The 530,590-nt window shown below is 45.2% G+C and overlaps 3 protein-coding genes and 1 long non-coding RNA gene across 8 annotated transcripts in view; 2 read left to right on the forward strand and 2 right to left on the reverse strand.

The window, feature by feature from the left end:
- The window catches only part of idi1 (isopentenyl-diphosphate delta isomerase 1), a 15,680-nt gene extending 821 nt beyond the window's left edge, over positions 1-14,859 (reverse strand). Inside the window, exons 1-4 of one of the 2 annotated variants that reach the window (XM_085987594.1) lie at positions 14,617-14,859; positions 11,995-12,164; positions 5,176-5,268; positions 2,697-2,827 (exon numbers count right to left, since the gene is read on the reverse strand). In XM_085987594.1, the coding sequence (XP_085843720.1) occupies positions 2,697-2,827; positions 5,176-5,268; positions 11,995-12,164; positions 14,617-14,762 (540 nt within the window). In that variant the 5' untranslated portion in view covers positions 14,763-14,859. Of the gene's footprint in view, positions 1-2,696; positions 2,828-5,175; positions 5,269-6,633; positions 10,193-10,458; positions 10,874-11,994; positions 12,165-14,616 lie in introns of those variants that run through there. The other variant, XM_085987593.1, reaches the window with a different exon arrangement.
- Positions 14,860-48,888: 34,029 nt separating this feature from the next.
- On the forward strand, positions 48,889-291,857 carry LOC147117022 (uncharacterized). 2 transcript variants are annotated; one of them, XM_085987596.1, is made up of 10 exons: positions 48,889-49,505; positions 99,088-99,159; positions 118,054-118,125; positions 162,067-162,138; positions 162,227-162,307; positions 217,375-217,446; positions 228,431-228,502; positions 242,603-242,677; positions 288,893-289,017; positions 290,944-291,857. In XM_085987596.1, exons 1-10 carry the CDS (start codon positions 49,129-49,131, stop codon positions 291,474-291,476), a joined length of 1,551 nt encoding a protein of 516 aa, XP_085843722.1. In that variant the 5' UTR covers positions 48,889-49,128; the 3' UTR covers positions 291,477-291,857. The 2 variants fall into 2 exon arrangements, with proteins under 2 accessions (XP_085843722.1, XP_085843723.1); XM_085987597.1 differs by lacking the exon at positions 99,088-99,159.
- LOC147117023 (uncharacterized) lies at positions 289,233-321,699 on the reverse strand. Of its 3 annotated transcripts, XR_015078348.1 has the most exons (4): positions 321,600-321,699; positions 292,758-292,859; positions 292,425-292,536; positions 289,233-290,343 (listed from the first exon to the last, which is right to left on the reverse strand). It is a non-coding gene; the product is annotated as an uncharacterized LOC147117023 (long non-coding RNA). The 3 variants fall into 3 exon arrangements; XR_015078346.1 differs by lacking the exon at positions 292,758-292,859; XR_015078347.1 differs by lacking the exons at positions 289,233-290,343; positions 292,425-292,536; positions 292,758-292,859 and adding an exon at positions 318,924-319,968.
- Positions 321,700-321,741: 42 nt separating this feature from the next.
- Positions 321,742-476,588, forward strand: wdr37 (WD repeat domain 37). The gene is given in 17 exon segments (XM_085987595.1): positions 321,742-321,828; positions 333,199-333,366; positions 335,222-335,272; positions 385,892-385,988; positions 387,815-387,910; positions 390,431-390,495; positions 390,878-390,931; positions 390,933-390,962; positions 402,234-402,369; positions 405,752-405,823; positions 406,689-406,733; positions 408,089-408,165; positions 414,624-414,861; positions 416,263-416,404; positions 451,576-451,710; positions 470,878-470,992; positions 475,618-476,588. Coding segments are annotated over 16 exon segments (1,623 nt in total). The 5' UTR covers positions 321,742-321,828; positions 333,199-333,228; the 3' UTR covers positions 475,750-476,588.
- Positions 476,589-530,590: the final 54,002 nt, after the last annotated feature.

Consider the following 530,590-nt stretch of genomic DNA (forward strand, 5'->3'; position numbering starts at 1 on the left):
ATGCAGTATGAAGTTATACTCTCTTGCAATCAAACCGGCTACAGCAGCACTGCCTGTTCATTGGGGCAGTGCTGCAAAACTTCACAAGCTCACATCAAATGAGTTAGTGCTATGCAAAAATGTCTGCAGATACCACCTCAAAATTATTCATTCTTAACAAAACATATGAAAGCACCAGCGGCAAGGTGACAAACTAAGTATATAGATGCCCCTCCATAAAGTTGATTATATGACAATTCAACACAATATCCTTACTACCACCACCAGCACCACCACTACCAAAACGCCTTTTATAGTAAAATGTCACAGGAGCGTTAGACAGCGAGCCACACAAGGAGATATTAGGACAGATGACCAAAAGCTTCTTCAGAGCTAGGTTTTTGGGAACGTCAGGCAGGGAATTCCAGAGCTGCGGGCCTTGACAGCTGAAGGTACGGCCACCAATGGTGGAGCGATTATCATCAGGGATGCGCAAGAGGCCAGAATTTGAGGAGCGCCGATATCTCCGAGGGTTGTGGGGCTGGAGATTACAGGGAGGGGTGAGGCCACGGAGGGATTTGGAAAAAAAGGATGAGAATCTTAAAAAGCAAGGCATTGCTTAACTGGGAGCCAGTGTAGGTCAGCGAGCACAGGGGTGATGGGTGAACGAGACTTGGTGGGAGTAAGGACACGGGCAGTCGAGTTTTGGATGACCTCAAGTTTACATAGGGTAGAATGTGGGAGGCCGGGCAGGAGTGCGTTGGAATAGTCAAGTCTAGAGGTAATAAAGGCATGGATGAGGGTTTCAGCAGCAGATGAGCTGAGGCAAGGGCGGAGACAGATGATGTTAGGAGGTGGAAATAGGCGGTCTTAGTGATGGCGCGGATATGTGGTTGGAAGCTCATTTCAGAGTCAAATATTACACCAAGGTAGCGAACAGTGTGGTTCAGCCGCAGCCAGTTGCCAGGGAGGGGGATGGAGTCACTAACTTGGGAACAGATTTTGTGGCAGGGACCAAAGACAACGGCTTTGGATGACAGTATCAACCAAAGAACACGGTAGTCAATACCATGTAGTTTATAGGGCAAGCAGTTTGCAGATGTAACTGCTACATAGGGGCTGAATTTTAACACCCAAAAAACAGGTGGGTTGGGGTCGGTCAGATGTTAAAATTTTTTTAAATCTGAAACCCGACCCCAGCGAGTTTAACTGAGGTGGGACAGGGGCCGGGCAGCCAACCTGCTCCCAGAAGGCAGGTTGGCAATTGAAATATTTTAATGAGGGTGGCAGCCTCTAATGTCACCTGCTTTGCAATTTAAACAAACAGTGGCCGGCCAGGTTTCCCAGGCCTTGGGAAACCCGGCAGCTCAAGGGAGTGGAGGACAGAGTCGGGGAGAAGGCAGGTGCCACACAGGGTTCGGAACTACTTGCTCCGAGTCCTCCCTGCCCGACTGGAAGCCAAGCCTGTCAATCAGGCTGACTTCAGGGTGCGGAATCGGTCAATGGGCAGCACGGTGGCATAGTGGTTAGCACTGTTGCCTCACAGCGCCAGGGACCCGGGTTCAAATCCGGCCTCGGGTGACTGTCTGTGTGGAGTTTGCACATTCTCCCCGTGTTTGCGTGGGTTTCCTCCGGGTGCTCCGGTTTCCTCCCACAGTCCAAAGATGTGCGGGTTAGGTTGATTGGCCATGATAAAAATTGGCCCTTAGTGTTAGGGGGGATTAAATATGTGGGGTTACGGGGATAGGGCTTGGGTGGGATGGCTGTCGGTGTAGGGACCGGGTGCTAGGGTTTGGATGATCAGCCATGATCTCGTTGAATGGCGGAGCAGGCTCGAAGGGCCTACTCTCTATGTTTCTAAGTACGAAAAAGATGCACGCTGTGGAGTTAAAAATTCACAGCATGCGGGGAAACCCGGACTTCTGGGTTTCCTGTCCCGAAAATCCACCCTGACCCCCACCTTCCCCACCCCAACACCCCTCCACGTAACTTGCCCGTTAATATCTGGGCCATATTGTCTATCAAGCATTTGAAATCAGCTAATGATTCAGTTAATTTACACTAAAACACAAATTAGTTTCAGAAATGGAAGTCAGGCTGTGATAGTTAGCGGTTATAGATCTTCTGTACATTAAAAAAAAAGTTAATAGAACTACAGGAAACTTTCTGGTATCCGGCACTGACGGGACCGAGCTGGTGCCGTACCATCAAAACTGCCGTAGAAACCAGCGCTAACGTTAAAACATACGGAGCTTTTGAGCTCCGTGTGAATCAACAAACCCTGTTGCTTAGCAACAGCTTCAAAACAGTCGGCCGCAGCTTAAAAGCGTCTCTGTAGCTAAGCAACAGCTTCCGCTAGACCTTGCAGAGCCTGACTAGAAAAAAAAAAGCAACGAGAAGTAAAAAAACTTATAGGAAACGGCTCCTGAATTTGCCGGTAGAGAGAGCTTTCCGGACATTTAACCTCTGGTTAAACGAAAGTTTCCTGTACTTACAAAACACTTTTACTATATTTCTCAGCAGAGTAAACATTTACGATTATCCCCATAATACTTTGGCTAGCAAAATCAAGTTTACACAAGCAGACAGTTAAAAGCTGCAGAGGCTAACCAGGCTGGTAGTCCTGGCTCACAGAACACAGCCTTGGGCAGGAGAGTAATCTGGCCAGATTAGTTCCGATGCTTGCTTAATATAGAAGGTTTTGCAGCATTTCTCACCTGTTGCACAGGTATTCCAAACTCTTCTTTTAACCTGCGCTGGGCTGCTTGTCTAACACCAAGAGCATCTTTCTCCTCCATTTCTGTTGCAGTGCTGAGAGGGTGGCTGCAGCAAGTGTTTGTGAAACAACCTGGAAAAAAAAAGCATCCCCTGAAAATGATCATTTATTCAAATGTATTTTTAACCCAAGATCCACATAAACAAGTCTCCACTACCATGATGGCTGCTTAGCAGCCCAATCCCAGACCTTCAGTTACCCCACTTTAGACCCCTGCAACCCCCCCACCCCCGCTCAATCTTTCATTCTGCCTTTCACCTTAATTTCCAGGGAGGGGAGAGGGGGGGAAGAGAAACTGCAGCTTGCACCCACTGTGGCTCAACAACATGGGTGAATGAGTAATAGAGAAACCCAGACCCTCCCAGGAGAATAGCATCATGCACAAAACCAGAGAGTTCGTTCAAAAATGTATAGTGGAGAAAACGGAGGGTCACGTTTAACAACCTGCACATAAACATTACGATGAAATCCCCGTGTATAGATTTATATCTGGGAAAACAATTGTCCGATCACTGCCAAACAAAACCAAACAGTTATAAATAAACTAAATTTCCAAGGTGTCAGCCGTGGTCAATGGTAGCATTCTCACCTCAGAGGCAGAAAGTCCTGGGTTCAAGCCCCACTTCAGAGACTGGAGCCCATAATCCAGGCAGACACTTCAGTGCACGACTGAGGGAGTACTGCACCGTGAGAAGCTAAATGGGCCACAACTACTGTCTCATGTGGACGGAAAAGATCCCACGGCACTATCAAATTATAGCTGGGGAGTTCTCTCGGTGTCCTGGCCATCATTTATCCCTCTGCCAACATCACTAAAAAGATTACTTGGTCAATTTTCCTCATTGGTATTTGTGGCATCGTGTGTCTGAGAATTTGCTGCCAAATCTGCCTACACTGCAAAAGTACTCTACTGGCTATGAAGTGCTTTGAGATGTCCTGAGGATGTGAAAGGTGCTATATAAATGCAAGTTCTTTCACCACCAGAAGCCAGAATTAAAATACATACGCTCCCATGGGGAGGATTAGGAGAGAGTGCTATTTTGATTGATGATTAAGCAGGGACTAGTTTATTAGCACCACAATAGTCATCTCAACAATCATCAAAAGATGGTCACGTTCACACATTTGGATCCACCAAGGGGGTGGTGGGGAAGGATGGAAAGTGGAAGATGATGGAATTCTTTTGTATTTCTGTGCAGTAAAACTGGAAAACTACAAGATCAGTCATCCTGAACCTCATCACTTCACACACAGTCACAGTACCAGCTAATTCCTCTATATTTCACCATCCAAATGAACAGGATATTCTGAGGTTCTCCAACATTCAGCAAGAGCAGTGACAAAAGGGAGTGTGGGGAGGATTTTTAAAAAAGTGGGCACTTTCTGAACAGTTTGGAAACTGTTCCTATTTAGGCTAAATAAGCAAGTGAATAATCAGTAATCTGATTTGTTCAGTGACAACAAAGTGAATATACAATACAATTAAAATAATTACACAAAAAACATTCTGGAAGGTCCGGTCAGCTTAATTACCTGCTTCATTCAGAGAAGTTGGGTTAGACATGCAGTTTCTCAGTATTAAAAATCACAGATGTGCAACAGGATTTATGGCATTGCCCTTGTAGTTTATGTCCTCATAGAATGATACAGCACAGGAGGCCATTTCAGCCCATTGTGCCAACTCTTTGAAAGAGCGATCCAATTAGTCCCATTCCCCAACAAAATTTTCCCTTTAAGTGTTTACCCAATTCCCCTTTGAAAGTTATTATTGAATCTGCTTCCACAGTCCTGTCAGCCAGTGCATGCCAGTTCACAACTCTCACATAAAAAAGTCACCTCATCTCATCTCTGGTTCTATTGCAATTACTTTTTAACCCTTGAACAACTTTGCAAATTCCCCTCTTGTAATCCACTCTCACCCATCCAGTAATCTTTATGCCTTTCCTTCTTTTGGTTTGCCGATAGAATGCGCCATACTGGGTGGCAGCTGCAGCTCCTCTCCACCAACCCCACCCACAGGGACGGTAAGGGGGTCGAGGTACAGATAACCCATGATTTACTTTGGTGGAACAGGCTGAATGGCTTACTCCTGTACCTATCTTCCCATGTTCTTGTGCCTCACATTTCTCCACATTCTATTCTGCGATTCAATCAATCAGATCCAGGCATAGAACAGGCTCGAGGGGCTGAAAGGCCGACTCCTGTTCTGGTCATATCCCTGTACATATTTATAATAGGAGGTTAAAAACAATTGAAGCCCTAGAAACCCATGTAATTCAATAGAAACAAAGCATAAGCAAGGACTGGAGAGTTTCTCTGCCAATGAGCAGGGATCGTAAAAGATACAAAATAATTTTGAATTGGGGGGGGGGGGGGGGGGGGGTGAAGAAACACAGCAAAATGTAAATGCTACTTTGTACCTGGGAAAGTGATCTTTGCATCAGACCTCTGCTGCAGCAAAAGTTTCCCCTCACTGTTGAAGATGAAGACACTGAAAGCTCTGTGGAGTAAACCTGGAAAACCAAAGATTAGTTATCCTCAGCCCTTTCACTTCAGTCACAATACTGGCCAGTTCCCGAGTGACTGCAATGAAAATGGCAGTCATTAATCACATCACATGGGGAATAGGTGTAAGAAAACAATAGGAGTGAAAGTTAATCCCAGCAGCTGCCTTTATCTCTGTAAATATTTAGAACAAATAGACGTATGGAAAATGTAATGCTTAGTCATAATAAATGTAAGAAATCACACAACACCAGGTTATAGTCCAACAGCTTTATTTGAAATCACAAGCTTTCGGAGCACTGCTCCTTCGTCAGGTGAAGTGGAGAGATGACGAAGGAGCAGCGCTCCGAAAGCTTGTGATTTCAAATAAAGCTGTTGGACTATAACCTGGTGTTGTGTGATTTCTTACATTTGTCCACCCCAGTCCAACACCGGCATCTCCACACCAGTCATAATAAGTTGCAGAGATCTATATCCTGTTAAAACTATTCTTCTGCTCTCTTCCCCTAATAACATTCTTGCTTTTCTCCTTTGATACTACAATGGTCAGTGCAACTGTGAATGTTCTTCTTTTGTCCCTCCCAAGTTTCAAAGATCACCATCTGACACCTACACGGTTGAAATAAAGATTCAGGATAGTCTCCCTGTTCTGCCCTCGCAACGCGATCCTATGCAGAGCTAGACAGATAGTGAACAACTCGATATCTTCCAATAAAATCACAAGGCTTGACTTTTCTTGTAACGCTTTACTGAAAGATTCTTACTGTAAAACTGAAATACAACACAGAAATGGAAGGACACATTAGTATACAGACGCATAATTGATATGTATACACAAATTTAGGTACGCCTGGGCAACACAGTACATCTGGCAACGAATTACATTTAGCAAGCTGGAAGGCATTCTCTTTAAATTAGCCCTGTACATAGTGTAGCCAATACGGCTGCTAGTTAACCAGCTAGACAGAAAAAGTTACAACTAAACATTTTCTACAACATAGTGTACGCTAATCGTCTATAGCATTCTAAATACTCACAGACAAACAATTTCCAAGACTGAAGCGTGGGGACAATACAACCGAGGAGCACCGTGGCGCAGGTCTTGTTCCGGCGGCAGCTCCACGAGGAATGAACTTGCAGTGCCGTGGGGAGCGTGATGACCTCATCACGCTCGGGGTCGTGACGTCGTCGCGTTTGCCGGTAGTTGCGTCGCTGGCCGTTGGGGCCTAGGTCGGGAGCAGGAGCTGGAGGCCAGGCTGGGCCGGTGCTTGCCGCGGGAGCGGAAGATAGCGGCGCTCCCGGCGGCTGATCGATGCGGCCGAAGACGCTGGGCCGGGCTGTGCCGGCAGCCTTTCTGGAGAGCCGAGTCGGGCCGGCAGCCGCCTCACGCACGTCACGTCGTACGTGACGTGAGCACGCTAAGGCGCGTCTTAAAGGGGCAATGGCCCTAAACGGTGAGTTAAAGGGGCAACGGCCCTAACAGGTAAGTTATACATATATAAGTAGGTTATATACATACAGTGAGGTTAAGTTAGAGGGAGAGACAGCACACTCCCCGCTTGGTACAATTCCATTTGTACCACTACAGATACAAAATAACCTGAAGAAAACGTCCTTTGGCTGCCACACACTCAGAGTCCGTTCTCTAGATTTCTTCGGAAAGGAGGACTACGATCTCTGAGACTGGCCTCAGAAACACCGACAGTCTCTTGACGATCTTCACCTCCACCTCCACCTTGCAGACCCTCTTGTCCCTGCTCGGCAGAGTTTTGACGGCCAGTCCCACTGGCCGTTCGTTTGTGTGCTTGGCTGTCTTTCAGCAAGACGACATCTCTCACTTTGACATTCGGCTTGTCTCCTGTCCATTTCCTACGGCTCTGTAGGGTGGGCAAATACTCTCCTCTCCATCTCTTCCAAGAAGTGTCTGCACGACACTGTACTTGCTTCCCGTGCAGCTCGGCCATGTCGAAGTTTCCAGAGGGAGCTGAAATAGCACTCATCTTTTGAGTCAGGAGCATCGCTGGGGTGGGGACTGCAGGCATGTCTGGGTCGGTGGACACCGGCACCAGGGTTCTCCTGAGCGAGCAGAGGCGCCCCGCAGCCTGCTCCCCACTACTCGGAAGACGGCGTCCAGGAGAGCGAAACGGCAGGGGTGCCGCCCAGCTGTGTCTATCGTCCTTGGACCTTTCAAACACTGAGCATCCTAGGTCATCTGTGCTCACAGTGGGGCCTGCCTCTTCCTCACAGGCAGAGGAGGTTGACCTATGATGCTGCGTCATGTCGTCGTAGTCCTCCTTTACCTGGATCCTGTTTGGGCATGGGCTGAGACAGGATGTGCGACCGTTGCGCAACACGTTTGCTTTATAGACGCTGACATCCGCTGGTTTGTGGACTGTTCCCAGGCAAACTCCACCCACGAGGACCCATCCCAAGTCAAGCCGCTGCGCATAGGGAGCATCGTGGGGCCCGTTGATGTGCTCACGCACCTTGTGCACCCTTAAGATGTCTCTTCCCAAGAGTAGGAGGATTGGAGCGTCCGGGTCCACAGCTGGAATCTTATTGGCAATTGGCTGTAGGTGGGGCTGATGGCGTGCGACCTCTGGGGAGGGGATTTCCGTCCTGTCCTCTGGCATCATGTCGCACTCAATCAAGGTGGGGAGGGGAAGCTGTAGTTTCCCATCCATGGACTCGATCATGAAGTTCCCAACTCTCCTACCCGTAGTCTCTGTTGTCCCTGCACAGGTTTTTAGCGTGTACGGAGCGGTGCTGGCCTTGACGTCGAAGAGATTGAAGAATTCCGTCTTCGCTAGAGACTTGTTACTTTGCTCGTCGAGCACTGCATACATTTTGATTGCCTTCTCCTTTCTCCCTGCAGGATATGCTTTAACCAAGCAGATTTTGGAGCATGAGCGTGGGCTGCTTGCATTTCCGCAAACCTCTGTACACTTGGAGGTGACTGAAGATGTGCTTTCGCTTTGCTCCCCGCTATCCTCTTTGTCAACCGCGGCGCTCTCGGTGGTTGACGGAGGAGGACCTGGATGCAGGGCTGCTATGTGTTTTTCGCTGTTGCACTCAAGGCACTTGATTGTCGCCTTGCAGTCTTTTGCCATGTGCGTAGTCGACCCACAACACCTGAAGCAGATGCGGTTCTCTTTCAGGTATGATGTGCGTTCATCAATGGGCTTGTCTCTAAAGCTTCGACACTTTTTGAGTGGGTGGGGCTTCTTGTGTATAGGACACTGACGATCTGGGTCATCCACTTCATTCCCAGCAGAACTGGATTGGTTGACTGAGGGTTCGGCTGGAACATCTGTTTTGTGCACACTCACAGAGGCTTTGTTGCTGTCCTTTGTGGGTTTCTCTGTTCTCGAAGGAGCGTAACTGCTGGAGGTGGAGAAAGTGAAACTTGGATCATTCCTCACCCTTGCCTGTTGTTGGACAAACCTGGAGAAGAGAGAGAAGGGGGGAAATGCCACTCCATTGTCCTCCTTGTACTTGGATCCCTTAGCTATCCATTTCTCTTGAAGATTGTGGGGGAGCTTTTCCACTATTGGGTTTACCCCGCGAGCCGTATCCAAATACGAGAGGCCGGTCAGGTAACCTTCTCCCTTGGCACACTCCAGTTCGAGGAGAATGTCGCCCAGTTCTCTGAGCTCGACATTATCCTTGTTGGTTAGCTTCGGGAAGTCCTCAAGCTTCTTGAGCAGTGTGTGTTCGATGACTTCTGGTGTCCCATAACAGTCGTCGAGACGTTGCCAAACCAGGTTGAGGCCTGCTGTGGGATTGAGGACGTGCGCTGAGCTAATTCTCTTCGCCTGCCTTGACGACTCGGCTCCGAGCCACTTTATCATCAAGTCTAGTTCTTCTCTGGCCGACAGATTCAAGTCCTTGGTGGTACTCAGGAAGGATGCTCTCCATGACCAATAATCTTCAGGACGGTCATCGAATTCTAGGAGGCCTGAACTTAATAATTCTCGGCGAGTAAGGTACCTGGCGAAGTCTTGTGCGCCTTGCGGCTCGGGCGAGGACTGCTTAGCTGGATTGGCCGAGTGTTGTGGAGGTCTCTGCAGGTGAGTCTTACTCGTTTCTTCTCTTTTAAGCTCAGTGTCTCCGAAAACGGGTCGTTTGTTGCTGGGGTGAGTAGCTAGTTCTACGTCGAGATACCTGAATGTTTCCTTTGGGAGCACTTTGGAGTGTTGTTGGACATACTCATTTGTACGTTGCACTGGACTGAGGGGCTGTTCCAGGTCATATGTTTCCTGGCTGGGCTCCCCGCGTTCGCGCTCCTCATCTTCTTCATAAGCTGCGGCTTCGGCTTTAGCGGCAGCGGCAGCTCTCTGGCTTTGGAGAATGTGGAGAATGGCAGCGAGATCAGCTCTCTGCTTTACAAGGTCAGCTTTCTGCTTCATCATACTAGCGTCGAGGTCGGCTCTCTGCTTCATGAGGTCAGCTTCTTTTTCAGCGAAGGACAATTGCGCTTGGGTGGCCTTTGCCTTGGCGGCTGTAGAAGCTGTCGATGACGACGGTCTGCTGGACCGCCGAGATGACCTAGAGGATACTTTAGAGAACTGTGACTTGGCATCGTTTGCTGGGAGAGCTGTCGGTGACGACGGTCTGCTGGACCGCCGAGATGTTCTAGAGGCTGCTTTAGAGGACTGTGACTTGGCCTCGTTTGCTGGGAGAGGCTCATTCTTCTCGATTGGCTGGTCGACTTCCTCTAGAGTATATTGTTTTCCTGAGCGTAGACTCATGGTAGCTGAGTGGTATCTTCCTGTGCTTGAGCCCGCTGTGCTGCTGTCTTTTTACTGTTCTGCCCTCGCAACGCGATCCTATGCAGAGCTAGACAGATAGCGAACAACTCGATATCTTCCAATAAAATCACAAGGCTTGACTTTTCTTGTAACGCTTTACTGAAAGATTCTTACTGTAAAACTGAAATACAACACAGAAATGGAAGGACACATTAGTATACAGACGCATAATTGATATGTATACACAAATTTAGGTACGCCTGGGCAACACAGTACATCTGGCAACGAATTACATTTAGCAAGCTGGAAGGCATTCTCTTTAAATTAGCCCTGTACATAGTGTATCCAATACGGCTGCTAGTTAACCAGCTAGACAGAAAAAGTTACAACTAAACATTTTCTACAACATAGTGTACGCTAATCGTCTATAGCATTCTAAATACTCACAGACAAACAATTTCCAAGACTGAAGCGTGGGGACAATACAACCGAGGAGCACCGTGGCGCAGGTCTTGTTCCGGCGGCAGCTCCACGAGGAATGAACTTGCAGTGCCGTGGGGAGCGTGATGACCTCATCACGCTCGGGGTCGTGACGTCGTCGCGTTTGCCGGTAGTTGCGTCGCTGGCCGTTGGGGCCTAGGTCGGGAGCAGGAGCTGGAGGCCAGGCTGGGCCGGTGCTTGCCGCGGGAGCGGAAGATAGCGGCGCTCCCGGCGGCTGATCGATGCGGCCGAAGACGCTGGGCCGGGCTGTGCCGGCAGCCTTTCTGGAGAGCCGAGTCGGGCCGGCAGCCGCCTCACGCACGTCACGTCGTACGTGACGTGACGTCAGCACGCTAAGGCGCGTCTTAAAGGGGCAATGGCCCTAAACGGTGAGTTAAAGGGGCAACGGCCCCAACAGGTAAGTTATACATATATAAGTAGGTTATGTACATACAGTGAGGTTAAGTTAGAGGGAGAGACAGCACACTCCCCCCTCATTCTTGCCAGGCCCTCAGACTTCTTGGCATCGCCTAATTACTTTTCCCTGAATTAGCTTGTTTGTTCACCATTTTCAACCTTGAAGGTATTTTAGGTCTTGGCTTTTCAAGAAATTGCCCCCCCCCCAACCCCACCCAAAAGTGTTGGAACACCATTACACAGCACCAAGGAATGGGAGTAAACAAGCTTGCTCATTTCCCAGCGCGGCTCAGTACTGGATTTGAGCCACTTTGGGAGGAGGGTAAACGGAGAAAGCAAGAATACAAGTTCAGTCGGTTTTCAGCAACATATCCCGCAGTCCTAAGCAGGCCCCAGGCCGCTGCTGGTCTTGAGCAAGCAACTAAGTTACTCAAGAGTGGGGATGGGGCTTTATTCTCATCAACCACCCACTTCCCTGGGACACAGTGCTTTGCTTTTCTTCCCTATCTCCTCCAAGACAGAGAATGTGAGCTCCAGTGTGGATAGATTGCACAAATAAACAACTTGCTATTGTGCAAGAGTGGCCAGGAATTGAGGCCAAATATTACAGGAGTGTAGGATGGTACGACACAAAAAAAATCATTCATTCATTCAGGCCATCAAGTCTGTGCCAGTGTTTTTCTTGCACATTAGCCATCTAGTCTCCCATTCTCCTCACAAGGGTCCATTAATAATTTACTACCAAAATATTGACGTCAACAGTTACAGACTATAAGAGTAAGATCCACAATGGTACCACATGCAATCTCCATACCACTATGTTCTCAATCTGAGCCACACTGTTGTAGAGAGGCTCTAGGTGAGCAGGCGTTTCATTAACAAGAATAGTTTCTAGGCTGCACATGCTCTCACCCCTCCCAGCTGTGCTGGAGGGGCTGGAAAATGGCCAGGAGACAGAGAAATGATCTGACACAAGATGCTGTACCCACTCCAAACACATTGTAACCTCATTAAAACTTACATAAATGTTGAGACACCTTAAATGTACACCTGTAATACACAAGGACCTAAAAACAGTTCATTCACCTTTATTGATGTTCTCATTAAGATGGCAATTTTTCTTCGTGTCTGCCCCAATTCTTGTATCATTTTCATCGATCAGGATGCACATTTCAGCCAGTAGCTGGACCTGCTTTTCATCCAGGTTCTCCATGTTTATTTCCGGCATTGTTGCTGTACTCCTACTTCCAATATACCTGGGAGCAGGGGAAGAAATAAAAAGCTGGAAAGGAGTATCCTTCAATGTTACACCATTCTAATGATTGCAACTTTTAATTGCAGCATCCACACATGAAATTTTGAAACAATTGTTCTAAAATTGCCATACTGGAAGATTTTTTGTGCATATAATTTAGCATTAGACAAATTAAGAGTATCAAACATTAAAAGCTTAAGTTTTGTTTCTTCTGTAGCATGTTGGTACCCAAATACACTTCATGACAAAGCTGATCCTGCGCAAAGGATTAGCAACCTCACTGTCACTTCCCAATTTTAGCCAGATTATCAAAAGGCTACCAAGCCACTAGAAGAGGAAAAAGAAAAAGTGGAGTGGCAAGGGAACAGTGACCTGTGACATCTTCTGGCTGCTTACAAAAACCATCACATTTATCCTTCCAGTAAGGGTACAACTTCTGGCTGGCCTAAAAGAGCGGGTTCTTCCGTGGAAACTGTAGCCACTTTTATACTGGTGCATCGAATCATAGAATGGTTACAGCACAGGAGGCGGCCATTCGGCCCGTGCCAGCTCTCTGCTAGAGCACTTCAGCTAGTCCCACTTCCCCACTCTTTCCCAGGAGCCCTACCAATTTTTTTCCTTCAGGTACTTACCCAATTCCCTTTCAAAAATCACGATCGAGTCTGGCTCCACCACTCTTTCAGGCAGTGCATTCCAGATGCTAACCATGTTTAGTTCAGACTCCAGGAGGCTGGTGCCCTTGAGCTAGCTCCCTTTTCCTGGCAGCATCATCGCAGACCTAGTCTTTCCCATAGGGAAAAACCATTTCCAATCTAACCACACAGACTTCCAAGGACACTCACTGAGCAGGGACAAGTGGCAAATAATGGCAAGTGAAGGTCAGTTTAGCTAGGCAGAAAGTCATGGCTCTAGAACTCAAAAAAGTAAATACAAGATAGTAACATTTGTGCCACACAAGTGCCAGGCAATGACTATCTCCAACAAGCGAGAGTCTAACCACCGCCCCTTAATATTCAACGGCATTACCATCGCCGAATCCCCCACCAGCAACATCCTGGGGATCACCATTGACCAGAAATTTAATTGGGCCAGCCACATAAATACTGTGGCTACAAGAGCAGGTCAGAGGCTAGGTATTCTGCGGCGAGTGTCTCACCACCTGACTCCCCAAAGCCTTTCCACCATCTACAAGGCACAGGTCAGGAGTGTGATGGAATACTCTCCACTTGCCTGGATGAGTACAGCTCCAACAACACTCAAGAAGCTCGACACCATCCAGGACAAAGCAGCCTGCTTAAATGGCACCCCATCCACCACCTTAAACATTCACTCCCTCCACCACTAGCATACCGTGGCTGCAGTGTTTACCATCTACAAGATGCACTGCAGCAACTTGCCAAGGCTTCTTTAACAGCACCTCCCAAACCCACGACCTCTTCCACCTAGGACAAGGGCAGCAGGCGCATGGGAACACCACCACCTCCAAGTTCCCCTCCAAGTCACACACCATCCTGACTTAGAAGTAGATCGCCGATCCTTCATGGTCGCTGAATCAAAATCCTGGAACTCCCTCCCTTACAGCACTGTGGGAGTACCTTCACCACACGGACTGCAGCAGTTCAAGAAGGCGGCTCACCACCACCTTCGCGAGGGCAATTAGGGATGGGCAATAAATGCTGGCCCTGCCAGCGACACCCACATCCCATAAACTAATAAAAAAAAGTCGCTAATAAATCCACTAGGGAATTCAGGAGAATCTTCTTTACCCCAAAAGTGGAACTCGCTACCACTAAGAATAGATGAGGCGAATAGCATCGATACATTTAAGGAGAAGCTAGATAAACACACATGGGAGAAAGGAATGGGAGGAAGCTCGTTTGGAGAATAAACAACTGCACAGACCAGTTGGGCAGAATGGTCAGTTTCTGTGCTGTAAATACTTTGTATAAAACACTACACCAGGTATCTGTGATGAAATATTTCCATTCATCACTGCCTGTGACTGAGATCGGTTTCAGTGTCATTTCCCTTCCCCCAGACCTCATTGTATTGTGTACTGGAATGTGCTGTATTGTATACTGGAATGTGCTGTGTGTAGGGCTCCGCCCATACCTGGCCCCGTTTGTAAGCTAGCTTCAGTCTAGCCCCAATCTCCAGAAGGACGACATCTCTCTCGCTTACGTGTTTCGTTCTAAGTTAATAAAAGCCTTGTTTTGTTCTGCTACCTTCGAGTCTCGGAATTATTGAGGCACATCAGTATCCAAACTACAGCCCATGCACCATATGCAGTCAGTGAGTCTCTACAATCCAGCCCACAAAACTCAAACTCCATAATTTACTCTTAAGTGGGTGGGGGAAAAAAACCACAGGCTTAAAAATAAACTGTGTTTTATAATTGCGCGTTGCCGCAAAAGCGGTCGATATTAAAAGACGTTTATGAACTGACAACTTACCAGGAACGTCGGTATGGCACCAGGCTGCAGCGACACACCAGCGAGTGCGCTGCGGAACTGGCCTGTGCCCTTGCGCCCGCCCGCACTGCCCACCTCAAGCACGGGGTCCCGCCCAGGCGCGCATGCGTCAGCGCTGCCCGCAGCATCGTTCCGATCGCCCTCCGCCAATCAGCGTGTCCCCTTCAGCCCCACCTCGCCAATCTTTCGATCGAGCGGCCAATCAGCGGAATATGGTTCGACTGTGTCGCGCACGAGGCGCAAGCGCGAGAGCGGCCGCCTTTTGTTGCTCCCTCCGCCCGCTGTCAATCAAGCTGCGGACTGGCTCGATGGAACGTTCCCATGGAACTGCACGCGCGTTCCAATCCAATCGAACCTGGAATGAAATATGTATCGAATCAACAATCGCCGTGTTCTGATCATGTATCAAATTGAACCTACGTCCGCACGGGGCTTCTTTGCCGATTTCTCGCTGACTTTCTTCAGGGCGATAATGTCCGCTGCCTTTTTTTGGTTGTTTTCCTCTTTCCCGGAGTCCCGTTGTCACCCTCCGCCTTCTGGTTACGTGCAGGCGTTTCACGTTTTGCTGCACGGAGGGGAGACGTGCTTCTTACGTCACAGCGACGTTCTTGTTTTTTAAAATTTGTTTTCATTGTCTACCAGTGCCATCCATCGGTTGCAATTGTTTGAAGCGGCCTTAAATTTAGCAATCTGCATCGTTTATTCTTACACCTAAAAATTCTTAAATTCAGCCGGGTGGCAATGCATTTAAACAATTATTTTCAAAACAGCAATTCAGGAGCTGAAAATCTGAAAGAAAAACAGAAATGACTAATAATACACAACGGGGCCAGTCAGCATTTGTAAAGAGGAAAGACCGGTTACAGAACTGAAATCTAGACGATAAAGAAGCATTTTAGTTGGGTTGGGGGAAAAGATAACCAAAGAGGTGATGGAAAGACAAAGAACATACAAATAAGAGGGTAAAAAGACACGGGGGAAGGCCCAAATAAACAAGCAGGCAAGAAAAGCGGGGGGGGCAATTGACGTATGAAAAAACCCACAGCTGAAATGAATTATTTAACCTTAAAAGATTCATATGTTACTCGTTACCAGACCTTGTGGTTTTGGTTCCTCTGTCTGCATTTTAAAAGCACTGAATAGTTTAAAGTATTTTCTTTTACGTATTACGTTTCCCAGTGAGCCACTGCTTTTGTATATCAATCTATAGATTATCTTTATTTCCCTCTCTTTAATGTATATGACAAAACTAAAAGGTCTTGTGTATGCAGACACTTCCTGTCCACAAACCTTACTTTCTGTTGTCAGGATTTTTGGTCACACTTTAATGGCAATATTTAGGGAACAGTCTATGTAAACATCTTTAATGGAAATTCCAATGTAAACATTTGCTTGTAACTCATTGTTGCTTAACCAAATTACTCAACTTTTTAAAAAGCTGGTTTTTCAATAATTGAAATTATAATATCCAAAATAATTTTTTAAAATAAAAAAAATTGTATATTTCTCTAACAATTACATGTACCTATTGAACTGTCTTTTGTATCCTTTAATACTTCCGTTAAAGTTTTTACTTCATCACCTCAGTTTCTATCAAAACCCTGGGCTTGCAGTGGCTATTTCTACTTCACACCCGTTGGACAGAGCTTTTAGAAATATAGAAGATAGGAGCAGGAGTAGGCCGTTCGGCCCCTCGAGCCTGCTCCGCCATTCAATGAGATCATGGCTGATCATCCAAATTCAGTACCCTGTCCCTGCCTTCTCCCCATATCCCTTGATCCCTTTAGCCTTGTAGGATTCGCAAAAATCCAGGAAAATACAGTCTACATTGTAAAACCCCTGAAATGGCCACATTTTATGAACACAAGATGGAGTTGGCAGATCACATGACTCATTTCAGAAGGACATACCACTGCAGTATCTTAAAGAAACCTGAGTCACCACCGATTAGAAGATTCCAGAACTGACTGCAATTGATATGGTAAAATGGTTACAGTAGTAACGAAGTCAAAACAAAAGTATTTACACCTCAAGGTGTGTTAATTGCTAGCAAAACGCAAACCCATCTCTGAAATCGCAGAGCACAGACAAAACCTATTATCTGTACTAAACTCAGAGGGACACAGGACAGATCCCATTAGTTTCATTTACAAGACATTAAAATAAAGTACCCGCTTTTGTCAAAGCAGCCTGCCCATTACTTTAACAAAAAAAAACTCTGATTTGGCGCCAAGAAAACAGTATAACTGTTGGGGGGAAAAGAGACATTAAAAAAAAAGAGTTTCACACAGACACGAGGTCAAAGGCAGAGCGAGTGGAGAGGTTTGATTACGGTTCGAGGAGCACGGAGGGCCTACAAGTTCGAGCAGGAGAGCAGGTTCAGGAACCGGTCCCATAAGGAAGATGGAGATCCCGGATGATACAGGAGCACCAAGGTCAAGGACAGTTTTAAAAACCCTGGTGAGCATAGAGGCCCAACTCCACCTAGCTGATCTAGTTGAGGTATACTTAGAGGCGGGAGGGTTTTTAATATTAAGGGCTTTGTAATTCGGGAGTGTTATTCATCCTTCGTTGTGCCGTGTGCTTTCTCCACCCCCGTTTTATTATATTGCTGATCTAGAATTGATGTATTATGATAGTCAAAGTAACTCTTGTGTGTTAAATTTTAGTTCCCATTGAGAGGCGTGTTCATGATTTTTGTCTGCATTGTTTCTTCATTCTCTATGTTCTATTCTCCTTAAAAATAAAGATACCTTTGATTTAAAACTTACCTTGTCTCACCTGATCCATTTGTCTTCCGAGTCACAAGTTGGGCCAACACATCAAGGTGGTCTGGCAATAAGCCCAGTGTCTAGAACCGGTGAGGGGGGAGCACTTCGGAACCGCTCACAAGCAGTGTGAAATCAAAAACCGATCTCGCACACCACAAGCTCGTTAAGACGACCCCTTACAGAATGGCGACCCAGATGGGACACTGGCTACAGAACCCTTGTGTGGTGGACAAAGACTCGGGTGAGACAGATGTTATGGAGGACAGGTTATCCTCCTACGTGTGTGGCAAAGTAAATGTAGCAAAAAAATGGGTATATGACCTGTTAGGAGCCGAGCGTCCCTTAAAGGCAGCCGCCCAGTGGACGGCTAGTAAAGAGCACCGCAAGGGCATTGAAAAAGCGGTGTGGCTTATGTGCTATAAAAAGCAGGTTCTGGTACTGGACCACGCGGTGGCCAGTAAGGAAACCAAAATTAAGCATTTGTCCCGGGAGCTGCAGGAAAAGGTTGCAGCGGAAGGGAAGGTGCTGGAGGCCATAAGCCAAGAGAGGGCAGCGATGGTCCGGGACCATCGGGGGAAGGTAGAAAGGCTGGAGGGCAAGATAGCTGAGCTGGAGGGGAGCGCTAGGTTCAGGGTAGAACACGTAGAGTATCAGGCAAGAGAATCCAGGGAGAAAGAGAGGAGATTAAAAACAGAGATTAGCCGCCTTACAGGGGAATTGAAGGCACAGGAGGAAAAGGTAGGCGAAGTAAAAGCAGCCTATAAGCTGGCCTGCGCTCAAGGGTTTGAGGAGGCAGACCACGGCCCCTGTAGGCAGGAAATAGAAAGCCTGAATCTGGCATTGGCCAGGGCAAAGGGGATGATATGCCTCATTAGCCCCAAGGTCGGCCAGGCTGAGTTCAACGGTAACCCAAGCAGGGAAGTCCCGCAGGCAGCCCCCAGAACAAAACGGGTTAGGGAACCTGAGATTTCACAGCCACCACCCCTAGCCCCTAGTTTTCCAGAGGTCTGGGATCAGGAGGGGGTGGAGGATGAAGAATCCAAGGTAGACCAGGGTAGCCCGAGAGAGAATCAGGGACCGGGACCGGTGTACCCCATGACACAACGGAGGTACGGACCACCCGGTGACGACGGGGAACCTGGGGACCTCCAGAACCAATTCCTGGTGCCACACGGTGCGCAACAATTGCGCTCCATGGTGAGCTACATCCCCAAGCTCACCATGAAGGGGGACCCTTCTCTTCACTTTAGGGAGATAGAGCAGGCGGCCTGTGTTAACGACTGCGATGAGGCAGAGAAGGCCAAGATGATGTTGTTCTCCCTGGGTAGCGATCTCCTCCAGACGCTACCCGATGGGTGTAAGAGGGGTCAGGAAAATTATGGCAGGCTGAAGGACGAGATCCTGGAGGCCATGGGGATGAACGAGGGGAGTCCGTTCACCCGGGTGGAGAAAACAATCCAGCTCCCCGGGGAATTCCCGCAGGCGTTCGCGGACAGGCTGTGGCCAGTCTACCAGGGTGCGTGCCCGGGAATGCCGGCGCGAGCGAACCTGGACGGGGACCAGTTAGTCCACTGGCTCAGGTGCCTGATGAATAACTCCCTGCCCCACGTTCGAACGCAGGCAATGGCCTGGTTCGACCCCCGAAACCCTCTGACCACGGAGGCGACGGTGATCCGCCAACTCACCATCACCTTTAGAAACGGGAGGGATAGTGAGACACCCCAGCAAAACGGGAAGGTTTGTGAGGTCAGGCCTGGTGACCAGCCCCGTAAAGAGTGGCGCCAGGAAGGGAGCCGTCCCAACCAAAGCCGACAAACGTGCTACGGCTGCGGGAAGGAGGGGCATTGGCGCAGGGACTGTAAGAATCCCTGGAAGGACACAAGGGAAAAGGTCCCCACAGCCCCAGCCCAAGCCCTGGCCGCACCCCCGACCTCTGCCCCAGAGAGAGAGACGGAGCCAACTGTCCCTCCAGAGCTGCTGGACGTGCTGCTAGCTTCAGTGAGGTCATTGGTCCTCACTAAGGGAAAGATAGCAGCCACCAGCGGTTCCCCCAACCCCTTCCCAAAGTGGCCCGCAATGACTGGAGCCTGCGCAGCCCGTCTATCTATGTGCGCTCCAGTACGACGGATGGAAGAGACCGCTCGTGCAGATGGAGGTAGAGAAGGAAACGGGGACTTATCTGTTGGATACGGGAGCTTCATGCACCGTGATCCATACGGAGAAACCCACCACCTCACCTCTGTCTAACGGGGTTCCATACGTCCTATCGGGGTTCACAGGGGCGGAGCAGACGGGTGCGTTCTCCAGGCCACTCTCGATCCGCCTGGGCACACTCCAGACAAAGTGGACATGTGTCCTGGCGAGATGGGATGCGGAGGGAGGGAAGGGGATCCTAGGGGCCGACTTCATCGTGGGCCATGGGATCCTCGTGGACCTCAGGAACCATTGCCTTTGGGGGGCCAACACCGGAAAGGAATGTGGAGTAGTAGTAATCCCGGGAAAGGATGGGAAGGGAACCCTGTGTACCATGAAGCCGAAAGGGAGTTACGACCTCGGTGAAATGATGGAGGGTATCCCAGAAGTATTTAGAGCCGAGGTGCAGGCTCAGTTAGGTGCGTTCGCCACGCACAAACACGACTGTGGGAGGGTTGCTGGCTTTGAGGTTAGGGTAGATGGGGATCCCATGGCGCGGCCCCAAAAGCAGTACAATTCCCAAAGGAAGCAGAGGCTGATATGGAGGTGGCCATATCAGCGCTGGTACAGCAGGGGGTGCTGAGGCCTATAGCCACCCATGTGAACTCTCCGCTTTGGCCAGTTAAGAAACCGGACAATTCCTGGAGAGCCACGGTGGACTATCGGGTGTTGAACAGCAACATCCCCGCATGTGCCCCCACAGTGGCAGCAGTGGCCGACCTCATTGGGAGTATCCCCGCATCCGCGACCACGTTCACGGTGCTGGATATTTCCAATATGTTCTGGTCAATCCCTGTGCAGAGGGAGGACCAGTATAAATTTGCCTTTACTTTCAGAGGGCAACAGTATACCTGGAATTGCTTGCCACAAGGCTTCCACAATAGTCCCAGCATTTTCCACCAATGCATGGCGGACAGCCTGAAGGAGTTCAGTCAGCCCCTTCAGTTAGTACAGTACGTGGACGACCTCCTCCTGTTTACCGACACGGTCAGGGAGCACGGCCCACTGCTGGCTGAACTGTTGGAACTACTGACCAGAGGGGGGTTCAAAGTCAACCCAAAGAAAGCGCAGATCGGTCAAAAGGAAGTCAAGTTCCTGGGGCTGACCATCCGCGCCGGAGAAAGGGCCATCGATAGGGCTAGGAGGGAGGCGGTACAGGAGTTACCGGTCCCCGTCACCATAAAGGGTGTGAGGTCGTTTCTAGGGCTAACCGGTTACTGCCGAGACTTCATGGAGGACTATGCGGCCATGGCAGCCCCACTACTCCGACTCCTGCACAAGGGAGTGGAGTGGTCATGGGATGAAGGATGCCAGGCCGCGTTCGAGCTCCTAAAAAGGAAGCTGCAGGCCGCACCGGCCCTGGGAGCGATAGATGGGGGAAGGGAGTTCTTCCTGGAGGTGGCGGCCAGCGGGGACAGTCTGAGTGCTGTGTTGCTCCAGGAGCGACATGGCAAGCTGAGACCTGTGGTTTACTCCTCCAGGGTGCTCACCGACGTGGAGAGAAGCTACTCGGTCTGTGAGCGGCACCTCTTGGCCACACACTGGGCTGTGAAAAGATCCGCCATCTTCACAGGCACCTCCCCCATCACCCTCCTCACACACCACACGCCCGCCAAGATGCTTTTGGATGGGACAGTAAGCAGTGCCCGCATTGCGCACTGGACCCTACTCCTCTCACAAATGGATCTGCGGGTACGAGGCCTGTGCGAGCCCAGATTAGCCGCCAACCTGGCTTACCCTGGGACAGCCCATCAGTGTTCCGTTGAAGGTGTATGGGAGGTCGACGTTGGTCTCCGGGCTGGGATACATCCCACCGGCCGTGAGATTTACGTGGATGGTTCCAGCACAGTATCCGCTGGAAAGCGGCTCAAGGGGTTCGGAGTGTATGACCCAACGGCTGACATTGCGTTGGCGATTAAACTCCCCAGTACCATGAGCGCCCAGCAGGCAGAACTGTCTGCTGTGGCGTATGTGGTTACCCATCCCGAAGTTTTCCCTACCCCGTACACGATTTGCTCAGACAGCATGTTTACATGCAATTCGTGTACCGAATACCTGGCCATCTGGTCCCGTCGCGGATTCACTTCCGCGGATGGGAGACCCTTGGTGGTAAAGCACCTGCTGGAGAAGATCCTGGCAGCCGTGGGGGAGAAGGGTGTGGTCTTCATCCACAAGGTGAAGGCTCACTCCTCCACAGAACCTCGCGGTCAGGGGAACCAGCGAGCTGACGCACCGGCGAGAGAGGGTGCCCAGACCGGCATTTTCTGGGACCCCTATGGGTCCGGACCAGTGGCAGCTGTAAAAGGCAGGGATGGGATCCAGAAGAGTGCAGGGGTAGCGCTAGCCCCGGACCTCAAATCGGTCCAATCTCAGGACCATGCCCTGAGAGGGGTATTTAACGCGGTTAGCGAGGGGAAGAAAATGGAAGGCCCGTATGGCGCAGCATCCCTGTCCATAAGAGAGGGAATGCTGTTTAAAGAAGAGCAGTGGGTGGTGCCTCAGCAGCACCGGAGGGAATTCCTTCAACTGGCCCATGAGGGACCAGGAGCAGGGCACCCCGGGCCTGAGGTCACCTGGCAGCGGGTGGAACAAGCAGGATGGTGGCCAGGACTCCGGGAGGACGTCCGGGAGTTTTGCGCGAACTGTCTTGTGTGCGCGGCAAATAACCCCGATCCTCACAGGAGGAAGGTGCCGATGGGACACGTTAGGAGGGTAGAGGGACCGTGGCAGTCAATCCAAATTGACTATATCGGGCCCTTACCCGCCACCCAGGGAGGCTATAAGTACTGCCTCGTTCTGGTGGACGTGTTCTCTAAATGGGTTGAAGCCTTCCCCTGCCGAACAGCCACAGCGTTAGGGACTGCGAGAATCTTGGTGCGGGAGGTGTTCTCGAGATGGGGACTGCCCCAGTTCGTGGAATGCGATCAGGGAAGCCAGTTTACTGGCCAAGTAATGCAGAACACCCTGATGCTGCTGGGCATTCAGGGGAAATGGCACGTAGCCTACAATCCACAGTCATCGGGGATTGTGGAGCGGATGAACCGCACCTTAAAAGAAAAAATGAGGAAAGAGATAATGGGTTCGCCCCAAAGGTGGGCAGAAGTCCTGCCTCTTGTCCTCATGGGGATCCGCTCCAGCCAGTCGAAGAGTACGGGGTACTCTCCGCATGAGCTCATGACCGGGAGGGTCATGAGAACCCCCACCCATGTCCTGGCCCCAGTCCTAACGGAGGGGCAGCTAAGGGAGGTGAATCGGGACAAATTTGCCTGCACGCTCCTTGAACGCCTCCAAAGGATCTATGAGGGGGCCGCAGGTAACATGGGGAGGCAGCACCAGGGAAATAGGATGCTGCTCGAGCCCAGTAAAACCCATCGCTGGGAGGTAGGGGATCTAGTGATGGTAAGGAACTTCGCCCGCGTGGGGAGTTTTGAGCCACTTTACATGGGTCCCTACAGCATCGTAGATCAGGCCAGCCCCATGGTGTATGCTGTGAAACTGCCCCGGCGCACAAAATGGTTTCACATCAATCAATGTAAGCTGTTTAAGCCGGAGGCAGGGAAGCAGGCAGCGGGGGCTGAAAAAGGCAGCAAAGAATTAAAAACTGCAGGGGAGCTGCAGCCGCAGGTCACACAGGCTGGACGAGCAGCCTGCGTGAGGGGAGGAGTTGTCCCGTCCACACGGGAGACTCCCCCATTGTTCTGGGACCCAGAAGGGGAGGAGCCGGAGGTCCTAGGTCCTGTCCCTGGTCACAAGGAAGCCGAGTCGGAGGACGAAGGTCCCGCCCCCGACTGCGGTGAAGGGGAGGAGCCAGAGGTCTTAGGTCTTGCCCCTGAGTACAGCATTAGAGAGGTGGCGTCTGGGGGCGGAGACTCTCAACCTGGAGTCCCAGGTAGCGGGGAGGTGCCTGCCACTGACCCAGAGCCTAGGGAGGCGGAGCCTGCGGGAGGAAGCCCACAGCCGGCAGTCGTGGGGAAGCCACGGACTGCAGCCAGGGCCAAAACGCCAGCCAAGGGTCCGACCTACGAGGAAGCCTCATATGTGGTGACCCTTAGACGGTCAAATAGAAAACCGCAACCGAAGAAGGTTTGGTCGCCGGTTTTCACAAGAGGGACCCCCCGGAAGAAAGCTGCGAGAAGTTTAAACGGTCCACAGCCAGCAGCCACGGGCTGCCAGGGACCAGCAGCTGAGACCGATGTGGGAACGCAGCAGGGGGAGGCCTGCGACGGTCCCCGCAGATTATAAGCTGGCCGCCCGGAGACGGGCGGCAGATGTATATATTTATATAGTTTTGGATAATAAGGTTTAGTTTATTGTAATTTTAGAAAATAAGTAATGTGGTCTTCTGGAAGTATGGTAGCACTTTGGAGCGGTAGAATGTGGCAAGTTTTAAGTGAGCTAGGGTCGCGGGACCCACTCACCCCGCACCCAAGCCGAGGAGCCCAGGGAGCCCGGCTCGAAACCTTTTTTTATCTCTCCGCCAGATCATAACAAGATGATGCCAGTCGGAGGCATCATCCTCGCGGCCCTGGTGGGCCTCAACGTCGCCTGGAGAGGAGAAACGGAGGATCACCGTATCTTTGGATGCTCCGGGGAAACTGCGCCTCTGGCCCATGACGGGCAGGGCCTGCGCGAAGCAGAGGAAGTCGCTGGGTACACCCACGAGGGCAACTGGCCCGGATGGCTGGGCTCGAACGCCACGAAATATTCAAGCAAAACTGGCTTCACATACGGGGAGGTCTCTTTGTCGTGTCCTCGGATCAAGATCCAGGCCACGCGGATCAGTGTGACTGTGGGGAAACGTATCTGCCTAACCTGCAGGGGGTACGTCCCCCTGGATAGGTGGTGGTGGCTCAGGAAACTGAGCAGGGACATGGGGAACCCCAAAGGAAAGTGGGAAAGGTTAGGGAACAACACTCACCGGACTATCACAGGGACCCAGGGAGGGTTGACAGTGTGCTGGGATAAGTGGTGGGAACCCGATCAGGGGATTTATGTGTGTATGTGGGGTTCAGAGAAAGTCTGCCCCACAGGTGTTTCCATCATTTTCCACAGCCAGTGGCAAGATAACGGGAGGGGGATAGACTGGGAATCGCGCTTGGACGCATGCGCGGTCCCCTACTCCCCAATCGCGGTTAATGCCACTGAGCTAGTGACCCGCCCCCGACAGCCCCTGCCTACGACCCAGACACCACGGACGGTAGCAGAGGGATGCCCCACCACCACCAAGGACCAGGGAACAGGTTAGTATTAGTTCCCACGGACCAAATGGCCTATCAGGGGGTCCATTACGCGGTGGCCTCGGTCATCCTCAACCTGACCGAGGTGCACCTGCCGGAATGGTGCCCCGTAGAGACGGCAAGGCTGTATCAGGCCCTGCTGAAAGAGACCCTGCAGAAGTTTTACAAGTTTGACTTCGCGGGGGTCAATAGAACCGAACTCTACACTGAGGGCTACAAGGAATGGGAGCAATTGGGGAGACAAAGAAGGGGCGCCGTGAACGACTGGTTCACAGGGTTTAACACTGGGTCGTCCATCATAAATAGTATGGACGACATCGAATTGCAACGGCAGGTTAATGGGTTAAAGACCCAGTTGAGGGGGATCCTCACGGACGAAAATCGGGTGGTGGGTTCGGAGCTCCATGAGGACCAGGCTATGACTCTCCATTTAAAAGAAATCATAGCAGAGCTGGAGAAGCAGGCTCGGACGGTCAACGCTCTCATTAGGGAGGACAGGAATGCCTCAGATCAGGCTGCCCAGAATGAGGTGTGCGTACTATATGGAGCATGGTTGCTGGGCAAGGGCCGCAGCAATCTGGAGGACTTAAAACAGGGTTTGGTCCCCTCCTGGATCAGTAACAAACACCTCGCAGCCCTCCACCCCTTTGAGAACGCGTTGAGTCCGTGCCAGCTCCGGCTCGCTTCTGAGGCCTACCCAGTCCTGGTGGACTGTGGTCGCTCCAACCACACCATCATGGGGGTCGTAGTGTGGATCCCAGTAATGAGTAGGGCGGCCCGACCTGCGCCGGTGTATAGGGTGGTGAACATTGGAGTCATTCGGGGGGGAGCACACGTCTGTTTCGCAGAGGTCCCACCCTACGTCATTAAGTGGGAGCATGCTATGACGGGGACTGACCTCTCGGGGTGCCGTAGCCGGGGAGCACACATAATCCTGTGTCCCCAGCACTTGAATGCCTATTCAACACCACAGTGCGGGTTCAGTTCTGCTGACGCTAAGCCTATCAATTGCACCATGGAAGCCATGGCACAGGACCATGTTCCCCCACAGGTGGCATACATAGGAGGTGGGACATATTGTGTCGCCACCGCAGCGTCTCACTACCGGCACGGACAGCACGGCTGGTGCGCGGTCAGTGAAAGCAGCTTCTGTTTCAAACCCGAGGCAGTAGTTCAAGTGGCACAGCTGCGGATTATCCCGATCCCTGAACCATCCACTGTTCACCTCACTGTCAAGGAGAACTTCATCGATCTCCAGAAGTACGTGGCCCACTTTGGTTTCACAATTCCCCCTCTCCCAGAACATTTAACCGAACTGCTGAAAGCAGTTACTGTCTCTCAGAAGCACTTCTTTACTTTAGAGCAGAAAACCACCGACATAGGGGCAAAAATCCAAGACATAGTGGTTCCACCATGGTGGGACCTTTTTGATAATATAGAGATCCCATCATGGGTCAGACTGGCTTCCCACGTCTTAGTGGTGTGCCAGGTAGGGATCGTTCTGTACCTGGTCTGTGTCCAGTGTAGGAGGAAGGGACACGACAGGGAGTTCCCTAGTCAGCGGAATTGGCGGGGCCACTTTGTCAGCATAAACGGGGACTCGCCTGTGTAGCTAAATGCTTTTATTCCATCTGTTTTTGGTGTATTATAACAAAGATTGTGTTGCGTCGGGTTATGACTCTTAAGGTGAGTCTGTACATAGCATAAATGTTTCTCCGGTAGGGGATATCTACTCAACTCCGTTTTCGGGATGAGGAAAGTGCGTGTGCGAGGTACACTCCATAGTCAGGTAAACTACGGGGAAGGTCAGTTGGGGGGGGAACGGATTTATGCTCACCCTAAAACATTCATGATACAAAAGACGATTTGAGATGTCCATTGTATCACAGGGCGGACTGTAGGATTCGCAAAAATCCAGGAAAATACAGTCTACATTGTAAAACCCCTGAAATGGCCACATTTTATGAACACAAGATGGAGTTGGCAGATCACATGACTCATTTCAGAAGGACATACCACTGCAGTATCTTAAAGAAACCCGAGTCACCACCGATTAGAAGATTCCAGAACTGACTGCAATTGATATGGTAAAATGGTTACAGTAGTAACGAAGTCAAAACAAAAGTATTTACACCTCAAGGTGTGTTAATTGCTAGCAAAACGCAAACCCATCTCTGAAATCGCAGAGCACAGACAAAACATATTATCTGTACTAAACTCAGAGGGACACAGGACAGATCCCATTAGTTTCATTTACAAGACATTAAAATAAAGTACCCGCTTTTGTCAAAGCAGCCTGCCCATTACTTTAACAAAAGAAAACCCCTGATTTGGCGCCAAGTTAAGGGCAAGAAAACAGTATAACTGTTGGGGGAAAAGAGACATTAAAAAAACAAAACACAGTTTCACACAGACACGAAGTCAAAGGCAGAGCGAGTGGAGAGGTTCGATTACGGTTCGAGGAGCACGGAGGGCCTACAAGTTCGAGCAGGAGAGCAGGTTCAGGAGCCGGTCCCATAAGGAAGATTGGAGATCCCGGATGATACAGGAGCACCAAGGTCAAGGACAGTTTTAAAAACCCTGGTGAGCATAGAGGCCCAACTCCACCTAGCTGATCTAGTTGAGGTATACTTAGAGGCGGGAGGGTTTTTAATATTAAGGGCTTTGTAATTCGGGAGTGTTATTCATCCTTCGTTGTGCCGTGCGCTTTCTCCACCCCCGTTTTATTATATTGCTGATCTAGAATTGATGTATTATGATAGTCAAAGTAACTCTTGTGTGTTAAATTTTAGTTCCCATTGAGAGGCGTGTTCATGATTTTTGTCTGCATTGTTTCTTCATTCTCTATGTTCTATTCTCCTTAAAAATAAAGATACCTTTGATTTAAAACTTACCTTGTCTCACCTGATCCATTTGTCTTCCAAGTCACAAGTTGGGCCAACACATCAAGGTGGTCTGGCAATAAGCCCAGTGTCTAGAACCGGTGAGGGGGAGCGCTTCGGAACCGCTCACGAGCAGTGTGAAATCAAAAACCGATCTCGCACACCACAAGCTTGTTAAAACGACTCCTTACAGCCTTAAGAAATATATCCAACTCCTTCTTGAATATATTTAATGAACTGGCCTTCACCGCCCTCTGTGGCAGAGAATTCCACAGGTTCACCACTCTCTGGGTGAAGAAATTCCTCCTCATCTCAGTCCTAAATGGCTTACCCCTTATCCTTAGATTATGGCCCCTAGTTCTGGACTCCCCGGCCATCGGGAACATCCTTCCTGCATCTAGTCTGTCCAGGCCTGACAGAATTTTATAGGTTTCGATGAGATCCCCTCTCAATCTTCTAAATTCCAGTGAGTATAAGCCCAATCGACCCAATCTCTCCTCATACGTCATTCCTGCCATCCCAGGTATCAGCCTGGTGAATCTTCGCTGCACTCCTTCCATGGCAAGAACATCCTTCCTCAGATAAGGCGACCAAAACTGCACACAATACTCAAGGTGCGGTCTCACCAAGGTCCTGTACAACTGCAGCAAGACATCCTTGTTTCTGCACTTGAACCCTCTCGCTACGAAGGCCAACATACTATTTGCCTTCTTAACCGCCTGCTGCACCTGCATGCTTACCTTCAGCGACTGGTGCACAAGAACACTCAGGTCTCTTTGCACTTCCCCTCCTCCCAATCTATTGCCATTCAAATAATAATCTGCCTTCCTGTTTTTGCCACCAAAGTGGATAACCTCACATTTATCCACATTATAGTGCATTTGCCATGTTTCTGCCCAATCACCCAACCTGTCCAAATCGTACTGGAGTTTCACGACATCCTCCTCACAGCACACCCTCCCACCCAGCTTTGTGTCGTCTGCAAAGGGTGCAAATTTTAACCACATCTGTGCATTCTAATCATGTGCAGTTTATCTAATTTCCCAGCAAGCCGCCTGTGCCTCAACAGGAGTTGAAAGGTAAATGGGTGAGGGTTGGCAAGTTTATTTGCTTTTTCCAAAAGACTTTGAAAGAAACAGGAGATTGAATTGCCCAAGCTTTATTTCAGGCAAGTCTGGCATCTATTTAAATGTGTTAATAATAGACAAAGCTTTTGAACAGCAGCACTTGTGATAATGGTTTCTTTGTTGATGGCTGAAAAAGAAAACAAATTGTTTATAGAGAATGGACCGCTTGTTTATTGTTGAAAATTCTGTTAAAAATCTTTCCTGAGCTCGTTTTGGGGCTTACTTTTTTATATACAAGTCCCATGGCATTGCACAGGGGGAGTCGAGACCAAGTGTAGTCTTTAGGTGAAATGACGTTAGAGGTTGCAGGATGATTGGTCCAGGGTACACGGATGTAATTTAGTTTTCATTTTAAAGCCATACATTGTATCCTTTTTATTCTTTTAAAACTGCCTTTGTAAAGTGGTCACACATTAAATACACCCTTATGCCAGTGGGGGTGCTAGCAGATGCTAAATAGACGCAGAGCACCCCCACTAGCAGGAAAATGCATTTACACCATTTTACATAGAAAGTTTTCATTATAAATGTGGGCATAGGAATTTATAATGGAAAAATTGACAGAAGGTATGCACTGTAAAATACCCTAGTTGTGTATACATCTAGACGTAGGATTAGGATTTGGTTTAATCTCATGATTAAGGTTTTTGGTTTCTTTTTACTTAATGAAATGCTTAAACGTGTTTGATAAAGTACCACGCATTAGGCTTGTTAGCAAAATTGAAGCCTGTGGTATAAAAGGGGCAGTAGCAGCATGGATACAAAATTGTCTAAGGATAGAAAACAGAGCTGTGGAGACTGGCTGCTTTTTTGGACTGGAGGGATATAAAAAATTGATGAACTGCATAAATGAACTTTTGAGCATCTTATGAGGTAACTTTTGTTTGTTCTTGGAACTTTATGTATTTTAAAGACTGTAGAAGGTGACTTCTGCACTAAATCTTTCATTTCATATTTGGGTTACCTGAGGGTGCAAAAGGCACTGCTAACAGGCTGGGGAGGAAACTAGGCCCTCCTCCCTCACAAAGAAAGAACTTGCATTTATATACCACCTTACACCATCTCAGTGCTGCTCCTCGATTTTTGGTTGCACTTCAGTCCCACGCTCTTGATTTACGGTCACCTGGTGCGGAGGGAAGCGGGCAGGTTGGAGGACCTCCTCGTGGGACTGCTCCTGGGCCTGGCTAAGAAAGCCATTAATTGGTCCAGGCAGCGGGCGGTCGAGGGGGTCGTTCAGCCGGATTGCCTGCCTCTCTTCCGCGGCCATGTTTGCGCCCGGGTGGCCCTGGAGATGGAGCACGCGGTGTCCGCCAGCACGCTTGAGTATTTCCGCGACCGGTGGGCGCCGCGGGGACTGGAGTACATAATAAATTCGGACAACACGATTTTAATTTGATTTGTTTAAGTTTCATTTGAAGTTTGTTTAATTTACAGTCAAATTTGTTAATGTACCCACCAAAAAGAGTACGCCATCTCAGTAAGTTCTAAAACCGTTCGCAGCCAATTAAATACTTTTAAAGTGTAGTCACTGTTGTTAAATTGGCAAATGCAACAGAAAAAGTGCGTGCAGCAAAATCCCACAATCAGGAATGAAATAAATGACCAGATGCTCTGATTTAGTGGTATTGATTGAGGGATAAATGTTGGCTCGCTCTTCTTCAAATAGTGCCATTGGAATCCGCTTCTGCGACCAGTGGCCACCCACCGGAGGGGCTGGAGTGCTTCATCACCACCCCCCCACCCCCGAAACAAAATTTTTATTGGTTGTGCCCCTTTATAAGGGGGCACTTGCTTGCTTTTTTTATTGGTAATGGCACCAGCCATCAGTCACCAAAATTAACCAACAAGAGGTGACATCCACCTCGAAAGCTTGCTCAGTTGGGGTGGGTGGGAAGTTGGGGGCTGAAAACTTGCTTAGCGGGTCGGAGGGCAATGTATACCAAAGTCAAGCTCCGTGGGAGGAGGGTGAGGGCCAAAAAACTCATTGTGAGGTGGGGAAGACTTTGGGTCAGTGGGGGGGGGGGGGGAAGGGGAAGATTTTAAGAGGGTTAAGGTCCCAAATCTTGTTCAGCGGCAGGCTGGGGTAGCAGAGGGCTAGGGTTGAGTGCCAGAATCTTGCTCAAAATATTGGGGTGAAGGGTTTGTGGGCCCAGACTTTGCTCATTAGGTGGAGTGGGGGCTGGTGGGGGGGGCCATAAGGGTTGAATTCTATCAGTGGGAAGGTTGAGACCCGGAAACCTGCTCAGGGAGGTGAAGGGAGCGGGATTGAAGCCATTTATTGGCTTGTTAGGGAGGGGCCCAAATTAAGCTCAAAGTGGAGGGAGGTTTAAAAGTCAAAACTTGATTATTGGCCAGCGGGCTGTGAGGTCTGAAGATTTGCTCAGTGGTTGGGGGGGGGTACTGGGGCTTATACACTTGATTGTAGTGTTGGGAATTTGAGCACTGTATACTTGCTCAGGTGAGGGGTAGAAGATTGAGCTTGTACTCTTGTTTGGGAGGGGTTGAAGTTGAAATCCTGCTTGGGTGGGGTTAATATTTGAGGACTGAAATCATGCTTGGTGGTGGTGGTGGGTTGGGGGATGCGGTCCAAAAAACTGGTGCATAGAGGGGAGGGGGTGTGGTTGGGGACCAAAACTTGCTCAATGCAGACAGTCTTTTCAGTTAGGAGCTGACTTGCACCATTAGATATGACCCCTTTGTAATTTTTTTGTCACATAACTTTAATCACCACCTACAGATGCAAAATCTTTGAAGCCTTGAGACCATTCATCATTTCTAATACTTAATTGATGGCAAGATGTGTCAATGTTATTCATATTTATATTATTTATGCCATTTTTAATATAGGATGTAATTTTTACTGGATACAGAGAAATAAATGGCCTGGATTAAGTGGCGAAGGAACGGCCGTTCACCTTGCATACATTTGCCCACAGACTTTTAGCAGGCTTGTTAGTGAAGATTTCTACTCTTCTGGCATCTGTTTGAATTTGGCGCCCTCTACAGAGGATCTGTGGCATCTGTGAGCAGGTAAACAGCAGGGAAGCTGTTCAACCAATCAGATTGAAGAATCCTCACTGAGCCATGTAGACAGCAAATTAGGAAGCAAAAATCAGGAAATATGAATTACATTTAAATCATTGTACAGAAAGTGAAATGAAGATTGTGACATACACAGGGGATTAAGGGAGAAACATTAAATAGAAAAACTTTTTTTTAAATTAGCTTAATTTTAATTTAAAAAAAAATCTGCAACATTAATTTTCTTAAGGGAATGAGACTCCACACTTATAAAATTACATTTTCATGGCCAGAGAGGTTGTTCAGGCTTTGATCTAATAGCCATTACAGAGACATGGTTGCAAGGTGACCAAGGTTGGGATCTAACTATTCCAGGGTACTTGACGTTTTGACTAGACAGATAGAAAGGAAAAGGAGGAGGGGTAGCCCTGATAATAAAGGATGACATAAGGACAATAGTGAGAAAGGATCTTGGCTCGGAAGATCAGGAAGTAGAATCAGTATGGGTGGAGATAAGAATTAACAAGCTGCAGAAAACACTGGCGGGACTAATTTATAGGCCCCCAAACAGTAGCTATACCGTTGGACAGAGTATTAATCAACAAATAATAGGAGCTTGCAACAAAAGTAATACAACAATCATGGCCAGAGAGGTTGTTCAGGCTTTGATCTAATAGCCATTACAGAGACATGGTTGCAAGGTGACCAAGGTTGGGAACTAACTATTCCAGGGTACTTGACGTTTTGAAAAGACAGACAGAATGGAAAAGGAGGAGGGGTAGCCCTGATAAAGGATGACATAAGGACAATAGTGAGAAAGGATCTTGGCTCGGAAGATCAGGAAGTAGAATCAGTATGGGTGGAGATAAGAATTAACAAGCTGCAGAAAACACTGGCGGGACTAATTTATAGGCCCCCAAACAGTAGCTATACTGTTGGACAGAGTATTAATCAACAAATAATAGGAGCTTGTAACAAAGGTAATACAACAATCGTGGGGGACTTTAATCTTCATATAGACTGGGCAAATCAAATTGGCAGAGGTAGTCTGGAGGACGAGTTAATCGACAGTTTCCTAGAACAATACGTCATGGAACCAACCAGGGAACAGGCTATTTTAAATCATGTATTGTGCAATGAGACAGGGTTAATTAGTAATCTCATAGTAACGGATCCTCGGGGGAAGAGTGATCATAATATGATGAATTTCACATTGAGTTTGAGAGTGAAATACTTAAATTCGAAATGAGAGTCTTAAACTTAAATAAAGCCAATTACATAGGTATGAGGGGCGAGTTGGCTAAGGTAGATGGGGAAATTAGATTAAAAGGTGTGACGGTAGAGAAGCAGTGGCAAACATTTAAAGAAATATTCCAAAATTCTCAACGAATATACATTACATTGAGAAATAACTCCATGGGAAAAGTGATCCATCCGTGGCTAACTAAAGAAGTTAAGGATCGTATTAGATTAAAAGAAGGGGCTGAAAATGTTGCAAAGAACAGTACTAAGCCTGAGAATTGGGAGAACTTTAGAAACTAGCAAAGGGTGACCAAAAATTGATAAGGGAGAAAATAGAATATGAGAGTAAATTAGCAAGAAGTATAAAGGCAGAGCTTCTACAAGTATGTAAAAAGGAAGAGAGTAGCAAAAGCAAACATAGATCCCTTAGGGGCTGAGACAGGTGAAATTATAATGGGGAATAAGGAAATGGCAGAGACTTTAAATAAATATTTTGTATCTTCACAGTTGAAGACACAAAAAGCATACCAAAAATAGAGGGGAACCAAGGGTTAATAAGAGTGAGGAACTTAAAGTAATTAATATCAGTAGAGAAAAAGTACTTGAGAAACTAATTGAACTAAAAGCCGACAAATCCCCTGAACCTGATGGTCTACATGGGTTCTAAAAGAGGTGGCTGCAGAGATAGTGGATGCATTGGTTGTGATCTTCTGAAATTCCCAAGATTCTAGAATGGCCCCTGCGGCTTGGAAGGTAGAAAATGTAACCGTTATTTAAGAAAAGAGGGAGAGAGAAAACAGGGAACTACAGGCCAGTTAGCCTGACATTAGTCATTGGGAAAATGCTGGAATCCATTATTAAGGAAGTGGTAACATGGCACTTTGAAAATCATAATATGATTAGGCAGAGTCAACATGGTTTATGAAAGGGAAATCAGGTTTAACAAATTTATTTTTGAGGATTGTGGTAAACCACTTTTATCGTTCACTATCGTTACACTATGGTTATCACTGTTATATCGTTACACTATGGTTATCACTGTTTACACTGTTGTGTCACTACACGAGGTCGCCTCCTGTCACGCTGTTATACCTGGGCTGACCACTGCTGACTCCGCCCATGGCTCCACCTACCTGCCCAGGTATAAAGGTGGTCGACTGGCTGGTATTCCTCCTTGTTGGATCCGATCACCCACGAGGGTGGGCTCTGTTATTTAGCCAATAAAAACCTATAGTTACTTTCTTAACTCGTCGCTTTTCATTGGATGAATTGATAGGTATATCAATTTTATTGGCTAAATTTTAAAAATGTCTAACGACCCGTCAGACCAGCCAGACGCCCAGCTACAACAGCCACAGCAGCCGGCCTGGCTGCGAGCCCTCCGACCGCCGTACCTGGATCTAAACCCACAGGCAGCAAACTCAGCCCTCGACTTCAAACACTGGCTGAGCTGTTTCGAATCCTACCTGGGAGAATCCGGCGTGCCTCAGAGATCCAAACTAAGAGTTCTGACCGCCCAAGTGAGCCCTAAAGTATTCGCACTCATACAGGACCTTACTACATACGAGGCCGCCATCAACCTACTGAAACAGCAGTACCGGAGCCCGGTAAATTCTATGTATGCCAGACATCTCCTAAGATCCCGCCCGCAACAGCCAGGAGAGTCTGTAGATGAATTTTTACGGGCACTACAAACACTCGGCAGGGACTGTGACTTTAAAGCGGTAACGGCTGCAGAAAATACGGAAGAGAATATCCGCGATGCCTTCGTGAAAGGCCTTCGGTCCGACTACTCACAGCAAAGACTGCTCGAATCAAAGGACCTCAACCTGAACACAGCTGCAGCCCTCACTCGCTCTCTGGAAGTGGCCCATCGGGACCTCGAGGCGTATTCCAGGTACTGTACTGCGCGACCCTGGGACTCGGGCCCGACCCTGACCGCAATACCCCTCGCACCGCCGCCTCTGGGACCTACCTCAGCGTCGGCGTCCAGGACCCGATCGGGACCGCCACCCCTGGTGCCGGCTGCGACATCGGAGCCCCGCGATCGGGCCGCCGGCTGCTTTTTCTGTGGCCAGGCGAAACACCCGAGGGCACACTGCCCTGCAAGAAACGCGACCTGCTCCGACTGCCATAAGAAAGGCCACTTCGCGAAGGCCTGCAGGGGGAGAGCCACAGACGCAAGCAGTGCCTCATGCGAGTTGTGGGGGCGGCCATCTTTCATCAAGGCCACAGATGCCAGTATCCCCTCGTGTGAGTCGTGGGGGCGGCCATCTTTGATCAAGGCCACCGACGCCAGCAGTGCCTCATGTGAGTTGTGGGGGCGGCCATCTTCTCCGCCATTTTATTCAACCTCGTGGGCGCCGCCATTTTGTCCACCACACTCGACCGCCACCTTGTCGTCAGACCCGACCACCGCCTCACCCGCAGACTACAGCAGCTCGCTCAACCATACACTAGCCTCCGTCACACTGGACCAAGCTCGCCCGCATCACCTGTCCAAGTGCATGATGGACATCAAAGTAAACGGCCACGCCACGACCTGCCTGTTCGACAGCGGAAGCACGGAGAGTTTCATACATCCAGACACGGTGAGCCACTACTCCCTCACTGTCCGGCCAACGCGCAACCGGATCTCGATGGCGTCGAGGTCCCATTCTACAGACATCAGCAGCTACTGTGTTGTGACCCTGTCGGTTAGGGGCACAGAGTATAAAGATTTTAAACTCCTCGTCCTGCCCCAGCTCTGCGCTGCCATCCTACTAGGGCTGGACTTCCAATCCCACCTGCAAAGTGTCACTTTGGCATACGGTGGACCCCTCCCCCCACTCACAGTCGACAACCAGCAGCCTTTAAACCGCCCACCGCATACCACCTGCGGCCTATCCACCCTCAAGGTCCCGCCCCCCTCCCTGTTCGCTAACCTCACCCACGACTGTAAACCCGTCGCCACCAAGAGCAGGCGGTACAGCGCCGGGGACAGAGCTTTTATTAGCTCTGAGGTGCAGCGTCTCCTGAAGGAGGGCATCATCGAGAGGAGCAACAGCCCCTGGCGTGCCCAGGTCGTAGTCGTTAAGACCGGCGATAAAAACCGCCTAGTCATCGACTACAGCCAAACCATAAACCGGTACACCCAGCTGGACGCATACCCCCTCCCCCGCATATCTGATATGGTCAATCAGATTGCACAGTACCGGGTATTCTCCACCATCGACCTTAAGTCGGCCTATCACCAACTCCCTATCCGCCCTGAGGACCGCCAGTATACAGCCTTCGAGGCGAATGGCCGCCTCTACCACTTCCTTAGGGTTCCCTTCGGCGTCACTAACGGGGTTTCGGTCTTCCAAAGGGAGATGGACCGGATGGTTGACCAGAACGGGCTGCACGCCACGTTCCCCTATCTAGATAACGTCACCATCTGCGGCCGCGACCGGCAGGACCACGATGTTAACCTGAAAAGATTCCTCCGTACGGCCCAACGGCTGAACCTCACCTACAATAAGGAGAAATGTGTGTTTAACATCCTCGGCTGCGTAGTAGAGAACGGAGTCATCGGCCCCGACCCCGAAAGAATGCTCCCCCTCATGGAGCTTCCCCTCCCCCACTGTCCAAAGGCGCTGAAGAGAACCCTGGGGCTCTTCGCCTACCATGCCCAATGGGTGCCAAATTATGCGGACAAAGCCAGACCCCTCATGAAGTCCACCTCCTTCCCCCTGACGGCAGAAGCGTGCGCCGCCTTCTCCCTCATTAAGGGAGACATTGCTAAGGTCACTATGCACGCGGTGGATGAGTCTATCCCTTTCCAAGTGGAGAGCGATGCATCCGACTTTGCCCTAGCCGCAACCCTCAACCAGGAGGGGAGACCAGTGGCCTTCTTCTCAAGGACCCTCCAGGGTCCTGAGATCCGACACTCTTCGGTCGAGAAGGAGGCCCAGGCGATCGTGGAGGCTGTACGACGCTGGAGGCATTACCTGGCAGGCAAACGATTTACCCTCCTCACCGACCAGCGTTCGGTCGCTTTTATGTTTAATAACAAACTGAGGGGCAAAATCAAGAACGACAAGATCTTGAGGTGGAGAATCGAGCTCTCCACCTATGATTATGATATCTTGTACCGGCCTGGTAAACTGAACGAACCCCCAGACGCTCTATCACGAAGTACATGCGCCAACGTGCAAACTGATAGACTGCAGACCCTCCACAACGACCTCTGCCACCCCGGGGTCACCAGACTTTACCACTTCATTAAGGCCCGCAACCTGCCCTACTCCATCGAGGAGGTCAGGACCATGACCAGGAACTGCCAAACCTGTGCCGAATGCAAACCGCATTTCTTTAGGCCGGACAGAGCAAGCCTGATCAAGGCCACCCGCCCCTTCGAGCGCTTGAGCATCGATTTTAAGGGGCCCCTCCCGTCCTCTGACCGCAATGTGTACTTCCTCAACATTATTGATGAGTACTCCCGTTTCCCCTTTGCCTTCCCCTGCCCAGACATGACCAGCACCACGGTCATCAAATGCCTGAACGACCTCTTCGCCTTGTTCGGGTTCCCGAACTATATACATAGCGACCGGAGCTCCTCCTTCATGAGCGAGGAAGTTCGCCAGTTCCTATTAGCGAGAGGTATCGCTGCAAGCAGGACCACCAGCTACAACCCCCGAGGGAACGGCCAGGTGGAAAGAGAAAACGCGACTGTCTGGAAGGCCGTTCTCTTAGCCTTAAAGTCTAAGGGCCTCCCAACCTCTCGCTAGCAGGAAGTCCTCCCGGTAGCGCTGCATTCCATCCGGTCACTGCTTTGCACTGCCATTAACGCCACCCCCCCATGAACGAATGTTTGTTTTCCCCAGGAAGTCGACTACGGGAACCACGCTGCCAACTTGGCTGACTTCTCCGGGGCCCGCCTTGCTGCGAAAGCATATGAGGGCCCATAAAACGGACCCCCTGGTCGAGAGGGTGGACCTCCTGCACGCCAACCCCCAGTACGCCTATGTGGCATACCCAGACGGGCGGGAGGACACAGTCTCCTTACGAGACCTTGCACCCTCGGGCACCCCTGAGACACCACCGTTACCCCCCACCACCCCCCCAAATCCAGCCCAGGTAGACGGCATGCCGGAACCCCACGAGCCTTCGTCGACCACGCAGACACCAGCATTAACACCGGATACTGCAACACCGCCGCCGCTGCTGCGCCGATCAGAAAGTCTTACGAGGCCTCCAGACAGACTGACATACCCGAACTGGTAGTACACTTCACCCCGCCGGACTCAAATCTAAACAAGGGGTGAATGTGGTAAACCACTTTTATCGTTCACTATCGTTACACTATGGTTATCACTGTTATATCGTTACACTATGGTTATCACTGTTTACACTGTTGTATCACTACACGAGGTCGCCTCCTGTCACGCTGTTATACCTGGGCTGACCACTGCTGACTCCGCCCATGGCTCCACCTACCTGCCCAGGTATAAAGGTGGTCGACTGGCTGGTATTCCTCCTTGTTGGATCCGATCACCCACGAGGGTGGGCTCTGTTATTTAGCCAATAAAAACCTATAGTTACTTTCTTAACTGGTCGCTTTTCATTGGATGAATTGATAGGTATATCAAGGATGTAATTAGCAGGGTAGATAAAGGGGATCCAGTGGATGTAGTATATTTGGATTTCCAAAAAGCATTCGATAAGGTGCCACATAAAAGGTTGCTATGCAAGATAAGGGCTCATGGGGTTGTGGGTAATATATTAGCATGGATCAAGGATTGGTTAACGGACAGAAAACAGAGAGTAGGGATAAATGGATCATTTTCCAGTTGGCAGGCTGTAACTAGTGGGGTGCCGCAAGGATCAGTGCTTGGGCCTCAGCTATTTACAATCTATATTACTGACTTGGATGAAGGGACTGAGTGCAATGTATCCAAGTTTGCTGATGATACAAAGCTAGGTGGGAAAGTAAGCTGTGATGAGGACACAAGAGTCTGCAAAGGGATATAGACAGGTTAAGTGAGTGGGCAATAAGGTAGCAGATGGAGTATAATGTGGGGAAATGTGAGGTTATTCACTTTGGTAGGAAGAATAGAAAAACAGAATATTTTTTAAATGGTGAGAAACTATTAAATGTTGGTGTTCAGAGAGATTTAGGTGTCCTCGTACAGGAAACACAAAGTTAGCATGCAGGTACAGCAAGCAATTAGGAAGGCAAATGGCAGAGAATAGAATCGTACAAGGGTTACAGCACTGATGAGACCATTTGGCCCATGTCGGCTCTCTGCAAGAGCACTTCAGCTAGTCCCACTGCCCCGCCCTTTCCCCGTAGCCCTGCAAATTTTTTTCCTTCAGGTACTTATCCAATTTCCTTTCGCAAGCCACGATTGAATCTGCCTCCACCACCCTTTCAGGCAGTGCATTCCAGATATTAAACACTCGCTGCATAAAAAAGTTTTTCCTCATGTCGCTTTTGGTTCTTCTGCCAATCACCTTAAATCTATGTCCTCTGGTTCTCGACCAATGGGAACAGTTTCTCTCTAACTACTCTGTCTAGACCCCTCATGATTTTGAACAACTCTATCAAATCTCCTCTCAACCTTCTCTGCTCTAAGGAGAACAACCCCAGCTTCTCCAGTCTATCCACGTAACTGAAGTCCCTCATCCCTGGAGCCATTCTTGTAAATCTTTTCTGCACCCTCTCAAAGGCCATCACATCCTTCCTAAAGTGCAGTACTCAGAATTGGACACAATACTCCAGTTAAGAACATAAGAACATAAGAAATAGGAGTAGGATATAGAAACATAGAAGATAGGAGCAGGAGTAGGCCATTCGGCCCCTCGAGCCTGTTCCACCATTCAATGAGGTCATGGCTGATCATCCAAACTCAGTACCCTTGTCCCTGCCTTCTCCCCCTATCCCTTGATCCCTTTAGCCTTAAGAAATATATCTAACTCCTTCTTGAATATATTTAATGAATTGGCCTCAACTGCCTTCTGTGGTAGAGAATTCCACAGGTTCACCACTCTCTGGGTGAAGAAATTCCTTCTCATTTCTGTCCTAAAAGGCTTACCCCTTATCTTTAGACTGTGACCCCTGGTTCTGGACTCCCCCGCCATCGGGAACATCCTTCCTGCATCTAGTCTGTCTAGTCCTGTTAGAATTTTATAAGTTTCAATGAGATCCCCTCTCATTCTTCTAAACTCCAGCGATTATAAGCCTAATCGACCCAATCTCTCCTCATACGTCATTGCTGCCATCCCAGGTATCAGTCTGGTGAATCTTCGCTGCACTCCCTCCATGGCAAGAACATCCTTCCTCAGATAAGGCGACCAAAACTGCACACAATACTCAAGGTGTGGTCTCACCAAGGCCCTGTACAACTGCAGCAAGACATCCTTGTTCCTGTACTCGAACCCTCTTCCTACGAAGGCTATTTGGCCCTTCGGGCCTGCTCCGCCATTCAATGAGATCATGGCTGATCTTCTGCCTCAACTCCATTCACCGGCCCTATCGCCATATCTCTTGATGCCTTTACTAGTCAGAAATCTATCGCCTTCTGTTTTGAATATACCGAATGACTAAGCCTCCACAGCCCTCTGGGGTAGAGAATTCCAAAGATTCACCACCCTATGTGTGAAGAAATTTCTTCTCTTCTCAGTCCTGAATGTCCTACCCTTTATCCTGAGGCTGTGGCCCCTGGTTCTAGACTCCCCAGCCAAGGGATACATTCTCCCAGCATCCACCATATCAAGCCCTGTAATAATTTTGTATGCTTCAATGAGATCCCCTCTCATTCTTCTGAATTCAAGAGAATACAGGCCTAGTTTACTCAATCTCTTCTCATACGACAGTCCCGCCATCCCAGGAATCAATCTCGTGAACCTTCGTTGCACTCCCTCTATGGCAAGTATATCCTTCCTTAGGTAAGGAGACCTAAATTGTACACACTACTCCAGGTGTGGTCTCACCAAGGCCCTATATAATTGGAGTAAGACTTCTTTACTCCTGTACTCAAATCCTCTTGTAATGAAGGCCAGCATACCATTTGCCTTCCTAATGGCTTGCTGCACCTGCACATTCACTTTCAGTGACTCATGTACAAGGACACCCAGGTCCCTTTGAGCATCTGCAATCCCCAATCTTTCACCATTTAGGAAATACTCTGCCTTTCTGTTTTTTCTACCAAAGTGGATAACTTCACATTTATCCACATTATATTCCATCTGTCATGTTCTCGCCCACTCACTGAGCCTGTTGAGACCCCCTTGAAGCCTCTTCACAACTGACACTGCCACCTAGCTTTGTATCATCAGCAAATTTGGAAATGTTACATTTAGTCCCCTCATCCAAATCATTGATATTGATTGTGAATAGCTGGGGCCCAAGAACCGATCCTTGTGGTACCCCACTAGTCACAGCCTGCCATCCTGAAAAAGACCCGTTTATCCCTATTCTTTGTTTTCTGTCTGTTAACCAATTCTCAATCCATGCTAGTATATTACCCCTAATTCCATGTGCCCTAATTTTGTTCACCAACCTCTTGTGTGGGACCTTATCGAAGGCCTTCTGAAAATCCAAATACACCACATCTACCGGTTCCCCTTTGTCTACTCCACTAGTTACATCCTCAAAGAACTCCAATAGGTGTGTTAAACAGGATTTCCCTTTCATAAATCCATGTTGACTCTGGCCAATCTTACTATTAGTTTCTAAGTGCCCAGTTATTGCATCCTTTATAATAGATTCCAGCATTTTCCCAACTACTGATATGAGGCTAACAGGTCTGTAGTTCCCCGTTTTCTCTCTCCCTCCTTTCTTAAAGAGCGGGGTTACGTTTGCTATCCTCCAATCTGCAGGAACCGTTCCAGAATCTATAGAATTTTGGAAGATGACAACCAATGCGTCCACTATCCCAATGGCCACCTTTCAAAACCCTAGAATGTAGGTAATCTGGTCCTTGGGATTTATCGACTTTTATTCCCATTAATTTTGCTAGTACTGTTTTTTTTACTAATAATAATTTCTTTAAGTTCCTCATTCTCACCACACCCTTGGTTTTCTCGTATTTCTGGGAGGTTTTTAGTGTCTTCCTCTGTGAAGACAGAAACAAAGTATTTATTTAATTTCTTGCCATTTCCTCATTCCCCATTATAAATTCTCCCGTCTCTGACTGTAAAGGACCTACATTTACCTTCACCAGTCTTTTCCTTTTCACATACCTGTAGAAGCTTTTACAATCTGTTTTTATATTTTTCGCTAGTTTGTGCTCATATTCCATTTTCCCTTTCTTTATCAATTTCTTGGTCCCCCTTTGTTGTTCATCATAATTTCCACACTTTTGTACTCTATACCTCTATTTATGAAGCCCAGGATCGTGTAAGCTTTTTTAACTGCTTTCTCAACCTGCCCTGCCAACTTCAACAATTTGTGCACACATACCCCCAGGTCCCCCTGTTCATGCACCCCCTTTAGAATTGCACACTTTAGTTAATATTGCCTCTCCTCATTCTTCCTACCAAAATGTATCACTTCACATTTTTCTGCGTTAAATTTCATCTGCCATGTGTCTGCCCATTCCACCAGCCTGTCTATGTCCTTTTGAAGTCTATCACTCTCCTCCTCACTGTTCACGATACTTCCAAGTTTTGTGTCATCTGCAAATTTTGAAATTGTGCCCTGTACACCCAAGTCTAAGTCAAATGTAAGAAAATAAAATGATACCGTTGAGTATCCTGTAGGAGTGTAAAATAATCTCAGAATTCTTCAAGTTTAACATATTACTTGGACCCTTTATTAAAAATGTCCACTTTTTAATGACTCCAAGGTATATTTTCAAGTATTTACCATGTACTGTGAAATGCACTGCGCTGATCACAATCGTAGTTCTTTTCCCCCCAGTAATTTGTAAGGGGGTTGGAGTACAAGTGCAAGGAAGTCTTGCTACAATTGTACAGGGCTTTGGTGAGACCACACCTGGAGTACTGTGCACAGTTTTGGTCTCCTTATCTGAGGAAGGACATACTTGCCTTAGAGGCGGTGCAACAAAGGTTCACTAGATTGATCCCTGGGATGAGGGGGTTGTCCTATGAGGAGAGATTCAGTATATTGGGCCTGTATTCTCTGGAGTTTAGAAGAATGAGAGGTGATCTCAGTGAAGCATATAAAATTCGAAGGGGGCTTGACACGGTAGATGCTGAGAGGTTGTTTCCCCTTGGCTGGAGAGTCTAGAACTAGGGGGCATAGTCTCAGGATAAGGGGTCGGCCATTTAGGACTGAGATGAGGAGGAATTTCTTCACTCAGCGGGTTGTGAATCTTTGGAATTCTCTGCCCCAGAGGGCTGTGGATGTTGAGCCATTGAGTATATTCAAGGCTGAGATAGATAGATTTTTGAACTCTAGAGTAATCAAGGATATGGAGATCAGGCGGGACAGTGGAGTTGAAGTCAAAGATCAGCCATGATCTTATTGAATGGCAGAGCAGGCTCGAGAGGCTGTATGGCCTACCTAATTGTTACGTCGGCATAATGGCATGAAGAACAGTTGTACTGCGGTTGGGGACAGTCTTTATTTCAATACTGCAAACGCTGTTGAATAATGTCAAATTTTCAAGTGCTTGACTTTCAATCGGATCAGATGATTCTAAGGTAATGTGTGAGTGGAGGAAAATGATGAAAAGAACCTGAGTTGTATAACAGAAATTAAGAAAGAAAGAACTTGCATTCATATAGCATCTTTCATGACCTCGGGACGCCCCAAAGCGCTTTTCAGCCAATGAAGTAGTTTTGAAGCATAGGAAATGGAACAGCTAATTTGCACACAGCAAGATCCCACAAATAGCAATGAAGAATGACTGACTAGATTATCTGTTTTGGTGACATAGGTTGAGGGATAAATATTGACCAGGATCCTGAGTCATCTTCAAATACTACCGTGGGATCTTTTACATCCACCTGAGAGAACAGACCGGGCCTTGGTTTAACATCTCATCCGATGTCACCTCTGACAGTGCAGCACTCACACAGTACTGCACAGAAGTGTCAGCCTAGATTACGTGCTCAAATGTGAATTTGAATTCATAACCTTCTGACTCACGGGTGAGAGTGCTACCACTGAGCCAAGGCTGATACCTCAGTAAACCAATTAAATATAATCAGCTATAAAGAAAAATAAATCACAGACTCAGTATTTAAAATTAAATTTGGCTATATTATCATCATTGCACATTATATTTCTTAATAGGAGAACAGGCAGATATTTAACAACGGCTGTTCCAAATGATGTTTTCTAATATATATGTGCTGTTTTGTAATTATACCACTGAGGTATTGATCCACCTGCCAGTAGAAACAAAATCTCCATATTTACTCTTATCAAAACCCCTCATAATTTTGAACATCTCTATTAAATCTCCCCTTAACCTTCTCTGCTCTAAGAAGAACAATCCCAGCTTCTCTAATCTCTCCACATAACTGAAGTCCCTCATTCCTGATATAATTATGGTAAATATCCTCTGCATCCTCTCCAAGACCTTGACATCCTTCCGAAAGTATTGTGCCCAGAATTGGACACAATACTCAAGCTGAGGCTTAATCAGTGATTTATAAAGGTTTAGCGTAATTTCCTGGTGTTTGTACTCTATTTATAAAACCAAGGATCCTGTATGTTTTTTAACAGCTTTATCAACTTGTCTTGGCATTTTCAAAGATTTGTGTACATACACCCCAGGTCTCTCTGTTCCTGCACCCCCTTTAAAATTGTACACTTTAGTTGATATTGCCCTCTTCTGATTCTTCCTCCCAAAATACATCACTTCACACATCTCTGCATTAAATTTCACCTGCCATGTATCTTCCCATTTCACCAGTCTGTCTGTGCTCCTGAAGTTTGCCACTATCCTCCTCATTGTTTACTACATTTCCTGCCCCCATACCCAAATTCAGGTCATTAATATATATCAAAAAGAGTACTGGTCCTAATAACAATCCCTGATGACACCACTGTATACTTCGAGTCTTAAAAACAACTGTTCACCGCTACTCTTTTGTTTCTGTCTCTTAGCAAATTTTGTAATTAAAATGTTAAATCAATATTCTGTCCTCTTAGTAGGCAGTGCCCTTACACTTTCTATTTCATAAGTTAATCAGATCTGTTTAAATATATTTTTCAGCAATTTTATTTGTAATTGCCTGATCCAACATTCCTGGTTTAATTTGAAGTAATATTCCTGAATTTACCTTGCCCATAACATTAAATATGTTATACCTTGATGTGGTCCTTTAACGGTCTTCTGTATAGACCATAGAACTTCAGCTACTCTACATAGTGCCCACTATGCCAATATACCAAAAAAAAAGTCAAGACTGATACAGGAGAAGCACATCATTTGATATTGGAGCACCATGAAAATCTAACAATGAGCACAGAAACAGTGATAGGTGCAATCATCCTGACGTGGGGCAGTGATTTTTTATTTTTATTTTTAAAAAAATCTTCATTTTTTTATTCTACAAACTGTCAGATACCAGGTAAATTTGTGAGCATTTCCTATAATTTTAGGGTCAGAACTCGTCTACTAACTCTAGTTGAAGTTTGATTGCATCTGAATCCTTCATTTAAATTAAAGCTAAGTTGTTACTCCTAGCCATCTATTTTAGCCTCTTGAAATGCTCTATTACAATATTGAGTTGCTCATGTTTAAATATTTTTGTTCCTGAAGTGAAATGAATATGTACTTTTTTTCCACTCCAAGTACTGTTCCATTTAAGTGTGATGCTGTGCCTATCTACACTTGTTTTTTTTACTGATGTTGCAATGTTATTGCAAATGAAACAGGAAACTATTGTAACAGGAAAATAAGCATTGATCTTTATGGTGCCATTCTTAGCTGTATAGACTAGGAACGTAATTTAGGAAACGTGGCAGTCAATATGTGCATAGCAAGCTCCCACAAACAGCAATGTGATAATGACCAGATAATCTGTTTTGGTGATGTTGATTGAGGGATACATATTGGCCAGGACACCGGGGAGAACTGCCCTGCTCCTCTTCAAAATAGTGCCATGGGATCTTTTTACGTCCACCCGAGAAAACAGACGGGGCCTCAGTTTAATGTCTCAGCCAAAAGACGGCACCCCTGACAGTGCAGCACCCCCTCAGCACTGCACTGGATTGTCAGCCTAGATTTTCGTGCTCAAGTCTCTGGAGTGGGACTTGAACCCACGACCTTTTGACTCAGAGGCAAGGGTGACACAATCTATATCAATGATTTGGATGAGGGGACCAAATGTAATATATCCAAGTTTGCTGATACAAAGCTAGGTGGGGATGTAAGTTGTGAGGAGGATGCAAAGAGGCTTCAAGGGGATATCGACAGGCTAAGTGAGTGGGCAAGAACATGGCAAATAGAATATAATGTGGAGAAATGTGAAGTTATCCACTTTGGTAGGAAAAATAGAAAAGCAGAGTATTTTTTAAATGGTGAGAGATTGGGAAATGTTGGTGTTCAGAGGGACCTGGGGGTCTTTGTACACGAATCACTGAAAGTTAACATGCAGGCACAGCAAGCAATTAGGAAAGCAAATTGTATGTTGGCCTTTATTACAAGAGGATTTGAGTATAAGAGTAAAGACGTCTTGCTGCAATTATATAGGGCCCTGGTGAGACCACACCTGGAGTACTGTGTACAATTTTGGTCTCCTTACCTAAGGAAGGATATACTTGCCATAGAGGGAGTGCAACGAAGGTTCACCAGACTGATTCCTGGGATGGGGGATTGTCCTGTGAGGAGAGATTGAGTAGACTAGGCCTATATTCTCTAAAGTTTAGAAGAATGAAAGGTGATCTCATTGAAACATACAACATTCTTACAGGGCTTGACAGGGTAGATGTTGTGAGGAGAAAGATCTTCACTCAGGTGGTGAATCTTTGGAATTCTTTACCCTCCAGAGGGCTATGGAGGCTCGGTCATTGAGTATATTCAAGACAGAGATCGATAGATTTTTGGATATTAAGGGAATCAAGGGATATGGGGATCGTGCAGGAAAGTGGAGTTGAGGTAGAAGATCAGCCATGATCTTATTGAATGGTGGAGCAGGCTCAAGGGGCCGAGTGGCCTACTCCTGCTCCTATTTCTTATGTTCTTATGTAGGTTAACAAAGCAGTTAATAAAACATATAGGATCCTGGGCTTTATAAGTAGAGGCATAGAGTACAAAAACCAGGAAGTTATGCTAAACCTATATAAAACACTAGTTCGGCCCCAGCTGGAGTATTGTGTCCAATTCTGGGCATCACACTTTCGGAAGGACATGAAAGCTTTGGAGAGGGTACAGAAGAGATTTACTGGAATTATTCCAGGGATGAGGGATTACAGTTACATGGATAGACTGGAGAAGCTGGGGTTGTTCTCCTTAGAGCAGAGAAGGCTAAGAGGAGATTTGATAGAGGTGTTTAAAATCATGAAGGGTTTACATAGAGTAAATAAAGAGAAACTGTTTCCAATGGCTGAAGGGTCAATAACGAGAGGGCACAGATTTCAGGTGATTGGCAAAAGAACCAGAGGCGACATGAGGAAAACCCTTTTTACGCAATGAGTGGTTAGGATTTGAAATGCACTACTTGATAGGGTGGTAGATACAGATTCAATAGTAGCTTTCAAAAGGGAATTGGATAAATACTTGGAGAAAAAATTGCAGGGATATGGGGAAAGAGCGGGGGGAGTGGGACTAACTGGATTGCTCTTTGAAAGAGCCGGCGCATGGGCCGAATGGCTTTCTTCTGTGCTGTACTATTCTATGACACAATTAAAAATAAAGATGTTGTTTTGCAGGTGAAATTATTGATATAGATTCAAAATTATTTTTAGTAATTTAGATTGATTTTTTTTTCTTTATTCATTCACAGGTTGTGGGAATCGCTGGTAAGGCCAACATTTACTGCCCATCCCTAATTGCATGGTTTGCTGGGCCATTTCAGAGTCAACCACTTTGCTATGTGGTCTAGGAGTCACATATAGGCCAGACCCAGGGGCAAGGATGGTAGATTTCCTCCTCTCATGGACATCAGTGAACCAGATGTGTTTTTTTAAAAACAATTCACAATCCAGTTGTTCCTCTTTTGATAGGACCAATCAAAATAAACAAATAAACTGTAACTAATAAAACTTTAAATAAACGTTAACAAATCAAATTAAAATTTGGTTGTCCAAATCAATTATGCACTCCAGTCCCCGCGGCGCCCACCGGTCACGAAAGTACTCGAGCGTGCCGGCAGACACCGCGTGCTCCATCTCCAGGGCCACCCGGGCGCGAACATGGCCGCGGAAGAGAGGGAGGCAATCTGGCTGGACGACCCCCTCGACCGCCCGCTGCCTGGACCAATTGATGGCTTTTTTAGCCAGGCCCAGGAGCAGACCCACGAGGAGGTCCTCCAACCTGCCCGCTCCCCTCCGCACCAGGTGACCGTAGATCAAGAGTGTGGGACTGAAGTGCAACCAAAAATCTACAATCCAGTTGTTAGGTGGTCACCATTACAGATTTATTTATTAACTGAATTTAAATCCCAGGCTGTTTGCCCTGGTGGGATTTGAACTGGTGTCCCATAGCGTTTTGGATGACTAGAGTCCAGTAATATAACCACTATACTCTACCCTTCCTGTGAGCAGGGAATGACCATTGTTGTAAGCCAGCCCCAGTTTGGCGGGAGGACGAGCGAACGTGGCCGGGGCGCGAGGGCGTTCCCTTTGTTTTGATGACGCGGCGCTCGTAGCTAAGCGACGGGCCTCCCGAACAAAGGGAAGGCGTGGGGAGGGCTCACTCACCATGGCAACGGCTGGCTTCCAGGCCGCACCGACTTTATTAATATAATAACTATATATATATATTTTAATTATCTGGGGGGGAGGGAGAGAGAAGGAAAATTAAAACAACGAGAGAGATAGCCAGCCACCCCAACAGGGGGCTGGGACATTCATCATCTTTGTCAATGCGTGGTGTTTCTGTGACGGGGAGGACGAGAGCGGTGAGCAGAGAGTAGGATGGTGGCGAGCAGCTGCGGCCTCCTGAGCCTGGCCTGGTGTCTGGCCCTGCTTTCGTGCGGCTCGCAGTCGAGGAAGACGATGGTGGTGCTGCACCACAACGACACGAACGAAGAGGAGCACGCCCTCTGCCCGCCCCTGTGCCGCTGCTACATCAACATCCTCTCCTGCCACCCGGAGAAGCCGGTGGGCTCGCACTCCCACGACGAGCTCACCTCCCCTTTCGAAGCGGGTCCGGCCGAAGGGGGCACCAAGTTGCCGCACGAAGGATCCAAAAACCAAACGCTGATGGAGCAGGCCATGGAGGCGCTCATGCAAGTGCCCCAAGGAATCCGAGGCACCATGTCTGGCAACGTCCTGACACGGTTCACCGTATTGTAGGTTTTAGCAATTGTCTCTTTTTTATATATATATTGCGAACTTAATTAACAAAAAAAAATTAACTGGGATTGAGTTAAATGGTTCAAAATAGGTTTCTTTTAAATCTAGGTGTGTTCGAACAGCTACTTCAGCCCCATTTTTGCGTGGATGTGAGAAAGAAAAGGCCATGCAAGCAACCCACCCAGCTCACTTCATTCTCAGTGCACCTGTTCCACCCCACAAAGCAGTCTATTTCCTGTCCCCAAACCAGTTGCTTCTATTCTTTGGTGAATTGGAAAACAATCTTAACTTCCATTATCATTTACGTTGCCACTTTTACGTCGATGAGCAGTAGTTTTGTATAGACTACAAAAGTGGCCATGTAATTCGGGAGATTGCTAAAGCCCTGAGTGAGGTGTGAGGCCAACTCTTTCCCTAGAGTGCACTGTGAATCCAGCATGAATACTTTGTCAGTTTTTACGGAACTGTGGTGATTTATTGCACAAGTCAACAGCATAAAAAAGTTAGACGTTGAGTTTAGTTCATATCTTATATAGTTTACTTTCCAGTCCCTTCCCTTATTACTTATTTAGCGTGTCCATACATCTTTCTCCCTGTACACCATCCCATTGTGTATCAAGATGCAAGAATGCCCCATTGCCATTTTCAAACAACTTGCTTCCAGAGGAGAGGAATCCAATGTATAAATCTCAGGCCTAGTGACCATTCATTAGCTTGGTTCTTCATGCTGCTACAAGCATCAGTTTTAACAGAATTTCATATGTAGTCCCGCTTATGCATTGTGAGACTGGGTATTTTCAGAAGTTGGTCAGGAGGAGTTGCAAGAGCAATGGACTCTTTAACAGTTAACTCAGTTCTATCTACCTAATAATATCTCAGATTTATGTCACACACTTATTATTTGGGTATGGCCATTGTTAATTGTTAGACCTGGGTATAATGGCAGGGAATAAAAGGCACAAGCTTCATTTCATAAGAGATCTACTTAAGTAAACTACAGTCAAGCATTTTACAAGAGAGAGGTGTTAGAAAAGTAGCCTTTGCCTGAAGATATAGTTCATGACTGGTAGAGATTTTTCAGCTGTACAAAGGAATTATATAAGTAATTAAATTATATAATAAATTGATAAAAGTTGGTGTATCATTGCACAAACATTTGGAATGTTGAAATGCACTCCAGGTGTGTTGACTGCTGTGGTATTGTACTTGATCATGCCCCTTTTGAAGGTTTGTCAGGTACCTCACATCTGTGTAGAACATTGTTATTCATTGTATTACTTTGATGGACCTTCTTCTAGGATAACTGGACTACAAACTTACCATGAAGATTCATAATTACCAAAACTAAGATCAGAGTGGAGTGAAGAAAAAAAAAAATATATGAAAAGGATAATTTACAGATACTGCCCTATTATCCCCGTTTGTATGGACTGCTGGTGGAAGAATTGGGGTTAGGGACCTACATGGAGTTATGGGGCAAACAAGTCACATGAGTCCAAAAGGTTGTTCATTAAAAAAAAAGTTGGCAGTGTTCTACTAACTGTAACTTGATGATTGGTCTGGTGAGGAGTCCACTAGCCACACGTCTAACTAAAGTATTTGTAGTATATTCTCAACTGAAAATCAGAGGTCAGCAAATATTACTGCTAGTAAAGGCTTTTTCTAAGTATGTTAAAAGTAAAACAATAAGGGAGTGATGGGTTATGGGGAGCGGGTAGGGAAATGGAGCTGAGCCCAAGATCAGATCAGCCATGATCTCATTAAATGGCGGAGCAGGCTCAAGGGGCTGAATGGCCTACTCCTCCTATTTCTTATGTAAAAGAATAATTAAAGAGTAAGTGGGACTGTTCATGGATAAAGTAAAAAACTAGTTTATAGAATCGCAGAGGTTTATGGCACAGAAGGAGGCCATTCGGCCCATTGTGTCTGTGCCGGCCGAAAAAGAGCTATCCAGCCTAATCCCACTTTCTAGCTCTTAGTCCGTAGCCTTGTAGGTTATGGATCTTCAAGTGCATATCCAAGTACTTTTTAAATGTGATGAGGGTTTCTGCCTCTACCACCCTTTCAGGCAGTGAGTTCCAGACTCCCACCACCCTCTGGGTGGAAAAACTTCACTTCAACTACTCTAATCCTTCCAATTACTTTAAATCTATGCCACTGGTTATTGACCTCTCTGCTAAGGGAAATAGGTCCTTCCTATCCACTCTATCTAGGCCCCTCATAATTCTACACACCTCAATTAAATCTCCCCTCAGCCTCCTCTGTTTGAAAGGAAACAACCCCAGCCTATCCAATCTTTCCTCATAGCTAAAATTCTCCAGTCCTGGCAACATCCTCGTAAATCTCCTCTGCACCCTCTTTGGTGCAATCACATCTTTCCTGTAATATGGTGACTAGGACTGTCTGAAGTATTCTAGCTGTGGCCTAACTAGTGTGTTATACAGTTCAAGCATAACCTCCCTGCTCTTATATTCTATGCTTCGGCTAATAAAGGAAAGTATCCCGTATGCCTTCTTAACTACCCGTCCTGCTACCTTTAGGGATCTGTGGGCATGCACTCCAAGGTCCCTCTGTTCCTCTACACTTCTCAGTATCCTACCCTTTATTGTGCCTTGTTAGCCCTCCTCAAATGCATTACTTCACAGTTCTCCGGATTGAATTTCATTTGCCACTTTTCTGCCCACCTAACCAGTGCATTGATATCTTTCTGCAGTCTACGGCTTTATTCCTCACTATCAACTACACGGCCAATTTTTGTATCATCTGCAAACTTCTTAATCATACCCCCAACATTGAAGTCTAAATCATTGATATATACCACAACAAGCAAGAGACCTAGTACTGAGCCCTGTGGAACCCCACTGGAAACAGCCTTCCAGTCAAAAAACACCCGTCGACCCTTACCCTTTGCTTCCTGCCACTGAGCCAATTTTGGATTCAACTTGCCACTTTCCCTTGGATCCCATGGGCTTTTACTTTACTTTTATAAAGTGCCATGTGGGACCTTGTCAAAACGTTGATAAAATCCATGTAGGCTACATCAAACGCGGTACCCTCATCGACCCTCATTGTTACTTCCTCAAAAAATTAACTCAAGCTAGTCGGACACAACCTTCCTTTAACAAATCCATGCTGACTGTCCTTGATTAATCCATGCCTTTCTAAATGATAATTGATACTGTTCCTCGAGTTTTTCCAACAATTTGCTCACCACCGAGGTTAGGCTGACTGGCCTGTAATTACTCGGTCTATCCCTTCCTCCCTTTATAAACAATGGTACAACGTTAGCAGTCCTGCAGCACCAAGCCTGTAGCCAGAGAGGATCGAAAAATGATGGTCAGAGCCTCCGCTATTTCCTCCCTTGCTTCTCTTAACAGCCTGGGATACATTTCATCCGGGCCTTGCGATTTATTGACTTTCAAAGACGCTAAACCCCTTAATATTTCCTCTCTCACTGTTTATCTCATCCAATATTTCACATTCCTCCTCCTTAACTACAGTGTCTGCATCGTCCCTGTCTTTTGTGAAGATTAAAGCGATGGTGGAATTATCGTTCTACATCGTCAGTGTATTAAAAACCTTCCTGTTGTCACAATTTTGTCAGACCTTTTGTCTCAACTTTTTCCATTATAACTTTCTATGTCCAGCTTTATAAAGAAAAACATTATGTAAAGTCGTCACTTGGATTCTGTAATCTGGCCACCGGGTTCCCATGGTTTTCTTAAAATACTTTATGAAATTTTTTCCAAGTGCAATTTTTTTCCCCTCATGGGTGAAATTTCTAATGTCCAAAATAAAAATTGTCAATTAAAAAAAAAAAAAATTCATATTTCACAATAACATGATTAAATGTATCCATTTATTGTCTTTTATGCCTTTTAGTGCCTCATTAAAGTTTTTACTTGAAAGACTTGGGCTTGGAGTTGATAGATTTGCTCAGAGCTGCGAGCTGAATGTTGATTTGTGCTTTAGTTTTGGCTTGCAGTGTTATTGAATTGAATTAACTTATCAGTTGTACATTATTTAGCTTGGGTAGTTCTTTTGATTCTCCGTTTTCAGTTGGGTCAGGAAATTGTCCCAACATTTCATTTGCTGTCACATCAATTGGAAGTGAAGATTTTTTTTTTACTATCTTACTGTTACTGTTTAAACATTCAGGTGTGCTGTAGATACCTTCTTGAGTTCACTGGTGTCAGTCATTCCTGTAAGTGGATCCCACACCCTTTATGCCGGAGTAGATTCACACTGCTGTATATCTACTTATGACAGCGTTGTCCAGGAGTGTAACAATGATACCCCCTTGTGATTTGGCTGACATTTTTGTGTCTTTTGCATGTGCCCCCATGTACTCTCCAATCTTTTTGAAGGCAAACAGAAAACATTTTGTAGACGAGGCCAGATAAACCTGCTTTATTTTAGTGCAAATAAACATACAGTGCAATAGTTATGATCTGACTAACTTCATTCCATCAGTATAACTTGTCTTAGTGTAATAATATGAAAGTACATGCTAAGCTTGCCCCACATTAGTGAACCATCTTCCTTGATTTAAACAAAATAACTCCTAACTATCTTGATGCATTCGCCATCTGTGCTTGGCGACAACTTGCACCCGCCATTTTCTGTTTAAAGACCTCACTGACTGCTTCTGCCTCCACCTCTGTTTCTGGCTTTTTATCTTCTTGTGTTCACCACCCGAGTTGAAAGCCTAGGCCAGACAACCTCTGTTCTACAGTGGCCTTGTAAACGCCATGGGGCTGAATTACCACAAGAGTTCCTGGCAGGAGATCCAAGAAAATGGAGAAGACCTGGTAATCCCCCATCCTTCCTTTTACAAGGCAAATGACCGCCAGGGGGTGGCGACAGGCCCGGGGACTCCGTAAGGCATGGGCTTCTGCTTCTATGACTGGAAGGGGACCTCGCAGAGTACTTGCAGCTGGAACGCTGAGTGAATGGAAGTGTACTGGCTTCTACAAGGGCATATATGGGCAACACTTTGGAAAACCAGGCCAGGCAAGCAGCCTGGATCCCTGAAGAGTGCAACATTGTCGAATATTTTATTTTTGTAGTCTGGCCCCTTTCAGATGGACCATGGCCATGTTCCGAGGTGGGGTTGGGTGGGTAGATGAGGCTGGACATTTTCTCCTACGGATGGGTGGGCACTGCCATCTCTGGCAGGCATAATGTGCCTGAAGTGGCACTTGCGCCTGCCTGACCCATGCTAATGAGATACTCTCCCACTGATCCTCAAAGCTCCAGAAAATTTGAGGACTGTCTCTCCATCAGCTTTGAATTGATCATGTTTACAAGGCTGTCACTGAGCAATCCTACATGTACTAAGCATTACTGTATAGATTTGACTGCTCTACAGGATAATGTATTCCCCAGGTCTGCCCTGGTAGTTGGATTATAGTTCTTCTGAAGCAGCTTCCTCATTATACTCTGGAATTATACTAATCCGTTTTCTGGCTTGTAGCATAGTTTCTCAGTGTGGGATTACTCTGAAACAGCTGGTTTGACATGAGTTGCTTTGTGGCTCTCCTCAGTAATTATGCCATTGGAGTAGCCTACTAGGGGTGGAGATCACACTCCACTTTCTTCTTAGCAATCAAATTGGGGTTTTTACTAAAATGTCAGAAGAAATATTTGGTGAGACCTCTAATTTTCTTAAATGAAAATATGGATTACTTTGAACAAAAGCCTCCCATCTTTCCTTCCTCTTTAATTGATCATGCACATTATTTCACACCTGCACAAAACCCACACCCATTGGCCTAATACCGGTTTCCTGTTGGAGCTGAATGCTTATCAAGCATCATAATTCAAGTTGTTTGTTTTTGCATCATTTGTATCCTGGAAATGTATTATAAAAACTCTAAAGTGTATGGTTCTTAATGCTTGCCAGTGATATTACCGTTTTCAGTCACAGCAATGCTGGCACCTGATGGGGGGATTTTCCTAGAAAAATATTAAATCTTAACTTTGCTTTATTTCTATTGATTCAATACTTCATGAATCTTATTGATATAGGTGAGATATTGATCATCTCAGCATAGGAAGAGAAGCAACTAATAGTAAGTCTTTTTACTGACTCACCCATGATAGTTCACAGTTTATTTTTCAACATTACTTTCTTCCCCTTTAGATCCCTTTCAGAATGCATATTGTTCTCAATTCATGAGGGTGCGAAGATAACCCACTCCTGGGCTCTTACCTGTATAAATAGGAGATATTAAGATCCCAAGAATAGCAGGGAGTCCACCATGTGTCCTGGTAAACAATCCTCCCTCAAGCAACACTACCAAAAATACATGAATTGGTCATTTCATTTATGGTTTGTGGGACTTAATATGCACACATTGGCTGCCATGTTGCCTACATAGCAACAGTGATTGCACTTGAACAGTAATTAATTGGTTATAAAGTGCTTTGGCATGTCCTGAGCATGTGATCAGGTGCTTTTTAATGCTTAATTTTTCTTCCTCTACTACAGATATCTGGGGTGATTCAATTCTTCCTCTCTGCTGTGAGGGTCACGTTGTTAATCTGTGCCTTAACCAAGATAGCCTAGCAACATGTGGGGAATTGCAGGCCCAACCCATGTCCTACCCATTGTGAAATATACCAATGAACTGAGGCATTGGTTTGTCTGAATCACTCCTGTCAAAAACTGCTGTCATCACCCCACTCAATTAATCCACTTTCATCTCTGTCCTTGCAAACTACTGCCCCATCTCCAGTCCTTAAACATGTCACCTCCCAAATCTGTGCCCATTTTTCTCACAACTCTGTTTGAATCTCTTCAATCAGATTTTTGCCCCTCCTAGAGCACTGAAACAGCCCTACTCCGGAAGTCACAAATGACATCCTCTATGACTGACCACGGTGCATTATCCTTCATAGAAACAGAAAATGCTGGAAATACTCAGCAGGTCAGGCAGCATCTTCGGAAAGAGAAACAGAGTTAACGTTTCAGCACTTTGACCTTTCATATCACAGAATCCCCACAGTGCAGATAGAGGCCATTTCGGCCCATCGAGTCTGCACCGACACATATCCCACCCTATCCCCGTAACCCCACGTATTTAATCCCCTAACACTAAGGGTCAATTTATCATAGCCAAATCAACCTAACCCGCACATCTTTGGACTGTGGGAGGAAACCGGAGCAGCCGGAGGAAACCCACGCAGACACAGGGAGAATGTGCAAACTCCACACAGACAGTCGCCCGAGGCCAGATTTGAACCCGGGTCCCTGGCGCTGTGAGGCAACAGTGCTAACCACTATGCCACCGTGCCCCCCAGAACTGGCAAAAGTTAGAGTTGTCCCTTGTGTTTGTTCAAGTATCTGTTTCTCTCTCCACAGATGCAACCTGACCTGCAGAGTATTTCCAGTATTTTCTGTTTTTAGTTCTGATTTCCAGCATCTGCAGTATTTTGCTTGTGCATTAACCTTCTTTGTCCTCTTCAACCTCTCTGTAATCTTTGGCACCATCTGTAGTGTCCGTGTGTTGATAGAGACACTGAAGACAGGAGTTGGTTCATAGGTGTTTACTAAGCAAAGTCTGGGGGGGGTTCTAACGGATATACACAATGTACAGGCTTATATAGCCCGAGTGGCCATTACCGGCATTACAGCACACCTGGGGCTCTTAAAGGCACATACACTACAATTGCACATACACTACAATTCCTCCCCTTTTAGCCAACCAGTACATCATATTTTAAGTATTTATTAATTACATGTTATAAGAAAAATAATATACACATTGCTGTAGTTAATTAATTATAAGTCAGTCTCTCAGGAGGCTTCCTGACTCGGTCCGGATAACGCCTCGGTGGTGTAGTAGTTTCTGGTGGTGTAGTAGGTTCTTTTGGCAAGGCTGATTCGGCTTGAATGCCAGTGTCGGGTTCATCGGGTTCCAGTATCACCGGATCGGAGGTAGATATGGGTATCTCTACTTCATCGTTAGGCGTATAGAGTTGTGATGTAGGTTGTCCCTTTTCGGATGACTCTATGATTTGGTCAGCATGGCGCCTTATTATGCTTTCTCCGATGTCCACGGTATACATCAGTGGTCCTAGTCGTGTGCAGATAGTTCCAGGCTGCCATTTCTCGGTACGGTAATCCCGGGCCAAAACTTGTTGACCTACCTGGAAGGTTCTAGTTGGCCTTTCATTCATGCCTTGAAACTGCCGGTTCTCCACGTCCCTTCTGATGTTGGGCTTGACCAAATCCAGCCGGCATCTTAGGTTTCTGTTGAAGAACATCATGGCGGGAGTTTGGTTGATAACCATATGTGTTGCATTCCTGTATGCGAATAAGAAGTTATTCACCTTGTGCTGAAGTTTTATGTCTTCATCAAGAAGGCCATAAAGGCCATGGGTAAAGGTCTGGACAAACCTTTCAGCCAATCCATTGGTGGCGGGATGGTATGGGGCGGACGTGTAGTGCTTAACCCCATTGTTTTTTAAGAACTTCCTGAATTCTTCGGACACAAATTGCGGTCCATTATCAGAACAGATCTGTTCCGGCAGCCCATTCCTGGCAAATATGGTCCTTAATACTGTGATGGTTTTTTTCCGTGGTGGTGGAGGACATCTTTATTACCTCTGGCCACTTGGAGTGTGCATCAACCGCGATTAAGAACATTGAGTCCATAAATGGACCAGCAAAGTCGATGTGTACCCTTTGCCAGGGAGATGAGGGCCACTCCCATGGATGTAGAGGGGCTTGTGGTGGAGCGTTTTGGACCTTCTGGCATCCTAGGCAGCTCTTGGTCATTTCTTCGATGTCTCCATCGATACCTGGCCACCATACAAACGCCCTGGCTAGGTTCTTCATTTTCACTCCACCCAGATGCCCCTTGTGAAGCTCCTTTAGCACTTTATCCTGGAGTTTGGGTGGAATCACCACTGGATCCACACATCAAGGTTCCTCGGCACACTGACAGCTGTTCTCTTCTTTGCGAGAATGCTGGCAACAGTGGTTCGCCATGTGCTGGCCATCCCTTCACTGTTAAATCGTAGACCCGTGAGAGAGTCGGGTCATTTCTCGTCTCCCTTTCAATGGCAGAATTTGTTACTGGTAGACATTCCACTATGGTAGAGTGGAACATCGCCACTGGGTCTACTGTAGGTGCCTCTTCTGCCGTTGGCAACGGTAGGTGTGATAAACCGTCAGCATTCCCATGCTGTTTTGATCCTTTGTATTCTATGTTGTATTGGTGTGCCCCTAGAAAAAGGGACCACCTCTGTAGCCTTTGCGCTGTCATAATGGGAACACCCTTTTTAGGGTTGAATATGGAGATGAGGGGTTGATGGTCAGTCAACAAGGTAAATTTTTGTCCGTGTAGGTAATGGTTGAATTTCTTCACTCCCCATACCAGGCTGAGTGCTTCCCTGTCGATTTGGGCATAGTTACGCTGAGCTGAGTTTAATGAGTGTGACGCAAAAGCTATCGGCTGTTCTGAGCTATCGGCCGTTCTGAGCCATCAGGGAATTTATGCGATAATACTGCTCCTATGCCGTAAGGGGATGCATCGCACGTCAGTCTGATTGGCAGTGATGGGTTGTAATGAGCCAAAACTTCTTCGGATGTGATTAAGTCTTTGCATTTATGGAAGGCACATTTACAGTCTTCGTTCCATTTCCAAATTACTCCTGTTTGTAGCAGTTCATTAAGAGGGTGTAGAAGAGTTGATAAGTTCGGTAAAAATTTATGATAGTAATTTATTAATCCCAGGAACGACCTTAATTGTGAAACATTTTCAGGTGCTGGGGCTTTTATGACTGCTTCAATTTTTTCAGGTGACTTATGCAACCCTTCCTTATTAATTATGTGGCCACAATATGATATTTGATTTTGGAAAAATTCGCACTTGGGGCGATTTGCTCGTAGGCCCCGTTCTCTCAGCCTAGTGAGCACCTGCTCCAAATTGGCAAGGTGCTCGTTGTCGTTTTCTCCTGTTACAAGGATGTTGTCTAGGTAGCATTGAGTACCCGGAATCCCATGGAGGACTTGCTCCATAGCTCTTTGCCAGATAGCTGGAGCGGATGCTACTCCGAAAACCAGTCGATTGTACTGGTATAGACCTTTGTGTATATTTATCGTGAGATTTTTTAGAGGCCTCTTCAACCTCCATCTGTAGATATGCCTGTGCCAAGTCAATTTTGGTGAAACGTTTCCCTCCGGATAGTGAGGCGAAAATATCTTCTATCCTCGGAAGAGGATACTGTACTGTGTGAAGGACCGGGTTTACAGTCACCTTGAAGTCTCCACAGATGCGAATTTTTCTCTGTTCTTCAGCTTTATCATTATTCAATGCTTTCTTCATGACTGGAACGATGGGTGTTGCCCACTCGCTCCAATCTAATTTGGATAATACGCCTGCCTTTTCCAAATTCTCCAGCTCTGCCTCGACTGCTGGACGAATTGCGTATGGCACCGGTCTTGCCTTAAAAAACTTGGGAATTGCTGCATCTTCCACTTTTATTGAGGCGGTGATGCCTTTCAAGGTTCCTAGTTTCTCTTGAAACACTTCTCTGGCGTTGGCCAAGATGTCTTTTAATCGTTCAGGTATGATGTCATCATTGTTTTTTTCCTTACTGGTCACCGTCAGTGCCTGAATGGAGTGCCAGTCTAAACGTATCTTTCTGATCCATTCACGTCCCAACAACGGTGGACCACCATCTTGTAGAATGTATAAGTAGAACTTTTGTATTTCTTTGCCGTTGTATACAACAGGCACCCTTATTTTTCCTTTGGGGTATACTTTCTGCCCCGTATATGTTTTTAAGATAATGGATGTGTCTTTTAAAGGTATATGCAGAAATAGCCTCTCGTAATCCCGTCGATTTATTATGGTTAGAGCTGATCCTGTATCTAGCTCCATTTTAACTGGGGACCCTGCTATCGTGAGCGTAACCCAAATGGTTTGGTAATCATCTTTGGCAAGTACATTATGTAATTTGAGACAGCTTAGTCTCTTGTTTTCGGAGTCGCTATCGCTCTTCTGGTCTTCGGAGCTACTGTCCGTCATCATTTGTACCTTTCTGTACTTTTCTTTATTGATTTTTTTTTTCCTGTCTGTGGATTTATTTTGTCCAGATCAGCATACCCGTGCAATGTGTCCAATCTTTCCGCATTGCCTGCATGCTTTGTCCTTGAACCAGCAGTCCCTCTGGTTATGGGTGGATCTGCCGCAGCGATAACATCTTTCGAAACCCTGTGTCATTTCATGGGTGCCGAAGTCCTGTGTCTTTTGTTGTATCTCTGCAGCTCCTCTTGCTGCTGCTTCGTATGATACAGCCATACTGAAAGCCTTGTCCAGTGTTAAATCTTTTTCAGAAAGCAGCCTTTTTTGTGTTCCTTCACTTAAGAGACCGCAGACGAATTTGTCTCGAAGATAATCCGCTAGTCCTGCCCCGAATTGGCAGTACTTTGATAGCTTTCTTAATTCGGTGAGGTAATCAGCGTTACTTTAATTCTTGTGTTGATTTCTCTTGAAGAATTTGAATCGTTCCACTATCAGCAGCAGTGTTGGGTTTAAGTGCTCCTGCAGGGTATCAACAATTTCTTTAAAATTCTTGTCCTTTGGTTTGGCTGGAGTGATTAAATTTCGTAACAGCCCGTATGCCTTTGCGCCCATTAGGTTCAGCAGTACTGAAGCTTTTTTTTCATCTTCTATTCCATTTGCAGTGCAATATACCTCTACTCTTTCCACATATGTGGGCCAATCCTCTATTTCGCTATCAAAAGCATCAATATTGCCAGACTTAGGCATCTTAGAAAAGATATGGCGCTTCCCGCGCTTTTCTTTCTTTTCTGCAGAAAAGATATGGCGCTTCCCGCGCTTTCCGTTCTTTTTTTATTTATTTACCGCTGGAGACTCGTTCCCGCTGGACTTTCTCTCTAGGTCTGAACGCCGACCTGCTTGCAGCGCCGGCCGTCTCCCGAGTGCTCCCTCCCCGTCTGTTATTGCTTGCCTCTGATTTCGCTGCTTGTTTCAGCTGTAGAGCCAGCCGCTGGAGCCCCAGCCTGACACCCAGGAAGGATTAGCGCAGTACCTGCCACCAGCTTGGCCAGCTGGTGAAACCACAGCTTCTTTCACTTTCTTGAGTCTTCTGGACGCCCGAGGAATCGATGTCCTTGAGGTGCTGCCGAATTGCAGGTAAGCCCGTTTCCACTTCGTCGCCACTGTAGTGTCCGTGTGTTGATAGACACTGAAGACAGGAGTTGGTTCATAGGTGTTTACTAAGCAAAGTCTGGGGGGGGGGGGTTCTAACGGATATACACAATGTACAGGCTTATATAGCCCGAGTGGCCATTACCGGCATTACAGCACACCTGGGGCTCTTAAAGGCACATACACTACACCATCCTCCTCCAACACCCCTCCTCCGTTGTCCAACTTAGTGGGACTACTCTAGTTTGGTTTCAATATTGCCATTCTGCCCTTGCAAAATTACCTCTGGAGTACTCTAAGGACCTATCCTAGGCCCCCTTCTCAGCTGACACAGACACGATGGGATGAATGGCCTCCTATTGTGCCGTAAATTTCTATGATTCCTCATCTACATGGGGTCAGTTTCCACATATACACCAGCGACACCCAGGTCTACCCCTCCACCACCTCTCGATCCTTGCACAGCCTCTGTGATGTTAGACTGACATCCAGTCATAGATGAGTTTCAATTTCCTCCAGTTAATCATTGGGAAGACCAAAGTCATCATCTTTGGCTCCCACCACAAGCTCCCCACCCTTGCCAACAACTCCATCTCCCTGCAAGGCACTATCTCAGGTTGAACCAGACTGTTTGCAACCTTGGCATTCGATTCGTCCCCAAAGCTGAGCTTCTGACTCCACCTCCATAACACCCGTACCTCAGTTGACCTGTTGCTGAAACCCTCATCCATGTCTTTGTCACACCCAGACTCGACTATTCCAATACTCTCCTGACCAGCCTCCCATCCTCCACTCTCTGTAAACTTTAGCTCATTCAAAACTGGGCTGCCCGTATCCTGTCCCACACCAAGTCTTGCTTGCCTATTGCCCCTGTCTTTGCTGACGTTGAATGGCTTCCAGTACCTGAACACCTCCGATTTAAAATTTGTATTACCACGTTTAAATCCCATCATAACCTTGCCTTTCCCTGCCTCCGAAACCTCCTCCAGCTCGACTTTACACCCCCCACCCCCCGAATTCTTTGTTCCTTTGACTCTGGTCTTTTTGCAAACCCTCCCTTCACCCCACCATTAGCAGCTGTACCTTAAGCTGCCCAAGCTCCATACTCTGAAATTCCCTCCCTAAACCCAATCGCCTCTCCACCTCACGCTCTTTAAAGACCCTGCTTAAAACCTATCGTTTGACGAAGATTTTGGTCACCGCTTTTACTATCTCCTTCTTTGGCTTCTTTTTTTTTGATACCTCCTAATGAAGTGCTTTTGAATGTTTTCTACCTCAAAGGTACTATGCAAATGCAAGTTTTTGTTTGTTAATTGACAGATGTGAAATAAGAACATAATAATTAGGAGCAGGAGTAGGCCATACAGCCCCTCGAGCCTGCTCCGCCATTCAATAAGATCATGGCTGATCTTCGACCTCAACTCCACTTTCCCGCTTGATCTCCATATCCCTTGATTCCCCTAGAGTCCAAAAATCTATCTCTCTCAGCCTTGAATATACTCAAAGACTCAGCATCCACAGCCCTTTGGGGAAGAGAATTCCAAAGATTCACAACCCCGAGTGAAGAAATTCCTCATCATCTCAGTCTTAAATGGCTGACCCCTTATCCTGAGACTATGCCCCCTAGTTCTAGACTCTGCAGCCAAGGGAAACTCTCAGCAGCTACCTTGTCAATACCCCTCAGAATCTTGCATGTTTCAATGCGATCACCTCTCATTCTTCTAAATTCCAGAGAGTAGAAGCCCAATCTGCTAATTTTTTTCTGTGTTGTGATGTAGAGGCATTCATTCTTACTAGTTTAATGAATCAGTAAAGCAAATCTCCCAACTCCAATCATGATCTCTGCCTTGGTCTTATCCTGTTGTAGACTGAGATAAAGGTAGCAACATTTGTTAATTAATATAAACCTTTTAAAGGCAGGAGCAGGTCAGAATCAATCCTTGATGGTTATATAAACTCTGAGGCCCGTATAACTAGGATCCAGTGATCTTGTCATCTGAGATAATCTACTCGGAAACATTTTCAGAAGTACGCCTATGCTTGTGCTGGGTCATCTCATCATGTGATTTTAGTTCCTTAACAAAAACAAAAAGCTACCACACTCTAGGTGTTTTGCATCCTGCTTGCTTTGAACCAGCATCTGCTAAGTGTCCCAATTATGGAACAATAAGATGAATTCTGATTTAAATAACATTTGATATCGATTCCAGATTATCAGAAGATGGAGATTCTAGCATTCAATCGGTTCTCTGGATATAGTCAGTTAACTGGGTCAAGCATATTGAGGAATATTTTTTCACACAGTGGGTTGTCAAGATCTGGAATGCACTATCTGAAAGAGTGTAGATGCAGATTCCATAGGAACTTTCAAAAGGCAATTGGACATGTACATGAAGAGGACTAATTTGCAAGGCTATAGGGAAAAAGCTGGGGTGTGGGTCTAAATTGGACAGCTCTTTCAAAGAGCTGGCATAGACACGACAGGCCGAATGGCCTCCTGTGCTGTAAGATTCAATGATATTGACAACATGCAGAAAAAGGATGGCATAAAAATCACCGGATTTGTAGTCTCAAAAGAAATTCTGGAACTTAATTCTGAAGAGAATCTTAGACGAGTTTATCTCCCTCTCAGACCTACACCCTGTTCATCTTAAAGGACCCACCTAGTAGGCCACACACAACTGGATAAGTACAACTCATGTTCTTTTTACGAAGATAAGGAGTTGACGTTACTGAATCTGAAGATATTTAAGTTGACAAGTGAGACATTCAAATGCGCAAGGTGTGAATAAGGAACAAGTAATTTCCATTTGGTTTATCAGATTCTGCAAGATGTGAGGATCTGCTATAATATGTATCTGGCTCCAGTGTGCAGGCAGATAGATGTTAAATACACTCTGGTCTAAATATTTATAGAAAAGAGTTTAACAAAGACAAAAGAATCCTTTCAGAGAGCAGCAGAATACATTGTCAGCCACTCTGTTGAGGCCAGGTATAGAGAGAGGAAAAGGAAATAACTTCTGCAAAACTAGCTAGATTATTAGCTAGTTTCTATCTTTTTTTCCTGTATGTTTTATGTAATACTAAAATAGTAATTTAAATAGGGTCAGACTTTGCTTAAACTATATTGAGTCACTCTAAAATGGTTTTGAGATGGGGATGCACAATTAAACAAATATTTGTAACTTTGAGTTTCCATTTTCCTCCAGTGATTGTTTAATTAGTTAACGTAAATACTGTCTGTTAATGGCATATTTGGTGTGTGACAGTGTTAGTTTGATCTGAAGCATGTTTAGTATACAGCAGTTCTTAAAGCTATGATCAAGAATAGGCTGCTGCTATAAGTGAGAAATCCTCTTCCCTCTGGTCCATTTTTCTTCTTCCATCTCCCCATAGCACACGATAGTAATTTACTAAAATTAATATGATAGGAATGCATTATTCTCCACACAGTGATCGTCCCTTTATAGTCATTATTAAGAATCTAATTTTATTAAATGTGTGTAAGATGATGTAACTTTCTGGACTAAAGTAGCAACTTATAACAAAGTCAAATGGGGAGAGAGCATGGATACTCATTCTGGCTTGCTACTAGACAGCATTTGTCCAATTTTACTTTTTGCAAGATTATAAAAGGCTTCAAATACTCGAATGAGTGTTCGATTGTGTTGTGTATGTACCTTTAAGAGAGAACTGCTTTTATACTGTAGTACCGGCAGTGACCACACCTGTATATAAAGCCGTAGCAGGCTTCTGTACTTTCAGTTCCAGCATACCCTCTGTTCAGTAAACACCTGTTATTACCGTTCTCCTGCAGTCCGTGTGTTATTGATACGCGGACACTACAGTGGCGACGAGCAGGTTCAAACTCACCTGCAGTACTGCATCACCTCACGGGGATCCATCCCTGAAAAAAAGCTTCTTGGAGGTCGAAGCCAGAGCAACAGGCGTCGACCGTGGGCAACCGCCCAGTGATCCATCGGAGTTCAGAGAATCGCAGGGGAAGCTGTGGAGAGCTGGGCTTGGTTCTCCAGTCAAGGTGTCCCAGCAAATCGGGCTGGTAGCAGGTAGTGCGCTGACCCTTCCCGGACTGCGGCGGGCTAGAGCTCAATCGAGCGGCTCTGCAAGGGGGCCGAGCAGCGTCATCGGGAAGAAAAAGAGAGAGAGAGGGTGGAGCACACAGGGCGTGGCCGGTACTCAAGAGTCGGGCAGCGTTAAAGAAAATAAAAAAGGGGAAGGAAAAGAGACGCGCAGTGGACAGCGTCGAAGAAGAATAAAATGAAGAAAATTAATTAACAAAAGAGAGACGCGCAGAAAGCCGCGGGGCGCCGCCATTACTAGTTAGAACGCTAGGAGCAGCATTGGCAGCAGGGGGAAGAAGGAAAAGCGCGGGAGGCGCCATTTTAATCCATTGGGGAAGAAGGAAAAGCGCGGGAGGCGCCATTTTAAACCACCCAAGATGCCGAAGAGTGGCAGCATCACTGCTTTTGACAACGAAATAGAAGACTGGACCACGTATGTGGAAAGAATTCAAGTGTACTGCAAGGCAAAGGAGGTGGCCGATGAAAAGAAGGCGTCGGTATTATTGAATTTGATGGGCGCGAGAACGTACGGCCTATTGCGGAATTTAATTACCCCAGCTAAACCAATGGAGAAAAGCTTTGAAGAGATTGTCATCTAAACCCTACACCGCTGCTGATAGCAGAAAGATTCAAGTTCCATAAAAGAAACCAGCACAAAGATGAGAGTAATGCTGACTATCTTACGGAACTACGCAAGTTATCGAAACACTGCCAGTTCGGAGCAGGACTGGCAGATACCTTAAGGGATAAGTTTGTCTGCGGGCTTCAGAGTGAAGGAACCCAGAAACGACTACTTTCGGAAAAGGACCTTACGCTAGAAAAGGCTTTCAGCGTTGCAGTATCCTACAAAGCAGCAGCACGGGGAGCTGCGGAAATACAACAGAAACCGCAAGAATATAGCCCCAATGAAATGGCATATGGAGCAGAAAAGTGCTATCACTGCGGCAGAACACCCCATGACCAGAAGGATTGCTGGTTTAAGGACAAAGTATGCAGGCAATGTGGAAAAGTGGGACACATAGCACGAGTCTGCAGGTCGGGAAAGAAAACCAACACTAAACTACTAGGGAAAAGTACAAGAAAGTACATAAGATGATGGACAGTAGTTCAGAAGATCAGAAGAGTGATAATGACTCCGGGAGCAGGAGACTAAGTTGTCTAAAGTTACACAACGTGATCGCAAAGGAGGATCACCGAACCATTTGGGTCACCCTCATGATAGCAGGGTCCCAAGTAAAGATGGAATTGGATACAGGATCAGCCCTAACTGTCATGAATCGACGAGACTACGAGCGGCTATTCTCACACATACCCTTGAAGGACACATCCATTGTCTTGAAGACATATACGGGGCAAAAAGTCTACCCCAGAGGAAAAATAAGGGTGCCCGTTAAATACAACGGCAAGGAAACACAGAAACTGTATCTATATATATATTACAAGATGGAAGACCACCATTATTGGGACGTGAATGGATCCGAAAAATACAATTGGATTGGCATTCCATTCAGGCGCTAACTGTGGCTGACAAAAAGGATGACGACGTCACACCTGGATGACTGTCAAAAATTCTAACTGACGCGAAAGACGTGTTCCAGCAAGGACTTGGGACTCTAAAAGGCGTAACGGCAATGATAAAAATTGAAGATAACGCAAACCCCAAATTTTTTAAGGCCAGACCGGTACCGTATGCGATCCGCCCAGCTGTCGAAGCAGAGCTGGAGAGTCTGGAGCGTTCGGGTGTGCTGTCCAAGGTGGACTGGAGCGAGTGGGCCACACCCATCGTTCCTGTAATGAAGAAATCATTGAGCAGCACGCCTGGGGAACCGAAGAAGGTTCGCATCTGTGGGGACTTCAAGGTAACTGTGAACCCAGTCCTTCACACAGTACAATATCCACTTCCGCGGATAGAAGATATTTTCGCCTCACTATCTGGAGGGAAACGCTTTACGAAGATTGATCTGGCCCAAGCGTATCTACAAATGGAGGAGGAAGAAGCATCTAGAAAATACCTCACGATAAACACTCACAAAGGTCTTTACCAGTACAACCGACTGGTATTTGGGGTAGCATCAGCTCCGGCTATTTGGCAGAGGGCGATGGAACAAGTCCTGCAAGGGATCCTGGGGACCCAGTGTTATTTGGACGACATCCTGGTTACGGGCGAAAATGACAGTGAACACCTTGCCAACCTGGAGCAGGTGCACACTAGATTACAAGAATATGGGCTACGAGCCAACCACCCCAAATGCGAGTTTTTCAGGAAACAAATCTCGTATTGTGGCCACGTGATTGATGAAGAGGGGTTACATAAGTCCCCGGACAAGATTGAGGCAGTAGTCAAGGCTCCAGCACCGGAAAATGTGTCGCAACTGAGGTCGCTCCTCGGGTTGGTGAACTACTACCATAAGTTCTTGCCAAATTTATCTACAATTCTGCACCCACTGAACGCCCTGCTGCAAACTGGAGTAGCATGGAAATGGAGTGATGAGTGTAAGCGTGCCTTTCAGAAATGTAAATGCCTAATCACTTCAAAAGAAGTATTGGCCCACTACAGTCCAACACTACCGATTCGGTTGGCATGTGATGCGTCTCCCTACGGCATTGGAGCGGTGCTGTCGCACAAATTCCTTAACGGTTCAGAGAGGCCAATAGCCTTTGCGTCACGCTCGTTAACCTCAGCCGAGCGTAACTACACCCAGATTGACAGGGAGGCCCTCAGCCTGGTGTGGGGGGTGAAGAAGTTCAATCACTATCTGCACGGGCAGAAATTCACCGTACTGACTGATCACCAGCCTCTTGTCTCCATTTTTAACCCAAAGAAGGGCGTTCCGGTGATGACGGCGCAACGGCTGCAAAGATGGTCCCTTTTTCTAGGGGCACATCAATACGACTTAGAGTATAAAGGCACGAAACAGCATGGAAACGCTGATGGGCTGTCGCGCCTGCCGCTGCCTATGGTGGAGGAAGCACCTGCAGTGAACCCTGTTGAGATATTCCATGCGACCATAGTCGAATGTCTACCTGTTACAAACTCAAGTATAGAGAAGGAAACCCGAAATGACCCGACACACTCTTGGGTCTATGATTTGACGGTGAAGGGATGGCCAGCACATGGCGACTCACTGTTGCCAGCATTCTCGCCAAGGAGAGAACAGCTGTCAGTGTGCCGGGGGACCTTGATGTGTGGATCCCGAGTGGTAATTCCACCCAAGCTGAGAGAGAGTGCTCAATGAGCTTCATGAGGGTCATCTGGGAGGGGTAAAAATGAAGAGCCTAGCCAGGGCGTTTGTGTGGTGGCCGGGAATCGATAAAGAAATCAAGGAAATGACCAAGAGATGCACAGGATGCCAGAAAGTCCAAAACGCTCCACCACAGGCCCCGCTACACCCATGGGAGTGGCCCTCATCTCCATGGCAACGGGTACACATTGAGTCCATAAATGGACCAGCAAAATCAATGTTTTTAAACGCCGTGGATGCACATTCGAAATGGCCAGAGGTCATCAAAATGTCCTCCACCAGCACGGAGAAAACTATTGCAGTCCTACGGACCATCTTCGCCAGGAATGGCTTGCCAGAACAGATTTGCTCCGACAATGGACCACAGTTTGTGTCTGAGGATTTCCGGAGGTTTTTGAGGAATAATGGGGTAAAGCATTACACATCCGCCCCATATCATCCAGCCACAAATGGATTGGCTGAGAGGTTTGTACAAACCTTTAAAAAAGCAATAAAAGTGATGTATAACGATAACATACCACTGCAAAAGAAGGTGGATAATTTATTGTTTGCTTACCGGAATGCGACACATGCAGTCACCAACCAAGCTCCAGCCATGATGTTCTTTAACCGAAGGTTAAGATATCGCCTGGATTTGCTCAAACCAAACATAAGACGAGATGTTGAGAATAAGCAATTCCAGCACATCAATGAGAAGCCAACCAGGAGCTTCAAGATAGGGCAACCAGCCTTGGCCCGCGACTACCGAACAGAAAAATGGCAGCCAGGAACGATATGCACACAGCAGGGACCACTGATGTACACAGTGGACGTTGGAGAGAGCATCGTGAGACGCCATGCTGACCAGATTCTAGAGTCACAGGAACAAGTCAAACCCATACCACGAGCATGCGCACCTGGTGATGAACCCGAAGTACAGATTGCGTCTACCTCAATCAATGGTATTGGAAGCTGACGAACGAACCAATGACAATGAGCCAGAATCGACTCCGCCGCAAGAACAGGATACTCGAGAAAGGCGCTTTCCAGACAGGATCAGGAAGCCTCCTCAAAGCCTGAATTTATAAATGATTACTTTCAGCTGATGTATACAGTACAAAGAAAATTGTAATTGTAATTAGTTATTATTTAATTGTTAAATGAATGTTATGTACTGTTTATCTAAAAGGGGAGGAATTGTTGTGTATGTACCTTTAAGAGAGAACTGCTTTTATACTGTAGTACCGGCAGTGACCACACCTGTATATAAAGCCGTAGCAGGCTTCTGTACTTTCAGTTCCAGCATACTCTCTGTTCAGTAAACACCTGTTATTACCGTTCTCCTGCAGTCCGTGTGTTATTGATACGCGGACACTACAGATTGATCTGTGAAAGCTATGGCTATAGGATGCTCAGAAGTTCAGTGTAGGCCATTACAATAGGTCTTGTATGAATTATGTTATACAATGGTCAATAACAACTTGTGTTACCAAATATTTATCCCATAAATAAGTACTTTGTGTGTTGTCATGTTCTGAATTACTGTGCTTCCATTATTGAAACTATATGAATGATGTGATCTAGAACCTAATATATACTCCTTTTTTATGTGTTCCCTACAGTGACTGAAGTCCGGTTGCTGCATCTTCAGCGTAGTTTTTTATATTTGCTCTTGGGATGTGAGTGACACTGACAAGGCTGTATTTATTGCCCATCCCTAGTTGTCCAGAGGGCATTAAGAGATGACCACATAGTGTGGGACTGAAGTCACCTATAGGCTAGATCGGGTAGAGGTAGCAGGTTCCCTTCTCTGAAGGACATTGGTGAACCAGTTGGTTTTGTTTGCGATAATCTGGCAACTTTTGTGGTCATCTTCTGGAGAATTAGAGAAAGAAAGAACTTACATTTATATAGTGCATTTCATCATCCTTAAGATATTCCAAAGCATTTTACAGCAAATAAATTACTTTTTGAAGTGTAGTCACTGTTGCGCAGGCAAATGCAGCAACCAATTTGCACATAGTAAAGTTCCATAACCGGCAATGAGATAAATGACCAGATAATCTGCTTTGGTGGTATTGACTGGGACACTGGGAGAACTCCACTGCTCTTTTTCAAATACTACCGTAGGATTTTTTACACCTACCTCAGCATGCAGACAGGAACCTCAGTTTAATATTTTACCCTAAAGATGACACCTCTAACAGTGTCCCTCACTTCTCCATTGATGTTTCAGACTAGATTATGTATTTAAGTCTCTGAAGTGGGGGTTTAATCCACAACCACCCGGCAGAGGCAAGAGTTCTACCACTGAGCCAAGGCTGACACTTTACCAGATCTGTCACATTCAATTTCAAAACTTGCCATGGTAGGATTTGAACTTGTGCTGCACGCAGAACTTGACCCAGCTGGAGGAGATGGTTCCGGATATCGGAATATAGGGGCCGTCACTGAGGCCATGGTGATCGGCACCGTTGAAAGCATTGATGATGACGGTATGCTAATACCTAATCCTTCTTCTCACATCTCACTGCCCCCTCATCTCACAATCTCTTCTCACTTACAAGTTGCTGATGGTGTATGCATGCACATCTTGCTTTCCCCCCTTCCCCTCACTATAACCCGACCCTTGTGCCTTTCTCCTTTCAGATACCCAAGAGCTGCCACCAGCCTAGCCTGTGCAGGAGGAAGTAGAGGAGGAGTGTGATAGACACAGTCACTCGATCTGACACTCCCAGGCACCAGTTTAGAGAATGGCACTGCGCGAACTTTAGAGGGTAGTATAGAGGTGGGATGTGCACGTAGTGAGTCATCGGGCACGAGTGGGCTGCAGCCAGGGCAGAGGGAAAGGGTAGTGCAGGTGCCAGCTTCCCGGAGGGCGAGATCACACATGAGTCCTGCTGCAGAGAACTCGGATGAGGACTTCGATGGGGCGGCCTTCAGAAGTGTGATGGGCATGCACACAGAAATGCTTGGTGCAATGGCAGGCCTGCCAGAGAGCCCCTTGTCGCTGTCGAGGATGGTTTCCTGGACCAATATGTTGAGGAACCAACTAGAGATCAGGCCATCTTAGACTGGGTATTATGAAATGAGAAAGGATTAATTAGCAATCTTGTACGAGGCCCCTGGGTCGGAGCAATCATAATATGATAGAATTCTTCATTAAGATGGAGAGTGAAGTAGTTGACTCGGAGACTAGGGTCCTGAATTTAAATAAAGGAAACTACGATGGTATGAGGCGCGAGTTGGCTAGGATGGATTGGGGAACGTTACTTAAAGGGATGACGGTGGATAGGCAATGGCAAACATTTAAAGATTGCATGGATGAACTACAGAATTTGTTCATCCCTGTTTGGCATAAAAATAAAACAAAAAAGGTGACTCAACCGTGGCTAACAAGGGAATTTAGGAATAGCATAAGATCCAAGGAGAGGACATATAAATTGTCCAGAAAAAGCAACAACCTGAGGATTGGGAGCAGTTTAAGATTCAGCAAAGGAGGACAAAGGGATTAATTAAGAGGGGGAAAATAGAGTATGAGAGTAAGCATGCAGGGAACATAAAATCTGACTGTAAAAGCTTCTATAGATATGTGAAGAGAAAAAGATTGGTAAAGTCAAGCATAGGTCCCTTGCAGTCAGAATCAGGGGAATTTATAATGGGGAACAAAGAAATGGCAGACCAACTAAATACATACTTTGGTTCTGCCTTCACAAAGGAGGACACAAATAACCTCCCAGAGATGTCGGGAACATAGGGTCTAATGAGAGGGAGGAACTGAAAGAAATCAGTATTTGTAGGGAAATAGTGTTGGGGAAATTGACGGGATTGAAGGCCAATAAATCCCCAGGGCCTGATAATCTACGTCCTAGGGTACTTAAGGAAGTGGCCCTAGAAATAGTAGATGCATTGCTGGTCATCTTCCAAAATGCTATAGACTGGAACAGTTCCCATGGATTGGAGGGTAGCTAATGCAACCCCACTATTCAAAAAAGGCAGTAGAGAGAAAATGGGGAATTCTAAGCCTGACATCGGTAGTGAGAAAAATGCTAGAGTCCATTATAAAAGATGTAATAGCCGAGCACTTGGAAAGCAGTGACAGGATCCGACAAAGTCAACATGGATTTACAAAGGGTAAATCGTGCTTGACTAATTCACTGGAATTTTTTGAGGATATAACTGGTAGAATAGATAAGGGAGAACCAGTGGATGTGGTGTATTTGGACTTTCAGAAGGCTTTTGATAAGGTCCCGCATAAGAGATTAGCATGTAAAGTTAAAGCACATGGGATGGGGGTAAGGTACTGACTTGGATAGAGAACTGGTTGGCAGACAGGAAGGAAAGAGTTGGAATAAACGGGTCTTTCTCCGAGTGGCAGGCAGTGACTAGTAGGGTACCACAGGGATCGGTGCTAGGACCCCAGCTATTCACAATATATATACTAATGATCTAGACGAGGGAACTAGATGTAATATCTCCAAGTTTGCAGACGACACAAAGCTGGGTGGGCGTGTGTGCTGTGAGGAGGATGCCGAGAAACTCCAGTATGATTTGGACAGGTTGGGTGATTGGGCAGATGCAGTATAATGTGGATAAATGCGAGGTTATCCACTTTGGTGGCATAAACAGGAAGGCAGATTATTATCTGAACGGCAATAGATTGGGAGAAGGGGAAGTGCAACGAGACCTGGGTGTCCTTGTGCACCAGTCGCTGAAGGTAAGCATGCAGGTGCAGTAGCTGGTTAAGAAAGCAAATGGTACGTTGGCCTTCATAGCGAGAGGATTCGAGTACAGGAGCAAGGATGTCTGCTGCAGTTGTACAGGGCCTTGGTGAGACCACACCTTGAGTATTGTGTGCAGTTTTGGTCACCTTATCTGAGGAAGGATGTTCTTGCCATGGAGGGAGTGCAGCGAAAATTCACCAGGGTTACCTGAGATGGCAGGAATGATCTATGAGGAGAGATTGGGTCGATTGGGCTTATATTCACTGGAGTTTAGAAGAATGAGGGGATCTCATTGAAACTTATAAAATTCTAACAGGACTAGACAGACTAGATGCAGGAAGGATGTTCCCGATGGCGGGGGAGCCCCGAACCAGGGGTCATAGAAACATAGAAGATAGGAGCAGGAGTAGGCCATTCGGCCCTTCGAGCCTGCTCCACCATTCAATGAGATCATGGCTGATCATCCAAATTCAGTACCCTGTCCCTGCCTTCTCCCCATATCCCTTGATCCCTTTAGCCTCAAGAAATATATCCAACTCTTTCTTGAATATATTTAATGAACTGGCCTCCACCGCCCTCTGTGGCAGAGAATTCCACAGGTTCACCACTCTCTGGGTGAAGAAATTCCTCCTCATTTCAGTCCTAAATGGCTTACCCCTTATCCTTAGACTATGACCCCTGGTTCTGGACTCCCTGGCCATCAGAAACAATCTTTCTGCATCTAGTCTGTCCAGACCTGACAGAATTTTAGAGGTTTCGATGAGATCCCCTCTCAATCTTCTAAACTCCAGTGAGTATAAGCCCAATCGACACAATCTCTCCTCGTACGTCATTGCTGCCATCCCAGGTATCAGCCTGGTGAATCTTCGCTGCACTCCCTCCATGGCAAGAACATCCTTCCTCAGGTAAGGTGACCAAAACTGCACACAATACTCAAGGTGCGGTCTCACCAAGGCCCTGTACAACTGCAGCAAGACATCCTTGTTCTTGTACTCGAACCCTCTTGCTACGAAGGCCAACATACCATTTGCCTTCTTAACCGCCTGCTGCACCTGCATGCTTACCTTCAGCGACTGGTGCACATTAACACCCAGGTCTCTTTGCACTTCCCCTTCTCCCAATCTATTGCCATACAAATAATAATCTGCCTTCCTGCTTTTGCCACCAAAGTGGACAACCTCGCATTTATTCACATTACAGTGCATTTGCCATGATTCTGCCCAGTCACCCAACCTGTCCAAATCGTACTGGAGTTTCACGACATCCTCCTCACAGCATACCCTCCCACCCAGCTTTGTGTCATCTGCAAATTTGGAGATATTACATCCAATTCCCTCGTCCAGATCATTAATATATATTGTGAACAGCTGGGGTCCTAGGACCGATCCTTGCAGTACCCCACTAGTCACTGCCTGCCACTCGGAAAACGACCCGTTTATTCCAACTCTTTGCTGTCTGTCCGCCAACCAGTTCTCTATCCAAGTCAATACCTTGCCCCCAATCCCATGTGCCTTAATTTTGCACGCTAATCTCTTATGTGGGACCTTATCGAAAGCCTTCTGAAAGTCCAAATACACCACATCCACCGGTTCTCCCTTATCTATTTTACCAGTTACATCCTCAAAAAATTCCAGTAGATTAGTCAAGCATGATTTACCTTTTGTAAATCCATGTTGACTTTGTCCGATCCTGTCACTGCTTTCCAAGTGCTCTGCTATTACATCTTTTATAATAGACTCTAGCATTTTCCCCACTACCGTTGTCAGGCTTACCGGTCTATAATTACCCGCTTTTTCTCTACCACCTTTTTTGAATAGTGGGGTAACATTAGCTACCCTCCAATCCATGGGTACTGTTCCAGAGTCTATCGAGTTCTGGAAGATGACCAGCAATGCATCTACTATCTCTAGGGCCACTTCCTTAAGTACCCTGGGATGTAGACCATCAGGCCCTGGGAATTTATCGGCCTTCAGTCCCATCAATTTTCCTAACACCATTTCCCTACAAATACCGATTTCTTTCAGTTCCTCCCTCTCATTAGACCCCATGTTCCCTGGTGTCTCTGGGAGGTTATTTATGTCCTCCTTTGTGAAGACAGAGTATGTATTTAGTTGGACTGCCATTTCCTTGTTTCCCATTATAAATTCCCCTGATTCTGACTGTAAGGGACCTACGCTTGACTTCACCAATCTTTTTCTCTTCACATATGTATAAAAGCTTTTACAGTCAGTTTTTATGTTCCCTGCTAGCTTACTCTCATTCTATTTTCCCTTTCTTAATTAATCCCTTTGTCCTCCTTTGTTGACTCCTAAACTGCTCCCAATCCTCAGGATTATTGCTTTTTCTAGCCAATTTATATGTCCTCTCCTTGGATCTTATGCTATCCCTAATTTCCCTTGTTAGCCACGGTTGAGTCACCTTTTTTGTTTTATTTTTTTGAACAAATTCTGTAGCTCATCCATTGGCTCTTTGAATGTTTGCCATTGCCTATCCACCGTCAACCCTTTGAGTGCCATTCCCCAATCAATCCTACCCAACTCGCTCCTCAGACCATTGTAGTTTCCTTTATTTAAATTGAGGACCCTTGTCTCTGAGTCAACTGCTTCATTCTCCATCTTAATGAAGAAGTCGATCATATTATGATCGCTCCGACCTAAGGGGCCTCGTACAACAAAATTGCTAATTAATCCTTTCTCGTTACATAATACCCAGTCTAAGGTGGCCTGATCTCTGGTTGGTTCCTCGACATATTGGTCCAGGAAACCACCCCGTAAACCCTCCAGGAATTCTTCCTCCACAGTATTGTTACTAATTTGGTTGGCCCAATCTATATGCAGATTAAAGTCACCCATGATGACTGCTGTGCCCTTATTGCACGCTTCTTTAATTTCCCTTTTAATGCCATCCCCAACCTCCGCCTTACTGTTTGGAGGTCTATATACCACTCCCACTAATGTTTTTTTCCCCTTAGTATTTCTCAATTCTACCCATACAGATTCCACATAATCAGAGCTAATATCTTTCATTACAATTGTATTAATCCTTTCTTTAACCAGTAATGCTACCCCACCTCCCTTTCCTTTTTGCCTATCTTTCCTGAATATCGAATACCCCTGGATGTTGAGTTCCCAGTCTTGGCCATCCTTGAGCCATGTTTCCGTAATCCCAACCTTGAGCCATGTTTCCGTAATCCCAACCAAATCATATTTGTTTACCTCTATTTGCGCAGTCAATTCATCCACCTTATTACAAATGCTCCTCGCATTAAGACACACAGCCTTCAGGCTTGTTTTTTTAACGCTCTTAGACCTATTAGAATTATTATTTACTGTGGCCACGTTTGATTTAAACCATTGATTTCTCTGACTGCCACTTTTGTTTTTCTCCTTCCTATCTTCTGCTTTTATCCCTGTTTTCCTTTCCTCTGTCTCCCTGCTCAGGTTCCCAACCCCCTGCCATTTTAGTCTAAAGATAAGGGGTAAGCCATTTAGGACAGAGATGAGGAGGAATTTCTTCACCCAGAGAGTGGTGAACCTGTGGAATTCTCTACCACAGAAGGCAGTTGAAGCCAATTCATTAAATATATTCAAGAAGGGGTTAGATATACTTCTTAAGGCTAAAGGGATCAAGGGATATGGGGAGAAAGCAGGGACAGGGCACTGAATTTGGATGATCAGCCATGATCTCATTAAATGGCGGAGCAGGCTCGAGGGGCCGAATGGCCTACTCCTGTTCCTATCTTCTATGTTTCTATGAGGAGCATTGAGGAGTCTGGTTCCAACCTTGCATGGGGCTTTGTGCAGAGCTTGGAGCCCATGATTTCCAGGATGGAAGTGATGGGCAACTCCATTAGGGCACTTGTGGACTCGAACATGATGCTGGGTGTGATGAGTGATGTTGCAGCTTCCATTGCTGCACAAGCAGAAGCGATCGAATTTCTGACGGCTCTAGTGGAAACTCAGACTTCTGTCATGCAGGCTCAGCTTGCTGCCACGAAGCTCGTCGTGGCTGGGTTTACGAGTTTGGAAAGGGGCTTGGAGGGTGTCACAGCAGTCCAGCAATCTGTTCTCCAATAGATGGCTAGGAATACTAAGGCGCCGTCCCGGGGGAGTGGCACTGGCTCCCTGGAGCTTGAACTTGCTATCCTCTCTCAGGATGACCGCATTCGTATTTCCATCAGAGCCACTCCACCAGTGCCATTGCCGTTGCCTGCCAGCCAGCCAGCCAGCCCAGACTGCTGCCGGCCATGCCAAGGCGGTGCAGTCTACAGCTGGGCCTTCTCAGCCCAGAGCTGCTCGAGGTCACCCTGTAAGGCCTTCCACCAGCCATGCTGCAACCACTGGGTTAGCACTTTGTAGGAGCAGTAGAATAGGCAAAAGCACATGAAAGACAGGCAGTTCAGGGAATGCACAAGGGTAATTAGTTGACTTTGTAATGTAATGTTGGAATTAATCATTTATAAATTATGTTTGGAATGTTTATTTTGTGGTGACTTTCATTTCAGCATTGTGGCCAAGAAGACGCTGTGATGTTCCGTGATGGAGGGATGGTAAGGTGGGGAAGTGTTGAGCAACGGGATCTGGGATTTCTTTCAGGTGAACTGGAGTCTGATGGTGGGCTCACGGACAGCCTGTCCGGAATGGGGATTTGCAGTCCTCCTCCTCCTCCTCCTTCCTCTTGAGGTGGTAGCGAAACCTGTGATGGCAAGGGCTGCGCCCTCATGATGGCCAAGTTATGGAGGATGCAGCAGACCACCACAAATTGGGACACTCGCTCCGGTGAGTACTGGAGTACTCCTCCCGAGTGGTCAAGGCAGCGGAACCATTGCTTGAGCAGCCCGATGGTCTGCTTGATGAGGTTCCCCGTGCAGCATGGTCATCGTTATATGATATCTGGCCATGAGTGGTGGGGTTGCGGAGGGGCATCATCAGCCAGGTGTAGAGCGGGTAGCCCTTGACGCTGAGCAGTCACCCTCGGGTTCGACTTGGTGGCTGGAAGATTGCTGGCACAGCGGACTGGCGCAGGATGAAGGTATCATGACTGCTGCCAGGATACCCGGGCATTCACCATCATGATGTGCTGGGCGTGGTTGCGCACCAACTGCACATTGTGAGTGGTATCCTTTGCGGTTACGGTACATCTCAGCAGAGCCATGTTTGTGTAGTTGATGGTGCCTTGGGGAAGCCCAATATCCTGCGTGCTCCTGCTTCTCTCTGTTTAGAGAGAAGACAATGAAGTCCCTTCTCCTTGAGTACAGAGCATCTGTGACCTCCCGGATGCAGCGATGGACGACGAACTGGGAGATGTTTGCTGTGTCGTCTGCTGCAAACTGGAAGGATCTGCTGGCAAAAATATTCAGGGCCACGGTCACCTTGAGGGCTGCTGGCAGAGCCCTCGTCACCTTGCTCTGAGGCTGCAGGTCTGGTTCCAAGAGGTGGTAGAGTTCTGTGACCACCTCCTTGGTGAAACGGAGATGCCGAACACACTGCTCCTGGCTTAGGTGCAGGTAGGAGAAGTGCTCCCTGAAGAACCTAGGTGGGTATGGCCTCCTGTTGAGAGCCCTTGCCTTTGCTGCCTCTGCTCCATCTCCCTGTCATGCTGCAGGCCTAGGGGACTGCAAGTCGAGCCCCCATGACTGTGAGCAAGTGGTGTAGTCAGAGGTCTTCCAGTAGGAGCCAACGCCTTCCCATTGTCCAGCAGCACTCCCTGCACACTTTTACAACATTGGCCCGTATTTTCCAATGCCTATGGGTGTGTATGCGCTGTGTACACACCCGTAGAGACATCGGAAATGCCGGTTTCAGGCACGTGAAGCGCATGCACTGAAAACCGGCATTTCCGATCTGTCAAGAATGCTCTTGACAGATCGGACGCCTGCCCTAGAGAAGGGAGCCCCATAAAGAACTTTAATTATTTTTTTCAAAAAATTAAATTTTTGTTTAAAATATTTAATTTAATGTAATTTTAACTCTTTAAAAACGTGATGTTTTAAAAAATTTATTTAATGTTTTGATGTGTTTTTGGGGTGATTTCCATTCATACTTTTGACAGGTCTATATCTCAAAAGTATGAAGGGAGATTCCCTTTTTCTATTGGCTTGCCTGGCCCACGTGATCCCAGGGACGCTTACGAACCGCATGCGCCTCTGGGATACGTGGGCCCTGCGCATTTCGACTGTGGAGAGGCCCAGGAGCGGAAGTGTCCGTGTTATGTCCGTGTATCTTGATGTTGTGTCCTTCAATAATTAGACAACAAGACTGCAGGGAACGATTCATCAGGTGTTTACTGAATGAGGGTTACTCTAGAACTAACTCTACAGATCACTACTCAGGGTTTATATACAGGTGTGGTCACTGCCGGTACTACAGTATACAGGAGCTGTAAAAAGTAGTTCTCTCCCTTAAGATATATATACATTACATACATTACAATTCCTCCCCTTTTAGATTAACAGTACCATAATACTCATTTAACAATTAACATTTTTAATATACAATGTTATATGAAAATAGTCCATTCATATATTCAGTCTCTGGGGAGGCTTCCTGATTCTTTCTGGATAACGCCTTTCCCGAGTGTCTCGCTCTTGGTGCGGAGGCGATTCTAGCACCCTGTCGTCAGTTGATTCAATTCAATTCAAATCGCTTTATTGGCATGATGACAAGGTACATCTTATGTTGCCAAAGCATCGAAAAACATTCATGGTTGAACACAAAAAATACAGATCTATCCATACAGTGTATAAACAGATATATCCCTGAGTGTATAAATATACATTCATATAATTTGTATATACTCTTTTCTTATATTTAGTGGTTGTCCCTCTGTTTATGGCAAGCTGTAACATAGTGTGCCGCTAAGGTTACACAATTTCTCTCTTCCCCTAGTAGGTATGGGAGTTTTTGGTCGTCATTCAAATTTCTGAATTCCGGGCATATTTTTGTGAATTTTGGGTAGAAATTCTCCCTTATGCCCTGATATTTTCTACAAGCTGTGAGGAAGTGCATCTCTGTCTCCACCACTCCCTGACTGCAGTGAGAGCATATCCTGTCCTCTCTTGGTAGCCGGGTCTGCCTGTGTCTACCTTTTTCGATCGTCAGGCTATGTTCACTAAGTCTGTACATTGTCAAGGTTTTTCTCAGTTTGCTATCCTTTACCATGGTCAGGTAATCAGCCATGCTGTATTGTCTGTTTAGGGCCAAGTAGCAATTGAGTTTGTTTTGGGTTTTTGTTGTTTCGGCCCAATATGACAGATATTTTTCCTTTTGCTTAGTGACGATTGTGTTGGGTCGAATTCTTTGTGTTACGCTGTCACTGTCCTGGGGCTGGTTATTGTTAGTAGTTACTTCACTGAGTCACAGAACTAGTTGACTGAGGGTATTCTTCTTTATGGTCCTCTCTTGGCATTTCAGGGCTTCGTAATGATAGCAGTGGGGGTTGCTCATTTTTAGGTGTTTCCAAAATTTGGTGGCTCTTTTTTGGATAGTGATTATTAATGGATATTGGCCTAGTTCTGCTCTGCATGCATTGTTTACGGTTTTCCTTTGAGTCCGGAGGATACTTTTACAGAATTCTGCATGTAGGATCTCAATTGGGTGTTTGTCCCATTTTGCAAATTCTTGTTGTGTTAGCGGTCCCCACGCCTCACTGCCATAGAGTTCAATTACTGATTTAAAAATTTTGAGCCAAATGCTAATTGGGATTTCTATTTGGATTGATTTTTTAATGGCATAGAATCATCAACTTCCAATGCTATTGTTTCTGAGGTAGCTGTGACCTGTACGTCGGGTTCCTCACCAGGTACGTATGGCCGAGACATGGGGTTGACTCGTTCCTGTGACTCTAGGATCTGGTCAGCATGGCGTCTCACAATGTTCTCCCCAACATCCACTGTGTACATTAGTGGCCCCTGCCGTGTGCATATCGTTCCTGGTTGCCATTTCTCTGTTTGGTAGTCGCGGGCCAAGACTGGTTGCCCTACATTGAAGCTCCTTGTCGGCTTCTCATTGATGTGCTGGAATTGCTTACTCTCAACATCTCTTCGTACATTTGGTCTGAGCAAATCCAGACGAGATCTCAACCTTCGGTTAAAGAACATCATGGCCGGGGTCTGGTTGGTGACTGCATGTGTCGCATTTCTGTAGGCTAACAGGAAATTGTCCACCTTATGCTGCAGTGGAATGTCGTCATCGCACATGGCCTTTACTGCTTATTTAAAGGTTTGTACGAACCTCTCAGCCAATCCATTTGTGGCTGGATGATACGGGGCGGATGTGTAATGCCTTACCCCATTCCTTTTCATAAATCTTCGAAACTCTTCGGACACAAACTGTGGTCCGTTATCAGAGCAAATCTGCTCTGGCAAGCCGTTCCTGGCAAAAATGGTCCGTAGGACTGCAATAGTTTTCTCTGTGGTGGTGGAGGACATTTTGATCACCTCAGGCCATTTCGAGTGCGCATCCACAGCTATTAAAAACATTGAGTCCATGAATGGACCAGCAAAATCAATATGCACCCGTTGCCATGGAGATGAGGGCCACTCCCATGGGTGTAGAGGGGCATGTGGTGGTGCATTTTGGACCTCCTGGCATCCTGAGCAGCTCTTTGTCAGGTCCTCGATTTGCTGATCGATCCCCGGCCACCACACATAAGCCCTAGCAAGGCTTTTCATTTTCACCCCTCCCAGATGACCTTCGTGAAGCTCATTGAACACTCTCTCCCTTAACTTGGGTGGAATTACCACTCGGGATCCACACATCAAGGTCCCCTGGCATACTGACAGCTGTTCTCTTCTGGATGAGAATGCTGGCAACAGTGAGTCGCCATGTGCTGGCCATCCCTTCACCGTCAAATCATATACCCGAGACAGTGTCGGGTCATTTCGGGTCTCCTCTATACCAGCGTTAGTTACTGGCAAGCATTCAATTATAGTCGAATGAAATATTTCGACAGGATCCACTGCTGGTGCTTCCTCCGCAGTAGACAGTGGCAGGCATGATAGCCCATCAGCGTTTCCATGCTGTTTCGTGCCCTTCTACTCAATTTCATATTGGTGCGCCCCTAGAAAAAGGGACCATCTTTGTAGCCGTTGCGCAGTCATCACCGGAACGCCCTTCTTTGGATTAAAGATGGAGACAAGTGGTTGGTGGTCAGTCAGCAAGGTGAACTTCTGCCCGTGCAGATAGTGATTGAACTTTTTCACACCCCACACTAGGCTGAGGGCCTCCCTGTCAATCTGGGCGTAGTTACGCTCGGCTGAGGTTAGTGACCGAGACGCAAAGGCTACTGGCCTCTCCGAGCCGTCCGGGAATTTGTGTGACAGCACCGCTCCAATGCCATAGGGTGATGCATCACACGCCAACCGAATTGGTAGTGCTGGGTTGAAATGAGCCAACGCCTCTTTTGATGTGATCAATGCTTTGCTCTTCTGGAAAGCTCGTTTACATTCGTCACTCCACTTTCATGGTACCCCCGTTTGCAGTAGGGTGTTCAGTGGGTGTAGTACGGTAGACAAATTCGGCAAGAACTTATGGTAGTAGTTCACCAGCCCGAGGAACGACCTCAGTTGTGACACATTTTCCGGTGCTGGAGCCTTGACTACTGCCTCAATCTTTTCAGGGGAGTTATGTAACCCCTCTTTATCAATAACGTGGCCACAATACGAGATCTGCTTCTGGAAAAACTCGCATTTGTGGCGATTAGCTCGGAGCCCATATTCCTTCAATCTAGTGAGCACCTGCTCCAGTTTGGCGAGGTGATCACTGTCATTTTCGCCTGTGACCAGGATGTCGTCCAAATAACACTGGGTCCCTGGAATCCCTTGCAGGACTTGTTCCATTGCCCTTTGCCAAATAGCCGGAGCTGCTGCTACCCCGAACACCAGCCGGTTGTATTGGTAGAGACCTTTGAGTGTTGATCGTGAGGTACTGTTTCGAGGCTTCTTCTACCTCCATTTGCAGGTACGCCTGGGCCAGATCAATCTTAGTGAAGCGTTTCCCTCCAGATAGCGAGGCAAAAATATCTTCACTCCGCGGAAGCGGATACCGTACAGTGTGAAGGACTGGGTTCACTGTCACCTTAAAGTCCCCACAGATGCGAACCTTCTTTGGTTCCCCAGGCGTATTACTCAACGACCTCTTCATTACAGGAACGATGGGTGTAGCCCACTCGCTCCAGTCCACTTTGCACAGTACTCCTGAATGTTCCAAACCTTCCAGCTCTGCTTCGACGGCTGGGCGGATCGCATAAGGTACCGGTCTGGCCTTAAAAAAAAAAAAAAAAAACAACAAAAAAAAACAAAACTTTGGGCTTGCATTTTCCTCTATTTTGATCGTCGCTGTTATGCCTTTTAGTGTTCCGAGTCCCTGCTGGAACACTTGTGCGTCAGTTAGCATTTTTGACAGTCGTCCAGGTGTGACGTCGTCATCCTTTTTGGCATCTACAGTCAGTGCTTGTATGGAATGCCAATCTAGCTGTATCTTCCAGATCCATTCACGTCCTAGTAGTGGTGGTCCTCCATCTGGCAATACATATAGGTCCATTTTTGGTGTTTCCTTGCCGTTCTATATAACGTTCACCCTTATTTTTCCTTTGTGGTAGACTTTTTGCCCCGTGTACGTCTTCAAGAAAATCTTTGTATCTCTCAAGGGTATATGTGAGAATAGCCGCTTGTAGTCCCTTCGGTTTATGACTGTTAGGGCTGATTCTGTGTCCAATTCCATTTTCACTTGGACTCCTGCTATCTTGAGCGTGACCCAGATAGTTTGGTGATCCTCCGTTTTGATCACATTATGTAGTTTCAGACAGCCCAGCCCTTTGCTTCCGGAGTCTGTATCACTCTTCTGTTCGTCTGAACTACTCTCCGTCACCTTATGTACCTTCTTGTACTTCTGTGGAGATTTCTTGCTGCTGGTTTTCTTTCCCGACCTGCAGACTCTTGCTATGTGTCCTACTTTTCCACACTGTCTGCACACTTTGTCCTTGAACCAGCAATCATTATGGTCGTGTGTTGTTCTGCCGCAGCGATAGCACTTCACTGTTCCGTATGACATTTCATTTGTGCCATATTCTTGCGGTCTCCGTTGTATCTCTGCAGCGTCCCGTGCTGCTGCTTCGTGTGATACTGCAATGCTGAAAGCCTTGTCCAGCGTAAGATCCTTTTCTGATAGAAGCCGTTTCTGGGTTCCTTCACTTTGAAGCCCACACACAAACTTGTCCCTTAAAGTATCTGCTAGTCCCGTTCCAAACTAGCAGTGTTTCGATAGCTTGCGCAGTTCCGTTAAATACTCAGCATTACTTTCCTCTTTTTATGCTGGTTCCTTTTGTGAAACTTAAATCTTTCTGCTATCAGCAGCGGTGTGGGGTTTAAGTGGTCCTGTAGGATTGACACTATGTTTTCAAAATCCTTTTCTACTGGCTTCTCTGGGGTTACTAGGTTTCGTAGTAAGCCATACGTTTATGCACCCATTGAATTCAACAATACCAGCGCTTTCTTGTCATCTGGCACTTCATTCGCCTTGCAGTATACTTCTATGCGTTCGACATATGTCGTCCAATCTTCGACTTCATTGTCGAACGCTGTGATACTGCCACTCTTCGGCATTTTTGGGTGTGGTTAGACTGGCTTAAAATGGCGTCTCCCGCGCTTTCCTTTCTTCCCCGCTGCGGCTTAAAATGGCGTCTCCCGCGCTTTCCTTTCTTCCCTGCTGCGGCTTAAAATGGCGTCTCCCGCGCTGCTGCCAACGCCGCTCTCGGCGGTCCTCGTGGCAAATGGCGACGCCCTGTGGGTTTCGTGCACTGCTCCTGCGCTGCTGCCAATGCCGCTCTCTGCGGTCCTCGTGGCAATGGCAGCGCCTCGCGTTTTCCTGCGCGCCTCTCTCCCCCGTTGACGCTGCTCGGCCCTTGAACACCGGCTGTGCTCTGCGCGTTTTCCTGCGTGCCTCTCTTCCCCCGTTGACGCTGCTCGGCCCTTGAACACCGGCTGTGCTCTGCTCTCGTTTCTCTCCCCCGTTGACACCGCTCGGTCCTGAACACCGGCTGCGCTCTGCCCTCTCTCTCTCTCTCCCCCGTCGACACTGCTCGGCCTTTTTCTGTGGCCTTTTTCTGTGCCGCTCAGTCGGCTCTAGCCGCCGCTGTCCGGGAAGGGTCTGCGCAGTACCTGTTGCCAGGCTGTTTCGCTGGACCACCGTGACTGGAAAGCCAAGCCTGGCTCTCGACAGCCTCTGCTGCGATGCTCAAATCTCCACTGGATGACTGGGCGGTTGCCCGTGGTCGACGCCCGTGCTTCTGGACTCGACCTCCTTCCACTGTTCTCCAGGAGCGAATCCCTGGGAGGTGATGCAGAGTTGCAGGTAGGTTCGAATCTGCTTGTCGCCAATGTTATGTCCGTGTATCTTGATGTTGTGTCCTTCAATAATTAGAGAACAAGACTGCAGGGAATGATTCAACAGGTGTTTACTGAATGAGGGTTACTCTAGAACTAACTGTACAGATCACTACTCAGGGTTTATATACAGGTGTGGTCACTGCCGGTACTACAGTATACAGGAGCTGTAAAAAGTAGTTCTCTCCCTTAAGGTATATATACATTACAGTCCGGACCTTGGGAGCCCTCCGGTAAGAGCGTAGATTTTTTTTCCAATAGGAGGCATCTGCACGCAGGAAGCCTCCTATCGGAACGTATGGGCCAATATAAATGTCTTCCAGCAAGCCAGTATTCTCATAAACTCTGCAAGAAATAATCAACTTACCCACAAGTTGGTTGTATCCCTTTAAATAGCGCTGGTAGGGGGTGTGTTCTGTTGTGCGTGTTCAGGAGAGGCCGTTGATTGTAACGGCGACGCCCAAAATGGCAGGTCGTGCGTCAAATCAGCATTGCACGCTGACTGGCGTCATGATCTGACTACTCTGCATACTGTCGGCGAGCGCACGTCCTGCCTGTGCTATCACCCTCACCAAGATGGTGAACAGTGCGGGCCATGCTGGAAGCGGGCGAAAGCGAGGTGGCCGCCATTTTTTTCTTCAAACCAGCTCTAAGTGCCGGTGCTGAGGTGTCCTGACTGCAACATGCTTCTGGCTCAGAAAGCATCCTTATTTTAAAAGCAGGCCCTATGGCCGTTCTCTTATGCCTATTTAGCTGTGGGAGGTCACGAGCTTCCCCTCAGACTGCAGGTTTGTGCTCCTGCTTTGCATCCACCACCAGCTTTTCGTGCTCATCTGTGGTTTGTAAGTCACCTGGTGCATCCTTGTCACCGTAACTAAAAGAATACCCTGGCTGGATGGCAATGAGTGACACTGGCTGCTGTGAAGTACTTGGGAGGTCCAGACTAGTGGCCTAATGAAATTGTTCCATGCATAGAAAAAGGAATGGTTAAATCACATGCGACAAGAGTTCCATATATCATTTTTCTCCTTGAGTGAATGCATTGGTAGCATTGAGTTACTAGTTAGAGTGAGAATAAAGAGATAATAAAAATGGTACCAGCCCTTAGCTTGAGTGAGGTTCTTCAAATTGCCCACCCCACTTCCTCTAAAGTCTCTGTGCCAAGCAGCCCGAGTGTTGCCTTCTCAAAAAAAAAGCGACTGATCATTCTGTGGCTCTCTTCTTGTATTGGTCTGTTACTGGCAGTTATATACTGCTCTGTACTATTGACTTAACACACCCATATAAATGTCTATGGCAAATAGCACATATAGTTACTGTATACTGCGTAAGACTTGGTGCAAGTTACTCAGTTTATGTTTGTATATGCGATAAACTGTATAGTAAACTACGTGTTCAAAAATAGCCAGGGATGATGCAGTGTGTTAAACACTGACCTTTTACCTCTGTCGCATAGACTTAAATCTGTCTCACACTGGTGGGACGAAAGCCTGCTTGGTTCATTGGTTGTAAGACTTCCATCTGACAAGAGTTCTATCTGACAAGAGTTTGCGCAGTACTCTTACAACTGCACTTATGAAATCCTAACTGTCCAGCCTTTGGTCTTCCATTCACCACGACATTTCTGCAGCTACCGATCTGCTCAACCACACCCTCACCACCACCTTTGATGCCCTAGTCCCTATTAAAACAATTACTCTCTCTCACCCTGGCAGTTCCCCCGGTACTGCCTTATCTTTGCTCCCTTAAGTCCAAGGGACACAGACTTGAACGGATATGGCGGACAACTGGTTTAGCCATTCACCGCCAGATCTGGCTGGACCACATAAAGCATTATCGGGTCCTGCTCTCGTCTGCCAAAATTGCTCACTATTCCAGAATCATTCTAGAATGCAAAGATAAATCCTGGCTTTTATTCTCCACTGCTAACCTTCGTCTTAAACCCCTCTCCCCTGTCTCCTCCACCCTCACCTCCAATAACAAGTGTGGGGAGTTCATGGACTTCTTTGTCTCTAAGATTGAGACCATCCGTTCAGCTGCCTCTGCCACTTCCCTTCCTTATCCTAGCCCACCAGGCCAAACTTCTTCTAAGGTTTCCCCCTGCCCTAGCCTTGAACGCGTATCTTTCTCCAGTTTCTCTCCGATCTCCCCTCATGACCTCTCCGTGCTCATCTTGTCCATGAGACCCACTTCCTGCTCCCTCGACCCTATTCCCACCAAACTGCTGACCACCCAACTTCCTTTTCTGGCTCCCATGTTAACTGACATTGTTAACGGTTCTCTCTCCTCAGGTACCGTACCCCTCTCCCTCAAATCTGCCGTCATCACCCCTCTCAAAAAAAACAACCCTTGACCCCTCCGTCCTTGCAAATTACCGCTCCATCTCCAACCTCCCTTTCCTCTCAAGTCCTTGAACATGTTGCCACCTCCCAAATCCGTGCCCATCTTTCCCGCAACTCCATTTTTGAATCCCTCCAATCAGGTTTCCGCCCCTGCCACAGTACCGAAACAGCTCTTGTCAAACTCACAAATTACATCCTTTATGACTGTGACAAAGGTAAACTGTCCCTCCTCATCCTTCTTGACTTGTCTGCAGCCTTTGACACGGTTGACCACTCCATCCTTCTCTAAAGCCTCTCTACCGTCGTCCAGCTGGGTGGACTGCACTCCCCTGGTTCCATATCTAATCGTAGCCAGAGAATCACCTGCAATGGCTTCTCTGCCCGCTCCCGCATCGTTACCTCTGGTATCCCCCAAGGATCTATCCTTGGTCCCCTCCTATTTCTCATCTACATGTTGCCCCTTGGCGACATCATCTGAAAATACAGCGTCAGTTTCCACATGTACACTAATGACACCCAACTCTACCTCACTGCCACTTCTCTCCACCCCTCCACGGTCTATTGTCAGACTGCTTGTCCGACATCCAGTTCTGGATGAGCAGAAATTTTCTCCAGTTAAATATTGGGAAGACCGAAGCCATTGTTTTTGGTTCCCGCCGCAAACTCCGTTCCCTAGCCACTAACTCCATCCCTCTCCCTAACATCTGTCTGAGGCTGAACCACACTGCTTCAACTTGATAGTTGATAGGTAAAATGATCCTTATCAAAATGGATAGCACCACCATCATGCACTAACTCAACAAAGTAGGACCCTTTCTATGGTCTGAGTTTCTTCACTAGGATTATCAAAGGAAAATAAAAATTCATTCGGATTTTTGGAGCTGACACCAGTTCTCTGCTCCTGAATAGGAACTTTGTCATTGGTTGAAGGATTCTTGTTCACCAGAAGATAGTGAAGTGAAAAAAATCCACCAAAATCTTTCTTTATTCGTTCCTGGGATGTGGGCGTCACTAGCAAGGCCAACATTTATTGCCCATCCCTAATTGCCTTTGAGAAGGTGGTGGTGAGCCGCATTCTTGACCTGCTGCAGCCCTGGTAGTGAAGGTACTCCCATAGTGCTGTTGGGTAGGGAGTTCCAGGATTTTGACCCAGTGACAATGAAGGAATGGCGATATACTGCCAAGTCAGGATGGTGTGTGACTTGGAGGGGAAATTGCAGGTAATGGTGTTCCCATGTGCCTGCTACCCTTGTCCTAGGTGGTAGAGGTCACGGGTTTGGGAGGTGCTGCTGAAGAAGTCTTGGCGAGTTGCTACAGTGCATCTTGTAGATGGTACACACTGCAGCCACGGTGCGCCGGTGGTGGAGGGAGTGAATGTTTAAGGTGTGGTGGATGGAGTGCCAATCAAGCGGGCTGCTTTGTCCTGGCTGGTGTCGAACTTCTTGAGTATTGTTGGAGCTGCACTCATCCAGGCAAGTGGAGAGTATTCCATCACACTCCTTACTTGTGCCTTGTAGATGGTGGAAAGGCTTTGGGGAATCAGGAGGTGAGACACTCGTCACAGAATACCCAGCCCCTGACCTGCTCTTGTACCCAAAGTATTTATGTGGCTGGTCCAGTTAAGTTTCTGGTCAATGGTGACCCCCCAGGATGTTAATGGTGGGGGATTCAGCGATGGTAATGCCGTGAATGTCAAGGGGCAGTGGTTAGACTCTTGTTTGTTGGAGATAGTCATTGCCTGGCACTTGTGTGGCGCGAATGTTACTTGCCACTTATCAACCCAAGTCTGAGTGTCATCCAGGTCTTGCTGCATTCAGGCATGGAATGCTTCATTACCTGAGGAGTTGTGAATGGAACTGAACACTGTGCAATCATCAGCAAACATCCCCACTTCTGACCTTATGATGGAGGGAAGGCCATTGATGAAGCAGCTGAAGATCGTTGGGCCTAGGACACTGCCCTGAGGAACTCCTGCAGTTGTGATAAAAATATCAAGAGTCCTGGGGCTGAATGTTCCAAACACCTCCCTGGGTATGTCCTGTCTCATTGGCAGGACAGACCCACTAGGGGTGGTGGCACAGTGGTATACAGTCGGGAAGGAGTGGCCCTGGGAGCCCTCAACATTGACTCCAAAACCCATGAAGTCTCATGGCTTCAGCTCGAGCATAGGCAAGGAAACCTTCTGCTGATTACCACCTACTGCCCTCCCTCAGCTGATTAATCAGTACTCCTCCCTGTTGAACACCACTTGGAAGAAGCACTGAGTGCTATCAAGTGGCACTTACTCACCAATAACCTGCTCAGTGATGCCCAGTTTGGGTACGCCAAGACCACTCGGCTCCCGACCTCATTACAGCCTTGGTCCAAACATGGATAAAGGAGCTGAATTCCAGAGTTGAGGTGAGAGTGACTGCCCTTGACATCAAGGCAGCATTTGACCGAGTCTGGCATCGAGAAGCCCTAGTAAAACTGAAGTCAATGGGAATCAGGGAAAACGCTCCACTGGCTTGAGTCATACCTAGCACAAAGGAAGATGGTTGTGGTGGTTGAAGGTCAATCATCACAGCCCCAGGACATCACTGCAGGAGTTCCTCAGGGCAGTGTCCTAGGCCCAACCATCTTCAGCTGCTTCATCAATGACCTTCCCTCCAACATAAGGTCAGAAATGGGGATGTTCACTGATGACTGCAGAGTGTTCAGTGCCATTCACAACTCCTCAGATAATGAAGCAGTCCATGCCCGCATGCAACAAGACCTGGACGACGTTCAGGCTTGGGCTGATAAGTGTCAGGTAACATTCGTGACGCGGAAGTGCCAGGCAATGACTATCTCCAACAAGCAAGAGTCTAACCACCTCCCCTTGACATTCAATGGCATTATCATCGCTGAATCCCCCACTATCAACATCCTGGCGGTAACCATTAACCAGAAACTTAACTGAACCAGCCACATAAATACTGTGGCAACAAGAGCAGGTCAGAGGCTAGGTACTCTGCAGCGAGTGTCTTGCCTCCTGACTCCCCAAAGCCTTTCCACCATCTACAAGGCACAAGTCATAGTGTGATGGGATACTCTCCACTTGCCTGGATGAGTGCAGCTCCAACAGCACTCAAGAAGTTCGACACCAGCCAGGACAAAGCAGCCCGCTGGATTGGCACCCCATCCACCACCTTAAACATTCACTCCCTCCACCACCGGCGTACCATGGCTGCAGTGTGTACCATCTACAAGATGCACTGCAGCAACTTGCCAAGGCTTCTTCGGCAGCACCTCCCAAAGCCGCGACCTCTTCCACCTAGAAGAACAAGGGCAGCAGACGCATGGGAACACCACTACCTCCAAGTTCCCCTCCAAGTCACACACCATCCTGACTTAGTATATCGCTGATCCTTCATCGTCGCTGGGTCAAAATCCTGGAATTCCCTACCTAACAGCACTGTTGGGAGTACCATCACCACACGGACTGCAGCGGTTCAAGAAGGTGGCTCACCACCACCTTCTCAAGGGCAACTAGGGATGGGCAATAAATGCTGGCCTTGTCAGCGATGCCCAGATCCCATAAGCGAATAAAAAAATAATAATTGACCTCCAACAACTACAACCATCTTCCTTTGTGTTAGGTATGACTCCAGCCAGTGGAGAGTTTTCCCCCTGATTCCCATTGACTTCAATTTTATCAGGGCTCCTTGATGCCACACTTAGTCAAATTCTGCCTTAATGTCGAGGGCAGTCACTCTCCCCTCACTTCTGGAATTCAGCTCTTTTTCAATGTTTGGACCAAGACTGTAATGAGGTCTGGAGCCACGTGGTCCTGGCGGAATCCAAACTGAGCATTGGTGAGCAGGTTATTGGTGATTAAGTGGCGTTTGCTAGCACTGTCGATGACACTTTCCATTACTTTGCTGATGATTGAGAGTAGACTGATGAGGCAGTAATTGGCTGGATTGGATTTGCCCTGTTTTTTGTGGAAGGACGTACCTGGGCAGTCTTCCACATTGTCGGGTAGATGGCAGTGTTGTAGCTGTACTGGAATAGCTTGGCTAGAGGCACAGCTAGTTCTGGAGCACAAGTCTTCAGCGTGACAGCCGGGATGTTGTCAGGGTCACTTAGCCTTTGCTGTATCCAGTGCGCTCAGCTGTTTCTTGCTAGCTAATGACCTAGAACATTTGGACGTATTGTTGGATAATCGCAGAAATACTTTTTATTTTTCTTGAGGATCACTTCTCTCATAATGGAAGGTAAATTAATGACATCCTGCCATATTTTGATGATTGTGTAAATGTTGAAAGGATGTGGGAATTAATTTATTGATTATACATGGCTTTAATTTTGTCATGGTAATTTCTTGTGCAAATCATAAATTAGTTGTGATAAAAATATCAAAAGTCATGAAAATCATAGTAAAAAGTCATGAAAACTTGTAAACATTATTGCAGTAACCAAAATACTTTCTTTGTAGTAACCAATGAAGTTCACAGCACACGAGAGCATTTGGCCCATCATATCACAGAAATCACAGAAACCCCACAGTGCAGATAGAGGCCATTTCGGCCCATCGAGCCTGCACCGACACATATCCCACCCGAACCCCGTAACCCCTACATCAACACATATCCCACCCTATCCCCGTAACCCCACGTATTTAATCCCCCTAACACTAAGGGTCAATTTATCATACTCAATCAACCTCACCCGCACATCTTTGGACTGTGGGAGGAAACCGGAGCACCCGGAGGAAACCCACGCAAACACGGGGAGAATGTGCAAACTCCACACAGACAGTCACCCGAGGCCGGATTTGAACCCGGGTCTCTGGCGCTGTGAGGCAACAGTGCTAACCACTATGCCACCGTGCTGGCTCTTTGCTAGAGCAATATAAAGTATCTGTGCTGGCTCTTTGCTAGAGCAATATAAAGTATATCCCACTTTCTCCCTATATCCCTGTATCTTCCTCTGCTTCAGATATTTATTAATTTTCCCCTAAAAGATGCAACGGTCTCTGCCTCAACTCCCTGTAACAAATGACCTCATAAAATACTGTAAAGTTCATTGTGCAGTTTCCCATCTTAAATTTAAAAAAATCTCTTAACCCCAAATCTTTTATTTATTAATTCTCATGATGTGGTTGAAACTGGCAAGGCTGCATTTATTGCCCAGAAATTCGGGTCTCCACGGGTGAGTACGCACGTGGTACTCACCCGTAGGCCCAATGGAAGTGCCGGTTTCCTGCATGCACTGCGCATGCATGGGAAACCGGCACTTCCTTTCCCCTGAAAGAAGGAGTTCAGAAGTCGAACGCGTGTGCAGGAGAGGCTGCGCGTGTGCATCGAACTTATGTTTTTCTTGCAGGTTTTCCTGGGAAGGTAAGTCTCCAGAAGTTAGACATGTAAAAAGCAGTCGTAAGGCCTGCTTTTTACAAGGTAAGTGGTGAATTAATTAAAATTAAAACATTTTTTCCACAGGTTTATTATTTTTAAATACTTTAAAGAAAGGTAAGTTTATTTTTAGCCCCTGTTAGAAAATGTAATTAATTTTTTCAAAAATTTAAATTATTGTTTAAAATAGTTATTTCATGTAATTTATAGTTTATTTTAAAAATGTGATGGTTTTTTAAAAAATTTATTTGAAGATTTAGCGATGTTTTGGGGCTTGTAGTATTTATAGGTTTGACAGGTCAACTTATGAATGAAGCATTCCCTGCTACCATTGGCTCTCCATGGCCCACGTGATCCCAGGGGATGCATCGAACTAACTGCGCCCCTGGGATACGCAAGCACTGCGCGCCGGCAGTTGGAGGAGGTCCAGGATTGCAATTCCACGGGGGCCCACAGCTCAACGGCCGGCGCAGTAGGTAAGTGCAGGTCGGGGGCTTATACCCGTGGGAAGCTCCCGACCCGAATTTCTGGGCCATTAAAAATACTTTTTAAAGTAGAAAAATAACCAGAGACTGAGAAATGGAGGAAGAAATATTAGGGGCAGACAAAAGTGAAGTGAAGAGATGGGAGGATGCAAAGAGGCCAGAATTGGAAGAGCCGAGGGCTGTACAAGAACAAAGGGCTGAATTTGGTTGCAGGGCCAGGGAATGGCAAAACCGTGGAATGATTTATAGGGGAAGGCAAGAATTTTGAAATTTTTAATTCGGCGGATAGAGAGCCAATGAAGGTGGCATAGATAGGGACAATAAGGGAAAGGGACTTGGTATATAGTGTGAGGTTAGCAGAGTTTCAATTTGTGGTGGACACTTGGGAGATCAGCAAGGACAGCATTAAAGTAATGAGGGTAATTTTGACTTTGTACGATGGTGTAAAATGGGTGATAATGAATCGACAGCCTGTTTTGCATCTCCTGATTTTTATTTCCATGACCTCAAATATAAAATTATCACCTTTAGGTTTAAATCGCTTTGAGGCCTCGTCCCTCCCAAACTCTGTAATCTCCTCCAGCTCTACAACCGCAAACTTTGTTTCTCTGACTTTGGCCTCTTGTGCGCCAGAGTCAGAGCGGGGTTTCCACTGCACTCCCAGCAAAGTTACAGCAGCAGAACTGGGGTAACTCTGACAAAATTCCCAGCCTTGAATCTTCAACCATGAAAAGTTGAATGGAAGGCAACCATATCTATATACAGGAAACTTTGGTTTATCCGGAGGTTAAATGTCCGGAAAGCTCTATCAACCGGCAAAATTCAGGAGTCGGTTCAGATAATTTTTTTTCTTTTCTCCAGTCCTGGCTCTGCAAGCGTCTCTGTAGCTAAGCAACAGCTTCAGCTAGATGCTTGCAAGCTGCGCTGACTGCTTTGAAGCTGTTGCTAAGCAACATGGTTTGTTGCTTCACATGGAGCTCTGAGCTCTGTATGTTTTAACATTAGCGCTGGTTTCTACGGCAGTTTTGATCTAACGGCACCAGCTCAGTCCCGTCGGTGCCGGATACCAGAAGGTTCCCTGTACCTTATTAAAAAGCTTGTGTATGCATGCACTTCCTGTAACTAACTACTTCCTGTTGTCATTTTTTTTGTCACGCTTTTATGTCAATATGTAACACTGAAATGCCTATATAAATATTATAATAGGATTTCCACATGTATACAGTGTCTGTAATGCTGTAATTGCTGGTTCTGGCTACTAGAAATGGTGGTGCAGCAATTTTTTTTACTTGGCTATCTCTTCAAACACTGTCTCCATCTTGTTTCTCTCTTTCCACATAAGAAAGCTTCCAAATCAGTTTTCAGCTTTTAAATTTTTATTTATAAATGTGGATTTAATTCTCCTGATATAATTTTACATTCTATGCTTTCTGTCACTCCATTATTACTGAACTGTTCTCGCGGCGAGCAGTTGCGCTTTATTTTCCTTTCACTCTTAGTTTGACATCTGCATCCCATGCACTGTTAACTCCTCTTTCCATGAAGTCACGAGCTTCCCTGCCTTCTCGTGTCTGATTGCTGCTCCGCTCCCATTTTTACTGCCTCCGTTATCTGTGGGCATGTCGTAACCCAGACCACAGGCCTGTTTCCTGGTCACGAGCCTCCTCCTCCTTCCTCTCCCTCTAATATCCAATCACCATCTGGTAGTCTGACATTTCCAGGTATGATAGAGCAGAAAGGTTCATTCTTGGTTTGCTCATCAATCATTTTGTTGGGAATTTCCGAAGTGTTGTACATAATGATGGCTTTTGTTTTAAGAATCAAGAAAAGTTTTCCTGGCAGTCGATGGGTAACTCTAGATTAGTTAGTTGAAGGTCAGTTGTAGGGATACACTTGAGCCCCAATTTTAACACCCGGCAGTAGCCATGCAGGTGGAAGCTGAAGCATACCAAAAGCATTCCACAGCGTGAAGCCTGGGAGAGTTTAACTACCTGGCTTTAACCGTATTGGCCCCATCCATCTCCCACCCAAACCTGGTGGGAAGTGCTAGCTGGGCCGGTGGGCAGGCATGGAATGTTGGGCGGCAGGAGACCACCGCTGGGAACAAAAAGGAACAGTCCCTGGCAGTCTGGTATGTGGTTAGGAGGAGGGTCGGGACGGCCTGTCAGTTGCGGAGTGGAGGGAAGCCCAGGGTATGGGAGGCCCGAGGTTTTCTTGTGGGGTCCGGAGGCAGGCAATGTTAAAATCAAACCCATAATTCGAGATAAAATGACTAAACATGTAGAAGTGCATGAGTTAAGCAACGACAGCCAGCACAGATTTGCTAGAAGTAAGTCTTTTTTTAAATTTATTTATTTATTCACTGGATGTGGGCACCTCTGGCAAGGGCAGCATTTAGTGCCCATCCATCAAGAAGGTGTTGGTGAGCCGTATTCTTGAACTGCTGCAGTCCATGTGGTAAAGGTCCTCCCACAGTGCTTGTTGGGTCTTAACATCAAGAAAACCAAAGAAATCATTGTGGACTTCAGGAAGTCTAAAGGCGGAAGTCACACCCCCATCCACATCAATGGGGCTGTGGTGGAAAGGGTGGACAGCTTTAAGTTCCTCGGAGTCCACATCACGGAAGACCTCTCCTGGTCCCTCAATACCTCCTCTCTGGTGAAGAAGGCCCAGCAGTGCCTATATTTCCTAAGGAGGCTGAAGGGATGTAACCTGTCACCCCTGATCCTCTCTAACTTTTACCGCTGCACAATAGAGAGCATCCTGACGAACTGTATCACAGTATGGTATGGCAGCTGTAGCTACTATGACCGGAAAGCCCTGCAGCGGGTAGTCAAAACTGCCCAACGCATTACCGGCACCCGGCTACCGACCATAGAGCACATATACCAGAAACGCTGTTTACGGAGGTCACGGTCCATCATCAAAGACCCTACCCACCCCAGCCACAGTCTGTTCACCCTCCTGCCATCTGGGAGACGCTACAGATGCATTCGCACCCGTACGACCAGATTTAGGAACAGCTTCTTTCCCAGGGCTGTCATCCTACTGAACTCCACAAATAAACCCTAAAGCCTGCACATCTGCCAATGCACTTTATTATGGTTATGTTTATGTTAATGCATTACAAGCCAAATGTATGTTGAATGTTTAAATGTCTTAATCTAAATGTACACTCTCGGGAGCCGCAAGCCTACATTTCGTTGTACTGCACTTGTGCACTAACAACGACAATAAAAGTTGATTTGATTTTGATTTGATTTGATTCGACGATGGTAGTGCCATTGAATGTCAAGGGAAGGTGGTTAGACTCTCTCTTGTTGGAGATGGTCATTTCTTGGCACTTGTGTGGTGCGAATGTTACTTGCCACTTATCAGCCCAAGCCTGGATGTTGTCCAGGTCTTTTTGCATATGGGCATGGACTGCTTCATTATTTGAGGGTAAATCTAATAGTCACTTGAAGGTGTGACTGATTGGAAGGTTGGATAAAGGGATTGCAATAGATTTAGTGGATATGAATTCACAGATATTAAGTGGTGTAGAAAAGGTTAATCCTGACACTATTTGAAGTTAAATTGCAACTGCTGGACAAAGTAACGTAGGTACAAAATAGTTCAAGGAAACCTTGGGACTGATGTCAGGAAGCACTTGTTCGCATAAAGAGTGATTAAAACTAGAATGGTCTTTCAGGTAGGCTAGTGTAGACAAAAACTCGAGTCAGTCAAGATGCACTTAGACACTGTAGTGGGGTACTGTAGTGTGCTATGGAAAGATGACATAGATGGGAAATATTTACACAAAGCTATGAACAAATGAGGGAGCCCGTTTATTGACCTTCCACGAGTACACTTATAGAATGCTTACTTTCTATGCCTAGGAAATAGAGTTTGATGCCTATAGTGGATGCAAAGCGGCTCAATTTTGTGATGTATCTGTGATAGGGAAAATAGGTTCTTAACCTTGGTTCTGCACAGTCCACAAACTATGGCACACAAACTGGCTCACTGCTCCAAAAGGTTGGACACTTCAACCACAGTGAACAAATTTCTCTTCATTTTTGAAACAAATCTGGTGGCCTGGTCAATAAGTGTGTCAAATAGTCTGATAATGAGCCATGCAAACCAAGAACCCCCCAGATCTGAACCTTGGTATGTGTTAAAGGGGGAGGGGGGGGGGGGAAGGACATTGGCTTGGCTACCTGATCCTGATGACCATCCGGCTACCTGATCCTGATGACCATCCGGCTACCTGATCCTGATGACCATCCGGCTACCTGATCCTGATGACCATCCGGCTACCTGATCCTGATGACCATCCGGCTACCTGATCCTGATGACCATCCGGCTACCTGATCCTGATGACCATCCGGCTACCTGATCCTGATGACCATCCAGCCACCTTTGCCAGAAAGTGTATATATGTGGATGTTGTGTGAATAATTAAGTTTGACAGTGATGCCTAATGATGAAATAGCTTATGAACACTCATTGTCTCAGTTCACACACCAAGAATGACAAATTGGGTAAGGTACTGGGGCACTGCTGCTGATGTGAAACTGTCACCCTGGCATGTATCACTGCCTTGCATGGCTCAAAAGTTGTTTTTAAAGTAAGACATGTTATGTGAGGAATCTGTTGGATAACAGAGTAAGATAGCTTTGAGATTTGTGACATGAAAGAAGTTTAATATTTTAAGATAGTAAATTCTTCAACCAATTTTATTCAGTATTGATGTTTGGTCTGAGCTGTAATGTTTTACAGTGTTTATTTTCATTTTAGGGATTTTCGTGATAACAACATTTCAGTTCTATGGAGAGAAAACTGGTTTGTTTATCCAAGTGTAGAATATCTGTGAGTATGCTTGTGAGTTACACGAATAATAAAATTATTTAGCAGATGTTATGTTCTATTCTTTGTTCCCTAACTTCCCCTGACTGTCAACTTAAGAAATCAACACTAACTCTCAGTATGAGTTGATGGTTAATGGAAAATCATGCTTAATTCATATTTTACAACACTGGGCTGTTCGCATTGACTTTATTTTCTATCAATTAACTTAATTCCACATGACATTGAGAAGCAGCTGAAGGTATTGGACACAGCAAAAGCTATGGGCCTCAACAACATCCTGGCTGTAGTGCTGAAGACCTGTGCACCAGAATTATCCACCCACCCCCCCCAGCCAAGCTACTCCAGTGAAGCTATGACGATTGACACCTGACAAGGTGGAAAACTTTCCAAGTATATACTATCTGGAAGTAATAAAGGCATGTGAAGGTGTCAAAGGCAGGTGGCTGAGCTAGGGATGGAGGCAGGCACTGTTACAGAGTTAGAAGTAGGCGGTCATTGTGATGGAGAAGATATGGATTTGGAAGCTCAGCTCCGGTTTGAATAAGATGCTGAGGTTTGGTTCAACCTGACAGTAAGATGGAGTTGGGGGTGAAGATACGGAGTTTGTGGCAGCGACTGCAGTCTTCCCAAAGTGTTTAAAAACAAATGCTGTTAGGAGGTTGGTGAGCAGTACAATATGGATGCTTTTGAGCACCATGCAGGGAGCCCTGACTTTCCCAACTTCACAATGAGCAGACATTGAAAATGTGTCTTACCCTTGCATCATTATGGAGTAGTTTATTCTGCATTATTTAGTGCAGTATAACCATGGCATTGCTGAACTTGCCTCATTTACCTCTCTATTTCTTCTTTGTCTTTTTTTCTCTTCACAGTCACCTGGTTGCTAATTCTGATATCACATGTTTTCTCTTGATGGAGAACTTTACTTGCTAATTAATGTCTATTTTCTGTATCACAAAACATTTGAGTGTTCTTAATTGAGTGATTTGGTTGCTCTATTTGACTTTCATTCAGAAGGCCAGCATTTGGATTCCAATAACAATAACAAACGTCTTTTAATTTGGAAAACATTGCAAAGTGCTTTAATTGAGGGAAGGAGAAGAAGAAAATATAAATAGACAGAGAGTAAAAGAGTGGATGCCAAATCATGGTACGAGAATTACGAGAGGTGACCAAAAGCTTGTTTGAAAAGATGGGTTTTCAGAAGGTTTTTAGGGTGGAGAGGCAAAAGGGAAGGGAATATGGTCTCAGTCATTGGATATATTCAAAACAGAAGTCGATAGATTTCTGACTAGTAAAGGCATCAAGGGATATGGCGATACGGCCGGTGAATGGAGTTGAGGCAGAAAATCAGCCATGATCTCATTGAATGGCGGAGCAGGCTCGAAGGGCCAAATGGCCTACTCCTGCTCCTATTTCTTATGTTCTTATGGTGGGGTGAGGAACTAGAGGGATTTCAAGATGAGGATTTTAAATTTAATGCAATGGGAGTCAGGAAGCTAATCTAGCTCAGTGAGGACAGGAAGGCTGGGGGAGCTGGACTTGGTGTGGGTCGGTTTAAAGCAGCTGAGTTTTTAATAAATTGAGGTTTATAAAGGATGGGAGGCTAGCATGGAGACCTTTGGAGAAATCGAATGTAGAGGTGACAAATGCACAGATGAGGGTTTCAGCAGTAATGTGAGTGAGTAAGGGGTGAGGTGGGAAATATTATGGAGGTGGAAGTGAGGTGGTATTGGTGATGGACATGATGTAGGATTTAAGGCTCAGCTCAAAGTTGATCAAGACCCTGTGATTTTGCATGTTCTTGTTCAGCCTGAGAAAGTGGCCAGAGAGAGGATTGGAGCCAGTGGTAAGAGGCTGAAGTTTATGGCAGGGTCTGAAAATGATGGTTTCAGCTTTCCCAATGTTCAGTTGGAAGAAATTTTGACTCATCCACAGCTTGATTTCAGACAGGCGGCCTGACAGCACAAAGATGGTGTGGGGTTGAGGGAAGTGGTAAACAATCAGAGCTGGTGTCATCAGCATACATATGGAACCTGAATTTTAATTGTGATATCTAACCATTAAACTTTAATTGTAAAGCTTTCTGCTTGTTGGATGTCAGGAACACCTTTATGGTCAATATTATGGTCTTTATTTCCACTTCACTAGCATACCAGTCCATTCGTAATCACCTCCAGTTAGTTGGCCTTCCTAAGTGGTTTGTTAATTCAGTTGCTTTTCTTGCTCTTATTTTATTAATTTTGTAACTTAAAATGTTTGGAAAAAATCTTGTTAAATTGCATTAGATCTTTTTATAACTGTTCGTGGGACCATCTACATGCATGTCTGTAGAAGTTTTTTGAATGGGGTTGTATTTTTGATAGAAGCATAAAAAATGCATCAGGGGCTAAATTCGATAGCCCCTGAAAACGGGCACCGGGATTGTGATAACGCAATTAAACCCCGCCCATTACTTCCAATGCAGGCCAGCACGGCTACTTCGTGCTAATTTACTTGATTGCTGTGTGCAGCCAGTGCTGACCGTGCTGTTGAGTGGCTGCATGCCTTAGCAGGGGGCCCAAGATTGTGCGAGGCTAGCACTACTTAAAGCTAGCCTGCATTACTTAAAGCCAGCCTGCAGCTCTTAAAGGCGAGGTGCATTGTGACTGGAGCAGGTGATGGAAGTGGCTGTGGAAGACATTCTGAGCAAGAAGAAGATGTACTAATGGCACAACAGGGGAGAGAGCGGGCTCCCAAGATTTTTCAACACACTGGAGGCCTTGGTGGAGGAGGTGGAGTGGAAGCAGGATGTGCTGTATCCACAGGAGGCCCTCCAGATAAACTTTGCGAAGGCAGTGGGACCAGATAGCCATGATGGTCAATGCCAAGAGTCAAGCCCCGAGGACCTGGATACAGTGCCACAAAAAGTTCAAGACCTCGCACAAGGTCAGTGAATTCATTTTTAAATGCCATATCCCACCAACTGCATCACTAACCTCACACACTGCTCAATGCACCATAAGAACATAAGAAATAGGAGCAGGAGTAGGCTGTTCGGCCCTTCGAGCTTGCTCCGCCATTCAATGAGATCATGGCAGATCTTCTGCCTCAACTCCATTCACCGGCCATATCGCCATATCCCTTGATGCCCTTACTAGTCAGAAATCTATCGACTTCTGTTTTGAATATACCCAATGACTGAGCCTCCACAACCCTCTGGGGTAGAGAATTCCAAAGATTCACCACCCTCTGTGTGAAGAAATATCTTCTCATCTCAGTCCTGAATGGTCGATCCTTTATCCTGAGGCTGTGGCCCCTGGTTCTAGACTCCTCAGCCAAGGGAAACATTCTCCTGGCATCCACCCTATCAAACCCTGTAATAATTTTGTATGCTTCAATGAGATCCCCTCTCATTCTTCTGAATTCAAGAGAATACAGGCCTAGTTTACTCAATCTCTTCTCATACGACAGTCCCGCCATCCCAGGAATCAATCTCATGAACCTTCGTTGCACTCCCTCTATGGCAAGTATATCCTTCCTTAGGTAAGGAGACCTAAATTGTACACACTACTCCAGGTGTGGTCTCACCAAGGCCCTATATAATTGGAGTAAGACTTCTTTACTCCTGTACTCAAATCCTCTTGTAATGAAGGCCAGCATACCATTTGCCTTCCTAATGGCTTGCTGCACCTGCACATTCACTTTCAGTGACTCACGTAGAAGGACACCCAGGTCACTTTGAGCATCTGCATTCCCCAATCTTTCACCATTTAGGAAATACTCTGCCTTTCTGCTTTTTCTACCAAAGTGGATAACTTCACATTTATCCACATTATAATCCATCTGCCATGTTCTTGCCCACTCACTGAGCCTGTCGAGATCCCCTTGAAGCCTTTTCACATCCTCTTCACAACTGACACTGCCACCTAGCTTTGTGTCATCAGCAAATTTGGAAATGTTACATTTAGTCCCCTCATCCAAATCATTGATATAGATTGTGAATAGCTGGGGCCCAAGCACCGATCCTTGCGGTACCCCACCAGTCACAGTCTGCCATCCTGAAAAAGACCCGTTTACCCCTACTCTTTGTTTTCTGTCTGTTAACCAATTCTCAATCCATGCTAGTATATTACCCCCAATTCCATGTGCCCTAATTTTGTTCACCAACCTCTTGTGTGGGACCTTATCAAAGGCCTTCTGAAAATCCAGATACACCACATCTACCGGTTCCCCTTTGTCTACTCCACTAGTTACATCCTCAAAGAACTCCAATAGGTTTGTCAAACAGGATTTCCCTTTCATAAATCCATGTTGACTCTGCCCAATCTTACTATTAGTTTCTAAGTGCCCATTTATTGCATCCTTTATAATAGGTTCCAGCATTTTCCCAGCTACTGATGTGAGGCTAACCGGTCTGTAGTTCCCCGTTTTCTGTCTCCCTCCTTTCTTAGATAGCGGGATTACATTTGCTATCCTCCAATCTGCAGGGCATAAAAACCCAAAAGGATGACAGCCAATGTGTCCACTATCCCAATGGCCACCTTTTTCAAAACCCTAGGATGTAGGTCATCCGGTCCTTGGGATTTATCGATTTTTAGTCCCATTAATTTTTACTAATAATAATTTCTTTAAGTTCCTCATTCTCGTCACACCCTTGGTCTTCTCTTATTTCTGGGAGGTTTTTTGTGTCTTTCTCCGTGAAGACAGAAACAAAGTATTTATTTAATTTCGCTGCCATTTCCTCATTCCCCATTATAAATTCTCCCGTCTGACTGTAAAGGATCTACATTTACCTTCGCCGTTTTTTTCCTTTTCACATACAATCTGGTTTTTATATTTTTCGCTAGTTTGTGCTCATTCCATTTTCCCTTTCTTCATCAATTTCTTGGTCCCCCTTTGCTGATTTCTAAAAAGATCCCAATCCTCAGGCTGACCGCTTTTTCTGGCAACTTTATAAGCTTCCTCCTTTGACTTAATACTAGCTTTAATTTCTTTTGTTAGCCATGGTTGGATCACTTTTCCTTTTGGGTTTTTATGCCCTAGAGGAATATATGTTTGTTGCAAATTATGCATTATTTCCTTGAATGTTAGCCATTGTATGTCCACCTTCATACCTTTTAGTGTAGTCTCCCAATCTACCATGGCCAACTTGTCCCTCATACCCTTGTAGTTTCCTCTGTTTAGATTGAAGACCTTAGTTTCAGATTGGATTACACCACTCTCAAACTTAATGTAAAATTCAATCATAGTATGGTCACTTGTCCCTAAAGGCCCCTTTACCACAAGATTATTGATTGGCCCTTTCTCACTACACAGTACCAGATCCAGAATAGCCTGTTCCCTGGTTGGTTCCTCCACATACTGATCCAGGAAACCATCTCTCATGCATTCCAAGAATTCGTCCTCCACACCATTAGTGGTAATTTGATTTGCCCAGTCAAAATGTAGATTAAAGTCTACATACCCCCGTCACTCATCTACCAACAATCTCTATCAACTGCTGCAAGTCTCACACCCAAATCTCATAGCTTGCACACACTGCCAGCTATTCAACCATGACCGCCACATCACCCAAACAGATTGCACCACACTCACTGACACACTTCCCTCTCTTTTGCAGGCCAAGGTGGCACACAACCGGAGGCAGCAGGGGCTCCCCGTAGGGGAACAGGCTCACCTGCATGTCCTAACCTCCATGGAGGAGACGGTGCTGGACATTATTGGAATGGCCATTGCTGAGTCCATGGCCAGCGGCGGGGCTGAATCTGTTAAAGATGACGGTATCCTCATATATAATCCACCTTCTCGCATCCCACATCCCTCTCATCCCACAATCTCTTCTGATTTACAAGCTATAGATGGTGTAAGCATGCACCTCTTACTCCACCCTCGCCCTCCCCACACTGCAACCCTGCCCTTGTGCCTTTCTCCTTTTAGATACCTAAGAAATGCAACCTGGCCAGGCAGAGGTGGAAGAGGAAGAAGACTGTGATGAAGAAGAAACACTGTCACTTGATTTCACACTCGCAGCCACCAGCTCAGCTATTGACACTGTGCGTAATTTACAGGATAGCTTCGAGGCGGGATCTGCACGTGGTGAGATACCGGGCATGAGTGGCTTGCAGCCAAGGCAAGGGTAGCACAAGTGCCAGTTCATCGGAAGGCGAGGTCGCACACAAGTTCTGCTGCAGAGGACTCAGATGAGCACTTCGATGGTGCTGGCTACAGAAGGAGGCTGATGGATATGCACAATGAAATGCTAGGTGCATTGGCAGGCCTCCCAGAAAGCTTGCGAGCGATGTCAAGGAGCATTGAGGAGTCTGGCAGAAGGCTCTGTGCAAAGCATGGAGTCCATCCTATCCATTTGTGGCCCCAACCATGATGCAGCCGATGTCTCGGGTTCCATTGCAGCACAAGCAGAAGCCACCCAATGTCTGGGTGCTGCAGTGGAAGCTCAGACTGCTGCCATCATGGCTGTGGATACCAGTGTTCAAAGGGCCTTGCAAGGTGACAAGCAGCCAGCAATCAAGCAGTCAGCAATCTGTCCTCCCAACAGATTACTAGGATTGGTGAGGCGCTGCCCTGGTGGAGTGGTAGTGGCTCCGTGGAGCACGAACCTGCTGTCCTCTCAGGATGGCATTCATCCTCCCACCACTGCCAATCAGCCAGCGCCCTTTCTGTTGCCTGTCAGCCAGCCAGCCCAGACTGCTGCCGCCCATGCCGAGATGGTGCAGTCTGAACCTGGACTTCTAGGCTCCAAGCAGAGGTCGTCCTGCAATGCCATCTGCAGTCTCCCCCACTGAAAGTCAGCAGCCTTCCACCAGCTATACTGCAGTCACTGCGGTAGCACTGCGAAGGAGCATTAGGAGAGGCAAAGGTACATGAAAGACAGGCACTAGGGGAATGCACAAGGGTGATTAGTTGACGTTTGTATGGAATGGTTTGATTTATAAATTTGGTTTGGAAGGTTTATTTTGTGTTGGCTTTTATTTTTGCAATGTGGTCAAGTGGACACTGTGATGGTCAGTAACCGAGGGAAGGTAGGGTGTGGGACTGTTGTTGCATGGGGAATTGGGATTACTTTTACTGGTATCTCAGTCGGAAGAGGACAGCCCGGCCAGAAAGGGGCTGTCTATGTTGCCTCCTCCCTTCCTCTTCCTTCTCCTCCTCCTGCTCCTCTTCTGCTCGGTGTATAGCTGATGGCAAGGGCTGTGCCCTCATGATGGTGAGGTTGTGCAGCATGCAGCAGACCATCACCAATCTTGACACCCACTCTGCCGAGTACTGCAGGGCTCCCCCAGAGCGGTCCAAGCAGCAGAAGTGCTGTTTCAGCACGCCAATGGTGTGGCAGCATAGCTTTCGTTGTATGCATGCTGCCCATGTGTGCATGGGTTGTGCACCGGAGTCATTAGCCTTGGATTGCCCTCGTCACCCAGTAGCCACCCTTTGTTTTGTCATGGTGGCTCAAATGCAGATGACACTGGACTGCCACAGAATGAAGGCATCATGACTGCCGCCAAGATACTGGGCATTGACCTGCATGATTCACTGCGTATGGTCGCACACCAGCTGGACGTTGAGGGAGTGGATTCCCTTTTGGTTTTGGTACATCTGCAGCGCCCACAAAGCGACGTGCTGCAGTCAATGGCACCCTGCACCATGGGAAGCCTGCAATTTTCACGAAGCTGCGTACTCTACTTTCTGGCAAGAGAGAATGAAATATAGTCAGGTCTCTTGGAATAGAGAGTCTTAGTGACCTCCCTTATGCAACAGTGAATGGCAAACTGCGAAATGTTGCAAATATCTCCTGCTCCAGGCTTGAAGGAGCCCGATGCATGAAAGGTCATGGCCACGGTCACATTCATAGCCACTAGCACTGCGGTCCTTGTCCTGCTCTGATGATGTAGTTGTGGCTGCAGCAGGTGGCAGATTTCAGTGAGGATGTCCTGAGTGAAGTGCAGATGTCTGATGCACTGTTCCTTGCTGAGGTTCCGGTAAGTGAACTGCTCCCTGAACACCCTGGGTGGATATGGCTTCCGGATGAGAGCCCTTTGCCCCCTCCTCCTCCCCCCCCCCCCCCCACCTTCCAGCAGCTTGTCCTGCTGTGTGTCACCTCTGCTCATTCTCCCAGTCATGCTGCAGTCCAAGGGGATTGCCTACTACTGCACCCATGTCTGGGAGCAAATGGTTTGTGCAGAATCCTTGAAGTGAGGACAGTGTCCCTCAGCACGTGCCACACCACTCCATGTCGACTTTAGCAACTTTAAAGAACTCTAGAAACCACCAAACACTTCTACAATTGCAGCAACAGCCAGTAGAAATCAATCAGCAACGAACCTGTAAGTAGTTGATGATCCCTTTAAATAGCGCTGGCGGGGGGTGGGGTGGGGTGGGGTGAGGATTGTGGGTGGTCCTTCCTGCTGCTGAATGCGTGTTCAGCTGTGCGTGTTGAAAAGCGAGTGTTAGCTGGAGTGTTGAGCTCCAAATTGGCAGCGCTGGTGTGGTAAAACCACCAAGGAACTCCTGTACAAGTGAATAACTGTCTTTAAAGCAATGTTACAGCACCTAGGTCCGTTTGCTGAGAGTAAACAAGCTTTCTGTAAAAACCCTGAAATAACGCGATGACGTCATCACGTTGGTCACATGGTGCCCCGAGTGGCGGGAAACGTGACGACGTCATGACGTCAGAGGTGGGCGGTTCTAAGTTCAGTCCTCGTGGAACTAGCTACTGTACAGACCTGTTTGTGATTTCTCCTGCATATTTTGTTTTGTTCATCAGTTTAATTAAATTCGGTTAATTTACTGAACTGACTCGACCTCAGTGATTTAGATAGGATTCCGTAGATTCCTACACTGGCATCAAATTAGTGTTACACGCCGATTAATGTCATGATCTGCCAACTCTGCATCCTTCCAGCGGGCACCCATTTTGTGCACGCTCACGCCCTCCCCAAGATGCTGTCCGGTGCGACTCGCACCAGAAGTGTGCGCGTGTGCCGTGGACGCCATTTTGGAACTAAAATAGCACTTGAAGCGCTGAAACATGGGGCACTAAGGAGCCGAATTTTGCGGCCATCATATATAACTCCACTCCAGTTATGGTGTTTATTGTAGAAATACAGTATTGGCTTCTTTTACACTTGGGCAAAGCGAAGTTTTGACTGGCCTCCATAAGTGTAAACATGGCTCCAAGCTTTTGCTATAGGCCACGATTGCTGTGTCACTTGTTTTCAAATTCAACATTTTTTTGAAAGAACCATATTTGGATCTGTTTTTTTGCTGGCACTATTTTAGTCTATTATGTGGACTAGAACATGAAAAACATTTGGACACATGCTGACAATCCTCCTGTGAGTCACTGCAGCCAGTGCATTACTGAAAATACTTTTTCCAGAACTGTAACACTCCTGTACGAGCAAAAGACTGGAATATTGTAGATGTTTATCTGGATCTGCTGTGTATGCTTACTGTAAACAATACAATACAATTAGGAAGAAAGGTTTGAAAAATTGGGTCTTTTTTATTAGAACAGCACAGATAATGCAACAATATGATAATGTTTAAAATGATGAAAGGATGGGACAGGGTAGATAGAAGCAGATTGTTTCCAGTAGTTGATGGGCCAAGAACGAGGAGCCGTAGATACAAGATCAAATGAAACAAATTAAGAACAGAAAACAGGAGAAACTTGTTGCATAAAGTGTTGTGAGGATGTGAAATTCACTTCCAGGGTTAGTGGATGAGGCAGACATTATGTCAAGATTCAAGATTAGATTGGATAGATGGATGAAGGAAAAGGGGTTGAAGAGATATGGGAACAGGGTGGGTAAATAGATTGGGACTATTTGCTTGTATGGATGGAGAGTAAACACCAACATGGACTGGTTGGGCTGAATGGCCTGTTGACGTGTTGTAACTTCTATGTATTCTAAATCAAACACACCCATGAAAAAAAATCTCTTTAAATATAGTGAACCATGGCATATAACAAAAAACAAAGCAAAGCATATTAGTGTTTTATTTGATACAATAATTATCCAATGAGCATACTTGAAGTTATTTGATACACCACTCGGACCCTACATGCATTTTCTGTTTAAGCCATGCATGTGTTAATATTTTTGATACATCTATTGTAGTGATGTAAAAACAAATAGGAAGGTGGGAGGAACTGGTGATGCAGTGGGATAGCGTATTATTTTGGAACCTCAGTCAAATCTCGCCTGATTAATTGGATGAAGATCTTGGGGTGGGATTTATCTCCCTTCACCTGTCGGAAACAGAATAGCGTCAGAGTTAAAATCGAGGTGGTCGACTTACTGCCCCGTTCCTGTACTGTTATCATTTGTATTATAAAGTATTAACGGCACAGAAACAGGCCATTTGGACCAATGGTCCCTTCTTTATCTAATCCCATCAACAGATCAAAAGCAAAGTACTGTGGATGCTGCAAATCTGAAATCAAAACAGAAAATGCTGGAAATGCTCAGGCAGCATCAGTGGATAGAAACAGAGTTAATGTTTCAGGTTAATGACCAATTCGTCAGAACGTTCAGACTCCAGGTCAACATATCCTTCTTTTCCTTTCTCCCTTATGTGCTTATCTAGCTTCCCCTTAAATGCATCTTTGCTATTTGCCTCAACTACTCCTTGTGGTAGCGAGTTCCACATTCTAACCACTCTCTGGGTAAAGAAGTTTCTCCTGAATTCCCTATTGGATTTATTAGTGACTATCTTATATTTATGGCCCCTATTTCTGGGCTCGCCCGCAAGTGGAAGCATGTTCTCTACATCTACCTTTCAAACCCTTTCATAATCTTAAAGACCTCTATCAGGTCACCCCTCTCTTTTTTTCCAGAGAAAGGAGCCTCAGCCTGTTCAACCTTTCTTGATAGGTATAACCTGTCAGTTCGCTCAATTTAGGTGGCCCAGGCACCCGCCTGAATCAGATGGGAGCCTCATGAATCAATGCAAGTCAGAGTCCTATGATGTACATGGAATTCGGATGCAATTTTAATAGCTTACTGGGTGGAGCGGTGCCGTGGAAACTCCACTCATTAAAAACCTGGTTGGTTGGGGGGAAGTGGACAGAAAAGGTAAGTGTTAAAATTATTTTTGTGGGGCCAGGAGTGGTTGGAGTGCTCCTCCTGGGATCGACCGAATGTGGGCTACCCCTCTGTGATCGCAACAATCCATGTACCCACTTTTTTGCTGGTCAGGTTGTCTTCTGGGCTTCCCAATATTGCGCCGGCCTGGAGCCAGTGTGCAGCAGCAGGCTGCTTATTCAGGGCTTGCAGCTTGCCGCATGTATGCTAATGAAACCTGGCCCTCAAAATGTACCTTGCCTTATGCAGCAGGTATTGAGCTGCTTGCTCTCATGCTCTGCTGGTGGGCTGCCAGTTGGTTTCTCTCTTGTTTATTCTGGTTGTAAGTGTCCTGTGTGAATTGAGTTTGTTCAGTTTCAACCCAGTTCCATGCAGGCATAGTCTCAGCACAAAATGTCTGTAAGGTAACATTAATTGGCAGTTGCATTGATGGAGACCACAAGGACGGAAGTATCACAGTGGTAGGAATTATCTCTGAGGTTGAGGCTAAAGTTCAGTGACAGTGAAGGGCAGAGGGAGGTACTGGGTGCCCAAAATGGAAATGTGTTCTATTCCCCAGTTCTAATTTGTTTTGCCTTGAAGCATACAAAATGTACCAAACGACCCTGTAAACTTGTTTTTAAGTGATTTTAAAAAATAGTTATTCTCAGGATGTGTTCATTGCTGGGAAGGTCGACATTTATTGCCCATCCCTAGTTTCCGCGAGAAGGTGGAGGTTGCAGTCGTGTGGTGAAGGTGCTGCTACAATGCTGTTTAGTAGGGAGTTCTAGGATTTTGACCCAATGACAATGAAGGAACGGCGCTACATGTTTAAGTCAGGATACTGTGTGATTTGGAAGAGATGGTATTCCCATACATCTGCTGACCTTGTCCTTCTATGGTGGAGGTAGCAGGTTTGGGAGGTGTTGCCGAAGAAGACTCGGTGAGTTACTGCAGTACATCCTGTAGATGGTACACACTGTAGCCACAGTATGCCGGTGGTTGAGGGAGCGGATGATTCAGCTAGTGGATTAGGTGCTGATCTAGTGGACTGCTTTCTGTTGGATGATGTTGAGTTTCTTGAGTGTTGTTGCAGTTGCACCAGTCAGTCAAGAGGAGAGTGTTCTATCAAACTCCTGACTAGTGCCTTGTAGGTGGTGGAGAGGTTTTGGGGAGTTAGGAGATGAGTCACACGCCACAGAATACCCAGCCTCTGACTTGTTCTAGTAGACATAGGGCTAAAAATTCAGGGGCTTTACGCCACCTGTTACCAGCAAAATGTTGCGAAAAGATGGCGGCTGCCGCTCCAGCTGGTGGCAGGTCTCGGTGTGTCCGCCATTTTCCGAGGTCCAGCAGCGCAGTCGGTAAGAGTGATGGTCCTGCAAATTTAAATTGGGGAGCGGTGATGTCAGTTGGTGTGCAGCGCTGACTTAACGTTACCTCGGCGAACTTGGACCTTAGCGTTGAGTTCAGCACTGTGTCCTAAGATCACCATGAAAACCCAGCGTTCAGCAGACTCAGAGAGGCATTGTCGGCACCTTTTAAAGGGACACACACATCTTCCAGGTAAGTTTGCATTTAAGCTTTTGGACTGGATTTTTTTTGATTTTATTGAAGTGGCTTGCTGCAGTACATGTTAAAAGTTTTTTAAGTGTGCAGGGAGTGCTGCTGGACGCTTGCAAGGCCTCGGATGGTAAAGGAAGGCCTCTGAGAAGACACAAAATGCTGCAAATACTCAACAGGTCAGGCAACAGCTGTCGAGAGAGAAAGTGAGTTCACGTCTCCGGTCAAGATGCTGCCTGACCTGAGTATTTCCAGCATTTTATGCTTTTATTTCAGATTTACAGCTCCGCTCGCAGAGGGAAGAGGAAGACGCCGAAGAGGAGGATGCAACCCAGACAGCCCCTTTCTGGCTGGGATATTTGGGCTGGAATGATCTGCCTATGGTACCAATGACCACAACCCCAATTTCACTTTCAACAATTTGTCCCACACCTTACCTTCCCTCTGTTACTGACCATCACAATGTTCTCTTGGCCACAGTGCTGAAATAAAAGCCACCACAAAGCAAACTTTCCAATCCAACTTTATATATCTGTCCATCCAATATGACATCAAGAAATCAAGTCATCACCCTTATGCATTCCCTTAGTGACTGTCTTGTGTGTGCCTTTGCCTATCCTACTGATATCACACAGTGCTACCCTAGTGGCTGCAGCATGGCTGGTTGGAAGGCTGCTGACTTTCAGTGGGGGAAACTGCAAATGTCCTTGCTGGTCGACCTTGAGGAGCTGGTGGCTGGGAGTGTCAAATCGAGTGACGATGTTTCTTCTTCTTCATCATTATCATCATCATCACCTCCATCCTCCATCATTATGGGTGTGTGAAATGAGGAAGGCACACGGGTGGAGTTTTGGTGAGGGGAGGGCGGGAAAGCAAGAGGTGCATGCGAGAAGGATAACTTATGAGGATACCTTTCAGCCCCACCGCTGGCCAAGGGCTCAGCCATCCCCCTGCCAAGAATGGCCAGCACCGTCTCCTCTAAGAGGGTGAGGTGAAGCTAGGAATGGGAGGTGTGCCTCATGATTGGTACAGATTGATGGTAGGTGAGTGATTGGGGGAGGGGGATGGTGGGAGTCGTACATTGAGAAGTGTGTGAGGCTAGTGATGCATTTGGTAGGAGATGACTTTTGAAGGTGCATTCACTGACCTTGACCACTGGTCTGAGGTCATGAAGCTTCTCTGGCCCCTGGAGTCAGGTGATGGGGGTGACAGCCTCAGTGATGTGGTCTCACATCATTCTTTCTGGAGTGCCTCCTGGCCCCTGTGGGTAGAGGACTTGTCTTGCAGTGTTGACCCCCCTGAACAAAGCTGGCGTGCTGTGTGCGAGACCCTGAGTGCCCCTTCCCTGGCTTGCTGAGCCATTTGTGTTACGCAGAAGCACTTTTCCCATTTTTTGCGGTGCGGTCGGGAATTCAGCTTTAAGGGATGAAGACTCCCATTTGGGAATTTTTTTTCAAATGTTAATGGGCTGAAAACTGCATTTTTTTTTTTAACTTCATTTTTATTTTTATCAGTTCAGAAGGCCCTTTAAATTCATTGGCCTTTTAATGTCCCACAATGCCTAGCGAATTCATTGCCTTGCTTCCAGAAGCTGTTGGAAGATAGAACGCTGCTTCTGGACGCCAACTTTGCAACTGATGCCTGCGCTAATGCCTCCAGGAGGGCGTTACACAGTGAGTTAGCACTGAGCTAAAAATCTTTAGTCCCCAGCGTGAATTTTTCTCTCCTACCAGTGCGACCCTTTTCAGCGGCCGTTAACCCGAGGCCACAGTGACACCGACAACTTTTGTGTTGTAGTCCAATTTCTAGGCTATAGCACTTATGTAGCCGGTCCAGTTGAGTTTCTGGTCAATGGTGATCCTCAGGATGTTGATGATGCGGGACTTGGCAATAATAATGCCATTGAATGCAATGGGGAGGCAGTTAGTCTCTCTCTTGTTGGTGATGATCATTGCCTGGCACTTGTGTGGCATGAATATTACATGCCGCTTATCAGCCCGAGCCCGAATGTTGTTCAGGTCTCGCTGCATGCGGGCAGGGACAGCTTCATTATCTGAGGAATTGTGAATGGAGCTGAACACTGCAATCATCAGCATGCAGCCCCAAGTCTGACCTTATGATGGAGGGACGGTCATTAATGAAGCAGCTGAAGGAAGTTGGATGATGCCTTGTGGAACTCCTGCAATGATGTCCTGGAGCTGAGATGATTAGCCTCCAACAACCACAACCACCTTCCTTTGTGCCTGGTTTGACTCCATTCTTGGGGCGTTTTCCCCCTGATCCCCATTTACTTCAGTTTTATTAGGATACCTTGGTGCCCCACTTCTTCAAATGCTGCCTTGATTTGCAACGAATATGCATTTCCTTTTAAGGAATAAAAATCCAACAGGAGAAGTGGTCCAACCGTGGCTAACAAGAGAAGTTAAAGATCGTATTAAATTAAAGGAAGAGGCTTATAATGTTGGCAAAAAGAGTTGTAAGCCTGAGGATTGGGAAGATTTTAGAATTTAGCAATGGATGACCAAGAGACATAAAAACAGATTGTTAAAGCTTCTATAGGTATGTTAAAAGGAAGAGATTAGCAAAAGTAAACGTTGGGTCCCTTTACAAACAGAGACAGGAGAAATAATGAGGAATAAAGAAATAGCAGAGACATTAAACAAATACTTTGTATCTGTCTTCCTGGTAGACACAAAAAATATTCCAAAAACAGTCACGAACCAAGGGTCTAGTGAGAATGAGGAACTTAAAGAAATTAGTATTAGTAAAGAAATAGTACTGGATAAATTAATGGGACTGAAAGCCGACAAATCCCCAGGACCTGATGGCCTACATCCTAGGGTTTTAAAAGTGGTGGCTACAAAGATTGTGGATGCCTTGGTTTTGATCTTCCAAAATTCCCTAGATTCTGGAATGGTTCCCATGGATTGGAAGGTAGCAAACTTAATCCCGTTATTCAAGGAAGGAGGGAGAGCGAAAACAGAGAAATATTTGCTGACGATACAAAGCTAGGTGGGAAAGTAAGTTGTGAGGAGGATGCAAAGAGGCTGCAAAGGGATATAGACTGGTTAAGTGAGTGGGCAAGAACGTGGCAGATGGAATATAATGTGGAGAAATGTGAAGTTACACATTTTGGTAGAAAAAATAGAAAAGCAGAATATTTTTTAAATGGTGAGAAACTGGGAAATGTTGGCATTCAGAGGGACCTGGGTGTCCTTGTACACAAATCACAGAAAGTTAATATGTAATTACAGCAAGCAATTGGGAAAGCAAATGGTATGTTAGCCTTTAGTACAAAAGGATTGGATTATAGGAGTAAAGAAGTCTTACTGTAATTATACAGGGCCTTGGTGAGACCACAGCTGGAGTACTGTGTACAATTTTGGTCTCCTTATGCAAGGAAGGATATACTTGCCTTGGAGGGAGTGCAACGAAGGTTCACTAGACTGACTCCTGGGATGAGGGGATTGTCCTTTGAGGAGAGATTGAGTAGACTAGGCCTATATTCCCTAGAGTTTATAAGAAGAGGTAATCTCATTGAAACGTATAACATTTGTAAGGGGCTGGACAGGGTAGATACTGTGAGGATGTTTCCCCTGGCTGGAGAGTCTAGAACTAGGGGTCACAGACTCAGAATAAGGGTTTGGCCATTTAGGACTGAGATAAGGAGAAATGTCTTTACTCAAAGAGTTGTGAATCTTTGGAATTCTCTACCCCAGAGGGCTGTTGATGCTCAGTCGTTGAGTACATTCAAGACAGAGATCGATAGATTTTTGGATACTAAGGCAATCTGGGGATAGTGCGGGAAGGTGAAGTTGAGGTAGAAGATAAGCCATGATCTTATTGAATGGCAGCGTAGGCTTGAAGGGCCGAATGGCCTACTCCTGCTCCTATTTTTTTATCTTATGTCAAGGGCAGTCATTCTCGCCTCACCTCTGGAACTCCGCTCTTGTGTCCATGTTTGGATAAAGGCTCTGATGAGGTCTCGAGCTAATTGCTCATGGTGGAACCCAAACTTGGGAATGATGTGCAGCTTATTGGTGAGTAAGTGCCGCTAGATAGCACTGTTGATGACCCCTTCCATCACTTAGCTAATGAGTTGGAGTAGTTTGATAGGGCAGTAATTGGCAGGTTTGGATTTGTCCTGCATTTTGTGGACAGGACATACCTGGGCAATTTTCACATTGTCAGGTAGATGCCAGTGTTCTAGCTGTACTGGAACAGCTTGGCTAGGGGCGTGGCTTGTTCTGGAGCACAGGTCCTCAGCACCACAACCTGGATGTTGTCAGGGCCAGTAGCTTTTGCTGTGTCCACTGCACTCAGTCTTTGTTGAAGCTACGTGGAATGAATCAAATTGGCTGAAGACTGGCATTTGTGATAGAGACTTAGACAGTGACAGAGACAGATCGCCACTCGGCACTTCTGGCTAAAGATGGTTACAAACGCTTACTCTTTATGCTTTGCACTTGTGTGCTGGGCTATGCTATCATTGAGGATGGTGTTGTTCATGGAGCCTCCTCTTGTTGGTTGTATAATTGCCCACCGTCATTCACATGTGGCACAGCTGCAGAGTTTTGATTTGATCCATTGGTGTGGGACCATTTAGCTGTCTATACCATGCTGCTTTTGCTGTTTAGCACACATATAGTTCTGTCTTGCAGTTTCACCAAATTGGTACCTCATTTTCAGGTACGTCTGGTGCTGCTCCTGGCATGCTCTTCTACACTCCTCACTGAACCAGGGTTGGTTATCCGACTTGTTGGTGATGGAGGAGTGAGGGATATGCCATCCCACGAAGTTACAGATTGTGGTGGTATTCAATTCTGTGTCTACTGATGGCCCACAGCGCCTCATGGATGCCCAGTTTTGCGCTGTGTAATCTGTTCTTAAACTATCGCACTTAGCATGGTGGTAGTACCACGTGACACAATGGGGGATGTCCTCAGTGTGAAGACGGGACTTGGTCCTCACAAAGATTGTGCGGTGGTCACTCCTACAAATGCTGCCACGAACAGATGCATTTACAACGGGTAGATTGGCGAGAACAAAGGCCAAGTAGATTATTCCCTCATGTTGGTTCTCTCAGTCCCTGCCGCAAACCCAGTCTGGCAGCTGTGTCCTTCAGGGTTCAGCCAGCTCGGTTTGAAGATGCGGTTTAAAAAAATATATAACTATCAATAATGAGAAATGTGTCAACCTGTGGGCTGACTAAAGCTTCTATGACTGTGTCACTTGTGAGTTGTGCAGTCAGTCTCAAGTCCAGGTTCATAAATTACATATTACTACTGGCTGGGACTAGGGACAGGGTCACTGGCAAGGCTTAGGAAGCTAAGCAGAGCCAGGCCTGGTTAGTACCTGGAGGGGTGACCATCAGGGAAGACCAGGTGCAGAAGGTCACGGAAGGAGCCCCGAGGAGGGGCGGTTGGTGAGAAGGTCACGGAAGGAGCCCCGGGTAGGGGCGGCTGGTGAGCAGGCCCGGGCGTTGGGCTGAAGATTGTCGGACAGGAGGAATGGTGGAAATGGAATGGCGGCGCGCACAGACGCAACGGCTTTGCTTCTCCCAGGATGGTGCTATTTACGTTTAATGTTAATGTTATTTGTACTGGACTCATGGGAGCTTGCAAGATCACATTTCGTTGTTCATGTACTTGTGCATTGTACAATGACAATAAAGTTGAATTATTATTATTATTATAATATATTCTCTATACCTGCAAGGGTTTTTATCTTAAAAACGTGAGGTAGTTGACTCTGTAAGGCATCTGATTGCTGGCATAACGTATTTATCTTCTGCAATAACGATCCCAATGCAAAGATCTGCACAGGGAATTTCCTCGGTGTTCTCCCGATCAGCCAATATAACTTTGGCAGAAGGTCGCGGAAACCCTGTTTACGTGTATATCTGGGGTTACATGTGTATCTTCCACCCAAGTTACAGCAGTTATTTGGGAGTTCCCTCGATTAAATTTCCGATGTTGGTCTTTTCAGCTCCAGGAGTAAATGCCAGACATCTTAAAAAAAAAAAAAAGGTAGTATAAAAGCATTTCATAGAGTTTTGGTGTTTCCCTCTTTGACCCACCCCTCAATTAACTCACCCTTTCACTTTACCCCCTGAAAGCTGTGGTGACAGAAGTAGTTTTGTAGATCTAAAGGTTAATACAGTAACTCTGTGACTGCCACAGGTGAGTTTTAGTACTTTTTAGCATGATTAAAAAGCATCCTGTTAGACAGCATGAAGCTCATTATAAAATGTATTAACTTTCAGAAATTTAAAGGGGAATCGTTTAACGGATCTGATTCCGGAAACCTTCGAAGGTCTCACACATTTGAAATATTTGTAAGTTTCAAACTTTACTTACTGCTTTTGATGTTTCGTGAGCTTTAGTGATTTATGGCTTTTGCTTTCCAACAAGATGAAGGCTAGCTATCTGTGTTACTTAAATCTGTTTGCTAAGATAAATAGCAAAAGATAAATTTCATTGATTCTTACCCAAATATCTCATTGTAGTAGATTGTTGCACCACGGGGGGAAAAAGCTACATTGTCTTGCTATCCTGCAAGTTAAACTCCTGTCAGTTAATTATCAATTGGCAATAACGGTAATTGAGTAGCCACAGCCTGGGATTGCCTGATTTCCTAGTTGCAAGAGGTAGTATAGAATTAAAATGCCAAATGAGGAGTAAAGATGAAAATAGATGAGAAAATCTATCTATTGTAATAATAGAAGAATCTATGAACAATGGTGGTTTGATGGTACAGTGTGTTTAGAACATAACATAAGAAATAGGAGCAGGAGTAGGCCAATCGGCCCCTCGAGCCTGCTCCGCCATTTAATAAGATCATGGCTGATCTGATCCTAACCACCAATCTACTATCACAGAACCATCTCCTGAATCTAACAGAATTAGACACACGAAATAGGAGCAGGATCAGGCTACACGGCCCCTGGGCCCGCTCCGCTACCCACAGGGCCATGACCGATCCGAACCTAGACTCATGTCCAAATTCCTGCCCGCTCCCCGTAACCCTTAATTCCCTTTACTTCGAGGAAACTGTCTATTTCTGTTTTAAATTTATGTAATGACGTAGCTTCTACAGCTTTTTGGGGCAGCATATTCCATGGACCTACCACCCTCTGAGTGAAGTAGTTCCTCCTCATCTCAGTTTTGAAAGAGCAGCCCCTTATTCTAAGACTATGCCCCCTAGTTCTAGTTTCACCCATCATCGGGAACATCCTCCCCGCATCCACCCGATCCAACCCCTTCACAATCTTATATGTTTCAATAAGATCGCCTCTCATTCTTCTGAACTCCAATGAGTAGAGTCCCAATCTACTCAACCTCTCCTCATATGTCCATCCCCTCATCCCCGGGATTAACCGAGTGAACCTTCTTTGTACTGACTCGAGAGCAAGTATGTCTTTTCTTAAGTATGGACACCAAAACTGTATGCAGTATTCCAGGTGCGGTCTCACCAATACCTTGTACAACTGAAGCAATACCTCCCTATTTTTATATTCTATCCCCCTAGCAATGAAAGCCAACATTCCATTGGCCTTCTTAATCACTTGCTGCACCTGCATACTAACCTTTTGAGTTTCTTGCACCAGGACCCCCAGATCCCTTTGTACTTCAGTACTTTCCAGTTTCTTGCCATTAAGATAATAACTTGCTCTACGATTTTTCCTGCCAAAGTGCATAACCTCACACTTTCCAGTATTGTATTCCATCTGCCAAATCTCTGCCCACTTACTTAGCCTGTCTATGTCCCCTTGCAGGTTTTTTATGTCCTCCTCACTCACTACTTTCCCTCCCATCTTAGTATCATCTGCAAACTTTGATATGTTACACTCGGTCCCCTCCTCCAAATCGTTAATATAGATTGTAAAGAGTTGGGGACCCAGCACTGACCCCTGCGGAACACCACTAGTTACTGATTGCCAGTCTGAGAATGAACCATTTATCCCAACTCTCTGCCTTCTGTTAGATAGCCAATCCTCTATCCATGCCAGAATATTACCCCTAATCCTGTGATTTTTTTATCTTAAGCAATAATCTTTTGTGTGGCACCTTGTCAAATGCCTTTTGGAAGTCTAAATACACTACGTCCACTGGTTCCCCTTTATCCACCCTATATGTTACTTCCTCAAAGAACTCCAGCAAATTTGTCAAACATGACTTCCCCTTCATAAAACCATGCTGACTTTGTCCTATTAAATTATGATTATCCAAATGTCCTGTTACTGTCTCCTTAATAATGGACTCCAAAATTTTACCTACCACAGATGTTAGGCTAAGTTTCCAGCCTTCTGTCTACTGCCCTTTTTAAATAAGGGTGTTACATTAGCAGTTTTCCAGTCTGCTGGGACCTTTGCTGAGTCCAGGGAGTTTTGGAAAATTATTACTAATGCATCCACAATCCCTACCGCCACTTCCCTCAAGACCCTAGGATGTAAGCCATCAGGTCCAGGTGATTTATCCGCCTTGAGTCCCATTATTTTACCGAGTACCACTTCCTTAGTGATTTTGATCGTGTTTATCTCCTCCCCCCCTATAGCCCCCTGCTTGTCCAGTGTTGGGATATTCTTAGTGTCCTCTACTGTAAAGACTGATGCAAAATATTCATTCAGTGTTTTTGCCATCTCCATATTTCCCACCATTAATTTCCCGGTCTCATCCTCTAAGGGACCAACATTTACTTTAGCCACCCTTTTTCTTTTTATATAACTATAAAAACTCTTACTATCTGTTTTTATATTTTTTGCTAATTTACTTTCATAATCTATCTTCCCTTTCTTAATCAATCTTTGTTATTTTTTGCTGTCTTTTAAAGTTTTCCCAATCCTCTATCCTCCCACTAGATTTGGCTACCTTATATGCCCTTGTTTTTAGTCGAATACTATCCTTAATTAGCCACGGATGGCTGTCTTTTCTTTTACGCCCTTTTCTTCTCAGTGGAATATATTTTTTTTGGAAGTTGTAAAATAACTCCTTAAATGTACACCACTGATCATGTATCGTCTTACCCTTTAATCTATTTTCCCAGTCCACTCTAATCAATTCCGCTCTCATACCTTCATAGTCTCCTTTATTCAAGCTTAGCACGCTTGTTTGAGATCCAACCTTCTCACCCTCTAATTGAATATGGAATTCAACCATGTTATGGTCACTCAATCCAAGGGGATCCTTTACTAGGACATTTTTAATTAATCCTGTCTCGTTACACAGGACCAGATCTAAGGTTGCTTGCCCCCTAGTCGGTTCAGTTACATACTGCTCAAGAAACCCATCCCTAATACACTCAATGAACTCATCCTCAAGGCAGCCCTACCCAATTTGATTTGTCCAATTAATATGATAGTTAAAATCCCCCATAATTATAGATGTTCCCTTATTACAAGCCTCAACTATTTCCTGATTGATACTCCGTCCAACAGAGTTGCAACTGTTCGGAGGCCTATAGACTACGCCCACTAGTGTTTTTTCCCCTTATTATTCCTTATCTCCACCCAAACTGTTTCGTTATCCTGATCTTTTGACCCAATATCATTTCTCTGTATTACAGTGATTCCTTCCTTTATTAACATAGCCACCCCACCTCCCCTTCCTTCCTGATCGTTAAATAACCTGGTATGTTTAATTCCCAGGCATTGTCACCCTGCAGCCATGTTTCTGTAATGGCCACAAGATCATACCCATATGTAGTTATTTGTGCCATTAACTCGTCTATTTTGTTACGAATGCTACGTGCATTCAGATAGAGAACTTCCAAATATGTTTTGTGACACTTAGTTCCGGCTTTTGCCCTTTTTATTACTTTACCTTTTACTCCATACCTTCTGCCCCTTCCTGACACGCTCTGGTTTTTAATTTCCCCACTGCTACCTAAGTCTATGACCTTCTCTGTTGTCATTTTTATTATTTGCTCTCTAGGAACCTCCCCCCCACTAGTTAGTTTAAAGCCCTTTCTACAGCCCTAGTTATATGATCCGCCAGGACTCTAGTCCCAGCACTGGCCAAGTGAAGCCTGTCCCAACGGAACAGCTCCCTCCTGCCCCAGTACTGGTGCCAGTGTCCCAGGAAGCAAAACCGATTTCTCCCACACCAGTCTTTGAGCCGTGCATTTAACTCTCTAATTTTATTTGTCCTAGCCAAATTCGCTCGTGGCTCAGGTAATAGATTATTACCCTTAAGGTTCTGTTTTTTAATTTGACCCCTAGCTGCTCATACTCCTTTAACAGAACCGGCTTCCTAGTCCTACCTACGTCGTTTGTACCAACATGGACCACGACAACTGGATCCACCCCCTCCCACTGCAAGTTTCTTTCCAGCCCAGAGGAGATGTCCTTAACCCTGGCACCGGGTAGGCAACACAGCCTTCGGGACTCTCGCTCTCGGCTGCAGAGAACTCTATCTATCTCCCTAATAATACTATCCCCTACCACTACAACATTTCTATTTACTCCCCCTTCTTGAATGGCCCCCCGTTCCACGGTGCTGTGGCCAGGTTGCTCATCCTCCCTGCAGTCCCTGCTCCTGTCCCCACAGGGAGTAAGAACCTCGAACCTGTTGGACAAGAGCAAGGGCTGCGGCTCCTCCAGCTCTACCTCCTGGATCCCCGTACCTGCCTCACTCGTAGTCACACCATCCTGTCCCTGACCATGGGCTACATCTGAATTAATTAACTTCATAGGTTTGACCACCTCCTGATACAGAGTCCAGGTACTTCTCCCCCTCCCTAATGTGTCGCAGTGTCTGAGGCTCAGACTGCAGCTCATCAACACTGAGCTGGAGTTCCTGCAGCAGCAGACACTTGTCACAGACGTAATCAACGTGAGCCTCAATGGGGTCCACCGGCTCCCACATCTCGCAACAGTAACACATCACCTGCTCCATTCTATGTAATTAATTAAATTTTTTATTGTTAGTTATGGACACCCTCTGCCCGATTTTAGATGCTAGTATCCCCTTTAATTAATTGGATTTAAATTAAATCAATCCCTCTAGTTACACCAGTGAAATGGTTTACCAACAGTTACTCTGCACCAGAAAGGCCTTATTAACTACAACCCACAGAGTTAAAGTTTGAAAAGAGCACCTAACACCCCACTTACCCTAACTCACACACTTACCCAAACTCACAGCACTCTTTGATGACTCGCATTCAGTGCTTGCTCGCACTAGGACTGGTCTTTTTATACTGTTTGTTTGTTTACAGCCAAATGAGTCACGCCTGCTGATTGGTTAGAAAACTGGTTTCCACTGCCTGCTGTGCCAATTTACTCCTACTGCAGTGTAACCTTGTTTTACTCTTCTTAAACCAACAGAATCCCAAATATTTAACTTTTCCCCTTTACTTAAACTGCTTAAGTAATCTTATCAAGAATGATTTAAAGAGAAATAACAATTAAAGAACTCTCACACTTACCCAAACTCACAGCACTCTCTGCTGACTCGCACTTTCACCTTTGAGCTTTCACCTCTGGGACCTGGTACAAATCCAGCACAGGCTGGTGGGTGATGGTGTGGGCTGTAAAGATCCGGAGTCAAATTCTTAGAAAGTTCAATATGCGCTGTAACAAAAGAATTTTACATTTGGCGGGTTTCAATCAAGTTACTAGTAAGCATAATTCCACTGGAAAAAATTCAAACCTAATTGGCACTAACTTGGTAGTTTCACTCAAGAGGTTACTATGATAGGTGGGACGAGAAATAGAAAATTCACATTGCTGCAATAGGTGTGTGATGCTGTGGCTAAGGTACATTGCTGCAGCAGCGTGTGGGAAACATCTGGCCATTCTTGATGCAGACAACAGTGGTTATAAATGGAAAAAACTTCCACTCTCCATCAACTGAAATTCTCATCTTTTGTACATGCTAAAAATTCAAAAACAAAATAATTTTCAAGAATGTATGACTAAAAAAGGACAGTTCCGTACATTGAGCTCATCTTGTCATTTAGATCCTCTTTCAATATTTTAAGAATAAAAGTAAATGTTTTGTAGCAGTAGTGAAATATAGCAGATTATAATATTACATATATCACATCGAATGTACAGCACAGAAACGGTCCATGCTGGTGTTTATGCTCCACACGAGCCTCCTCCCACCCCTCTTCATCTACCCCTATCAGCATAACCTTCTGTTCCTTTCTCCCTCATGTGTTTATCTAGCTTCACCTTAAATGCATTTATGCTGTTTGCCTCAACTACTCCGTATGGTAGCGAGTTCCACATTCTAACCACTCTCTGGCTAAAGAGGTTTCTCCTGAATTCCCTATTGGATTTATTAGTGACTATCTTATATATATGGCCCCTAGTTCTGGTCTCTCGCACAAGTGGAAACACCTTCTCTACATCTACCTTGTAAACCCTTTCATAATCTTAAAGACCTGTGGGCTGTATCTGTATCTTTCAGCCACAAGATAACATCCAGTGTGAATATCTTTCACAGAACTATTTCTATTCCTTATCATTCCACAATATGCTGAACTCCGCAACAAAATAGATTAGAATGGGCCCACCATTGTTGGCCAAAATGTCAGCAAGTTACTGCTGATGGTATTATTCCTTTTCTGTACATTATATAACCACATTAAGCAGTAACCAAATTTGCATTATGCCAGTCATAATAAGTATATAGTAATAAAAAGATTGATTTCTGGCTCTTTCATTGTTGCATTTATGTGATCAAATTGGTTTGTGTCACTTAACTGGCTAATCAGATTGTAGAAAACAGTCAGTGCTAGGTGAAGCGAACACTGAAAGCTTACATGAACTATCTGCTTGCTCTCTCCAAATACTCTATTCTTTTTCCTCCTATTACTATTGGTGTGAGAAATCCTACAGAGAAAAATAAATGACCCTGACCGAATGGCTGTCCCTTGGCCTCACAATAGTTTCCAGGTACAGTTGCAATTCCTTCAGCAGTGGCTCCTCCAGTTCTGCAAATCTGTTACCTGCTGTAATTTGTCTTTTTAAAAAAAAAACTAGAAGTTGCAGTGAGGTCCAAGCCTTTGATCTCCTGATTTGATCCAATCCATATATTCAACATTTATATACTGTAGCTCCATACTCTTATATAGTGCTTTCAACTGTGCATTCTAAGATGCTTCTCAGGGGCAAAGGTAACTGAGTCAGACTTGGGGAGGTGACAAAAAGGGTAGTTTAGATAGGTTTTGAAGAAGCAGTTGAAGGTGGGGAGAGAAGGGCCAAGGTGAAGGGGTTTAAGAAGAAAATTTGGAAGTGCGAGGGAATGATGGCTGAAGGTTCTGCCACTGCGAGTGGAGGGGGAGAATGCAGTCAAAAGAGGATATAGGTTGGGACAAAATGTATGTGGAGGTTGTAACAGTATCATAAGTTGTAAGCAAGGATGAAGATTTTGACATCAAAATTTTATATTGTATTGCTCTTGTTTATTTAAGTTTTAGAATTATTCATTAAACTAATTGGCTCCTTTTTAAAAGTAATATTTTTCTGATTTAGGATTTAATGGCCCGGATTTTGCGGTGGGTAATGACAGCGAGCTGCCAGCTTTCGATGCCATTACCCCTCTGAAACTGACCGTAACTTCAGGATTTAGGGCATATGCATCTAAAAGCAAAAATCCTGAAGTTGCGGTTAGTCATTCGCTGCTCCGATACAGGCTGCGCTGTGGACCCACCACCATAGCTGGTAATCAGTGAAATCAGTGAAACTGACAAACTTGAGCTTTTCCACACTAATATCGCTGTTAAAGGGGGGTAGAGAGAAAGCAGGGAATTATAGACCAGTAAGCCTTACATCGGTTGTGGGCAAAATGCTAGAGTCCATTATTAAGGATAAAATAGCGGAGCACTTGACAAATGGGGAAAGGATCGGACAGAGTCAACATGGATTTACAAAGGGTAAATCGTGTTTGACTAATCTGCTGGAATTTTTTGAGGAAGTAACTGGTAAAATAGATGGGGGAGAGCCAGTGGATGTGGTGTACCTTGACTTCCAGAAAGCCTTCGATAAGGTTCCACACAAAAGATTATCATGCAAAATTAAGGCTCATGGGATTGGGGGCAAAGTATTAACGTGGATAGAGAACTGGCTGGCGGATAGAAAACAGAGAGTTGGAATAAACGGCTCGTTTTCGGAGTGGCAGGCAGTGACCAGCGGGGTGCCGCAAGGATCTGTCCTGGGACCCCAGCTGTTCACAATATATATAAATGATCTGGATCAGGGAATTGGATGCAATATTTCCAAATTCGCTGACGACACTAAACTAGGAGGAGGGGTGGGCTCTGATGAGGATGTCAGGAGGCTACAGTGCGATTTGGACAGGTTGGGGGAATGGGCAGATACGTGGCAGATGCACTATAATGTGGATAAATGCGAGGTTATCCACTTTGGGGGTAAAAACAGGAGGGTAGATTATTATCTAAATGGCAATAGATTGGGAGATGGGGAAGTGCAGAGGGACCTGGGTGTTCTTGTGCACCAGTCACTGAAGGAGAGCATGCAGGTGCAACAGGCGATCAAGAAGGCAAATGGTATGTTGGCCTTCATATCAAGGGGGTTCGAGTATAGGAATAGGGATACCTTACTACAGCTGTACAAGGTGCTGGTGAGACCGCATCTGGAGTATTGTGTACAGTTTTGGTCGCCCCATCTGCGGAAGGATGTTCTTGCCATGGAAAGAGTGCAACGGCGATTCACCAGGCTGATACCTGGAATGGCGGGAATGACCTACGAAGAGAGATTGAATAGTTTGGGCTTGTACTCACTGGAGTTTAGAAGATTGAGAGGGGATCTCATCGAAACATATAAAATTATGGCAGGCCTGGACAGGCTGAATTCAGAGAGAATGTTTCCAATGGCCGGGGAGCACAGAACCAGGGGCCACAGTCTAAAAATAGCGGGCAAATCATTTAAAACAGAGATGAGGAAGAATTTCTTCACTCAAAGAGTGGTGAGCCTGTGGAATTCCCTGCCACAGAGGGCTGTGAAGGCTAATTCAATAAATATTTTCAAGAGAGAATTGGATATATTTCTGAAGGCTAAGGGGATTAAGGGTTACGGAGAAAAGGCGGGGACGGGGTACTGAACTGGTAAGATCAGCTATGATCTCAGACGAAGATCAGCCATGATCTCATTGAATGGCGGAGCAGGCTCGAAGGGCCGAATGGCCTACTCCTGTTCCTATCTCTATGTTTCTATGTAAATACCCCATTAAATGTTGAGCCTTGTTGGAATAGGTGTAACTGGGGTTTTAACAGCGTATTAGCTGCTAAACAACCGTTCTGGCCCTGAAAAGCTAATTTTTATATTTGTAGAATGTCAAATTTTACCATTATGATAAAAATTACAATTGAAAATTTTTTTTTTTTTAAAGTTTGTTTATGATATTTCAGCTTCTACCTTTAAAACCCCATGTGTATGTCCCAATCTTTATTTCACTCTCTAACATTTTTAAGAAGTGCAGATAATCAGCTCCTGGTTTGCTGTCTGAGAATTGTTCAATATGATTGACTGCTTAGACAGCTTGATGATGTCACTGTTGCACTACGCTAGGAATCCCCTATCGACAGTGCTACAATCAATTACACCTCGAGAAACCTAAAGTTTTCGCCACAGAGATCATGAGCTCTCTCTGGGCAGCTTTCTTTGCGGTCAGTGGCGAGCGCCTTAACTTCACTGTTGACTGCAAATTACGGGCCAATTTCGTTACCAGCTTTTGGTTTCAATATATGGAAATTCAAATGACACTTTAGGAAGTCATTTATTAAGAGTACAAATAATTCTGAATATTTAAATGATTTAATTGCAATTATGACAATTCAAAATTTAAAGACGGGATGCATGGGTATTTTGGATTTTTTTTTTTAGTTGAGGGAGGGAGGCCCTGTTAATGAAGGGAGAGTGATGGAGACAGATGCTGTTGAAGCGGGAGAGATATTGTTAAGGGGAGGGTGATTGGGAGAGACATGTTGCTGATGACATCCTGCCTTTCTATATTGCTTCTTTACATTGAGGACAAAACAGAAAGGGAAAAATAAATGTTTAGGGTTGTGGTGTGTGAAAGCATGGTCAAAGAATGTGTTTGTAACGTGAAGGGACGAGGCACAGCAGAATGAACTAGACACAGATGGGGACAAGAGGGAAAAGACCCTGTTGGGGGAGAGAAATATCCTGTTGATGGTAATAGGATGGGAGAGAGACCCCACTGAGTGAGTGGAGGACAGATAGGAATAGAGAAAGACTAGGGAGGAAATAACCTTTTGAGGGGTATAGGTTGAGAGTGGAGAAATATCTCAACAGGGTAAGGAGACACCCTGCAGTGAAGGGGAGGGAAGAGAAGAATCAGGGAGAGAAACAAAGGTGAGCAATTTATTTATATTTTCTACATATTTTTCCCTCTTACACCTTTCATATCTGTCAACCAGCAAGAGGAGGGCAAGGTCATGGCAATGGTTGGTTACAAGGCTTAGCATGACCTGTGGAAAAACAAGTTCATAAGACCACTGTGGGAGAAGGTGTTCCTCCACTCCAGGCCTCATCCGTTAAGTTCTCTTGCCACGCCCAACTCTGGTATCTCCTTGCCCAATTATGGTACCTGCCTCAATCTAACACATCATTCCCTGATCTTTTAAAAAAAAAAAAAAGAACTAAGTAAATCAATGAATGAATAGGTGTGAAAAACATGCAGAGACTGTCGGAGGTTTTACAGAAGACAGAGGAGACAGTGAACTTGTACATTTTGTGCAGTTGCCAAACTAACACTGTAGCACTGTGAATTAATTCATATCAGTATTCACTAAATAATACCAGCTGTGGGGTGTGTACTGCTGATACGTCTTACTGTCCTTGGTAAGAACATAAGAAATAAGGGCAGGAGTAGGCCATACGGCCCCTCGAGCCTGCTCTGCCATTCAATAAGATCATGGCTGATCATCGACCTCACCTCCACTTTCCCGCCCAATCTCCATATCCCTTGATTCCCCTAGAGTCCAAAAATCTATCTATCTCAACCTTGAATATACTCAATGATTCAGCATCCACAGCCCTCTGGGGCAAAGAATTCCAAAGATTCACAACCCTCCGAGTGAAGAAATTCCTCCTTATCTCAGTCTTAAATGGCCTACCCCTTATCCTGAGACTATGCCCCCTAGTTCTAGACACTCCAGCCAGGGGAATGGTAAGAATGTATAGAATAAGAAGACCGTTCAGTCCATTTCTTTGAATGGACCCTGTACAATTTTCCATTTACATGGTTTCTTTTAAACTTATTTATATTTCTTAAGACAGGTGATCAAATGGAAGTAATACTTCTAAGAAGTCAAAACTGTGAACTGTTTCCAGATAATATTGGCATGTCCTGCATAATATGCCTCTTTATGCTCCTTTAATTATTTAATCATATATCCCTAAATTTATCTTTAGGCATATATGATAGATACCAGAGTGGTAAAAATGTGGAACTCACTACCACGTGCAGTGTTTGAGGAGAATAGCATTGATACGTTTAAGGGGAAGCTAGATTAATACACGAGGGAGAAAGGAATAGAAGGATATGTTGATAGGGTGAGATGAAGTAAGTTGGGAGGAGGCTGGTGTGAAGCATAAAAATCGGCCTGGACCAGTTGGGCCAAATGGTCTGTTTCTGTTCTGTAAATTCTATGTAACCTTTAATCCCATTTCTAGCCAGATAATCAGTCGCCTCTTTTAAAAAAAAAAAAAAAAAATCATTGGCATTACACTAACTTTGATGGAATTTATTTTCATAAATTAACCACTCTATGGAGAAAAAAATTCTACAAACTTTTAGCCTTGCATGATTTTTGACTATTGTGTATTTTGAGTTCCAGTTTAAAAAAAAATCTATTTACATCAATATCCAGAAAGACCGGAAACACCTTGGCCGCGAAATTCGATAACCCCTGAAAACGGGTGTGGGGATCGCGATGCACAGTTAACCCACGTCCGTTGAGTATGATGCAGGCAACACTTCAACTTTGTGCTGCCTGCTCATTCAAATGATTGTAGCGTGCAGCCAGCGCTAACTGCGCTATTCATTAGCTGCACGCAGCAGCAGAGAGCCCAAAATTGAGAGAGGTTAGCTGCACTTAAGCTAGCTTGCACCTCTTAAAGAGGAGAGGCTTTGTTGCTGGAGCAGGTGGTGGAAGTTGAGATTTTGACGTGGGAAACACTCAGTAATGGCACAACATGGGAGGGAGCGTGTTCCAATGTTCTCCGATGCTGCACTGGAGGCCTTGGAGGAGGTGGAGAGATGTGCTGTATTCATAGAGGGCCAGGAGGCCCTCAAGACAAACACTCAGAAGGCTGTGGGAGCAGATAGCCATGATGGTCAATGCCAGGAGTCAAGCCCGGAGGACCTGGATGCAGTGCCACAGAATGTTCAGTGACCTCACACGAGTGGTCAGGGTCAGTGAATGCATCTTCAAATGCCATATTCCAGCAACTGCGCCACTAGCCTCAACAACTAATCAATCCTTATCTGAGGAAGGATGTTCTTGCCATGGAAGGAGTTCAGCGAAGATTCACCAAGCTGATACCTGGGATGGCAGGAATGACGTATGAGGAGAGATTGGGTCGATTGGGCTTGTACTCACTGGAGTTTAGAAGAATGAGAGGGGATCTCATTGAAACTTATAAAATTCTGATAGGACTGGACAGACTAGATACAGGAAGGATGTTCCCGATGGTCGGGGAGTCCAGAACCAGGGGTTCACAGTCTAAGGATAAAGGGTAGGCCATTTAGGACAGAAATGAGGAGGAATTTCTTCACCCAGAGAATGGTGAACCTGTGGAACTCTCTACCACAGAAGGTGGTGGAGGCCAGTTCATTAAATATATTCAAGAAGGAGTTGGATATATTTCTTAAGGCTAAAGGGATCAAGGGGTATGGGGAGAAAGCAGGGACCGGGTACTGAATTTGGATGATCAGCCATGATCGCATTGAATGGCGGAGCAGGCTCGAGGGGCCGAATGGCCTACTCCTGTTCCTATGTTCTATGTAATCCACCACACCCCATTACTCACCTACCAACAATCTCTATCAAACAGGACTCCTATGTAACATTCATAGCTTCACCTCCCCCTCACACACTTAGCACCGCTGCAAGCCTCACACCCACATCTCACAGCTTGTACACATTGCCAGCTATTCAACCATGACAGCCACATCACCCAAACAGATTGCAACACACTCACTGCCACACTTCACTGTCTCTTGCAGGACAAGGTAGTGCACAACCAGAGGCAGCAGAGGCTACCCGTAGGGGGACAAGCGCACCTGCATGTCCTTACCCCAAAGGAGGAGATGGTGCCTGCCATCATTGGAACGGCCATTGCTGAGGCCATGGCCAGCGGCGGGGCTGAAACCGTCGAAGATGACGGTTTCCTCATACATAATCCTCCTCCTCACATCCCACTTTCCCCTTATCCCACAATCTCTTCTGATTTACAAGCTGCAGATGGTGTAAGCAGCACCTCTTATTTCCCCCCACCTCCCCTCACCACAACCTTACCCATGTGCCTTTCTCCTTTCAGATACCCAAGAACTGCAACCTGGCCAGGCAGTGGTGGAAGACCAACAGGTGGAAGAGCAACAAGACCATGATGATGAAGGGACGCCGTCACTTCATTTCACAGTCGCAGCCACCAGCTCAGATACTGACACTGCGCGTAATTTAGATCATAGCATAGAGGCGGGATCTGCATATGGTGAGACACTGGGCACAAGTGGCCTACAGCGGGGCAGGGGGAAAAGATAGCGCAGGTGTCAGCTCGCTGGAGGACGAGGTCGCACATGAGGTCTGCTGCAGAAGACTCCCAATGAGCACGTCAATGGGGCAGGCTACAGAAGAAGGCTGATGGGTATGCACAATGAAATGCTTGATGCATTGGGCAGCCTGCAAGAAAGCCTGCTTGCAATGTCAAGGAGCATGGAGGAGTCCAGTACTAACTTGGCACAGGGCTTTGCCTTGAGCTTGGAGCCCATCCTTTCCAGCATGGCAGTGGTGGCCAACTCCATTTGCACACTTGTGGACCCATCCATGATGCAGCATCTGATGGCCGATGTCTCCACTTCCATTGCAGCACAAGCAGCAGCCACGCAATCTCAGACTGCTGCCATCATGGCTGTGGATTATAGTGTGCAAACGGGCTTGCAGGGTGTCACAACAGTCCAGCAATCTGTCCTCCAACAGATTACTAGGACTGCTGAAGTGCCGCCGCAGTGGCTCTGTGGAGCACAAACATGCTGTCCTCTCTCAAGATGACGGCATTTGTTCTCTCACCCCTGCCACTCCGCCAGTGCCCTTGCTGCTGTCTGTCAGCCAGCCAGCCCAGCCTGCTGCCGCCCCTGCAGAAATGGTGCAGCCTGCAGCCAGGCCTTCTAGGCTCAGTCCTGCTTGAGGTCGTCCTCCAAGGCCATCTGCAGTCTCCTCCACTGAAAGTCAGCAGCCTTCCACCAACCATGCTGCAGCCACTGTTGGAGCACTAGGACAGGCAAAGGCACACCGGAAGACAGGCACTAAGGGAATGCACAAGGGTGATTAGTTGACATTTGTATAGAATTTGGAATGATTACATTTATAAATTTAGTTTGCAATGTTTATTTTGTGTTGGCTTTTATTTTTGCATTGTGGCTGTGATGTTCAGTAACTGAGGTAAGGTGTGGGACTGTTAGTGAATGGAGAATTGGGGTTGCGTTTACAGGTATCGTACTCGGATGTGTTCTTCACAGACAGCCCGGGCAGAAAGGTGCTGTCTAGGTTGCTTCCTCTTCCTCCTCCTCCTTCTGCTCGTCAGATGCTTGCCATAGGGCATAGTCCTTGCCATCAGCTATATGATGGCGAGGTTATGCAGCATGCAACAGACCAGCACGAAGCTGCATGATTTGCTGCCTATGGTCGCACACCAGCTGGACGTTGAGGGAGTGGAATCCCTTTCGGTTGCAGTACATGTCAGAGTTGACATGCAGTGCTGGCAAAGCGACGTGCATGCAGTCAATGTCACTTTGCACCATGGGGAAGCCTGCAATCCTAGCAAAGCCACGTGCTCATTCTGCCTGCTGTTCGCTGGCAAGAGTGAATGAAATGTAGTCAGCTCTCTTTGGATACAGAGCCTCAGTCACCTCTCTTATGCAACAGTGGATGGCAAACTATGAAATGTTGCAAATATCTCCAGCTCCAAGCTGGATGGAGCCCGATGCGTAAAAGTTCACCGTCATGGTCACCTTCACAGCCACTGCTCTGAGGTAGGGGAACTGCGCCCTGGATGGATATGGTCTCCCGCTGGGAGCCCTTCTCCCCCTCCTCCCTCTTTCAGCTGGTTGTCCTGCTCTGCATGCCCTCTGTTCATTTTCCAAGACGTGCTGTGTTACAAGGGGAATTCCTACTAGTGCACCCATGTCTTGGAGCAACTGGTTTGTGCAGAAGCCTTGAAGTCTGGTCAAAGTCCTTCAGCACCTTCCACACCACTCCCTGTAGACTTTAGCAACTTTAAAGAACTCCAGAAAGCACCAAACACTTGCACAATCGTAGCAACAGCCAGTAGAAATCAATCAGCAACTAACCTGAAAGTTGGTGATGATCCCTTTAAATAGCGCTGGTGGGAGGTCCTTCCTGCTGCTGAATGCTTGTTCAGCTGTGTGAGGTTAACAGCGGGCATTAGCTGGAGCGTTGAGTTCCAAAATGGCACCGCTGGTGTCTAATCAGCGTTACACGCTGATTGATGTCATGACCTGCCTACACTGCATACTTCCGGTGGATGTTCACTATGTGCGTGCGTACGCCCTCACCAATATGGCGTCCGGCATGACTCGTACCAGAAGTGTGCCGTGGACACCATTTTGGAGCTCTAAGGGCACTTGTGGCGCCCAAAAATCGGGTGCTACGGATCCAAATTTTGCACACTTTGCCTCTCAATCTTTTTCCCTAAATTAAAAGTTTCAGTTCTGTTGTCATCTAGCCTTACAATTTAGGCTTTTGAGTCCAGGAACGTTCTTGCCATTTTTCTTTGAACCCTCTTCAATGCATTTATGTACTTTTGCAGATAAGGTGAATAAAACTTCACACGGTATTCCAAACATGGCCTTAAGAATGAGTTATAAAGAGTTGAAATAACCTGTTTATATTTGTAATCAATTGATATTGAAATTGTTTCTTTGCTTTGTGCTGATTGCCCTAAGTTTAGATACCAATCCTTTCACTCATAGACAAAAGGAAAAAGACCCCATTTCAAATTGCCAAATGATTTTGTAATAATATAAGAAAATCTTGTTACAGGAATAAACTATATGCAGCACTCAGTGTTGGCACTTGAGCCAGTCCAGTATCATTGCACTTAATGTAGCTTGTCAAATAGCAATGTAACTTGGTGATTCCAAAACTCAGATTGTTGTGCCTAGAATGGAAAGTTTTATCCTCTGGAAAAGCTCTGGCACTAGGGCTCTGACTTTTGGAGTTAATTCTTAACAGTATGCTTTTAACAATTTTTTCCACCACATTGAATGAGCTTTGCTCACAGTAACTCCTTCAGACATTCTCATCCTTCTGTTTCTATAATTCCTGGTTTATACTTGCTTGTATCTGTGCATCTTTTCCCTAATTTACAAACCACGCAGTTCACCCTAGAGAGCAGTGGGAGCTGGCATTTGGAATGGTAAGAGAAAGACTGAGAAGCAAGAGCGGGCACTTGGGATTGGAGGGCGGGAGCCGGAACAGAAATTTATATAAAATTCTGAGATCTATGACTCCTGCAACACCCATAATAAAGGTACAGCCATATCCATCACGAACTCCCAACTTTATCAGCCATACATCATTTTGATGAATGTGATATTGGATAAGAACATAAGAATTAGGAGCAGGAGTAGGCCATACGGCTCGTCGATCCCATTCAGTAAGATCATGGCTGATCTTAGACCTCACCGCCCGATCACCATATCCCTTGGTTCCCTTAGAGTCCAAAAATCTATCTTTTTAAAAATTCTTTCCTGGGATGTTGGCGTCGCTGGCAAGGTCAGTATTTATTGACCATCCCTAATTGCCCTTGAGAAGGTGGTGATGAGCCGCCTTTTTGAACCGCTGCAGTCCTTGTGGTGAAGGTACTCCCACTTATCAGCCCAAGCCTGAATGTCATCCACGTCTTGCTGCACTCGGGCATGGACTGCTTCATTATCCGAGGAGTTGCGAATGGAAATGAACACTGAGCAATCATCAGCGAACATTCCCACTTCTGACCTTGTGATTGATGAAACAGCTGAAGATGGTTGGGCCTAGGACACTGCCCTGAGGAACTCCTGCAGTGATGTCCTGGGGCTGAGATGTTTGCCTTCCAACAACCACAACCACCTTCCTTTGTGCTCAGTATGACTCCAGCCAGTAGAGAGTTTTTCCCCCAATTCCCATTGACTTCAATTTTACTCGGGCTCCTTGACGCCACACTCGGTCAAAAGCTACCTTGATGTCTAGGGCAGTTACTCTCACCTCACCTCTGGAATTCAGCTCTTTCATCCATGTTTGGACCAAGACTGTAATGAGGTCTGGAGCCGAGTGGTCCTGGCGAAACCCAAACTGAGCATCGATGAGCAGGTTATTGGTGAGTAAGTGCTGCTTGATAGCACTGTCGACGACACCTTCCATCACTTCGTTGATGATTGCGAGTAGACTGATGGAGCAGTAATTGGTCGGATTGGATTTATCCTGTTTTTTGTGGACAGGACACACCTGGGCAGTTTTCCACATTGTCGGGTAGATGCCAGTGTTGTAGCTGTACTGGAACAACTTGGCTAGAGGCGCGGTTAGTTCTGGAGCACAAGTCTTCAGAATGACAGCCGGGATATTATCAGGGCCCATAGCCTTTGCTGTATCCAGTGCACTCAGCCATTTCTTGATATCAAATGGAGTGAATCGAATTGGCTGAAGACTGGCTTCTGTGATGGTGCGGACCTCATGAGGAGGCTGATATGGATCATCCAATTGGCACTTCTGGCTGAAGATGGTTGCAAACGCTTCAGCCTTGTCCTTTGCACTCACATGCAGTGCTCTGCCATCATTGAGGATGGGGATATTCATGGAGCCTCCTTCTCCTGTTAATTGTTTAATTGTCCACCACCATTCACAACTGGATGTGGCAGGACTGCAGGGCTTTGATCTCATTCATTGACTGCGGAATCACTTAGCTCTGTCTATAGCATGCTGCTTCCGCTGTTTAGCCTGCATGTAGTCTTGTGTTGCAGCTTCCCCAGGTTGGCACCCCATTTTTAGGTACGCCTAGTGCGGCTCCTGGCATGCTCTTCTGCACTCCTCATTGAACCAGGGTTGGTCCCCCGGCTTGATGGTAATGGCAGAGTGAGGGATATGCCGGGCCATGAGGTTACAGATTGTGGTGGAATACAATTCTGCTGCTGCTGATGGCCCACAACGCCGCATGGATGCCCAGTATTGGGTGCTAGATCTGTTCTGAATCTATCCGATTTAGCATGAATGTAGTGCCACATAACACAATGGAGGGTGTCCTCAGAGTGAAGATGGAATTTTGTCTCCACAAGGACTGTGCAGTCGTCACTGCTATCAATGCTGTCATGAACAGATGCATCTGCGACAGGTAGATTGGTAAGGACGAGTATCTATCTCAGCCTTGATTATGCTCAATGGCTCAGCTTCCACAGCCCTTTGGGGTAGAGAATTCCAAAGATTCACAACCCTCTGAAGAAATTCCTCCTCATCTCAGTCTTAAATGGCCGACCCCTTATCCTGAGACTATGATCCCCAGTTCTAGACTTCTCAGCCAGCGGAAACAATCTCTCGGCATCTACCCTGTCAATCCCCCTCAGAATCTTGTATGTTTCAATGCGATCATCTCTCATTCTTCTAAACTCCAGAGAGTATGGGCCCAATCTACTCAATCTCTCCTCATAAGGCAACCCTCTTAGCCCAGGGATCAATCTAGTGAACCTTCATTGCACTGCCTCTAAGGCATGTATGTCCTTTCTTGGATAAGGAGATCAAAACTGCACACAGTACTCCAGGTGTGGTCTCACTAAAGCCCTGTACAATTGTAGTAAGACTTCTTTACTCTTGTACTCCAACCCCCTTGCAATAAAGGCCAACATGCCATTTGCCTTCCTAATTGCTTGCTGTACCTGCATGCTAACTCTCTGTGTTTCCTGTACGAGGACACCTAAATCTCTCTGAACACCAACATTTAATAGTTTCTCACCATTTAAAAAATATTCTGTTTTTCTATTCTTCCTACCAAAGTGAAGAACCTCACATTATATTCCATCTAAGAAAGGAGGAAGGGAAAAAATGGGGAACTATAGGCCAGTTAGCCTGACACCAGTAGTAGGCAAAAATGCTAGAATCTATTATTAGGGACATGGTAAATCATAATATGATTAGGCAGAGTCAACATGGTTTTATGAAAGGGAAATCATGTTTGACAAAGTTGTTAAGAGTTTTTAAAGATGTAACTAGTAGGATGTAAAAAGAAAAAGATTAGTGAAGACAAATGAAGGTCCCTTAGTCAGAAAAGGGAGCATTTATAATGGGGAACAAGGAAATGGGAAATGCTAGAGTCTATTATAAAGGATGCGATAACAGGACACTTCGAAAATATCAATGGGATTAGACAAAGTCAACATGGATTTATGAAAGAGAAATCGTGTTTGACAAACCTACTGGAATTTTTTGAGGATGTAACTGGTATAATAGATAAGGGAGAATCAGTGGATGTGGTGCATTTGGATTTTCAGAAGGCCTTGATAAAGTCCCACATAAGAGGTTAGTGTGCAAAATTAAAGCACATGGAATTGGGGGTAGTATACTGGCATGGATTGAAAATTGGTTAACAGACAGGAAACAGAGAGTAGGAATAAATGGGTCTTTTTCGGGGTGGCAGGTGGTGACTAGTGGGATGGCAGGCGGTGACTAGTGGGGTACCACAGGGATCAGTGCTTGGATGGGGTTGTGAGGAGGATGCAAAAAGGCTCCAAGGCGATTTAGACAAGTTGAGTGAGTGGGCAAATACATGGCAGATGCAGTATAACGTGGATAAATGTGAAGTTATCCACTTCGGTAGAAAAAACAGAAAGGTAGAGTATTATTTAAATGGTGATAGATTGGGAAATGCTGATGTACAAGGACACCCAGGTCCCTTTGTACAACAGTCACTGAAAGCAAACATGCATGTGCAGCAAGCAGTTAGGAAGGCAAATGGTATGTTGGCCTTCATTGCAAGAGGATGTGAGTACAGGAGCAAGGATGTTTTACTACAGTTGTACAGGGCCTTGGTGAGACCACACCTGGAGTACTCTGTGCAGTTTTGGTCTCCTTGCATAAGAAAGAATATACTTGCCATAGAGGGAGTGCAGCAAAGGTTCACCAGACTGATTCCTGGGATGGCAGGACTGTCGTATGAGGAGAGATTGGGTCGACTAGGCCTGTATTCACTAGAGTTTAGAAGAATGAGAGGGGATCTCATTGAAATGTATAAAATTCTGACAGGGCTAGACAGACTGGGTGCAGGGAGGATGTTTCCCCTGGCTGGGGGGTCTAGAACGAAGGGTCACAGTCTCAGGATACGGGGTAGGACATTTAGGACTGAGATGAGGAGAAATTTCTTCACTCAGGGTGGTGAACCTGTGGAATTCTCTACCACAGAAGGCTGATAAGCCAAGTCACTGAATATATTTAAGAAGGAGATTGATAGATTTCTAGACACAAAAGGCATCAAGGGGTATGGGGAGAGAGCGGGAATATGGTATTGAGATAGAGGATCAGCCATGATCATATTGAATGGTGGAGCAGGCTCGAAGGGCCGAATGGCCTACTCCTGCTCCTATGTTTCTCGGATGAATAAGGGGGTGCCAGTGGATGTAGTGTATTTTCATTTTCAAAAAGCATTCGATAAAGTGCCACACAAGAGGTTATTACACAAAATTAGGACTCATGGGGGGAGAAATTCGGCATGTTATTGCCTCCCGTTAGCGCGTGGGAGAGGCGTTAATGGGTTTGCGGTGGGGCGCAGCAAATCCAACGCCGCATGTGACTTTCACCCGGGACTTAGCGCTGCCAATAACGTTTAGTGCTTACGCCTTTAGCGGCTGCCAGATTGTGAGGTCAACACGTGTGGTATGCACCATTAATGGCCCAGATGCAAAATTCACTGCCGCCCCCTGCCTTAGCGCCTGGCGTGAACAACAGCAGGAAGAGGAGGCGTGATGCAGTCGGATGGCCGTTGTAGGAGCGGTATTTAAAGGGATCAACATCCAGTTTCATTTTAGTCCCCAATCAATGCTGCCTTCTCAGTTTGACATAGGGAAAGAGCCTTTTTCAGTGAGGTAAACGTTTATTACTTTCAGGAGTGTTCTGCCTGCTAAAAATTTGTCAGTTTATTTGTGCTGAAACTTCGAACACCTACACTTGGATACGTTAATGGGGGCTGTACTGGCACTCGACCTCGCCCTCCAGCATCAACATCGGAGGCAGAGACAAAGATTGGAAAATGTGGCCAGAGGGAGGAGGGACAACAGGGCTGTCAACAGGAGGCCTTACCCTCCTAGGGTATTTTGGGAGCACTTCTGCTACATAAATTTAACTGAGGAGCCGAGTCTTATATGGCTCCGCTTCAGCAAGGAGATGGTCACAGAGCTCTGCCACCTCCTGCAGCCAGACCTCGAGCCTCAGATCAAGACCAGCACGGCTCTCTCAGTGGCAGTCAAGGTCACCGTCGCCCTCAATTTCTATGCTGGCGGATCCTTCCAGTCTGCAGCAGGAGACATATTTAAAATTTTGCAGTTCGCTGTCCATCGCTGCATCCGGGACAGGTCGTTGTCGCCGACGGCCACGTTGCCCACCACCTGGCACCCAATGACTCTCAACACTCGCTCCTCCAAGTCTGTAAGCTGTTGGATGTCCACTTCACCGCCACCCGTTCGTTGCTGCTCCCTCCTATTGTGGGCCAGCTTGGCCTGCAAGAGAAAGGAAAGTGTGTGCGTGAGTGTGCAGCTATGTGTTTGGGAGATGTGCTTGCCATAGTTAAATAGCTGTGATTGTAGGCAAGACGTGAGATGTGGATGTGAGTTTTAGTAGGTGGAGATGTGTGGTGGGGGTGTGGTGGTTAGTGCCCTGTGTACAGACTGAGGTTCAGATGCTGGTATGTAGAACATGTACTCACCTGACCACCCGAGTGAGGTCGTTGAAATTTATGGCACTGTGTGAGGGTCCTGATGACCATACTGCTGGCCGAGACGTCCTGCGCCACTTCCCTTCACATTGTCCTGAAGACCCTGGGGCAATGGCCCCCTGCCAGTGTCCGGGAACAGCACTGCCCTCCTTCTTTTGACTGCCGCGACCAATGCCTCCAATGCCCGGTCACTGAAATGGCGAGCTCTCTCCCTGGGACTGGGATCAGCCATGAGAATAAGAGGCGTAGCTGTTGAGTTGCTTGGAGGTCGCCTTCTGAGCCAGCAATGTTGAGAATGAGGTGCTGAATGATTGAACCTCCCCTTTAAGAGCTGGAAGGAGCCAGTGTGAATGATGAGTCCCGATTGGAGTGCACCTGAACTTGGTTATCGCTCTGTGGGTAGCGCCCTGCTCCCTGTGTGTAGCGCCCTAAGTTAGGTGATTAGCGCTTGATTTAGCACTCCACTTCTCTCTTGCAGCGCTAACAATCAATTTAGCGGGAGGTCAGAAGGATTAGCGCCTGGCACTGATTCTCCAACTTTTTAAAATTTAGCGCCCCAGCTAGGGTGAAACCAAATTCCTAGCCTATTGGGGGTAATATATTAGCATGGATTGAGGATAGGTTAATGGACAGAAAACAGAGTAGAAATAAACAGGACTTTTTCAGGTTGGCAGGCGGGGTACCGCAAGGATCAGTGCTTGGGCCTCAGCTATTTACAATCTATATAATGACTTAGATGAAGGGACTGGGTGTAATATATCCAAGTTTGCTGATGATATAAAGTTAGGTCGGAAAGTAAGCTGTGAGGAGGACGCAAAGAGGCTGCAGAGAGATATAGGCAGGTTGACTGAGTGGGGAAGAACATGGCAAATGGAATACAATGTGGGGAAGTGTGAAGTTAGCCACTTTGGTAGGAAAAACAAAAGCAGAATAGAGTGAGAGACTGGAAAATGTTTGCTTTCAGAGGGACTTGGGTGTCCTTGTACATGAATCACAGAAAATTAACATGCAGGTACAGCAAGCAATTAGGAAAGCAAATGGTATGTTAGCTTTTGTTACAAAGGGATTAGAGTATAATAGTAAAGAAGTCTCACTACAATTATACAGGGCATTGGCAAGGCCACACCTGGAGTACTGTGTACAGTTCTGGTCTTACCTAAGGAAAGACATACTTGCCTTAGAGGGAGTGCAACGACGGTTCACTAGACTGGTTCCTGGGATGAGGGCATTGCCCTATGAGGAGAGATTGAGTAGACTAGGCCTATATTCCTTAGAGTTTAGAAGAATGAGAGGTGATCTAATTGAAAAATATAAAATTCTTAAGGGCCTCGACAGAGTTAATGCTGGAAGGATGTTTCCCCTGGCTGGGCAATCTAGAACACGGGGTCATAGTCTCAGAATAAGGGGTCAGCCATTTAGGACTGAGATGAGGAGAAAATTCTTCACTCAAAGGGTTGTGAATCTTTGGAATTCTCTACCTGAGAGAACTGTGGATGTTCAGTCATTCAATATATTCAAGACAGAGGCTGATAAATTTTTGGGAACAAAGGGAATTAAGGGATATGGGGATAGTGCGGGAAGGTGGAGTTGAGGAAGATGATCAGCCATGATCTTGTTGAATGGCGGAGCAGGCTTGAAGGGCCAAATGGCCTACTCATAGAAACATAGAAGATAGGAGCAGGAGTAGGCCATTCGGCCCCTCGACCCTGCTCCGCCATTCAATGCGATCATGGCTGATCATCCAAATTCAGCACCCTGTCCCTGCTTTCTCCCCATATCCCTTAATCCCTTTAGCCTTAAGAAATATATCCAACTCCTTCTTGAATATATTTAATGAACTGGCCTCTACTGCCTTCTGTGGTAGAGAATTCCACAGGTTCACCACTCTCTGGGTGAAGAAATTCCTCCTCATCTCTGTCCTAAATGGCTTACCCCTTATCCTTAGACTGTGACTCCTGGTTCTGGACTCCCTGACCATTGGGAACATCCTTCCTGCATCTAGTCTGTCTAATCCTGTTAGAATTTTATAAGTTTCGATGAGATCCCCTCTCAGTCTTCTAAACTCCAGCGAGTACAAGCCCAATCGACCCAATCTCTCCTCATACGTCATTCCTGCCATCCCAGGTATCAGCCTGGTGAATCTTCGCTGTACTTCCATGGCAAGAACATCCTTCCTCAGATAAGGCAACCAAAACTGCACACAATACGCAAGGTGTGGTCTCACCAAGGCCCTGTACAACTGCAGCAAGACATTAATATAATAGCAAAATACTGCGGATGCTGGAAATCTGAAATAACAACAGAAAATGCTGGAAATACTCAGCAGGCCAGGCAGCATCCGTGGAGAGATAAACAGAGTTAACGTTTCAGACCTGAAACGTTAACTCTGTTTATCTCTCCACGGCTGCTGCCTGGTCTGCTGAGTGTTTCCAGCATTTTCTGTTGTTATTGCAGCAAGACATCCTTGTTCCTGTACTCAAACCCTCTCGCTACGAAGGCCAACATACCATTTGCCTTCTTAACCGCCTGCTGCACCTGCATGCTTACCTTCAGTGACTGGTGCACAAGGACGCCCAGGTCTCGTTGCACTTCCCCTTCTCCCAAGCTATTGCCATTCAGATAATAATCTGCCTTGTTTTTGACACCAAAGTGGATAAACTCGCGTTTATCCACGTTATATTGCATCTGCCATGCTTCTGTCCAATCACCCAACCTGTCCAAATCATACAGGAGTTTCTCGGCATCCTCCTCACAGCACACATGCCCACCCAGCTTTGTGTCGTCTGCAAACTTGGAGATATTACATCTAGTTCCCTCATCCAGATCATTAATATATATTGTGAATAGCTGGGGTCCAAGGACCGATCCCTGCGGTACCCCGCTAGTCACTGCCTGCCACTCGGAAAAAGAGCCGTTTATTCCAACTCTTTGCTTTCTGTCTGCCAACCAGTTCTCTATCCAAATCAATACCTTGCCCCCAATTCCATGTACCTTAACTTTACACGCTAATCTCTTATGCGGGACCTTATCGAAAGTCCAAATACACCACATCCACTGGTTCTCCCTTACCTATTTTACCATTTACATCCTCAAAAAATTCCAGTAGATTAGTCAAGCACGATTTACCTTTTGTAAATCCATGTTGACTTTGTCCGATCCTGTCACTGTTTTCCAAGTGCTCTGCTATTACATCTTTTATAATGGACTCTAGCATTTTCCTCACTACCGATGTCAGGCTTACCAGTCTGTAATTCCCTGTTTTCTCTCTACCACATTTTTTGAACAGTGGGGTAACATTACCTACCCGCCAATCCATGGGTACTGTTCCAGAGTCTATCGAATTTTGGAAGATGACCAGCAATGCATCTACTATTTCTAGGGCCACTTCCTTAAGTACCCAAGGATGTAGATTATCAGGCCCTGGGGATTTATCGGCCTTCAATCCCGTCAATTTCCCTAACGCCATTTCCCGACAAATACTGATTTCATTCAGTTCCTCCCTCTCATTAGACCCTATGTTCCCCGACATCTCTGGGAGGTTATTTGTGTCCTCCTTTGTGAAGTCAGAACCAAAGTATGTATTTAATTGGTCTGCCATTTCTTTGTTCCCCATTATAAATTCCCCTGATTCTGACTACTCCTGCTCCTATTTCTTATCGGTCACCTTATTGCCCACTCACTTAACCTCTCTCTATCCCTTTGCGGGCTCTTTGTGTCTTCGTCACAGCTTACTTTCCCACCTAGCTTTGTATTGTCAGCAAACTTAGATACATTGCACTCGATCCCTTCATCTAAGTCATTATTATAAATTATGTATAGCTGAGGCCCAAGCACTGGTCCTTGCGACACCCCTCTAGTTACAGCCTACCAACCTGAAAATGACCCATTTATCCCTACGCGCTGTTTTCTGTCCGTTAACCAATCCTCTAGCCATGCTACTATATTACCCCCAACCCCATGAGCCCTTATCTTGCGTAGCAACCTTTTATGTGGCACCTTATCGAATGCCTTTTGGAAATCCAAATATACTACATCCACTGGTTCCCTTTTATCTACCCTGCTAGTTACATCCTCAAAAAAACTCTAATACATTTGTTAAACATGATTTCCTTTTCATAAAACCACGTTGACTCTGCCTAATCATGTTATGATTTTCCAAGTGCCCCGTTACCACTTCCTCAACAATGGATTCCAGCATTTTCCTGACGACTGATGTCAGGCTAACTGGTCTGTAGTTCCCTGTTTTCTCTCTTCCATCCTTTCTTGAATAGCGGGGTTACATTGTATCTGATGGGTCTTTGTATATCCCTTCTATTTATACTTGTTTTGAAGAATGTTTTCTGAGAAACTGGATGCACCAGCACCTCAACTGGTGCTTTGGCCAATCTGCACCATGACATATCAGTGCTGAAGACAGAAATTATGCAGATGAATTCCAATTCTAACAAATCATGGCTAGAAGACTGGAAATAATCATAAGCAAGTATCTTTGACAAAGGGGACGTTCAGATACTAACAGTAAAATTGTGGTCTTAGTAAAAGAGGTAGCCACTTGGCACCTTAAAAACCTGGGATATTGGAATCGATTGTTCAGGAACAATGATTCATCTGCCAGAGAGACTGAAGATAAGGATGCAGTGTATTTCATTCATATTTTTATGGAAGTACTAAGCTTATGGCCCAGAAATTCGGGCCGGGGGCTTCCCGCGGGTGCAAGCCCCCGACCTGCACTTACCTTGCGCGCCGGCAGTTGAGCTGTAGGGCCCCATGGAATTCCGATCCGGGGCCTGGCCCAGCTGCCGGCGCGCAGTGCTTGCGTGTCCCAGGGGCGCAGTTAGTTCGATGCGTCCCCTGGGATCACGTGGGCCATGGGCAGCCAATCGGAGGAGGGAAAAGCCCATTCATAAGTCTTGACAGGAAGAGCTGTCAAGACTTATAAATACTACGGCCCCAAAATAGCAGTAAACCTTCAAATAATTTTTTTTTTTAAATCACATTTTTTAAATAAACTATAAATTACATTAAATAACTTTTAAACAATAATTTAAATTTTTGGAAAAAATAATTTTATTTCCTAACGGGGCTAAAAATAAACTTACCTTGCTTTAAAGTATTTAAAAATAATAAACCTGTGGAAAAAATGTTTTAATTTTAATTAATTGACCACTTACCTTGTAAAAAGCAGGCCTTACGCCTGCTTTTTAAATGTCTAAATCCTGCAGACTTAACCTCACGGAAAAAACCTGTAAAAAAAAATACGTAAGTTGAAAGCACACGCGCAGACTCCCCTGCGCACGCGTTCGACCTCTGGACCCCTTCGTTCAGAGGAACAGAAGTGCCGGTTTCCCGCGCATGTGCAGTGCATGCACAAAACCGGCACTTCCATCGGGCTTACGGGTGAGTACACAGCACGTACTCACCCGTGGAGACCTGAATTTCTGGGCCAATGTATTTATCCTACGGGATGTCAATGGCTACTCTTCACATGTGAATCCTGATACTGAGTGTTGCTATTTAATTGTGGGTGTGTTCTTATCCAACATTTCTACATGCACCATTTTCTGCTCAGGTCACTGGATAACAATCAGGAGAAAACTTGACGAGTTTTTTTCCCCTTTACTGCTGCTTTGACTGAGATAAGATAACTGAAGACTCAAACTTGGGAGTGCCCTAATCTCTCTCACTCAGGAGTACAATGGACATTGCATTTACCCACGAGGCATAACTAGGTTATTGGTTTCCAGCTTCCCTATCCTATTGATATGTACTTTTCATCTACATAAATCTAGGAACATAGGAACATTAAGAATTGGAGTAGGCCATTCAGCCCCTCAAGCTTTTTCCGCCATTCAAATTAGGTCAAAGCTGATCTGTACTTCAACACCATTTACCCGCCTTTGCTCCATAGCCCTTGATATCCTTATCCTAACAACAATCTATCTGTCTCAAGTCTTGAAAGCTCCAATTGTCTTGGCATTCACAGCATTTTGGGGGAGAGTGTTCTAGCTTTCTACTACACTTTGTGTGAACAAATGCTTCCTGATTTTGCTCCTGAATGGCCTAGCTCTAATGTCATCTTGTTCTTGATTCCCCCACCAGAGGAAATAGTTTATCTATATCTACTATCCCTATCAAATCCTTTTAACATTTTAAATACGTTGATCAAATCACCCCTCAATCTTCTATACTCAAGGGAATACAAATCAAGTTTATGCAACCTTATACGGTTTCAATTGGCTGGAAGAACTAAAGGTACTGAGAATCTGCAACTCATCCCAGATTTCAGAAGAGCAAACGTCACTACAATTTCCGACGATTTGGAATGGGTAAATTGGCTAACCCTACTGGGTGGTGGTGAGACCAATGTAGAATACAAATGGAAAGTTTTTAAGAAGAAAATAAAAAATGTGGAAGACAAATATGTACCCAAATTAAAAGAAGGAAGTGGCTGACTAGTTATGTACAAAGACTATTAAGATATAAACAGAAATGTTTTGATAAAATAAAAGCATCTAATACTCAGCTGAATATAGGAACAGCTAAAGAAAACAAAGGCTGCTATTAGATCAACTAAAAGGCTAATGCTAAAGTGAATCGTAGACAATTGAGGAAGTAATGGGAAAAGCTTTTTCAGTTATGTGAAGAGTCAGAGAACTGTCAGACTATTGGGCTATTGAAGGGTGTTTAAGGACCGGTTACAAAGGACTCACTGGGTATGGTGGAAATATTACATGAGTACTTTGCATCGGTCTTCACTCTTGAAGATGATGCTCTGCTATTAGAATTGAATGATTTTAATAATAAAACTAGTAATATTTAGTTAGAATTAAGAACTTGAAAATAGACAGAGCAGCCGGTCTGGATGATATCCATCCAAGGATCCTCAGGGAGATGGTGCTGTGCGAGCCCCTAGCCCATGTTTTTAATAAATGTGGAATGGTTCCTGTAGACTGGAGGGAGGCTAATGTAGTTCCCATCTTTAAAAAAAAAATGACAAGATGGACCATGGTAACTATATAGGCCCATTAGTTTGACATCAGTAATAGGAAAGATGCTTGAGGGAATCATTTGGGATGCAATATGTGATCGCTTGGATAGAGAGGGACATATTAGGGACATCCAATATGGCTTCATAAAAAGATCATGTCTTACAAACTTAATTGTATCTTTGAAGAAATTACAAAGATGGTGGATAAGGGAAGCCCAGTAGACATTGTCTACTTAGACTTCCAAAAAACTTTTGATAAGGTACTGCACAAGAGGCTTCTCTACAAGATTAAAGCCTCTGATATTAGTGGTAATATATTGAGCTGGATTGAGAACTGGCTGGCAGCATGTAGGCAAAAAGTAGTTATAGATGGATTTGGATCTGTTTGGAGACCAGTCACCAGTGGTGTCCCGCAGGGATCGGTGTTGGGACTGTTGCTCTTTATTCTTTTTACTAATGATCTGGATGTAGGTGTTGGGGGCGCAATCTGCAAATTTGCAGATGATACAAAGATATATGCAACTGTTAGGACTGCAGACGATGCGTGACTGCTTCAGGTGGATCTTAATGTGTTGGGAGATTGGGCTCATAACTGGCAAACTATGTTTAATTTGGGTAAGTGCGGTGTTATGCATGTAAGCAGGTCGAATGCTCAACATTCATACACCCTTCAGGGAAAAGCATTAAAGAAGGTGGAGGAAGAGAGAGATCTGGGCGTTCTTGTGCATAGATCTCTAAAGCACATGAGCAATGCCGTGAAGCAATAGCTAGAGCAAATGGAGTGTCGGGGTGCATTCATAGTATGCCTCATCTTATAATTAATTGTACTATTTTATCCTTGTACAAGACCTTGACCAGGCCTCACTTGGAATACTGCGCCCAGTTTTGGTCTCCTCATATGGTGGGTGATATTGAGGTTTTAGAAAGGGTGCAGAGAAGAGCCACTAGACTAATTCCCAGTATAAAGCATCTTAGTTATCAAGATAGGCCATAAGAGTTGGGACTCAACACTTTAGAGAAGCATAGACTTAGGGGTGATCTGACTGAAGTTTATAAGACGATGAAGGGAATAGATTGTGTTCCAGTTAAATAGGTTAGGGAGGACCAGGAGTCACAATTTTAAGTTGTGTAAGGCCAGATCTAGGTTAGATGCCGGGAGGTGGTTCTTTTCCCAGAGAATAGTGGACCTCTGGAACAGGCTACCATCTTGTGTGGTGGGCGCCAATTCACTGAATTCCTTCAAGTGAGAGCTGGACCTGTTTCTGGTTGGGGCGGAGATCACCTCTTACAAAAGGTAGGTACTTCAGGGAATTCAGGGTCAGAGACTGGACTAGTTTTGACTGCCTAGATGGGTCGGAGAGGAACTTCCTAGATATTTCCCCCCCACCCCATAGTGGCCTGGGTTTTTAGCTGGTTTTTCACCTCTCCCAGGAGATCACATGGCTTTGGGTGTGATGGAGAGTGTATATATTGTGATACACAAGGTATCACAATTGTGTGGGACATAATGGATGGACTAGAGGGCTTTTACCTGTCTGTCATAGTTCGTATAACCTGTCCTCCATAATTTAATTAAATTTAATCTCTCTTTCAAGATGGAAGAAATACTCTTCTCAAGCACTTGGGGATATTATCTGATAAAGTAGAAATCAAGTCTGAAGCAAACTCTGTCCTTTATTAGCTAAGAGTAGGATAATATATGCATATTAGCGTAACTCCATGATCCGTTAAATTTATCAGTTGACTGAAGGAAAGGTATGTAAGCTGATGGCAAAATTGTATTTACCTTTTGTTTAGGTTGAACATTTAACAACATCAGATTACGTTAAAGCTGTAATAACAGCCGAAGCCTGCTACACATTGGTTACAACAATGCTGTACTTCAGTAGTAATTACTTAGGATCGTAGGAACAGGAGTAGGCCATTCAGCTCCTCGAACCTGTTTCGCCATTCAGTTAGGTCATGGCTGATCTGTACCTTACTTAACTCCATCTACCCATCCGTAACCCTTATTACCCTTGTCTAACAAAAATCTATCAATCTCAGTTTTGAAATTTTCAATTAACCTAGCTTCAGCAGTTTTTTGGGGAGTGCGTTCCAGATTTCCACTCCTTTTTTGTGTGAAGAAGTGCTTTCTGACATCAACCCTGAATGACCTAGCTCTAATTTTAAGGTTATGTCCCCTTGTTCTGGACTCCCCCCCCCCCCCCCCCCCCCCCAGAGGAAATAGTTTCACTCTATTTACCCTATCAACTCCTTTGGTCATCTTAAACACCTCAATTAGCTCACCCCATAATCTTCCATATTCAAGGGAATACAAGCCTAGTCTATGCAACCTGTCTTTATAATTTAACCCTTTCAGCTCTGGTATCATTCTGGTGAATTTGCACTGCACCCCCTGCAAGGCCAATATATCCTTCTGTAATTTTATAGTAATCTGGGATGTTATGATTAAGGTTATCCACCAGGTGGTGCTGTAGCTAGCGCTGCCACTAGTTAAGGTCAGAGGGTTGCTTCCTGGCATTCCACCTTTGCTGACCTTGACAGGATGCAGTATGCAGGCCTGTATGTTTGCTACGCAGTTGTTAATAAAGTATACAGACTAATTCTAATATCTCGCCTCTTCGGGTTCTTGTTTCACTACATGGATTTATCACATTTGGCGACGAGGTAAAAGGACACTGCATGAAAAAGTGAAGTCTGCCGGGACTTTTAAAGAACAAACTCACGAGCTAAAGTTAGCTGCAAATTGGACGGAAGCATGGCTTCCACGGTAGGAACGGTCTCTGCTTTTGATATTCGAGCACAAACCTGGGAGGAATACTGTGAAGTGTTGGGTTATTTCTTCGAAGCAAATGAAATAAATGATGCCGGAAAAAGGAAAGCCATTCTGCTTAGTTCGGTGGGAAGCCAAACCTACAGTTTGATGAAGAATCTGCTCAGTCCTGAAAAGCCTGGAGACAAATCAATTGTTGAATTAGTGGCCTTGCTCAAAGAACATTTCAACCCAAGCTTAGTGAGATTGTACAGCGGTTCAAGTTTAATTCAAGGAACAGAAAAGAGGAAGAGAGTATAATGGACTATGTAGCGGTGTTGCGTAAATTGGCACAAGATTGCAATTATGGGAACAACCTGAAGGAAATGCTGAGAGATAGGCTAGTTTGCGGAATAATGGACGACCGAATGCAGCATAGATTATTATCCGAGACTGGGCTTACTTATGAAAAAGCTTTGGAACTTGCTCAAGCCATAGAGACAGCGAACCGAGATGTAAAAGAAATATAGGGTTCAGACAGGGCTAATGCTAAGCAAGTTGCAGGTCAGGTTATTGTGCACAAGTTAAACGTGCGTCAGAAACCACAACGTGAGCATGTGAAGGCATGTTCTAGATGCAAGGGCGATCACCTGGCGAGTGAATGCCGGTTTCTAGAGGAAAAGTGTCACAAGTGTGGGAAACAAGGACACATTAAACGAGCATGCAGGGCAAAATCACCTGGGGAGGAATCCAAACCAAAAGGGGGAGGAAAGCAAAACCAAGGAAGAGAAGTGAAAAAACATGGAGCACACCACATCAGCGGGGGAGCTGAGGAAGAAGAGGACATGTTCATAATGTATAGCATGTTAGAGAACATTCCAAGAGTGGCTCCTATCACATTGCAACTGACAGTAAATGACTCTAAGGTGAACTTTGAAGTCGATACAGGGTGCAGTGTAACCATAATGAACAAGGCAAAGTACTCAAAATTGTGGAACCGTGCAAAAGTTCCAGAGTTAAAGTCTTGCTCTCTGCATCTTAAAACATATACAGGTGAACTAGTAGCGACATTAGGTGCAGCTAATGTGACTGTGCAGCACAGGGACACAGTGAAACGGCTACCTGTAGTTATAGTATTGGGTACCGGACCAAACCTGTTAGGTCGGGGCTGGATAAAATAACTTAAATTGGACTGGGGAGCAGTAAATCAAATAGATGAGGGCAAACAGTTGACTTTGCAAGAAGTGTTGAGTGAACATGAGAATGTGTTCAAGGAGGAACTTGGCACATTTAATGGCCCCCCAGCTAAGATTTATGTAGACAAGGAGGCACTGCCAAGGTTTTTTAAACAACGACCTGTGCCTTATGCCATGAAACCAAAGGTAGAGGGTGAGCTTGACTGTCTATTGAGAGAGAACATACTGGAGCCAGTGAAATGTTCAGAATGGGCAGCTCCCATAGTACCTGTTCTAAAACCGGACAATTCGGTAAGACTCTGTGCAGATTATAAATTGACGGTCAATCGGGTGTCCAAATTAGAGCAGTATCCTATTCCCAAAACAGAGGATCTCTTTGCAAACCTGGCTGGAGGAAAGAAATTCACGAAGTTGGATATGAGTCATGCATACTTGCAGATTACATTGGATGACGAATCAAAGCAGTATGTCACCATAAATACACACAAGGGCTTGTTTACATATAACCGCTTACTGTTTGGTGTCTCATCTAGTCCAGCTATCTTCCAGAGGACAATCGAAGGTGTACTGCAAGGGATTCCGCATGTTTCCATCTATCTGGATGACATTCTGGTGACGGGAAGAACCGACCAGGAGCATCTGAGCACTCTGAGAGAGGTACTACAGAGATTGGAGAGGGCAGGGTTCCGGCTCAAGAGGAGTAAGTGCACTTTCCTGGGGAATGAGGCAGTGTTCTTGGGACACAGTGGACGCCACCGGGCTCCATCCAATCAAGGAGAAGGTACAAGCACTGCAGGATGCCCCTGCTCCTACCAATGTGGCTGAGTTAAAAGCTTACCTGGGACTGCTGAACTATTATAACAGGTTTTTACCAAACTTGTCAACAGTGTTAGCACCGCTTCATAAACTACTGCGCAAGGAGACACAGTGGCAGTGGGGAGAGGAGCAGGGGGTTTCATTTGAATAGTCCAAGAAAATGATGCGGTCATCGGATGCGCTGGTTCACTACAATGCAGAGAAAGACATCATTCTCTCTTGTGACGCTTCACCTTACGGGGTGGGGGCAGTTCTTTCACACCGCATGGAAGATGGAACTGAAAGACCAATAGGGTTTATGTCCCGAACTCTAACACCAGCGGAAACAAACTATTCCCAGTTATACAAAGAGGTGTTAGCAGTAATGTTTGGGTTCCAGAGGTTCCACAAGTACATATATGGCAGGAAGTTCACCATATGCACCGATCATAAACCTCCTCTCTTCAATGAAATGAAAGCAGTTCCACAGATGGTGTCACCCCGGATCCAGAGGTGGGCAGTGATGTTGAGGGCATATGAGTATGTCATCGTCTACAAGGCGGGCAAGAACCACGGGAACGCAGATGCCTTGAGCCGTCTTCCACTGCCAGGCACACCTATCCTTGCAGCTCCAGAGGACAGAGTTTTGATGTTGGAGGACACTGACACGGCACTTGTGACTGCAGAGCAAGTAAGAACATGGACAGGTAAAGATCCAGTACTGTCTAGAGTTCGAGAATATGTGGTGAGGGGATGGCCACAATATCCGGAAGGGACTGACTTCACACCCTACAGTGTCGGGAAAACAGAGCTGAGTGTGCAGGATGGTTGCGTTTTGTGGGGAGCACGAGTGATTATTCCACAGCCAGCATAACAGTCTATCCTAGAGCAACTACATCAGTGTCATCCTGGGGTCTCGCGTATGAAAGCCTTGGCTAGGAGTTCCTTGTGGTGGCCAAAGCTAGATGAGGAGATAAAAAATCTAGTCAAGACATGCAGTACTTGTCAGGTACACAGGAAGGCACCAGCAGCGGCTCCTCTCCACCCCTGGGAGTGGCCGGATACACCATGGAGAAGATTGCACTTAGATTATGCGGGTCCATTCATGGGGAAGATGTTCCTCATAATCATTGATGCACATTCCAAATGGATGGATGTTTATTCTGTTAATTCTGCTTCCTCCACTACTACTATAGACTGCCTGCGTCAGAGCTTCAGTAATCAAGGGCTACCGGAGATCGTGGTAAGTGACAATGCCACTTGTTTTGTGAGTACAGAGACAAAAGAGTTCATGAGAAAAAATGGCATAGTGCAGGTGACCTCGGCTCCATATCATCCATCCTCAAATGGACTTGCGGAGAGAGCCATACAAACATTTAAAGAGATGATGAAAAAAAGTGCAGAAGGGAGTTTAGCAGCCAAAGTGTCACGGGTTCTGTTCAGCTACAGAATAACACCTCAATCCACCACAGGAAATGTTATTAGGTCATAGACTATGCTCCACTCTTGACCTTGTCCACCCAGACCTAAAAAGGAAAATGGAAAACAGACAAAACAAACAAAAAGAGAACCATGACAAAAGAACAAAGAGCCGAAGTTTTGGAGAAGGAGATGCGGTCCTTATCAGGAATTTCAGTTATGGACCAAAGTGGATTCCTGGCTTCATAGACTCAATGACAGGTCCAGTATCATACAAGGTCATGTTGGGAGATGGTAGGGTAGTACGCAGACATGTAGATCAGATACTTACTAGACAAGGGGAAATTGAAATTGAGGTTCCAGATGCAATGGCTGAGGACAGGGTTGCCCCCAGTTATCCAAGTGCATCTGTGGTGCCACCACCATGGACTGAGACAATTCCACAGGAACTTATTCGTCAAGAGGAAACCATCGTTGCCGAGTCAGATACTCTGAGCACTGCTCAGGAGCAGCTGGTGGCTTCACCACAAACAAGCGGGGACTTTACTGTTAGACATTCACAAAGGCCTCGCAAGCCACCAGAGAGATTGATACTGACCTGTTAGATTCGTCAAGTATGGAACATAGTGAATGGAGACTTCTTATGTGACCCTTAGGAATGGTTGGTTGTTAAGATTTCAGTATGAATTTCTTAAGGGGGGAGGAATATTGTAATCTGGGATGTTATGATTAAGGTTAGCCACCAGGTGGTGCTGTAGCTAGCGCTGCCACTAGTTAAGGTCAGGGGGTTGCTTCCTGTCAAGGTCAGCAAAGGTGGAATGCCAGTATGCAGGCCTGTATGTTTGCTACGCAGTTGTTAATAAAGTATACAGACATTCTAATATCTCGCCTCTTCGAGTTCTTGTTTCACTACATGGATTTATCACAAATTGTAACCTATTTCAGGGTAGTATTATCTTTTTTTTTAGTGTTTCATATGTATCCATATGTTTTTCCAGCTCCATATTAGACTCAAACACTTTTTTGTTCCTTTTTAGGATTTACTTTTATCTCTATGAATGAACTACTTAAACTTATTTTCTCAGTCAGTAGTTTGCAGGATCTCTGGTAGCCATTTACCTAATGTGTTGAAACTCAGATCTTCTTAGAATTCCAAAATAAATTTACACCATCCTGGTCTTGAAGTTCTTTTTGATTGATGAATTTAATGGAATTGTCTAAGCAAGGCCAGAAAAAGAGTAGCTCTGCAAATCTCCTTGGAATTTGTAGACTTCAGCACTTCACTGCACACCTCCAGATTACAAGTAACCAAATTGGAAATTTAATTTTATCCTGCCTTGGTTCTTGCATGAGGATGCACAGCCGCTAGAGTCTCCAATTCTGGTAAGTGAGATACAACAGACAGTTGCAGAACTGTACACTGGTATTGCCCCAGGACTTATTAGGAAATTAAATCTGAAATTTTAATGTGTGCCTTCTGCAATTCCAATACTTCATTCGAGTGTTCAATTTGGGCAGATCAATATTTTCAGTTCACGTCAGAAGATTGAAACTTCAATAAAATCACCTCAAAATCTCTTTTTCATAAAGTCCAATTATCTTAACTTTCTTATAACTTAAATACTTGATACCTGCAATTATTTTTGTTGTATACCCCTGTCCTCTGAATTTCAGTAATATCCTTGCTATGATTAACTGGCCAGAACTGCACAGAGTACTCCAGACAGAGTCTGACAAACCTCTTATGCAGCAATACAGCACCTTTAAAACTGTACTCTCTCTTTCTCTGTGCCACACATTTGGATCTGCATTGGATACCTTCTCGGGTACAGTGGTCACAGTTGCTCCTGTAAGCAATTTGAGCACCGTACTTTTTTTGAGAGTTGACTCACACCCCCAGTGATGCTGTTTTGTAGTGTAACAGTAGTACCCAATACAATACAATACAATACAAATCGCTTTATTGGCATGATAAGGTACATCTTATGTTGCCAAAGCATCAAAATACATTTATGGTTGAACACATAAACGCGGTTCCATTCATACAGTGTATAAACAGGTATATCCCTGAGTTTATAAATATATTTTCGCCTTTATATATACTCTTGTCTTAGTTTACTGGTTGTCCCTCTGTTCATGGCAGGCTGTAACATAGTGTGCCGCCAGTGTTACACAGCTTCTCTCCTCCCCCAGTAGGAATGGGAGTTTTTGGTTGTCAGTCAGATTTCTGAATTCAGGGCATATTTGTGAGAATTTTTGATAGAAATTCTCTCTGATGCCCTGATATTTTCCACAGGCTGTGAGGAAGTGCATCTCTGTCTCAACTACTCCCTGACTGCAGTGAGAGCATATCCTGTCTTCTCTTGGCAGCCTGGTCTGCCTGTGTCTGCCTTTTTCGATCGCTAGGCTATGTTCGCTAAGTCTGTACCTTGTCAAGGTTCTTCTCAGTTTGTTATCCTTTACCATGGTCAGGTAATCAGCTATGTTGTATTGTCTGTTTAGGGCCAAGTAGCAATTGAGTTTGCTTTGGGTTTTTGTTGTTTCTGCCCAATATGACAGATATTTTTCCTTTTGCTTAGCGACGATTGTGTTGGGTCGAATTCTTTGTGTTACCCTGTCACTGTCCTGGGGCTGGTTATTGTTAGTATTGTTATTAGTTACTTTATTGAGTCCCAGGACTAGTTGACTGAGGGTATTCTTCTTTATGGTCAGCTCTTGGCATTTCAGGGCGTCGTAGTGATAGCATTGGGGGTTGCTCATTTGTAGGTGATTCCAAAATTTGGTGGCTCTTTTTTGGATAGTGATTATTAATGGGTATTGGCCTAGTTCCGCCCTGCATGCGTTGTTTACTGTTTTCCTTTGAGTCCGGAGGATACTTTTACAGAATTCCGCATGTAGGATCTCAATTGGGTGTTTGTCCCATTTTGCAAAATCTTGTTGTGTTAGTGGTCCCCAGACCTCACTGCCATAGAGTGCAATTGGTTCAATTACTGATTTGAAAATTTTGAGCCAAATGCTAATTGGGATTTCTATTTGGATTGATTTTTTGATGGCATAGAAAGCCCTTCTTGCTTTCTCTTTCAGTTCATTCACAGCCAGTTTGAAGTTTCCCGTAGAACTGATTTTTAAGCCCAAGTATGTGTAGTGAGTGGTTTGTTCAATTTTGGTTGTTCCTACTGTGAAATTTATTGTGGGTCCATGTTGTTTGGATCTTTGCTGGAACACAAGGACTTTGGTTTTTTGGGGATTTATTGTCAGGGCCCAAGTCTGGCAGTACGACTCCAGCAGGTCCAGGTTCTGCTGTAGACCCTCCTTAGTTGGTGACAGCAGAACCAGGTCGTCGGCATAGAGGAGGAATTTAACCTTGGATTCATATAGGGTGAGGCCGGGTGCTGTAGATTGTTCAAGTAGTTTTGCCAATCCATTAATGTAAATATTAAAGAGTGTCGGTGAGATTGGCGAGCCCTGCGTCACCCCCCGCCCCTGTGGGAAGTATTTTGTTTGTTTGTCTCCAATTTTAACTGCACATTTATTGTTTGTATACATTGATTTAATTACATCATATGTTTTACCTCCTACCCCGCTTTCGATAAGTTTCAGGAATAAACCGTCATGCCAGATGGAGGTCAGTAGTACCCCCTTCTGAGCACTTCAAGGTGGTCCAAGCAAACACTTGGTTAGATCAGGTCAGATACGAATTGCAGAGTTGCTTTATTTCAGAGCAAGGGGAACATACACAACAGCTGTTATAATTAGACTTGATTAATTAAATATGTACAATTTATCTTCGAATAATAATACAAAATAAATGGTATCACAGCAGCCCACATCCGTGGGATGTCTTAATACTTAACAAGATGGCTTCTAACTATCGTCCAGCACTTCTCACCTCTTCACTTCCTCAAAAGCCCTCAGTTTTCCCTTTAAAAAAACTTGACTGTACTCACAGGCTTGCTGATTCAAAAAGCTTAACCTGTAAATTTAATCATTTGAGATAAGTTTAGCTCAATGGTTGAATTTTTAATATGTAACCAAGGTCCCCATAGATACTTCTATTGGGTTCAAGGCCAACCACTGCCAGAGATGAACCCTTGCTCCCTATGAACCACAGTGTGCCTTTATAAACCCAATATATGGTAATGTAGCCAGCCTAAGGGTTGAACAGAAATCCTTCTCACTGTATTTAGATTACTGGATATGTTACGAGCCATCTGGTAAACCTAGACTTAGAAAAGTGGTCAAACCAAACTGTATTAGACTGTGAAATAACAACAGAAAATGCTGCAGACACTCAGCAGGCCAGGCAGCATCCCTGGAGAGAGAAACAGAGTTAACGTTTCAGGTCTGTGACCCTTCATCAGAACTGTATTAGACTGTGGTCTGGGCTATAAACTACAGATCAGGTTTATTAAAAAACATAAGCAATAGGAATATGCAATACAGCAGATTAAAATACTTTACAGAACATATCAATTCCTCAAATACCAAAAATAATAAATCAATGTGACCCATTGCTAATATTTACAGTAATATAGGACAGGAGATAACATACCTTTACAAAATCTTTACATGAGGTTGTTCACCTCTTTACCACAGATTCAGCTTGCCTTTCTCTTGATGGCCTCAGAAGAAGTGACTACCTAGGAGCACCTTTGGTACCCTTTTGAATGTTTGATTAGGAACAAAGGAAATCAAAAGTGTATCACTCAATAAAATCTAGCAATCAAATATTTAAAGACGCAGAGGATATCTGCAGTTACAGGAACTACCCTGGAGTGTCAGCGCTGTTCACCTAATCGGGCTCAGACCCAAGCCCATTTGCCACCTGATTGCAAATTCTTTTAGTCATAATAGACCACCTGCAGAACAAGCAAAGCAGCTGTTGGTGACAACCCAAATGGCTTCTGAAATAACCTTTATTGACATATTAAAAATCAGCGGATATCATCTGGGAATGGATACAGTGGTGTATTAAGATGTGAAGCTTCTAGACACAGTTACTTCTTTAAGCTAACTTGGTTTTAACTCTGACAGAATAAAAATACACTGTGGCCAAAATGTTACATTTTGCCACAACTGTGAATGATCCAAAATAGCCTTGAGCAAGGCCATTTGCGATTTACTACTATATACATAATAAGTTTTGTGTCTGGTGTGTCTGACATTTGAAAGTATTGCATGAGCGAAGTCTGTCACACTTACTCCTGATTGCATTGTAAATATATTTGAGCGATCAACAAATCATAACTGAAGCATTTAAAAAAAAATGAGGCAAGCCCATCATTTCTTGATAGGTTATGTGACCTTGATAATCTGGCCTCTCCAAGGGGATTTACATCAGTTGCCAATCTAGAGAAATTTTCCATAGCAACCTCAGTCTCTAACTGACCTCAGGGTGTACCCATTTGGAGGACTTTCTCACACGCTGGGCACTTTATGTTCTTAAAGCTGTAGGCCACACTAAACACAGTTCCACTTTAGTAAATAAAAAGAAAGACTTGCATTTATATAAGCGCCTTCCACAACCTCAGGACGTCCCAAAGCTTTTACAGCCAATGAAATACTTTTTGAAGTAATATATGAAACGCGGCAACCAATTTGTGCACAGCAAGCTCCCACAAACAGCAATGTGGTAATGACCAGATAATCTGTTTCTAGTCATATTGATTTGAGGGATAAATCCCCTGCTCTTTGAAATAATGCCAAGGGATCTTTTACCTCCACCTGAGAGAGCAGACAGGGCCACGTTTTAACGTCTCATCCGAAAGATGGCACCTCCGACAGTGCAGCACTCCCTCCATACTGCACTGGTGTGCACTTTTTGTGCTCAAGTCTCTGGAGTGGAACTTGAACCCACAACTTTCTGACTCAGAGGCGAGGGTGCTACCGACTGAGCCACGGCTGTGTTCCAAACCCTGGCTCATTTGAAAATTAAGCGCCTGCTTACCTTACAGATATCACATACTTGATTATATGCAGGGTCATATTGTTGGCCCTCTTTGATGTATAAAGACGAGTGAATTCAGAAGATAGATAACATTGTTATTTATAAATTAACTCTCCTTAAAGAAATTCCTTCTACGATTGATGCTCTTCCCAGTATGCAGTCCATACTATATGGGCAGAAAACATTAGTGGGAGTTGTATACAGACCCCCAAACAGTAATGCTGAGGTTGGGGATGGCATTAAACGGGATATTAGAGACGTGTGCAATAAGGGCACAGCAGTTATCATGGGTGACTTTAATCTACATATAGTTTGGGCTAACCAAATTAGTAACAATACTGTGAAGGAGCAATTCCTAGAGTGTATACGGGATGGTTTCCTGGACCAATATGTCGAGGAACCAACTAGAGATCAGGCCATCTTAGACTGGGTATTATGTAATGAGAAAGGATTAATTAGCAATCTTGTGCGAGGCCCCTTGGGAAGGAGCGATCATAATATGATAGAATTCTTCATTAAGATGGAGAGTGAAGTAGTTGACTCAGAGACTAAGGTCCTGAATTTAAATAAAGGAAACTACGATGGTATGAGGCGCGAGTTGGCTAGGATGGATTGGGGAACGTTACTTAAAGGGTTGACGGTGGATAGGCAATGGCAAACATTTAAAGATCGCATGGATGAACTACAGAATTTGTTCATCCCTGTTTGGCATAAAAATAAAACAAAAAAGGTGACTCAACCGTGGCTAACAAAGGAAATTAGGGATAGCATAAGATCCAAGGAGAGGACATATAAATTGGCCAGAAAAAGCAGCAAAACTGAGGATTGGGATCAGTTTAGGATTCAGCAAAGGAGGACAAAGGGATTAATTAAGAGGGGGAAAATAGAATATGAGAGTAAACTTGCAGGGAACATAAAAACTGACTAAAAGCTTCACATAGATATGTGAAGAGAAAAAGATTGGTGAAGTCAAGCGTAGGTCCCTTGCAGTCAGAATCAGGGGAATTTATAATGGGAAACAAAGAAATGGCTGAAATTAAATACATACTTTGGTTCTGTCTTCACAAAGGAGGACACAAATAACCTTCCAGAGATTTCAGGGAACATAGGGTCTAATGAGAGGGAGGAATTGAATGAAATCAGTATTTGTAGGGAAATGGTGTTAGGGAAATTGATGGGATTGAAGGCCAATAAATTCCCAGGGCCTGATTATCTACATCCTAGGGTACTTAAGGAAGTGGCCCTAGAAATAGTAGATGCATTGCTGGTCATCTTCCAAAATTCTATAGACTCTGGAACAGTTCCCATGGATTGGAGGGTAGTTAATGTAACCCCACTATTTAAAAAGGTGGTACAGAGAAATCGGGGAATTATAGACTGGTAAGCCTGACATCGGTAGTGGGGAAAATGCTAGAGTCCATTATAAAAGATGTAATAGCAGAGCACTTGGAAAACAGTGACAGGATCGGACAAAGTTAACATGGATTTACAAAAGGTAAATCATGCTTGACTAATCTACTGTAATTTTTTGAGGATGTAACTGGTAGAATAGATAAGGGAGAACCAGTGGATGTGGTGTAATTGGACTTTCAGAAGGCTTTCGATAAGGTCCCGCATAAGAGATTGGCGTGCAAAGTTAAAGTACATGGGATTGGGGGTAAGGTACTGACTTGGATAGAGAACTGGTTGGCAGACAGGAAGCAAAGTGTTGGAATAAACGGGTCTCTTTCCGAGTGGCAGGCAGTGACTCGTGGGGTACCACAGGGATCGGTGCTAGGACCCCAGCTATTCACAATATATATTAATGATCTAGATGAGGGAACTAGATGTAATATCTCCAAGTTTGCAGATGACACAAAGCTGGGTGGGTGTGTGTGCTGCGAGGAGGATGCAGAGAAACTCCAGTATGATTTGGACAGGTTGGGTGATTGGGCAGATGCATGGCAGATGCAGTATAATGTGGATAAATGCGAGGTTATCCACTTTGGTGGCAAAAACAGGAAGACGGATTATTATCTGAACGACAATAGATTGGGAAACGGGGAAGTGCAACGAGACCTGGATGTCCTTGTGCACCAGTCGCTGAAGGTAAGCATGCAGGTGCAGCAGGCGGTTAAGAAGGCAAATGATATGTTGGCCTTCATAGCGATAGGATTCGAGTACAGGAGCAAGGATGTCTTGCTGCAGTTGTACAGGGCCTTGGTGAGACCACACCTTGAGTATTGTGTGCAGTTTTGGTCGCCTTATCTGAGGAAGGATGTTCTTGCCATGGAGGGAGTGCAGCGAAGATTCACCAGGCTGATACCTGGGATGGCAGGAATGATGTATGAAGAGAGATTGGGTCAATTAGGCTTATATTTGCTAGAGTTTAGAAGAATGAGAGTGGATCTCATTGAAACTTATAAAATTCTAACAGGACTGGACAGACTAGATGCAGAAAGGATGTTCCCGATGGCAGGGGAGTCCAGAACCAGGGGTCACAGTCTAAGGATAAGGGGTAAGCCATTTAGGACTGAGATGAGGAGGAATTTCTTCACCCAGAGAGTGGTGAACCTGTGGAATTCTCTACCACAGAAGACAGTTGAAGCCAACTTATTAAATATATCCAAGAAGGAGTTGGATATATTTCTTAAGGCTAAAGGGATCAAGGGATATGGGGAGAAAGCAGGGACAGGGTACTGAATTTGGATGATCAGCCATGACCTCATTAAATGGCGGAACAGGCTCGAGGGGCCGAATGGCCTGCTCCTATTTTCTGTGTAATATTTATCTCTGACCAATTTATTATTCATCCCTGAACTTGTGAATTGCTTCTACTGGAAGAGAAACTGATCTTAACCATTCATGTTCTTCAAGCTCCTGTTGTGCGTTTGAACTGTTTAAATGCTAATCATGTTTTTTGCCGATGGTATGTTCTATTTATTCAGTGGGCTAAAGGGCCACCTGTTTTGTGGAACTGTATATTCCTTCATGTTCTTCTTTCTTTATATCACAGGTTTTTATCTTATAATCAGATTAGGTTTATTGCAGATTATATGTTCCAGCCTACTCCAGAAATTGAACTTATGTAAGTTTAATTAAAACATAAAAACAAATTAAATCATAGTATGGTACAAAATACTTTACATATTAAAATGCATCCTTTCTTTCAAAAGAGATATGAGCAACAACAAGTTGTTTGCGGTACAAAGGGATCTCTTTAGGACAAAGCATGGATTACGTTTCCTGAAAGTTTTGTAAGTAATTTATAGACTATGCACTTTTTTGTCTTTTTCCAATTATCTCCTCCTAAAAGCAGTGACTCAACCCAGAGTAAGGTTTCACAGGCAGCATCAGCCCTCCAGTGCTATTGTGCAATGGGCCATTCTTTTGTAAGCCGTGACAGTATCAGCAGACTGTTTGATGAAGAATTTAAACAAGAGCCATTTCCTTTCTGAACATTGATTAGAAATGTATTCTAAATATTTTCATCTTTTTATAGTTGAATTAAGTTAAATATTCACATACTTGCTATGACTTGCATTTAACAAGAATAACATCTCTTCTTGGCAATCTCTGCAGACATTTTTTTGGTCAGCTAGATATCTGAAAAGGCCTCACTGACTTATAATAGTTTATTTCCACTGAGGAATGGAAGATATCCAGCTGACCAAAAAAAATGTCTGCAGAGAATGGCAAGAGACAACTCGTATGACATAATGGTGCTGATCAAAGTGCCCTATGCATTTGTAAGGATTATCATTTAAAATTAAATAATTAAATTTGATTTTATTTCTTTTACCTTCCTTGTACCAGTGGGTTGACTGGAATGGCCGTGTTCCAAAACATGGAAAAACATTGAGGGGGCTAAATTGTATAGCCCCCGAAAATGGGCGTGGGGATCACTGCGCGATTAACCCGTGCCCACTGATTGAAATGGAAGCTGCACGCCTACTTTGTGCTGCCTGCTCATTTTAATGATTTCTGTGTGCCACCAGAACTCCCCGGGCTGTTCATTGGCTGCACACTTCAGCTGGGGGCCAAAATCGTAATTTCCTAGCAGCACTTAAAGCTCGCCTGCACCTCCTTAAAGGGGACGTGGATTGTGACTGGAGCAGGAGTCGTGCAGGAAGTGAACCTGTCCGAGGAAAATGTTAGAGTCCATTATTAAGGAGACAGTAACGGGACATTTGGATAAACATAATTTAATAGGGCAAACTCAGCATGGTTTCATGAAGGGGAAGTCATGTTTAACAAATTTGCTTGAGTTTTTTGAGGAAGTAACATACAGGGTGGATAAAGGGGAACCAGTGGACGTAGTGTATTTAGACTTCCAAAAGGCATTTGACAAGGTGCCACACAAAAGATTATTGCTCAAGATAAAAAATCACGGGATTGGGGGTAATATTCTGGCGTGGGTGGAGGATTGGCTCTCTAACAGAAAGCAGAGAGTTGGGATAAATGGTTCGTTCTCAGATTGGCAACCAGTAACTAGTGGTGTTCCGCAGGGGTCAGTGCTGGGTCCCCAACTCTTTACAATCTATATTAACGATTTGGAGGAGGGGACCGAGTGTAACATATCAAAGTTTGCAGATGATACAAAGATGGGAGGGAAAGTAGTGAGTGAGGAGGACATAAAAAACCTGCAAAGGGACATAGACAGGCTAAGTAAGTGGGCAGAGATTTGGCAGATGGAATACAATACTGGAAAGTGTGAGGTTATGCACTTTGGCAGGAAAAATCATAGAGCAAGTTATTATCTTAATGGCAAGAAACTGGAAAGTACTGTAGTACAAAGGGATCTGGGGGTCCTGGTGCACGAAACTCAAAAAGTTAGTATGCAGGTGCAGCAAGTGATTAAGAAGGCCAATGGAATGTTGGCTTTTATTGCTAGGGGGTTGGAATATAAAAACAGGGAGGTATTGCTGCAGTTGTACAAGGTATTGGTGAGGCCGCACCTGGAATACTGCATACAGTTTTGGTGTCCATACTTAAGAAAAGACATACTTGCTCTCGAGTCAGTACAAAGAAGGTTCACTCGGTTAATCCCGGGGATGAGGGGGTGGTCATATGAGGAGAGGTTGAGTAGATTGGGACTCTACTCATTGGAGTTCAGAAGAATGAGAGGCGATCTTATTGAAACATATAAGATTGTGAAGGGGCTTGATCGGGTGGATGCGGTGAGGATGTTCCCAATGATGGGTGAAACTAGAACTAGGGGGCATAATCTTAAAATAAGGGGCTGCTCATTCAAAACTGAGATGAGGAGAAACTTCTTCACTCAGAGGGTGGTAGGTTTGTGGAATTTGCTGCCCCAGAAAGCTGTGGAAGCTACATCATTAAATAAATTTAAAACAGAAATAGATAGTTTCCTAGAAGTAAAGGGAATAAAGGGTTACGGGGAGCGGGCAGGAAATTGGACATGAGTCTGGGTTCGGAATGGTCATGGCCCTGTGGGTAGTGGAGCGGGCCCAGGGGCCGTGTAGCCTTGTTCTGCTCCTACTGTGTTCTAATTCTGTTAGATTTCAGGAGATGGTTTTATTCCTGTTCCTGACTGGGGTGGAGATCGCCTTTACAGAAGGTAAGTACTGTAGAAAATATAGGGACAGAGTGATCTCCTGGAAGAATTTCGATCGCCTAGATGGGTCGGAGAGGAATTTCCCAGATTTTTTTCTCCCAAATTGGCCATTGGGTCTTTATCTGGTTTTTCGCCTCTCCCGGGAGATCACATGGGTTCGGGTGGATGCAGAGTGATAGAAGATTTGAGGTTAGGATCAGATCAGCCATGATCTTATTGAATGGTGGAGCAGGCTCGAGGGGCCGATTGGCCTACTCCTGCTCCTATTTCTTATGTTCTTATGTTCTTATGAAACAGTGAGGAATGGCACAACATGGGAGAGAGTGGGCTCCAAAGTTTTGCGATGCTGCACTGGAGGTTTTGGTGGAGGAGGCGGGAAAGGAGGAGAGATGTCCTGCCTCCGCAAGGAGGCAGAAGGCCCTCCAGACACACGGTCAAAAGGCAGTGGAAGCAGATAGCCATCAGTGCCAGGAGTCAAGCTCCCAGGACCTAGATGCAATGCCGCAAGAAGGTCAGTGACCTCACACGAGTGGTCACGGTCAATGAATGCATTATTGAGATACCGCGGCAAACGTGGGAGTCGAGACCAGAGCTAGTAAAACACAACTGCTTTTATTCTACCTCATGGCAAAGAGGAACTGGAAAAGCCCGCGCATCCACTTAAATACTCCCCAGACAGGAAGTGCTCCCGGCAGCCTGTCCCTGCGGGAAACAAGTTGGTGGAGGAAAGGGCCCTCGGCTGGGGGCGTCTGCTTAAACTGTCCGTGCCGCCGTGAGCGGATTATGTCCAGTGGTGGCGTGTCGCCACAGAGCTCCCCCCAGAATCCGCTTAGAAGGAGTGGACGAGTTGTGACGGTGGTCTGATGGTTCTGCCGCAGCGGCTCTGAGTGGTCGCCGGTCTAGTTGGTGGGGCCGGGCGGTTCGCCGCCGGCTGTGCTGGCTTGCTGGCGGGACGGCCTCTAGTTGGAGGCCGGGCCACGGGGACCTGTTCCCCTGGTTCTGTGTGTGCTGGTTTGAGCCGGTCGATGGAGACTGTGTCGACCCTGTCGCCGAGTCGCAGCTTGAAGACCTTGTCCCCGGTTTGTAGTACCTCGTACGGTCCGTCGTACGGGGGTCGCAGGGGACCGCGGTGCGCGTCGTGTCGCACGAAGACGAAGCGCGCCTGCTGTAAATTTGGCGGGACGTGAGGTGCGAGTTCGCCGTGTCGGTTGACCGGAAGTGGGGCGAACTGCTGAGCGGAAGAGAAAGAGTTGAGCCGCTGCTGTTCGGCCGACCAAGGCGTGGTAGCTTCCGGAAGGAATTCGCCTGGGACGCGCAGCGGTTGTCCGTAGACTAACTCCGCTGCCGAGGACTGGAGGTCTTCCTTGACCGCGGTGCGTAGGCCTAGTAGCACCCACGGTAGGCGGTCAGTCCAGGTACTGTCCTGCAGGCCGGCGCGGAGTGAGGCCTTGAGTGACCTGTGGAAGCGTTCACAAAACCCGTTGGCCTGCGGGTGGTACTCCGTGGTTCGGTGGAGCGTCACCTCGAGGTTACGTGCTGTGGCCGTCCAGAGTTCGGAGGTGAACTGGGCGCCTCTGTCGGAGGTTATGTCGGCCGGTACGCCGAACCTCGCAACCCAGGTGTTAACGAACGCCCTGGCGATGTCGGCTGTGGTGGTGGAGGTCAGCGGCACTGCCTCAGGCCAGCGTGTGTAGCGGTCGACCATCGTGAGGAGATAAGTTTGGCCTTGCGATGGCGGCAGAGGACCGACGATGTCGACGTGTACGTGGTCGAAGCGGCAGCTGGGTACCTCGAAGTCTCCCAGGGGTGCTTTTGTGTGCAGCTGTACCTTAGCCGGTTGGCAGGAGGTGGCCCAAGTCTGAACATCTCTGCTGAGGCCGCGCCAGACGAAGCGCTGGGAGAGGAGTTTGACGGATGCGCGGGAACCAGGGTGGGAGAGCCCGTGGAGCGCGTCGAAGATGCGGCGGCTCCAGGTTGCAGGGACGACCGGCCTGGGTTGGCCGAGTGAGACGTCGCAAGTGACTGCTGTGGCTTCGGCCCCATGCGCGACCTTGGCTAGACGTAGCCCTGGCAGGCTGGTAGCCGCCGAGAGGAGGTCTGGGTCCGTGAGCTGGGCCGCTGCTAGTTGCGCGTAGTCGACCGCGAGGTGATTCGCGCAGATGGCGGGACAGGAAAGGCAGTCGGCGACAACGTTGTCTCTACCGGAGACGTGCTGGATGTCTGTAGTAAACTCGGACACGAGCTGGCGTTGCTGCCTAGCGGACCAGGGTTCGGTGTGCTTGGCCATCGCGTATGTGAGCGGCTTGTGGTCCACGTACGCGGTGAAGGGGCGGCCTTCCAGGAGGAACCTGAAATGGTGGACCGACAGGTGGAGCGCGAGAAGCTTGCGGTCGAAAGTGGAGTATTTGACCTCCGGGGGGCGCAGTTGGCGGCTGTAGATGGCAAGTGGCTGCCATGCGCCATTGACCCACTGCTCGAACATGGCGCCGACCGCGTGGTCGGAGGCGTCGGTGGTGAGCGCGACCCGGGCATCGGCCCTCGGGTGCGCAAGCAGGGTGGCGTCGGCGAGCGCGTTTTTGGTGGCGTCGAAGGCGGCTGACGTGTCAGTGGTCCAGGCTACGTCCATCTTGCTGGATTTACCTCGGAGGGAGTCGTATAGGGGCTTCATGAGGGCTGCAGCTCTGGGGATGAACCTGTTGTAGAAGTTCACCATCCCGAGGAACTCCTGGAGGCCCTTGATGGTTGTGGGGCGGGGGACTTGCTGGACGGCCTGCACCTTGTTGGGCAGGGGGACGGCCCCAGCAGGGGTGATGTGGTGACCGAGAAAATCGATCTCGGTTAGGCCGAATTGGCACTTCGCCGGGCTGAGGATGAGCCCGTGTTGGGCTAGGTGCCCGAACAGGATGCGAAGGTGTTCGAGGTGTTCCTGTTTGGAGGAGCTGGCCACGAGAATGCCGTCTAGATAGACGAATAGGAAGTTCAGGTCCCGGAGGACTGAGTCCACAAGGCGCTGGAAAGCCTGGGCTGCATTCTTGAGGCCGAAGGGCATCCTCAGGAACTCGAACAGGCCGAATGGGGTGATGACGGCCGTTTTGGGGATGTCCGCGGGGTGTACGGGGACTTGGTGGTAACCGCGCACCAGGTCAACCTTGGAAAAGACGGTTCGTCCGGCCAGTCGGGCCGAGAAGTCCTGGATGTGTGGCACCGGGTATCGGTCGGGGGTGGTGGCGTCGTTGAGGCGGCGGTAGTCCCCGCAAGGGCGCCAGCCTCCGCCGGGCTTGGGGGCGATGTGGAGGGGCGAGGCCCAAGGACTGCTGGAGCGGCGGATGATGCCGAGTTGCTCCATGGTGGTGAACTCGGCCCGCGCGATTTCCAGCTTGGCAGGGTTGAGTCTGCGGGCGTGGGCAGAAATTGGGGGGCCGGTGGTGGGGATATAGTGCTCCACACCGTGTTTGGCGGCTTTGGCCGAAAAGGTCGGGTTAGTGAGGGCGGGAAACTTGGCTAGGAGTGCCGAGTAGTCGTCCGTGGCTCTGGCGAGGCAGTAGGTCGTCAGGCCGGCCGAACGGGCCGGGGTGAATGCGCCGGGGATGGGGGCCATAGTGTTGATGTCGACGAGGCGGTGCCTCGGGATGTCGACAAGGAGGCCGTGGGCGCGTAGGAAGTCGGCGCCGATGAGTGGGCAGAGGACCTTGGCTGTGAGGAACTCGCAGCGGTAGCGGCGGCCCGCGAGGTCGAGCGTGACCATGCGGGTGCCATATGTGCGGATGTCAGAGCCATTGGCTGCGGCCAGCGTGATACCCCGTGTGCCGCGTTGGATTTCGAGGGCGGAGGCGGGGGTGATGCTGTGCTGGGCCCCTGTGTCGCACAGAAATCGGCGGTTGGTTCTGTCGTCGGTGACGTACAGTAGAGGCCCCTTTTGCCCCGCGGCCATCGCGGGGGCCGGAGCGGGGGGGGCGGTTTGAAAGTACACGGTGGCGTGCAACGTTGGGCCCTAGCGCCAAAACGGGTGTGGTAGTAGCAGTGACCCGGAGTGGTAGGGCGGTCGGGCCTAGTGGGCCGGGAAGCCCGCGTGGTCGTTGCCGTGAGGTCGGGCGCGACGTCGCGAGCGGACTGTGCAGAGAGCAGCCGGGCGGCCTTTTCGGCTATGTCATTCAGGTCCGTGGAGCCAGACTCCACAATGAGCGGGCGGATGCTGGCGGGGAGCTGCCGAATGAAAAGCGTGCGAAAGAGGGCGCCGGTGTTTTTGTCGTCCGAGAGGGACAGCTTGTGGGAAAGCAGATCCGAGGGTGAAGCGTCACCAAGGCCGGGGAGGTCAAGGAGTTGGCAGTTGCGCTGGTAAGAGGACGTTTGAAATTTTTTAAGGAGCGCAGCCTTCAGATGTTCGTACTTGCCTTCCGTTGGTGGATCCTGCAGCGCTGCCCAAACCTTGGGGACTGTGGCGTAGGTGAGAGAGGAGAAGAGGTAGTCGTACTTTGTGGCGTCGACTGTAATGTGTTTCAGCCGGAATCTGGACTCGGCTTGAACAAACCAGGCTTCGGCCAGGTTCTCCCAAAAGTCCGGTAGTTTCACCGTGACTGCGTTTGTTTCCGCCATGCTAGCTTAGGATTCGTCCTGAGCGTCGGGGTCACCAGTGTTGAGATACCGCGGCAAACGTGGGAGTTGAGACCAGAGCTAGTAAAACACAACTGCTTTTATTCTACCTCATGGCAAAGAGGAACTGGAAAAGCCCGCGCATCCACTTAAATACGCCCCAGACAGGAAGTGCTCCCGGCAGCCTGTCCCTGCGGGAAACAAGTTGCTGGAGGAAAGGGCCCCCGGCTGGGGGCGTCTGCTTAAACTGTCCGTGCCGCCGTGAGCGGATTATGTCCAGTGGTGGCGTGTCGCCACAGCATCATCAAATGCCATTTCCTACCAACTGCGCCACTAGCCTCAGCCACTGCTCAATTCACCACACCCCCATCACTCACCTACCAACAATGTCTATCAATTAGTACTCATACCTAACAGCAGACTGTTTGATGAGGAATTTAAACAAGAGCCATTTCCTTTCTGAACATTGATTAGAAATGTATTCTAAATATTTTCATCTTTTTATAATTTAATTAAGTTAAGTATTCACAATTGCTATGACTTGCATGTAACAACAATGCTTCACCTCACCCTCAAACTTAGCACTGCTGCAAGCCTCACACCCACATCTCACAGCTTGCACACACTGCCAGCTATTCAACCATGACAGCCACATCACCAAACAGATTGCACGACACTCACTGACATACTTCCCTCTGTCTTGCAGGACAAGGTGGTGCACAACCAGAGGCAGCAGAAGCTAACTGGAGGGGGACAGGCGCGCCTGCATTTCCTAACCCCTATGGCAGAGATGGTGCTGATGATTTTTGAAACAACCATTACTGAGGCCATGGCCAGCGGCAGGGCTGAAACCATCAAAGATGATGGTATCCTCATACCTAATCCTGCTTCTCATATTCCACTTCCCCCTCATCCCACAATCTCTTCTGATTTACAAGCTGCAGATGGTATAAGCATGCACCTCTTACTCCCCTCCCCCCTCCCTCACCACAACTTGACCCTTGTGCCTTTTTCCAGGCAGTGGAGGAACACCAAGAAGTGAGTGATGATGCAGACACTGCACCATCACTTGATTTCACACTAGCAGCCACCAGCTCGGATACTGACACTGCGCGTATCTTAGAGGATAGATTAGAGGCTTGAGACTAGAGGATAGGTGAGCTTGCTGCCATGCAAGTTCAGACTGCTGCCATCATGGCTGTGGACGACAGTGCTCAAAGGGGCTTGCAGGGTGTCACAGCAGTCCAGCAAACTGCCCTCCAACACATTACTAGGATTGCTGAGGCGCCGCCCCAGGGGAGCGGCAGTGGCTCCGTGGAGCACAGACCTGCTGTCTTCTCACAGGATGACAGCATTCGTCCTCCCACCCCTGCCACTTGGCTAGTGCCCTTGCTGTTGCCTATCAGCTAGCCAGCCTAGACTTCTGTTGCCCATCCCGAGGTATTGCAGTTGGCAGCTGGGCCTTCTAGACCCAGAGCTGCTCGAGGTCATCCTCCAAGGCCATCTGCAGTTTCCTCCACTGAAAGTCACCAGCCAGGCTACAACCACTGGGGTAGCACTACGTAGGAGCACTAGGACAGGCAAAGGCAGACGGAAGATGGGCATTAAGGAAATGCACAAGGATGATTAGTTTATGTTTGTATGCAATATGGCATGATTTCATTTATAAATTTAGTTTGTAATGTTTATTTTGTGGCAGTTTTTAGTTTAGCAATATAGTAATCTGTGATGTTATGATTAAGGTTATCCACCAGGTGGTGCTGTAGCCAATGCTGCTGCTAAGGTCAGAGGTTTGCTTCCTGTCAAGGTCAGCAAGGGTGAAATGCCAGGATGCAGGCATGATGTTTGTTACTCTGTTTGTTAATAAAGTACTCGTGCTAATTCTACGATATCGCCTCTTCGAGTCCTTGTCTCACTACATGGATTTATCATATTTGGCGACAAGGTAACTAAAGGACCCTGAATAAAGAAGAAAAGTCTGCCAGGACGTTTAAACAACAAAATTACGAGCTACGGTTAGCTACCAGCTGGAAGAGAGCATGGCTGCCACGGTAGGAACGGTTTCCGCTTTTGATAGTCAAGCACAAACCTGGGAGGAATACTGTGAAGTGTTGGGTTATTTTTTCGAAGCAAATGAAATAAATGATGCCAGAAAAAGGAAAGCCATTCTGCTTAGTTCAGTGGGAAGCCAAACCTACAGTTTGATGAAGAATCTGCTCTGTCCTGAAAAGCCTGGAGTCAAATCATTTGTTGAATTAGTGGCTTTGCTAAAAGAACATTTCAACCCTAAGCCTAGTGAGATTGTACAGCAGTTCAAGTTTAATTCAAGGAACAGGAAAGAGGAAGAGAGTGTAATGGACTATGTAGCGGTGTTGCGTAAATTAGCACAGGATTGCAATTATGGGAACAACCTGAAGGAAATGCTGCGAGATAGGCTAGTTTGCAGAATTATGGATGACCGAATGCAGCGTAGATTATTATCCGAGACTGGGCTTACTTATGATAAAGCATTGGAACTTGCTCAAACCATAGAGACAGCGAACCGAGATGTAAAAGAAATACAGGGTTCAGACAGAGCTAATGCTACGCAAGTTGCAGGTCAGGTTGTTGTGCACAAGTTGAACATGCGTCAGAAACCACAACGTGAGCAAGTGAAGGCATGTTATAGATGCAAGGGCGATCACCTGGCGAGTGAATGCCGGTTTCTGGAGGAAAAGTGCTACAAGTGTGGGAAACAAGGACACATAAAACGAGCTTGCAGGGTGAAATCACCTGTGGAGGAATCCAAACCAAAAGGGGGGAGGACAGCAAAACCAAGGGAGAGAAGTGAAAAAACATGGAGCACACCACATCAGCGGGGAAGCTGAGGAAGAAGAGGACATGTTCATAATGTATAGCATGTTAGAGAACATTCCAAAAGTGGCTCCTATCACATTGCAACTGACAGTAAATGACTCTAAGGTGAACTTTGAAGTGGATACAGGGTGCGGCGTGACCATAATGAACAAGGCAGAGTACTCAAAATTGTGGAACCGTGCAAAAGTTCCAGAGTTAAAGCCTTGCTCCCTGCATCTTAAAACATATGCAGGTGAACGAGTAGCAATATTAGGTACAGCTAATGTAACTGTGCAACACAGGGACACAGTGGAACAGCTACCTGTAGTTATAGTATCGGGTACCGGACCAAACCTGTTCGGTCGGGGCTGGATAAAAGAACTTAAATTAGACTGGGGAGCAGTACATCAAATAGATGTGGGCAACCAGTTGACTTTGCAAGAAGTGTTGAGTGAACATGAGAATGTGTTCAAGGAGGAACTTGGCACATTTAATGGCCCCCCAGCTAAGATTTATGTAGACAAGGAGGCACCGCCAAGGTTTTTTAAACAACGACCTGTGCCTTATGCCACGAAGCCAAAGGTAGAGGCTGAGCTTGACCGTCTATTGAGAGAGAACATACTGGAGCCAGTGAAATGTTCGGAATGGGCAGCTCCCATAGTACCTGTTTTAAAACCGGACAATTTGGTAAGACTCTGTGGAGACTATAAATTGACAGTCAATCGGGTGTCCAAACTAGAGCAGTATCCGATTCCCAAAACAGAGGATTTCTTTGCAAACCTGGCTGGAGGAAAGAAATTCACAAAGTTGGATATGAGTCATGCCTACTTGCAGATTACACTGGATGACGAATCAAAGAAGTATGTCACCATAAATACACACAAGGGCTTGTTTACATATAACTGCTTACCGTTTGGCATCTCATCTAGTCCAGCTATCTTCCAGAGGACAATCAAAGGTGTACTGCAAGGGATTCCACATGTTTCCATCTATCTGGATGACATTCTGGTGACGGGAAGAACCGACCAGGAGCATCTGAGCACTCTGAGAGAGGTACTACAGAGATTGGAGAGGGCAGGGTTCCGGCTCAAGAGGAGTAAGTGCACTTTCCTGGGGAATGAGGCAGTGTTCCTGGGACACAGAGTGGACGCCACCGGGCTCCATCCACTCAAGGAGAAGGTACAAGCACTGCAGGACGCCCCTGATCCTACCAATGTGGCTGAGTTAAAAGCTTACCTGGGACTGCTGAACTATTATAACAGGTTTTTACCAAACTTGTCAACTGTGTTAGCACCTCTTCACAAACTACTGCGCAAGGAGACACAGTGGCAGTGGGGAGAGGAGCAGGGGGTTTCATTTGAACAGTCCAAGAAACTGATGCTGTCGTCGGATGTGCTGGTTCACTAAAATGCAGAGAAAGACATCATTCTCTCTTGTGACGCTTCACCTTATGGGGTGGGGGCAGTTCTTTCACACTGCATGGAAGATGGAACTGAAAGACCAATAGGGTTTATGTCCCGAACTCTAACACCAGCGGAAACAAACTATTCCCAGTTAGACAAAGAGGGGTTAGCAGTAATGTTTGGGTTACAGAAGTTCCACAAGTACATATATGGCAGGAAGTTCACCATATGCACCGATCATAAACCTCCTCTCTCTTTTCAATGAAATGAAAGCAGTTCCACAGATGGTGTCACCCCGGATCCAGAGGTGGGCAGTGACGTTGAGGGCATATGAGTATGTCATCGTCTACAAGGCGGGCAAATACCATGGGAACGCAGATGCCTTGAGCCATCTTCCACTGCCAGGCACACCTATCCGTGCAGCTCCAGAGGACAGAGTTTTGATGTTGGAGGACACTGACACGGCACTTGTGACTGCAGAGCAAGTAAGAACATGGACAGGTAAAGATCCAGTACTGTCTAGAGTTCGAGAATATGTGGTGAGGGGATGGCCACAGCATCCGGAAGGGGCTGACTTCACACCCTACAGTGTCAGGAAAACAGAGCTGAGTGTGCAGGATGGTTGCGTGTTGTGGGGAGCACGAGTGATTACTCCACAGCCAGCACGACAGTCTATCCTAGAGCAACTACATCAGTGTCATCCTGGGGTCTCGCGTATGAAAGCCTTGGCTAGGAGTTACTTGTGGTGGCCAAAGCTAGATGAGGAGATAGAAAATCTAGTCAAGACATGCAGCACTTGTCAGGAACACCGGAAGGCACCAGCAGCGGCTCCTCTCCACCCCTGGGAGTGGCCAGATAAACCATGGAGAAGATTGCACTTAGATTATGCGGGTCCATTCATGGGGAAGATGTTCCTCATAATCATTGATGCACATTCCAAATGGATGGATGTTTATCCTGTAAATTCTGCTTCCGCCACTACTACTATAGACTGCCTGCGTCGGAGCTTCAGTAATCAAGGGCTACCGGAGATCGTGGTGAGTGACAATGCCACTTGTTTTGTGAGTACAGAGACAAAAGAGTTCTTGAGAAAAAATGGCATAGTGCAGGTGACCTCGGCTCCATATCATCCGTCCTCGAATGGACTTGCGGAGAGAGCCGTACAAGCATCTAAGGAGATGATGAAAAAAAGTGCAGAAGGGAGTTTAGCAGCCAATGTGTCATGGGTTCTGTTCAGCTACAGAATAACACCTCAATCTACCACAGGACTCTCTCCTGCTGAGATGTTATTAGGTCATAGACTACGCTCCACCCTTGACCTTGTCCACCCAGACCTAAAAAGGAAAATGGAAAACAGACAAAACAAACAAAAAGAGAACCATGACAAAAGAACAAAGAGCCGAAGTTTTGGAGAAGGAGATGCGGTCCTTACCAGGAATTTCAGTTATGGACCAAAGTAGATTCCTGGCTTCATAGACTCAATGACAGGTCCAGTATCATACAAGGTCATGTTGGGAGATGGTAGGGTAGTACGCAGACATGTGGATCAGATACTTCCCAGACAAGGGGAAATTGAAATGAAGGTTCCAGATGCAATGACTGAAGACAGGGTTGCCCCCAGTTATCCAAGTGCATCTGTGGTGCCACCACCAGGGACAGAGCCAATTCCACAGGAACCTATTCGTCAAGACGAAACCATCGTTGCAGAGTCAGATACCCTGAGCGCTGCTCAGGAGCAGCTGGTGGCTTCACCAGAAAGAAGCAGGGACTTTACTGTTAGACGTTCACAAAGGCCTCGCAAGCCACCAGAGAGATTGATACTGAAATGTTAGATTCGTCAAGTATGGAACATGATGAATGGAGACTCCTTATGTGACCCTCAGGAATGGTTGTTTGTTAAGAAATTCATACTGAAATCTTAAGGGGGGGGGGGATATAGTAATCTGGGATGTTATGATTAAGGTTATCCACCAGGTGGTGCTGTTGCCAATGCTACTGCTAAGGTCAGAGGTTTGCTTCCTGTCAAGGTCAGCAAGGTTGAAATGCCAGGATGCAGGCATGATGTTTGTTACTCTGTTTGTTAATAAAGTACTCGTGCTAATTCTACGATATCGCCTCTTCGAGTCCTTGTCTCACTACATGGATTTATCACAAGCATTATAGCCAAGTGTATGCTGTGATGGTCGCTGACAGAGAATGTAAGGGGTTGGGACTGTTGGTGAATGGGGAATTGGGGTTGCAGTTACTGGTATTGCACTCTAATATAGTTCTTCCCAGACAGCCTGGGCAGAAAGGGGCCGTCTAGGTTGCCTCCTCCCATTCTCTTCCTCCTCCTCATGCTCCTGCCCCTTAGCTGCTCGAGCGTATAGCTGGTGGTAAGTGCTGTCCCCTAATGATGGCGAGGTTGTGCAGGCCACCACGAATCTTGACACCTGCTCTGCCAAGTTCTCCAGGGCAGCAGAAGCGTTGTTTCAGCACGCCACTGGTCTGCTCTATCATATTTCGTGTGTGCATGTGTGCGTGGGTTGCGCACTGGAGTTATGTCATCAGAGGATAGCCATTATTGCCCAGTAGCCACCCTTTGGTTTGCCGTGGTGGCTCAAATGTAGCTGGCACAGAGGACTGCCGCAGAATGAAGGCATCATGACTGCTGCCAGGATACCGGGCATTGACCCGCTACCTATTGTCGCACACCAGCTGGACGTTGAGGAAGTGGAATCCCTTTCGGCTCCGGTTTATGGCAGAGTAGACACGCGGCGCCTGCAAAGCGATTTGCATGCAGTCAATGGCACCCTGCACCATGGGGAAGCCTGCAATCCGAGCAAAGCCACGTGCTCACTCAGCCTGCTGCTCTCTGGAAAGAGAGAATGAAATGCAGTCAGCTCTCTTTGAATAGAGGGCCTCAGCGACCTCCCTTACACAACAGTGGATGGCAAACTGCAAGATGTTGCAAATATCTCCATCTCCAGCCTGGAAGGAGATAGACGCCACTGTCAATGTGGTCCTTGCTCTGCTCTGACGTTGGCTGCAGCAGGTGGCAGATTTCCGTGAGGACGTCCTTATTGAAGCGCAGACGTCTCACACATTGCTCCTCTCTGAGATTCAGGTAAGAGAACTGCTCCCTGGACGAATATGGCCTCCTCTGAGAGCCCTCCTCCTCCTCCTCCTCCTCCCTCTTCTAGCAGCTTTCCTGCTCTGTGTGGCCTCTGCTCATTCTCCCAGTCATGCTGTATTCCAAGGGCAATACCTACTAGTGCATCCATGTCTGGGAGCAACTAGTTTGTGCAGAAGCCTTGAAGTCAGCAAAAAGTTTTTCGTCACCTGCCACACCACTCCCTGTTGTAGACTTTTGCAACTTGAAAGAACTATGGAAAGCACCAAACACTTGTAGAATTGTAGCAACAGCCAGAAGAAATCAACCAGCAACTAGCCTGTAAGTAGTTGATGATCCCTTTAAATAGCGCCGGTCGGAAGTCCTTCCTGCTGCTTAATACGTGTTCAGCTGTGCGAGGTTAAGAGAGGGCGTCAGCTGGAGCGTTGAGCTCCAAAATGGCACTGCTGTCGACAAATCAGTGTTGCACACTGATTGACGTCTTGATCTACTGGCTCTGCATGCTTCCAGCGGACGCTAGCTGCGCACACGCTAACGCCCTCACCACAATGACTTGCACTAGAAGTGCGCGCGCATGCATCGGATGCCTTTTTGGTCCCTGACCACCAATAGGCGCTACCGAGCCCAATTTTGCACCCTGTCTCTTTAAAGACATTTTATGCTTGTCACATTAGGACATTGCACTTGTGATGTTTCACCACCAACCCACACTGTAAAGGCATACAACATTCATAGGATACAACTTCTTTTTCCAGCAGCATGGATTTAGGTACATGATGTATTCATTTCTGATCCAATTTTGTCTAGTAATGAATTATATTCAAGTAATTTGTGCTACTTTTGAGTTTCTGGCCTTTTTTTGGCACATAGGTGGGGAGTCTGTTGGAGAGCCACAATTTGGTGAAATAAAGCTTTGAGTAATCAAGAATTGATCTTGAAGGACAAACTAGCTACCACAGATTAGGTCACACTGGCAGCAAGTCTAGGCATTGTTAGAAGTTCTTTGTGTTTCACTTGGGGTAATAGAGCCCTGTATCAGGGCCTGCAGGAGCCCAATCCAAGACCCTGCCAGCAGAGAATGAAGGCTGAACTGCCTTCCTATGTTTCCATTTGCAAATCTATCTCAAAACAAAGGGTGAAATGGGTAGTAGATTATGTTCACCATGTGGCAGGCAGGAACATTTTGGACACATTCCACTGAATATAAAGCTGGTTTCACAAAATCACAGTATCATAAGGTAGATACAAATGAGGAAGATCATTTGACCCATCTCAACTGATCTATTTTGGAGAAAAAAAAGGTCCCCTTTTTATTGTCTATTTAAATAATTTCAGGGTTTTTATCTTCAGTACCCTACATGACAGTCCAGTCTACATTTTGATGATTTTTTTGTTTGAAGAAAAACATATTGACATAATTACTTTGCCTTTCACTAGTTTGAACCTGTGCTCCTTGTCCTACCGTCACAATTTAACTTAAAAGTAGTAATCTGGCTTTATCTTCTGTATATTCTTTACTGACTTGTATGTCTCAATAAGGGCCCCTTAGTCATAATTTTTGAGGCTGATTAGCCCACATGTTCCAGTCTTTCTTCACAGCCTAGTCCCCTAGTACGAAAGATTAAAAGTGACCATGAAGCTGTCAGATTGCCGTAAAAACCCACTGGTTCACTCACGTTCTTTAGGGAAGGAAACCTGTCGTCCTTATTCCTATTTGTGGTTGACTCTTAACTGCCCTCTGAAGTGGCCCAGTTGTATCAAACCGCTTCTCAGCGGTTCAAGAAGAAGACCCACCGCCAGCTTCTCAGAACAACTCGGGATGGTCAATAATCGCATTTTGAAACCAGATCATGTCTTCTCTCAAATGTCTTTTTTGTAATGAAAGCACGTCCTGTAAGTGTCTGTTCACAAATTGGAGTGCTAATTTATGGAATAATCCTTGTAGCTCTTTCCACTGAAAACAAAAAAAAACATGGCTGGGAAAAGGTATTTTCACAAATATCCTTGCAATGGTGGAAAAATGCTTGTTGTCCATTGCATTCTGCTTCAAACTGAAACTTCTACAACATATCAATATATTTTTCAAGGTGGACTGCCCAAGACTGAACACAATATTCTAACTGTGGTCTCACCAATGATCTTTATACAAGGCCAAATAACCTGTTTTGATTCATAGTGAAATCGTCTTGAGGTAAATCCCAGTACATGATTATCTTGTTGATAGTAGTTTCATATTGCTGGTTACGTATAGTGAATTATCCCATATAAATTTGTTGATGCTGTGTCAGTTATCATATTTTAAAAAGAGCAAGTTAAATATCTAATTAGGAATTAAATTAAAGTTACAAGTATAGCTAGAGAAAAGCAAATACTATGTACAACTTGACGGTTCCTGAGAAAGAGCAACCATGAAAACACTAAACAAAATAAAGTTCATTTATCTAGAATTCCCAGGACATCCTAATGTATTACTTTTTGAAGTGTGGTCACTGCTTTGTAGGCAAATGCAGGAGCCAGTTTGCACACTGCAAGGTCCCACAAACAGCAATGAGATAAATGACCAATTAGTTTGTATTTGGTGGTGTTAGTTGAGAGAGGAATGTCCGCCAGGACATTGGGAGAACTTCCTGATTCTCTTCACCAAAGTGGCGTGGAATCATTTGCATTCACTGAAGAGGTAGGCAAAGCCTCAATTTAAGTCTCTTCTAAAAGACAACACCTCTGACAATGCAGCACTCCGTCAGTACTACACCGAAGTGCCAATGTAGATTATGTGATGACGTTCTGGAGTGGAACCTTCTGACAGGTGAAAGTGCTATCAACTGAATGAAGTTAAGTTATTGGCCCAAAGCTAGCAACCGGTTTAGGATTTTTCATGTTGGATGTAACATTGTATAGATATTTTGCTTTATGAACCTTAGAGTGGTAGGGAGAAGCTAGCTTTTATATTGCAGAGAATAAGCCCAGAAGCATGTTACAGGTCATTTCATTCGTTCAAGCTGCATCCTCTGCATCCGTCAATCAGATTACAATTGATAGTATCTGTAAAACTGTCACCTGCAGTAATCTTTACACATATATAATAAATATTACTGTTTAGATTTGATTTCTGCACACTTCTTTGGCCTGCTTGGTAGCTAATGTTGCAGATCCTGTGGAGGCAGTACCCCCCTCCTCAATTATAGTACACATGTATGCTCCTATGATGGGTAGAGGATGCTTATTGAAGATAGTGGGTGTCGCAGTCGGCTGCACATAAATGCAGAAGGCAGGAGATGAATGGATTGTTTGCCAGGGTTGAGGGGTATATAAACTTCCCCTGTGATGAGAATAGCCAGAATGAGCGGGCACTTGGATTCGCATTTCTGGCTGGTTTCCCACCCGTCCAGAGTGTCATCGACTGCACACACATGGCAATCCGAGCATGCCCAGATCAACCACAAGCATTCGTCAACCGTAAGGGATTTAATTCCATTAATGTGCAACTGCTGTGCAGCCAAAAAGAAAGATTCATGCAAGTCTGCACCGGATTGCCTGGGAGCTGTCATGATGCTTTCATACTGTGGCAGTCCATCTTCCCAACATGTTCTGACCTGGAATCAGTCTTAAATGGTGGCTGCTAAGTGACAATGGATACCCCTTTCAAATCTGGCCAATGAAACCTCTGAGGAACCTCACTGATGAACATCAGGAGTGCTACAACACAAGCTACATGACAACCAGATGTGTCATCGAGCAAGCCATCGGCATGCTGAAGTTGCGTTTCAGGTGCCTGGACAGGTCTGAAGGTTCCCTTCAGTACTCACCAGCGAGGGTCTACAGGATAATCCTGATGTGCTGTGTGCTGCACAACGTAGCGCAGCAGTGAAGAACAAGCATCTCCGTACTCCTCATCCAATGGGGAGGAGGAGGAGGAAGATGAGGCGCACAACCCCAAACCAGCTGATCACATTGCTGCTTGAGATTCCAGGGATGCCCATATAGCGCGAAGGTTCAGTTAGTCACTCACACTGGACCAAAGTAACTATAACACACCCCCCCCCCCCCACTCCCCTTCCCCCACTTACACAGGCAGTCCTGTAACCATCCATCCACTCGTTCCACATCCACCAATTGGTGTCAGTCAATTCATATTGAGCACCAAACAAATGAAAAGCAGAGGTAGCACTCTCCATTCAAGAATAGGGAACACGGGAAAGTGGTGCAAAGTAATAAATTTAATATGATTTAAGAAATTAACTATATTAACAAATATTCAAAATCATCACCCATGTGCATACCCTTGGTGAACTATAAAGCTTTTCTATTTCTCTCTCTGGCACTTCTATGTGGTGCAGTCCCTGTGGCTTCAGCGGAGGTAGTGTCAGGCTGCTCTGATCCCTGCTCTGACTTTTGAGGTGCTCGCGGGCGATGACCTCTGGGTGTTGGAGCCTGTGAGAGCCCCACCAATGTCTGCTCCATCTGCTCCTGTGCAGGGGCAGACTGGGCCAGCGGGAGAGGAGGCAGCATGTCAGAGTGGTGGGGGGGTTGTCATGGGTAAGATGTGCAAACGCTTTGAGACGAGTTGGCACTTTCATCTCCCCTATTGCCACCTTCCCTTTCCTGGGCCAGGGGCACATCACTCCTGCCTCTCCATGGGACAGCAGCGTGGAGGACATCAGTGACGCCTTGGAAACCCATATCTAATCTATCTGCCAGCCTGTGTAAGCTGGAAGACATGTTGGTGTTCAGAGTTTGCAAGACCCCCATCTGGGTCTGTAGCAACTCATTAGTGCGCTGTGATTCAAGTTCCGTAGAGGAGGCCAGTCTCAATGGAAGATTACATCTTCGCAAGGGCCTGTGACATTACTCCACAAACGTTTGAGCTGGACTCCTGCATCCTCTGGGAGATTATGGAGAGTGTGCCTGGTGGGACAGGCAGTACCTTGCACAGTTGCTGCTGACCTTCTATCATTCTCCTTTACTTTGATGGCACCCTGGGTTCCGCATCTCTGTCCAGCTGAGCAGAGCTTGGAGAGGACTGCGCCCTCCGATGCGAACTCTCCACAGCTGTCCCTACCACCACTCTCTGCTCCTGCTTCCTTGTGAAAAGTGATTCACTGGGTGACATCCCACCTAACTCTCTAAGAGGACTCACCGATGTGCTTATATCTGTGCTGGTGCCTGCCATGCATGTGTCTTGTGGTGGTGAACCCTCAGCAGGAATGAGCTCCTCTGAGAAATCCTCGTCCTCAATGGGCATGGGCTCCTGTTTTTCATGTGATGTGATGTCTGTGGAGGAGAGAAGAGACGGATATGATTTAGTCATGGGACTGTATAAATGTTGAAATGCACATGATTAAGGTTATCACATTTGATTAAATGCTGAAATCAACTCAAGATAACTTTGTCATGTAGGAGATGTGAGTCTGAGAGATGAATTCTGTCACCCTGCAGCAAGGTACTACCAATTTCGCCATCTCCAATGCTGAGGGAGGCAGAGATGCCGCTTATCTCCAGTGGCGCCTCTTCTGCTGTGCTAAACCCCACGATCTGTGGGGGTCCACTTCCAGTCCTTGACTTCTTCCCGGTATTCTGTGCTCTCTTCTCCTGCAAGGGCAGCACAACAACAGACATGAGTGGCTGTAATGCATGTGTGCATCTAATGGATGTAGTGCATTTGGTGAGGGGATGAAAATGAGTAAAGTGAAGGAAAGGTATACTGGGAGTAAGAAGTTGAAGAGATAACAAGATAAATTCAGATGCATTCTTCTTAACGGTGATGGAAGGGATTTCATCAGAACTAGAGATCTTACTGAAGTCCTAATGATAAATGGTGGGAATAGTGATGAAACAAAATAGGGTAGAATGGTGTTAGATGCTGCGATTCGATTTGGAGGAGAAAAGTGAGAAATGGTTGGCTGTATCTTGAGAGCTAGTGACTAGCATTTGGGTGAAAGAAGATTCATAGAAGTTAAGAAAGACAGTTTTATCAAAGACAAGAAGAAGCAACTGCTGGAGGAGCAAGAAGATGGCAGTAGATTTTTAAAAGATCTAGCTTTAAGGAACATGGACTGTCACTGTTGTAATTTGAGAGCTGGTGCTGCTGCCTAGACATAGCTGCATGGATACGGCACCATAGTGGTTCTGTTACTGGACCAGTAATTCAGAGGTTTGGACTAATGATCTGGAGACCTGAGTTCAGAATCCCACCACAGCAGTTGGAGAATTTAAATTCAGTTAATTAAATCTGTAACAAAAAGCTAGCATCAGTAATGGTGACCATGAAACTACTGGATTGTTGTAAAAACCCATCTGGTTCACTAATGTCCTTTAGGGAAGGAAATCTGCCGTCCTTACCTGGTCTGGCCTATATGTGACACCAGACCCAGAGCAATGTGGTTGACTCCTAATTGCCCTCTGAAATGGCCCAGCAAGCCACTCAGTTGTACAAAACCACTATGGAAAACAATAATAAGAATAAAACCGGCATCGACCTAGGCACCGGCTTCGGACATGACAACGGCACACCCAGCCCAGTCGACTCTGCAAAGTCCTCCTCACAAACATCTGGGGACGTGCCAAAATTGGGAGAGCTGTCCCACAGATTAGTTAAGCAACAGCCTGACATAGTCATACTCACAGAAGCATACCTTTTAGCCAATGTCCCAGACTCCTCCATCACCATCCCTGGTATGTCCTGTCCCATCGCCCAGACCCACCAGAGGTGGTGGTGGCACAGTGGTATACAGTCGGAAGGGAGTGGCCCTGGGAGTCCTCAACATTGACTCCAGACCCCATGAAGTCTCATGGCTTCGAGTCAAGCATGGGCAAGGAAACCGCCTGCTGATTAACACCTACCGCCCTCCCTCAGCTGATGAATCATTACTCCTCCATGTTGAATACCATTTGGAAGAAGCACTGAGGGTAGTAAGGGCACAGAATGTACTCTGGATGGGAGACTTCAATGTTCATCACCAAGAGTGGCTCGGTAGCACCACTACTTTCCGAGCGTGCTGAGTCCTGAAGGACATAGCTGCCAGTCTGGGCCTGCGGCAGCTTGTGGGAGAACAAACACGAGAGAAAAACCTACTTGACCTTGTCCTCACCAATCTACCTGTCGCAGATGCATCTGTCCATGACAGTATTGGTAACAGTGACCACCGCACTGTCCTTGTGGAGACGAAGTCCCATCTTCACACTGAGGACACCATCCATCGTGTTGTGTGGCACTACCACCGTGCTAAATTGGATAGAGTCAGAACAGATCTAGCAGCTCAAAACAGGGCATCCATGAGGCATTGTGGGCCATCAGCAGCAGAATTGTATTCCACCACAATCTATAACCTCATGGCCTGGCATATCCCTCAAGTTAGGGACCAACCCTGGTTCAATCAGGAGTGCAGAAGAGCATGCCAGAAGCAGCACCAAGTGTACCTAAAAATGATGCATGCTAAACAGTGGAAGCAGCATGCTATAGACAGAACTAAGCAATCCCACAATCAATGGATCAGATCAAAGCTCTGCAGTCCTGCCACATCCAGTTGTGAATGGTGGTGGACAATTAAACAACTAATAGAAGGAGGAGACTCTGAATATCCCCATCCTCAATGATAGCAGAGCCCAGCACATGAGTACAAAAGACAAGGCTGAAGCCTCTGCAACCATTTTCAGCCAGAAGTGCCAAGTGGATGATCCATCTCGACCTCCTCCTGAGGTCCCCACTATCACAGAAGCCAGTCTTCAGCCAATTTGATTCACTCCACATGATATCAAGAAACGGCTGAGCGCACTGGATACAGCAAAGGCTATGGGCCCCGAAAACATCTCGGCTGTCATGCTGAAGACTTGTGCTCCAGAACTAGCCGTGCCTCTAGCCAAGCTGTTCCAGTACAGCTACAACACTGGCACTTACCCGACAATGTGGAAAACTGCCCAGGTATGTCCTGTCCACAAAAAGCAGGACAAATCTAATCCGGCCAACTACCGCACCATCAGTCTACTCTCAATCATCAGCAAAGTGATGGAAGGTGTCGTCGACAGTGCTATCAAGCAGCACTTACTCATCAATAACCTGCTCACTGATGCTCAGTTCAGGTTCTGCCAGGACCACTTGGCTCCAGACCTCATTACAGCCTTTGTCCAAACATGGACAAAAGAGCTGAATTCCAGAGGTGAGGTGAGAGTGACTGCCCTTGACATCAAGGCAGCATTTGACCGAGTGTGGCATCAAGGAGCCCTAGTAAAATTGAAGTCAATGGGAATCAGGGGAAAATTCTCCACTGGCTGGAGTCATACCTAGCACAAAGGAAGCTGGTTGTGGTTGTTGGAGGTCAATCATCTCAGGCCCAGGACATCGCTACAGGAGTTCCTCAGGGCAGTGTCCTAGGCCCAAACACCTTCAGCTGCTTCATCAATGACCTTCCCTCCATCATAAAGTCAGAAGTGGGGATGTTTGCTGATGATTGCACAGTGTTCAGCTCCATTCGCAACTCCTCAGATAATGAAGCAGTCTGTGCCCACATGCAGCAAGACCTGGACGACATTCAGGCTTGGGCTGATAAGTGACAAGTAACATTCACGCCACACATGTGCCAGGCAATGACTATCTCCAACAAGCGAAATTCTAACCACCGCCCCTTGACATTCAACGGCATAACCATCGCCGAATCCCCCACCATCCACATCCTAGGGGTCACCATTGACCAGAATCTTATACTGTGGCTACAAGAGCAGGTCAGAAGCTGGATATTCTTCGGTGAGTGTCTCACCTCCCGACTCCCCAAAGCCTTTCCACCATCTACAAGGCACAAGTAAGGAGTGTGATGGAATACTCTCCACTTGCCTGGGTGAGTTCAGCTCCAACAACATTCAGGAAGCTCGACACCATCCAGGACAAAGCAGCCTGCTTGATTGGCACCCATCCACCACCTTAAACATTCACTCCCTCCACCACTGGCGTACTGTGTCTGCAGAGTCTGCCATCTACAAGATGCACTATAGCAACTCACCAAAGCTTCTTCGACAACAGCTCCCAAACCCGCAACCTCTCCCATCTAGGAGGACAAGGGCAGCAGGTGCATGGGAACACCATCACCTCCAAGTTCGCCTCCAAGTCACACACCATCCTGACTTGGAAATATATCATTGTTCTTTCATCGTCGCTGGGTCAAAATCCTGGAACTCCCTCCCTAACAGCACTATGGGAGTACCCTCACCACACGGACTGCAGCGGTTTAAGAAGGCGCTCACCACCACTTTCTCGAGGGCAATTAGGGATGGGCAATAAATGCTGGCCTTGCTAGCGACATCCACATCCCATAAACGAATAAAAAAATAGTAAAACTACCCAGATTGTCACGTATTAATGGGGCAGCTTTTCAAAATATTGTTGTTGGGTTCAGCCCCTTAATGATCAGGTGGCTGTGTATGGACGCACATTTGACAACTGTACCCTTCTACACCAGCAGCCCTCCCAACACCTCAAGCATTAAAGGAGTCTAGCAGGAGTAACAGCAGGGGATCTGAGAAATCAAAACCAGGGTGGGGAAAAAAAATCAAGCTCAACGAGTGATTATAAGAATAAGACAAATGCGGAATAAGAATAGTTTTATCAATATATGGTATCTTAATGTGATCTGTTAATTAAAGTGATTTAATTTTGATCTGTACATTGATTTATAAAATACTGGCTGCTAAGCTCCTGGAAGACCTGACCCTGGAAGGATCCTCCAATGGAAGGGGTGGGGGTTGTACATGGCCAGGTGTGTCACCTCAGCCACAGTAGAATCGGGTGCTGGTCCCAGAATCAGCACACAATTTCTCTGAACAGCAATATGCTGGAGAAGTGTGAAGGAGTCTTGCGGGCTGTGAACCAGTGTGATGAGCAGCTTCATTAGAGAGCCAATCTGCTCTGTCAGTTGTGCCAAGCACGGGTGCATAATTAATGTCACATACTGTGACCATGTCAGTGTATTTCTGGGTATTACCAGGCTGCCTACTGACAGGAACATTGTTGATGATGAAGCGTACCCTCCCCGGCAAACTTGGATTAAGTTAGCCGAAGGCCAACATCTGTTTCAAGTGGTTGATGTGCCCCCTGGTGTGTTGTTGGAAACCCTCCAGTTTGTATGGCGTACTCTAGCGGAGGTCTTTCTCTTGCAGAACAAGGTGGCTCACAATCAGAGCCAGCAGGGGCTACCCGAACGGGCACAGGCACGCCTGCATAATCTCTCCCCCCAGAGGAAACGGTGCTGGCCATTCTTGGGAGGGAAGTCAGTGAGTCCATGGCCAGCGGCGGGGCTGAAGCAATCCCAGATGACGGTATCCTCATATCTAATCGTTCTTCTCACATCCACTTTCCCCTCATCACACTATGTCTTTTGACTTACAATATGCAGATGGTGTAAACATGCACCCTTGCTTTCCCCCCCTCCCCCTACCACAACCTTACCCTTGTGCCTTTCAGATACCCAAGAGGTGCAACCTGACCAGGAGCAGGAAGACAGTGATCATGAAGACACTGCATCACTCGATTTCACATTCCCAGCCACCAGCTCAGATATTGACACTCCGTGTACTTTAGAGGATAGGTTAGATGCGGGATTTGCACGTGGTGAGACACCGGGCACGAGTGCGCTGCAGACAGGACGGGGGAAAAGGGTAGCGCAGGTGCCAGCTCCCCAGAGGGCAAGGTCGCACACAAGTTCTGCTGCAGAGGACTCAGATGAGGACTTCGATGGGGCGGCCTACAGAAGAAGGTATGCACGATGAAATGCTTGGTGCATTGGCAGGTCTGCCAGACAAAAGCTTGAGTGCAGTGTAAAGGAGCACGGAAGAGTCCGGCACCGGCTTTGCGCAGAGCTTGGAGCCCATGATTTCCAGCATGGAATTGATGGCCAACTCCATTACCACACTTGTGGACCCAACCATGATGCAGGGTCTGATGGCTTATGTCTCAGCTTCCATTGTGGCACAGGTGGAAGCGACCCATCCTCTGAGTGCTGTAGTGGAAGCTCCGACCTCTGTCATGCAAGCTCAGACTTCTCTCGTGCAGGCTCAGCTTGCTGCCATGCAAGCTCAGAATGGTGCCATCGTGGCTGTGTTTACCAGGGTGGAAAGGGGTTTGCAGGGTGTCACAGCAGTCCAGCAATCTGTCCTCCAACAGATTACTAGGATTGCTGAGGCGCCATCCCATGGGAATGACAGTGGATCCGTGGAGCACAAACCTGCTGTTATCTCTCAGGATGACAGCATTCATGCTCCCACTAATGCCACTCTGCCTTCTAGGCCCACAGCTGCTTGAGGTCATCCTGCAAGACCATCTGCAGTCTCCCCCACTGCCATGCTGCAGCCACTGGGGTAGCACTTCGAAGGAGCACTAGGACAGGCAAAGGCCCACAGAAGACAGTCACTAAGGGAATGCACAAGGGTGAATTGTTGATTTGTTTCTGTAATATTGGATTGATTGATGAATAAAGTTCAGTTGGAATTTTTGTTTTATGGTGGCTTTCATTTCAGCATTGTGGCCAAGAGGATGCTGCAATGGTCCGTATCAGAGGGATGGTAAGGTGTGAGACTATTGGTGAATGTGGGATTGGGGTTGCATTCACTGGAACCGCAGTCGAATGAGTCGATCTCGGACAGCTGGCTGAGTTGGCTCCTGCCTTCTGCTTCCTCCTCTTCTGCTTCCTCCTCCTTCTCTTCCTCCAGCTCTTCCTCCTCCACCTCTTCATCTTCCTCCTCCTCCTCAACAGGTCACCGTATGCCTGGTGGCAAGGGCTGTGCCCTCATGATAATGAGGTTGTGGAGCATGCAACAGACCACAACGAATCTTCGAAAGACCTTAGGTGGGTAAGGCCTCCTGCTGAGAGCCCATCTCCCTCTCTTCCTTCTCCCTCTGCGAGCAGCTTGTCCTCTTCTTTGCTGCCTGTGCTCCATCTCCCTGTCATGCTGCCCAAGGGGAATGACAGCTAGAGCACCCTTGACTGGGAGCAAGTGGTCTGACCAGATCCCTTTAAGTCAGAAGCAAGGCCTTCTCCACCTGCAGCACCACTCCCAGTTACCTCACCAACTTTAAACAACTCTAGAAAGCTCCAAACAGTTCCACAAATTTACACAGAACCAGTAGAAATCAATCAGCATCTAACCTTAGAGTGGGTGCTGATCCTTTTATATAACGCTGGTAGAGGGTCCTTGTTGATGCTGAGCGCATGTTTAAGGTTAAGACAGGGCGTTAACTCCAGCTTTGACGATGAAAATGGCAGCGCTGGTGTCAAATCAGTGTTGCATGCTGATTGACACCACGATCTGCACACTCTGCATACTTCTGGCACCGCTCCTAACATCCGCCCTACTGCCCTCACCAGAAGTGTGCACGCATGGTGCGGATGCAATTTTTGGCACAAAACGGCACCCACAGCGTTGAAAAATCGAGCATTACGGAGCTGAGTTTTTCGCCATATTTTCCTCCTTACCACCCATTTGAGATGTTTTATTTGCTTACAGGAATCTTGTGCAATTTGAGAAAATGTCAATACTTTGTTGATCGTGAGACTATATATATATGCTTGATTTTACTCTTCTATAACTCGCAGAGTTGATTATGTTCTAAAGAAGTGTTCGTTTTTGTAAGTTTCATCAAAATAAATAGTTACGCCTCTGTACAAGATGGTTACAGTTACACTTCATTCTTAGTTTTTTTCTTTACCACTGCAGTGCATGATCCCACAAAATTTAGTAACATTTGGCTAATGTCTCATTATTCACATTAAGGAGCAATAGGAACTGGAGTAGGCCATTTAGCCCCTGGAAACTACTGTGCCATTCAATTAGATCATGGCTGATCTGTACCTCAACTCCATTTACCTGCCATAGCTCCATATCCCTTGATACCCTTACCTAATAAAAATCGATTGATCTCAGTCTTGAAAGCTCCAACTGTCCCAGCATTCACAGCCTTTTGGGTGCAAGAATTCCAGATCTCTACTACCCTTTGTATGAAAATATGCTTCCTGATTTTCCTCCTAAATGACCTAGCTCTAATTTTAAGATTATGGCCCCTTGTTCATGATTCCCCACCAGAGGAAATAGTTTCTTTGTAACTACCCTATCGAATCTTTTTAACATTTTAAATACCTTGATCAGATCGCCCTTCAATCTTCTGTACTCAAGGTAATACAAGGCAAATTTATGCAACCTATCCTCATAATCTAACCCTTTAAATCCCGGTATCATTCTGTTGAATGTGCACTGCACCCTCTCCAAAGTCAATATATCCTTCCTGAGGGATGGTACCCAAAACGGAACATAAGAAATAAGAGCAAGAGTTGGCCATACGGCCCCTCGAGCCTGCGCCGCCATTCAATAAGATCATGGCTGATCATCGACCTCAACTCCACTTTCCCGCCCGATCTCCATATCCCTTGATTCCCCTAGAGTCCTAAAATCTATCTATCTCAGCCTTGAATATACTCAAAGACTCAGCATTCACAGCCCTCTGGGGCAGAGAATTCCAAAGATTCACAGCCCTCTGAGTGAAGAAATTCCTCCTCATCTCAGGCTTACATGGCCTACCCCTTACCCTGAGACTATGCCCCCTAGCTCTAGACACTCCAGCCAGGGGAAACAACCTCTCAGCATCTACCCTGTCAATCCCCTTCAGAATCTTGTATGTTTCAATGAGATCACCTCTCATTCTTCTAAACTCGAAAGAGTATAGGCCCATTCTACACAATCTCTCATCATAGGACAGCCCTCTCATCCCAGGAATCAATCTAGTATATTGGAACGCAGTACTCCACCTGGGGTCTGACCAAGGCTCTATACAACTGAATCATAACTTCTTCCCATTTGTAATCCAGCCCCCTTGAGGTCAAGGCCACCATTTATAATAGTCTTATTGATTTCTTTTTGTACCTGTCTACTAGCTTTAAATGATTTGTGTACTTGGACTCCCACATTTCTTTGCTCCTCTCCAGTTCCTAGTTTGTCACCATTTAGAAAATACTCTGATTTATCTTTCTTAGAGCCAAACCTCACACTTACCAACATTAAACTCTATCTGCCAACTCATTTAATTTGTCTATGACCCTTTGCAACGTCCTCCTCCCATCTGCACTACCTACTGTCCCTCCTAATTTCGTGTCATCTGCAAACTTGGATATACAACTTTCTATTCCTTCATCCAAGTCCTTAATACATATGGTGAAAAGTTGAGACTTGGAAACAGCACTTGTCACATCCTACCATTCTGAGTACCTACCCTTCATCCCCACTTTTGTCTCCTATCTCCCAATAAATTTCCATCCCATCAAACAGCTACCTCCAATTCCATACGCTCTCATTTTTGCCAATAACATTTTGTGTGAAACCTTATCAAATGTCTTCTGGAAGTCCATATAGATAACATCAATAGAAATTCCCTAGTCAACCTTATTAGTGACCTCAAAAAATTCAACTAGGTTAGTCAGGCACGATTTAACTTTAACAAAGCTATGTTGGCTCTCTCTGATCAGCTCATATTTGTTCAAGTGCTTCGCCACTCCATGCTTCTTGACAGATTCTAGTAGCTTCCCCACAACTGACATTAAACTGACAGAGCTGTAGTAAACCTGTTTTTTCTCTCCCACCGTTCTGAAATAATGGAGTGATATTAGCAATTTTCCAGTCTAATGGCACAATTCTTGAATCAAGAGAGCTTTGAAAGATTAAGGCAGTAGATTTGAATAATTTTAACTAATGTCTGACTGGTTGTCATAACTTACTGTCAGTTAGATTTAGAAGTTGTGTATCAAAATTTACAGGGTATCCATTTGCTGCCTAAACTGAAACCTGGCCTAAATGCCTAAATGCCTAAATGCCTGCTAGTCTGGATATTGCCTCTTGGGAGTAATGTCTACTTTTAATTTCCCTACTTAAGAAAAAGGGCTACAAAGTGTACATATGGAACTCTACTGAGACTAAAAATAATGAAGAGCGGTTAAAGGAGCTCTAATTATCCTCAGGCAAACAAAAGTGGGTAAAATGAGAGAATTGGTGCGAAGAGGAGTTTGTAGATGGAAAGGTTTTTAATGTGGAACTGGCAGAACCAGGAAACATAAACTGGAAAACTGGATACTAACCTTAAAGAAGCGCTTTAATTAATTAAAAGCATTTAAATTTTATTTATTTAATTGGCAAAATAACAATCCTTGCAGTTATTTTGACTAATAAAATAGGAGCAGGAGTCGGCCATTTGGCTCTTCGAGCCTGTTCCGCCATTCAATAAGATCATGGCTGATCTTCTACCTCATCTCCATTTTCCTGCACTATCCCCATATCCCTTGATTCCCTTAATATCCAAATATCCAATCCATTTGTTCGAATTGCCATTTTATGTTTTAGGCTCAGGAGGAGGAGAGTTCAGACTTTCTTGAGTGTCATTCCTTGAGTAGTTGGAACTTTTGGTCCCGAGGAAACAGATGTATGAATCTCGGAGACAGGAAGTAGCCATTTTTCTTTGTGCATAGTGAGAAAATAATATGTAGAAGGAATGTTGGCAAAATATAGGTCCATGTATTGAGAAATTTCGTAGATGAAAAGGCCCAGCAAATGATGTAGACTAATTTTCTAAAATCAACTTCCCTGCCATAATATATGAATGGAAATCAATGCAAAAACATAGTAAAACTTTAAATAAATTTTTTTTTAAATCACATTTTTAAAATGACTTGAAATTACAATAAATTAAATATTTTAAACAAAAATGTAATTTTTTGAAAAGAATAATTAAAGTATTTTACGGGGCTAAAAATAAACTTACCTTTTTTTAAAGTATTTTTAAATGATAAATCAATGAAAAAAAAATTTTTTTAAACTTTTTTTCTACTCTTATCCTGGTAAAAGCAGGTCTTTTACCAGGCGTAAGAATTGTAAGGGTTTTCTGCGGGCGGAGGGTCTCCAAAAAGCGAAACTATCCACCCGCAGAGGCCCTTCTCCAGGGCAGCCAGAGGATCTGTCAAGACTATTCTTGACAGATCGGAAATGCCGGTTTTCAGCGCATGCACAGTACATGCCTGAAACCGGCATTTCTGATGTCCCTACGGGTGTGTACGTGCTGTGCACCCACCCGGGTGGGTGCACAGCACGTACACACCCGTAGGGATCGGAATATCCGGCCCAATATGTTGTAATTTGTGTAGATGTTGATTTTTTAAAAATGAAATAGTATTTTGCTACCATGCTTATTGCAATGACATAAAATTAAGTTTTTCCACTATACAACTGAAAATTCTATTTGGCACCCCCTGAAATTCAGTTACATGGAGACCTTGAATGTAGTCATGAGACACTACCGCAGCTTATGTATGTAAATTTACATTTAAAAATGTGAAAGTTGGTTCCTATAGTTAGATATTTAAAGTAGCCAGTGTATGGACATGCACTGTGCTCAGTTACTGCTTTTTAATTTACTGTCAGTGGTAAGATGAGCCATTTTGTCGGAAGTTGAAATAATTCCAATTTACTACTCCAGCAACTGGAAATTAGCCATTCAGGCTGGCTGTAAAAGATGAGAAATAATAATGGCAAGAAAGACGTCAATGCAGACGTCAATGCAGAGCACATTTTACTAAGATTGAATTGTTTGTTATAGAAATATATGAAAAAGAAACATTCATTCATTGGGGAAATAAACAGTGCCTACACTGGAGGACTGTCAAAAGGCCTGGAAAATTATAGTGAATAAAGTGAGCCAAGCTTCTGAAGACTTTAAGAATATGGAGGGTTTTGCACTAAATTCAAGATAATACATAATAAAAAATGCTTACTGATGGAGAGACACAAGTTACATGGCCCCTCTTCCAGAATTCTGCATGGCTATAAAAATGATTTAACTATTTATAATCTTCTAGGCAAGGGTGCCAATATGTCGTCTAACCTTTCCATTTCGGGTAAGTGATGCATATGATTTGTCTTCATTTCCAGCATCCTTCACATGTTGTCAAGCTTGCTGGGAACGACTGTTCTGCTGCTTGGAAAACAAAAGGAACTACACTTCTTAAAGACATTTTTGAATTCAGTGCTGTCATGACTTTGTAACAGCACCCATATGGTATAAACACACGCTCCAACTTGAAGACATCACTTTGTTTATTTGAGTGGGAAAATATTCTTCTCCTATGCATGAAGAATGTTGATTGAGATTTTGCAACAATTTCAGTTTTATGATATTGTTTATGTATTTGCAAGTTTTTTTCAATCCCTTTTTGTAGGTATTTAAACTTTTTTCTGAAATTCTTTTGCAAAATTCTTTTAAGTCTCCTCTATATGCTAAGGCTGGTGACTTCACACATTGCACGACTTGCCTGTGTCTTATGACGATTATATTTGGTGGCTGAGGGTCTTCAGGTAGGATTGGCTCCAACAGCTTGAAGCTATTATTGATGACAAAATGAAAAGGGTGGAAATAAAGTGCAATGCTCATTATATACTGTTTATCATTAGTCAGCATCAGGCAGCCTTTTCTTAAAATCTTGGGTAAAGAGCAAAGTCTCCTAATGCAGGAGGTTGAAATGATTAGGAAAGAAAACAAAGTAAATCAGGAATTAAATAATGCCAACCGTGCGTTTTAAAAGCCTGTTAATTGTAGGGGAAATGGCAGACTTGGGAAGATAAACACAGTTTTGAAATCCTGGGAAAGAATAAGTTTGAAAAGGACAGTGTAACAAGTCTTCAATTTAATACAGTAAGGATGCAGACAGGAGGAACAGTGCAAATCAGTATATATGCAAGACGAAAAAGTGAACAAACTGCAGAGGAGCAATAAAATCAATATACTGAATATCAATAAAATCTTATCAATAAAGAGAAAGAGATTATTAAGATTTTGACAGAGGAGGGGTTGGAGTCTAGAGGTGAAACAATAAGCTATTCCTTGTACTCCCTGAAAGGATACAAGCTAGGTATTAAAAGCTCACCAGATATGGGATTGGTATGCAAGTATTGCCGACACCTAGTGATACAAAATCACTTTCAGGTGCCTCTCTCAAAGGATCAGTTTCTTAGTAGCAGGATTTGCAGTTGACAGGAACTAGACAAGTGTGCTTATTGCACAAACCGGTCAGTGACAGTGGGTGTCCTTGTGCAAGAAACACAGAAAGCTAGCATGCAGGTACAGCAAGCAATAAGGAAGGCAAATGGCATGTTGGTCTTTATTGCAAGGAGGTTGGAGTATAAGAGTAAGGAAGTCTTGCTACAATTGTACAGGGCTTTGGTGAGAACACACTTGGAGTACTGTGCACAGTTTTGGTCTCCTTATCTAAGGAAGGATATACTTGCCTTGGAGGCGGTGCAACGAAGGTTCACTAGATTGATTCCTGGGATGAGAGGGCTGTCCTATGAGGAGAGATTGTGTCGAATGGGCCTGTACTCTCTGGAGTTTAGAAGAATGAGAGGTGATCTCATTGAAACATACAAGATTCTGAAGGAGATTGACAGGGTAGATGCTGAGAGGTTGTTTCCCCTGGCTGGAGTGTCTAGAACTAGGGGGCATAGTCTCAGGATAAAGGGTAGGCCATTTAAGATGGAGATGAGGAATTTCTTCACTCAGAGGGTTGTGAATCTTTGGAATTCTCTGCCCCAGAGGGCTGTAAATGCTGAGTCTTTGAGTATATTCAAGGCTGAGATCGATAGATTTTTGGACTCTAGGGGAATCAAGGGATATGGAGATCAGGCGGGAAAGTGGAGTTGAGGTCGATGATCAGCCATGATCTTATTGAATGGCGGAGCAGGCTCGAGGAGCCATATGGCCTACTCCTGCTCCTATTTCTTATGTTTTTAATGCCTCAAGGTTCCGACTATTAGGGGGTAAAATTGGGTTGATTTCCGCCACTCATTAGCGCCCCCGGGAGGTGCTAACGGGGTGCAAATCCACTAGCGCCCGGGCACAGTGCCGCTAATGCCTCCCGCGAAATTCAGTGGGAGGTTAGCGGCGGCGGTAGCCGGTAGTGCCCCGTGGTGCTGCGCCACCGGCGATGACATCATCGCTGTGCGCAGCACCCTGCTTGCGCCCCGGCCGCAAACTTCCCTTGCGCCCCCTGACCTATCGCCGGATGATATGTCTGACAGGATCAGGAGGCGTTTTTGTAGCGGCGGCCGCGCATGTTAAAAGGGGCAGGTGTCAGCCGGCCATTTTTGTTTTGGCCGACTGCCAGCATCTGTCCCGTTTCACTTTTTTATGCGGGGTGCTGGCTGCGATTGCTCCCCGGTGGTCCAGCAGGGCCCCGGTGCGTGTAGCGCTAGGCCCCCCCCTTTAATCAGGGGAGGAGGCCTTTTGGGGTGCTAAAGGCGACAGTGCCCCAAAAGGGGCGTCACCCAATTTTTCCCCCTTAGTTTCTAGACATGTCATTCTTCTAGCTACCCTGCAAACTCCCTCACTTAGAAATTTCCCCACTCCTTTGTTATGGAGGAACAGCCACCCAAGAGACTGCCAAGGCTCTTGAAGGGGCTTAGTCCCAGCATAATTCCTTCTTTAAGGTGTTCAGCACCTTTAACTGCAGTGTGGCGTAGACCCATACTGTCTACCCCATAAAACCTCAGCCCTGGGAGTGGAGCCTTTGCTCCACATTTTGCAGAGCTTGACCACGGTAACTCCAGTTGCGCCCCTGCCACAGCACTAAAAAGGTTCTGATCAAAGTCACAAATGGCATCCTCTGTGGTGTACTATCCCTCCTTATCCTCAACCACTTTGGATCCTTTGACATGGTCAACCACACCATCCTCCTCCAATGTCTCCCCTTTGTCCAGCTAAGTGGAACTGCCCTTGCCTGGTTCCATTCTTACCTATCCAGTCGTGGCCAGAGAATCTTGGACCTTTGCCAAATGCACTGGATTGCTTGGGCGTTGCAAGTATTGGAAAATTGGGCAGGCCAGAGTAGACACCTGTAAACAAATTTGCCCAATTTTCCTTTCATTCATTTAAATGGAAGTAGAGTCTGCAGGTTCCTCTACGGCTGTGTTCTCCGACTGTCCCAATTTCCTGATATTCACTGTGCCCAAGTGATCCAGTGCGTGTGAGTGCAGACTGAGGCACATCTCCCCTTAAGTGTCAGTGGTGAACCTGAACAAAGTCTAGAACAGGCATCAGATTTGACCCATCTAGCTCAGCCTTCCATAGGAACCTACATTTCTCCCCATCATAGCAACTCACTGCCTCTTAAATGCCTCCTGAGTTTTTGCGGCTGCTACATTATCTGGAAGGTTATTCCATTTTTAATCACTTTTTGCGTAAAGAAGTGCTTCCTGACACACATGCAGAACCTGCCTTTTATTAACTGTGCTCCCTTGTCCTGCAGTCGTGGTTTAATTGAAATAGTGCTCAGGATTAAGCTTTTCTATTCTAATTAAGTATTTTATATAGGTCTATAAGTATCCTCTTATTTGATTCCTTTCAACGCTGCAGAATCCAAGTTTTTCTAACAATTCCTGGTAACAGCACTTGCAGCCCTTCTCTGTGAGAAGCAAATTATAATTAAATGTCTTGAAACTATTTGTGCAATCTTCAAAGTGGCAGATTTGACCCTGAGGCCTAAAAAAATAGACTGGAAATGGTTTTATGAAAGTAACAGTTATGGCAGCTAGAGAGCCTTCCAATAGGAGGAGTGCTCATGTCCTGAACTAGAGAGCCTTCCAATAGGAGGAGTGCTCATGTCCTGAGCTAGAGAGCCTTCCAATAGGAGGAGTGCTCATGTCCTGAGCTAGAGAACCTTCCAATAGGAGGAGTGCTCATGTACTGAGCTAGAGAACCTTCCAATAGGAGGAGTGCTCATGTCCTGAGCTAGAGAGCCTTCCAATAGGAGGAGTGCTCATGTCCTGAGCTAGAGAACCTTCCAATAGGAGGAGTGCTCATGTCCTGAGTTAGAGAACCTTCCAATAGGAGGAGTGCTCATGTCCTGAGCTAGAGAGCCTTCCAATAGGAGGAGTGCTCATGTCCTGAGCTAGAGAACCTTCCAATAGGAGGAGTGCTCATGTCCTGAGCTAGAGAGCCTTCCAATAGGAGGAGTGCTCATGTCCTGAGCTAGAGAACCTTCCAATAGGAGGAGTGCTCATGTCCTGAGCTAGAGAGCCTTCCAATAGGAGGCGTGCTCATGTCCTGAGCTGGAGAGCCTTCCAATAGGAGGAGTGCTCATGTCCTGAGCTAGCGAGCCTTCCAATAGGAGGAGTGCTCATGTCCTGAGCTAGAGAACCTTCCAATAGGAGGAGTGCTCATGTACTGAGCTAGAGAGCCTTCCAATAGGAGGAGTGCTCATGTCCTGAGTTAGAGAACCTTCCAATAGGAGGAGTGCTCATGTCCTGAGCTAGAGAGCCTTCCAATAGGAGGAGTGCTGATGTCCTGAGCTAGAGAGCCTTCCAATAGGAGGAGTGCTCATGTCCTGAGTTAGAGAACCTTCCAATAGGAGGAGTGCTCATGTCCTGAGTTTATTGGTGGCAGGAGGTCATGAGGACAAAGATAATCTTTTTTGAACTGGCAGTATAGATTTTGCAACGTTCAAAGTAGGCCCACATTACAAGAGGCTGGCAGAAATCAGTAGAAGGAACACAACCTCAATCCAGCTACCCCAGAAGAGTTTTCTCACTCTTAATAGTATTAAACTTATGTGGGATGAAGTACAAAAAGGCCATCGCCATGCGCACATCACTGCTTAGGTTCCTGTGTCGTTCTGACAGATATTGTGCCATTGGCAAATTATGAGATACACCAGACAGCATGAGATGTCCAAGGCACTGCGACTGAGACAACTTACTCCCTCCAGCTGCATAGGTCAATGTGGATCCACGTGAGCAACTACAGTACTTTGTATATTTCAAATATCGTTTTTCAAAAAATTCTGTAGTTTGTTCAGTTGATACAGGTTAATCTTTTATTTATTCCATATGGTCACAAGTACAGTGTTTAGACAGCTATTAGACATTTACATGCTGGGGAGTTAGGGCTGTCATGCTGGTGGGGTGGCATTTATTTTGTGGTAATTTTTCATTGTATCATTGCCACTGACAATTTTGTCTTCACAAGCAACAGATGTGATCCTGTAAGAGGAGTACCTGAATCTGGAAAATGGATAATGTGCAGATGGATTGGGCAGAGCTTGTAAAAGAGGCAGTTGGAGAGATTATGCTGATTTGTGAGGAATGCCAGATTCAGCGTGGATATTTGAACTGTAATAATGGGAATGAGTAGTTATACAAGAGGTAGTGGAAGAAGTTCAATTTCACTTTGAAGAGATTGAGCAGGGTTCTATAAAGCGAATGATGGGAAGGCAGTAGCAGTAAAAGGATATTCATGGATGCTGGTAAACAGCTTTCAGACTCACTAACCTTTGAAAGCCATGTTCCTATCATATCTTTATAGGTGATTCAGCTAGTTTCAGTGATACCAGAACATGATGAGTATTCTCTTGTACTCATATTAATGCCGTTGTTTTTCCATAAGAGAAGCCTCCTGAATTTTGGTGATCTTGCCTTGTCTGCACTACAGCTGATGCTTGAGATTGAAATGCCATAGTTCCCAAGTACCTGCTCAGGGACAAAAAAATCATATTTTCCATACTTTTTTTCTTGGTGAGTCCCACTTTGTGTACAGGAAAATAAATCATCCACATTATAATATTTACAATTTACTGAGTTTCTGTCTTCTTGCCCATTTGGTCTCTGCTTCTCTCCCATTTTTCTGATTTTCTAGTTTTTCTTTGATATTCAGTCTTTTTTTTGCTTTCTATTTCTCTTTCTCTTTTTATTTGTTTTCCTTGTGGCTTCCATGCATTTCTTTACAAGATACAAACAAATGAGGAAGGCCATTTGGCCAATCTTAGCTCCTCACCTACAGTCCCTTCCATCCACTGTTTTGGTGGTGCTGTTGTTGAAAAAGGTATGTTAGTCAGGTGTTTCCTGGTCGAGTGACCGAGCGTCTCTTCACAGGTACTAATTATAGAGGCCTTGAGTGCAGACCAGGAGCTGTGGACATTCTGTGTCTCTGAATCACTGGGAGTCGTCAGGTTGGTTGTGAGGCGCAGGCTGAATAGGGCTTTCTTAGCAAGGTCTTTGAGTGCTCCAGCGTTGATTTTTCTGATGCATTGCTTCTGTTGGGGCTATGTTGATGGAGATGACAGAGCGGATTAGGCGTTAGTCTGTCCGGCAGTCGTCAGCTCCTGTCATGGCGCGGGTGATGCGGACGTCCTTGCGGTCCCTCGCTCGGACGATGACGTAGCCCAGTAGATGCCAGTGCTTGGATCGAGGGTGCTGCCATGAAGCCTTGTACTTGTCTCTCTGATGGAACAAGGTGTTGGTTATGACAAGGCCATGTTCTAAGCATTTCGTCAGGAGGAGGGTACCGTTGGAGTTGGCTTTCCCTACCCCCTCTCTGCCGATCACACCTCCCCAGAAGTAGTGTCCTTTCCAACTCTGGCGTTAAAGTCGCCAAGGAGGATCAGCTTGTCGCCCGTTGGGACTCGGGACAGGGATTGTTTGAGGCTGGAGTAGAATTCCTCTTTGGTCTCGTCTGTGACTTCCAGTGTTGGGGCGTACGCACTGATGACCGTAGCGCACTGGTTCCGGACTAGGGTGAGCTGTAGAGTCATGAGGCGTTCGTTTATTGCACAAGGGGAATCTCTGAGTTGTTCAACTAACTCATTTTTTATGGTGAAGCCTACCCCATGGAGGCGGCGTTCTTCTTCAGGTTTGACTTTTCAGAAGAAGGTGTAACCACCGCCTTGCTCCTTGAGCTGGCCTCCCCCTGCCCGCCAGCATCAAAGCTTTGACCACGCTCGATCAGCTCCAATGGACGGGTCACATTGTCCGCATTCCCGATACGAGACTCCCAAAACAAGCACTCTACTTGGAGCTCCGACACGGCAAGAGAGCCCCAGGTGGGCAGAGGAAACACTTCAAGGACACCCTCAAAGCCTCCTTGAAAAAGTGCAACATCCCCACCAATACCTGGGAATCCCTGGCCCAAGACCGCACAAAGTGGAGGAGAAGCATCTGGGAAGGCGCCGAACACCTCGAGTCTCTTCGTTGGGAGCAAGCAGAAGCCAAGCACAACAGCGGAAGGAGCGCACATCAACACAAGCACCCCAGCCACCCGCCCCTTCAACCACCGTCTGCCCCACCTGTGACAGAGACTGTTGGTCCCGCATTGGACTCATCAGTCACCTGCAAACTCCTTTTTAGTGTGGAAGCAAGTCATCCTCGGTTCCGAGGGACTGCCTAAGAAGAAGAAGTTAGACAGGACACCAGGAAAACTCCATGCTTTTTTTTCGAAAAGTGCCATGACATCTTTTACATCCATCTGAACAGATGGGGCCCTGGTTTAACATTTCATCGAAAAGATAGCATCTCAACAATGCAGCATTCTTTTAAAGAAAGAAAGACTTGGATTTATATACAGGTAGCACCTTTCACGACCTCAGGACGCCCCAAAGTGCTTTACAGTCAATTAAGTACTTTTTAAGTGTCGTCACTGTTGTAATGTAGGAAGCCAACTAGGTTTAAGTGTCAACCTAGAAGTGTCAGCTCAAGTTCTAGAGTGGAGCACATAATCTAGGTTGATTAGGATGAGTTGAGCACATAATTAGACTGATATTGATTCAAATACAGGCAATATTTAAATTTAGAAGATAATATTCTCACCCGTGACCATGACACCACCATCAATTGTTCTGGGAGATATTTTGAAAGTTCAGATATTTTAGATATTTTATGCATGTCTTATCAAATTTTAAATAATAATTCTATTGATGCTTTAGCCAAGTGATTAGAGTACAAATTAAATTAGGACATATTTTGTTGCAGAATTGTGTACTTGTAAGTTACTGCTAAAATAACTCTTATATAATTAGACTTATTCCACAATTCGTCAAAGGATCTAATTTTAAATATGTCAACTACAATCACAGAATGATAAAGCATAGAAGGAGGCTATTTGGCCCATCATGCCTATGCCGATATTTTGAATGAGCTATCCAATTAGTCCCACTCCCCTGTCCTTTCCCCATCGCCCTGCAGTTTTCCCCTTTGAGTATTTATCCAGTTAGCTTTTGAAAATTATTATTGAATCTGCTTCCACCACCCTTTCAGGCAGAGCATTCCAGATCATAGCAACTCGTTGTGTAAAAATATTTCTCATCTCCCCTCTGGTTCCTCTGTGTCCTCTGGTTAGCGACCCTTCTGCTACTGGAAACAGTTTCTCCTTATTTAGTCTATCTAAACCCAGAGGCACTCTCATCCGGAACCACTGGATAGTGAACAGGACTGGGATCCCTGGCTGATTTTCCCCTCCATATCCTCCATAACCAAAGACAATTGTAGCAGCTCGACAGACATCAGGCAACTCACTACAGATCCTAGGATTGAACCTGGGATCTTCCTGGTACGAATGGCTCAGTACCACTATAATATAAATCCATTCTAGTTTCCTTGTGCATTCTTTTAAGGATTTATGAGCTACAGCTTCAAACAATAGACTGTCATGTGACAAAGAGAAAGTGACATTTCTTAAAAAGATACAGAACACAGACCCAGATGTAGGTTACTTCGTTACTTAACAGCAATTGCTTTAACCTTCCAGCTTAACTGAGATTTGCCAAAATAATATAACCATGTGCATTGCTATGAAAATTGATACACAGCCTTATGATAATACTTCTAGTAACATCACCTGCATATTAGGAAAATGGAAGCATTTATTACAGTAGATGTGCACATTACACCAGTGTAATGAAATCTGTTTGTCTTGATCCTGTATTCGTTTTGCACTCATGTATATTACCCTCCCCCACTGTGTATAGTTTCACTTCCTCTTTCCCGACTAACCTGGGAGGTTCCAGGTCTTGGCTCTTGGCTCCGCCCCTGACTTCTCTTACATAAAGATCCCAGGATCTGTATGACTCATTCCTGTGAACCAGTCGGCATGTTGAGATGTTAGCTCTGATCTTAGAGATTAAAAGCCAACTTGTTTAAGTCTATAACTTCTAGTTTTGTGGTTATTGAAGGCCCATCAATTTTAATCACTAAAGAATGCTGGGATGGATCGACTCCTAAAACCAGAGCGTCTGGACTTGGATCCACATTCTGCCGAAGCATCAAATCAATTTGGACACTGGCTCAAATGCTTCGAACTCTTCGCGGGGGCCTCATCCGCTAGCGAGGTAGATAAACTGAGTCTACTGACTACTCGCGTAAGTCATCGGATTTATTCGTTCATCCGGGACGCCACCTCTTACACGGAGGCCATCACTATCCTGAAGGCCCAATACCAGAGGCCGGTAAACGAAGTGTACGCCAGACATCTGCTGGCTACACGCAGGCAGCGACCAGAGGAATCAATGGATGATTTCTTACAGGGCCTAAAGGACCTGGTCCGGGACTGTAACTGCAAGGCCGTGACGGCCAACGCGTACTCTGACGAATTGGTCCGCAATTCCTTCATCACGGGCCTCAAATCGAATTATATCCGGCAGAGACTGCTGGAGAAGGAGGTCCTGGACTTAAAAAAGGCAGTGGCCACTGCGCGATCGCTGGACGTGGCCCAGAAAAACTCTGACTCTTATTCTTCCGGTCATGCAGCCCTCACCGCCTCGCGCGCGCCGAGGGGGCCGCCATCTTGGAATCAGCCATCTTCCCCATCCAGGTCTCAGACCAGCTCTACACCGCTGGAGTCCCCACACAGAAGTTCACCCAGGAGTCCTACTACAGCAGCAATGTCTCGAGGCCCGAAATGCTACTTCTGTGGCCAGGCCAAGCACCCCAGACAACGATGCCCAGCGAAGGACCCTACATGCTTCAAATGTAAGAAAAAGGGGCATTTTAGCAAAGTCTGCAGGGGGAATCCGATTTCCAACTCCGTCACCGCCTCGTGCGTGCCGCCATCTTGGGATCCGCCATCTTTTCCCGACTCAACGGCCGCCCAGGGCCCAACAGTGGCTTCGATCACGGTGGATCAATCCAGGCCACACCCGTTGACAAAATCCATGATGGACATACAGGTAAACGGGAATTTAACGAAATGTTTAATTGACTGTGGGAGTACCGAGAGTTTTATCCACCCTAGCCTGGTACGGCGGCACTCATTAACGGTAACCCCTACACGGAGCAGAATTGCTATGGCTGCTAAGCCCCACACTTCGGACATTTTGGGCTACTGTGTGGTAACACTGACTGTAAAAGGCACGGACTACAAGGATTTTAAACTCCTCGTGATGCCAGAACTCTGTGTTAATGTAATCTTGGGCCTGGACTTCCAGTGCCACCACGAAAGTGTCATGCTAGCATATGGCGGATCCCAGCCGCCACTCTCAGTCTGTGGCCTATCAACCTTAAAAATCAGCCCGCCCTCTTTATTCGCTAATCTCGCTCCGAACTGTAGGCCCATAGCGACCAAAAGTAGACGGTACAGTCTGGAAGACAGACACTTTATCAAGGCGGAAGTGGACAGACTCCTGCGGGAAGGCATTATTGAATGCAGTACCAGCCCGTGGCGTGCCCAAGTAGTCATAGTTAAAAATAGCAAAAAGAAACGGATGGTAATTGATTACAGCCAGACTGTTAATATTTATACCCAGCTGGATGCCTACCCTTTACCCCGCATATCAGAAATGGTCAACCAGATTGCGCAATACCGAGTCTTCTCAACCATCAACCTCAAATCCGCGTATCACCAGCTCCCCATTAGAATGGAGGACCGCCCATACACCGCCTTCGAGGCGAACGGGCGCCTCTACCATTTTCTCAGAGTGCCCTTCGGGGTAACAAATGGGGTCTCGGTCTTCCAACGTGAGATGGACAGCATGGTTGACGAGAATAAACTACAAGCTACCTACCCCTATCTGGACAATGTCACTATCTGCGGGCACAACCAGCAAGACCACGATCTAAATCTTGCGAGATTTTTAAAAACTGCCCTAAAGCTGAATCTAACCTACAACGAAGACAAATGTGTCTTCAACACGACCCGTCTCTGTATCCTCGGCTGTGTGGTGGAAGATGGGGTAATTGGACCGGACCCTGACCGATTACGCCCCCTAAAGGAACTGCCCCTGCCACACAATCCCAAAGCTTTAAAAAGGTGCCTGGGATTTTTTTCGTATTATGCCCAATGGGTGCCCAATTACTCTGATAAGGCCCGACCCCTCATTAAATCGACGTCCTTCCCACTCTCAGCTGAAGGTCGGGAGGCTTTCACCAGTATTAAACAGGACATTGAAAGGGCTGCAGTGTGTGCAGTGGACGAATGCATTCCCTTTCAAGTCGAAAGCGATGCGTCAGACTTTGTCTTAGCTGCGACCCTCAATCAGGCTGGGAGACCTGTGGCCTTCTTCTCCCGAACCCTTCAGGGACCTGAAATCAGGCACTCTTCTGTCGAGAAGGAGGCACAGGCTATAGTGGAGGCAGTGCGGCACTGGAGACACTACCTAGCCGGCAAACGTTTCACCCTGCTCACCGACCAGCGGTCGGTGGCTTTCATGTTTAATAACAAAGGGGGAAAATCAAGAATGACAAAATACTCAGGTGGAGGATCGAACTATCCACGTTCGACTATGATATTATGTACAGGCCGGGAGCCCTTAATGAACCCCCAGACGCCCTATCGCGGGGAATGTGTGCCAGCATTCATACGGACAAATTACAGGGTCTCCACAACGACCTCTGTCACCCAGGGGTCACCCGACTATACCATTTTATAAAGTCCCGCAATCTGCCCCGCTCCATTGAGGAGGTCAGGGCAATGACCAGAGCCTGCCGCATCTGTGCGGAGTGCAAGCCTCATTTCTACAGGCCTGACCGTGCACACCTTATCAAAGCCACACGGCCATTTGAGCGCCTAAGTCTGGACTTCAAGGGACCCCTTCCCTCTGCCGACCGTAACGTATACTTCCTCAATATCATCGATGAATATTCCCGCTTCCCCTTCGCCATTCCCTGCCCAGACATGACCAGTGCCACGGTCATCAAGTGTCTCTGTAATCTATTCTGCATGTTTGGCATGCCGAACTACATACACAGCGATAGGGGGACGTCATTCATGAGTGACGAGCTGCGCCAGTTCTTGCTCTCGAAGGGGATAGCCACTAGCAGAACCACTAGCTACAACCCCCGGGGTAATGGGCAAGTGGAAAGGGAGAATGCTACTGTTTGGAAGGCTGTCACGTTAGCCTTAAAGTCAAAAGGCCTTCCGACTTCCCGCTGGCAGGAAGTCCTCCCAGACGTGCTCCACTCCATAAGGTCTCTGTTATGTACAGCCACTAACGCTACCCCTCACGAAAAGATGTTCGTTTTCCCCCGGAAATCCACTTCGGGCATATCTCTACCCGCGTGGCTGACATCTCCGGGGACAGTACTATTGCGGAAGCACGTGAGAGGCCATAAAACGGACCCCCTTGTGGAAAAGGTACAGCTCCTCCATGCAAACCCTCAGTACACCTATATCGAATACTCTGACGGGCGAGAGGACACTGTTTCCATAAAAGACCTCGCTCCCTCGGGGAGCAGAGAGAACGATGGGAGACTACCCGATGAAGACCTACACTACAAAGAGACAGGACGCCCAGAGGTATCAATACCCAACTTTAACCTGGAGGATACTGCAGATAACCTGGAAGACACTGCGGAGGCCCGGACAGCGGAGGAACCAGAATCCACTCCCCTAGAGGCACCCCAACCGGCTTTGCGCAGATCACTGAGAACTGCAAAACCTCCTGACAGACTCACTTATACCAACTTTTAAGAAACATCACCCCGATGGACTAAATCTATAGAAGGGGTGAATGTAATGAAATCTGTTTGTCTTGATCCTGTATTCGTTTTACACTCATGTATATTACCCTCCCCCACTGTGTATAGTTTCACTTCCTCTTTCCTGACTAACCTGGGAGGTTCCAGGTCTTGGCTCTTGGCTCTGCCCCTGACTTCTCTTACCTAAAGATCCCAGGATCTGTATGACTCATTCCTGTGAACCAGTCGGCATGTTGAGATGTTAGCTCTGATCTTAGTGATTAAAAGCCAACTTGTTTAAGTCTATAACGTCTAGTTTTGTCGTTATTGAAGGCCCATCAACCAGAAAATGCACTGTTAGGCATATATGTATAATCATTTAAACCCAAGATGTTGTGGAAGCCAGCAATGGAAAAGAATGGCTCTTTGTCTCTCATTTGCTGCTGCTGAGATTTTGGGTTGGGAAGTTGATGCAGTGAAGTATACTCCTTAGCAAAGCATCAGTGATGTAAAAAGTTTGCACATTTACAGATTTCTTTCCTTGCTGGTAGGATGTGAGCTAAATGTTCCAACTCCTATTTTAGTAGGCATCTACCAAAACTCGCTTTCACAGCCACATATCTTTCCTCAGCAACTGTCTCCGGCTCCGACTTATCCCACGTGGATTCCAACTGAAATTCTACCCTTCATGTTTTGGATCAACCCAGGATTACAGATATCTCCAAGATATTCAGCATTCCCCGAACCACTGCTCTTGCCGTATCCTGAGCTCAATTCTATGCTCTGCCACATGCACACTCTCGACCTCTCTCTTCAGCCGCACCGACTCACCCTATCTCAAAGCTGTCCTGGTCCGCAGTTCCATTTCATCCTTTGCCTCATCCGGCGCTTTATCAAAATGTTTTTCTTCCTTTCAGGTGTCAAGGATCGCAAGCTTCAACAACTCTTGGACACCAACGCCCCTCCGGAACCTTCTTCCCCCTTCACTTTCCTCTGACCCCATCCCTTCATCCAATCTCACCCCCTGCCGTGTTTTCACTATCCCCTTTGACATTCCCCTCTCTGACCCCGAACAATTAGTCCTCAGCAAAGGCCTAAGCTACATCCCCTTACGCCCCCACCTCAATGAATTTCGAGCTCGGCACAATGCTGAGCTCTTTTTCTGTCGCCTTTGTCTCCGTGCCCATTTCTTTGGCCAGGAGTCTTCCCCCTGCACAGCTGACCCTTTCTCCCATTTTAAGAATTCTCGTTCTACCTGGACCCCTCCCTCTGGCCTCTTAACCTCTCTAGATCTTGTAATTGCAAACTACTGGTGTGACATCGACTGTCTCAATTTCTCTGTTCCCCTTACCCACTCCAACCTACCTCCCTCTGAACTTGCAGCACTCCATTCTCTCAGATCCAACCCCAACATTGTCATTAAACCTGCTGACAAGGGTGGCGTTGTTGTTTGGCAAATTGACCTCTACCTAGCGGAGGCTGAACGCCAACTCTCCGACACCACCTCCTACCTCCCGCTGGACCATGACCCCACTATCGAACATCAAACCATCGTTTCCAAGACTGTCACTAACCTTATCTCCTCTGGAGATCTTCCCCCCCGCTGCCACAAACCTCATAGTTCCCCAACCCCGCACAGCCCGCTTCTACCTCCTTCCCAAGATCCACCAACAGGACTGCCCTCGTACATACATCGTTTCAACCTGTTCTTGCCCCACAGAACTTATCTCTTCCTATCTCGACTCTTTTTTCTCCCCTTGTCCAGTCTCTTCCCACCCACATCCGCGACTCTTCCGACGCTCTCCGCCACTTTAACAGTTTCCAGTTTCCTGGCCCCAAATGTCTCCTTTTCACAATGGACGTCCAATCCCTCTACACCTCCATCCCCCACCAGGATGGTCTGAGGGCGCTACGCTTCTTCCTTGAACAGAATCCCAACCAGTCCCCATCCACCACCACCCTCCTCTGCCTGGCTGAACTTGTTCTCACATTGAACAACTTTTCCTTTGACTCCACTCACTTCCTCCAAATTAAAGATGTTGCTATGGGAACCCGCATGGGTCCTAGCTATGCCTGCCTTTTCGTGGGATATGTGGAACATTCTTTGTTCCAGTCTCACTCAGGTCCCCTCCCTCACCTCTTTTTCTGGTACATTGATGACTGTATCAGTGCCGTTTCCTGCTCTTGCCCTGAACTAGAAAATTTAATTCACTTTGCTTCCAATTTCCACCCTTCCCTCACCTTCACATGCTCCATTTCCGACTTTTTCCTTCCCTCCTTCGACTTCTCTGTCTCCATCTATGAGTATAGGCTATTGACAAACATTCACTATAAGCCCACTGACTCCCACAGCTACCTGGACTACACTTCCTCCCACCCCGCTTCCTGTAAAAACTCTATTCTATTCTCCCAGTTTCTCCATCTCCGCTGCATTTGCACTGACGATGCCACCTTCCATACCAGTGCTTCCGACATGTCTTCCTTTTTCCTCAACCGAGGATTCCCCTCTACCATGGTTAACATGGCCCTTGACCGTGTCCGTTCTATTTCCCACACTTCTGCTCTCACCCCTTCCCCTCCCTCCCGGAACCACAATAGGGTTCCCCTTGTCTTCACCTTTCACCCCAGCAGCCTCCACATTCAATGGATCATCCTCCGCCATCTCCAGCGTGATCCTGCCACCAAACACATCTTCCCCTCACCTCCCCTTTCAGCATTCCAAAGGGACCGCTCCCTCCGCGACACCCTTGTCCACTTCTCTATCACCCCAAACACCCCTTCCCCTTCACCCGGCACCTTCCCATGCAAGTGCAGTAGCTGCAACACCTTTTACCTCCTCCCTTCCCACTGTCCAGGGCCCCAAACACTCCTTCCAGGTGAAACAGCGATTTACTTGTACTTCTTGCAATTTAGTATACTGTATTCGCTGTTCACGATGCGGTCTCCTCTACATTGGGGAGACCAAACGCAGATTGGGTGACCGCTTTGCAGAACACCTCCATTCAGTCCGCAAGGGTGACCCCGAGCTCCCAGTCGCCTGTCACGTTAATTCTCCGCTCCACTCCCGCTCTGACCTCCCCATCCTCGGTCTCTTACACTGTTCCAATGAAGCTCAACGTAAGCTCGAGGAACAGCACCTCATCTTTCGATTAGGCACTTTACAGCCTTCTGGACTCAACATCAAGTTCAACAATTTCAGACTATAACCTCTGCCCCATCATTTTTTTTCTCTCTCTCACATGGCAGCTGTCGATCATACTGCCATTGCCATTTACCCTTCATCTAGAGTCATCTTTTGTTTCTTAACTTGTCCCATTGCCACCTCCTTTTGCCTTGCACCATCATCCCTTTTGTCTCTTCCATCCTATCACAGACCTTCCCTTTTGTTCTTTCCTCCCCTCCCCACTCTCCCTACAACAAAGTGGCTAACTAAAGAAGTTAAGGATAGAATTAGATTGAAAGAAGAAACTTAAAATGTTGCAAAGAATAATAGTAAGCCTGAGGATTGGGAAAGTTTCGGAAACCAGCAAAGGTTGACCAAAAAATTGATAAAATGGGAAAAAATAGAATGAGAGAAAACTAGCAAGAAATATAAAAGCAGATTGTAAGAGTTTCTACAAGTATGTAAAAAGGAAACGAGTAGCAAAAGTAAACGTTGGTCCCTTAGTGGCTGAGACAGGAGAAATAATTATGGGGGATAAGGAAATGGCAGAAATGTTAAACAAATATTTTGTATCTGTCTTCATAATAGAAGACACAAAAAGCATACCAAAAATGGTGGGGAACCAAGGGTCTAATGAGGGTGAGGAACTTAACGTAATTAATACAAGTAGAGAAAAAGTACAAGAGAAACTAATGGGACTAAAAGCTTACAAATCCCCTGGACCTGACGGCCTACATCCTCGGGTTCTAAAAGAGGTGGCTGCAGAGATAGTGGATGCATTGGTTTTGATTTTCCAAAATTCCTTAGATTCTGGAATGGTCCCAGCGGATTGGAAGGTCACAAATGTAACACCGCTATTCAAGAAAGGAGGGAGAGAAAATACAGGGAACTACAGGCCAGTTAGCCTGACATCAGTCGTCGGGAAAATGCTGGAATCCATTGTTAAGGAAGTAGGATCAAGTCACTTAGAAAATCATAACATGATTACGCAGAGTCAACATGGTTTTATGAAAGGGAAATCGTGTTTAACAAATTTATTAGAGTTTTTTAAGGATGTAACTAGCAGGGTAGCTAAAGGGGAACAAGTGGATGTAGTATATTTGGATTTCCAAAAGGCATTCGATAAGGTGCCACATAAAAGATTATTACACAAGATTAGGGCTCATGGGGTTGGGGGTAATATGGATAGAGGATTGGTTAACGGACAGAAAACAGAGTAAGGATAAACGGATCTTTTTCAGGGTGGCAGGCTGTAACTAGTGGGGTGCCGCAAGGATCAGTGTTGGGGCCTCAGCTATTTATAATCTATATTAATGAGCTATATGAAGGGACCGAGTGTAATGTATCCAAGTTTGCTGACGATACAAAGCTAGGTGGGACAGTGAGCTGTGAGGAGAACACAAAGAGTCTGCAAAGGAATATAGATAGACTAAGTGAGTGGGCAGCAAGGTGGCAGATGGAGTATAATGTAGGGAAATGTGAGGTTATTCACTTTGGTAGGAAGAATAGAAAAACAGAATATTTTTTAAATGGTGAGAAACTTTCAAATGTTGGTGTTCAGAGGGATTTGGGTTTCCTCATGCAAGAAACACAGAAAGCTAGCATGCAGGTACAGCAAGCAATAAAGAAGGCAAATGGCATATTGGCCTTTATTGCAAGGGGGTTGGAGTATAAGGGCACGATCTTGCCAGCCCTGGGGAGGCAGATTTGGAGGTGGGACTGCCGGGAAAATGGCAGAATCTGGGGGCGGGTTCCCATCCCGCCCCCAACACGCCTCCGTGCCATCTTCCCAGGAGGGGGGTAGCCAACCCACGCTGGGTCCCGTCTCCTGGAGGCGGGAAGGGGATTACAGCCACTTAACTGCCTGTTAACAGGTAGTTAACATGCAGATAAGAGGAATATCCACATTTTACCCACAGAAGTGCGGGTTTCCCGAAGGCTGCAAATCTCCCGAGGTGAGCAGTGGGTCTGGGGGGGCATCGGAGGGGTGCAAATGTGCGCTGTGAAGGTAAGTGATGGGTGCAAGTGTGGAGAGGTGATTATGTGAGGTAAGTGGAAAGTGTTAGAAAAAGTTTACTTACCTTTGTTTCCTGCAGGCCTCAATCGTTGGGGATGCAGAGAGACTCGCATCTCTGCGGCAGAGATGACAGATGGCTGCTGCATTCTCCAATGCAACAACCATCTCATTTCTGCTAAAGAAAGAGGTTTGATGAGTCTTGAATACAAGAACTCATCAAGCTGCAGAGAATGTCAGTGTTTGACAGCTTCACAGAGCTGTAAAACAATAACAATTCAGCTGTCAAAAATTTTTTGACAGATGAAACGTCATACACTGATGTTCTCTGTAACCGGCTTCCCCTTAATTGGCCTGCTCAGCCTGCTGGGCGGGCTTAACAAGGTCAATCAAGGGAAAAAAGCGTGGGTTGGCCAGAAGTCGATGGAGGCGGGACTAATGCCCAACAAGTGGGAGTCCCGCCTCCACAAGTTCCCCATTGGCAAAATCCAGCCCCAAGAGTAAGGAAGTGTTGCTACAATTGTACAGGGCCTTGGTGAGACCACACCTGGAGTACTGTGCACAGTTCTGGTCTCCTTATCTAAGGAAGGTTATAATTGCCTTGGAGGCGGTGCAAGAAAGGTTCACTAGATTGATTCTTGGGATGAGAGGGCTGTCCTATGATGAGAGATTGTGTAGAATGGGCCTATACTCTCTCGAGTTTAGAAGAATGAGAGGTGATCTAATTGAAACATACAATATTCTGAAGGGGGTTGACAGGGTAGATGCTGAGAGGTTATTTCCCCTGACTGGAGAGTCTAGGACTAGGGGGCATAGTCTCAGGATAAGGGGTCGGCCATTTAAGACTGAGATGAGGAGGAATTTCTTCACTCAGAGGTTTGTGAATCTTTGGAATTCTCTGCCCCAGAGGGCTGTGAATGCTGAGTCTTTGAGTATATTCAAGGCTGAGATAGATAGATTTTTGGACTCTAGGGGAATCAAGGAATATGGAGATCAGGCAGGAAAATGGAGTTGAGGTTGATGATCAGCCATGATCTTATTGAATGGCGGAGCAGGCTCGAGGGGCCGTTTGGCCTACTCCTGCTCCTGTTTCTTATGTTCTTACACTTGCTTAAAAACCTGTTACATCTCCAACTTTTTCCAGTTCTGACGAAGGGTCATCGACCTGAAATGTTAACTCTGTTTCTCTCTCCACATATGCTGCCTGACCTGCTGAGTATTTCCAGCATTTTCTGTTTTTATTTCAGATTTCCAACATCCGCAGAATTTTGCTTCCTTATTTTAATTGGTCACTCAAGATATACAAAGTCAGGTGGTTCAATCTAAATCATATATGAAAAAAATGTGTGGCCAGACCAGGCAATAGATACAGTATCTGTAAATTTGAGGAATGCCACTGTTTCTGAAGTCTGCGTGTTATTTTGAAATCACCAAAATTGTACTGGCAATTAAAACATTTATGTATTTATTCATTCATTCACGGGATGTGGGCGTCAGCATTTATTGCCCATCGCTAGTTACCCTTGAGAAGGTGGTGCTGAGCCACCTTCTTGAACCACTGCAGTCCTTGTGGTGAAGGTACTCTAACAGTGCTGTTAGGTAGGGAGTTCCTGAATTTTGACTCAGCGACGATGAAGCAATGATGATATATGCCCAAGTCTGGATTGTGTGTGACTTGGAGGGGAACTTGGAAGTGGTGATGTTCCCATGTGTCTGCTGCCCTTGTCCTTCTAGGTAGTAGAGGTCGAGGGTTTTGGAGGTGCTGTCGAAGAAGCCTTGGCGAGTTGCTGCAGTGCATGTTGTAGCTGGTACACATTGCAGCCACTGTGCGCCGGTGTTGGAGGGAGTGAATGTTTAAAGTGGTGGAAGGGGTGCCGATCAAACAGGCTGCATTGTCCTGGATGGTGTCGAGCTTCTTGAGTGTTGTTGGAGCTGTACTCATCCAGACAAGAGAGTATTCCGTCACACTCTTTACTTGTACCTTGTAGGAGGTGGCAAAGCTTTGGGGAGTCAGGAGATGAGTCACTTGCCGCAGAATACCCAGCCTCAGACCTGCTTTTGTAGCCACAGTATTTATGTGGCTAGTCCAGTTAAATTTCCAATCAATGGTGACCCTCCAGGATGCTGATGGTGGGCGTTTTGACGATGGTAATGCCATTGAATATCAAGAGGAGAAGGTTAGACTCTCTCTTGTTGGAGATGGTCATTACCTGGCATTTGTGTGGTGCGAATATTGCTTGCTGCTTATCAGCCCAAGCCTGGATGTTGTCCAGGTCTTGCTGCATGTGGGCACAGACTGCTTCATTTTCTGAGGAATTGCGAATGGAACCGAACACTGTGCAATCATCAGCGAACATCCTCACTTTTGACTTTATGGTGGAGGAAAGATCATTGATGTAGCTGCTGAAGATAGTTGGGCCTAGGACGCTGCCCTGAGGAACTCCTGCAGCGATGTCCTGGGGCTGAGATGATTGGCCTCCACAACCACAGCCATCTTCCTTTGTGCTAGGTATGACTCCAGCTAGTGGAGAATTTTCCCCCTGATCCCCATTGACTTCAGTTTTACTAGGGCTCCTTGGTGCCACACTTGGTCAAATGATGCCTTGATGTCAAGGGCAGCCACTCTCACCTCACCTCTGGAATTCAGCTCTTTTGTCCATGTTTGGACCAAGGCTGTAATGAGGTCTGGAGCTCAGTGTTCCTGGTGGAATCCAAACTGAGCATTGGTGAGCAGGTTATTGGTGAGTAAGTGCCATTTGATAGCACTGTTGACGACACCTTCCGTTACTTTGCTGATGATTGAGAGTAGGCTGATGGGGTGGTAATTGGCCGGATTCGATTTGTCCTGCTTTTTGTGGACAGGACATACTCCTACCAATACTGTCATGGACAGTTCCATCTGCTACAGGTAGATTGGTGAGGACGAGGTCAAGTTAGTTCTCACACCACCTGCCAGAATCCCAGTCTGGCAGCTATGTCCTTTGCCAGCTCGGTCAGTGGTGGTGCTACCTAGCCACGCTTGGTGATGGATATATAAGTGTACATTCTGTGCCCTTGCTACTCTCAGGGCTTCTTCCAAGTGGTGTTCAACATGGAGGAGTACTGATTCATCAGCTGAGGGAGCGCAGTAGGTGGTAATCAGCAGGAGGTTTGATCCGATGTCATGAGACTTCATGGGGTCCGGAGTCAATGTTTGAGGACTCCCAGGGCCACTCCCTTTCGACTGTATACCACTGTGCCGCCATTTCTGTTGGGCCTGTCCTGCCGGTGGGACAGGACATACCCAGGGATGGTGACGGCACAGATAGGTTGGCTCATAGGTATGATTCTGTAAGTATGACTATGTCAGGCTGTTGCTTAACTAGCCTGTGGGACAGCTTTCCCAACTTTGGCACAAGTCCCCAGATGTTAGTGAGGAGGACACTGCAGGGACGACTGGGCTGGGTCCATAAGTATCCGAATCCGATGCCTAGGTCGAAGCTGAGTGGTCCGTCTGGTTTTATTCTTATTATATTTCTTTGTAGCGGTTTGATACAACTGAGTGGCTTGCTAGGCCACTGTATTGGGCAGTTAAGGGTCAACCACATTGCCGTGGGTCTAGAGTCACATATAGGCGAGACCGGGTAAGGTCGGCAGGTTTCCTTCCCTAAAGGACATTAGTGAACCAGTTGGGTTTTTACGACTATCGGATAGCTTCATGGTCACCATTACTGGTACTAGCTTTTTATTCCAGATTTATGTAATTGTTTTTTTTAACTGAATTTAAATTCACTAACTGCCATGGTGGGATTTGAACTCACTTCTCTGGCTTATTCGTCCAGGCCTCTGGATTACTAGTCCAGTAACATAACCATTACACTATCGTACCCATATTTTATTTATTTTATAATTTTATAATTTTTATGGGGTGTTCTGTCATTTATTTAGCGGCAGAATAAAATCAGAGGCTATAAGTTATTCCAATAAATATTTTTGTGCGAATGTACGAGCATCCCATGGAAAAATGTTCCATAAACCTGCGAAGTGCAAGAACAGGTCTTCACCAAAAAAACAGAATGTGGTGTATACACATCAATCGAACACGTATTGTCTGTGCTCAGCTTGCTGATCTCGGCCAGGGTGCAGTAGAGGTTCTATAATTGGGGAAAATCAGCCAGGCTCCCTGCTCCTGACTGCTAGGAAGGAAACATGCTGGAAAGTGTGCATGTGTAGATGTTGGATAAGGACAAGATCGGACTCAGCTGTGATGGCCCTACTGTCAAATAGCTTGCCTATCACTCACCATTATGTTCACACACAAAGAATGGCCACATAGCCGAAATACTGGAGAGTGACCTTGGAATCAGATTCCAGCAGGAGTCGAGGGGAGAAAATTGACAAAAAAAAAACAGCAAAAATAAAATAGAATGCAGAATGTGTTGAGGCACTTTTACTTTTTGGTTTGTGCTATGGTCAGTAAAGATAGCAGCAGGTCTTATTTCTGCTGTGAATGATAACTTCTGCTTTCTGAGTCTACATAGATATTATAGCCTCACATCCTTTCCTCAGTGGCCTTTAGCACCTGTATGGGACTTACCTCTGTACATACGTTAGTTCCCTGTATCCCATACCTCGGGAGCCTACTGTCAACAAGGGCAGACGTCGATGACGAAGTCGAACACCGCCTTCAGTGTGCCAGTGCAGCCGTCGGTCGCCTGAAGAAGAGAGTGTTTGAAGACCAGGACCTCAAACCCGGCACTAAGCTCATGGTCTACAGAGCAGCAGTGATACCCGCCCTGCTGTATGCCTCAGAGACATGGACCATGTACAGCAGGCACTTCAAAGCACTGAGAGGTACCTCCAACCTGCCTCCGCAAGATCCTGCAAATCCATTGGCAGGATAGGCGCACCAACGTCAGTGTTCTCGCTCAGGTCAACATCCCCAGCATCAAAGCTTTGACCACGCTCAATCAGCTCCGATGGACGGGTCACATTGTCCGCATGCCCGATATGAGACTCCCAAAACAAGCGCTCTACTCGGAGCTCCGACACAGCAAGTGAGCCCCAGGTGGGCAGAGAAAATGCTTCAAGGACACCCTCAAAGCCTCCTTGAAAAAGTGCAACATCCCCACCGACACCTGGGAATTCCTGGCCCAAGACTGCACAAAGAGGAGGAGAAGCATCCGGAAAGGCGCCGAACACCTCGAGTCTCTTTGTCGGGAGCAAGCGGAAGCCAAGCACAAACAGCGGAAGGAGAGCATGTCAACCCAAGCACCCCAGCCACCCGCCCTTTCAACCACCGTCTGCCCCACCTGTGACAGAGACTGTTGGTCCCACATTGGACTTATCAGTCACTCAAGAACTCATTTTTAGTGTGGAAGCAAACCATCCTTGGTTCCGAGGGACTGCCTAAGAAGAAGAAGTATGAGCCTTTGCTTACCATAGGCCTGAAATTATTATCCGGAAATACTGCACTAATCCCGGCTTGAGTTTTAGATGACTGATCTCATGAATTACATGTTCAAGTGCATGAACCACCCTCACTATTTTAGCATAAAGTGGTGCTTCACATCTGAAATTCCTGTCTATGTAGAATATATAGTACCTTTCTTCGAAGAATGGGAACTACTAGACTGAAGCTATATTTTCATTATCCAACACATGTTGATGGGATGTATCAAAACACTATGGAAAAATAAAAATAATGAAAGCATAAAATAATTGAAAAACATATATTTATAAACAGACCATACAAATATTAATATTTCATACATTATCAAGCTAATGTTTTACAAGTATTTGTTTGCTACTTATTACATATCAGTCAGTTATTGGCCACCTGGCTATTTTTTCCATTATACAACTGAGAATGAGTTTGTATGCATATTTTATCTACTGAATTCATATTCTGCTTATGTTTTTGCACCAGGGATCTGAGCAATAATGATATACTGGTTTTGGGTCCTGGCGCCTTTACACAGCTATCAAACTTACATTTCATGTAAGTATTTTTCTAATGGTTTTGTGTTGAAATTGTTAACATTTAATGATATTGTTGCATGAAATAGCATGCTTTTAAAATTTTGATTGTCAATGAGTGCCTTATTGAAATGCTCAAAATCATAGTCCTCGTGTAATTTTATGAGCAATATGATGTTCCTTTGCTCGTTTTTTGAACTGTTTCACTGAATTATGTGATTTAAACCAATAATGCAGGGGTATTGCTGATTCTCAATTAGAGAATATCAGTGGAGTAGTGCACTAAAGTAGTTAGAAAGTTCGTTTTGATAACTGGCATAATACAGTAGCTTGAACTGTGTATTTAATTTGAGTTTTTGAAAGGTACATGTCATGAATCTTATCATGACTCATGAAGTAACATGGGCGGCCAGCTGGTGGCGCCGTCCAAGGAGTATAAATACTCGGGCGTGGGCCCAGCTTGCTCAGGATGTTTCTGTAACCAGGAACTAGTGATGTAACTAGAAATCTCATGGTTGTGAAACAGTTGATTAAAGCCTTGTTTTATACTCAAACCAAGCGCTCGGTAGTCTTTTTACATCAGTACGTACAACTATGGTAACTTATAGCAACAGGTGAACAAAACTGCGATATCGTATTTAACCTTATCTGCTTGCAAAATTCATTGGAAAGTATGATGAAAGTAAATTGATTGTGAATTTATTAATATGAAAAAATAGTTCATTGGTAATTAGGATCAAAACAAATATTTAAAAGAGGAAAAACTAGCAATTTATCAACTGTTCTCGGCATATGAAATACATTATTCAGACTGAATTTTATGAATACTTACATAGAAGAGTTACAGTACGGACACTAGTCCAAGTTTGGTATTATCAGTAGAGTTAATTAAATAGTGCATATTTTGTTATTTTTGTAGCTGAGAAAAGAGCATTAAAACCTATGTAAAAATATTATAAACTGCTGTATTGCTCATTGCTGCCCTTAGCTGTTAATTTGATTAAATCTGTTCTTTATAGTCTCAACCACAGCCTGATAGTGTTTATTCCTCCACTTTTCAAAGTCTAACAAGGGGATTTGTTGTCCAGTAAGCTAAATAGTTTCTGTTTGACCTCTGGGCCACACTACATTACCAGATATTGTGCATGTAAAGTCATAACTCTGGTTTACAAGGAGTAAAGGCTTGCTTGAGTCCGGTCTTTGGCACAGAGCACAAGAGAAATATCTAGGTACTGTAACACTTAAAATTGTGAGAGTCGGTATTGGGTTTGCATCCTGGATCTCTTTTGTGACCCAACATTTCAATCTTGGAAATTCGCAGATCCCTGGGTAGGGATCGGGATTACTAACTACCATTACTTTAATAATGTTTTTGGAATCTCTCGATCTCTCACCTGCTCCTCATTTAACGTTTACAAGCTACTTGTTTCATTGTCAGACAGTGCCACGGCTCCCTGCTTACGGAGCCAGTACAATCTGTCAAATTTTTAACTCAGCTGATCCAGTAACCTGATAAAGAAAAAAAACTACAAATGCTGAAATCTGAAACAGAAAGAGAAAATTGTGGACATACACAGCAGGTCAGTCAAGATCTGGAATGGGAAAAGGGAAGTTAACAGTTTGAGGTTAACCCTTAGTCAGAACTGAAAACTGAAAAGTAAGGTTGGAAAAAATATAGAGAAACAGAGGAGTGGAGAAACAACTATTGCTCCAATCATAGGAGGAGGAAATATGACCTGCAAACTGCACTGAATTAATGCACATCTGGCATAACCAGCAGGAGTTACATGAGCGTTTAAATTATATCATATCCATTTCGACATTCTACTATAATTAAGCTCCCGACTATCCCATCAAATTTGTGCTCATCAAACCCTTGACCAGAAATGCTGTGGTGCGCTTTATGATTACCAACAACTTCCAGCTCCACATCATGAGGCAATTATGAGCAATATAACAAAATCTACGGCTGTGTTTTGGCTGATGCCAGAGACATGAGACTCACGAGGGCCATGTGTGGTAAGATTCCTTCCATTATCAATCCTAACTGTACATGTCTAGATTGTTAAAGGATATTCACATTTACTGTTTGATGGAAAGCAGCTATTTGGAATCCAAGCGAAAGAAACTTGAATGATCCAAACAAGCATAAAGACTAGATCTGTTCTTGTAAACAAAGGCTGAGTCCCCATAGAAACTGCAGAACTGCCATCAGCTTACATGCCAACTTTGATAAGTAGCAAATGCTGGCCAATAACTTCCAAAAAGCCGACTCAACATTCTGTTACCTGTGTAGCAGAAGTTTGCAATAAAATTTTGTTGAGATATTGCAGAACAGTGTGGATTTGTATATATTGGATATATATGAGTAAGTCGCTGTTACTAGTTCTGATAAATTGGTTTAAAATGGTTTATATGTGTGTCACAATGACATGGAGGCACTCTTTCCTCCCATCTCCCCATCCCCCCTGTACTTCATGGCAGCACTCTTCTACCTTCCCCGTTCTAGCTGACACTCCTTCCCTTAGAAGCCCCCACCCTACATTGGCAATCTTCTTCTCCCCCAACCTCCCAATTCATGCTAGCGATTTTCTTCCCATTCCACTTCTTACATTACAACAGTGACTACACTTCAAAAGTACTTCATTGGCTGCAAAGCGCTTTGGGACATCCTGAGGTCGTGAAAGGTGCTATATAAATGCAAGTCTTTCTTTTTTAAAACAGGGATTCTTTTCTTCCCTGCTACCTCCCTAGCTCATATTGACTCTCTTCTCCACGCCCCCACCCCTTCTTCTTCTGAGGCAGTCCCTTGGAACCGAGGATGACTTGCTTCCACATTAAAAATGAGTTCTCCGGTGACTGATGAGTCCAATGTGGGACCTACAGTCTCTGTCACAGGTGGGGCAGACGGTGGTTGAAGGGGCGGGTGGATGGAGTGCTTGGGTTGACATGCGCACCTTGCACTGCTTGCGCTTGGCTTGCGCTTGCTCCCGGCGAAGAGACTCGACTTTGAGCGGTTTTGGGCCAGGGATTCCCAGGTGTCAGTGGGAATGTTGCACTTTTCAAGGAGGCTTTGAGGGTGTCCTTGAAGCATTTTTTCTGCCCACCTGGGGCTCTCTTGCCGTGTCGGAGCTCCGAGTAGAGCGCTTGTTTTATGAGTCTCGTATCGGGCATGCGGATGATGTTACCTGTCCATCGGAGCTGACCGAGTGTGGTCAAAGCTTCGATGCTGGGGATGTTGACCTGAGCGAGAACACTGATGTTGGTGCGCCTATCCTGCTAATGGATTTGCAGGATCTTGCGGAGGCAGCGTTGGTGGTACCTCTCCAGTGCTTTGAGGTGCCTGCTGTACATGGTCCATGTCTCTGAGGCATACAGCAGGGTGGGTATCACTGATGTTCTGTAGACCATGAGCTTAGTGCCGGGTTTGAAACATAGAAACATAGAAGGATAGGAGTAGGCCATTCGGCCCTTCGAGCCTGCTCCACCATTCAATGAGATCATGGCTGATCATCCAAATTCAGTACCCTGTCCCTGCTTTCTCCCCATATCCCTTGATCCCTTTAGCCTCAAGAAATATATCCAACTCTTTCTTGAATATATTTAATAAACTGGCCTCCACCGCCCTCTGTGGCAGAGAATTCCACAGGTTCACCACTCTCTGGGTGAAGAAATTCCTCCTCATTTCAGTCCTAAATGGCTTACCCCTTATCCTTAGACTATGACCCCTGGTTCTGGACTCCCCGGCCATCAGAAACATCCTTTCTGCATCTAGTCTGTCCAGACCTGACAGAATTTTATAGGTTTCGATGAGATCCCCTCTCAATCTTCTAAACTCCAGTGAGTATAAGCCCAATTGACACAATCTCTCCTCGTACGTCATTCCTGCCATCCCAGGTATCAGCCTGGTGAATCTTTGCTGCACTCCCTCCATGGCAAGAACGTCCTTCCTCAGGTAAGGTGACCAAAACTGCACACAATACTCAAGGTGCGGTCTCACCAAGGCCCTGTACAACTGCAGCAAGACATCCTTGTTCTTGTACTCGAACCCTCTTGCTACGAAGGCCAACATACCATTTGCCTTCTTAACCGCCTGCTGCACCTGCATGCTTACCTTCAGCGACTGGTGCACAAGAACACCCAGGTCTCTTTGCACTTCCCCTTCTCCCAATCTATTGCCATTCAAATAATAATCTGCCTTCCTGTTTTTGCCACCAAAGTGGATAACCTCACATTTATCCACATTATAGTGCATTTGCCATGTTTCTGCCCAATCACCCAACCTGTCCAAATCGTACTGGAGTTTCATGACATCCTCCTCACAGCACACACGCCCACCCAGCTTTGTGTCGTCTGCAAATTTGGAGATATTACATCCAATTCCCTCGTCCAGATCATTAATATATATTGTGAACAGCTGGGGTCCTAGGACCGATCCTTGCGGTACCCCACTAGTCACTGCCTGCCACTCGGAAAACGACCCGTTTATTCCAACTCTTTGCTTTCTGTCCGCCAACCAGTTCTCTATCCAAGTCAATACCTTGCCCCCAATCCCATGTGCCTTAATTTTGCACGCTAACCTCTTATGCGGGACCTTATCGAAAGCCTTCTGAAAGTCCAAATATACCACATCCACTGGTTCGCCCTTATCTATTTTACCAGTTACATCCTCAAAAATTCCAATGCATTAGTCAAGCATGATTTACCTTTTGTAAATCCATGTTGACTTTGTCCGATCCTGTCACTGCTTTCCAAGTGCTCTGCTATTACATCTTTTATAATGGATGCTAGCATTTTCCCCACTACCGATGTCAGGCTTACCGGTCTATAATTCCCCGCTTTTTCTCTGCCACCTTTTTTGAATAGTGGGGTAACATTAGCTACCCTCCAATCCATGGGTACTGTTCCAGAGTCCATCGAGTTCTGGAAGATGACCAGCAATGCATCTACTATTTCTAGGGCCACTTCCTTAAATACCCTGGGATGTAGATTATCAGGACCTGGGGATTTATCGGCCTTCAGTCCCATCAATTTTCCTAACACCATTTCCCTACAAATACTGATTTCTTTTAGTTGCACCCTTTCATCAGACCCTATGTTCCGCGGTATTTCTGGGAGGTTATTTGTGTCCTCCTTTGTGAAGACAGAACCAAAATATGTATTTAGTTAGTCTGCCATTTCTTTGCTCCCCATTATAAATTCCCCCGATTTCTGACTGCAAGGGACCTACGCTTGACTTCACCAATCTTTTTCTCTTTACATAGCTATAAAAGCTTTTACAGTCAGTTTTTATGTTCCCTGAAAGCTTACTCTCATTCTATTTTCCCTTTCTTAATTAATCCCTTTGTCCTCCTTTGTTGAATCCTAAACTGCTCCCAATCCTCAGGATTATTGGTTTTTCTGGCCAATTTGTATGTCCTCTCCTTGGATCTTATGCTATCCCTAATTTTCCTTGTTAGCCACGGTTGAGTCACCTTTTTTGTTTTATTTTTATGCCAAACTGGGATGAACAACTTCTGTAGTTCATCCATTCGGTCTTTGAATGTTTGCCATTGCCTATCCACCGTCAACCCTTTGAGTGCCATTCCCCAATCAATCCTACCCAACTCACTCCTCAGACCATCGTAGTTTCCTTTATTTAAATTGAGGCCCCTAGTTTCTGAGTCAACTACTTCATTCTGCATCTTAATGAAGAATTCGATCATATTATGATCGCTCCGACCCAAGGGGCCTCGTACAACAAGATTGCTAATTAATCCTTTCTCGTTACATAATACCCAGTCTAAGATGGCCTGATATCTGGTTGGTTCCTCGACATATTGGTCCAGGAAACCATCCCGTAAACACTCCAGGAATTCCTCCTCCACAGTATTGTTACTAATTTGGTTAGCCCAATCTATATGTAGATTAAAGTCACCCATGATGACTGCTGTGCCCTTATTGCACACTTCTTTAATTTCCCTTTTAATGCCATCCCCAACCTCCGCCTTACTGTTTGGAGGTCTATATACCACGCCCACTAATGTTTTTTTCCCCTTAGTATTTCTCAATTCTACCCATACAGATTCCACCTCAGCAGAGCTAATATCCTTCATTACAGTTGTGTTAATCCCTTCTTTAACCAGTAATGCTACCCCTCCTCCCTTTCCTTTTTGCCTATCTTTCCTGAATATCGAATACCCCTGGATGTTGAGTTCCCAGTCTTGGCCGGCCTTGAGCCACGTTTCCGTAATCCCAACCAAATGATATTCGTTTACCTCTATTTGCGCAGCCAATTCATCCACCTTATTACAAATGCTCCTCGCATTAAGACACCAAGGCCTAGAAATTCAGTTAAGGCCCGCCAGCAGGCTAACGCCCAAAAGTTAGCGCTGCGCGCGGAGCCCGTTGCGACTGCCAGAAATTCACTTTTAGCGCCCCAATTCGGAACCGGGCGCTGTTCCAGGGTGTGCCCGCCTCCGCTTGGGGCGCTGAAAGTGAATTTCAGCGCTCCAGCTGCCGCTGCGCCACCCGATGCGGTGCGGCAGGCTGGGGTACTGCAGGCCTCCTCCTTCTCTTAAGGAGGAGCTGCCTGCAGCCGTGAGATCACCGCTGGATTCTGCCAGCAAATGAGCCCAGCACCACAGAGAAGTGCCGGACTCACGGGAATCAGCCACCAATGCCGCGGGGGGGTGGTGGAGGAGGCCGGGGAGGGAGGTGCGGGCAGGCGGCCGCCGAAAAAGCTGCCGGCCGCACCTCCACCTTAAAGCGCCCCAGTAGCGCAGCAGTACGGCCCCGTTTCACGAACGTTGTTCGCGGCCGCTGCAGAAGAGGCGGCCGCAACTAAATATGGGGTTTGGGCCGGAAGCGGGGCAGTACCGGGGCACTGCGCACACCGATGATGTCATCGGTGTCGGCGCAGCGCTACCGGCTACCGCCGCCATTACCGCAGCGCTGAATATCAGCGCAACCTCTTATACTGGCGCAGAAACCCTCTTTAGGCGCCAACTGGGCACAAAGCTTGCAGCGCCCAACTGAATTTCTAGGCCAAAGCCTTCAGGCTTGTTTTTTTAACGCTCTTAGACCTATTAGAATTATTATTTACTGTGGCCACGTTTGATTTAAACCATTGATTTCTCTGACTGCCACTTTTGTTTTTCTCCTTCCTATCTTTTGCTTTTATCCTTTTTTCCCTTTCCTCTGTCTCCCTGCTCAGGTTCCCAACCCCCTTCCATTTTAGTTTAAACCCTCCCCCACAGCACTGGCAAACACTCCCCCTAGGACATCGGTTCCAGCCTGCCCAGGTGCAGACCGTCCGGTTTGAACTGGTCCCACCTCCCCCAGAACCGGTTCCAATGTCCCAGGAACTTGAATCCCTCCCCCTGGCACCATTCCTCTAGCCACGTATTCATCTGAAGTATCCTTCTATTTCTACTCTGACTAGCACGTGGCACTGGTAGCAATCCTGAGATTACTACCTTTGAGGTCCTGTTTTTTAATTTACCTCCTAACTCCCTATATTCTGCTTTTAGGACCTCATCCCACTTTTTACCTATATCATTGGTGCCTACATGCACCACGACAACAGGCTGTTCACCCTCCCCTTCCAAGATGTTCTGCAGCCGCTCGGAGACATCCTTGACCCTTGCACCAGGGAGGCAACACACCATCCTGGAGTCTCGTTTGCGGCCGCAGAAACGCCTATCTATTCCCCTTACAATTGAATCCCCTATTACTATAGCTCTACCACTCTTTTTCCTCCCATTCTGTGCAGCAGAGCCACCCCTGGTGCCAGGAAGTTGGCTGCTGCTGCCTTCCTCTGATAAGCCATCCCCCCCAACAGTACTCAAAGTGGTATATCTGTTGGAGAGGGGGATGGCCACAGGGGACCCCCGCACTACCTGCCTGCACCTAGTACTCTGCTTGTTGGTCACCCGTTCCCTTTCTTCCTGTCCAACCTCTACCTGCGGTGTGTCCAACTCCGTAAACGTGCTATTCAGGATGTCCCGCGCATCGTGAACGCTCCAGTATGCATCCAATCGCAGCTCCAGTGCCGCAATGCGGTCTGTCAGTAGCTGCAGCTGGGTGCACTTCCTGTACATGTAGTTGTCAGGGACACAGGAAGTGTCCCTGAGTTCTCACATCTCGCAGGAGGAGCAGATCACGGGGCCGGGCTGTCCTGCCATGACTTACCCTTTGATTAATTGAGTTTAAATTAAATCAATCAATCCCACTAATTACACTACAGTTAAATAGTTTACCAACAGTCCCCGCTATACCAGAGAGACCTTAGAAACTATAAAACAGAGTTAAAGTTTAAAAAAGAGAGAAATACTCACCAACCAATCACTTACCTGCTTCCTGCTGATGTCACACTTGGATTACTTTTTACCTCTCTCCCGGAACATGGATTGGTCGTGCCTCTGGTGATCCCTCGCAGGTCCGCTGCCTCTCCGGTCCTGGTCTTCAAACACTCTCTTCCTCAGGCGACCGAAGGCTGCACTGGCACACTGAAGGTGGTGTTGGACTTCGTCATCGACGTCTGCCATTGTTGACAGTAGGCTCCCGAGGTATGGAAAGTGGTCCACGCTATCCAAGGCCTTGTCATGGACTTTGATAATCGGGGGGCAGTACTGTGTGGCGGGGGCAGGTTGGTAGAGGACCTTTGTCTTACAGATGTTTAGTGTAAGGCCCGTGCTCTCGTATGCTTCGGTGAAGGCGTTGACGATGGTTTGGAGTTCGACCTCCGAGTGAGCGCAGATGCAAGTGTCGTCTGCATATTGTAATTTGACGATAGAGGATGGGACGACCTTGGATCTGGACTAGAGGTGACGGAGGTTGAACAATTTCCCGTTTGTTCTGTAAATTAGCTTCACTCCAGCGGGGAGCTTACTGAGGGTGAGATGGGAGCATTGCAGCAAGGAAGATCAAGAAGAGCATTGGTGCGATGACACAGCCTTGTTTGACCCCGGTCTCTACATGAATTGGGTCTGTGGTGGAACCGTTGGTCAGGATCATGGCTTGCATGTCGTCGTGAAGCAGGCGGAGGATGGTGACAAACTTTTGAGGGCAGCCAAATTTGAGGAGGACACTCTATAATCCCTCACGGTTGACAGTGTCGAAGGCCTTTGTGAGATCAAAGAAGGCCATGTACAGTGGTTGGTGCTGTTCCCTGTATTTCTCTTGTAATTGACGAGCGGTGAAGATCATGTCCATTGTGCCCCTTAGTGGGAGGAATCCGCATTGCGACTCTGGGAGAAGCTCTTCAGCCACTGGGAGAAGGCGATTGAGGAGGATTCTTTTGATGACTTTCCCTGTGGCAGACAGCAGGGAAACTCCTCTATAATTACCGCAATTGGACTTGTCACCTTTCTTGAAGATGGTCACAATTACGGCGTCTCTGAGATCCCCTGGCATGCTCTCCTCCTTCCAGATAAGAAAAATGAGTTCATGAATTCGCGCCAGTAGTGCTTCTCTGCTATGCTTTAGTGCCTCGGCAGGGATTCCATCTGTTCCTGAGGCCTTGTTGTTTTTCAGTTGTCGGATGGCCTTTTCAACCTCATGCCGGGCTGGGGTTGTGCTGAGATGGTGGTGGGTAGCATGCTGCGGGATGGAGTTGAGGACACTCGCGTCGAAGACAGAGTCTCGGTTAAGGAGATCTTCGAAGTGCTCCTTCCAGTGGGCACTGACTGCCTCTCTGTCCTTGATGAGTACCTCTCCGTTCTTGGCCCGCAGTGGGGTAGGGCCTTGGGTGCTTGGGCCGTAGATGGTCTTGACTGCACTAAAGAATCCACGCACGTTGTGGTTGTCGGCTAGCTGCTGGATCTCCTGCACTTTCTCCACCCACCATCTGTTCTTTCGGTCGCGAGTTTTTTGTTGGACCTCGGCCTTCAGGCGTCTGTAGAGCTGCTCCCAAGTTTATACTGGTACCCTTATTCTCTCTCCCAGTTCACACGAACACTCTTATCCCAACAACAACTTGTATTTATATAGCGCTTTTAACATAGTAAAACGTCCTAAGGTGCCTCATAGGAGTGTACTCAGACAAAAATTGACACTGAGCCAAAGCAGCAGACATTAGGACAGATAGCCAAATGCTTGATCAAAGAGGTAAGTTTTACGCAGCGTCTTAAAGAAGGAGAGGTGGAGAGGCAAAGCGGTTTGAGGATGGAATTCCAGAACTTAGGTTCTAGATGGCTGAAGGTACGGCTGCCAATAGTGAGGCTATAGAAGTGGGGGATGCACAAGAGGCCAGAGTTGGAGGAATGCAGAGTTCTCGGAGGGTTGTAGGAGGTTACAGAGGTAGGGAGAGGTGAGGCCATAGAGAGATTTGAACAGGGGGATGAGAATTTTAAAATCGAGGCGTTGGTGGACTGGGAGCCATTGTAGATCAGTGAGCACAGGGGTGATGGGTGAACGGGACTTCCACCCCCCTGCCTTCCAGCCAGCTCACATTGATATTTTTCTTCTCTCCCCACCCTATTAATGCTGGTATCTTCTTCTCCCCTTCTATTCCCTGGTCACACTGGCAATATCTCCACTCCCTCTTGTATGCTGGCAGTCTTCTCCCCTCAACCTTCCCAGTTCACACCAACACCCCTACAATCTCCCCCTGCCAGAAATTATGGAGGCACTCCTTGAGTTCCCCTCGGCCCCCAGTTCACATTGTCTTGTTTTTCCTTGATCTTTTTCCTTCAGTCTTACCTGGAACACATTTGCAGTATGCAAATTTGCAAAATATAAATGTCAGAGCAGAATTCCAAATGTACAAGTAATGTACGTCAGAGACCAAGAGAGGGGGTTAGAATTCAATGCAAGACTACAAAGTTGACATGATTATAAGTGATATGAACTGAGTCGGTCATTTTAATCCATTTTAAATAACTTTATTACTTATATTAAATCCATACTTTTATTAGATTATTTTAAGTAAACTTAATTGTAAAGAAAGTGATTGTATAACATAGAGAATGTATGCCATGAAGATACATTTTTTGAAATATTTAACAATTTATGCTCTCTTTTAGGAATATAAGTGATAATTATTTAAGCTTAATAGGTAAAGGAGCTTTTGATCATCTGTCTTCAATAATCTACTTGTAAGTATGTTTCTGATGTTATTACTAAAATCAAGATAACTAAAATGTTAATTTAAAAAATATTTACATTTCTATATATGTATGTGAATTATTTAAAAAAGTTTTTACACTTTTGTGCTTCATTACCATCCTGTTGACTGATACTTTTATGTATTAAATTGCAGTTTTGAATATTTAAATTTAAAGTTCTTCTGTGGCTTAGGAGATAAATGCGTTGCATGTTGTAGTACTGAAACATACAGAGCAGAAAGGTCCCATCTTTGATCATTGGCCTAGGCTGAGATAGCTGATCATATTTGAGACAGCAGTATGAGGCAATACAGTTAGCCTCCTGGGCTTGGACAGATAAAAACAACCTGCTGCTGAACGTGAAGCAATGACTGCTGGTGGAAAATGTGGAAGTCTGTTGACGGCTGGATGGATTTCAGATTTGATATTTCCCAAGGTTGAATAGTCTGCTGCTCGCCACTGTCTGGACTCGCATAGGAAGAATGGCTAATAGGGCGATAGGCTGGCACCCAGCAAACCACACTCCAGCAATGATTCAGTACTTTGTGGAAAGTTAGGGAAATGTTTGACTCCTAAAAAATATTCTTTAAGCTATTTGAAGTGCTTTTTTGGATCAGGACATGCACACTTAGCTCCAAACATATGTATGACTAAGTAAATTCAAATCTGTAAAATTGACTCCTTGTGTGACTTCTCCATTTTCAGAGATGTGACCTTCCCCAGTGCTGTGCTCCATTACCAGTATTTCCATTTCTCTACCTCAATGTATTATTGAAATCCTTTTTAATTGATACACTATTGAGATATTCTCAATTTACTTGTGTGATATTTTGGCATTTGTACTTTTATTATTGAAGTGTAAATTGAAGTGAAGATAGATTATGAAAGTAAATTAGCAAAAAATATAAAAACAGATAGTAAGAGTTTTTATAGTTATATAAAAAGAAAAAGGGTGGCTAAAGTAAATGTTGGTCCCTTAGAGGATGAGACCGGGAAATTAATGGTGGGAAATATGGAGATGGCAAAAACACTGAATGAATATTTTATATCAGTCATAACAATAGAAGACACTAAGAATATCCCAATACTGGACAAACAGGGGGCTAAAGGGGGGGAGGGGTTAAACACGATCAAAATCACTAAGGAAGTGGTACTCAGTAAAATAATGGGACTCAAGGCGGATAAATCACCTGGACCTGATGGCTTACATCCTAGGATCTTGAGGGAAGTGGCGGTAGGGATTGTGGATGCATTGGTAATAATTTTCCAAAACTCCCTGGACTCGGCAAAGGTCCCGGCAGACTGGAAAACTGCTAATGTAACACCCTTATTTAAAAAGGGCAGTAGACAGAAGGCTGGAAACTATAGACCGGTTAGCCTAACATCTGTGGTAGGTAAAATTTTGGAGTCCATTATTAAGGAGACAGTAACAGGACATTTGGATAATCATAATTTAATAGGACAAAGTCAGCATGGTTTTATGAAGGGGAAATCATGTTTGACAAATTTGCTGGAGTTCTTTGAGGAAGTAACATATAGGGTGGATAAAGGGGAACCAGTGGACGTAGTGTATTTAGACTTCCAAAAGGCATTTGACAAGGTGCCACACAAAAGATTATTGCTTAAGATAAAAAATCACGGGATTGGGGGTAATATTCTGGCATGGATAGAGGATTGGCTATCTAACAGAAGGCAGAGAGTTGGGATAAATGGTTCATTCTCAGACTGGCAATCAGTAACTAGTGGTATTCCGCAGGGGTCAGTGCTGGGTCCCCAACTCTTTACAATCTATATTAACGATTTGGAGGAGGGGACCGAGTGTAACATATCAAAGTTTGCAGATGATACTAAGATGGGAGGGAAAGTAGTGAGTGAGGAGGACCTAAAAAACCTGCAAGGGGACATAGACAGGCTAAGTAAGTGGGCAGAGATTTGGCAGATGGAATACAATACTGGAAAGTGTGAGGTTATGCACTTTGGCAGGAAAAATCGTAGAGCAAGTTATTATCTTAATGGCAAGAAACTGGAAAGTACTGAAGTACAAAGGGATCTGGGGGTCCTGGTGCACGAAACTCAAAAGGTTAGTATGCAGGTGCAGCAAGTGATTAAGAAGGCCAATGGAATGTTGGCTTTCATTGCTAGGGGGATAGAATATAAAAATAGGGAGGTATTGCTTCAGTTGTACAAGGTATTGGTGAGACCGCACCTGGAATACTGCGTACAGTTTTGTTGTCCATACTTAAGAAAGGACATACTTGCTCTCGAGTCAGTACAAAGAAAGTTCACTCGGTTAATCCCGGGGATGAGGGGATGGACATATGAGGAGAGGTTGAGTAGATTGGGACTCTACTCATTGGAGTTCAGAAGAATGAGAGGCGATCTTATTGAAACATATAAGATTGTGAAGGGGTTGGATCGGGTGGATGCAGGGAAGATGTTCCCGGTGATGGGTGAAGCTAGAACTAGGGGGCATAGTCTTAGAATAAGGGGCTGCTCTTTCAAAACTGAGATGAGGAGGAACTACTTCACTCAGAGGGTGGTAGGTCCATGGAATATGCTGCCCCAAAAAGCTGTAGAAGCTACATCATTACATAAATTTAAAACAGAAATAGACAGTTTCCTAGAAGTAAAGGGAATTAAGGGTTACGGGGAGCGGGCAGGAATTTGGACATGAGTCTAGGTTCGGATTGGTCATGGCCCTGTGGGTAGCGGAGCGGGCCCAGGGGCCGTGTAGCCTGATCCTGCTCCTCTTTCGTGTGTCTAATTCTGTTACATTCAGGAGATGGTTCTGTGATAGTGGATTGGCGGTTAGGATCAGATCAGCCATGATCTTATTGAATGGCGGAGCAGGCTCGAGGGGCCGATTGGTCTACTCCTGCTCCTATTTCTTATGTTCTTATGTTCTTATTTTGCAGTTTGTTGAAGGGCAACTCTCAGACTAGAAAGCAGGGGGGTAACTTGTTGAGTCTGTGTTTTCAAATGTAGTTATGCTGAATAACAGGACACAGACTACAGAAATAATTAAACAGGTCTTCAGTGATTGAGGGTCAGGGCTGAACTGGGATACACTTTGCTCCACAGGGTTTATATACCGGTGTGGTCACCACCGGTACTACAATGTACAGGAGCCATCAAAAAGTAGTCCATCACCTTAAGGTATCCTCTTAAGGTGGTACAGGTTACATACACTACAATTCCTCCCCTTTTAGCTGAACAGTGTACACCCCAAATTAAACATTACATGGATAACATATATACAATTTTCACACAAAACTGTTCAAAGATTCAGTCTCTGAGGAGGCCTCCTGATCCGGGCCGGATAACGCCTTTCAGGGGTCTCTGGTTCTCGTTGCTGGGATGACTCATCCATTTGATCTCCTATGGATTGAACATCATCATGTACGTTTGAGTCTGAGGTAGATGCTACAGGCTCAATAAATTCTTCAACTGGTGTCTCTGCCGTAGACATGGGGTCGACCCTTGTTCTCGATTCTACAAGTTGGTCAGCATGACGTCGTATTACGTTCTCTCCAACGTCTACCGTGTACATCAAGGGTCCTTGTCGGGCACGAATTGTTCCGGATTGCCATTTATCATCCCTATAGTCCCTGGCCAACACTGGTTGTCCTATTTCGAAACTACGAGTGGCCTTGTTATTTACATGCTGGAATTGCTTGTTTTCAACTTCCCTTCGCACATTGGGTTTTAGCAAATCCAACCGGGACCGCAACCTCCTGTTATAGAACATTATGGCAGGGCTTTGATTTGTCACTGCATGCGTGGCGTTTCGATACGCCATCAGGAAATTGTCCACCTTGTGTTGTCGTGGAATATGGTCTTCGCTCATGGCCTTTATCGCCTTTTTGAACGTTTGTACAAATCTCTCGGCCAACCCATTTGTAGCCGGATGATATGGGGCAGATGTATAGTGTTTCACTCCATTTTTTTTCATGAATTTCTGGAATTCTTCTGACACGAACTGTGGTCCGTTGTCTGAACATATTTGTTCCGGCAACCCATTCCTTGCAAATATGGTTCTTAGAACTGCGATCGTCTTCTCAGAGGTAGTGGTCGACATCTTAATCACTTCTGGCCATTTAGAATGTGCGTCTACTGCTATCAAAAACATGGAATCCATGAATGGACCTGCAAAGTCGATATGCACACGTTGCCATGGGGTTGAAGGCCATTCCCACGGATGCAGCGGTGCAATTGGAGGTGCATTTTGAACTTCCTGGCACCCTGAGCAGCTTTTAGTCAGATCCTCTATTTGTTTGTCGATACCTGGCCACCACACATAAGCCCTAGCAAGGATTTTCATCTTGACTCCCCCCAGATGACCTTCATGCAATTCTTTCAGAACTCTCTCCCTTAATTTAGGAGGAATAATCACCCTTGCTCCATACATCAATGTTCCTTGACAGACGGACAGCTGTTCTTGTCTGGCTGAGAATGCTGGTAACAGTGGGTCGCCATGTGCTGGCCATCCCTGCACTGTCAAATCGTAGACCCGAGACAGTGTCGGGTCGTTTTGGGACTCTCTCTCAATACCCGCATCGGTGACTGGTAAGCATTCTATGATGGTCGAGTGAAATATGTCGACAGGGTCAACTGCCGGTGCCTCTTCCGCTGTAGGTAGTGGCAGGCACGACAGCCCATCAGCATTACCATGTTGCTTTGTACCTTTGAATTCAATATCATATTGATGTGCCCCTAGGAAAAGGGACCATCTCTGAAGCCTCTGTGCCGTCATAACCGGAACACCCTTCTTAGGGTTAAAAATGGAAACCAACGGCTGGTGATCTGTCAGCAGCGTAAACTTTTGGCCTTGCAGGTAATGGTTAAATTTCTTAACTCCCCACACGAGGCTGAGAGCCTCCCTATCTATCTGAGCATAGTTGCGCTCTGCGGAGGTCAATGATCTGGATGCGAACGCGACTGGCCTTTCCAAACCATTTGGAAACTTATGTGAGAGCACTGCTCCGATACCATATGGAGAAGCATCACAAGCTAAGCGAATAGGCAGCATTGGGTTAAAGTGAGCCAACACTTCCTTAGAGGTGATCAGTGCCTTGCTTTTTTGAAAAGCCCGCTTACAATCATCGCTCAACTTCCATGGTATTCCCATTTGCAAAAGAGTGTTCAGCGGCTGTAACACCGTGGATAAATTTGGAAGAAACTTGTGGTAATAGTTAACCAACCCAAGGAACGACCTCAACTGGGATACATTTTCCGGAGCGGGAGCTTTCACAACAGCTTCGATCTTGTCAGGTGACTTATGGAGCCCCTCCTGGTCAATAACGTGGCCGCAGTACGAGATTCGCTTTTGAAAGAACTCACATTTCTGGCGATTAACTCTGAGCCCATATTCTTTCAATCTGGTGAGCACCTGCTCCAAATTCGCGAGGTGATCCTTATCATCATCTCCTGTAATCAGAATGTCGTCCAGGTAGCATTGTGTGCCTGGAATTCCCTGCAATACCTGCTCCATGGCCCTTTGCCAAATCGCTGGAGCCGATGCCACTCCAAAAAACAGTCTATTATACCGATATAAGCCCTTATGTGTGTTGATCGTGAGATACTGGCGTGACGCTTCATCAACTTCCATCTGTAGGTACGCCTGCGCCAGGTCTATCTTGGTGAAGTGTTTCCCGCCAGACAGCGAAGCGAAGATATCTTCAATCCGCGGAATCGGATATTGTACCGTGTGAAGAACCGGATTAACAGTGATCTTGAAATCGCCACAGATGCGAACCTTCCCAGGTTCCCCCGGCTTGTTGCTCAACGAACGCTTCATGACAGGAACAATGGGTGTGGCCCATTCTCTCCAGTCCACCTTTGACAGTACTCCTGAACGTTCTAGCCCTTCCAGCTCTGCTTCCACAGCAGGTCGTATCGCATAAGGTACTGGTCTGGCTTTGAAAAATTTTGGGTTTGCATGTTCTTCAGCCTTGATATTTGCCGTAATTCCTTTCATAGATACATAGATACATAGAGATAGGAACAGGAGTAGGCCATTCGGCCCTTCGAGCCTGCTCCGCCATTCAATGAGATCATGGCTGATCTTCGTCTGAGATCATAGCTGATCTTACCAGTTCAGTACCCCGTCCCCGCCTTTTCTCCGTAACCCTTAATCCCCTTAGCCTTCAGAAATATATCCAATTCTCTCTTGAAAATATTTATTGAATTAGCCTTCACAGCCCTCTGTGGCAGGGAATTCCACAGGCTCACCACTCTTTGAGTGAAGAAATTCTTCCTCATCTCTGTTTTAAATGATTTGCCCGCTATTTTTAGACTGTGGCCCCTGGTTCTGTGCTCCCCGGCCATTGGAAACATTCTCTCTGAATTCAGCCTGTCCAGGCCTGCCATAATTTTATATGTTTCGATGAGATCCCCTCTCAATCTTCTAAACTCCAGTGAGTACAAGCCCAAACTATTTAATCTCTCTTCGTAGGTCATTCCCGCCATTCCAGGTATCAGCCTGGTGAATCGCCGTTGCACTCTTTCCATGGCAAGAACATCCTTCCGCAGATGGGGCGACCAAAACTGTACACAATACTCCAGATGCGGTCTCACCAGCACCTTGTACAGCTGTAGTAAGGTATCCCTATTCCTATACTCGAACCCCCTTGATATGAAGGCCAACATACCATTTGCCTTCTTAATCGCCTGTTGCACCTGCATGCTCTCCTTCAGTGACTGGTGCACAAGAACACCCAGGTCCCTCTGCACTTCCCCATCTCCCAATCTATTGCCATTTAGATAATAATCTACCCTCCTGTTTTTACCCCCAAAGTGGATAACCTCGCATTTATCCACATTATAGTGCATCTGCCACGTATCCGCCCATTCCCCCAACCTGTCCAAATCACACTGTAGCCTCCTGACATCCTCATCAGAGCCCACCCCTCCTCCTAGTTTAGTGTCGTCAGCGAATTTGGAAATATTGCATCCAATTCCCTGATCCAGATCATTTATATATATTGTGAACAGCTGGGGTCCCAGGACAGATCCTTGCGGCACCCCGCTGGTCACTGCCTGCCACTCCGAAAACGAGCCGTTTATTCCAACTCTCTGTTTTCTATCCGCCAGCCAGTTCTCTATCCACGTTAATACTTTGCCCCCAATCCCATGAGCCTTAATTTTGCATGATAATCTTTTGTGTGGAACCTTATCGAAGGCTTTCTGGAAGTCAAGGTACACCACATCCACTGGCTCTCCCCCATCTATTCTACCAGTTACCTCCTCAAAAAATTCCAGCAGATTAGTCAAACACGATTTACCCTTTGTAAATCCATGTTGACTCTGTCCGATCCTTTCCCCATTTGTCAAGTGCTCCGCTATTTTATCCTTAATAATGGACTCTAGCATTTTGCCCACAACCGATGTAAGGCTTACTGGTCTATAATTCCCTGCTTTCTCTCTACCCCCCTTTTTAAATATTGGGGTAACATTAGCTACCCTCCAATCCACGGGTACTGTTCCCGAGTCAATGGAGTTCCGGAAGATGATCCTTAGAGCATCTGCTATCTCCAGGGCAACCTCCTTAAGTACCCTAGGATGTAGTTTATCAGGCCCTGGGGATTTGTCGGCCTTCAGTCCCCTCAACTTACCCAACACCATATCCCTAGAGATACTAATTTCTGTCAGCTCCTCCCTCTCATTAGTCCCTATGTTTGCCGATATTCCTGGGAGGTTATTTGTGTCCTCCTTTGTGAATACAGAACCAAAGTATGAGTTTAATTGGTCTGCCATTTCCTTATTCTCCATTATATATTCTCCCGAATCAGACTGCAAGGGACCGACTTGGGATTTTACCAGTCTTTTCCTCCTGATATACCGATAAAAGCTTTTGCAGTCTGTCTTTATGTTTGCTGCAAGTTTACTTTCGTATTCTATTTTCCCCTTCCTGATTAATCCCTTTGTCCTCTTTTGCTGTATCCTGTACTGCCCCCAATCTTCCGGTCTGGTGCTTTTTTTTGCCAGTTGATATGCCCTTTTTTTTGATTTTATGCTGTCCCTAATTTCCCTCGTTATCCACGGTTGAGTCACCTTTTTAGGTTTATTTTTATGCCAAACCGGTATAAACATGTTCTGGAATTCTTCCATTCTATCTTTGAATGCTTGCCATTGTCTATCCACTGTCAATCCCCCCAGAAACACCACCCAATCAATCTTACCCAATTCCCGTCTCATACCCTCGTAATTCCCTTTATTTAAGTTCTGGACCTTAGTCTCTGATTCAATTTCCTCACTCTCCATCTCGACTGAGAGCTCGATCATATTATGATCGCTCTGACCCAAGGGGCCTCGTACAAGAAGATTGCTGATAAGTCCCTTCTCATTGCACAATACCCAGTCTAAAATGGCCTGATCTCGAGTCGGCTCCTCGACATATTGGTCCAGATAACCGTCCCGAAAACATTCCAGGAATTCCTCCTCCTCAGAATTTTTACTAATTTGGGTAGTCCAATCAATATGTAAATTAAAGTCACCCATGATGACAGCTGTGCTCTTATCGCACGCTTCTCTAATTTCCCTTTTTATGCCTTCCCTCACCTCCATATTACTATTTGGAGGCCTATATATCACACCCACTAACGTTTTCCTCCCCTTGCTATTTCTCATTTCTACCCATACAGATTCCGTTTCATCCGAGTTAATATCCTTCCTTTCCATTGCATTAATCCCCTCCTTTACCAGCAATGCTACCCCACCTCCCCTACCTTTTTGCCGATCCTTCCTAAATATTGTATATCCCTGGATGTTAAGTTCCCAGCCTTGCCCACCCTGCAGCCACGTTTCTGTAATCCCAATCAAATCATACTTGTTTACCTCTATTTCCACAACTAATTCATCCACCTTGTTCCTAATGCTTCTAGCATTAAGATACAAAGCCTTCAGGCTTGCTTTTTTCACACTCTCATTATGAATTAGTTTGGCCCTTTGTGTTTCTCTCCTTTGCTTATTGCTTCTCACCTTTCTACCATCTATTTCTGACTTCATATGACTTCCCTCTTTTCCACTACCTAGGTTCCCATCCCCCTGCCAAATTAGTTTAAATCCTCCCGAACCGCCCTAGAAAATATTACCCCGAGGACATCGGCTCCCTCACAGTTCAGGTGTAGACCGTCCCCTTGGTACAGGTCACTCCTCCCCAAGAACTGGTTCCAATGCCTCAGGAATTTAAATCCCTCTCCCTTGCACCACTGCTCAAGCCACGTATTTAGCTTATCTATCTTACTCTCTCTAAACTTATTAGCTCGTGGCACTGGTAGCAATCCAGAGATTACTACCTTTGAGGTCCTACTTTTCAATTTAGCTCCTAACTCCCTAAATTCAGCTTGTAGGACCTCCTCCCTCTTTTTACCTACATCGTTGGTACCTACATGTACCACGACAACTGGCTGATCCCCCTCCCCCTTCAGAATGCTCTGCACCCGCTCCGAGACATCCTTGACCCTTGCACCAGGGAGGCAACATACCATCTTGGAGTCTCGGTCTCGGCCACAGAAACTCCTATCTATCCCCCTTACAATTGAATCCCCTATCACTATAGCCCTATCCCTCTTTTTTCCGCCCTTCTGTGCAGCAGAGCCAGTCATGGTGCCCTGAACCTGGCTGCTGGTGCCTTCCCCTGATAAGTCATCTCCCCCAACAGTACCCAAAACGGTAAACCTGTTTTGGAGGGAGATGACCGCAGGCGACTCCTGCACTACCTTCCTGCCTTTACCCTGCCTTTTGGTCACCCATTTACTGTCTGAGCTAGCCTTTACCTGCGGTGTGACCAACTCACTGAATGTGCTATCCACAAGATCCTCAGCATCGCGTATGCTCCAGAGTGAGTCCATTCGCAGCTCCAGCGCCGCCATGCGGTCCGCTAGGAGCTGCAGCTGGACACACTTCCTGCACACATAGTTGTCAGGGACAGTGTCCCTGATTTCCCACATGGCACAGGAGGAGCATGGCACGGGTCCGAGCTGCCCTTCCATGACTTAACCCTTGCAATACCCTTTTATTTACTACGATTTAGCTTAATTATTGAATTCTACTTAGAATAAGTTTGTGAAAGTACTCACCAACCAGTCACCTACCTGTTTTCTGGTGTTGTATTTTCACTGCCGCCTCCTGTCCTGGAACCTTTTCCACCTAGGTTAGGCTTCTGAAATAAAATAAATTGAACCTACCTTTTCAACTTCCCCTAACCCCTAAAAGGTTAGAGGAGGTGGAAGGGTGGGAGACACTACACTGTAGTGTTTCGGGTTTAGCAACAGCTCCACCTATATAAGAGTTACTGGCCTCCTGCTCTCCTGATTGCACCAGCTGTGAAAGAAAAAGCCCGCGAAAGGTGAGCTTTTAAACTCTCCCGCCTCGGGCTGCTTCCGCGCAGGTCCGCTGCTCCTCCGGTCTCGGGGCTGTGGGCCTCGGTGCCTCTGACTGCTCCCTCTCAAGCCTTTAAGCTCTCCCGCCTCGGGCTGCTTCCGCGCAGGTCCGCTGCTCCTCCGGTCTCGGGGCTGTGGGCCTCGGTGCCTCTGACTGCTCCCTCTCAAGCCTTTAAGCTCTCCCGCCTCGGGCTGCTTCCGCGCAGGTCCGCTGCTCCTCCGGTCTCGGGGCTGTGGGCCTCGGTGCCTCTGACTGCTCCCTCTCAAGCCTTTAAGCTCTCCCGCCTCGGGCTGCTTCCGCGCAGGTCCGCTGCTCCTCCGGTCTCGGGGCTGTGGGCCTCGGTGCCTCTGACTGCTCCCTCTCAAGCCTTTAAGCTCTCCCGCCTCGGGCTGCTTCCGCGCAGGTCCGCTGCTCCTCCGGTCTCGGGGCTGTGGGCCTCGGTGCCTCTGACTGCTCCCTCTCAAGCCTTTAAGCTCTCCCGCCTCGGGCTGCTTCCGCGCAGGTCCGCTGCTCCTCCGGTCTCGGGGCTGTGGGCCTCGGTGCCTCTGACTGCTCCCTCTCAAGCCTTTAAGCTCTCCCGCCTCGGGCTGCTTCCGCGCAGGTCCGCTGCTCCTCCGGTCTCGGGGCTGTGGGCCTCGGTGCCTCTGACTGCTCCCTCTCAAGCCTTTAAGCTCTCCCAGTCCCTGTTGGAACACCTCCTTAGCATCGTCCAATATTTTGGACAGTCGTTTAGGTTTGACGTCGTCCTCTTTACAGGAATCTACAGTTAGTGCTTGTATGGAATGCCAGTCCACATTTATTCTCCGGATCCATTCCTGTCCCAGTAGTGGCGGACCTCCATCAGGTAACACATACAAGTCCATTTCCTGACTTTCTTTACCATTGTAGACCACATTTACTTTTATCTTTCCGATGGGGTATACTATTTGCCCCGTGTATGTTTTCAATACAATCTTCGTATCCCTCAGGGGAATGTGCGAGAATAACCTTTTGTAATCTTGCTTATTCATGACCGTCAATGCCGATCCAGTGTCCAATTCCATCTTCACTTGGACTCCTGCTATCCGAAGCATGACCCAGATAGTTTGGTGGTCTGCTGTGTTACCCACATTATGTATTTTTAGACAACCCAGTTCCTTACTGCTGGAGTCTGAATCCGTCTTCTGTTCATCCGAACTGTTCTCTGTCACCTTGTGTACTTTTTTGTACTTCTCCTGCGGCGACTTTTTGCTGCTGGTCTTCTTTCCTGACCGGCATACTCTCGCTATGTGACCAAGTTTGCCACATTGCCTGCATTCTTTATTTTTGAACCAGCACTGGTTCTGGTCATGCGTTGTCCTTCCGCAACGATAGCACTTTACTGCGCCCAATGCCATTTCATTGGTGCTGAATTCCAATGGCCTTTGTTGTATCTCTGCAGCGCCTCGTGCTGCTGCCTCGTGCGATGCTGCAATGCTGAAAGCTTTGTCCAGCGTAAGATCCTTTTCCTCTAGCAGTCGCTTCTAGGTTCCTTCCCTTAGGAGTCCACACACAAACTTATCTCTCAGTGCGTCTGCTAGTCCTGTACCGAACTGACAGTACTTTGATAACTTGTGCAGGTCGATTAAGAATTCAGCGTTGCTTTCCCCTTTAAGTTGAATTCTTTTGTAGAATTTAAATCGTTCCGCTATCAGCAGCGGCGTGGGGTTTAAATGCTTTTGCAGGATAGTAACAATATCCGCGAAACTCTTTCCTACCGGTTTATCTGGTGTTACAAGGTTCCTGAATAACCCGTACGTCTTCGCACCCATCGAGTTTAATAGGGTTAGTGCTTTCTTATCCTCCGGTACCTCATTCGTTGTACAGTAAACTTCGACGTGTTCCACATAAGTGGCCCAATCTTCCACATCGCTATCAAAAGCAGTGATGTTACCCGTTTTTGGCATCCTTGTTGAGTTTCCTTTCCTTCGGATATGATTATTATTATTACTAAAAAAAAAAATTTTTTCAAAATGGCAGCTTCCCGCGCTTGGCGGCTTTTCCCGCGCTTGTCTTCTTCCCCTGCCAACTCAAAATGGCGATTCCCGCGCTGTTGCCGTTCGCGCCTCCCAGCGGTCCTTTATTTTCCCCTACGCTGCTGCTCTTGTTCCCCGCCGCTCCCGCGGTCCTTGTGGTCATAAACGCTTTTCTGGCTGCTGCGCGTCTCTGCCCCGATTGCAGTCCGGCCCCTGACACTGGCTGCGGTCGTGTTCTCCGCCCTTTTCGTCGTTTCCCTCCCCTTCTCTTACTGAGAACTCGGCCGACTTCCCCCCCGTGCCGCTCGATCGGGCTTACCCGCCGCTGTCGTCGAAGGGATGTTCACTGATGTTTGACTTCGTGGCCAAAAACCAATCCGGGTTCCCGATGGCCTCCCGTGCGATGCAGTGCCCAGCAGGATGTTGAGGGTGGATGTCCTTGTTCAACGCCCGTTTCAGAGGACGAAGCTTCCTTTGATGCAACTGCCGCTAGGTAAGATCAGACTCGTCGCCACTGTTGAGTCTGTGTTTTCAAATGTAGTTATGCTGAATAACAGGACACAGACTACAGAAATAATTAAACAGGTCTTTAGTGATTGAGGGTCAGGGCTGAACTGGGATACACTTTGCTCCACAGGGTTTATATACCGGTGTGGTCACCACCGGTACTACAACGTACAGGAGCCATCAAAAAGTAGTCCATCACCTTAAGGTATCCTCTTAAGGTGGTACAGGTTACATACACTACATAACTGACTTTGGGTGATGGTGTAAATGGGCAATATCGATTCATCCAACCATTATACATCTCACCATTGAAGTCAATGGAAGTGAAAATGGAGAGAGATGTATAACGGACGGCTGAATCGATATTGTCGGTTTTATACTGTCACCCAAAGTCAAAATTATGCCCTAGATGTTTTTAAAACCTGACTTTCCTGGTCCTTGACAGTTCTGCTGTGGAACCAGCCATGAATAGGTGTGGTTCAGGTTGAGTTGCCGGCTAACCTTTCCTATCTTCCTTACACAAAATTCTGCCCATCTAGCATTTTATGTTGGAATAGGAAAACTGCCAAACAGCGTTCAACACTTGAAAAGAAATTCATTATCTGCCACATGGTGAAATTGCAAAAGGAAGAATGAGACAGATTTACAATGCTATTCCTTAAGCGCCTGGTTCTGGTAAACTTTTGGGAGGAAAACAGGTTTTTGCATTTAGTACAATATACATGTGCTATATCACTTTAAAATTGAAGTGACCCATTGTGATGGAGAGATCAAAGCCAGATTGATATATCCACTAATTTTAGTCGTGCTGCTTTGAGAGACATCAAACAGAAGGCAAACACTTTGCTACAATGGGGGAGAGAGAAGCTGCTGGGTGGGGGTGAGGGCGAATGAATCTAGCACTGCTGTCATGCCCCTCCTACCACTCACTCAGAGTTACATTGATGGAGGTCTTGGAGCAGGTTACCCATCTTCCCTCTTGACTGCAGATGCTGCTTTGCCTGGGAGACCTGAATAAGTGGAGGGAAAAATAACAATGAAAAAAAGTGGGAATATGGGAGTATGTAACACACACATGTACAGGCACAGGCTCACACACATGCATACAAAATTAAAATGAGCAAACATAATAGATACTTCTCAAGTTACTTATGTATTCAAAATTGGTCATATATTTGAAAGTATAATACCATTTCTTCATTTTTAGGGACCTTCGTGCAACTTCCATTTCTCTTGATGTTCTCAAAAGTATTTTAGAGAGTACAATAAATATCGTCAACCTGTAAGTATACTTATTGTCAGTAATTACTACCAGTAAATGTTTTTTCTGCATTAATATCAGATATTTACTATATACATACACCCAAATATATTTAATGTATCTATGTTTCAGCATTAGTCTGTTGGGAGTTTTTGAGGCACTAAATACCTACTTATTAAATATTAGTGCAGTGGCCAAGTAGTTTCATAAAAGTGCAAAAACCATATACTCGCAAAGATTAATGGTGATTATCTTTACGATACTATATTTTAGGAATCAAGTTTTAACTTTATAATCTCTGAAAGTTAGAATCAATTCAAAATTTGAGGCACGCTCATGCACTCTGGATAATAGTCTGTTGGCACACATCACTGAAAAGATGTTGCTCATAGGTCCTGGGTTATAATTAGCCATGTTTACAGCATACTATAGAACAGCTGATATCTGTATTTTTAGTACAGCTACCATTTTTCATCCCCGTTCTCTGTTTATTCCTCATTTGTTGGCTTCAGTAGATAATTGCAAATGTCATTGTCCTAGTTACATGCTTTACAATCTACAGCATACAAATCACCCTTCTATATCATAGAAGACTGTGCTATTTCTGGTCACTGTATTTGTTAAATGTCTTGTGAGCTTTAGGCTTCAGTTGTATCAGTTACTGTAGTCTGTACTCGTATAACATTTCGAACCACTTCTCTACACACCTAGGGGGAGCAATTCAACTTTGCTTTGCCCATTCTTTGGCCATAAAATGAAGGATAGGGGACAAATTTTGATCGTGACCTCCCCCACCCCAACTGTCCTGCAAGTGCCCTGGTCGCAATATTGGAAGCGGGCACACGCCTGAAACAGGCATCAGGCGCCTTGCATATGCAAATTGGTTCCTAACATTGGTTGTAGAACCCCGATGCACCTTGCAAGCTCTGCCTAGTCATACCAGGTCTTGAGCGACCCATCCAGCTATCCTTCATGGGACTGCCGGAGACCTCTCAAGACATAGGCACAAACCTTTTTAAAGTTTACATTTATGTGGAGCTAGGAGGAGTAGAAGTGATCTTCCTGACTCGAAAAAAAATACTGATGGCCCGGGCTTGCTCCTCCTCCACTTTGCCTCCTCCCCCAGGACCTAATTACGGGTCGGCTCGGCATCGGAGCCGACTGGAATTCATCAGGCCCTGACCAGCGTGCTACATCGGGTTGCCCGATTGGTGGCTACAGATCACCTTTCAATCAAATGAGGTCCAACGCTAAATTTGGCTCGGGCTGGCAAGGAGCAGTACGGGAAGCAATTTCTTCACCGAGCCGACTTGCCACTCATTTTGGGTGCAAGTTTAATTTCATTGCCAACCTTTATTGTAAAATGCACTCCCAGACTGTTTCCAGAGTAATTTGTTTTACCCACATTGCACTAAACCATCATGGCCTTCAGATGCATCACCTTTCACATAGTTTAAAGATAGCTATTCCATCAATAACCAACATGTAATTTTATAAAAATTATGGAGAATCCTTAACAAATTCCCTCGCTGGTAAAATTTCATAAAACATTAAATGGTATATTTTTTGAGTCCTTACCTATCGCCAGCATGCATCACAAAATTATGGTGTGTTATTGACATAGATTTTCCAATAAGTGCTAGCAGTTGGTGAGGTACCTTGTCACTGATGAAGACTTGGAAAATCTACCCACGAGAGTAAACCTCCAATGGGGGAGCTTCTACAAGTGCAGCATTAGTTGCAAGCCACTGGAAAATGAGAAAAGCTACAGGATATTATTTGCATACATTCTCCAAATATAATTTCAGCAGTAATCTCAAAATCTCGCTATGGTTTAAGAACTGAACTAAACATGATTCAGTACCTCCAGAGGTAACCCGTTTTTTGTGAATTGTAACTTTTAGAAGTCATCATTTCAAAAAGGAATGGGGGTGGTCTTGGTGGTGTATGTCCTGATAATTTCACATATGACATAAGTTAGAGATTTCTCAAATGTCGAACTTTTTGTGGATACCTACTTAAATTGATGGCGAATGTTATGATAGCTCTATCCTACAGCAACCAGAGTGGAGAAATTCGACATAGTGTGCTACCCATAACATTATTGGTCTTTCAGATCTGGCATAAATTTGAAAAGATGTATGTCCAGCAAAAGAACTTTATTCCTGTAGAGAAGAAGCATAGACAGCTGGATTCATTAAGTGAAAATATTTTTTCACAATTTGCTATCGGATGGGGAACCCCAGCTACCAAATACATGCTGCAGATTTTTCAAACTAGAGAGTCATACAGATTTAATCTATGATAGAAATGACAGAAGCACCATCCACAGACCCTTTACAAAATGCCCAGAGTAAGCCTATTAGGTTGCTGTCAGTGATTCCCTACTCCTCCACAGGGCGCGCTGTTGAAGACCCTGCAGATGGCAATCTTTGAGAAGTCACTGAACTGACGAGAACTTCCCCTTTTATGGTGTAATATCGCTGTTGAAAAACCCCGAAAAAATTAAGCCTTGTTCAATGAGGTGTAACTGGGTTTTTAATGGCGTACTAAGTTGGTAAACTATTTAACTGTAGTGTAATTAGTGGGATTGATTGATTTAATTTAAACTCAATTAAAGGGTAAGTCATGACAGGACAGCCCGGTCCTGTGATCTGCTCCTCTGCGATATGTGGGAACTCAGGGACACTTCCTGTGTCCCTGACAACTACGTGTGCAGGAAGTGCACCCAGCTGCAGCTACTGACAGACCGCATTGCGGCGCTGGAGCTGCGATTGGATGCATACTGGAGTGTTCACGATGCTCGGGACATCGTGAATAGCACGTTTAGGGAGTTGGACACACCACAGGTAGAGGTTGGACAGGAAGAAAGGGAACGGGTGACCAACAGTCAGAGTACTAGGCGCAGGCAGATAGTGCAGGGGTCCCTTGTGGCCATCCCCCTCTCCAACAGATATACCACTTTGAGTACTGTTGGGGGGGTGGCTTATCAGAGGAAGGCAGCAGCAGCCAACTTCCTGGCACCAGGGATGGCTCTGCTGCACCGAATGGGAGGAAAAAGAGTGGTAGAGCTATAGTAATAGGGGATTCAATTGTAAGGGGAATAGATAGGCGTTTCTACGGCCGCAAACGAGACTCCAGGATGGTGTGTTGCCTCCCTGGTGCAAGGGTCAAGGATGTCTCCAAGCGGCTGAAGAACATCTTGGAAGGGGAGGGTGAACAGCCAGTTGTCGTGGTGCATATAGGCGCCGACGATATAGGTAAAAAGCGGGATGAGGTCCTAAAAGCGGAATATAGGGAGTTAGGAGGTAAATTAAAAAACAGGACCTCAAAGGTAGTAATCTCAGGATTGCTACCAGTGCCACGTGCTAGTCAGAGTAGAAATAGAAGGATACTTCAGATGAATACGTGGCTAGAGGAATGGTGCCAGGGGGAGGGATTCAAGTTCCTGGGACATTGGAACCAGTTCTGGGGGAGGTGGGACCAGTTCAAACCGGATGGTCTGCACCTGGGCAGGGCTGGAACTGATGTCCTAAGGGGAGTGTTTGCTAGTGCTGTGGGGGAGGGTTTAATGGAAGGGGGTTGGGAACCTGAGCAGGGAGACAGAGGAAAGGGAAACAAGGATAAAAGCAAAAGATAGGAAGGAGAAAAACAAAAGTGGCAGTCAGAGAAATCAACGGTTTAAATCAAACGTGGCCACAGTAAATAATAATTCTAATAGGTCTAAGAGCGTTAAAAAAAACAAGCCTGAAGGCTTTGTGTCTTAATGCGAGGAGCATTTGTAATAAGGTGGATGAATTGGCTGCGCAAATAGAGGTAAACGAATATGATTTGGTTGGGATTACGGAAACGTGGCTCAAGGATGGCCAAGACTGGGAACTCAACATCCAGGGGTATTCAATATTTAGGAAAGATAGGCAAAAAGGAAAGGGAGGAGGGGTAGCATTACTGGTTAAAGAAGGGATTAACACAATTGTAATGAAGGATATTAGCTCTGATGATGTGGAATCTGTATGGGTAGAATTGAGAAATACTAAGGGGAAAAAAACATTAGTGGGACTAGTATATAGACCTCCAAACAGTAAGGCGGAGGTTGGGGATGGCATTAAAAGGGAAATTAAAGAAGCGTGCAATAAGGGCACAGCAGTCATCATGGGTGACTTTAATCTACATATAGATTGGGCTAACCAAATTACTAACAATACTGTGCAGGAGGAATTCCTGGAGTGTTTACGGGATGGTTTCCTGGACCAATATGTCGAGGAAACAACCAAAGATCAGGCCATCTTAGACTGGGTATTATGTAACGAGAAAGGATTAATTAGCAATCTTGTTGTACGAGGCCCCTTGGGTCGGAGCGATCATAATATGATCAAATTCTTCATTAAGATGGAGAATGAAGTAGTTGACTCAGAAACTAGGGTCCTCAATTTACATAAAGGAAACTACGATGGTCTGAGGAGCGAGTTGGGTAGGATTGATTGGGGAATGGCACTCAAAGGGTTGACGGTGGTTGACGGTAGATAGGCAATGGCAAACATTCAAAGACCGAATGGATGAACTACAGAAGTTGTTCATCCCAGTTTGGCATAAAAATAAAACAAAAAAGGTGACTCAACCGTGGCTAACAAGGGAAATTAGGGATAGCATAAGATCCAAGGAGAGGACATACAAATTGGCCAGAAAAAGCAATAATCCTGAGAGTTTAGGATTCAACAAAGGAGGACAAAGGGATTAATTAAGAAAGGGAAAATAGAGTATGAGAGTAAGCTTTCAGGGAACATAAAAACTGACTGTAAAAGCTTTTATAGATATGTGAAGAGAAAAAGATTGGTGAAGTCAAGCGTAGGTCCTTGCAGTCAGAATCGGGGGAATTTATAATGGGGAACAAAGAAATGGCAGACCAACTAAATACATATTTTGGTTCTGTCTTCACAAAGGAGGACACAAATAACCTCCCAGAAATACCAGGGAACATAGGGTCTGATGAAAGGGTGGAACTGAAAGAAATCAGTATTTGTAGGGAAATGGTGTTAGGAAAATTGATGGGACTGAATGCCGATAAATCCCCAGGGCCTGATAATCTACATCCCAGGGTACTTAAGGAAGTGGCCCTAGAAATAGTAGATGCATTGCTGGTCATCTTCCAGAACTCAATAGACTCTGGAACAGTACCCATGGATTGGAGGGTAGCTAATGTTACCCCACTATTCAAAAAAGGTGGCAGAGAAAAAGTGGGGAATTATAGACTGGTGTAGCCTGACATCGGTAGTGGGGAAAATGCTAGAGTCCATTATAAAAGATGTAATAGCAGAGCACTTGGAAAGCAGTGACAGGATCGGACAAAGTCAACATGGATTTACAAAAGGTAAATCATGCTTGACTAATCGACTGGAATTTTTTGAGGATGTAACTGGTAAAATAGATAAGGGAGAACCAGTGGATGTGGTGTATTTGGACTTTCAGAAGGCTTTCGATAAGGTCCCGCATAAGAGATTAGCGTGCAAAATTAAGGCACATGCGATTGGGGGCAAGGTATTGACTTGGATAGAGAACTGGTTGGCGGACAGTAAGCAAAGAGTTGGAATAAACGGGTCGTTTTCCGACTGGCAGGCAGTGACTGGTGGGGTACCGCAAGGATCGGTCCTAGGACCCCAGCTGTTCACAATATATATTAATGATCTGGACGAGGGAATTGGATGTAATATCTCCAAATTTGCAGACGACACAAAGCTGGGTGGGAGGGTATGCTGTGAGGAGGATGTCATGAAACTCCAGTACGATTTGGACAGGTTAGGTGATTGGGCAGAAACATGGCAAATTCACTATAATGTGGATAGATGTGAGCTTATCCACTTTGGTGGCAAAAACAGGAAGGCAGATTATTATTTGAATGGCAATAGATTGGGAGAAGGGAAAGTGCAGAGAGACCTGGGTGTTCTTGTGCACCAGTCGCTGAAGGTAAGCATGCAGGTGCAGCAGGCGGTTAAGAAGGCAAATGGTATGTTGGCCTTCGTAGCAAGAGGGTTCGAGTACAGGAACAAGGATGTCTTGCTACAGTTGTACAGGGCCTTGGTGAGACCACATCTTGAGTATTGTGTGCAGTTTTGGTCGCCTTACCTGAGGAAGGACATTCTTGCCATGGAAGGAGTGCAGCGAAGATTCACCAGGCTGATGCCTGGGATGGCAGGAATGACTTATGAGGAGAGATTGTGTCGATTGGGCTTATACTCACTGGAGTTTAGAAGATTGAGAGGGGATCTCATTGAAACCTATAAAATTCTGTCAGGCCTGGACAGACTAGATGCTGGAAGGATGTTCCCGATGGTCGGGGAGTCCAGAACCAGGGGTCATAGTCTAAGGATAAGGGGTAGGACATTTAGGACTGAAATGGGGAGGAATTTCTTCACCCAGAGAGTGGTGAACCTGTGGAATTCTCTGCCACAGAGGGCGGTGGAGGCCAATTCATTAAATATATTCAAGAAAGAGTTGGATATATTTCTTAAGGCTAAAGGGATGAAGGGGTATGGGGAGAAAGCAGGGACTGGGTACTGAATTTGGATGATCAGCCATGATCTCATTGAATGGCGGAGCAGGCTCGAAGGGCCGAATGGCCTACTCCTGCTCCTATCTTCTATGTTTCTATACTGCTGAATAGCCTCTCTGGCCCTGAAAAACTAATTTTCTATTTGTGGACTATCAAATGTTTCCATTATGATAAAAATTTCATATTTTTTAATGTAATTTTTTAAAAGTTTGTTTATGATATTTCATGTTCTACCTTAATCCCATGTGTATGTCTCAATCTTTACTTCACTCTGTGTAAAATTTATAAAAAGTGAAGGATAATCAGTGAATTTTACTTCCTGGTTTGCTGTCTGTGAGAATTCCTCAATGTGATTGGCTGCTTAGTCTGCTTGATGACATCACTGTTGCTGGACACTGGTGATCCCCCAGACTTGGCGCCAGAATCAAATTAATGTTGGGAAATGTGAAATTGATACCACAGAGATTGCTAGATCTTTCTGGGCAGCTTTCTTTGAGGTCATGGTGAGCGCCATCACTTCGATGCTGACCGCAAAATCTGGGCCATTATTTCAGATCCTTGGGGGAGGAAAGCATACATTTGATCTGCCCCTTAAACTTAAGTGGCGATTTCCAAAGATCAAGGGAAACTGCTTAGGTTGTTTGACTCTTGAAAACATCCTGATGGATGTCAAGGATTCATTCTGCCATGTGGCACTTCACCCACAGCACTGGAAGTCTTGAGGCTCTGTCTAAAATGGATATGTTACAAATATAAGGAACACCCCATCTCATTCACCTTGACATTCATTAGTGTTACCGCCTGACCATGGAATATGACCACATGGTGTCCACCGGTTTGCTTGAAGTCTTCTGCGTTTGGTGGGCATCAGAGGACATTGGCATTTATTTAGGCTAATTTTCCAAATTATCATTAAGTTACTGCCACATTTCTTTTGGTCTTGTGTCTTTTTGGGTAGGAGCAAGTCAGCTGAATCTTCCGCCAATGCAGTCACATGTCATAACTCTTACTCATTCTCTAGCTCCCTGAGGGAATGAGGTTTCCCAAGTCCCGTCTTCGCACTGAGAACACCCTCCATTTTGTCATATGGCACCATCACTATATGTGGGACTGATTAAGAACAGACTTAGCAGCTCAAAACTGGGCATCAATGATGCGATGGGGGCCATCAGCAGCAGCAGAATAGTATACCACCACAATCTGTAACATCATGGCCCGGCATATCCCTCACTGCAACATATTCAAGGCAGATGACCAACTTTGGTTTAATAAGCACAGAAGAGCATGTTGGGAGCTGCATCAGGCACACCTGAAAATGAGGTGCCAACCTGATGAAACTACAACACCGGCCTACATGCATGCTAACCAATGAAAGCAGAATAGTACAGACAAAGCTAAGCGGTCCCACAACACTCTGCAGCTTTATCACATACAGACGTGAAGAGTGGTGGGCAATAAGCAACTAATGGGAAGAGGAGGTTCCATGAACATCCAGATCCTCAATGATAGCAGAGCCTAGCATGTGAGTGCAAAAGACAAGACTAAAGTGTTTGCAACCATCTTCAGCCAGAATTGCTGAGTGGATGATCTTTCTCAACTTCCTCCGGAGGTCCCCACCAATGTTCCCTTTAATTCTAGACACAAAAGGCATCAAGGGGTATGGGGAGAGAGCGGGAATATGGTATTGAGATAGAGGGTCAGCCATGATCATATTGAATGGCGGAGCAGTTTCGAAGGGCCGACTTGGTCTACTCCTGCTCCTATTTTTATATGTTTCTAATTTTTTTGGGGTGCATTGTCCATTCAAAATACCACGCAAGCGCAGTTTTTCCCATTTAAAAGTAGGTGAGCCGGCTGCGCAGGAGCTCCAGAGTGCTGCGCGGCCACATGGCCGTGCAGCTTAAAGGGAACATTGGTCCCCACTATTACAGATGCCAGTCTTGGCCAATTTGATTCACTCCATGTGATTTCAAGAAACAAGTGACTGCACTGGACACAGTAAAGGCTACGGGCACTGTTGCCTTGCCAACGACATCCACATCCCAGGAACAAATTTAAAAAAAGTTGTGGCTCAGTTGGTGGCACCCTCACCTCTTAAGTCAGAAGGCTGTGGGTTCAAGTCCCACTCCAGAGACTTGAGCACAAAAATCTAGGCTGACACTCCAGTGGATTACTGAGGTAATGCTGCACTGTCGCAGGTGCTGTCTTTCAGATGAGATGTTAAACCGAGGCGCCGTCTGCTCGCTCAGGTGGACGCAAAAGATCCTATAGAACTATTTCAAAGAAGAGCAGGGGAGTTATCCCCGGTGTCCTGGCCAATATTTATCCCTCAATCAACATCACTAAAACAGATTATCTGGTCATTATCTCATTGCTGTTTGGCTGCCGCGTTTCCTACATTACAACAGTGACTACACTTCAAAAGTACTTCATTGGCTGTAAAGCGCTTTGGGACGTCCTGAGGTCATGAAAGGTGCTATATAAATGCAAGTCTTTCTTTCTTACTCCCTGTGGCAAAGGATTCTACACTTCAGTAAAGAACTTTCACCTAATCTTTCTTCTTGCTCTCCTCGTGGCAATATTAACTTGATGATCCATCGTCACTGACTTCTCAACTAAAGGAAATAGTCTTTCCCTATTCACCCCATCAAAACTCTTCATAGTTTAAAAACTTCTATCAAATCTCTTTCTCTGCTCCAGTGGAAGTAAGCCCAATACTTCAAGTCTTTCCTCATAACTGTAGTTTCTCATCCTGGCATCATCCTCATGAATCTATGCTGTACAAACTTTATGGCCTTAATGTTCTTTCTATATTGGAGCATCCAGAATTGCATATAGGACTCTAACTGTGGGCTAACTATTATCTTATGCAAATTTATCATTAATTCTTTACTCTTGGAGTCTATGCCCCCTATTTGTAATGGCCAATTTTGTGGCTTTATCGATCTGCACTTGCACTTTCAAGGAAATATGTTTTTGAACTTATAGTTCCCTCTGTTCATCCACATCTTCTGCACCTTTTCCTTGATTGTATACGCCCATTCCATGTTTTTCTTCCCAAAATGTATTACCTCACACTTGCAATTAAGTTGTGTCTTCCCATTCCAATAACGTGTCTGTCTTCCTGAAGTGTTTGTCCTCCGCATTGTTTGCCAAACCCCCTACTTATGTGTTGTTGACAAATGTCAATATTGTGCTCCTTGTGCTGAAGACTAAATCATCTATATATTTGAAATACAAAGTGAACCCAACTCTAATCCCTGGAGTACACCCTTCTCACAATCCAAGCAACATCCATTAACTGCAACCTTTGTTATTTACTAGTCCACTAACCAACTTCCTATCCATGTTGCTCCATTTTCCCTTATACCATATGTGTATCAAGCCTCCTGTTAGATAATTTAGCAAATATCCTCTGAAAATCCATGTACGCTATATGTACTGCTTTCCCTTTATCTATGCAATGAGTCACTTATTCCAAGACTTTATTGAATTTGTCAAAGACAATTTGCCTTTCACAGATTTCTGCTGGCTCATTTTGACTACTATGCACCTCTAAAACCATCTCTAAGTGCTGCACACAAATTACTTTTTGAAGTACGAAGAGTGTCAAAAGGAAGAGATATAGAAAAGCAAGTATTCTCTTGGCAGGTTGGAGCATTTATTTGTAGGGTGATAGGTTCCTTTGAGTCCAAGATGCACAGAAATAGATTGGAACTCTGAATGGTATAGTTAGTCTTACAGAGCATCCAAGATTGTGACTGTATGCAGTGAGTGCACTTCTAAATACACAGCAGCACAGTGGTGACAATCAACAAAGAACTATTTCCAATGTGTCTGCCTAGTTGCACTTGATGCTTCATTGGTGTTCTTTAGAAGACCAAAGGAAGCTGCAAAGGAATATTGATAAGATGGGAGAAATGGGCTAAAAAGTGGCAGATGTAATTCAGTGTTAGTAAGTGTGAGGTGATGCATTTTGATCGAAAATAACAGCAGTAATTATACTCTGAATGGAAGAAGACGGGTTTAGGGCAATAGATTCACAACAACATCATCTCAGGTTGAAGTGGTCGTAAAAAAACTAACGAAATTCCAGGTTTTATCACAAGAAGTATAGAATATAAAAGCCATGGGGTAATGGTGAGCCTATTTAAAATCTTAATAAGACCTGTTAGACTATTGTGTGCAGTATTGAGTGCCACACTATAGGAAGGATATTGAGGCTTTAGAAAGGGTACAATGCAGATTTATTAGGATGCTACCTGATTTGAGGAAATACAAATATGTGAAAAATAGTTTTTTTTCCAGTTAGAACAATAGAGATTACAGGGTGATATAATAGAATTATGAAAGGATGAGACAGGGTAGATAGAAGCAGACTGTTTCCAATAGTTGAGGGGTCAAGAACAAGACGCTATAGACAGAAGATTAATACAAGAGATTTAGAACAAAGGGCAGGAGAAACGTCTTTACTCAGAGAATTGTGAAGCTGTGGATTTCACTTCTAGGGTTAGTGGATGAGGCAGAAATTATTTCATTCAAAATTAGTTTGGATAGGTGGATGATGGAAAATGGGATGAAAATGGGATATGGGAATAGGGTGGGTTAATGTGATTGGGACTATTTGTTGGGTTGAGGGTAAACACTGATATGAACTGTTGGGATGAATGGCTTGTTATAACTTCTATGTATGTACTCATGCTTTCAACTAAACACGATCAGTAGCTGAGTGCTATTAGCCTAATTTTCCCCCCAGCTTAAATGGATTTTGCTTGATTAATGAGAGATTTTAACTAAAATTCCACCTTGGTAGCTGATACTTTGATGGGATCTAAAAAATAATACTTTAATAAAGCTTACAATGGAAAATGTTTTGTACATGCCAGATAATTAATCATGTGAGAGTTCATCTGAGCAGTTTTGCAATCTGTGCTTGAAGTTAAGCTTTATATGAATGTACAGTGCAGCTTTTGCAGACTACTCCTTCCCTCTGATGAAGGCTCTATTGCTTTATGAGAAGTGACAGCTCTTGCACCACTTTCAACACTGCATACATGGGACTTGGATTTCATCCAAACATATTCTCTTTCTGAACCTTTCCAGTCTTGTGACTTAAATAGAATGTGTTTTTTAGTCGTGGAATTGTCGTTGGACCTGTAAATTTTAGGTCATGTTGTCCCATGACCAATCTACCCTGTAAGTGTGCCAGTCACCATATTGGATCGGGCGATTTTTAGTTGTCCAGGCCGATTTCCTGGAAGTAGCGGGGGCCTCATGAATACATAAAAATTAGGGTCCTGCGGCTGTTTAAAGTCCCTTTTGTATTGATTTCTTTGTGAGTTCAATGACGAGACATTTATGAAAGAGAATGTCTTTTAATCTAAAGCTTGTTCAACTCTTTATACAAGCATTTACAGGAGACATCAGGCTAGTGATGCATCTAGAACGAAACTGAAACTAAACTAACTGCCTTGCTTCTCTCGGTCACATGCCCTCTGCTGGTCAGGCACAAGCAATCAATACATGCAAACATGCTATTAAGGCATCATAATCGAACAGGCAAATACCATCTCTATTTGCTGATATCATTACATCTCCTTTTCTTAAAACAAAAGTATTTTACTTTTAACTAACAACATGTTTTCTTTGTATTAATCTGCATATTAACTGTAACACTTAATGAACTTACATTATCATTATCAAGGTTTTTTAACCTTGCTTTGTGTGTTCACATGAAATATGTCAATACACTAGAACTTGAAGAAAGAATAAGATAACATTACTTCCTTCTATAACAATAGTCCTTAAATTTGCTCAATGAGTCTCTCAGGAGGCTTCACGTGTCTTGAGGATTTTCTGATTGATTGTCCTTGAATCTGAGTTGTTGCCTCAGATGATTGGTTCTCAGCTGTGTGATCACGTTGTTCAACAGTATCAGTCTCTTGACCTGCTGTGGCTGGTCCCATGAGAAGATCTCGGCGATTTCTTCTCAGAACAGCACCCTCATCTGTCTGAATGGTGTATGATCTTGGTTGAACTTCACTCAGGACAGTTCCCTTCTGAGTCCATGTGTTTGTTTTGTCTTTGAACCTTACTTGGTCACCAGTGTGGAGTTCAGGTAGGTTTTGTGTTCCTCTGTCATAGTAGTACTTTTGCTTTTCTTTCTGTTGCTCTTTGAACTTCCTCACTTTCTCCCCCTCTTTTGTTTTCAGGAGGTTCTCCGGGATGGGTAGGTTTGACCTTAGCCGACGTCCCATCAGGAGTTGGGCTGGTGACATACCACACTCGAGCGGCGTTGTGCGGTATACAAGCATGCTCTGGTAGAAGTCAGTTCCACTGTCTTTTGCCTTGTACATCAGTCTTTTCACTGTGTTTGCGGGCTCTCCTGGGTCAACAGCTCTGGACAACGTGTCTGCTGTATACATCAGCTTACCCAGTATGTACGCAACATTCAGTTCATCATAGACTGTCTCTCCTTCGCTTTCCACAATGAGGACTCTCTTTACCAGGTTCAGTCTCTCACAGGCTTTTAAACCTAGTATGGCTTGCACATCCTTTGGCACCACGATTAATGCTAGCGTGTGCTCTCTGTCCTTGTGTGTTACTTTGACAATGCATCTTCCTTTCACTGGTATATCAGTACCTGAGTATCCTGTCACTTTCACTTTTATTCCATGTATCTTTGGTCTGGGTCTAATTTTCTTAAAATCAGTCTCTGATATCACATTAACTTGTGCTCCAGTATCCAATTTAAATGGAATGTGTATGTCATTCACTTTTAGTATCAACATCCAGTCTCTTTCTTCTTTTTTGTTTTCAGACACAACATCTACATAGAACTCCTCTATGTCGCTTTCATCTACTGCATGGGCCTTGCTTTGTTGCATTTGGTTCTTACAGCAACGGGCATAATGGTTGTTTTTGTTGCAACTATTGCATGTTTTACCATATGCTGGACACTTTTTTGGTGGATGCTGTGTACCGCATCGACTACATGACTTTCGATTGTCCCTTTCATTTTCGTTCGCTGGCCATGCCTCTTTTTTCACATTGGCGCTCTTTTTGTTAAATGGTTTGTGTCCGTTCTTACTCACTGCATCCACGTTGCAGTTATTGTCACTGAACAGCTCCTTTGCCTGCAACTTCACAGTCTCTGTAGCCTTACACAGTGCTATGGCTTTTCCCAGGTCTAGATCTTGCTCTCTTAGCAGTCTTTCCCTTAGACCATTATCTGGAATACCACACACCAGTCTGTCTTTTATCAGCGAGTCTGCCAGTCCCCCAAATTCACACGATTTGCTTCTGTTTCTCAGTTCAGTCACATACTGATCAATAGTCTCACCCGTTTTCTGTACACATGTGAAAAATCTGTGCCTCTCAAACGTCACGTTACGTTTAGGTATGCAGTAGGCCTCAAACTGTTCCATTATTTTATCTAGCTTCATTTTGTCTCCATTAGCAGCGAATGTGAAGTTATTATACACCTCCAGCGCTTCATCACCCACGACATGTAAGAACAGTGACGATTTCTGTTTATTACTTTTCTCGTCAGCTCCGATTGCTGATAAATACAACCCCACACGTTGTTTGAACCTTCTCCAATTTTCAGCCACATTACCTGTCAACTGAAGCGTCGCCGGTGGGTGTAAACCTTCCATTTTTTCACTTCGTTAGCTATTCTCCAATGGTAAGCAACGATGTTCACTTTTGGCTTGCTAATATGTGGAGAGCTGATTTCACTTTAGATTTTTCCTCTTCATCTCTTTCAATCACTTCTGACACCATGTATTGATTTCTTTGTGGGTTCAAGGATGAGACATTTATGAAAGAGAATGAGTTTTAATCTAAAGTCTGTTCAACTCTTTATACAGCATTTAGAGGAGACATTATGCTAGTGATGCATCTAGAACGAAACTGAAACTAAACTAACTGCCTTGTTTCTCTCGGTCACATGCCCTCTGCTGGTCAGGCACAAGCAATCAATACATGCAAACATGCTATTAAGGCATCATAATCGAACAGGCAAATACCATCTCTATTTGCTGATATCATTACACCTTTTACCAAATTGAACTATTGGAGCACTGGATGCATTAATTCTTAAACCTGCCCACTAATCCTTGGCACCAATAGATGGGATGGAGGCTGCACAAGTGTTATTTAAAGGTATCGTCAGCTGCGTTCAGACTGTGGGCCTTTGGGCTTTATACTCTACCAATGTGGGTGTGCTGCTTGGTCTGTCACTGGGGCTGGAGGATGAGGAGGAGCAATTCACAGTGCAGAAACCTGCAGCTGCTGGGAGAAGAGTGTGACGGAGGGAAGGGTGCAGGTGGCCTTACAACATGAGTATCTACAGCAACAGAACGTCTTACCTACACAATACTGAGGAGCAGTGCGCCTAGTGACTGCTTCACCAGGGAGGCTGTGACATAACCACGTCACCTGTTGCAGCACAAACTGCAGCACAGCACCAGGTCGCACACATCATTGTCTGTGGCTCTGAAAGTGACTGTGGCCCTGACTTCCTATGCCTCGGGGTCTTTTCAGGCTGACATTTGCAACGTCAGTCAATTTGCAGTGCTTTGTTGCACCAAGCAGGTGGTGGATGTGGTCCTCGCTAAGCGCAACAAACTCATACATCTCCCCATGCAGGCAGAGAAGCAAGAATAAACAGCTGTAGTTTTGCCAGAATAGCAGGCGTCCGACAGGTACAGGGCATCATTGATTGCACCCACATAGTCTTGTGTGCTCGTATATGAAGACCCCGACCTATTCCTAATTAGGAAGGGTTTCTACTTACTCAACATTCAGCGAGTGGGCACCACACCTCAGGAAGGATATACTAGCCTTGGAGGGGGGGTGCAGTGCAGAGTCACCAGAATGATACCAGGGCTAAAAGGGTTAAATTATGAGGACAAATTGCATAGACGAGGTGAGTATTCCCTTGAATATAGAAGATTAAGGTGTGTTAAAGGATTTGATAGGGTAGATAGAGAGAAACTATTTCCTCTGGTGGGAGAGTCCAAAACAAGGGGCATAACCTTAACATTAGAGCTGGGCTGTTCAGGGGTGATGGCAGAAAGCAATTCTTCAGACAAAGGATATTGGAAATCTGGAACTCTCTCCCCGAAAAAGTTGTGGATCCTTGGCCAATTGAAAATTTCAAAACTGAGATTGATAGATTTTTGTTAGCCAACAGTTACGGCACCAAGGTGGGTAGATGGAGTTAAGATACAGATCAGCTATAATCTAATTGAATGGCGGTACAGGCTTGAGGGGCTGAATGGCCTACTCGTGGTGTGTGATGACAGGTGGCACATCATGTAGATGTGTGCCCAATTTCCTGGCAGTTGTCATGATGCCTTTATCCTGCACCAGTCCTCAATCACCCCATTTTTTCCGCCCAGACAATCGGGTGTCAAGCTGGCTGTTTGGGTATGTCCTGAGCACGTGGCTTGTGACACTTGTCAGGAGCCTGAGCACAGACGCTGAGAACCTCTACAATGAGAGTCACGTCTGTACTAGAGCTCTGATTGAGCAAATGATTGGCACTCTTAAACAGAGGTTCCACTATCTGGATAGGTTTGGGGCTGTCCCAGATCACAGCTCTGCGAGCGTCTCTAGATTTGTGGTGGTATGTTGCATGCTCCGTAACTTTGTCCTGGGTAAGAAGAATACCTCTGACCTGCGGTAGTATGGCATTTATGTGCCAGCTCCAGTTGAGTTTCTGGTCAGTGGCGACCCCGGGATGCTACTGGTGGGTGACTCGCCGATGGTAATGACATTAAATGTCAAGGAGAGGTGATTATGCTCTGTTTTGTTGGAGATGGTCATTGCGTGGTACTTGTGTGGTGCAATCGTTACTTGCCGCGTATCAGCCTAAACCTGGATGTTGTCCATGTGTTGCTGCTTGCAGGCATGGTCTGCTTCATTATCTGAGGAATTGCGAATGGAACTGAATACAGTGCAGTCATCAGCAAATAACCCCACTTCTGACCTTATGATGGAGGGGAGGTCATTGATTAGGCAACGGGAGATTTTTGAGTCTAGGATACTGACCTGAGGATCTCTTGCTGTGAAATCCTAGGCTGAGATGATTGGCCTCCAACAACCACAACCATCTTTCTTTGTGCCAGTATGACTCCAGCCACTGGAGAGTTTTCCCCTGATCCCAATGACTTCAGTTTTACTAGTTCTGGTGCCACACTTGTTCGAATACTACCTTGATGTCAAGGGCTGTCTCACTCACTTCCCCTCTGTGATCTAGCTGGTGTCCATGTTTGGACCAAGGCTGTATGAGGCGTGGAACCGAGTGGTTCTGGCAGAACCCAAACTGAGCATTGGTGAGCTGATTATTAGCAAGTGTCGATTGATAGCAATTACAATTTACAATTTAAATCGCTTTATTGGCATGATAAGTTACATCTTATGTTGCCAAAGCATCAAAATACATTTATGGTTCAGCACATAAACGCAGTTCTATTCATACAGTGTATATCACTGTTGACCACTCCTTCCATCACTTTGCCGATAATTGAGAGGTGGCTGATAGGGAAATAATTCCCCGGTTTGGATTTGTCCTGCTTTTTGTGGACAGTACATACCTGGATAATTTTCTACTGGAAGATACCAGTGTTGTAGCTGTACTGGAAGACCTTGTCTAGGGGATTGAGTAGGTCTGGAGCACAGGTCTCCAGCGCTACTGCTGGGATTATAGAGTGGCAGGCTTCTCTAAAGTCCAAAGTGTCAATGATGGTAGCCATATAGCCTTAGATGCTCTAGCATTCAGGAGTGGCCCATAAATGAACTACAAGAACTTTTATTTCATCAATGTTAATCTTGTGTGACTACTTGAACCAGATATTGCAGATAAATTCCCCGAGGTGTTTTGTGACTGCCGAACATATATTATTTGCAGATACCCACAAAGTTAAGGATTTCATCCTGAGATTGAGAATTTTAAATTTGAGGATTTTGGGAACTGGGAGCCAATGTAGGCCAGACATGATGGGTGAGTGACACTTGGGGCTGGATTTTGCCGGCGCTCAGAGGGCAGCTTTGGTGGCGGGTCCACTGTCAAAATAGCAAAGATTGACAGCGGGTAGGAAACCCACTGTCAACCTGCCTCCACTCGAGTCTCCCAGGTGTCGGGTCTGTCTGCACAAAACTGCAGGGGGAGACAATTTATATAATTAAATGGCTTGTTAACAGCCAATTTAATGCTATTTTGAGCCTACCTTGCAATTTTACGTGCTCCCCCACAGGATACCCACTGCTTGGGGAAAACGCCAGCTCACCCTGTCGTGAGTTGAGTCTGCTTTGATTTATCTGATAACCTGACAGCTGCAGAAGTGGTATAAAGGATGCCATGTTGCAGATGTTCAGTTTCAGAGCTCAGAAACTGTTGGTTACTGCATTTGTAAGACATATAGAGATTTCTTTAGCTTGCAAGTGTTTAGAGCCAACTGTATATCCAGTGCCACGTCACTGGAACAACCTCAGTCACCATTGATAGATCGCTTCTGTCATCTCACCTGCAGCTGCCATCTATTCCAGCAACATCGGCGCCCTTGAAAAAAATCACATCTTGGTCCTCTGAATCCTTCCACGATCAGCCCAACACCAACATCACCAGGCAGACCAACATCACCAACCTTCTCCGTCATCACCTGATGCTGCACAGGACACAGGGCACCAGCCCCTTACAACATTGCTGCCCGGGAGGCCAGCGATGGCATCACCATAGCCAGATTTACTTCATTTGTCGCTGTACACCCTGGCTGCCACATGATGCGCAAGGTTGACACCACCCCACACCAGCACTGTAAAGCATCCCTATAATGTCTAAGCCATTCCATTCACACTTATCACTACAGCGGGGGGGGGGGGGAAATTATGTCTCAATATTCACTGGAACTCAGTAAGACACTTCTCAAGGTGCGCACAGATCTGTCCAATAAGGTGAAGTGCTGAAAATATAGACTTCACTGTATGACAACACATTACCAGAAACTTCACATGGACATTGGCTAAACCTCTCAAGTGCCTACCCTTGTGTGTTGTTGGTTGGTATGCTTGCAGTAGGGTGAGGGGTGGCTAGTGAGATGAGGAAGTGATAATGTAGATAGAGAGGGATGGGTGGAGGTGCAAGGTAAGTTGGTGTGAGTAAGGATGTGCAGGAGTAGGGTATGGAAGGCAGAGTGATGGGGATGTGATGAGTGGCACAGCAGGGTGAGTTTGAGTGTGGCATTGCTGTAACGTTTTGTGATCTACTGAGATTATTGAAAGGTTGGCGCCACTCCTGACGACATCCCTGCTTGTGTCCTCCTGTGCAATGTGCAACCAGACTGCGTTGATCTCCTGGGGAGGTCTCTTCCGTCAATGGGAAGGGAAGAGAATAACCCTTCGTGCTGTGATTACCTCCATAAGCATATGGAGGGAGTCATGCATGATCCTAGGTGCAGTGCTGCAGAACACTGACAGCACAACTGTCAAAATCAATGTGGCCATGGTCCCTTTAAGGAAACCGGCTGATGACGCGACATCAAATTATGTCATCAGACCCGCTTCCTGTTAATTGGCCAGGAACCCCGCAGGGCGGGCTTAACAAAGCCAATCGACGGAAAATCTTTTTGAGTGAGCAGCTGCAGACGGGAGTGGGACCAGAAACTGCCAACCAGCTCTCCCGCCACCATCTTGCCTCCGCAGGGAAAATCCAGTCCTTGGTGTGGGTTTGGATACGGGTAGCAGAATTTTGGATGAGCTGAAATTTATGCAGGATGGGAGGCCAGCCAGGGGAGTATGGGAGTAAGTGAATCAGGAGAAGACAAAGACATGAATGAGGATTTCAGTGGCAGACAGGCTGAGGTAAGGGAGGAGATAGGTAATGTTGTAGAGATGGAAGTCTTTGTGATAGATGATGATATGGGGTTGGAATGTCAGTTCGGGGTCCAACAGGTTGCGTCGATTTTACTGAATCCATATATACATTTACAGATATTGGTCCAGAATTTGCCGTAACATTCGAGTCACACACATGGCAGGTAATGACTATCTCCAACAAGAGAGAGTCTAACCACCGCCCCTTGACCTTCAACGGCATTACCATCGCCGAATCCCTCACCATCAACATCCTGGGGGTCAACACTGACCAGAAACTTAACTGGACCAGCCACATAAATACTGTGGCTACAAGAGCAGGTCAGAGGCTGGGTATTCTGCAGTGAGTGTCTCACCTGACTCCCCAAAGCTTTTCCATCATCTACAAGGTATAAGTCAGGAGTGTGATGGAATACTCTCCACTTGCCTAGATGAGTGCAGCTCCAACAACACTCAAGAAGCTCGACACCATCCAGGACAAAGCAGCCCGCTTGACTGATACTCCATCTATCACCTTAAACATTCACTCCCTCCACCACCGGTGTACCGTGGCTGCAGTGAGTACCATCTACAAGATGCACCGCAGCAACTCACCAAGGTTTCTTCAGCAGCACCTCCCAAACCCACGACCTCTACCACCTAGAAGGACAAGGGCAGCAGGTGCATGGGAACACCACCACCTGCAAATTCCCCTCCAAGTTACACACAGTCCTGACTTGGAAATATATCGCTGTTCCTTCATCGTCGCTGGGTAAAAATCTTGGAACTCCCTCCTTAACAGCACTGAGAGTACCTTCACCACATGAACTGCACCAGTTCAAGAAGGCGACTCACTACCACTTTCTCAACTGCAATTAGGGATGGGCAATAAATGCTGGCCTTGCCAGTGATGCTCACATCCCGTGAATGAATTAAAAATAGATGCATTATGGGAGATGCTGCTTTCACCCTGTTCCTGTGAAACTACAATACCCAGAGCACACCATGACAACCAGACACACAATGTATAAATAATCCAACTGAGGTTGGATAGGAAAAATATCAATTAAAAAAAAACAATGGTTTGTACAGTTTAAGCTAATAAATAAAAATTCTGAGAATAATTATGTTGTTTGGATAAGCTTCCTTTGTTTCATTGAAGGGGACTGATGTTTGTGCAGGGACCAGATGGAATATTTATGAGGTTCTTTGATGCTGACCTGGGACATTGTGACCGGAGTTCAGACTATGGCAAGTCACTGCCTGTTTAAAGTGCTGACCACAGGAGACTTGACAATGGGAAAAATTTCCTTATGTAATGATATACCAATACCAGCTTCACCAAGATCAGCAAATCCACCATGAGAAGTAAAAAGGAGAAAATAATTTTTTACAAGCAGGTAAGTAGGGTTGTCAACTCTGGTTGGAGGCATTCCTGAAGGTTTGATCATGTGACATGGATTTGTAAAGGGTCGGTCATGCCTGACGAACCTGATTGAATTTTTTGAAGAGGTGACTAAAGTAGTGGACAGGGGAATGTGTATGGATGTTATTTTATTGGACTTGAAGAAGGCACTTTATAAAGTCCCTCATAAGAGACTGTTAACTAAAGTTGAAGCTCATGGAATTGAAGACAAGTTATTGACCTCGTTAGGAAATTGGCTGATCGGCAGGAAACAGAGACTAGGGATAATGGGTAGGTACTCTAATTGGCAGGATGTGACTAGTGGTGTCCCGCATGTATCTGTGTTGGGGCCTCAACTATTCACCGTATTTATTAACGACTTAGATGATGGCATAGAAAGTCATATATCCAAATTTGCTGACGACACAACGATAGGCGGCATTGTAGATGGAAGCATAAAATTACAAAGAGATATTAATAGATTAAGTGAATGGGCAAAACTGTGGCAAATTGATTTCAATGTAGGCAAATGTGAGGTCATCCACTTTGGATCTAAAAAGGATAGACCAGAGTACTTTCAAAATGGTGGAAAGCTAGAAACAGTGGAGGTCCAGAGAGACTTGGGGTCCATGTACATAGACCACTAGATCATTAAAAAGTCATGGACTGGTAGAAAAAATAATCAAAAAGGCCAATGGAACGCTGGCCTTTATATCTAGAGCGCTAGAATGCAAGGGGGTAGAAGTTATGTCAAAGCTATACAAAGCCCTGGTTAGACCACACCTGGAGTACTGTGAGGATATATTGGCCTTGGAGAGAGTGCAGCGTAGATTTACCAGAATGATACCTAGACTCCAAGAGTTAAATTATAAGTAGAGATAACACAAACCAGGGTTGCATTCCCTGGAATTTAGAAGGTTAAGGGGTGATTTGATTGAAGTTTTCAAGATATTCTCCTCTTCTTTTGTATGGTAGTAGCAAAGCAAATCAAATGTCAATATCTAAGTCAGATATCCAGGCCAAAGCTTCTGGTGTAACAGTGTGGATATCTGGTAGGCTGCCTGCGAATTTCTTCCGAGGGCAGTGCTCAATCATGTGCTCCAGGGTCTGATCAGGAGTTCCACAGTCGCATGATGGGGATGCTTTAATCTTCCATCTATGGAGAAAGGTGGCAGCATCTACGATGGCCAGTTCTGAGGCGGTTGATGGTTGTCCATTGTTTGCGAGGAAGGTCTGATCCTTCAGGTTGTACTGTGGGGTCCTCTATAAGGAATCCATTCTGTATGTCACAGTTCTTCCAAGCATTTAGCCATCGGACATCAAGGCTGAGGGGAGATCGCTGAAGGGCTTCGGCGATGGTCCAAAACGGCCTTCTAGACTTGAGACGGGTTGGTGGTAGGTTGTTCAAGACGACCTGGATCGGCATGTCTTTGCTGGTGTAGTGGTTGTATTTTCTGGAGACTGCATATTCGTGGCGTATGTTTGGTGGTGCGATGTTTGCAAGCATGGAATATATGTCTTTCTAAACCCCGAGGTATACTGCGTTTTGTGGCAGCTTTAATATTTCCTATAAATCTGTTGAAGGCATTGGTGGTTGGCGGAATCCACCTGATGTTGGTGTCAATTGACCTTCGGAAGGTTTCCCAGTCTGCTTTTTTGAAGTTCCATCGTGGTTCCGATGTTGATGTAATGACAGGAATTTCGATGCCAACATTAATGATTGAGGGCCTGTGTTGACTGTTGGGGAAGTCGTCAAGAACAGTCCTGGATGCGATGATTGGGTTTCCTTTCCTGTCTTTAGAGAGGAAATGTAGGTCTGGGTTATATTCTCTCTGCCACCTTGACAAATGAAATGTACCTAGATCTTTGGCATCAAAAAGGAGGAATTTATTCTCTAGTGAAGCCCACTGTATAATTGCTTCTCCGTTATAGTTGACGTCTGCATAGCCCCACATTGTATAGTGGCTATTAAAGTCTCCGAGATGGATGGATGGATGTTGAGTAGGAGGGAGAGGTGGGTCAGGCAACTGTATGAGTGGTGATTTGTAGACATTGGAGATTGTTAGCTCTCCTACACATATTGCTGTAGTGAAAACTCTGGCAATACTGGTATGCTTGAGTTCGGTGCAGCCTTCGATGCCTTGTTTGACATAGCCAGGCCATATTTGGGATGGTTATTGCAAGCGATTAGGTCAAAACCTGTGATACGTCCTCTTGTGTCGAACTGGTGGATGTGTTCGATGTGTGTTTCTTCAAGAAGCAGGACATCAACGCTGTGTTTCTTGAGTAACCTTTCAAGACATTCGCATTTTGAACGAGAGATGCCTTCGATGTTAAGTTGGCATATTCAGATGGCTGGGCCTACATGTAGTTTTCTTTGGTCCTGGAGAGGACTGTTCGATTTGCTTGGTTTGCTACTGTCACCGATATTAAGATATTAAGGGGAACTGATGGGGTAGATAGAGATAAACTACTTTTGCTGGTTGGGGAGTCTAGGACTAGGGGGGCTAAAAATTAGTCTAAAAATTAGAGCCAGGCCTTTCAGGAGTTGAAGTCAGGAAACACTTCTACATGCAAAGGGTGGTAGAAGTTTGGAACTCTCTTCCGCAACTGGCAATTGATGCAAGGTCAACGGTTAATTTTAAGTCTGAGATTGATAGATTTTTGTTAACCAAAGGTATTAAGGGATATGGTGCAAAGGCGGGTATATGGAGTTAGGTCACAGATCAGCCATGATCTCATTGAATGGCGGAACAGGCTCGAGGGACTAAATGGCCTCCTCCTGTTCCTATGTTCCTATGACATTCTGACCACATAACATCTGCCCATGTGATGCCTGATCACATGACTTCTACATATGTTATGAAGGTTGTGTCCCTCGTTGTTGACTATTTTTGCTTGTGGTTTTGCGCCAGATTGTGCAACGAGTTGCAAGAACCAAGAGGTCACCTGTGAGCAGGTGAAGAGGGGAAACCGAGGGCCAGGAAGAGGGGAAACTGAGGGAGGGGAAAAGGGGAAACTGAGGGTGGGGAAATCAAGGGCCAGGAAGAGGGGAAAAGGGGAAACTGAGGGCGGAAAGGGGGGAAACTGAGGGCAGGAAGAGGAGAAACCAGGGGCGGGAAGAGAGGGAATTGAGGGCGGGGAAACCGACAAGGAACCGAGGGCGGGGAAGAGGGGAAACCAAGTGTGGGGAATCCAAAGGTGGGGGAGTGATTCGCAGAGGGGAAACCAGAGGTGGAAGGAACTTTGATTCCACCAGTAACTAATGATAACTCACTGATACTGCACTGATAACTAATAGTAAAGTGATAACACTCAGATTCCCTTCATAACCAACAGTAATACAAGTAGTAATCCTATAACCCGCTGATACTCACCCTGAAACCGTAGCCAGAATCCCCCTGCAATGCACAAGGTGTGGTCAAGCTCTCCAGTCAATGCCACTTTTAACAGGCCCCATCTCTCTCCCTATCTCCTTGGACTCTGGTTTGGATTTCGGTTCCGTGTCAAGGGGACAACTCTGAACTGGGAACCACAGTTAGAACTGATCTGTACTCGGGCTTCACACGTCAGACCGACCTGAACCAAACCGAGAGATTTCACAAAGGGTAGCAGGCTCGGTGTTTGGGGCACTTCTCACAAACTCAGCTCAGCACTAACATTTCTAAACTACTCCCTGAGCTCGGACTCAATAAAGGAAAGTTTTCCTGGAATTATAGAAATTACAGCACAGGAGGATCCCATTCGGCCCCTGGTACTGGCGCTCTCTCCTGTAACCCCATTCCCTCCCCTAAGATTTGTTCTTATATTCCTCCTTTTCTAATATATAGCCCATTCCCTTTGAAATGAAGTTTTAGTCTATACCTCAATTGCCACATGTGGCGAAGTATCCCATAGTCTAATAGCCCGCAGTACAACTTTCCCCCTTCCTTCCCCCTTGTTTCTCCCGGTAAGAATCCTTGTTTTCTGTTCCCTGGTTCCCCATTCGCCCACAAGTGGAAATAATCTTTCACTATTTACCCACAGTAAGGTCTCTGGATTTCACTTACCCCTTTACTGGCTGCTCATCTCAGTGCCGCTCCCACTCACCACCTTGCTGCTGCTGCTCCCAGCTCTGTGGGAAATGCTGGTTCCCAAGGCCCACCCCCAACCCCACCCCATATCCCCCCTCCACTCATTTGAGCCCGAACCCCCCGACCACTAGTCCTCTTCTCTCCCACGACCTCCCATCTCCTAATTCCCCATCTCTCCCCCTGAACCCCCATTCTCCAATCTCCATCTCCTCAAGCCCCCATTCCTCAGTCTCCATCTCTCCCCACCCCCTAGCCTCCATTCCCCAGTCTCCATCTTTCCCCCGATCCCCATTTGGTCACAAAAAATGCACCTACCCTTTAAACACCAACACCAAATCCAGAACAAAAAAATGTATCAAACAACTTAATTCCAGCTGCATGTAATAGTTCATAGAAATAATTATGAATCACCCTTGTGCAAGCTTTTAGTGCCTGTCTTATGTGCTTGTTTACCGATCCCAGTGCTATTATGGAGCATTTCCCCAGTGACTACAGCTTTGGAGGTGGAAGGTTGCAGAGTTTCCAGTGAGGACACTTCAGATAGCCATAGTGGGCGACCTCGAACAACTCCGGTCCTGCAGACTACAGCATCTTGCCGTGGGCCATGTCAGTCTGACCCAGCTGGCTGTGTGGCACTAACAAGGGCACTGGCGGAGTATCTGGCGGGGGAGCAGGCATGTGGTTATCCTGAGATGACAGCAGGTACCGCTCCCATACAACTAAAGCCATTCTCCTGGGACTGTGCCTCAGCACTCCTGTGGCTCTGCACGAGAACAGAGTGCGGAGTGATGTGATGCTCTGGAAGCCCTTGTCAACACTGGCACCCAAAGTCAAGATGGCACCCGTCTGAGCTTCCATGGTAACCTAGGCCCTCATCTGAGTCAGCATCTGAGTCTTCTCGGGCAAGCTGGCACCTGTGGCATCCTATCCTCCTTGCCCTAGCTTCTGCACACTTGTGGCCGGTGATTCACCTCTAAAGTATGTGTTGTGCCAGTCTGAGCTGGTGCTTGCTAGGGTCAGATCGAGTGAAGGTGCCTCTTCGGGAAGCTGGTCTCCTCTTCCTGAAGTGGCAGAGTTATCTCTGTATTTTCTGCACCTGAAATAAAAGAGAGGGACAAGGGTTAGCTTTTAGTGTGAAGGGAGAATAGAGGTAGATGAGTGGTTGCTGAAAGCATCTGTAGTTTTTGATGTGTGCAGGGTGAGATAGAAGTATGAAGGGAAAAAGAGGATAAGGTGTGAAGAAACCCTGAGCGACATTTCCTCCAGCACTGCTACTTGCCACACCTGTGACTCTTCGCCTGCCTGTGATAGCCAGCCTGTTTATTTCCTTACGGGAGCAAGTGTGCAGGCTAGCTCGGCCTCTGATGACAGCCTTCTGTCTCAAGTAGTGTGCAACATTCTCCAGCAAGAAAGGAGTGTGTTCGTGACAATCTTGTGAGGTGTTTAGAGAGAGTGCTTGTCTTGTTGAATAGTGCACTATGTAAGATGTGCGGTGTAGGGAAATGAGGATTGCAATAGTGGTGAATGTGTGAGTGTGATGTGTAGTGCAGTGATTGTGTGAGTATGAAGGGAAGCAGAGGAGGGGAGTATTGTGAGTAGTGAGGCTGGAACTGGTGGTGGTGTGAACAGAGAGTAAGTATTCTTACGTTGATAACTCTGGTGAGGTCATTTAACTTTGTCCAGCATTGCAGCCATGTCCTGGGAGCTGAGCTCCTGGCATTGACCTCCTCTGAGACCTCTTCCCACTGGCGGCGGAGGTGTTGCCTGGAAGGCTTTCTGCCACCTTGGGGGTGGGGGGGGGGGGGTTACAGGATCTCCCTCCACCACCTGCACCAGGGCCTCCCAACATCGCACTGGTGCCCTGTCTGGATCTTTTGCCGCCATTTTAGCCCTTTGACAACATTTCCTCCTGTCTGCAGCCAGAGTGCAGGTCCCCTTGAAGAAGGGCTGGCTGCTTTTAAGTGGTGACAGATTTATGGTCCTTCCAAACAGACACGCAGCCAATGAATAGCACAGGTAGCGCTGGCTGCACACCTGAATCATTTTAATGAGGTCCCAGCATGAATTTGACGTGCTACCTCGGGCCACATGTACAGGTATGCGCAGTGCTCGCCCTGTCCCCTGTGTCCCTGTTTCCAGGCAAGATCAAATTTTAGGCTGTGATCTTTAGGAGATATGTTATGGTATTGCAGGATGTGATCATACATCTATATTTGATGGATATTGCGTGTCATATATTTACCACATCTAAAAAAATTCCATTTTGCGTTTGCCACTGATTCCTAATTTCTCATAACACCTTTGTCAGTGGTTAAAAAAAAGACTTGCATTTATATAGCGCCTTTCATGACCTTGGAACGTCCCAAAGCAGTTTACAGCCGATGAAGTACTTTTGAAGTATAGTCACTGTTGTAATGTAGGAAAGCCTAAATAAGTGCCTGATCTAGTATATCAATGTTATCTAAATTACATGAAAATGTCTTTTGATTCATAGTTTCTGTACTACTATCATTTCAATGCATTCCTCCTCTATCCCATCTAAGTGAGGGAAATTATGAACTCTGAATCAATGAACTAACAGTCGGAGCTAGAAGACCAGATAATATTAGCCGACAGATTTTATGGGTAGGTGGATATGACATAGGGACAGCAGGCATGGCCCAGTGCCCCCACCCAGTTTGAAGGATGGAGATATCAAAATATTCGCAAGTTATGCTCATACAGGAGTACTATTAGATCTGAACCCATAAGGTAGAATTCTCTCTGAATTGCATTTAAAGTAAAGTAAAAAAACTGCAAAATTTTATTCCCATTTGATATCAAGAATAGTGTTCCCAACCAGCAGCTGCTTGTACATTATATTTATCAATTATCTGAGGATGCCCAGCAAAAATACTTTCAAATGGTAGGGGTTTTCGGGCCCAGAAAGCGCTGTGGAGGTAACATTCATCCGAAGCAAGAGGCCCAAGGACCGATGGAAATTGGTCCTGGGGCCTCATCTGAATAATTGCGTCATACCTCCACAGGCAGTTTGCCTGACGGGAGATGTCAATCTCTGGCCCCCTGTCTTGGTAGTGGCCCTCAGGTAAGTTCCGGGGATGGGGTGGGGGGGGGGGAGTGTTAGGAGCGGGTTACAGAGGGGAGCCGATTGTGTGGTGTCATGGGGAGCACTGATGCTCCTCCTGGATCCAGAAAAAGGTGTTTTATATAATAAAAAAGATTCAAAAATGTAACTTGGGTTGGCGGCCGCAGGGAGCCACTGAAGAATCCTGACGCCTGCCCCGCTCATCACTGTCAAACATGTCAAAGGGCTAATTTAACGGGCGGTAGGCCCCTAATTTACGTGCCTGTTAAATACCTGTTTTAGGTGTCACCCCAGGACACCTGAAAAAATAGGCCCCATCAATTTGACAGTGGGACCCACACCTGCGAAGATTAGGCACAGGCCATCCCACTGCTAAATTGGCATGCTTTGTGCCCGTTTTACACCCAAAAAACAGACGCAATGTATACCAATTTGTACCCTACTACCCTAGCAAGTGCATGCATAAAGCTTCTTTCAGCATGGTCTTAAATGCCATGGCAACAGCATGCAATCAATATTGAGGATGGTAATGAGTCTAACTCAACAAATTATTGGATTTGATGGGTTTAATGGTTTTACCTATTTCATACTTGCTGATGTCCTTATGACGTCCACTACATGATTTTTGTTACCATATAAAAGACAATTTTCCTGGGTGAATGAATCAATTAATTGTCTAAGTTGTTAACAGAGCGGCTGTCTTGTGTCAGAAAGTTAGCTATGTAACTTAGGAAATTAGAGGCGCATGTAACAAGGGCAGTGTGATGAAATATGTCATTCATCAGACTCTTGTATTTAACTACATATATTGTATTGCCTGCTCCGGTGTTTTACCTTGTATTGTATATAGTGCACCGCCCCCTTTCTCCCCATTGGGTGTGTCGGCTCCGCCCATACCTGGCCCTACTTAAGACAAGCCCAGGCTTGTCTTGCAGCAGAATGCTAGGTGAAGACACAGGCCTCTTTCTTTGCTAATAAAAGCCTTGTTTTATCCAGTTAACTTTGAGCCTTGAAGTTATTGAGGCGCATCAATTTTATTAGCAAACTTTCAACGATGGATCAACTTTTGAAACCGGAACGCTTGGATTTGGACCCGCATGCTTCGGATGCATCGGCACGGTTTGGACACTGGTTCCAGTGCTTGGAATTTTTTATGGCCAACTCCGAAGCCGTCACAGCCTCTAAAGCCACCGGAGATGTGAAACTCGGGATCCTGCAGAATCGGGTAAGCCACCGGGTTTTTCCACTCATCCAAGACGCCGCCACCTACCTGGATGCCTGCAACATTCTAAAGGCCCACTATCAGCGGCCTACCAACGAGGTGTACGCCAGGCATCTGCTTGCTACCTGCACACAGCGACCCGGAGAGTCGCTAGAGGACTTTCTAGTCACCCTAAAAGTGCTTGGCAAAGACTGCAAATGCAAAGACGTGAAAGCCACGGTATACACAGACGAGCTTATTCGGGATGCCTTTATCATAGGCCTTAGCTCTAATTACATCCGGCAGAGACTGCTAGAGAAAACGGGCCTAGATCTGACACAGGCTGTGGACACAGCGCGATCGCTGGATGTGGCTCAGAAGAACTCTGACTCCTACTCGTCAGGCCGCGTGGCCCACGCCGCCTCTGCTTCCCCGCCCGGTAGCCCAACACCGTTGGGGCCCTGCTCTCCCCCCAGAAACCCTACGACCGCCGCGACGCATCGGGACCCCAAATGCTACTTCTGCGGGCAGCCGAAGCACACCAGGAACCTGTGCCCGGCGAAAGGCACCACCTGCTGTAAGTGCGGTAAGAAGGGGCACTTTGGGAAGGTGTGCAGAGGGAACCCCGCAGGCAAACCCGCCACCGCCGCGTGCGCGCCGTGGGAGCGGCCATCTTGGACGCCATCTTGTCCGACCTCGTGGGGTCTGCCATCTCGCGAGCAGACATCGTGGACGCCATCTTATCCGGCCTCGTGTGGCCCACCATCTTGTCCCGATCAGGGCCCTACAGTGGCGTCGATCACAGTGGACCAGTCCAGACCGCACCCACTATCCAAATCGATGGTGGACATCGAGGTAAACGGGTGCAAGGTTAAATGTTTAATTGACAGCGGGAGCACGGAGAGCTTCATTCACCCTGGTCTGGTACAACGACTCTCTCTAACTATAGTCCCTACTCAGGGCACGATCTCTATGGCCGACAAAACCCAGATATCGACTATTGTGGGTTACTGCGCGGTACGATTGTCCGTTAAAGGCACTGTATATAATAATTTTAAACTGTTAATTATGAAGGATTTATGTGTGAGCGTGATCTTGGGCCTGGATTTTCAGTGCCACCACCAAAGCATCACGCTCAATTTCGGTGGGACCCAGCCGCCCCTCACAGTGTGCGGTCTGGCTACCCTGAAGGTAAAGCCGCCTTCGCTATTCGTGAACCTTACCCCTAACTGCCGGCCAATAGCGACCAAAAGCAGGAGGTACAGCTGGGAGGACAGGCGGTTTATCGCGACCGAGGTAGACAGGCTCCTGAGGGAGCGCATTATTGAACGCAGCAACAGCCCGTGACGTGCCCAAGTGGTGGTGGTGAGGGGTAGCGAGAAGAAGCGGATGGTGATTGACTATAGTCAAACAGTCAACATCTATACCCAACTAGACGCCTACCCACTACCCCGCATATCCAAGATGGTGAACCAAATCGCCCAATACCGGGTGTTCTCCACTATCGACCTCAAGTCAGCGTACCACCAGCTCCCTATCAGACCAGAGGACCGTTCGTACACCGCCTTCGAGGCAAACGGACGCCTCTACCAGTTCCTCAGAGTCCCCTTTGGGGTGACGAATGGGGTCTCGGTCTTTCAGAGGGAGATGGATCGCATGGTCGATGACCACCACTTGCAGGCAACCTTCCCCTATCTCGACAACGTCACCATCTGCGGCCACAACCAACAGGACCACGACTCAAACCTCGCGAGGTTTCTGAAAACCGCACAAAAACTCAACCTCACCTACAACGAGGACAAGTGCGTTTTCAACACCACGCGCCTCTGCATACTAGGCAGCGTGGTGGAGAATGGGGAAATCGGACCAGACCCCGACCGATTGCGCCCCCTACGGGAGCTGCCCCTGCCCAACACTCCCAAAGCCCTGAAAAGGTGCCTGGGGTTATTCTCGTATTATGCCCAATGGGTCCCTAACTACTCCGATAAAGCCCGCCCCCTCTTGAAAGCATCCTCTTTCCCGCTCTCTGCTGAGGCCCATGCTGCCTTCAAAAGCATTAAGCAGGATATTGAGCGGGCCACGCTACAGGCAGTGGACGAGAACACTCCCTTTCAAGTGGAAAGTGATGCGTCTGACTTTGCCTTGGCGGCCACCCTCAACCAGGCGGGGCGGCCCGTAGCTTTCTTCTCGAGGACCCTCCAGGGGCCCGAGATCAGACACTCCTCCGTGGAAAAGGAGGCCCAAGCCATAGTGGAGGCAGTGCGCCACTGGCGGCACTACCTAGCCGGCAAACGCTTCACCCTACTTACCGACCAGCGGTCGGTAGCGTTTATGTTCAATAATAAACAGAGGGGGAAGATTAAAAATGATAAGATTCTTAGGTGGCGGATCGAGCTCTCCACCTTCGAGTACGACATCATATACCGGCCGGGGGCCCTTAACGAATCCCCCGACGCCCTCTCACGAGGGATGTGTGCCAACGCCACCGGGGATCGGCTACAGACCCTCCACAACGACCTCTGCCACCCAGGGGTCACACGGCTGTTCCACTTCATAAAGTCCCGCAACTTACCCTACTCGATTGAGGAAGTTCGGTCCCTGACCAGGAACTGCCGCACTTGCGCTGAGTGCAAGCCTCGGTTCTACCGCCCTGATAGAGCCCACCTAATCAAAGCTACACGGCCCTTTGAGCGGCTTAGCTTAGATTTCAAGGGCCCCCTCCCGTCCGTCGACCGCAATGTTTACTTCCTGAACATTGTGGACGAATACTCCCGTTTCCCATTCGCCTTCCCCTGCCCAGACATGACCAGGGCCACGGTCATTAAATGCCTCAACAGCCTGTTCTGCCTGTTCGGTATGCCAAGCTATATCCACACGGATAGGGGGGCGCCCTTCATGAGTGAAGAGCTACGCCAGTACATGCTGTCCAAGGGGATTGCCACGAGCCGTACCACCAGCTACAACCCCCGGGGTAACGGTCAGGTGGAGCGAGAGAACGGGACAGTATGGAGGGCAGTCACCCTAACTCTAAGGACCAAGGGCCTCCCTATCTCCCGCTGGCAGGAAGTCCTCCCAGATGTGCTCCACTCAATACGGTCACTATTGTGTACCGCCACTAATGCCACGCCTCATGAGCTAATGTTTGTGTTTCCCCGGAAATCCACCTCAGGCGTATCCATACCGTCATGGCTCTCCACCCCAGGTCCGGTATTTTTGCGTAAGCATGTGAGGGACCACAAGACGGACCCTCTCGTGGAGCCAGTGCACCTGCTCCACGCCAACCCACAATATGCGTATGTCCGGCACGCCGACGGACGGGAGGACACTGTGTCCATAAAAGACCTCGCCCCAGCCGGTAACCACAGCGACAACGACAACGACTACAACAACAACAGCAACAACCACAACAACTATTACCCACCCACTCCACCCACTATTCTTTCATCACCCCCGGAAGAACACCAGCCAACGGTACCCCCACCACCTACTCCTTCAACAACCCCGGTGGCGCCCCCGGCAGAGACCCAGGAGGTCACCCGGGGCACCCGCGGCACCGCAACCGTTACGTTGGTCACAGAGGACTATCACACCCCCGGACAGACTAAATCTGTAGAAGCGGTGAATGTGATGAAATATGTCATTCATCAGACTCTGTATTTAACTACATATATTGTATTGCCTGCTCCGGTGTTTTACCTTGTATTGTATATAGTGCACCGCCCCCTTTCTCCCCATTGGGTGTGTCGGCTCTGCCCATACCTGGCCCTACTTAAGACAAGCCCAGGCTTGTCTTGCAGCAGAACAGCAGAATGCTAGGTGAAGACACAGGCATCTTTCTTTGCTAATAAAAGCCTTGTTTTATCCAGTTAACTTTGAGCCTTGAAGTTATTGAGGCGCATCAGGCAGTACAGTAATCATGGGGGACTTTAATCTACATATAGACTGGGCAAACCAAATTTGCAGTAATAGTGTGAAGGACGAATTCATGGAATGTACGCAAGATAGTTTTCTAGATCAGTATGTTGAGGAACCAACTAGGGAACAGGCTATTTTAGATCTAGTATTATGCAATGAGAAAGGGTTAATTAACCTTGTAGTAAAGGGACCTTTAGGGAAGAGTGACCATAATATGATAGAATTTTATATTGAGTTTGAAAGTGATTTAGTTAAATCCGAAACTAGGGTCTTAAATGTAAACAAAGCAAACTACGTAGGTATGAGGGGCGAGTTGGCTTTTAGAATTCAGCAAAGGAGGACCAAGAATTGATAAAGAAAGGGAAAATAGAATATGAGAGTAAACTAGCAAGAGACATAAAAGCTTCTATAGACATGTAAAAAGGAAAAGATTAGCGAAAGTAAATGTAGGTCCCTTACAGGCTGAGACAGGAGAAATTATAATGGGGAATAAGCAAATGGCAGAGAAATTAAACAAATACTTTGGCTGGATTTTACCGGTGCTCAGAGGGCGGGTTTGGAGGCAAGTCAAAGGTTAAAATCGTTTTGATTGACGGCGGGTTGCGATCCCGCTGTCAACCCGCCTTCAAACAATTTTCCCAAGTGTCGGGTCCCCGATTTGTGCATGGACCTGACACCTAACGGCGGGAAGAGGATTAAAGGCAATTACCTGCCTATTAACAGGTAGTTGCTAGTAGTTGACAGGCTATTTTTGAATTTTGCCACTTCTGCCTCGGGTTTCCAGATGTCCGGACACCATGCCAGGTAAGTGTGGCGTGTTGTGAGTCTGCTGTAATGTTTCTGGATTGATGACAGCTGCAGAAGTGGTGTGAAGGATCCAATGTTGCACTGGTGAGTCTCAGGGGTAAGAAAATATTGGGAAATGCATTTTTAATACATTTACACATTTCTTTAGTTTACAAGTTTTGAAATCCATGTCCAGTGCCACCTCATTGGGAGACCTCTCTCACCAGTGACAGATCGCTTCTGTCACCTCACCTGCAGCTGCCATCTATTCCAGCCTATGGAGGGAGTCATTGGAGAGCCTGGGTGCAAGAGATCACCTTTGTGCAGTGATTGTCAGTGTTTGCAGCACCTCAATGCTGTCAAACATTGAGAAATCAACTGTCAAAATAAAATTGTGCATGGTCCCTTTAAGGAAACTGACAGATGACGCATCATCAAATGGCATCATCTGACCTTCCTCTTAATAGGTCAATCAACGTAAAATCATGTCTGTGGGCTGGATGCAGCGGAGCGGAACTGGAAGCGGGAAACCACCTGACCCACACCCAACCCACCTCCATTGTGTCTGTCTTCACGGAAGAAAATGTAAAAAACTTCCCGGAAATAATGGAGAAACAAGGGTCTAGCGAGAATGAGGATCTGAAAGAAATTCATAATACAGGAAACTTTGGTTTATCTGGAGGTTAACTGTCGAGCCACCGGCAAAAATCAGGAGCCGTTTCGTTAGTTTTTTTTTCTTTTCGTTGCTTTTTTCTCTCAACAGTCAAGCTCTGCAAGGTCTTGCTGAAGCTGTTGCTAAGCTACAGAGATGCTTGCAAGGTACGGCCGACTGTTTAGAAGCACAGGGTTTGTTGCCAGATACGGAGCTCAAAATCTCCGTATGTTTCAACATTAGCGCTGGTTTGTCCGGCAGTTTTGATGGGACGGCAACAGCTCGGTCCCGTCGGTGCCGGATAGCACAAAGTTTCCTGTAGAAAAAAATAGTACTGGAAAAATTAATGGGACTGAAAGCTGATAAATCCCCTGGACCTGATGGCCTACATCCTAGGGTTTTGAAAGAGGTGGCTATAGAGATAGTGGATGCATTGGTTGTCATTTTCCAAAATTCCATAGATTCTAGAACTGTTCACGCGGATTGGAAAGTAGCAAATGTAACCCCACTATTTAAGAAAGGAGGGAGAGAGAAAACGGGGAATTATAGACCAGTTAGCCTGACATCAGGAAGTGGGAAAATGATAGAATCTATTATTAAGGACGTTGTAACCGGGCACTTAGAAAATAATAATAGGATTGGGCAGAGTCAACATGGATTTATGAAAGGGAAATTGTGTTTGACAAATCTGTTAAGAGTTTTTTGAGGTTGTAACTAACAGAATAGATAAGGGGAAACCAGTGAATGTGGTGTATTTGGATTTTCAGAAGGCATTCGATAAGGTGCCACACAAGAGGTTATTAAACAAAATTAGGGCTCATGGGGTTGGGGGTAATATACTAGCATGGATTGAGGATTGGTTAACGGACAGAAAACTGAATAGGAATAAACGGGTAATTTTCGGTTTGGCAGGCTGTAACTAGTGGGGTACCGCAAGGATCAGTGCTTGGGCCTCAGCTATTCACAATCTATATCAATGATTTGGATGAGGGGACCAAATGTAATATATCCAAGTTTGTTGATGATACAAAGCTAGGTGGGAATGTAAGTTGTGAGGAGGATGCAAGTTGGTTTCAAGGGGATATAGACAGGCTAAGTGAATGGGCAACAACATGGCAAATGGAATATATTGTAGAGAAATGTGAAGTTATCCACTTTGGTAGGAAAAATAGAAAATGCTGAGAGATTGGGAAGTGTTGGTGTTCAGAGGGGCCTGGGTGTCCTTGTACACAAATCACTGAAAGTTAACATGCAGGTACAGCAAGCAATTAGGAAAGCAAATGGTATGTTGGCCTTTATTACAAGAGGATTTGAGTACAAGAGTAAAGATGTTGTACTGCAATTATATAGGGCCCTGGTGAGACCACACCTGGAGTATTGTGTACAGTTTTGGTCTCCTTACCTAAGGAAGGATATACAGGTACTTGCCATAGAGGGAGTGTAACGAAGGTTCACCAGACTGGTTCCTGGGATGAGGCGATTGTCCTATGAGGAGAGATTGAGTAAAGTAGGCCTATATTCTCGTGAATTTAGAAGAATGAGAGGTGATCTCATTGAAACATACAAAATTCCTACAGGGCTTGACAGGGTAGATGCAGGGAGGATGTTTCCCCTGGCTGGGTAGTCTAGAACCAGAGGTCACAGTCTCAGAATAAGGGGTCGGCCATTTAGGACTGAAATGAGGAGAAATTTCTTCATTCAGTGAGTGGTGAATCTTTGGAATTCTCTACTCCAGAGGGCTGTGGAGGCTCAGTCGTTGAGTATATTTAAGATAGAGATCAATAGATTTTTGAATATTAAGGGTATCAAGAGATAGGGGGATAGTGGAGGAAAGTGGAGATGAAAAGATCAGCCATGATCTTATTGAATGGCGGAGCAAGCTGGAAGGGCCAAATGGCCTACTCCTGCTCCTAATTCTTATGTTCTTATGTAACCTTCATCCTTGACTGTTCTGTTATTTACTTGTTTTGGATATTGTGATATTTGGATATTTATATTGGCCCAAATTTTGCGATCGGAGGCTTCCTGCAGGTGGATGCCTCCGACCATCAAAAAATCAATGAATTTACCTGGTGACCCGGGAGGTATGGAGGCTTGCGATCCTGGGTTTCTCCGGGTACGCGTGGGCAGAGGCCCACGTATCCCAAGGGCGCATGCGGTTCGCAAGCTCCCCTGGGATCACGTGGGCTGACCCAACCAATAAAAGAAGAGAATGGGGATCACTTAAAAAATACACGAACACATGAAATAAATTTTTAGAAATCACATATATAAAATGCCATTTAATTAAATATTTTAAACAAAAATTTAATTTTTTAAAATATGTTTTAACGGGGCTAAAAATAATCTTACCTTATTGGACAGGGTTTTTAATGCATAAATGAGTGATATATTTTTCTTTTTCTATTTTTTAAAACTCTTTGGACTAGAATTTCGCTATCGCCGCGCCAGGTCTTTAGCGCCCGAAAGTTAGCGCACGCCCGGATTCCCGTTGCGCCCGCCTGAAATTCAGTTGTAGCGCCCCAAGACGGAGGCGGGCGCTGTTCCAGGGTGTGCCCGCCTCCGCTTGGGGCGCAGGAAGTGAATTTCAGGCGTCCAGCTGCCGCAGCGCCACCCGATGCGGTGCGGCAAGCTGGGGTACTGCAGGCCTCCTCCTTCTCTTAAGGAGGAGCTGCCTGCAGCCGTGAGATCGCCGCTGGATTCCCCCGGCAAATGAGCCCGGCACCACGGAGAAGTGCCGGGCTCGCGGGAGTCAGACACCAATGCCGCGGGGGGGTGGTGCAGGAGTCCGGGGAGGGAGGTGCGGCCAGGCGGCCGCCAGGAAAGCGGCCGGCCGCCCCTCCACCTTTATGCGCCGGCCTCTCGGAGCTGCAAGGCCCCGTTTTTTAAACGCTGTTTGCGGCCGCTACGGGCGAGGTGGCCGCAACTGAATTTGGCCGTCGGCACGGAATCGCGTTGGAACCGGGGCGCTGCGCACACCGATGACGTCATCGGTGCCGGCGCAGCGCTACCGGCTAACGCCGATTTTAGGGAACAACTGAATTTCGGGCACTAAAAAACTTCCGGCGCAAACCACTCTTTAGGCGCTAAGTGGGCGCAAACGCGACTGAATTTCTAGGCCATTATGCTTGCTTTTACCAGGCGTAAGAATTTGACAGAAATTCAGCAGGCGGAAGTTGGGAAAATAGCGCAACCCTCCACCCGCAGAGGCTCTTCTCCCGGGGATGCGGAGGATCTGTCAAGATTCTTGACACATCGCAAGTTCCGGGTTTTAGCGCATGTGCTTCACATGCCTAAACCCGGAACTTTTGCGGCCCCTATGGGCGCGTACGCACCCGTAGGGGTCGCAAAATAAGGCCCATTGGGAGTGCGGCTTCCACAGGTTAAAATAGCAGGAGTGGAGAAAGGCATTTATTTTGTTAACAGCCACATTCAACGCTGCTCTTCAAATACAACAAATGAGGAATAATTGCTTTGGTTGTTATGTGGAGGTGCATCATAAATGTATTCATGAAGATTTCCTTTGGTCATTATTTTTAGCAAAATCTTAAGTGTTATTTTTGATTGTAGTTACAATTTTGCTATAGGTACCAACCAGAGGTAATCTTCATGAACACTTACAATGTTGCTACACATAGGGGATGAAGTTGGTCTTCGGTGGTCACTCAAAACTGGCAATAGTGAATTGGTAGCCCGTTTTACACCAAGCATGAAGGTATTTTCCATTGACTGCAATGGAAAATAAATTAGGGTGCGGTGTAAAACTGGATGCCGATTTGCTATCGCCCGATTCGTGCTACTGGCGAAGACCAATTTCAGAGTTACTAAAGCATTTCTTTGCCTGTGGTATTCTATATGTCTTGGCCTGAACTAGGCAGTATCATCTAAAGAGGTAGTAAAGAATACTCCAGGACAGCAATAATGATCTTGAAGGGTGTAAGTATCTCTTCAGGATAACTGAGAACCACTGCAACATTCTCCCATTTGGCCAAGATTGGATTCTACAGCAATTCTGTGGACACTATTCACTGCTGTAGTCTCATCTCAGCTTCATGTCCTCGGCTGGCTAGTTTATGGAGTTGAGCTGATCCTTCACCAGCTGTAGTGTGACGTGCAAGGAAATCTCAGTAGTGGTTATAGGCACAGGAAGAAAGAGAACAACTATAAAGTAATTGATCAACCTTTGGCACCTTATCAGCTGTGATTGACAAGATCCATACTCTCAAGTGTAGAATTTTTTGTGATTTGATTCTTTAGAGGTTTAGTTTTTCTCTATCCTATTAGGCTAGTGCTTCTTGCCCTGGACCTTAGTTTGATCCTGTTACTTTTATTATACCTCAAAACACACGTTTTCAAATTGGAAAGCAAATTCTGTAACCCAGGCATTTACAGAGCATTATTATGCTTTGATACAACAAACTCTTCCACTCTTCTGGTCAGCTGCACATTTTATACAAGAACTGTGGGTTATCTCATTAATCCGGATAAATTCAAAATGGAGAAACATTTTATTTTGCTATTCATTCGCAAACAAACCTTGTTGAATCCTTATTAAGGACCATTCCACAGGAGGCACTGCCTCATCTGCAGTTATCCTGACCTATACACATAGCTATCATGAAGGAGCTATGTAAATGAGCTGCTTTGACCTTACTTTGCATTGCTTCTGTTCTCCACACCTTCAACTTGGCTAGCCAGTTTTAATTTCCATGCTCAACTGAGCCTCGTCACAGTATGTTTGCTCCACCTCCTGAGACATATTGCTGGGGTATTATTAGAGAGAGAGCCTGTCAGATCTTTGGCGATGGTAAAGACATGATCTGCGAGGAATAATAATTGCCATAATCATTGTTTCTTTCTCTGATCCAGGAAGCACTACAGTAAATAATTTACATTTTTGTTTTTGGAACAATTCTTATCCATCCCAATAAATGTGAAGCCACCAACAATTTTTTTAAAGTGCATTATCATATTTTTAGAAAATAATGAGGTATGAGGGTGATCATGAAGGAGGTAGAAGGCAGGTCTGTGGCCATGATACCTCAATTGCTAATCTCTGCTGAGTCGTTGTGCGAACAGAAGCCAGGTGCTTTCGGGAGTATGTACATAGCTGTTCTATGTACAGAGTGGCATTAGCAAAGGGAAGAAAGAAAGTTGCACATCTACATTCTAAAATGGGGATGAATCACAGAAATTACAGTATGGAAGGTCGATAGTCAGCCTATGGTGATCCCTCTTCAACTGGCACTATCTGCTATAATCCCATTTCTCCCCCATATGATTGTAACACTGGGAGATTAAGGAAGAGGAGAGACAAAAAATATACAATAAACTAATGAAAGAACTATAGATGATCTAAAAACTCCTAATAGCTGCCATGTGGTTCTTTGAGCCCATATATTTATGTAAGGGTCCTATATAGTGTTGAATGGAAATAAAAATCAGGCCTATGAATCTGTCATATTCGATACCGACTGTATGAAATTGTAACTATTTTCTTTGCCACCCAGGGCCTTTATTATCATTGGTTAATTCTCAGCTTCCGTCTTACACTTCTGTTGTTTTTTTTGCTGGCGAATAAGAGAAAGCAAGAGGTGGGCTTATCAAAAGCACGCTTAAGTGAAATGGCTCTGTTGGTATTAGAACCTGGGGCAACTTCACCTCCTTAGGAGAAAAAATAAAAAACACGATCACAGCATTTCCAACAAGCAGGATGAGGAGAAAAATAAATACTGTACATTTATGGAGTAATTTTTCACTGGTGGTGAGGACATCAGAAGATTGTGAGTAACAACAGAAAATGCTGGAAAAACTCAGCAGGGTCAGGCAACATCCGTGGAGAGAAATTTGAGTTGACGTTTCGGGTTGAACCCTTCTTCAAAACGGGAAACTAGATCGAAGGCAGGGCTAGAAGATCGTGAGTGGTTGCCTGTGATTTCCCTATTACCTGTATATGTTAATGGTGTGTATTTGGGAAGTTACCATCTTTGAAGGATGCAATGTCAGCTTTAATTTTGCAGCGATGTAGGCACGAGATGCATTTTCACTGCCTGATGGCATCGTTGTGCAGTTGTGGAAGGCAGGGGTCCATGTATGGCAATCAGACTGCTCACCGACCACTCGCTACCACTGTGATTTTTAATAAGTAAAAAGAGCTCACGAGTTGGTCAGTGATTTTAATCATTAAAATGTGAATGGCAGTAGAGCAGGCCACTAAAATTTACTTTAAAAGTCTACCTTAATTGACACAGCTTTGCATCAGCAGATTTTATGTTACAGTCAAGGCTTACAATTTCTGCTGTGAGAGTAGCTCTTCCAATGATTTGTGATAGCTATTTAGCTGAAAGCACTGCTTCTGAGCAGCCACATCAGTGGTGACGGTACAGTAAACTCAGATAAAGTAAGGGTATTTATCTCTGAGCCTTTGCCAGGATTGTTGAAAGCCCATTCAACTACATAAAGCATCACAGTCAGGCCAATACACTCCACTCCCAATGTCTACACAGTGCAGTTCCAGCAATGGTCCCTGGGTAGAAGTGGGAATCCTGATTGGTTTTCCCTTCCCTAACTCATGGGCACAATGCCCCTACCTCAACCCAGCCAAGATAACTAACTCAGTACAGGCCTAGGATTGAGCCTGCGATCTTTCTACTCTCTGTGGCTCAGCTACTCACTAGACAAACTCACTGAACCAATGGGGGAACCTGTTTGCTGCTTTTAGCTTTGCTTCAATTTTTGGTACAAGGCGATGCTTTGTGTATGTGGCTAACCGCTGAATCATGACTGAAAATCCCACTCTTAGCATAAAAACATAGAAACATAGAAGATAGGAGTAGGACATTCGGCCCCTCGAGCCTGCTCCGCCATTCAGTGAGATCATGGCTGATCATCCAAATTCAGTACCCTGTCCCTGCTTTCTCCCCATATCCCTTTAGCCTTAAGAAATATATCTAACTCCTTCTTGAATATATTTAATGAATTGGCCTCAACTGCCTTCTGTGGTAGAGAATTCCACAGGTTCACCACTCTCTGGGTGAAGAAATTCCTCCTCATCTCAGTCCTAAATGGCTTACCCCTTATCCTTAGACTGCGACCCCTGGTTCTGGACTCCCCCGCCATTGGGAACATCCTTCCTGCATCTAGTCTGTCTAGTCCTGTTAGAATGTTATAAGTTTCAATGAGATCCCCTCTCATTCTTCTAAACTCTAGCCTAAGCCTAATCGACCCAATCTCTCTTCATACGTCATTCCTGCCATCCCAGGTATCAGTCTGGTGAATCTTCGCTGCACTCCCTCCATGGCAAGAACATCCTTCCTCAGATAAGGTGACCAAAACTGCACACAATACTCAAGGTGTGGCCTCACCAAGGCCCCTGTACAACTGCAGCAAGACATCCTTGCTCCTGTACTCTAATCCTCTCGCTATGAAGGCCAACATACCATTTGCCTGCTTAACAGTCTGCTGCACCTGCATGCTTACCTTCAGCGACTAGTGCACAAGGACACCCAGGTCTCGTTGCACTTCCCCTTTTCCCAATCTATTGCCGTTCAGATAATAATCTGTCTTCCTGTTTTTGCCACCGAAGTGGATAACCTCGCATTTATCCACATTATACTGCATCTGCCATGCATCTGCCCAATCACCCAACCTGTCCAAATCATACTGGAGTTTCTCGGCATCCTCCTCACAGCACACACGCCCACCCAGCTTTGTGTCGTCTGCAAACTTGGAGATATGACATCTAGTTCCCTCATCTAGATCATTAATAAATAATGTGAATAACTGGGGTCCTAGCACCGATCCCTGTGGTACCCCACTAGTCACTGCCTGCCACTCGGAAAAAGACCCATTTATTCCAACTCTTTGCTTCCTGTCTGCGAACCAGTTCTCTATCCAAGTCAGTACCGTACTCCCAATCCCATGTGCTTTAACTTTGCACGCTAATCTCTGATGTGGGACCTTATCCAAAGCTTTCTGAAAGTCCAAATACACCACATCCACTGGTTCTCCCTTATCTATTCTACCAGTTACATCCTCAAAAGCATTGGTCCACAACTCTGCTAAAACATTTAAAAATTAAGAACATTTTATTTTAAGTGACTGCTTCTGTTTGCTGGTCCAAAGACCTAACAACAAATAGAATATATATTTATGCCTGAATCTATCTAAGAAGACAGTGACCGTGAAATTCTGGGGTGCATGCTCTGCCTGTGGAAGTGCAGCGGAGCAAGAATCCCAGCCAGAAACAGCGAATGCCGTAGACTCCCAAATCATGAATTGGTTATTTCAGTAGTTGAAATGGGTGGCCTGCGCCTATACAGGTGTAACAGATGCTGCTTCGATGGCAGAGCCAGAGGCTGTTAAAAGACTGAAAAAAGATTGCAAAAAATGTTCTTGCATTCTTCGAAGAAAAAAGTCCAATCACTTTAAGGTGATCAATCCCATCCAGGATTGAGACTTTTGGGATCTTTGACAGGTCTACGATGGGACCTCTGCCAGCCAGTCAGTTTGCATAGGTCCTGCTGGGCCTATGGAAATGTGATTGGCAGAATTCTTAGGGTAGCCTGGGAAGTTCCCCAGACATGCCCTTAGTGTTGTCAGTGGACTTGGGGAGGGTGGGTGAAAGACTAACCCAGCCTCCCCTAACTGGAATTTGGGCTGCATGATGCAGAGGGCAGAACCCGGGCAGTGTCCTAGACCCAACCATCTTCAGCTGCATCATCAATGACCTTCCCTCCAACATAAGGTCAGAAATGGGGATGTTCGCTGATGACTGCACAGTGTTCAGCGCCATTCACAACTCCTCAGATAATGAAGCAATCCATGCCCGCATGCAACAAGACCTGGATGATGATCAGGCTTGGGCTGATAGGTGGCAGGTAACATTCGCACCACAAAAGTGCCGGGCAATGACTATCTCCAACAAGTGAGAGTCTAACCACCTCCCCTTGACATTCAATGGCATTACCATCGCCGAATCCCCAACCATCAACATCCTGGGGGTCACCATTGACCAGAAATACTGTGGCAACAAGAGTAGGTCAGAGGCTAGGTATTCTGCGGCGAGTGTCTCACCTCCCGACTCCCCAAAGCCTTTCCACCATCTACAAGGCACAAGTAAGGGGTGTGATGGAATACTCTCCACTTGCCTGGATGAGTGCAGCTGCAACAACACTCAAGAAGCTCGACACCATCCAGGACAAAGCAGCCCGTTTGATTGGCACCCCATCCACCACCTTAAACATTCACTCCCTCCACCACCAGCGTACCGTGGCTGCAGTGTGTACCAACTACAAGATGCACTGCAGCAACTCGCCAAGGCTTCTTCGACAGCACCTCCCAAACCCGCAACCTCTTCCACCTAGAAGAACAAGGGCAGCAGGCGCATGGGAACACCACCACCTCCAAGTTCCCTCCAAATCACACACCATCCTGACTTAGAAATATATCTCTGATCCTTCATCGTCGCTGGGTCAAAATCCTGGAACTCCCTCCCTAACAGCACTGTTGGGAGTACCTTCACCACACGGACTGCAGCGGTTCAAGAAGGCGGCTCACCACCACCTTCTCAAGGGAAACTAAGGACGGGCAATAAATGCTGGCCTTGCCAGCGATGCCAGATCCCATAAGCGAATAAAAAAAAAAATCTGGGTTCCACCCTAAATTGTGTCCTTCCAGCTCATTGGAATTTTGGGGCCAATAAAACCATACATGATTGGCCAACTTTTTGCAGTGTTGGTTCTTTTTCAACAGAATTTTTGTGTCTTGCAGCAAAGAAGCACATACAACCCAAAATTAACTGTGGATTGTTTCAAACTTTAAAAGGGTTGAGGGTATCTCCAATCAGTACAGTGAAGAAACGTATAAGTTTCCATGAGTGAAAGTTCTCTGTCTGGTGATTGTAAAGGTTTAAGTGAATGAGCAGCATGTACATAAGTAAACCCTAGTACACAACCTAAGACTGGTAAACGTCAGAGATATGAGTGCCTCACTTGGAGACATAGATTGGAGGCACAACTCAAGGATAAATGTGTCAAGGGACAGTGGAGATCCTTCAGAAACATAATGGGGGCAATTTTCAACTACCTGTTTCTCATCTGAAAAATTAGCAGTTGGCAGATGAAAATGTTGGTGGAGAGGGCACCTAAGCTGCCCCGTTGATACCAAGGCCCATCCGATGCAATTTTCAGGCGGGCCTGTAAATGGGCGAGCAGCACTCCTGCTTGTTTTGGGCATAAGGCAGCTTAAATATGCAAATTAGAGTCCTACACTGGCTGAAGATTTACAAGCAGTTGCCGATCTACAGAAACTTCCTTCAACCGTTAGTCTCTATAATTCATAAATCAAAACAGCAAATACTGGAAACACTCAGCAGATCAGGCCACATCTGTGGAGAGAGAAACAGAGTTAACATTTCAGGTTGATGACCTTTCATCAGGATGGTGACCTGCTGAGTATTTCCAGCATTTTCTGTTTTTATTTCAGATTTTCAACATCCGCATTATTTTGCTTTAGTCTCTAATTCATCTTTTGTTGTGCCCGTTCAGACTACTTCTCATGGGGGTACCTGATTAAACACATCCCCATTTTTGCAACTAAACAATACAACTTGTGGTCCAGACCCCAGATGACCCATGAACAATCCGATGGGAGATCAATAGTGGTGTTAAAAAAAGCATATATTCTGTAGTTATTCTGACTGACAAGACTTATTGGGGAATTTTAACCTAAAAAAACGTGTGGGTTGAGGGCGTATGGGTAGTTAAAGTGTTAAAAATCTGAAACACGACCTGAACCTGCCCATTTTTAACAGGGGCGGGCGGGGGGGCGGCAGCCAATCCACTGCCAGGAGGCGGGTCGTCTATTTAAATATTATAATGAGGCTGGTAGCCTTTGCTTTAAACTCCATCTTGGATTTAACTTTAGCTAGTTGGGTTTTGCACCTCTCATGAAACCCGCCAGCTAAAGCAAGGCAAGGACTGCTGGATCCAGGCGGTAAGTGCCTTTACCCTTACCTCCTGGATCCAGGGTCCCTACCTAACCCCACCCCCCGCAATGAGGCCACTGACCCCTTCCCTGGCCTCCGATTCCCCCACCCAAAATAAAATTAGGGGGAACATTCGTTGTTGTATGAGGAGAAATTGAGCAGAATGGACCTATATTCTCTGGAGTTTAGAAGAATAAGAGGTTATCTCACTGAAATGTATTAAATTCTTAGAGGGCTTGACAGGGTAGATGCTGAGAGGTTGTTTCCCCTGGCTGGAGAGTCTAGAACTAGGGATCGTATTCTCAGGATAAGTGGTCGGCCATTTAGGACGGAAATGAGGAGAAATTTCTTCACTCAGAGGGTTGTGAATCTTTGGAATTCTCTACCCCAGAGGGCTGTGGAGGCTCAGTCATTGTGTATATTCAAGAATAAGATCGTTAGATTTTTGGACACTATAAGGGAATCAAGGAATATGGGGATAGGATGGGTAAGTGGAGTTGAGGTAGAAGATAAGCCATGATCTTATTGAATGGCAGAGCAGGCACGAGATACCATATGGCCTACTGCTCCTATTTCATATATTTCTTATGTACTTATATTTTCTAGAAAAAAATAATAGAAAACAGTTTTGCTATTCAGGAAAGCACAAGATAGATTTAGCTACTGTTTCAAGATTTGTTTGCTTTAACCATTATCACTACATTCTTATTTATTATTCATTCTGCAGTTATATATCCCATACTCTGAAATGCTGCTTATGCAAGTATCCACATCTGGACAAGCTTATTCTGACAAGAAATGTGGAGATTAACTGCAAGAATATTTTTTGCACTGTAACACTGATGCAATGTTGTAAGTTGCTTATGACTGCTGTTAATTAGTTGTTATGCAATATTAGGTATTTTAAACACTAATGTATCCATTGTCTGCAATATAATAATTATTATTCTAAACACAAATGTACATTTTGCATATAATATTAGTGATTACTAGTCAATCTGCTGTGGTGTTACACACAGGTGAAATGGGTTTGGAAGGTGGGATATAGTTGGACAAGGATACAGAGATGTATTTCAGTGACCATTTTAAAGTTATACAATTTTGTACAATACTTGAAACATATTATTTATAGTTAGACAGCAAAACTATGGCAATTTGGGAAACTGAGAAATAGAGTTGGTTGGAACATGGGAGTTTTTCTGCATTACAAGCTGAGGTGCACTCCGGCTCTTCCTGCCCCCACAAAAATAAAAGAGAAAAAGAAACTTGGGCCGAGGGACTGCTGGTTAGGTCATTTAATGTCGGTACAAATGGCAGAACGCGAGCGGCACACACTCTGCCAATTGGTACTTCAAAATTGCGATGGGGTCGTATGTACCTCACACTACCCCGATTTGCATATTACAAGAGGCCTTACGCTTGAAACAGGTGGGTGCTCTGGCTGCCCTTTTCAGGACTCTACTCAAGATGGTGGCGTCCGGAGCGTCAGTGTAAATGGGTGGTAAGTGACCTGATGCCATTGTTAGGCCGTAACTGCCCCTTTTACACCAGACAGGAGGCACTTAAAATTGGCCCCACTGTTTTCAATATCTTCTTCCTTCTTCTTCTTCATAGGCAGTCCCTCGGAACCGAGGCTGGCTTGCTTCCACACTAAAAATGAGTTCTCAGGTGACTAATGAGTCCAATGCGGGACCTACAGTCTCTGTCACAGGTGGGGCAGAGGATGGTTGAAGGGGCGGGTGGGTGGGATGCTTGGGTTGACGTGCGCTCCTTCCGCTGTTTGCACTTGGCTTCCGCTTGCTCCCGGCGAAGAGACTCAAGGTGTTCGGCACCTTTCCGGATGCTTCTCCTCCACTTTGAGCGGTCTTGGGCCAGGGATTCCCAGGTGTCGGACGGGATGTTGCACTTTTTCAAGGAGGCTTTGAGGGTGTCCTTGAAGCGTTTCCTCTGCCCACCTGGGGCTCTCTTGCCATGTCGGAGCTCCGAGTAGAGCAATGTGGCCCGTCCGTTGGAGCTGATCGAGCGTGGTCAAAGTTTCGATGCTGGGGATGTTGGCCTGAGCAAGAACACGGACGTTGGTGTGCCTATCCTGCCAGTGGATTTGCAGGGTCTTGCAGAGGCAGCGTTGGTGGTACCTCTCCAGTGCTTTGAGGTGCCTGCTGTACATGGTCCATGTCTCTGAAGCATAAAGCAGGGCGGGTATCATTACTGCTCTGTAGACCTATAATACAACTGTATTGTACCTCTTGCATGCAATATTAGTGATTATTTTAAACACTAGTTAACCTATTGCATGCAATGTAAGTTATTATGAGCTATTTTGAACACTAATGTACTTATTGAATTCATTATTATTATTTCAGATATTAATGTATCTATTGCATGCAATATTAGTATTTATTTTAAACACTACTACCTATTGTGTGCACTATGTTATTTTACACAATAATGTAGTTACTCCATGCATTAGTTATTTTAAATATTAATGTACTTATAGAATGTAATATTAATTGTTATTTTAAACATAAATGCACCCAATGCATGCAATATTAGTTAGTCTAAATACTGATACTGTTGCTTGCAGTATTAGGTACATTTGTTTTAAAAATAGTAACTAATAGATGCAATATTAGTTATCATTTTAAACATTAATGTATCTATTGCACGCAATAATTCTTTTGTTCTGCTTTTAAAATGTTGTTTGCAGAATTATCTTTATTTTGGGGAATTTTGACCTAGGTTATCGATATTAATGATTATTACCAATATTACTTACAGATACAAAGGAAGTCAAAAAACAGAATATATTAAAAGATAAAGAAAGAATTATTGAAGAAATGGAGGCAGTCAAAGCTGGCACAGTTTCATCATTATCAGGAGAGAACCGTAGTGATGGGACCCAAAATAAGGCAATTCAGTTGGAACGTTCTCGAAATCCTGAAGTACGTACTTTGAATTTCAGTCGAGTACAACCAGAATTAGGTCTCGAAATTCTTAATAAGGATTTACAATTAGGTGACAAACAAGCGGAAATAAAAGGAGAGCTGTTGAACAAAAATTTGAAGTTAAAGAACAAAATAAAGGATGAGCAATCAGCCAGGAACAAAGAAAGAGAGAGACTGAAGCTATACAATATAGCTAAATTATCTTCAAATTCAGAACGACCTGAGCTGCCTGATTTAGGAAGTGAACAAAACACTTTGGGCAGACTGCATAGATTGAAAGAAGCTTTAAAGTCACTCTATCACTATGCTTCTCACCGAATCGCAAGCAGAGGTGATGATCAATTTATAGTTAAACTTGAGTCCTAAAACAATGAAGCATTACAGTTTGAACAGGACAGAACAGGAAAATCAAACATTGAATTGTGATATAGTAATTAACACAATACAAAATAGTTCATTTTTTGTGATTAAGAAATAATCCAAAAATAAATTGGGGCCAACATTTAAGTAAAGGTAAATTGACACTTTTTATGCTTTATGATTGCCAGCCCATATAAAACACATTTATCCGCACTGCAACATTATTAAAGATTTTTCTCTATGACAAAAATATTGCTGTTTTATATTTAAAATGAATTGTAGCATTTTTTTTTACCAAATGTATCAAAACATTTAGAAACTTACAATCCGCTTCCAGTTTAAGCAATGAATTCATCAATGCAATAAAGGAAAATGCTTGAAAATGTCTCACTGTTGTCATAGAAAATTTATCAACTTGATCTCATTTCCATCAAGGAAATAAAGTTCAATTAGCAAAACCAAAGATGTGCTAAAAAATGTTAAAACTAAGAGACAAGGTAGAAACACGAAAACTGCCCAATGCAACAAATAAGGGAGAGATGGTAACTGCAGAATCAAAGAAACATGGAGGAAGGAGAAAATTATGGAAGATGAGGAAAATATATAAAAAGACCTTTTAGAATGCTATTAACATTGTTTATGAAACAGAGGAGTTACGTGTGTGCATATAGATCAAGTCTGTATTTAAATAATTTTGTGCATACTAGATTTATTTAGTTGAAAGTAAACAAAATAGAATATGCCTTTTTATTTTGCAAATAGGGTTTAGGCATCTGAAATAATAAAAGATCAAGAATACATTTCAAATAGATTTGTCACAAACCCCATATATTTATATTTATAAAATATATTTAAAAACTAAAGTTATAGATTTCCTAAAAGAAAATTTAGCCACTAACTAATTATCAAATTATATAGTATCTGTTTGGAACATTTAAATGTTGCTGTACTGACCGCGCTAGACGTGCTCCTATCTAGTTATCCAGCAAGTTAAACACATATTCAAAAATAATTCTTCGTGAAGCCGTTTGCTGTTTTGAAGCTTTACTTGAACAAATTTGTGAACCTGTGAACAAAGATAAAGTATGTTTTGTACATAAACTGAGTACTATACATTCGATATTACATAAGATATAAACATATTTACAACAGTAGAATAGACTAATTGTATAACTAACATTTGGACTAACTTCTGTAACTATCAAATATTAACCTTTTATAAACATATTATTGTCAAAATACTACTCTGACAACGTTGCTATTATGCTAACAAACAAAGATACTCACAGATATTGCGCTTGGCCTAACATATGAAATCAGATTACATTGGATTGTGAAACCCTCATGGAATCCTCCATTACTGCCAGGTTCTTCCTGGAATTCTACTTCCTGGGTTACACAGGAAGAAAGGTACAAAGGTCAAATGACCTCTCACAGGAAGAAAGGTAGAAAGGTCAAATGACCTCACACAGGAAGAAAGGTCAAATGACCTCTGCTTCATACAAACTGCTAACACGATAACCACCACCAGAGGGTGCTATCTGCATGTAAAATGTTCATACTGTCCATAATGTCCAGAACAGTTGCACTTGTATTAAATTAGTTTCCATGTTTGTTAAAGTAAAATTACAGAAGGACTGATCAATAACCCCCTCGAATCACAAAATTTAAAGATTTAATTTTGTCCTGTTATGCAAATAAACATCAGATTCAGTGTTTTTCATGAAGCTAAACATCATACGAAATCCATGGAAAATATTACATTTGTCCACCCCAGTCCAACTCCGGCATCTCCACACCATGGAAAATATTGTTCATGATATATGCTTGATTGTACATATATCGACTCTTTATTCATACATTGCACACATCATTGTAAGTGGTGTTTGTGCTTTTAAATAGTTTAATAAAGCTTAACAAACAGCAGCAAGTACATTGTATTTTCAGTGATTAAGCAGCTGTTGATAAAAAAGCTATTTTTCTATAACAAAGTTTGAAGAACTAAACCTTACCAAAACACTGTGTCCAATTTTGATTATCAAATGCTTATTTATCCAAGCAAATTCTTTGGCTGGAGTTTTGCCGGCGCTCAGGAGGCGGGACATCCGACAAAATCGCAAAGATTGACAGCGGGTCGGAAACCCGCTGTCAACCCGCCTCCAATCAATCTTCCCAAGTGTCGGGTCCCCGATTTGCGCATGGACCCAACACCTAGCGGCGGGAAGAAGATTGTAGCCACTTAACTGCTTGTTAACAGGTTGTTAACAAGCAGTTAAGAGGCTTTTTGCAATTTTGACAGTTCTACTGCAGGCTTTCCGAAATCCAGACACACCACACCAGGAAAGTGTGGCATGCTGTGGGTCTACTGTAATGTTTCTGCATTGATGACAGCTGCAGAAGTGGTGTGAAGTATCCAATGGTGCACTGGCAAGTTTCAGAGGTAAGAAAATATTGGGAAAATCATTGATAATGCATTTACACTTTTCTGTAGGTAACAAGTTTTGGATTGTATGTGCAGTCCCACCTCATTGGGAGAACCTATCTTATCAGTGACAGATCGCTTCTGTAACTTCACCTGCAGCTGGCATCTGTTCTAGCCTAAGGAGGGAGTCACTGGAGAGTCTCAGTGTAAGAGCTCACCTTTGCACAGTGATTGTCAGTGTTTGCAGCACCTCAATGCTGTCAAACACTGAGAAATCAACTGTCAAATAAAGTTGTGCGTGGCCCCTTTAAGAAAACAGGCAGATGACACGTCATCAACTGACGTCATCTGACACCGGCTTCCTCTTAATTCACGGGCTTAACAAGGCCAATTGATGCAAAATCGCGTTTGTGCGTCTGATGTCGTTGGGGGTGGGACTGGAACCCGGAAGGCAGCTGTCCCGCTCCCAAGCGGCCTCGGAACGATAAAACGCGGCCACTGACTCTAGAACTGCTTGGATAAACAAATGTGTAATTGTAGTTTACAGCATCATCACAGAAAATTGGAATCGCCTCTCAGGGTTAAAGGTAAAGGAAAATCACAAAGATAAGTATGCGAGGAGGGCCATCGAGATCATTCTTCTTTATTAGCTATGTAGCCCCCTATAACTGCCTTTTGAATAATTCCAGAGTTTTTGCCTCTAACACCTGAAAGACTGTTCCACGTATTGATCCCCTGTTGGTCCCAATTTTTATTCTCATTTTTGGTTAGGAATGGGCTGGTAATATGCTCAGAATTGCAATGGAAAACCTACTGCCCCATTCCCACAGTATTCCTGTTTGGATGGGTCCTCCGCATGGGTGGCCAAGGCTCCTACCAGAAACAGGTGGGAGCCTCATTATACAATGCAAATCCAAAAATGGAGCAGGTAAGTTTTGCTTCTTGTGCTCCCACAAAAACTGACCCTTTCAATGCCAGACCCTCCATGGCCTTCCGCCAGGATTGCCTCCCCCCTCCCCCGCCCCACCCTTAAATGGAACTGGACTGCTTGGCTCCATGCAGGAGCCATCGGATTTCCCAAGTGCCTGATCATAGATACATAGATACATAGAGATAGGAACAGGAGTAGGCCATTCGGCCCTTCGAGCCTGCTCCGCCATTCAATGAGATCATGGCTGATCTTCGTCTGAGATCATAGCTGATCTTACCAGTTCAGTACCCCGTCCCCGCCTTTTCTCCGTAACCCTTAATCCCCTTAGCCTTCAGAAATATATCCAATTCTCTCTTGAAAATATTTATTGAATTAGCCTTCACAGCCCTCTGTGGCAGGGAATTCCACAGGCTCACCACTCTTTGAGTGAAGAAATTCTTCCTCATCTCTGTTTTAAATGATTTGCCCGCTATTTTTAGACTGTGGCCCCTGGTTCTGTGCTCCCCGGCCATTGGAAACATTCTCTCTGAATTCAGCCTGTCCAGGCCTGCCATAATTTTATATGTTTCGATGAGATCCCCTCTCAATCTTCTAAACTCCAGTGAGTACAAGCCCAAACTATTTAATCTCTCTTCGTAGGTCATTCCCGCCATTCCAGGTATCAGCCTGGTGAATCGCCGTTGCACTCTTTCCATGGCAAGAACATCCTTCCGCAGATGGGGCGACCAAAACTGTACACAATACTCCAGATGCGGTCTCACCAGCACCTTGTACAGCTGTAGTAAGGTATCCCTATTCCTATACTCGAACCCCCTTGATATGAAGGCCAACATACCATTTGCCTTCTTAATCGCCTGTTGCACCTGCATGCTCTCCTTCAGTGACTGGTGCACAAGAACACCCAGGTCCCTCTGCACTTCCCCATCTCCCAATCTATTGCCATTTAGATAATAATCTACCCTCCTGTTTTTACCCCCAAAGTGGATAACCTCGCATTTATCCACATTATAGTGCATCTGCCACGTATCCGCCCATTCCCCCAACCTGTCCAAATCGCACTGTAGCCTCCTGACATCCTCATCAGAGCCCACCCCTCCTCCTAGTTTAGTGTCGTCAGCGAATTTGGAAATATTGCATCCAATTCCCTGATCCAGATCATTTATATATATTGTGAACAGCTGGGGTCCCAGGACAGATCCTTGCGGCACCCCGCTGGTCACTGCCTGCCACTCCGAAAACGAGCCGTTTATTCCAACTCTCTGTTTTCTATCTGCCAGCCAGTTCTCTATCCACGTTAATACTTTGCCCCCAATCCCATGAGCCTTAATTTTGCATGATAATCTTTTGTGTGGAACCTTATCGAAGGCTTTCTGGAAGTCAAGGTACACCACATCCACTGGCTCTCCCCCATCTATTCTACCAGTTACCTCCTCAAAAAATTCCAGCAGATTAGTCAAACACGATTTACCCTTTGTAAATCCATGTTGACTCTGTCCGATCCTTTCCCCATTTGTCAAGTGCTCCGCTATTTTATCCTTAATAATGGACTCTAGCATTTTGCCCACAACCGATGTAAGGCTTACTGGTCTATAATTCCCTGCTTTCTCTCTACCCCCCTTTTTAAATATTGGGGTAACATTAGCTACCCTCCAATCCACGGGTACTGTTCCCGAGTCAATGGAGTTCCGGAAGATGATCCTTAGAGCATCTGCTATCTCCAGGGCCACCTCCTTAAGTACCCTAGGATGTAGTTTATCAGGCCCCGGGGATTTGTCGGCCTTCAGTCCCCTCAACTTACCCAACACCATATCCCTAGAGATACTAATTTCTGTCAGCTCCTCCCTCTCATTAGTCCCTATGTTTGCCGATATTCCTGGGAGGTTATTTGTGTCCTCCTTTGTGAATACAGAACCAAAGTATGAGTTTAATTGGTCTGCCATTTCCTTATTCTCCATTATATATTCTCCCGAATCGGACTGCAAGGGACCGACTTGGGATTTTACCAGTCTTTTCCTCCTGATATACCGATAAAAGCTTTTGCAGTCTGTCTTTATGTTTGCTGCAAGTTTACTTTCGCATTCTATTTTCCCCTTCCTGATTAATCCCTTTGTCCTCTTTTGCTGTATCCTGTACTGCCCCCAATCTTCCGGTCTGGTGCTTTTTTTTGCCAGTTGATATGCCCTTTTTTTTGATTTTATGCTGTCCCTAATTTCCCTCGTTATCCACGGTTGAGTCACCTTTTTAGGTTTATTTTTATGCCAAACCGGTATAAACATGTTCTGGAATTCTTCCATTCTATCTTTGAATGCTTGCCATTGTCTATCCACTGTCAATCCCCCCAGAAACACCACCCAATCAATCTTACCCAATTCCCGTCTCATACCCTCGTAATTCCCTTTATTTAAGTTCTGGACCTTAGTCTCTGATTCAATTTCCTCACTCTCCATCTCGACTGAGAGCTCGATCATATTATGATCGCTCTGACCCAAGGGGCCTCGTACAAGAAGATTGCTGATAAGTCCCTTCTCATTGCACAATACCCAGTCTAAAATGGCCTGATCTCGAGTCGGCTCCTCGACATATTGGTCCAGATAACCGTCCCGAAAACATTCCAGGAATTCCTCCTCCTCAGAATTTTTACTAATTTGGGTAGTCCAATCAATATGTAAATTAAAGTCAGCGGGTGGCTGCTCTGAATGCATGGGTAGCTTGCTGCAAATATGGTAATGAGGCCTGACCAACAAAATGATTCGCCATGCTCGCTTCCAAGAGCACTATATAACTTTAGCATGACTGCAACGGACATGTAGTGGCAATATAGTTCAACATTCTGTTTGCTTTGTTGATTCCTGGCTGGACGTGGTCACCATCGAGTCTCTTATAACTTCCAGATGTCATTCAACCCTTTCCTGAGCAAGCTTGACACCATTTATTACGTCTGTGCCTCATCTTTTCTTTCAGTGTGGAAGAATTCAATCTGCTGTAGTTCTGCTCATTTGCAAATATTGTCAAAGTCTTCCTGTAACCCCTTGGCTGCTTTTTTAGACTCTAGTGCCCAAGTCTAGTTTGATATTATCAACGCATTTGATTAACTTACATTCACATGAACAGAATCAGGTGTTCCATTCTACATCTTTGGCAATGTTAAAATTCCTTTACCTGTAAACCTTAAAGGGTAATTTTCATTCAGTTAGGTTTATATGAATACACTAAAGTTAACAATTAGTTATTTCATTAGTGGTAATTGATTATTTAATTAGCCTGCTGTGGACACAACTGCACTAACATGAGTGTAAATATTTCCATACTAACTGATCTCTATCTCATGGCCAGATCTTAGCCTTCATTTTGCATTTCTGGATCGTCACTTCATTATGCATTTTCCCAGAGAGTTTGATATCTATATATATAAATCGGTACTTCTGTCTGTCATTCTGTCTGTCATCGCGTGTGCGTCTTGCGGGTATGCGCTCGAAAATTACAGGGCGTACCTATGCGCGCGTTACCTCCAAAGAAAGCTTACGCTTCCGAGACGGTTTTAAGCGTATTTACGTTTCGGCTGGGCTAAAATTGCGCCCGTGGTATCCCAAAAACCTTCAACGTTCCGCTCATTAGCATCTCATTATCCGCTCATTAGCGACAGAGTGACCTCGAGTGCGACCAATCGTACGCCGGGTTGCTGGCTTGTGCCGCCGGGCCAATCGGTGCGTGTGTGGCCGGGCTTTATCGTTCTGAACCGAGGTGAGTCGCCGCCATCTTGATTCCAAACTTTTCCTTTCTTTTTCCCGCTTTCTGCGTCTTAAAAAAAAACCGTTGCTTTTAAAACACATATTGTTTTAAAAAAAAATGATTTAGAAAGTAATTAACTTATCTAATCTCATTAATTTTCCTACCTTTCCCAGTTTTTCCAGGTAGGCCTAGAAGCCTCGGCGTCTCCTCCGCACCCACGCCCGAGCTAGGCACCTCCCGGCCCCACTCGAAGGCTGGAGGGCCGAGCCTCAGCCCAGCGCCGCTAGGGTGCGCGCGCAGCAGGAGCTAAGACGCGCTGTCTCTCTCTGGCTGGCCAGGGGGCGGGGCTTGCTGAGCGTCCAGCGTTACCCTGGCAACCGGGTCCGCCGGACGTCTCGCACAGCCGCAATCGGCGGTCTTCACTTTGGGGGGGGGGGCCGCAACCCTCGGGGGGGCGTGGGGGGCCGCGACCCTCGGGGGGGGGGGGGCGGGGGGGGGCCGCAACCCTCGGGGGGGGGGGGCGGGGGGGGGGCCGCGACCCTCGGGCGGGGGGGGTGGGGGGGCCGCGCGCGCAGCAGGAGCAGCTGAGACGCGGCGTCTCTCTCTCTGGCTTGGTCAGCGTCACGGTTACCCTGGCAACCGGGCCCGCCGGCCGAGAGAGACGCCGCGTCTCAGCTCCTGCTGCGCGCGCAATCGGCGGTCTTCACCTCGGGGGGGGGGGGCGACCCTCGGGGGGGGGGGGGGCCACCCCCGCCCTCCCTCCCCTCCCTTCCCCTCCCTCCCCTCCCCCCGCCCTCCCTTCCTCCCCCCTCCCCCTCCCTTCCCCGCCCTCCCCTCCCCCCCCTTCCCCTCCCCCCCTTCCCCCCCCCGTCCCCTCCCCCCCGCCCTCCCTTCCCCTCCCCCTCCCCCCCTCTCTTCCCCCCAGTCGCTCTCTCTCTTCCCCCCAGTCGCTCTCTCTCTTCCCCCCCAGTCGCTCTCTCTTCCCCCCAGTCGCTCTCTCTCTCTCTTCCAACAACAACAACATTCCCTCGAAAAAGCCTCGGCACCGCCGGGCACTTCAGCTAGTATACTATATATTAGTTAATCTCCCGTGGCAAAGCACATGGGTTGTCAATGTCTCCTGCGGTATTGAGGTCAAATAGCACCAGATGGCCAGGCCATCAAAGCCAGTTGAATCCAGGAGGGGGAGGAGGAAGATGGCAGGGGACAGGGAGAAGAGGAGGAAGGGTACTGGAGAGGGAAAGAAGATAAGTGGAAGAGGAGGGAGACAGATAGGAGGAGGGGTGCAGAAAAGGTAATGGAGAGGGGGAATTATGACAGGAGACCAATTGTGGGGGGATTACTAGCAAGGCCAAAATCTCCCCTACCACCAGATTTTTCCCCCTATTTTTGCAATTATTTTTCTTCTCTTTTTAGCTTTTTCCCATGGCATCACAATTCCACAGTGGAGATAGATTGGCACAGTGACACCAAAGCCAGTCCCAAAAGATAGCCAGTAGATGATCTATGAGACTGTCTTGGGTTAACTCACCTTATGTTCACTTGCTGTGTTGGGAATTGTGGACAGAAGGACTTACCTCACATTCATGATATCATGTGTTGGTATACCATTGTGTTGCTCCATTGACCCATCAGTAGTTATCAACTTTAATCCTCTATTATTTTGCTTGAGTCTATTTCTGCTCTGAGTTGGGTGTCAGCCATGGCTCAATGGTAGCACTCTCACCTTTGAGTCAGAGGTTGTGGGTTCAAGTCCCACTCCAGAGACTTGAGCACAAAATCTAAACTGACCCTTAAGTGCAGTACTGAGGGAGCGTTCCACTGTTGAAGGTGCCGTCTTTTCAGATGAGACGTGAAACCAAGGACCCATCTGCCCTCTCAGGTGGAAGTAAAAGATCCCATTGCACTATTTCAAAAAAGAGGAGGGGAGTTCTCCACGGTGTCCTGGCCAATATTTATTCCTCAACCAACACCTAAAAACAGGTGGAACCGAGGATGACTTGCTTCCACACAAAAAATGAGTTCTCAGGTGACTGATTAGTCCAATGCGGGACCTACAGTCGCTGTCACAGGTGGGGCAGACGGTGGTTGAAGGGGCGGGTGGGTGGGGTGCTTGGGTTGACGTGCGCTCCTTCTGCTGTTTGCGCTTGGCTTCCGCTTGCTCCTGGCGAGGAGACTCAAGGTGTTCTGCACCTTCCCGGATGCTTCTCCTCCACTTTGTGCAGTCTTGGCCCAGGGATTTCCAAGTGTCGGAGGGGATGTTGCACTTTTTCAAGGAGGCTTTGAGGCTGTCCTTGAAGCGTTTCCTCTGCCCACCTGGGGCTCTCTTGCCATGTCGGAGCTCCGAGAAGAGCGCTTGTTTTGGGAGTCTCGTATCGGGCATGCGGACGATGTGGCCCGTCCATCGGAGCTGATCGAGCGTGGTCAAAGCTTTGATGTTGGGGATGTTGGTCTGAGCAAGAACACTGATGTTGGTGCGCCTATCCTGCCAATGGATTTGCAGGATCTTGCGGAGGCAGCATTGGTGGTACCTCCAAAGTGCTTTGAGGTGCCTGCTGTACATGGTCCATGTCTCTGAACCATACAGGAGGGCGGGTATCACTACTGCTCTGTAGACCATGAATTTGGTGCTGCGTTTGAGGTCCTGGTCTTCAAACACTCTCTTCCTCAGGCGACCGAAGGCTGCACTGGCACACTGAAGGCAGTGTTGGACTTCATCATCGACGTCTGCCCTTGTTGACAGTAGGCTCCCGAGGTATGGAAAGTGGTCCAAATTGTCCAAGGCCTCATCATGAATCATCTTCAAGAAAGGTGACAAGTCCGATTGCGGTAATTACAGGAGTCTCCCTGCTGTCTGCCACAAGGAAAGTCATCGCAAGAATCCTCCTCAATCGCCTTCTCCCAGTGGCTGAAGAGCTCCTCCCAGAGTCGCAATGCGGATTCTGCCCACTAAGGGGCGCAATGGACATGATCTTCACCGCGCGTCAACTACAAGAGAAATGCAGGGAACAGCACCAACCGCTGTACATGGCCTTCTTTGACCTCACAAAGGCCTTGGCACCGTCAACTGTGAGGAATTATAGAGTGTCCCCCTCAAATTCGTCTGCCTTCAAAAGTTTGTCACCATCCTTCGCCTGCTTCACGACGATATGCAAGCCATAATCCTGACCAACGGATCCACCATAGACCGAATTCACGTACGGACCGGGGTCAAGCAAGGCTGTGTCATCGCACCAACGCTCTTCTCGATCTTCCTGGCTGCAATGCTCCATCTCACCCTCAGTAAACTCCCCGCTGGAGTGGCACTAATCTACAGAACAAACGGGAAACTGTTCAACCTCCGTTGCCTCCAGTCCAGATCCAAGGTCGTCCCATCCTCTGTCATCGAATTATAGTATGCAGACGACGTTTGCGTCTGCACACACTCTGAGGCCGAACTCCAAACCATCGTCAACACCTTTACAGAAGCGTACGAGAGCATGGGCCTTACACTAAACATCCGTAAGACAAAGGTCCGCTACCAACCTGCCCCCGCCACACAGTAAAAACAGATTATCTGCTCATTGTCACATTTCTGTTTGTGGGAGCTTGCTGCGTGCAAGTTGGCTGCTGTGTTACAACAGTGACTACACTTCAAGAGTACTTAATTGACTGTAAAGCGCTCTAGGATGTCCTGTGGTCGCGAAAGATACTATATACATTTTTTCCTTTTAGCAGGCCCTATGTTAAAGATTAAAAAAGGCCTTCATTTTTTTCCAAGGGAAGACACACAGCAATTAAGTAAACTATTTAGGAACTTAATTTAAAATTCTATGTATTGCTAAAATAAGTATTCAAATTCAAAGTATAATTCATTATTTTTCTTATCCCGTTATTTAAACGTTTTTCTTTGCCCATTTTATTTGCTTTGCCCTGTGACAGCCACAATACTGTAGGGTGAGCAGGCACACTGCTCTAAGGCTTTGCCAGTGCTAACTGAACCAACTGGTTGAAAGTGGACAAGCACAGCGTAGGTTGACTGAGGCTCAGATTTGGTATTTCCTCCTTCAAGGAAGCACTTCAGTCACCTCTGCTCAGCAACTTCCACCCCTGCCCCCCAAAAACCCTCTTTCCAATACAGTACTTTGAAATATTAACTAGCAGATTTCCCATGATATTTCTTATGGGTTGGCTCCAGAATCTTTTTTATGGTTCTGGGATATGATTGTTCAATGCTAACCACTGGATATTACATGCTCAGCAAAGACCATTTAGAAACTAGGAGGAACTTTACATTCATTCATACAGACACAAAAGATTTTATTAGTGAGATAGTTTATAACAATCATCAAACTTTTCCAAGTCTGGCACCACCACCTTAAGCATTCTGGGTTGGGTTTCATCAAAAGAAATTCTGAGACTCTTGCACCCCACTAGTTATAGATCCAAGGGATAGTGACTGAAAACTTGAACAAATATGAGCTAATCAGAGAGAACCAACATGGCTTTGTTAAGGATAAGTCATGTCTGCTTAATCCAGTTGAATTTTTTGAGGTGGTCACTAAGAAGACAGATAAGGGAGTGTCTATGGATGTCATCCATGTGAACTCCCATTAGGCATTCGATAAGGTTCCACGCAAAACTATGGCAAATTGAGTTCAATGTATGCAAGGTTTGGACTCAAGAAAGATAAATCAAAGTATTTTCTAAATGGTAAGAAACTAGGGACTCTAGAGGGGCACAGAGATTTGGGAATCCAAGTACACATCATTTAAAGCCAGAAGTCCGGTACAAAAGCAATCAAAACAGCACATGGAATGTTGGTCTTTATCTCAAAGGGGTCGGAAGTTCTGCTTCAGTTGTATAGAGCCTAGGTCAGACCCCACCTAGAGTACTGCGTTCAGTTTTGGGCACCACACCTCAGGAAGGATGTATTGGTCTTGAGGGAGTGCAGTGCAGATTCACCAGAAGGATACCGTGGATTAGAGAGTTAAATTATGAGGAGAGGTTGCGTAAACTTGGCTTGTATTCACTGGAGTATAGAAGATTAAGTGGTGATCTGATTGAGGTGTTTAAAATGTTAAAAGGATTTGATATGGTAAATACAGAGAAACTATTTCCTCTGGTGGGGAAATCAAGGGGTCATAATCTTAAAATTAGAGCTAGGCCATTGAAGAGTGAAATCAGGAAGCACTTTTTCACACAAAGGAACACTCTCCCCCAAAAGGCTGGGACAATTGGAGCTTTCAAGACTGAGATGGATAGATTTTTATTCGGTACAGGTATCAAGGAATATGGAGCAATGGTGGGAAAATGGAGTTGAGGTGCAGATCAGCCATGATCTAATTGAATGGCGGAGCAGGCCCGAGAGGCCGAATGACCTACTCCAGTTCCTGATGTTCCTATCCGGTATGTCTGTAAACATTACATTACCATTATTCTTATTTCCATCATTCACTCTCTGTTTTTCCCCTATCCTTCACTTCTGTTTCTCTTTCCCTTTTGTAGATATGTGAAGAGAAAAAGATTGGTGAAGTCAAGCGTAGGTCCCTTGCAGTCGGAATCAGGGGAATTTATAATGGGAAACAAAGAAATGGCAGACCAACTAAATTCATACTTTGGTTCTGTCTTCACAAAGGAGGACACAAATAACCTCCCAGAGATGCCGGGGAACATAGGGTCTGATGAAAGGGTGGAACTGAAAGAAATCAGTATTTGTAGGGAAATGGTGTTAGGAAAATTGATGGGACTGAAGGCCAATAAATCCCCAGGGCCTGATAATCTACAGGAAGTGGCCCTCGAAATAGTAGATGCATTGCTGGTCATCTTCCAGAACTCGATAGACTCTGGAACAGTACCCATGGATTGGAGGGTAGCTAATGTTACCCCACTATTCAAAAAAGGTGGTAGAGAAAAAGCAGGGAATTATAGACCGGTAAGCCTGACATCGGTAGTGGGGAAAATGCTAGTGTCTATTATAAAAGATGTAATAGCAGAGCACTTGGAAAGCAGTGACAGGATCGGACAAAGTCAACATGGATTTACAAAAGGTAAATCATGCTTGACTAATCTACTGGAATTTTTTGAGGATGTAACTGGTAAAATAGATACGGGAGAACCAGTGGATGTGGTGTATTTGGACTTTCAGAAGGCTTTCTATAAGGTCCCACATAAGAGATTAGCGTGCAAAATTAAGGCACATGGGATTGGGGGCAAGGTATTGACTTGGATAGAGAACTGGTTGGCGGACATAAGAACATAAGAAATAGGAGCAGGAGTAGGCCAATCGGCCCCTCGAGCCTGCTCCACCATTCAATAAGATCATGGCTGATCTGATCCTAACCTCAAATCTTCTATCACTCTCCATCCACCCGAACCCATGTGATCTCCCGGGAGAGGCGAAAAACCAGATAAAAAACCCAATGGCCAATTTGGGAGAAAAAATCTGGGAAATTCCTCTCCGACCCATCTAGGCGATCGAAACTCGCCCAGGAGATCACTCTGTCCCTATATTTTCTACAGTACTTACCTTCTGTAAAGACGATCTCCACCCCAGCCAGGAACAGGAATAAAACCATCTCCTGAAATCTAACACAGAATTAGAACACAAGAAGTAGGAGCAGAACCAGGCTACACGGCCCCTGGGCCCGCTCCACTACCCACAGGGCCATGACCATTCCGAACCTAGACTCATGTCCAATTTCCTGCCCACTCCCCGTAACCCTTAATTCCCTTTACTTCTAGGAAACTATCTATCTCTGTTTTAAATTTATTTAATGATGTAGTTTCCACAGCTTTCTGGGGCAGCAAATTCCACAAACCTACCACCCTCTGAGTGAAGAAGTTTCTCCTCATCTCAGTTTTGAAAGAGCAGCCCCTTATTCTAAGATTATGCCCCCTAGTTCTAGTTTCACCCATCATTGGGAACATCGCCACCGCATCCACCCGATCAAGCCCCTTCACAATCTTATATGTTTCAATAAGATTGCCTCTCATTCTTCTGAACTCCAATGAGTAGAGTCCCAATCTACTCAACCTCTCCTCATATGACCACCCCCTCATCCCCGGGATTAACCGAGTGAACCTTCTTTGTACTGACTCGAGAGCAAGTATGTCTTTTCTTAAGAATGGACACCAAAACTGTATGCAGTATTCCAGGTGCAGTCTCACCAATACCTTGTACAACTGCAGCAATACCTCCCTGTTTTTATATTCTATCCCCCTAGCAATAAAAGCCAACATTCCATTGGCCTTCTTGATCACTTGCTGCACCTGCATACTAACTTTTTGAGTTTCGTGCACCAGGACCCCCAGATCCCTTTGTACTACAGTACTTTCCAGTTTCTTGCCATTAAGATAATAACTTGCTCTATGATTTTTCCTGCCAAAAGGCATAACCTCACACTTTCCAGTATTGTATTCCATCTGCCAAATCTCTGCCCACTTACTTAGCCTGTCTATGTCCCTTTGCAGGTTTTTTATGTCCTCCTCACTCACTACTTTCCCTCCCATCTTTGTATCATCTGCAAACTTTGATATGTTACACTCGGTCCCCTCCTCCAAATCGTTAATATAGATTGTAAAGAGTTGGGGACCCCACTAGTTACTGATTGCCAGTCTGAGAACGAACCATTTATCCCAACTCTCTGCTTTCTGTTAGAGAGCCAATCCTCCACCCACGCCAGAATATTACCCCCAATCCCGTGATTTTTTATCTTAAGCAATAATCTTTTGTGTGGCACCTTGTCAAATGCCTTTTGGAAGTCTAAATACACTACATCCACTGGTTCCCCTTTATCCACCCTGTATGTTACTTCCTCAAAGAACTCAAGTAAATTTGTCAAACGTGACTTCCCCTTCATGAAACCATGCTGAGTTTGTCCTATTAAATTATGTTTATCCAAATGTCCCGTTACTGTCTCCTTAATAATGGACTCTAACATTTTACCAACCACAGATGTTAGGCTAACAGGTCTATAGTTTCCAGCCTTCTGCCTACTACCCTTTTTAAATAAGGGTGTTACATTAGCAGTTTTCCAATCTGCCGGGACCTTTGCTGAGTCCAGGGAGTTTTGGAAAATTATTACCAATGCATCCACAATCCCTAACGCCACTTCCCTCAAGACCCTAGGATGCAAGCCATCAGGTCCAGGGGATTTATCCACCTTGTGTCCCATTATTTTACCAAGTACCACTTCCTTAGTGATTTTAATCGTATTTAGCTCCTCCCCCCCCTAGAGCCCCCTGTTTGTCCAGTGTTGGGATATTCTTAGTGTCCTCTACCGTAAAGACTGATACAAAATATTTGTTCAGTGTTTTTGCCATCTCCATGTTTCCCACCATTAATTTCCCGGTCTCATCCTCTAAGGGACCAACATTTACTTTAGCCACCCTTTTTCTTTTTATATAACTATAGAAACTTTTGCTATCTGTTTTTATATTTTTTGCTAATTTACTTTCATAATCTATCTTCCCTTTCTTAATCAATCTTTTAGTTATTTTTTGCTGTCTTTTAAAGACTTCCCAATCGTCTATCCTCCCACTAGATTTGGCTACCTTATATGCCCTTGTTTTTAGTCGGATACTATCCTTAATTACTTTACTTAGCTACGGATGGCTATCTTTTCTTTTACACCCTTTTTTCCTCAGTGGAATATTTTTTTTTTGGAAGTTGTAAAATAACTCCTTAAATGTACACCACTGATCATGTATCATCTTACCCTTTAATCTATTTTCCCAGTCCACTCTAATCAATTCCGCTCCCATACCTTCATAGTGCTTTGTGCATTGAGTGCTGTTGGAGTTTTGCTAAGTGGGAGATTTCGGATAAGTGGGAGGTGAGGGTGTGTTTTTTGCTCTGTTTTGTTCCCCACTCCCAGGCTTAGACAGCACTGCGGAGGCGGAGCAGCGAGACGAGTCAACCAAACAGGCTCCACAGACAGTATTCAAGGAGGAGGTTGGTGATCAGCTGGTTGGTTGGTTTTCTTCCTTCTCTTCTCTTTTATACCTTTAAGTTGGTAAGTCCTATTGAATAGTGGTGTGATATTATCATATATATCCGGGCAGGGTCTTCATAACTAATAAGAAGAAATTAAATTAATTATATAGAATGGAGCAGGTGATGTGTTACTGTTGCGAGATGTGGGAGCTGGTGAACCCCATTGAGGCTCACGGTGATTACATCTGCGACAAGTGTTTGCTGCTAGAGGAACTCAAGTTCCATGTTATGGAGCTTGAGACCGAGCTTCAGACACTGCGACACATCAGGGAGGGGGAGAAGTTCCTGGACTCTATGTTTCAGGAGATGGTCACACCTATGAAGTTAATTACTGCAGATGTAGTCCGTGGTCAGGGACAGGACGGTGTGACTACGAGTGAGGAAAGTACAGGGATCCAGGATGTAGTGTTGAAGGAGACGCAGCCCTTGTTCTTGTCCAGCAGGATCGAGGTTCTTACTCCCTGTGAGGGCGGGAGCGGGGACTGCAGGGAGGATGAGCAACCTGGCCACAGCACCGTGGTACAGGGGGCCATTCAAGTGGAGGGAGTAAAAAGAAAGGTTGTAGTGGTAGGGGATAGTATCATTAGGGGGATAGATAGGGTTCTCTGCAGTCCAGAGCGGGAGTCCCGAAGGCTGTGTTGCCTGCCTGGTGCCAGGGTTAAGGACATCTCTTCTGGGCTGGAAAGAAACTTGGAGGGGGAGGGGGAGGATCCAGTTGTCGTGGTCCATGTTGGTACAAATGACGTAGATAGGACAAGGAAGACGGTTCTGTTAAAGGAGTATGAGCAGCTAGGGGTCAAATTAAAAAACAGAACCTCAAGGGTAATAATCTCTGGGTTATTACCTGAGCCACGAGTGAATTTGGCTAGGATAAATAAAATTAAAGAGTTAAATGCGTGGCTCAAAGACTGGTGTGGGAGAAATGGGTTTTGCTTCTTGGGACACTGGCACCAGTACTGGGACAGGAGGGAGCTGTTCTGTTGGGACGGACTCCACTTGGCCAGTGCTGGGACTAGAGTCCTGGCGAATCATATAACTAGGGCTGTAGAGAGGGCTTTAAACTAATTAGTGGGGGGGAGGTTTCTAGAGAGCAAATAATAGAAATGACAAGAGAGAAGGTCATAGACTTAGGTAGCAGTGGAGGAATTAAAAAACAGAATGTGTCAGGAAGGGACAGAAGGTATGGAGTAAAAAGTAAAGTACTAAAAAGGGAAAAAACAGGAACTAAGTGTTACAAAACATACTTGAAAGTTCTTTATCTGAATGCACGTAGCATTCGTAACAAAATGAGTTAACGACACAAATAATGACATATGGGTATGATCTTGTGGCCATTACAGAAACATGGCTGCAGGGTGACCATGACTGGGAATTAAACATACCAGGTTATTTAACAATCAGGAAGGACAGGCAGGAAGGGAGAGGAGGTTGGGTGGCTATGTTAATAAAGGAAGGAATCACTATAATACAGAGAAATGATATTGGGTCAAAGGAGCAGGATAGTGAAACAGTTTGGGTGGAGATAAGGAATAATAAGGGGGAAAAAACACTAGTGGGTGTAGTCTATAGGCCTCCAAACAGTTGCAACTCTGTTGGGCGGAGTATTAACCAGGAAATAGTTGAGGCTTGTAATAAGGGAACAGCTATAATTATGGGGGATTTTAATTATCATATTAACTGGACAAATCAAATTGGGCAGAGCAGCCTTGAGGAAGAGTTCATTGAGTGTATTAGGGATGGGTTTCTTGAGCAGTATGTAACTGAACCGACCAGGGGGCAAGCAACCTTAGATTTGGTCCTGTGTAATGAGACAGGATTAATTAAAAATGTCCTAGTAAAGGATCCCCTTGGAATGAGTGACCATAACATGGTTGAGTTCCATATTCAATTAGAGGGTGAGAAGGTTGGATCTCAAACAAGCGTGCTGAGCTTGAATAAAGGAGACTATGAAGGTATGAGAGCGGAATTAATTAGAGTGGACTGGGAAAATAGATTAAAGGGTAAGACGGTACATGACCAGTGGTGTACATTTAAGGAGTTATTTTACAACTTCCAAAAAAAAAATATTCCACTGAGGAAAAAAGGGTGTAAAAGAAAAGATAGCCATCCGTGGCTAAGTAAAGTAATTAAGGATAGTATCCGCCTAAAAACAAGAGCATATAAGGTAGCCAAATCTAGTGGGAGGATGGAAGATTGGGAAGTCTTTAAAAGACAGCAAAAAATAACTAAAAGATTGATTAAGAAAGGGAAGATAGATTATGAAAGTAAATTAGCAAAAAATATAAAAACAGACAGTAAAAGTTTCTATAGTTATATAAAAAGAAAAAGGGTGGCTAAAGTAAATGTTGGTCCCTTAGAGGATGAGACCGGGAAATTAATGGTGGGAAACATGGAGATGGCAAAAACACTGAACAATTATTTTGTATCAGTCTTTACAGTAGAGGACACTAAGAATATCCCAACACTGGACAAACAGGGGGCTCTAGGGGGGGAGGAACTAAATACGATTAAAATCACTAAGGAAGTGGTACTTGGTAAAATAATGGGACTCAAGGCGGATAAATCCCCTGGACCTGATGGCTTGCATCCTAGGGTCTTGAGGGAAGTAGCGGTAGGGATTGTGGATGCATTGGTAATAATTTTCCTAAACTCACTGGACTCAGCAAAGGTCCCGGCAGATTGGAAAACTGCTAATGTAACACCCTTATTTAAAAAGGGTAGTAGGCAGAAGGCTGGAAACTATAGACCTGTTAGCCTAACATCTGTGGTTGGTAAAATGTTAAGAGTCCATTATTAAGGAGACAGTAACGGGACATTTGGATAAACATAATTTAATAGGACAAACTCAGCATGGTTTCATGAAGGGGAAGTCATGTTTGACAAATTTGCTTGAGTTTTTTGAGGAAGTAACATACAGGGTGGATAAAGGGGAACCAGTGGACGTAGTGTATTTAGACTTCCAAAAGGCATTTGACAAGGTGCCACACAAAAGATTATTGCTCAAGATAAAAAATCACGGGATTGGGGGTAATATTCTGGCGTGGGTGGAGGATTGGCTCTCTAACAGAAAGCAGAGAGTTGGGATAAATGGTTCGTTCTCAGATTGGCAACCAGTAACTAGTGGTGTTCCGCAGGGGTCAGTGCTGGGTCCCCAACTCTTTACAATCTATATTAACGATTTGGAGGAGGGGACCGAGTGTAACATATCAAAGTTTGCAGATGATACAAAGATGGGACGGAAAGTAGTGAGTGAGGAGGACATAAAAAACCTGCAAAGGGACATAGACAGGCTAAGTAAGTGGGCAGAGATTTGGCAGATGGAATACAATACTGGAAAGTGTGAGGTTATGCACTTTGGCAGGAAAAATCATAGAGCAAGTTATTATCTTAATGGCAAGAAACTGGAAAGTACTGTAGTACAAAGGGATCTGGGGGTCCTGGTGCACGAAACTCAAAAAGTTAGTATGCAGGTGCAGCAAGTGATTAAGAAGGCCAATGGAATGTTGGCTTTTATTGCTAGGGGGATGGAATATAAAAACAGGGAGGTATTGCTGCAGTTGTACAAGGTATTGGTGAGACCGCACCTGGAATACTGCATACAGTTTTGGTGTCCATACTTAAGAAAAGACATACTTGCTCTCGAGTCAGTACAAAGAAGGTTCACTCGGTTAATCCCGGGGATGAGGGGGTGGTCATATGAGGAGAGGTTGAGTAGATTGGGACTCTACTCATTGGAGTTCAGAAGAATGAGAGGCGATCTTATTGAAACATATAAGATTGTGAAGGGGCTTGATCGGGTGGATGCGGTGAGGATGTTCCCAATGATGGGTGAAACTAGAACTAGGGGGCATAATCTTAAAATAAGGGGCTGCTCATTCAAAACTGAGATGAGGAGAAACTTCTTCACTCAGAGGGTGGTAGGTTTGTGGAATTTGCTGCCCCAGAAAGCTGTGGAAGCTACATCATTAAATAAATTTAAAACAGAAATAGATAGTTTCCTAGAAGTAAAGGGAATTAAGGGTTACGGGGAGCGGGCAGGAAATTGGACATGAGTCTAGGTTCGGAATGGTCATGGCCCTGTGGGTAGTGGAGTGGGCCCAGGGGCCGTGTAGCCTTGTTCTGCTCCTACTGTGTTCTAATTCTGTGTTAGATTTCAGGAGATGGTTTTATTCCTGTTACTGGCTGGGGTGGAGATCGCCTTTACAGAAGGTAAGTACTGTAGAAAATATAGGGACAGAGTGATCTGCTCGAAGAATTTCGATCGCCTAGATGGGTCGGAGAGGAATTTCCCAGATTTTTTTCTCCCAAATTGGCCATTGGGTCTTTATCTGGTTTTTCGCCTCTCCCGGGAGATCACATGGGATCAGGTGGATGCAGAGTGATAGAAGATTTGAGGTTAGGATCAGATCAGCCATGATCTTATTGAATGGTGGAGCAGGCTCGAGGGCCCGATTGGCCTACTCCTGCTCCTATTTCTTATGTTCTTATAGTCTCCTTTATTCAAGCTCAGCACGCTTGTTTGAGATCCAACCTTCTCACCCTCTAATTGAATATGAATTCAACCATGTTATGGTCACTCATTCCAAGGGGATCCTTTACTAGGACATTTTTAATTAATCCTGTCTCATTACACAGGACCAAATCTAAGGTTGCTTGCTCCCTGGTCGGTTCAGTTACATACTGCTCAAGAGACCCATCCCTAATACACTTCATGAACTCATCCTCAAGGCTGCTCTGCCCAATTTGATTTGTCCAGTTAATATGATAGTTAAAATCCCCCATAATTATAGCTGTTCCCTTATTACAAGCCTCAACTATTTCCTGATTAATACTCCGTCCAACAGAGTTGCAACTGTTCGGAGGCCTATAGACTACGCCCACTAGTTTTTTTCCCCTTATTATTCCTTATCTCCACCCAAACTGTTTCACTATCCTGCTCCTTTGACCCAATATCATTTCTCTGTATTATAGTGATTCCTTCCTTTATTAACATAGCCACCCCACCCCACCTCCCCTCCCTTCCTGCCTGTCCTTCCTGATTGTTAAATAACCTGGTATGTTTAATTCCCAGTCATGGTCACCCTGCAGCCATGTTTCTGTAATGGCCACAAGATCATACCCAGATGTAGTTATTTGTGCTGTTAACTCATTCATTTTGTTACGAATGCTACGTACATTCAGATAAAAAACTTTCAAATGTTTTGTGACACTTAGTTCCTGTTTTTTCCTCTTTTAGTACTTTACCTTTTACTCCATACCTTCTGTCCCTTCCTGACACGTTCTGTTTTTTAATTCCCCCACTGCTACCTAAGTCTATGACCTTCTCCGTTGTCATTTCTATTATTTGCTCTCTAGAAACCTCCCCCCCACTAATTAGTTTAAAGCCCTCTCTACAGCCCTAGTTATATGATTCGCCAGGACTCTAGTCCCAGCACTGGCCAAGTGGAGTCCGTCCCAACGGAACAGCTCCCTCCTGTCCCAGTACTGGTGCCAGTGTCCCAAGAAGCAAAACCCATTTCTCCCACACCAGTCTTTGAGCCACACATTTAACTCTTTAATTTTATTTATCCTAGCCAAATTCGCTCGTGGCTCAGATAATAACCCAGAGATTATTACCCTTGAGGTTCTGTTTTTTAATTTGACCCCTAGCTGCTCATACTCCTTTAACAGAACCGTCTTCCTTGTCCTATCTACGTCGTTTGTACCAACATGGACCACGACAACTGGATCCTCCCCCTCCAAGTTTCTTTCCAGCCCAGAAGAGATGTCCTTAACCCTGGCACCGGGCAGGCAACACAGCCTTCGGGACTCCCGCTCTCGGCTGCAGAGAACCCTATCTATCCCCCTAATGATACTATCCCCTACCACTACAACATTTCTTTTTACTCCCTCCACTTGAATGGCCCCCTGTACCACGGTGCTGTGGCCAGGTTGGTTATCCTCCCTGCAGTCCCCGCACCCGCCCTCACAGGGAGTAAGAACCTCGATCCTGCTTGTCAAGAGCAAGGGCTGCGGCTCCTTCAACACTACCTCCTGGATCCCTGTACCTGCCTCACTCGTAGTCACACCGTCCTGTCCCTGACCACGGACTACATGTGCATTAATTAATTTCATAGGTGTGACCACCTCCTGAAACATAGAGTCCAGGAACTTCTCCCCCTCCCTGATGTGTCGCAGTGTCTGAAGCTCGGTCTCAAGCTCCATAACATGGAACTTGAGTTCCTCTAGCAGCAAACACTTGTCGCAGATGTAATCACCGTGAGCCTCAATGGGGTTCACCAGCTCCCACATTTCGCAACAGTGACACATCACCTGTTCACCCATATCTATGTAATTAATTAATGCAGATGTAGCAAAGAGTTGGAATAAACGGGTCGTTTTCCGACTGGCAGGGTGACTAGTGGGGTACCGCAAGGATCGGTCCTAGGACCCCAGCTGTTCACAATATATATTAATGATCTGGACGAGGGAATTGGTTGTAATATCTCCAAATTTGCAGACGACACAAAGCTGGGTGGGAGGGTAAGCTGTGAGGAGGATGTCGTGAAACTCCAGTACGATTTGGACAGGTTGGGTGATTGGGCAGAAACATGGCAAATGCACTATAATGTGGGTAAATGTGAGGTTATCCACTTTGGTGGCAAAAACGGGAAGGCAGATTATTATTTGAATGGCAATAGATTGGGAGAAGGGGAAGTGCAAAGAGACCTGGGTGTTCTTGTGCACCAGTCGCTGAAGGTAAGCATGCAGGTGCAGCAGGCGGTTAAGAAGGCAAATGGTATGTTGGCCTTCGTAGCAAGAGGGTTCGAGTACAGGAACAAGGATGTCTTGCTACAGTTGTACAGGGCCTTGGTGAGACCGCACCTTGAGTATTGTGTGCAATTTTGGTCGCCTTACCTGAGGAAGGACGTTCTTGCCATGGAAGGAGTGCAGCGAAGATTCACCAGGCTGATACCTGGGATGGCAGGAATGACGTATGAGGAGAGATTGTGTCGATTGGGCTTATACTCACTGGAGTTTAGAAGATTGATATGCCTATCAATTAGTCCAATAAAAGGCGACGAGTTAAGAACGTAACTGAAGGTTTTTATTGGCTAAATAACAGAGCCCAGCCTCGTGGGTGATCCGATCCAACAGGGAGGAATACTAGCCAGTCAGCTACCTTTATACCTGGGCAGGTAATGGGCGGAGTCGGAGGTGGTCAGCCCAGGTATAACAGTGCGACAAGAGGCGACCTCGTGTAGTGATGTGACAGTGAGAACAGTGAGAACAATATACAGTGATAACTATAACAGTGGTTTACCACATTCACCCCTTGTTTAGATTAGAGTCCGGCGGGGTGAAGTGTATTACCAGCTCTGGTATGTCAGTCTGTCCGGAGGCTTCGTTAGCCTCTCCGATCGTCGCAGCGGCGGTGTTACATTATCCGGTGTTAAAGCTGGTGTCTGCGTAGTCGGCAAAGGCTCGTGGGGTTCCGGCATGCCGTCTACCTCGGCTGGACTCGGGGGGTTGGGAGGGGGGGGTGAGGGTGCGAGGTCTCGTAAGGAGACAGTGTCCTCCCGTCCGTCTGGGTAAGCCACATAGGCGTACTGGGGGTTGGCGTGCAGGAGGTTCACCTTCTCGACCAGGGGGTCCGTTTTATGGGCCCTCACGTGCTTTCGCAGCAAGACGGGTCCCGGAGAGGTCAGCCAGGTTGGTAGGGTGGTTCCCGTAGTCGACTTCCTGGGGAAGACAAACATTCGAGCATGGGGGGTGGTGTTAATGGCAGTGCAAAGTAGTGACCGGATGGAGTGCAGCGCAATCGGGAGGACCTCTTGCCAGCGGGAGGTTGGGAGGCCCTTAGACTTTAAGGCTAAGAGGGTGGCCTTCCATACCGTCGCGTTCTCTCTTTCCACCTGGCCGTTCCCTCGGGGGTTGTAGCTGGTGGTCCTGCTTGCTGCAATACCCCTCTCCAATAGGAACTGACGGAGTTCCTCGCTCATGAAGGAGGCGCCCCGGTCACTATGTATATAGTTCGGGAACCCGAACAAGGCGAAGAGTTTGTTCAGGCATTTAATGACCGTGTTACTGGTCATGTCTGGGCAGGGGAAGGCAAAGGGGAAACGGGAGTACTCATCAACGATGTTGAGGAAGTACACATTACGGTCGGATGACGGTAGGGGCCCCTTGAAGTCGATGCTCAGACGCTCGAAGGGGCGGGTGGCCTTGATCAGGCTTGCTCTGTCCGGCTTATAGAAGTGCGGTTTGCACTCAGCACAGATCTGGCAGTTCCTGGTCATGGTCCTGACCTCCTCGATGGAGTATGGCAGGTTGCGGGCCTTAATGAAATGGTAGAGTCTGGTGACTCCGGGGTGGCAGAGGTCATTGTGGAGGGTCTGAAGTCTATCACTTTGCGCGCTGGCGCATGTAATGCGTGAAAGAGCATCAGGGGGGTCGTTCAGTTTACCGGGCCGGTACAAGATCTCATAACCATAGGTGGAAAGCTCGATTCTCCACCTCAAGATTTTGTCGTTCTTGATCTTGCCCCTCAGCTTGTTATTAAACATGAAGGCAACCGAGCGTTGGTCGGTGAGGAGGGTAAATCGTTTGCCTGCCAAGTAGTGCCTCCAGCGCCGTACTGCCTCCACAATTGCCTGGGCTTCCTTCTCGACCGACGAGTGTCGGGTCTCGGGGCCCTGTAGGGTCCTTGAGAAGAAGGCTACCGGCCTACCCTCCTGGTTAAGGGTAGCGGCTAGGGCGAAGTCGGATGCATCGCTCTCCACTTGGAAGGGGATTGACTCATCCACTGCGTGCATTGTGGCCTTGGCTATGTCTCCCTTAATGAGGGAGAAGGCCGCGCACGCCTCTTCCGTGAGGGGGAAGGATGTGGTTTTCAGGAGGGGTCTGGCTTTGTCCGCATAATTGGGTACCCATTGGGCATAGTAGGCGAAAAGCCCCAGGGTTCTCCTAAGTGCTTTTGGACAGTGGGGGAGGGGTAGCTCCATGAGGGGGCGCATTCTTTCGGGGTCGGGGCCGATGACTCCGTTCTCTACTACACAGCCAAGGATGGCAAGGCGCGCTGTGTTAAACACGCATTTCTCCTTATTGTAGGTGAGGTTCAGCCGTTGGGCCGTACGGAGGAATTTCTCCAGATTCACGTCATGGTCCTGCCGGTTGCGGCCGCAGATGGTGACGTTATCGAGATAGGGGAAAGTGGCCTGTAGTCCGTTCTGGTCAACCATCCGGTCCATCTCCCGTTGGAAAACCGAGACCCCGTTGGTGACACCAAAGGGGACCCTAAGGAATTGGTAGAGGCGGCCATTCGCCTCGAAGGCGGTGTACTGGCTGTCCTCCGGGCTGATGGGGAGTTGGTGGTAGGCCGACTTGAGGTCGATGGTCGAGAATACGCGGTATTGTGCAATCTCATTGACCATGTCCGATATGCGGGGGAGGGGGTATGCGTCCAGCTGGGTGTATCTGTTTATGGTCTGGCTGTAGTCGATAACCAGGCGATTTTTGTCGCCGGTCTTGACTACCACCACCTGGGCACGCCAGGGGCTGCTGCTCCCCTCAATAATGCCCTCTTTCAGGAGTCGCTGCACCTCAGAGCTAATGAAGGCTCTGTCCCCAGCGCTGTACCGCCTGCTCTTAGTAGCGACAGGTTTGCAGTCGGGGGTGAGGTTAGCGAACAGGGAAGGTGGCGGTACCTTGAGGGTGGATAGGCTGCAGGTGTTACGCGGTGGGCGGTTTAACTTTCGCTGGTTGTCGACTGTGAGTGGGGGGAGGGGTCCACCGTATGCTAGGGTTACACTTTGGAGGTGGGATTGGAAGTCCAGCCCTAGTATGACGGCAGCGCACAGCTGGGGGAGTACGAGGAGTTTAAAATTTTTATACTCTGTCCCTTTAACCGACAATGTCACGACACAGTAGCAGCTGATGTCTGTGGCGTGCGACCTCGATGCCATCGAGATGCGGCTGCGCGTTGGCAGGACGGGGAGGGAGTAGTGGCTCACCGTGTCTGGGTGGATGAAGCTCTCCGTGCTTCCGCTGTCGAACAGGCAGGTCGTGGCGTGGCCGTTGACTTTGATGTCCATCATTGAGCTGGCCAGGTGGTGCGGGCGGGCTTGATCCAGGGTCACGGAAGCTAGGGTGTAGATGAGCGCGTCGTTGTCATGACAAGATGGCGGCGGAGATGGCGGCCCCCGTAGTTCACATGAGGCTCTGTTTAAATCGTTTGCCCCGCACAAAGATGGCCGCCCCTGCTGTTCCCATGAGGCTCTGCAGGCTTCGGCTGCCCCGCACAAAGATGGCCGCCCCTGGTTTTCCCATGAGGCTCTGCAGGCTTCGGCTGCCCCGCACAAAGATGGCCGCCCCTGGTTTTCCCATGAGGCTCTGCAGGCTTCGGCTGCCCCGCACAAAGATGGCCGCCCCCAGGGTTCGCATGAGGCACTGCTGGCTTCTGAGGATTTGCTTCTGCAGGCCTTGGAGAAGTGGCCTTTCTTGAGGCAGGTTTTGCAGGTCGAGTTTTTGGCTGGGCAGCGCGACCTCGGATGCTTCTCCTGGCCGCAAAAGAAGCAGCCAGCGGCCCGATCGGGGTTGCCTGATGTCGGGGCCGGTACCGGGGCTAGCGGGCCCGGTCGGATCCGTGATGCAGACGCTGAGGTAGGTCCCGGGGGCAGCGCTGTGAAGGGTGGTGGGGTGGGGGTCGGGCCCGAGTCCCAGGGTCGCGAATAGTACCTGGCAAACGCTTCCTGGTCTTGCTGGGTGGCCTCTAGGGTGAGGGCGAGGGCTTCGGCCTTGTCCAGGTCTATGTCCTTAGCTTCAAGCAGTCTTTGCCGTGTGTAGTCGGAACGTAGGCCTCTCACCAAGGCGTCGCGGACATTGTCTTCCATGTTCGCAGTAGCCGTCACCGCTTTAAAGTCACAGTTCCTGCCGAGTTGTCTCAGCGCTCGTGAAAATTCAGCTATCGATTCTCCTGGCTGTTGCTGGCGAGATCTTAAGAGATGCCTAGTGTACATGTAGTTTACCGGGCTCCGGTACTGCTGTTTCAGTAGGTTGATGGCGTCGTCGTACGTAGTCATGTCCTGGATGAGTGTATATACTCTCGGGCTCGCTTGGGCTTTCAGGACTCTTAGTTTGGATCTCTGAGGGACGACGGCTTCCTCCAGGTACGATTCGAAGCAGTCCAGCCAGTGTTTGAAGTCGTTGGCTGAGTTTGGTGCCTGTGGGTTTAGATCCAGGTATGGTGGTTTCAAGGCTTGCAGCCAAGCCGGCTGGTGTGGCCCGTTGTCTGGAGGCTGCTGTTGCTGTGCTGCTGGGTGAGCTCCTTGCTGTTGCTGTTCATTATCAGACATCTTTAAAATTTAGCCAATAAAATTGATATGCCTATCAATTAGTCCAATAAAAGGCGACGAGTTAAGAACGTAACTGAAGGTTTTTATTGGCTAAATAACAGAGCCCAGCCTCGTGGGTGATCCGATCCAACAGGGAGGAATACTAGCCAGTCAGCTACCTTTATACCTGGGCAGGTAATGGGCGGAGTCGGAGGTGGTCAGCCCAGGTATAACAGTGCGACAAGAGGCGACCTCGTGTAGTGATGTGACAGTGAGAACAGTGAGAACAATATACAGTGATAACTATAACAGTGGTTTACCACAAAGATTGAGGGGATCTCATCGAAACCTATAAAATTCTGTCAGGCCTGGACAGACTGGATGCAGGAAGGATGATTCTGATGGCCGGGGAGTCCAGAACCAGGGGTCATTGTCTAAGGATAAGGGGTAAGCCATTTAGGACTGAAATGAGGAGGAATTTCTTCACCCAGAGAGTGGTGAACCTGTGGAATTCTCTGCCACAGATGGCGGTGGAGGCCAATTCATTAAATATATTCAAGAAAGAGTTGGATATATTTCTTAAGGCTAAAGGGATCAAGGGATATGGGGAGAAGGCAGGGACAGGGTACTGAACTTGGATGATCAGCCATGATCTCATTGAATGGCGGAGCAGGCTTTAAGGGCCGAATGGCTTACTCCTGCTCCTATCTTCTATGTTTCTATTTCTCTTTCTATCCCCTGTTGCTTCTGTCTTTCCTCGTTCTCTTCTCTTTCCTGCCTCCTGTTTCTATTTCTCTGTCCTCTTTATTCTATTTGTCTTTTTCCTCTTTTAGTTGCTTTGCTTCTGTCTTGATCTCTCCTTCACTTCTGTGTCCCTTTTCTTTTTCACATTTGTTCACTGTTCTTTCATCATTCACTTCTGTTCTCACTCTCTTCCTGTTATTCTTTTTCTCTCTCTCTCCCCGTCACTTCTGTTTCCTTCCTCTCCTTGTCTTTCACTTCTCTTTTCCCCTCTTCTCCCCTTGTTTCTTCCTCTGCCTCCATTTCTATCTGTCTTCCTTTTCTACTTGCTGCTGTCTCAGTTTTCTTTCCTCCTCCCCTTCTGTCTGTATAGCAAGATTTAGGGGCTAAAAGAAAACAAAAATAATGAATAAAAAGCTAATATGGAGATGTCCCAAAACACTTCAGAAAGAAAGACTTGCATTTCTATCGCATCTTTCATGAGCACCAGACATCACAAAGCGCTTTACAGCCAATGAAGCACTTTTTGAAGTGTAGGCACTGTTGAATGTAGGATATGCAGCAGCCAATTTGCACACAGCAAGGTTCCACAAACAGTAATGTGATAATGACTTTTTTAGTTAGGTTGTTTTTGAGGGATAAATATTGGCTAGGACACTGGGGATAACACCCCTGCTCTTCTTCGAAATAGTGCCATAGGATCTTTTACATCCACCTGAGAGAGCAGACAGGGTCTTGGTTTAACATCTCATCCGACAGAAGGCACCTCCGACAGTACAGCACTCCCTCAGTACTGCACTAGAGCATCAGCCTAGATTTTTGTGCTTCAAGTCTCTGGGGTGGGACTTGAACCCACAACCTTCATGATTCAGAGGCGAGGGTGCTACCAACTGAGCCACAGCGTCAGTAGAGGGGTATGGCCATAAAGGGATTTAAACACAAGGATTGGGGGACCGGCAGCTAATGTAGATCAGCAAGCACAGGGGCGATGGGTAAGCAGGACTTGAGCGGGATAGGATATGGACAGCAACATTATGGATGAGCTGAAGTTTTTGTGGGGTGGTAGGCTGATGCAGAAGCATTAGAATAGTCAATTCTGGAGGTGGCAAAGGCATGGATGAGAGTTACAGCAGCAGATGGGCTGAGGCAGGGGGTGGAAGCAGGCGATATTATAGAGGTGGAAGTCTTTATGATGGAGAGCAAATGGGGTTGGAAGCTTAGCTCGGGGTTCAATAGGATGCTGAGGTTGCAGTCTGGTTCAACCGGAGATAGTGGCCAGGGAGGGGGGATGGAATCAGTTTCTAGGATATTGAGTTTGTGGTGGAGGCTGAAGTTGTTGGTTTCAGTCTTTCCAATGTTTAAATAGAGGAACACGTGGCTCATGCAAGACTGGATGTCAGAAAAGCAGTCTGAAAACACAGGCACTGGAGGGGTTAAGACAAGTTGTGGAGAGGTAGAGCTGGGTGTTGTCAGCCTACACTTGCTGCCATATCTTCGGATGATGGCGGCAAGTGCAGCATATAGACGAGGAAGAGGAGGGAGCCAAGGATAAATTCTTGAGGCACTCCAGAGGTGACCTTGTGGCGACGGAAAGAGAAGCCATTGCTCTAGCTGCAATCGGACAGCTAAGAATGCAGATGATCTCTATACTAGATTGTAAGAATTCTGAAATGTTGAGTGCCTTGCCAGCCTTCGACAGTACTATCCCTATGGTGCCTTGGAGGAATTGGTGCAGACTTGTCCTTGACTTCATACTGGCCTAGAGCTTGTGGAACCAATTCCTTATGGGTATTTGCAGGTAGGTATACCAGGGGCAGTAGACATGGTTTCAGTGCACAACACTTTCATTACAGGGACGGCAACGGTTCATGAAGGCGGCTCACCGCCACCTTCTCAAGGGCAACTTGGTGTGAGCAATAAATGCTGGGCCTTGCCAGTGACACACGCACCCAATGAATGCATTAAAAATCAAAAAAATAATCCTCACTAAAGCATGCAAACATTAAAAAAAACTAACCGATGTGAAGTAGGTGGCTGCAAGGCATTGAGTGAAGTGACGGCTGCAACAAGCAGTCTGCTGACTGCAACTAGGCAAGAGCATGCGCAGAGAGGCGGCTCCAGGAATGCAGCTCCTGCACTTGCGCAGACGGAGCCGAGGCGGGCCGGGCAAGGCTTCGCCGCCGACCTTTCACCCTTTCGCAGTGACAGAGCCCGGATGAGTCTGCAGGATGTCGATTTGAAGGGAGGTGAGAAATGGAGAGAGAAAAAAAATCACAGACCCGCCGGTTAATGGGGTGGTGGGGCTCCGGGTAGTCCTGGTCTGTAAAGGGGCCGCCGGCCCGGTAAACGGCTGAAATCAGCACCGGCTCTGCGCGGTTCAAGGAGCCCTGAGGGCGGCCGGTGCCGGGAGGCTCCAGCAGCTCCGTGAATTTAACCATCAGCTTGGGTGGAGCTGGGAGAGAGGCAAGACCGTTGCAATCTGTATTGGTATTCTGGGCACTCAGTGGTTTGATACTTCAAGGTCGGATGCTTATAAAACAATTCGGAGAGCGTTAACGTCTTTTGGTGGTGAGGGAGGCGTCTTGCACCCAGAACATCAATCAATCAGTCTCTTTGCAGATGCTGATGGATCTGCTGTGTAGCTCCACTGTGTTCTGTTTTGAGTTTTGATGGTTGTGCTGAATGTTCAGGCTGCTGGGAGAGCCAAGCTCTCCTTGCACATTTGACCAGTTGCTATTCACTATTCGGCTCTTGCCGCCTGTCCTTCAGATCAATGTCTCGATTCTCCGAACGATTGACACTGCTGTTCGCCAGCTCCTGCAATCAGCTGTCAGATGTTTCTAGCTGTTGACACTATTGTATAGTTTGAGCTTGCCCTCCTATCTGTTTTCCTAATCATCCTGCCTTGCTTGTTTGCTATTCCAGTTTGCTACACAGAATGTTTTTTTTTGGCAATTTTGAATCATCCATGTAAATGACGTGCCCTGATCAGCATAGCTGTGCTCTTAACAGCATCAGCACAATGCGGATGGCTTTGGTGCATTTAAGGATATCACAGTTGGTAATTTGTCCTGCCATTAGATACACAAAAAAGATAGCATGGATTAGAGGTGGAACTTGCCACACTGCTGAATATGATGACATGAGCATGTCCAGTACTTGTCTCTGTGTAAAAAGTTGATCATAATAACAGCCATATAAACTTTCAGCTTTGCTGTGAGTTTTATCCCATTCTGGTTCTAAACATACCTTTGCAGTCTTCCGATTGGAGACCATTTGAACTGTGGAAAATTGCCCAGCACCAACAGTGCAACTATAGATTTGTCTCCTTTTGAAATTGCGCACGGGCACACAGCTAAAATTTTGAGCTGTAGAGCATTTGAGTAAAGTGCTGGATGGTTATAATTCTGCCACTCGTGAGGTGACCACCGTTTGCTCAGAACAGGACTATGCATCTAAAAAAGGGGAAGTAGGGGCTGATTGTGCATGTGCAAAATGGGTCCATTTTTTGTATTTGAAGGTGTATGACTAGACTGTTTTTGTACATATTTGCACAGCCTCATCGCAAAAGATACTATTTGAAAAATATTTGTTGTCTGTTCTTTGAAATATGACTCGAGTCCAAAATTGGATCGCTAGTCACTGGTGGCAATGATGGGTGAAATTTGAAATTCATAATTGAGCATTGGAAGCATATTGCACAAATGATGGGTTATTTGTTTAATGGTTTATCTTTTCCCCTAAAGAATACTGGTGCCAACCTTCAAAGTGAGCCTGGTGACAACACTGGGGATTGCTCTGTGCTATGCTGTTTATGTTTAAAAAAGATTTTTAAAGCTGATTTGCAAGAGACGCATATTCAGACAACACAGCAGTTGCTTTTGATTTTACTCATGAAATTTCTTCCCAACTTCCAAGGGTAATTGAGCAAAAATCCCAAATGTGAATCCAACATTTTAACCCAACTTAACAACTATGACCATCTGCATTCCACAAGCCACTCCTCTCCATTCCTAGCAGCAAGTCATTTGTCATGTTCCACATAGTATTTGATCTGTCTGTGTGGAGTTTGCACATTCTCCCCGTGTTTGCGTGGGTTTTCTCCGGGTGCTCCGGTTTCCTCCCACAGTCCAAAGATGTGCGGGTTAGGTTGATTGGCTATGATAAAAATTGACCCTTAGTGTTAGGGGGATTAAATACGTGGGGTTACGGGGATAGGGTGGGATATGTGTTGGTGTAGGGGTTACAGGGATCGGGTGGGATATGTGTCGGTGCAGGCTCGATGGGCCGAAATGGCCTCTATCTGTACTGTGAGGTTTCTGTGATTCTGTGATTTCTGTGATCTGTTTCTTTAATTATTCTTATTGTTGATAATCTCTTGTCCATGCAGTTTAGCAAAAAAGTTAATTGACACAGCATCAAATGCCTTGTGAGGGAGGGTGTTTGCTAATATTGTACTCATGTTCTGTGATTGCAGTTTTACGCTAACATCTACATTATCTATGGGCTGGATTTTCATTCAGAAGTTGAGAAGGAGGCGGGACTACAACTTTCGGGTTGTAGTCCTGCCTCCATCGAGATGCAGCCAATCCACGCGATTTTCACTTGATTGACCTTGTTGAGCCCGCCCAGCGGGCTCAGCAGGCTAATTAAGGGCCACCCGGCAACAGGTGACATCACAGACTGAAATTTCATCTGTCAAGACGTGTTGACAGATGAAATATCAGTGTTTCACAGCTGCTTGAAGCTGTCAAACACTGACAGTCTTACTTCTAACCTGAGTCCTTCTACGCAGACTCAGTTAGAAATCTCGCCGGCACTGAAAGCTGCAGGCTGTCACTTTTGACAGATCGCAGCCATTCTGCTTTCAGTGCCGGCTGAATGATGGACTCCCGAAACTTAGAGGAAGGAAGGCTGTAAAGGTAAGTACAGGTAATTTAAACTTCTTTACACACTTTAGACACACCAAACACACTTACCTTTGCACTCATGCACCCATCACTCACCTGAACACCGACATCGCGACCCCTCCAAGTCCTTCAACCCGACGACTCTAACCTGGCGTGGTTTGGAGCCGTCGGGAATCCCACAGGACAACCTTCAAAATAGGGATTAGGCTAAAAACTGCCTGTTAACTACCTGTTAACAGGCAGTTAATTGGCACTAATCCCTTCCCGCCTCGGGTCAGCGGGTCCCAGTGCGGGGCAGGTACCCGCCTCCTTTGAAACTTACATGGAGGTGGGTTTTGGGCGGGATGGTGTCGGGACCCCCGAATTTTGGATTTTAGCCCCCCGCACGCCTAAAAGCCCACCTCACGGCACACTGAAAATCGACCCCTATGTCTTTCATAATTTTTTAAAGATCTAAATTTTGTCACCTCTCAATCTTTCTGCAACAATAAAGAAATTTCAGTTTGGTTATTCATATCAATAGTGTACCATTGGTTGCAATTGTGCAACAATCACATAATATAAAGGAGAAAAGCCACACATCTCTTGACAACTTCCAGAACCTGATGTTTCCCAGGTGCCAAGAGAAGATGTTGGAAGTGCAGAAAACGTGGGGCTGCTTCCTGCTGTCTCCACGAGGGAGTGTCCGCACCCTGGTAAATTAAAGGTAAGTATGTGGCAGTTGTGGTTCTCTGCTTGAGTGCTACTTTCCTGTCGTCCTAATATCAATATAAAATTGCCTTTAGCTACTCTTGCCTGAATGTTGTCTAATGTAGCAATATCCTTTTAGAAATGGCGTATGCAACATTGCACAGCGTATTTAAACAACTTATCAGTGAGTTGATTTTCGCTCAAGGTCATTGATTTAACTCGGGTTGAAAATGACTGCAACACTATTACACAAATTAAATAATCTCTTGTTGGAATTTAACTACTCTAACATGCAGTTTAAGGCACATATTACAACAATTACAACCCCTGCCACGTTTGATATTTTCATAAGTTGACCAACTCCTGCCACTCTTGAGATTCTTTAACCTCCATTTGCAATGTTTAATACGTTGACAATGGCTTCTTACTTTACCACAGCGTGAGATTTAATTGAACGATGCAGTGGCAAGCTTTGCTGACCTTTCTTGATTGTATGTGTTGGGCTTTTTGTCAAGATTTGGAAATCTTGTGGTGGCGAGCTGAGTGGTTGTGTGAATGGGATCTACGACTGTGAGATGTACAGAGTCGTGCATAATACAGGGCAGGGAATTTCTTCTCATCAGTTTGCCTGCTTTACATTGCGCACTCAGCTGAATCATCTGTCTGTTGGTAGTAGGATTTTGCTGTGCCCTCACTTTGATCTGCAATGAGGTGGGGGGGCACTCCAGCCACCTTCATTTCGGGGGCTATAGAAGAAGGGCTGTGTTACCTTTGTGTGAAGAAGTGCTTCCTGACATCACCCCTGAATGGCCTAGTTCTAATGTTAATGTTATGCCCCTTTGTTCTGGACTCTCCCACCAGAGGAACAAGTTTTTCTCTATCTACTCTGATCATCTTAAACACCTCAGTTAGATCATTCCTTAAACATGGATCATGGAATTTGCTTGCTTTTGTTAGTTGGAGAGGGAGTGATGCTGAATCCTTGGATCAGTAACATTAGCAGTTGATTGGGATGGAGGACTGAGGCAGGCAGACTTAGTGACAGCAACTGTTTAAAAGTTTTTATTTAATGAAAACTTGCATATCCTTGAAGAGGGTTTTAAAATTCTCAGAAGGTTCTAGGAAGAATCTTGACCGGATGACAACAACAGCTTGTATTTATATAGCGCCTTTAATGTAATACAACATCCCAAGACGCTTCACCGGAGCGTTATCAAACAAAATTTGACACCGAGCCACATGAAATATTAGGACAGGTGACCAAAAGCTTGGTCAAAGAGGTAGGTTTTAAGGAGAAGTCTTAAAGGAGGAAAGAGAGGCGGAGAGGTTTAGGGAGGGAATTCCAGAGCTTAGGACCAGGCAGCAGAAGACATGGCTGCCAATGGTGGGACGATGAAAATCAGGGATTCGCAAGAGGTTAGAATTGGAGGAACGCGGAGAAATCGGAGGGGTGGACGTCACAATTCTGCTGGGAAAGTACCGTTCGACACTTGCTTTTCTTCTGCACAGTGCTCAATATAAATTCAAGAGCATGCCCTGAAAAGCTTTACCTTTGCAGATCTCCTGAGAGAAAAATCTAGACTCTGGCTAATTGATTTCATACTCCGAACTAAACACTTTTGAGCTATGAACGTTTCATAACATAAGAAGTAGGAGCAGGAGTAGGCCATACGGCCCCTCGGGCCTGCTCCGCCATTCAATAGGATCATGGCTGATCCGAACCTAGACTCGCGTCCACTTCCCTGCCCGCTCCCCGTAACCCCTAATTCCCTTATCAGCTAGGAAACTGTCTATCTCCGTTTTAAATTTATTTAATGTCGCAGCTTCCACAGCTCTCTGAGGTAGCAAATTCCATAGATTTACTACCCTCTGAGTGAAGAAGTTTCTCCTCATCTCAGTTTTGAAAGGGCAGCCCCTTATTCTAAGATTATGCCCCCTAGTTCTAGTCTCACCCATCAGTGGAAACATCCTCCCTGCATCCACCCGATCAAGCCCCCTCACAATCTTATAACCTGCTTGCTTAAGTTGTAGTGTTCTTGCTCAAGGTAATCCTCTTAACAGAGTTTGGGGTATGAGCTGCAAGTTATTGAAATATCTATTCTGAATGTGAAAAGAATGAATTGCTTGCATTTTAAACTTTGACTTGGGTGGATTAGTATGGTTTTGTGTCTGTATCAATCAAGTTCTGACTTGCTGTAATTTGACAAGCACAGATAGGTTTAATATTTGTGCAGGACATACCTTGCAAGAGCAGTGGGAATATGCTGTTCCTGGCCATTAAGATGCTTCTTTATTTCATGACCTACCTTTCTTTGGAACCCACCTCTTGAAAATCTCATTCTGAGAGACTGAAGTGACAAAAATAAGGACGTACTTGTTCTTCAGCTATTTAAATGCTTAGTTCTACCTGTTAAAAGTGAAAGTGTATTTGTTTCTTTTAATGAAAGGTCGATCACACCTTGTATGGGAGTGACCATATTTACAAGAAAAGACATGTTTTAAATGTAGTGCTGGTTGATTCAAATTGAAACATCTGGAAAATTATGCCATGGAATGAAATCACAGAATCCCCACCGTGCAGATAGAGGCCATTTCGGCCCATCGAGCCTGCACCGACACATATCCCACCCGATCCCCGTAACCCCTACACCAACACATATCCCACCCTATCCCCGTAACCCCACGTATTTAATCCCCCTAACACTAAGGGTCAATTTTTTATCATAGCCAATCAACCTAACCCGCACATCTTTGGACTGTGGGAGGAAACCGGAGCACCCGGAGGAAACCCACGCAAACACGGGGAGAATGTGCAAACTCCACACAGACAGTCACCCGAGGCCGGATTCGAACCCGGGTCTCTGGCGCTGTAAGGCAACAGTGCTAACCACTATGCCACCGTGCTGCCCTAGAGTCATGCCATAAATATATATGGCATGACTCCTGTTTGTATTTGGGCTATAATAGAGCTTTAATTTTAATTTGTTAAACATATCATTGTTCATGGGTCCCCAATAGTGCGTTGCAAGTTCATTAGCACGCACAGCTTTGAAGATTCAGTTCAAAGCAGGAGCTGCTCAAATCAGCTTATCTCTTGGTATAACACGATCGCTAAATCAGTAAGATTCAAGTCCAAGTATCATGCAAAGCTGTATAGTGCTCTTGTCAGACTTCATCATGTATATCGTGTTCAATTCTGGTCACCAAGACAGAGAGAGCCCTAGAAATGGTGCAGAGATAGGCCAAGGTAGATCCTCAGTAATAGAGGACTTGAGTTCTGAGGAAAGGCTACGAAAAACATGACCTCTTCAGCTTTCAAAGGAGGCAAATGAGAGCGGACTTTATAAAGAGATAGAAAAAGTTAATCCTGAGCACGGTTTCAATTTAAACAAAACAGCAGAACAAAGGAATATAGGTACAAACTGGTAAAAGGCAGCTTTAGGACTGATGGCAGGAAGCACTTCTTTGACTAAAATGTGATTAATATCTGGAATGGTCTTCTGGGTAAGATGATTGAGGCAAAACCTCTGGAGTCAGTCAAGGTGCAGTTCGATGTTAGGATGTGGGTATTTCAATGGAAGGATGAGAATGGCCTCCTCCATCTGTACTTATCCTAGTCTTTGAGAGACTAGAGAATAGGGTTTTCTTTTGCTTCCACAAAATGGTGTGCATGTTTTATACTTTTCAACATATTATTGTATCAAACAGCTCTATTTTTAAATCTTGTTAATAAGGGGTTTTAAGATAATGGAGATAAGTTCAGGTGCATGGAGCAACATAGTAGTAGTCATGGTAGGAATTTGGGAATGTATGTGAATATTGGGTCAGGGTGAAATAATGAATATAAGTTAATTATCCAGGGGATTGCACATGATTCTTTTTGGTCAAAGTAAAACATCTATTTTTCGACTTCAGTGTTTTATTTATGATTACTTGTTACCTTCAAGTGATTAAAAATGCTGTTACATCCGCAACAAATGCAAGTTGTAAAGATTCTGTTTTGAAAGAGTGGGCTCAGTAAGCTGTGGTGTTTGCATGCCATGTGGCGTGCATATTAGGGCTGAAATAGTCTAGGATCTCTTTGCATTGTTGCATTTACAGGGATATTAGAAATCTGGGGATGTTTTGTTTCAGCAGGATTATTAGCAATCTGGGGATTTTGGTGATGCATATTGTGTAAAGCGTTTTATCAGCTTAAATGCTTGTAATAGTTTATAATTCCCTGTTGGCACAGTTGGAATATATGCATTCCAGCAATCAGCACCCAGACAGAGTATGCTTGCCAGCTGATTCTGCTCCGACCTCATGGTCTAGTTTTCCTGCTTTTTGCTCTCGTTTCAAGTTTCTTTTCAGATATATTTTGGTGTGTCCTTTGCCTTTTGAGTGTTTACCCCCCTTGTAGCTCATTGTTTTTGTCTTATTCTTTGTCCTGTCTTGCTTTTCTGTTCTCCGTCTCTCTGACCGGGATAGCCAAAATATTTCCTTTTATTGGTGAGGTATCTAATGAAAGTCACTTAATTTATTTTTGTAAATTAATACTTTTTTTGATGTATCCTTCATTATAGTGCTGTGAAGTTTAAGGTGTGCTGTGTATTGCAAAAGCTCTTGAATGTTGAAGTGACATTTAATGGAAAAATGCATTGAACAAATTCGAGTTGGCTTTTTTTTAATGTGATGGTAGTAAATGATAGATTCTTCCAGTCACATTGTTAGCAGATTTATATTAGAGAACAGCATTCTTTTCAGTTTTTTGGCACTAAATAGCAGATGTCGAAGTAAATTAAGAAAGTATAATCTGAGTGCAAAAGTTCTGTTATGGGTATACTCTATTTCTAAGCATTTTTAAGCTGTACTCTACCATAGCAACGTCCCGCTGGAAAGGAGGAAAGCTCCTTTCATGTGACTCTCATTTAAGTAATGGGCTTTGCACAGAAATGAGTCATCAATTTTGTAATTTTGACAATGGAAAAAGATATATACCTGCAGTATTTTTAACTAGGGAAAATTCAGCTGGAGTGCCTGCTTTTGACTGCTAAAGTGACCCCGCTAGAATGTGTTTCAGTGGATGTTGAGTGGCCAGGACTATACTCAGCTGTCCCATCCCCATCAATGGTCAAATAGTCTGTCAAAGCTCACTGGGCTGATGGGTTTAAAAAATGGCTACTTCAGTGACATGTCAGCGAGCTGCCGGTACCAGCAAGAATTTGTTCTTTTGGGGGTTGGGGAAGTAAGAAAATGGACATCATTTGAGGTAGAAAGGATAATACTAAGACTGTGTCAATATTAATTTAACTTTTAAAGCTTATTGTAAATTGACTAAATTTGGCACAGTAAACTTAATTGTTTATATTGCGTATAGTAACATGGGCTTGGATGTGCCGCAAACCATTTTGGTGTGTGTTACTGTCTTTCGCCCATATGGAAACTTATCTTTTTAAAAATTCATTTATGGGATGTGGGCGTCGCTGGCAAGGCCGGCATTTATTGCCCATCCCTAATTGCCCTTGAGAAGGTGGTGGTGAGCCGCCGCCTTGAACCGCTGCAGTCCGTGTGGTGAAAGTACTCCCACAGTGCTGTTAGGGAGGGAGTTCCAGGATTTTGACCCAGCGACAATGAAGGATCGGCGATATACTTCTAAGTCAGGATGGTGTGTGACTTGGAGGGGAACTTGGAGGTGGTGGTGTTCCCTTGCACCTGCTGCCATTGTCCTTCTAGGTGGAAGAGGTTGTGGGTTTGGGAGGTGCTGCCGAAGAAGCCTTGGTGAGCAGTGCATCTTCTAGATGGTACACACTGCAGCCACGGTACGCCGGTGATGGAGGGAGTGAATGTTTAAAGTGGTGGATGGGGTGCCAATCAAGTGAGCTGCTTTGTCCTGGATGGTGTCGAGCTTCTTGAGTGTTGTTGGAGCTGCACTCATCCAGGCAAGTGGAGAGTATTCCATCACACTCCTTACTTGTGCCTTGTAGATGGTGGAAAGGCTTTGGGGAGTCAGGAGGTGAGACACTCGCCACAGAATACCCAGCCTCTGACCTGCTCTTGTTGCCACAGTATTTATGTGGCTGGTCCAGTTAAGTTTCTGGTTAACGGTGACCCCCAGGATGTTGATAGTGGAGGATTCGGCGATAGTAATACCGTTGAATGTCAAGGGGAGGTGGCTAGACTCTCACTTATTGGAGATAGTCATTGCCTGGCACTTCTGTGGCGCGAATGCTTCCTGCCACTTATCAGTGCAAGCCTGAACGTCGTCCAGGTCTTGTTGCATGCGGGCATGGACTGCTTCATTATCTGAGGAGTTGTGAATGGCACTGAACACTGTGCAGTCATCAGTGAACATCCCCATTTATGACCTTATGTTGGAGGGAAGGTCATTGATGAAGCAGCTGAAGATGGTTGGGCCTTGGACACTGCCCTGAGGAACCCCTGCAGCGATGTCCTGGGGCTGTGATGATTGACCTTCAACCACCACAACCATCTTCCTTTGTGCTAGGTATGACTCCAGCCAGTGGAGAGTTTTCCCCCCGATTCCCATTGACTTCAGTTTTACTAGGGCTCCTTGATGCCACACTCGGTCAAATGCTGCCTTGCTGTCAAGGGCAGTCACTCTCACCTCACCTCTGGAATTCAGCTTCTTTGTCCATGTTTGGACCAAGGTTGTAATGAGGTCGGGAGCCGAGTTGTCTTGGCGGAACCCAAACTGAGCATCAGTGAGCAGGTTATTGGTGAGTAAGTGCCGCTTGATAGCACTGTCGATGACACCTTCCATCACTTTGCTGATGATTGAGAGTAGACTGATGGGGCGGTAATTGGCCGGATTGGATTTGTCCTGCTTTTTATGGACAGGACATAACTGGGCAGTTTTCCACATTGTTGCCAGTGTTGTTGCTGTACTGGAACAGCTTGGCTAGAGGCGCGGCTAGTTCTGGAGCACAAGTCTTCAGCACGACAGCCGGGATGTTGTCGGGACCCACAGCCTTTGCTGTACCCAGTGCGCTCAGCCGTTTCTTGATATCACGTGGAGTGAATCGAATTGGCTGAAGACTGGCTTCTGTGATGGTGGGGTCCTCGGGAGCAGGCTGATATGGATCATCCACTCGGCACTTCTGACTGAAGGTGGTTGCAACCGACCTGATGCAATAAATTGTGGTAGAAATTCTTGGATAAATGTTTGTACGGTCTTTTTCTGTTATACCATCAATTCTAGACAGAAAAGGCATCAAGGGGTATGGGGAGAGAGCAGGAATATGGTATTGAGATAGAGGATCAGCCATGATCATATTGAATGGCGGAGCAGGCTCGAAGGGCCGAATGGCCTACTCCTGCTCCTATTTTTCTATGTTTCTAATTCTTACTTCATTTTCTGTTCCTCAGCTAGTACATAAAGTTATTGCAATGATGTTAGTTAATTTTGTGTATATTTTATAATGCAGCAGATTCCTTTTTTTGTGTTTACCAACTCTTGGCAAGGGACTTGAACCCACAGCCTTGACTTGAGCACCTAATCTAGATTGACATTTTAGTGTAGTACCGATGACGTGTTGCAATGTTGGAGCTGCCATCTGTTGGAGAGACATTAAACCAAGTCCCTGTTTGTCTTTTCAGGTGAACATGAAAGATCCCATTTCAGTTTTTTGAGGAGGAGCAGGAAGTTACCCCCTGTGTTCTTCTGGCCAACATTCTTCCCTCAATCAACACCATAAAACACATTAACACATTCATCTTAATGCTGTTTGTGACACCTTTTTTGTGCGCAAATTGGTGGTTACATTTGGCTACATAACAGCGATGACGCTGCGTAAAGTAATTCCGTGGCTGTGCAGCGCAGCGCTTTGGGCATTCTTGTTAAATGGTGTGATTTGGTGAGGGATGTTTCCAAAGAATGACAAATTCTGGCACAAGCACAATCGGCCGAATGGCCTCCTTTTGTGCTGCATCATTCTACGATTCTATGTGTGTGGTTGGTATTTGTCAAATGATGCATATATGACGCAGACTAAAGTTCTTAAAAAATCTTTGTAGGAGACCAGGTGAAGAGATCACCAGGAAGTGATGCCTATTGAAAGTGGAAGCAGTGCAGCTGCACGGCAGGTGAAACAGAAACGTAAATCCCACACTATCTCCATTAGAAGGACAAACAGCTCTGAGCAGGAACGTGTCGCATCACAGCGCGAAATGCTGGAAGGACAGGTAGTGTAAACTAATACTGGTTATTGGAAACTTGGAGATTGTGATGGTATCAGTGCTACTAACTGACCGATTTTAAACTCATTGGCTATTGTATTGATTCTGTGATTAGAAATGCATTAAAAAAAAAACAAATATTAGTTTAGCTCCAAAAGGAAGAATTAGCTACTGGCCAGACCTGACTCTTGCTTGCACGTGCTGGTAATACACAGCAGATCTGTTGCCATCTGAAAAGATGAAGAAACAGGTTAAAATTTTGGGTTGAAACCCTTCATCCCAACCTGGAACATTAACTTGTTTTTTTTTTCTTTTTTCAGACCCTGAAACTGCTGTGTATTCCCAGCGTTTTTTGTTTTTAATCCTTGACAGCATTTTTGTAAGTGATGGATGTTAAATAAAGCAGTGTGCAGAAACTTAATGGAGTGACCTTGCAGCAGATTTTGAGTGTAATGCCTCCAACTGCATTTAAGGTTAAAACGCTAAACACCGTGTGATCTTGCTGTCGTGTGCTTTTTATGTTGAGTGTTAAATGGGTTATGTGCATCCTTCTTAAACTGTTGAAGTATTGAAGAAAAAGCTGAGAGAGGGCGAAATAACCAATCTCATGGCGATTACAAACAAATGTATCTGCAATAAATGAATGGAAGAAACACATTGCACTAAAATGCCCAGACAAAATATAATTATGCAAGAAACAATATTCTAACTTCATCACATTATGTATGAATTAAATGCATTGTATCAATATTCATTGAATTTGACACATTTAATTTGTGCGCATGCACAAAAATATACCTTCAAAGTTAAATATTTGGGAGTGGCTTAATTAAGTCTTTTATTCTAACTAAGCTTGATAACAATATTTCATAATGTTGTAGAAATGGGTATAATCCACTTAATAGGTTTCATGTACTGGTGTATAATCCTGTTAAGTATAGATTTAATGTGGGCTTTCTCAGTAAAAAAGCAATTTTATTGGTGAAGAACCTTGTAATTGCACAGATTAAGGCACTGGTTAGAGTTGTACACAAATGATTATTCCCTATTCACAAGACTAGAAATTAGGTTATTGTTTGATGGTTGAACATGGGTGTGCTAGGCATCTTATACATGAGTCATTGTGGTGATTGGTTCTATAGCTCACTCTGGGAAAGCACGCACATCTGCTCTCCTAGCCCGGTTCCAACCTGCTATCGGCTCTGGGCTTCCAGCAACACTTGCCTCTGTCCTGCTCCCAGTTTTCTGCTCTCATTTCTCTTGCTTCTACATCTTTTACTCCCTGTCTGTGCACAGTGGTGGCAGCATGCGGAATAGTCAGTGTGCATGTAAGTCAAACTTCCTGCTTTTTTTGGTGACTGAGGTATCTTTTGCGTAGGTCATAATGCTATTCTTTAAAGGGGTATCCTGTGTGTGGGCCACCTTATATGTTGTGCATATGTGGCAGAATTATCATTATTAATGATGAGAACGGAGGTGGAGAGTGTAGAACTGTACGCTTAAATTTACATTTATATTGTAATAGAAATTAGAAGTTGTCATTGAAACTGGAAAAGTACTGGACAATTAATGGGAGTAAATTATAACAGTCAGAATTGTTATGCATGAAATAGTATATTCCTGTTCTCATAACATTAATAATTTTTACAGCTCAATATGTACATGATGTATATTATTTTGAAAGTGATAAATACCTGGGAGTGAGTTGAGTCTAATTGAGGAATTTTGATCTTTTAAACCAGTTTTATATATTATCACCGCCCACTTTTGGAATTTTAACCTATCATTCCCTCCAAGCTTTTGTTTACATATTTTTTTTTTAATGTAAAAATATTGCCATTCGTTTTCTTGCTATTTGTAGGGAGCGATGATGTCGGCTGTCTGTGAGGAAGTCTGTGTGCAGTCAGTGGAGGTTGGTGTAAATGTACTGAACGTGGCTAGAGAGCTTTGGTGGTGTGCACGTTTTAATTTTCTTTTAATTCCTTAAAGTGAATGGCCAATGCTCATGAAGATCACACTATACAAACATTCTTCCTGATGTTTAGTAATCTAGCTTTTGATGAGCATATGCATTTTGTTAGTTGCTGATTCTAGAAGTGGGAAGAAGCCAAGAGGATGGGGAGCAGGGGTGATGAATTAAACTTGGTTGATTACAGTAATGTATGATAGTTTTGAAGTGTTATTTTCAAAGTTGCTTTTGATCTGATATGTTCAATGGGTAATATAGTAGATTCACATAGATGTAGCCCACAATTATGGGAATATAGACTATTTTGCTTGTTGTTCCCATACAATACAAAAAGGCTAGGTTACCACTGATCAAAATCTTGACCTGCATTTGTTACTAAGCAATAATCCTGTCAGGAAACATTAAGCAATTACACTGCACGGCAATAACAGACTCTCATTTGTACGACAAGTTCTCAATAATAGCTTGTTCATTTCCACTAAATTGGTAACACCTTTTTATTGCTCCACAAAAAGGGCTGCCCTGCTCCTGCTTCTCAATCAGCAGCACCTCGATTTGCTACTGTTACACCATTCGTGCAGTGGGTTCTTCATATTAAACCTCTTTAAGCTGCCCTGAAGTTAGTTTTTTTTTCTCGGCTCACAATAGTACATTGACTTTGGTGGCACTCTTGCCTCTGAGTCAGAGGTTGTGAGCTCAAGCTGCACTCCAGGATCTGAGCAGTATTTTGTGGAGTATTTAGGGAGCTCTGCATTGTCAGAGGTGCTGTCTTTTGTATAGGACGTTAAAATGAGGCATTGCCTGCTTGTTCATGCTAGCTTTTTGAAGAGCAGGAACAATGCTCCCCTCTAATTTTTGTTTCAAAGTACCACGCATGTGCAGTTTTTCTATTCAAAAGCAGCACACCGGCTGCGCGGGACCTGCTGAGCGCACCAGGCAGCTAATGGGGAATATTGAGCAGGAAGTTCTCTTGGTGTTCTGGCCAACATTCTTCCCTCAACCAACACCATCCAAAACAGATCATCTGATTATTTGATAGCAAAATACTGCAGATGCTGGAAATCCGAAATAACAACAGAAAATGCTGGAAAAACTCAGCCGGCCAGGCAACATCTGTGGAGAGAAAATAGAGTCAACGTTTCGGGGCAAACCCTTTGTCAAGACTGGAAAAGCACAGGAAATGAAATAGATTAAAAAGCCAGGCTGGGAGAGAACAAAAGAGAAGTGAAGAGACATTAAGAGGTATTCAAAACGAGACGAGATGGTGATAGGACTAGTGGAGACAAAAGACGGCTCTAGATTAGGTGTGAAATGCACTGGCAGAATGGGAGACAGCTGCCATGTGGGAGAGGAAAAAAGTGGGGGGGGGGGGGAAAGGGCCAAAACAAAGGTGTGGATAAAAAATAAGTAAAAATGTAATGGGGGCCGAGGTTATGATCTGAAATTGTTGAGCTCAATATTGAGTCCGGAAGGCTGTAAAGTGCCTAATCGGAAGATGAGGTGCTGTTCCTCGAGCTTACGCTGAGCTTCCGTGGAACAATGCAAGAGCCCGAGTACGGTGAGGTCGGAGTCGGAATGCGACCGGAAGCTCGGGGTCATCCTTACGGACTGAACGGAGGTGTTCCGCAAAGTGGTCATCCAACCCTTTTTTTCTCTCCCACATGGCAGCTGTCTCCCATTCTGCCAGCACATTTCACACCTAATCTAGAGCCGTCTTTTGTCTCCACTAGTCCTATCACCATCTTGTCTCGTTTTGAATACCTCTTAATGTCTCTTCTCTTCTCTTTTGTTCTCTCCCAGCCTGGCCTTTTAATCTATTTCATTTCCTGTGCTTTTCCAGTCTTGACAAAGGGTTTGCCCCGAAACGTTGACTCTGTTTTCTCTCCACGGATGTTGCCTGGCCTGCTGAGTTTTTCCAGCATTTTCTGTTGTTATTTCATCTGGTTATTTGTCTCATTTACTGGTCATGTGCAAATTGGCTGCCATGTTGACTTGCATAATAATAGCGATTACAGTTCAAAAAGTAATTCATTGACTGTGAAGCGCTTTGGGACATCCTGAGGATCTGCTAAGATGCTATATAAGTGCGGGTTCTTTCTTTTAAAGGCTGTAATCAGGCGACCTCATTATGGTGACTCAGCTCCGTTCCATTTCTATGTGCACTCTTGTACCAAATTGCGTTTTCCTCTCGAACTCTTAATTTTCTATTAAGTCCAAGTTTGTCCTAGACTTGAATACTGCTCTGGAAAGGCCTTTCTAACATCTTGCACTCTAACACAGAATACAAGAAAAAGCTAGTCTTGTAGAGGCTCCATCTCTCATTGCTCTCCATTGACACTTTTCTTTTCTCCTTTTATTAATACCAATATGGTTATTGCTTCTCTGAACTTCCCTATCTTGTTCCTCCTGTTCCTACACAGTCTTTCTGCTTTCTTTTATCTTCTCTGTGCTGAAATTGAGACTCAGTGCACATATCTTACTCCTAACTCGTTCTTTGTAAAGACCTGAAAACTGAAAAAAGCCCTTATTTCCCTCCAACTTCCCTTCCCCTACGACCTTCAGTATGCATGACAACCTAGAAAACACTGATCAGCAGCTTCATAAAAGCTAACACAGCCCCAAAAAGCCATGGCTATGCCCTTGGTATCATCTGGCTCAACTCGCGTTCAGTTGACCATAAATATATCATACTTTTTGTTCTGTCTATCATCAACCTCCCACCAAATTCATGAAGACATTGACTCATTGGGGTATAGAACCGTGGCCCCAGAAACCCTCCAGGATCTCGCCCAAATAGCCGTTCTTTGTGTGCAAGTCTTGATGGCATCAGCAGCCTATTCGACTGCCTGGGCCACCTCAGCTAAGCCTAGGCAACTGCGCAATTGCAGCTAATGTTGTTCAGTTAAGATGAGGGGTTAAAAAAAAAACTAACCTTTTTATAATAAAAAAAAGATTCCCGCCGTTTCCCTACCTCAAGTCAAATCAAATCAAATCAAATCAAATCAACTTTTATTGTCATTGTTAGTGCACAAGTGCAGTACAACGAAATGTAGGCTTGCGGCTCCCGAGAGTGTACATTTAGATTAAGACATTTAAACATTCAACATACATTTGGCTTGTAATACATTAACATAAACATAACCATAATAAAGTGCATCGGCAGATGTGCAGGCTTTAGAGTTTATTTGTGGAGTTCAGTAGGATGACAGCCCTGGGAAAGAAGCTGTTCCTAAATCTGGTCGTACAGGTGTGAATGCATCTGTAGCGTCTCCCAGATGGCAGGGGGGTGAACAGACTGTGGCTGGGGTGGGTAGGGTCTTTGATGATGGACCGTGACCTCCGTAAACAGCGTTTCTGGTATATGTGCTCTATGGCCGGTAGCCGGGTGCCGGTAATGCGTTGGGCAGTTTTGACTACCCGCTGCAGGGCTTTCCGGTCGTAGCTACAGCTGCCATACCATACTGTGATACAGTTTGTCAGGATGCTCTCTGTTGTGCAGCGGTAAAAGTTAGAGAGGATCAGGGGTGACAGGTTACATCCCTTCAGCCTCCTTAGGAAATATAGGCACTGCTGGGCCTTCTTCACCAGAGAGGAGGTATTGAGGGACCAGGAGAGGTCTTCCGTGATGTGGACTCCAAGGAACTTAAAGCTTTCCACCACAGCCCCATTGATGTGGATGGGGGTGTGACTTCCGCCTTTAGACTTCCTGAAGTCCACAATGATTTCTTTGGTTTTCTTGATGTTAAGGGCCAGGTTGTTATCGGCGCACCACTTCACGAGATGCTGGACCTCCTCCCTGTAGGCTGACTCATCGTTGTTGGTGATCTGGCCTACTACCGTGGTATCATCCGCAAACTTGATGATGGTGTTGGAACCATGAACAGCCACACAGTCGTGGGTGAAGAGGGAGTAGAGGAGGGGGCTCAGCACACATCCTTGTGGGGCCCCCGTGTTCGGGGTCGGGGGGGGGGAGGTGTGGTTACCTAATTTGACAGACTGGGGTCTGTTTGTTAGGAAGTCCAGGGTCCAGTTGCAGAGGGAAGTGTTCAGGCCAAGAGTTTGGAGTTTGGTGGCCAGCTTGTTGGGGACGATAGTTGATGTGCCTTCAGTAACCACAAAACTAGAAGTTATAGACTTTAACAAGTTGGCTTTTAATCACTAAGATCAGAGCTAACATCTCAACACACTGACTGGCTCGCAGGAATGAGTCATACAGGTTAGTCAGGAAAGAGGAAGTGAAACTATACACCGTGTGGGGGAGGGTAATATACATGAGTGCAAAACGAATACAGGCAAGAACGAATACAGGCAAGAACGAACAGATTTCATTACATTCACCCCTTCTTTAGATTTAGTCCATCGGGGTGATGTTTCTTAAAAGTTGGTATAAGTGAGTCTGTCAGGAGGTTTTGCGGTTCTCAGTGATCGGCGCAAAGCCGGTTAGGGTGCCTCTAGGGGAGTGGATTCTGGTTCCTCCGCTGTCCGGGCCTCCGCAATGTCTTCCAGGTTATCTGCAGTGTCCTCCAGGTTAAAGTTGGGTATTGATACCTCTGGGCGTCCTGTCTCTTTGTGTAGGTCTTCCTCGGGTAGTCTCTCATCGTTCTCTCCGCTCCCCGAGGGAGCGAGGTCTTTTATGGAAACAGTGTCCTCTCGCCCGTCAGAGTATTCGATATAGGCGTACTGAGGGTTTGCATGGAGGAGCTGTACCTTTTCCACAAGGGGGTCCGTTTTATGGCCTCTCACGTGCTTCCGCAATAGTACTGTCCCTGGGGACGTCAGCCACGCGGGTAGAGATATGCCCGAGGTCGATTTCCGGGGGAAAACGAACATCTTTTCGTGAGGGGTAGCGTTAGTGGCTGTACATAACAGAGACCTTATGGAGTGGAGCACGTCTGGGAGGACTTCCTGCCAGCGGGAGGTCGGAAGGCCTTTTGACTTTAAGGCTAACGTGACAGCCTTCCAAACAGTAGCATTCTCCCTTTCCACTTGCCCATTACCCCGGGGGTTGTAGCTAGTGGTTCTGCTAGTGGCTATCCCCTTTGAGAGCAAGAACTGGCGCAGTTCATCACTCATAAATGACGTCCCCCTATCGCTGTGTATGTAGTTCGGCATGCCAAACATGCAGAATAGATTACCGAGACACTTGATGACCGTGGCACTGGTCATGTCTGGGCAGGGAATGGCGAAGGGGAAGCGGGAATATTCATCGATGATATTGAGGAAGTATACGTTACGGTCGGCAGAGGGAAGGGGTCCCTTGAAGTCCAGACTTAGGCGCTCGAATGGCCGTGTGGCTTTGATAAGGTGTGCACGGTCAGGCCTGTAGAAACGAGGCTTGCATTCCGCACAGATGCAGCAGGCTCTGGTCATTGCCCTGACCTCCTCGATGGAGTGGGGCAGATTGCGGGACTTTATAAAATGGTATAGTCGGGTGACCCCTGGGTGACAGAGGTCGTTGTGGAGACCCTGTAATTTGTCCGTATGAATGCTGGCACACATTCCCCGCGATAGGGCGTCTGGGGGTTCATTAAGGGCTCCCGGCCTGTACATAATATCATAGTCGAACGTGGATAGTTCGATCCTCCACCTGAGTATTTTGTCATTCTTGATTTTCCCCCTTTGTTTGTTATTAAACATGAAAGCCACCGACCGCTGGTCGGTGAGCAGGGTGAAACGTTTGCCGGCTAGGTAGTGTCTCCAGTGCCGCACTGCCTCCACTATAGCCTGTGCCTCCTTCTCGACAGAAGAGTGCCTGATTTCAGGTCCCTGAAGGGTTCGGGAGAAGAAGGCCACAGGTCTCCCAGCCTGATTGAGGGTCGCAGCTAAAGCAAAGTCTGACGCATCGCTTTCGACTTGAAAGGGAATGCTTTCGTCCACTGCACACAGTGCAGCCCTTTCAATGTCCTGTTTGATACTGCTGAAAGCCTCCCGAGCTTCAGCTGATAGTGGGAAGGACGTCAATTTAATGAGGGGTCGGGCCTTATCAGAGTAATTGGGCACCCATTGGGCATAATACGAAAAAAATCCCAGGCACCTTTTTAAAGCTTTGGGATTGTGTGGCAGGGGCAGTTCCTTTAGGGGGCGTAATCGGTCAGGGTCCGGTCCAATTACCCCATCTTCCACCACACAGCCGAGGATACAGAGACGGGTTGTGTTGAAGACACATTTGTCTTCGTTGTAGGTTAGATTCAGCTTTAGGGCAGTTTTTAAAAATCTCACAAGATTTAGATCATGGTCTTGCTGGTTGTGCCCGCAGATAGTGACATTGTCCAGATAGGGGTAGGTAGCTTGTAGTTTATTCTCGTCAACCATGCGGTCCATCTCACGTTGGAAGACCGAGACCCCATTTGTTACCCCGAAGGGCACTCTGAGAAAATGGTAGAGGCGTCCGTTCGCCTCAAAGGCGGTGTATGGGCGGTCCTCCGTTCTAATGGGGAGCTGGTGATACGCGGATTTGAGGTCGATAGTCGAGAAGACTCGGTATTGCGCGATCTGGTTGACCATTTCTGATATGCGGGGTAAAGGGTAGGCGTCCAGCTGGGTATAGATATTAACAGTCTGGCTGTAGTCAATTACCATCCGTTTCTTTTCGCTATTTTTAACTATGACTACATGGGCACGCCACGGACTGGTACTGCATTCAATAATGCCTTCCCGCAGGAGTCTGTCCACTTCCGCCTTGATAAAGTGCCTGTCTTCCAGACTGTACCGTCTACTTTTGGTCGCTATGGGCCTACAGTTCGGAGCGAGATTAGCGAATAAAGAGGGCGGGCTGATTTTTAAGGTTGATAGGCCACAGACTGTGAGTGGCGGCTGGGACCCGCCATATGCTAGCGTGACACTTTCGTGGTGGCACTGGAAGTCCAGGCCCAAGATTACATTAACACAGAGTTCTGGCATCACGAGGAGTTTAAAATCCTTGTAGTCCGTGCCTTTTACAGTCAGTGTTACCACACAGTAGCCCAAAATGTCCGAAGTGTGGGGCTTAGCAGCCATAGCAATTCTGCTCCGTGTAGGGGTTACCGTTAATGAGTGCTGCCGTACCAGGCTAGGGTGGATAAAACTCTCGGTACTCCCACAGTCAATTAAACATTTCGTTAAATTCCCGTTTACCTGTATGTCCATCATGGATTTTGTCAACGGGTGTGGCCTGGATTGATCCACCGTGATCGAAGCCACTGTTGGGCCTTGGGCGGCCGTTGAGTCGGGAAAAGATGGCGGATCCCAAGATGGCGGCCCACACGGCACGCACGAGGCGGTGACGGAGTTCGAAATCGGATTCCCCCTGCAGACTTTGCTAAAATGCCCCTTTTACATTTGAAACGTGTAGCGTCCTTCGCTGGGCATCGTTGTCTGGGGTGCTTGGCCTGGCCGCAGAAGTAGCATTTCATGCCTCGAGACATTGCCGCTGTGGTAGGACTCCTGGGTGAACTTCTGTGTGGGGACTCCGGCGGTGTAGAGCTGGTTTGAGACCTGGATGGGGAAGATGGCTGATTCCAAGATGGCGGCCCGCTCGGCGCGCACGAGGCGGTGAGGGCCGCATGGCCGGAAGAATAAGAGTCAGAGTTTTTCTGGGCCACGTCCAGCGATCGCGCAGTGGCCACTGCCTTTTTTAAGTCCAGGACCACCTCCTCCAGCAGTCTCTGCCGGATATAATTCGATTTGAGGCCCGTGATGAAGGAATCGCGGACCAATTCGTCAGAGTACGCGTTGGCCGTCACGGCCTTGCAGTTACAGTCCCGGACCAAGTCCTTTAGGCCCTGTAAGAAATCGTCCATTGATTCCTCAGGTCACTGCCTGCGTGTAGCCAGCAGATGTCTGGCGTACACTTCGTTTACTGGCCTCTGGTATTGGGCCTTCAGGATAGTGATGGCCTCCGTGTAAGAGGTGGCGTCCCGGATGAACGAATAAATCCGATGATTAACGCGAGTAGTCAGTAGACTCAGTTTATCTACCTCGCTAGCGGATGAGGCCCTCGCGAAGAGTTCGAAGCATTTGAGCCAGTGTCCAAATTGATTTGATGCTTCAGCAGAATGTGGATCCAAGTCCAGACGCTCTGGTTTTAGGAGTCGATCCATCCTAGTATTCTTTAGTGATTAAAATTGATGTGCCTTCAATAACCACAAAACTAGAAGTTATAGACTTTAACAAGTTGGCTTTTAATCACTAAGATCAGAGCTAACATCTCAACACACTGACTGGCTCGCAGGAATGAGTCATACAGGTTAGTCAGGAAAGAGGAAGTGAAACTATACACCGTGTGGGGGAGGGTAATATACACGAGTGCAAAACGAATACAGGCAAGAACAAACAGATTTCATTACAATAGTGTTGAATGCTGAGCTGTAGTCTATGAACAGCATTCTGATGTAGGTCTCCTTACCATCTAAGTATGGGCCACTTTGTAGTCTCCATACCCCCATACTGTTCCTTGGCTGAGTTCAGCTAACTCAGCATAGATGGGATCAAACCTGCGATTTTTCCTAACCTTTGTTACTCGACTACTCATAGCCTTCCCCAACTGACTGCAGTAGTTTCAAATGGTTAAAAGTGAGGTGAAAAATATTATAATAAAATAAAAGGAAAGGCTTTTAGTGACAGTGGACGTATGCCGGGGGACTAGAGCGTATGGAATTTAATACCTACTTTCAATAAGGGCGACAGAACTAACCCGGGTAATTATAGGCCTGTTAGTTTAACATCTGTGGTAGGGAAAATTTTGGAATCCTTAATTAAAGAGGAATGACTAAATAGACGAAGAGAAAATAATTAGAAACAGCAAATTCAGCTTTCAGAAAGGAAAATCTTGCTCGACAAACCTGAGAGTTTTTTGAGGAACTGACGGATAAGGAAGTTGGAGGAAATGCTATGGATGTGATATGAAAGTCTTGACAAAGTGCCACACAGGATACATAGATACATAGAGATAGGAACAGGAGTAGGCCATTCGGCCCTTCGAGCCTGCTCCGCCATTCAATGAGATCATGGCTGATCTTCGTCTGAGATCATAGCTGATCTTACCAGTTCAGTACCCCGTCCCCGCCTTTTCTCCGTAACCCTTAATCCCCTTAGCCTTCAGAAATATATCCAATTCTCTCTTGAAAATATTTATTGAATTAGCCTTCACAGCCCTCTGTGGCAGGGAATTCCACAGGCTCACCACTCTTTGAGTGAAGAAATTCTTCCTCATCTCTGTTTTAAATGATTTGCCCGCTATTTTTAGACTGTGGCCCCTGGTTCTGTGCTCCCCGGCCATTGGAAACATTCTCTCTGAATTCAGCCTGTCCAGGCCTGCCATAATTTTATATGTTTCGATGAGATCCCCTCTCAATCTTCTAAACTCCAGTGAGTACAAGCCCAAACTATTCAATCTCTCCTCGTAGGTCATTCCCGCCATTCCAGGTATCAGCCTGGTGAATCGCCGTTGCACTCTTTCCATGGCAAGAACATCCTTCCGCAGATGGGGCGACCAAAACTGTACACAATACTCCAGATGCGGTCTCACCAGCACCTTGTACAGCTGTAGTAAGGTATCCCTATTCCTATACTCGAACCCCCTTGATATGAAGGCCAACATACCATTTGCCTTCTTAATCGCCTGTTGCACCTGCATGCTCTCCTTCAGTGACTGGTGCACAAGAACACCCAGGTCCCTCTGCACTTCCCCATCTCCCAATCTATTGCCATTTAGATAATAATCCACCCTCCTGTTTTTACCCCCAAAGTGGATAACCTCGCATTTATCCACATTATAGTGCATCTGCCACGTATCCGCCCATTCCCCCAACCTGTCCAAATCGCACTGTAGCCTCCTGACATCCTCATCAGAGCCCACCCCTCCTCCTAGTTTAGTGTCGTCAGCGAATTTGGAAATATTGCATCCAATTCCCTGATCCAGATCATTTATATATATTGTGAACAGCTGGGGTCCCAGGACAGATCCTTGCGGCACCCCGCTGGTCACTGCCTGCCACTCCGAAAACGAGCCGTTTATTCCAACTCTCTGTTTTCTATCCGCCAGCCAGTTCTCTATCCACGTTAATACTTTGCCCCCAATCCCATGAGCCTTAATTTTGCATGATAATCTTTTGTGTGGAACCTTATCGAAGGCTTTCTGGAAGTCAAGGTACACCACATCCACTGGCTCTCCCCCATCTATTTTACCAGTTACTTCCTCAAAAAATTCCAGCAGATTAGTCAAACACGATTTACCCTTTGTAAATCCATGTTGACTCTGTCCGATCCTTTCCCCATTTGTCAAGTGCTCCGCTATTTTATCCTTAATAATGGACTCTAGCATTTTGCCCACAACCGATGTAAGGCTTACTGGTCTATAATTCCCTGCTTTCTCTCTACCCCCCTTTTTAAATATTGGGGTAACATTAGCTACCCTCCAATCCACGGGTACTGTTCCCGAGTCAATGGAGTTCCGGAAGATGATCCTTAGAGCATCTGCTATCTCCAGGGCCACCTCCTTAAGTACCCTAGGATGTAGTTTATCAGGCCCCGGGGATTTGTCGGCCTTCAGTCCCCTCAACTTACCCAACACCATATCCCTAGAGATACTAATTTCTGTCAGCTCCTCCCTCTCATTAGTCCCTATGTTTGCTGATATTCCTGGGAGGTTATTTGTGTCCTCCTTTGTGAATACAGAACCAAAGTATGAGTTTAATTGGTCTGCCATTTCCTTATTCTCCATTATATATTCTCCCGAATCGGACTGCAAGGGACCGACTTGGGATTTTACCAGTCTTTTCCTCCTGATATACCGATAAAAGCTTTTGCAGTCTGTCTTTATGTTTGCTGCAAGTTTACTTTCGTATTCTATTTTCCCCTTCCTGATTAATCCCTTTGTCCTCTTTTGCTGTATCCTGTACTGCCCCCAATCTTCCGGTCTGGTGCTTTTTTTTGCCAGGAGACTATTAGAGAAGAGTAAGTGGTATAGAATTCGGGGAAGGGTAGAAAATTGGATTAAAAACTGGTTCGGAGGGAGGAAACAGAAAGTAGGAGTTAAGCGTAGGTTCTCAGTGTTTGGAAGTGGGTAGCAGTGTTCCACAGGGTTCTGTTCTGGGACGGCTTCTGTTCCCTGTATATGTCAATGATTTGAATTTAAGGTGAGAGGGAGCAGTGTCAAAATTTGCAGATGATAAAATTTGCACAGGAAATAATTCTGAAGGAAGCTGCAAGGGGATACTAGATGGAATGGGCAAATAAGTGGCAAATGCAATCTGTCGTAAATGAGGTGGCACATTTTGATCCAAGAAATAAAAGTAATAATTATACTTTGGGGAAAGCTTTGAAGGGTAAATGATGGAAGATTAAAGGTAAAAGATTTAGGACAGAAAGCAGGAGTAACTTTTTTACACAGAAGGTTAGGAGGCTGTGGAATACACTACATGAGTTAGTGATTGAAGCAGAGATAGTGTCAACATTTCAGAATAGGTTAGATATGTGATTGAAAGAAAAGGGGATAAAGGAATATGGGAACAGGGTGGGCACATGGGATTAGGGCTACTCGTGGAGGATAAACATGAATACGCACTGGTTGGGTCAAAAACCTCTCCATGTTATTTATATGTAATTATCTCTATCATTCTCCCCTCCCCCACCCCAACAACAAATATCTTCCCTCTCCTCTCTCTTCCCTTCTCCCTTCCCCCTCTGTTGCACAAGAGGACACATGAAGGGGGAGGGGGGGTAAATTCAAAACAAATCTACACAGATTTAATTTCAGTGATTGAATGGTAAATCTATGCAACAAGCTCCCTAGGGAAATGGTGAAAGCAATAGTGTTGATTCGAAAGACGAGAAAACCAAAGGTATGGCGAGAATGAGGAACTTAAAGAAATTATTATTAGTAAAAAAACAGTACTAGCAAAATTAATGGGACTAAAAGTCGATAATTCCCAAGGACCGGATGACCTACATCCTAGGGTTTTGAAAGAGGTGGCCATTGGGATACTGGACGCATTGGTTGTCATCTTCTAGAATCTATAGAATTTTGGAACGATTTCTGCAGATTGGAGGATAGCAAATGTAACCCCGCTATTTAAAAAAGGAGGGAGAGTGAAAACGGGGAACTACAGACCTGTTAGCCTCATATCAGTAGTTGGGAAAATGCTGGAATCTATTATAAAGGATGCAATAACTGGGCACTTAGAAACTAATACAGTAAACTCTTGTTTAAACGGCACCTAATCAACCGGAATTCTTTAATAACCGGCAAAATAGATAACCGGCAGTCTTGCCGAATCCATCCATTTTTCGTTTTTCTGAGTCCGAGTTTCCTGTGATGGCCGAGTTAGTCACTGGTTTTTATTTTTTTTGTTAAAAATTGCCTACCTCTCTGTTATCCGGAATTTTTAATCAACCGCACCATCCTGGTCCCGTCGGTGTCGGATACGAAAGAGTTTACTGTAGTAAGATTTGGCAGCGTCAACATGGATTTATGAAAGGGAAATCCTGTTTGACAAACCTATTGGAGTTCTTTGAGGATGTAACTAGTGGAGTAGACAAAGGGGAACCGGTAGATGTGTGTAGAGCCAGATGATGTAGGCGGGGTTTTAAATGAATTTTTTGCATCTGTGTTCACTATGGAGAAAGACGATGCAGACATAGAAATCGGGCAAGGGGACTGTGACATACTTGAACATATTAGCATCGAGAGGGAGGAGGTGCTAGCGGTTTTAGCAGGCCAAAAAGTGGATAAATCCCCAGGCCCGGACGAGATGTATCCCAGGCTGCTGTGGGAGGCAAAGGAGGAGATTGCAGGGGCTCTGACACAAATTTTCAGAACCTCTCTGGCCACAGGGGATGTACCAGAGGACTGGAGAACAGCTAATGTAGTACCATTATACAAGAAGGGTAGCAGGGATAAACCAGGGAATTACAGGCCAGTAAGCCTAACATCTGTGGTAGGGAAATTATTGGAAAAAATTCTGAGGGACAAATTAGTCTACACTTGGAGAGGCAAGGATTAATCGGGGATAGTCAGCATGGCTTTGTCAAGGGTAAATCATGTCTGACAAATCTGAGTGAATTTTTCGAGGGGGTGACTACGGGGGTGGATGAGGGAAATGCTGTGGATGTGGTTTACATGGACTTCAGTAAAGCTTTTGACAAAGTCCCGCATAGGAGACTGGTCAAGAAGGTAAGAGCCCATGGCATCCAGGGTGCCTTGGCGCGTTGGATCCTAAACTGGCTGAGTGGCAGGAGGCAGAGGGTGATGGTCGAAGGTTGCTTTTGTGACTGGAAGCCTGTGTCCAGTGGGGTACCTCAGGGATCGGTGCTGGGTCCCTTGTTGTTTGTGATCTACATAAATGATTTGGATGAGAATGTGAAAGGTATGATCAGTAAGTTCGCAGATGACACGAAAATTGGTGGGGTGGTAAATTGCGAGGAGGAAAGCCTCAGGCTACAGGACGATATAAACGGGTTGGTCAGATGGGCGGAAAAGTGGCAAATGGAATTTAACCCTGAAAAGTGCGAGGTGATGCATTTTGGAAGGACAAATAAGGCAAGGGAATACACAATGAGTGGTAGGACCCTAGGAAGTACAGAGGGACCTTGGTGTACATGTACATAGATCCCTGAAGGCAGCGGAACAGGTAGATAAGGTGGTTAAAAAGGCATATGGGATACTTGCCTTCATTAGCCGAGGCATAGAATATAAGAGCAGGGAGGTTATGATGGAGCTGTACAAAACGCTGGTGAGGCCACAGCTGGAGTACTGTGTGCAGTTCTGGTCGCTTCACTATAGGAAGGATGTGATTGCCTTGGAGAGGGTGCAGAGAAGATTCACCAGGATGTTACCTGGGATGGAGCGCCTCAGCTATGAAGAAAGACTAAACAGGTTGGGGTTGTTTTCCTTGGAGCAAAGAAGGCTGAGGGGGGACCTGATTGAGGTGTACAAAATGATGAGGGGCATAGATAGGGTAGATAAAGAGGAACTTTTCCCCTTAGTAGGGGGGTCAATAACAAGGGGGCATAGATTCAGGGTAAGGGGCAGGAGATTTAGAGGGGATTTGAGGAGGAACTTCTTCACCCAGAGGGTGGTTGGAATGTGGAACTCAATGCCTAAAAGGGTGGTAGAGGCAGGAACCCTCACAACATTCAAGAAGCATTTGGATGAGCACTTGAAATGCCATTGCATACAAGGCTATGGACCAAATGCTGGAAAATGGGATTAGACTGGACAGGGATGGATGGGCGGCGCAGACACGATGGGCCGAAGGGCCTCTTTCTGTGCTGTAAAACTCTATGACTCTATGTGTATTTGGATTTTCAGAAGGCCTTCGATAAGGTCCCACACAAGAGGTTGGTGAACAAAATTAGGGCACATGGAATTGGGGGTAATATGTTAGCATGGATTGAGAATTGGTTAACGGACAGAAAACAAAGAGTAGGGATAAACGAGTCTTTTTCAGGATGGCAGGCTGTGACTAGTGGGGTACCGCAAGGATCGGTGCTTGGGCCCCAGCTATTCACAAACTATATCAATGATTTGGATGAGGGGACTAAATGTAACATTTCCAAATTTGCTGATGACACAAAGCTAGGTGGCAGTGTCAGTTGTGAAGAGGCTTCAAGGGGATCTCGACAGGCTCAGTAAGTGGGTGAGAACATGGCAGATGGAATATAATGTGGATAAATGTGAAGTTATCCACTTTGGTAGAAAAAACAGAAAGGCAGAGTGTTTCCTAAATGGTGAAAGATTGGGGAATGCAGATGCTCAAAGGGACCTGGGTGTCCTTCTACGTGAGTCACTGAAAGTGAATGTGCAGGTGCAGCAAGCCATTAGGAAGGCAAATGGTATGCTGGCCTTCATTACAAGAGGATTTGAGTACAGGAGTAAAGAAGTCTTACTCCAATTATATAGGGCCTTGGTGAGACCACACCTGGAGTACTGTGTACAATTTTGGTCTCCTTACCTAAGGAAGGATATACTTGCCATTGAGGGAGTGCAACGAAGGTTCACGCTATTGATTCCTGTGATGGCAGGACTGTCGTATGAGAAGAGATTGAGTAAACTAGGCCTGTATTCTCTTGAATTCAGAAGAATGAAAGGGATTTCTTTGAAGCATACAAAATTATTACAGGGCTTGATAGGGTGGATGCTGGGAGAATGTTTCCCTTGGCTGGGGTGTCTAAAACCAGGGGCCACAACTCGGGATAAAGGGTAGGCCATTTAGGACTGAGATGAGAAGAAATTTCTTCACACAGAGGGTGGTGAATCTTTGGAATTCTCTACCCCAGAGGGCTGTGGAGGCTCAGTCATTGGGTATATTCAAAACAGAAGTCGATAGATTTCTAACTAGTAAAGACATCAAGGGATATGGCGATAGGGTGGTGAACGGATTTGAGGCAGAAGATCAGCCATGATCTCATTGAATGGCGGAGCAGGCTCGAAGGGCCGAATGGCCTACTCCTGCTCCTATTTCTTATGTTCTTATTCATTCAAATGCAAAAAATAAGATTTTTCAGAAAAATATTTTGGGATTTATTTGAGACATGATTTATTTGAGACATGACATATGGTAAGCGTAGCATGTTTGGGATGAGCAGATGATTTTGGACCTATCGTTCCCAAAGCTTTCCACTACTGTGGTTTCCTCACCTTGTATCCGGGTCTGTTATAGACTAATTGACAGAGATTGATTGCGATGATTAGTCAACAACTCCATTGTCATTGTATCATGCAATGACCAGGATGGTAGTCTAGCATTTCCTATGTTCCTATGCCTCTCTCCCCAACTCCCTTTTTTCTCTCCTCTCTCTCTCTCTCTCAATTCAATTCAAATGCTTTATTGGCATGAAAGTTTACAGGGAACCATATTGCCAAAGCTTACATAACAAAAAGTACAGTTTTCCAACATTCTGTTGGTGTCAAACAATTTTGACCTTCGTTGGGTACATACAATATTACTTTAAACAATATTAATTTAAACAGTCTTTGTACATCAGTGGGTATATTCAGTATTAATTTTAAACAGTCCTCAGGTTGTGACATGTTGTTACATATTTGGCACCAAGGTATGGTCTGTCTCCTTCTCCCAAGACTAATCTTAATTTTGACAGGTCATCCAATTCCTTGAAATCTGGGGTTGTTTGGCTGAGCTTGTCAAATAATATGTTTCTTGATGTGTTGAATTTTTCGCATTTTAGGAGGAAATGCATCTCTGTCTCAACCTCGCCTGCCAGACATTGATCACATATTCTATTCTCTCTAGGCTGCCAGGATTTCTTGTATCTTCCTTTTTCAATTGCCAGTTGGTGGTCGCTTAGTCTGTACCTGGTGAGGGTCTGTCTCTGTTTTGTGTCTCTGATGGTCGAGAGATAGTCTGCCAGTTTATATTCTCTTTTTAGGGCCCGGTAACATTCTAATCTGCTTTGGCTTTTGGTTATTTTGTTCCAATGTTCCAGGTAGGTTTCTTTGCTTTGTTTAATGATTTGGTTCACTCGGATTGGTGTTTGGACGGCAGTGTTGGTCTGGGACTGGTCAGGGTCCGGCTGAGTAGGAGTACTTAGTTTCAGTAGGAGCTGACTCAGGGGACTCTTTTCTGGGTTTAGCTCTTGGGTCTGGAAGGCTTTAAAATGAAGGGTGTCGGGAGCTAGATTTGAGGTGATTTAGGAAGTTTAGTGCTCGTTTTTGGATGTTTATTATCAGTGGGTATCTGCCTAGTTCGGCTCTGCATGCATTTGTTGGTGTTTTCCTTTGGGTGCGAAGGATGCTTCGGCAAAATTCTGCATGTAGGGCTTCTATTGTGTGTTTTTCCCATTTAGTGTAGCTATGGTGATTGAGCGGGCCCCATACTTCACTACCGTACAGCGCAATCGGCAGGATTACGCTGTCAAATATTTTTAGCCAGATTTTGATTGGAATTTGGATGTTGTAGAATTTTCTTTTTATTGCATATAGGGCTCTTCGGGCTTTTTCTTTTAGTGCATTCACTGCTATGCTGAAGCTCCCTGATGCTGTAATGGTTAGACCAAGGTAAGTGTAGCTCATAGTGTGTCCTATGATGGTATCACTGAGAGTAAACTGGTATTTGTTTTCCTGACACCTGGGCCTTTTTTGAAAAATCATGATGTTGGTTTTCTTTAGATTTACTGTTAGGGCCCAATTTTGGCAGTATTTGTCGAGTAGGTCTAGTTGTTGCTGTAATCCCTGTTCTGTGGGAGACAGCAGAACTAGGTCGTCCGCATAGAACAGGGATTTCACTTCTCCATCCAGGAGACATAGACCCGGTGACTCGCTTTGCTCCAGCATGTCTGCTAGTTCATTTATGTATATGTTGAACAGGGTCGGGCTCAAATTGCAGCCCTGCCGGACGCCTCTTCTCTGGGTGAAGAAACAGGTGCGTTTGTCTCCAATTTTGACACCGCATTTATTTTTCAGATACATCGATTTAATAAGGTCATAGACTCTCTCTCTCTCCTTTCCCCTTCCCCTTCCTCTCTCACCTCTTCCTGTTGTGGGGTGTTCCTCCACAGATCAGGAAAGATTTTCAGAATAATTACGATTTGCTGCATGTGTGCACAATTTTTCAATACAAAGACAATGAGCATGTAGCATGAATGAGGAGGGCTGTGTTTCAGCAGAAATCAAGGAGGAAATGAAGAAATCAGAGGTACATCCTGGATGATTGGTACATCAGTCATACGTTGAAAACTGTTGAGTAATAGCTAGACCTGCCTTCCGCACGTGAATTGCAGATAAATGAAATGTCAGTGTATACAGGAACATCATGCTATAGTGCTCTGTGCACTATATTACACCATCAGATGTTACAGCTGGAACTACATCTGTTAAGCGTCTGCCTGCGAGCTGCAGTTCATTAGTCCTTTGATGGGGCAGGCTGGATGGGACGCACTTGCAATCATCTTGAGAGGAAGCTACCTCGTGCCCTTATGCCACGCCAACATAGATTTCTGCAGCGGATTCCGCAGCCTGTCCACTGTGACGCTGAGAGATTTGTGTAAGATGGAGTCCAAGGCTCTTGGTATTTGCACTCGTAACACTTGAGAGGAGCTGTCTAGGTTTGGTCTCTCTGTCCTCCGGAGCTCTCTGCTAAGGAATTTCCAGGAAATTACCATGCATCCAGGACATGTCGCAACAGACAGATCGGAAGTGCATCCCTTCGCCTTCAAAAATCATTCAGGAGGGTCATCGTACTCTTAAGAGTTTTTTTTGGTCGCTGATCAACTTCTTTGAAGGCTGCTCCAGTATTTCCGTGGCTATCAGCTCCATCTACTCCTCATTTGTGATGGGCATTTCATCCAGTACTACCTCTTCAGTTCCTTACTTCAGCCAGTCCACCATCAATGTGCTCACAGTTGTGTGCAGCTTTCTCCTGGAAGCACATAAAAGACATCTAAATGTTAGAAATTGGCAGCATACTCAGAAAACTAAGCATGCAGACTTCATCCTCCATTGTGTGAGTGCATTGCAGTGCAGCATGCATGCCAGTTCTGGTGGCAGGTGCTGGTTGTAAGCACATCATGCAACATTTAGGTATCAGAGTTATTTGTGTGCCCCACTAAATATGGCATGCACGTTTTTGAAAGAAAGAACAAACTTCATTTATATAGTGCCTTTCACATCTCCAGGATGTCCCAAGCACTTCATAGCTGATGTAAGATTTGATCAAGGGTCACAGATTACCCAAAAGGTTTGAGGAGTCGCAAGCGGTTTATTGAGGAGCGACGGTTCAAATACAACACGTAATCAGGATAGACACCGTAGACATACGACCCGTAATGGGTGAGAACGGTTTACCGGGCCCGGATTGGATGGACGGACAGATGAAGCAGGACGACTTGGCCTTTGCAGCCTGCGGTAACGATCTCTTCTTCTTCGGTTGTCTCTCAAGGTGTTAAGCCGAAGCTAGCATGGATCCACCTCGGGAAGCTCTCATCCATCTGTCCTTTTTTCCCCTCTCGACTGCCCGTTTATATACCTTATTTTAGGGGCCGGTGGATACCTCACGTCAATCATTCGTTTAATTACATTTACCCATTCCATTGTTAAATTACAGGGGAATAAATACCCAAAGCGGATCCCTCCTAACCTAGGCTCCGGTCCAGCGAGATCATTCCTTCGCTTATCTCTTGTGGACATCTTGTTACCTTCTCCCAGACAGTTTGTTTTCGATGCGCGGATCATGAGGCTCCTTCCCCAACCTCTTCTCAGGCCCAGTCATACCTACACAAAGGCCTGTTTCTACGTTATGTCCTTGGCCTCATAACAAGCCCTTGTGAAAACCCTTCTCTAACATGATGATTACTGTTGTTCTGTGTCAGCTCAGGCAGACTGCTGAAGAATTTCCCTTGACTAGAGAAGCCTATTTCTTATGATTCTATGGGACCACTATTTCTTGCACTAATGAAATACTCTTGAAGTGTAGTCACTGTTGTAATGTAGGGAAATGTGAAAACCAATTTCACACAGCAAGGTCCCACAAACAGCAATGAGATAAATTACCAGATAGTCTGTTTTTTAGTGATGCTGGTGAAAAAGGGTTTAGCAAAGGAGAATGGTTGGCTCCAATGGTTTAAATGGTTACCTCCCTATAGCTGCTGCACTTTACAAGTTTGATTTATGTTGTGAATTCTGGTCCTTTTCCTCTCAAGTCCTTGAACGTATTGTCGTCTCCCAAATCCATGCCCATCTTTCCCGCAACACCATGGTTGAAGCTTTGCAATCAAGTTTCCACCTCTGCCACAGCACTGAAACCTCACTAATTTCTCTCTCATTTTTAGCAGTTAGAAAACGTGTAAGTTCCAGAAGACATTACTGAAACCTCACTAATGAAAGTTAGTAATGACATCCTCTGTGACTGTGACCGTGGAACACTATCCCTCCTCATCCTTCCTGACCTCTCTACAGCCTTTGACATAGTTGACCACCAATGCACCCCTTAAGCTGTGCGGCCGTGCAGCTCTCGGGACCCCCTGCACAGCCGGCTTGCCGGCTTTTCAATGCGAAAAACTGCGCATGCGTGGTATTTTGAATGGGCTGCGCACCCAAAAAAATAACGAGGGAACATTGTTGACCACACCATCTTGCTCCAATCGTAGCCATAGCATTTCTAGCAATAACTTCTCTTCCTGCCTATGCACACCGTTACCTCTGGAGTCCTCCATGGATCTATCCTTGGCCTCCTCCTATTTCTCATTCACATACTGCCCCTCAGCGACATTATCTGAAGACATAGCATTAGGCTCCACATGTATGCTAACGAAACCCAGCTCAACCTGTCCACCACCTCTCTCAACCCCTCCACTGCCCCTGTGTTGTCAACCTGCCTGTCCATCATCCAGTCCCTGAATGAGTCACAATTTCCTCCAATTAAAACATTGGGAAGACTGAAGCATTGTCTTTGTCCCCACCCCCACAAACTCTCTTCCTTCACCACCGATTCCATCCCGCTCCCCCGCCATTGTCTCGGGCTAAACCAGATTGTTCGCACACTTGACGTCCTGTTTGATTCCGAGCTGAGTTTCTGACCCCTTATGCTCGCGATCAGAAATACCACCTCCTTTCACCTCTGTAACTGCTCGTCTCTGCCCCTGCCTCATCCCATTTGCTGCTGAAACCCTCATGCATGCTTACGTCACCTCCAGACTCAAGAATTCCAATGTTCTCCTGGCAGCCTCCCACCCTCCATATATTCAAGCTCACCCAACACTCTTAACTCGTATTCTAACCCACACCAAGTCCTACTCATCCATCAGCCTTGTGATCACTGACCTACATTGAATCCCAGTCCCCAAATGCCTCCAATTTAAAATTCTCATCCTTGTGTCCAAATCACTTCATGGCCTTGGCCCTCCTTTTCACCTCATCTAGCTCTGCAACCTTCCGATAACTCTGTGTTCCTCTAACTTGGGCCTTGTGCATTTCCCACTCCCTTTGCTCCACCGTTGGTGGCTGTGCCTTCGGGCATCTAGGCCCTAAGCTCTGGAATTCCCTCCCTAAAGCTCTCTGCCTCTCCACCTCCCTCTCCTCCTTTAAGATCCTCCTTAAAACCCACCTGTTCGACCAAGCATTTAGTCACCCCTCCTAATATCGCCCTTATTTGGCTCGGTGTCCATTTTTGTCTGATTACGCTCCTGTGAAGCGACTTGGGACATTTTCTACATTAAATGCGCTATATAATGAGTTACTTAGACCAGTATTTTCTGAGGTTGGACCTTGATTTACAACCTACTTTATGTTTAAGTGGATGAAATATTGTGTCTGTTTGTATCTGTTGTACATATACCCATTGTAAACAGTCTTTCGAATATCATTTAAAAAGATGCATTTCTACCCAAGTAGGACCAATTTAATTGGGAGGTTTTAGTTAATTTTTAAATACGTGAATTCTGTTTTCAGCTGAGGCTGTTTTGATGTAAAATAGAATAGATACAGAGAGAGTGTTTCCACTTGTGGGGAAGAGCATAACTAGAGGCCATCAATATAAGATAGTCACCAAGAAATCCAATAGGGAACTCAGAAGAAACTTCTTTACCCAAAGAGTGGTGAGACTGTAGAACTCGCTACCACAGGGAGTGGTTGAGGCGAATAGTATAGGTGCATTTAAGGGGAGGCTAGACAAGCATATGAGGGAGAAGGCAATAGAGGTTTATGCTGATAGCTAGATGAGGAAAGGTGGGAGGAGGCTCGAGTGGAGCATAAACGCTGGCATGGACTGGTTGGGCCGAATGGCCTGTTTCTGTGCTGTACTGTATATCCTATGTATGTATGTAATCCTATGTAAACTTGTGCCAAGGCAGTGAGTGGTGTGCTCTTGTTTCTTGCCTGCTGAATGCTGTCATTATTACTGGTTACTAAGGCGACTTTTACCTTCAACCACATGATTCAGCAGCTTGGAAAGAAAAGAGAGTGTAGTGTTTGCTAATTGCTGTTTTCAATGTGTGTTTACATACGGCATTGACAGGATAGAGAATAGCTAAGTTCGGCTTGACGCAGTCACTTGTTCGTTGACGGCTATCCCGTTGTGTCTGCAATCCTTGCTATAGCTCACTGAATGGGGAAATTTTTTTTCTGTAACTTGAAGCCCAAAGTTTTAATGCAAAGCTAGTTAATTGTTGGAGGTTTCCTTGCTATATAGTTTTAAGAACTGTACCTGCTCTTATTCTAGTTACATTTCTTTAGCTGTGACGTGGGATAAATATGGAGGTAAGACAGAATTTTTTTTTAAGGGAAGGGGGTTTAATTGTTGTATATGTTGGTGCCTTTTCTTTGTTTTAAATTTAAATTGATTTGGTATATTTACACTTTCAAATATGCACAGGTCTGGGAAAATGCTCAGTTTGTCGCTGTAACTGAAAGACTGTTGCTTTCAGCTAGTAACTGTAAAACATGATGTGCTTGCATATTGCTGAACTTCATAAAGCAAAGTTTAAAACCAGGGGAATTTTTTTTTTTCTCTTCGTGAATTTTTGATATGGATGTTTGCTTGTGGTACAAATATCTATTTGTGTGTAAATTTGTAAAGATGTTAAATATTTGCTTTGTTATATAATCCTTTCAGTATGTGACCTTGAGATGTACTTGTGTAGAGCAGTCAAAATAGCTCCAACTAATAATGTCCAACTGAAATGCGTTTGTGCCTTGAACTCCCCATCCAAATTCTTCTGCGATTGTGGGGTGGTGGGGGGGGGGGGGTGGGTTGGGGTGTAGTAGTGTCAGATTTATATTCTGCTTCTCTATATGTGAATACAGACTGCTCACCACTAACATAACTGCTTGTGTATTTTTCATTGCTGCTTTTCAGATTGGCTTCCCATGTTATTATAAACGAAGTGTACTAATTCTATTCCTCGATACCGTACCCACTTGCATCCTCCAATTTGAGGGCTGGAAGCTTGAGTGCACCTGATGCACGACTGCCCTGGTTCTTCACAGCTAGATCTGGCTGGACCTACGTAAACCATATTGCTTCTCACTCTGCATGGCCAAATACCACTTCCTAATGCAGGATTATCTCAGAGGGTGAATAACCCCAAATGCCTTTTAATGGAAAATCTGCTGCTCCCCCTAACTCATGCTCCAAAAATTCTCCTACCTGCATTCCTATCCTCCACTTAGATCCCACTCCGCTATCACCCCTGCCCTTGATGACCTCCATTGGCTCCCCATTTTCAATGTATTGAATTCAGAATCTTTGCCCTTGTTTATAGATCCCTCCAAAGCTTCACTCTTCTTACCTTAAGATGAATCTATCCATTCTTTCCCACCCCAAACTATGCTTATCTCCACTGGGAATGTTGCTGCCAGCTCACTAGTACAGGAAACTTTCGTTTAACCGGAGGTTAAATGTCCGGAAAGCTCTATCTACCGGCAAAATTCAGGAGCCGTTTCCTATAAGATTTTTTACTTCTCGTTGCTTTTTTTTTTCCAGTCAGGCTCTGCAAGGTCTAGCTGAAGCTGTTGCTTAGCTACAGAGACGCTTTTAAGCTGCGGCCGACTGTTTTGAAGCTGTTGCTAAGCAACAGGGTTTGTTGATTCACACGGAGCTCAAAAGCTCCGTATGTTTTAACATTTGCGCTGGTTTCTACGGCAGTTTTGATGGTACGGCACCAGCTCGGTCCCGTCAGTGCCGGATACCAGAAAGTTTCCTGTAGATAACTTACCAGTACTGATTGCAACTGTATAATAATGCATCATATCACACATGGAGTACATCGGCATACTAGAGGGAATAAAAACAAGTTCCATCTATATCAAAGGCTATAATTTTTTTTAACCTTGCCACCTTCACAGTAGTATTAACATTTCATAATTAATGTTTGCATTGTTAAAGTAGCATTACATCTATTACAATATCTCACTTGTAACAGACAAATAGACACAAAAATACTAAACCGTGTGATAAACTGGATCAAAGGAATAGTGAAGGGATTAAAGGGTTCTAAATCCAGTCTCTTGGGGAACTCTATTGTAACTGTTTGGACAGCTTAGTTGCTCAGTACTCCAAAATTGTTGCACATTTCAGAATATTCACTGAAATAATGTCATGTTTGCAGAGTTGCTGTAGCGTTCCTTAATGGTATGTCTTAAGGACTTTGATAAAACTCCAGAATTAATTGTAATTTTTCACTATTGTAGTTCTTGCATGTATTGTGCTATACGTAGTGAACTGATACATTGGTTAGCTGCATACAAGATCTTTTTCCACAAATCGTTGCTGGAGTTTGTTAATTAGAATCATACAGCTCAGAAGGAGGCCATTCGGCCCACCGTGCCTGTGCTAGCTCTTTCAAATGGCTACCCAATTAGTCCCATTTAGTGAATGTTTTAAAACGAGGCTTACAAAAAGGGCTTGAATTTTGAAATCTTGAAGGGAATTAGTGATGTGAATGTGGAGAAATACATCTTTAAGAAAGAAAGAACTTGGATTGAAATATCACGTTCCATGTCCTCAGGATGTCCCAAACCGCTTCACAACCATTGAAATACAGACCAATTAAATACATACTTTGGTTCTGTCTTCACAAAGGAGGACACAAATAACCTCCCAGAGATGTCGGGGAACATAGGGTCTGATGAATGAAATCAGTATTTGTAGGGAAATGGTCATAGAGTCATAGAGTTTTACAGCACAGAAAGAGGCCCTTCGGCCCATCGTGTCTGCACCGCCCATCCATCCCTGTCCAGTCTAATCCCATTTTCCAGCATTTGGTCCATAGCCTTGTATGCAATGGCATTTCAAGTGCTCATCCAAATGCTTCTTGAATGTTGTGAGGGTTCCTGCCTCTACCACCCTTTCAGGCATTGAGTTCCACATTCCAACCACCCTCTGGGTGAAGAAGTTCCTCCTCAAATCCCCTCTAAATCTCCTGCCCCTTACCCTGAATCTATGCCCCCTTGTTATTGACCCCCCTACTAAGGGGAAAAGTTCCTCTTTATCTACCCTATCTATGCCCCTCATCATTTTGTACACCTCAATCAGGTCCCCCCTCAGCCTTCTTTGCTCCAAGGAAAACAACCCCAGCCTGTCCAGCCTCTCTTCATAGCTGAGGCGCTCCATCCCAGGTAACATCCTGGTGAATCTTCTCTGCACCCTCTCCAAAGCAATCACATCCTTCCTATAGTGAGGCGACCAGAACTGCACACAGTACTCCAGCTGTGGCCTCACCAGCATTTTGTACAGCTCCATCATAACCTCTCTGCTCTTATATTCTATGCCTCGGCTAATGAAGGCAAGTATCCCATATGCCTTTTTAACCACCTTATCTACCTGTTCCGCTGCCTTCAGGGATCTATGTACATGTACACCAAGGTCCCTCTGACCCTCTGTACTTCCTAGGGTCCTACCACTCATTGTGTATTCCCTTGCCTTATTTGTCCGTCCAAAATGCATCACCTCGCACTTTTCAGGGTTAAATTCCATTTGCCACTTTTCCGCCCATCTGACCAACCCGTTTATATCGTCCTGTAGCCTGAGGCTTTCCTCCTCGCAATTTACCACCCCACCAATTTTCGTGTCATCTGCGAACTTACTGATCATACCTTTTACATTCTCATCCAAATCATTTATGTAGATCACAAACAACAAGGGACCCAGCACCGATCCCTGAGGTACCCCACTGGACACAGGCTTCCAGTCACAAAAGCAACCTTCGACCATCACCCTCTGCCTCCTGCCACTCAGCCAGTTTAGGATCCAACGCGCCAAGGCACCCTGGATCCCATGGGCTCTTACCTTCTGGTGTTCGGGAACTTGACAGGATTGAAGGCTGATAAATCCCTAGGGCCTGATAATCTACATCCTAGGGTACTTAAGGAAGTGGCCCTAGAAATAGTAGATGCATTGCTGGTCATCTTCCAAAATTCTATAGACTCTGGAACTGTTCCCATGGATTGGAGGGTAGCTAATGTAACCCCACTATTTAAAAAAGGTGGCAGAGAGAAAACGGGGAATTATAGACCGGTAAGCCTGACATCGATAGTGGGGAAAATGCTAGAGTCCATTATAAAAGATGTAATAGCAGAGCACTTGGAAAACAGTGACAGGATTGGACAAAGTCAACATGGATTTACAAAAGGTAAATCATGCTTGATTAATCTACTGGAATTTTTTGAGGATGTAACTGGCAGAATAGATAAGGGAGAACCAGTGGATGTGGTGTATTTGGACTTTCAGAAGGCTTTTAATAAGGTCCCGCATAAGAGATTAGCATGCAAAGTTAAAGCACATGGGATTGGGGGTAAGGTACTGACTTGGATAGAGAACTGGTTGGCAGACAGGAAGCAAAGAGTTGGAATAAGATGAGGAGCAATTTCTTCACCCAGAGTGGTGAACCTGTGGAATTCTGTACCACAGAAGGCAGTTGAGGCCAATTCATTAAATATATTCAAGAAGGAGTTAGATATATTTCTTAAGGCTAAAAGGATCAAGGGATATGGGGAGAAAGCAGGGACAGGGTACTGAATTTGGATGATCAGCCATGATCTCATTAAATGGCGGAACAAGCTCAAGGGGCCGAATGGCCTACTCCTGCTCCTATCTTCTATGTTTCTATTGTTGTAATGTAGGGAAGCTATGATTGTAAGCAAACGTAATGCCTACAATCATAAGCAAAAGTCAGCATACAAGATCTATAGCACTGGATGAAGAATTACTTTTCATTTTCTTACTGGTCACTGGATGCCGATCATGAGCCAGAAAGGGGCCCATGTGATCATGCACAAACTCCACACACGCACAAGAGAGTAGCGATGACCTCAGAAGAGAGATAAGAATTGACGGGTTTTTGGCAGTGAACATTGGCACATCTTGGTAAACAGTGACAGCTTGAAACACTGATGGTTGGCACGTATGCAGTCCAGCAACTAAACTTAGAAAATGCTTGGTTTGTATGACTCATTACCAGGAGGCATTGCATCTAACCACTCAAAGTCTAGCATATTTAATAGATTCACTCAGTTATTCATTAATGTTGATTAACTTCCCTAACTACCAGGAAAAAATATTGTTTTGGGATCAGAAGGGTAAAGAATAGTTGCTATTTAGAATAAGACCATCAATTTTGATTGTATTGTTTAGCAAGTTCTTATTTTTAGATTGCAATCTAATTTGATGTGGTTGCTCAATAGAGGGGAGGCCTTTCATTTCTCTTCAGGGATTAACTTTGTACAGCACAATTGAATAATTTGTAGTTTGCTTATTAGTCTGCCATTAGGTACCGATCAGTAACTAACCAGCACAGCACCCACTGTTATACATACCAATATATGAAAATGATACGCAGGAAAAGACGAGCTGGCCCATTCAGCCTCCACACGGGTGATGGCTAGAGTATCATGACGAGACACTTCTAACCCCACCCCCGCAGCCATGTAATCTCCTGCAAGAGGCAAAAAACCCCAGAAAAACCCAGGGCCAATAAGGGAAAAAATACAGGAAACTTTCTGGTATCCGGCACTGACGGGCTGGTGCCAGTCGATCGACACTGCCGGAGAAACCGGCGCTATAGTTAAAACATACAGAGCTCAGAGCTCCGTCTAAAGCAACAAACCCTGTTGCTTAGCAACAGCTTCAAAACAGTTGGCGCAGCTTGCAAGCGTCTCTGTAGCTAAGCAACAGCTTCAGCTACACGCTTGCAAAGCCACAAATGGAGAAAAAAAGCAACTAAAAGTAAAAAAAGTTATCTGAACCGACTCCTGAATTTTGCCGGTGGATAGAGCATTCCGGATATTTAACCTCCGTTTAAACGAAAGTTTCCTGTACTCTGGAAAATTTCTCTCCAAACCCCTCAGGCGATCAAAACCAGTCCAAGAGATCACATGGACCAAGTGTTATGTTAATCCACTTAACCCTCTATATGATGCGATGTCTGCCCCAGTCAAGAATCGGTCCAGTTCCCTCTTGAAGGCAAGCAGGCAGTCAGCACACACTGCACCAGCCGGCAATACAATCCAGAGGCTCACTACTCTCTGGGGGAAAAGAAGAATCACCCAACATCCAGCCTATTCCTACTTCTGCGTAGTTTAAACGCATGTCCCTTGGTCCTCCCCAATCTGTCAAACTGGAATAATCTATCAAAAGGCATTCTATCCAGCCCTTTCATTATTTTATAAACCTCTATCAGGTTGCCTCTTAAGCCTACGCTGCTGTAGAGTAAACAGACCCTGCTCTTTAAGCCTATCTGAGTAACTAATGTGACACAGACTCTGTGCATGTGCACAAGCAATGTTTAGGGCCTGATGCAGCAACTTTGGTCGAGGGGCCAAAGGCAGCCGGCAGTGCTGAGCTGCAGATTGAACGCAGTAAATGCTGAATCGCAGTTACACTTGCAGTGCATGTTACTGAATCCAGGAAGTCAGGTCAGTGTGCATTTGGCCAAGCTGAGAAGTGTACGTTATTCCAGATATTACCCAATCATCTGTGGTAGGAAGAAAATATTTGATCTGATATGGGTGCGGTAGCATAGTGGTTATGTTACTGGACTAGTAATCCAGAGGCCTGGGCTAATGATCCAGAGACGCGAGTTCAAATCCCACCACGGCAGCTGGGGAATTTAAATTCAGTTAATTAAATAAATCTGGAATAAAAAGCTAGTATCGGTAATGGTGACCATGATTGCCGTCAAAACTCATCTGGTTCACTAATGTCCTTTATCTGCCACCCTTACCTGGTCTGGCCTATATATAACTCCAGACCCACAGCAATGCAGTTGACTCTTAACCGCGCTCTGAAATGGCTGAGCAAGCCACTCAGTTGTACCAAACCACTACCAATCAAACCGGACGGACCACCCAGCATCGATCTAGGCACCGGCACACCCAGCCCAGTTGACCCTGAAAAGTCCTCCTCACAAACATCTGGGGACTTGTGCTAAAATTGGGAGCATAGTCATACTCACAGAATCATACCTTTCAGCCAAATGTCCCAGACTCCTCCATCACCATCCCTGGGTATGTCCTGTCCCACCGACAGGACAGACCCACCAGAGCTGGCGGGAGGGAGTGGCCCTGGGAGTCCTCAACATTGACTCCAGACCCCATGAAATTTCATGGCTTCAGGTCAAGCATGGGCAAGGAAACCTCCTGCTGATTACCACCCACTGTCTTCCCTCAGCTGATGATTCAGTTTTCCTCCATGTTGAACACCACTTGGAAGAAGCATGGAGGGTAGCAAGGGCACAAAATGTACTCTGGGTGGGGACTTCAATGTGGGGCTCGCTAGCACCACTACTGACCAAGCTGGCCGAGTCCTGAAGGACATAGCTGCCAGACTAGGCCTGCAGCAGGTGGTGAGAGAACTAACACGAGGGAAAAACCTACTTGACCTCGTCCTCACGAATCTACCTGTCGCAGATGCATCTGTCCATGACGGTATTGGTAGCAGTGACCACCGCACAGTCCTTGTGGAGATGTAGTCCCGTCTTCACACTGAGGACATCCTCCATCGTGTTGTGTGGCACTACCACTGTGCTAAATCGGATAGTTTCAGAACAGACCTAGTAGCTCAAAACTGGGCATCCATGAGGTGCTGTGGGCCATCAGCAGCAGCAGCAGAATTGTATTCCACCACAATCTGTAACCTCATGGCCTGGCATATCCCTCACTCTACCATTACCATCAAGCCAGGGGACCAACCCTGGTTCAATGAGGAGTGTAGAAGAGCATGCCAAGAGCAGCACCAGGTGTGCCTAAAAATGAGGTGCCAACCTGGGGAAGCTGCAACACAGGAAGACATGAATGCTAAACAGCGGAAGCAACATGCTATAGACAGAGCTAAGCAATCCCACAACCACTGGATCAGATCAAAGCTCTGCAGTCCTGCCACATAAATGCTGGCCTTGCCAGCGATGCCCACATCCCAGGAATAAATATGAAAAAAAATTAAAGATGAATATCGCTCAAACTTCATCCAACTGAATTTGGATGATCAGCCATGATCTCATTGAATGGCGGAGCAGGCTCGAGGGGCCGAATGGCCTACTTCTATCTTCTATGTTTCATGTAAACTGAATACAGCAACAGGACTTTATTAATTCATCAATCTACTAGTTACTGTAAAAATTGATAGCGTTTACTCAGTTTAAAAAGCGATGACTGTGATATTCTGTCCCTTTGCATCTAGTGTACCCAGCTGGAGAAATGATTCACTGGGACAATACAGCTATAACACATTTTTTCCATTCGGGGGAAAATACAAAGATACTGAATGCCCATGTACTGACATTTGTCATGCATGTTTTATTAGAAATTGAAGAGAAATAATTCCATGAATGAAGTGTTGATATGTTCAGTCACTGCTGTGGCTGCAAAAGGCATGTATAGTAAACTGAACTCCCAACAAGCTGGAGGCAGATGTGAACTGTAAGAATAGCCTACTCTTAATTCAGTCACTTAATTCAAAGTATCAGATAGTTAATTTTTTAGCACTAAATTCCCACTTTGCTGTGCTATTTACATTGGTTAATTTAAATTGTTTTAGTGCAATGGATGATTTTGCATTTACAGTAGATTGTAAATGCACTGTTATTATCTTTTAAAAGTATTTTCCCCTCTCTTAATGGAAAAAATTGTGTGTTTCTCCTGCTAAGTTGCTGGACAAGCAACTTGCTTCCAGGCCTCTGGCAATACTCCGCTTTCCCTGGCCAGCCGGTGATCTGGTCTGGTTCAGGCTGGCTTCCTATACTTTTAACTTGACTAAGATGGAGATTTTAGCATATTGGATATTACAGTCCTGATCTTGCATTTGCATGTTAGTACATCAATGCGCTACTTCACTGTAGCAGTTTGTGGGCATATATGTTTATATTGTGTGTATTAGTTTATCAGCATGGTCTTCTGTGCTTTTTTTTGGAACAATTTTCAAATATCGCTGTGGTGACATATACTGCAAAAAATGCACTGAAATATGATCAAATATCCTGCCTCCCCCACTCAGCTAAAGAAACAGGCAGCCACTGATTCTGATTCTCATTTGGCATTCCACACTTTACTGATTAATCCCCACTGATAAGTTTGCCACTTCCAAGTTGAGTCATAAATGATACTGCACATAGCACCTTATTGCATCAAAGCAATCTCAAAGCACTTCATATAGTGAATTACTTTTGAAGAGCAATAATTGTCATGTAGACAGCTGTCTTGGGCAGCAACAAGCCACAAAACCAATCAAATTAATGACCAGTTAAACTGCTTTTGAGGGAGGAATGTTTGTCTGAACACCAGGAGAACTCACTGCTCCTCCTTGAAAAGTGCCATGGTTTTTTTCCAAAGTTACGGGCAAGTAACTTGCCCACATTCCCTAACCTGCATTGTTCTAACACGCCAGGGGCTGTTCACCTTAGATACCTGCTGGGAAAATGGGTACAGCCCAGTCAGTGCGAGATTTATACCATCTCCCCTGGATTTTCAAGGACCATCTGGATGCTGTGGAAATTGCAATGCTTTCTAAGGCACGGGCCCCTTTCTTGGGACAAATCCATTATAGGGCACGTAACCTTTACAAAAAGAGAAAACTCTCCTCGGCTCTCACTGGCTTCACTGGATCATTTGCATTACATCACTGGACACCATGAGGCGCCTGACTCATGAGGTACCTGACTGTCACTCCAGATTAGGGTATCTGAACCCAATGCCCTTTTACTTTCTGAAGGCAATGGAAGCCATTGCCCGTCGCTTCAGAATGGGATTCACCAATCTCCCAGGTCCGACTGACCAATGTTCATCTGCGATTCACATGGAACCCATTTCTACTTTGACCTTCAAGGTTCTAGTTTGAATATTTCCTACTACCAAGATCCAGTGGCTTTATCCAGGCGCACACCCTGAGCTTTCCTGCTCACCACAGTGGGCCTCCTACTTGTTGTGGCTTAATACCCTTTTCTGGCTCTGTATTACCAGCACTTGACACTCAAGCGCCATCCATTTTCAGAGTTAGTTGATTCTGCAGTTGAGCTGCTACACACTCTTTAGCTCATTCTGACTTCCATTGCTACCGTCTTGCTGTCTATATCAATCAACACCTTTTATGGTGTCTAATGAGTATTGGCATTGGGCTCCATAACCTAGTGTATGATCACCCTGCAGCTTCCGTTCTGCTTAATAAAAGTGGCTTTGCTAAACTGCTCAGCAAATAGTTCATTTTATAGAGAAGGAAGAGTGCTTTGGAAGTGATCCCAAAAGCTATTGTGAATAATAGCCATTTAATTACAAAATAAAAATTCTGAACCATTGCACAAAAATATCTTTATGTAAGTGTTAATTACAGCGATATTTTATTACTAGTAAGGGGCTGGGGATTTGAATAACTAAGACAGCTTTGTAGAAGGTCAAAGTTATCATCATTATACGGCCAAGGCTGTGGTGTTCAAATATCTACATAATACCACTGAACTCTAATATTTTTTGTATGGATTTCAGCCCAATTTTTCAAAACTTATTTTGTTGTGGCCCTTTTGGTATTCTAAGTCCCACTTTTTTTGGTCCCTATACTTTTTTTGTGAAGGATAGACTTCCATGCCTGAACCAAAGTGAAAGCCATTTTGCCACTCACTTGCATTGAGCTGTGAGATGAAACCTTGTAGTCCAGCAGAAATTTGGCTGTCCTTATTACCTGTAGCTGTATTTAACTGTATCAAAGCTGGTTTGGAACTATTATTTGACAACTCTTCACTTTACTGCCAGAAGCCTGGTCCTGTCGAAGTCTTGACTCCCGAGTAAGACTCTTTAAACACAAAGTATCGTCAAAGGAAGACTTTATTAGTTCTTGTATACAAGGGAAGCGGACATGTAGACAATGGCTACGCTGACCACTTCTAAGATCATAGGCAAAAGGTAACATATTTATAGTTAAAGCAAGCCTTCAGAATCACATGATCGAAGTCTGAGATCATAATTAGTTACAAGAAAAATATAGTGTTAGTAAAAATGTAATCAAGGATAAAAAGGGCTGGAACAAAAAGAAATGCCTAGAGATAGGGTTATCTAATCTATAAGTCCTGTTCTTCTTTGACTCCCTATCCTGGTTTATTCATGACTCAAGGACTCTCTTCATCTAACTATGTGAAAGAGATAGGGAGACTTACAGTATGTACCTCTGAAGGTCTTTGTTCTAATTAACAGATGAGGTCATCTGTTAATTTGGAGAGTTCTGCTTTTTCAGCAGAACTAGTACAGGTAGACTATCCTTTATCCGAAAACCTCGGGACCAGCCGTGTTTCGGTTTTCGGAGAATTTCGGATTTCGGAAGGTGGGTCGGCGGGGGTCGGGGCCGGCGGGGGGGTCGTCGGGGGTCCACGGGGGGGGGCGGCGGGGGTCGGGGCCGGCGGGGGGTCGTGCGCACAACTTACACTGACGCTCAGCGTAAGTCGGTGGGGGTCGGGGTCCACGGGGGGGTCGGCGGGGGTCGGGGCCGGCGGGGGGGGTCGGCGGGGGGTCGTGCGCACGACTTACGCTGACGCTCAGCGTAAGTCGGTGGGGGTCGGGGTCGGCGGGGGTCGGGGCCGGCCGGGGGGGGTCCGCGGGGGGTCGTGCGCACGACTTACGCTGACGCTCAGTGTAAGTCGGTGGGGGTCGGGGTCAGCGGGGGTCGGGGCCGGCGGGGGGGGTCGGCGGGGGGTCGTGCGCACGACTTACGCTGACGCTCAGCGTAAGTCGGCGGGGGGTCGTGCGCACGACTTACCCTTTATCCGAACTTCCGGAACCCACTAAAAACCGAAGGTTTTTTCGTTCAGTGTAAGTCGTGCGCACGACTTACGCTGAACGAAAAAACCTTCGGTTTTTAGAGGGTTTCGGTTTTCGGAAGTTCGGATAAAGGGTAGTCTACCTGTAATTACTAATCTATGGAAGCCATTTTGTGTTTTCTATTCTGTACTTTGTGAAGCCATTTTGTAATATAAAAGTACACTTCCTCAGTCCTACCTCCTATTTTTCACAAGTTTTTTTTCTTTGTAAGTATATTTTCTATCAAAAATATGTGCAGTGTTGTTTGAGTGAGTCTGATGTAACTTGGGCTTGTTTACCAAAAGCACATTGCAACTAAGAGCAATGTAGAAAGAGGGGTATAATGGGGAAAAAAATCTGATCTTGAATTAACCTTGAATGTGCGGCAAAATATTTTTGAAGCCTTTTAAGGTGCACAGTTTTTGAGCATAATGAATAATGTAGCATTTTTGATTAGTCATTCTGTTGATTGATTGGCTACTTAATTGCTCACATTTATTTATTGGGTTTTGTGTAGCAAGGGGGAAAAAAAGTTGCACAAAATATTTGGAGCAGGTTTGCTTATAAAATATATTTTTCTGAATTTTGAAGTGCAGTACTTTTTCTAGTCCTTTATCTGTTCACTGCTAAATTTTCTTCATGCCAAACTTAAATTGTTTGATGCTTCAAGACTTTTGCCTGAGGACTGAAGAAACTCCAATCTATAAATAGGGGCAAAGAGATAATCCAGAGAACTACAGGCTGGTCAGCCTGACTTCCATTGTAGGTTACGTATTGGAGGACAGTCCTTGTATGGGGAAACTCAGTGGGATGTTACTTAGATTTCAGTAAAGCTTTTGATCGTGTCAATTAGGAAATAGGTCCACAAGGTAGGAAGGCAGACATAGACGGAGTGCTTCTGAAATATGTCAAAACTGGCAAAAATGGAGGAAGCAATGGGTTGTTGTATGTGGAGCTGGATCAACCTGGAAGGAGGTAACCAGCACGTTGCCTCAGGGATCAGTGCAAGAACTGTTGCTGCTGCTTCTTCTTATCGTGTCCACGGACAGTCTATACATAGCCCAACCAGAACTGGACACATTTTGCGCCTTGTTGTTGGATTCGGCAAGATCTGCAACAGTGCAGGGTTCCTCTAACGATGGGCATTGCAGGAGATGTTGCATAGTCTGTGCCTCAGTTCCACATTCACAAGTTGTCGGGCTGGTTGAATATCCCCATTTGTTTAGTGACACCTTTGAGCAACCTACACCGGTCCTAAGTCTGTTAAGGCACTTCCAGATTGCCCAGTTGCAATTAGCTCCTGGGGGAAGGCTTTCATCGGGTAAAATTTCCATCGCTGGGGGTTGTTCAAGACTGGCGAGCCGGTCTTTCCACAAGGCGATGCAGGCTTCAGATGAGGTTGATTGTAATGGAACAACACTGTTCATGACGTTATATCGATGACGTTTCAAATCTATCAGAAACCAAATCTCTACCGCGTTGGTGATATACCAAACTGGGAGGACTGCAATTAACAAGAAATGGGCTGATCGAATATAGAAGGACTGGATAGATTGGCTGACGTGTGGCTGAAGTAATTTAATGTAGACAAGTTTGCATTATTTTTGCTTTCTGCCCCTGCAGAGTGCTTGGACTTGGGAATTAATGATCACAATTGGAATGCTGCTACTGGATTAAGTGTAGCCTTGTGTTATGCTCCGACGTGCTGGATAGATGGGTTATATTGCACACAGACCAGAATTTTGATAGGCTAAAACATCTAATGGATTACATTTATTTACAAAATCAAACTGGACAAATCGTCAAGTACAAGGCAACTATCATTTATAACATACAGATCATCAGAGTTCTTCTCTAGTAATTAAAACTGTCTCCTGAATGAAAACAAAGTCATGATGATTGGAACAGTGAATGTCAACAGTCCAGACCTCTTGAAGCAGAATATTGTCTCGAACCATATCCCAATTGTAGTGTATGTACCTTTAAGAGAGAACAACTTTTACAGCTCCTGTATACTGTAGTACCGGCAGTGTCCACACCTGTATATAAGCCTTGAGCATGCCTCTGTACCCCCAGTCTTGAGACTACCCTACTCCAGTAAATACCTGTTGATTGTTAAGTTACAGCATCCGTGTAGTTATTGAAAAACACCATACTCTCAGAATCACGGATCTAACAGTGGCGACGAGTGTTGATTCGAATCTACCTGCAACTCTGCATTTCCCTTCGAGGATTCGCTCCGGGAGGGCAGTGGAAGAAAGTCGAGGCCAGAAGCACGGGCGTCGACCACGAGCAACCGCCCAGTCGTCCGGCAGAGAGTGAACATCGCAGGGGAGGCTGTGGAGAGCCGGGCTTGGTTCCCCAGCCACGACGATCAGCAACAGACTGACGACAGGTACAGCGCAGACCCTTCCCGGACAGCGGCGGCTGGAGCCGGCCGACGGCAGAGAAAAAGCCAAGCAGCGTCGACGGGGCAAGATAGAGGGTGAAGCGCACAGGGCGCAGCCGGAGGTTGAAAACCGAGTTGCGTCGAGGAAAAACAAAACGGAGAGAGAGAGGGTAAAGCAGCAGCCGGGTTCAGGACCGAGCGGCGGAAACGGGAAAGGCGCACAGGAAAAAAAAAAATGCGCAGAGCACAGCCAGGGCTCAAGGGCTGACCAGTGTCCGCGGGGAGAAGAAGGGAGAGCGCGGGAGACGCCATTGAGCCGCGTGGGAGACGCCATTTTTAGAAGCCGCAGCGGAGAAGAAGGGCGAGCGCGGGAAGAAAGGAAAGCGTGGGAGACGCCATTTTGTGCCAGCGGAGAAGAAGGGAAAGCACGGGCGACGCCTTTTTTGACAGTTAAATCACACCCAGGGATGCCGAAGAGTGGCAGTATCTCTACGTTCAACAATGAAGTCGAAGATTGGGCGACATATGTGGAACGTATTGAGGTGTACTGCAGGGCGAATGAAGTGCCAGATGCTAGGAAAGCACTGGTTTTGTTAAATTCCATGGGTGCAAAAACTTATGGCTTACTGCGAAACCTAATAACCCCAGAGAAGCCCGTGAATAAGAATTTCGAAAGCATAGTAGAAATCCTCCAGGACCACTTAAACCCCACACTGCTGCTGATAGCAGAACGATTTAAGTTCCATAAAAGGAACCAACACAAAGACAAAAGCAATGCTGAGTACTTAACGGAACTGCGCAAGCTATCGAAACACTGCCAGTTTGGAGTGGGACTAGCAGATACGTTAAGGGACAAGTTTGTGTGTGGGCTTCAAAGTGAAGGAATCCAGAAACGGCTTCTATCAGAAAAGGATCTTACGCTGGACAAGGCTTTCAGTATGGCAGTATCACACGAAGCAGCCGCAAGGGGTGCTGCAGAGATACAACGGAGACCGCAAGAATATGGCACCAATGAAATGTCCTATGGAACAGGGAAGTGTTATCGCTGCGGCAGAACAACACACGACCAGAAGGATTGTTGGTTCAAGGACCAAGTGTGCAGACAGTGTGGAAAAGCAGGACACATAGCAAGAGTCTGCAGGTCTGGGAAGAAAACCAACAGCAAGAAATCTCCACAGGAGAAGTACAAAAAGGTACACAAGGTGATGGACAGTAATTCAGACGAACAGAAAAGTGACACAGACTCCGGAAGCAAGGAGCTGGGTTGTCTGAAACTACATAAGGTAACCAAAATGGAGGATCACCAGACTATCTGGGTTACACTCAAGATAGACGGAGTCCAAGTGAAAATGGAATTGGACACAGGACACAGTCATAAACCAAAGGGACTACAAGCGGCTATTTTCACATATACCCTTGAAAGCTACAGAGATTGTCTTGAAGATGTACACGGGGCAAAAAGTCTACCCCAAAGGAAAAATAAGGGTGAAAGTGATATACAAAGGCCAGGAAATACCTAAAATGGACTTATATGTATTGCCAAATGGAGGACCACCTCTGCTAGGATGTGAATGGATCCGGAAGATACAATTAGATTGGCATTCCATACAGGCACTGAAGGTTGAGGCCAAAAAGGATGACGACGTCACACCGGGACGACTGTCAAAAATGCTAACTGACGCAAAAGAAGTGTTCCAGGAGGGACTAGGAACACTGAAAGGCATAACAGCAATGATTAAAATAGAGGAAAATGCAAGCCCAAAGTTTCTGAAGGCCAGACCAGTGCCTTGTGCGATCAGACCAGCCGTCGAAGCAGAGCTGGAAGGGTTGGAACGTTCAGGAGTACTGTCCAAAGTAGACTGGAGCGAGTGGGCTACACCCATCGTTCCTGTAATGAAGATGTCGTTGAGTAATACGCCTGGGGAACCAAAGAAGGTCCGCATCTGTGGGGATTTTAAGGTGACAGTGAACCCAGTCCTTCACACGGTACAATATCCGCTTCCACGGATTGAGGATATTTTCGCCTCGCTATCTGGAGGTAAACGCTTCACCAAAATTGATCTAGCCCAGGCGTACTTGCAAATGGAGGTAGATGAAGCCTGGAAACAATACCTCACGATCAACACTCATAAAGGTCTCTATCAATACAACGGGCTGGTGTTCGGGGTAGCATCGGCTCCGGCTATTTGGCAAAGGGCGATGGATCAAGTCCTGCAAGGGATTCCAGGGACCCAGTGTTATTTGGACGACATCCTGGTCACGGGCGATAATGACAGTGATCACCTCGCCAACTTGGAGAAGGTGCTCACCAGATTAAAGGAATATGGGCTACGAGCTAATCGCCACAAGTGCGAGTTTTTCCAGAAGCAGATCTCGTATTGTGGCCACATCATCGATGAAGAGGTGTTACATAAGTCCCCTGAAAAGATTGAGGCAGTAGTCAAGGCTCCAGCACCGGAAAATGTGTCACAACTGAGGTTGTTCCTCGGGCTGGTAAACTACTACCATAAGTTCTTACCAAATTTGTCCACGGTATTGCACCCACTGAACACCCTACTGCAAACAGGGGTACCATGGAAGTGGAATGACGAACGTAGACGAGCTTTCCAGAAGTGCAAAGAATTGATTACATCAAAAGAGGTGTTGGCCCATTTCAACCCAGCACTACCAATTCGTTTGGCATGTGATGCATCACCCTATGGTATTGGAGCAGTGCTGTCGCACAAATTCCCAGATGGGTTGGCGAGGCCAGTAGCCTTTGCGCCTCGGTCACTAACCTCAGCCGAGCGCAACTACGCCCAGATTGACAGGGAGGCCCTCAGCCTAGTATGGGGAGTAAAAAAATTCAACCACTATCTGCATGGGCAGAAGTTCACCTTGCTGACTGACCACCAACCACTTGTCTCCATCTTTAATCCTAAGAAGGGCGTTCCAGTGATGACTGCACAACGGTTACAAAGATGGTCCCTGTTTCTAGGGACGAATCAATATGAAATAGAATATAAAGGCATGAAACAGCATGGAAACGCTGATGGACTATCACGCCTGCCACTGCCTACTGTGGAGGAAGCACCAGCAGTGGACCCTATCGAGATATTTTATTCGTCAATAATTGAACGATTGCCAGTAACGAACGCGGATATAGAGAAGGAGACCCGCAATGATCCGACGCTGTCTCGGGTATATGATTTGACGGTGAGGGGATGGCCAACACATGGTGACTCACTGTTGCCAGCATTCTCATCCAGAAGAGAACAGCTGTCAGTATGCCAGGGGACAGTGATGTGTGGATCCAGAGTGGTGATTCCACCCAAGTTAAGGGAGAGAGTGCTAAATGAGCTTCATGAAGGGCATCTGGGGGGAGTGAAAATGAAAAGCCTTGCTAGGGCTTATGTGTGGTGGCCGGGAATCGATCAACAAATCGAAGACCTAACCAAGAGCTGCTCAGGATGCCAGAAGGTCCAAAATGCACCACCACATGCCCCTCTACACCCATGGGAGTGGCCCTCCTCTCCATGGCAACGGGTGCATATTGATTTCGCTGGTCCATTCATGGACTCCATGTTCTTGATAGCAGTGGATGCTCATTCGAAATGGCCTGAAGTGATAAAAATGTCCTCAACCACTACAGAGAAAACGATTGCAGTCCTACGGACCATATTTGCCAGGGACGGCTTGCCAGAGCAGATTTGCTCTGATAATGGACCACAGTTTGTGTCCGAAGATTGGGTAAGGCATTACACATCCGCCCCGTATCATCCAGCCACAAATGGATTGGCTGAGAGGTTCGTACAAACCTTTACAACGGCGATAAAGGCCATGTGCGATGATGAAATTCCACTACAGCATAAGGTGGACAATTTCTTATTAGCCTACCGAAACGCGACACATGCAGTTACCAACCAGACCCCGGCCATGATGTTCTTTAACCGAAGGTTGAGATCTCGTCTGGACTTGCTCAGACCAAATGTGCGAAGAAATGTTGAGGATAAACAATTCCAGCACATCAACGAGAAGCCGACAAGGAGCTTCAACGTAGGACATCCAGTCTTGGCCCGTGACTACCGAACAGAGAAATGGCAACCCGGAACGATATGCACAAGGCAGGGGCCATTAATGTACACAGTGGATGTCGGGGAGAACATTGTGAGACGCCACATCGATCAGATCTTAGCATCACAGGAACGAGTCAACTCCATGTCTCGCGTACCTGGGGATGAACCCGACATACCGGTAGCATCTACCTCCGAACCAGTAGCAGTGGAAACCGATGAACTAACCGACGAAAAGGGGCCAGAATCGCCTCCGCACCAAGAACAAGATCCTCAGGAAAGGCGCTATCCCGAAAGGATCAGGAAGCCGCCCCAAAGACTGAATCTATAAATGGACTATTGTTGTTTAATGTACATGTTAAAGTGTTAATTGTTTTTTGAATATTATGGGTACTGCTAATCTAAAAGGGGAGGAATTGTAGTGTATGTACCTTTTAAGAGAGAACTACTTTTACAGCTCCTGTATACTGTAGTACTGGCAGTGACCACACCTGTATATAAGCCTTGAGCATGCCTCTGTACCCCCAGTCTTGAGACTACCCTACTCCAGTAAATACCTGTTGATTGTTAAGTTACAGCATCTGTGTAGTTATTGAAAAACATCATACTCTCTGTAAGATTCGAAATTTTCAGCAATAATCACGCGAGAAAATAGGGTTAATAAGACAGTTTTATTGACCAAAAGAAGCTTGTACAGAAAAACCTTTGATAAAAGGGCATACAAAATGGCCGCCGGACCTCGTGATCAGTTTCGGGGACCATTTGATTTTTGTTACTGCAAGCCAGACAGGCTTGTGGATTGAGGACAGTAAGCCCGCGAAAGCCAGTATCGGGAAAACGAAACTCGGGGAACTGAGCATACATATTAATTGGATTCTAAGTACAGGACAGTCTTGGGTTACAGGATGAGGCCCATCAAGAAATGGGCGGACATTTGAATGAACACTTAAACCCATTTACTGTACAAAGGAAAACCGTTTGACAGCCATCAAGGGCAATCTCCAGACCGATCAATATACGAACCGAGTTACGATGACAAAGTAAAAGACATTATCGGCCCCGGAAGGCCAGTTAAGCTATCACCGGCTCCCGTTACAAGACAAAGCGCCCCTGCAGAGATTTCTGCCCGCCAAAAATATTACAAAGACAGGACTATGATCTGGCGGGAGATAAGACTGTCCCAAAAGGGTATAACTATGGATTTGAAAAGTCCATCAGGGCGATTTTGGTAGGTACGGCACACTGGACGTTACGCTTCACTTCACGCTTCGCTTCGGAACTTCTACGACTCTTCGGTTAAGGCAGCACTTCGGTTTCGGAACGTGGCCGGTGTTCGGCCAGGCAAGGCTCAGCCACGACGGGAAGACGACGAGGGTGGCCCGGGTACTTTTGTCGGGAGATCATCGACGACCCAGGCCGAAGGAGAAGACACCCTCCAGCTCTGTTTCGAAGGATAATTATGATGGCATAAAGAAAGCAATTCGGTATCAGCGTCCCGTCCCGGGGAAGACCCTCAGAAGGACAATCATTATGACTGTATGAAGGACACTCCAGGCCTAACACTCCAGTGCCTCAACATCCCATTCGGTAACGGACCTTCCATGTGCAATTCTACAATATCACATCGGTGACAGATTCTTCCATGTGCATCCAGTTCTTAAAGTCACGTCGGTAACGGATTCATCCATGACGAGCGCTCATCAAGACTGTATCTGCTGCTCCATCGCGTAAGAAAACCAAACTGCGCCAGAAGTTTCCAAATCCACGTGACGACGGAAAGCTGTGCCAAAAAGGCTGCGAACCCCCTTTTCGCGAATCAGAAAGTGGTGAGCATGATCCCGAGTTCCTCAAGTCGAAACTTAGTTTAGGTCTAGGGGAGGGGGTTAAGGGTAATCGTAATGTGTTTTCCCTTTTACGATGTGCCGTGTGTTTCCCATTTCCATAGAGTTAAGTTTATAGATATGTGCATGCTTGTAGTTACTTTAATCTGTGCTTATGACATGTATTTTATAATGCTGCAAACTGTTTAATAATAAAAGCATCCATTTCGTGCTATTCAACCTGGTCTATTGAGTTTTTCTCTGCACTACAATTCCCTGCACCCAAGTCCAAGGTCTAGAACCGTAGGGAAGAGTGGGTCGAACCACTCAAGGGTAATTATTGCACGAAGCCTGGTAGGAGACCAGAACGAGCAAGAGAAACCCCCTACACTCAGAATCACGGATCTAACACCTTGGCCAAAGAGTTTGACATGAAATATTCTTGGATCGTTACACAGAACTTCCTTGAGAATTCAACAAATAATAAATATTCTGTGGATAGAAACTGCTTTTATCTGTTTAATTTCATTGAAGCAGGGAGGCAGAGAACTTTGAAGACATTACCAAATTGGAATAAATCAATTTAGGTTAGTGCATGGCTATTTTCACTATACCAGTTAACACAGAACTGCAGCAAAATGACATTTCAGTCTTACATTATATAATAATGAAATTCATATAAATAATGACTGATTCTGAACTGAATGATTGATTGAGACCAATTCACAGAGTCCCGTCTCTTTAACATGTGCAAAACACAGGACCTGGCATTTACCGTAAACTCGTTAACCAAGTGCAAAGGCAAGCAACCTCCTTTTTGAAGGAACATAAACAAAGTCATCTGCTTATATTTCTTTTTGGAAGAATGTTATGCCATTTGTCTACCTACCTACTCGTATCTCCCGTGGCATTGTTTATGCTAAGTCAGATGATTTGCTGTTTTGTAATGACAGGAGTCTTATATTGGGTAGTGCACAGTGTTTTAATCTGCTGTTAGTGAGATTGAGTTCCTTTAAGGTCACAGAAGTCTAATTGCTGTTAGTAAACATGGGGTGCAGTCAGTCATGGTGCAGTTGCTCCTTGGTGAGAAGTTTGCAGATTCAAAGTTTCTTGCAAATTTTAGGCAGCAGGTCAGAACTCTGGACAAAATGCCTAGATTTTTTTTTCTTTGGGTGTGATTGCTAAGTTGAGTTAGAGCCTATATATAGTAAGGTTTCTGTTGCTGTGAGTGGATCTTCGTACATTGCAAATGATTGGCATTCAGTATCTTTTAAATACATTTTTTCAAACAGTGACAAATTTACATAGACAGTCTACTCCGCATAACTCAAAGCTAATTTTGTGCAAACAAATACGAAATAGCAGTGCAAATAAACCGAGTTTAATGAAACAGCACATAATACCCTACGTGAATACTTCAACAATGTCGTAAAACATTAAAACAATTATTAAAATACACGTGATCGAAACTTGAGCACTGTACAAGACTTTATCAACATTAACAGTGAATGCAAAACACATCTCTACTGGTAGTCACAACAGAGAACTGCTGCATGGGTTGGCCCTCAGTGCCTGTGTAGGATCCTCAACATTGTCAGATATAGATAGCTGCTGGCTCTGCTGGTGGTGTGAATTTACAGTACAGTTAGCAATTGACTCTACTCTCAGCTCCTCTCATAATGAATCATGTGCACTGCCTGCAGAACTTCCAATTAGTACACCTACATCATGAGTGGTAATAACTTCGCACCAAACAGTGATGTTTCAAAGCATAAATCAAAAAAGCATCCATTAGCTGCATCACAGACGTGTTGGGTTTAGCAATAAAAATATTAGCTGTTATATTTAGATGCAGGCACTTTATACGAGTCCCACAATTAGACTTCGCCGCTTTGTTGTGCCATGCTTCGATCAAAGTGATGTAGTCACTTCCCAAAAGGAGCACTAATCATTCATGCCATTTTCTTATTCTTGTAGATTATTGGCAGAGTGAAAACACCATGAAAACATTGGAGGTTTTTGGGATTGCCAATCACCAACAGCTTTCTTTTCCCCACAGCTACAACAAAAGCAAAATACTGCGGATGCTGGAAATCCGAAACAGGAACAGAGAATGCTGGTAACACTCAGCAGGTCAGGCAGCATATGTGGAGAAAGAGTTTCTCTCTCCACCGATGCTGCCTAACCTGCTAAGTGTTACCAGCATTCTCTGCTTCTGTTTCTTTTCCCCACAGATATGCTAGCACAAACCATGATGGTAATTCACTTGTACGATAGCAAAATACTGCAGATGTTGGAAATCCGAAATAACAACAGAAAATGCTGGAAAAACTCAGCAGGTCAGGCAACATCCGTGGAGAGAAATTTGAGTTGACGTTTCGGGTTTGACCCTTCTTCAAAACTGGAGAGAAAAGGAACTAGATCGAAGGCAGGGCTGCGATCGGACAAAAGAATAAAAGAACCAAAAGAAGTAAAAGAGATTAGAAGCTAGACGAGATGGTAATAGGCTGGGATTAGGTGTAAAGTGTACTGGCAGGGCAAAAGATAGCTGCCAGGTGTGAGAGAGAAACAAAAGGAAAGGGGGGGGGGAGGAAAGGAGTGGAAAAATATAAGTAAAAATGAAATAGGGGCCGAGGTTATGATCTGAAATTGTTGAACTCGATATTGAGACCGGAAGGCTGCAGAGTGCCTAATCGGAAGATGAGGTGCTGTTCCTCGAGTTTACGTTGAGCTTCCGTGGAACAGTACAAGAGGCCAAGGACGGTGAGGTCCGAGTGGGAATGGAGCGGTGAATTGAAATGACAGGCGACCGGAAGCTCGGGGTCACCCTTACGGACTGAACGGAGGTGTTCCGCAAAGCGGTCACCCAATCTGCGTTTGGTCTCCCCAATGTAGAGGAGACCGCATCGTGAGCAGCGAATACAGTATACTAGATTGCGAGAAGTACAAGTAAATCCGATTAGGCACTCTGCAGCCTTCCGGTCTCAATATCGAGTTCAACAATTTCAGATCATAACCTCGGCCCCTATTTCATTTTTACTTATATTTTTCCACTCCTTTCCTCCCCCCCCCCCCCCTTTCCTTTTGTTTCTCTCTCACACCTGGCAGCTATCTTTTGCCCTGCCAGTACACTTTACACCTAATCCCAGCCTATTACCATCTCGTCTAGCTTCTAATCTCTTTTACTTCTTTTGGTTCTTTTATTCTTTTGTCCGATCGCAGCCCTGCCTTCGATCTAGTTCCTTTTCTCTCCAGTTTTGAAGAAGGGTCAAACCCGAAACGTCAACTCAAATTTCTCTCCACGGATGTTGCCTGACCTGCTGAGTTTTTCCAGCATTTTCTGTTGTTATTATGGTAATTCACTTCTTTTTTTCCATTGAACTCAGGGCAGGATTTTCATTCAGGAGTCGGGTTGGAGGCAGGACTACAACTTTCGGGGTTGTAGTCCCGCCTCAATCGAGATGCGACCAATCCATGCGATTTTAACTTGATTGACCTTGTCGAGCCCGCCCAGCGGGCTCAGCAGGCCAATTAAGGGCCACCCGGCAACAGGTGACATCACAGACTGAAATTTCATCTGTCAAGACGTTTTGACAGATGAAATATCAGCGTTTCACAGCTGTTTGAAGCTGTCAAACACTGACAGTCTTACTTCTAACATGAGTCCTTCTCCACAGACTAAGTTAGAAATCTCTCCTGCACAGAAAGCTGCAGGCTATCACTTTTGACAGTTCGCAGCCATTCTGCTTTCTGTGCCGGTGAGATGAGGGACTCCCGGGACCTAAAGGAAGGAAGGCTGAAAAGGTAAGAAAAGGTAATTTACACTTCTTTAATCACTTTAGACACACCAAACACACTTACCTTTGCACTCATGCACACATCACTCACCTGAACACCGACATCTCGACCCTTCCAAGTCCTTCAACCCGACGGCCCACCTCCTCTAACTTGGCGTGGTTTGGAGCCGTCGGGAATCCCACACTTCAACCTTAAAAATAGGGATTAGGCTAAAAACTGCCCGTTAACTACCTGTTAACAGGCAGTTAATTGGCACTAATCCCTTCCCGCCTCGGGTAGGCGGGTCCCAGTGCGGGGCGGGTACCCACCTCCTTTGAAACTGGCATGGAGGTGGGTTCGGGTGTGGGATGGGGTCGGGACCCCTGATTTCGGGATTTTAACCCCCCGCATGCCTCCAATCCCGACTCCACGGCCCAATGAAAATCCTGCCCTCAACATCCAACTTGGGTACAGCCTGTTTATAAAAAAAAACCCCGTCTGTTTCAACAACAACTTGCATTTATATAGCTCTTTAAGGTAGAACAATGCCTAAAGGTGCTTCACAAAGCAAAAGGGGGCTATATTAGAAGTGGTAACCAAAAGCTTGGTCAAAGAGGTGAGTGAGATGGAGAGGCAGAGATTAGGGAGGGAATTTCAAAACGTGGAGCTACCAATAGTGAGGCGAAGGGAGTGGGAGTTTGCGGGGTGGGGTATTGTAAGGCTGGAAGCGGGGTTGTAAGGCTGGAAGGAGGGACATGGCAATGAAGGGATTTAAACACTAGGATGAGAATTTTAAATGGAGATGTTGGAGGCCTGGGAGCCAATATAGGTCAGTAAGAACTGGGGTGATGGGTGGGCGGGACGATGTGGGATAGAATACAGGCATCAGAATTTTGTATGAGCTGAAGTTTACAGAGGGTGGAGGATAGAAGGCCGGCCATAAGAGCATTGGAATAGTTGGGGCTAGAGGTGACGAAGACATGGATGAGGGTTTCATCAGGGCTGAGGCGGGGGCGGAGGTGGGTGATGTTATGGCGGTGGAAGTAGGTGATCTTTGTGATGGAGAGGATATAGAGTTGGAAACTCAGCCTGGGGTGAAAAAAAACACCGAGTCTGTGAACAGTACGGTTCAGTATGAGACAGTGGCCGAGGATTGGGATGGAACCGGTGGCAAGGAATTTGTGGCAGGCGCTGAAGAGGAAGGCTTCAGTTTTCCCAGTGTTTAACTGGAGGAAATTGGTGCACATCCAAGATTGGATATTGGACAAGCATTTTGACAACACTGAGGCGGTGGAGGGGTTGAGAGTGGTGTTGGAGAAATAGAGATGAGTGTCATCAGCATACATGTGGAAACTGATCCCATATCTCAGGATGGTGTTTCATCTGCACCAAGTATGTCTTTGGGTTTATGTTGAGATAAAACTTCATGCTTCTATCACTCTCATCCAGTTGTTGATGCTTTCTGTGGGACCGCCACTTGTCTCCCCATGTGTGGACCTGGATATGAAGCGGTTGACTCACGATACAGAAACAAGATTGGTTCCAAATTCTTTGGCCAATTCACTTGCCTTTTCCAGCATACCTGAAGAAGGTTAGCTGCTCTGCCCTGCTTGAACTAGCTCACCAAACCTGATGCGATATTGGGACAAGCTGAGGTGCGCATCCTCTTCCTTTTGCTGTTAAAAACTCTGCTGGTAATCAGCAGTGATTCTCTTCCAGTTATTCCGGGTAGGTGGCAAGGATGATGGGAGGGTTGTTAAATTTCTGTGCCATTCTTCATTTCTCCAGGGTGCTCCTCCACATATTTAATCTTTTATTTTTGCTCAATGGTAAAAGGTCTTGCACTTCGGGCACGTTCTCACACGGCACTCAGTTGGGGGAGGGCACCTGATAGTGAGCATGTTTTGAATTTGTATAAAGTGGCATATTTCATTGGTCAAGCCCTGATTTTGGCAGCAATTCGCACTAGAATTAGCGGAGCTTTTGAATTACCAGAATGAGTTAAAACAGTGAATTTTCAATGCATTTTCGTGGGATGCATTTTTTTGCCGTGATTTTGTTTTGAGTTAAAAGACATCTCTAATTAAGCGGTTTGAATAAAGCAGAGCAGACTATGAGAGTCTTGATGGAACCAAGGGATGCTAGATGCACTGTAATATTTATTAGTACCCAATTTCACAATTTGTGATGACGTTCAACAATTGCTTTAAGCGTACAAACATTTTTATCAATTAAACTGGTGATTGGAAAAACGGGTGATCTGTATCTACGTTTTGGCTTTCTCTACTACACACAATATGCTAACAATCTCTTACATATTACAGTGCCTTTATATACTAAAAATTTATTCAATATAAAAGGCTCTCTACTGATGATCAGATTTGTATTAACATTTCCTTCGTGTTGTAATTCTTGGTTGATTGACTCCTCTTACACCTCCTGCCAAAATTGGCTCTTCGTGCACTTTTTACTTTTGAATATATTTGCTGGGTATTTCGGAACGAACATATATATTCGGACAAATAAATTGGCCAGAAAAAGCAGTAAACCTGAGGATTGGGAGCAGTTTAGGATTCAACAAAGGAGGACAAAGGGATTAATTAAGAAGGGGAAAATAGAGTATGAGAGTAAGCTTGCATGGAACATAAAAACTGACTGTAAAAGCTTTTATAGATATGTGAAGAGAAAAAGGTTGGTGAAGTCAAGCGTAGGTCCCTTGCAGTCAGAATCAGGGGAATTTATAATGGGGAACAAAGAAATGGCAGACCAATTAAATACATACTTTGGTTCTGTCTTCACAAAGGAGGACACAAATAACCTCCCAGAGATGTCGGGGAACATAGGGTCTGATGAAAGGGAGGAACTGAAAGAAATCAGTATTTGTAAGGAAATGGTGTTAAGGAAATTGATGGGACTGAAGGCCGATAAATCCCCAGGGCCTGATAATCTACATCCTAGGGTACTTAAGGAAGTGGCCCTAGAAATAGTAGATGCATTGCTGATCATCTTCCAACATTCGATGGAATCTGGAACAGTACCCATGGATTGGAGGGTAGCTAATGTTACCCCACTATTCAAAAAAGGTGGTAGGGAGAAAACGGGGAATTACAGACCGGTAAGCCTGACATCCGTAGTGGGGAAAATGCTAGAGCCCATTATAAAAGATGTAATAGCATAGCACTTGGAAAACAGTGACAGGATCGGACAAAGTCAACATGGATTTACAAAAGGTAAATCGTGCTTGACTAATCTACTGGAATTTTTTGAGGATGTAACTGGTAAAATAGATAGGGGAGAACCAGTGGATGTGGTGTATTTGGACTTTCAGAAGGCTTTCGATAAGGTCCCACATAAGAGATTAGCGTGTAAAGTTAAGGCACATGGGATTGGGGCAAGGTATTGACTTCGATAGAGAACTGGTTGGCAGACAGAAAGCAAAGAGTTGGAATAAACGGGTCTTTTTCCGAGTGGCAGGCAGAGACTAGTGGGGTACCGCAGGGATCAGTCCTTGGACCCCAGCTATTCACAATATATATTAATGATCTAGACAAGGGAACTAGATGTAATATCTCCAAATTTGCAGACGACACAAAGCTGGGTGGGCGTGTGTGCTGTGAGGAGGATGCCGAGAAACTCCAGTATGATTTGGACAGGTTGGGTGATTGGGCAGAAGCATGGCAGATGCAATGTAACGTGGATAAATGTGAGGTTATCCACTTTGGTGGCAAAAACAGGAAGGCAGATTATTATCTGAATGGCAATAGATTGGGAGAAGAGGACGTGCAACGAGACCTGGGTGTCCTTGTGCACCAGTCGCTGAAGGTAAGCATGCAGGTGCAGCAGGCGGTTAAGAAGGCAAATGGTATGTTGGCCTTCGTAACGAGAGGGTTTGAGTGCAGGAACAAGGATGTCTTGCTGCAGTTGTACAGGGCCTTGGTGAGACCACATCGTGAGTATTGTGTGCAGTTTTGGTTGCCTTATCTGAGGAAGGATGTTCTTGCCATGGAAGGAGTTCAGCGAAGATTCACCAGGCTGATACCTGGGATGGCAGGAATGACGTATGAGGAGAGATTGGGTCGATTAGGCTTGTCCTCGCTGGAGTTTAGAAGAATGAGAGGGGATCTCATTGAAACTTATAAAATTCTGACAGGACTGGACAGACTAGATGCAGGAAGGATGTTCCCAATGGTCGGGGAGTTCAGAACCAGGGGTCACAGTCTAAGGATAAGGGGTATGCCATTTAGGACAGAAATGAGGAATTTCTTCACCCAGAGAGTGGTGAACCTGTGGAATTCTCTACCACAGAAGGCAGTAGAGGCCAATTCATTAAATATATTTAAGAAAGAGTTGGATATATTTCTTAAGGCTAAAGGGATCAAGGGGTATGGGGAGAAAGCAGGGACCGGGTACTGAATTTGGATGATCAGCCATGATCGCATTGAATGGCGGAGCAGGCTCGAGGGGCCGAATGGCCTACTCCTGCTCCTATCTTCTATGTTTCTATGTTTAACCTTTAAACCTCAATCATTCATCTTTTCACTGTAAATGACAACTTTATAACCTAAGCTTTATAGTATCTAAGAAGTGCTGCATTGAAATACAGAACTCCTTTTTCACTGCAGAACTTATCCCAGCTGTGGAGAAAAACGATATCTGTTATCAGTCCAGATATACAAACAGAACAAAGGACCGTTGACATTCTGAATAATGTGCCGATCCTCCAGTAACAATTTACGTCACTGATCTATAGTGGGAATAATTTTTTTTTAAATATTGCTCTAATTAATAACCAGCAAGTGACTCTTAAAATTTATTTTTTTCCCCTAGGATTCCAAACTGCCACCATCAATTCGGCAAACTTTGCTGGAACTATTTGGACAGATTGAGAGAGAATTTGAAAATTTGTACATTGAAAATTTGGAGTGTGAGTATCATCTGTGTACAGGTACTTGAATGACAACAGTCAAAAGACAATTTAGCCATTTGTTACATGGGAAATGAGGAGTCTCAACGTGTTAGTCTTGATACAAGCTTCAAACCGTTGCTGTGTACTTGTACTATGGGTAAAATTTTAATACTCCAATGTGGATCACTGCAATATATAACTCGATACTGTAGAATTCAGTGGTTTACATTGGCACCCACAGTTCCAAGCAGCTGTAATATTTAAAAACACACGGTGTAGTTAAATTTCACATTTCTGTCTCTACAAAATATTCACTGCAATTGCAGCCAAAACTGGCATCAATTTAGTCTTTGAGAAGGTAGCGTTGAGGAGGTAGTCTGATAGAAATTACAAATCGAATAAAGTTGTTTGGCACAACCTGTCCATGATGATGTGCCCACTCCGTTCCCATATCCCTTTTATTCTCCTTTCCTTCAACCACCTATCTAACCTATTCTTAAATATTGATATGTTCTCTGCGTCCACCACTAACTCTGATGCTGCAATCCACAGCCTCACAACCCTCTGTGCAAAAAAAGTTTCCCTTGCTCTCTGCTCAAAATATTTTACATTTAATCTTGTAGCTAGGCCCCCTTCTTCTAGACTCCTAAACCACTAGAAACTCTGCTATCTACTCTGTCCCATCCCCTCATAACTTTAAACTCCTGTATCAAATTAACCCAATAATCTTCCCTGTTCTAATGACAACAGTCCAATTATTTTAGACTGCCTTCATCATATTTATATTTCCTCCTACCAGGCAGCATCCTAGTGAATCTATGCTGTACTCTCTCCATTACCTCAACATGCATCCTGGCACCCAAAAGTGCACACATTACTCCAACTGTGGTCTTACTCAGATTATAGATTTATCATTACATTTCAATTTTTATATTCTATGCCTCTCTCCATAAACCCAGTATTCTATTAGTCTTGCACCAGTTGTGCTTCACACAAGCTACAGTATAACTGTAATGGAGTGAAGCCAACTTTTTTAAATTACAGAATATTTAAAAAAGTTTTTAATGTTTTAATGTGAGAAGACCGGGCAAGAAAGTTAGCTCTTTTTAAAGTTTTGTTTCTTGATTTTTCCTCTTTTCCTGTTCTCTGAAGATTCCAGCCGGAATGCTGTTCCACAACTGGCAGCAGGTCACCTTGAAGGTCATGCAAGTGGGCCTTCTCCATATTCGAGCCTCAGCAAACACTTAACTGTGGTTAGCAACATGGCCAAGTCGAGTCCCATCTTCACTTGATGTTCAAACATGTGCACTTTCCTGCAGAGGCCAGTGATAGCAATTAGGAATGGGCACCCAGCCGATTTTCCCCCCCTCCCCACTTTCAATCGCCCAGGATCCTGATGCTACCCTCGACAACTGCTATCATGCTCAGGAGCTAACTTGTCAGAGATTTGGGATTGAACCTGGGTGTCTCTGATCTTTATGGCCTGGTATCACACCAAACTGCCTGTTATCAGTGTAATCTTAGTTCGATAAATTTTATGTCACTTATCCCATAAGATATTCCCATAGTGTTTGTGTTAAAGCCTTTTTTAACTGATGGAATGCAGTAGCGCACAATTCATTTTTCTGGCTTAACAATACAGTTTTCTCATTTGTTTCTAACTTAACTCAATATGAAAAAAGTAACTGGATCATAAATACATTTCCTTAAGTTGCTCATTAACGAATTTTATTTGTTTATGGTCTCATATCTCAGTGTGTTCAAATACACTCCGTTTACAATGTACTTAGCAAAACTAATTGGATTACAATGATTGTGTGGTTTTTTTTCTCCTTCCCTTGCAGTGCGAAGAGAAATTGAAACTTTGAATGATCGTCTGACAGCTGAAGGTCAAACAGTGGATGGGGGAGATTTAAGCAAAGGACAGTTGAAGGCAAAAGGTTAAGAAAATGAAGCTTTAGTTGTGTTTATATTAAGCAATAGATATATTGGGAATCTAAATATATAAAGTGGTAGAATTTACATTTACTGTATTTACAAGTTAATCTTTCTAAACCACAACATGCTGGGTTACAGTTGAAATGTTGCATATAGTTTGAACAACCCATTTTAGAAAGAATATTGGAACCATGGAAAAAATTCAGTGTATATTCACTTGGACGATACCAGTGGTGAGAGAACAACTCCGGCCTTTCATAGTGTTTTTAAAGAATTTTAAAGGGGGCGCCAATTAACGTGTTCCGAGAGTTTGAAAGAATAAATCAATAACAAGGGGACATAAATTTAGGCTTAATAGTGTAAGTGTAAAGGGAGAGATTAAAGATTGGCCCAGAATTTGCGGTCAGCGGTGAAGCACACGCATTCACCACTGGCTCTGAAGTAAGCTTCGCACAAAGATCTCTCGATCTCTGTCAAGAATTTTGGGTTTTCTGACACGTAATTGAAATCAATGGAAGTTCATGAGATTCCCAGCGAAGAGCTGCTGTGACGTCAACAAGTTGTCTAAGCAGCCAATCAAAGCGCAGAATTCTCCCAGACAGCGAACCAGGAAGTGGGCAAGCTCCTAAGATTCAAACTTTTAAAAAATGTTGGAGCAAAACAACGATTGGGGCTCTCGCATGGGGAAAGGGCAAACCTGAAATAAAGATGAATGAACTTAAAAAAAAATTTTTTTTTATTTTTTTTAAGTTTCTTAAAAAAATTTATATTTATTAAAATGGATAAATTTGACATTGCACAAAATTAAAATTAGTTTTTCCGGGCCATAACTTTTGTTTAGCAGTCAGTATGCTGTTAAAACCCCAGTTACACCTAATCCCTTTGGGTCTAACTGTTAATGGGGTATTTAACAGCGTAATTACTGCGGGAGAGCCAAAGTTTTCGTCAGTTTCAATGATTTGAGAGATTTCACTGATTGCTGGCTCCGTGGGCGTGGGGGAGGGCGGGGCCACTGCGCAGCCTGTGGAGGAGCAGTGAATGACTGACCTCAACTTCCAGATTTCCGCTTTAGGCTGCACACGCGCTAAATCCTGAAGTTGCGGTCAGTTTCAAAGGGGAAATGACGGCGAGCGCTGCCAGTTTGCCGCGATCAGGACTGCAAATTCCGGTCCAATATTTTTTCACAAAGGGATGATTTACAACATGTAGCTATTGCAGTTGAGTCAATCACGACATTTAAGAGGGAAAAACTAAGATATTGAGGATGAAGGTAACAAATTGGGGAAAGGGATTAAAATAGATAGTGCCAATGTGAAGCGGACACCGGCATAGCATGATGGGCCAAATGGCAGCAGCTTGTGCTGAAATTTCCATGATACTATGCTATTCATTCGACTGGATCTTATCCGTTGAGTTGTGTACAAACACAACTTACTTGCCTTTGAGTTATTACCTATACATATATTATATTCATATATAGAATATATATATCAAACAGGATTATAAAATTCTCAGTTAATGTTTGAAAAGCGGAATTTAAATCTAAAGTTTACCTAATAGTTTATATTTCATTTGACCTGCTGTATTTTATATAATTGTTGTACCATTTCAACTGAAACGAGGTGATAAATAATATGCAAGGACGTTTTAATTAATAGAGAAGGGCTACATTTGGTCTATTAATCACCAGTTCTCTCCAGTGATTTTATTTTCGTTTCCATACAACAACAGTAATAAACTTATATATAGCACCTTTAATGTAGAACAACATCCCGAGGCACTTCTCAGAGGAGAGAAACTAGCATGGCATGTAAGTGGAAGTTAGAAGAGATGTCCAAAGCGTGGTAAAGTTGGGGAGCGAGCTGGAGAGGTTTAGGCAGGGAATTCCAGAATATAGAGCCAAGATAGCTGAAACTGTGTCGTCAATGATGGAATGAAGGGATGAGGGGATCAACAGAATGCTGTAGTTGAAAGAATAAAGGGCTTGGGGCAGACAAGGATGGAGGAGGCCAGAGGTAGGATGGGGTGGGAATTAAGCATTTTTTTTTACTGGTAGCTTGTATTTCATATCATTAGTTAATGATGGGAGATGACGCTATTCTTCAGTCCCAAGTGAAACAGGATTTTGTTAGACAAATGGGTTTATTGTAACATTACATTTCTAACTGTTGTGTTCAGTTATGTGCCATGTTTAAATCCAAAAGGATTGCACTTGTGATTTCCCCCAACTTTGCGACTTTCCCCATATACCATGATCACTTTTTCTTTGAAGATTTATTCATCCCAGTCCAAACAGTTGGCTAGTATATTAAAAAAAAAAAATTGTGGTTGATTTGCTAGTAATATCATTTGTACCAGCTTTGGTCTGTGTAGGAAAGTTTTAAAAGAAAATAAGGCGTTACCTTTTGTTTCTTTCCATGAAACTCTTGATATTCATCTCGGGTCTGGTTACGAATTGGTTCATTGTCTGTTTTGCACACATCATTCAATGGTTGACAGAAGTTCTGTTTGTATTTGTGTAGCCAGCCACAGTACCAGCCAGTTATCTCAAAAACTGAAAACAACTTACAAGGCCTCTACTAGCAAGGTATGTTGTTGATATGTATTCAAGGCATGCAACACATTTCTGCCAAAACTGAACATACATAAGCTAATATCCCATCATAACTTATTGCTAAATGGTTGCAGCTCTATGCACTAACTTTAAATGGTTTACTTTTTATTCTGTTGATCTTTGAGTAAAAGAATCTTATAATTAAAAAAAGGTATACATTAACGAATGGTTGGAATGAAAAATGTTAAGTATGTTTTGTGATTTTTTTAATGTACTTTAAACTAAAAACATTTGTTTGATGAGGTGACTTTAAATGAATGTGTTGCAAATTGATGATGAAGAAATGGTATAGTCTTACACTCGTGTGTTCCCAGCAAGCAACAAACCTCAGTCTTTTCTTCTGCTTACGATGTAGTGGTCAAACACTTTCCCACGCAAAGCAGTTGGAGCACGCAACTTCAAAAAGGTGAAGTTGGGAGTTGTGGGGTGGAGACTCGTGGGTAATTTGTTTTTCAGTGAATCCATATGCATGTTGCATCTAATTGGTAACAGTGATGGAATTACTGCAGCTGCGTGGACCTCGAAATGTGTTTTGGAAAATATAACATAAAAATGCTTTTGGTGGTATGCAATACATTTTTAAAACATTGGTAACCTTGTGTATGTTTGATATGTGATTAACACGAGAATGAACAGATGTGCGTTTGAAGTTAGTTTTGTCTTTTTTTAACTTGAGTGTAAAAACAGTAATAAAATATAAGCTTACTAACAAGAAGTTGGGCATCAGCTTTCATAGTGTTTTTTTCTACAGTTTGGGATCAACAGGAGAAGAAACTCCTTTCCCTTCCTTAAACTGCATGGTTTCTTTTCCTACGCTAGAAATATTGGAGTATGCTAGTAAATCTCCTACGGCATTGCCCATGTTACATGAAGAGAATGCTGTACATTCCAGATAAAAATGAAAGGAGGAAAGTTGGAGACAAATGTAGATAGGATATTAAAATTTAGGAACTTCAAAAGGAGAATCTGCTGCAGGACACAGGAGATTCACAGATTTCTGTACTAAAACCTAAACTGCTGGGAGACGGACAGAGGAGATGCCACAGTGCCATGTACTGAGGAAGCCTGAATCATGACGACATATTATTGACAGCGGTAGAAAGGGAATTCCCATTATAAATAGCCTCTTAACCACCTTTATTCTAATGAAAAGAGCTCCTGTTTCTCCAATCTTTTCATAACTAAAGCCTCTCATCTTTGGCCTTACCTTAGTGAATCTCTTCTACACCCCTCCCCCCCCCCCCCCCCCATGCCCTTGATATCCTTCCCAAACTGGACAAAATATTCTATGCGGCCTAATCAATGATTTATATAGGCTTAGGAGTACCTCTTTGCGAAGATTCCATGGGGGAAAAATTCAGTTGGTTGCGCCACCCGTTAGCGCCTTAAGAGGGCGCTAAGTGGGGCGCAAACCAACAGGCGCCCGGGTGCGGCACTGCCCACGCCTCCCGCGAAATTCAGCAGGAGGTTAGTGGTGGCGCTAACCGTTAGCGCTGCGCTGCTGGCGATGACATCATCGGTGTGCGCCGCGCCCCGCTCACGCCCCGGCCATGATCTTCGGGAGCGCCCCCTGATTTACCGCCAGACGCTATGCCCGACAGGGTCAGGGTGGCGTACCTGCGGCCGGGGAGGCGCAAATTAAAGGCGAGGTGCGGGGCGGCCATTTTTGTTGTTGGCCACCTGCCATCACCTGCCTGCGCTCCCGTCCCCAGCCTCCGGAACCCCCCCGTGGAGTGCCGGCTGCGCTCCAAGAGCCCGGCACTTCTCTTGGGTGCCGGGCATTTTCCCTGCACTCCTGATCCCCAGGGGCCCAGCTGGGCCACAGATCGCGCTGCACAAGGCCCCTCCCCTTTAAGAAGGGGAGGAAGGCCTGCAATACCGCAGCGCGACGTGGCGCTGTGGCACGTAGCGCCACGATATTCACTCACAGCGCCCCGAGAGGGAGGCGGGGCGCCTCCAGTAGTGCCCCGCTTCCCTTTGGGGCGCAACCGACCAATTCCGGCACGGGGCCGCTACTTTTTCCCGGGGCGCTACTTTTAGCGCCCCGGCGAAGTTAGCGCCCCAAACGGGGCTATACTGAATTTCTCCCCCCATATGTTTTTTTAACAGCTTTATCAACTTGTCTTCCCCCTTTCACAGATTTGGATATTTGAACCCCTAAGCGTGTCTTCCCCTACTCCTTTTTAAAGTTTTACCAGTTAGTGTATATATCCTCCTTCCTACCAAAATGTATCACCTCACATTTCATCTGATACCTATCTACCCAATTTACTAACTTGTGTCTGTCTTCCTTAGGTGGCTTACAGTCCCCTTCACAGTTAACCACGCTCCTTATTTTTGTGTCATTATGTTATTTGCCTGATGAAGAAAAGGCCATTAGGCCCAAACGCACTCCCAGTTTGCTTTGCCCAAATGCTTTAAGGGAGCAGTGGTGATGTGTTTCATTGCATCAAGCAGTTGCATTTATGATCAGCAATGAGGCAGGCTTATGTGTTGGTGGAACATCTTTTTGAGAGCAGGGTAAGTAGACATTGAGTAAGATTTGGAGTGATCATGAGGCCTGTCACTTCCCAGATGGGATGCATGCTGGAACGTGAGCACAATGTGTTCAACCTATTTTTGTCATCTATGAGCACTCAACTATAAGGTTTGGTTGGAATTCATGGCCCCTGTGTGGAGTGTGGTACATTCAGTGCAGAATTTGAACTGGTCCTTTTATTCTGCTGCAGCTAAAAGTCACAGTTAGTCCTCTTACTTATTCTCTGTGACCTTCCCCATTCTTCTTATGTTTGTGGATAGCACCGTTCTAGCTCCCACTAGTTATACAGACGCTCAATTATTATCTGCTGTTATGGAGGACAGCATAGAGTATAAGGGGTTGATGAGTGCACTGTGCCTTGAGGAGTTGGTTACTTTGTGTACTAGGGAGAAAGATGGGGTCCTGGAGATGGTGTTGGATCTATGGATAGTTCAAGTGGTCCTGCTGCTGATGTGGAACTTGTTGGCAGGCTGCTGGAAGGACATAATCCGGCCTTGGGAAGCAGCTTGCTTATTTTAGTAATGCCTTCTTCCTGCCTTGCACCTACTTTCAGTGAATGCCTGTGGGAGATTATTACTGCAATATAGCATTGATGGGACTGAGGCTGACAAACATTTTTCATGTAATAAAGCTGCTCTCCAAGCCACAAATGCTCTGAGGTGTTCTGGGCTTTGTGTTTGTTGGGGAGTGGGGTGCAAGGTGGCACTTACCTTCATGTTTAGCCAGAGATTTTGTGGGGAGAATGGGTCCCAAGCAAAGATTCCCTGGAGTTGCGACTCCTAATATTAATGCTTGAAGCTCAGGAATCTTAGCTTACCCTCCAAGTGCGGTGAGTTAAAGCAGATGCAGTTGTATTGAGAGTCACTATTTATGTCTAGGCTTTCATAAATGGTGCCTTAATTAGCTCACTTTGAACTGCCATACATAATAATTAATCAAACCAGGTCTGTTCACACAGGACCACTGCACAACTGCGTGAAGTCCAACCTTAACTCTTGCTTACCAAAGGCACCAAAGAATGAGTCTGATAAGAACATAAGGAATAGGTCACTCGGCCCCTTGAGCCTGCTCCGCCATTCAGTAAGATCATGGCTGATCCTGGGCTCAAAGCCACTTCCTTGCCCGCTCCCCATAACCCTTCACTCCCTTATCTTGTAAAAATCTCTACCTTAAATGTATTTAATGACCCAGCCTCCATGGCTCTCTGGGGCAGAGAATTCCACAGATTTACGACCCTCTGAGAGAAGAAATTCTTTCTCATCTCAGTTCTAAAAGGGCGACCCTTTATTCTGAAACTATGCCCCCGAGTTCTGGATTTCCCCACGAGGGGAAACATCCTCTCTACCTTGTCGCGCCCCCTCAGTATCTTATGTTTCAATAAGATCACCTCTCATTCTTCTAAATTCCAATGAGTATAGGCCCAACCTGCTCAACCTTTCTTCATAAGTCAGCCCCCTCATCTCAGGAATCAACAGTGTGAATCGTCTCTGAACTGCCTCCAATGCAAGTATATCCTTCCTTAAATAAGGAGACCAAAACTGTACCAGTACTCAAGGTGTGGTCTCACCAGTACCTTGTACAGTTGTAGCAGGACTTCCCTGCTTTTATACTCCAACTCCCTTGCAATAAAGGCTAACATTCCATTTGCCTTTTTGCTTACTTGCTGCACCTGCATGCTAACTTTTTATGTTTTATGCACAAAGACCCCCAGGTCCCTCTGAACTGTAGCATTTTGTAATCTCTCTCCATTTAAATAATAATTTGCTTTTTTATTTTTCCTGCCAAAGTGGATAACCTCGCACTTTCCCACATTATACTCCATCTGCCAAATGTTTGCCCATTCACTTAGCCTGTCTATATCCCTTTGCGGATTCTTTGAGTCCTCTGCACAACTTGCCTTCCCACCCATCTTTGTATCATCTGCAAACTTGGCTACATTACACTCGGTCCCTTCATCCAAGTCATTAATGTAGATTGTAAATAGTTGAGGCCCCAGCACCGATCCCTGTGGCACCCCACTAGTTACCATTTGCCAACTGGAAAATGACCCATTTATCCTGACTCTCTGCTTTCTGTTAGTTAGCCAATTCTCTATCCATGCTAATATATTACCCCCAACTCCGTGAGCTCTTATTTTATGCAGTAACCTTTTATGTGGCACCTTATCGAATGCCTTCTGGAAATCCAAATACACCACATCCACTGGCTTACCCTTATCCACCCTGCTCGTTACATCCTCAAAGAACTCCAGCAAATTTGTTAAACATGATTTCCCTTTCATAAAACCATGCTGACTCTGCTTGACTGCATTATGATTTTCCAAATGCCCTGCTACTGCTTCCTTAATGAAGAATGCCAGCATTTTCCCAACAACAGATGTTAGGCTAACTGGTCTATAGTTTCCAGCTTTCTGTCTCCCTCCTTTCTTAAATAGAGATGCATTCACTAAAACAATTTTATTTAACTATGTCTGCATTAATATGATTACTACTATCGCAAGTTACAATATAAGTAAACTGATACTTAATATCAGTCAACAGAATCTAAATCATTATAAATATATGTGCATCATTCTATCCCAGACAAAGCTGGGTTTTGCTTAGTAACAGTAGAACAGTGCTACATTCACTGCCCTCAATTGCAGTATAGACTTAGCAAAGCTTATAGTTTATATTCAATGCATTATTGAGTAGGCTTCCATTGTTAAAAGCTTATGTCAGGTACCGAGAGCTAAATACTGCAGAAAGCCTAGAGGAGTATAGAAAGTGCAGAGGTAAAATTAAAAAGGACATTAGGAAAGCAAAGAGAGGGCATGAAAAAAATATTGGCAAATAAAATCAAGGAAAACCCAAAGATGTTATATAACTACATAAAGAGCAAGAGGATAACTAAGGAGCAAGAGGATAACTAAGGAAAGATTAGGGCCTATTAGAGACCAAATAGCTAACCTGTGTGTGGAGGCGGAAGACGTGGGTATGGGTCTTAATGAATACTTTGCATCGGTCTTCACGAAAGATGGAGACATTGAAATATTAGGTGAGATAAACATAGTTAGAGGAAATAGTAAAGGGTTTAGCATCTTTGATAGTAGATAAATCACCAGGCCCGGATGAAATGTATCCTAGGCTATTAAGAGAAGCAAGGGCAGAAATAGCGGAGGCTCTGACCATCATTTTCCTATCCTCTGTGGCTATAGCCGTGGTACTGGAGGACTGCTGACGTTGTACTGTTGTTTAAAGAGGGAGAAAGGGGTAGACCGAGAAATTACAGGCCAGTCAGCCTAACCTCGGTGGTGGACAACTTATTGGAAAAAGTCCTGAGGGACTGTATTAATCATCATTTAGAAAGGCACGGATTAATCAAGGACAGTCAGCATGGATTTGCTAAGGGAAGGTCATGTCTGACTAACTTGATTGAATTTTTTGAGGAGGTAACAAGGAGGGTCGATGAGAGTAGCACGTTTGATGTAGTCTGATGTTGTTACACTAGAGAGGGCGGAGAGGAGATTTACACGGATGTTGCCAGGACTGGAGAATTTTAGCGGTGAGGAAAAATTGGATAGGCTGCGGTTGTTTTCTCTGGAACAGAGGAGGCTGAGGGGAGACTTAATTGAGGTGTATAAAATTATGAGGGGCATAGCTAGAGTGGATAGGAAGCACCTATTTCCCTTAGCAGAGAGGTCAATAACCAGGAGGCATAGATTTAAAGTAATTGGTAGAAGGATTAGAGGGGAGTTGAGGAGAACTTTTTTCACCCAGAAGGTGGTGGGGGTCTGGAACTCACTGCCAGGCAGCACTCATTAATCTTAACCCTTTGGTTCCTGTTCATCAACCAGTTTTCCACTATTGCTGCTATAATTCTGTTTAAACCATACGCCTGCATTTTCATAATGAGCTTTCTGTGAGACACTTTATGAATGCGTTTCTGAAAATCCATCTACATTACAAATGCTGCATTCTGTTTATCCAATTAGTCACTTACTCAAAAAACTCCATTAAATTTGTCAAATGCAATTTACTTTTAACACAACTGTGCTTAATTATCTCGTGCATTTCTAAGTGCATTTCTCTTTATTCTGCAGTCCCTTTGCTGCATGGATGTCTTCCCTTACTATTGGTTGCTGTTTTGATCGTTTTTGGATGTCTTTCTGTGTTTAGAAGCATTGAGGCAGAAAGATGTTCTTTAAAATAAATGGAGAAAACCAAAAAGGGGAGAGAAAAGGGAAAGGGTGAAATGTGTTTGATTTCTATTAAAATCAAATTAGTTGTACATTGAGATAGTTAACATGGCCAATGCAGGATTGGATCTCAAGGACTCCTGTTGATCCAATTTTGTTTTATTTTTATGGCTCCTATGTTTTCACTAAAAATATCTGCCATCTACTTGACTCCTTTCTGCACTACATATTGTTACCACACAGTGGTAGTGTTCTATTTGTGCTTTCCTTGTCTCCTCCATACCATGTTAACTCCTATTTATTGATGAAAGAAATTCTTAATTTGACAACTGCCCAATTCCTGTTTCACATCGTGTGTGGATCACCGACTAATGCTTCATGATGTTTGCAACAGTAAACAAAAATGGTATTGTCGTCAGGTGTTCATGTTCTTCCAGTTTTTGAATGATGCAGTTTTTGTTTTCTTTGCCCTGCAAGCTTTTTCTGTAATTGTGTGGTTTTAGTGAATGTGATAAATGAGGCACACAAAATAGGAATATCAACATAAATAGACATCACTTTGCTTAAGAAACTCAAAGTGGTTAAAATATGGAACTTGCTGCCACATGAGTAGTTGAGGCAAATAGCATAGCTACATTTAAGGGGAAGCTAGATAAGTACATGAAGGAGAAAGGGGTAGAAGGATATGTTGATAGAGTTAGATGAAGTAGGGTGGGAGGAGGCTCCTGTGGAGCATAAACACTGGCACAGACCAGTTGGGCCAAATGGCCTGTTTCTGGGCTGTAAATTCTGTGTAAATTGCTGCTGTAAAGTTGACGCCATTCGCCCTGAATAATGTTTCCTGTGATCTGTGCTACTGCTCTTATTTTATGAATGTGAAGACCATACATGCGTCTGAGGATAATCTTATACACTAGTGAAATAACCTCCGCAGAGTAGAGTCAATGGTACAGTATTCAAAGTATAGTTGTTTTATATATGTTCTGAAATCCGATCAGTAGATTACTTTTCAGCACACTAGATTGCCACTCGTGTAAATTTATTTTCAAATTCACTGTATACTGCCTTCTGTACTACAGAGTGTATTTGCAGTTAAAGTTATTTAACTGGCATGTATATGTATTCTTGCTGTAAATCACACTAGATTTGATAATTTTGTGACCAATTTGCAGATTTTGGAGTATATTGAGTGACTTCTGCATCCATTCAGAAATGATACAAATGTGCTGTTTTGTCTGGGTCTCTGGTTCCCTGTTTGATTTTAAAATTTTCATTTAATTCCTTCTGTTTATTTTCTCTTTTTTCACAATTTTGTAGTAAACTTTATTTTGATCTTGGTATCTCTTTTCTACAAACTACCGTAACTATTTTGAGTAGTGTAGCACCAACAGACAATAATTTTAAAACCAATTCTACTGCTGTCCTGAACGACTGGAGATGGTGAACTTAAATAAGTAAAGTGACTGGACACAGCAAATTTAAATAGCTGTCCTTTCACCTCCAGGACTTGAATTTTAATGTAGCCTGAATAGAGTTCATGGAGGTCTACCCTTTCTTCTGGATTTAAAGGTCTCAGCAGGCTTATAAATCAATAAAACTTGCGGTCTCGCTTGAGATACCAGAGAAATAGCTATAGGAAATGGAAATGTCACATTGGTGCAGTAGTGGGTGCCCTTTTGAGGCGTGGCTCACTTTGGAATAGTGTAGAGATACTAAATACTGCACTAGAACTTCTATGCCTGACCTGGGAGTGCTTGACACTGTCATAGGGAACCAAAAGTTTGAACTTATTCCACTCCCTGGCATTGAGATCATCGTATGTAAAATAGTTCACTTTTTAAAAATTTGTTCTTGAGACGTGGGTGACACTGCAAAGTCAGTATTTACCACTGATCCCTAGTTGTTATGAGAGCATTAAGGAAGGGTCAGTCACACAGTATGAGCCTGGAGTCACTTGTAGGCCAGATCAGGTAAGGGGTAGCAGGGTGTTAGTGAAGCAGTTGGGTTTTTATGACAATCTGGCAGCTTTCATTGTCATTTTCTGGTGACAGCCCACAAATTACCAGATTTATTGAATTCAGTTTCGCAACTTGGTATGGTGGGATTTGAACTCGCGACCTTTGGGCTAACGTCTAGTATCGTAACCACTAGGCACCAGACTTATGCTCCCCATCCCCCGAAAAATCGTGTACAAATGAAGTGCAAACCATGTTACTCGTTGAGTTTGCTCTCCTAGTTCATGGAGAGTTTCTTCTAAGTGTCAGTCTTGGCTCAGTGGTAGCACTCGGTGCTGTGTTGTCGGAGGTGCCGTCTTTCAGATGAGATGTTAAACCAAGGCCCCAACTGCTCTCTCAGCTGGATGTAAAAGATGCCATGGCACTATCTGAAGAAGAGCAGGGGAGTTCTTCCGGTGTCCTGGCCAATATTTATTGCTCAAACAACATCACTAAAAAAAAAAACACAAATATTCTTAGATAATTTATCTCATTGCTGTTTGTGCGACCTTGTGCTCAAATTGGCTGCTGTATTTCTACATTACAACAGTGACTACCATTCAAAAGTACGTTTTGGCAGTGATTATTAGCCAAGGCAGGGTGGTTATGCTTGGACTGTATAAAACTGTATAAAACACTAGTTAGACTACAGCTAGAGTACTGCGTACTGTTCTGGTCTCCACATTACAGGAAAGATGTGATTGCACTAGAGATGATACAGAGGAGATTTACAAGGATGTTGCCAGGACTGGGGAATTTTAGCTATGAGGAAAGATTGGATAGGCTGGGGTTATTTTCTTTGGAACAGAGGAGGCTGAGGGGAGACTTAATTGAGATGTATAAAATTATGAGGAGCCTAGATAGAGTGGAAGGTCCTATTACCCTTAGCAGGAGAGGTCAATAACCAGGGGGCATAGATTTAAAGTAATTGGTAGAAGGATTAGAGGGGAGTTGAGGAGAACTTTTTTCACCCAGAGGGTGGTGGGGGTCTGGAACTCACTGCTTGAAAAGGTGGTAGAGGTAGAGACCCTCATTGCATTTAAAAAGTACTTGGATATGCACTTGAAGTGCTGTAACTGGCAAGGCTACGGACCAAGAGCTGGAAAGAGGGATTAAGCTGGATAGTTCTTTTTCAGCTGGCACAGACCCGATGGGCCGAATGGCCTCCTTCTATGCCGTAAATTTCTCCGATTCTATAAGTACTTTGGGATGTCCTGAAGTTACATAACACACTATATAAATGCAAGTTTCTTCTTTTTTTGAATGTATATACAGGGTCCATAATAAATTTTCAAGCGATCCCTTAATACAATACACTTTTACAGTACCCAAAGTCCATTTTAATTTATTCATCCAGAATAATTATTATCTCCAAGGGTTTAACTTGATGGTTTGCACTCGTGCCAACAAAAATCAAGATCTGAGGAGTTTTTAGAAATATTAGATGCTATAAAATGGAGCCACTGAATTTGCTACCAAAAATTATCACATGGCATTAAGTAACATTTGTATACTGATTATGGATTGTGTGTTTTTTCAGCTAATTGCAATTTACTAATTTGTATACAGATCTTTGGAATGGTTTGTTGATCCCTGTATATGTAATAATTGAACAGGTGAAGTTCCATTTCCCTGTATTAATTACCAATCATTTCCTTTTCTAACATTAAACTCATAAACTACTGCATTCGTAAGATATTTTGCTGTATTCTGATAATGAGGAAATGCTTGGAGTTCTGCCTAAGCTTCTTGAAGTCCTTTTGGTCAAAGTTTTTATTGAATGCAATAATTACATGACTTCTAGCATCCACATTGTATTCTGCACAGCAGCATAACTAATAGGAACAGAAAGGAGCAGTGAATGGAAGCTTTTTCTGTTGATATCCTGTACCATCAGCAGCAATTATAAAATTGACTTGTATATCATCAATATTTTATTACACTTTCCAACAACTTGCACATCAAAATTGTTTTGAAATCCTCATCACGTAAAATGCTGAAAAATGTTGATAAACATCAGATGCAGTAAAATGGAACTATTGAGAAGCAAATTATTTAAATAAAACTGGTGCAAAAAAAAAGCAAATATCTCCATAAAAAAGAGAGAAAGAGGGTAAATATTGCATTATACATGGCATAATAACTGTATTGCAACAAGAACAAACTTGAGCTGAATGGATGGTAAAATCGGCAGTGTGTAAAACAGGCTGCTCATCCAATCCTGCCCTGTGAGTTAGATTAAAATGACCTCCAGAGCCTTCAGAATTTCAGTTAAATAAAGTATTGGAGGAAGTCAGGACTTTAATGGTCTATAAAACAGAGAAATCATTCAGATTTTTACCATGGAATATGAGGTGTTAACATTTTATTACCATCTTTCTGACACCTCATATTCAATTCAATAGTCAGCTCCATGTTGACCACCCGCTGCAAAATTGTGACTTGTGTTTTTGTAACTCTTTGGCTGAATGCATATATTTGTACAGCATATAATACAGAACTTGAAAAGCCGCAGTGTAGAGGTATTCACATACGGTTTCTATATATGCACGGTGAAGATTTATTCTTAATAACCTCACCAAACACCTCCGAAAGGCCACATATATCCTTTGGCACTTCTCCCTGATGGCCTTTTTATAGCTGTGGCTGTTGAATTGATTAATTTCATGTGCAGCTGCAGGGTGAGAGTATGTCTTGAACATGTCAGAAGTTGTTCGAAAATGTTTCTCCCCTAAAGTAACTCTTTGTCACACTCCAGCCTCTGACAAAGATATTTTGCAGAGCAGGATATACGGCAGGATAAATCTTGTCTGAAACCATTTATCAAGCGGCGTGGAAACTTTCTGCAAGAAACAATGTGGAGCTACTAACCTGCTGCACTTTGAATAACATTTGATTCTAACATGAGATGGGGTACAATTTTGTGGCACTTTTTATTTATTTATAACAATTGCATATATTTGTGCTTTAGGTTAATGTCCTATTTTGGTTCTTTTTAAAGATTGTGTCAAGTTTCAAGACCACAACTTCTAGAGCAGTCTGTCAGCTGGTGAAAGAATACATCGGCCATAGGGATGGGATTTGGGACGTCAGTGTTACACGCTTACAGCCTGTGGTGCTGGGCACAGCATCAGCTGGTAAAATGTTGCTTTATTTCAAACTCTGCTTTCCAACTTCTTTTCGTAGTGATTATTTTTGACTATAAGATCAGTTTATCTTAATTTTGTCGCAACAGATGTGCACAGCGTCACCCATTTCACCGCGTGCATGTCTTATTTAACATTTTATTAATTAAGCAAAATGCTTGTTGTATTAACAAATGCTCAATGGGGCATGCAGATTTTATTTCACTTATGAAGACTAGCTTTCTCATTTACCTGTAAATTCCTCAATCATGGAATCATCTTTGCATTTCTCAGCTCCTCATTAAGTGTGCGTGTTCACATTGTCATCAAGTAAGCTAGTTATGAAATTTATTGAAATTAGGAAAAATCTTTATTTTAAAGATGTATATTATATATTCGTCAATGGATTTTTGTGATATATCTGGCATTGTACAGTGGAAGGTTCCCTCGGAAGTTACCCAGGCTCCATATTCAGTTACATGGAAAGTTTAGTCAAGTAAATTATTCAGTTCTTAGTTTAACAGCTCTGAATCTGTTGGAACTATTTTTTTTTGAACAAAAGAGTATTTGTAAGCTTTGAATCATATACTATGTTGTAGATGCAACCAATCTTCTCCGCTGCCCCCGCCACCCCCCCCCCCCCCCCCCACAACAAACTTTCAGGCTTGCAAGTGCAACTGAGTTTATATATCGTCCACTGCTGCATGTTGACCATCAGTCTGGACCAGAGGTGCCCCTCGAGTGACCCAGTCCAAATCTTTTGATCCCTATTCCCCAAACTATATTTTGGATGGTTCTGAAGAACTGTTTCCTGATTGTTCACCGCAGTCCATCCAGACACATACTTATCATTTTGAGCACTCGGCATGTGTAGCTTCTGAAGAATGCAAGAGATCCCATGAGCTAAAACCTAGACTCCGTAAATATTTGTCCAGTCAGATTTATCTGAGAATGCCCAAACTTCCACTGCAAGTATGTCTTGGTCACTGGCCCATTTGTATCATTATTCAATTTTGACTGGAATATCTCAGGCCTGGAACTTCAGAGTTGGTGAAAATCCCTTCGGCAGTGTTGCTCGGTTTTTTTTTTAGGTTTGCCTGCTACGTGCCATCAGCTTGAGATCCAGAGTGCCACAGCAATCGATTATGTAATTGTGAATAGCTTGGCATACTCTTAGTTTTCCAATCGCATTGTTCAGCATCACTGGGAAATCGCGCAACACTGACCTTTTGTGTCACCGTGGCAGCTTTTCGTTTTCTCGGGCAAGATGCTGGCCTCAAATCAGAAGGTGGCGCCAAATCAGAGTGGCTGATGGCCTTTGTGCTTTGAGCTATTGGGCCAAGGTGCTTTGTCACAAAGGGATATTGGTGACCAGGAAGTCTGGAAGGGGGCTCTCTGATTATCAGTAGAGCAAATTAAATGGCAAATGATGTGGCCAGTGATTTCTTTGCTTCAGCAGCTGGAATTATAAATAAACTGAAGGTAGAGCCTGGTAGCATTCATCCATTGAGCAGCACTCTGTTCAGGTAACTGAAAAAGGGAAGGAGACTTATTTGGCCAAATGGAGGGCTCTTAAAATGACGCATGAGCCCTAAGGGGCTGCTGCAAAGGTAGATAAAGATCCAGTGCGCTGTAGATCAGGTGGACCATTAGTGAAATGAAACAGAATCAGTGGATTTTAATCATTCACAATGGGGTGCTGTTGCACAAAGATAATCCTAAATCATGTTTCCTTTGGCTAAAATCATCATCAGTACAATCAAAGGAGTTTGTTTGGTCAAGTGCTACACAACAGGTCCGGGAGGGCGTTCTCAGGGTCAAGAGAGACCATTATATTGAATTCGCATCTGACCAAACATTGCAGTACGGGTACAGTTGCATAGAGTCTTCGGCGTGGCACCAAGATGACATGCCTCGCAAAGGAAACTAAGTCAGCATAGTGTTGCAATCTTGGTAATCTGATACCTGAAACTGGCAGGTTTGTAGTACTCCACGGCACTGTTTATTCACCAGCAAGTTTGGAATGATTCTTCAATCACTGTGGACCAGCGTTCCTCCCACTTGGGTCTGGGGGGGAGGCTGGAGGGTGATCCGGGCAGGAGTGGGGAGGTCGGAAGGGCGGAGGGGGGATCGTAGGCCAGGAGTGGATCGTAGGCCGAGGATCGAAGGCCGGATGGGAATCGGAGATTCTAGGCCCCGCGGGGAGAAGGGGGGAGGGGACGGAGGTCTCGTTTGGTGGGGGGGTGTCGTGGGGCAGATCGGAGGCCTCGGCGGTTGGGGGGGTGTGGGCAGAACAGAAGTGTCGGGGGGGGGGGGGCGTGACCGATCTCGGTGGCGGGGTGGGTGGGGGTGAGGCAGCGACGCTGGATCCAGCAGGTAAATGGAAAGACACTTGCCTCCTGGATCCAGCAGTCCTCTCCTCCCTTCAGCTGCCGGGTTCCCCGAAGCCTGGGAAACCCAACCAGTCAGAGTTAAATTTGTAATGGTGAATCACCATGAGGCAGGGAGCCTCATTATAATATTTAAATAGATGACCCGCCTCCTGGGAGCAGGTTGGCAGTCAGCCCCCGTCCCGCCTCTGTTAAAACTGGAAGCGGGCAGGTTGGAGGCGGGTTGGGGTCGGGATTCAGTTCTTTAACTCTTTAACCTCCCACTCGACTCCAACCTACCCATTTTTTGGGGTTAAAATTCCCCCCATTTTCTTTTGAGTTAAAATCAGACTCTTCCCAGAACACAGCTGTAATGGTGAACCAGTCTCACTTTTTCACTTAGGTATGATGCAAATTATTTTGTAAATGGTTGGAAAAATGTGAGCTGTCATACAGGAGAAAACATTGGTTATGTTCCCAATTAACCCTTGTTTAAGTCTGCTGTTTTTCTTTGAAGATCACTGTGTCATGTTGTGGAGCGCTGAGACAGGTTCAAACTTTAGAGGTCATAGGTGGTTCTTTTTAATGTTTGGGATGAACAATTATTCATCCTTTAATTCTAATGTGAATAAAAGAGAATTCTCTCTTTTTAAAAAAGTAAATCATTTTGCTATTATACATGATTGTGTATTCATAAACACCTCTGTCTTGATGTGTTACTGCCTTTGTGTTCCCAAACTCGTCTTGTTTTATTCTGTCGCTTGTTAATTGCTTCACACACTGTGTCATATTTTGTTGATTTGCATATGTTTGAAATCCTTACCTTTTATGTGTATATTAGTCGTTTAATGTAACCTCTGCCTTTGTTCACATTGATGCTAGTACTATAACCTTTTTTAGCTTGCCTTTAAGAACCAAGGAATTGCTTCGGTGTGTATATACTTAGTAAATGGCTGTCATACAGGAGGAAACATTGCTTATGTTCCCAATTAACTCTCGTCTAAGTCTGCTGCTTTTCTTTAAAGATCACAGTGCCATGTTGTGGAGCATTGAGACAGGAAAGTGCCTCTTGAAATACGTGGGTCATGCAGGGTCAGGTGAGATCGTCTTTATATTAAATTTAATGAAATCATTTGCAGTAATTTGGTTTTATAATGTATATGTGTGGATATAGCAGTTTAGTATGTGAGGTTAAAAACAACAAGTATGTGATACATTGATCTTAAATGCTTTTGAGCTTAAAACTTAAGAGAACGGGGGTGAAACTGGTCTTGGGCGGTAGTGGGCGAGAGTGAATCCGCAGATCGTTTTACTCCCTGCCTGATTTTTATTTTCCATCGACTTCAACAGAAAAGAAAATCGGATGCGGTATAAAACGGGCTGCCGATTCACTATTGTCCATTTTGTGCTGTTGTTCAAGACTAGTGTCGCCACCAATACCTTTAAAATGATTTGAGATGGAAGTAGTGGCATTTCACCAACACAAAAAACTAGGTTAAATTAAAATAGTTTGCAAGCAATTAAGTGCTAAAAGTCAAGGTTGGAAATTGGATGCATGGTTCATAAAACCAATATTTGGACAGCAGATTGTGTTGGAAAGCCAGCATGCTGTGCTGTGGCATGGTGGGTCTGGCTTTAATCCCTCGCACTGAGCTCCTGATATTAGCTGTTAGGAGGTGATTAAGCACATCCTCTAGGAAAGTCAAAAGGAGAGTCCTTTCTGAGCTGCTTTCACATATTTCCAAGAAGTTGGGTTTAAACAATGGTGGAAGACTGAAAACGGGTTGCCCGCTTGTCTTCCGTTACATATGGTGCATGCTGTGGGGACGCCAATAAGAGATGGGAGTGGGAGAATAATTCCCCAAAAAGGTGAACTGTTCTCCTTACATAAAAATGTTAACTTCTGCATACTGGGAGTTTTAGATACATTAGTTGTCTTTTATTTCCTTTTTCTTCCTCCAGTGAATTCAATCAAGTTCCATCCTTCAGAACAGGTAGCTCTCACAGGTACAGTATGCAGAATTGTGTTTATAATGTTGCAGAATATGAAATTATTTTATAAAATTGGTAATCCTAAAAATAGCTAACTATATGCACACTGCACTATGAACCTACAGACTATTGAACATCTCAGTAGTGCAGTGCACGTACAGTATAACCGTCTTAACTCTCAACTAAGTTAGCTGTATCGTATTAGATCAATTTTGGCTTCAGATAGTCGGCCTGCATTGGTGCATTACAGGTACGACACCTACTTTCCTGGTCTTTTGTGTGTATAGTGAAGGAATGAAACTTTTATCATCTTGCATACTAGGTTCATTGGTAAAGAATTGGTCTTACTAAGGAAACCCATGTGAGGAGACAATGCTGAATATTCATACAGCAAAAGCTGTGAATAACTTATCAAGACTTGCTGCCCTGGTGGGCTGCAGTGGTCATGTTTGTTTTCATAATAGCACAGCTGAGATTAGGAGAGCTGCTGACTGAGTGAAGGTCGGGCACCATTGGGAACTTGGCTGGCAAAGTGGGTTAAACATTCGCCTTTTATCGCAAGTCCAGCTAATATCACTGTTCTGAGCAGAAGGGGCATTTAGAGGCAGCTCTAATTTTCATCCAACTGTGCAGATGATGCCAAAAGAAGGAGACATGACATCATGAAGAAGGATTTAGACTTTTCACTGTGAATAAGTGTAAATTAGCACTGGAGCAAGGAACCAAAAGAGGGAGCTGTTGATTCATCATCTCTGTGTAGAAATTTTAAATTTAAATTGGGTCTTTCTGTAAAATGTAATGCAACAAAATAAAGTGCACTGTACTGGTATTCCAACCACATCGTCAGTTATTTCAGGTTGACCGTATATGGTGTCATTATGTGGTGCAGCAGTGCAAAGTCTGCAGAGGTTATCATCGGGACCATATGAACTGATGACTCTCAATTTCCAAGATAGACTTTGGAAACAAATGGCACTCTTGATGACTGACCGTGTAAGTGCATGCAGTGCTATATTTAGCCTTTACTTCTGAAAGCCAACTATAATTAGAGCATTATTTTGCCAGTAGCTGCAACTTATTTTAAAAATAATGAACATTTTACTCATGCTAAAATGTTGCTTTCTTTAAAACTTTGAAGAAATCAGCAGAATTTGCTTGCTGCTTTTGAATTGCCATTCAGTGTATGCACTTCCTTTTGCGTATTAAGAAGTTGAAAAATTTAATAAGCATAGTAATGTGAAGGCTTTATATTTTTTAATGTGAAATGACAATTTTACATTTGTTTGTGGCTAGTTTAATATGTCCAAATTATGCCATGTACAAAAACAAGCGTAGATTGGTTTCTTAGACTATTTCTATTGTACTTGAAGCATCTGGAGATCAGACGGCTCATATCTGGCGATACATAGTGCAACTGCCCACCCCACAGCCTGTGACAGACACAAGCGTGAGTAACTATGCACTTTTCAAGCTAAATCAAGTCTGATGTATATCTTTAAATAAGTCAGCACATTCCTTTTATGATTCTGTCTTTTCCATTTTCTGGTGATCCAAACTATTGGATGTAATGAACACAACTACTGCCACCTCCACTCGGATAACCCCCGGGGGCCTTTATTCAAAACAAAGTCATTGTCATGAAATAAATCTGGTTGCCTTGTTTGGAATATAGTGAGCAAGAAGTGGATAATACACAGACAACATCTTGAAATGTATTAATTGTTTCATTTCACGGTAGTAGGCTGCAATGATTTATCTTAATTTTTTTTTCAATTTATGACCTTGTTCTGACCAAGCATGTTTGAGTAGCTAGTTATGCTCCCTTTGTTGTTTCAGCTCTAATGTTGAGAACAGACTTTCCTCACTAATTGGCTTTTCTCAACTTAGTAATGGTCCCTGGCTTATGGTCTTGGTAGTACAAATTTAAAAAAATGTTTAGTTGAAATCTAAGTAATGTTTTGGTAAGAAAGTTGAAATGGTAACTTGGAAAATGGATTTAATTATGTATGTGTTTGAACAGATTGATGCCTAGCTGTGTGACTGCTTTGTTTGACTGACTTTGCTATGTTGTTTTTTCTTTCACCCTGAAAATAACTACTTTTTTATTGGTTGTTGTTAGTCATAAATAAGAAATAAAAGGAATGTTTTAGATAGAATGGCAGGCTGTTCACTTTGTAGATTCATTTACAAAATTACTTTAGAAATAAACAAACAAAAAATTTAACAGGAAGAGCAAAAGGCAGAGGAAGAATTTAGAAAGTCACAAATAAGAAGCTCCAGGCGATAGATAGAGAATCTGCGTTGATATGTTTTGTGTGAGAGTGTAAACCTGGCAAGTCTTGTATTTTCTCACAGGTAACTTGAATCATATTGTAGGTAGGCAAAGCACCTGGAGTTTTTTTTTGGTAATCAGTATGAAGTAAATCTGAGGAGGAGTGAAGTAGAAAGAAGAACGTTTCCTCATGTTGCCACAAAGGCTATCCAAAAAAGGTTTTCAGCTTTTGGAAGGTTCATTGTAATGATGCAAATTCTGGTGCCGTTTTGGTGATTTTAGGTAAAGCTTTATTTCAGTATAAGTGACAGATTCCATTGATGAACAGGTTTTGAATAGATCATAATCTTAAACTGTACTTCAAAGAGTGCTGATAGATCTGAAGTGGATTGGTCTTGTGAATCAAAATTATTCCACATTTGTTCAACCTGCATGATCAGCCATGATCTTATTGAATGGCGGAGCAGGCTCGAGGGGTCTACTCCTGCTCCTACTACTTATGTTTCGCCACACAAAATTGGATATTACCTGTCCTCCACCGGGGAGGGGGACAGTGAAAAGAAGGAGGAGCAGACAGGCGTTTCTGTGGCCGCAGACGTGACTCCAGGATGGTATGTTGCCTCCCTGGTGCTAGGGTCAAGGATGTCACGGAGCGGCTGCAGGACATTCTGAGGAGGGAGGGTGAACAGCCAGAGGTTGTGATCCAACGACATAGGTAGAAAGAGGGATGAGGTCCTGCAGGCAGATTTTAGGGAACTAGGAAAGAGATTAAAAAGCAGGACCTCAAAGGTAGTAATCTCTGGATTACTCCCAGTGCCACGTGCTAGTGAGTACAGAAATAGGAGGACAGAGCATATGAATGCGTGGCTGGAGAGATGGTGCAGGAGGGATGGCTTTAGATTCCCGAGGCATTGGGACCGTTTCTGGGGGAGGTGGGACCTGTACAAGCCAACAGGACCGGGACCAATATCCTCGCGGGGCGGGTTTGCTAGTGCTGTTGGGGAGGGTTTAAACTAGCTTGGCAGGGGCATGGGAACCTGAGAGTGGATTCAGAAGGGAGAGAAGCAAAGTTGGAAATGGAAGGCATAAAACTAGTAAGCAAGTTTGGAAGGCAGAGGAAACAAAAGCTAGAAAATAGACAACAAGGGAGTTTGGCAGTGCTAAATGGTATATACTTCAGTGCAAGGAGTCTAGGGAATAAAGCAAATGAGCTAAGGGCACAGATAGACACGTGGGAGTATGATATTATAGCTATTACTGAGACATGGATGAAAGAAGGGCAGGAATGGCAGCTCAACATTCCTGGCTACAGGGTTTTCAGACGAGATAGAGAGGGGGATAAAAAAGGAGGGGTGGTCGCAATATTGATTAAAGAAACAATTACAGCTGTGAGGAGGGATGATATCTTCGAAGGATCATCCAATGAGACCATATGGGTTGAACTGAAAAACAAAAAAGGGGCAACCACACTCCTGGGAGTGTACTATAGACCCCCAAACAGTCAGAGGGAGATAGAAGAGCAAATATGCAGGCAAATTTCTGAGACGTACAAAAATAGGGCAGTAATGGTAGGGGATTTCAACTTCTCTAATATTAACTGGGATAAAATTAGTGTGAAAGGTATAGAGGGAGCAGAATTCTTAAAAATGCATTCAGGAGAATTTTTTTGGCCAGTACGTAGCAAGCCCAACAGGAGAGGGGGTGTTCTGGACCTAGTTTTAGGGAATGAAGCTGGGCAGGTAGAAAGGGTATCAGTGGGAGAGCATATTGGTGGTAGTGATCATAATTCAGTTAGATTTAGGATAGTTATGGAAAAGGACAAGGATAGGCCAGGAATAAAAGTTCTCAATTGGGGAAAAGCTAATTTTACTAAGCCGAGATGTGATTTGGCGAAGTGGACTGGAGACAGAAACTTGAAGGTAAATCAGTGTCAGAGCAGTAGGAGGCATTCATGGGGGAGATAGTGAGGGTTCAGAGCAAGTATGTTCCCTTAAAGAAAAAGGGTGGGACTAACAAATCTAAAGCTCCCTGATGTCATGGGGCATACAGGGTAGGATAAAGAAAAAAAGGGAAGCTTATGACAGATACCGAGGGCTCAATACTGCAGAAACCCTAGAGGAGTATAGAAAGTGCAGGGGTGAAATTAAAAAGGAAACTAGGAAAGCAAAGAGAGGGCATGAAAAAATATCGGCAAGGAAAGCCCAAAGATGTTTTATAAATACATTAAGAGCAAGAGGATAACTAAAGTAAGAGTAGGGCCTATTGGGGACCATAAAGGTAACCTGTGTGTGGTATGGTTCTTAATGAATACTTTGCGTCTGTTTTCACAAAAGAGAGGGACGATGCAGACATTGCAATCAGAGAGGAGGAGTGTGAAATATTAGATGAAATAAACATAGTGAAAGAGGAAGTATTAAGGGGTTTAGCAGCTTTGAAAGTGGATAAATCCCCAGGCCCGGATGAAATGTATCCCAGACTGTTAAGAGAAGTAAGAGAGGAAATAGCAGAGGCTCTGACCATCATTTTCCAGGTGTGGTGCCGGAGGACTGGAGGACTGCTAACGTGGTACCGTTGTTTAAAAAGAGAAAAAGGGATAGACTGTGTAATTTCAGACCAGTCAGCCTAACTGCTAGGAATATTATTGGAAAAAATTCTGAGGGACAGGATAAATCTTCGTTTAGAAAGACAGTCAGCATGGATTTGTTAAGGGAAGGTCGTGTCTGACTAACTTGATTGAATTTTTTGAGGAGGTAACAAGGAGGGTCGACGAGGGTATTGCGTTTGATGTAGTCTATATAGATTTTAGCAAGACTTTTGATAAGGTCCCACATGGCAGACTGGTCATGAAAGTAAAAGCCCATGGGATCCAAGGCAAAGTGGCAAGTTGGATCCAAAATTGGCTCAGAGGCAGGAAACAAAGGGTAATGGTGGAAGGGTGTTTTTTGGACTGGATGGCTGTTTCCAGTGGGATTCCGCAGGGCTCAGTACTGGGTCCTTTGCTTTTTGTGGTATAGATCAATGATTTGGACTTGAATGTCGGAAGTATGATTAAGAAGTTTGCAGATGATACAAAAATTGGCCATGTGGTTGATAATGAAGAAGAAAGTTGCAGACTGCAGGAAGATATCAATGGACTGGTTAGGTGGGCAAAATGGAATTCAAACTGGAGAATTGTGAGGTAATGCATTTGGGGAGGGCTAACAAGGCAAGGGAACACACAATAAATGGTAGGATACTGAGAAGTGCAGAGGATCAGAGGGACCTTGGAGTGCATGTCCACAGATCCCTGAAGGTAGCAGGACAGGTAGATAAGGTGGTTAGGAAGACATACGCGATACTTGCCTTTATTAGCCGAGGCACAGAATACAAGAGTAGGGAGGTAAGGCCTGAACTATATAAAACACTGGTTAGGCCGCAGCTAGAATACTGCGTGCTGTTCTGGTCATCACATTACAGGAAGGATGTGATTGCACTAGAGAGGGTGCAGAGGAGATTTATGAGGATGTTGCCTGGGCTGGGGTTATTTTCTTTGGACAGAGGAGGCTGAGGGGAGACCTAATTGAGGTGTATAAAATTATGAGGGGCCTAGATAGAGTGGCTAGGAAGGACCTATTTTCCTTCGCAGAGGGGTCGATAAGCAGGGGGCATAGATTTAAAGTAATTGGTAGAAGGATTATAGGGGATTTGAGGAGAAATTTTTTCACCCAGAGGGTGGTGGGGGTCTGGAACGCACTGCCTGAAAGGGTGGTAGAGGCAGAAGCCCTCATCACATTTAAAAAGTACTGTACTTGGATATGCACTTGAAGTGCTGTAACCTACAAGGATACGGACCAAGTGCTGGAAAGTGGGATCAGGGTGAAACATAGAAGATAGGAGCAGGAGTAGGCCATTCGGCCCCTCGAGCCTGCTCCGCCATTCAATGCGATCATGGCTGATCATCCAAATTCAGTACCCTGTCCCTGCTTTCTCCCCATATCCCTTGATCCCTTTAGCCTTAAGAAATATATCTAACTCCTTCTTGGATATTTTTAATGAATTGGCCTCTACTGCCTTCTGTGGTAGAGAATTCCACAGGTTCACCACTCTCTGGGTGAAGAAATTCCTCCTCATTTCTGTCCTAAATGGCTTACCCTTTATCCTTAGACTGTGACCCCTGGTTCTGAACTCCCCGACCATCAGGAACATCCTTCCTGCATCTGGTTTGTCTAGTCCTGTTAGAATTTTATACGTTTCAATGGATAGCTCTTTGTCGGTGGTCACGGACAAGATGGGCCGAATGGCCTCCTTCTGTGCTGTAAATTTCTATGATTCTATGATAAATATTGTAATTTATGGAGTCAACTTATTGCGATGGTCTAAAAATATTTTGTGATCTGTGGCAATGCATTATTCATTTGAATGTTGTCATTATAGTGCAGGCAAGGTACATGGGAGCTGTGACATTCTTGGCAAACTGTTAACAATTTAACTCACTATTAAAACTCAAGATTTCAGTTCTGCAGTGGTTGACCTGCAATGTAACAAAAATCAAAAATGAAATGGAAACACGAAAGTGATGTGCTGCCTCAACAATATAATCGAATTATTTCTTGTAACTACAAATGAACAAAGCAGGAGTAGCAATAAATTGAATAGGAGAAAACAGTCGTTGAAAAGTACATACATCCATTGTCCATTCTACTCAGTGTATTCTTTGCAGCTACCATTATGAGTAAGCCTAAGAATCCAATGGGAAGAGTAACACCTCTTTTTAGATGTTTTGACATGATTACCCCCAGTACAAACCAATATCCCTCTTTGGTAGTGTTGGTTATGAAAAAGAATTGGGAACACAGGAACAGCAGTAGGCCATTCAACCCATCAAGCCTGTTCCACCATTCACTTAGATCTTGGCGGATCTGTCATCTACCCGCTTTGGTGCCGTAACCCTTAATACCCTTGCCAAACAAGAATCTGCCTATCTATTGAATATCGGTACTACCCTGAGAAAGCACTTCTGCATGTTATTAAAGGAATACTGTCATTTTACATCTGACTACAAATCCCACGAGGTATCCACACAGCAGTTACAGCATCTTTTACCAAACAAAAATCCTTTGGACAACATCTCCATCACGTGTGAAGTGATTCTATTATGTAGAGACTTGAATGTGTTCCGTGAGTGAATGCTGTTACTGACCCTTTCAACATTTCCTAATTCAAAGTTGCTTAATTCAGATTTTTTTTGAAACACTAAATTCCCACTTTGCTGTGTTATTTACTTTGCTTAACTCAAATTGTTGGATAATCCAATTTTTGTAGTGCAAAAAAAAATTAAATTGTAAAGGGTAGACTATTGTTTGTGATTCTCTTTGTTGCTTACCTGAACTTTATGTGATCTGCTGTGGATTGGTGGGCCGAGGTGGATGAAGCTCTCACTGTTCAAGAATCTGTCAACAGAAGTTCAGAACAGTTAAACTGTGTTGTGTTCCATGCTGCACAGCAGGAAAATCAATCCTTTGGCTTATTGCCATAGTTGTCTCATTTGACTAATTACTTTAATAACTGGCCAGATACCTTCAGTGTTGCTGCTAATATGGGTCCAGCATTCTATCTGCTGGCTGTGTTCAATTCTCCTCTTTGTTCTGTCGTAGCAAATGTCTGGGGAGGAAGAAGTTGATTTCTCAGACAAAGATGAAGCAGATGGAGATGTGGAGGGTCCCAATGAAAGCTCAACAATCCGAGTTCCATCAACTACGCTCAAGAGTCATCAGGGTGTGGTCATAGCAGCTGACTGGCTAGTTGGAGGCAAGCAGGTGGTCACAGCATCCTGGGATAGAACTGCAAACCTTTATGATGTGGAGACATCAGAGCTAGTGCATTCTCTGACAGGTATGGATGAGGTATAGGAAACTACGATATGTATTATACATCTAGTTAGACATATATTTCTGTGCTAAAAATGCAACACTAAGTTTTGAGATGTTGAAGAAAAAAGAACTGCTAGCCAGAATTATGTCTTTTTTTTGTCACTAGTCAGCACTAGTAATTTGTCAAGGCTGTACAGTAAAACACTTACAAAATGCACTCGAGCGTATAGAGAAAAGTTGCTGCAGAAATTGTTCACATAACTGGAAGTGTACATTAGGTTCAATATTTTATAAGCAGGGTACAATGTTAAATTTATGAGTTAGTGGTCTTGCAGGCCAGACTTTAAATGTTTCAGTGCCATCTAGGGGCTGTGATCTGGGTGGCAAAGTGACTGATGGGAAAAGGAAAAATGGACCTTTGTATTTAGTGATCACTTGTTTTTCTGTACCTACATGTTCCTCTCCTTATGTATCTTTCTCTGATTTTATTTTTTCTTCCCCTCTCTACCTCAAAATCCATGTCTTGTGCAGGAGAAAGCAGAACTGGCTGCATTACGGGACTTGGCCACCTCTATTTCTGTATCTTATGCTATTGGTTAAGAACCAATTTCTGAGCATTCCAGCTCACTTTATACCATGTTTAGCAATGTCTGAGAGTCACTGCTAGACACATCCCCCCTCCCCCTCTCCAATTTTTTTGTGCTTTGAAACTGCTGGTCAGAGGTAGGCTGAGAGCTGACATTTTGAGCAGAATCTTCTGCACCATGTGACCCCATAAGCAGGGAGTACTATCCACAGTTCCCATTCATTACATCAGAACAGAACTCCATGATGTCTCTTGAGGGGAACATTCTGTGCAAAGTGTGTGCTTTCAGGCAATCTGTGGGTAGCACTTGCTACTGTGATTCATGTTTTACAAGGAAGTGACTGGGAGAAACTGATGGCTATATAGATATTGGTTTTGTAACATTTAGAAATATGAGACGATGTAATATAGTACACTTCACACCAAGTATTATACGTGATTTCACCTTTTTTAAAACAGTGTTGCAGTTTATCTCCCTTAAAATCTATGTTGAGCTCTATTGCGGAATTCTTTAAATTTAAACCATGGTTGTTGTGTCATGAATTTTTTTCAAATTCCTATGTTCGTGTCTGTTAAATGATACTTTTGTTATGGAAATTCTTCAATATCGCTGCTTGTAGCTTCAACCAATTAGCAAGGATAATGTAGGGTCATACTAAGTCAATCTGGTTACTTTATTTCTGCATCTAAACTGACTGTTGAGAATGGCCATTAGTGACTTTCAAAAGAGCACGGCTGGAGAAGTAAACTTGGCTGTGGCTTGCACATACAATTTTGATTTCACATGGTAAAAATAAATTGACAGCACAATTTATGCTGCTTCTCCCTCCTTGTCAGGACATGACCAAGAGTTAACTCATTGCTGTACTCACCCTACTCAGCGCCTTGTGGTAACATCATCACGTGACACCACCTTTCGTCTCTGGGATTTTCGAGACCCTTCAATCCACTCGGTGAACGTCTTTCAGGGTCACACAGAGTGAGTGTCTTGAAATTTTTAAACCTTTAAAGGACTACTGTTGTATTTCTCCTGCAAGTCTGAAAACAGTATGAGATTATATTTGTATTTGCACTGATTATCAGGTCACAGTGCAAAAGTGCATCTTGAGGCAACTTGAACACCTCTTTTTGGACTACATCAATTTCATTCATTAAAATGTATATTTTTGCAAGTTGTAAACCTCTACAATTTACCATGTAATCATAGAATATGTTAATAAGTAATCTGCTTAAACTGGCAATATTAGTGGTTTTGTTCATTCCATGACCTTCTCAACAACCATTTTGTAATGTAGTTCAGAATCCAGAATAATCTTGGCCTTTAAGTTTGGTCAGGGTTGTTGGTTTTCTGGTATGTATTTTTGGAATAGACCTCAATTCTTGGGGGAATCATTAATCAACATCAACACTCATGTTGCTATTTGATTATCAAAGTGCATGCAGTAAAAAGAAAGACTTTGCATTTCTATAGCGCCTTTCACAACCACCGGACGTCCCAAAGCGCTTTACAGCCAATGAAATACTTTTTTGAAGTGGAGTCACTGTTATATATAGGCTAGCTATTAGGGCATAGAGAGATTGAGTCGATTAGGCTTATATTCGCTAGAGTTTAGAAGAATGAGAGGGGATCTCATTGAAACTTATAAAATTCTAACAGGACTAGACAGACTAGATGCAGGAAGGATGTTCCCGATGGCGGGGGAGTCCAGAACCAAGGGTCACATTCTATGGATAAGGGGTAAGCCATTTAGGACTGAGATGAGGAGGAATTTCTTCACCCAGAGAGTGGTGAACCTGTGGAATTCTCTACCACAGAAGGCAGTTGAGGCCAACTTATTAAATATATTCAAGAAGGAGTTGGATATATTTCTTAAAGCTAAAGGGATCAAGGGATATGGGGAGAAAGCAGGGACAGGGTACTGAATTTGGATGATCAGCCATGATCTCATTAAATGGCGGAACAGGCTCCAGGGGCCGAATGGCCTACTCCTGCTCCTATCTTCTATGTTTCTATGTCTATGGCATGGCCTTGAGTGAGAGATTTGTTTGGTTTTGCTTCATTTTGGTGATTATTTAATAGTTATGTCTGTTTATATAGTTGGTGTGCTTTGTATTTTTTGAGAGGGGTGGGGTGGGGTGGGTGAGAGAACTGACCTGTGCCACAACCACTGATTTATTATACTGACACTCCACAATTCATAGGGACAGTAATGGTGAGGAGATTGTCATGGTTACAACTGTTGTTCACTGGTTGGAGCTGCTGAACTGTCTCTCTAACGTGGAGAAACTCATTCTCTTTGGATTGTTGTTTGCGTGTGGAATAAATTCGTCACATGCTGGTTACGCTGTCTTGGACCACATGTTGTATACATTATCAATTGATATTCAGAGCTATATATAATATATATGTATGTGTACTTCCTGTTCGTTGCCTTATTACATTTCATTTACACTGAAAGTTATCTATTTCACAAACCAGAAAATTTATTTTAAGGGTGAACTTTTAGTTTAACTGGCACTTATAAAAATGCAAAAGCCAGAAAAGGCTTACATTTTTGTGGCTAAGTCTTTCCCTTTTGAACAATGCGGCCCCTTAAATGTGACTCACCTATAGAAAGCAACTGGTCAGAGATGAATAGCATGGGTGGTAGGATTGAATTAATGTCATGATTTTTCATTGAGTTGCTTTTGGGAGCTTAGAAGAAATATTAGAGTTTTATCATCTTGAAGATTTTACATAGAAACATAGAAGATAGGAGCAGGAGTAGGCTATTCGGTCCCTCGAGCCTGCTCCGCCATTTAATGAGATAATGGCCGATCATCCAAATTCAGTACCCTGTCCCTGCTTTCTCCCCATATCCCTTGATCCCTTTAGCCTTAAGAAATATATCTAACTCCTTCTTGAATATATTTAATGAATTGGCCTCAACTGCCTTTTCTGGTAGAGAATTCCACAGGTTCACCACTCTCTGGGTGAAGAAATTCCTCCTCATCTCAGTTCTAAATGGTTTACCCCTTATCTTTAGCCTGTGACCCCTGGTTCTGGACTCCCCCACCATCGGGAACATCCTTCCTGCATCTAGTCTGTCTAGTCCTGTTAGAATTTTATAAGTTTCAATGAGAACCCCTCTCATTCTTCTAAACTCCAGCGAGTATGAGCCCAATCGACCCAATCTCTCCTCATACGTCATTCCTGCCATCCCAGGTATCAGTCTGGTGAATCTTCGCTGCACTCCCTCCATGGCAAGAAGATCCTTCCTCAGATAAGTGGCTGGTTGTGTCCCTCTGGAGTGATTTGAACTGAATGGAAAATTGGCCTGTGGAGCAGATGGCCTGGACCTCATTCAGTACTTTTAAATAAAAGTTGCTCTAATCCACCTTTTTGAGGCAGTGGGCATGAGCAAGACCGAAAGTAATAATCACTACATAGTATGGCATTAACATAACATAGTAAGGTTCAAGCGTAGGATCAAAAGTGACATAAGTAGAACAAAGACCAAGGTAATAGATTGGAAAAGAGCAAATTATGAGGAAATGAGGGTGGAACTAAAGAAGACAAATTGGGAGAAAATCTTGCTAAACAAAGAGACAGGAAAAACAGTGGGAAATCTTTAAAGCCCTAAACAAGCAAGCTAATTATGGGGCACCATGGATGGTTAATAAAATAAAGGGAAAATTGAATCTAAAGAAAAAGACATACAAGAAGTACTTCGATACTAAAGGAGAGGAGGACAATAGAAAGCAGAGAGTAGGGGTAAAGGACAGTTATTCAGATTGGAGGAAGGTAGAAAGTGGTGTTCCACCAGGATCAGTGCTGAGACCACTGTTATTCATAATTTACATTAAAGATTTGGATTTCGGAACAAGTAACTCAATATCAAAATTTGCAGATGATACAAAACTGGGGGGGCAGGGTATAGCTAACACTGTGGAAGAATGCGACATAATTAGAAAACTTGTAGACTGGGCAATTAAGTGACAAATTAACTTTAACATAGATAAATGTGAGGTGATGCATTTTGGTAGGAAAAATAGAAAAATCACCTTTTTAAAAATTCATTTATGGGATGTGGGCGTCGCTGGCAAGGCCAGCATTTATTGCCCATCCCTAGATGCCCTTGAGAAGGTGATGGTGAGCCGATGTCTTGAACCGCTGCAGTCTGTGGTGAAGGTACTCCCACAGTGCTGTTAGGTAGGGAGTTCCAGGATTTTGACCCAGCAACGATGAAGGATCGACAATATACTTGTAAGTCAGGATGGTGTGTGACTTGGAGGGGAACTTGGAGGTGGTGGTATTCGCATGCGCCTGCAGCCCTTGTCCTTCTAGGTGGAAGAGGTAGCGGGTTTGGGAGGTGCTGCCGAAGAAGCCTTGGCGAGTTGCTGCATTGCATCTTGTAGATGGTACACACTGCAGCCACAGTACGCCGGTGGTGGAGGGAGTGAATGTTTAAGGTGGTGGATGGGTTGCCAATCAAGTGGGCTGCTTTGCCCTGGATGGTGTCGAGCTTCTTGAGTGTTGTTGGAGCTGCACTCATCCAGGCAAGTGGAGAGTATTCCATCACGTTCCTTACTTGTGTCTTGTAGAAAATAAGAAACTGAATGAGGTAGAAGAGCAAAGGGATCTGGGGATACAGGTGAACAAATCATTAAAAGCAGCATCATAGGTCATCAAAGCAATTAAAATTGCTCACAATGCACTTGAATTTATTTCTAGGGTTATAGAATTCAGAAGTAGTGAATTATGTTAAACTTGTAAAGGACCCTGGTCAGGCAGCCACTTAAGAACTGTGCACAGTCCCGGTCACCGTACAGTAAAGAAAAGGCTTAGAGGTGACCTGATAGAGGTCATTAAAATTGGGAATGGTTGGACAGGGTAGATGTGGAGAGAATGTTTCCGCTTGTGGGAGAATCCAAAACTAGGGGCCGTAAATACAAAATAACAACAGAGAATGCTGGAAAAACTCAGCAGGTCAGGCAACATCCGTGGAGAGAAATTTGAGTTGATGTTTCGGGTTGAAACCCTTCTTCAAAACTGGAAAGAAAATAAAAAGATCGAAGGCAAAGCTGCGATCGAACAGAAGAAGAAAAGGAGACAATAAAAGGTATTAGAAGCCAGATGAGATGGTAATGGGCCCGTGGAGACAAAAGGCAGCTGAGATTAGGTGTGAAGTGTACTGGCAGGATAAGGACAGCTGCCAGGTGAGAGAGAGAAACAAAAGGAAAGGAGTGCAGGGGGGGGGTGGGGGGAAGGAGGACCCAAAACAAAGGGGTGGAAAAAATTTAAAGGAAAAAAGTAAGAGGCTGAGGTTATGATCTGAAATGATTGAACTCGATATTGAGTCCGGAAGGCTGCAAGATAGTTACTAATAAATCCAATAGGGAAATAAGGAGAAATTTCTTTACTCAAAGTGTGATTAGAATGTGGAACTCGCTACCACAGGAAGTGGTTGAGGCGAATACCTTAGATGCTTTCAAAACTAAACTGGACGAGTATATGAGAGAAAAGGGAATAGAAAGATACGCTGAAAGACTGAGATGAGGCAGATGGAACGGGAGGAGACTCATGTGGCGTATAAACACCAGCACAGATTAGTTGGGCCGAATGGCCTGTTTCTGTGCTGTATATTGTAAGCTATATACACAGAAAAGTCTTAGTTTGAATCTCAGCTGTCTACCTTTAGCCTATCATCAAGGGCATGGCTCACCTAAAAGTCACAATATAGACACTTGTGCGGTACTGGAGTAGTGCTGCCTGAGGAGCAGGGCCCCACCTTTTCCTTCAGGCAAAGAAGGAAAAAATCCATTGGAAAACTGAAAGATGAATCAATTATAAATCTTTTATAACAATTTATCAGTCGTAACTTTTTTTATAACTTGATTTCTGAATCTTTGATTTTGTCTCGCTACTCTTTTTTTCCTGAAGGCATTGGTGGGGCACTTTTCTTATTGCTTCAGATAAGCATTTCACTAGCTTGTTCAGTTAAAAGAAAGACTTGGGGCTGGATTTTCTCAGCGGTGTCGGGATGGTGGCGGGACAGCTGGTTGCCAGGTTCCGGTCCCGCTCCTGGCTGCAGCCGCTCTGCCAAAGGGATTTTCCCTTGATTGGCCTTGTTAAGCCCGCCCTGCGGGCTTCCTGGCCAAGTAACAGGAAGCGGGTCTGATGATGTCATTTGATGACGCGTCACAGCTGGCTTCCTTAAAGGGACCACGGCCACATTGAGTTTGACAGTTCTGTCAATGTTTGACAGCATTGAGGTGCTGCAAACACTGACAAGCACTGCACAAAGGTGGACGGTTGCACCCAGGCTCTCCAATGACTCCCTCCATATGCTTATAGAAGGAGTCACAGCACGCAGGGAGGTTCTCTTCACTTCTAAGGGTGGAAGAGACCTCCCCAGGACACAAACACAGCCTGGTTGCACATTGCACAGGAGGGCAAAAGCAGGGATGTCGTCAGGGGACCCTGGCTGCAGTGGCGCCAACCTTTCAAAGATCTCGGTGGATCACGAAACATTACTGCAAAGCCACACTCAAACTCACCCTGCTGTGCCACTCAACACATCCCCATCACTCTGCCTTCCATACCCTGCTCCAGCACATCCTTACACCAACTTCACAGAATCACAGAAACCCCACAGTGCAGATAGAGGCCATTTCGGCCCATCGAGCCTGCACCGACACACATCCCACCCGATCCCCGTAACCCCTACACCAACACATATCCCACCCTATCCCCGTAACCCCACGTATTTAATCCCCCTAACACTAAGGGTCAATTTATCATAGCCAATCAACTTACAGGAAACTCTATGGTATCTGGCACGGGGATGGTGCTGGTTGATTAAAAATTCCGGATGACAGAGAGGGTTATCTACCGAGGCTATTTTTAACAAAACAAAAATAAAAAAATCAAGAAACATAGAAGATAGGAGCAGGAGTAGGCTATTCAGTCCCTCGAGCCTGCTCCGCCATTCACTGCGATAATGGCTGATCATCCAAATTCAGCACCCTGTCCCTGCTTTCTCCCCATATCTCTTGATCCCCTTAGCCTTAAGAAATATATCTAACTCCTTCTTGAATATATTTAATGATTTGGCCTCAACTGCCTTCTGTGGTAGAGAATTCCACAGGTTCACCACTCTCTGGGTGAAGAAATTCCTCCTCATCTCAGTCCTAAATGGCTTACCTGTTATCCTTAGACTGTGACCCCTGGTTCTGGACTCCTCCGCCATCGGGAACATCCTTCCTGCATTTAGTCTGTCTAGTCCTGTTAGAATTTTATAAGTTTCAATGAGATCCCCTCTCATTCTTCTAAACTCTAGCGAATATAAGCCTAATCGACCCAATCTCTCTTCATACGTCATTCCTGCCATCCCAGGTATCAGTCTGGTGAATCTTCGCTGCACTCCCTCCATGGCAAGAACATCCTTCCTCAGATAAGGCAACCAAAACTGCACACAATACTCAAGGTGTGGTCTCACCAAGGCCCTGTACAACTGCAGCAAGACATCCTTGCTCCTGTACAAGAAATGTACAGTATACAGTAATTGGGTACTCAACTACAGAATGTTGTGTTAAGTGGATGGTGGAAGATGCTTGAGTAAGTACAGTACTGCCAGTTGAGGGTAATCCATAACTCTTTAATTACTTAACAATAAAACAAAACTTATACAGTAAACAGAAAAATGGCAGATCGGAAGAGACTACCGGCAGCGCGGGAGAGTCAGACTCCTGTTATTGAGGTGTTCGGACTTCCGACAGCGCCAAGAAGACGAGTAGTGGCAGTTTGAAGAACTACCCCCACTGACTAACTCGGCCACTGCGGGAGACTCTGACTCGGACTCGGCAACATTTCCGGTTATTGAGATGTTGTTTTCGGAGTATGAATTTTGCTGGTTAATAGAGAATTCCGGATATTTAGGTGCCGTTTAAACAAGAGTTTCCTGTACCTTGCACCTCCACCCTTCCCTGTCTATCTACATTATCACTTCCCCATCTCACTAGCCACCCCTCACACTCACCCTCATCCTACTGCAAGCATACCAACTAACAACACACAAGGGTAGGCACTTGAGAGGTTTAGCCAATGTCCATGTGAAGTTTCTGGTAATGTGTTGTGTTGTCATACAGTGAAATCTATATTTTCAACACTGCCCCTTATTGGACATATCTTTGTGCACCTTGAGAAGTGTCTTACTGAGTTCCAGTGAATGTTGAGACACAACTACCCCCTCCTCCACACTCATAGTGATGAGTGTGCATGGAATGGCTTGGACATTAAAGGGATGCTTTACGGTGCTGGTGTGGGATGGTGTCAACCTGGCGTGTCATGTGGCAGCCAGGGTTTACAGCATCAAGTGAAGTAAATCTGGCCATGGTGATGCCATCGCTGGCCTCCTGGGCAGCAATGTTGTCGGGCTGATGCCCTGTGTCCTGTGCAGCATCAGGTGATGGCGGAGAAGGTTGGTGTTGTTGTTGGTGCTGCTGGTGTGCCTGGTGATGTTGGTATTGGGGCGGAGCGTGGAAGGAATCGGAGCAAGGTGAGATAGTTTCTTGGGCACCGATGTCAGCTGCAGGTGAGATGACAGAAGCGATCTGTCAATGGTGAGAGAGGTTTATATCAATGAGGTGGCATTGGATATACGGTTGGCTCTAAACACTAACCAAGAGCTTCTGCACTCTGAAACTGACTATCTGCAACATGGCATTCTGCAGCTGTCAGCTTATCAGATAAATCAGAGCAGACTCAACTCGCGCCAGGGTGAGCTGGCGTGTTCCCAGAGCAACGAGTAACCAGTGGGGGAGCATGTAAAATTGGAAGAAAGCCTCAAAATACCATTAAATTGGCTGTTAACAAGCCATTTAATGAGTTCAATTGTCTCCCCCCGCCACTTGGTGTCGGGTCAGTTCTCCGTCGACAGACCCGACGCCTGGGAGACTCGCGTGGAGGCGGGTGAACAGCGGATTTCCTACCCGCTGTCAATCTTTGCTATTTTAACAGCGGACCGGCCTCCAAACCCGCCCTCTGAGCGCCGGCAAAATCCAGCCCTTAGTTACACCATGGGGTCGATTTTCCCGAAGCTGTCGGGAAGAAGGCGGGACTACAACTTTCGGGTTTTAGACCCGCCTACATCGACGTCTGGCCAATCCGCGCAATTTTCCCTTGATTGACCTTGTTGAGCCCGCCCAGCGGGCTCAGCAGGCCAATTAAGGGCCACCCGGCAACAGGTGACGTCACAGACTGCAATTTCATCTGTCAAGAATTCTTGACAGATGAAATATCAGTGTTTCACAGCTGTGTGAAGCTGCTAAACACTGACAGTCTGAGTTCTAACATGAGTCCTTCTGCACAGACTCAGTTAGTACTCTCAGCAGCACTCAAAGCTGAAGGCTGTCACTTTTCACAGATCGCAGCCATTCAGCTTTAAGTGCCGGCTGAGTGATGCGCTCCCGACACCTACAGGAAGAAAGGCTGTTAAGGTAAGTACAGGTAAGTAAAAGTTCTTTACACACTTTAGACACACCAAACACACTTACCTTTGCACTCATGCACCCATCACTCACCTGAACACCGACATCGCGACCCCTCCAAGTCTTTCAACCCGACGGCCCGCCTGCTGTAACCTGGCGTGGTTTGGAGCCGTCGGGAATCCCACACGACACCCCTCAAAATAGGGATTAGGCTAAAAACTGCCTGTTAACTACCTGTTAACAGGCAGTTAATTGGCACTAATCCCTTCCCGCCTGGGGTCGGCGGGTCCCTGTGCGGGGCAGGTACCCGCCGCCTCTGAAACTTGCGTGGAGCGGGGTTTTGGGCGGGATGGTGTCGGGACCCCCGAATTCAGGATTCCCGCCCCCCCCCCCCCCCCCCCCCAACATGCCTGAAATCCCGCCTGACGGCTCCAGGAAAATCGACCCCCATGTGTCTGGCATGCAGCTCCTTTAGGTTGAATTTTGTTGCATAATTCAAAGTCTTTTTTTATGGCAAATTGGAGATAGTATAAAATACTGACTTGTATTTTGATACCGCATTGAAAAAGCTGCTCTATATGGGTTTGTCTGCAGATAGACTATGAAACATGGTTGGTGTTTGTGGAATGTATTTATATTCATAAGTTCTGATTACCTCCTCATTCTCTCGGTCACACTGCGCCATTCCAGCACATTTCAAACAATCGGCTTGGAGAAAGATGATTAGAGCCATCTGCATTTTTAGTAAAACATGGAGGACCTTTTAATATTTTAAACCTTTTTAGGTATAAATGAGCCGAGGAGATTTTAAGTAGGTAACCAACTGTAAAAATATAATGTAGTTGGGACTATCATGGTTCAAAATTTGAAACTGAAATCTCTGTGATTAAACAGCGGTGGAGAAAGACTAAGAGTAGATCGAAGAGAAAAGCGAGTACATTGATAAAAAATTCCATATAATTTTTGTATTTAATATTGACCCAATGCATGGAAAAAATGGCAAATTGGATATTCACTCAACTGGAATAAACTATAAATTTAAACCCAAGATGCGGTGCTGTAGAAGGTGGGAGCGGGGTGAGATGGGGGTAAAGGAATTGGACAAAGGAGGCATGCAGTCCTCCTCACATGTAACTAGTATGTTGATGCCAGCTCCCAAAAGAAGTAGGCAATTTTTTGGGGCATTCCGTAATTTAATAATAATTGACTTACGTTAATAAATTATAGCAGTTTTATCAAAACTACGCTCTTCAGTTGTCACTGGGGTTCTCTTACAGACGTCTGGTTGTACAGATTCTATCCAGTAGATGGAGCTAATAAGCTGAATATTGCTCTGCCACAAAAATGTTTGAGGTCAAATTTAAAAATGGCTTTTTTTTCCATTGTGTACTTCAGAAGTTTTAATTGCTTTAAAATGAAATGGGGATAATAAGATTTGGCTTATTCCAGCAGTCAAAATTTACATTATAAAGATATTGAAGGGAAGAAAGAACTTGCATTTATCATGGAATGATACAGCGCAGAGGGAGGCCGTTCGGCCCATCATGTCTGTGCCGGCTCTCTGAAAGAGCTCTCCAATTAGTCCCACTCCTCTGCTCTTTCCCATAGCCCTGCAAATTTCTCTTTTTCAAGTATATACCCAATTCCTTTTTGAAAGCTACTATTGAATCTGCTTCCACCACCCTTTCAGGTAGTGCATTCCAGATTGCAACAACTTGCTGCGTTAAAAAAAAAAAAAATGTTATCTCATTTCTCTCTTGGATTTTATATAGAGCCTATCATGACCTCGGGACGTCCCAAAGTGCTTTACAGCCATTGAAGTACTTTTTGAAGTGTAGCCACTGTTATAATGTTTAATGTCTCATCTGAAAGATGGCACCTCCAACATTGCGGCACTTCCTCAGTACTGCACTGAACTGGCACCTTAGATTGTGTCCTCAAGTCTCTGGACTCGGACCTTCTGCTACCACTGAGCCAATTGGGTAAACTAGCCCAAATTGTGGTTATTAAAGTAATCTTTAAAAAATAAATTGATTTTGTATGTCAGCATCATTTCTACTTTTCCCTCTCTTGTATAAAAGAGTAGTGTGTGGAATGACAGTGTTTCACAGTCAAACACCTAACTGAAGTTAGTCCAATCGGTTTTCTGAAATCGAATTGTCTTTTTTTTTTAAGTTGCTTTGGTACATTTAGATGGTACTTTTTTTGAACCCGTTCTGCTTGCTGCTAACATGCTTGTCTTCGTCAAATTAGCTGGTGGACATATTGCTGCACAGATTCCACACACTGCACTGAGTGCAGTTTCATTTGAAGATATCTTGGCCCATAGTGAAGCTATGATTTTGTACAGAGCATTCTCATTATGGAACAACAGAATAAGAATTTTCACTTGTGAAGGAGGTCTGATAACTCACAAGTAACAACAATTGTGATACAGTTAACATCCTACTATCATTGTTTTGAATTGGTTTTACTTGAGCTTATTTTTGTAAAATGGTTGTAAAATATCAGTTTTGCTTGCTTAAATCAGTACAAAATAAATAAGTCAATAATGCAGTACTGGGTAACAACTAAACTTAGATTTATTCCATTCCACCGAAGAGCTGTACCGAAAAATGGATCTGTAATGGAGAGATGTGATAAAAATATGATAAACTGACTCGTCTCTGTCTGATGATGCTTAGTGGAGTTCTGCAAGGATCTGTTGTGGGTCCCCTGTCATTCAGACTATTGATAAACAATATGGAGTGGGTACTACTGTGATCATAGAATTATGAAATGACAGTTCATAAGGCCACTTGATCCATCATATCTCTGCTGATGCTAGCTCTTCAACAGGAGCTGTCTACTGTAGTTCCATTGCTCTGCCCTTTCCCTGTCGTTCTGCATTCTTTTTGAATATTTTATTTATGTTACAGTCTCCGCCTCAGAGGCCACCCTGTCGTAAAGCATTCCAGGTTCTATTAATGCTCTGTATAGAGAAAACAATTCTAACTAACCCTGCAAACCAATCACATCGCACACAAATCTATATATATAAACGGATACATCTGTCTGTCTGTCTGTCCTTCTGTGTGTCTGTCCGGCTATACACTCTAAAGTTATAGAGCGTCCCTACACGTGCGTAACATCAAAAGAAAGCTTACGAATCCAAAACGGTCGTAAGCGTATTTACGTTTCGGCCGGACAAAAATTGCGCCCGCGGTATCCAAAAAACATTCAAAATTCCGCTCATTAGCATCTCATTATCCGCTCATTAGCAATAGAGTGACGTCGAGGTCAACCAATCGTACGCCGAGTCGCTCTCTCTCTTCCCCCCCAGTCGCGCTCTCTCTTCCCCCCCAGTCGCGCTCTCTCTTCCCCCCCAGTCGCGCTCTCTCTTCCCCCCCCAGTCGCGCTCTCTCTTCCCCCCCAGTCGCGCTCTCTCTTCCCCCCCAGTCGCGCTCTCTCTTCCCCCCCAGTCGCGCTCTCTCTTCCCCCCCAGTCGCGCTCTCTCTTCCCCCCCAGTCGCGCTCTCTCTTCCCCCCCAGTCGCGCTCTCTCTTCCCCCCCAGTCGCGCTCTCTCTTCCCCCCCAGTCGCTCTCTCTCTTCCCCCCCCCCAGTCGCTCTCTCTCTTCCCCCCCAGTCGCTCTCTCTCTTCCCCCCCCAGTCGCTCTCTCTCTTCCCCCCCCCCCCAGTCGCTCTCTCTCTTCCCCCCCAGTCGCTCTCTCTCTTCCCCCCCCCAGTCGCTCTCTCTCTTCCCCCCCCAGTCGCTCTCTCTCTTCCCCCCCAGTCGCTCTCTCTCTTCCCCCCCAGTCGCTCTCTCTCTTCCCCCCCAGTCGCTCTCTCTCTTCCCCCCAGTCGCTCTCTCTCTTCCCCCCCAGTCGCTCTCTCTCTTCCCCCCCGTCGCTCTCTCTCTTCCCCCCCAGTCGCTCTCTCTCTTCCCCCCCAGTCGCTCTCTCTCTTCCCCCCCAGTCGCTCTCTCTCTTCCCCCCCAGTCGCTCTCTCTCTTCCCCCCCAGTCGCTCTCTCTCTTCCCCCCCAGTCGCTCTCTCTCTTCCCCCCCAGTCGCTCTCTCTCTTCCCCCCCAGTCGCTCTCTCTCTTCCCCCCCAGTCGCTCTCTCTCTTCCCCCCCAGTCGCTCTCTCTCTTCCCCCCCAGTCGCTCTCTCTCTTCCCCCCCAGTCGCTCTCTCTCTTCCCCCCAGTCGCTCTCTCTCTTCCCCCCCAGTCGCTCTCTCTCTTCCCCCCCAGTCGCTCTCTCTCTTCCCCCCCAGTCGCTCTCTCTCTTCCCCCCCAGTCGCTCTCTCTCTTCCCCCCCAGTCGCTCTCTCTCTTCCCCCCCAGTCGCTCTCTCTCTTCCCCCCAGTCGCTCTCTCTCTTCCCCCCCAGTCGCTCTCTCTCTTCCCCCCCAGTCGCTCTCTCTCTTCCCCCCCAGTCGCTCTCTCTCTTCCCCCCCAGTCGCTCTCTCTCTTCCCCCCCAGTCGCTCTCTCTCTTCCCCCCAGTCGCTCTCTCTCTTCCCCCCCAGTCGCTCTCTCTCTTCCCCCCCAGTCGCTCTCTCTCTTCCCCCCCAGTCGCTCTCTCTCTTCCCCCCCAGTCGCTCTCTCTCTTCCCCCCCAGTCGCTCTCTCTCTTCCCCCCCAGTCGCTCTCTCTCTTCCCCCCAGTCGCTCTCTCTCTTCCCCCCCAGTCGCTCTCTCTCTTCCCCCCCAGTCGCTCTCTCTCTTCCCCCCCAGTCGCTCTCTCTCTTCCCCCCCAGTCGCTCTCTCTCTTCCCCCCCAGTCGCTCTCTCTCTTCCCCCCCAGTCGCTCTCTCTCTTCCCCCCCAGTCGCTCTCTCTCTTCCCCCCCAGTCGCTCTCTCTCTTCCCCCCCAGTCGCTCTCTCTCTTCCCCCCCAGTCGCTCTCTCTCTTCCCCCCCAGTCGCTCTCTCTCTTCCCCCCCAGTCGCTCTCTCTCTTCCCCCCCAGTCGCTCTCTCTCTTCCCCCCCAGTCGCTCTCTCTCTTCCCCCCCAGTCGCTCTCTCTCTTCCCCCCCAGTCGCTCTCTCTCTTCCCCCCCAGTCGCTCTCTCTCTTCCCCCCCAGTCGCTCTCTCTCTTCCCCCCCAGTCGCTCTCTCTCTTCCCCCCCAGTCGCTCTCTCTCTTCCCCCCCAGTCGCTCTCTCTCTTCCCCCCCAGTCGCTCTCTCTCTTCCCCCCCAGTCGCTCTCTCTCTTCCCCCCCAGTCGCTCTCTCTCTTCCCCCCCAGTCGCTCTCTCTCTTCCCCCCCAGTCGCTCTCTCTCTTCCCCCCCAGTCGCTCTCTCTCTTCCCCCCCCCCCCAGTCGCTCTCTCTCTTCCCCCCCCCCAGTCGCTCTCTCTCTTCCCCCCCCCAGTCGCTCTCTCTCTTCCCCCCCTGTCGCTCTCTCTCTTCCCCCCCCAGTCGCTCGCTCTCTTTTCCCCCCCCCCCCAGTCGCTCGCTCTCTCTCTCTTCCAACAACAACATGCCCTCGAAAAAGCCTCGGCACCGCTGGGCACTCCAGCTAGTAAATAAATTAATTAAAATCCTTTTGCTGCCATTTTTTTTCCTGAGTGACGGACATTTTTAATGTCCAAAATAAGGCTTTAAACGTAAAACATGAAAATGACATATTTCACAATAACAATTAAAGATGCTGTACAACTCTTATGATCTAGATTTCCCTCCCCCAAGGTTTGATTGTCTGCCAGAAGCTTCTCGTGCAGTTTGCCCGTGATCACCCTTTTAACATATCTTTGTATGTTGCTATGTCCGTGAACCACATCCCCTCTCTACTTGCAGGATTTGTCGAGGTATTTATTGTTTTAATTACCCTTTTGATTTGTTAATTAATTTAAACAAACCAAAAAATTAAATACAGAGAAAAACGATCAATAGGAGGATCAAAGCAATTGTTTCTGTCCCCAACGAAAACTCCCCACCCGTCCTCACTGGATGCTGCCTCATGCTGAACCAGATTGCACGCAAGCTTGGCGTTCTATTCACTCCAATATAAGCTCCAAACCCAATATCCTATCCATTGCCAAGCTTACTTCCTCTGCAGCATTATTCCCTTTTGCCTCACTGCAGCTGAAATCCTTATCCATTCCTTTGTCACTTTTAGACTGCTTCTCCAACAACCTTTTGTCTGCTCTTTGACCTGCATCCTCTATAAACTCTAAACTGATCAAAGCTTCACCCCATACATCCTGTCCTACACTAAAGCCTGCTCGTCCATTACCCTTATCCTCTCTGGCCTAAATTTAATCCCCACTGATTTGAATTTGAAGTCCTTGTCCTCATCTAGAAGTTCTTTAATGGTCTTACCTTATTCTACCTCTCCATCCTTCTTTAGTCTTATGTCCTCTGCCACTCCACTGGCTCTGGCCTCTTGCACATCCTCCACTTCCAGCTCCACCTTTGGTGGTAAAGCCATAGAAACATAGAAGATAGGAGCAGGAGTAGGCCATTCGGCCCCTCGAGCCTGCTCCGCCATTTAATGAGATCATGGCTGATCATCCAAATTCAGTACCCTGTCCCTGCTTTCTCCCCATATCCCTTGATCCCTTTAGCCTTAAGAAATATATCTAACTCCTTCTTGAATATATTTAATGAATTGGCCTCAACTGCCTTCTGTGGTAGAGAATTCCACAGGTTCACCACTCTCTGGGTGAAGAAATTCCTCCTCATCTCTGTCCTAAATGGCTTACCCCTTATCTTTAGACTGTGACCTCTGGTTCTGGACTCCCCAGTCATTGGGAACATCCTTCCTGCATCGTCTGTCTAGTCCTGTTAGAATTTTATAAGTTTCAATGAGATCCCCTCTCATTCTTCTAAACTCCAGCGAATATAAGCCCAATCGACCCAATCTCTCCTCATACGTCATTCCTGCCATCCCAGGTATCAGTCTGGTGAATCTTCGCTGCACTCCCTCCATGGCAAGAACATCCTTCCTCAGCTAAGGCAACCAAAACTGCACACAATACTCAAGGTGTCGTCTCACCAAAGCCCTGTACAACTGCAGCAAGACATCCTTGCTCCTGTACTCGAATCCTCTCACTATGAAGGCCAACATACCATTTGCCTTCTTAACCGCCTGCTGCACCTGCATGCTTACCTTCAGCGACTGGCGCACAAGGACACCCAGGTCTCGCTGCACTTCCCCTTCTCCCAATCTAGTGCCGTTCAGATAATCTACCTTCCTGTTTTTTGCCACCAAAGTGGATAACCTCGCCTTTATCCACATTGGGCAGATGCAGTATAATCACCCAACCTGTCCAATCACCCAACCTGTCCAAATCATACTGGAGTTTCTCGGCATCCTCCTCACAGCACACACGCCCACCCAGCTTTGTGTCGTCTGCAAACTTGGAGATATTACATCTAGTTCCCTCGTCTAGATCATTTATATATATTGTGAATAGCTGGGGTCCTAGGACCGATCCCTGCAGTACCCCACTAGTCACTGCTTGCCACTCGGAAAAAGACCCGTTTATTCCAATTCTTTGCTTCCTGTCTGCCAACCAGTTCTCTATCCAAGTCAATACCTTGCCCCCAATCCCATGTGCCTTAACTTTACACGCTAATCTCTTATGCGGGACCTTATCGAAAGCCTTCTGAAAGTCCAAATACACCACATCCACTGGTTCTCCGTTATCTATTCTACCAGTTACATCCTCAAAAAATTCCAGTAGATTAGTCAAGCACGATTTACCTTTTGTAAATCCATGTTGACTTTGTCCGATCCTGCCACTGTTTTCCAAGTGCTCTGCTATTACATCTTTTATAATGGACTCTAGCATTTTCCACACTACCGATGTCAGGCTTACTGGTCTATAATTCCCTGTTTTCTCTCTACCACCAGGCAGTGACTAGTGGGGGTACCGCAGGGATCGGTCCTTGGACCCCAGCTATTCACAATATATATAAACTAGCTGGGGAGCCCCGCGTTGCGAGGGCAATTTTGGGGCGCAAGGGCAATTTTGGGGCGTTTGGTCTCCCTGCCCCTGTGTGTCCCCCCTCTCCCTGTCATGTCCTCTCCCTGTCCTATCCCTCCCTCCCCTCTCTCCCTCCCCTCCCCTCCCTCCCTCCCCTCCCCTCTCTCCCTCCCTCCCCCTCCCTCTTCCCCCCCCCCCCCACCCCTCCCCTCCCCCTCCCCCACTCCCCTCTGTCCCTCTCTCCGGCCCCTCCCCCTGCCTAGCGCCTGAGGTCCGGTGCCGTTGCTGAGGTCCCCCGCGTATCGCGCGGCTGATGGACGGCCGCTGCGTGCGGGCGGGCGGCGCATGCGCGGTCAGTGCGGGCGGCGCATGCGCGGTCAGTGCGAGCGGCCCGCGGGAGCCGGCAAGGCCGTTAGCGAGCGGGGAAACTTCGGGCGGCGCGCCCGCGCTCCGTCCGCGACACCTGAGAGGGGGAAGTAGCGAGAGACAGAGAGGGAAGAGGAGAAGGAGAGAGAGGGAAGAGGAGAAGGAGAGAGAGGGAAGAGGACTAGGAGAGAGAGAAAGGGAAGAAAGAGAGAGAGAGAGAGAAATTTTTTCAGCTTCAGGCCCCGAGTCCCCCCTGCGTGAGGGTGAGGAGGAGGGGGGGGGGGTTGCTAAACACAATATAAAACTCAAATAAATTGTTAATTAATTGCCTAACACATAATTGAAATATTTACCTTAGTTCCCTAACACACAGAAAGTGTGGGGGAAAAAATCGTGGAAAATCAAGATGGCGGCCACTCACCTCGGTTCAGAAGGATAAGGCCCGCCCACACACGCACCGATTGGTCGACCGGTCAGGTCACCGAAGCGTAGGATTGGTCAATCGTCGAGTCACTCGACACTCAACTGTCGGAAGACCTCGACGTCACACGGTCGCTAATGAGATGCTAATGAGCGGAACGCTGAACGTTTTTGGGATACCGCGGGCGGGATTTTTGTCCGGCCGAAACGTAAATACGCCTATGACCGGTCCGGAATCGCAAGCTTTCTTTTGAGGCGACGCGCGCGTCGGTACGCTCTGTAACTTCCAAACGTATAGAGACCAGGCGGACAGACAGACAGACAGACATCGGGACAGACAGAAGAGCCGCTTTATATATATAGATGATCTGGACGAGGGAACTAGATGTAATATCTCCAAGTTTGCAGATGACACAAAGCTGGGTGGGCGTGTGTGCTGTGAGGAGGATGCCGAGAAACTCCAGTATGATTTGGACAGGTTGGGAGATTGGGCAAAAGCATGGCAGATGCAATATAACGTGGATAAATGCGAGGTTATCCACTTTGGTGTCAAAAACAGGAAGGCAGATTATTATCTGAATGGCAATAGATTGGGAGAAGGGGAAGTGCAACGAGACCTGGGCGTCCTTGTGCACCAGTAGCTGAAAGTAAGCATGCAGGTGCAGCAGGCGGTTAAGAAGCCAAATGGTATGTTGGCCCTCGTAGCGAGAGGGTTTGAGTACAGGAACAAGGATGTCTTGCTGCAGTTGTACAGGGCCTTGGTGAGACCACACCTTGAGTATTGTGTGCAGTTTTGGTCGCCTTATCTGAGGAAGGATGTTCTTGCCATGGAAGGAGTGCAGCGAAGATTCACCAGGCTGATACCTGGGATGGCAGGAATGACGTATGAGGAGAGATTGGGTCGATTGGGCTTGTACTTGCTGGAGTTTAGAAGAATGAGAGGGGATCTCATCGAAACTTATAAAATTCCAACAGGACTAGACAGACTAGATGCTGGAAGGATGTTCCCGATGGTCGGGGAGTCCAGAACCAGGGGTCACAGTCTAAGGATAAGGGGTAAGCCATTTAGGACAGAGATGAGGAGAAATTTCTTCACCCAGAGAGTGGTGAACCTGTGGAATTCTCTACCACAGAAGGCAGTAGAGGCCAATTCATTAAATATATTCAAGAAGGGGTTGGATATATTTCTTAAAGCTAAAGGGATATGGAGAGAAGGCAGGAACAGGGCACTGAATTTGGATGATCAGCCATGATCTCATTGAATGGCGGAGCAGGCTCGAGGGGCCGAATGGCCTACTCCTGCTCCTATCTTCTATGTTTAAATAGTGGGGTTACATTAGCTACCCTCCAATCCATGGGAACTGTGCCAGAGTCCATCGAATTTTGGAAGATGACCAGCAATGCATCTATTATTTCTAGGGCCACTTCCTTCAGTACCCTGGGATGTAGATTATCAGACCCTCTGGATTTATCGGCCTTCAATCCCGTCAATTTCCCTAACACCATTTCCCTACAAATACTGATTTCATTCAGTTCCTCCCTCTCATTAGACCCTATGTTCCCGAAATCTCTGGGAGGTTATTTGTGTCATCCTTTGTGAAGACCGAACCAAAATATGTATTTAATTGGCCATTTCTTTGTTCCCCATTATAAATTCCCCTGATTCTGACTGCAAGGGACCTATGCTTGACTTCAAAAATCTTTTTCTCTTCACATCTATAGAAGCTTTTACAGTCAGTTTTTATGTTCTCTGCAAGCTTACTCTCATACTGTATTTTCACCCTCTTAAGTAATCCTTTTGTCCTCCTTTACTGAATCCTAAACTGCTCCCAATCCTCAGGTTTGCTGCTTCAGCCAAGTCGACCCTACTCTTTGGAACTGCCTCCGCAAACCTCTGTACCTCTGCCACAACTGTTGCGTCAAAGTTGAGCGGGAATACAGAGAAGGCCAGAGTCAGAGGAATGGAGTGTTCAAGAGAGGATATAGAGCCGGCGGAGATTGCAGGGATCGGGTGGGCAAAGGTCATGGAGGGGTTTATAGATGCGAACAACCATTTCCAGCTGAATGTCTTGGGGGACTGAGAGCCAGTGTCGGTCAGTGAGGATGGGAGATGGGTGGGATTGAGTGCGGGAGAGGGCACACGCAACAGAGTTTTAGACAAGTTGGAACTTATGGGAGGCTAGCAAGGAGCGTATTGGAGTACTTGAGTGTGAAAGTGAGAAAAGCACATACACATGTTTCAATGTGCGGGGAGGGAGTGGAGGGACTATGTTTTTGGCGTTTTATGCTAGATATTCTACTAGGGCTCAGTGTCATCCACCGCTCTTGTAATCAAACCTCTCATCCCCATGATCTGAAGTGTGCTTTAACCCGCTCAATATCTAGGAAAACAATACTGAAACCCAGGGGTTGAACAGAGAAACAACAACAACTTGTATTTATACAGCGCCTTTAATGTAGTAAAACGTCCCAAGGTGCTGCACAGGAGTATTATAAGACAAAACATTTGACACCGAGCCACATACGGAGAAATTGGGGCAGGTGACCAAAAGCTTGGTCAAAGAGGTAGGTTTTAAGGAGGGTCTTAAAGGAAGAAAGAGAGGTAGCGAGGCGGAGAGGTTTAGGCAGGGAATTCCACAGCTTAGGGCCTAGGCAACAGAAGGCACGGCCGCCAATGGTTGAGCAATTCTAATCAGGGATGATACTCAAGAGGGCAGAATTAGAGGAGTGCAGATATCTCGGGGGGGTTGTGGGGCTGAAGGAGATTAGGAAGGGGAGAGGCCATGGAGGTATCTGAAAACAAGGATGAGAATTTTGAAATCGAGGCACTGCTTAACCGGGAGCCAATGTAGGTCAGTGAGCACAGGGGTGATGGGCAAACAGGACTTGGTATGAGTTAGGACACGGGCAGCTGAGTTTTGGATGACCTCAAGTTTTCGTAGGGTAGAAGGTGGGAGGCCAGCCAGGAGTGCGTTGGAATAGTCAAGTCCAGAGGTAACAAAGGCATGGATGAGGGTTTCAGTAGCGGATGAGCTGAGGCAAGGGCGGAGACAGGCGATGTTACAGAGGTGGAAATAGGCGGTCTTTGTTATGCTGCGGATATGTGGTCGGTAGCTCATTTCAGGGTCAAATATGACACCAAGGTTGCGAATAGTGTGGTTCAGCCTCAGACAGATGTTAGGGAGAGGGATGGAGTCAGTGGCTAGGGAACAGCGTTTGTGGTGGGGACCGAAAACAATGGTTTCGGTCTTCCCAATATTTAATTGGAGAAAATTTCTGCTCATCCAGAACTGGATGTCTGACAAGCAGTCCGACAATTTAGAGACCGTGGAGGGGTCGGGAGAAGAGGTAGTGAGGTAGAGCTCATCAACGTACATGTGGAAACTGACGCTGTGTTTTCAGATGATGTCGCCAAGGGGCAACATGTAGATGAGAAATAGGAGGGGGCCAAGGATAGATCCTTGGGGGACACCAGAGGTAACGATGCGGGAGCGGGAAGAGAAGCCGTTGCAGGTGATTCTCTGGCTATGGTTAGATAGATAAGAATGGAACCAGGCGAGTGCAGTCCCACCCAGCTGGACAACGGTGGAGAGGCATTGGAGAAGGATGGAGTGGTCAACCGTATCAAAGGCTGCAGACATGTCAAGAAGGACGAGGAAGGATAGTTTACCTTTGTCACAGTCACAAAGGATGTCATTTGTGACTTTTGATGAGAGCCGCTTCGATACTGTGGCCAGGGCGAAAACCTGATTGGAGGGATTCAAACATGGAATTGCGGGAAAGATGGGCACGGATTTGGGAGCTGACAACCTTGCCACTGTACATGAGCTTATTAGGCTGTACTATGTGTTGCCTGAAATTCTCCTCTTTAGCAGGCAGATTTAATATACACTTACTTTGACTGAGATGCAGGTGATAAACCAACAGGCAACTTGTTAATAAAGAACAGGTAAATGAACAGTGCTGAGTGAAAGTGTATTTACAAACTTTGCTATCCTTTACATTATATCAAAACAAAGCTATCTTTGAACACACCTAGAATCCTGAAAACGGCTGCTCACTTCTCATGTGGCAAAATGCTAAACAGAGTCCAACAAGCACAGAACATAGGTAAATCATGCCTTTTTTTTTACATTTAAGGCACTATGTAAATACAAATTGTTGCTTTTGTGATGAGGCATTATTGTTCAGGGTCTCTGGAAGGAGTAGGTTTAATGGAACAAATAACCTCTTATTCCATACCCTCTTTGTTGTGCTATAAATGATGGAGGCCAGACTTGATTGACATTTTTGCGCTCAGTCATTCGATGGGTTATATGCTTGGAAATTGAGGTTTTAGGTAGGGCACTAAGTTTTCTTTTTTGTGTATGATTTAGTGCAATATACTACCACCGACAGATGCACTTAATGAACTGACTGAACCAGATGAAGTGAAAATCTGGTCGATATTTGTACAAATCGTAAATGTATCCTTGCAGGCATTTCGAAAACTGCTGGTGCAGTCCCGTTTTAAAGTAAAATGGACAGTTTAAATTTTACTGAACTTGGTGAAGTCTTCAAATAGATTATTTTTCTTTGTGTTCCAAACATCATCATATATTAGTGCTCAGTTAACTGTAAGTAAGATAAACTCTTCCAAACCTTGTCATTTCATTGGTACTAACATTATGAAAATCTGTTCATAAGAATAAGTTAATTTACAATCAATAGCTATTTAAAAATTAAGATTCATCCATTTTACTCAGGAAAATGAATGTTAGTAGAAAATCCATTTTCAATTAATTTTGAAATAAAATATTGATGTAACTTGCAAGAATATTGTAATTGTTCAAGGTAATTATCAAACCGGAGTTAGTGGTAGAATCAGTAACCATGACTGTTGGTGATTTTTTAAAACGGTAATCTTTTTGTAATTTTTTTTTACTTCCTTTGTGGAGTCTTTGGCCGCAGGGACCTCTCTTGCTTCACCTATGTCGTCAATTGCCATAAAAGGTAGAAAAATTAAATTTTGCCAAACAAAATTCTTCCCACGTAAAAAGGCCTAGCGAAGGCATGCACGGGAAGTAGCTGGTCTTCATAAACATGCTGATGTTTTTCTTTTATATTTGAGTTGGTGTACTATTCCAGTCGTGATTCTGTAAAAAAAGATATACTTCTGATTTTTGCATTTCAAAGTTTACAGGTCCATTCTATACTACAATAAAATTCTAATTGTGTTTTTACAGTGGTATTGTTTTAAAAACATGTTTTTCCTTACTTTAGGTATGTCTTGTGACTGATTCGAAGAGCAAAACCACATCTTGTTTCCATATATTTTAAAAACTGATCAAATTTTTACGAGTGTCCAGCAGTGGGCACAGCGTTTCAACGAGGAGTTATTTTTAGATGTTTTGAAAATCTTAAATTACATTGTAACCATTTTATTGTGTAAAGTTTTAGCAGATTGTTATGCAAAACGGTTTCTGGTCTTTTTAACTGTCGAGACAGCTGTTGGTTCTAATGAGGAGTGCTAGCATTACAGTATTTTCAGTGATTGAGACTCGCTCAGGGAACAGAATGTTCCAGAACAGTCAGTGGTGTGTGAGGAGAAACTGCCGCACTGTCAGCTGGAAGTGTATGCTCCGTTGCTCTCTAGGACAAGATAAATGAGTTTTGCTGTGTTTTGGCAGAGACATCAGCTTTGCCTGGGAATAGCAGCATCATACTGCACCCCAGTGGGATTCTGCTTTTAAATTTATGGGCTATGATTGATAAAGCAAATGAGGGGTCTTATTGCTCTTCAGGTGTGACAAGAGGGATAGTCCTCATCACATTACAGATTTACCTCTTCGCTGAATTTAAACCATAAACCAACTGTTTCATGGAACTTCACAGTTCACATTTATAGTAAAAGAGCTGGCATATGAACTCTTGCTTTGGTCTTTATGGATAACAGTTATTCTTTATGGAGTTCTGCAAAATTATCATTTTCAGTCAGCTGCTTTGGCAAAACACACTTGCTTTTATTCTAGAAAACTCCAGTCAGCACAGTGCTTTCCTACAGCTTCTGAAAAGTTTCCGTAGCTGGGTCAGGTCCTGTGAACGAATCTTGCATTCAATTTTCCTCTCATTTTCTTTGGGATAACTTTTAGTCGAATGTGATGCATAAGTAAAGCCGGTCTAAGATTTTTATTCCCCATATCAAATTTATGGTCAAAATAAAGCATTGAAAATAAAATTCAAGATTGCTATTCTCGTCATTTTAATTTCATAAGCATTTGACGTTATTAGCCGACTTTTTTTTCCCCTCAGTTTCTGATTGATTTGATTAAATAGGGTTTCCACCTGGGTTATGTGACCTGTTGGCAAGAACATAGCCTCTGATTTAGAAACTAATGATTGAGCAGTATAAATAATGAAACTTAGACCGGAATTAAGCAGCTGCTTTTCCATGCAGTAATGGCCACTGTAGTGGTTGTGTTCTGATCATAAACCTGCAATCAACAGAAACTAGCTTTTTTAAATGCAAGATTAGCTCCATTCCAAAAAAGAATTGTTTACACCATCTCACCTAGCAATTTTCAGCATTGTTTATCTGCTGCAGCTTTATAAACATAATTATCTTCAACAGCAAATTGCACCATATTCAAAATCCATTTCCACAAATGCTTCCACTTCTGCTTTCTCTCTGTGCAGCTAATGGGTGAATCGCGGTGAGAACGGAGGTGGCTGAAAATGTATCTGTGAATAGATGATTGCCATCTAGGTGAGGAGAGTGCAATTTGTCAGGCACTGTAGATTACTGTGATGAGGCTGCGGTAAATTGAATTGACACATGTATTTTGGTACAAGATATACTCAGAATCTCTCAACGCCAAGTGGAGATGGATCGTACTTGAATGTTATTTTTGTGAAATAATACTATATAGTTCCTAGAATATACCGTGAGCTCAATATCGCTTTATTTTGCTTGAAGCATACAATTTTGGCCGTAAACCTATTCACGTGATTGATTTTCGCCTGTCATTTTAATTCTCCCACTCTGACCTCTCTGTCCTCGGCCTCCTACACTGTTTGAGGAACAGCACCTCATCATTCTATTAGGTACTTTACAACCTTCCGGACTCAACATTGAGTTCAACAATTTCAGATCATAACCCCTGCTCCCATTTTTTCAGATGGCAGCTGTTGCTGATGATTCTAATGTTTCCATTTACACCTCCTCCAGACCCATCTTTTGTCCCATTGCCATCTCCTTTCGCCTTGCACCATCATCCCTTTTGTTATTTAATCTCTCCTGCCTTCCAGCCTATCACAGACCTTCCCTTTTGTTCTTTCCTCCCCTCTCCGCTTTCCCTGCCCCTGCACTTGCTTAAAACCTGTTTCATCAGAACTGGAAAAGGTTAGAGATGTAAGGTCATCGACCTGATGACTCATTTCTCTCTCCACAGATGCTGCCTGACCTGCTGAGTATTTCCAGCATTTTCTGCTTTTATTTCAGATTTCCAGCATGCGCAGTATTTTGCTTTTGATTTTCTGGGTGTACCCAGAAAAATGGCGGGTGCAATTTGTATTGTACCAGTGCAGTCAACACACCTGTGCAGTCAATTTTATTTCCAAAACTTCTTGTTTCTATCCAGTTTGAACACAAAGCTTTAATCTATTTTTTAATTTTGTAAAAAAAATTGTTGGCAATGTCTGACTGCTAGAAGAATCTATGTAATACATGACAACCGTAATGCATTTCGGAAACCCAGTGAGCAAACAAAGACCAGCACAGATTAAGCCCGTCTTCTCTCTCCCCACCTCCTTCAATGTTCTGCCCCTAGAAAGATCTCTTCTCCCACTCCCCCATATTCTGCTCCTGCATAGGTCTTCCCCCACCCCCCCACCCCACCCAAAATGTTCTGCTCCTTCTAGGTTCTCCCCCCCCCGGCTCTGCTCGAACATAGGTTCCCCTCCCCTCAATGTTTTGCTCATAGCCCAGCTTCCATGTTCTGCTCCTGCTTGAACATGGATCCCTTTCTCTCTTTTCCCCCCCCCCCCCCCCCCCCCCGCCTATCCCCAACCCCCATGTCCTGCTCCTACACGGGTCTGGTTGCTCGTGTATAGGTCCAAGTTCCACTCTCCCCTTAGTGCTACTGCCAACACTAATGGTGGTGATTGCATCCTCTCTAACTATAGGCAGTAAGTCTTGCGAGAACAGGAGTTCCTGCCCACTTTATACAGAGGATACAATCCTCGTGGAGGGGGAATAAATGACTATGAAGGCAAAAGGAAGGGGACAGAAGCTGGGAGTGCACTTTGGAGGGAAGGGTAGCATACATGTGATGGTCCCACACTTATCTTTCAGATATGTCAATTTAGTGTAATTGTTTTCTAAGTTTAATATATTTCTTGGCCTTTACACTAAAAGCTCACGCCCTAAACAGATGAAGTCATGGCAAACTGCTGCTCCTCCATTTTACATGCAGAAAAATCTTATCTTAAGTGGGTAGGGAAAGCGTATTTTTCAGGCTGAAATTGAAAAAGTTGTTATTTCTGATGAGATCGCTTACAAAGTTCAAGGGCAATTAGGGATGGACAATAAATGCTGGCCTTGCCAGCGATGCCCACATCCCATGAATGAAGAATAATGAAAAAAAATTCCAAATTCTTCCAGCGGTTCCGTGCACCACTTCCACACCCCTCTTCCATTTTCATACCCCACGTTGCAACATCCTAACCTAATTCACTATGAGCACATCGCGGGAGATTAGTGAATAAATGTTGACTTTTCTTTTGGTTTAAAAATATCTTAAGATTTTTCTGGTCCTCTAAACAAATTGTTTGTGGCCGTTGAGATCTGCAAGTCTTTTATATGCCACATTAAATTATTTGGAAGAATTGCAATCTCTTATTAGCCAGAAATAGTTGTCCACAATGCTATAAAACCAGAACTACTGCACCTTAAATCAAAGTGGATTGCAGGTTACTTGAACAGGATTTTGCCACTTGACTACCTCAAGGTACCTTTGCACAGTACAGGCTAAGATGGTCACAGTGAGATCGGATATCATTCTTGCTCCATGGAAGCTGCCAGTAGTATGCAAGCAGCAATGTTGTGCACCTGCTACATGGTGTCTTATAACACTTTGCTCTCCATTCATTGGCAATTTTGAATAGTCAAGTCTGCAAGACTAAAAGCAGCTATTTAGCCACTTTTCTGCCATGGAATATATGCCATTTGCAGTCTTCTATATTATTATGCGTTTCATGACTTCACTCTGAGGAGAGTACAACTGTTACACTATTGAAACAAGTAAGTGTAGGAACTACAATATTGTTACCCAAATAATTTTGAAATTTTATTGTAAACTTGGAGCTTCATTACTTGCATGAAGACTGTGTTTCTTCAATAATTGAAAGGCTTGGGTAAGCAAATAAAAATTTGCCATCAGAATACTAAGGTTGTAATTCATGTTGTATGCAGTGATTTCCTAGTATTTCAAAATCATACCTATTAATATATAATAGAGGTGTTCAAAATCCTGAAAGGTTTTAATAGAGTAAATAAGGAGAAACTGTTTCTAGTGGCAGAAGTGCCGGTCACCAGAGGACACAGATTTAAGGTAATTGGCGAAAGAACCAGTGATGCATTTTGGCAGAAGGAACAGGGAGAGGCAATATACACTTTAAAACTGTGCCATTAAGACTGTGCAGGGACAGAGTGACCTGGGAGTTAATGTGCATGGGTCCCTGAAGTTGGCGTGACATATTGAGAGAGTGATTAGCAAAGCATATGGGATCTTGGGATTCATAAATAGAGGTATTGAGTACAAAAGTAGAGAAGTTATGCTGAACCTTTGTAAAGCGCTGGTTAGGCCACAATTGGAGTATTGCGTCCAGTTCTGGTCACCACACTTTAGGAAGGATCTGAAAGCCCTTTGGAGGGTGCAGAGGAGATTTACCAGAATGGTTCTGGGAATGGGGGATCTTAGCTGCAAGGACAGGTTGGAGAAGCTGGATTTGTTTTCATTAGAGCAAAGGAGGTTGACGGGTGATTTGATAGAGGTGTACAAGATTATGATGGGTTTGGATAGGCTAGACGGGGAAAGGCTGTTCCCACTAGTTGATGGTACAAGGACTAGGGGACACAGATTTAAGGTTTTGGGCAAGTGATACAGGGGGGATGTGAGGAAAAACTTTTTTACGCAGCGAGTGGTGAGGACTGGGAACTCGTTGCCGACGGAAGTGGTGGAAGCGGAAACACTCCGTGTTTTCAAGGGGAGACTGGATAGGCACTTGAGGGAAATAAACTTGCAGGGTTATGGGGATAGAGTGGGGGAATGGGACTGACTGGATTGCTCTACAGAGAGCTGGCATGGACTAGATAGGCAGAATGGCCTCCTTCTGTGCAGTTATGACTGAGGAAACATTTTTTTACACAGTGAGCAATGTTGGCTCTAATTTTTTTTGGCACGGCGCGACCCCTTCAAAGACTGCACACGTGGTTTTTGCATTGAAAAGCCGGCAGGGGAGTGGAACTAATTGGATAGTTCTTTCAAAGAGTCAGCACAGGCACGATGGGCTGAATGGCCTCCTTCTTTGCTGTATTATTCCATGATTCTATTGGAAATGGCACAAAAGTATGTAGACCTTGTGCATCACGCTTCCTGTGTCATGAACTGTCAGGATTGGTTGAAATTCTAAACAAATCTCAACTTTGCAACTATCCAGCTACAGATGTAACTGCTGTAACTATGCAGATGTATGAAAACCTACCCAAATAAAAACTTGACCAATTAAATCACTTAATATACTCTTGAAAAATATTTTCATCCAAATGTTTGCTCCCTCAGCCTGCCCTCTGTTGTTGGAGATGGTCATTGGTTGACACTTACGCAAATACAGTGAGCCTAGTGGTTCTGGCAGAATCCAAACTGAGCATCGGTGAGCAGTTTATTGGTGAGTCGGTGCCGCTTGATAGCACTGTTGATGACTCCTTCCATCATTTTGCTGATGATTGGGAGTAGGCTGATGGGGTGGTAAATGGCCAAGTTGGATTAGCCCCGCTTTTAGTGAGCAGGACACGCCTGGGTTATTTTCTCCATTTTCGGTTAGATGCCAGTGTAGTAGCTGCACTGGAACAGCTCAGCTAAGGGCGCATCTAGTTCTGGAGCACATGTCTTGAGCACTACAGCTGGGATATTGCCAGGGCCCATAGCCTTTGCTGTGTTACTAGTCTCTCGCCATGGAGAAGATACTCCGATTTGTCATTCTTTGATCCAAAATGGATGACCTCATGTTGCACATTTGCCGTTGGCTCATGTTAAGTCCTCCCAACCTACCAGCTCTCATTGTTGACAATGCAGATATATAGGGTACACATTACAGCTACAACTTACAATTCAAAGCATTGGCACAGTTAAATCTTCTGAGGACTTTGCATGTAAAAACACTAAGGCCTAGAAATTGAGTGGGCTTAGCGCCCAATTAGTGGCGCTAGAGGGCCTTGTGCCGGACTTATAGCCGTTTTGCAAATTGACTTGGGCCTTACCATCGGCGTTAGCCGGTAGCGCTGCGCCGGCACCGATGACGTCATCGGTGTGCGCAGCGTCCCGGTTGCCGTGGTAACCCGGCCCCAAGCCCAAATTCAGTTGCGCCCGCCTCGCCCGTGGCAGGCGCAACTAACGAATGTGAAAAGTGTTCTTACACGCCTTTGCGCCGGTGCATAAAGGTGGAGCGGCGGCCGGCCGCGTTCCTGGCGGCCGCCTGCCCGCACCTCCCTTCCCGGACTCCTGCATCACCCCCCCCCCCCCCCCGCGGCCCTGATGAGTGTGTGCTGCGAGCCCGGCACTTCCCCGAGGTGCCGGGCTCAGATGTCGGGGGAATCCGCCGGACAGTTGTCGGCTGCAGGCAGCTCCTCCTTAACAGAAGGAGGAGGCCTGCAGTTCCCCAGCCTGCCGCACCGCATCGGGTGCCGCAGCGGGGGATTAGCGCCGGGAAACCCAATTCAACGCCCGTTTTCAGGCGCTAAAACCCTCCTTTAGCGCCCGCCGCCGTCTGGGGCCGGCGCAACCGAATTTTCGTCGGGCGCTGCCGCATTAACGCTGGCGCAAAATTTCTGGCGCTACAGCCCTGGCGAGCCCACAACCCAATTTCTAGGCCTAACAATTTACATTAGCTACACAATTAAAATAATTCACCACATAGCTATAGAAATAAAAATAGTAAATAAATCAGTTAGCTAGACAATTAAAAATAAATAGATTTTACAGTGTCTCAAAAATTGTAAATATATATTGATTTCATTAAAATTGACTTTCAATACCTTTATTCAGAGACTTAAAGCTGCTTCCTTTTAATGCATGTTTCTCATCAGAAAGATGAAAGGGCCTGCCAAAGTCCCTGATTTGCATACTTAATTAGGCTCACGCTCAAAATAAGTGGGAATTAATTACACGGGCGTAAAGGTCAGGACATAATCCTAGCAGGGACCAGCAGAAGTGAGAGCCCACCAATTTCCAGGTTCCTGCTCACCCAGTTTTGCTGCGAGCAGAAACCTATCCTGATGCGTCTATTTCTCTCATAAACACAGACTGCAAGAGTCTCCCTGAAGATCTTGGCCGCCAAGCTGGAAAGTAGAATTGTCACTTTAATTGTAGCTTGCAGGAATAACGAGATGGCAGAAATTAGGTTTGGCTGGCTGCGAGAATGATTACCTTAGCTTCATTATTTGTGTTTTCTTTGGAATCTGCAACAGAATTTATAAAGGAGCACGTCAATGTTAGTGTGTCATGTACCAAGTCTATAAAATATCTCTCTACCCAGATGATTTTAATCACTTTTTTTCCAGTGCAACTATTGAAGAATTTTGGCATATCACAGATTCTTGAGCGATCTGGACAAAGTAAGGCAACTCCTTTGTCAGGATTGTGTCATCAAGAATCGGCAAAGTTATTTTTTTTTTGGTGGCTTCTCAGGTTTCACATCCAGATATGAATTCATTTGTAGACGGGTATTTAGAATTCCTTGTAAATGAAATGGGCAATGACTTGTACTGATAAAACCCCAAGGGTTGAGGGTTGGAAATGAAGGAAATTAGAATACGTTTCCAGAGTCAATTATTTAGGAAACTTCATCATTTCAAACAACAGGAAGGTATTTTTTAAAAATGCATCCGTTTGGAAACTTAGAAATCTCAAAAGGTTGATCGCCTGCAGACTCCTGATGAATTGGATTCCCTGTCTATTATTGAGTATATCAATTAAAGCTCCTGACCTGTTGTTTTGTCTCTTCTTCACCCCCATCCCAAGCAAGGAAGTAACATGGAACAGGAAGTGATTGAAGGAGTGATGCTGCATTCCTTTTGAAGTATTAGAGATCTGTGAAACAAAAAACTGCATTAAGTGAATGAAATGCGAGATCACTTAACGCCAGCCTCATAACAATTTATCGTATTAGTGCAAAGATTCTATTTTCTGCACAAATCATTATAAGAGTTTGCCAATTTGTGCGGAGATCTATGCCCACTACAAAGTGGCATCCAACTGCACAAACTCTGCTTGTGTAGATTCCTATAGCCACGAGTTGGTTCACCCTAATAGTTTGTACTGGATTCAAATCTAGGTCTAAGAGATGAAACTCAGACTTGTTTGATGTATATACAGGAAACTTTCTGGTATCCGGCACTGACGGGACTGAGCTGGTGCCGTTAGATCAAAACTGCCGTATAAACCAGCGCTAATGTTAAAACATACAGAGCTTTTCAGCTCCATGTGAATCAACAAACCCTGTTGCTTAGCAACAGCTTCAAAACAGACGGCTGCAGCTGCAAGCGTCTCTAGCTGAAGCTGTTGCTTAGCTACAGACCTTGCAGAGCCTGACTGGGGGGAAAAAAAAGCAACGAGAAGTAAAAAAAACTTATAGAAAACTGCTCCTGAATTTTGCCAGTAGATAGAGCTTTCTGGACTTTTAACCTCCGGTTAAATGAAAGTTTCCTGTATTCTAAAATAAAAACAGAAAATGCTGTTAATGCAGAGCAGAGTGTCAGAAATTTTGACCTTTACTTATTGTTGCTCTTTGTTTTCATCAGCTAACTATGAACAGGCTCACTTTTATCCAGGTTTGACGATGGGTTTCTACCTGAACATTTAACCCGTCTTCTCCTTTCAAGAGGCTAATTGACCTGCTGTGATTTCAACATTTTCCATCTTTAATTACATTGCTGGCATTTGCCGTTTAAAAAAAAAAAGTATATTTCGTATGTGTATATATTGTATTTATAAATGCAAAGAGCTGTGAGATTAATGTACTCCATCTTGTCCACCAGTTTAAAAAAAACTTAAGAAATCTTTCATACTGAGGGTGACATCCCATGCTAAAGTAGCATGCTTTAGCTTTAGGGTGGTATTAAATTAAAGAACCTTGCTCCATTTACACACAGTAGTTTAATCCTTATTAAACCTTAATTTAATGTCAATTTGAATTAAGTGTGCCTGCATAAAAGGGCCTCTAGTGGCTTGGATGCTGCTAAATTCAATCAGCATCCAGATCAGTATGTGAAGTCTGCATTCCTTGAGTAGCACACAGACGAGAACAACTGACATTGTAAATTACAAAATATTAAACTTCATTAAATGTTCATACGTGATCTCGTCCTTTTTGTAGGTCCATCTGTCCTAGATGGAAGATGGAGACCAGAAACACATTTACAATTCACTTAAAGTAGCAGCATGCACTGAGAAAGATATATGTATTGCATTAAAAATAGAAATATTTTGAAAGAAAGAAAGATTTGCATTTATATAGGGCCTTTCACGACCACAGGACGTCCCAAAGCGATTTACAGCCAATGAAGTTCTTTAAAGTGTAGTCACTGTAATGCAGGAAACGTGGCAGCCAAATTGCACACAGCAAGGTCCCACAAACAGCAATGTGAGAATGAGCAGATAATCTGTTTCAGTGATGTTGGTTGAGGGATAAATTATGTCCACCTGAGAGGGCAGACGGGGCCTCAGTTTAATGTCTCATCCGAAAGACAGCACCTCCAACGGTGCAGCACTCCCTCAGTACTGCACTGGACATCCGCCTAGCTTTTTGTGCTCAAGTCTCTGGAAGAGGGACTTCAACCTCCAACCTTTTGACTCAGAGGCGTGAGTGCTACCAACTGAGCCACAGCTGGCACCTGGATGCACTAAGAGGATTCACATTTGTTATTTTTTGTACATTATTTTTGCCCAGTTTGTAAGCAATTTCCTCTTGTAAGGCAGGGTTTCAGTAACTTATTCTTCAGTTTTGGTATTTTGCCCAATCTATTGTGAGTCGGAAGATTCTGGACACACTTTTCATGAAGTTGAAATTTGCGTGTGATGGTTTTGTCAAAGTTTGACAGGTTTTCATCTTGTCTGATTTTTGGACTGCCTCGGAAATCTAGTAGTAACCATGGCTTATGGATTTTATTTTCATACTTGGTATTTTTTTATATCTAATGACAAATCTAAAAATTACTGTTAGTAATATTGAAACATGAACATTTAATATAGTCATACAACATTCCTCTATCTCCGATCTACATGGAGGCATTAACCCATTTAAAATAAACAGATACGATCCTGTTAAACATTCATCGGCAGACAGCAACACCAGTAATTTCTAGGCCATATATTCTGAATGTTAGATTACACAGCAGTGATATGCTGGATTGTCCTGTTGTTTCAGTAAACCTATTTGTGCATATGTTGAACTCAGCAGTTTGTGGAGACCCTTTTGAACTCTTGGAGTATTGGAATATTCTACATTAAATGGCAAAAACACAGTTGGATTAGTTTGTTACAACTTTATCAGACACTCGCTACATGAGGATTTGAGCTCGATCGTAACACTAGTGAAATTTCAGCTAGTAGTGCAGAAAATGTTGAGATTTGAATGTAAAAATAACATGAATTTTTTAATTAATAAATCATTTGTGGGACAGGATAACATGGAGGTTGACAGACTAGCTTATCACCTCTTAGGCTTCAGTTTCATCTAGTCCTGGGATAAAATCAGTCTCTCTTTATCTCTCTCTAGATATCTTTCTCTCTAGGAAACCATATTTTGGAACTGTCACAGGCCATATGGATATGGGACATGCTAGTGTAGTAAAAGCTGAGGTGAGGGTTAGTGCATATTGACAATGGAGGGAGCTTTACTCTGCACCTGCCTTGTATTGTATATGACCCGAGATCTTAATACTGATGCATGACATCTTAGATGGAAAAGTACTCTGTTCATCAGTGCGAACATCCATTGGCTGGATGAGTACAAAGATTTACTAAGAAGAATGAGACATATGGGCCTAGAAATTCAGTATAGCCGCGTTTGGGGCGCTAGTCCTGGCGATGCGCAAAGTTTAGCGCCAGGCGCAATTTAGCGCCACCTAGCGCGATATTGGGTTGCAGCGCCCCTAAAGGTGATTGCGGCGCTAAATCAGGCGCTGCACGCTACTCTTAAGGCGCTAACCCGGCAGCGCAACCCAATTTCGCGGCGGCAGGGCACAGCGAGGGTGCTGTCAATAATCACTTTCCCTGAGACACACTGGCGCCAGCCAGCTCTTAAAGGGGCAGGTCAATTGGCATCACCAGACACACTCACTGCCTTGTAGGCCTTCAAAGCGGTGGGAGCCTACCTGTGGTGCACCAGCCTAGCAAGACATGGAAAGGGTGAGGCAGAGGGCGGAACGCCTCACTGATGGGGCATTGGATGCTTTGGTTGGCGCAGTGGAATCAAGGCCAAGGAAGATGGTCGGAATGTGATTTATGTTTTGGACAGTCTCCCGGGTGTGAGAGGCAGTTATGTGTCAGTGTATTAGTTTTGCTTTCTGTTGCCATAGCTTTCTCATGTTTGAAGAAACCACATTTTGTGCAATGAAACACTTTCTTCATTTACAATGGCCATGCCTTCTATTTACATGCATCTTGCCCTTCACAGGCTTGGGGGTATCAGACCGGTTCCATTCCTGTTCTTGGAATGGCAGCAAGCATTCCGTGAGAGGGGCCGAGAAGCTACTTCTGATCAGCCTCTGACGCGCAGCCTGAGAAGAGCCGCTTGCGTAGAAGTTCAGGCCAGCTGGCATCTTCTCAGCCACCGACAGAGATGTCCTGCACCTTATCTGAGGCTGCAGATCTGGCTGAAGCAGCTGGCACAGCTCAGTCACCACCTCCTTTCTAAATCGCAGCCTTCTGACACACTGCTCCTCCGGCATGTTCATGTAGGAAAACTGCTGTCGGAAAACCCTGCCAGCGTAAGGTCTGCTGTGGCGACGTCTGTTGGCCCTCCTCCGTCTGGCCATGCCCGCCCCCCTCTCCCAGCGTCTCAGTGCCCTTTCCAGATGATTCAGTAGCAGGACGTTCCCCTCCAATGCAGCCGCCATAATAAGTGCCCACAGGAAGGTTCCCCGTTGTCAAGGCTCACCAACAGCAAGGTGATGGTCAGAAGGCTGAAGATCGTTTGCCTGCGCTGGCTCAGTGGTCAAATGGCTCTGTGTGCAGCTCAGCAACTCTTTGTAGCTCTCGAGGAAGTTGTGCTCCAAAAATGGCTGCCGCTTTTAAACCACACCAGTCCACTTTAAATAACGCTCCTCCAGCCCGAGAGCAACTTGGTAAGGTCCAGGTAAGCTGTCACTATTAGCGCCAGGTGCTACGGAGGGGGGCGCCACTGAATTTCCAGTCCGGGGTGCCCAAAAGGCGTTGCACATGCCAATGACATCATAATCGGCCTGCGCCCATGAGCAGGCGCTAAGATTTAGCGCCGGCGCTAAATGCATGCTCAATATGGGGCTAGGCGCCTTGCTCCCGCCCGGAAATTGGCTAGCGCCCCACTTCTCGGCCTCTTTAGGCGTTAATCGGTGGCGCTAACAACCGAATTTCTCCCCCATGGTGTATAAGAGAAGTGATAGAAAACCTAGGTAGCAATTTAATACTTCAGCTAGAGACAAATCTCGGATGTGTTGATGTTGTTATTTACTGTTTTTAAAAAAAAATCTCTTTCAGCACTGTAACATCTGCTGTCTTTACTGTGGGGGATAATGTTGTATCTGGCAGTGATGACAGAACTGTGAAAGTCTGGGATCTAAAGAACATGCGATCTCCTATAGCAACAATTCGTACTGACTCAGCAGTAAACAGGTAAATGATTTTCAATGTATCTTTTATGTAATCAATCGTAATTGGTCACTAAAGGAATTTCTCCTCTTTCTCCCTCTTCTCTTGTGCTCTTGCTTATCGCTCTCCTCTCCTCGGGGAACCTGTGTCGTTTTCCGAGTGGCAGGCAATGACTAGTGGGGTACCGCAAGGATCAGTCCTAGGACCCCAGCTGTTCACAATATATATTAATGATCTGGACGAGGGAATTGGATGTAATATCTCCAAATTTGCAGACGACACAAAGCTGGGTGGGAGGGTATGCTGTGAGGAGGATGTCGTGAAACTCCAGTACGATTTGGACTGATTGGGCAGAAACATGGCAAATGCACTATAATGTGGATAAATGTGAGGTTATCCACTTTGGTGGCAAAAACAGGAAGGCAGATTATTATTTGAATGGCAATAGATTGGGAGAAGGGGAAGTGCAAAGAGACCTGGGTGTTCTTGTGCACCAGTCGCTGAAGGTAAGCATGCAGGTGCAGCAGGCGGTTAAGAAGGCAAATGGTATGTTGGCCTTCGTAGCAAGAGGGTTCGAGTACAGGAACAAGGATGTCTTGCTGCAGTTGTACAGGGCCTTGGTGAGACCGCACCTTGGGTATTGTGTGCAGTTTTGGTCACCTTATCTGAGGAAGGATGTTCTTACCATGGAAGGAGTGCAGCGAAGATTCACCAGGCTGATACCTGGGATGGCAGGAATGACGTATGAGGAGAGATTGTGTCGATTGGGCTTATACTCACTGGAGTTTAGAAGATTGAGAGGGGATCTGATCGAAACATATAACAATCTGTCAGGCCTGGACAGACTAGATGCAGGAAGGATGTTCCCGATGGCTGGAGAGTCCAGCACCAGGGGTCATAGTCTAAGGATAAGGGGTAAGCCATTTAGGACTGAGATGAGGAGGAATTTCTTCACCCAGAGAGTGGTGAACCTGTGGAATTCTCTGCCACAGAGGGCGGTGGAGGCCAGTTCATTAAATATATTCAAGAAGGAGTTGGATATATTTCTTAAGGCTAAAGGGATCAAGGGATATGGGGAGAAGGCAGGGACAGGGTACTGAATTTGGATGATCAGCCATGATCTCATTGAATGGCGGAGCAGGCTCGAAGGGCTGAATGGCCTACTCCTGCTCCTATCTTCTATGTTTCTATGTGTTATGGTGACATCAATCTGGCCATGAAAATTAACTTTAAAAGATTATTATTTGACTCTATGCCAGCATTATTCCTAGACTGAGCGAACGGGTAGGTGGTTTACCTGTTCATAGCCCTCGACCAATGCTACTCTGGATTCAACTTTGACACAGTTCACATGATATGCCAGTGGAGTCCCTTCAACTTTCCCTCCTTTTACTTAGGGAAGCATCTTAAGGTGGCTTACAGAGAACTGCCAGCTATGATCTGAAACACCATATTTGGAGAAATCATTTCAAAGCACTTTATCAAAAAAACAAAATGCATTCAATCCTGTGCTGTTTCTGGGACTCTATTAGCAGGGTGTTTAATTTTTTTTTTAAATTTAGGATGCTGTTCACATTTTAATAAGTAGCTATTACATTCCAGAAAGGTTGTATTAGTTGATTTATGATCTGATAGTTTTCTGAACTTTATTATAAAAGTGCTTAAATCCCTCCATGGCCTCGCCCCTCCCTATCTCTGTAACCTCCTCCAGCCCTACAACCTTCCAAGATCTCTGCGCGCCGCCAATTCTGGCCTCTAGTGCATCCCCGATTTTACTTGCTCCACCATTGGCGACCATGCCTTGAGTTGTCTAGGCCTTAAGCTCTGAAATTCCTTCTATAAACCTCTCTGCCTCTCTACCTCTCTCTCCTCCTTTAAGACGCTCCTTAAAACCTACCTCTTTGACCAAACTTTTGATCACCTGTCCTAATATCTCCATATAGATGCAAGTTGTTGTTGTTAATGGAATTTAGTTGATACTAAATACCCAACCATGCTGTCTAAATATTAAGGGTACTAGCTGAAGTGTTGTGGTAAATCTTTGTGCTGAGTAAAGTCTGTGTCCAACAGTGATTGGAAATGGGATCTCCTCCATGATTCCTCACGAGGTAAGTTCAAGACCTTATTAAGGCCGTCTTGAGGAGTAGTCTTAGTAAAGAAAAAGTTGCAAATAGGGTTGAAGTGCAGGGAAAACAAGAATTGCTTTCACAGATTTAAATTGCATTAACAGAATATAGAATGCGGCTAATCTACTGGCCTAGTAGATTGGGGAATGGTATGGGGTGATGGGGTGAAAACATAAAATGGAGGGAGGTAGATGTAACACAAGAAAGGTATACATTTTTAAATGGCTGTCTTTGAGGATATATAAGCAAACAGAAAATGGAGTACACCTACATTATTAAAAATATTGGCCAAGAAATTCGGGTCTCCACGGGTGAGTACGCTCTGGGTACTCACCCGTAAGCCCAATGGAAGTGCCGGTTTCCTGCATGCACGGGAAACCGGCACTTCCGTTCCCCTGAAAGCAGGGGTTCAGAGGTCGAACGCGTGCGCAGGAGAGGCTGCGCGTGCGCATCGAACTTCATTTTTTTTTTACAGGTTTTCCCGGGAGGGTAAGTCTGCAGAAGTTAGAAATGTAAAAAGCAGGCATAAGGCCTGCTTTTTACAAGGTAAATGGTGAATTAATTCAAATTAAAACATTTTTTCCACAGGTTTATTATTTTTAAATACTTTAAAGCAAGGTAAGTTTATTTTTAGCCCTGTTAGAAAATAAAATTATTTTTTTCAAAAATTTAAATTATTGTTTAAAATAGTTATTTCGTTTAATTTATAGTTTATTTTAAAAATGTGTTTTTTTAAAAATTTATTTGAAGATTTAGTGATGTTTTGTAAGAAGAAGGGGCCCGTAGTATTTCTAAGTATGACAGCACTTCCTGTCAGACTTATGAATGGAGCATTCCCTGCTCCGATTGGCTGCCCATGGCCCACATGATCCCAGGGGACGCATCAAACTAACTGCGCCCCTGGGATACGCAAGCACTGCGCACCGGCAGCTGGAGCAGGCCCAGGATCGGAATTCCACGGGGGCCCACAGCTCAACGGCCGGCGCGCAAGGTAAGTGCAGGTTGGGGGCTTGCACCCGCGGGAAGCCCCCGACCTGAATTTCTGGGCCATTAGCTTTACAGCTGTTGCCTTCTGCCAATCTGGTCTGTGTACACCATGTGATGAAGCTGTGTCTCAATCTACTGCTGTGATTAGTCTGTTGGAAGCATGTGACAATTAGCTTCTTGCAGTGTTTCTAAGAAAGTGTTTTGCTTTATGTTCATCTGATTATCCATGAGAACCAAGCACCCTGTCACTGCTAATATTAAAACACCTTCAAACTGGTATCATGTGAACCACATGATTATAAGACAACTTGGCCTTTTGCCGGATAACCTTTCACATAGTGTATGGTTTTCTGTAACTTAATGGGTGTTGCTTATGATGGATTGAATGTGATTCTTAACTGAAGTGGGGTTTCCTAATGGTTGTCCACATATATTTACTATATAGAGATAGATAGACTCTATCCATTTTAGGACACATTGACAGCATCAACCACTCCCTGGTCAGATATAGCAAGATTTGATGCAGCGTAATGCTCCTGCAATGTGCCTCAATCCCAAGCAATTTCAACTCTCCCAGTATGAGATTTTTCCATTCTTGCACAAGATATCCTATGACCAATCTGAGCGAGATTGCCACTTAGTGCTGAATGAGGGGTAGTTTTCTTTTGCTGTGGGCCTGTGCCTACTAAGAACTGGGTTCAAACTTCCCAAATTAATTTCCTGTAGGACCCTGTAGGTCAGTTAAGACTTTCAGTGCATCAGTCTGAGCTGGATTTAAACCTGAATCTCGGAGCTGACAACTAGTGCATTGCACTACTCAATCCCCATGTATTTCATCAATATACAAACAGAAAATGCTGGCAACACTTAGCAAGTCAGGCAGCATCTGTGGAGAGAGGAAGGTAGGGTTAACATTTCAGGTCTATGACCCTTTGTCAGAACTGGAAGATATTTTAGATGAACCCCTGTATTTCATATTTATAGGAAAAAAAGTTGAGTAGTGATTCTAATTAGGAAAGAAATGGAAAAGCGCTACAATGCTCGTGAACTTTCCTCCTATAGTTAATTTATTTAAATTCTAATTTTCTAGTTTCCAATTTTCTTATTTAATACCAAACCTGGCTTAATAAAGAAAGTTATCTATGAAGCACACCCATAAAATTGGGTGAAGATCAGTGGTGCCACTCGAGCAATTCTGCTTCTGTCATTTTGGCATGGACAGATAGACAGAGCCACTACTATATCCTTGTTCCGATAGTGAGGAAAGATAATTATTGTGAAAGTGGAATTAAATTCTGATCATTCATGCCTACATCATTTTACAGGATTTTAAGGTCACATGCTGCAGTACATTCACAGCAATATTTATTGGGTTTCTATTCAGTTTTGTACTGTGAAAAAATATTTAACTGTTTCCTATGCCCCGAGGGGTGGTGGGGGGGATGCGAAATAACATCAATATCTTTTCAAGTTTTCATTAACTGGTAAACCAGAAATCTAATCTTTCATGAAGAATCTCAACTTTCGGTTTATGTATAGATTGCACTGTTCATGAGCCTTATTTATATAAATCCTTCCTCTGACTTTACGTATTTGAAGGAACAGGTTTCTTATCGGAGTCAGTGTTGAGTTGCTATCCTGAATTGAATGTGAGCCATTTGTGGTTGATTATGTATCATTTTGAATCATTTTTCAGAAACAATGTTGCAAAATTATCAGTGTTGGCGTTCAGAATTAAGATGTTTTATTTTATTATTCAAATTAGTTACTTGAGGACTCTCATTGATTTAGAAGTTTTGTCCTTGTTTGCTTGATTTGTAGGTTCATACCTGTACCCACTTTTGTCAAAGAGGCCGTAATTCATTGACTCGTTTATTTCAATACTAGCTGGGGGAGCCCGGCTTTGCCAGGGCTGTTTTGGGCCGGGCGGTTTAAATCGAGTCCCAGGCTTTCGGCCCTGTCTCTCTGTCCCTCTGTGAATCTGCTGGCGGGCAACATTTCTACCTTTTAATACCTTCAAAGATGAAAGTGAAAGTACTTATAAAACGTTTTTGGTAAATCTTATGTTATTTTTAAAAGAGATACTAACTTTTTCAAAGCTGGATTAGCAGATTTTGAGCTGGAAGTAGTTGAAGCAATGGCTGCCCGATGCCCGAGTTCAAAATCATTAGTCCCGCCCACAGACGCAGCGATTGGCCAACCATCAGGTGACTGAACTGTAGGATTGGTCAATCATGACGGCACAGGATTGGTGGACCTTGACGTCAGTCAATCAATGCTAATGAATGGATAATGAGTGTAATTTTGAAGGTTTTTGTGTAACGCACGAACAATTTTTGTCCAAGCGAAAAGTAAATACGCTTACGACCGTTCTGGAATGGTAAGCTTTCTTTGGCTGTAACGCACGTGTAGGTACGCTCTATAACTTTCGAGTGTATAGCCGGACAGACAAAACGGAAGGAACCGCTTTATATAGGTAGATAGAAGATGACTGGAAAGCTGTTTCCAGTGGGGTTCTGCAGGGCTCAGTACTGGGTCCTTTGCTTTTTGTGGTATATATCAATGATTTGGACTTGAATGTAGGAAGTATGATTAAGAAATTTGCAGATGATACAAAAATTGGCCGTGTGGTTGATGATGAAGAAGAAAGCTGTAGACTGCAAGAAGATATCAATGGACCGGTCAGGTGGGCAGAACAGTGGCAAATGGAATTCAATCCAGAGAAGTGTGAGGTAATGCATTTGGGGAGGCCTAACAAGGCAAGAGAACACACAATAAATGGTAGGATACTGAGAAGTGCAGAGGATCAGAGGGACCTTGGAGTGCATGTCCACAGATCCCTGAAGGTGATTAAGAAGACATACGGGTTACTCGCCTTTATTAGCCGAGGCATGGACTATAAGAGCAGGGAGGTTTTGCTTGAACTGTATAAAACACTAGTTAGACCGCAGCTAGAATACTGCGTGCAGTTCCAGTCACCACATTACAGGAAGGATGTGATTGTACTAGAGAGGGTGCAGAGGAGATTTATGAGGATATTGCCTGGGCTGGGGAATTTTAGCTATGAGGAAAGATTGGATAGGCTGGGGTTGTTTTCTTTGGAACAGAGGAAGCTGACTGGAGACCTAATTGAGGTGTATAAAATTATGAGGGGCCTAGATAGAGTGGATAGGAAGGACCTATTTCCCTTAGCAGAGAGGTCGATAACTAGGGGGCATAGATTTAAAGTATGATAGGAGGTTTAGAGGGGATTTGAGGAGAAACTTTTTCACCCAGAGGATGGTGGGCGTCTGGAACTCACTGCCTGAAAGAGTGGTAGAGGCAGAAACCCTCATCACATCTAAAAAGCACTTGGATGTGCACTTGAAGTACCGTAGCCTACAAGGATACGGACCAAGTGCTGGAAAGTGGGATTAGGATGGATAGCTCTTTGTCGGCCGGCACGGACAAGTTGGGCCGAATGGCCTCCTTCTGTGCCGTAAATTTCTATGATTCTATGAATACTGACTGACACTGAACCAGTGGTAGAATTTGTGAATATTTAATTTCCTTCACCTCTGGCACTACAATCAAAAACTTTGATTAACACTGGCTTCCATTGATACTTTTCTCTCAAAACAAATGCTTGAACATGAAGGAACTTGCTTTTACGCTGCAGTTTATCACATTCTCATGATGTCCCGAAGCACTTAGACTGTGCAGCACTGCTTGCCGGTGGAAAGAGATAATAATCTGGTGGAGTAGAAAAAATCCACCTCTTCAGGTGTGGTTCCAGAGGGAATGGTGCTGCCTCATTTACCTCATGGGGATGCCGTTCACTTTGATCTGTGATCTGTGTTGAGTTAGATGATCTCCATTCAGTGCAGTTAGCTATACTTAGCCCCAGTAATCCTGGGCAAGTGAGAAGACAGTCACCCAGGGTTTCCATTCTGACCTCCATTTCGAAACTCCTGCTGGGAAGTGCATGGTTGTGGACATCAGGTAAGGACAGCTTCAGGCTCAGCTTTTATGCCTTTCCTCGCCCCTATACCCGAATAGCCTACCAAACACCGGTAGCCTAGGGTCACTTATGAAGAATGTTCACGTGGATGAGGGTGGCTCTTGGCGTCCAGCCGTACCCAGTTTGAGTCAGTGTTTTCAGGAGAGGAGGGAACCATATTTGCGGGGTGGGGAGAGGGGGGAAACTGATACTGTCATTTCTGAACATTATTAGTGTAATTCTAGGTGACTCTTATGAGAAGGAATTTAAAAATATATATATATATAGCTAACACAGCAGTACATAGTTGAAAGGAAATTCCAGCACTGTAAAGGTTACTGATTAAAGTATAAGTGGAAAAGCAAAGCTTTAAGTAAATTTTGAATTGATGGTTTTCCGTTTACAATGACATTTACACATCTGTGTGTACTTTCCTTCTTATTAGGTCTGGATTACTGTTAGAATCCAAAAATGCCTTTGTCAACGCACTCTTTGCAGGGATTTTTGTGAACTTTGCTCATTTTGTAGTTCTTTTTTTTTTATTGTAATTATTCTGTAATATCCTATCAAGCTCACCAGAGACAGATGGGATGCATTTGCAATGGTTCCCTTGTCGCCCATCCTGTTTCAGACGTAAAACTTGCTTTCTTCGGATTCGTTATTATTTTGCACACTTCACACAGTGCTTACACTGGAGTGTCAAACTGCCTTTAACTCGGAGACTGAGCAACTTTATTCAGTAAATAGCTGAGTCATACAGATCAGGTCTTGCATTCAAACCTTGGTCTTTGAGTTGGCTGCTCTCAGCAGGGAATGGTAGGAGTGCAACAATTGGCTTCCACCAGTGAGTTAGGCTTCTCACTTCTGATCACTACCTCGAGATCAATATTGGAAGTGCACAGCCATGAATGTTGGACCAGGACAAAATTGTTCCCCACAGTCGAATAGCCTGCAAACACTCGCTGTAAAGACTTGTGCATGAATAAAGGCCAATTAAAGATACAAAAGTGCAAACCGTGCCTAGGAACCCTTGAAGGAATCATAGGATGATACAGCACAGAAGGAATCATAGGATGATACAGCACAAAAGGAGGCGATTTGGCCCATCACACCTGTGCCAGCTCTTTGAAAGAGCTATCCAGTTAGTCCAACTCCCCGGCTCTTTTCCCCATAGCCATGTAAATGTTTTCCCTTCAAGTATTTATCCAATTCCCTTTTGAAAGTTACTATTGAATCTGCTTCCACTGCCCTTTCAGGCAGTGCATTATAGATCACAATATCTCACTGCGTTTTTAAAAAAAAATCCTCATATCGCCTCCAGTTCTTTTGCCTATTGCCTCAATAAATCTGTGTTCTCTTGTTACCAACCCTTCTGCCACTGGAAACAGTTTCTCCTTATTTACTCTATCAAAACCTTTCATGACTTTGAAGATCTCGATCAAATCTCCTCAACCTTCTCTGATTGGCTTCTTCCGTCTCTCCACATAACTGACCTGGTAGCATTCTAGTACATCTCTTCTGCACTCTCTCTAAGGCCTTGACATCCTTTCTAAAGTGTGGTGGCCAGAACTGAACACAATACTCCAGCTGAGGCCTAACCGGTGTTTTATAAAGGTGAAAAGTCAACATCTTGGAGAGAGGAGAAAATTGAGGGTAAGGAACTTAAATTGCCAACAGGCCTAGGGAAATCCTCATCTTCCTGGCATGTCTATTTTTTTAAAGTGCTTTTAGCTCATGAATTGTGACACTGAGAAGAATAATGTTATAGTAATAAAGCTAATCAAATATTATTAGAAGCTTTAATATTGTAACCTGAAACTACAGAAATTTTAAATTTGAAAACTTCTCCAAATTGTCCCATTGTTCCTTCCCCTCTTTCCTGCATTCTTTTTGATTTCTAAAAATATGGCTCACTGATGGCAGTCTTGCCTCTGAGTCAGAAGATTGTGGGTTCAAACCCTACTCTAGCACTTAACCACATCATGCAGGCTGGCACTTCAGTGCAGCACTGAGAGAGTGAGAGGTGGATATAAAAGATCTCGTGGCATTTATTTGAAAGAAGCAGGGAAGTTTTCCAGGTGTCCTGGCCAGCATTCATTGTTGTATGCCATCGGCTTAGGTAGATGTGAAGTATCCCACAGCACTGTTCAAAGGAAAGCAGGGGCATTCTTGTGGTATCCTGACCCAAACAGATTAACTGGTCATTCATCTCGCATCTTGCTGTTTGTGGGACCTTGCTGTTTGTGGGACCTTGCTGTGCGCATATTGTCTGCCATGTTTGCCTGCAAAAGAGTAACTACATTTCAGAAATAATACAATGGCTGTGAAGTGCCTTGGGGCATCTTCATGTTGTGAAATGCACTATATAAGTGCATGGTCTTTCTAACTGGCCTAGACTTAAAAAAAAAAAAACTTGCCTGCTTCTCTCTGATTTCTGTGTCCTGCGATCAATTTTAGAGGTGGGTCAGTGTTGGAAGAATTGGCCTCCAGCTGAAAACCAGCTCCAAACACTTCCCGTGCCACTGGATTGAGGCAGTGCCTTGGTATCATTCTGCAAGTGAAAATGTCACGTGTGCTGATGCCATTTTAAGATGTTTTTGATGGTGTGACATTGAATGATGAATAGCGCTAGAAAAAATTGGTGTTGTTCCATATTCCCACTTACTTCGCAAGAGAAAAAAAATTGCCAACTATCGGCCGCTCCAGTTCCTTTACAGAGTCTATAAATGCAGCCCAAGAATGGGTGACAATTAACAAGTTCTGCTGCTTCTTGAAGGTCACATTAGGAGTCTAATTATTGTAAAAATGCTCAGTAAAGTTGCCTGTGTCTTAGTATTGCATGTGGGAGGTGGAATTTCAGTCTGTAGAGTTTTTTTTAAAGCCTTTTTAACAGCATTATCCTTTTTAAACAGCAGCAGGATGTTTACATCTTTCAAATCATTTTAGATGCCTAAGCACATAGTACAATGTGCTTATGCTAAATGCAAACTGAAATGAGGAGGGGGAAATCTGTCGAGCACTGTCCGCACTAACACTAAAGTGTAAACCACTATCGCATGTTAATCAGAAATGAGGAAGACCATTCAGCTCATTAATTCATCAATCCAGAACTACCCTTGCAGCATTCAATCGTTTCTTAAATGGTTCCAGGTTTTTGCCTCCAGTGCTCTACCTTTAAGGTCTTTAAGGAGTAAACCCAAAACATCAACAGGGAGAAAGATGATAATGAAACCCAGTTTGATATTTTGCCCTGAGGTATTCCTAGAAATTACAGCACAGAAGGAAAACATTTGTCTATCATGTCTATGCTAGCTCCAAATGAAGCTAACTACTTTAATTCAATTTTCCCACCTTTTCTTCTATCCTTTTAAGAAATACATACTTCTTTTAATCATTCATTTGACTGTCCCTTTCTGATTTCAAGTACATCTTGCATTTATATAAGTGCCTTTAAAGTAATAATGTACTTCACAGATAGGTATAAGGAAAATGGACACGAAGCCTGGAAGGGAAAGATTAAGGGGGTTATTTTGGTGAAAGGGTGGGAACAGGTGCTAAATGGTTGTTGTGCTAATAAGACATGCCTGTTTGAAAGTCTGGTTCTAGCATGCAATTTTGGTCCTAATTGCTCATTACCATAATTTGAACTTGCCTGGGGGCAGGAGTCCACCTCACCCTCCTGTCCCTCTCTCCTGCAGCAGCTGGTGCTGCTCCGCCAGGCCTCATGTCCTCCTCCCATCCTCCTGCAGACCAAGGGGGACCCCTAGCAAGATGCCGATGACCAAGCACTCCCTTTCTCCTGGTGACTCCTATAAGGTGTCCAATAAGGTAGAGTAGCACAGCACTTGCTCTTTTTAGGTGAAGTCCTCAGAGAATTTCTGGCATAAATGTTGATGAGTGTTGGTGAAGTCTTGACAGTGTCCCAGAAAGTCTCCCAATGTGTTTCAAAAGTCCTCTTCAAACCTCCAGCAGCAAGTGAACACTCAAAAGGTGATATACCTTTAAGTAGCGCTCAAAATCCTTTGCACCGACCTGTTTACTCCCATTCAGGAGGTCGCTGTTAGGAGAGGGCGTTCGTTCAAGTACTGGCCACCAAAATGCCATGTAGCCTCTTAATGAGCACTAGCAGGCAGCTTAAGTGGCAATCAGCCCCTTAACGATCCTCCATGCAGCTGTTCCGAGCACAAGCTTCAACTCCTTTACCAAGATGGCGTCTAGTGCTAAATGCAGGCTAAATCGGCGTTTCAGCTTAAGACCCCACCTTGGCCACCTCAGAAGCTCTTTAGCGCCTAAAGTATCCAGGGAAAATCACCCCCTAGCAATGTTCCCTCTTATTTTTTTGGTGCACGCCCTATGTGCGTGAAACTTTAGACTGAAAAAGCCGGTCCCGGGCCGCGTACCTTGTAGGCAACGTTGCCCCCAGGTGTGATGACCAAAAGCTCAGTCTAATGGTTGGGTTTGAAAGAACTTTTAAAGGAGGAGAGAGAAGCAGAGATATTTAGGGAGGGAATTCTGGAGTAGATCCAGGTGATGGGGTAGATGTGGGGAGGGATTACGCAAACAGCTGAGGTCGGCTGATTTCTTGTATAGTTTCATTCCTACCTGCCATTTTATAAAGAAAGAAAGACTTGCATTTATATAGAGCGTTTCATGACCACCAGTCGTCCCAAAGCACTTTACAGCCAATGAAGTACTATTTGAAGTGGAGTCACTGTTGTAATGTGGGAAACGCATCAGCCAATTTGCACACAGCAAGCTCCCACAAACAGCAATGTGATAATGACCAGATAATCTATTTTTGTTATGTTGGTTGAGGGATAAATATTGGCCAGGACACTGGGGATAACTCCCCTGCTCTTCGAAATAGTGCCATGGATCTTTTATGTCCACCTGAGAGAGCAGACGGGGCCTCAGTTTAACGTCTCATCCGAAAGACTCCCTCAGCACTGCACTGTCAGCCTAGCTTTATGTGCTCAACCCCCTGGAGTGTGACTTGAAATGTAACATTTCCAAATTTGCTTATGACACAAAGCTAGGTGGCAGTATTAGTTGCAAAGAGGATGTGAAAAGGCATCAAAGGGATCTCAACAGGCTCAATGAGTGGGCAAGAACATGGCAGATGGATTATAATGTGGGTAAATGTGAAGTTATCCACTTTGGTAGAAAAACAGAAAGGCAGAGTATTTCCTAAATGGTGAAAGATTGGGGAATGCAGATGCTCAAAGGGACCTGGGTGTACTTGTACATGAGTCACTGAAAGTGAATGTGCAGGTGCAGCAAGCCATTAGGAAGGCAAATGGTATGCTGGCCTTCATTACAAGAGGATTTGAGTACAGGAGTAAAGAAGTCTTACTCCAATTATATAGGGCCTTGGTGAGACCACACCTGGAGTACTGTGTACAATTTAGGTCTCCTTACCTAAGGAAGGATATACTTGCCATAGAGGAAGTGCAACGAAGGTTCACGAGATTGATTCCTGGGATGGCGGGACTGTCGTATGAGAAGCGATTGAGTAAACTAGGCCTGTATTCTCTTGAATTCAGAAGAATGAGAGGGGATCTCATTGAAGCATACAAAATTATTACAGGGCTTGATAGGGTGGATGCTGGGAGAATGTTTCCCTTGGCTGGGGAGTCTAGAACCAGGGGCCACAGCCTCAGGATAAAGGGTAGGCCATTCAGGACTGAGATGAGAAGAAATTTCTTCACACAGAGGGTGGTGAATCTTTGGGATTCTCTACCCCAGAGGGCTGTGGAGGCTTAGTCATTGGGTATACAGGAAACTTTGTGCTATCCGGCACCCACGGGGCCGAGCTGCTGCCGTTGCCTCAAAACTGCCGTACTCTCCAGAGTTAATGTTGAGAGATACGGAGATTCTTATCTCCATATTTGACAACAAACACTGTTGCTTAGCAACAGCTTCTAAACACTCGGGTGTGGCCTGCAAGCTCTGTAGCTGACGCTGTTGCTATAGCTACAGACCTTGCACAGCTTGACTGTTCAAACAAAGCAAAAAAAACAAACAAAAAGAATAAAAAACGGCTGCTGATTTTTGCCGGTGGCTCCAGATTGCCGGATAGCTCACCTCCGGATAGCACAAAGTTTCCTGTATTCAAAACAGAAGTCGATAGATTTCTGACTAGTAAGGACATCAAGGGATATGGTGATAAGGCTGGTGAATGGAATTGAGGCAGAAGATCAGCCATGATCTCATTGAATGGCGGAGCAGGCTCGAAGGGTCGAATGGCCTACTCCTGCTCCTATTTCTTATGTTCTTAACCCACAACCTTCTGACTCAGAGGCGAGTGTGCTACCCTCTGAGCCACGGCTGACACTTCAGTTTTATTATATTCAGTTTTAGATACAGTACTACATTTGTAGCTTTCACCAGTTATCTTGAATTGGTTTATTATACTGTAGCAATTACTTTCTATAATTGGATTCAAATATTACTAAAACTGATGGTGAACATATTTGGTACTGGGGAAAAAAATACATTGGGGGAGAAATTGAGTATAGCCCTGTTTGGGGCGCCAGCCTCGCCAGGGCGCTAAAAGTAGTGCCCCGGAAACATTCGCGCCCCCACACCGGAAATTGAGTGGTTGCGCCCCAAAGGGAAGCGCGGCGCTTCTGGAGGTGCCCCGCATCCCTCTTGGGGCGTTGCGAGTGAATATCGTGGCACTACGTGCCACTGCGGCACATTGCGCTGCGGTATTGCAGGCCTTCCTCCCCTTTTTAAAGGGGAGGGGCCTTGTGCAGCTGATCTGGGGCCCAGCTGGGCCCCCGAGGATCGGGAGTGCAGGCAAAAGAGCCCGGCACCGAGGAGAAGTGCTGGGCTCTTGGAGCGCAGCCGGCACTCTGCGGGGGGGGGGGGGGGGGCGGCGAGGTGGGGTTCAGGAGGCCGGGGACGTGAGCGCAGGCAGGTGCTGGCAGGCGGCCAACAACAAAAATGGCCGCCCCGCACCTCGCCTTTAATTTACGCCTCCCCGGCCGCAGGTACACCACCCTGACCCTGTCGGACATGGCATCCGGCGGTAAATCAGGGGGCGCTGCCGAATATCGCGGCCGGGGCGTCGGGGCGCTGCGCACACCGATGACGTAATCGGCAGCGGCGCAGCGTTAACGGTTAGCGCCACCACTAACGTCCTGCGGAATTTAGCGGGAGTCATGGGCAGGGCCGCGCCCGGGTGCGAGTTGGCTTGCGACCCAATTAGCGCCCTCTTAAGGCGCCAACTGAATTTCTCCCCCATGGTGTCTTCCATTGCAGCACGCAAGTGAGAGGGAACTCTTTCTTCTCCACCCACTTACCTTCAGTGTAAGGGAAGCAATCCTAATTGACCATGCCGGCAAGCCGAGCTGGCCTGAGGAGGTTGAAAGCAAATTAGAAGGACTGAGCTTAGCAGAGTCACTGACACATTGCTCCAGTCCAAACATGCATGCAGACGAACAACTGTTTTGGTGACACTGGGGTGTACTGCAGCATCATTTTAAAAATGCACACTAAGCAGGAGAGTAGAATAATTTGACGAACTACATATAAATTAAAAATAATGTGCAACATTTTGGGATTAAACAAGATATTTTTGCATCATCCCTGAGTTCCTGGAACAGAAATAACACAGTCTGATGATTGTTGTAAAAAAATTAATATAATTTTCTTTACTCTTTGACTTGAACATTTTACTTGCAAGATAGAACATGTCCAGGGATCTGTAGACCAGTCATCTTAACAAAAGTAGTAGGAAAATTAATGGAATCCCTACTAAAGCAGAAAACAGAAAAACATCTAGAAACCAAAAATATAATAATGAATAGTCAACATTGATTTCAAAAGGGAAAGTCTTGTTTGACCAATCTCATTGAATTGTTTGAAGAGGTAGCAGAGAGAGTAGACAAGGGTAATGTAGTAGATTTAAAAAAAAAATTCATTCATGGGATGTGGGCGTTGCTGGCAAGGCCAGCATTTATTGACCATCCCTAGTTGCCCTTGAGAAGCTGGTGGTGAGCCGCCTTCTTGAACTGCTGCAGTCCATGTGGTGAAGGTACTCCCACAGTGCTGTTAAGGAGGGAGTTCCAGGATTTTGACCCAACGATGATGAAGGAACGGCGATATACTTCCAAGTCAGGATGGTGTGTGACTTGGAGGGGAACTTGGAGGTGGTGGCGTTCCCATGCGCCTGCTGCCCTTGTCCTTCTAGTGCATCTTGTAGATGGTGCACACTGCAGCCACGGTAGGCTGGTGGTGGAGGGAGTGAATGTTTAAGGTGGTCAATGGGGTGCCAATCAAGCGGGCTGCTTTGCCCTGGATAGTGTCGAGCTTCTTGAGTGTTGTTGGAGCAGCACTCATCCAGGCAAGTGGAGAGTATTCCAACACACTCCTTACTTGTGCCTTGTAGATGGTGGAAAGGCTTTGGGGAGTCAAGAGGTGAGACACTCGCCACAGAATTGCCAGTCTCTGACCTGCTCTTGTTGCCACAGTATTTATGTGGCTGGTGCAGTTAAGTTTCTGGTCAATGGTGACTCCCAGGATGTTGATGGTGGGGGATTCGGCGATGGTCATGCAGTTGAATGTCAAGGGGCGGCGATTAGAATCTCGCTTGTTGGAGATGGTCATTGCCTGGCACTTGTGTGACGCGAATGTTACCTGCCACTTATCGACCCAAGCCTGAACGTCGTCCAGGTCTTGTTGCATGCGGGCATGGACTGCTTCATTATCTGAGGAGTTGTGAATGGCACTGAACACTGTGCAGTCATCAGCGAACATCCACATTTCTGACCTTATGTTCGAGGGAAGGTCATTGATGAAGTAGCTTAAGATGGTTGGGCCTAGATGTAATATATCTAGTTTTCCAAAAGACCATCGGTAAGGTACCACATAATAGACTAATGAATAAGGTCAGAACATGTGGAGTCAGGGGACAATTAGCAATTTGGATAGCTAGCTGGCTGAAAAACAGAACGCAGAGAGTAGGGGTAAATGGTAGCTATTCAGAGTGGTAGAAGATGGGAAGTGGGGTCCAACAAGGATCAGTGCTGGGATCGCTGTTGTTCACAACTTATATTAACGATTTAGACTTTCTAAATTTGCGTACACCACCAAATTGGGAGAGATAGTCCACACTGAAGAGGACTGCAACGAGTTACAAGACATTCATAATTTTGCAGAATGAGCATATAATTGGCAAATTAATTTCAACACAGGTAAGTGTGAGGTATTACATTTTGGTAAGAAAAATAAGGAGGCCACATATTACTTGGAAAATAAGAATCTAAATGGAGTAGAGAAGCAAAGGAATCTGGGTGTACAAATATACAAATCACTAAAAGTTATGATGCAGGTCAATAAGGACATAACTAAACCAAACCAAGGTTTATTTGTCGAGGGATAGAATTGAGAAGTTATGCTAAACTTGTATCAAACCTTGGTTAGACCACATTTGGAGTACTGTGGGTAGTTTTGGTGGCCATATTCTAAAAAGGATTTAGAGGCACTGGAGAGGGTGCAGAGAAGATTTACAAGGATGATACCAGAACTGTGAGGTTATACCTATTGGGAAAGGATAAACAGGCTGGGTCTCTTTTCTTTTGAAAAGAGAAGGCTGAGGTCACCACCTAATAGAAAAGCAAAATAGCGCGGATGCTGGAAATCTGAAATAAAAACATAAAATGCTGGAAATGCTCAGCAGGTCAGGCAGCATCTGTGGAGAGAGAAACAGAGTTAATGGGCTGGATTTTCATTCAGCAGTCGGGAAGGAGGCGGGACTACAACTTTCGGGTTTTAGTCCCGCCTCCATCGACGTCCGGCCAATCGACGCAATTTTCCCTTGATTGACCTTGTTGAACCCGCCCAGCGGGCTCAGCAGGCCAATTAAGGGCCACCCGGCAACAGGTGACGTCACAGACTGATATTTCATCTGTCAAGAGTTTTTGACAGATGAAATATCAGTGTTTCACAGCTGTTTGAAGCTGTCAAACACTGACAGTCTGACTTCTTAACTGAGTCTTTCTACGCAGACTCAGTTAGAACTGCCACCGGCACTGAAAGCTGAAGGCTGCCACTTTTGACAGATCGCAGCCATTCAGCTTTCAATGTCGGCTGAGTGATGAACTCCTGACGCCTAGAGGAAGAAAAGCTGTTACGGTAAGTACAGGTAAGTAAAACTTCTTTACACACTTTAGACACACCAAACACACTTACCTTTGCACTCATGCACCCATCACTCACCTGAACACCGACATCTCGACCCCTCCAAGTCCTTCAACCCGACGGCCCGCCTGCTCTAACCTGGCGTGGTTTGGAGCCATCGGGAATCCCACACGACACCCCTCAAAATAGGGATTAGGCTAAAAACTGCCTGTTAACAGGCAGTTAATTGGCACTAATCCCTTCCCGCCTCGGGTCAGCGGGTCTCAGTGCGGGGCGGGTACCCGCCTCCTTTGAAACTTACGTGGAGGCAGGTTTTGGGCGGGATGGTGTCGGGACCCCCGAATTCAGGATTTTTGCCCCCCGCACGCCTAAAAGCCCGCCTCACGGCACACTGAAAATCAGGCCCAATGTTTCAGGTTGATGAACTTTCGTCAGAACTGGAAAAAGTTAGAGATGTAACATTTTAAGCAAGTGCAGGGGCAGGGAAAGGGGGGAGGGGAGGAAAGAACAAAAGGGAAGGTCTGTGATAGGGTGGAAGGCAGGAGTGATGAAATGACAAAAGGTACGATTGTACAAAGCAAAGGGAGATGGTAATGAGACCAGTAAAAAAACAAAACAAAAGGTGAGTCTAGAAGAGGTGTAAATGGGAATGGCAGAATCATCAACAGCTGCCATGTGAAAAAATAGGGGCCGAGGTTATGGTCTGAAATTGTTGAACTCTATGTTGAGTCCGGAAGGCTGTAAAGTGCCTAATCGAAAGATGAGGTGCTGTTCCTCGAGCTGCCGTTGAGCTTCGTTAGAACAGTGTAAGAGGCTGAAGGCAGAGTGGGAGTGGAGCGGAGAATTAAAGTGACAGGCGACCGGAAGCTCAGGGTTACGCTTACAGACTGAATGGAGGGGTTCTGCAAAGCGGTCACCCAATCTGCGTTTGGTACCCCCAATGCGTCATGAGCAACCCTCATACCTTTCGTCATTTAATTTCTCCTGCCTTCCACCCTACCACAGACCTTCCCTTTTGTTCTTTCCTCTCCCTCCCCCCTTTCCCTGCCTCTGTACTTGCTTAAAATCTGTTACATCTCTAACTTTTTCCAGTTCTGACGAAAGGTCATCGACATGAAACGTTAACTCTGTTTCTCTCTCCATAGATGCTGCCTGACCTGCTGAGCATTTCCAGCATTTTCTGTTTTTATTTCACCACCTAACAGAGATCTTTTAAAATTATGAAAGATTTCGATAGAGTAGACACAGGGAGAGTGTTTCCCTTTGTGGGAAAGAGCAAAACTAGAGGCCATCAATATAAGATAGTCACCAAGAAATCAAATGGGGAATTCAGAAGAAACTTCTTTACCCAGAGAGTGGCGAGAATGTGGAACTCGATACCACAGGGATTAGTTGAGGCGAATAGTATAGATGCATTTAGGGGAAGCTAGATAAGCACATGAGGGAGAAGGGAATAGAGGGTTATGCTGATAGTTAGATGAGGAAGGATGGGAGGAGGCTCGAGTGGAGCATAAACGCCAGCATGGATTGGTTGGGCCGAATGGCTTGTTTCTGTGCTGTATATTCTGTGTCTATGTAATAATGCAGTAGCATATGAACATTTTCCAGTCTGGAGTAAATTAATTTTACTCCTGCTCTTTATGCCTCATTGGCTGTTACTGTATTGATTTATCATTGATCCATTGTATAGAACAGTTATAAAGGCAGAAGACTCCGAATACTAATATTTCTTTTACAATTTGAGCTAAAAATTGAAAAAATGTCACAATAACTGAGCTGTACATTAGCTATGTCATATACAGCTGAATGGGTACCCAGGTAAGCTACTTGTGTCTAAGATTGGAAGATACTGAATGTATCCAGTTTGGTGTAGAATTCTAGCATAACGCTGGCGTGTTGAAATGTGCACTCGATTTGATGTATTCATGAAATGACTCTTTGTCCTCATTGCAGGATAAGTGTTTCTGTTAATCAGAGGATTATAGCACTTCCTCATGACAATCGTCAGGTTCGATTATTCGATATGTCAGGAGTACGTTTAGCACGTCTGCCCCGCAGTAATCGGCAGGTAATTACATTTTTATTTCAGTACTTAATTTTTGTCCCTCTAATAGGCCATAATTATCATTTGAACAGGTGACTTTCTTTATACGGTTATAAACTAAGAGAATTAGGATTGTTTTAACGTTTGTAAAAATGAATAGGTGCGTTTTAATGGCATGGCAATGGAGCCTGTGTCTATCACTCTGTTTAAACCTAGTTATTGACCAATCTTTGTGTTTCTGTAGAAAGTTTGAATTGACAAATTTTACAATATTTGTAGAAGTCAAAAGACTAAAAAAATTGAATGACACCATTCTTTTTGTCAAACTTGTAAATCTATCACAATGAAACTATAGTGACATTGAAATTTATTTCATACATAAAGTTGAGTAGAGCAGTAGTTTCTTGCAGAATCGGAACTTTCAAAAAAAGTTGCAAATATGTATGAAACTGAAATTATGCATAAATTAAAGCTGACATTTATGTATGTATAAACTTATAAATGTTGCCAGTGGAAATACATTTTTCATATAACTCTGATCATGTATTTGGTAAGCTGTATTAACGTTCTGGTTCAGTTGTGTTTGAGTTTTTATTGGGGGATGAGAAAGTAACTGATTACACAGCAGCATCGTCAATGCCAGCTTTAATATAAAAACAGATTGTAAGAACTTCTTCAAGTATGTAAAAAGAGAGTAGCGAAAGTAAATGTGGATCCCTTAGAGGCTGAGACAGGAGAAATTATAATGGGGAATAAGGAAATGGCAGCGACTTTAAACAAATATTTTGTATCTGTCTTCACAGCTATTTGCAATCGATATTAATGACTTTGATGAAGGGACCGAGTAATATATCCAAGTTTGCTGACAATACAAAGCTAGGTGGGAAAGTAAGCTGTGAGGAGGGCACAGAGCCTGCAAAGGGGGATTGACCAGTTAAGTGAGTGGGCAAGAGGTGCCAGGTGGAGTATAATGTGGGGAAATGTGAGGCTATTCACTTTGGTAGGAAGAATAGTGTCATGAATCTTACCATTCATGTAGAAATGACTCATGAGATAACACTGGGCGGCCAGCTGGTGGCGCCGTCCAGGGAAAGTATAAATACTCTGGCGTGGGCCCAGCTTGCTCAGGACGTTTTTGTAACCAGGAACTAGTGATGTAACTAGAGCTCATGGTTGTGAAACAGTTGACTAAAGCCTTGTTTTATACTCAAACCAAGTGCTTGGTAGTTTTCTTACGTCAAATAGAAAAGCAATATTTTCTAAATAGTGAGAAACTATTAAATGTTGGTGTTCAAAGGTATTTGGGAGACCTTGTGCACGAAACACAGAAAGTTAACATGCAGGTACAGCAAGCAATAGGAAGGCAAATGATATGTTGGCCTGGCCTTTGTTGTAAGGGGGTTAGAGTACAAGAGTAAGAATGTCTTGCTGCATTTGTACAGGGCTTCAGTGAGCCCACACCTGGAGTACTGGGCACAGTTTTGGTCTCTGTATCTAAGGAAGGATATACTTGCCTTCGAGGGGATGCAACAAAGGTTCACTAGATTGAACCCTGGGATGAAAGGGCTGTTCTATGAGGAGAGATTGAGTAGAATGGGTCTACACTTTCTGGAATTTAGAAGAAGGTGAGGTGATCTCATCGAAACATATAAGATTTTGAGGGGGCTTGTCAGGGTAGAAGCTGAGAGGCAGTTTCCCCTGGCTGGAGTGTCTAGAACGAGGGGGCATAGTCTCAGGATAAGGGGTGGGCCATTTAAGACTGAGATGAGGAGGAATTTCTTCACTCGGAGGGTTGTGAATCTTTGGAATTCTCTGCCCCAGAGGGCTGTGAATGCTGAGTCTTTGAGTATATTCAAGGCTGAGAGAGATTTTTGGACTCTAGGGGAATCAAGGGATATGGAGATCAGGCAAAAAATGGAGTTGAGGTCGAAGATCAGCCATGATCTTATTGAATGGCGGAGCAGGCTCAAGGGGCCGTATGGCCTAATCCTGCTCCTGTTTCTTATGTTCTTTACATATAATTTGAATATACTTGGGAATTGGACTGAAATTCAGTCCATGGGGACAGAAATCTAGGAAGGGACTCTTACTTAAATGGAAAGAAAATAATGTGCATGGAAAATGAAAGTGATCTGGGGGCCCTACGTAACAACATAAGAAATAGGAGCAGGAGTAGGCCATTTGGCCCCTCGAGCCTGCTCCGCCATTTAATGAGATCATGGCTGATCTGATCTTGGGCTCGGCTCCATTTCCCTGCCCGCTCCCCATAACCCATCACTCCCTTATTGTTCAAAAATCTGTCCAACTCCACCTTAAATATATTCAATGACAATACATTGAAGCTACAAGGAGCAATGTTCAGCAGCAGTGCATAAAGCAAATCAGATGTTGGGATGTACTAAAAGATCAATATTGACCCAAAATAGCGAGTTAATCCTGCTACTTTATAAATCATTGGTGCGACCGCACTGTGCACAGTTTTAGTCGCCGCAGCACCAAAAGTATATTGCAGCTATGAAAGGGTACAGAAGAGACCGACCTGAATGATGGAAGGGATGGGTGGATTGGATTATGAGGAATGATTACATTAATCAGACATGTTCTCACTGGAAAAGAGAAGGTTGAGAGGTGAAATGCTAGCTGCTTTTAAGATTCTAATGGATAATGTAGACCATGGCAAACTATTACATTTTGCCTAGAACAGTCGAACTAGAGGACACGGCCTGCACTTGAAGGGGGTTAAATTCAAAATTAATCCGCAGAAAAATTATTAATGAGCGAGTGGTAAACAACGTCCTAGGGAGATGGTGGAGGCAGAAAGTATTGATTCATTCAAATGCTAATTAGACAGAGTTCTTTCAGAATATAATATTTTGTAATACAGTATGGGGGAAAAATTCAGTATCGCCCCGTTTGGGGCACCATTATCGGCCGTGTGCAAAGATTAGCGCCTGGCGCTAATTATCGCCTCTGACAGCAAACTTGGCTTTTATCGCCCCTGGAGGTGATTGGAGCGCTAAATCAGGCGCTTCACACCTGTCTTAAAGCACAAATGCCGAGGAGTGAGGTGCTACCTCAGAGCGCGGGCGAAGCAAGGAAGAGCAAATCAAAATGAACCTGCAAAGTGCTGCTCAGTACCCAAAACTCATTCACATAGCGTTGAATCTCTCCAGAAGTCTCCTCTCTCTCTCTCTCTCTCTCTCTCTCTCTCTCTCTCTCTCAGAATGCGTGGTGCAAAAATGTCACCAACAAAAAAAGGCAGGAAACGGTTGCCTTTAAATAGCGCTCCCCCGGTCCATTCCTGACTGCAAAACGCTCCCCTCAACCTGTCGTTGCTAGCAGTAGGCGGTAAGGCAGGGGGCGCCACTCAATATCCGGTCCGGGGCGTTGCACACTCGACTGACGTCACGATGTGCCGGCGCAGGAGATCGTGGCGGTAGTGTTTAGCGCCGCCGCAAAATGTCTAGTTAATTTCGCGAGCGGCGCAAACCGCCGCGCCCGGGCGCTAGTTGCTTTGCGCCCCATTAACGCCCTTTTAAGGCGCTAACGGGAGGCGCAAGCAACTGAATTTTTCCCCTATATGTTTAATATATATGGTGAGTGTAGCATGCTTCGGAGGAACAGGTGGCTTTAGACCTATGGTTCCCAAAGCTTTCCACCACTGGGGGTTTTCCGTGCCTCATGTCGGGGTCTGTTGTAGACTAATTGAGATGGTTCAATTCCCAACTCCATTATTGCATCGTGCGACTACCAGGTTGGTAGAAGGCAAACTAGATGGACCGTGGTCTTTTTTTGTCTGGCAATTATTATATTCCTATAGTTTGACATCAGTGCAGAATAAACCAGTTATTATAAATTTGGGGCTGTTGAATACTAAACTGAAAATGATCACAAATTGATCAGCTAACTGAAAGATTCAATAATTCACATTTTTCTGATTTATAGAAAATCTTGAAATTAAGACTGTGGCTGAAAGTCTTTTGCACCTAATTTCAAAAAGTGTCCATGAATTTATAAGCACGATTGAGAATAGTAGTGTTTATTTTCGAGAAAACTTTCCCCTCCTATGTGTTGTGGTCAGTTATTTTACTGTCAAAGCTAGTCTTATCACAAGAAACTAAAGTAGGGTTGACCATATTTTCTAAACCGAATCCAGGGGGAGACACAGGGTAGGAGCACAGCAAAGTACAAGACGGAAAATGTAGGTTGCGCAGCGTACTGCGGCCACAGAGTACGATCTCTGCATAAATTAAAGTCCCTCAGTAAGTCCACCCCTTCTACTGGTTGAAAACAGGAGATTGACATCCCTCCAATCAATCGGAACCCGCCCCGCCCACTTTATTGACCAACCGCAGGGCAGCTCGGGGTCACGTGGCCCCTGATTTAAACCCTCGTGTATTCAGGGACGAGTTTCCTGAACCGGGGACATTGTTTGCCCAAGGACACAGTCCCTCATCTGGGGCCTGTCCCCGGAAAACGGGGAAGTACTGCCACTCTAAGCTAAACTGCTTGGCAACATTCTTGGCATAATGCTGGTCGACCACAGCAACTGAAGAAATTAATTCAAACAGAAAAAGCTCTGAACCGGCAAGGGAAACTAATTTATTCTGGGCCAACCAGCCTCTAACTCCTTTTATTTTCTAATACAGGGTCATCGGCGTATGGTGTGCTGCACAGCTTGGAGCGAGGACAATCCCATATGCAACCTCTTTTCTTGCGGTTTTGATCGTCAAGCTATAGGTTGGAATATCAATATCCCAGCACTTTTGCAAGAAAAATAAGATACCATCAGGTGTTTCAGAAATGACTTTAAATAACTCCAATCTTTATACGCTTACTATGTTTCTATTGTTGTTATTGCTGTGAGTCTTCCAGCTAAGAGAACATTGTGCGATTGGTGTTAAATGGCTTGACATGCATAATCTGCATGTAATGCATATGAAACTGAGCTTGGTTAATAAACCAATCTTGTGTGCAACCATGCATATATTATAAATATTTCTCTTGTTTGTAATGTATGTGTTCTTCGCTGGTCGTTAGAATTGGTTGACCTTATCACATAGAACGTATAAATGATTTGCACAGAAGTTATAGCTGGATTCTGTAGCAGCGTGAGCAGGGCATTTTTGAATGACTGAAAAAATGTGAAGTTCTGCTAAGTGTAAATTATGTGAAGGTTATAGTTGTGTTTGTCGTTACCTGAAAATTCTACATATCTGCCTTGTAGAAAATGCAGGGTTAGAATATAGCAATTTTGATGTGATATCACACACTGTTATTCTTTTAGCAGTCTCTTTACATACACTATGTATCTGACTGTTCCAATATATTGCAGTGCATTTGTGAGATATGTATTTAGACCTCTTTCTAATTTCAGCAATGTTTGGAATGAGAAAAATAACCATTTGAGTGTCATACAAGTAGGCAGTAGGTTCAATCTACAGAATTGTAACTTAATATGATGCAGTTATTCATCTAATAGTCAACCTTATGTCCAAGCTCCTATATGTATTTTGTCAAAATGTACACTAATGGAGTAGGAATACTATTGATTTTTTTTGTAAGCAGTTTATTCTGAACTTTGTGACTCATAAGTCTATATTAAATGCACAGAGCCCTACCTCCAGTCTAATTACATTCTGTGTGAATGAGAAAATATGGTTAGTGTGTTGTAATGGCTGGTGTCAGGATGATCCCTTTAAAGACTCCGAAGATCAATAAAGTAAGAAGTGGGAAAAGGCAAATTATTTGTGTTAGTGGGCACCATACAAAACATAAAAAGCTAACTTTGTCAGGCGTTTGAGACTAGATTACATCTTTTAGTGTTGATCGCAATGGCTAGCATATTTGAACACACACAAGTGGGTTAAATTTCAAACTTAAACTATTTAGAACTAAATGTATATTTGCATATTTTTACATAGTTAAGCACAATAGTGCTCAATTTTAAGTGGTTTCACCTGCAGCCATTTCAAGAGACTAAGCATTATAGTGCTATCCTTTGCCTGGCCTGCTGTCAATCCAGTAACCCAATTTCATTAACCATTTAGTTTCCTTCATTATTCCAAGTTGCTCTTGGTACCAATCAGGTTTTTATTGGCAGGTATGGATCTAATTGTAAGTAACTTTCTTTCATTAACCCCAAAGATTAGTGATGATCAAAACTGCAGTCTATTAGCTGCCTAAATATGTTGTTGCACATTGTTCATCATCTGCGTTTCAACTGATGTTGGCTTTAGTGCACTTTCTGGTTTTCCAGTGTCGCAGCTAGAGCTAATAGTGTATTTATGGTACTGCAGGAGTCAGTTTTGTTTTCCAAAGATTGGACAATCCTATTTGAGTTGTTTGGATTTTATATCAGCAAATGAATGGTTGATTTTGAAATCAGCAGTCCATAGCTGCCTTGGAACTTCCTATTGGATAGATGCATACTGCAGTATGATTATGATACTGTTACAACATATGGCACTTTACAAGTAGAGCACTGGGTATTTTATTGTTTAAGCAGCAGATTGTTTTGGCATAAACTATAGAGTTTCCTATGTACGAAGCATCACTGTACAAACTTCTTAATATCAGTTTTTGTTTGCTTGTGTTTGCTTGGATGACAAGGGATATACAAAAATGCATTAGAAATAAAAGGGGGGCTTTTGGCAGTTACAAAAGACTAAAGACGGAAGAAGCCCTAGAGGAGTATAAAAAATGCAGGGGCATACTTAAAAAAGAAATTAGGAGGGCGAGGAGGGGCCATGAAATAACACTGGCGAGCAAAATAAAGGAAAATCCTAAGATGTTTTATAAGTATATTAAGGGCAAGAGGATAACCAGGGAAAGGGTAGGGCCCATTAGGGACCAAAGTGGCAATCTGTGTGTAGAGCCAGATGATGTAGGCGGGGTTTTAAATGAATTTTTTGCATCTGTGTTCACTATGGAGAAAGACGATGCAGACATAGAAATCGGGCAAGGGGGCTGTGACATACTTGAACATATTAGCATCGAGAGGGAGGAGGTGCTAGCGGTTTTAGCAGGCCAAAAAGTGGATAAATCCCCAGGCCCAGACGAGATGTATCCCAGGCTGCTGTGGGAGGCAAAGGAGGAGATTGCAGGGGCTCTGACACAAATTTTCAGAACCTCTCTGGCCACAGGGGATGTACCAGAGGACTGGAGAACAGCTAACGTAGTACCATTATTCAAGAAGGGTAGCAGGGATAAACCAGGGAATTACAGGCCAGTGAGCCTAACATCTGTGGTAGGGAAATTATTGGAAAAAATTCTGAGGGACAAAATTAGTCTCCACTTGGAGAGGCAAGGATTAATCGGGGATAGTCAGCATGGCTTTGTCAAGGGTAAATCATGTCTGACAAATCTGATTGAATTTTTCGAGGGGGTGACTAGGGGGGTGGATGAGGGAAATGCTGTGGGTGTGGTTTACATGGACTTCAGTAAAGCTTTTGACAAAGTCCCGCATAGGAGACTGGTCAAGAAGGTAAGAGCCCATGGGATCCAGGGTGCCTTGGCGCGTTGGATCCTAAACTGGCTGAGTGGCAGGAGGCAGAGGGTGATGGTCGAAGGTTGCTTTTGTGACTGGAAGCCTGTGTCCAGTGGGGTACCTCAGGGATCGGTGCTGGGTCCCTTGTTGTTTGTGATCTACATAAATGATTTGGATGAGAATGTAAAAGGTATGATCAGTAAGTTCGCAGATGACACGAAAATTGGTGGGGTGGTAAATTGCGAGGAGGAAAGCCTCAGGCTACAGGACGATATAAACGGGTTGGTCAGATGGGCGGAAAAGTGGCAAATGGAATTTAACCCTGAAAAGTGCGAGGTGATGCATTTTGGACGGACAAATAAGGCAAGGGAATACACAATGAGTGGTAGGACCCTAGGAAGTACAGAGTGTCAGAGGGACCTTGGTGTACATGTACATAGATCCCTGAAGGCAGCGGAACAGGTAGATAAGGTGGTTAAAAAGGCATATGGGATACTTACCTTCATTAGCCGAGGCATAGAATATAAGAGCAGGGAGGTTATGATGGAACTGTACAAAACGCTGGTGAGGCCACAGCTGGAGTACTGTGTGCAGTTCTGGTCGCCTCACTATAGGAAGGATGTGATTGCTTTGGAGAGGGTGCAGAGAAGATTCACCAGGATGTTACCTGGGATGGAGCGCCTCAGCTATGAAGAGAGGCTGGACAGGCTGGGGTTGTTTTCCTTGGAGCAAAGAAGGCTGAGGGGGGACCTGATTGAGGTGTACAAAATGATGAGGGGCATAGATAGGGTAGACAAAGAGGAACTTTTCCCCTTAGTAGGGGGGTCAATAACAAGGGGGCATAGATTCAGGGTAAGGGGCAGGAGATTTAGAGGGGATTTGAGGAGGAACTTTTTCACCCAGAGGGTGGTTGGAATGTGGAACTCAATGCCTGAAAGGGTGGTGGAGGCAGGAACCCTCACAACATTCAAGAAGCATTTGGATGAGCACTTGAAATGCCATTGCATACAAGGCTATGGACCAAATGCTGGAAAATGGGATTAGACTGGACAGGGATGGATGGGCGGCGCAGACACGATGGGCCGAAGGGCCTCTTTCTGTGCTGTAAAACTCTATGACTCTATGACTCTAACTCAGTAAAAATGTCGTTATTTCTTTTCATTAAAGCATTAAATATGTGTATTCTAAAATACAATTCCAATGCTCTGGGACTACTGTTTCAAATGTAGCATAGAGGTATGACAGCAACTTATAAGCAAGTAGAATGCATCCAGAGATGACCGTAACATTATTCATAAGCAGTCACAAAAGCTGCCAGGAGCATTTCTTCAGAGGAGAATGTATTTGTTGCAATAGATTGCTGAGTCAGACAGTAAATGGGATTTCTGATCCAAGGTGAAGTATGTAGATAACTGCCGTGCTCATTTTTGTAAGGTTTATTCAGAATGCAGCACATGAACCACTATATTGTGAAACAGGTGGGGAAAGATGTCTTTCTTCTGTATTAAAATAAAACACTTGTGAACTACATCTGTTTCTCTAGAAGAAACTTCACTTGCAACCATTTCACCGACCAAACAGTATTTTAGCATGTCGGTATTTAAAATTGATTTTTTTTTTAGAAGCTTGAAACAACGGTGTGAAATCAGAGGTGAAACAAAAAGGATCTAATTTTGGCCGAATTGTGGTTATTTCTTTTGCAGGCAATGCAAGATGATACTGCATTGCCCAGTGATTTATCACCTAACAGCTACATTTTTCTTACCAGAAGCCATGATGGATATAACCACAATATCTGCACAGGTTTGTTGGCGAAGGCACTGTAGTTTTCTTTTGCTGCTGCAGCTAATTTGTGTTCCTTCTGTACATAATACTTTTTCTGCTGTGCCATTTCACAGTGGAAAAAATGTTGCGTGATTAAGAAGCTTCTTGCACCTTTGCCTATAAATTCTCTCGGCTTATTCCACAATAAACAGAACAGCGATCAACACTGTATCCCAATGGAAGTGAATCTGTTCCTCCAAGCTAGTTGACAGTTGGTGTTTTTTTTTGCAGTGTGTATACTTTTTGCAGTAACTTGCTTTAGGTTGGAGTAATGGGATTGTGCGTATTCGCAATCAGACAAAGGCAGAAGTTTTTCTTAAGAAAAAATGCAAAGTGCATCTTTTTTGTTTTGTAAAATCAACTGTCACTTTTTCATGAAATAAAATAAAGTTGTATTTTTTTTTAATGCATTGTGCCCAAATGTTCTATTTACAGCTTGCAGCTTACAATTGTATTTATTTTTAATTATATAAAGTACTCCTTAATATTTAGTGTTTGTATGTATAAATCACGCCTTCTGTCATGTTTTTAAGACATGTAAATATAAATCAATGTGATATGCAGGATTTGTACTGAAATGTGAACTATATAATCAGGGTGCAACCTATTGACCAGGATATAAGGTAACACTGTCTAAGAAACTTTGATTTAAAGATTTTTTTTTCAATTCAACCGAACTTTCATTTGCCAGATCTAAGTTATATTTTCAAGCCTGTCTTTACAAAGTATTTATACGACCTACAAAATTTTCTTGTATAAATGAAAATATTAAAAGTGAACTATCTTTTCCTCACAAAACTAAATTTTGTAGGTCAACATATGTAATTGCAAAAGCCATTTTGAGGTAAAGTGCTCTGCAGTACCACTTCCTATTGAATTAAGATTGCGAAGTTTATTCAGTTTTCAAAAAGGATAATTGATACCAATTAACTTCATCATCAATTCTGTACATCGTGCCTTAATAATAGTATATAACTTTGGTGTTTATCTGCCATACTCTAGATTGCTGAAGCCTTAAAACACTAGCAAATGTCTGTGTCATGACTCACACTGGGGTCTGGTGCATAGTTGTGATCTTAAGTTACTATGGCAGAGCTCTGTTGAACTTGGCCAGTTTCTTTAAGGCTGATGCTCATGTACTCCCTGTGGGGAAGTGTTCTGAAAGAGCAAATCAAGATAATTGTATCGGTTTGTAAACTTTTTGGAAATTTCAGGCTCCAGGTGAAAGAACCCAGCATTTAAAGACTGGCTAACTTTTTGTAAAAATTTGTTTTGAATCCACACTGAATTGTGACACTTTGGAGTATGACAAACGCAATGGGATAGACTTTCAACTTAACACCCAATATTAATGCCCATTGATTTCAAATCAGGCGATTTCTATAAAGGGCGGCCGATCCGCTACGCCAATAGATGCAAGATGTACATATACATTTTAAATGGTGCAACTCGTGTTCCTACATTCAAAAAGGGTAACAAAGCCATGCCTGGATACTTCAGAAGTACTTCATTGGTTGTAAAGTGCTTTGGTATGTCCTGAGGTCATGAAGGGTGCTATATAAAACCTAGAGGTCTGTGCTGAAACCCTTCCTGCCCTTTGTATGCATTAAATGGCCTGAAATCAGTGTCCAGACCAAGTAGTTGAATCTACAGTTGACAAATGCTTGGGCAGGAGTGGACTGGATTTTGTAGAAAACATAGAAGATAGGAGCAGGATTAGGCCATTCGGCCCCTCGAGCCTGCTCCGCCATTCAATGAGATCATGGCTGATCATCCAAATTCTGTACCCTGTCCCTGCTTTCTCCCCATATCCCTTGATCCCTTTAGCTTTAAGAAATATAGAGACAGCTAAAATCTTAGAAAGAGAGCTTCACAGGATTTGCATCTGAGCTGATCAATAGCAAATGAAATTCAATAGACAAATGCGAGGGACTATATATTGGAAAAAAACAAGTGGGAATATGTATTCCATGGATGGGGATAGGCATTGCTAAGGGGGTAGTTTAAAGAAATCCAGGGGTATTGGTTGAGTTGTTGCTCATGATGGCTAAACAGTGTGAGGTGGCAGTAAAGCCAATCGGATGCTGTGTTATGTTGTCAAATCAGTTCAAATTCCCGGGGCTTGTGCTGAAGCTGTGCAGTGCCCTGCTTAGCCTGCACCTGCAGCATTACATGTATTCCCATTTACCACAACATCCCACAGGCAGTGAAGAGGAAAGCAACTAAGCTGATCATTGACATGAGGGAAGACCTCTGATGGACAGCTTAATCAATTAGGGATCTTCACCTGCACAGAAAAGACATTCTCAGAGGGATATGTCAGCCTTGGCTGCGTTGTGGGTTCAAGCCCCACTCCAGGAACTTGAGCATATAGTTTAGGCTGACACTTCAGTGCAGTACAGAGGGAGGGCTGCATTGTCAGAGGTGCTGCTTTTGAATGAAATATTAAACTGCCCCCTTAGGTGGATGCAAAAGATCCTATGGCACTATTCGAAGAGAAGCCGGAGAGTTCTCCCAGTGCCCTGGCCAATATTTATCCCTCAATTAATATCAATAAGGCAGATTAACTGGTCATCTATCTCATTGCTTCTTGTGGAACCATGCTGTGCGCAAATTGGCTGTTTTGGTTCCCATATTACAACAGTGACGAAACTCCAAATGACTTCAGTGGCTGTTGAAGTGCTTTGAAACAACCTGAGGTTGCGAAAGGTGCTGTATAAATGCAAGTTTTTTTCTTTACTAAAGTGGATAGACAGAATAAACCCAAATCAATACTTCCGGCTATAAAGAAAGACTTGCATTTATATAGCACCTTTCACAACCTCAGGACATCCCAACGCGCTTTATAGCCAATGAAGTATGTTTTGAAGTGTAGTCACTGTTGTAGGAAACGCGACAGTCAATATGCACATAGCAAGCTCCCACAAACAGCAATGTGATAATGACCAGATAATCTGATTTTTTTAGTGATATTGATTGAGGGATAAATATTGGCCAAGGCACCGTGGATAACTCCCTGCTCCTCTTCAAAATAGTGCCATGGGATCTTTCATGTCCACCTGAAAGACAGCATCTCCGACAGTGCAGCGCTCCCTCAGTACTGCATGGAGTGTCAGCCTAGATTTATGTGCTCAAGCCTCTGGAGTGGGGCTCGAACCCACAACCTTCTGACCCAGATGAGAGTGCTACCCAGTGAGCCATGGCTAACACATATGCCAGAGCAGCAGAACAACGCTGCACAAGTCCATAGTTGTGAAGGACAAGTTTAGGATAGGTGTTGAATTATTCCTTTACACAGAGGCTGAGCAACAGTTGGATACTCGGCTCATTTAAGAAACACTAAATTCTTTAATAGGAATACTGTAGGGTTATTCTCAAAGAATGAGATCAAATGAGCTGAAGGGCCTTCTTCATCTGAATCTATGATGTGCTTTACATCTAGTAATTAGTTGCTGTGAAGTGCTTTTGCTGCAGGTTCAAACCAGCATTTCCTATATACTTGGAACTGACTGACTTCAATTAAAAATATGGGACATTTGCTCTGGCAACCAATTAATCCACTCTTGAAATAAGAACTGGCTGCCTTCACCCTTTAACTTCACCAGCTTCTACGGCAGAATTTTGATGAACTTGTTGGACTTGATCTTCTGTGTACATATTAGAATATTACAATTCTCACTTCTTCCTCATTTGCCCCCTCCAAGTGCAACAGGACTAACCCAGGTTAGTCAAAGAATCGTAGATGTTTTTGAGGACGGGATTGTGCTTACTGTTAAAAGTCAGACACTCTCCAGGTACTTCAGGCCAGTGCAAAGGACTGTTTCCACAGGCAAACTTCCTACTAACTGAAACAGAACCTTATGGGTAAAATAATCTGGTAGGCAGTGTACCCAAGGTGAAGAATAAATCCAATATAGTGCTGATAAATTCAATGGAAATCAGTACAAGATGCCTCATATTCACCTGGTCTCTCTGACTGATGGACAAATAATACTCTGGACTGACAGACTGTACATTACAAGCTATAAACTATGAATCAGATTTAATAAGTAAAATTAAACAAACAAGAAAAAGTCAGATTTCCTCAGCATGAGGCATAACAATCTATCTCCAAGTGCTTATTTCAAAACAACAATAATCAAGAATACATCAGTAGTTCTAGGCAGTAAAGAGCTTCTGTTTGTGATGATTCACTTTTACATGAGAGAGGTAACCTCACGGTGTCCCCTGTTTACGCCAGTGGGCGTGCAGTGGAAAATGGAGCTAGTGTACTGGGGAAAGAGTTGCCACGCTTATACCCAGGGCTGTCGATCAAAAATAAGAAACCTCCAACGCCTCTTTACAGCCCTTCATTCCTGAGACCAAGACAAGCTGTGCGGCTGATAACGAGGGCTCCCTGTTGAGACAGCAATCATAGCCGGTGACCTTTCGAAGGCCTGGTACCAACAGTAAGCAAAATAGACTGCAAATTAGGGGAGATTAGAATCCCCATGCTCTACATTAATTACTTATATCCCTTAGGTGAACTTGAGGTTTTATCTCACTGAACAAAAAGAATTGAAGAACAAATTGCATTTATATAGAGCCTTTCATGACCTTAGGTCGTCACAAAGTGCTTCACAGCCAATTAACTACTTTTGAAATGTAATTACTCTCGAAGGGAAACGTGGCAGCCAAATTACGCACAGCAAAGTCCCACAAACAGCAGTGAAATAAATGACCAGATAATCTTTTTTAGCAATGTTAGTCGAGGGATAAATGTTGGCTAGGAAACTCCAGGCCCATGTGTCTAATTCTTCCCCTTATGCTTCTAAATCTTCTCTTCTGATTGCTTTCTATGCCTTACACAAATGCTGCAGCTAAGAGAGTTAAGCAATGCCTTAAAAAGTTGAGGCCATCCCACTTTCTCATGAAAGTTGATTACATAGTAGTTATAACAAAATACTGCCAAAGTGTGTACTGCCTCACAATAATTTCTAAAAAAAAATTCTTCCCTCTTGCCTCAGTCATAACTGTTGAAAGAAAAAGAAAGACTTGCATTTATATTGCACCTTTCATGACCTCCGGACATCCCAAAGCGCTTTACTGCCAATTAAGTACTTTTGAAGTGTAGTCACTGCTGTGAGGTAGGAAACACAGCAGCCAATTTGTGCACAGCAAGGTCCTGCAAACAGCAATGTGATAATGACCAGATAATCAATGTTGATTGAGGGATAAATATTGGCCAGGACAGCAGGGATAACTCCTCTGCTCTTTTTCAATATAGAGCCATGGGATCTTTTACGTCCGCATGAGAGAGCAGACGGGGCCTCGGTTTAACGTCTCATCTGAAAGACGACAAGTTTGACAGTGCAGCACTCCCTCAGCACTGCACTGGAGTGTCAGCCTAGATTTTTGTGTTTGGGTCTCTGGAGTGAGATTTGAACCCACAACCTTCTGACTCCGAGGTAAGAGTGCTACCCACGGCTGACACTGTTGCCGATACTGGAGGAAAAAGAACTGAAGGTCTACTTGTCTTAGTGAGGCTATTAAGCAGCAGAGATTGAGGAGAAAATGTGATGTCAGTGGCACAATTTTCTTAAAAGGAATAGTTCCTATATCATCTTTCCCATCCCTGCCTATGGGATAGTGAGAATTCCAGATTATATCTGGAAATTGGCTGACAATCAAAGAGTGAGGAAAATTATATTGCTATGGGAAGTAAATTACTGCTTTAAAGTTTTCCACCCAACACAACAACAACTTGCATTTATATAGTGCCTTTAATGTAGTAAAATGTCCCACGGCACTTCACATGAGTATTATCAAACATTTGACATAAAGCGATATTGGGACAGATGCTTGGTCAAAGAGAGAGGTTTTAAGGAGCATCTTAAAGGAGGACAGAGAGGCGGGGAGGTTTAAGGAGGGCATTCCAGAACTTTAGGGCCGAGGCAGCTGAAGGCACGGCGGAGCAATTAAAATCAGTGATGGGCAAGAGGGCAGAATTGGAGGAGCACAGAGATCTCGGAGGGTTCTAGGGATGGAAGCAGTTAGAGATCAGGAGGGGCAAGGCCTTGGAGGGATTTGGAAACAAGGATGAGAATTTTTTTAATTGAGGTGTTGTCGGACCGGGAGCCAATGTAGGTCAGCGAGCACCGGAGTGATGGGTGAACGGGACTTGGTGCGAGTTAGGATACAGGCAGCAGAGCTCAAGTTTATGGAGTGTGGAGGATGGGAGGCCAGCCACAGACAAACAAATAATAATAATGAATACCCATGGTCGACTTTACTGTGGTGTCTTGGAAATGGGTCAAGTGTTTTTTCCAAATACTGTCCTGGGGAGAAGGTGAAACAATCTTACAACTCAAGTAGTGGTGTCTCAGGAATATGAGGCCTGTGTGATTTGTAGAATAGAATATCAGCTTGCCTATGCTGCTATGTTTGATATAGAATAAAGACTAAAGAGGCTGAAGAGATTACCCGGAAAGCTCCATTGGGGAGGGGAAAGGGCGGAGCTATATTATTTGTAATGTTACCAGGGAATATCCCTTATTGTAGTGTACGTACTTCTTAGCCAGAATTACTTAACACTGCTCCAATATGAGTAGGCTGATGAGAGGATCATGGAGGCAGAGTGTGAATTTGGGCAGGGTGGTCGGGATTGCTATTATCTCCACCTTCAAGGAACCCCCAACATCTCATCAAGGCCTGTGAGTCTTTCAAACTCCTGCAGATGTAGACTGACCTCCATGTCTCTGGAATCCTTAACCAAATGATTACTGTCAAAAGTCCTCAGGCTAGATGAGCTTGACTGAATCATTCTAGACATGCCCGGGGAAGAGATAGGATAGTGTAGCATAGGGGAGACTTGCTGCATTGTTGACTGCCTACCTACTGCCTCCGGCAGTGATTAAACTAACTGCTCTGGAGGTGGATACTGCTGAATGACTTTCAGCTTCTGCTTTTCTCCAAAAATAATAGGAAATAGAGGAGAGATACTCTGGACACTGCAGAGCAAAAAGCTGGCTTGATGTGGTGCGGGAGGGTGGGGAGGTGGGGGGGCCACAGTTGATCCTGCAAGCCTAGGCAGAATACTAATATGCTGGTTCCATAATTTTTCATCATTAAGAATTTGAAGCATCCCGCGGTCTTGATACTTCACAGGCCTGGCATGACACCATGGATGTGCTAATACCATTAATAATAAATAGGCGATGTCGTGGTTGTGGGACAACAGTATGCACGAACAGTCAAACACAGAACAATTAAAAACAGAAAATGCTGGAAACACTCAGCAGGTCAGGCAGCATCTGTGGAGAGTGAAACAGAGTCGACGTTTCAGGTCAGTGACCCTTCGTCAGAACTCAGTTGCTGCCTGACCTGCTGAGTATTTCCAGCATTTTCTGTTTTAATTTCAGATTTCCAGCATCCGCAGTAGTTTGCTTTTGTACAGAGAACAATTATATTTGCATCCTTGTCAGCTCTTTATCTGAAGTAACATATTCTCTCTTTCCTGCCCTCCCTCTCCTCCATTGTAGAAAGCAATTAATTTTTCTGTAAGCACAGCAACTACTTTTCTCCAGCACTAGTGCAGGTAATGCTTGAATGAACCATGCATGGCTTTAGGGCTCCACCGTAATAGTGGAATTGTTTCAGCAATTAATACTAGATATATGCTAATTAGCTGTGGAAGACCTGATGATTCTCCAGCAGCAAACTTGCGTCTTCCATTTGATCATGGGCCTACTGTTGGAGACTCATCAATAGTTAAATCATGTGCAGTGCCTGAAGGAATCCAGCACCCCGTAGCTTTGAACGGTCACGAACATTATAGCAGCAGATGTTTTATTGCCAGTTTTTATCTGACTGTACCAATTAAATGCTATGACACTGTTCAGCTATCCATATGTGTGTATAAACTAGATTATCATTACTGATTGTCAGTGTATAAAAAAAGAACACATGATTACAACTTGCCATTTCCAGTGTAAAATATGCGATTACACTGAAATAGCCAGTAGGGGGCAGACTAAGCAAATGAGTTTTACTGAATGACCATCTTTCTTTGAGCTGCGCAGTATATATAAAGCAGGAGAGAATCATGGTATCTTTCTGCAGGAAAAAAACATCAAACATTGAAATTCCCAGATGAACCATTTTGTAATAACATAGCTACAAAGAGCCTGAAGCTTTCACTTCTATAAATTATGGAAAATAACTAATGTAAAGACAACTTTATAGCCATAATAATAACTCGGTGTAATTATTCAAGTAATTTCATTGGGGATCAACAAATTGTAGTAAAAGTCACTTATATGCAAACGTACTGATTTAAAAAAAAAAAAATCTCTGCCTGTAATCTGGCAAGTGCAGTCATGTTGACTTCATTAACAGGTCAGCAAGTTAATTTTAAAATGTGGGGTGGGGGGGAATTGTAAAATATATATTTATTTATTTGTGCATGTGTTACTTAATGTGTAGCAAATGAATGGAGTTTAGTTAGTTAAATAAATAGCAGATGAAAATTCTTCCTCCATTTCCCCCCCCCCCCCCCCCGCCCACATTGACCGCCCACATTGAAAATAATGGTAGAAGGTTACCTGTGTGCATGGACAGCAAAGGGCTTGACAAATAGATGTCATGAGGCATAACATTTCTTGACTTTTTAAAAAAAAACTAAAGTCATCCTTACATTATTTTCATGAAAGGAAAGTCTCGGAGTTGAGCTGTAGGGATATTTACAAATACCATGTTTGTGAGGGACTAAAACTGCCCAACTTCAGGACATGGCTACTATACATGTGGTCCTTCAGGAGGTCAAAAAAATTATTCCAAAATAGCTTACATCAAAAAGCATCATGCAATTAAATGAATGAATAGCTCAATTTATCACTGTCTTTACAGGAAGTAGATAATGCTGGTTCCTTCTAAACACATTTGATGCTAGTTGGTAAAATATAACAAGTCATTCTCGCCCATTTTACATGTAACTGATTTTTTTTTTTCCATCATCATGTACAGGAATAATGACCAGTATTGGAGATTTCTAAGAACCCAGTAAACTTGACAACTAATGCTACCACAAACAGAAAATTTGGCGATTTAGCATATAAATTCCATCTTTAATCAACCTTACATAAGCGCAATCAACAGCAACTTGCATTTATATAGCGCCTTTTGTGTGTAAAAACATCCCAAGGTGCTTTTCAACCACTAATCAACGCTTTGATCAGCAAGTCTCAATGAATAGTTTATAAACTAGTTTTTTGAATTTGCCTTTTGATCCCTCTGGATAAGTGTGTTATTGCCTTGCATTATCTGTTCAAGTTGGAATAAGCATCAAATCTAGACGAGGCCTATTTTGTTGCTAAACAATTCCATGTAAGTGGGCTCAAGACATGTTCTTCTTACACGATGAAACTTTGCAGTGTTCTGCACAGTTGACTGATTCTCGCTGCAGCAGGTGCCACCTAGTTGAAGTAGATCTGAGGTTAGAGTTGGTTTCAAATAATGGAATTGAACCCTACCTTGACACAGTTTTGATACTTTCAACCTTTTCCAGTTGGTTTTCTTGTACCTGGAAGCACTTACATTTTGTTTCTGGGTTGTATGCATAAAATTAGCTTGAAGTGGTAGAAAGCATAAAAGACAGTGAATTCCCCCTAAAAGGATGAATTGCATTCAAATCTCTTTGCTTGCCTTTGGCTACTGGTGTCTATAAAGGTTGAAAGTTGAAGATGCTTCATGTCTTGGTGGTGGTCAGTTGTATAGAAAGAGTTGGAATAAAGCATTAAGAGCTGAAAATTATTATATATAGTCTCCTGAACAGCTTTTTGTTGCTGACAATGCACACATTAAATTCCAGAATTTATTGAGAGCTGTAAACTCGCAGACTAGGATGGGATGGACATTTATCAGAGTCGAGGGTATGCGCATTTGATTGAACCGTAACAAAGTAAAGGAGAAAATCCAGTATTACTGCTCAGTAAGGATGGCATGAACATATCATTTAATTCTTTTGATTGCAGACAATAATTTGTGTGTGTACTTCTTTTGTCCCTAGGTAACTTCGGGTTTGTGTGTATGCCATGCTAATATGTTTCGTTTGAAGTGCATTTCCAATAGTAGACAGCTAATTCTTGTGACTGTTTAGATCAGAGCAAAGGTCCTACAGTTGATTGCATCTCACTGGTCATATAGATTTTTCGGATAGAATCATAGAATGGTCACAGCACAGAAGGAGGCCATTCGGCCCGTCGAGCCTGTGCCGGCTCTCTGCAAGAGCACTTTTGCTAGTCCCACTCCCCCGCCATTTCCCCATAGCCCTGCAAATCTTTTCCTTCAGGTACTTACCCAATTCCCTTTTGAAAGCCACGTGTGAATCTGCCTCCAGCACCCTTTCAGGCAGTGCATTCCAGATCCTAACCACTCGCTGCGTAAAAAAGCTTTCCTCATGTCGCCTTTGGTTCTTCTGCCAATCACCTTAAATCTATGTCCTCTGGTTCTCGACCCAACCGCCAACATAAACAGTTTCTCTCTGTCGACTCAGTCTAGACTCACGGTGATTTTGAACACCTTTATCAAATCTCCTCTCAACCTTCTCTGCTCCAAGGAGAACAACCCCAGCTTCTCCAGTCTATCCATGTAACTGAAGTCCCGTAACCCTGGAACCATTCTCGTAAATTTTTTCTGCACTCTAAGGTCTTTACATCCTTCCTAAAGTGCGGTGCCTAGAATTGGACGCAATACTCCAGTTGAGGCCGAACCAGTGTTTTACAAAGGTTCATCATAACTTCCTTGCTTTTGTACTCTATACCTCTATTTATAAATCCCATAGGCTTTTTTAACCGCTCTCTCAACCTGCCCTGCCACCTTCAATGATTTGTGCACATATACCCCCAGGTCTCTCTGTTCATACACCCCCTTTAGAATTGTACCCTTTAGTTTATATTGCCTTCCTCGTTCTTCCTACCAAAATGTATCAGTTCGCACTTTTCTACGTTAAATTTCATCTGCCACGTGTCCACCCATTCCACCAGCCTGTCTATGTCTTCTTGAAGTCTATCACTATCCTCCTCACTGTTCACTATACTTCCAATATCCTGATGAGTGCAACTGCATCGCTTCCACTATCTAATGATTATATAATTATTGACTATCTAAATAAAATATAATGGCCCGTAATTTGCGGTCAGCGGCGAAGCAAAGGCGCTCGCTGCTAGCCCCGAAGAAAGCTGCCCACAGAGACCTTGCGATCTCTGCAGCAAGAAGTTTGCCTTTTTCGACGTTCAATTGATTGCAGCGCTCTGTCACGGGGATTCCCCAGCACGATGCTGTTGTGACGTCAACAAGCTGCCTAAGCAGCCAATCACATTGAAGAATTCTCACAGACAGGAAACCAGGACTTTTTTTTTAATGTTGCAGAGAGCGAAATAAAGATTGGGACTTTCACATGGGAATAAGGTAGAAGCTGAAATATCATGAACAACCTTTTATTTTTTTTTAAAGTTTAAAAAAAAATTGTAACTTTTATCATAATGGAGAAATTTGACACTCCACAAATATATAAATTAGTTTTTCCAGGCCAGAACATTTGTTTAGCAGTCAATGCGCTGTTAAAACCCCAGTTACACCTATTCCAACAAAGCTTAACATCTAATGGGGTATTTAACAGCGATATTACCACAGAAAAGCTCAAGTTTTCGTCCGTTCCGTTGATTCCACTGATTGCCGGCTATGGTGGTGGGTCCACAGCGTAACCTGTGTTGGAGCAGTGATTGACTGACCGCAACTTCAGGATTTCCGTGTTTAGATGCACATGCACTAAATCCTGAAGTTGCGGTCAGTTTCAGAGGGGTAATGACGCTGAGCGCTGACCGTTTGCTGTCATTACCCACCGCAAACTCCCGGTCATGGTCACATTGTCATTGCCCGCTCTCCACATTGGAGGTGCAGCAGTGCCTCCACTGGTAGGAGGATGTCATTTTCATTATAATTATGGATATAGAAATTTATAATGGAAGTATAAAAATGACTTTAAAATGGAGACTGAATTATATTTACGTGTCCTGCTCCAATTAAGCCTCACCCTCTAATCCCACTTCACCTGAAGATTACACTTGGTCTCGACTAGCTGAGCAGAACATTGACTAGGAATATATTAAAAATATTATGTCTGTGTGCACTTGCATTCTGAATTCCTATGTCCATATTTATAATAGAAACTGCTTATGTAAACTTGTCACACTGTACTTACAGCAGTGGTGGTACTGTAGCCTCAGCCTTTACTGAAGAGAAGCTCCTGTACTCCACTGCTCTGCTTCCTAAATTGTCATGAGTTTCATATTTAACTATAAATAATATTACATAGGATTACATGGGATATACGGCACAGAAACAGGCCATTCGGCCCAACCAGTCCGTGCCGGCATTTAAGTTCCACACGAGCCTCCTCCCATCTTTCCTCATCTAACTGTATCAGCTTAACCCTCTATTCCCTTCTCCCTCATGCTTATCCAGCCTCCCCTTAAATGCATCCATACTATTCACTTCAACCACTCCCTGTGGTAGCGAGTTCCACATTCTCACCACTCTCTGGGTAAAGAAGTTTCTTCTGAATTCCCTATTTGATTTCTTGGTGACTATCTTATATTGATGGCCTCTAGTTTTGCTCTTCCCCACAAGTGGAAACATTCTCTCTCTATCCACGCTATCAAAAGCTTTCATAATTTTAAAGAACTCTATTCGGTCACCCCTAAGCCTTCACTTTTCAAGAGAAAAGAGACCCAGCCTGTTCATCCTTTCCTGATAGGTGTACCCTCGCACTTCTGGCATCATCCCTTTTTGCACCCTCTCCAATGCCTCGATATCCTTTTTATAATATGGCAGCCAGAATTGTATGCAGTACTCCAAGTGTGGTCTAGCCAAGGTTCGATACAAGTTTAGCATAACTTCACTACTTTTCAATTCTATCCCTCTAGAAATAAAACCCTAGTGCTTGGTTTGCTTTTTTATGGCCTAGTTAACCTGTGTCGCTACGTTAAGTAAAATCAAAAGCATTATATAATGCAAAGGACAGAATGGATGGTATTTATAAACATCTGTGCACCTTGGTCAAATTACCATCTGCCTTCTAACTCCACTTCAATCGAAGATTACATTCTGGCCTTCATTCACCATGTGTAATACCACGTGAGATCAGCTAGTACATCATAGAAAAGATTCTGTTTGCTAATTGACGATATTGAATATATACAATAACTTACGTAGTGTACATGGCGTAATGGAGAGTAGCGGGGAATTATAGATTGGCTAGCCTTGTATCCAGAGTGGGGTGCTTGAGAACATTTTATGGGATGCTGTCAATTTCGATATAAAGAGCACAGCAGTTATAATGTGTAGTCAGCATGAATTTAGAAGCATGAATGGGTCACACCCCACTAATTTGCTGTAATTCTTGAAAGGGGTAACTAAACAAGTGAATAAGAGCACAAGTCTGAACACTCCATGGCTCAGTATACTGAAACTGCAGTAATTAATGGTTTAAATCAACGCTGCATAGTGGGAGTTCTGGGTACAGATGCACATCTTAAGACTATAGCACTCGTTACGCCACTGAATGAGCTAGTGAGGAAGAAAATCACACTCTTGTTTCCAGATTTCAAAGAGAGATTCCCTGAGGAATTCTTGTACTGACGCCCTGATTCACGAGTAGTCACCTCATCCAGTCGCCCTCAAGAGAGGCTCCAGAAAATGACTTTTGTCATCCTAGTGAGAATGAGGAGTCATCTGTCATCGTATTACAAGGTTATGGATAAGAACTACTGAACAGGAATGCTTAAGCTAAATGGAAAACTATTAACTGACCATCAGAAACTGACAGATTCATTGAGACCCTAACAGCAAGCCAAAGACAACTGAAAGTCCTGAAAGAATTGCCACACAGCTCTGTATGGGTAAGACAGAAATATAATTCATAGATAATCCCCCATGCACCAAAAAAAATCTATATATAATGATCACCAGCACTTCTCTTTTTCACAGATGTGCAAACTAAACAGTGGTTTTGGTAAGAATCAGAGTCAAGTCCTCTAAGTGAATATTAACAAGATGTTTTCAGAAACAATTGATTAACCTGTAGGAGTGAAAGCCAGTTTGTTGCAGATGTTGAATTTTTTTTTTTAAAGTGGCTCTGTGGAAAAAGGCACTCGGCCATAAACAATAAGTTGGATACCTGATCCACGCTGAGTGAGGCAACTGCCACGAGGGGTGCACCTTTGGCCTCAGCACCTCTGGGAGGAGAATGTCCTAGAATCACAGAAAGTTACAGCACGGAAGGAGGCCATTTCAGCCCATCGTGTCCGCGCCGGCCAACAAAGAGCTATCCAGCCTAATCCCACTTCCCAGCTCTTGGTCCGCAGCCCTGAAGGTTACAGCATCCCAAGTGCACACCCAAGCACTTTTTAAATGTGGTTAGGGTTCCTGCCTCTACCACCCTTTCAGGCAGTGAGTTCCAGACCCCCACAACCCTCTGAGTTAAGAAGTTTCCCCTCAAATCCCCTCTAAACCTTCCCCCAATTACTTTAAATCTGTGCCCCCTGGTTTTTGACCCCTCTGCTAAGGGAAATAGGTCCTTTCTATCCACTTTATCTGTGCCCCTCATAATTTTATACGCCTCAATAAGGCCTCCCCTCAGCCTCCTCTGTTCCAAGGAAAACAGACCCAGCCTATCCAGTCTTTCCTCATAGCTAAGATTCTCTACTCCCGGTAACATCCTTGTAAATCTCCTCTGTACCCTCTCTAGTGCAATCACATCTTTCCTGTAATGTGACTAGAACTGCACACAGTACTCTAGCTGAGGCCTAACTAGTGTTTTATACAGTTGAAGCATAACCCCCCTGCTCTTGTATTCTATGCCATGGCTAATAAAGGCAAGCAATCCATATGCCTTCTTAACCACCTTATCTACCTGGCCTGCTACTTTCAGGGATCTGTGGACATGCACTCCAAGGTCCCTTTGTTCTTCTACACTACTCAGTGACCTACCATTTAATGTCTATTCCCTTTCCTTGTTAGCCCTCCCCAAATGCATAACCTCACACTTCTCTGGATTGAATTCCATTTGCCACTTTTCTGCCCACTTGACCAATTTATTAATATCTTCCTGCAGTCTACAGCTTCCTTCTTCAGTATCAACCACACAGCCGATTTTAGTATCATCTGCAAACTTCTTAATCATACCCCCTATATTTAAGTCAAGATCATTGATATGTACCACAAAAAGCAAGGGACCTGGTACTGAGCCCTGCGGAACCCCACTGGAAACAGCCTTCCAGTCACAAAAACACTTATCAACCATTACCCTCTGCTTCTTGTCTCCAAGCCAGTTTTGAATCCAACTTGACACTTTGCCCTGGATCCCATGGGCTTTTAACTTCGTGACCAGTCTGCCATGTGGAACCTTATAAAAAGCCTTGCTAAAGTCCATATACTCTACATCAAATGCACTACCCTCATCTACCCTCCTTGTTACCTCCTCAAAAAATTCAATCAAGTTTGTCAGACACGACCTTCCCTTAACAAATCCGTGCTGACTATCCTTGATTAATCTGTGTCTTTCTAAATGAAGATTTATCCTGTCCTTCAGAATGCTTTCCAATAATTTTCCCACCACCGAGGTTGGGCTGACTGGCCTATAATTATTCAGTCTATCCTTTTCTCCCTTTTTAAACAAGGGTACCACATTAGCAATCCTCCAGTTCTCCGGCACCACACCTGAAGCCAGAGAGGATTGAAAAATGATGGTCAGGGCCTCTGCTATTTCCTCTTTTGCTTCGCTTAACAGCCTGGGATACATTTCATCCAGGCCTGGGGATTTATCCACTTTTAAAGCTGCTAAACCCCTTAATACTTCCTCTCTCTCTGTTTATTTCATCTAATATTTCACACTCCTCCCCCCCCCCGATAGCAATGTCTGCTTCGCCCCTCTCCTTTGTGAAAACAGACACAAAGTATTCATTAAGAACCCTACCGACGTCTCCTGCCTCCACGCACAGATTACCCTCATGATCTCTAATGGACCCTGCCCTTTCTTTAGTTATCCTCTGTCTCTTAATATATTTATAAAACATCTTTGGGTTTTCCTTGATTTTACTTGCCAAGAATTTTTCATGCTCTCTCTTTGCTTTCCTAATATCATTTTTAATTGCACCCCTGCACTTTCTGTACTCCTCTAAAGATTCTGGAGTATTTAGCCCTCGGTATCTGTCATATGCCTCCCTTTTTTCCTTTATCTTACCCTGTATGTCTCTAGACATCCAGGGGGCTCTAGATTTGTTAGTCCCACCTTTTTTCTTTAAGGGCAAATATTTGGTCTGAACCCTCCGGATCTCCTCGTTGAATGCCTCCCACTGATCTGACATTGATTTACCTTCAAGTAGCTGTTTCCAGTCCACTATGGCTAAATCCTCTGAGTGTAGCAACATTTGCTTTTCTCCAATTTAGAATTTTTATTCCTGGTCTATCCTTGTCCTTTTCCATAACTACCTTACATCTAACAGAATTATGGTCACTAGCACAAAAATGCTCCCCCACTGATAGGCCTTCTACCTGCCCTATAGTTTTCAGTCCCTGATCATTAGCTGGTAATCTCTGCTAGGAGTTGTGTGAGTAACAGAAAGAAAGGCTTGCATTTATATAGCGCCTTTCACGACCACCAGACGTCTCAATGCGTTTACAGCCAAAGAAGTACTTTTTGAAGTGGGAAACGCGGCAGCCAATTTGCACTCAGCAAGCTCTCACAAACAGCAATATGATAATGACCAGATAATCTGTTTTTGTTATGTTGGTTGAGGGATAAATATTGGCCAGGACACCAGGGATAACTCCCCTGCTCTTCTTCGAAATAGTGCTGTGGAATCTTTTACGTCCACCTGAGAGAGTAGACTGGGCCTCAATTTAACGTCTCATCCGAAAGACAGCACCTCCAACAGTGCAGCACTCCCTCAGCACTGCACTGGAGTGTCAGCCTAGATTTATGTGCTCAAGTCCCTGGAGTGGGACTTAAACCCGCAACCTTCTGACTCCGAGGCGAGTGTGCTACCCACTGAGCCACAGCTGACACATAACAGAAAGGAGCAACAGAAAGGAACGTGGCTCGTCTCAAATGTGAAGCACTGCGCTGATCGGGTGAAAACTGAGCGCTTGCAAGCCTGTGGAACTGCACTCCTCCCTCACTCCAGCATGAAGCACTCGCTGCCTTTAGGATAAAAGGGAAAAATAGAAGACATTTTTTTAAAGACAGTCTGCGGCTCATCCGGGTTTGAAACACCGAAAGCTGGGGTGTAAAATATTAAGAAAGATGGGCTTTGATTTTTTGGAAAATCTTGTGAATAATTTCATAGCCCCCACCCCCTTTACTCAAAATCTGGAGAGCCTTGTTTCAAAGCAGGATTTTGTTTGGTGCAATTTACTGAGAACCCAATTAACACATCCACGATGCCAAAGTTATAAAGAGGAATCACTGAAAGATGATGTGTGCAATTTGTTTCTATTTAAAACCCTGCTTCCTGGCTGGGTGATTTCTACCTGAAATCCAGGTGATTTGAGATTATAATTGATCCCTCTGTGTCTCGCCCAGGGACTTTCCAGTGACACGGGTTTGGGTTTGATTCATGAGTGCTTCTAAATCATTACTGTTCTTCTAACTGCTAAGTGGTGAACATCCTTAAGAAAGAAAAAGTAGGTCAACGCTATGTTTCCCAGTAATGGTAATTTCAGACTGTCATCATCATGCTCATTGCACTGCTTTTATCCTGTCAGAGGACACAACCCATTGCTTCAGTAAAAGGATTCAATATTGGATGAGATGGAGAAATACAACACAAATACAAGGAGTAATACAACGAAACTCAGGGCAAAAAACTTCTCTCCATACAAGCAAACAAACAATGATGGATGAACAATTGACTTGCAGGAACAGCCAAGTAAAATGTGAAAATTATTGTACCCCATTCCACCACTTAATGGTGAAATGAAGATTGACTTGATTCCATTCCCATCAAAGAAAGATCTGTATAGTATAATCTTATATTACGTTTCCTACATTACGACAGTGACTACACTTCAAAAAGTACTTCCTTGGATGTGAAGCGCTTTTGGGATGTCCTGAGGCTGTGAAAGGCGCTATATAAATGTAAGTCCTCCTCCTTCTAGCCACACTCGGATCTGACCAAATATGGCTCCACTGAGCCACTTAAACCCGTATTTCAAATCCCAATTCAAACTTTTCTGTAAATATCAATTAAAGCTGCTCCATAATTGAATCTCTTCATGTTACCTTTCTGTTGATCTTCAGTAGTGGCTGACCCTCTCCTACCCCTCCCCCTCTCTTCCTCCCACCCTACACACACGCCTCCATTTAACAGGCTGTATAATCAGCTACGCCAGTTTGGAGGTAAAAAGAAAACTTACAAATGGTGGAAACCTGAAATAAAGGCAAAGAAAGTGCTGCAAATGCTTAAGTCAGTCAGCATCAGAACGCTGATAGGTTCATTCCAGTAGTCACACCTGAAAAGTTCATTTTTCTTCCGCTTCTGATCAACCTGCTGTGCATTTCCAGTCTTCTCTCTTTTATTTGAGTTAGTTTGGAGATGTGGGATGTATCAATCCGTTTTGTCCCATTCAGAACATATACAGCTCCTTTTCTATTAAATGGCATAAGTGGTTTTTCAAATTTTTGAGCACTTGGAAAAGCAGAAATGGAGTAAAGTCTGCTTTCAGAATGCAAGTAATCCACATACAAATAAGATGCTTTGGGGCTGAAATTCCTTGGAGGTTCCCAGCGTAACTCTGATGGAACCCTCAGGAAAATGAAGAAATTGGCCAGTTCACCAGGGGCTCTACTAGTCTTCCGCCAGAGTTACAGAGCAACCCCTGTGGAATTTCATCCCTGAGAACTTTAGCATTGCTTCAAGAGCTTAGGGTGTAAGGCTAGACTCTGGTAGGTGTAATCGCTACAATGGCTAGACTCTGGTAGGTGTAATCACTACAATGGCTAGACTCTGGTAGGTGTAATCGCTACAATGGCTAGACTCTGGTGGATGTAATCGCTACAATGGCTAGACTCTGGTAGATGTAATCACTACAATGGCTAGACTCTGGTAGGTGTAATCACTACAATGGCTAGACTCTGGTAGATGTAATCACTACAATGACTAGACTCTGGTAGGTGTAATCACTACAATGGCTAGACTCTGGTAGATGTAATCACTACAATGGCTAGACTCTGGTAGGTGTAATCACTACAATGGCTAGACTCTGGTAGATGTAATCACTACAATGGCTAGACTCTGGTAGATGTAATCACTACAATGGCTAGATTCTGGCAGGTGTAATCGCTACAATGGCTAGACTCTGGTAGGTGTAATCACTACAATGGCTAGACTCTGGTAGATGTAATCACTACAATGGCTAGACTCTGGTAGATGTAATCACTACAATGGCTAGACTCTGGTAGATGTAATCACTACAATGGCTAGACTCTGGTAGGTGTAATCGCTACAATGATGGACTGTAGTAAATACAATCATTACAACAGTGGACTGTAATCATTAAATTGGCTGCACTCTGGCAGATAAATGAACAATTAGGAGTGTCAAGAACTAGAGGCGAGAAAACTGCAAGTATAAAAAGAGCGTTGCTTGTGCAGTACATCTTAGAACAGGTTTATGTAAACATTAACGGGACTATTTTGGCTTTCACAGAACTACACACTTAAAAGGCTAGTGCAATGGCAGACGGTGCAATGTAGGACTCTCCACATACTGACTGGTCTTGGTTCAGCCTCTGTGGAGAGGTGCTAAGCCAAGCATTGCTCCCAGGTTAAAAGGAAGACACATCCTAGCTTTCCCCCACTTAGATTCAAGTGTCCAATTTTAAAAGAGCATTTGAGAACGCCTGGAAACAGAGGTAGTCTCGGCTGGGGACAGTGCGAGGAGATCCAAAAATAGTGGACATATGAGGAGCCTTATATTAAAAAAGATTATGCAAAGAAGCTGTATTGCTTAATTTGGGATTTCAGGTGGTAGAAGCACTAGTGTTGCAACTCTGCCACCAGCAAGCCACTGAACAGAAGCTTATGTATAGTTCGTGTTTTTAACATTTTAATTTCAAGCAGTAGGGAGTGCTCTGTAGAGGTTGAGGCTAAGGCTCATTGTTGGGGCAGAGTGCAAGGAGCTGTGCTATAGGCGACCTAGAAGTGCTTGATGCTGACACAGAGTGCCCGAAATAGAACGTGTTCCATGGCCGTTCAGGGGTGATGTCAGGAAGCACTTCCTCACACAAAGGGTAGTGGAAACCTGGAACTCTTGCCCCCAAAAGCTGTTGAGGCTGGGTTCAGCTGAAAATTTCAAAGCTGAGATTGATAGATTTTTGTTAGGCAAGGTTATTAAGGGTGACGGAACCAATGCGGTTAAATGGAGTTAAGATACAGATCAGCCATGCTCTAATTAAATGGTGGAACAGGCTTGAGGGGCTGAATGGCCTACTCCTGTTCTTGTGTTCCTGTATTCATTTCTCCATCATTCACCTTGATCTGCACAAAATAAAAGTCACTTGAAAAATGTGTTTTGAACAGGACCATTAGAAAGAGGAGTTTACATGAAAATAACATTGCAGGCAGAAGGCTGACCAGCTCCTTTAAGTGCAGCAGACTGTATGTTGTTGACTGAATCACTGCATTTTTGGACCATTGACCTGCTCCTCAGCTGGAAGGAAGACATGTGGGTCGATAGGATTAGAAAAAGAAAAAAGAGATCAGTTTAAAGAAGGAAAGACAGAAATATTTTTGAAAGCAGGAAGAATCAAGAGGTTAAAGTCATCCCAATTCAGAAAAAAAAGAATTGTTAATCAGCTCAAGTCCTTATTTCTTTCAAAGGGCATATTATTTATCCTTGATTATTTAAGAAAGGAGGGAGAGAGAAAATGGGGAACTACAGACCAGTTAGCCTGACATCAGTAGTCGGAAAATGCTAGAATCTATTGTTAAGGACGTGGTAACAGGGCACTTTGAAAATAATAATAGGATTGGGCAGAGTTAACATGGATTTATGAAAGGGAAATCGTGTTTGACGAATCTGTTAGAGATTTTGAGGTTGTAACTAGCAGAATAGATAAGGGGGGACCAGTGGATGTGGTGTATTTGGATTTTCAGAAGGCATTCGATAAGGTGCCACACAAGAGGTTATTAAACAAAATTAGGGCTCATGGGTTTGGAGGTAATATACTAGCATGGATTGAGGATTGGTTAACGGACAGAAAACAGAGAGTAGGAATAAATGGATCATTTTCAGGTTGGCAGGCTGTAACTAGTGGGGTACTGCAAGGATCAGTGCTTGGGCCTCAGCTATTCACAATCTATATCAATAATTTGGATGAGGGGTCCAAATGTAATGTATGCTGATGATACAAAGCTGGGTGGGAATGTAAGTTGTGAGGAGGATGCAAGGAGGCTTCAAGAGGATATAGACAGGCTAAATGAGTGGGCAAGAACATGGGAAATGGAATATAATGTAGAGAAATGTGAAGTTATCCACTTTGGTAGGAAAAATAGAAAAGCAGAGTATTTTTTAAATGGTGAGAGATTGGGAAATGTTGGTGTTCAGAGGGACCTGGGTGTCCTTGTACACGAACCACTGAAAGTTAGCATGCAGACACAGCAAGCAATTAGGAAAGCAAATGGTATGTTGGCCTTTATTACAAGAGGATTTGAGTAGAAGAGTAAAGATGTCTTACTGCAATTATATAGCGCCCTGGTGAGACCACACCTGGAGTATTGTGTACAGTTTTGGTCTCCTTATCTAAGGAAGGATATACTTGCCATAGAGGGAGTGCAACGAAGGTTCACCAGACTGATTCCTGGGATGGGGGGATTGTCCTATGAGGAGAGATTGAGTAGACTAGGCCTATATTCTCTAGAGTTTAGAAGAATGAGAGGTGATCTTATTGAAACATACAAAATTCTTACAGAGCTTGACAGGGTAGATGAAGGGAAGATGTTTCTCCTGGCTGGGGAGTCTAGAACCAGGGGTCACAGTCTCAGAATAAGGGGTTGGCCACTTAGGACTGAGATGAGGAGAAATTTCTTCACTCAGAGAGTGCTGAATCTTTGGAATTCTCTACTCCAGAGGGCTGTGGAGGCTCGGTCGTTGAGTATGTTCAAGTCAGAGATCGATAGATTTTTGGATATTAAGGGAATCAAAGGATATGGGGTAGTGCAGGAAAGTGGAGTTGAGGTAGAAGATCAGCCATGATCTTATTGAATGGCGGAGCAGGCTCGAGGGGCCGAATGGCCTGCTCCAGCTCCTATTTCTTATGTTCTTATGATCAATCCGCCCTTAATGACTTCCATAATTAGAAGTGACAAATCGAGGTTTTCTGAAAGGTGTTATTTGAAGTAAAGTATTAAATTGGGCAGAGCAGAAAGGAGTGCGAAATCTGCCCCTAAAGATCATGGCCTAGATCTTTTGTTTGTAATGTAAATGCTGACCGAATAAAATGAACGGGTTAACGTCGGTGTTATGATTCTTCGGCAGCACCTCCCAAACCCGCGACCTCTACCACCTAGAAGGACAAGGGCAGCAGACGCATGGGAACACCACCACCTCAAAGTTCCCCTCCATGTCACTCATCATCCTGACTTAGAAGTATAGCACTGATCCTTCATTGTCGCTGGGTCAAAAACCTGGAACTCCCTACCTAACAGCACTGTGGGAGTACCTTCACCACATGGACTACAGTGGTTCAAGAAGACAGCTCACCACCACCTTCTCAAGGGCAATTAGGGATGGGCAATAAATGCTGGCCTTGCCAGCGACGTCCACATCCCATAAAACGAATTAAAAAAAAAGAACCTAGGCCCTGAAGTTTATATCTTGTGATCTTCTCTTCCACTCTTTAAGTCTTCTGATGCTTCACTCCATCCCACGACTGTGAGGAGAGGCAGGCACCCTAATTCTACCCCTCTATCTACACATCTCTGTAACCTTGGTGCTGGGAGGTGCACTAACAGCAGCTGGGCCTAACACATTTCCGGCTCCCTCCTTATTTTTGAGAAGGTCTCGTCCCAGCTGAGATCTAGAACTCTTCCTTTGTGAGGAATTGATGGTGGCAACTCTCATCCCACCTCTGTATCCTCCAGCTAAATACTGGGAAGACTGAAGCCATTGACTTCGGTCCACTGCCACAAACTCCATTCCCTAGCCACTGACTCCTTCCCTCCCTGGCAACTGTTTGAGGCTGAACCAGACTGTTCGAACCTTGGTGTCGTATTTGACCCAGAAATGAGCTTCCGACCACATGGGCCTATATTCGCTAGAGTGTAGAGAAATGAGAGGGGATCTCATTGAAACTTATAAAATTCTAACAGGACTAGATGCAGGAAGGCTGTTCCCGATGGCAGGGGAGTCCAGAACCAGGGGTCACAGTCTAAGGATAAGGGGTAAGCCATTTAGGACAGAGATGAGGAGGAATTTCTTCACCCAGAGAGTGGTGAACCTGTGGAATTCTCTACCACACAAGGCAGTTGAGGCCAATTCATTAAATATATTCAAGAAGGAGTTAGATATATTTCTTAAGGCTAAGGGGATCAAAGGATATGGGGAGAAAGCAGGGACATGGTACTGAATTTGGATGATCAGCCATGATGGCATTGAATGGCGGAGCAGGCTTGAGGGGCCAAATGGCCTACTCCTGCTCCTATCTTCTATGTTTCTATATCCGTTCCATCACCAAGACTGCTAATTCCACCTCTGTAACATTGCCTGACTCCGCCCCTGCCTCGCCTGCTACTGAAAGCCTCATCCATGCCTTTGTTGCCTCTAGACTTGGCTATTCCAATGCTTTCCTGGCCAGCCTCTCATCTTCCACCCTACATAAACTTGAGTTCACCCAGAACTCTGCTGTTCGTATCCTAACTCGCAACCATTCACCTATCACCCTTATGCTTGCTGACCTACATTGGCTCCCGGTCCAGCAACGCTTCAAGTTCAAAATTCTCCTCCTTGTTTTCAAATCCCTCCATGGCCTTGCCCCTTCCTATCTCTATAGCTTCCCCCAGCTCTACAAGCCTTCGAGATATCTGCGCTCCTCCAATTTTGGCCTCTTGGCAGCCCTGATTTTAATTGCTCCACCATTGGCAGCTGTGCCTTCAGCCCCTTGGCCCCAAGCTCTGGAATTCCCTCCCTAAACACTTCTACACCTCTACCTCCCACCCCTCCTTTTAAGACACCCCTTAAAACCTACCTCTTTGTCCAAGCTTTTTTGTCAGCTGTCCTAATATATCCTTATGTGGCTCGGTGTCAAATTTTATTTGATAACTCTCCTGTGAAGCGCCTTGGGATGTTTCACTACGTTAAAGACGCTATATAAATGCAAGTTGTTGTTGTATGGCACATCAATAATGGGACACAATAGACCAAGAGAATTCTATATTTATGATGACAATGGGCCAGATTTTGCGAGAAGAATAACGGTGAGGCTAACAGCAGTCACCGTTATAATGGGGTAAATCGGACAGCAACATCGCAGTTAAACATGGAAATCCGGCAGTTGCTGTCAGAAATAACCTGCTCCTCCACAGGCTGCACTTTTGCAGTCCTCACTGATAGACTCGGCATTGAAATGACTGCAATGGCGTCAACTTGCTATACTTTTCTACACTAATGATGACTGAAAAAGTTAGGGCTGGTGCATTCAGGAGTAAGTGAGTTTTGAATGGCATGATAATTACTGCTGAGCAACCTCTCTGGTCCTGAAAAACTAATTTTACAAGTGTGGAGTCTCATTCCCTCAGAAGATAATTAGTGTTGGAGATTTTTTTTTTAATTTAAATTAAAAAATATATTTTTAAAACTTTTTTTATGTCTCTTTTATCTCTCTCCCTTAATCCCATCTGTATTTCCCAATCTTTATTTTGCTTACTGTACAGGATTTAAATCTAATTTATATTTCCTGGTTTGGACTCCAAGGCCTAGAAATTCAGTTGGCTGCGCCAGCCGTTAGCGCCTTAGGAGGTGTAGATCTCGAGCGCTAGGCACTTAACGCCCGGGCGCAGCACGATCTGCGCCTCGCCCCAACTTCAGTAGACATTTAGCGCCGGCGCAAAGTCTTTGCGTGCGCTCAGCTGCACGCGCAGATCATGACGTCATTTCCTCGTGCAACGCCCTTTGGGCGCCCCCAACCGGAACATCAGTTGCACCGCCCCACTGTGCGCGTGGCGGCCCTAACGACTGTGGAGTGGAACGGTGCACAGCCGATGCGGGCCGCGGGGAGCGCAAATTAAAGGGCACTTCCCCTGCACTATAAAGGGCAGCCATTTTGCAGCACTCACTCTTGTGAGACGGATTTTTGGATAGAGACCAGGGTAGAGAGCTTACTGCTTTGGCCCAACACTAGGACAGGTATTTCTGGCTTCAGGCCACAGCTTTGCAATTCTCTTTGCCTTCATTGATATCTCATTGTTTGCCAGCATATTATGGGGGCTGTCAACGCTGGCTTGCAGCATTACGTCCAAAGGGCTCACAGACGCCGTGAGAGAGTGGCAGCCCTGGCTAGACGCAGAGGGGGCAACAGGCGTCGGCAAGGGAGGCCTTACCCACTCAGGGTATACCGCCAGCAGTTCTCCTATGTCAACATGTCTGACGAGCAGTGTGTTAGGAGGCTGTGATTCAGAAGGGAGGTGGTCACAGAGATCTGCCAGCTGCTTCAGAGAGATCTGCAGCCACAGCTGAGGTGCAGGACGTCTCTGTCGGTGGCAGTGAAGGTGACGGTGGCTCTGAACTTCTATGCCACCGGCTCCTTCCAATCCGCTGCTGGGGACATTGCTAACATCTCCCAGTTCGCCGTGCATTGCTGCATCTGCCAGGTGACCAATGCCCTTTTCAGAAGGAGACGTCAATTCATCTCCTTCCCCATGACCCTGGAGAAGCAGCAGCAGCGTGCAATGGGATTTGCAAGAATAGCGGCCTTCCCCATGGTGCAGGGCGCCATTGACTGCACGCATGTGGCTTTGCGGGCACCTCTGGAGAATGCCGAGGATTACCGCAACCGGAAGGGCTACCATTCCCTCAACGTACAGCTGGTGTGTGACCACAGGCAGCGCATCCTAGCTGTCAATGCCTGCTTTCCAGGCAGCAGCCACGATGCTTTTATCCTGCGACAGACAACTGTGGCTGACATGTTCCAGGCACAGCCTCACCCAAGAGGATGGCTTATCGGGGACAAAGGCTATCCTTTGTGTACCTGGCTCATGACCCTGCTCCGCGCGCCCAGGACCCCTGCTGAAGAGCGATACAACGAGAGGCATCAAGTGACCAGGAACATAATCGAACAAACAATTGGCATGCTGAAGCAACGGTTCCGCTGCCTGGATCGTTCTGGCGGAGCCCTGCAGTATTCGCCGGAGCGAGTCTCCCATTTCGTCATCGTTTGCTGCATGCTGCACAACCTGGCTATCCGCAGGACTCAGGCACTGCCACCTCAGGTTGGAGCACCACCTCAGGAGGAGGAGCAGGAGGAGGAGGAGGAGGAGGACCAGCACAGGAGGGAGGCACAAGGTGCAAGGGCCACCCGTCGGCGGCTTATTCAACGTAGGTTCTAGGCCCCCTGTCAGGGAATGGCTTGTGCCAATGAAAGAACATGAATGCAGCCGCTCCGCAAGCCCTCAGCCGGTTAAGGCAACCAAAAATTAAAAGTTCAAACATGGACAATCTGAATAAAGAAAATGGTTTATTCCACAAACTCAGTGCCCTTCCCACATGAAAAACAAAAACAGAAGAAACCCCCAAAAAACAGTCAGACACATTACTCGCTCCCACAACCTGGGGAGGATTAACAAAACAGTGCAACAAAAATGACCGTCATCCTCGGCCTTCGCAAAAAACAAACATCACATCCTCGGCCTTCAAAAAACAAACATCACATCCTCGGCCTTCAAAAAACAAACACAACTGCCCACACATTCTACTTTTCGGGCCGCGAGGGCGATGCCTTGGGCATCTTTGTGTGGCCCCTGCCCGTCCTGCTGCTCCTCCTCAAAGTGAGCCCAGTGGCTGCAGCAAGGCTGGGGGAAGGCTCCTGAGGGGCACATGGCGTGACGGCAGATGCCCTTGGGGGTCGGCCTAGGCGAGCTCTGGCCCTCGAGGGGCCGGCTGGTAACTGCTGCAGCTGTGGCTGGGCAGCATCAGTCTGTCCAGCAGCTCGTGGCAGCTCCACTGGGGGAGTGGCAGTGGCGGCTGCAGGAATGGGGGCAAGCTGGCTGATGGCAGGCGCTCGCTGGTCGCCTGAGACACTGGCACTCGCCCGGGCCAGCACTGCAGCATGCGCAGCAATCTGCTGAAGGACAGACCGCTGTGCTGCTGCAGCGCGGCGGGTGCCCTGGCGATGCCTGGCTGACGCAGCGAGTGTGGCAGCAGTTAGTGCCCGTGTTGCCCTGGTCTGTGACCGCATCAGACCAGCCAGTGACTGGACGGCACCACTGATCATTTGGCTACTAGCTGCCTGAGCTGCCCCGACTTCCTGCAGACTCCTGGCCTGAGCTGCACCGACTTCCTGCAGACTCCTGTCCTGAGCTGCACCGACTTCCTGCAGACTCCTGTCCTGAGCTGCCCCGACTTCCTGCAGACTCCTGGCCTGAGCTGCACCAACTTCCTGCAGACTTCTGGCCTGTGATGCCCCGAATTCCTTGACACTCTTAGCCAAGGACTCTATGGCGTCAGGCATCCATGCCACTACCCCCATGAGCTCCGTGTGCCTGCGCTCCGAGTCGACGGCCATTTCCTCGAGGAGGCACACCTCCTCTGCACTGACCGTCGCCGGACTGTAGGCCGCACTCACCCTCTGGGGAGAAGGCCGCCGAGCTTCCCCACCCCTCCCGCGTTGCAGCAGGCTGCTGGGCCCAGGAAGTGGACTCCCCTTCCCCCCGGCTCCCCTCCAGGGAAGACGTGTCCCCTACATCGCCATGGGTTGGCGCGGCTGAGGGTGCCACTGATGGGCCGCCTTCCTCTTCCTCCTCCTCCTCCTCTTCCGAGGGGCTGACACTGGCCGCTTCAGGGACCTCCTCCTCACTTGGCGCCTCACCATCTGAAAGCAGGAAGGCACAAGAGTAGCTTTAGAGTGAGGACAGGGCGTCAGCGAGGGAGGCATGAGTGGTGCCATTCCCCGCATTGGTCGGACAGTGGCAAAGGATGTTGATCTGATGCGCAAGTGGAACGAGAGAGGTCCAAAAGGTCATGTCCTTACCATTGGTGCCCAGAACAGGGTCGGCATCTCCAGTGGCAACGGGGCCAATGACACGGACTCCCATGATGCGCTCCACGTGCTGGTCTAGGTCGGTGAGCTCCTGGTGCTGAGGCCCGCCTCCCCTGGTCGCAAGCTGGCTACGCTTGTTGGTAGCCAGCTTGGCCTGCAAGAGAAAGGATGGCCTCTAACTACGGTGTGTAGCCCTGATCTTGTCTGCACAGCCTCCCATGGTGGAATAGCTTGGACAGTGCGTAAAGTGCAGAATGTGCAATTGATGGCCATGCCAGTCCCATAGCTGCTGGATGAGGGCTGGCCATTAGGGCTTTCAGCTCCCTTTGCCCATAATGTGAGGTGCACATGCAAGGATGAGGAGGACACTGGAAAGGGTACTCACCCTGATAATCCTAGTGAGGTCATTAAACTTCTTCCTGCATTGTACAGGAGTCCTGCCAACCACACTGTTGGATGTCACCCTGTTGGAGACATCCCTCCAGGCTTTGCGGAAGACGCTGGTCACCGGCTTCTTGCCACTGTCTGGAAACAAAATATGGCTTCTTCGCTCCACAGCGTGAACCAGCAGCCTCAGGTCAGCTTCAGTAAAGCGCTGCGCTCTTTCCCGGGCCTTCTGCATCGTCCTGGTCGCTAAATAGGTGCAGCAGCAGTGCTCAGGCCTAGCTGGAGGGCTGGAGGGCTGCAGTGTCCAGGGCGTGGCAGCCAAACAACTCGACCCTTCCCCCTTTAAGAGATGGCCGGCGCCAGCGGGTCTGACGTCGATCAAGAAATGACCACACCTGCGCTGCGCTGCGCCCGGCCTCGGCGGTATCGCTCAGCACCGCCGGTTTAGCGCCTAAAGATAGTCGTGCATCGCCAGTTTTAGCGCTGCAGCAACCTCTTAGGGCGATGCTACTGAACATCGGCGAAGTGGCCTCGACTTGGTGCCGGGCGCAAACTTTAGCGGCCGCCCGACTTTACCGCCCCAAAAGTGGCTATACTGAATTTCTAGCCCCAAGTGTCTATGAGGATTTTTCAATCTGATTGGTTGAAGAGCCTCGCTGTTTCTTATCTGCTCACAACACCACAGATGTCCTGTAGAGGGCGATAGCAAAATACTGCAGATGCTGGAAATCCGAAATAACAACAGAAAATGCTGGAAAAACTCAGCAGGCCAGGCAACATCCGTGGAGAGAAAATAGAGTTAACGTTTCGGGTGAAAACCCTTTGTCAAGACTAAAGAAGCACAGGAAATGAAATAGATTAAGAGGCCATGCTGGGAGAGGACAAAAGAGAAGAGACATTAAGAGGTATTCAAAACGAGACGAGATGGTGATAGGACTAGTGGAGACAAAAGACGGCTCTAGATTAGGTGTGAAATGCGCTGGCAGAATGGGAGACAGCTGCCATGTGGGAGAGAGAAAAAAAAAGAGAAAGGAGCGGGGGGAGGCCAAAACAAAGGTGTGGATAAAAAATATAAGTAAAAATGTAACAGGGGCTGAGGGGTTATGATCTGAAATTGTTGAACTCGATATTGAGTCCGGAAGGCTGTAAAGTGCTTAATCGGAAGATGAGGTGCTGTTCCTTGAGTTTACGGTGAGCTTCCGTGGAACAATGCAAGAGGCCGAGGATGGTGAAGTCCGAGTGGGAATGGGGCGGTGAATTAAAATGACAGGCGACCGGAAGCTCGGGGTCACCCTTAAGGACTGAACGTCCTGTAGATGGCGCTGTGCTGGAAAAGACACCGGATTAGAGCAATTCTGTGCTCTAAAGCCCGCAAAAACTTTGAGGGCGGCTGTCAGCGAGGTGAACAGCGAGCGCCGTTCCTTCACCATAATAAGCTAATCACTAATAAATCCAATAGGGAATTCAGGAGAAACATCTTTACCTAGAGAGTGGTTAGAAGGTGGAACTCGCTACTGCAAGGAGTAGTTGAGGCGACCAGCATAGATGCATTGAAATGGAAACTAGATAAACACACCAGGGAGGAAGGAATAGAAGGATATGTTGATGGGGTTAGACAAAGAAGGGTTGGAGGAGACTCATGTGGACCATAAACATCGGCATAGATGTGTTGGGCTGAATGGCCTGTTTCTGTGCTGTAAATACTATGTAATACACTGCCCAATTTTTATTTCCATTGACTTCAATCTGCTGCCAGAGGTAAAAGTGAAAATTCACCCCAGTGAAGCCTATGTGCAGTCAGAATGTGACAGATCGCGAATTCGTGATTTGAAATCCTGAACTTGCGGTCAATTTCAAAGGCGGTATGACGGCATACTCTGAGAGGGTACGCCATCATACCAACCGCGAATTCAGGGCCATTGTGTGTTCATACCCAGCAATGATTAGTACTACAGGTGAATGCATTGTGAGAAATTGTTGGTTCCTACCTCTGTGCTGTTGACATTATTCGTGTTGAACACATTAACCAGCGTCCTGTTTATTCATATAGCACGGCAACTAAGTAAATGTCCTGGGCATGGGGCATTTCCTTTTTTTTAATAAACATGAAAATCCCATAGAAATGTTTCTTTTCCCCGCAAATAACATGTAACAGAAACAACGAGTCAGGGATTGTGCTGGGTTCATAAGTGCAGTCAAGGCAGCCGTACTGCTGTGGAAACTTTTGGAGTTGAATTATTTGAGCTCATTTAGATCTTTTGTCCACACTGTGTGCTTTGCAGAAATGATGATGTGTGATTCATGCTTCAATCTACTTGAGGTAAACAGTAGGTCAGCTCAAGGGGAGATTAATAAGACTTGTACAAATCAATGAATAGCAGCAAAAAAATAATTATTATATAACACACCAGTGACTACTGTGAAAGGCACTATCTCATTGTGTCGGCAGGCTGCTGTGTATATGGCTACATTTCCATTAGTAAGTAATATAAGACCACAATGATTGGTGAGAAAAATCAGAGCCATATTATTCCATTTCTCACTTTACATTCTTACTCCTTAATTTTTCCTCACTCCCCATCCTTTCCAACACTCTGGGAGATTTGGCAAATTGTCCTACGTAATTTCTGGTGCAAAGGCTTATTCATACTCGCTCGACAGAAGTGACTGTTCCTTTTGATTGCTTTTACACACCATGGTCCCATTGCCTGCTGTGAAGTAGTGTTAGATCCACTGTAAGGGAGCTGTGCAGCCAGTGGATGGTTGACAGTCCAAGGCGACACTGTAAAACGGATCAAGGGTCTCTAAATTGGAAAAGCATGTCAATGTAATGATAAATAATGGTTGCTGCAGTATTAATGATCAACCACGAACTGTCACTGGCACTTTCATAAATCCTGCATTGCACAAGACTCCCAAGAAGAAGAACCAAGAGCCATAAATACAGGATACTAGCAAGATTCCCCATCTGTATGTGATGGGGATTTCCTTTCAGAATTGAAGCACACATATGTATATGTACTGATGTATGTTTAATGCATGTAAATGTGATGTGAGAGAACCCTGGGGTCTGCTAGATCCTCAGACTGATGTCCTCTACACCTCTTGCAATCTTTTGCACTCAATGGGCTGGATTTTGTTATTGGGGTGGGTTGGGGTCGGGTCAGGTGGTTGGCGGGTCCCGCCCCTGCCTCCGATATGAGGCGGGATAATTGAGCGATTTTTGCCCTAATTGGGCACTTGATTGCCAGCGTGTGGGAACCCCTGGCCCAATGAGTCTTTTGATGCTGAAACTCGCCTCCGATGACGTCATCTATGCAGCTGCATTTAAGGCCTGCAAGCAGCCTTGGTTCATTTTCTGCCTTACTACTTTGATGCTGAGACTTCTGAAGGATTATTGGTGCAACCATGGCAAGCGCAAGGCCCAAGTGTGCACCCCGTTTTGATGAGGACTCCCTCCAAGCTCTGGGGGAGGGAGCAAGAGCGCATAAGGAAGTGATGTTTCCTTCTTCTGGGAGGAAGAAACCTCCCCAACAGACCAGAGCTGTGTGGCTGCAAGTGGCACAGGAGGTGAGTGCCATCTCAATGTGCAACAGAACCTGGCTGCAGTGTAGAAAGAGGTTTCATGACCTTCTCCGCACAGGAAAAGTGAGTATTCCATCACCATGACCCACAATCTGCTCCCCATCGCCTTTCATCCCTACCACTCTTCATTGTCGACCTTCTCCTCCACATCCCACTTGACCCTTACATCCCTGCACCCTTAACCATTCCCTCTCTCTCAATGTACACATTCACTTAACTATTCGACTATGCTGCCCTCACACTCCCTATCACTGTTATGCTATGTCAACAACTAACAACACACAGGGAGGGCCCTTGATCTTGGGACCTCACTCCATCTTTGTGTCCTTCTAAGCATCTATGCTATGGATTCTCTACATTCACTCCATCATTCTCACTCAAACTCCACTTGTGTCCCTCATTGCAGGAAAAGAGAGCCCACAATAAGAGGGAAAGGGCGAAGACAGGAGGAGGGCCACCCTCAATAGCCCAGCTCACCAGTGCAGAGGAGGTGGCCCTGGAGATCGTGGGAGTCGAGGAGGGTGCGCAAGTGGGGGACGGACAGATGGGTGCATCAGAGCAAGCTGGTGACAGAATGGTTTTTCATCTCTCTCTCATTAACATTGCATGAATTGCTGATAATAATTCTGATGCTCCAACAGATTGACTTATGATCATCTGCACAATTCAATGTGCATGCAACATTTATCTCACATGTCTAACTCTTTCCTTTACTACCCCACAGGACCATCGACAGACCCCCTCCCCACTGTCCAGGAGGAACAGCCTGAGCCCCCAGACTCCTTAGAGGAAGCTGTAACCTCTGAGGGCGCAGCGTCGGAATTAAGCGCACCCAGCACCAGCGCAGACACTCACACCTCAGTGGGACCTTTGGGAGATAGAGTAGTGTTATTACCTGGTGTATCACAGCTCACAAGTGAGCATCAGCAGATGGTGGAGACAGGGACAGCAGTGGAGAGTCCTCGTCGGAGGGCGCAGGACTCCCCCAGCTCGGCTCAGCTGCATGTCGACCCTGTGCCTCCGGGTCCATCCAGAAGGAGAGCGGTGCTGGAACTCCAGGAACAGATGCAGGAGTCTCTGGCAGGCTTTGTCTCCAGGGTCGCTGCGAGTGTGGAGTGGATGGAGGAGTCCATCGCTAACATGAGCAGAGCCTTTGTGGAGGCAATGGCGCATGAATGCATTACCACTGAAAGGATGGCAACCTCCATGGTAAGGCTGGCTACCGTAGAGGAGAGGATGGCTATGGCCATGGAGGAGCTAAGTCGCCAGGGTTTTGAAAACATGGTCATTGTTCAGAATAAACTGACATCTCTGCATCTCTGGAGGAGCGATGGTCAGCTATTGAGCAGAGAAACCAGAGCTTCATGGAAGTCCTCTGGAGTAGGACTGCCAGTGCAGAAACGGGTCCTCATGGCCCCCCTGAAGTGCAGCAGGGTGCTGTCCAGCTACTTGCTAGCTCTGAAGTGGGGCTGACCCATGAGAGGAGTGTTGGTGGCAGAGAACAAGGAAGTGGGGGCTCCTCTCCAAGTGCTCACACAACCATGCCACTGCAGAGCCCTCGGTCAGAGTCCTCACCCAACTGAGATGGGCGTCTCAGCCCTTGCACAGCCACAGGAGCAACAGACTGTTACAGGCACGCAACCCCAGAGGACGCCCGCCAAAGATGTCGAGGCAGGAGCAGCATGAAAGTGAGCAAGGGGCCTCCACATCTGCTGAAGCCACAGGGGAAGCACCACATAGGAGCACGCGTAAGAGGAAGATAAAGCACAAGTAGTCACAAGGGTAGTCACGTGGGTGTCCTGTTGTGTTTAATTCTGAAATGCCATCCGTGAATTTATGTGATAAAATGACTTGCTGGCAAACTGTTGACATTGTGGGCTGTGTCATTTCGCAAATGGGACTTCCACATTGAGGGCTCAGGGCGACTTGGAATTGTCAGTATGGTGGTCAGAGTGATAGGAAGCCGCAAGTTCTCGTCCATTGTCAATGGTGTGGTAAGAAGGTGCGAGGCAAATGTGTTTGATTGGGCAGCCTAAGCAAAACTGGCCAAGATCAGTGCATCCCTTGCTTCCCGGGCAGCAATGTTCTCGCGTGCTGCTGCCGCTGGTCGATCCACCTCCGCAAGCTGTTCATTGTCGCTCTCCTCCTCCTCCTCCTCATCTGAGGAGGCTATGCAATGAGCCACTTGTACCTCAGGCAGCTGCAAGCCACGATGCTGTGTCATGTTGTGAAGTGCACAGCAGACCACGATGATTCTGGAGACCCTGGCTGCTGAGTACTGCAGGGCACCACCTGATCTGTCAAGGCATCTGAATCGCATCTTCAGCAAGCTGATGGTTTGCTTGATAATAGATCTGGTGGAAATGTGGCTGGAGTTGTAGCGCTCCTCAGCTTCGTTGGATAACCTCCTCAACGGCATCATTAGCCACATCTTTAGGGGCTAGCCCTTGTCTCCAAGTAGCCATCCGCAGAGTTATTCTGGTGGACTGAAGAGCAGAGGCACACTAGACTGTCACAGAATGAAGGAGTCATGGCAACTGCCAGGGTACTTTGCGCAAACATGCACAATTTTCTTATTGTGGTTACACACCAGCTGCACGTTGAGGGAGTGGAAGCCCTTGCGGTTGACAAAAATACCTGGATTGTGATGGGGTGCCTTAAATGCCACTTGTGTGCAGTCTATGATGCCCTACACCCTTGGAAAGCCTGCCAGATTAGCAAAGCCAACCGCACGCGCGGTTACACTTGCTTGATCCTTGGAGAAGTTGATGTAATTGTGGGCATTGGCAAAGAGGGCATCGGTTACCTGCGTGATGCAAGTGTGTGCGGCCACCTGGGAAATGCCACTGATGTCTGCTGTTGATCCCTGGAATGAGCCTGAAGCAAAAAAGTTGAGTGCGGTGGTGACTTTGACGGCCACTGGTAAGGGGTGTCCACCCGCTCCTCTGGGCTCCAGGTCTTGCTGCAGCATTGCGCAGATGTCACCCGCTACCTCTCGCAAAAGTCTCAGCCTCCTTTGGCACTGCTGCTCAGTCATGTTGAGGTAGCTCATCCTCTGTCTGTAAACCCTGTTTTGGGGGTATCTCCTGCGGCGACATCCTTCCCTGCGCTGGTGCCTTCTGGCCTGTGCAGCTTCAGGTGGGTGAGCAGCAGGTTGGTGCTCCTGTTGTTGCTCCTGCTGTTGTTCCGGGTTCTGCTGCTGCTGCGGCTGGTCTTCGTCCGAATCTGATATCCAGGAGGAAAGGAAATAAATGGTTCCCATGCTGCAGGTACAGGAAACTCTTTTTTATCCGGCACCGACGGGACTGGCGTGTTGCTGGTTTATCAAAATTTCCGGATGACGGAGAGGGTTATCTACCGAGGCTATTTTTAACAGAAAAATAAAAAAAACAAGAAATGTGCAGTATACAGTAATTGGGTACTCACCTACAGAATGTTGTGTTAAATGGATGGTGGAAGATGCTTGATTAGGTACAGTACTGCCAGTTGAGGGTAATCCATAACTCTTTAATTACTTAACAGTAAAACAAAACTTATAAACGACTGTACAGTACAGTATAAAGTATTGTGGTTGACTGTACACTTATTCCAAGTCAACTGGTTCATCAGGAATATCCATGTCAGCTGGGTCATCAGGATCATGCACTTCAACAGATTCTTCAGGCACTTCCACTGCTTCAACTCTTTTGGAAGCTTTCTTAAACATGTCCCGGATGTCTGCTTGCTTAGTGGACTCTGTAATGATCAGTAACCTGTCATTCTAGAATGGTACACTAGATGGAGCTGTATGTTGCTGTATGTCTAGCTGTATGCATTTAAGAGTAGGCTACCCACAAGGCATTAGTCAAGATGGATGCTGCACAAGTCCACATGGCATGAATAAAGTGACTAGCTAGAAGCTAGCTGTTCATAATGAAAATGACTAGTTATTAATGAACATAACATGGTACCAGGATTGGTAAAATTTGCTGAAAATTGTGAAACGCGACATGGAGACTTTGAAGCCACCAGAGGGTTTGAAACTCATGGGGAATGTCGACTGCAATTGGCGGACTTTCAAACAACAACTTGAACTCTACATTGCTGCCATCGGGTTCGGTACGATGCCAGATGCAAGGAAAATAGCGTTGCTGCTTACGGTTGCAGGCCCACAGGCGATAGGGGTATTTAATACATTTGTATTTAATCAAGAGGAGAACAGAGAAAAATTGAGCGATGTGCTAAAGAAATTTGATACACATTGTTCTCCCAAAAAGAACGAAACCTGTGAGAGATATGTGTTCCGTTCACGGACACAGCAGCAAAATGAAACTTTTGATAGCTTTGTGACTGATCTAAAACTAAAAGCACAGACATGTAATTTCTCTGATCTGAAATTATCCATGATTCGTGACCAGATTGTGTTTGGTATTCATGATAAAAAGGTCAGGGAACGTCTGTTGAGAGAAACCGAACTAACATTGGAAAATGCTGTGAAAATATGCCAAGCCAGTGAGCTAGCTCAAAAGCACGCAAAGACTTTCAGTGAAAATAATAATGCGACTGTAGTGAATGACTGTGCTGCTGTCGGTGCTGTGTCCTACAAAGGGAAGAAACATGGGCAGAACAGAAATGAAAAGCAATCAGAGGAAGGAATTTTTAATTGTAAATGCTGTGGTTATAAACACCAGTCAAGACAATGCCCAGCATTTGGAAAAATGTGCACAAAATGTCATGGAAAGAATCACTTTGCCAAACAATGCTTTTCAAAAGTAAAAACAAAGAAAGGGCAACAAGTCCAAGTCAATGTGATTGAGGACACTGATTTAAGTGAGACATTTTCTGTAGGAATGGTGTCATGTGACAATATCAAAAAGGATGCAGAAAATGTGCAGCTCTCAGGAATGGACAATGCTGAACATAAAGTTAATGCAGTAAAAGAGGACAAATGGATAATGTCACTGCAGGTAAATGGAGCATTAGTTACATTGAAACTAGACACTGGGGCAAAAGCAAACTTAATCAGTATGCGTGACATTAAAAATATGAAAGAAAAGCCCAAAATACAGAAAAAGTCAGTACTACTGAAGAACTATAATGGACAGAAAATAGATAGCTTAGGTGTATGCAGACTTAAAGTGACAGTCAAAGACAAAGTGCATCTCATGTTTTCTGTTGTGGCTGAAGGACTTGATTCACTACTGGGTGACAAAGCTTGTGAGGACTTAGAACTGGACAAGAGAGTCTACCATATAAACTGTGCCATAAGCAGACCAGATGACTCGGTGGATTCTGTAGTGAGTAATTTCCAGGATGTGTTCAAAGGATTTGGAGTTCTACCATTCACTTACAAGATTCAGCTAAAGGAGAATGCTCAGCCAGTGGTACATGCTCCACGGAGAGTTCCAGCACCCCTGCGTGACCGGCTCAAGAAAGAACTGGACAGAATGACCACACTAGGAGTCATCAGGAAAGTCAAAGAGCCAACAGACTGGGTTAACTCCATGGTATGTGTAAAGAAAAAGAACAATGATCTAAGAATATGCATGGATCCAAAGGACTTAAATGCAAACATAAAACGTGAACACTACCAGATTCCCAAGCGAGAAGAAATCACCAGTGAAATGTCAGGTGCCAGATACTTCACAAAGCTTGATGCCTCACAAGGATTTTGGCAACTAAAACTGGATGAAGAAAGCACCAAATACTGTACCTTCAACACACCATTTGGCAGGTATTGCTTCCTCAGAATGCCTTTCGGGATAATATCTGCATCTGAAATCTTTCATAGAGCGATGGAACACATAATTGAAGGTCTGGAAGGAGTTCGGGTCTATGTTGATGACATCATCATCTGGGGCTCCACACTGAAAGAACACAATGAGAGACTGACTAAAGTGCTACAGAGCATACGCTGGAATGGACTGAAGCTCAATAAAGCCAAGTGTCAGTTTGGCGTCCAGGAAGTCACTTTCCTAGGAGATAATCTATCTGGTAAAGGAATAGAGCCAGATATGGAAAAAGTAAACACCATACTCAACATGCCCCGACCCACTGACAAAAAAGGAGTGCTACACATCATGGGGATGATAAACTTCATTGGAAAATTCATTCCTAACTTGTCAGCCAAGACAGCCTGTCTGCGAGGCCTGCTACGTAAAACAAATGAGTTCACATGGACAGAAAGACATGAACAAGAGTGGATTAACCTCAAAACAGTGCTGACAACCACACCTGTACTCACCTTCTTTGACCCAACAAAGAGAATCAAAGTGTCAACGGATGCATCAAAAATGGCCTAGGTGCGGTCTTGCTACAAGCAGAGGGTGAAGATTGGAAGCCTGTTGCCTATGCCTCCAGGTCTATGACTGATTCTGAGTGTCGATACGCCCAGATTGAAAAGGAATGTCTAGGCTTGGTAGTTGGACTAGAAAAGTTTCATGGCTACATATATGGACTTCCCACCTTCACAGTTGAGACAGACCACTGCCCACTGGTTGCCATCATAAAAAAAAATCTGAATGAGATGTCTCCAAGGATTCAACGACTCATGATGAAGCTGCAAAGATATGACTTTGAACTGATCTACACACCAGGCAAACACATAGTGTTAGCAGATGCAGTATCCCGAGCACCCACAATGAGTCATGTGAGCTCTACTGAAGAAGACGTGGATGTTCATGTGAGTATGGTCACTGCTGCGCTGCCCGTGTCAGACACAAAATCAAAGCAAATAGCAGAAGAAACAGTAAAAGATACAGTGTTACAAACAGTAATAGAGAACATTCATCATGGTTGGCCAAAAGGTTCCTGTCCAAAATACTTTCACATAAGGTCAGAGTTGAGTGTCGCAAGTGGACAATTACTAAAACAGAACAGAATAGTCATTCCACAGGCTCTACGTCAAGACATGCTCAAAAGGATTCATGAGGGACACCTCGGAATTGAAAAATGCAAAAGGAGAGCAAGAGACACTGTTTATTGGCCCGGCATAAATAAGGACATTGCGAACATGATAGGCATATGTGAGACATGTCAGAAACACCAAAACAAACAAGCAAAGGAACCAATGATAGTAGCTGACTTACCAACAGCACCATGGCAAAAGGTTGGTATGGACCTTTTTCATTTGAATGGTAAAGAATATCTAATAGTGATTGATTACTATTCTAACTATCCTGAGATGGCGCTGCTCTCAAGCACCACAGCAAGCAGTGTCATAATGCATGCTAAATCCATCTTCGCCAGACATGGAATTCCCAGGATTGCCGTTAGCGACAATGGTCCGTGCTTCAACTGTAAGGAGTGGCAACAGTTTGCAGCACATTATGACTTTCAACACATCACATCCAGTCCTTTGTATGCTCAGTCGAATGGTAAGGCAGAAAAAGGTGTTCAAGTTCTCAAACAGCTACTGAAGAAAGCGACAGAAAGCAAGTCTGATCCTTATCTCGCCCTGCTGAGCTACCGAGCCTCACCTTTAGACTCTGGTTCTTCACCTGCTGAACTTCTAATGGGTCGCAAGTTGCGCACCACGCTACGCTGCTGTGCAAAAGAAAAGCAGAGTAAGGAACTGAGACAGAGACTTCAACTGTTAAAGCTGAAACAGAAATCATACTATGACAAGTCATCCAAAACTCTGAAACCATTGACAAGGGATGATGTTGTCAGGATTGAGGATCCAGATGCATGGAACAGGAAAGCTACAGTTCTTGAGGAAGTAGGACCAAGGTCATACACTGTTAGAACTGAGGAAGGACAGATTCTCAGGAGGAACCGCCGTTCCCCCCTAAAAACACAAGAGACTATCCAAGAGCAGATTGATGACAATGCCGCAACTGCATCTTGTCAATCGCCACCAGAACAATCTAACACAAACACACATACAGGCTCTCATGAAAACACATCAGACTTACCTGTGCTGAGAAGATCCACACGTGAAGTAAAAAAGCCTGATAGACTTAATCTTTGAGTATAAAGTAAAGCTTTGAAAATGTGTTGACTGTTGTGAAAATGTTTATGTTTATAGAGCACTAACAAAAGTGTTACTGATATCATCTTTATTGTTTTTCTTGAAAGTTGATTGATATTGATTGATATTGATTTTGTTTAACCTCAAAGAAAGGGGGATGTAATGATCAGTAACCTGTCATTCTAGAATGGTACACTAGGTGGAGCTGTATGTTGCTGTATATCTAGCTGTATGTATTTAAGAGTAGGCTACCCACAAGGCAGTAGTCAAGATGGATGCTGCACAAGTCCACATGGCATGAATAAAGTGACTAGCTAGAAGCTAGCTGTTCATAATGAAAATGACTAGTTATTAATGAACATAACAGACTCTTGCCTTTTTTGTAGAAAGGTGGAATGCAGAATATGGAGGTGCATAACTTCTTGGGCAGAATAGCAAGGATGGCTTTCAGCAAATTTGAGGAATGAAGCAAAATCTTCTGCAGCTTTAGCCCAAGAAACCTTCTTCTCTTCAGAAATCTCACCCTCTTCACTCCCCATCTCACTTTCCTTTTCTTTCTTTGGATTCAAAACATTCTCCATTATTTCATCATCACTTAGCATATGCACAACAGCAACTTCTCTATCTGCATCAACCCACTGCTCAATATCACTTTCACTGAGGTGATGTAGAGGATTTGCTGGGTGTACATTTTTCACCATGCCAGCCATTTCCATTACTATACTCCTCTTGGGACGAACACTGAACCCATGAAGTTCCTCCTCTGAAGAAGAACCTTCAGCAAACATTACAGAAGGCCACAATTTGCACCAGGCTTGTCTCAAAGTGTGACCTTTCACCAAGTTCCAGGAACATGCAGCATTAAAGATGGCATCTTTAAGATTGTATTCCTTCTGAAATGCGTGAATATTGTCATCTTGGTTTATCAGTTTATGTAGGAAATCTTTCTTGTAATGACACTTGAGATTTTGGATAACGCCCTGGTCCATGGGTGGTATGAGAGAAGTTACATTTGGTGGCAAATAAATGGTGAAAATATTTCCCGAAACCAACTCGGATTCATGTGGATGGGCTCTACAATTATCAAGCAATAAAATGCATTTGCTATCTTCAGGTTTCCCTATTCTATGGAAATGTTACCTCACAGATGGAACAAAAATATGATGGAACCAATTCGAAAAGATTTCCTTATCCATCCAAGCATTTCTTTGAGCTTTGTACTCAACAGGTAAGTGCCTCACATTTTTAAATGCAGGGGGATTTTTATACTTCCCAATGACAAGAAGTTTAACCCGGTGTGATCCAGCAGCGTTCGCACATGTTAGCACGGTTACACGATCTTTATTTTTCTTGTAACCTGAAGCATTAGCCTCACTAACCCCAGCAAGCATTGAATCTGACAAAAACCTCCAAAATAAGCCAGTTTCATCAGCATTGTATAGCTGTGCTGGCGACAAATCATGTTGCTGCACAATCCGATTGAAATAATCACAGTATTCTTCTGCGGCGTCGTGATCAGCTGATTTCTTCTCCCCGGAAATATTGAGTCGTCGTATCCCGTGCCGTACCTTGAAGCACGTTAGCCATCCCTCGGAGAAAGCACACTTGTCAGTGAGCTCCATCTTTGCGTAGAAATCCATCGCTTTTTCGATTAGCATGGGTCCGGAAATCGGAACACCCTCTGAATGCTTAAGAGAAAACCACTCATAAAGCACAGTATCCAGCTCTTCAAGCTTAGGCTTATGAAGCGTACGCCATTTCTCTACACTCTTAGATGTCTCCGAGCTTGAATAAAACTTGAGCAGCTTATCCTTCTGCGATTTGATGTCGTAGATTGTTGACGAACCAATTTTGAATTCATTCATAATGTTGATACGCTTCTCTCCCCTTTCTAGTCGTTGGCATGTCGATTTTCTGTTTTAAAGTTAACACCACTCTCTTCCTTTTGCTTGGACCAACTTTTGGGATTTCTATAATGCAATGCAATGACTACCAGCAGCGTGGGAGACACACCGTACCCCTGTAAAATGGCAGATCAGAAGAGACTACCGGCAGCGCGGGAGAGTCAGACTCCTGTTACGGGGTATTGAGGTGTTCCAACTTCCGACAGCGCCAAGGAGCCGAGTAGTGGCAGTTTGCAGAACTACCCCCACTGACTAACTCGGCCATCGCGGGAGACTCGGACTCGGACTCGGCAACATTGCCGGTTATTGAGGTGTTGTTTTTGGAGCGAGAATTTTGCTGGTTAATAGCGAATTCCAGATATTTAGGTGCCGTTTAAACGAGAGTTTCCTGTAATATAGTAATCTGGGATGTTATGATTAAGGTTATCCACCAGGTGGTGCTGTAGCCAATGCTGCTGCTAAGGTCAGAGGTTTGCTGCTGCTAAGGTCAGAGGTTTGCTGCCTGTTAAGGTCAGAGGTTTGCTTCCTGTGAAGGTCAGCAAAGGTGGAATGCCAGGATGCAGGCATGATGTTTGTTACTCTGTTTGTTTAATAAAATACCCGTACTAGTTTCAAGATATCGCCTCTTCGAGTTCTTGTTCCACTACATGGATTTATCACAGTATATACCTCAGTCGAGGAAACGCTCAGTCAAGGTGGGGAGAGGGATTTCCCAGGAGGTCACACTGGAGATGGATATCAGCTTCAAACTTTCAAAATGAGTAAGCCTGCTAAAAGTTCTCCCAGGCCTGAGAAAACAAAGTTCTGCCACCTGCAAATTATCATTGTAGAAAACTCCTTTTTAATGGTGGAGCTGCAGCTGTTAGTAAGCCATCCACTTGTGAGTCCGCCAGGATTAACTGGCGTGTTCCAGGGGAGATGTGCAGCACGCGGGCAATGTGTTAAAGTCAGAAAGCCCTCTCAAAATGGCATTATAGAGACACTTAAGTGCTTGTTAAGGGCCTTAAGGGCCTATCCCGCCTCTTGGAGGTGGGACCGAAGCGAGGTCTGAAAGGCCGCTTTTGGGAAAGTTGCTCAGAGATGGGCTGGAGGTGGGATCGGAGCCCGCCGCCATTTTTTGCAACTTTCCCACCTGACACACCTCCAAACCCAACTCCTCGGGCTGGCAAAATCCAGCCCATTATGCCTCTTTATAAATAGGAAGTTATGATGTACCTGTATAAAACACTGGTTCGGCCTCAACTGGAGTATTGTGTCCAATTCTGGGCACTTTAGGAAGGATGTGAAGGCTTTAGAGAGGGTGCAGAAAAGATTTATGAGTGTTTCCAGCGATGAGGGAATTCAGTTACGTCCATAGACTGGAGAAGCTGGGGTCGTTCTCCTTAGAGCAGAGAAGGTTGAAAGGAGATTTGATGGAGGTGTTCAAAATCATGAGGGGTCTAGATAGAGTAGATAGAGAGAAACTGTTCCCATTGTGGAAGGGTCGAGAACCAGAGGACACAGATTTAAGGTGATTGGCAGAAGACCCAAAGGTGACATGAGGAAAAACTTTTTTACTCAGCGAGTGGTTAAGATCTGGAATGCACTGCCTGAAAGGGTGGTGGAGGCAGATTCAATCCCGGCTTTCAAAAGGGAATTGGATAAGTACTTAAGGAAAAATTTTTGCAGGGCTACGGGGAAAGGGCAGGGGAGTGGGACTAGCTGAAGTGCTCTTGCAGAGAGCCGGCACGGGCTCGACGGGCTGAATGGCCACCTTCTGTGCTGTAACCATTCTATGGTTCTATGATTCCATCTGACGCTAAGGGCAGGAATTTAACTCGGGAGTCGGGTTGGAGGCGGGACTACAACTTTCGGGATTGTAGTCCCGCCTCCATTGAGATGCGGCCAATCCACGTGATTTTAACTTGATTGACCTTGTTGAACCCACCCAGCAGGCTCAGCAGGCCAATTAAGAGCCACCCGGCAACAGGTGACGTCACAGACTGAAATTTCATCTGTCAAGAGCTTTTGACAGATGAAATATCAACGTTTCACAGCTGTTTGAAGCCGTCAAACACTGACAGTCTTACTTCTAACATGAGTCCTTCTCCACAGACTCAGTTAGAAATCTCTCCTGCACAGAAAGCGGCAGGCTGTCACTTTTGACAGTTCGCAGCCATTCTGCTTTCTGTGCCGGTGAGATGAGGGACTCCCGGGACCTAAAGGAAGGAAGGCTGAAAAGGTAAGAAAAGGTAATTTACACTTCTTTAATCACTTTAGACACACCAAACACACTTACCTTTGCACTCATGCACACATCACTCACCTGAACACCGACATCTCGACCTCTCCAAGTCCTTCAACCCGACGGCCCGCTTCCTCTAACTTGGCGTGGTTTGGAGCCATCGGGAATCCCACACTTCAGCCTTCAAAATAGGGATTAGGCTAAAAATTGCCTGTTAACTACCTGTTAACAGGCAGTTAATTGGCACTAATCGCTTCCCGCCTCGGGTAGGCAGGTCCCAGTGCGGGGCGGGTACCCGCCTCCTTTGAAACTGGCATGGAGGTGGGTTTGGGTGCAGGATGGGGTCAGGACCCCTGATTTTGGGATTTTAACCCCCTGCACGCCTCCAATCCCGACTCCACGGCACAATGAAAATCCTGCCCAAAGTGTACCATGAGTTGTGAATGCAGCAGAATGCGCTACTTTTTCTGTATTTGTTGATTGACTAGCCCATTATTTTTGTTACAGTAGGTTACGGCAGTGCATCTATAGTTGCGGGACAGTTTTCGGAAGTGAACCAAGATTTGCAGGGGGTGGGAGGGGAGGAGTGGGGGCGTGGTGGGGTTCCGGGAGGGTATCAATAGTTGAAGGGGGTTTCTGCACGGAAAAATCTGATAATCAAAGCAAAATACTGCAAATGCTGGAAACACTCAGCAGGTCAGGCAGCATCTGTGAAGAGAGAAACAGAGTCAATGTTTCTGATCAATGACCTTTCATGATGGATGGTCATCGACCTGAAGCGTTTACTCTGTTTCTCTCTCCACAGGTGCTGCCTGAGCTGCTGAGTGTTTCCAGCTTTTTCTGTTATTATTGATGTGGACAATCCAGGGCGACACTTGCTGTTGGCGCTCACCGAGGTAATTTGAATGTTTAGATGTTACATTTTTATACGATTCAGTTTCCAAGCTCTAATCTACCATTTTTGGACTTTTTTTTTGTCCAGGATTTTGCTTTATGTTGTACGATGAGTTGAAGGCGATTTCCTCAAATTAGTTACAGGTTTTGGGAAGCTGACATAATAAAGTGAAGTTCTTTCTCATTTTAATTTATATCAGTTATAAGCCCCTTGTGTTTCTGACCGTGATGTCATTTATCACTGACTTCACCCCTCATTAACCCCTTAAGCTGCACAAACCTATATTTAGGTTCAAATGAATTCCTCTCCAGATGGCACAAGCCATCATTTCTGTTTAATATCTAATTTTATTCTATAACTTAAATAATAATGTTTCCCTTTCCCAGTTGTTGAGTTAGTAAGTGATTTACCGATGTGCAACTGATCTATACAGACCATAACCTCCGTCTCTATCTGTTTTTCCATTTTTTTTTCTCTCTCACATGGCAGCTGTCAATCATTCTGCCATTTACACATCATCTAGAGTCATCTTTTATTTCTTAACTTGTCCCATTACCATCTCCTTTTGCCTTGCAGCATCATCCCTTTTGTCTCTTAATCTCTCCTACCTTCCATCCTATCACAGACCTTCCCTTTTGTTCTTTCCTCCCCTCCCCCCTGCCCCTGCACTTGTTTAAAAACCTGTTCCATCTCCAGCTTCCTCCAGTTCTAACGAAGGGTCATCGACCTGAAACGTTAACTCTGTTTCTCTCTCCACAGATGCTGCCTGACCTGCTGAGCATTTCCAGCATTTTCTCTTTTTAGATCAGGAGCTCCTAGGCTTAATTTTTTTAAATTCGTTTATGGGATGTGGGCGTCGCTGGCAAACATAGAAACATAGAAGATAGGAGCAGGAGTAGGCCATTCGGCCCTTCGAGCCTGCTCCGCCATTCAATGAGATCATGGCTGATCATCCAAATTCAATACCCTGTCCCTGCCTTCTCCCCATATCCCTTGATCCCTTTAGCCTCAAGAAATATATCCAACTCTTTTTTGAATATATTTAATGAACTGGCCTCTACTGCCTTCTGTGGCAGAGAATTCCACAGGCTCACCACTCTCTGGGTGAAGAAATTCCTCCTCATTTCAGTCCTAAATGGCTTACCCCTTATCCTTAGACTATGACCCTTGGTTCTGGACTCCCCGGCCATCAGAAACATCCTTTCTGCATCTAGTCTGTCCAGACCTGACAGAATTTTATAGGTTTCGATGAGATCCCCTCTCAATCTTCTAAACTCCAGTGAGTATAAGCCCAATCGACACAATCTCTCCTCGTACGTCATTCCTGCCATCCCAGGTATCAGCCTGGTGAATCTTCGCTGCACTCCCTCCATGGCAAGAACGTCCTTCCTCAGGTAAGGTGACTAAAACTGCACACAATACTCAAGGTGCGGTCTCACCAAGGCCCTGTACAACTGCAGCAAGACATCCTTGTTCTTGTACTCGAACCCTCTTGCCACGAAGGCCAACATACCATTTGCCTTCTTAACCACCTGCTGCACCTGCATGCTTACCTTCAGCGACTGGTGCACAAGAACACCCAGGTCTCTTTGCACTTCCCCTCCTCCCAATCTATTGCCATTCAAATAATAATCTGCCTTCCTGGTTTTGCCACCAAAGTGGATAACCTCACATTTATCCACATTATAGTGCATTTGCCATGTTTCTGCCCAATTACCCAACCTGTCCAAATCGTACTGGAGTTTCATGACATCCTCCTCACAGCATACCCTCCCACCCAGCTTTGTGTCGTCTGCAAATTTGGAGCTATTACATCCAATTCCCTCGTCCAGATCATTAATATATATTGTGAACAGCTGGGGTCCTAGGACCGAACCTTGCGGTACCCCACTAGTCACTGCCTGCCACTCGGAAAGCGACCCGTTTATTCCAACTCTTTGCTTTCTGTCCGCCAACCAGTTCTCTATCCAAGTCAATACCTTGCCCCCAATCCCATGTGCCTTAATTTTGCACGCTAATCTCTTATGTGGGACCTTATCGAAAGCCTTCTGAAAGTCCAAATACACCACATCCACTGGTTCTCCCTTACCTATTTCACCAGTTACATCCTCAAAAAATTCCAGTAGATTAGTCAAACATGATTTACCTTTTGTAAATCCATGTTGACTTTGTCCGATCCTGTCACTGCTTTCCAAGTGCTCTGCTATTACGTCTTTTATAATGGACTCTAGCATTTTCCCCACTACCGATGTCAGGCTTACCGGTCTATAATTCCCCACTTTTTCTCTGCCACCTTTTTTGAATTGTGGGGTAACATTAGCTACCCTCCAATCCATGGGTACTGTTCCAGAGTCTATTGAGTTCTGGAAGATGACCAGCAATGCATCTACTATTTCTAGGGCCACTTCCTTAACTACCCTGGGATGTAGATTATCAGGCCCTGGGGATTTATCGGCCTTCAGTCCCATCAATTTTCCTAACATCATTTCCCTACAAATACTGATTTCTTTCAGTTCCACCCTTTCATCAGACCCTATGTTCCGCGGTATTTCTGGGAGGTTATTTGTGTCCTCCTTTGTGAAGACAGAACCAAAAAATATGTATTTAGTTGGTCAGCCATTTCTTTGTTCCCCATTATAAATTCCCCCGATTCTGACTGCAAGGGACCTACGCTTGACTTCACCAATCTTTTTCTCTTTACATATCTATAAAAGCTTTTACAGTCAGTTTTTATGTTCCCAGCAAGCTTACTCTCATATTCTATTTTCCCTTTCTTAATTAATCCCTTTGTCCTCCTTTGCTGAATCCTAAACTGCTCCCAATCCTCAGGATTATTGCTTTTTCTGGCCAATTTGTATGTCCTCTCCTTGGATCTTATGCTATCCCTAATTTCCCTTGTTAGCCACGGTTGAGTCACCTTTTTTGTTTTATTTTTATGCCAAACTGGGATGAACAACTTCTGTAGTTCATCCATTCGGTCTTTGAATGTTTGCCATTGCCTATCCACCGTCAACCCTTTGAGTGCCATTCCCCAATCAATCCTACCCAACTCGCTCCTCAGACCATCGTAGTTTCCTTTATTTAAATTGAGGACCCTAGTTTCTGAGTCAACTACTTCATTCTCCATCCTAATGAAGAATTTGATCATATTATGATCGCTCCGACCCACGGGGCCTCGTACAAGAAGATTGCTAATTAATCCTTTCTCGTTACATAATACCCAGTCTAAGATGGCCTGATCTCTGGTTGGTTCCTCGACATATTGGTCCAGGAAACCATCCTGTAAACATTCCAGGAATTCCTCCTCCACAGTATTGTTACTAATTTGGTTAGCCCAATCTATATGTAGATTAAAGTCACCCATAATGACTGCTGTGCCCTTATTGCACGCTTCTTTAATTTCCCTTTTAATGCCATCCCCAACCTCCGCCTTACTGTTCGGAGGTCTATATACCACTCCCACTAATGTTTTTTTCCCCTTAGTATTTCTCAATTCTACCCATACAGATTCCACATCATCAGAGCTAATATCCTTCATTACAATTGTGTTAATCCCTTCTTTAACCAGTAATGCTACCCCTCCTCCCCTTCCTTTTTGCCTATCTTTCCTGAATATCGAATATGGATGTTGAGTTCCCAGTCTTGGCCATCCTTGAGACACGTTTCCGTAATCCCAACCAAATCATATTCGTTTACCTCTATTTGCGCAGCCAATTCATCCACCTTATTACAAATGCTCCTCGCATTAAGACACGAAGCCTTCAGGCTTGTTTTTTTAACGCTCTTTGACCTATTAGAATTATTATTTACTGTGGCCACGTTTGATTTAAACTGTTGATTTCTCTGACTGCCACTTTTGTTTTTCTCCTTCCTATCTTTTGCTTTTATCCTTGTTTCCCTTTCCTCTGTCTCCCTGCTCAGGTTCCCAACCCCCTTCCATTTTAGTTTAAACCCTCCCCCACAGCACTAGCAAACACTCCCTCTAGGACATCGGTTCCAGCCCTGTCCAGGTGCAGACTATCCGGTTTGAACTGGTCCCACCTCCCCCAGAACCGGTTCCAATGTCCCAGGAACTTGAATCCCTCCCCCTGGCACCATTCCTCTAGCCACCTATTCATCTGAAGTATCCTTCTATTTCTACTCTGACTAGCATGTGGCACTGGTAGCAATCCTGAGATTACTACCTTTGAGGTCCTGTTTTTTAATTTACCTCCTAACTCCCTATATTCCGCTTTTAGGACCTCATCCCGCTTTTTACCTATATCGTTGGTGCCTACATGCACCACGATAACTGGCTGTTCACCCTCCCCTTCCAAGATGTTCTGCAGCCGCTCGGAGACATCCTTGACCCTTGCACCAGGGAGGCAACACACCATCCTGGAGTCTCGTTTGCGGCCGCAGAAACGCCTATCTATTCCTCTTACAATTGAATCCCCTATTACTATAGCTCTACCACTCTTTTTCCTCCCATTCTGTGCAGCAGAGCCACCCCTGGTGCCAGGAAGTTGGCTGCTGCTGCCTTCCTCTGATAAGCCATCCCCCCCAACTGTACTCAAAATGGTATATCTGTTGGAGAGGGGGATGGCCACAGGGGACCCCTGCACTACCTGCCTGCGCCTAGTACTCTGCCTGTTGGTCACCCGTTCCCTTTCTTCATGTCCAACCTCTACCTGTGGTGTGTCCAACTCCCTAAACGTGCTATTCACGATGTCCCGAGCATCGTGAACGCTCCAGTATGCATCCAATCGCAGCTCCAGTGCCGCAATGCGGTCTGTCAGTAGCTGCAGCTGGGTGCACTTCCTGCACATGTAGTTGTCAGGGACACAGGAAGTGTCCCTGAGTTCCCACATTTCGCAGGAGGAGCAGATCACAGGGCCGGGCTGTCCTGCCATGACTTACCCTTTAATTAATTGAGTTTAAATTAAATCAATCAATCCCACTAATTACACTACAGTTAAATAGTTTACCAACAGTCCCCGCTACACCAGAGAGACCTTAGAAACTATAAAACAGAGTTAAAGTTTAAAAAAGAGAGAAATACTCACCAACCAATCACTTACCTGCTTCCTGCTGACG

The sequence above is a fragment of the Somniosus microcephalus genome, chromosome 5, assembly GCF_052327205.1.
Source record: "Somniosus microcephalus isolate GS21.2 chromosome 5, FLI_Smic_1.0, whole genome shotgun sequence".
NCBI classification, from domain to species: domain Eukaryota; kingdom Metazoa; phylum Chordata; class Chondrichthyes; order Squaliformes; family Somniosidae; genus Somniosus; species Somniosus microcephalus.

Excerpts from the sequence above, each read along its gene's own strand:
- LOC147117022 (XM_085987596.1), top strand. The coding sequence starts at position 49,129 with ATGGTGGCGAGCAGCTGCGGCCTCCTGAGCCTGGCCTGGTGTCTGGCC. Across the intron at positions 49,506-99,087 it reads CTGACACGGTTCACCGTATT|GGATTTTCGTGATAACAACA; the intron begins GTAGGTTTTAGC and ends TTTTCATTTTAG. Across the intron at positions 228,503-242,602 it reads CTGTCTTCAATAATCTACTT|GGACCTTCGTGCAACTTCCA; the intron begins GTAAGTATGTTT and ends CTTCATTTTTAG.